This window comes from Miniopterus natalensis, chromosome 2, assembly GCF_054644295.1.
Source record: "Miniopterus natalensis isolate mMinNat1 chromosome 2, mMinNat1.hap1, whole genome shotgun sequence".
Lineage (NCBI taxonomy): Eukaryota > Metazoa > Chordata > Mammalia > Chiroptera > Miniopteridae > Miniopterus > Miniopterus natalensis.
Window position 1 is genome coordinate 141,811,135 of NC_142082.1, and position 466,459 is coordinate 142,277,593.

Sequence of the window (466,459 nt, forward strand, 5' to 3'; positions counted from 1 at the left end):
AGTTGTAATTTTGATGTGGTTGCGGGCGGTGGAGGGGACCATGGTTACCTATGCTGCTGTCTTCTTGTCTCTCCGAGAGCACATCTATCCTTATATTTTTTATTGATTCCTCATAAACAACACATAGCTGGATTTTGTTTCTAACTCAACATGATACTCTTTAATATTTAATTAAAAAGCACAGTGTATTTACATTTATTATGATTCCTGATACATATAGATTTCTACCATTTTATTTTGGGCAGTTTGTCCTGCCTGTTTCTTTTCTCTCCTTTCTTGTCTTCTTTTGAGTAGTTTTTATTGGGTATAGAATTCTAGATGTTTTACAACGAAAAGTAGAGGGCTCTTTTGTTCTCTTTGATTTGTCATTTCCTCAAGTAGTTTGAGCTTGTGAAAGACCATGTTTCATGTTTATTTGGCATCCTTCATGAGCATAATGCTTTGTGCACAGTTAACTCATAGATATTTGATTAATTATTTATGATGGCAATGAGTAGTGGGCAAAGAAGTGATATGGCCTTTTTTTTTCTTTAAAATTCATTGTTAGAAAATCGAAGTCAGTTTTTGTTTAGTGTTTTGTAAACTTAGTCTGAGTGTTATTTGCACAGTGTTTTCTGAATTAAAGAAAAGTTTTTGGCAAACATTTTTTCCAAATGTGACATTAAATTCTAAAAGTTGTCAATCAAAAACGTGCTTTAATGCTCAGCTTTTTCTGAAACAAAGTAGTAAATTACCATCGCTAACATCCTGTTTTCTTCTATCTGCTTTACCTTTCACTTAGAGACTGGTATATTACTAAGGGGCCATTTATGAACTTCTAAAAACAGATACTATAATCTGACATGTGCTATTCATGGACTCACGTAGTAAATATAAAAACAAAAATAAACAAACACACTAAAACATGTACTGGATCCACAGTAAATTCATTGTTAGTGGTTTCCTCTAGGGAGAGAAAGGTTCAGAGTTCATCTGTGCATTTTTCTTGAGAAAATGATCCGAATTAAAGATAAAATGTTAACACTTATTAATTCTGGATGGTGAGTGTACAAGGGTTTGATATGTTAACTTGTGTAGTAGTTATGTATTTATTTTTGTTTGTAAACTTCTGTGATTTTAAAATGGAGGGTGCCATCTACTGGACACATTTAAATAGAACTTTAAAATATTTCTTAATGGGTGCAGAAAGATGCAGCTGGTCCTTGAATAACTTTTCATTCAATATTGTCTTGCTATAATGTTGATGAGATGCAGTTAGGTTCTTAACTCTTGTTTATAGCAGTTAACCTGTGGTAAAACTGGTGTAGTTATGCATTGCTTAAAATTGCAGAACCTATTGATAGTAAGCGAGGACTTACTGTACAATGGAACAGAGCTTTTCACTCTTCAACAACACAGATTAAGAAAAAAGGTGCAGCCTGGCCAGGTGTGGCTCAGCAGTTGAGCATCAGCCTAGGATCCAGGAGATCTCGGATCGATTCCCAGTCAGGGCACATGTCCGGGTTGTGAGCTCGACCCTGGTTGGGGGCATGCAGGAGGCAGCCGATCAATGACAACTCTCTCATCATTGATGTTTCTATCTCTCTCCCTCTCCCTTCCTCTCTCTGAAACCAATAAAGATATGTTCTGTTAAAAAGAAAAGAAAAAAGGTACACACTTGGCCAAGAGGCTCCATTGGTTGGAGTGGCATCATGTGCACCAAAATGGTTTTGGGCTCAATCCGGTCAGGGCACGTATGGGAGGCAACTGATCTGTGTTTCTCTCCCACAGTGATGTTTCTCTCCCCCCTCCTTCTCTCTCAAATCAATAAAAACATATCCTTGGGGGATGATTAAAAAACATTAAGGAATGAAAGAAGGAAAGAAGGAAAGAAAGAAGGAAAGGAAGGGAGGAAAGGAGGAAGGGAAAAAGAAAAAAGAAAAGAGAAAATTCTGGCGGTTAAGACCAAAAACTTTGGAGACCATTGGACCTATGTCTGAACCCTAGTCTTATTTACTGTGTGACCTTGACAAAGTGTCAAACCTCTGTGTCTTAGTGAATTTGAACCCCAGACCCTCAGACCCTCATTCATTTAATAAACGTGGAGCACTCCTGTGAACCAGGTAAGCACTGCCCTAGACTGTGGAATATAGAAAAGCACAAAAGAGACAGAGTTTAAAAGCACTCCTAGAGTTTAAAAAAGGTGTGTGTTGGCAGTGGGAGTTGGGGAGAAACCACTATTTTAGCTTGAATGGTTAGATATCAGGTTTAAATTTCAAATCCCTAGTTAGTTATTTTCAATTACAGTTTACATTTAATATCATTTTGTATTACTTTCAGGTGTACAGCATAGGGATTATGCTGGGGCAGAAATATTAACCATGCTCTGTTAACCATGATTATTAGCTATAGTTATAAGAAATATTGATCATCTTCTGTTAACTGTGATTATTCTAATTAGAAAAAGCAGTTTTGAACCTGGCTGGAGTTGACCTTGGAGTGCAGTCCATTCTCCTTTTATCATAGAAAGATAACAACTCTGTTCCCTTGTTCCCAAAACAAAGGGGTCCTGGAGGCACCCCACCCCTTTTCAACACCCAGCCTACATTTCCTATAGCCTGTAAACCATTATACCCATTCTTTTTTTTTCTTTTTTTAAAAAAAATCTTTATTGATTTCAGAGAGAGGAAGGGAGAGGAAGAAAGAGAGATAGAAACATCAGTGATGAGAGAGTCATTGATCTGGGCATGTGCCCTGACTGGGAATTGAACCTCAATTTCCTGGATCCTAGGCTGATGCTCAGTTGCTGAGCCATGCCCGGCCAGGCCCATCTTGTTCCTTTTTGCTCACTTCCCCATGTAATATTTGTCCTTCTACCCAGTATAAGGAACCTGGCTTGGGGGGGGAGGGGTAAGAGCATATTTTATGTGGACAAATCCTGCTGCTCTCCCATGTTGCCAGCATTATTGGTAAAAATGTTCATATATGATTCAACCTTGTTTCTGCTTAATTGGCTGAAGTAGCCACAGGCAGCCTGGACCTATTGTGTCCAGTTTCAGTTAGACAGTCATATATTTTACAAAGTGTTCCCTGTGGTATTTCCAGTACCCATTTGGCACAATACATAGTTATTACAATATTATTGAGTATAGAATATTCCCTATGCTATACTTTACATTCCCTGTGACTATTTTGTAACTACTAATTTCTACTTTATTTTCTAAATATTTGTATTGATTTTTAGAGAGGAAGGGGGAGAGAGAGAGACACCAATTTTTTGTTCCATTTGTTTATGCATTCATTGGTTGATTTTTTTTTTTAAATTTTATTTTTGTTTAAAATATTACAGATGCCCCTTTTTCTCCCCAATAACCCATTCCACCCTGTCCCACCCCCATCCCCAGTCCCTCTCCTCACCATTGTCCGTGTCCTTGGGTTGTGTATATATGCACATAAATTCTTTAGTTACTCTCTCCACCTCCCCCCATCCACCCTCCTCCATCCCTCTAACATCGTCAGTCTCATTTATGCTTCCATGTCATTGAATCTGTTCTGTTCATCAGTTTATTAAGTTCTTTAGATTCCACATATAAGTGAGATCATGTGATGTTTGTCTTTCACTGCCTGGCTTATTTCACTTAGCATAATATTCTCCAGATCCATCCATACTGTCCCAAAGGGTACGAGATTCTTCTTCTTTACAGCTGCATAGTATTCCATGGTGTAAATGTCCCACAGCTTTTTTATCCACTCATCTGCTGATGGGCACTTGGGCTGTTTTCAGATCTTAGCTATTGTAAACTGTGCTGCTATGAACATTGGGGTACATGTATTCTTTCTGATTAATGTTTCAGGATTCTTAGGATACATTCCTCGGAGTGGAATCACTGGGTCGAATGGCAGCTCCATTTTTAATTTTTTGAGGAACCTCCATACTATTTTCCATAGTGGCTGCACCAGTCTGCAATCCCACCAGCAGTGTACTAGGGTTCCCCTTTCTCCACACCCTTGCCAGCACCTGTCGTTTGTTGATTTGTTGATGGAGCCATTCTGACAGGTGTGAAGTGATACCTCACTGTGGTTTTAATTTGCATCTCTCTGATGATTAGCGACATTGAGCATTTTCTCATGTGTCTCTTGGCCATCTGTATGTCCTCTTTGGAGAAGTGTCTATTCAGGTCCTTTGCCCATTTCTTAATTGGGTTGTTTGTCTTCCTCTTGCTGAGTAATGTGAGTTCTTTGTACACTTTGGAAATTAGCCCCTTATCAGATACATCCTTGGCAAATATGTTTTCCCAGACCTTGGGTTTCCTTTGTATTTTGAGGCTGTTTTCTTTTGCTGTGCAGAAGCTTTTTAGTTTGATGTAGTCCCATATGTTTATTTTTTCTTTTGTTTCTCTTGCCCTAGGAGATGTATCAGTGAAAAGTCCACTACATGGGATGTCTGTGACTTTACTGCCTATATTTTCTTTCAGGATTTTTATGGTTTCGTGACTTACATTTAAGTCTTTTATCCATTTTGAGTTTATTTTTGTGCATGGTGAAAGTTGGTGGTCTGGTTTCATTTTTTTGCATGTATCTGTCCAATTTTCCCAGCACCAATTATTGAAGAGACTGTCTTTACTCCATTGTATACTCTTGCCTCCTTTGTCAAATATTAACTGACATTGCTTGATTCTTGTATGTGCCCTGACTGGCGATCAAACCTGTTGCAGCAACCTTAGCTTATTGAGACGATGCTCTAACCAACTGAGATACCCAGCCAGGGCCCAATTTCTATTTTTGAATCATCATCTTTTCCACCCCCACCCGGCACCCCAACCTCCTGTCTGGTAACTATCATTCTGTTCTCTGTATCTGTGAGTCCACTTCAATTATGTTTGTTCATTTATTTTTTCTTTAGATTCCACACATTAGTGAAATCATAAGGTATTTGTCTTTCTCTGACTGACTTACTTCACTTAGCATAATACTCCTTAGGTCTATCCATGCTGTTGCAGATGGTAAGATTTCATTCTTTTTTATGGCCAAGTAATATTCCATTGTATATATAGGTACCAAAGCTTTTTTTATCCACTCATCTATTAATGGGCACTTGGGTTGCTTCCATAGCTTGGCTATTGTAAAGAACGCTGCAGTGAACATAGGGATGCAAATGTTCTTTTGAATTAGTGTTTTGGGTTTCTTCAGATATATACCCAGAAATGGAATCTCTGGGTCATAAGAGTTCCATTTTTAATTTTTTGAGGACCCTCCATACTATTTTCCATAGTGGCTGCACCAATCTGCACTCCCACCAATAGTGCACTAGGTTTCCCTGTCTCCACATCCTCACCAACACTTGTTGTTTCTTGACTTATTGATAATAGCCATTCTGACAGGTGTGAAGTGATATTTCATTGTGGTTTTAATTTGCATTTTTCTAATGATTAGTGACATTGAGCATCTTTTCATGGGTCTGTTGGCCATCTGTATGTCTTCTTTGAAGAAGTGTCTATTCAGGTCTCTGCCCTTCTTAACTGGATTGTGTGTGGGGGTTTTTGGTGATGTGTTGTATGAATTCTGTACAGATTTTGGATATTATCCCCTTATTGGATGTATCATTGGTGAATATGTTCTCCCATTCAGTGGGTTCCCTCTTCATTTTGTTGATGGAATCTCTGGGTCATAACAGTTTCATTTTGCTGTGCAAAAACTTTTTAGTTTGATATAGTCCTATTTATTTATTCTTTCGTCTCCCTTGCCTGAGAAGATATAGCAGAACAAATATTTCTAAGAAGTGTCTAAGAAAAATATTTCTAAAATATGTCTAAGAAAACTGCATATGTTTTCTTCTAGGAGATTTATGGTTTCCAGTCTTACATTTAAGTGCTTAATCTATTATGAGTTTATTCTTGTATATGTATGAGAAGGTGGTCTAGTTTCATTTTTTGCATCTATCTGTCCAATTTTTCCAACACTTTGTATTGAATAGACTGTATTTACCCCATTGTATGTTCTTGCCTTTGTCAAATATTAATTGACCATATAGGTATGAGTTTATTTCTGGCCTCTTGATTCTGTTCCATTTATCAGTGTGTCTCTTTTTATGCCAGTACCACAGGCTGTTTTGATTGCTATAGGCTTGTAGCATGGTTTGCTATCAGGTAGCATGACGCCTCCAACTTTATTTTTCTTTCTCAAGATTGCTCTGGCCATTCGAGGACTTTTGTGGTTCCATATAACTTTTGGATTATTTGTTCTAGTTCTGTGAGAAATGCCATTGGTATTTTGATAGGAATTATGTTGAACTATAGATTGCTTTGCGTAGTATGAACATTTTAATGATGTTACTTCTTCCTATCCATGAGCATAGTATATGCTTCCATTTATTTGTATCTTCTTCAGTTTCTTTCTTTAGTAACTCATAATTTTCTGAATAATTTACCTCCTTGGTTACATTGATTCCTAGGTATTTCATTCATTTTTTTTGAGGGATTGTTTTCTTAGTTTCCCTTTCTGCTAATTCATTATTAGCATATAAAAATGCAACCAATTTCTGGACATCTATTTTGTATCCTGCTACTTTACTGAATTCATTTATCAGTTCTAGTAGTTTTTTGGTGGAATCTTTAAGGTTCCCTCTCTGTATTATAGTATCATGTCATCTGCAAATAATGATAGTTTTACTTCTTTTTTTTTAACATTTTATTTTATTTTATTTTTTATATATCTTTATTGACTTCAGGGAGAGGGCAGCAGAGGGAGAGGTAGAAACACCAATGATGGAGAGTCATTGGGGATCGAGCCCACAACCCGGGCATGTGCCCTGACCGGGAATCGAACCTCGATCTCCTGGATCCTAGGTCGATGCTCAACCGCTGAGCCACGCCTGGCCAGGCGATAGTTTTGCTTCTTCCTTTCCAATTTGGGTACCTTTTATTCTTTTTGTCTGATTGCTGTGGCTAGGACTTCCAGTACTATGCTGAATATGAGTGGTGAAAGTGGACATCCCTGTCTTGTTCCTAATCTTAAGGGAAACACTTTCAGTTTTTGTCCATTGAGTATGTTAGCTGTAGGTTTGTCCTATATGGCCTATGTTGAGGTATATTCCCTCTACTCTCACTTTACTGAAGGTTTTTATCATAAATGGGTGCTGGATTTTGTCAAATGCTTTTTCTGCATCTATTATATGATCATACGCTTTTTATCTTTCATTTTGTTCATGTGGTATAGCATGTTGATTTGCGGACATTGTACCAAACATGCATCCCAGGAATAAATTCTGCTTTATCATAGTGTATGATGTTTTCAATGTATTTCTGAATTTGGTTTGCTAATATTTTGTTGAGGATTTTTGCATCTATGTTCATCCGGGATATTGACCTATAATTTTCTTTGTTGTGTCTTTATCTGCTTTTGTATTTAGGATAATGCTAGCCTCGTAAAATGAGATTGGGGGTCAAGTCTTTCCTCATCTTAAATTTTTTGGGATAGTTTGAGGTGTTAGTTTTTCTTTGAATATTTGGTAAAATTCACCTGTGAAGTCACTTTTGGTTCCAGGACTTTTGTTTGTTGGGAGGAGGGAGAAACATCGATATGAGAAACATCGATTGGCTCCTCCTGCATGCACCCCAATGGGGAATCGAGCCTGCAACCTGGGCATGTGCGTTGACTGGGACTTCAACCGGCGACTTTTTGGTGCATGGCATGACGCTCAACTGAGCCACATTGGCTAGGGTTAGGGTTGGGAGTTTTTGATTACTGCTTCAATTTTGTTGGTTGTAATTGGTCTGTTCAGATTTTGTTTCTTCTTGATTCCTTTTTGAAAGATTGTATGTTTAATGGATTTATCCATTTTGTCCAGATTGTCCAATTTCTTGGCATATTTTTTTGGTGTAATATTTTCTTATAATCATTTGTATTTCTGTGGTGTCAGTTGCTACTTCTCTTTCATTTCTGATTTTAATTTTGGGGGGCCTCCTTTTTTTAAAAAAAAATATATCTTTATTGATTTCAGAGAGAGGAAAGGAGGGGGAGAGATAGAAACATCAATGATGAGATAGTCATTGATCCGCTGCCTAGCCCGCAACCCAGGCATGTGCCCTGACGGGGAATCGAACCCCAATCTCCTGGATCCTAGGTCGATGCTCAACCGCTGAGCCACGCCTGGTAGGGCCCTCTGTTTTTCTTGATGAGTCTGGTTAAAGGTTTCTCAGTCTTGTTTATCTTTTCAAAGAATCAGCTCTTGGTCTCATTGATCTTTTGTATATGTATTTTTTAGACTCTATTTCATTTATTTCTTTTCTGATATTTTTTCCTTCTTTCTATTCACTTTGGGCTTTGTTCTTTTTGTAATTCCTTTAGATGTAAGGTTAGATTGTTTGAGATTTTTCTTGTTTCTTGATATAGGCCTGTATTGCTATGAATTTCCCTCTTAGGAATGCTTTTGTTGTGTTCCATTAACTTGGGGTGTTTTTTTCATTTGTCTCAAGGTAACTTCTTTTTTAATCCTCACATGAGAATACTTTTTCCCCACTGCTTTTGAGAGAGATACAGGTACTGATGTGAGAGAGAAACATCAATTGATTGTCTCCTGCACGAGCCCCAACCAGTACTGAGGATCCATCCTACAACCCAGGTATGTGCCCCTGACTGGAAATTGAACCTGTGACCCTTCTATATGCAGGCCAATGCTCTAACCACTAAGCAAAACCAGCCAGGGCTCAAGGCATCTTTTGATTTCTTCCTTGAGCTGTTAACCTATTGTTTAACATGTTATTTATTTAGCCTCCATGTGTTCGTATTTTTTCTCTCTCTATTGCAATTGACTTCTAGTTTCATCCCATTGTGGTCAAAGATGCTTGATATGATTTCAATCTTCCTAAATTTACTGAGACTTGTTTAGTGTCCTAACATGTGGTCTATCCTGGAAAATGTTCCATGTGCACTTGAAAAGAGCGTATATTCTGCTGCTTTGGGGTGAAATGCTCTGAAAATATCAATTAACCCACCTGGTCTAGTGTATCATTTAAGGCCACTGTTTCCTTGACTTTTTTTGTCTGGAAGATCTATGCATTGATGCAATGGGTAAAATCCTCTATTATGACTCTATTATATAATGTTGATCTCTCCCATTATGTTCATCAAGATTTGCTTTATAGATTTAGGTGCTTCTGTGCTGGGAGCATAAATGTTTACAAGGATTATATCCTCTTGTTGGGCTGCCAGGTCCCTAGTTAGTAATGCTCATATAACCTTACGCAAGTGCCCATCTCAGCAGGATAACATTAATATCCAAGTTCCATAAGAGCTTTAACACTGCCTTGTTCATCACTCTTCTACTAATGGTTGGCATAGAAAAGGCCTTCAATACACACACATAACTTACCAGTTAAAAACTGTTACATATACTATCAAAGGCAGCAAACTACTGTAAATATCCTGTCACTTTTGAGGAAAAGGATCTCAAACATGAGATGGCACAGGCTTGATGACTAATGCCTGTTTGCTGCAATTTTTACACTGATGAAAGGGGATGGAGTTACCAGAATCTCTCTCTTAAAAACAAGTTAACTGACCTAAATCTCCTCCAAATGACTATCCCTCAAAGATTCCTGCCACACTTTTCCTAGATCAGGCTTCTGAATTCTACAACCTTGATGTCAGTGTTCCTTCACTTTGCTTTATAGTAAAAACAACCAGTACTTATTAAAAATGAAACCTACTTTCTATAAGAGTAATGTTAGATGAATATTGCAACTAGATTTTTATATACTTGTACATTATTTTGTTTCATTATAACCTGACTTTCCTTTGAATTAGCTATCAAGCCCTTAAGTCAAATTTCACTCACTTTATTTCATTTACAGCATCTTCTTGGGAATGTGAATTGCCATTATGACAATTAATTCCAAGCCATAATACCTATTTTTATATCCTCCCTATGTCCACATATTTTAACTGGAGAAAAGAACAGGTTTAACCAGCAACTTTGATACAGTTGCTGAATGAATAGACAAATATAGTAATATTTTCAAAGCTCTAACACATCCCCATTCTTCATGCTCTGGTCAACAAAATTAAAGGGATATTTTATATGCTCAAGATGTGTTCATAGGCAGTGTATTTCCATCACTATAATATATAAATTATCAAATTGATAATACATTTTGTAAGATAGTAAATTGCACTAAGAAAGTGATTGCACGGGCCTACTGAACTTTTGAAATCTAATTCAGGTTTGGATTATAACCACCTTTAAAATTCCATAACCTGATATTGGATTCAAATTAGAAAAACATCTAGGAATAATAATCTAGAATCCTCAGTGGCTTGCACGTCTGTCACATAAGCAGGACTAGGTAACTTGATCTAGTGAGCAAGGCCCTATACCAGAAGTCTGCAGACAGTGGAGAATTTACAAATATTTGTGGATGTCTAGCTGTTAAGGCGCCAAGGACTAGATTCTCTCTGTTGCAGCTAAGCATGACATCTACCCAATATATTATCTTTAAAAAAACTCTTGATATAACCCAGTGACCCCTTACCTCCTCCTATTCTTCAAGCTAATGGGCAACTAGTTTAAGACTCTGGCTTTACAAGATAGCGAGTGGTATAAGTAATCCCACTGGTAACCAGACTTCTTTTCTTCTCATAAGCTGCTGCCAAGTAAATGGAATCTCATTTTAAAAGACCCCATAAATAAAATATTTCATTAGGATTAAATACAAAATTATTGTGTTAAGATTTCTATGTAACCAGGCTCCTTAACAATGTCCTAAACACTTGTAGAACAAAAAATTTCACTATCTTTAGTTTACTGAAACTGGTTCTGAATGAATCAAAACATATGTTATGTAGACCAGAATTTCAAATTTATCCTCATTTTAAAAGTAGAAATGCATTATACTTAGTGTAATTAACAGAATGGCTATCAGGAAACTTGTCATTTATATATTAAGCAATATATTTTACATTCAGGAAACTTAATTTTATCAAATGTCCTTTAATTTCAGACAACAATATGATACATGTTGTATAAGAAGCACACAACAGTTTTGCAGTACAATTTCAAAGTGTATAGAAATTGGAATACAGAAGTTAAACACTGGTGTACTGACAGCATTTGTGAACTTTGGAAAAACTGCATATAAAACTTAGAATCCAGATATTAGCCAATCTGAAACTTTACTTCCTAGAATATAAAATGATACTTTGAGAGGCAAAATATTTTTTTTTTACTAAACAAACTATATAAACATTTAAAATAATCATTAAAAACTCAACTTTAGAATTTATAAAGATTAGCTATAAAAATATATTGGCAGTCACTTTTATAAATGTACCATTCACTACATTACAAAATAGTCTCTAACATAAAATTGCTTTAATAACTGTACTATTTTAGAATCTGATAAATCTTACATTAAATCGATTATAAAATCTTGGAAAACTTTGGTATACGTCTTCAGAAGGGTTTTAAAAAATACTCTATCACCTCAAGGGCCTGTAAACATTCCATTCTATTAAAGCACAACAGAGTAAGTAATGTATATTCAACTGCTCAAAGAGTACAGAATCAAAAAACAATCTGCTATATATTTGTAGAAAATCACCATTCCCAGAATAACCCAAAAATAAACTGTTTAAAAGTGTCAAACTTTTAAACAGTTTTCTTTCCATTCTGATAATAAATGTTATAAAAACACTACACCCCATTCATGTACCTTAGACGCCTGTTAGGACAAGGCCTCAAAAAATAGTCTAACCCAGTCTTCAAAACGCTTTCAAGTCCAATAAACAAACTTAAAAACCCATTTAAAAGACTTGACAATAGAACAAGTATATGTAATCAGAACACATAATTATTTCTATTTAGTTCTGTATTAGTTTTTCTTTTATATTGGTAATTTAGAATTTATTGGCAGAAAAAAAATACACACACACACACACACACAAATTGAAAAAAGTAAATTTTAGGAAACAGTATGAAATGCAGACCTATAGGGTAAATTGATTTATTTTTAAAAATTTACCAAATTTCATCTTATCTGCCACTTTTAGATTATTGACTACTGTTATTTAGAAAATTCAAACTGGTGAATGTTCATTTCCTGCTTCTTGAGTATGTGTAATTTTTACAGAGCTTCCAGTTGTGCCAGTATCTTCCTTGAGGTCATTTTCCACTTTATCCTCTGTCACTAGATCTCTCGCATAAGACATTTATCTTTCAGTTGCAAAAGCCTAAATGAAAGCTTCTTTTTTGACCTTTTAATTTATAAAACTCCACTAAGAAGAAAAATCCATCTAAATTTTTAGGCAAGTCCACAAAATATTTTCTTTCTCAAGAATCAAACACTTTTATGGGAATAAAGATCCTTCAAAGTTTTTAACTCTTCTATTAGAGTTTTATTTTGATTTTCCAGGACTGCAACTCGATTTTCCAGGCATTTCACATATTCTTTCTTCTTTCTGCGACATTCTCGAGCAGCTTCTCTAAATGTAAGCATTAAAAACCAATGTTAGAAAAAAATTCATGTTCTTTAAAGTGGTAAATGTGCTTCAGTAATTTTCCCTGCTCATCTTTTTTTCCTCATTTAAAAAATTGATGTATCATCTGTATACAGTGAAATATAGATCTGAAGTGTAGAATTCAGTCAGTGTGTGTATATATCTATATGTCTTTATTGATTTCAGAGAAAGGGAGGGAGGAGGAGGGAGGGAGAGAGAGAAACATCAGTGATGAGAGTCACTGATCGCTTGCTTCCTGCACACCCTCTGTTGGGGATCGAGCCCGCAACCCGGGCATGTGCCCTGACCGGGAATCGAACCTCGATCTCCTGGATCCTAGGTCAATGCTCAACCACTGAGCCATGCTTCCCAGGCAGAATTCAGTTACTTTTGGCAAATGCATATACCTGTATAACCCACACACACCTATCAAGACAGAACATTTTTATTGCCCCAGAAAGTTCTCTCATGCCCATTCCTAGTCAGTCCTCTCCTCCAGCAACTACTGTTGTGATTTTACCACAAGTGAGACTTTTCCTTACCTAAGACTTCATATAACAGTCATACAACATATACTTGTGTGTGTGGCGTCCTTTTATTTGGTGTATTTTTGAGGCTCCTCATGTTGCTGTGTGCTGGTTTGTTCCTTTCTATATTTGAGGTCCTAGTTCACTGTCTGAATATCAGCAGTTTGTTGATCCATTGTCCTGGGCTGCTTCTAGTTTGAGCTGCTGTGCATGCTCTTGTGCCAGTCTCTTTGTGAACGTATGTCCTATTTCTCTTCAATAAATACTAAGGAGTAAAGTTTATGGGTCCTCTGCTTAATTTTTGACCCACAGATTCTTTAATTTTCCTTTTAAGTTAATTTTAATTTATTGAATACAAATAAATTTTTTCAATACACTTTATTGTAATAAATACAAACAGTGCTTGACACTCAGTTTTGTACATGTCCTCATAGAACATTTCTATGAAGTCACATACAAGTTTTATATACATATAGATAGAAATAAAAAGTATTATTTTGCGTATACTATGTATTGTAGATATTATCTGCAACTTGCTTTTTTACAGTTTTAATGTTGTTTCTATGTTGGTACAAAGATTTTTCCATGTCGACATTTTGTTGTTAATTCCCATTTCCCTAGCTACTAATGCGATTGAGCATTTTTCAAAACTTTTATTGGTCTTTTGGATCTACTCTTATGTAAATTGCCTATTTATACCCTTTGTCCCTTCATACTTTTTGGCCACTTTACAATGAGAAATTACTAGAAAGACAACCTAGGAACTTTCTGTGAATTATACATATTAATCCTTTACCTGTTTTTACATTATTTTCTCATCATTTGACTTCTCATATTTTTATATCATGTCATAAGTGCTCTTTAGTCTTTCTTTTTCTTGGCTTAAATTAAAATGCCATGCACTACATAGTTCTCTCTAAATTTTATCTTAGAAATTTTATTGCTTAATTTTCACAATTAAGTCTTTAATCCATCTGAAATTACTTTTGTTCATTGTATAAAAAATAGGAATCCAATTTAATTGGATTCTTCCAAATGTGGAGTTGACTATGTATCTTTATTAAATAAACCACCCTTCAGAAGTGTACTTAACTAGCACAAAAGGCTATTTCTGGCCTCTCTATGCCATTTGCTAATGTTATTACTGTCTGCCCCTTTGCTGATACCAAGTTTTGATTACAATGGCTTTAGAGTATGATTCAATGCCTAACAAGACAAAGTAACCTCTTTCTGTTCTTGAGCATTCTTGAATCCTTATTTCTTCTTTGTAAATTTTTAGCTTATTTTGTCCAACTTTACAAAGATCTACAAAGAATCTAACTTGAATCACATTAAATTTATGTAAATTCTGGGAGAATGTTTATTAACTGCCTTCATCAAAGAACATAGTATTTTCTGTTCGTTCAGATACTGTTTTACCTGTGATTAAGGTTTTTAAAATGTGGACCCTATGCCTTTCCTGTTAAATTTACTAAGTATTTTATGACTTTTGTCACTAATCTGAATGTAATATTACTTCCCATTATTATTTTCAAGATGGTAATTCATAGTAGAAAAAACCCCACCTTATTAAACTTCCTTATAAATTACTACACTTTAAAATATTTTAATGAAGTAGTACACACAAAAGATTGTATGTGGTGTAGGTATGTTATGAAGCATAGTAAAATGAACACCTGTAAACCTAATACCCAGCTTACTATGAGAAAACGTTATCCATATTGTTGAAGGGCCCTCGGTGCTATCCCTGATTCCATCCATACCCCTGCCTCCTGCCCAGAAGCAATTATTAGCTTTAATCTTCTGCTATTTCTATAGTTTTAGTACATATGTATATGCCCCTAAATTATGTATCATTTAGTTTACTTATTTTCTAAAATTTATTATAAAATATACTTTATGTATGTTGTTGCAACTTGCTTTTTTCACTCAACTTTATTTTTCTAATGTTTATTCATGTCCCTCAGTCATTACAAATGAACACTATTATGCTGTATAAAATGAATCACAATTTATGTACCCATTCTGTTGTTGATGGTTATTTGGGTTGTTTCCCGATTTTTGCTGCTATGAACATTCTTGCACATACTTCCTACAAAAGTCTCAGTACCATACACAGAGTAAAACAGCTGAGTCACAGGGCAGATCCAGGCCAACTGTACAAGATAAGGGCCAATTAATTTCCAAAGTGCTTATACCAATTTACACTCCCATAAGCAGTATGTGAGTTCCATTGTTCAAATCGTTGCCAGCTCCTGATTAGACTTTGGGACAAATGGTACCTATGTGTGTGGTATTAATTTGCATTTCTTTGATTACTGATAAGGGTGAGCAATCTTTCATATGGTTATTAATGATTTGTGTTTTCTAAGAAATGCCTATCTATATATTTTGACATTTTTCTGTTGGGCTGTACTTTTCTTATTTAGAAGATCTTTATATTTTTTCCAAAGAAATATTTTTTTTGGTTAGATATGTTACAAATATCTTCTATAGGTTTGAAGCTTATATTTTCACTTGCTTTACATTATCTTTTAATTAACAGAAGTTATTAATTTTAATGAAAATTCACTAATCTTTCATGTTAATGTTTGTGTGTGCTGTTTTGTTTAAGGGATCTTTCCCTATACCTGAAACCATGAGATTCTATATTTTCACCTGAAAGTTTTAAAATTTCATTTTATTTTTATGTGTTTGATCAATCTAGAATGATTTTTGTGTATGGTGTGAGGAAGAAATCCAGTATTTTTGCACATAAAAATTACTAATTATCCTAACACCATTTACTGAAGAGTCCCTCCTTCCCCCATAATCTGCCCTATCATATCAAGGTTTCATGTGTTCATGGATCTGTTTCTGAGTTCTCTACTCTATTTCATTGGTCATTTTGTTTATCTCAATGCCAGTATCACACTATTTAATTACCACAACTTTAAATAAAGCTTGATTATCTCCTCACCTTATTCTTGTCTGGAATATTTTGGCTGTTCTTGGCCCTTTACTCTTCTATACATTTTAGTATCAACTGGTCAATTTCTTCAAACAATCTTTTTGGGTTTTGATTGGAACTGCATTGAATCTATGGATCAATTGGGGGGAAAATAGTCATCTTTATAATACTGAGTTTCTATATCTATGGACATAGAATATATTTCTCCATTTATTTAGATCTTAATGTCTTTCGAAAACATTTCTTTTGTTGATAAAATAAATGATGCCTTTTAAATATTTACCAAGCTCTTTACTGCTGATGTAAAGAAATACAACTGATTTCTGAAAACTGATTTTATATCTAGCAATCTTAGGGCTCATTACTTCTAACAATTTTTCTGTAAGTCCTTTTGGGTTCTTTTATTGATAGGCAATTATATAAAAAATAGTGTAATATTTTATTTCTTTAATTTAAATCCTTATAATTTTTCCCTTTTTTTCTTGTTTTACTAAACTGGCAAGGTTTCCTGTACAAACTGTTTATTTTTCAAGCTTTCAAATAAATAGTTTGTAGATGATTCTCCTGGATATTCTAAGCAGATGAATATATCTTTGCAAATAACAGTTTTATTTTACTTTTCCAATTTTTTATCATTTTGATGGTCTCTTAATCTTTGATGATTTTCAGGACATCTTTTTTTTCTTTAACTATATATACTTTCCCTTTCTCTATTAGATAACTGAAGATTTTACAAAACTCACTCTGTTGTCTGCTTTTCCTACTGACTCTTGTCCCTGAAAGGCAATGTAGCATTATCTAAAACTCTGGACTCAGAAACGTAGACCTATGAGTTTAAATCCAACCTCTATCACTTACTAAGCAATGTAAACTTGGACAAGTAGCTTAACCTCTCTAGGCCTCAGTTTCCTCATCTCAAAAAAAAAGGGAGGGGGAATAGTATTATTTACACCACAAAGATTTTGGTGAAAATTACATAAGGGCTTGGCACATATCATGATGGAGGCCTAACTCCTTGGGTAGTCTGTGATTTTTCAACTTATATTTGTCAGAACTCAATGTATGGGAATTCATTAAAGCTGACTGAGATTGCTTTCCTCCAAGCAATTGGGGCTCTATGGACCTGGACCCATTTTAAAATTATAATTCTCAGCTTATGGGTGTAGCACTTCTTGAACCTCGACTTCGTGAAGAATAACTTCTGATACAGTTTCCCAGCTTGTACAGACAGTCCCAGGCCTCTGTCCCTAGTCTCCCCTGCATACTAAAGGTACACCAATCACAAAGATCTGAATTTATCGTCAGGTTACACGGGGGGCTGCTTCGTGGTCTTGTGCTTCTGGTTTATTCCTGACCTCAAAATAATTCTCTTACTTTCCTATAGGCTCATCCAGTCATTTAAAAATATGGTTTTTATATTTCATCAAGCTTTAAAACTATTACATAGCTGAGGTCATATTGTCAGAAAGAGGTCTCATTCTAGTAACTTTTAACAATTCTTTTGGGTTGCCTAGGTATACAATTATATCATAAGCAAAGAAATACAATTCTTTATTTCTGATATTTATATAACTTCATTTCCTTATCTTACTGCATTTGTTGGAACTTCCAAAATGAGTCTCTGCTTTGTTACCAAGTTCATTTACAGTGATGCTTGCTCTTAGTTTTTAGTAAAGAAACATTTTATCTTGAATTAAATGCATCCATCTGATCCTTTTATAGTAATCTTCATTGTCTTAGAAAATCATCCTTTTATCCTAATTTTCTACCTTATTGGTGAGGAGCTGAAAATAGAATCCTATTGTAATTTTTAAAATTTGTTGTATTTATAGTTACTTAGCTTTTTTTGTTTCTAATATAGTTTATTGGTGTCTTTTCTCTCTCTCCTTAGCTTGAACACATTGCAGAAGGCTACATGTTATATTCTTTTTCTCAAAGAACCACTGGTTTTTCATGCCTGATGTACATATTGTGCATATAGCAATGTTTAAAATACATTTAAAAGAAAAGTAAATGTTCTGGGGGTTAATTACTAATCTATTTTCATGATCAAAATTCATTTTTAGGAGCATTTCTGAATCAGTAAGTAAACTAGGTATTAGGCAGAATCCCACTAATTCTTTCTTCTTGCTGTGGCAAGCAGCAGATTATTATTTTCATTTAACTTTGTCAGCCCAACAAGAACAAAATATATTATTTGAAAAGCTTTGCTTAACAGTGCTCTTCAAAGGACTGAACTCTAGGTCATATATTAAATAAAGAGATTGAGCAATGGGACTCACTGATCCACTGGAAATAAACTAGACATAATCAAACACTCAGTAAAACAAAGCTGATATAAATCTCTCTCCTTATTTCTAATATACAATTCCAGTTAACATCTGGTTATGTTTTGAGATTTACAAAAACATTATCATTCTGGCAGTATAATTTTACTACCCACCTGTTTTTCATCAACCTTATTTCTCTCTTTAATTGGGGGTCATCTGTCTTAGTTGTTTGAGATGTAAGAGTCACAGGAGATGTCATCACCACAGTCTGTGGCAGGGAAGTAGCTGAAGGTGTGGTCCGGATCTGATATGTCTGCATATCTCCTGATGCAGCTGTGTGGCCAAAAGAATAAGTAAATTCGTAAGTGTCTTTAAAAGAACTTTGGGATGCTTTCTATACACACTTGAACATACTTACTTTGTACAACCACCTGGTTGCTGGGCACAAGTATTTGCTGTCCATCAGAGGTCTGTGCATACTGGAGAATTGTTGTACCTTGCTGAGTACTGCCTGAATTTGTCATGGTTAGTGTCTGAAGTCCCTGTACTCCATCTGTGCCTGGACTGGCCAGCTGTAAGGCTCCATTTGGGGCAATGGCAACTTTAACCAAAGAGAGAACATAGCTATTATTAGACTATACAACACACTAATTGCAAAGGATTCATGAAAAACAAAAAACACTATTAAAACAGGCTTGAAAGGAGGTCCACTTGACAACTGTTGACCACTCTGGGTGAACCATATGTAAAAGAAATAAAATGGCATTTCTTTATAAAATTCTATAGTTCAGATGCACCAATCTTAGTAGTCAAAACACATTTTGGGCTCGATGATCCACTCCATGCTGATTGCTAATGTTGTCACAGCACTTCTAGAGTACTAAGAGGGCACTGAGGGCTGACTTTTAAAGGAAAAATAAGTAGAAGGAAACATTAATATAGCTTGTAATTTTTTTCAAAAGAAGCATAAAAAAGCCCTAGCTGGTTTTGCTCAGTGGTTAGCGTATTGGCCTGCGGACTGAAGGGTGGGTCCCAAGTTCAGTTTTGGTCAAGGGCATGTACCTCGGTTGCAGACTCGATCCCCAGCCCCAGTCAGGGAGCGTGCGGGAGGCAACTAATTGATGTGTGTCTATCACATCCATGCTTCTCTCTTTTCTCTCTCTTTCCTTCCACTCTCTCTGAAAAGCAATGGAAAAAACATCCTCGGGTGAGGATAAAAAAAATAAAATAAAATAAAAAAAAATAAAAGATTGTAACAAAAATATTTTTAAAAAGATAAGTGCACATATAGAAATCTTCAAATAGGATAATAAGTTACATAATGAAAACACAAATCCTCATACTCTGTTTCTTAGCTCGGCTCTCTAGTGGTAACTGCTGTTAGACAAGTTAAATGTTATTAAATGATATTTTAAAAATGTAATCTATTCAGTCACTTCCGAGCAAAAATCACCAATAGAGTTAAGTCATCAGAAAGCCACAGCATTACTAAGCTCCCCACAGCCTTTCTCACTGAATTTTACTTAATGTTAATGCTTTCCCTTGAAAGCTTAAATGAAATGCCCCCCATGATGCATGACATCTTAACATTATGCAGTTCCCACATAATAAATCCCCTTCAGAATCTAATGCCTCATCTCTATACGCTCTTTTCAGATTATAGTTATGTAACATGTTTTCCCCTTTTATGCTTTGCCTACCATGAAGCCAAAATACAGTTGTCTGTGTATTTTAATTAAAAATAAAATTTTCAGGAATTTCTAATTATTCCTTCCCTCACTGGCACACAACAAATATTCCCAAATACTTTAATTTATATAAGGTTAGAAGACATTAAAATTGTTTACATGCAGAGATTTGTTTTAAACTTATAATAGCAATTACTTTTTTTTTAATCCTTACCTGAAGAGTGAGGACATTTTTTCCATTGATTTTAGAGAGTGGGAGGGAGGGGGGAAGGGGAGACAGAGAGAGCAGTGGGGGAGAGAGAAACATGTAAATATGTTTTCCCTTCCTTATGGTTTTCCTAATAACATTTTCTATTCTCTAGCTTACTTTAAGAATATAGTATATAATACATATAACATACAAAATATGTGTTTTAAGTTACACTTTATGTTACCAGTAAGGCCTTTGGTCAACAGTAGGCTATTATTTATTAGTAATTAAGGTTTTGGGGGAGTCAAAAGTTATATGCAGCCCAGCTGCCATGGCGCAGCAGCTGAACATTGACCTATGATCCAGGAGATTGAGGTTCCATTCCCGGTCGGGGCACATGCCAGGGTTGCAGGCTTGATCCCCAGCAGGGGGCATGCAGGAGGCAACCGATCAATGACACTCTTGTCATTGATGTTTCTTCCTCTCCCTTCCTTTCTCTGAAATCAATGAAAATATATTTTGGGAAAGAAAAGAGAAAAAGTTATGTGCAGATTTTTACTGCATGAGGAATCAGCACTCTAAACCCCGTGTTGTTCAAGGGTCAGCTGTATTTGTATCAAAATATGTGAAATTATATTCAAATATATAGATATATACCATTTGATGTTACATGTGTGATACTACAGAATTGCTTTCATTTTTGCAACAGATCTTCCTATTCTTGTTTAACATGTCTATTTACCTCGTTGAATGTACACTAAATCTGCATGGTACAATACAGTAGCAAGTAGCCACATTTCAACTGCTATTTAAAGTAACTAAAGCCCGGCAGGGCGTGGCTCAGCGGTTAAGCATCGACCTAGGATCCAGGAGATCAGGGTTCGATTCCCGGTCAGGGCACATGCCCAGGTTTCGGGCTCCATCAATGACTCTCTCATTATTGATATTTCTCTCTCTCTCTCCCCCCCCCCGCCTGAAATCAATAAAGATATGTTAAAAAAAAAATTTAAAAAATAGCCCCAGCCGGGTATGGCTCAGCGGTTGAGCGTCGACCTAGGATCCAGGTGATCGGGGTTTGATTCCCGGTCAGGGCACATGCCTGGGTTGCGGGCTTGATCAATGACTCTCTCATCATTGATGTTTCCATCTCTCTCTCTCCCTCTCCTTTCCTCGCTGAAATCAATAAAGATATATATATAAAAAAAAAAGATTAAAAAAAAACAAAAAAACTAGAACCAAACAAAAAAATCAGTTCCTCAGTCTCATCAGCCACATTTCAACTGCTCAACAGTCAAACATGGCTTAGTAACTAGTGTACTGGATAATGCAGATAGAGAACACTTCCATCATTAAGGAAGTTCTATTGGATCATGCCGCCCCAAATACTAGTTTACTTTATGTACAGGAAAAAGCAGTGTGTATAGGGGTTGGTACTACCCATGGTTTCTGGCATCCACTGGGGGTCTTGGAATGTATCCTGTGCAGATGGGAGGTGGGGTGAGGGGTGCTGTATCGTAATTGTCTTAAAAAATTCTGGGGGGGCATATGCAGGGAACAAACTGACGACAGCCAGAGAGGAAGGGGTTTGGGGGACTGGGTGAAAAGGTGAAGGAATTGAGAAATATAAATTGGTAGTTACAAAATAGTCACGGGGATGTAAAGTTCAGCACCGGGAAAATAATAAATATTATTCGAACAAGTATGGTGCCAGGTGGGTACTTGAATGATCAGGGGGATCACTTTGTAAATTATATAATTATCTAACTACTATGTTATATGCCTGAAACAAATATAAAATGATATTGAGTGTCAATGGTAGTTGAAAATTAAAATTTTGGAGGGGAAATAGTAATACATGTGTATGGTAAAAAAAAATAAATTCAGTTTCATTTAAAATGAAAGTGAACCTCCCAACTGCCTCTGACCTATGCTCCCAAGTTGCCATCCTTGCAATCATTATTCCCAGTTTCTTATGTGTCCTCAAGGAGGTATTCTATTTTTATTCTTTAAATCATTTATTCATAACAAATTTTGCTGAAAGCCTACTATGTGCCAGGCCCCATATGCCAAGGACATAGTTGTGAACAAGACAAAGTTCTTTCCCTCAAGAAATGTACACAGATTAGCTAATAAATAAGGAACTTGATAATTACATAATTAAATTATGTGCTTTTTAATAACTACATATAAATGCTATAAAAATATTATAAAATAAAGAAAACTAAAGGGAGGAACAGCCTATTTTATTTTTTGTTAATCCTCACCCAAGGATATATTTTTTCCATTGATTTTTTTTTTTTTTGGTGGGGAGGAGAGTGAGGGAAAGAGAGAAATATCCAAGTGAGAGAGAGACATCAATTGGTTGCTTCCTGCACACACCCCAGCTGGGCAAGTACTGAACCTGCAACCCAGGTAGAAGCCCTTGACCAGGAGTAGAATCTCTGACCCTTTGGTGTGAGGGCCAATGCTCTAACGATGGAGCCACACTAGCCAGGGCAGAGCAGCATATTTTAAAAAGAGGAGTCTCTCTGAGGAGGTGACATTTAAGCAGAGCAGGAGTGAGGATACAAGCCAGGTGAGGATCTGGGAGAAGAACATGCCAGGCAGTGGGATGACAATGGCAAAGATCCTGAGGGAGAAAGAAGTTTCTTGCATTTAAATAACAGGAAGAAAGTCTGTGTGGCCAGAATACCACCAAGTGGCAGGAGATGACACTGGAGTTGTAAGCAAGACCATATCCTGAATCTAATGCCTTGTAGGACTTAATTCTAAGTGTGGACGAAAAGGGGCCACATGCTAACCTGACAAGCTCAGGTAAGGCTTGCATGGTGGCCCTGCAAACCCAGAAACCTAAAGTAACCACAAAGGATGGTCTGAAATGAAAACTTTTTTAACTAAAAGTTTATGGTGGGTAGTCATGTCCTAGGCAGGTATCTTCCCTGACAAAGGTCAACCTTTTTTAAAAAATATATCTTTATTGATTTCAGAGAGAAAGAAGGCAAGGGAGAAAGAGAGAAACATCATGATAAGAGAGTCACTGATCGGCTGCCTCCTGCAGGCCCCCGACTGGGGATTCTTCCAGCAACCCAGGCATGTGCCCTGACTGGGAATCGAACCCTGATCGCCTGGATCCTAGGTCGATGCTCAACCGCTGAGCAGCGCCCGGCCCCTTGACAAAGGTCAGTCTTTACCTTAACTAAGTCTATTGTCTTTTGCATCTACAATAACATTCCTTTGGAATGTCAGGGTAACTCCCCTTTTTCCAGACCCCTCAGGGCACAACCAATGCACCAGGGCAGGGACCATAAATTGTTGACTGTTAACTGTCTCTTACCCACCTATGTAAAAGATGTGTCTATCATTTTACTCTTTATCCAATCCCAGAGGTTTCCCTGCTTTGCATTCTCCCACCTCCCTAATCTATCACCAATGGATTTCATGGAACCCACTTACATCTTCTCCTTTGATTGTAATGCATAAAACAAGGTGCAAAACTGCCATTCTCTGGAGCATCATGTCAAATCCATTAAGGTTCTGCTTCCCTGCATTTGTTGACAATTTGGCTCAAACTTATAAAAATCCTTCACAAGTTTGAATGTTTCTTACATTAACATAAGCAAGAGTGGTGTGATCTAATTGACATTTTAAATCATTTTGGCTGCAGTACAGAAAACTATTAGAATAAGTATGGAAACAAGACAACCAACTGGATGCCTACTGCAGTAATTCAGATGTGTGAAAACCAAGGTGGTGGTATTGACTGGAGATGTTGAAAGATGAAACACATTATTTTGTGGCAAGAACCAATCAGATTTGAAGAACGGGGGTTAGGAGTAGAGGGAGAGAATATCTACAAATGGACAGCCCAAATGAATTTCTTGGGGTGATGGACTATATCTTGTTTTTTAATCCTCAACCAAGGATATGTTTTTTTATTAATTTTAGAGAGAGAGGAGGGGGGGGGAGAGAAACATCGATGTGTGAGAGAAACATCTATCAGTTGCTTCTGTACAGGCCCCAACCAGGGATCAAACCCACAATCTAGGTATGTGTCCTGACCAGGAATCGAACTCACAACCTTTTGGTGCACAGGATGATGCTCCAACCAACTGAGCCACCTGGCCGGGGCTAGTGGACAGTATCTTGATAGTGGTGGTGGCGGTTAGACAATTCAATGCATTTGTCAAACACACTTTTACCCCAAACTAAGTGTATCATTTATAAGCTGTGTGACTTTAGGGACAGTAACTAACTCTATAAGCCTCAGTTCCCTTATAAATTGATAACTGCCTAACTTACAAATTTTAAGTAGTGAGAATGCTAAAAAGTACTTCGCATTATTTCTGGCTCAGTAATCATCACGATTGAAGTATAACAGTCTACACACCCCTTCTTTACATGGAAAGGTTAGTTTTTGTGTGTCTATCAGGTGTAAATTTTTTCTATACATACTGTACTGTCCGGTGCTAGTCTGATAGATGGAAGTTGGAACAGACATAGAAGTGACAGCAGACACTCCAGGATTTTCTCCGTCTCCTTTTCTGCCCCTTGTATCTTCAGAAGATAGATCTTTCAAAATTTTTCTGTGAAAAACAGAACTTTATTAATGTTGGTAATGTGGAGATGGCAGTCCTAGACGACTCTGTTGGGCATTTGTAGAATAGTCACAGTAGTTCTTCAACCTGTTTATATATCAGAATCACCTGGAGTTTTTTATTGAATCCAGATTCCCATCTGCTACCTCTTAAGAGTGAGTGAGTGAGCAGGAAGGCTAGAGTTCCAGAATCCATTTAACGAGCTGCCTGCATGGTCTTATGCAGCCAGCCTATCATGGGACTGTGAAATATTGTGCCCGTTTCTTTTTCATTTTAAGTTATGAAACATTTTGAGCATAAAGAAAAGAAAATAAAAACACCTATGTACCATATACCAAGAACCAATAGATGCAAATATTTTGCTAAATTTATTTCAGGTATCTTATTTTTAATAGGAATTAAGTTACAGATATGTCACCACCAATCCCTTTTCCTTCTTTTCTCCTCCCTCAAAGAATACTATTAAATTGCTGTGTATCATTCCCATATATGTTACTTTATTTTTATTACATAGCATTTAGAGATATTATTTGCCATTGTTTTGTGTTCTTCCTCATCTTTCTGACTCAATCTTAGTGAGCCTTAGGGAGCAGTTTTTTGGATGACTTCTCTGTCTATATTCATTCTGGTGATACTCAAATTCCATGGGCTTTCTTGAAAACCTTATATATAGCCCTGGCTGGTGTGGCTCAGTTGGTTGAGCATTGTCCTGTGAACGGAAAGGTCTCTGGTTCAATTCCTGGTCAGGGCACAAGCCCAGGTTGTGGGTTCAGTCCTGGATGGAGCAAATAAGGGAGGCAAGTGATAGATGTTTCTGTCTCATGTCGATGTTTCTCTCCCTCCTCCCTTCCTCTCTCTCTAAAATCAATAAAAACATATTAAAAAAAAAAACCTTACGTATACTGATGACCCTTCAAATGATATTTCCCCAATCTCTCTCCTGACTAATATCCAACTATGTATTGAGTATTTCCACTCAATAGGCACCTTAAACTTAATGGATCCAAAATGTAATGTCAGATATCCTTCCATCCCTGGCAGTCTTCCCCACATCAGTAAATATCAACTGTATTCTCCAAAAATCTTGGTCATCCTCTCTGCTTTCTCACAAACCCATATTAAAGTCATAAGCAAATTTCATTTAATCTTTAAAATACATCCAGATTTGTACACACCCTCTCCATCTCCACTGCTGCACCCAGTGTCTATGCCATCACCACCTCTTGACTAGACAGTCACAATAGCCTCTACAGTCCTCCTTTAGCCTACCCTTCTCTTGCTACAGTCTGTTCTCCACATAGCAGCCAGTCATCTTTTTAAAATGTCAGATCAAGTCACTCATCTGAATGGCTTCCTAACTCAGAATAAATGACATGGCCTACAAGGCCATAACTTGTCCCCCGTGACCTCTCCAACTTCTCTCCTTTCTTTATATTCTTGCAGCCTCCCCCACTACAGGATTATTAATTTTATTAATTTTTCCCCCAAAGGACCAGCTTTCAGTTATGTCTATTAGTTTTCTCTTTTCAAGTTCATTGATTTCTGCTCTTTATTTCTTTTCTCTTGCTTGCTTTGAGTTTATCCATGCCTCCCCTACAAGTATCTTAAAGTGGAAACTTACATTATTGATTTGACTTTACTTCTTTTATAATATAGCATTTAATTCTATAAATTTTCCTCTAATCCCCACTGACTCAGTTACATCCCACAAATTTTGACATTCTGTGTTTTCATTTTCAGTCAGTTCAAAATATTTTCTAATTTCCCTTAAGATTTCCTGTTTGGGCCATGGATTATTTCTAAATGTGTTGTTTCATTTCCACGGGTCTGGGTTTCTAGTCTAATTTAAGTATAATCAGAAAGAATATACTCTGCGTGATTTCAGTTCTAAATGTTAAGGTTTGTTATGACCCAGGATGTGGTCTTTCTTGGTGGATGATCTTTGTGCACGTAAAGTGTTCTAAAAATGCGAACCAGGTCCACTTGGTTGATGGTATTGTTCAGTTCTATAGTAGTACTGATTTTGTGACCTCAAGTTCTGTTGGATACTGAGGTAGGTGTGCGGAAACCTTCAATTATAACTGTGGATTTATTTAACGTTTCAGTTCTGTTTTTGATACATCCGTTTCGAAGCTCCGTTGCTAGGTGTATACACATTTAGGACAGTTGCAGTGGTTCATATGGAGTATATGTTTAGCATTTTGAAGAACTACCAGACTGTTGCCATAGCGATCATCCCATTTTACATTCTCAACAACAATGTATGAGTGTTTTAATTCCTCTATATCCTTATCAACACTTATGTCTTTTTAACATTTTAGATATACTAGTGGGTTTAAAGTGGTATCTCAAAATTTTGATTTGCATTTGCCTAATGACAAATGATGTTGAACATTTTTTCATATATTTATTGGCCATTTGTATATTTTCCCTCATTTTTTAACTGGGTTATTTGTCAACAATATTTAGTTTTCTGATTGATGAATGTGGGATGTCTTTTCACTTATTTAGAGCTTTGAAATTTCTTTCAACAAGGTTTTGTAGTTTTCAGTGTACAAATATACTTCTTTTGTTAAATTTATACTTAAATATAATTTAAATGTAAAAATTTAATTTCAGACCTAAGTATTTTACTTTATGCTATAAGTGGAATTTTCTTAATTTCATTTTTAGATTGTTTACTGCTACTGTATTAGACCTACAATTGACTTTTGTAAATTGACTTTGTACCCTGCAAACCTGCTGAACTTTTGCATTGGTTTTACTTTGGTGAATTCTTCTGAATTTTCTGTATATGAGATCACATCATCTGCTAATTGTTTTATTTCTTCCTTTCCAATCTGGATGCCTTTTATTTCATTTTCTTGTCTAACTGCCTAAGTACAATGTTAAATAGAAATAGTGAGCATGAACATTCATAGCCTTGTCTTGTTCCTGATCTTACGAGGGGAACATCCAGTCTTTTACCATTATATATGATATTAGCTATAGGCTTTTGTAGATGCCTTTAATTGGGTTGAGGAAGCTTCCTTCTGTTTGTTTGATGAGCATCTGTATCATTAAAGGGTATTGGATTTTGTCAAATGCTTTTCTGCGTCTGTTGAAAAAATCATTGCGAGTTTTTGTTTTCTATGAATATGATATATTCAGATGTAAAACCAATCTTGTACTCCTGGGATAAATTCTGCTTGATTCATGGTGTATGTAATACCTTTTATACATTGTTGGGTTCAGTTTGTTATTTTGTTGAGGATTTTGTGTCTAGATTCATGAGGAACTTTTTTTTTTATTTTTTTATCCTCACCCGAGGGCATCTTTTCCATTGTTTTTCAGAGACAATGGAAGGAGGAGAGAAAAACATCGCTGTGGGAGAGACACATTTATTGGTTGCCTCCCACCCGGGGATTGAGCCTGCGACGGAGGTGCGTGCCCTTGGCTGGACTCAAACCCGGGACCCTTTAGTGCACAGGCCAATGCTCTAACCACTAAGCCAAACTGACTATGGTTTAGTCTGTAGTTTTATAATGTCTCTTTTTGTTGTTGTTGTTAATCCTCACCTGAGGATATATTTTTCCCCAATCACTTTTAGATAGAGGGGAGGGGGAGAAAGAGATGGGGGGGGCAGGGAGGGTAAAACATTGATATGAGAGAGACACATTGACTGGTTGCCTCCTGCATGTGCCCCAACTAGGGCTGGGGAACAAACTCACAACCCAGGTACATGCCCTTGACCGAGAATTGAACCCATGACCCCTCAGTGCGTGGGCTGACGCCCCAACCACTGAGCCACACCACCAGGGCTATAATCTGTCTTGTAATTAGTGAGTATAAAACATGTCTTCTTAATTATTAATATGGGTAATCAACCATTTTATTATTTGCTTTCTGGTTTTTTAGTTCTACATTCTTTTGGATTTGAAGACTTTTCAGAACTCTGTTTTAATTTACCTATTGTGTGTTTGACCAAATCTCTTTGGATAGCAATCTTAGTGGCTGTTCTAGGGTGTTATAATGTTGATACTTGGTCTACTTAGAACCATTATTTCCCCACTTCAAGGGAACTTTAGAAACCGCACCACCACATTAAATCTCCTTATCCTCCCCTCCTTTATGTTGTAGTTACACATTTAAAAAATTTTTAAATTATAGTTGACATGCAATATTATGTTTGTGGTTTCAGGTACACAACATAGTGATTCATTATACCTTTACAATGCGATCACCATGTTGTCTTATATATTACTTCTGCATACATTGAAAACCCCATTAGACAATGTTTATTTAAAGTGATATTTATTGTTGAAAGTATTACAGATGTCCCCGTTTTGTTTCCCTCCATTGACCCCCCCCCCTTCCCCACATTATTATCTGTCTGCGGGCTATGCAAATATGCGTGTAAGTTCACTGGGTACTCTTCCCGCCCCACCCCCTTCCATTTGAAATAGTTTGGTATGCTTCGATGTATCTGGATCTTTTTTGTTCGTAAGTTTCCCCCCCCCCCCATTAGATTCTACATATAAGTGAGATCATGTGATCTTCTTGTCTGATCGCTGTGGCTAGGACTTCTAGTACTATGCTGAACAAAAGTGGTGAAAGTGGCCCGGCTGGGTGTGGCTCAGCGGTTGAGCATTGACCTAGGATCCAGGAGATCGGGGTTCGATTCCCGGTTGGGGCACATGCCCGGGTTGCAGGCTCGATCCCCAATGACTCTCTCATCATTGGTGTTTCTGTCTCTCTCTCCCTCTGCTGTCCTTTCTCTGACATCAATAAAGATTAAAAAAAAAAAAAAGTGGTAAAAGTGGAAAACAGTCTTGTTCCTGTTCCTTGGGGAATGGTTTTAGTTTTTGCCCACTGAGTATGTTGGCTGTAGGATTGTCATATATGGCCTTTATTATGTGTAGGTATGACCCCTCAATACCTATTTTGCTGAGTTTTTTCTCAAAAATGGGTGATGGATATTGTCAAATGCTTTTTCTGCATCTATTGATATGATCATCTGATTTTTTGTCTTTTAACTTATGTGATGTATCACATTAATTGATTTGTGAATATTGTACTAGCCTTGCATCCCTGGAATAAATCCCACTTGGTCATGGTATAGATGATCTTTTTAATATATTGCTGGATCTGATTTGCTAATATTTTGTTGGGGATTTTAGCATCAACGTTCATCAGGGATATCGGCCTGTAATTCTTTTTCTTTGTAGTATTTTTATCTGGTTTTGGGAGTAGGATAATGCTGGCCTCATAAAAAGAGTTTGGAAGTGTTCCTTCCTCTTGGATTTTTTGGAATAGTTTGAGAACAACAGGTGTTAGTTCTTCTTTGAATATTTGGTAAAGTTCTCCCGTGAAGCTGTCTGGACCAGGGCTTTTGTGTGCTGGGAGTTTTTTGATTATTGCTTCAATTTCATCAGTTGTTGTCGGCCTATTCAGGTTTTCTGCTTCTTCCTGATTCAGTTTTGGAAGATTGTATTTTTCTTGGAACTTGTCCATTTCATTCAGGTTGTCCAGCTTGTTGGCATATAAAGTTGTTCATAGTATTTTCTTACAATCCTTTTAATTTCTGTGATGTCAGTTGTTACTTCACCTCTTTAATTTCTGATTCCCGCCCCACCCCCATTCCATTTGAAATAGGTATGTTGCACGCTTCAGTGTACCTGGATCTTTCTTGTTCATAAGTTTTTCCCCCCATTAGATTCCACATATAAGTGAGATCATGTGATCTTCTTGTCTGATCGCTGTGGCTAGGACTTCCAGTACTATGTTGGTTCTATTTATTTGGGTCCCTTCTCTTTGTTTCTTGATGAGTCTGGCTAAAGGTTCATCAATCTTGTTTATCTTTTCAAAGAACCAGCTCTTGGTTCCAATGTTCGCTTGTATATATTTTTTTTGTCTCTATGTCATTTATTTCCACTCTGATCTTTATTATTTCCTTCCTTCTACTTACTCTGGGGCTTTTCTAATTCTTCAAGTTGTAGGGTTATTAGAAATTTTTCTTGTTTCTTGAGGTGGGCCTGTAGTGCTATGCACTTCCCTCTTAGGACTGCTTTTGCTGTGTCCCACAGATTTTGGGTTGTTTTGTGTTCATTTTCATTTGTTTCCAGGAAGCTTTTAATTTCTTCCTTGATCTCACTGGTAACCCACTCATTGTTTAATAACATGCTGTTTATTGTTCATGTGTTTGAATGCTACTGGGTGTTTTTATTGTAGTTGATTTCTAGTTTCAAGCCATTGTGATCCAAGAAGATACTTGATATGATTTCAGTCTTCTTGAACTTGTAGAGACTTAGTGTCCTAACATGTGGTCTGTCTTTGAGAATGTCCTGTGTACACTTGAGAAGAATGTATATTCTGCAGCTTTGGGGTGAAATGTTCTGTAAATGTCAGTTAAATCCATCTGATCTAGTGTGTCGTTTAGGGTTGTTTTCTTGTTGACTTTTTGTCTAGAAGATCTATCCAGTGATGTCAGTGGGGTTTTAAGTCCCTTACTATGACTGTATTGCTGTCAATCTCTCCCTTAAAGTCCTCCAGAAGCTTTGAGACATATCTGGGTGCTCTGTATTGGGTGCATATATGTTTACCAGGGTTATATTCTCTTGTATCGGTCCCTTTAGTATTATGAAGTGGCCTTTATTTTGAAGTCTATTTGTCAGATATGAGTACTGCTATCCCAGATTTTTTTAAATTTCCATTTGCATGGAAAAAATTTTTCTATCCCTTCACTTTCATCCTGTGTGAGTCCTTTGTTCTGAGGTGGGTCTCTTGCACACAGCATTACATATGGGTCATGTTTTCTAATCCATTCGGTTATGCTATGTCTTTTGATTGAAACACTAAAGCCATTTATATTTAAGGTTATTATTGACAGGTTGTTATTTGTTGCCATTTTTATTATTTTTTTCTTTTTTAATCCCATCTGATAGATTATTCCATTACTTTTCAGAGAGAGTGGGGAGGGAGGGAGAGAGAGAGAGAAAAACATCAAGGTGAGAGAGACACATTGATTGGTTGCTTCCCACATGTGCCTCAACCAGCGCCGGGGATCGAGCCTACTATGGAGGTATGTGCCCTTGGCAGGAATCGAACCTGGGACCTTCAGTCCTCGGGCCAGTGCTCTAACCACTGAGCAAAACCATCCAGGGCCCATTTTTATTCTTTATGCCTGTGTTCCCCTCTCTCTATTTCTTCTTCTTACAACAGTCCCTTTGCATTTGTTTCTATGTATTAGATCAAACTGCTATGCCTCCCAGTCTTTATGGGGTGGTCTATATAGTAGGTATTTTGTGGGAACCAATGGTGCGGTATCTCAGATCTCCTGAGCTGGGTGCTCTAGGAATGCCCCTTGTGTGAATTATTTGGGTTCTCCTGTTATAATTGGGTCTTGAACGTTGCTGTCCCATTCGTGGATGGAATCTTTTCTCAGGCTGGCTGACTGTGAGGCTCACCCCTGACCACGTCGTGCAAGCTGTTGTGGAGGTGGTGACAGAACAGAACAAAAGACAATGAAACAAAACAAGCAACAAAAGAAACAAAACAAAAACATATATAACACTCCTACAGCAACAAAAGCAACCACAAAGAAGAGAGAATTAGGAAAGAGAAAAGAGAGCAAGGAAGATAGGAGGAAAAAAAAAGAGGGAAGAAAAAGGAATATGAAGGGGCAGAGAAGAAATAAAAAAGATAAGAAGAACAGACCCAGCTGGATGTGGCTCAGCAGTTGAGCATCGACCTAGGATCCAGGAGACCAGGGCACACGCACAGGTTGCGGGCTCGATCCCCAGGCAGGAGCATGAAGGAGGCAGCCAATCAATGACTTTCTCCTCATTGATGTTTCTCTCTCTCTCTCCCTTTCCTCTCTCTCTGAAATCAATAAAGATGTATTTAAAAAAAAAAGGAAAATGATACATCTTTAAATGCCTCCTGGGAGCTCCCTTTGAATCCTGTTCTTCTGATGACTGTGGCTGACTATTCTGTCTGCTAATTCTGGGCTTCCAGGGTACTTAGGTGCTAACCACTGTCAGAAACTGTCCTCCTTTGGCTTTTAGGAACCTGTTTGAAGTGCCAAGTGATTCAGTTTGTGTCTGTCTCCACAGGACTTGGCTGCGTGAGGGAAGGGCCAAGCTGTACTCTTTTTTTTTAAATATATATCTTTATTGATTTTAGAGACAGGAAAGGAGAGGGAGAGAGAGAGCGGGGAGAGAGAGATAGAAACATCAATGATGAGAGAGTCACTGATTGAGCCCGCAACCCAGGCACGTGCCCTGACTGGGAATCGAACCCTGATCGCCTGGATCCTAGGTCGACGCTCAACCGCTGAGCCACTCCCCGCCGGGCCAAGCTGTACTCTTAAGGCTGTTTTGGGGGTTGGGGGGTAGCACAGAGCTGGGTCAGCAAACTTCCTCAGGTTCCCTAGGCCCCACCTCTACCCACCTCTACTCACCTTTGGCCAGCCAGGTGTCAATCTTAATCACTCAAAATCACTGGCCTGGCCAGCATGGCTCAGAGGTTGAGCATCTACCTATGATCCAGGAGATTGAGGTTCAGTTCCAGATCAGGACACATGCTGTGTCGAGGGCTTGATTCCCAGTAGGGGGTGTGCAGAAGGCAGCCGATCAATGACTCTCTCATCACTGATGTTTCTATCTCTCCCTCTCCTTTCCTCTCTCTGAAATCAATAAAGATGTATTTTTTAAAAGTTTATTTCTGAAAGGGCTTTAGGTGGAATTGGGAGTATAGCCCCCTTGGTCTCCTAAGAGGGGAGGTGCTGTTCAGATTTCAGGGAAAGTAGTAGGTGTGTTTCCCCATTCCCAGAGCTGCTACTCCTGAGCGTCCCAGAGTATTACTCTGCCCTGGCTGAGCAGAGGTCCTCATATGCAGTCCAATGGGATAAGCTGGATACTGGGAGTTTCTATCAGCTCTCCATGCGGAGGAAGCACCAGTCAGGTTCTTGGGATAGTGGGGTGTACAGTCCCACCGCCAATCCTGTCACTGACGCTTCCTGAGTCTGTTCAAACCCATAGGCTTGGCCTCTGTTGCTGTCTCCTCTGCAAAGGTCAAGGTGCAGGGTGTGGCAGGCTGTATCACCTAGGGCAGGGTTTTTTCCTTTTCCTGAGCTGTGGCTTCTGGGAGGGACTAGTGCCTCTCAGAAAAAATGGCCATTTTGGTTTGGGAGCTAAGACTGAATGCAGGACTCTCGGCTGCTGCTCTTCCACATCTCCCCACAATGTTTCCCATCCCGGCCTCTCCTTAGGCACCTTGAGTGCTCACTGCCCTCCCTCCTCCAAAGCCTCAGGTGAGTTGCTGCAAACAAAATTTGTGCTCTGGGTTTCAAAAATGAACAAACAAAAAAACCCTGAGGCTTAATCTCCGACCCCAGTTTCCTAGGCAGCCAAAAGACCTGCCATCTTTCTCTGGTGCTCCGGGCTGAGCCTGAATTCTGGGCCTCAATCTTCTCAGAGAAATTACCCTCCTGTAGCCAAGAGATCCCCCCTTCAATCTCAGCCTGCTGCCCATGGAAGCTGCGTCAGCCCCTCTTACGACCTCACCCTTCCTACCAGTCTTCAGGTGTTTTCTGTCGTTCCAGGATATAAGTCTCCTCAGCTGACCCTCAGCTGGTAATTCCTGATGAATGTTCCCCAATTTAGTTTTATTTGCAGTCTGGCCCAGTGAAGAGGTGCAAGAAAGGTCTGCCTATTTGGCCGCCATCTTCTTAAAGGCTCAAGTACAGACTTGCTTGCTCATTCACAAACTCACTCGTTCTAAACTCCAGTGCAGAACTAGAACAAATAACCCTCAAGTTTATGTGGCACCACAAAAGACACCAAATAGCCAAAACAATCTTGAGAAAGAACAACAAAATTGGAGGTATCACACTATCTGATATCAAACTATACTACAAGGCCATAGTAATCAAAACAGCATGGTACTGGCATAAAAACAGACACAGATTAATGGAACAGAATAGAGTTTGGAAATAAACCCACACCTATATGGTCAATTAATCTATGACAAAGGAGGCAAGAATATATAATGGAGTAAAGACAGTCTTTTCAATAAATGGTGTTGGGAAAACTGAAGAGATAAATGCAAAAAAATGAAAGACTACTTTTTATACCATATACAAGAATAAACTCAAAATAGATTAATGACTTAAATATAAGACCTGAAACCATAAAACTCCTAGAACAAAATGTAGGCAGTAAACTCTTTGACATCTTTCTTAGCAATATCTTTTTGGATATGTCTCCTCATGCAAGGGTAACAAAAGAAAAAATAAACAAGTGGGACTACATCAAACTAAAAAGTTTTTCTACACTGAAGGTGACCATCAACAAAATGAAAATACAACCTACTGAATGGAGAAGGTCTTTTTCAGTGATATACCTGCTAAAGGATTAATATCCAAAATCTGTAAGAACTCATACAACTTAACTGCCAAAGGATTAATATCCAAAATCTGTAAGAACTCACGCAACTTAACACCAAAAAAAGAAAACACAGTATATTCTTGCACTTGTTTATATCTTTTTCTATTTCTTTTTTCATCGTCCTATAGTTTTCCAAGTACAGGTCTTTTGCCTTCTTGGTTAAGTTTATTCCTAAGTATCTTAATTTTTTGTTATGATGGTAAATGGGATTTTTTTTTAAGGTATCTCTTTCTGAGAGATTATTGTTGGTGTATAAAAATGCCATTGATTTCTGGGTGTTAATTTTGTATCCTGCTACACTGCCAAATTCATTTATTAAATCTAGTAGTTTTTTGGTGGAGTCCTTAGGGTTTTCTATTTACAATATCATGTCATCTGCAAATAATAACAGTTTTACTTCCTCCTTTCCAATTTGGATGCCTTTTATGTTTTCTTCTTGTCTGATCGCTGTGGCTAGGACTTCTATGTTGAATAAGAGTGGTGAAAACGGACATTCTTGTCTTGTTCCTGTTCTTAGGGGAAACGGTTTTAGTTTTTGCCCATTGAGTAAGATGCTGGCTGTAGGTTTGTCATATATGGCCTTTATTACGTTGAGGTATGATTCCTCTATTTCCACTTTGCTGAAAGTTCTTTATCAAAAATGAGTGTTGGATTTTGTCAAATGCTTTTTTCCCATCTATTGATATGATCATGTGATTTTTGTCTTTTAATTTGTTTATGTGATGTATCACATTAATTGATTTGCAAATATTGTACTAGCCTTGCATCTCTGGAATAAATCCCACTTGATCATGATGAATGATCTTTTTAATATATTGCTGGATCCGATCCGTTAATGTTTCTTGAGGATCTTAACATCTACGTTCATCAAGGATACTGACCTATAATTCTCTTTCTTTGTAGTGTCTTTATTTGGTTTTGGAATTAGGCTAATACTGGCCTCGTAAAAAGAGCCTGGAAGTGTTCTTTCCTCTTGGATTTCTTGGAATAGTTTGAGGAGGATAGGTGTTTGTTTTTCTTTGAATGTTTGGTAAAACTCTGTGAAGCTGTCCAGACTAGGGCTTTTGTTTGCTGGGAGGTTGTTTTTTTAATTTATCTTCTTTATCTATCTGCTTTACTGATGTATTATTTTAGTCTCTATTGTTTCTTTCAGGGCTACCAGATGAGTTAGATGTGTCTGTGACTCTGGAAGATATGGGTTTGAGCACTGGCAGAGACAACAGAAGGAGAGAGTACCCCTAGGACTTGGTCCCAGCTCTGGAAGGGGGCAGAAACCCAATACACCCCCATAGGTCAATAGCCCCTAGCAGTGTACACAGCTCTCCTCCAGGGAGAGCCTCTCCCAAAGGAATGACATATCATGGTAAGAACTTCCTTTCCTATCAATGGATGGGTTCCCTTTGTCCTGGCTCAAACGCTCACTGTGACTAAGTGCCACACCTATTTGCAGCAGAGGAGCACTGTGTCTGCCAGCCCAATGTCTTGAGAAATGTGAGAGTATCTACATACTCCAAATGCTTCCTATGGTGGCCCGGGGCCTGGAGAGAGGGAATGAAGGAAATTCCTGCTAATGCTTGGTATACAGATACCTGGAAACAGGAACAAACTTCAGCAGCCACAGGCTGAACTCAGAGCAGCTTGGCCTGTGACCACTTGTAAGTAATGGTATATGTGACTGATCCCAGTTAAGGCTCCTATATAAACTTTCAAGATTCTGGTGGGCAGGCTGAAGATCTATTCATTGTGCAGCCACTTAAGAAAAGCCTCTTAAGTAAATTCCCTTGCTTATTAAACTTGCCACTCTACTAATCCAGTGGTCTGCTTCTTTGGTCTCTCCTCGCCCTCTGTATACAAGGGCCAATTTGCAAACTAATGGACCATTCCTGTCTTACATGTTTCTGCCTCGTATAATTTCCATCTTGTAACACGGTTCTAAGTAAGTTGACTCATTTACCTTTTCTTGATAAACCTCTGCTTCCTTCCTGCATCTTAAATTCCCAATTCCCAGAACAGGCCAACCTCTTTCTTAACATACAACCTACCTTTGATTACACTTCCCTCAGCCTAAGAAGCTCGTTTCCTGAGTTACAAAACTTCTCCCTGCCCCTATCTCACAGTATTTAGTAGATTGGTGGTAATCTAAATGACATCTTTTATGAAGTCTTTCCCACTCATTCTACCAGACAGGAACGACTATACCACAGATGTAGTTCTCTCATAACTTCAGAAATCTTATTGCATCTGTTTATATGTCTCAAAGTCAGAGTTTCATCCTTTCCGTCTTCTGTTCCTCCTGCCATCTAGCCATCAAGTTTGTCAATTCTAGCACAAAAGTGTCTCAAAAAGTGTCTCCAAAACTATCCCACTACCCACATGAAATCACCCAGATTATTTCAACGGCTTTCTGTCAATTAGCTGTACTACTTCCAGCTCTCCATTCATTCAACAATTATTGATAGTAATCTTGTATGGTCACTTTGCTAGGCCCTAGGATCACAAAAATAATACATGGGCCATGCCCTCAAATAAACTGGATTTCCAGAGGATAAGTACTTTAACAGGGGTCAGTAAGAAGATGCCATAGAAGAAAGACTTAATCTGGTCTTGGAGGGGGCGTTGGAGAGAAGATAATCAGAGAAGGCTTTCAGGAGGAAGTGAGGCCTCAAATATATGCAGGGCTTATGCAGAATGTAGAACAATGTGTTTCAGCAAAGGGACACATAAGGAACAAAGGCCCAGACTTAGGAAGTTAAGAAAACACAAAGTAATCTAATTCCTAAAATCTACAGTCCTCCTTTCATATTGCTATTAAAGTTACCTATCTAAAAATAAATATGGAAATCTAGTACTTTGCCAGAAGATAGGTCTGAAGTCCTCTTTAGCACAGCCCTTCATAATCTGTCTCGAATCTGTTTTAATGCCCTTCCTATCTAAACACACGCTCTCCCTTTACATAGTTTGTTTTTACACAGCACTATTTGAAATCATTTGGTATTACAGCACACGCAGGGTTTGACAGGAGAGTACTCACCTGTAAGATGGGCGCCGTGCTAAGATCCCGTGGGCTTTCTGTGAGGAGCCTATACTATCAGATGAGTCCTGAGATTCTTCACTTTCTGATAAAGATGATACCTAAAAAACAGACCTGGTTTTTACTATGATGAACAATGCAGGTGAAAAAGAATTAAAATGTTTTACTTTCAGAAATAGTGATCTGCCTCCGACCATCCAAATTCACTTGTCATTAAATCTAAGGTCTAAAAGACAGAAACAAAAGTAAATGGAAGGAGGAGAAAGTTGATTTCAGGCCAAACTAATTAAGGGAACATATAGTACAACTGGCTCAGAATTAAGAAGAAAGTCTATCCCCAAAATAAAGCAATACTATTTCACTAGAGTTGTAAAGACCAATCTCTGATCTCCACCCCAGTTCTATACAGATGCACATTATTTAGAGGTTTTTGTTTTTTTTAAAATTATTAATGCTATCTGATTTGGATTTTGGAAATGCTAACTTTGAAATACTATTAGATATCCAACTAATATCTCATTATTAATAATGACATTGAGGAGACTGTCAGGGAAAAAGTCTGGGCTACATATAAATTTGGGAGTCATAGCCCTTTAGATAGTCCTTAAAGCCATTAAGACTGGATGAGCTCAATCATGAGAAAAATACGGAGAAGAGGACCAAGAACCAAACCTAGGAACACTAACATTAAGAGGCTGGGATGAAGGGAGAAACCAGCAAATGAAACTGAGAACAAGCCACCAGTGAGGCAGGAGTAATACCAAGTGAGTGAGGCATCCTTGGAAAAGTAGAGAAAACTGTACTGAGGAGAAAAGAATAGTCAACCATGTCAAATGGCGCTAGCAGGTGAAGTAAAACAAGGACTGAAAACAAGCCATTAGATTTAGCAAGGTGAGGCCACTAGCAAGGGCAGGTATAAACATATTCTAGTTAAAAATCTGTAATAGCTGTCTCACTTCACAGTTAAATTAGTTATACATGTAAAGCACTTAGTGCATGGCACTCAGCAAGCACACATTAAATGTTAACTATTAACAACAAACCCTTTAAAACGATGTCAACATAGTAACTACATGCAAGTTTTAAGTTATAATATCTTACAACTACGAAAACAAGTTATTTTCAATTTTTAATAAATATTAAATTTCTCAACACTTGTCCAAATTTGTATTGTTACATCTGACTTCACCTTCATTTAAAAAAATAAAATAATCTAGCCCGGCCGGGCGTCGCTCAGCGGTTGAGCATTGACCTAGGATCCAGGTGATTCCCGGTCAGGGCACATGCCCAGGTTGCGGGCTTGATCCCCAGTCGGGGGTGTGCAGGAGGCGGCCGATCAAAGACTCTCTCATCACTGATGTTTCCATCTCTCTCTCCCCCTCTCCTTTCCTCTCTCTGAAATCAATAAAGATACATTAAAGAAAATAAAAAATAAAAAAATCTAAACAGGCTTCTAGAAAGGACCTAACAAATCAATTCTTTACATTAGTATTACTATCTAGAGAAAGCCTAACCCTAATTATTTAGACTTAGATCTTAAATTTCCAGAGAAGCTTGTTTTACATTCTATAATCTTCAAAAACAAGTTCTAGTGTACAACTACTTATTTATATCTTACATTAAACACATTAAATTTTATTTTTTGAAACAAAAGAACTGGTCACAACCTAATAATAAAGCACTAATAGTAGTAACAAATAATAAAGTAATAATTAAGAAAAATCTGTTGCTTTTATGCTTCCTTAAGTATCGTGGATATACCAATTCTAATCTAAACCTTTAACTGTTTTCACTGTCCCTAAATTTACTCCAAAACCTCCCACTGACCTCAAGTAGGAAAATAATTTCTAAAATTAAGAGATTACTCATAAATAAGATCAAGTATTTCTCTTTAGTGACAGCACTAGCAAATAAGAGTAAAACCTTCATACAAAAACTCAAAAATCCATGCAGCAGCCTCCTTTCATGTAGGAAAACCACATAAAAATGCAGCTCTAGAACTGACAACATTGCCAGACACTATATATTCAGGAGAAAAAATGAGTTTTTCTTCTAGGACAGCTGTTTCTAAAAATGAGATACGTCCAAAGGCATTATGAGACTCACAGGAGCCAGAAGATAAAATGGGAGAAAGAGTGAGAAGAAAAGGAGCCCAGGGTGGCTCTTTCCTTCCTACTGTTGTCAGGGGTTAATATGAAGGAAGGCAGATAAGAACTTTCTTCTTCTATGAGATAAGGTAGGAACTTTCTTACTTTGCTAAGATGAGCACTCCCATTATCACCCTTGCTTCAGAATTCCCGTTTTCATGAAGGACAGATATCTGCGATAAAAAAGGTGCTTCCCCTTAAGAAAGTCATTTCCTTAAGTTCTTAGCAATAATTTCCCCCCAAATTGTCTTCTAGTCTCAGTGGGTAGTATATACATGAAACTACAAATTCTAGAACTTTTCTATTTGCTTCATTTGTTCTATAGCCTAATTTCCATGGCAACTTTATTTTCTTGGTTTATAATATAGTAACTACAGCAACTTAAACGTGTCTGAAGACTCAGGGTATAAAAGTCCCTCAACCACTAAGTCTTGGAATTTCTGTACCGTTTGCACGTGTGGTGGGTGAATTACAGAAGACTGAGCTGTCTGGATGACCCCCTGAACCTGTACTTGCTCTCCAGGAAGAGGTACAATTGTCACTGGCGCAGATCCTCTTAGTGACATCTAAGAACAAATAAAAATTAAATTAACAAAATATATACTGTACCTATGCACATAAGATAGCTGAGTTCTTAACACTGGAAAACATACTTGAGAGCTTATTTAACCACATCTATTAACCGAACATTAGGTATCATCTGTGGACAGCAGACTGCACTAGGGGGTTAAGAGTACAAACTAATTACAACAAGTAGAATAAACAGAATAAGAGCTGTAACATAAGAGGAAAAGTAAAGAGTACTGTACTGTGGGAGCAAAGAAAGGGTGCTACTTCAGCTGGGACTTGAAGGATAAGCAATTCCCTGAAGATAGTATGGTGGAGGGCATTGGAAGGTATTTTGGGCAGAGGAATTGACTGTAAAAACATGGAGGCTTCTTTAGAACCTCATTTTTCTTAGAGCATTTATGTTATTCTGAAGAGATCTGTCTGAAAACTAGTCAAGAGTCAAAAAGTGAGAAATACCAACTTTGGGCAGTGTCTTTAAAGAAAAATAAAATATTTCAAGTAAATAATTGAATCATGAGATGATAATTTATTTCTGGGGAAATCAAATGGAGTTTCATGGAAATATCACAATAAAATGCTAATTCAAGAAAAGCCCACCCATCATCCCTCTAGGCTTTCTCAGATGTCCTCTTTCATGAAGCTTTCTCAGATATTTTCAGTTAACAGAGATCTCTCGCCTTCCACTGGACGACTATGGTTCATACCATTCATCTTGGACTTAAATCACAAAAAACTCAAGTTACTTCTCAGGTCCTGAAAGTCACCTTCCTGACTGCTGCTCTCTTGTTTGCATCAGGTCCCCAAACTGTGCCTTATTCCCTTTCATTACAAGTTCTTTTCCCTTTCCCAACACTGGATTAAATTCCAGTCTATCATTTCCCCAAAATGCCCGTCATTAAACTGTGAATATAAAATTTTATCCAGCTACTGAGAAATGCAGGTTCTCAGCACAAATGACTCCATCCAACCCCTGCACCCAACACATGCAATAAGGACATGACCAAATTCTAGCAAAACTGATCTATTAGCTCAAGACCATATCCCTAGGATGACACCAACCCCCTTAAAATGCATGACTGAGAAAGTTCGATGCTGCCAAAAGAACTTCCTGTTTGTTCTAGCCAAAACCTAGTCAAATAGGTCCCTGATCTCATTTTTCTTAGAGCATTTACTTTAGAAAACTTGCAGTTGTAAATCCTTTCGCTAAAGGCACTCAGTAGGCTCTGTGATGCTGAGAAAATTACTTAACCTCTCAGGACCTCAGTTTCCTCCTTTGTAAATAGAACTAATATTATCTTTTTTTACAGAATTATAGTGAAGATTAAATGAGTAATCAGTTAAAAAACAAAAGGTAAGGCTCAGTTGATTGAGCGTCATCCCATGCACCAAGAAGTCGCCAGTTCAATACCCAGTGAGGGCACATGCCCCAGTTATAGGTTCAATCCCCAGCAGGGGGTGTGCAGGAGGCAGCCAATAGATGTTTCTCTCATGGATGTTTCTCTCTTTCCCTCTCCTTCCTCTCTAAATTCAATAAAAACATATTTCTGAAAAAAGGTAAAGAAAAGGAGCCTACATATATGTCATTTATTTGGATTCTGGTTCACTGTTAAATGTGTGTGTGTGTGTGAAGCACACACACAAGAAATAACAATCAAATTTTAATTACTGATGAATATTTGATATTAAGAAATTAATTTTTTAGGTGTAATAATAGTATTGTGGTTATATTCTTTAAAGGAGTCCTTACACTGAAGAGATACAATATATCAAAATATTGAAGATTGAAATGATATCTAGGATTTGCTTCAATATAAATCTAGTTGGTTGGTGCTGGGGGTGGGGAGGGGGGGGGGGGGACAAGAAGCCATGAGTTAAATAATTGCTGAAACTGGGTGATGGAAACCATGACGGTTTAATTTAATAATATTTTCTTCTTAATATGTTTGAAATTTTCCATAATAAATGCTTTGAAAAGTACCCAGCACAAGAGTGAACACAACATTGGCTCCAGAGCCCAGTGCTCTTTCCAAGACATCTTATCTTTCTTGGTGCCAATCAAGTTTTTCAATTTCTCACTCTGTATGTTCTCAGTTTGTTTCCCACACAGCAAGTGTATTTGTTTTGATTTTTCATTCCAAGGAAAAAGAAAGCAGAGACTATTCTGACATTTGGGATAATGATTGTTAATTCCTACAGTACCAACTGTGTCAAACCCTTAAGCCCAGTGTCTACTCAGTTCTTAATGGATTGGAGCCATTAATTCAAAATACAAATGAAAAATAAAATGAACCAAGTATTTATATCTTTTAGTTTATTTAAGATAAATATAATTTAACTGTAATTTTGTGGTTTTAAGTTTTTCCCTATAGTTAAATCTATGCTGTACTTGCCCAAAAATGTCACTCTTCCTAGGTCTCAAAAGATTCAAATGACACTTGGACAGCCAGGATTTACACATAATAAACACTTAAAACTGACTAAAGAATTTACACTCAACAGCATGCTTTCAGGAGAATCCCAAATCCACATTATCTCCTATACAATTATTTACTTACTAGTTTTCTTTAAAGTATCTCCTTTTATAAACTGAAATGTACTTAAAAAGAAAGCCTTATTTTACTATGATAAAAACCAGTGCCACTTGCCATAATATATGGTTAACTATAAAACATGAAAGGAAAATGTCATTAAGTATTGTATTTAAAATTTTAAAACCAATAATCTAAAAACTCTTACCATGGTTTACACAAAGCCCTGCACAGAATGGCTTCTTCCTACCTCTCCTGCTTCATCTCAAACCATGTTTCCCAAGTTTTGCCCACAGTGGGGAATGACAGTACCTTCTATTTTCATGCTCTTTCCCACCACAAGGTCTTGGCATAAGATATTCCCTCATATGCCTAGAAAGGTCTTCCCTTCCTTCCTGGAAAGTTAACATCTATTCATCCTTCAAATCGCAACTCAAGTATCACTTCCTTAGCAAAGCTGTCCAGTTCCTAACAGGTCAAATTCTCTATTATAGTCTCTCGTACTATCCTATGTATTCTATGTACAATCCTTTGTAGCACTTCTCAGACTCAGCTTCATATCTTGGTGATTATCTGGTCTACGTCTTGTCTCCTCCACTAGACAGCAAGCACCATGAGGGAGAGGAACTTGCCTCTTTTTGCTCCACATTGTATTCCCAGCTAGGGTCTTAACCCAACTGGCACTTTAGATCCTAAATAAAGCACTGTTTAGCGAATTAATGAAATATCTCCCAATCTTGGACATTATAACTTAGTGAAGTTATTCCTATAATTTTTTCTGGGTATATCTTTGACTTTTCTAATTTGAACTTTGTATTTTCTCACTTCAGAACATTTGACTAATTTTCTTATTTCCAGCCAAGCAACAAAAACGAATAAGGAACAGGAGATAATGCCAATCTTCCCAGATTCCTCAGGCCAGCATGACCAGGGAGAAATTTTTCTGCTCTAAGTTTTAGTAGGGCCATTCTCATTGTTGATAACCCATCTTGTTCCAGCCAATTCCCCAACTTTCAAATAAGAGATCTGATGTCTTTGAATTCAACACAACAAAATAGAAATGTTCAGCTATGCATTCATTACCTAAAGAGATCTGGAATATACTAGTAGTGGGGAATGTGTACCACATTTTGAGAAATATGCTCTAGAGAACTAGAGTGGGGGTAGGTTAGATAAGCAAATCTAGGCACTATTATCTTTTGAATATGAGGACTAAGATTCTGGACTAAACAGATAACAAGACTCAATAAATGTCACCTACAGGCTAGGTACCATGCCAGACTTTCAAAACAAACAAACAACCCAGACAACAACCATAGTTACTGCCTTCAGAGCCAATCACAAAGATACCACCAATTAAAGAGTTTTTTAAATATACTGTTTCAGAACACACGTCTTAACATGTGGCATTTATTTGTTCTTAAAAGCATGGCTGAAAAGCAAAATTTCACACCAAACAAATGTATGAGTGTGTATGGGGGGGAGATATGTGTGGCAAAAGTAAAAAAATAAAGTCATCTAGTTTTCTGTCTTCTAGAAAAAAAATGTTGGGAAGACAGAAACAGGGCAAGGGTGTGGGGCAAAAAGGAGTTATGTTTCATCCTTCTGGTTGAGACACAATTCTCTATGGGTGTTTCTGTGAATATTCTGAGCAGAGGCATTGACAGATTTTGTTCTGGACTATCTTTTCAAGGATGTTGGCATGATGAACAGTTTTGGAAGACAAATTAGATCTCCCTTCAAGGCAAAGGGCATATTTGTTTGCTATCCAGAATAATAAAGGTAACGTCTTCCTTGAGGACAAAGGTTGGACAGGTTTGCTAGCAGCTCTCTTTAAATGTTTGGTGTTTCCTAAGCTTGGAGTGCCACTCAGCAATGATGCAAACCACTGCAAGCATCCACCTGAGCCACTCTGCATGGAACTTGGAGGGAAAGGGGAACTGAGCAAACATGAAGCTCCTGCTGTTTGCTGTGCCACAAGTTATAAAGTCCTTTTTCTCTGAACCAGGATACTCATGTCTTCTGACAGCAGCCATGAGAGGCAATCTAGCTTATTAGCTTGCAGGCAGGGTAAAGTCTCAGACCCCTCATATTTCTTGACACTTCTCTGTCCTCTGCTTCACTTATATCCTAAAGACTCTAGATTCTAAATCACCAGGCCAAAATCTGAGCTAGAGCAAGAACAAATAAAGAGTAAACAGAATTGCCTATCAAGGCAGACCTGAATTACTCTCAAGAGAGAGGGGGACCTAAAAGGCCAGGATTTGCTCTAGGTAAAGTGGATCAGGGGCAAAATATGAAGAGATAATGGCTGAAAATGTTATATAAATAATGATAGACACCAATTCATAAGATTTAAGAAACCTGGTAACTCTCATGTGAAATAAAAATTCCACACCTAAACACAACATAATGGAAGCTGTAAAACTAAAGAGAAGACTATAAAAGCAACTGATGGAAAAAAGACTGATTATATTTAAAACAGCAATAGTCTACTGACTTCTCAAAGGCAACAATGAAAAACAGAAGCCAGCAGAATATTTTAAACAGGTTTAAAATATAACCTAGAATACTATTTCCAGTGAAAATACCTTTTATTTATGCTATTTTTTAATTGACTGCTAGGGAGAGAGAGGGAGAGAGAGAGAAATATCAATGATGAGAGAGTCACTGATCAGTTGCCTCCTGCAGGCCCCCTCCAGGGGATCAAGCCCGAAACCGGGAGCATATGCCCTGAGAAGGAATCAAACCCGCCACTTTACAGTGCACGGGACAACGTGCAACCTGTTAAATGAGCCACACATACCAGGGTGAAAATACCTTTTAAAAATGAGGGTGAAATAGGTATTTTGAGCAAACAAAAACACATAAATCACCACCATCAGAAGACTTACGTAAAAGGAAATTCTAAAGCAGTGATTCTCAGCCAGTAATGATGTTGCCCCCACCCCCGTAACTGGCAACATCTGGGGATCTGGGTTGTCACAATGGGGGGATGGGGTGTGGGGTGGTGTGTGTGTGTGTGTGTGTGTGTGTGGGGTGGGGGGGTGTGGCGGTGTGTGCGTGTGTGTGCGCGCGCGCGTGTGCTCCTGACACCTAGTGGCAGAGATCAGAAATGCTGCTAGACATCCCACAATGCAGTCTCCCACAACAAAAAATTAACCAGCCTAAAATGTTTATAATGCTGAGGTTTCCCTAAAACATGTACTTAGGTAAAAGAAATCTCAAATGGAAGCGCAGATATGTAGGAAGGAATGAAGAGCAACAAAAGTGACAAATATGTGGGGGGAAAAGCAATGCTGACTGCATAAAAAATAATTATGTTTTATGAGATTAAAAGGCAAAAAGATAAAATTAAATCCTAATGATAATTTAGGAAGTTCTAAGGTCACTGGATCATCTGAGAGGACAGTAAAAGTATTCGTGAGCTTTAGATTTTACTAAGTAGGCATGCTGCAATTGGCATAATCACTAAAAAAGTAGTAGTCTTGCCCTGGCCGGTGTGGCTCAGTTGGTTGTGCATCATCCCATGCAACAAGAGGTCACCGGTTCAAATTCAGTCAGGGCACATGCCTAGGTTGCAGGCTTAGTCCCCAGTAGGGGGCATGCAGGAGGCAGCTGATCAATGATTCTTTTGTGGATGTTTCTTTCTCTCTCTCCCTTTCCCTCCCTCTCTAAAATCAATAAAAACATATTTTTAAAAAGTAGTTATCTAGTTCATGTACAGTCCAAATTGACAGAAGTGATGGTGGGATAAAAATGATAAGAATAATTTGAATAATAAAATAATTCAAAAGAAGACAAGAAAGGAGAGAACATGCAGGCCAAAAGGCACAAAATAAGATGGTAGGTCTAAACCATTTATGTATCAGTAATTATGTTAAATGTCCATGGACCAAAACCTCTGTTAAAAGTCTAGACCAGTACAGTGAAATACTATTTAGCCATAAAAAGAATGAAATCTTGCAATTTATAATAACATGGATGGATCTTGAGGGCATTATACTAAGTGAAATAAGTCAGAAAAAGACAAATACCGCATTTTGATTATTGGTTGCCAGAGGAGGGGGCTTGGTGGTGAGCAAAATGAGTGAAGGGATTCAATAGGTACAAACTTCCAGTTATAAAATAAATAAACCATGGGGATATAATATACAGTACGGTGACTATAGTTAATAATACTGTATTGCATATTTTAAAGTTGCTAATAAATCTTAGACGTCCTCACCACAAGAAAAAAATATTTTTTAACTAGGTATGGTGACAGACGTTAACTAGAATTATAATGATCATTTCACAATGTATACAAATAATGCTGTACACCTTAAACTAATATAATACATGTCAATTATAACCACCATAAAACAAAACCTCAATGAGATACTGTTACATATCCACCAGAATGGTTATAAGTTAAAGAAACATATCAATTTTGGCACTTAAATGGATCAACAGTGCTCTCATACACTTCTGGTGGTGTAAATCGGTACAAGTTTATAATACTGTTGGCAGTATCTTTTATAACTAAACATGCATACCCTATGACCAAGCAATTCATGTGCAGCCTACATATGTACAAGGATGTTCATTAAGCACAAAATACAATATCTAAAAACGGGGGGAGGGAGTGTAGGAGACTTGATTATGTATGTATTTTAATCTACCTATATACTCTTAAGAAATACAACTAAAACATAAGGACACAAAGTTTGAAAGTCAAAGTGCAGGAAAGAAGATATCATTAAGATACTGCCAAATTAAACCCAAATTAGTATCAAATAAAATTTTAAGATAAAACGCATTTCCAGAAATAAAGACAGACTAAAGGAACAATTCTCCAGGAATATACAATTTTAAAATCTACCTTCATTTAATAACATAGTCTCATTACACACACACACACACACACACACACACACACACACACAGCATAAATTGAAGGACCACTAGGAGAAATAAGTCCTCAATTATAAGGGAAGATTAATACATTTCTCTCAGTGATAGTACAAGCAGACAAAAAGCAATAGAGATACAGATTTAAACAACCCAACCAACAAAGCTGATCTAGTAAAACTTAGTAAATATATGTTGCATAATATGCCTTCTTTTCAAGTGCACACTATACATTAAAAAAATTTACCATACATTCCATGAGCACAGTTGTATTACAAATTAGTTCCTGACATTAATTTTGTGACCAAAATCATACACATTCTTTTACTTTATGAGAAGAGATATCACAGAACTACAAAACTGCTTATCAAGTAAAACAAGTACTCAAAATTATACCATATAGAAAAGTGTACTGAATATGTATGAAAAATTTGATACACAAACTCAATATTTTTTAATGATTTCAGCAATGTTGGAGTCTTAACCTTAAGGACAGAAACTTGCTGTTCCCGGTTCCTCTGAATAGTTAAGTGATACAATATACCAAATTTTCTTCTAAGGTACAATTGTTCTTTTTTTTAAAAGCAGAAGTTTACTGAAGGAGAGACAAAAGCTCCCCCGGCAGCAAGAGGAGTCCTGAACCGGTAGGCCAGGTGCAATTGTTCTTAGTCCTATTACCACAAAAGCCTCTTTTATCAATAGAGAATGCTACTGTGCATACTCACATTACCTTTGAAAAAACACGCACACATGCACTCAAGACCTCTTCAGTTTCCAAAAGCCAGGCATTTTTAGTAACCTCACTAAACACTATCTTTACACATTATAATACTATTTTGCTACTACTACACTTCAGTTGTAGATTAGAACATTCACTCTGTATTTTGGGAAACATTCATCTCTTATTATCGATTGTCGAGACAAGACCTCTCATGTTAAATTCTTCCATATACACTGGTTAATTTAAATTATGGGGGGAAAAATAAATTGTGAACTTTTTTAGTTTATTAGCTCAGTCATATTACTTTATGTAATTTGGGGCTGTAGTCTAACAGTTTTATGGGGCAAGCCCAGAACGATAAAGCACTACAGAAACAGTTATAAGATAATGTGTTAAAATGTACTAAAATGTTTACTATAGAAAAAATTTTATTACAGCATATTTGTAAATCATATTTACTCAGATCCCACTGAAAAAATTAAGACATTCCTTATAAATACATTTTCTCATACTTTCCCAAGTTGAGACATTCCAGTCAACAAAATATCTCATTTCATACTTATCTACAAAATAAGCAGATAATGAAAAAATGTGAGCTGTTCATGATTCTTATATTATTAATCTGCTTTCAAAATGAAAAATGATCTTTTCAAGCACCCATAGAATATTCACCAAGATATCATATCCTAGGTAATAAAACAAACTTTAACAAATTTGAAAGAACTGTAAATATGGGGTATGTTTTCTGACCATAATGGAATCAAACTAGAAATCAATAACATCAGTAACAAACAAATAGAAGCATCTTTAAACACATGGAAACTAAACACACTCCTAATTAACCACTGGTCAAAGAGGAAGTCTCAAAAGAAATATAAAATATACACATAAATGAATGAATATGAAAATAAATCAAAAGTTGTGGGAAGCATCTAAAACAGTGCTGAGAGGATAATTTATAGCACTGAATATTTTCATTAACAAATTTACATCAATAATGTAAATTTCTTCCTTAAGAAACTAGAAAAAGATAAAATAAATCCAAAGTGAGCAGAAGGAAGGGAATAAAAAATATAAGAGCAAAAATAGAAAAATTAAAAACAGGAAAATGGAAAAAAACAGTAAAACAAAAAGCTAGTTCTTTGGGGGGGGGATCATTGATATCTACACACCTCTGGCAATATTGACAAAGAGAAAAAAAGAGAAGACACAAATCACCAACATAAGAAACAGGGAAGCCCTGGCCGGCATGACTCAGTGGTTAGAACGTCAGCCCACACACCGAAGGCTACAGGTTTGATTCCCTGGTCCTGGTCTGGGCAAGTGTGGGAGGCAACCAATCCATGTGTCTCTCACATCAATGTTTCTCTCTCTCCCCCTCTCCCACTCTCTCTGAAAAAGAATGGAAAAAATATCCTCAGGCAAGGATTAAAAAAAAAAAGTTAGTTTAAAATGAATCATGGACTTAAATGTAAAGTATAAAACTTTTAGCAAAAAACGGGGGGAAAAAATCTTTGAAATACAGGACTAGGCAAAGAGTTCTGAGACACCAAAAGCACAGTCCATAAAAGGAAAAACTGATAAATTGGATCTAATAAAAATTTAAAACTTTTGGCTCTGTGAAAGACCCTGTTAAGCAAATAAAGAAAAATTATTCTTCTCCCCCATACCACCCTGTTGGAAACATCCAAATAAATTCACCTAGATTTCTAACTCACTCTATAGGAGGCTCTGCTACTTTCAGAACAATGTCCATTCAAATTCCTTCCAGAAAACTCCAAACTTTGAGACTCATAACAGCAGACTGTTGTGTGATGGTCATGTGATGTTATTTCTTTAAGACTTTAGTACCTTAATCACTCTGTTCTTTCCAATACTGCTCCTGATACAATTTATGGTGATTTCAACGTGCAGCACCCAGTATCCTTCTATGCTCAAGCCTCTGCTGTTGATTCCTGTCCTACGAAGCCATGTGTTCCATCCTCCTCAGATATCCACTCCCACTGTCCTACCTTGTATAGGGTTTCTAAACAGACATTTGGGAAATTCCTCCATGTAGCATCTCTGCCCCTGCTCATTAAATGCCAGTGGGAACCCACCGCCACCCCTACACATTTCTGGACATCTCAGTGGGGGAGCAATACCACTCCAGTTGAGAACCACTTGCTTAAACCTTATCATTATCAATAAATGCAACCCTCCATAATCTCAAATTCAAGTATCCCTTTCTCTGAGTGCCACTTACTTCCAACTTACTACTTCTACTATTTGGACTCACAACAATTCCTGGACTCCAAAGGAACCTATAATCCACTGAGCCTACTATCAAGTCCTCACTTCTTCCTTATACAGCTTAAATTTCATGGTGCAGCACTAAATATCATACACCTCCAATATCCATGTCTTTTCCTGCTTCACAGTAGTTCTTAGATTAAACAACAACCCTGTTAACTCAACTACTCTATGCCTGTAACCTGTATACAAGTACCTGAATCTGACTGGAGAAAAACACATAACTAAACTCAATGGCCTCACTTTATATCCATGATCAGTAACCTCAAGTGGACTTCAATGCTCTCCAGCAATCCTATTACATATCCCTAATTCACTTATGCCTTCTACTGTCCTAGCAGACTATTTCACCTTTTCTCCTTTCTCCCTATCTTCTCAAACCATTTTATTTCACTGAAAAATAAGGACATTATCAAAAGAAAACTTTAGGGTATCTCATCTCGAATCTACCTGCCTAATCTGTATTTACCGTCTTTCTTATTATGATGTGCCTGTGCTCATATAAAATAAAATTTTCTACTTGTAGACTGATTTTCATTTCCTTCCCTCCTCAAGGACATCATCGCAGGATTGCCCTCTCTCCTGTATCATCAAATTTTCCCCTTCTATTTTATCATTCCCACTGGTATACAAACAGGCTGTTACTTCCATCTTAAAAAAATAAAACTTCCACAACCTACAATCCCCTCCAGAAATTTCACTTTTTAGCTCCATTCTGCAGCAAAAATCCTCAGAGGGGTTGTCTATCCATTTTGTGGTCAATGAGTTTGTCTACTCATTTTTTTTAAAAAAATTCTTAAAATTTTTTAAAAATTTATTTTTATTGATTTCAGAGAGAGGAAGGGAGAGGGAGAAATAGAAACACATCAATGATGAGAGAGGCACTGATCGGCTGCCTGCTGCATGCCCCCTACTGGGAATCAAGCATGTGCCCTGACTGGGAATCGAACTGCAATTTCCTGGATCATAGAGGTTGATGCTCAACCACTAAGCCACGACAGCTGGGCTATACTCATTTTCTTTATATTTCTTTTGTGTTTTTTTCTTTCTTGTGTCTACTCATTTTCTCCCCTCTCTTTTTTCATGCTCTCTTGGATCCAACTAGATTTTTATCCCCACTTGCACTGAAATAGCTCTTATCAAGTTTACCAATGAGCTCCATGTTGCCAAAGAGAGTCCATTCTTGTTATTTGTGGTAGTTATGTTCCATAAAGTTACCTTGTAGACTGAACTGACAAATTCTGAACCACTGCTCCCAGGGAAAATACAGGGTTAGCTTCCTATAAACCTCTGGGCACATTTTCATCAACTCGTCAATATAGAACCTTGTTTTTTGTGTGTTTCTCCTTTAAGACACCTTATTTAAATACATACATTGTTAATTTATTAACACTGAACTCATGGTAAACAGCACTACAACTCACGCCTGAATGAAACTTATTTAAACCATGTATTTTCTACATAAGGTATACCACAGCCTTTTTGCACCTAGACAACACTCCAGTGCTGTGCTTAGAGATCATTTTAAACAACAAAATCACCAACAAAAAGCACAAAGATGCAAAAAAACATGGCACTAAGTAGAACAAAAAAAGGAGAATTGTTTATAGAATGAGAGCTAAAATAAGACAGAGCACTGTCTTTTCAACCTCAGCTGGGAAGGTGTGTGTCAAGTGATTCAAATTTTTCACACACTGTGCATCTCCACTAATGACCATAAAAGTGCTGTGAGTATCCACCATTTGGGGGTTACAAATAATTTTACCAAGTCGGAGAATTTGCAAATAAAGAATCCTTGGGATAATTTTTATTCCTCATTTGACCAACCAGCAGCATTGTACACAACTGACCATCACTTCATTCTTAATTTCCAAGATCCCAAATTATCTGATTTTCCTCTTACCTCACTGACCATCCCTACTTAATTTCCCTAAACTCCAAATTTAGAAAGCCCCAGAGTGCAATCCATTGACTTCCTCTGGCTATACTCATCCCCCAGTAATCTCATCTAGTCTCATGACTTACATTACATTTATGTTAAATAGATATTGTCCCACAGCTCTTGAATGCTCTGTTGTTTCTCTCCTTACTTTTTTCCTCTGTTTTAAGTTTGGATAATTTCTGTTGACCTATCTTCAAGTTCACCAATTCTTTCCTTGGCTGTGTCAAGTCTACTAATAAGCCCCCAAACATAATCTATGTCATAATGTTTATTTCTAGCATTTCCATTTGACGTATGGTTTCCATTCCCCTGCTGAAACTTACCATCTGTTCATACACATTGTCCATCTTTTCCACTAGAACCTTTAATATGTTATTATTTTAAATTCATTCTCTGATAGTTCTAACAATTGGGTCAACGTGAGTTTACTATTTTTATTTTTGACAGTGTTTTTTTTTGTTTTTTTTGCTTATTTGTACATTTCATAATTTTTGCATGAGTAGTATTTATGCCCAAGGAACACCTTTTACTAGCTATTAGTCGGGAGGGTAAGAGAGGGTCGGATTGAGTCAATCTATTCAGGAATTGAGCTGGGTTTGGGTTGTCTTGTTATGATTACCTTAAGTGCACTACTAGCTTCAAATTCCTCCAGTGTGACCTACTGCTTAGAGGCTGGTTTGCCAGAGTTTTTCTCCATGTTCTTACTCCTCCCGCAGTTTTAGCCTTCTTCTGTGCACTTGACTCAGAGGCTCTCTCCATGCTCTTGCCCCTCTGCAGAGGTAAACTGCTGTTGATTTACTTGCTAGCAGGGGAAAGGTGCTCTGTTATCCTGACCCAGTCTCAGGCCCTACATTCCTGGGTCTCAGTGGGTGGGGCTTTCTCCCAGTAGTAGGAAAATTAATGGTCTGAATCTAGAACAGTTTCCTGCGCTTCGCCCTCAGGGTTTATGGATTTTTTTCTTTTCACATCTGCCAGCCACAATGTAAAATGGGATTTATTTCCTTCCCCCAGTAGCTTAAAGCTGTTTTCCACAGGGAAAGGGGTCCAGGCAGGCCTGTACCACTTAGCAAGGCTTCCCGTGATCTCCCTTGCTTCTCCCAACCTTTCTCAGGAGCAACTGTTGAAGGTCCTCGGAGAAAAGCCTACAAGTGGGTGTTACCTACCCTTGTGTCTGCAGTTCCCAAGGTTTCTATTATCATGCTAACCTACATTTAAGATTTTAGCAATTCATTAAAAAAACAGCTGAATTCTTCTTTCCCCTACATGACAGCCCTACCTTCTTCCTGTCCTCTGCTACATACAGGTAAGCCATGCCCACACCCCACCTCTGATGGATTGACAGAAGTTACGATTTTGTATATTACAGCTTCTTTTTTGGGGGGTGGGATCAATATTCTTTCTTTCTACGTCCTAAGTGAAAGCCAGAAATCACCCCCATGAGTTTAAATACCACCTATATATCCACAACTCTTAACTTTACATTTCTAGTCTGGACCTCTACCCTGGAATCCAGACCATATATATCCAACTGCCAACTGGACAAATATACTTGTACGGATTAGCAGACAAATTCTAAAGTGGCTCCCATAATCCCTTCCTTCTGGTGTTCATGCCTTTGTGTAATCCTCTATCCTTGAGTGTGGGAGGGACCTGTGACTTCTAACCAACAGAGTAAGGCACAGATGATGGGATGCCATTCCTGTGATCATGCTATGTCTTATGGCAAAAGAAAGCGATATCATTGCCTTGACTATATTATGTGACAAGACTGTGTTTTGCTAGCAGACTCACTCTCACTCTTGTTGGACTTAGAAGCAGGCCACCAGCTTGGGTGCAGAGGGCGTGGAGGGATTGAGCAACAAAGGGAAAAAAAAGGATCAAAGACACGGGGGGAGGTGTGTGTGGAGGTGGGAGAGGGTATGGGGGGATAAATAGTGATGGAAAAAAATAAAATAAATTTTTTTAAAAAAGAAGCAGGCTGCCAAACTGCTTATGGAAAGGGCCACATGGCAGCAAATTGCAAGTGATCTCTAAGAGTTGATGGTGACCAACAGCCAACAAAAAACTGAAACTCTCAGTCCTACAGCTACAACAAAATGAATTCTGCAAACAACCTGAGTGAGCTTAGAAATGGATTGTTCTGTAGTCTAGCCTCCAGATAAGAACCCAGCCCTAGTCACCTTGCTTGTAGCCTGGTGAAACTCTGAAGCAGAGAATCCAGCTAAGACATGCCTGACTCCACAGAAACTGTGAGATAACAAATGTGTGTTTTGCCCGGCCTGACATGGCTCAGTGGTTGAGTGTCAACCTAGGATCCAGGAGATGGTGGTTCGATTCCCGGTCAGGGCATGTGCCCGGGTTCTGGGTTCAATCCGGTCGGAGATGTGCAGGAAGCAGCTGATCCATGATTCTCTCATCATTGATGTCTCTCTCTCTCTCTCGGAGATGTGCAGGTAGCAGCTGATCCACGACACTCTCATCATTTATGTCTCTCTCTCTGTCTCTCTCTCTCTTTCTCTCTCCCCGCCGAAAAAAAGGTATATTAAAAATAAATAAATGTGTGTTTTAAGCCATAAATTTGTGGTAATCTGTTTTGTACCACAGAAAATTAATACAGATAGCATCATAAACTACAAGCCAAACTCCTACTTGCCACATCTCAAAAAAGAAAAACATGCTCCAGTGTTGTCCATCTCAATAAATGGCAATTCCATTCTCAATAAATGGAATTCCATTCCATTCCATTCCATTCCATTCCATTCCATTATTCAAGCCAAGAACCGTAGTGTCAATCTTGACTCCTTTTTTACCTCTAAAACACACATCAAATCCAAAAGCAAACACTGCTGGCTTTACACCCAAATTCTATGGAGACTCTAACTTGATCTCAGTACCACCACTATCACATCGGTCCAAGCCACTACTGTCTCTCATGCACAATTTCTTATAAATGCCTCCTAACTGGTTTTCCTGCTTCTACTTCACAAAGCAGCTAGAGCGATCCTATTAAAATGTTAGATAATGTTTTTACTCAAAACACTCCAAAGGTTCCCCATCTCACCCAGATTAAAAACCAAAAATCTTACAGCGGCATATAAGGTCTATATTATCTGGCACTCTCCCCTTCCACCCCCTCTCTGCTTTCATCTTGTATCACTCCCTCCTTATCCATTCCTCTTCCACGACATTGGCCTCCTTGCTGTTCCTCAAGCACCTGTCAGTCTCAGAGTTTTATAACTGCTGGTCCCTATATGTGAAGAGGTATTTTCACAGATGGGACTTCTCTGACTACCCAAAATAAAAAAGCAAGTCCCACTGTCCCCACCACCAATTCCCTATCCTTCCTACCCTGTTTTGTTAGTCTCCACAGCACATCCTGCCAACTGATATACATTTTATTGCCTGTCTCCCCCAAACCAAAATGTAAGTTCCATGAGAACTGAGAGTTTTGTTCATTGCTGTATCCCCAGCTTAAACTGAATGACTGAATAAATAGTGCTCTATTAGGTACAGTTTCCTTACAGAATTTAGAGTCTAACAGTCAAGTCACAAGAGTATTTTGGATATAAAGTCAGTGACATTATTTTTAAAAATCACTATACAATTATTTACTACCTAGAAATGTACTTATTCTGCCTCGATGTAAATATGCTTCTGAGAAAACTTGGAAATATTCACAGGTAACCAAAATAACCGATATACATAAGTAAGTTAACTGAATTACAACATTTCTGTGAAGGGCTCTAATAACAGAAAGGTAACTGGAAGATTCCATCATTTTTTTCCAGCACCATCAGGAAAAAATACTGTTATACTGCACAGAGAAGGATGCATCAAGCTTGAAAGATTGACCCTTTAGGTCCTTGGTTCTCAAAATTTTTGGTCTTAAGACCCTTTTACACTCTTAATAATTATTAATGACTTCAAAGAACTTTTATTTATGTGGGTTTTTATCTACTAATACTTCATTTAATATAAAAACAGAAATTTAAAAAATATTTAAGTTTATTTAAAAATAACCATAAATCCATTATAAGTTAGCATAAATAACATATTTTCATTAATATAACTAAGTATCCTCCAAAAATTAGTGAGAAAAAGAACACTGCTTTACATTTCTGCAAATCTCCTTAATATTTGAGTTAATAGAAAATGATTGAATTCTCTTACTGCTTCTACATTAAATAAGTTACCATATGTTGTTCTGGTTGAGGAGAGGAGTGTTTTAACAGTTTTTTCATGTAATTGTGGGTATTATTCTTTGATTCTACGTCAAAACGAGTTTATAGTTTCTTAAAGTTTGTTGGCAATGTACAATCTGAACTTTCTGTATTCTGTTAACATTAAAATCCACTGGTCTACCTTACATTCTGAATGGATCTTGTACCCATACATGACTTTGATAAAAATTCTGTAATTACTGGGAAGCTGTCAAGTTCACAATGGTGAATAAAAGTTTTCCAAAATTCTACTTTTTGCTTGGAAGTTCCTATCTTAGCACTGGCAACAAATCCTGTCAAATTGTTTTCCTTGAACTAGGTCAAGTGCATGGATCAGACAATTTTAAATTTAAAAACATCAGTTCTGAAATATGCATGCCTGTTCATTTAAATCCTCTAATGAATATGACTATTTTCCAGTTCAACAAAAATATTTTCTATACATCCACAATAAATCTACTGAACTGAAAATGATTTATCTCCTGAAACTATTAGTCTGTTTCAATTAGTGCAATAAGCCAAATAATTTTTCATTTTCCTTATGCAGCATTAAAATTCATCTGGAAAAAAATCTAAATCATGCACCACATAAAATGAAATCTATTTCTCCAAGTTTTGAAAAGAATATAGGTATTAAAACAACACTAAGTACACTTTGAATAAAAGAAAATAAAACTGAATGATCTTGACAAGATGTTTAAATAAAATCTACCTCTCAAGTATTTCAGTATTTTACAGTTGTTTTTTTTTGCTTGGTTCTTTTTCAAACAACCGATTAATCTGCATATAAAATATTCCTAACTGGCTCAATATGTTGGCTGGTCCTTGCCTTACCTGTTGAGCAATATGAGAAATATGAGCTCCCTGAACTGTTGAACCAGGCTGAGGTGCTGTCTCTGAAGTGTTACTCTTGTGGGAATCTTCCATAATCAACTGTAAGGGAAAAAAAGTCTGTTAAAAGATATTTTCTAATCATTTTCAAGGAACCTGAACATATTTCTTTTCTTAACATGCATGCTTTTTCAGAGGAACAAGACAAAGCTTTTCTATACTATGGGCTGAACTCAATTTAATCTTATGTAGTATGTTTCCACAACTCTGCTCTGGGTATGTAGCAATTTAACTATAAGATCTTAAAATTGGTAAATAAAAAGTGCTACAGAATATGTACAGTATACTGCATAGTTGTGTAAAAATCGATAACTTGGTTGCTTCCACTCAAGAGAATTGGGGTTTGGCTCTCTCTCAGGAGCATGCCTGCGCCTTTACTTCCCCTTTTCTTCCTGCAAGGTGTGTACCTTTGCTTTCTTTTTCCTAAACCCCAAGGACCCTTCTTTAGCCTCTGTAACTTGTTTCCTGAGCCCACACAGCCCAGCTGGCTCACTTATTCCACAGTTCACTTTTTTTCTCATTTTTTGAAAAATATGTTTTCATTATGTTTTTAGAGAGGAAGGGAGAGGGAGAGAGAGAAACATTGATGAAAAATATCATCAATCAGCTGCCTCCTGCACGCCCCCTACTGGGGATCGAGCCCGAAACTTAGGTATGTGCTCTGACAGGGAATTGGACCGTGACCCTAGAAATAGGTTGACGCTCAACCACTAAGCTACACTAGCTTCGCTTTCTTTAAAAATTAACTTTTTATTGAATTTGTTGGGGTGACAATGGTTAATAAAATTATATAGGTTTTAGATATATAATTCTACAACATACAGCTCACTTTTCTAAATAAACTTTCTCTTATTTCAAAAAAAAGGAGAATTGGTAGCTATAATACAGAGGTAGAAAAGACTTTTCCTTGCATATTCTTTTAAATATTTTGAATTTTGATCTTTGTGAACATGTTTAAATTTAATAAATGGCATATATGTAAATCAATTATTGGGATTAAATTTTCAAAAGTTATCCCACTCAAGAAGTATGATAGTCTTCCTATCCATGGACACAGCACTCCTTTCTCTAGACTATGGAACAGTTTCTAATTGCACATGTAGTTTTATATTGAGAATTTATTGAGTAAAAGTTGAACTAACTAAATTTATTTATTTAAATAAATAAACCTATACCTAAGGAGGTTCTAAAAAATCTAGATGATCTAGATGACCTACTGCAGGATATGTAAGCTGGCTAAGAAGGAAAATAAACAGGTTATATGAAATGGACTATGTCAAATGAGGAACCACTTAGAAAAAGACTGGTTAAAAAACTAGGTAGAATTTAAGGGTTTTGTGGTATGTACAAAGTCATAATAAAGAAAAAAAGAGGGCTAGCCAGCAAACATATGAAAGGATGCTTAGTATCACTAATCATTAGGGAAATGCTAAGTGAAAACTTCAATGAGATATCCCCTCACATCCATTAGGATGGCTAATATAAAACAAACAAAAAAGAAAATGTGTTGGCGAAGATATGGAGAAACTGGAACATTTGTGCACTGTAGTGGGAATGTAAAATGATGCAGCTGCTGTGGAAAATAGCATGGTGGTTCCTCAAAAAGTTAAAGGTAGAATTACTATTTGATCCAGTAATCCCACTTCTGGGTATATATCCATTAGTTCTGTGAGCTATCTGTTCATATTATTTGTCCATCCATCTACTAGAACTTAGTGTTTTTATTAGCCTATATTATTTCTTCATATCAATTTTTTTAAAATCCTCAACTGAGGACATGTTTTCATTGACTTTTTTAGAGAGGAAGGGAAAGGGAGAGGGAGCGAGAGAAACATAACATCAATTGGTTGCCTCACGCACATACCCTGACCAGGGATGGAACCTGCAACCTGGACATGGGCCCTGAACAGGAATCAAACCCACAATCCGTTCGGTGTAAGAGACAATGCTCCAACCAAGCCACATTGTCCAGGGCTCTTGATATAAATTTCATTTCTATCATGTTGATACAAAGAGTCTTTCAATATGTCTTAATTATGATTATTAAAAGTTTTTTATGTTTTTACTGATTTTTAGAGAGAGGAGAAGGGAGGGAGGGAGACAGAGAGTGAATCATCAATGTGAGACAGAAACATCTAATGGTTGCTTCCTGCAGATGCCCTGACTGGGGAGTGAATCTGCAACCTGGGCATGTGCCCTGACTGGGAACTGAACCCGCAACCTTTTGGCGTATGGGATGGACGCTCTAACCAACTGAGTCACACTGGCCAGGGCCACTTTAAAACTTTTAATTTTGACAAATTCATCTAGTGTTTTCTTTGTTCTTTCTTCAACTGCTTTTAAGCCTACATAATAGTCCTTTCTTCAGGAAGAGTGCAGTGATTTTTTTCATCTACACTAGTATAAGTGTAATCCTACAAAGTAAACATATAGGCAGCACCAAAGACAGGATTACATATTTTATACATACTATCTCCAGTGAAACAGCTTTTTAAATATTCCATTTCAGAAGACTTAAGTTAGAATATAGAGCAAAGAAGAAAAAAAGATGTAGTATTAAGGCACTGAAAGAAACTATAAAAGATTTTTTAAAACCTTGTTAAATTACTGGAAAAGATACCCTTCTGTTCCACTGTGACTCACTGACCCCCCCCCATCATCATTAAGAAATCCTGTATCTAATGGAAACTAACATGATCAACAAAACAACACACATTTCCTAGTAAAAGCAGCTACAGTCAGCAAGTAACATTTTGAACAATTATTATAACTGTATTTCCTATAGAAAAGAAGGTGACCTATTTTCTATGATTTTAAAAGAGGAATCAGCTTTTTCCCCTCCAAAATGAAAACTGCTGTATAGTTTCATCTCATTATAAACAATCTATGTATTTTTAATGATGTTATCAGAACATAACCTTCATTTGTTCACTTATTTTTATCTATTACTCCTAAAACTGAGGTTAAGATAAACAACCTGTTAAAAACTTGCTCAACACAGAATAATTTTGTGTGTACAAAGGCACTTAGGTAAAGTAGGCCTGGGCAGCAGCTGGAAGTTTAACACGAGACAACCCCAAGTAGCACAGAATCACAAGGAGGGGGGCAGTGAAACTGCTTCAAAAGTGCCATGAATTTTGGGAGCTGAGAAATAGCAGCTGGCTGTGATCTTGCTGATGACATTGTGAAAAGTGTAAGTAAAGGCATGGTACTTTTTTCCTTCTTCCTTTTTTAATAGAACATCATTTATTTGTTGTTCCACTTATTTATGCATTCATTGGTTGCTTCTTGTATGTGCCCTGATGGGAGATGGAACCCACAACTTTGGGATATCAGGGACAACACTCACAACAACTGAGCTACCCGGCCAGGGCAAGGCATGGTACTTTAGGGAAAACTTTCAAAGAAATGAACATTATATGCTAGACACTAGGAGCTTTTTTATATATCTCTTGGATTCCCTAAATTGAGGCTCAAAGAAATTGTCATTTACTGTGGATCTCACAGTAAGATGTGAATGCAAGACCTGAAGCCAAAACTGTTTTAATTCAAGTCCATGTTCTTTTATTCTGCACTACCCCTCTTCCAGGAATACCCTCACATTCCCAACTTATCCACCTGGCAAACTTCTGTTTTCAAGTTACATCTCAAACATTAGTGTCCCTATTGATCCAGGTCCCTTGTTTCTTAATGCTTCCACTATGCCTTGCAGATATTCCTAAGGAGGTTACTTTTAACACTCTGAACTGTGTTTATTGGCATGTCTGTTTCTCTAAGTCTTTTTAAAAAACAATTTAGCCCGGCCGGGCGTGGCTCAGTGGTTAAGCATCAACCTAGGATCCAGGCGATCAGGGTTCGATTCCCGGTCAGGGCACATGCCCAGGTTGCGGGCTCGATCAGTGACTCTCTCATCATTGATGTTTCTCTCTCTCTCTCTCCCTCTCCTTTCCTCTCTCTGAAATCAATAAAAAAAAAATTAAAAAAATAAAAACCAATTTAATTTTTTTCATCACCATTTATCCTCCCTATACCCTCTTCCATCCCCCCCACCCTCCTTCCCTTAGTCTGAAGGAACCTAAGGACAGGGCTTGTATCATGTGAATGTATGTTTTTGTGCCCAGCAAAGGCCCTCACATATATAGTAAATAGTAAACATCAACAAGTACAGTGTAGTATTCTCATATGATGAATGAAGATCTTAATTTTCTCACTTGTAGAGGATGTTGAACTATGATAAGCTTGAAGGTAAGGTGTCTCTTGCTCACCATTTCTGAAACTGAATTAATGATCGCCCCTAAAAATTGTTCCTATTAGTCATACTGAATTTCTTCCAGATCTTCAAATGTGCCTCCCTTGCTCTCTCACCTTCAGGCTTTCACATGCTATTCCCTCTGCCAGAAACACTATTTCCCTTATCTTCATGTGGCCTATTCTTATGACTTATTCTTCAGGGCAAACTTCCATAACTCCCCTAGACTGGTCTAGAAGCTCCGGCAGTATATATACCCACAGCACATGTTCCCCGTCTTCTCATGGCACTTATCACAGTATTGTAAATGCCTGCTTTCTGCTCCCACAAGAATACAAGCTCCAGGGAGTCAAAGACCACATCCTATTCCCAATATAGCACTAATACCTTACACATTTACTACTGCTAAACAATCAATGTGTTTAGTTGGGTTTACCTACTTAAAACTGACAGAAATAATGGTTAAATTATCTTTAGAGAATTACTTCAGCCCAGCCTTAGAAACAGGACAATACAGGCACAAGAAAACACCCTACATTAGAGTTGGAAATTCATTATAGATAAATGGATGACATGTAGGGGGGAAAACATTTTAAAAAAAGAAGCACCTTTAAAGCATTTTTAGATGGGACTACCTCCTACTGGTGATAGAGAAGTACTGTAAGATGTATCACAGACCAAACATAACTTTAAAGGATAACCACAAATAACAGAGGTAAACACATTCAGCTTTGGGATAACAGAATTCTCACTGAGCCAGAGGTAACTGCACATTATAAAGTCTATAGGAAAAATAGTATTTTCATAAAAATGCATATTTCTGTTGGTAACAGAATTCTCAGGATAAAATACATTTTGCAAACACAGTGGACAAACTCATCACAAACGAGGCCAGTTTTACAAAGATGCTTCCCAAATCTGTGCTGAAAAAGCCTCAGGAGAGTAAAGGTTCTCAGCGACTATTATTAGCCTACTGCTCGTCAAAAGCTAAGTAAGTAGACATTCAACATCTACAATAATTTAAAGGCGATTAAGCTGCACGCTCCACAGCATAGTTGACGCTGTGAAATACCACGCTTAGTTTTATGACATAGGAGGGGAAAAATCAAAGAAAGTTTCCTCGGTTGAATTGTCTGTCCAGAGGTAAACAAACTACTTTCTGTCACTCCACACCCTCCTTCCTCGCTCACTCGGCTGCATCTTTCCGTTACTGTTTCGTGTGTCTGTATGATTATTTTACTGTCTCCCCCACTCCACTGTTAAGCTCCATGAAGGGCTGTTTCTGTCCGGCAGGGCGAGCCGACCTGGCGCCTGGCACCCCAAGGGCGCCCGGTTCGCTCCGTTGGGCTCCCTGGAGAAGATAACCGGTCGCGGGCCCCGCTCCGCCGACAACGCGCGAACGCCGAGGCCACGCCGCCCTCCCCCCGGCTCCCCGCTCCAACCACAGGACCTTCCACCGAGGGCGCTCGCCTAGAGCCGTGGAGTGGCGGTTTCACAGGCCAAAGCCACCCGGCGGCAGGAGGTCTTTGGTTTTACGTGATTGGGGAACGCAGGGAGGCGAGGGGGGAGACCTTCGACTGAAGGAAAACAGCGCGGCCAAAGCGCGAGAACCGGAAGCGCGCTCCGCCGGGGGAGGGCGGGCGAGCCCTCCCCCTTCCGCCGGGCGCCCTCCGCACCCCTCCCCCACCGCTCCCGCCCGCGCGCGACCCCCACCCGGCGTGCTGCCCGACTCTGCGTCCCCGCAGCGCCGCGTCCCCGCACCCTCCCCCTGCTCGGGAACTCGGGAGCACGCCCCACCCCCCTACCCCGCTTACCTGTGGCTGTCGCCTAGCCGCTCTCCGGGGCGGGAACTTCCACTCCCCCCTCCCAGGTGGATCCGAATTTACTACCTATTTCCCCACCCCGTCACGCGGCGGGGGACGTGCGTCCTTCTCAACGTCTGGCCGGGCGGGGAGAATCAATGTCACAACAGCCAACTGTCCTAAGCTACCGTTTCCTCGGCAGTCAGGGCCGCCACTGGCGGCATGATCTACACCAGGCCGGGGGTGGGGAAGGGAGGGGGTCAAAACTGAGCGAGCGTGGGGGGTGAGGTTAAGGCCGTGCCTCCGTGCGGGCCGCCGTCCTGCGTCACCACGTTGCTCACGTGACACGCCGCCATCTTGTGCCGGGTTTCCTCGGAATGGCGAGTTGCGGCCGCTGAAAGTGCTAACCGTAGAGAGTTGGAGGTGAAAGTTGCTTGTGATTCCTTTTCGCTTCAGGAGCTCTACCTGCACTCCTTCCTCTCCTACGTGCTTTCGGAGGCCGTCACCAGTTTGACGATGTCAGGGGGCCGCTCCTTGTGGGGCGGTTTAGTGGCGTCTCTCGCAGCTCAGCTCCTACTTGCCCCGAGTAGGGCGATTAGGCCTAGAGCTGTCGTCCCTGGCCCTGACCCACCCGGACCTGCTTCCTGCAGAGAGAATGACTGGAAGTGGGGAGGCTCGTCTTCCTCAGCTTTTTCCTTCACCCAAGCCTGATACGGGAAAAAAAGGTGCCAAAGGGTCTGTCACACTGAAGCACAGATTTACCCCAACTGTTAAACTATTTAGAAGAGTTACATACGATGGAATGTCGTAAAATGTTACACCGTCATTTTAATACATTACAAAAACTTCAAAAAACATTTTTTAATGTGAGAAGGAATTTTTCTGGAGAAGGAATTATGCGCTTTTCTGATTTTTTTTTTTTTTTTTATCCTCACCCGGGTATATGTTTATTACTTTAGAGAGAGGAAACATGGATTGGCTGCCTCCCGTAGGAGCTGCAGCCAGGGATCGAACCTGCAACCTAGGTGTGTGCCCTGACCGGGAATCAAACCCACAACCTTTTGGTGTACGGGATGCTGCTCCATTTTCTTTTTATCTATTTCCTTGCAAAATGTTCTTTTATGGTTGTACAGTGATGATAAATTATAAACCTTTTATTATGCTCTTGACCAAAAGTTCCATAGTGTTTTGGAAATATTACTATTTTGAGCTCTTTGATGAGAGAAACTGATTTAGCAGATAGAGCCCCTTCCTGGTTTTAACCTTGAGGGCCAGATAATGTGATTTAAAGCTCAAGAATTACTGTGCACCAGACACTCCTAAGAGCTAGCTCACAAAGGTTTACACATTGTCATTCAGCAAACACCAAATACTTATTAAAAACTAAAACAGGTTGACTGCCCTTATTTAGATTTTTGATTGGGCAAATTGCCCTACCTCTCTAAGCTTGTCTTCTCCTTATCAAAGTTGGGAAAACATAATACTCAGCCCATGTCCCAGCATTATTTAAAGAATCAAAATGTCATATATCATAGGAAAGCAAAGTGCCCTATAAAGGTAAGGAGTGGGGAAGAGGTTCTCAGACATGAACCTTTCCTGATTAACAAAGCCCAGTGGAATCCAGAACATTAGTGGCTGGAATGCTGGTTCTATGTTTATTGTTCTTTTGTGTGTGTTTCTTCCTTGGAACACAGAATGCTTAACATGTTAATCAGGAAAAGGGGGGTGGGGAATGGTACCGTCAAAAGAAACTAAATTTGCCTGGCCCAAGTGGCTCAGTGGTTGAGCATCGACCTATGATCCAGGAAATCACAGTTCAGTTCCCTGTCAGGACACATGCCCGGGGTTGATCCCCAGCAGGGGGCGTGCAGGACACAGCCGATCAATGACTCTCATCATTAATGTTTCTCTCCCCCTTCCTCTTTCTAAAAAATCAATAAAAACATTTAAAAATAATAAACAAAAAATGTGCACGGATTGCTCCCTCTTTAGCTACTCTTCCGTCTGTAAAATGTCTTAACTCTAAATCAGATATTAAATGGTGCAACACTGCCACTCACAGATATTCCCATAGTCCTTGTTTCTTTCTCATGGAAGTCACACACTGTACCCACCACTCTCCTGAACCTTGAAAAATAACTGTAAATGGAAAAAAGTTATGATGCACACTGTTCTATCTGAATAGTAACAGTTTTATAAACCAGATAGGCCTTTGACTTTAGAAGTGAGGAAATAAAAAGAAACAAATCTAACTTTGAAGAGCCAAAGGCAATTGTTTTAAAACAAACTGGTCAAACCAGTGGTGGCACTGCTTTGGCTTTCTATAAAGAGAGAATAATGAAGTGGTTTAATAATACTTCCTATTCCTTAGAGTTTTGTGAATTGAATGAGTTTAATACATGTAAGTTAGAACCATGCCTGACAGACTAAGCACTAAATAAATGTTTATCTTTGTAAACTGAGAGTGGAGGTTCAGAGAAGTGAATGAGGTCCTCAGGTAGGATTCTACCTATTAGGATCTTGCCTCCACATAGTTTTGACAAAATGTGTTTCCTTCCTTCAAAGACTAATCCTTCCACCTGTTCTTTGGATCCCCACCCCTCCTGCTTCCTCAGTGACCTTGCTTTGTCAATTACCCCTTATTGCTATGTTTGGAAACTTTCCCTCTTTACTGGCTCTTTCCCCAACACAGGAATACTTTATTTCTTCCATTTTTGAACAACCTCTCTCAATTTTACAACCCTCTTTTAACTATTATCCAATCTCTTTCCTTCCTATGTAAAGATAAGGCTTCCAGAAAGAGTAGCCTCTGTTCAGTCACAACTCACATCACTCCTCATCTGAACCAGTTTTCTGTCTTCTCCCTTAACTGCAACTGAAGTCGCTCTGACCAAGGTCACCAGTGACTTCCTACATACCAGATTCAGCAGATGCTGGCCAGCCCCCATTTTACTCAGCTTTACTGTAGCCTTTGGCATCATTAATCACTCCCCTTCTCTTTAAAACACTTCCTATAATTTCTGTGCCCGTGCTCTTTCTTACATTTGTGCTCCTCTCTCTCCAGTTATTCCTTCTCCCTTTGTGGACTCTTCTTTCCCCACCAGCCTTTATTTATTTATTTTTTTAAAAATATATCTTTATTGATTTCAGAGAGGAAAGGAGAGGGAGAAAGAGAGATAGAAACATCAATGATGAGAGTCACTGATCGGCTGCCTCCTGCATGCCCCCGACTGGGGATCGAGCCGGCAACCCGGGCATGTGCCCTGACCAGGAATCAAACCCCAATCGCCTGGATCCTAGGTCGACGCTCAACCGCTGAGCCACGCCTGGCAGGGCTCCCCACCAGCCTTTAAATACTGGTGTTCCCCATGGCTCCCATTATTGATCCTTTTCTCACTTTACATGATTTTCCTTGGTAATATCTTCCACTTCCATGGCTTCATCTACCACTTTTACAGGGAAGTCTCCCAAGTATCTAGTTCGTGGCCAGAACTCTTCTAAGGCAGAGAACTAAACATTCAGCAGCCTGTTGGACCTATCTTCACTTGCATGTTCCATAGCACCTCAAATAAACATGACCAAATGGAACACAGCATCTTTTTCCCCAAATCTATTCCTCTTCTTTTTCCCCTGCCTTGGTAAATGGCCCCATACCTACCTAACTCCCCAAGACAAACCTAGGCGTTACTGTGAATTCCTCCTCCCTTAACCTGAATATACACTCAGTAGTTGAAATCTTACAGTCTCTCAAGTTTGGCAAGCATTGCCTCTTGTCTCTATCCTGTCACTGTTGGTTGAAGTGCTCTTGCTTTATCACTGCAGTTACTGCAAATGCATCCCAGCCTCAGGTGTTACCTTCCTTCCCCTTCCCACACCAATTCATTTTCTATATGACTACCAGAGTAATCTGTGTTGCAAATTTGGGCGTTTTGTTCCTTTGTTACAAATCCCTCATTGGCTTTCTTTGGCCTACTGGATAAAAGTCCAAAATTCTTAGCATGATATACGAGGCTATTGAGTGATCTATCCTTAGCTCAAGCCTCCGACTATCTTTTACTTTTCTCCCTTCACACCCTATATCCTAACAATGAATTGCAGTCCCCAGAACATGCAACTCTGCCTTCCCCCTTGTCTTGATCTTATCTGGTTGTTTCATCCTTCAAAACTCAGTTCAGATGTTACCTTCTCCAGCATGTATTCCTCACTATTCTCCCTCGTTGCTGGATTGGGTGCCTGTCCTACCTGTCCCAACAGTCCACCTCTACTTGTAACCCTTAACCATATTGTACTGTTTTCCTATATTTCCTTAAGGGCAGTGACTTGATTACTTTTCTCTCGCTTCAGTTCTTATTACAGTGCCTTGTGCCTAGTGATTGGCACTCAATAAACACGTGTTAAATGAAAAAATGTTCTTAGCTGCCTAAATAGCTTGGACCATAATTCAAACATCAGTTTTAATGTCTGAAAACATGCACAATTTTATGGGGTCTCATCAAGTTTCTTGAAACCAAGAAATGGAAGAGCAAATTAAGTATTACTTTAGGGAAAGATGAAATCCAATCCAATTACACATTAGAAAAATATTAAAATTGACAATCATAAGTTTAAAACTAGCAAATGCCACGTAAGTAGGAGGAAAACTAAGCTATAATTGTTACAGACAAAAGGCTTAGTTTTCAAAATGACTCTACTGTTTCTTGATCTGGCCTCCTTTTATAGCACTGATGTGCTATGATCTCTGTGTTCATTTTCTTAGACCACTCTACCTCTGGGTATTACAACCTGAAGTTAGATTTAAAACTTATAAATTACAATTTATCAACTCTCCCAATGTGTGAAGCATTAAACACAATCAGGCATCAATATTTATTAACACAAGACAAAGGAAACACATTCAATGAGTTAATAGAACACTGTCCAGCCAGATGTTAAATTTAAAAATGTATATCTAGTCTAATTTCAAATAAATAAAAAAACTTTATACATAATTACACAGTATTATAGTTTGAATTTGACACTGGTAAATATCTTGACAGAAAGTAAACAAAACAGCATTTAGGACTAAAAAATTATTCTTATATCTTTACAGTCTCTTCCTCTGGACAGATAGCATGGCCATCTACATATACCTAAACCAGAAATGTATGAATAATAATGAAAAGGCCTATTGTGTATTTGGAGTACTGCAGCTTCTTGCTCCAAATACTCTTGCTTTTACATCAAAGCAGACAACAAAAACAACACTAAGGCATAGATTATGTTGGAGTTTGAGGGTGAGGTGGTAACTCCTCATTGCTTTAGTCTAAAAGATTCCTGGATATTCAAGAAAGTAATTTATTTGGCCAAGATATTGAGCACCATGCCTGGGGCAGAGACCTTAATAAAAAACCTAAGGCCTCAGGCCCTTTGTTGATTCAACAAAAGCATTAAGCAAGCATTGCCCAGGGACTAAGGAGACATACTCACAGACCTATAAATAGGCAATGGTCCCTAACAGCCTGAGGCAGCACAGCTTCATAAGGAAAGGACTTGGTACTGGGGTAACTGGGGCCCTTTATGAGGCAGGAAGTGAAGACTGGATTCATTGATGCCCATCAGCATGCTGGTCTTTCCCAGGGTCTCACTGATGCAGGAGATGGCATGTGTACAGCTCTAAGAACCCCTAGGGCCTAGGATTTTTCCTGAGGTAGCTTCTTTCCTGGTCTACCTCGGTTACTTCTGCTGAGAGGCAGAAAGAGGGTCAAAAACTTTCAGATGAACAGATTTCTCTTAACTGAAACATGGTGGTGATGGGCACTTGCTAATAATTTAGTTTTCTTTTTCACAGGCATAAAAACCCAGACAGAATGTGTTCCAGAGGTTTGGCAAGGCTCTTTCTATCAATAATGGCCTTCTGGGCCTGTCTTAAGAGTCAGTTTTACCACAAAGGTTCTACTTAATGTGGAAAGAGCAAGAGCATGTGTCATCAAGAATAAGTTTTCTTATCCAAGTCTGCAACAGACTAGGCACAAACACCTCTAAGCTAATGACTGGACTCTCTTTCCCTTCCCGAGGTACTTTACCAGAGCTACTGATGAAGCTCCCAAAGACACATCTCAGCTTTCCTTCCTCCACAAGCATATTCTGCCTTTAGGGGATACACGAAAGATCAATAAAGCAGCCATAAGGCAGAAAGAAAAAACTAAAGATAAAGAAGCCTGAGGAACTATAAACCAGATAATCAGCCCCTAAGTAACTGGGAAATGGCCACACTTAGAGATTAATGGATTCTTACTTTAAGGAATGAATATAAATCTGCACTGTCCAATATCATAGCCATTAGCCACATGTTGCTACTGAAAACTTGAAATACGGCTAGTCTGAACAGAGATGTGCTTAGTACATACTGGATTTCAAAGACTTAATAGGAGACAAAAAGTAAGCTATCTCATCATTTTTTTATATTGATTCCACACTGAAATGCTAATATTTTTATATATTGGGTTAAATAAAATATATTAAGACAATTTCGCCTGTTTCTTTTTTACTTTTTAAAATGTTACTAGAAAATTTAAAATGACAGATGTGGCTCACATGATACTTCTACCAGACACCCTAACTTGTGTAGTAAAGAATGATCAGAGCAACCCATGGAACAGGCTCTATTTTTTTTTTCTTAGAACTTAAGGATTATGGAGATAAAACTATTTACTCCTCAGGATACCTTGTTTTTGTTTAGTGAATCAGTAAGAAATATTTTAAGAAAATTATTTTCCAAATAATCAAGCTGTTTTCTCTGCAAAACAAACTGTTGCTAGTCGCTGGGATTTCTTGCCCCAATGTAAGTGCTTTTTTTTTTCCTGCACATCCTAGAACCTCTCCCATTACCTGTAAATTAATTTCACTCAAAATATTGAAAAAGAGATCTGGAACTGGAAAATGTCTTGAGGTCTGCCCTCTGTAGAGAATGAGTTGGGAGGAAAAGAGGATTATGTAACAGGGAGTCATAAAGTGTCTTTGAGTCACAGACTGTGTAAGGGCAGCCCCCAAGAATGCTGCCACAGCGAAGGGTCTGATCTTTGCATTACAAACCTTATTTTCAGGGTAATTACAAGTCTTAAAAATTGTTTAAAAACATATTTAGTTTACATGATGTTACAGTGGGGTAAATAATATGTATTATTAAAATAGTCTAAATAAATATTTACACAATAGACCAGAGTGGGTCAAAGAGAACCATTCTGATTTAACATGTTAACTCTGTTCACTTTTGATTATTTTAATTTTTAAAAATATTTCTGTAAGAAAAAAATAAAGAAATTCAACTATATTCAAATACATGAAGTATCAGACCAAAGAAAGGAAACCGAGCTGGAGGCCAAACTCAGTCCCAAGTTCAGTCTGCTTGGCCTGGGCACCACAGTTATTTCAAAAGAGTTTCTTGCATACATCAGACTTCCCCTATTTCAGTATAAGCCTGGCTATTTTGGCAACTCAGATTGGTCAGTTTTGAGATGTACAGTTATGTGGCCTTACAGTTTCACGTGACGTTGATCCCACTGCCTTCCCAGCCTATCATTCTTGTTCTTAAAATCCTGGCCCTCATGAACTGGAAGAACAGAGGACACTCTTCAGTTTTCAGAAAAGAGAAGCTATACGTATAAACTGTAGACACAGTTTACACTGGACCTGGAAAAAGAGGAAATTCTAAATTCTTATGGAGTCACTCTTAATTTTTGAAAGACAGTTTCAACACTGGGGGCCAGAGTGAGTTATTGTGGGTCCTTAGAATAGGGTGGGATCTAATGAATCTGAGCTTTTTAATAACATTTTGATTTTTAAACTGATATTTTTCAGCTTGTAGACACAGGTTGAATTCTTAAAAGCTTAAGCTGATTCTGGGAATGCAAGCTTTGAAAACAAACATAGGCAGCTTTAGTTTATAAAATACACCAGCCAATAGAGACACAGTACAATGTGCAGTGAAACCTGCAAACAATTTGCATATTTTAGTTACCTAGTCAACTACATCGCATTAAGAGAATATCTGAAATTCTCTCAAAGTAGAAATGTTTCTACTTTGGTTGTTATAACTATACAAGCCAATTCTTCATTTTTTAAGCTAAATTAAGTGTATTCTTATTTACATGTTTAAAACAATGGTCAAAATGTTTTGTAGTCAAGAATTACATATACAGTAATTTTCATATTCAGTGAGTTATCCAATTTGCTTATGACTAGACTGAAAGTAAGATGAGTAGTTCCATGTTAACAAAACCCGCAGAATGTCTAGCTATGGTAAAAGGCAAAATACAGTACAGAGTGGGGAAATGGGTAACTCAGACTACCTCCCTTATGTGAATTCATTAAACTCCCTTACAAAATTCTAAAATGGCTTTAGATAAAAATACAAGTATATACAACAGATGAAAAATATGCAACATGCATGTAATTGCTTTAGTAACGTGCTGCTTACGCTATGTCAAAGCTCATGACTGTTAACATTTTTTTCATTAGCCACCATAGAATTCTCCTTTTCTGTGTGTCCTGTGATTGCAGAATCCCACCAGATGAGATGAAGGATATAATGTAGCCATCTCAGCTTATTTCACATCATTTGAAAGCTTGCTTCTAAGTCACTGGTCTTTGGTCCTTGTGGTTTTTCAGGATGGCCCCCTATAAATCCACAAGGCTGGTTACATGTTATAAGCCACATAGATGGGGTCTAATTGGTCAGCCAGGAAGCTGTCGCGGAGGTGCATCCTTTGCTTCTCTCCTCTGGAGTTGATGGGGATAACACCTGGGTCCACCACAACCACAACGCCAACGATGAGGTAATGCTCCTCCAGGACCACATTTGTCACTAAAGGAACCAGATCTAGGGCTTCCTGTTCAGAGCCACAGAGTTCCACAACCACCACAAGCAAGTTGGTCCACGTGAACACGGCACTGAAATTTCAATGACATTCAGTTAACACGTCATTACATTTATCAGCCATCTTTTAAAGTATCTACCCAAGACTTATCCCCATTTCCCTGAGAACTGCCTTCTCTCTTAGCAGCCACGTCTGTAATATATACTCTTGCCCCTACAATCATAGCTGATTAGCTATGGAAGTGGGACTGAAAGTTGTTAGCTTGTCACCTGAACTGAGGACATGTGGACTTGGAAGTTCTGGGGTAGCCAGGTGTGCAGAGAATCCAGAGAATGGCTCTTCAGGGAGAAGAAAAAGAATGAGTGGGTGCCCACATGGCTCTAGCAAGTAAGAGGACAGTGGTTCCTGAGGGCCTTGTCTCTGCCTTTCTTGAGAACCAGAGTTAGTTAGAAACTCTTAGGAAACTCTGAGACAGCCAGGTATTCTTTCTATTAACTCCTTTGCTTAAGTTTGTTTTGAAAAGAGTTTCTGTTATTTGCAACATAAGAACTTTGACAAAGATAATATTCTTATACCCAACAAGAAGGGAGTCAACCTGGCCTCATATGAGCTTAGTGCCCCACACAAGTTTCTCTCTTATTATGCCACAGAAGTGACATAAGGCAGTAAATTACCTTACATTAAGTGGGAATGCTGGGTTAGAGGGTATGACCTGACCTGTGATATGCAGTGTTAAACTGCTTTAACAGAATCCAATCATTAAAGAAAAATGTATACAATATTTCATTGCATTAAAAGTCGAATGTCAGCCAGGCTGGGCAGGCTCAGTTGGTTAGAACATGATCCTGATATGTCAAGGTTGTGGGTTCAATCCCCGGTCAGGGCACATACAACAAGCAACCAATGAATGCATAAATAAGTGGAAAAACAGATTTATGTTTCTCTCTCGCTCTCTCTCTAAATCAATTTAAACAAAATTTTTATGTCGAATGTCTAAAATCAGAGGATTAACCATGGCACCCAACTTCTCTGCATTTTCTTGTACTTCATGGAAATAGTTCAGGTCTGAGCAGAGACTGACCAAAGTGAGAACATTTTTAGACAAAGAAGCATCTGGAAAGCATGAACCACCAGGAAAAAAGCATGAGCAAGGGGAAAAACCAAAAACCAAAAAACAAGTAAGGACACAATGAAAAATATGTAGAAAAGAATTGGATGGAGACTGTATTGAATCCAGAATAAATGCCAATATGAAAAAACTGCAAGTTTTTAATTTTAAGGAGTTTTAAGTCAATGTGAAGTTGGATGATCCCTTATCAGGGATAACGTAGGTGGATTTCCTACACTGAGAGGGAAATTAGGTCAGAGATAAGTAACAATCCTTTTCATCTGCTTACCATTTAACAATTTACAAGCACATTCTCATTGGATCCTCCCAATAATCAGGAAGTGACAGAGTATTTTACAGATGAGGGAAGCAGCCTAAGTGGGAGAACAAGGCCCTTAAGGTGGGTCTTTTGACCTTAAAGTCATGGTTCTGTCCACCATTCTACACTGGCTTTCTAGAGGCAGATGAAAGGTTAGATCCCTTCCAATGGTAAGAATTTATCATTAAAGAGGGCTCAGCTCTGCAATGATTCCTAAGACCCTGTCTCGGGTCTCCTTGGCCTCATCTGCCACAGCAAATGGCACAATCAGTCTGTTTACTCTCTTAGGCCCCCTGAGTTCTGTCTCTAGGTGGTATTTGGTGCAGACAGCTGACTACTTAGATCAGTTTTACTTGATACTATAGCTGAGGTGGACAGCTTATTCTGGGTGGGGGGTTGGGAGTTGGGGGGACACTTACCATTCAGCAATGCTCCTGTGGATTCGAGACACTGAGGTCTCAATATCAATTGGGTGGTATCGTAATCCTCTCAGCTCCAGCGTTTCATCCAGAGCTCCCACTACATATAACGCATCATGACGCTCTGACATAAAGAAAAAGAGAAATTTGGTTCATCAGGCACATTTTGAGTACAATACAATATTGGAGTTAAAAGCACAGGGTTCAGACTGTCTTCCATGTCATCCGGCTCTATCACTCACTAGTCGTGTAACTTTGGGCAAATTACTCAAGTCTCTGAGTCCTGATGCCCCCTCTGTGAGACAAGATAAAAACATGGCTGTGCCCTGCCCTGTGTGGCTCAGCTGGTTTGAGTGCTGTCCCGTGCAACAAAGGGGCATGGATTTGATTCCCAATCAGGGCACATTCCCAGGGTCTCAGGTTTGATTCCTGGTCAGGGTATGTAAGGGAAGCAACTGATTGATGTTTTTCTCATATGGCTATTTCTCTCCCCACCCCCCATCTTTTCCCTCTAAAATCAATGAAAATATGCTCTGGCCGGTATGGCTCAGTTGGTTGAGCTTAGTCTCATGCACCAAAAGGTTGTGGGTTTGATTACTGGTCAGGGCACATGCCTGGGTTGCCCACTTGATCCCCAGTAGGGGGCGTGCAGGAGGCAGCAGATTGATGTTTCTCTCTCTCCCTAAAAAACTCAATAAAAACATATTTTAAAAAATCAAATCAAATCAATGAAAACATATCCTTGGGTGAGGATTATAAAAACAAAACAAAACATGGCTGTTACGAGGATTAAATGAGATAATCCATGTAAGGTAGTTTATATGATGCCTGGTATATTGTAAGTGCTAAAAAATTAGCTATTATTATTACTACTACTACTCTATACCAGGAATTGTGCCAAGTGTAGGGGAGACAAAGGTGACAAGACACATTCCTGCTCTGGATACTTACTGTACTGGGGGAAACAGACACACAAATGGGCACTCCATTGTAACACAGTAGGCCCAGTGATGGGAGTGTGCACAAGGCATTAGGGGAACAGAGGACACTCCCAAACTGCTCAGAGGTTCAAGAGAGGCCTAGAAAAGCTGAAGCCAGGTTGAGCTGTTAAGGGTAAGTAGGAATTGGTAAGTAGGAAGGGAAGAGAGTGAGGATTGAGATGGAAAAGAAATGAACACGTGTCATTGTGTCTAGACATCTTCAAGGAATCCAGATATAAGTAGTAGAACTAGAGAATGTGGAGAGACTAGTTCTGACTATTAATAGGGTTGTAATCTGGCTAAGAGATGGCAGAAATTTCATTCTTTTTATTTTTTTAAGATTTTATGCACACACTATACATACAAGGCTACATGGTTTATGTCTATATAGACAGCAAATTTTTAAGAAGAAAAATGATTTTGCTAGATCTACTGAATGCAATATTCTCAGGAAAAGGTAGATTTCTGAAAAATTCAGCAAAACAAAGTACTAAACGCTGTTGGAGAGAAGGATGAGGAGCTCCAGCAGAGTTCCCATCGGACAAGAAAAGGTAGCTCACAAAGACTGTAATAACAAAACAATAACAGAAACACAGTAGTTAATGACTGGCGAGTGTTTTCTGTGTGCCAGGCACTGCTCTAGGCACCTAAATGCATCCTGTCATTTAATCTCACATAAGTCCTGCAAGGCAGGAAACATTATAACTCCTATTTTCCAGGTAGGAAACCAAGAGGTTAAGTGATGGCTCAAAGTCACACAGCAAAGGGCAGAGGCAGGCTTCAAAACCAGGGCACCTGGCAAGGGATGCCTCTTGCCTCTCTCTTCTCCAGTATGTTTCTGCCTCCTCATGAAACATGGAGATACTATGGATACTGGTTGGGATGAACAGATGCAAGGGGCTAAGGATAAATGATGTGGCTCAATTCAGGCCTTCAAAGTTCAGTGAGATATTTGTATCAGTTCCTGAAGTCCATGATATATTTAGAGTTGGGTATTTTAAAATGTCTATTCATGCCCTGGCTGGTGTGGCTCAGTAGTTAGAGCGTCAGCCTGTGCACTGAAAGGTCACAGGTACGATTCCCAGTCAAGGGCATGTACTTGATTTGCAGATTCAATCCCTGGCCCCAGTAAGGGCGTGTGTGGGAGGCAACCAATCAATGTGTCTCCTTCACATCAATGTTTCTCTCTCTCTCTCTCTCCCTCCCTCCCTCCTCCTACTCTCTATAAAAATCAATGAAAAAAAGTATCCTCGGGTGAGGATTAACAATAACAACAAAAAATGGCTATTCATGCCACCAGGAAGACAGGTTGAAGGCAGACAGCAGCAAAGCCATGACAATCAACTGGGCAGAGGATGACTGGGGGGACTGCTTATACCAGAGCCTTGCCAAGCAGTCTTCAGTCCAACATGCGACACTAAAGGGATAGTGGAGCACTACAGCAGACAGCTCCTCTGCATTGACTCCCCGTTACAGATCAGAGCTGTTCCTCTTGCTTCCACAATGGTATGTGAGAGTAGAAGGGCTAAAAGATGAAACACCTGTCCCAGGGCTTGATCGGGGGTTGAGGGTTGAGGGTCCGTGTCCTGCCATTCACTCCTCATCAGGCACATCGCCATGGCTGCGGCTATGCTGACCGACAGTTCAGGGGTGTTCACCTCCTAGGTGCTTTTCAGGGGCAAAGTCTTACTTTATATGAATATTGAGAATTCAGAGTCATAGGAGGGAATAATTAAGTATACAAACCACAATACAAAGGCAGGCCAAGGGCCAGCCAGGGCTCCTGGCTGAAATGCAAAGCAGGACGAAGGGGAAGAGTTGGTGGGGAAGATACCTCCAGTGGCTGCTGTGAGCTCAGTTCGGCGGACAAAACCAAGGTATCCTGTCCGAGCCCAAAGTGTCTGGGCAGCATCCCCAAAGCTGAGGCGAGTGTTGAAATGATCAGCTTGAAGAGTCTCACTATCGTAGATGGTGTAATAGCCACTGGCCGTATGGGGACTATTTACCCAAATCTATAAGAAAAGGACATTGGTCACATTTCACCAAGAACATATATTGTGGAGGGGGGAAAAAGAACACATATTGTGTATCAATTCAATTCTCTTGGCACAGATGACTTTAGTTTTTTAATCTCATTTTTGTATTAACAGCAACAACACAACTGCAACATTAAAGGGAGCTGACATTTCAAGTGTTTACTAGGTGCTGAACAGTGAGGTAAGTACTTTATTTATACGCTTTATCTCATTCATTCCTGATACATATGACATGACAATATAGTTTACACTATCGTTAGTCCCATTTCACAAATGAAAAGACAAGGAGTTAAGTAACTCGCCTAACGTGTAGTAACTAGGAGATTCACACCCAAGCCTGTGTGGCAGAGGCCATGCTCTTGACCACAACACTACACTGCCCGCCTGGCTCAGTTCTCAGCCTCTTCCAGAGTCTCACAAAGGCTTCAGGGGATCATTTCTGTGCTTCTGAAACTAAGGTATAGAGCCCTCAAGGAAACAACACAGGGTATTTGAATTTATCATGTAAACAATGTAATAGCTAACAATGGTTAGTTAGTAACACTAACCATTACGTTAACAGGCATTGTTCTATGTGCATTATAGATACAGGTATTAATGCATTTAATTGTCACACAATTCTACTAGGTAGGTACAATTATTATTGACGGGTGAGGAAACTGAGGCCCAGAGAGGTTAAGTAACTTGCCCAATATTGAGAAGCTGGTAAGTGGCAGAGTCCAGGTCATCTGGCTCCTTATACCTACAACACTCCTCCCAGTAAACTATGAGATAAAACATCAGTGTCCCTCAAAGATTTGGGGGAAGAAAATTCAGACTTTAAAAACATTTTAATACTAATACAAAAATTAAATACATTTTGGGATAGAATATCAAACTTGCATGAATTTAATATTTGTGGTTTCTTAAATAGGTGGGAAGAGGTAGGATTTGCCCACTTTCCTTTTCAATTGAGGGAATGTCAGTGGACAAATCTGGAACTAGTTCTAGTTTGGGTGCCTAAATCTTCTCTCCATCCTGGTCTCAGTCTTCCCCTTCTGCCCATTTCAGTCTTTAAGCTTTACAAAGAAAGATTAAAACTCTTTTAAAGATAAAAATTCACAGTGGGGGAAAAGCTAAATCCATAGTTTCTCTGACTTCTGGAACATGAACCCTGAAGTTTTTCTCTGCTGACTTTTCAGAGTAAAGGTAAAAACAATGCATACCTCTCCAAGGTGAGAGTCTCCAACAGGCCCTTTGGTCTCGGGATTAACAATAACCACTTTCACTCCAGGTAAAATCTAAGATTTAAAGGGAAATACACAAAGACACAATTAAATCTAATGACCTCTAGGAAATGCAGTTACCTGCTCTCCCGTCTGTCTAATGAGGCAAGGAGTGCACAAAGGCAGGAGCTAACTGAGACAGCGCCACACGATCATCTTCAGTGGAGACCAGAATTTTTGAAGATTCATCCTCAAAAATAAACCAGGGAAGCAACCAGTCTACCTTCCTTCAAAGGGATGAGAAACTACAGATCAGAATGATAACAGTTAAGAATTTGTAGACTAAGTTAATCATGTAACTGCCCTTTTTCACAATCTATCTTGTTCACTGGAGTGATGGCACTAAAACCCCTTAAAGCAGGAAGGGCTGCAGAGGGGGACTGCCTGAGAGACTCCACTCCAGAATATAGTGAGTACTAGAGTCAGAGAGACCTGGAGAGTAACAGAGGAAGGTGGCAGTTTTGCAGGAGAATAGAAAGGCACTCAAGTGCCCAGGATCTCCCTCAGGAGGGAAAAGGAAGAAACAGGTGCTGGCTGAGAGAATGGCTCAGGGTCTCTCTGGTTATCTGTATTCTGTCTCTTAAACCTCCCTTTTCATCTTGGATTTCTAGAGTATGCCGTAACTTGAGAAACCCTACAATGATTATCCGGGCTCATACATCTAAAACCTCAAGGAAGGAAGCGAAAAGACCATTCCCGCTAGTTTGGGCCAGGCACTACAATACAGCCGCCAAGGTACCCCTGAGGTAACCAACTGCTAGCTGAGGCAGATGAAGATCTGACAAGATGATAAGATCAAACCCAAGTCCACTTCAAACACTTTAAACAGGAAAGTGACACTGGAATAAGCTTCCCATGGGGTTGATCTACCACTGGTTGGTTAGGCAGGGTCCCTCTTTTCTTCCTGATTTTCTCCTCTGCCTTTCGGAATTACTAGAAGGGACTCTGAGGCATCATCACAATCTCTTCAAAGGGATAAGAAACTTAAAAGCTTATGCTGATGTTCTATCATCCTCAGTCAATGGTTCAAAACCGCTACAGACTGCTTCGGGTGGGAAACACACAATACCATATACCAGATGCTGTACTGTAGAATTGTATATCTGAAACCTACATAATTTTATTAACCAATGCCACCCTAATAAATTCAATTAAAATAATGAAACTATAAAAAAAACAGAACTGCTACAGATTAAAGGTTCCCAATGAGGACTGGAAAACCTAATCCCCAATGTGATGGTATCAGGAGATTGAGAGATGACTAAGTCAGGAGGGCAGAGCCCTCATGAAGGGGATTAGTGCACTTACAAAAGAGACCCAGAGATTTCCCTCGCCTCTTCTGTCATGTGAGGACACAGTGACAAGATGGCCACCTATGAACCAGAAATCCCTCACCAGAATCTGCTAGTGCCTTGATCTTGGATGTCCCAGACTCCACAACTGTGAGAAATGTTTCTGTTGTTTATAAGCCAACCTGCTCTGGTATTCTGTTACAGCAGCCCAAATGAACTAAGACAACAATTAAATCTCTCCTTGAACAATTTTAAAAAATATATATTTTTATTGATTTCAGGGAGAGGAAGGGAGAAGGAGAGAGAGAGATAGAAACATCAGTAATGAGAGAGTCATTGATCAGCTGCCTCCTGCACGCCCCCTGCTGAGGACCAAGCACACAACCCAGGCATGTGCCCTGACCAGGAATCGAACCGCGATCTCCTGGATCCCAGATCGATGCCCAACCGCTGAGCCATGCCTGGCCAGGCTCCTTGAACATTTTAAAGCCTCATTCTAATCTAAGAAATCTTATCCCCATAGATAATCACTGGAATATTTTTAATCTCTTCCCTATTTGGATTTCCTTTTGAACTATGAACATGTGTATGTCTTCTTTGATCTTAAACCACACCCTTCCCCTACCTGCTGTCCTATTTCTCTCCTTGTAACATTTATAAAGATAGAATTGGCTCCTTTTTAAGTGTTGTTCATCTCTCCACCTTGATTATAATGAACATTAAATATTGCTGGTTTGGCAAATAAGAATAACATGTTAGTAAGATTTTTAAAAATGTATGAAAATTAAGAAAGTTCAAATCGAGTATTCTTCTTATGTGAAAGTACTGGCTCAGTTGAAATTGCTGAATTATCTCCAGATTTCAATTAAGTCTTGCCCTGGGGACTAATATATGATATGCTTTCAGGTTTCTTTAAAATAAACCACTTCTCCACACAGACCACCTTTCCAATGATTAACAAAACAAATTACCTTTCCAGACTCTGAAAGGAGCAAACTCTGGGGGGCACCCCGTTCCACAAGACGAACCCTGCAGAAGAACAACATTTACTATATATAAGCCTTTTAAAAGATGATTGCGCCATGTGTACTACAGCTACACAGTGCCTTCCCAAGACATCTAATTTGTCTCCCTTTCTTATGCTAGAGCAGGTTCTCAAACTTAGCATTACTGACATTTTGGGTCCGATAATGTTTTGTTATAATTTTTTTGTGAAGGGCTATCCTGTGCATTGCAGGATGTTTAGCAACATCCCAGGCCCACTAGATGTCAGTAGCAACCTGCTTCTTGTGATAACCAAAAAACGTTTCCAGACATTGTCAAATGTCCTCTGAGGGCAAAATCTCCCCAGGCTGAGAACCACTGCACTTGGGAGATCGCTACCTGTGCAGGCCGGGTCAATGCTGGGGCACACCACTGAACACAGCTGACGTCAGTGGGACCTGGGAAAGAGTCACAGAGCCTTTGGGCCAGGTGCTCACCTTGGGACACTGCTAAAATTCCCTTGTAAGCTGATAAGGAGGAAGGCTTTTACTCCTGGAGTTCAGATACAGTGTTGTTTCAATAGCCCTACTCTGCCTCATTTATCTTGTCTGTCTCATTTTTTATTGTTATTATTTTTTGTCCCATCTTTTATTTTTAAACTTTCTGAGGAAAGTGTCCATCCATTTTGGTTTAATTTATATCAAAATACTTTTACACAGGCAGGAACTAAGTATTACATCTTAATATTAAAGAACAGTGCAACAACTGTGAGAATTAAAGCTTTCTTCTTATAAATGTAAATATTATCAGGTATTAATAATGAAAACAAATTCTCTCCCTCTTTCCATCACTCCTGGAAGATATAAACAACAGGGTGAGGAAGAGGGCTGGTTTTTTGGAAGCTCAGAGCTTTTCATGTTTCGGAACTCTACTAGGGAATGAGCAAGATAAATCTACTGTACCTGTCATGCCTTAATGATTTCAGATCTACATAGACAGTAGTTGGATCAGGCCCTGAGGTTCCCTAAAGAAAAATAAATCAATACATTGTTTATTTAAAATTTAAATGTCTATATTTCCATATTTCATATTTTTAAATAAAGAAATAGATAAGTTAGCCATATACATAAAAAATGCAAACTATTTTGAAAGCTCATCCTCTCTTCAACCAGATGAGCCAGGGTACATACAGTCAATACCTATAAGAGACTCATGGCCTGGCCTTATCCTGTTTCTCTCTTTTCCTCCCTCAGGAGAGTGGGCCAGGGCCCTTCTTACAGAGGCTAGAGAAGCACTAAAAGGTTACCAGGCTGAGGACAGTCCTCATCCCTGGACTCAAAGCATGGACGAGAAAGGTCAGCATCCATGAGTTTTAAAAATCAACACTGGCCCAAGCTGACAACAAGGGGCCCACAATTGGACTCCACAGTTAAAGCATCATGATGCTACTTAAAAGTCTTTGACCATGGTCACAGAAGACCTGCAAGTATCCACCCATGTACACCTTCTCATACTCTCACTCTTGTCCATGCCCATATTTTCCTCATTCGTCTCCAAGCTATGTAAAATCAGACTCAGTTCTTTTCTGTTATTTACCCACCAGGAATAACATGTCAAAGTTGCCATCTGTCTGGAGAAAAAAATACAGGCTAATTTGTACTTCCTTTGCAAAAAAAGTTTTAAAATATGGAGGAGACAGAAAAACAGAAGAAATAAAATTCAGACAGGACTCAGAAATGTTCGGTCATTGTTGTGGACCATAAAACTACTACTAAGAGTAAATATTTACATGGGTGCTCAAATGCCAGAAAAAGCTCCAAGCATGCAGCACTTATTAGCTCCCTGGTTCTATAGAACAACTCTATGAAGACAATATTATTCTCTTCATCTTACAGATGAGCAAAATGAGGCATGGCAAAGTCCAAATAAAAATCCCATGGTCCCATAGCAAGTAAGTGGAACTGGGGCTCACGCCAGGCAGTCTGTTTTCGAGTTCTCTGCTCCAGAGCACCACACATTCCCCTTCCATTTGTTCCCAAGCAAAATTTCGTAATAGTCACCTGTAAACATATTGCTACATTGACTCTTGATCCAAAAGTGGTGCTGACAGCCCGAGGGGACAAGCCGATGTCTTTAAAGAGCTTGGAGAAGGACTGTTGGAGGGCAATACGGGGCCGCTCCTCGGCCACTACCACACACGTCCGGATGCAGGAGAGGTTGATTCCTCTGGTCTGTAAGACACCATGCATGTGAGCTGAAGTTAGCAGGATCACAAAAGAACTGAATAGTTAAGGCCATTGCTCTATCTCTTTGGTTAGGAAAAGCCAAGGAACTGTGTATTCTCATCTCAGACACCCAGAGAAAAGACAAAAGTTCTCAGAAAATGCCAAGGCATTCCGCTAAAGTCATTACCTGCTGCTAAATGTGCTCATTCTCTTATTTCTTTTTGCTTTCATCTAAAAATCTTAGGATCCCCAGCAATCCATTTTTATCCAACCCCATTTCTATACCTTATATTTCTCCCTACTTCAAATTGGAGAGATAGGACTACGAGGACAGAAACCTAGTACCCTGGAGATCAAATCTCTTGTCTCTTTTTTCCTTCTTAAGGTCACATTTCTCTATTAAATAGAATCCGGTGTTTTCTGACTCTCCCATATGCTAGTCAAACACATGATCGCTGGATACACACATGAATGAGCTACCCTTCTGTCTCTGGGGTAGTCCCCAATCTCTAATATTCTGAGGTTACAAATTCTAGTGGGAAAAATCCTACTGCAGGTAACAGCTCCCTTTCATCTTTACATTGTCACTTCCCTTCAGCTTCCCAACCAGTTTCACCTTCTCCACAAATTAAGACTCACATTAAACTTTGAAAGAGTGAATTAAATTAGAAAGTAGAAGAGATAAACTTCCTGAGGTTTACAAAACACCTGATTGCCTGCCTAGAAAAAAACCATGCAGATATGTCTGTCAACCCCTACTCAGTATTATACCTGGCCCATTTCTTTAAAACCTCTCAGGACTGGCTACTTATTGCAACTGTTTCTTACCTTTAGCACCTCCACTTGGTTCCCAAGCCCTTTGGTGCACAGCTCCATCACTGAATAGGAGCAGAACGTATCCCTTATTTTGTACTGGTTGACGGTGGAAAGCCAGAGGAAAAGGTTGTTTTCTAACTCCATAGGAGGAATTAAGATGGACTGGTGACCTGAATAGACACTGCATAAAGAAAGGCAAGAACTGACATCATCAAATCATCCTAGATATCCTGATGTTTTAGAACAGCATCAATTCAACAAATGCTTACTGAGCACGAAGGACAGCATAGGGCCATATTAGACATCAAGGTCTAAGAATCAGCCTCGTTCATATGCAACTCACAAGACACAGTAACTATAAAATGAAGCAGACTGTGGTACATATAGTACCTGAGATGTGAATAAAGGACATCAGGATCATAGATTAAAGAACAAGTCATTCAAACTGGGAAAGCTAGGGCTGGGGTGTTTCAAGGTGTAGGTGACAACTGCGCTGGGGCTTGGAAAACAAGCAGGAACTTGACAGTGGCTGGAGGAAGTGAGGATGGTGATGGAGTATTCCAGGTAGAGGAACAGCATATGCAAATGCAAAGAGGTATAAAATTACATGGTGTGTTTAAGGTTGACAGAAATAGTATCCCAGTGTGAAATACAAGAGCACAGGATGCATGGGGGAGTGGTGAGAAGTGAAGCCAGAAGAGCTGGGATCAAGCTGTGAAAGGGCTTAACTATCATATGAAGGACTTAAGACTTTACCCAGCAGGCAGTCACTGCAGCTTTATGATGGGGCAAAACTAGCAACACGGAGGAGGGGTTGGAGACATGAGACACTGAAGGCTGAGAGACAGTTAGCAGAGACTGCAATAGTCCAGGTGACAGATGACGAGGGCTTGACCCCCAACAGTGCAACGGGATAAAGGGGAAGGAATGGCAGAGTCACATATCATATGTATAATCTGCAGTCACGAATCCTCAACTTCAGAATCACCAGGAGCCCAAGAATCCTGTATTTAAAAAATATTGGAATTGTGGTCTCCACCTTTGGAGATCTAAGTAAGTCTGGAGAAGGCCCATTAATGATTTTTTTTAGACGCCTAGGTGACTCCTATGTATAGACAGGTTTAGGAACAACTGAGCCAAAAGACGTAACATTTAACTGGATGTGAGACATAAAGACAGAGAAGTTGAAGATAATTTGGGTCCTGAGGTGAATGATCCCATCCTGAGATGGAGACACAGAAGGGGAAGAGCGTGTGTGAAGGACTCATGGAAATGTCTGTCCAGAAGGTGAACATGTAGGCGTGAGCTAAGGGTCCCTGGGTGGAGAGTAGAAGGAGTGGCAATATACTATTCCATAAGAAACAATCTGGCCAGTACGGACGTGCTATGTTACAGCCACATGCTATTGTCCCACCTCATTATATTCCTTCCTGCCAGTACTAGGGGGTGCGTTCTGGCTGACAAAGCATGACATATTTCACCCAAGTATCATCCTTCTACTTGGCTCTACTTCTAAAATGAGGATTACAGGATGGAGCAGAGAGCAGGTAATAAGATCACTGATCTTTTATATGAAGCATAAAACTACAGAAAAGGAAGAAAGGGAACACAAAAACTAAACCAACATCAGAGATACATTAGGTGCAGAAATTCTGGAAAAATCAACATTTCATTGAAACTTTACCAAATTAAGGGAGCAAAGGGAAGGATGAGATGATTACAGCCCCCACAGACATGCCTGCAAATTGTTTCTTTGCTTTTCCATTCCTACCTGCAGAGACACCAGAGTGCAAAGCCAAGTCCACAGTAAGGGTCGAGGCAGATGGCGATCTGCCGAGAAGAATACAACTCACACTGGAGCTTGATGGCTCTACAGAGAGCATTGACTGCAGAGTGGGACATCTGGAAAGTAAGGAACATGGAACAGGATGGAACAGGCATCCCACAGGTAGAAAAACAGCTCCAACAATAGTTTTGAGGCACTTCGAGTCCCCCAAACTCCTTAAAATGATGTGTATTTTTCACTGGTTCTAAAAGCTTAATCTAAGTCTAACTTAAGGTAACAAATTTTTGTTCGTTAGTCAATACTGAGGTTTTATGAAATATGAACCTGTGATTTCATCCATCTTTAACTGTAACTCTCATTATCTATTAGCTTCTATGCTAGGTCGAGTCATGGCATAGCACAAATTCCTTGGGATAACTTATTCCGGAAGAGCCGATGCTTTTATTTAAATATAGCTGGGACCCTTGATCCCCCGCCTCCTGGTCTCTGGTACAACCAGCTGGCCTCTACATCGAAGTCCCTGGGGTAGTGGTCATCTCTATTTTTGCAGGCCTGGCATTTTACCAGCATCCAGTGAGTGAGTGAATATATCCAGACTACTCTACCTTCACTCCTGTAAGCATGCCCGTTGTAGAGACGCTAAAATCAAGATAGGCCAACATCTCAGGAGTGGGTGGTTTATACAGCTGAGGCAACCTCTTCCTGGGTAAATCATCTGCAAGGAAAAGAAAAAATCTGATGTCAATCACATATGTTGGAACATGAAATCATTGCTCTTGAATTGGTTTTCTGTGGCCTTGCTATGGCCAAATTTAGCTTCAGGATTTGCTAAAGCTTAGGCTTCTCGTATTTAACCAAGCAGCTTATGTGAGTCACTCTTAGCCGTAGGCTGGAGTTAAGGACACTGCTAGGCAATATAAATAAGCAAAACTGTATCAGGCAAATGTATTTACTAGAAGGTTTAGTGAGGGGAATTATAACATAGTAGTTGATAATTTCTTTTCTTTTTTTATATATCTTTATGGATTTCAGAGAGAGGAAACGAGAGGGAGAGAGAGAGATAGAAACATCAATGATGAGAGAGTCATTGATCGAGCCCGCAACCTGGGCATGTGCCCTGACCAAGAATTGAACCCCGATCGCCTGGATCCCAGGTCGATGCTCAACTGCTGAGCCACGCCCGGCCGGGCATATAACATAGTAGTTGAAAACTAAGGAAGCAGACTGCGGGTGTTCAAATCCCAGCTCTGCCATTTTTCAGTGATGTGACCTTAAAGTTATTTAGCCTCTTTGTGTCTGTTACCTAAGCTCTAAAATGGTAATACTATCTACCCTCACAGAATTGTTGGGAAGTTAATTCACACAAAGCAATTTGAAAACAACTGACTAAATGCTCAAAAAGCTTATTGTTATCATGCTGGTTTCAAGTTAAAGTTTGTTCTTTACTTTTTAGTGCATGTTATATTAATCATGACTGCTTAAAGGCTGTTTTTCTCCAAGTTAACAGGGCAGGTTTTTAAGAATGTTAACCTAGAATTAGGAATTATTTTCCTTTGCTCATTTACTTATATACTCGTCCCTTTCCCCCTAAATTTGCTTTATATGTATGTCAAAACCAAGGTTATCAAGGAAGCGTCTGGCCCAACCACGCCTCCTCAATGGTTCTGGATCAAGAAACAATTCTGACTCTGGCTTTTAAATCTCTATATTATTGGGTGCCCATTTCTGGTCAAATCAAAGACTTTTTCTATTACCTTCAACCCACCTTTGTGTAGGGGAGGGTCATTCATGTGCCTAAAGAAACCTCCTGGTGTCTGTATCACAGACTGTATTTTAGGCCTTTCTGAAATGTGAATGAATCCAATAACCATAGTAGATCTATCTGCATCATTAACACCAACGCAATCTATTTGTGTATTTATTATGTGCTTATGTCCTTAAGTAACACATGCAAAAAAAATCTAGTTCAGCATCTGGCACACAACAACCACAAACACGTCATCCCTGCATTTAAACTCATATAAATGTTCTTGAGGTGGACACTCTGTGGTACTTACTGAAAACAGGTTAAGGAGGAAATTAATGGTTAAGAGGCTGGGAAGAGAGCCAAACGGACTGGGTTTGAATGTCCATGCTACCACTTAACCTCCCTGTGCCTCTGTTTTCTTCTTTGTAAGAACTGCACTGATCCAATAGGGTTGGTGCAAGGATAATTAGGTAATACACGTTAGATGTCTGGCACAGAGTAAGGGCGCAATTAAAGATGTTATGATTATGTGTGAGGTGCTTTACATTATGTCATTTTACAACACCACGAGGCAGTTATTAAAACCCCCATTTTATAAAAAGTTTTGCCCAAGTTAGTGGGGATACTCAGAGAGGAACAGAGTATTAGGATTTAAACCCCATCTACTTGACCCCATAACTCACATTCTCCCCTATCCCACCATTCTCCAGGTAGCCCTGTGTCTTATTCCCTTCTTTAGTAGAAATGCCATCTAAAATTCATGCAAACTTTATGGTTTTCAAAGAACTTTCATATCATATTGCATTTGATATTCTCGATAAGTATGGGCGTCAGGCAAGAGTAGGTAGTATTTTAGAAAAGGGTAATCTCAGACAAGGTTCTACAGAGAGTAAGTGCTGAAGCTTGAACTAGAACCAGGTCTTCTGACTCCTAGTCCAGTGCTGTTTCCATTATATCACACGTAGATCTAGACTATGTCAGATCTCAGTGTTTTACATGGCCCTACATGTACATGGTCTATCCAGCATAAAAACTGCCATTTGATGACACCAAGAGTAAAAGCAAGACACTTTTTGTTTCGAGTGATCTGCTTCTTTGGATCTGAATGTTGCAGTATTCAGCCTTTTGGTAATGCAAATTGACTGGATGTTAAGTTTTGCCTCTGTCTTAGCAGAGGGAATGTGTTGTGATGTAAGACCTACATAAACATCTTTGGCATAAGATTCTAGGAACTTTCAGGGAGTAAATGCTCTTGTTCCTTCAACTCTGGAAAAATCTCCCCTTCACCTGTGTCAATGATGGTTGGCCAGGTTTTCACATCCACAGCTGCGGCCGCCTCTCGGGACTTCAGTAACCTCATTAGTGTCTGCGTGGTGAGAATGCAGGCAGCTTTGCTGACCTAGAAAACAAATGAACAGATATAAGCACCAGGAGGCTTAGCCCCCATGTAGCACCAGAGGCTGTAGCTGCTGCTAAAAGCAACTCACACACCACATTGGACAGGGGAGTATCAGTTTTTCAAAAAACACACACAGGACAATGGAGGTCAGTGCTTCCCCTTACACTTGTCCTGGTCATGTGTAATACTTAACTGCCTTATGATGGACTTGTTCATGACACAAGTTTTGTTTACAACAGTGATTCTCAAATATTCCATAGTTATAATCTCAGTATGGATCCCACAAGCTTTTGGTTTCATGAAGACCAAAATAAAATATTAACATGGATTTTTGTAATGCTCAGGGAAGGAGTTAGTGTTTGCAATAGTTTAATGAATGGTTGGTAGAACTACCTAGACCTAGAACATACCCTGAATTTGAGGGACTCTGTGCTTTCATAGAAGCTAAGCTTTGCTGCTCACCCCCACGTGGAAGCAAAATGAATGACCTCCCCATAAACTGCGTCAATGGGAGGAAACTTCCCTCCCTGCTACTCTGGCCTACTTTGCAGAATATGACAAGGGCATTTTGCTGAATCGAACTTTGTAATAAAATCATCTACGGTGAACACAGTTTTTATGCTGCAGGCTCCAGTTGCTGACAGAGCAGCAGTTCTTAAAGAAACAACCGTTACATAAATTGGAATTTTGTAACTCTTTGCTTTAAAGTACATTAGGATATGATGCAATAAAGACTTATCTTATTTTCCTCAATTCTCATATTCTGTACAAACTTCTGTCACTTCCAGAGCAATATCTGGACACTTTTTAATACTATACTAAATAGTATATATACTCAGTTTATAAAATTAACCAAAATTAAACTAACCTGACACTGGGGAGAATTCAGTTTGGCATATAGAATTACCTTGGTTATTGTACAGAAAGAAATATGAGAACTTATTTAAAAAAGGGGGGGGTCAACCAATGAATGCATAAATAAGCGGAATAACAAATCAATGTTTCTTTCAAATCAATCAAAATGAAAAATAAAAAGAGGGGAAAAACAAGTTTTATGGAGAATTACTATGATAGCTTTGCCTTTAATGTTCATGATAAGTGCACACAATTCTGTATCTCACCAATAATCACTTTCCCATACTCCTTCACTGAATAATGCTGGTCACTGGTCAGATTAAGGAAAAACAGGCTGTTTACAGGAGACAGATTTGACTTTCTGACTCAACACAACTGGAGAATTAGTAAAGATCCTTAGTTGTCTGAATCTGGATTTTATGAGATGAGGACAAGGTATACTTTGTACTTACATCAACAATCATGCGGACTGTGGGCAATGTGGCAGTAAGGTTCTGAACATGAGGAGGCCGGACGGTCACAGGGACACACCCCGCATACAGGCAGCCATAGAATGCAGCGATTAACTCGATGCCTGCAAGACAGTCGATTAGCTGCCTAGCATCACTGCAAAACTAAAAGGCACATCTTCCCCAACCAGTTTATTAAATCATGTGCCAAATGGGTTATTTAGAACATAACTTAACAGATATACTAGCAGAAGAAAACTTGAAAATTAAGAAGGAATAGAAGGGAAAGGAGGAAGCATATGAAACAACTGATAAAAAACAGAGAGAATAGCCAAGATTCAATAAGAAGAAAGGAAGTCAGAAGAAAACTCTTGCCCTAGCCAGTTTTGCTCAGTGGTTAGTGTAGGCCCTTGGACTGAAGGGTCCTGGGTTCGATTCCAGCCAAGGGCATGCACCTCTGTTGCAGACTCAATCCCCGGCCCTGATATGGGTACGTGCGAGAGGCAACCAATTGATGTGTCTCTCTCACATTTCTCTCTCTCTCTGAAAAGCAATGGAAAAAATATCCTCAGGTGAAGATTAAAAAACAACAACTCTTGAAAGATATCTGAAGAAGGTATTTTGGTATCATTACTTGATGTCACTTAGAATTAACTGCAGAAATTAGGGACACTGAACTTGATAAATAAAAGAATGGGCATAGGGGAGATGACAAGCACCTGAGTTTTCTCTAAATATGTAGAAGGCCACTATGTGAAGAGCAACTAGACTTCTAACGTGTGGCTCCATCAGTGGGTATAAGTTTTAGGGAGGCAAAGTGTGACTCAGTCTGAAGAAGACTCTGCAACATCGGGACATGACAGGTGGCCTCCTCAGGAAGTGTTCTGCCCCATCACCATGTCATAATAAACTGGTAGATAAAAGACAGTATCCACAGGCACACCATAGAAGGGATTCTTTTACAGATGACCTTCTAAGAAATCTTAGTATCAATGTAAATAAAATAGCATAGTAATCACAGAGCAAAATGAAATAAGGGATACAAAAGACAAAAGAAGGCTGAATATATGAGTGGGCCAGGTGACAGAAGAATAAAGAAAGGGACAACTCAAGTATTTCACCTAAAATTTTGAATATTTACATCAAACTGTCATCAAATAATTCTGAGTCCCTCTTACTGGGAAGAAAAGGTTGTTGAATTAAATTAGAGCATGGAAGATGAAAACAGCAATAGTAGAGGAATACTACATATCAATCATGATATGAAGACTTTAAAGTCAAAAGAGTTCCTGGACAACTTTCTTTTGGAAACTGGGTAAAATGGTCCCATTCCCGAAGACTCCTAGAAACAAAGCATCTCAAAAGTCAGGAAGTCTTCATTCATTCATTCAATATTTACCATAGTGCTAGGAACTATGCTAGATAACGAAAATATAAAAGTAAATACAACAGACCCAGTCCCCAAAGAGCCATTCTGCTGCATAACCTCAGGGGTGAGGCTTAGTTCGCACTTTAGCCTATGTGCAAGGTACTTCCTGAGTTGGGAGGTGCACAGCCTACATGGTCATATATGGTGGCCCTGAGTTCCTATCCTCGTATAGTCTGTAGTCTAGTAATAGATCTTAAGTCCAGTCTACCAATTCAACACTTACCAGGTGGATAGAGCAACACCACATTGTCGCCTGCATTTAGATGTCCCTTATCACCAAGCACTGACGCAATCCTCTCTGCTCGCTTATGAAGCTGAAGGCAGCTGGCTGTGCACACAGTGGTGCCCTTTAAACAGGAGGAAGTATAGCTCATTACGAAAATAAAACAGTAACAAGTATAGCCAATTTGACATTCTACCTAAAAGGCTTGTGCCCTGGTAGATTACTTTTAGCTAGTTATCAACTCCAGTGAAAATTCCTCCAGTGCTAAAAGACATGTGTGGTATATCTTTTCTTTTTCAATGTCTAAAGGTACTTAGGGAATATCAACATTAACTTAAGTCAAATGTAAGTACTTGTTGTCTTTCTTGTTTAAAACAGCTTTAAAAACACACAAGGATTTTTTATTTAAGTGAGAAAACAAGAGTAAAGGGAAAACAAAGGAACTGAAAGTAGGATGAGGGCAACAGTGAGGTCAGGACAATAAATGCTGGCCATGAGGTCATGTGCTTGTGCTGGGGATTAATTAAGCACATATTTGGCTCTGAGTTTCTAACAGCAAAGATGTAAACAAAACATTAATAATTAATCAGAATCACTGGCTATTAATAAAGATTAGCAGATTAGAAGATGGCCAACTATTCCTGACCCTGAGAATAATTTCTCCTGTGGGTCTTCATAAATATCCTTATTATCAATTCAAGTTTCACTAAGCTGGGCTTTTTAAACCTCCTTTCCCTTGTAAAAATGTCCCACAAATGGGAAAGTGCACAAAATATAAATGTATAGCTTAATAAAAAATTGTAAAGTGAGCACCTGTATAAAAACCAGCATGACATGAAAGAGGCCACTATCAGCAACTCAAAAGTACCCCCATGAGCCCGCCCGGGTCAGCCTTCTCTCCTCTCCATAGGTAACCACTCTCTTGTCTTTTTAATGGTAATTGCTTACTTCTTTTTCTTTATATTTTTACCCTCATGAAATCTTGAATTTCATATAAGTGGAATTGTACTGCATATACTTCTGTGCTTTGCTTCTTTCTCTCAACATTATCTTAAGAGTCATCTATGCTGCAGTGCCTAGGTATAATTCATTCATTTTTGTTGCTGTATATTTAACTGTATGAACACACAACAATTTATTCATCCATTCTATTGCTGACAAACACTCATTCTTATACAATATCCCGGTACATAAATATTTGGTCAGGTATAGACCTAGAAATGGAAATGCTGGGTCATTGAGTATGCCTGTCTTCAGCTTTAGTGGATAATGCCAAATTGCTCTTTGTCCTGCCAATACCACACGGTCCTAATTACTATAACTGTGTATCTCAAAAAATCTCATGATGAAAACAAGTTTTACTGAACAGTTTCTTTTAAAAATAACATTTTTATTTCAGTAATATAAAAATAGGACAGGTTATATATAGAAAATCTGGAAAATATAGATAAACATAAGATGTAATCAGTATATATTTTCCTTTAAAAAAAAAAGGACTATATATAATATATAAATTCACAAGCAACATTTTTTAAAAAAGGCATATCTGCCCTGCCTGGTGTGGCTCAGTTGGTTGGAGCGTTGTCCCATGCACTGAAGGGTCACAGGTTAGATTTCAGTCAGGGCACATACCTGGGTTGTGGCACATACCCGGGGTGTGTGTCAGTGGCAACCAATTGATGTTGCTCTATCACATCAATGTTTCTCTCTTTCTCTTTCCCCCAGTCTCTCTCTCCCCATCCCTTCCTCTCTCTCTAAAACCAATAAAAACATATCCTCAGCTCTGGCTGGTAAGCTCAGTTTGTTAGAGTCATCCCTATACACCAAGGTTGCAGGTCCGATCCCCAGTCAGGGCACATACAAGAAGCAACTAATGAATGCATAAGTACGTGGAACAACAAATCGATGTCTCTCTCTCAAATCAATAAAAAAGTTAAAAAATAAAAACAAAACAACAACCACAAAAACATATCCTCGAGTAAGAATTAAAATAAATAAATAAAAAATAAAAATTTTAAGAAGTTATATCATCATCCTATCTCCTAGAGGCGGTGTAGTGCTGTAGTTAAGAAAGTGGGCTCTGAAGCCAGCTTGGGTTCAACTGAAAGAGCTAACTTCCTGCCCTACTACTTGGGCAAGTTATTTTACGTCTCTGTGCCCCAGTTTCCTCAACCTTGAAGTGAACTATGAAATATAAAGCACCCAGAACAGGGTCTTCAATAAGTATTCAATTATTATTAAAGTTTAATCCTATTTTTTCTACTTAATACATTATGAGTACTATTTTCTTGGTCATCATATTTTCTTCTATAATACTGCTTTGAATTGCTAAGTAGTATTTCATCATGTTTATATACCGTAATTTATTTAGTCAATTGTCTATCTGATGGAACATTAGGATTTTAACACTAAAATAAATGTCCCTTTGGCAAAAGTTGGGTTCAATTCGTAAGGCCATTTCTTACATTCTTCGTTTTGGTCCATGGTATAGCAGCAAACTAAACGTCAGTAAAAAAACCATTTTCTGGGCATGAGGGAACAATGCTATATGGTTACTAAGCTTTCTGGTAGTCTGGCTGAAACTAAGGTAAAATGTGAGAGTACAGAGAAGAACAAACGGACTACATGTTCTTTAGTAACACATATATATTACTTCTCCAAGCAAGAAGCAAATTTAAACTATGCTCACTAATAAATACCTGGGCTATGAATTTCACAGGGCCATAACTTTAACTACAGCCAAGCGTGGAAGTGGAACAAGAAGTATGCTGGATTAACATCTTACTGAAATGGAAAGACTCTACTGAACCATGGGTTTGAAGAGAAGCCCACTACATGGAGAGGTGGAGCAAGGAAGTCCAAACGTTTTCTACTACACAGCAGTGGCTCTTAAAGTTTTTAATGACTTTTCAGTAAGATGCACAGCATATTCCTCTCATTAAGTTCTATCACTGCAGAAATTCTCAAAGGGGTGTGTATGTGCACGCGCGCATGTGTTTAAAATATATCAGAACTCAAGGGGGCCAGGGCAGAAGGCGGCAATTTGGGGAAGTCCCCTAAGAGATTCCAATAGGCCCTGCAGTCTTCCCCCTGCTGCTGAGAAATACTGCTATGTGCCATGATTACAGTACTTTTAGCCTCTGACTCAGCCATTAAAACAAACATCTCAGCAGACTCCCACAGGATGTTTAACTTAAAAAATACAGTATTCTGGTGGACCATCATTAGAAAGCAGTAGTTAAATGCATGCTTGAATAATTTTCAATTTGCTTTTTATCTGTTAGCAATAAACTACTTAAGTATGTACCAAAAATAACTCTGGTTTTAAAAATGTTGCTCTAAAAGTCACTTTCTTCCAGGGAGAAATCAAAGAATTAAAAGTCATACTGGGTAAAAAAATTACGTGACATAATATATTCCACACATCTGTAGACCTATGTAATTACATTGTTGGCCCCATCATCCCTAACAGAGCTGAACAAAGATGGCTCGATTGTAACACAAGAAGAGACAGCAGGAGGTCCCATTTCAACCTTGAATGATTGCACAATTTATCTTCACAGGTCAAAAAAAGGGGAAAACAGTAACTCCTTCCTCAGAGTTGGCAACAGAAATTTTCGGATGAGAGAAAGAGATCAAGAGTGCCTAAGATACTCCCACAACATTCAGCTGAGTTGATATACAAATGTTTTCATACCTTTGCATTTAAGAGCATGAAGAGTACATGGTCAGGAGTTGCCTGGGCTCGCCACTGTAATATCTCCGCCAGAAACTGGTGCTAAAGCCACAAAACAGAGAAAAGAATAAGGGTCGGCAACTTTTTAAAAGTTGGATAACACATCTTCCACCTGCTACCTGAAGTTTAAGTTTTGTCCTTGACTTGTTCATAAAAACTACACTTCTGAAAACTTACCTTCCTCACTAAATCATTCTCTTCAATTTGCCCGAGATCCCTTCCTGCAGCTTGTGCTATGCGTTTTCCAGCAACCAGATTGCCAACCATCACAGAAGCAGGGCCTACACCTGTAAGTAAAGGCAAAATTCAACTCTGGAGATGGGAATTCAAGCTGTATACCCCAGAGCATTTTCAGACGGACCAAAACTGGTTCAAATGGACTGAGCAATTTTCTAGGCACTGGGAACACAGGAACAAACAAGACAAAGAGCTTGAATTCTAGTGGGGAAAAGCAACCAAATAAGCACATACACAAATAAATACAAAAACAAAACAGGACCACAGGAGAGATGGGAATTGGGGGTGGTGGTGAAGGAGAGCAGGTAGCTTCCTATAGCTTAGGTATAGGGAAGTTTTCACTCTCAGGAGGTGACAGTTGGTTGCATCTGCTCCAATCATAACACAGCCCTAAGAGTGGGTTTAACAGTAATGAATATCTGGTCTGGAAAGAAATCTGCTGTCTATAAGGACTGAGAGTGAATGCATTAGGAATATCAGAAGTGCTTTATTAAAAGTGAATATTGACATCCAGATCGTAAGATAATCTATAAGGCAGCTGGCCTGAACTCTTAAAAAACACCCATGTCTTGAAGACAAAATAAAGCCGGGAGGAGGTTCTAAATTAAAGGACGTATCAGCCAAATGCAATTTATAACCCTGACTGGATAATGGATTTTTAAAAATTCAGCTATAACAAACACGTGGAGAAATGCGAATATGGACTGTGAACTATTAGATGAAAGCATTATATTAAGGTTAAATTTCTTTTTTTTGTAAATATATCTTTATTGATTTTAGAGAGAGGAAAGGAGAGGGAGAGAGAGAGACAGAAACATCAATGATGAGAGAGTCACTGATCGAGCCCGAAACCCGGGCATGTGCCCTGACTGGGAATCGAACTCTGATCGCCTGGATCCTAGGTCGACGCTCAACTGTTGAGCCATGCCCGGCCGGGCAAGGTTAAATTTCTTAATAGGATAATGGCATTATGGTTGATCAGGAAAATTTTAGGAGAATTATTTGTTCTTTGGAGATACATTGCTGAAATGCTTAGGGGTAAAGTGCCATGATGCCTGCAATCTACTTTCAAAGAGTTCAGGGGGAAAAATGGTAACAATTAGTGAACCTAGAAGAAGGTACATGAGTGTTCATTATACTATTTTTTCAATTTTTCCATAGGTTTGACACTTCAAAATAAAAAGGGAGAACTCTTCCTCTTTCAAGAAAAAAAGTGCTAGTGTTCTGTATGCTTTCCTTAGTGGTCACTTACAGATTAAGACTAACGAATCAAACTAAGATGGCTAAAAGATAACAAAACTTATTGTCAGCTGAGTTTTGAACAATGGTGATACTATGCTTAGATTAATACTAAGTATCTTTTATTGCTAAAATCTGTTGTGCCTGAATATACTGAAGCATCTGAAAAAAAATCACTTAAATCATAGAATCACTTTTAAATAGTTGGGAAAGCTGGGTAAAGGGTACAAGGGAATTCTTTGCACAATTTGGCAACTTTCTGTGTGAAATTATTTTCAAATAAAACATTTAAAATTTTTAAAATCAAATAAAAAATTAAAAAAGGGTAAAATACTCCAACACTCTGACTGCTGAACACTTTTAGTTTAAAGTGCCATATTGTGCCCAGCCAGGCATGGCTCAGTGGTTGAGCATCGACCTAGGATCCAGGAGATCTTGGTTCAATTCCCAGTCAGGGCACATGCCCAGGTTGTGGGCTTGATCCCCAGTCTGGGGCGTGCAGGAGGCAACCAATCAATGACAACTCTCTCATCATTGATGTTTCTATCTCTCTCTCCCTCCTTTCCTCTTTAAAAAAAAAAAGTGCCATACTGCAATTTTAAGTATAATATGCAAAATCCCTTCCTAAGAAACCGTAATAAGTTATGGATATATCGTGTTGAAGAGGCTTTTACATAGGCAAGACTCTGTGTATTTGATTAAGTTCCCCAATCCTGGATTCACACTGTAAAATAATAAAAGTGTGACATTTAAAAAAGTGAATTTTTCAGAATAGTTTACAATAACAGCTCAGCTGGCATGGCTCAGTGTTGAGTGTCAGCCTATAGACCAGGAGGTAACGGTTCAATTCGCAGTCAGGGACATGCCTGGGTTTCGGGCTGGATCCCCCAGTGAGGGTACTGCAGGAGGCAGCCAATCAATGACTCTCTCATCACTGATGCTTCCCTCTCTCTCTCCTCCCTTTCCCTCTCTGAAACCAATAAATAAATATTAAAAATAATAATAATAATAATAATTCAGGAGCATCATTTCTTAAGTCCATGGGTCACAGAAAGTAAAAAATAACTGAAAGCAGTAACATGTAGGAGGATAATGCTGACACTGCTGTATCTGTAAATATGCCTTATTTTCCCATGAAACTGTACATTTCCCGTGGCAAAAAACCCTAGTCATCAACCCCAATGTCTATTCTCCTCCTCTCTCTTCAAAACAGAATCCCCAGTTTGTAGCTGGGCAAATGCCTGGAGTAAAGACCATATTCTTTAGAATGGGATAATAATAGGTAAGAGGAAATAATATATACAATTTCTAGAAAATATGTTTAAAGGGGGAGGGTATGCCCTTCTTTGCCTTTTCCCCACCTGCTGGCTGGAACGCAGGAACAATGGGTAGAGGTCAGGCAGCCTGTGGAAGACTGCATTATTTTCTTACAACCCTTCCTTCCCTCCCTGTCCTTTCTGTGGGAGGAGTAAACTCTCTGCTCCACTGACATTGGGCATGTTTGGGACAATAAAATTTAGAAGACATGACAAACAGAAGTTTTAAATATGCCTGTGTGATCTGGCTTGCCTTCTTGCTTTAGCCATCTGCCTTGAGAAAAATATGGCCCAGGTAGTTGCTGGTCCCATGATAAGGAGATACATGGAACAAATTCTAACCCAACCTACAGCCTGGAGCCAAGCCAAGCCCAGCTGATCCGGCTAAGCTCCACAGATCCACATCCCAGGAGCGAAAAATAAATGCTTCTTATTTTAAGTCACTGAGCCTTAGGGTTATTTGGTATGCAGCATTTCTGTAATAATAGTTGGCTGATACTATGCCATAACAGAAAGGTGGGAAATTAGAACCATAATGATTGAGGGGCTGCCATCCTAGTCCTGGGCTGTCCAGCTCTGCCTTTCTTTCACCTGAAAAAGAGATAAACTTGTCTCTTGCTTAAATTGCTATTACGTTTTTCTGAAACTTGCAGCCAAAATCAGTCCTAACACACTCTCATTCTTTAGACAACAGCTCCAATGGTATCTCAATGAGATTTTTTCCCCCTGGACTGCATTAACACTTTTCCATGTTCCTTTGCCTCTCCTTTCCTTTTTTAAAAATCTCATTCCTACCCATCTCCACAACTTTCTGTAGTCTTCTTAAGGCCCAACCTGTCATGTGATACCCACATCATCTCCACCTCATTTATCCCATGACTTTCAAACTGCTTTGATCTGACCCATTAAGATCTTAGCAGGTAATCACAGCAAAAACACAGAACCTAAACCTAATGCTTTTTTTTTTATTGGGCATGTGAATGTTATGCCTATGTGGGCTTAGGAACAAATCTTTAGATAGGTTTTATCATTTAATAAAATTAGATGAAATCTGGCTAGCAAAAACAATGTTTTTAAGCATCTACTATGACATGAAAGTTTTGTTAAAGGTGCAATTTAAATAGGATTTTACTCATATGACAAATGTAGGACTTCAGTGTAACAGGATTTGAGATGGAGAAGAACTGCATGTTTTATACATCTGTCAAATACTTAGGCAGGTAATATGAAGATACTTCTTTTTATACATTTCTCAATTAGTAATATACAGACTTCTTGATTTTAACAGCCCCTTTAGAATATTAGCCTCCATAAACTGTTATTTCCACTAGCAGAAACTAATAAATATCATATATACTTTAACTCTACACACACTGTTACTAAGATAAGGTTAGTTGGTGAACTGACAATAACATCTAGATAAGCAACTGTGATATGATCTTAGCCACCAGACAACTGATGTAATAACTACTGCAGAGCAGAAATTAACATCTTAATATCGTGATAAAAATACCTAGAGAGTCAGAGGCTTACATGTTTTATTATTGTACATTCATGTTTACTTTTCAGTAAAAGCTGTCTTACAGAAATATAGTTAAATGCCAGGCTTCCCTTTTCTTCCTAATCTTCCCACTTTTATCTTCTCTTCCTAGCACAGTTGGAAGCTGATATGCCGATGTACACAGTGTGTGAGAGTGAGTGTGCTCAGCTGGGTGTGGCTCAGTGGTTGAGCGTTCACCTAGGATCCAAGCGATTGGGGTTCGACTTGATCCCCAGTCGGGGGCGTGCAGGAGGCAGCCGAGCAATGACTCTCTCATCACTGATGTTTCTATCTCTCTCTCTCCCTCTCCTTTCCTCTCTCTGAAATCAATAAAGACATATATATATATATAAAAGAGAGAGTGAGTGTGTGTGGGTAGTGGCAGCAGGATCTGTAAAGGCCAGATTTGGACTCTTAAGTGTTTTAAGGTGTACAGAAAACCAGGAACCTCTCATTAACTTCTCAATTAAATGAAAAAGCATCAATAAAATATAATGATTTCATGTTGGATTGAACAGATAACACGACTGACCATCAATCAACTACTCTTGCCTGTAGCCTCCTAACTCAGCACTGTAACCTAGGTCTGCTCAGAAATTAGGCAAAAGGGTGAAATTGACTATTTGTTTTATTTTTATTTTCCATATGGCAATTCATATACTTTTATCTGCATCGTGAAATCATAGGAATACGGCAAATGCCAAACATGCTATTTATCTGTGCTTACAATTCAGAAAACTTCTGAATTAAGCATCTTTCCCCTCAGAGCTGTTACTGGCCCAAATCAGACCCCTAAAAATGAATGAAGGATGACTCTAGGTAAGAGGGTCCCAACAGAAAGGCAGTGTAACTTAATGATTCAAAGTGTGGATTTTAGAGTCACAATTAGTGTGACTCTCACCTCTGCCACTAACTAGCTATATGACTTTGGGCACAATTCTTAACTTTCCTGATCTTTACTTTCCACAGCTGGGGGCAAAGCTTTAGGATCACATTTGTAAAACATAAAAATTTGGCTTTTAGTAGGCACTCAATAAATACTAGCTTTTCTGATTCTACTTCTACTTCTGAAACTGGGACTCTGATCATCCTGACTCCTTATCTTACATGAAGGGGAAAGGGAGGAACGCTGCGAAGAATCCCTCAGAAGAGGGAGCCAACAGTGAACCCAGAGAAGCCTATTCTGCAGGGTCTCAGACCTCCCTGCTCTCAGTCAGCTGATAAAGTCTAATTCCAGAGAAAGAATCATGCTGGAAAAACTCTGCTTCTTGAATTTACAATCTTAATATTACATCTTCAAAGCCAGCATATTACCTGGTTGCTTTTGCCGGGGTTTTGGCAAATTGGTCACACATGTATGTGGGCACATGAGGATATTGCACGGATGTAGAGATCCTTCCAGAAACAGCTGTTTTGTTTGAGATATATGGATCCCTCCTAGTGGAGTTTTTGGCAATGTATTGGCAGGCACCAGAGCGAGGCAATAAACCCCCACTTGATGAATGCTATCGATTGCCTAGAAAAATAAAAAGAAAAATATTCAGCGAGATTAATTTTACTACACTTGACATCTCCCTAACATAAGCCATTATTTCTTTCTCTATCCGTTCTATTCTAGGTCTAGAATCTGATAGATTAAGATCCCCTATATCTAAAAGTACCTAATCCTTTCAGTGGTGGTAGAGGTCAAGAGAAAGGGTAAGATATGATCTAAAAGGGCAGAGGTGAACACTGATTTGCAAGCCTCAATATGTTCTCTTGAGACAGAATGTGAAAAACCTACAAATTTGTTTTGGTTCTTTTAATATTTTAGCTGCCCAATATAGCTCAATTAAATTATTACAAAGTATTTTTATTATAAATACAGCAGAAGCTCTGTAAGTAGGCCCCTGCTTAAGTGGTTCACCAAGTTAGCAGGAATCCCCTCTGCAAGGCATCTGAGCAAGCAAGGCCTACCACACACTGAGCACTGATGGCCACCAGCTCTGTAAGAGCACTTCTGCTCTTGGTCATGCACCTGTGTGCTTGCCTAGCATCAGATGTGCTTGCTTCTACCCATTTTATGCCAGTTGTTCTTGTTATTGTTCACGTAATTTACTTAACCATTAAATCAACTGACATATTAAAATGACAGAAAGAGTTATGCTTTGGAAAGACTTATTAAAGGTAAGCTCCTAAAAAAACTACTATTGATAGGTATGGGCAAGTTAGTTCTAAGAGGTAAGGATTATGTGTTCTAGTCCCTTTTCAAACAGTCATGTCCTAGTCTAACTTAAAGGAAATGAAACCAGAAACCAAAGACAATGCATTTGGATGTCGTTTATGAAAGTAATTTGACCTGGAACTCAAATTGGTGTACTCATATACTACTCTATATGAAATAAAAGCATGTTTATACGTCTTGTGTTAAAATTTAATACTTGAAACATTTCTCATATTTCTGATTTCCTGCTTCAACCACCTTTTATTTTTATTTTTAAAGAGAATTTTTATGTTTATTTGTGCCAAACTGACAACATATGCTGGGAGCAGGATCTCAAATGCTCCACAGAATAACAGCTCTGCAGTTTCTTTTGTGCACTGAAATGAAGGAAGGGACATACAGAAGATTACATAAAGGTTGCTTCAATCACCTTTTTTTTCTTTTTACATTTTTATTTTTTGCTTCAACCACCTTTTAAAACTAACTGACCAACCAAACATATCAGCTGAGAGGGTTCCAGTGTATTACCCATAAGTCTTACTGAAAAGGAGATACAGTCTTAGGAGACGAATGCAAGAGTCATAATAGATGAGCAAGACCTTTTACTGAAACAACTTAAAGGGCACAAGAATAATCCCGAAAATCACTGCTCCTTAGACTATCCTACTAACCAACAGAGCCAAGTGGAAAGTGGCCAGTCTGTCAGAGGCCCCAAGTCTCTGGTAGCTGAGAGTATACAGGAAGTTAGCAAATATGTTCCACACAGCCTGGACTCCCTGCCCAATACACCATCTGGGGGGCTGTCTACTGACCACCTTCCTTAGAAGGTGCTCAGTGAGGTATTTAGTTTATTATACATAGACCTAGAATTAAACTGCCACTGGGCTCTACCTACCAGAACATATGGTATCCTTACTGGTCTACTACAAATCCAAGTGCTCTAAGCTGAGAAGCTACAAAGACTGCAAAAATAATGCCCTCTTATTTCATGCCCAAATCAGATCCCAAATGCCTTTTACAAGAATTTGGATTAGTAAGTTAGCACAGCATTTCATTCCTATTGTTGCTTTCCAGGGAAAAGTAACAAATATGTTGGGGAACTTCCATTTCCTGTGATAGGAAAAAACATAATTCACTACAAGATTCAACCTTTATGCCCCAAAGTTCACTCTGAATGAAATAAGCAGTTTGTTTATTGAAAACATGAAAAGTACAAAAAAAATTCTCTTTGCAAATCTGGTTCTTAGTCATCTTTCAGAAGCCATCCCAGTCACACCTTCTTCATAGTCTTTCCTGTCTAGTGTATCTGCAGTAGATTCTCTTTTCTCTGATTTTCCACTACAAATAGCCCATGCTATGCCAGCTGATAATTCAGAATCACAGACCCTAAGGACAGGAAGAAATATTAAAAGTCATCTAGCCCCATCATTCATCTCATGATTGCATCATTTCTACATTACCACTAACAGGCAGTTAATAGATCCAAATGCCCCAAGCAGATTAAGTTATGGACGTTGGGAACACTCCCAATGGCATATAAGCTGCTATGGCAAGGACAGTCCATCTTTTCTTTAGACCCTCCACTTATCCATCAAACATTTACTGAGCCTACGATGATGACGTGTTGGCATAGTTAACAGGTTCTGGGGACTGAGCAGGGAGCAAAAGAGATAAAGTTCTTGGCCTTTATGGGGCTTATAATATAGTAGATGTAGAAAACAATAAATATAAACATACTTATATGGTGACAAGTACTAAGCAGAGACATAAAGAAGAGTGAGGGGACAGAGAGTAAAAGGGAATGTTATTTAAGATAGAGTGGGCCTCTCTAAACTCCTTATTGGAGATTATGCTTATGATTGTTATTTTTGCTACTACTAATAATCACCATCATCATTTACTGAATGTGGGCAGTAAATGCTTCAATTAATTATCTAATTACTATCAATTAACCCTCCTAATAGCTCTGTAATATAAATAATTTCATGCTCACTTCATAGATTAGGAAATAAGCTCACTGAGGTTAAGTAACTTGCCTAAAGGCACGAATGTGGTGGGGAATGGAGCTGGAATTCAAAGTGTGATTCTAATAAAGACCAGACACCTTTCATCACTCTACCCTGCCCCCTCTAGAAACATATCCCTTATACTGAACCCAAATCTTTCTCTTTCTGGAATGGTTTATGTCACCTGATCTCTACATCCACAGCAAAGCCCTTCAAAGTAAGAACAGCATCCTATATTTTCTTGGATCCCTTGCACTCTGGGCACCACTTTTAACATGTAGTGAGATTGTAGCTGTTGATAAGTGGACTGATTACTGTCAAAGACGGGTTCCACATATGGACAGTTAAAACTTTCATGAGTTGTAAACACTCAGGAAACAAAAAGTGAAAGAATTTGCTGAGACGAGTTAATTCAATTGTTTTTGGCAACCTGAGCAGAAAAATACTATGTGGTCCATAAGGAGAAATGGTATTAATTATCTAATTTTGCTAATAGTACCCAGAATATTTAAGTGGTGGCTGGCAAGAAAAAAATAAGGTGGCATAACTAGTCCATCAAAGAAAATCAGGGATTGCTGCCACATTTGACAACAAAGCCAACCTGCCCCAACAAAGACCCAAGGTGTGCTCACCTGTAGCACCCGGCTCATCCACTGGAAACTATCTTCCTCAGAAGCGTCGGGTCTTTGTTCCGCAACCACCACAATGCGCTCATCATAAAATACAGACACAGAAAACACAGCAATTCTAAGAGAGACAGATCAAACACATCAGGGCTCCCTTCACAACCAGTCCTATTTGTTTTGCTCAGTTGAAATACAGAGAAGGGACATCCCCACCACACTAGCCAAGAATGAGTTTAGAAAAGAAAATGTACAATCATTACTGTCAAAACGAGGACTCAAAAAACATGTATTAAGCACCACTGTCGTGAATGTGGGACACAGTGATAAATAAGACACAGGGCCTGTCTTCATGGAGTTTGTATGTCAGAAAGACAGAACAAACACACACATATAAAAGAATGTCATGTTGTTATATACACTAGGAGGACACTAAGGCAGGGCGAGGGGGCGGAGCGGTGTGCGGGGCATACTGTGAAGGCAGGTGGTTGGGGAGCGCTTTGCTGAGGAGCGGACACTGGAGCAGAGACCTGAATGAAGTGAGGACGCGAGCCACGCGGAGATCTGGAGGAAGAGGTTTCCTGGCAGAAGGAACGGAAAGCGAAAAGGTTCTGAGGTAGGAACGAGCTTGGCAGGTTTGAAGAACAGCAAGAAGGCCAGTGTGCCTGAAGCGGAGTGGCGAAGCAGAGAGTGATGGGGAGAGGTCAGAGCCAGGCCAAGGCGGTCACGGAGGACCTGGCAGGCCAAGGGGAGGGGGATGTTTTCAGTGAGGTCTCCTCTCAAACATCCCCTTACTAGTAAGGCATCCCCAGACTGCCCTACATAAACTAGCAAGCACACCCCCACCCCTATGCTTTTTCTGCATAGTATTTGTCATCTCATACGTTATCTTTTTCCCTATGTGGTTACTATCTGTTTCTCCCAATGAGAATGTGAGCTTCACAAGGCCTGTTTTGTTCAATACCCCACTGTGAACATCTAGAACAGTGGCATGCAGTTGGCATCCAATAAATATTTCTTGAATGAGTGCATGAAATAATGGGAAGTCACTGGAGATGTGAATATACCCGCACACCTGACCATCTCCCTTCCTTCCTTTTATCCATACATATTTAATGAACACCTACTGTGTGCCAGGTGCTGTGCTGCGTGTTGGGAATATAGCTGTGCCCAAAGACAGAAGGTCTAGTGCCCCATGGAGTTTACACCTCATAGGAAGCCACGCCATGACAAAAAATTACACATTTCAAGAACTGGCTCTCTATTGATTTAATTCATTTTTCTTCTTCACAACTAAAGGGATAGCAAGATTGCTTTAAAAACATATATCCATGATTATAAACTACTGAACAGGACATCAATTATTCAAATATGTACCAAAAACCTTTTCTTGAATTAATAAGCAAAGAAAAAAGGATATCTAATTGACTTTATCCATGGAATTTGAAATTAGCACTTATGTACTATGTCAATCTCTGTGTTAAAATGACATAATAAATTAGTTAGAAATGAGTAAGAAAAACAGTTCTTAGATGTAAAACTCTACAGAGTAGCATCTATCTCAATTAGACTGAATGGGACTACTTCCATATTGAAGGAATGTAGGAACTCCAACATTTTAGAATCCTCCTCAGTCCTCAAGACTCAACAAATAGTAATAATGAAAAACTGAAATACAGGATATGTTATGTCTTATTTCTCTCAATTATAGCCAAAAAACCAGCTGGTTTAAGACAAACATTCAAAGCCTGGTTTCTGCTATACTTAACCAAAAATAACCTAATCATTTGAAAGAGAACCTACAGAACACAACTCAGGTCACCCGATAGATATATTTAGATTCTACTGAAAATGTTAACATTTGAACTTTGCACTACTCACCTTCCTCTATAAACCGTCTTTATTGATTCAACAGCCAATCCAGTAGCAACAATGTCATCAGCATTATGTCTTCGACCACTAACCATCAGTAACCCATCCATTTTTCCAACCACAAACACCAAGCTGCCCTGAAAGATAACAATGATTTACCTTAATTTCCATAATTTAAATAGTAAAACTGATATTTTACTTCCCGCCTTGAAATAAATCTCATGAAAAATATAAGACAGAAAACAATACCATACTTTATGGATTCTGAGAAAGTGTTTCATATCTCAGCATCTTGGAAATCAGTGGAAAAAATCAGTGGCACCTCATAATTAATGACAGTGTATAAGAAGGGAATCCATTCATATTTATTCTTAGGGAGGAATTTTATAAGAAAAAGCAACTAGGATGGCACACAAGCATAGTTTATTTTCCCAGCCATGATTATGTATTAATTTATCTTCTGTGCCTATTCATGGGGTGGATGCAGAAGAGAAAAATGTTAAGTCAATTAATACTCAAATTAGGAAGAGATAAAAAGTTTTAATGTGAGAATAACTGTTTCAAGTTTATTAGGGTAATGCTGTTTCCATCTGGCAAGATCATAGATAGGCTGCTAATAAAGAAAGGTCAAAGGAAGACTGTAGGAGCCTCTCCTTTCCAGTAAGATAAGAGAACTGCAGGAAAGCATGCTGTCAATGCCCTAAAAGCACCACTGCCTGATTTTACTATTTAACATAATTGCTATCAATAATTCTCCCAGACCCATCTGCAATAAACTTTTCCCATTCACTACAGTATTCCTAAATTTCTTGTACCATTTATATATATTCATTATCTAGTAGTCACTTTCATGTGGATATCACTCTGATTTACTGAGCACAATGCAGTGCCATGCACTGACTGGGCTATGTAAGTATGACATCACCTCCAGTCTCAAGAAGCTACCAGTCCATCCTAGAAGACAGAAGAGAACCATTCATTTCCAACATAGTGTGAGAAATGCTACGGTGGAAATGAATAAAGAGAATGAGGCAGCCACTTCTAGTCTGCCACGTGTGCTTCGTCACTTTCTTCACAGCAGCAGCACTTCAGGGGGCACGGCCGACCCAGCAGGGCGGCCCTTCCTCCTCCCGTGTGGCTAGGGTGGCCATGCGACCGGCTCAGAGCAGTGTTGCTCAGCAGCTTCAGGGAATCTTCCTTAAGAGATGGTAGGACTGCACCCTTTCCTCTGTCCTGTTTCCTGGAACACAGATGTGATGGCCGGAGCTCCACCTTGGACATCAATAGTGGAGCAGTAAGCTAAAAGGAGCTGGGTCCTGAAGGATTTCCTGGTGGAGTTAGGAAGTCAAGACAAGAACTGCAGACTTGTCTTTCCAGGAGAGTGATTCTCTTAGAGGAATTCCCTTGCCCCTACCACCCTCCATAAATGTTAGGAAAGAAATATAATGAAATGAGATATTTCCTTATATAACTTAAAGAGACGAGAGAGTAAGGAGGTAATCAGAGATGGATAGGAATATATGGGCTTAACTATGATAACGAATACCTATTACTTATAAAATAAAACCCAAACTTCCCATTATATCATGCAAAGCAGTCATGATCTGGCTCTCTGCCTTCCTTGTTGGCTCACGAAGCTAGCTACAAGCTCTTTGAAAACAGGTTTTGTGTCCTAATTGTCTCTATAAACCCAATACCACTTGCACAAAAACAAATTGCTTTCATTAAAGGAATTTACTATTACACAAGTTGTATTGCTGATAATTTGTATGAAAATGCTTTGTACACTATTTATTATGGTTTCCCTTTGCCATTAAAGGGAACTTTTTCAGCACACTTCTAACTTATTGAAACATATTAATCAAATCAAAGAAGGGTAGCAAGAGTGAGAAGAGTTTTGAAAATAAAAAATGTCTGTTTGGAGGAGTCACATAAACTTAGGTAACAGAAGCAATAAACATTAACTCATTTATCACATTCTTATAGGAACTGCTTTAAATGTAAGTCAAGTGGCCCTGTAAAACTCCTGGACTAATCAGAATTTGTTCTGTCTGTAAATTAAAGCCCAAACTTTTGAATAAGATGCATCAAAACGAACATGAAAACATCACTTACTGGCCCCACAAACCCCAGCAATCCTGACCGGATGAAAGGCATGTCCCCAACAGGAGAGCCCGCAGAATTTACCGGAATCACCTAAAGGACAAAACAAAGTGACGAAAGAGTTTTTTCTTTAAAAATGTAACTAAGAGCCTCTCATGTACATGGGATCTCTCTCATGTATACAGGGTTTCCATACATATGCACGTATTAAATTTGGTGTTTTCTCTTGCAAAAAAATGTATCTGATTTTTTAATTGATTTTACAGAAAGAAGAAGGGGGTTAAGGAAGAAGGGAGGAGGGAGGGAGGAGGGAGAAGGGGGGGGAGAGGGATCAATCTGTTGTTCTACTTCTTTATGCATTCATTGATTCTTGTACCCGTCCTTGGCATATCGGGACAATACTCTAACCAGCTGAGCTACCCAGCTGTATTTGATTTTTAAGTCTAAGTTTTAAAAATAACTTTATTTTCTTATTTTTAAAAAATGTATCTTTAATGATTTCAGAGAGAAGAAGGGACCAGGAGAGAGAGAAACATCAATGATGAGAGAGTCACTGCTCAGCTGCCTCCTGCACACCACCCACTGAGGATTGAGCCCGCAACGTGGACATGTGCCTGGATCAGGAATCGAACCTCAAGCAACTGGATTAGAGGTTGATGCTCAACCGCTAAGCCATGCTGGCTGGGCATCTTTAAGTTGTTTTTTTAAAATTACGTACAACTAATACATACTAAAATTATATAGTGAATACAGTATCCTGCCCCCCTTAAGAGGTAACAATCATTTACAATTTGTTGTTTATCTCTCTGGACTTTTTTTTAGAGGCATATATTAGCATATTAAGAATTATTTTAGCCCTGGCTGGTGTGGTTCAGTTGGTTGGGCGTCATCCCAAGCACCAGGAGGTTGCCAGTTCGATTCCTGGTCAATGACACATGCCTGGGTTGTGGGTTCAATCCCCGATGATTCTCTCTCAAGTTCCCTCTTCCTTCCACTCTCTCCAAAAATCAATAAACTATTCTTAAAAAAAAAAAAGAAAAAAAGAATTATTTTAAAGGACTCATATTATATATACTGCTTTGCAACTTGCCCTTTTCATATATCTTGGATACCTTTACAATTTGGTAACAGTCTGTCTGGTTCCCTTTGTACAATAGTTCTGTAACACACCACTGCACGGAGGACAGGGTAACATAGCCCTTGGAGTCAAATGTAAGTTCGATTTCTGGCTCTGCCACTTACTAGTAATGTGGGTCTCAGGCAAGTTCCTGGACTTCCCTAAACCTCCAATGCCTCTCATACACAAGCTGAGGGTAAAGATTAAGAGAATGTAAATAGATTCGCAGACATAAGTACAGTGTCTGGTCCAGAGTCAGTACTCAGGACACTATTAGGATTAGTAGCTATTGGAAAGTAACTATTCTTTATGTCTGTGTAGGCCATTCTAATTGTTCACTATTACAAAGAGTGCTTTACTGAAGACTCCTATACATATTTTTGTTCATTTGTATAAAAAGCATGAATCTTCTCAATTTCAACAGGCTCTCCTATAAAACTGTTACATCAGTTACACTCCCCCAGTAATATATCAGAATGTCTTTTTCCTATACTCATACTATACATTACCAGTTTTTCCAAACTTTGCCAATCTGGTAGGCAAAAAAAAAAAAAAAGATATCTCACTGTTATTTTAACTGCATTTCTTTATTAGTAAGGTAGATGATTTTTCTTTCCTTTGCTTATTGGCCATTTGTATTTCTTTTATAAATAGCCTATTCCTGTTCTCCTGGTTTTTTGCTCTATTTGATTAGTGTTTTTCCCTTTAATTTTTAAGATTTTTTTTATATAGGGAATGACTGTAACAAGAGCTAACATTTATTAAATGCTTATTATGTGCCAGCTACAGCACCAGCTGTTTTACAGTTAATCCTCAAGGCAACCCTATGAAACAGGATTATTATTTCCATTTTACAGACGAGAAAGTGAGACACAAAGTTTCATTTGCCTCAAATCAAACAGCTAAGAAGTGAGGGCAATGGAAAATTAGCGCTTTGCTATCATATGTGTTAAAAAGTTTTTCTCACTAGTAGCTTATTTTGGAAATACACTTTTATTTTCTGACCAGTCATTATTACTAGGTCTTTTGTCCTAGTGAAATGTTAACCACGTTGAAAAACGTCAGGGTTTATATATAAGAATCTAGTGAGAAAAATATCAGAAATGTTAATTTGCCAATTAAGGCAACAGTTTTCTCCTTTTCAGTTAGGATTTGTATTCTACTTCACTATCATTAAATTTATACAGCAGGTGTCAAATTTTCTTCATTACTATGGACCTAGCAGTTTGGTATTAAATCTGAGAATTTTGATCAGGCAGTTGTCCCCATAGGAAAGGCAACATAACAAAAAATTATCAGTATCTTCAAACACTGCTTGAGGATTTGTTTATAAGGAAAATGCAATGGAAAAATTCTGGTACTGGAAGTATATGTAGCCTACGCACTTTTAAAATAAGAGAAATAAGGCAAGATTTAAATTAGTAAAATGCATATGCACTTAGTCACTTGAAAGTAAACCTGGCAGTAAACACATGCTTGAAGAGTTTATGAATGTCTACTTCTATCAAGGTGACCTGGTCTTAACTTTTGATGGTAGGGCAAGAATGTAGCAGTAATAGTGATGATGATAGTAAAAACAGACATTTAATCACTTATATTATACTATTTTAGGCTGTGTAAATACAAATAATAATCAGCTCAGGAATTTTAAACTTTTATTCAGATACCACACCATTTGCATAAACACACTTTCCCACCAGCTACATCTATCACTACCTAATTACATGCAGATTTTCAAATGGGATGGTAGATGTGCACTGCCATATTGAGAACCACTACTCTAAATTATAGAAAAAGGAAGCCTGAAGAACTGAAAATTGGCTGCAGTCATATAAGCCCTGTCTAGTATGAAAGGGACATGGCCCATAAACTGACGTTCTCTGTTCCCTAGAAGGTACCCTGAGGCAGGTTAATCCCAATTATAAAATATAGACAATTAACACCTGTTCTGATTTCCAGGCTCACCAGGCAAACTTTCATTACAATTAGGCTACACACGCAGAACTGCCTGCAGGAAAGCAATGTACTAGTTGTATTAGAATATGAGCTATTTCAGGAGCCCTGTTTGTTTGTTCTCCTGATGTACCCCAAACATCTAGAATGGTGCCAGACACATAGAAGGTGCTCAATAAATACTTGTCTCACTGAAGTTTGAATGACAGGAGCAATCTGCTCCTGTGACAGAAAGGTCCTTCATTTTTTATTAGTAACCTGGCATTGTGGTTTACATCTGTCTTCATGAACTCAGTTAACTTGAATTTACACTTGAGATGGATTCTCACTATATACTCTTCCAAATTAAATATTTCGGCTTATAAAGTTCAAACCATGGCATATTCACCAGAGGAATTTTTGTCAGGCCTCTCATTCATTCATTCAACAGATAAGCAGTAGCACTTCCTGTGGGCCTGGTGTTCTAGGCATTTTAGAAACACTAGCTCACTTAGTTCTCACAACATTCCTATGACGTAGATAGTGTGATTACTCACATTTTAAATATAAAGAAACTGGGCACAAAGAGGTTAAGCAACTCACCTAAGGTCAGTTAGTGAGTGGCAGAGTTAGGATTCAAACTAGGGCAGTCCAGCTCTAGAGCTTATGCGCACAATGCACTATACATTATGCTATTTCCCATCAGCCAGCTCACCTGCCCTGCCCTAGTGACACCCTCACCAAACATTTTCCTTGCAAAATTTTAATAATCATGTACCTCAAATGTATTTTTGGTCACACCAGCAAGCCCAAAGTACATCATGCCTCCTGTTCTGGAGCTGACACAGATTTCCCCAATTTCATCTGTTCTGCAGAGTTGGGGAGGTCCATCAGGTCTCACAATGCACATCATCCCTAGTGTACAGAAACCACAGGTAAGAAACAGACGCCCTGGAAGACCTTCGCTTCATCCCTGTGAACCCAGGAAAGTTTGTGTTTATTGAGTGGCCTTGTAAGAATAACCAAAGAAGAATGTTAAAAGTAGACCTGAAACTACATAGGTATATTTGAAATGTCCATCTTTTAACCCTGAGGACAGACAAATAATTTTTTAATTTAGGAACGCACCCCCCCCCCATACAACAGATGCAGCCCAAAGCTTTTAAAGATAGTGACATTAAAAATGACTGCAAAGTCCAAAGAAACAGGTTAAATTAATTTACCCCTAGGCAGATCAAACTCAAACCTCATGGAAGCAGTGTGCTCTTTCTGCCAGTCCCAATGGCTTGGCAATTAGAGTGAAAACCAGACAACTTTAATATCACTCAGTACTTTGCTTTCCATGTGAACAACTGTAATTAGCATTCACAATTAAATCATACAGTACTTCAGGAAGGTAAGTATAATTAAAATTATGTAACTGTTAGAGAGACTTTGAGAAACTAGGTGACTAAGTACTAAATCTTGGATTCCTGGTTTCGGATCCGTATTTTATCAGTCTCTACAATCTCTAATGACAAGTCTTTGTGAAAAAACAAATGGTGCTCCTGAGGACTCACCACCAGGCATTACATGTCCCACATCCTGAACTGTTAGTGCTGAATTTTTATCTTCAGTATTGACCCGTATTACCCCATAGCTCAATCCATTCATTGAGAGAATGGCTCTTCCTGGCAAAGGGGCCCCTGGAACTCCAGGCCTGAAAACAAAATAAACTCATCAAATTTAGGAAATGAAATATCAAGAGAAAAATATGAATATGTAGGAAAGCAAATTTCCTTTGGCTATCAGACACACGCACACACAATCCTCATTTTCTCAACCAAAAACATGCCAAATTAATCAAATTCACATGTACAAAGCATGGTCAACTTTCATTCAGGAGGAAAAGTACATTTTAATCTGTTGTTAAGTATGTATTAGTCTTGGGTATGCTGTAAGTGTACTTTCCATACTTAGGTTACAATCAAAAATAGCCTATTTCTACTCTAAGATGCTAACTGAGGATTCGGAAGAGCAAAACAGCACAGAAAAAGAACTAATTCATAAAAATGAGATGAGAATAATTAAAGTAAATTTTCAGTTTACCAGTTACACTTAGTGCAAGAGTGGGAAGAACAAATGAGATGCTTCAAACTGATTTCCAAAGTCATTTTCACTTTTAGGCTTATGAAGCAGAAAATTAGTTAATACCCCTTGTCACTGCCTGGTAAATACTGCACATTTGATCAAAGCTGTAACATACATCAAGAGCACTGATGTTCTGAACAATACCTGCGAATGGCGACAGTCATGGCTTCAGCAGAAGTAGCACACGGACAGATGGCCTCAGGTTTCAGCCCGTGGCTCTGGAACAGACTCAGGAAGGCATCGCAGGACGACACAGACCCTACAAGGAGTTGGAACAGATCAAATTGAAAGCTGACACTGTGATTTTCATTACTGCAGGAAACTGGTAGAGAGTGGAAAGCCAATACATTTATTTCTCATGAGAACTCTCATTGTATATCATTAATTCCATCCACACATTTTACTGTGCCTGTGAGACAGTTGATATATTTCAAGGACAAAGGAATGTTCATTCAGACCATGAGAGGTCACTGACACTATTTAGAGCTACAACCTGGAGTAAAGCTGCTCCTACCAAACTTCCCAATCAATAGCAGAGATGTAGAGATGCATTGTGGCCAGTCGGGAACTGAGCAACTCCTCCTGAAGTTACTATTTTATACTTAACACCGGCTAAGTTCCACCCTCTTCTATGTGATATTCTGACTTGTTTCTTATTAAAGTCAGTCCCATGTCTGTGTTTTATTATACCAAGATGATTAACATGACTACTGACAAAAATGCATTATGACAAAGGACACAGTACCTAACATTTTACCTGGTTCTACTGTGTGGAAGCTCAGGATGCTTGTGCTTGTGGGGGGAAGCAGGTGACATGAGAGATCTCTAAAAGCTTTTTTGCAAACTTGCTTTGCTGCTAGGGGGGATTTACATAAAGTCCAGACCCTTGGTTACATCAAGTTGCCCTCTTACCGTTCCTTTTGGTTACATGATAGAAAAGGGATATAAATGAGAGAGCAAGAAGGAGTGGTTTTAAAAGCATATGGGCCCTGGCTAAGGTGGCTCAGTTGGTTGGAGCGTCATCTGTACACCAAAAGGTTGTGGGTTCGATCCCCAGTTGTACCCATACAGGAGGCAATCAATTGATTTCTTTCTCACATAGCGATGTTTCTTTCTATCTCTCTCTCTAAAATCAATAAACACATTCTCAGGGGAGAATAAAAAAAAGCCTATGGAGCCATCAAATGATGAACAGATAAGTGTAGTGTATCTATATAATGGGCTATCACGTGGTAGCACAAAGGAACGGAGTATGAACACATACTATAATGTGGATGAACCTTGAAACATTATAGCAAATAAAAAAAGCCCATCACAAAAGACCAATATAGTATAATTGCATTTATATCAAATGTCCAGAACAGGTAACTCTATATAGAGACAGAAAGTAGAAGAGCAGTTGCCTAGGAGTAGGGGACAGTGGAGGGTAAATGGGGAGTGACTACTAACGGGTATGAGGTTTCTTTCTGGGGTGATGATGCTCTAAATTTAGATCATGGCAATGGCTGCATAACTCTGTGAATACACTGAAACTATTAAACTGCATACTTTAAATGGGTGAGTTTCATAGCATGTGAATTATATCTCAATACAAATGTTTAGGAAAGAATAGTCCCAGACCCACACTCTAGAAGTACTCACAGGGATTAGCTCCATCAGTCACAATTAACATCCGGAGGGAACTCAAGCTCACATCCCTTTGGTCTCGATGTGCCATCATAGCCCAGTGCAAGTCTCGACATTTTACTAAAGCTACCTTGGCTACAAATTTAAAAGGGATAAAGTTAACACACATATACATGCTAAATTTGGTAATTTAATATACTATAATAAAAACTTTTACTTATTTTAGGGATCATGATTTTCACTTAGAGAAAATACAAAATGTTTCAAAGAAATTATGCCAGGTGCTCTGAGGCAGCAGTGAGTAACTAGACACAACTGCTTGCTCACTGTGACCTGCAGGCATGCCATACATCTGTGCCAAGGAAGCCATGAACACCAAAGCGCTCAATAAATCTGATTTAGGGCTCAAATTTGGGCAAATTCATCTCAATTCTTAAGAAAGGACATCACATGAGATGAAAATGACAACACACCAAAGTTTAGCAATTGAGCTCTAAAATTTGTCAAGCCACTAAGGCCCAGAATTATGTCTCTAGAAGGGCAGTTTGAAAATCCCTGGAATGTTAGTTCAAACAGTTACATAATTAAAGTTTAGGTGCTGTAACTACCTTTGTGTGCATGCACTCTCTGGACCCAAGAGAGAGGGCAGGTCTTCATAACAGAGTAGGGTACGCTAACTGTGTGCATCTTATTCATTACATTCTGAAAAGCAAAGATAAAAAGTAGTCAATACCGAACACACAGACAGAATTTAAAAATGAAACTGATATTTTGTTAATAATTTTAATCATACTTGTAATAAATACTCAAATACACACTCTCTGAAAAAATCTGAAATATTAACTGTAAGGTTGAAGTCTCCTTTGCTATCTCCCTTAAATCAGGTCCTGCCCTCTCCTCCTCAGAGATAATCACTAGTATGAATCTGGTATGAATCCTTCCAGTCCTTTTGCTATGTATTTACATATATATTTGTCCCCATGGAAACAAAAAGAACTGTTAACATAAAAGTATAATACTATACATATATCTACAACATGCTTTTTTCACTTAAATTGTTTTAGAGCTAAATCTTTGCACATCAGTATGAGATCTATACAATTCTTTTTGAACTGCTGTATAGTATTCTACAGTATGACCACACCACAATTTATTTAGGCATTTCCCTATTATTGACAATGTTTCTGCTATTACAAACAATGTTTCAAGAAGCATATTTATACTTCCCTGAGTATGTGTACAAGGGTTTCTCTAAGGTAGATATAGAAAAGTGGTACTGGGTCATAAGATATGTTTCTAAAATTTAACAGATACTGCCAAACTGCCCTCAAACCCATGCACTTGCCGCATACCACAAAGGGTTGGATATTACAACAAGATATGGATGTTTCTCTGTTAGCTATAGGAGGTCCTGTCCATACCTGTTGGGTATTTGAATAGATAAAGATTAGTGAGCTGAGCGGGCCATACAATTTGGTGTCTCCTGTCACCCAAACAAATGAATATACCCAAGATCTCCTGTCACCAAAGAGACCAAGCCCAGTAGAATAAGTCTTGGTATTTAGACTGGCCATTTTTCTCACCACCTAAGTGGTCCAAAGAAACCAAGATATCATTGTTAATTTCTTTTTCCTCCCCAAGTTTCTAGGTATGGTGACAAATTTTTGGATTTCAAAGAAAGAATGGTATTTATAACTAATACTTCATGCTGTCCCTCTAACTCCTCGCAAGGTTTTTTTAAATCTCTGATAAAAAACAAAATGATGCCCTGGCCAGGTAGTTCAGTTGGTTAGAGCGTTGTCAAAATATGCCAAGGTTGTGGGTTCCATCTCCAGTCAGGGCACATACAAGAAGCAACCAATGATTCATAAATAAGTGAAACAACAAATCGGTATTTCCTTCTCCCTCTCTAAAATCAATAAATTAAAACACAATCGGGCCCCGCCGGGGTTGGCTCAGCGGTTGAGCGTCGACCTAGGATCCAGGCGATTGGGGTTCGATTCCTGGTCTGGGCACATGCCCGGGTTGAGGGCTCGATCAATGACTCTCTCATCATTAATGTTTCTATCTCTCTCTCCCTCTCCTTTCCTCTCTTTGAAATCAATAAAGATATATTTTTAAAAAAACCAAGACAATCGGAAGGGCTTCAGAAAAGAGCTAGGAAGTATGTACACTCGAAGAATAGGTTCTTACTAATTTGAGGGGTCCTGAGTGAAAAGAAGGGTCCTCCTCTTCCCCCATGCCTCATTTCCTACTCTTTCTGACTCCTGTAATGTGTAAGGAAGTTGAACAAGATACTCTCAAAGGTCCCTTTCAACTCTAGGATCCTGTATCTCTTTTTTCTCTCCTCCTAATCACCATGCTACATATGATAGCTTTCCCCACTTGAAATGTCCCCTTTCTCTACCTTTACCACAAATTATCTCTAATATGGCTAAATCTTAGCCATTTTTCAAAAAGTCCAACTCAACTGTCACCTCTTCCATAAATAGGGCCTTTGTGCCAGAGCTGGGAGGAACTCACCTTTCTCCAACTCCCATAGCACGTTACCTGTTTCCCTCCTATGGAAAGCAGCCTGATCTACCTTGCCACTCTATTCCTTAATGGTAGCATGCAGACTTTCAATACATTTTGTCCAGTGGAAAAGTTAGATGTTATTAATGACAGTTGTCACGTTCTAAATATGTTTATGTAACCCTTTCTTCAGGAAGAAGAGGTAAATCTCAAACATACTTTTAAAAATCATAAATAAATACATAGTTATTTTTAGAATCTTTTAGGCTTTGAGCCATCATAACCAATGTTTTAAAAATTATAGATCCTAAATTCTCCCATATACTATTATGTGAGGGGTATGCTCAACCACAAAATGAAGAAAAAAACAGAATTACATTCTCCTTTAAAAAAATTACCACTTGTATTATAAAATAAATCACTCTGGAAAATATTATTGATCTTTTGGGCTTAAATTTCAAATAAGCACTGAGAGATGCTCTGGTTACACCACATGCATACTGACCTGAATCAAGATTTATACTAAAGGCCTTAATTCTGAGTAGCTTACCGCAAACATTCCATGCCACAGCCCGGCATCCTTCTTAAAGTCTAAAACATTTACTACTGTTTCTCCTGAAATAGAAAAAATAGGGGGGTGGGGGGAAACCAAAGAAATCACCTTTAGTGTTAAGTAGCAAAATCACATTACTTGCCTCTGCTGAACAGCTGGTTTGGTACTTCTATAGAGATCGCTAAAAGCTATTAGGGTCTTTTGATTACTTGAGGATCCCCTTAAATTAACTGAGGGACTGATCATAGAGTGGCAGGGCCACAGAAGAGACAATGAGTTCCAAACTCCTTATGACTTAGATACTATCTTCTGAGAGGCAAGACTTTTTCCCTAATTATATAAGGAACTTTGGAAGTTTCACAAATGTAAAAATTATAATTCCTAGAGACAGAAAAAATGTTGGTACATATATATCTATATATTAGATCTACATACACACTCTTATACTTTTAAGCATCCTACAGAATACACTTTTGTGTTTTGATTTGTGCTTTTGGGTAGCTGAATTTCTTTGACTCTTAACTCCAAATGTACAGTTGGTGACAGTTCTATACACATGGGAAGATGGAGATACCTGAGATTCCGCAGCTAATAACAAACAGGTGGCTTTAATTAGTTTTCTGTTTCTGCACTCTAGAAATCATACTTCACATAGTTGGTTTGCCCAGAATTTTAGTTCCTTTAAATTGCAGCATATTTGTGAAAAAGAAGAAAGCAAATGCAAGCCAAGAATGTGTCTTAAAACATTTCACTCTGAATTTGGTTATTAACTGGCAACCAATCGTTAAGCACTCTGCTCGTAGTCTAATGTATCTGAAGCTCACAATGAGGGCAGTCATGGGATGAAGTCTGACCTTCAGAATAATTGCAGGCCTGGGACAGAGCTTGGCAGTGAGACAACATTGCAAGGCGGGACACTGTAACTCCCATTACACTTCCTTCTTTGCTTGTTTTATACTAGAAAAAAACACACACAAAAACAAAAACATAAGAAACACAATAGTGTGGGTTATTTCAAATGACAAAACTAGAATCCTAAGACAAAATGATAAAGCCATGATAATGGGCTGAATTTAACATGCCTCATATGAACATTTGAGGCTGTGCCCTTGGGCCTCAAACTCTAATCATGCAAAGATAGGACTGGAAATGACAAAGCTCAACAAATGTGTGAAAAATTCTTAAAAGCTTAGTTATCAGTGTGAAGTGGCTGCTAAAGAAGCTAAAACAAACAAGCGACTTGAGCTGCATTAACAGAAGCATAGTACCAAGCACAGGGCAAGAACAGCACTGCAGAGTTAAAGGTGAGTAAGAGGGGGCTCTGTGAGAAGCTCTCAGTTTGGGAGGGCGAGACCTAGAAATGACCTATTCACTCCTACAAATCAACTATAATTTTGCTTTTACCTCAATGCTCCATCATTTAAGTTGTTTTTTGTTTTTACCAAGATCAGCAACTTTTTGATTATTAAATCAAAAGGACATAATGCATACTTTATCAGGCCTTTCTGTAACATTTGACGTTTCCCTTTCTGACACTTTCTTCTCCCTTGGCCTTTTTATTTTTTAACAGACTTTATTTTTATTATGGTTTTTGAAAATTTACTTTAGAAAGAGGGGGAGAAAGACAGAGAGAGGGAGAGAGAGAAAGAGAGAAAAAGAGAGAGAAACATTGATTGGTTGCCTCCCATATGCACCCCAACTGGAGATTGAACCTGAAACCTGGGTATGTGCCCTGACTAGGAACCGAACCACTGACGTTTCAGTGTCTGGGATGATGCTCAACCAACTGAGCCACACTGGCCAGGGCGCTTTTTTATTTTCACCTCAGTTCTTGAGTTCTGGCTAAGAAAGAATTCAGAGCCAAAACTCAAACGATAAGATAAATTTTATTTAAGAAAGTCACAGAGGTAGAAAAAGTGAGCCATAGAAGAAATGGATTCAGGAAAGAAGTTACAGAGGCAGAAGAAGGGCCCTTGGGGGGGGGGGGGGGGGAGACAGACACACGGAGGGAGGGAGGGAGGGAGGGAGGGAGGGAGGGAGGGAGGGAGGAGGGGGCAGAGAGGTGTAAAGGTAATGCCTGGAGGGAAGGAGAGGGAGAGGGGAAAGGGGGGAATGCTCCTGGTAAGGGAGAGTGCTTCCTTGGCGTTTTTTTTTTTAATATACATACTCTTTTTTTTTAATATGTTTTTATTGATTTCAGAGAGGAAGGGACGGGGAGAGATAGACAGAAACATCAATGAGGCAGAAACATTGTTGGATGCCTCCTGTACACCCCTACTGAGGATCGAGCCCGCAACCCAGGCATGTGCCCTGACCAGGAATCAAACCTCAACTTCCTGGTGCATGAGTTGATGCTCAACCACTTAGCCACACCAGCTATGCCTTCCTAGGCTTTTGTGGTACTTCTCTCTCCTATTCACATTCTCTCTCCCCAGTCCATTTTCTCTGCCTATCCTTAAATGTTGGCATTCCCTGAAAGTTCTGTTCTTCTTTCTCTTCTCCTTTCACTTTATTCAGTCAGGATACCATATTCCTGAAGACTCTCAATTCTCTATTTCCAACCCAGACCTCTCTCTCTAGAGATCCAGATCCATAGAATCAATTGTTCCCCTTGAATAACCCACAGTCTTGTGAAACACAGTGGACCCAACACAGTATTCTTCAACCCTACCCCTCACCCATGAAAACTCCTCTTGCTGCCCTAGCCGGTTTTGCTCAGTGGTTAGAGCACTGGCCCGTGGACTGAAGGGTCCCGGGTTTGATTCCAGCCAAGGGCACATACCTCGGTTGCAGGCTCGATTTCTGGCCCTGGTTGGGGTGCACATGGGAGACAACCAATCGATGTGTCTCTCTCACACTGATGTTTCTCTCTCTCTCACACACACACATCAACGTTTCTCTCTCTTTCTTTCTCCCTTCCACTCTCTCTGACAAGCAATGGAAAAAATATCCTTGGGAGAGAATTAAAAAAAAAAACAGAAAATAAAACCTCCTCTTATTATATTTTCTATCTTAGTGAAGGATGCCTCTGCCTACCCAGTTGCCCAAGTCAGAAACCTGAGTTTTTCTTGCCTCCTCCCTTCCAGAGTTAGTCACTAAGTTCTGCCTCTTCTACTTCCTTACTGTCTCTCAACTACATCCATCACCATGAGCTTGAGCTCACCTGAATAACTGTAAAAGCTTGTCTCCCCGTTTCCCTTATTACCCAACTGAACCGGACAGCTCTTTTAACAACAACACATTTATTCTTATCACTCTGCTGCTGACAACCCTTTAATAGCTCCCTATTACCCACAGGATAATTTAAACTCACAGCAATGCCCTGGGGATAATAAGAGGATCCCAAGTGCAAATTAATTCAGAAAAGCAGAACCCTAGAAATGAAGGGTGGTAGTCCTGCATGAGGCTAGAGAGCTAAGCAGGGCCCTTTATCTGTTAGGGAGAGCCCATTTGGTATTTTAATCACTTGCTTATTTGTCTGTCATTTAAATATACTTAGATCTCTTCACCTTTAAAAGCAACCTTCCTTGTATCCAACATTACCACATCAACTCTCAAAGGTACTGCCCACTCTTGACACTTTTACAGCCAAAGTTATCACCATAGGGTTCAAGGCTGGGTGACTTTTCTCCCACTCAACCTTTAAAAAAAATTCTTAAAAGAAAACAAAAGCAGCCTGGCTGGTGTGTCTCAGTGGTTGAGCATCACCCCATGAACCAGGAGATCACAGTTTGATTCCTGGTCAGGGCACATGCCGGGGTTGTGGGCTCGATCCCCAGTAGAGGGTGTGCAGGAGGCAGCCAATAGATGATTCTTTCTCATCATTGATGTTTTATCTCTCTCCCTCTCCCTTCCTCTCTCCGAAATCAATAAAAACATATTTTTTTAAAAAAGACAACAAACATTTAAAAGAAAAAATATATTGATTTGTTTATTCATTAATTTAGCAAACAATTGGTGAGTGTTTACTAATGTGTGTCAAGCAGGATGAAAAAGGAGTCAAGGGCATAGCTTTCCGAGTGAAAGAGATGTGAGTTTGAGTCCCAGCTCTGCCATTTTTGAGTCATACAGACTTTGGTTGGTTACTCACATTTGTGTAAATCTTGGTCACCTCATCTATCAAGCAGGTTTAATACCAGCTCCCACCTCACAGGGAGGGGACTTGACAGGGTTGAAAGAAATAATGCATTTAAAGCACTTAGCCTGCCCGGCCCGGGTGTGGCTCAGCAGTTGAGCGTCAACCTAGGATCCAGGCGATCGGGGTTCGATTCCCGGTCAGGGCACATGCCTGGGTTGCAGGCTCGGTCCCCAGTCGGGGGTGTGCAGGAGGCAGCCGATCAATGACTCTCTCATCATTGATGTTTCTATCTCTCTCTGTCTTCCTCCTTTCCTCTCTCTGAAATCAATAAAGATATATTAAAAAAATAATTTTTAAAAATCGGAAAAAAAAAACAAAGCACTTGGCCTGATGTCTGGTATACAGTGGAGCTTAATTCCTCAATAGGATCATGTTATCAATCAATCAAGTTCCTACACTAATCTTCAACACCAAACCCTTTGGCCATTTGTTTCTTCTTTTTTTTTTAAAGATTTTTTTTTTTTAAATATCTTTATTGATATCTTTATTGAGGGAGAGAGAGAGAGACAGAAACATCAATGATGAGAGAGTCATTGATCGGCTGCAGCCCGAAACCCGGGCATGTGCCTTGACCGGGAATCGAACTCTGATCACCTGGATCCTAGGTCGACGCTCAACTGCTGAGCCACGCCCAGCCGGGCTGTTTCTTCTTTTTTAAAAAAATATGTCTTTATTGATTTCAGAGAGAGGAAGGGAGAGGGAGAGAGAGAGAGATACAAACATCAATGATGAGAGAGTTGTCACTGATCAGCTGCCTCCTGCATGCCCCCAACTGGGGATTGAGCCCGCAACCTGGGCATGTGCCCTAACCCGGAATTGAACAGTGATCTCCTGGATCCTAGGTCAGTGCTCAGGCGCTGAGCTATGCCCAGCTGGGCCATTTGTTTCTTCTTGCTCTTTATCATTTATCTGTTAAATTTTTTCTCTTTAAGCACAGCAATTTCCCCTCCTCATTTCTCCAGTCTCTTGCACCTGAACCCCCACCCCTCAAGCAGCACAGAAATATCTCTGCCAGTTTCTTTGCCAGTAAATCATTTCTTAAACCTTGGTACTTCTCCAACTCTTTTGTAACTTTCTTACATGGCAAGGATCAATGATTTTGCTGTGTTTCTCTTGAATGTGTTATTTACGTTAAAAATAATTAGAATAGAAAGCCACTACAAGGCATTTCATAAGCTAAACAATGGAAATCTAACAAACTAGGAGGATCTTCTAACATTACAACTGCAAAAAGTTAAATTTTGTAATATAGCATTTGAAGACAAAGAAAAAACCAGAATGCATGTTCTAGTCTCAGGACTTACCTCAATGTATGCTGGTTCACTGCCAGCAGGTGAGATGTGGGGCTGCCAGTCTTTAGGAGGCTTTGAAAGGTACTTGGAATCTGTTACAACCCATTTGAGCCGGGGCCAACCTAAATCAAACCCAAAATAAAAATTGAATTGCCTAAGCCATAAGGGAAGGAATTCACATGAACTGGTCATTTTAAACATCAAGAGAACAAATCAAGGTCATTTTATAATCAGTAAAATATTTTTATTAGTTTTTAGTGATAAATCACTAAACATTTATACCTTCTTTTAAAAGTACAATTGTTCCACATGCTAATTCCAGGCCTTGACATTACCTCAACAATTGGGAGGTCCATTTGGCAGTGGAAGACTGAGGTTAGTGGTCTATCCTCTGTTTCTACATGTAGCATTTAGCTTTAATGAACAGAGTGGTAGCTTTTTCCAACCATCAGCACAAAGGTTAAGGGTGTGGGCTGTGGAATCAGACAGATTTGGGTTCAAATCGCTGCTCTGCCATTTATTAGCTGTGACTTTGGGCAAGTTACTTAACCTCTCTGTGCCTCAGTTTCCTCACCTGTAAAATGGGGATAATAATGGCACCTACTTCATAAGATTGTGAGAATAAGAAAATTAATTTAAGTACTTAGCTATTATTAAATTAAAACACTAATTAAAGCACTCGACTTTAACTTTTAACTGATAATTCAGGTACAAATATTACTAACCTTTAAACTGTACAATCTCTCCATTCTGTGTTTTTGGCAGCCCCTTTAGACAAACTTCACTGGTAAGAGCTAAGGCAATACCACAGCTTCCTAGCAAGAAGCCAATCTGCTGCCCTCCAGCATCCTGTGGAGAAGAGATAATGAGCATGGTCGGGGAGTGAACACAGCACACTCACACCCCAAACCTAACACTCAGTAACGCTCTGGCACTTGTGTGGCAACATTCATGGAACTCCACTGACATGTGGCAACTCAAAATCTACTGACAATATGTTCTTCCAAATAGTTTCTACCATACAATGATTTCCTGAGGGCAAATAAAATATTTTGCTAATCTGACATTGCTAATGATGAATTCTACCAGCCAAATGTGACCATTTCATTCAAAGGTCAACAATGCTCCTCTTTTAGATTAAATTCAAGCAAATGAAATAAATGTTAACATGGTTAAGTTGTCTTGACCTAGCTACACCTCCAAATCCAAAAGCAAAGCAAGTTAGGTTAGAATAAAATAAATAATGTAAATTAACACCAAATGTCCAAATTTACAATGAAAGTGAATGAATCCAAATACTTATTATTATATTTTAAAAGAGCTAGATTTGAGCCTCACAAAAACAGTAGAGGAAACAACAAAAGATACAGCCTAAAGATTTCCATTAAAATGTCATCTCATTGTAAAATCACGCCAACACTGTCAACTTAATATAAGAACAACTCTATGATTTCCTGAACAATTTAAAGATACTATATCCAATCAATCAGAGTTTCAGAGATGTTACCAATTTGCTTATTCCTTTAAGAAATATTCTTTTTCTTGTAAATCCACAGTCTCCATCATATTTGTCTTTATCAACTCTCAATAACAAAAAGCATGAGAAAATTAAGGTCATACAGCTCATGGAGAAATCATTTGGTTAAACTTGGAAATTTGCCACTTATGCTTCATTGCAGTAGGGCCGATGCATTATCAAAGTAAAATCCTGTGCCCTAGAGTAGCAACATGCCATCGCTGCACCACCCTTCCACCTAATGGAAATCCTAGGTCATATGATACAGTTGAAACCAAGTCCAAAAGGCCTCGCCTACTATAAATGTGGATCAGTGTGGATTATCTATAGCCTCTGAAGCAAGGGTGGTACTTTTTATAAATGGTAATTGTTGAAAAGTCAAGTCTGTCCCCATGATTTTTAAGTGATATACAATGCTATAAGTATTCTATCTTAGTTGAAAAGATGTTATCTGAATGAAAGTTACAAATACTAATAAATAATTTTTCTACAACTTTCATGTTTTTAGAAAGTGAACCTTAGTACTTAAGAAAGCAGAATGTTTCTAATGTCGTGACCAAGTCAACAGGTCCAAGAACCCAATGCCAGCCATGTCACAACAGGTTACATTCTTAAATTTAGCAATGTTACCTTTCTGGTAAGAGGTACCTCTATAGGCACTGGAATCACTTCTGCCAGGAGACATCCATAAAAAGCCACCATAAACATGACTGGATCATTGTTGGGGTAAACCAGGGCTACCTAAAATGCATAATGACACTCAATAACAGGAATAAAAACAGACTGAAGCTTTCCATGTCACTCTGTAAGATACACATTTACATATAAACATCTCTCATGAATACAATAAGTCAAACTAACAGCCTAAAGAAAATTAAGTTATTGAGAAGGATGCACAAATTTAAAGAGACCTCTGTCATTCCTATGATTAGACTAGATACATTTTGGGAACTATAATGCAATTCATCACCATCCTAAGATTTTTCACTTAATTCTACTGGTGATTTAGCAGTAAACAACTCACCGTAAGTAGTAAGTTAATTGTTTGTGAAACCTAAGGCAATTTACTTTAGCGCAGGGCAAAAGCAATAAAATAAATGTAACAATTTCTCAAGATAGACAGCATATTAAAGAATAAGCCTTGCATCTCCTCTGAGAGCCTATAAGCACTGAGTGACTCAATTATCACCTTAGGGCCAACCTAAGATTTCTAACTCTTTAATTCATTGCATTAATCCTTACTCACTGAACAGCAATGCAAGTACTCTAGCATGAAAGGCATTTGGTATAGGTATAAGCAATACTGGAAGAAACCATTACAGATAAAAAGTTAATTCATTTACAAAAGATAAACAGTTGCCCAGCCGGGCATGGCTCAGCGGTTGAGCGTCAACCTGGGATCCAGGAGATCAGGGTTCGATTCCCGGTCAGGGCACATGCCCGGGTTGCGGGCTCGATCAATGACTTTCTCATCATTGATGTTTCTATCTCTCTCTCTCCCTCTCCTTCCCTCTCTCTAAAATCAATAAAGATATATTTAAAAAAAAAAAAGATAAACAGTAAAACTTCTGTAGTGTGTTCAAACATGTGATCTCACTTGTAATATATCACAGGGATAACCGACTCTTCCTAATTTATTCAAGGAATGCAAAAACACAGAAGTCACTGTCATTGTGGAGTTTTGTTACTTGGCTTGGATATTTATAAATTAACACCTGAAACTAAATTATACCACTGGACTCTTGTTTTCCCTTCTTCTGTTTTCAAATTCTCTAAACTCTCAAGATAAGTTCAATTTTTTTTTTTAATTAAAGAATTTTTTTAATAAGTTCAATTTTGAACCTTCAAGAGTTCTAAAAAAATACAAACTCCACAAGACATTTAAACAACCCATTTCCTTCCTGCACACGAATGTCCATGTTGCCAGGAAGACAAAGAAGTACCTTCTTAGGGTTCAGTGAGGACTAGGAAACCCTCATGTGCCACATTTGTAAGTAGAAGCCTTCTTTTAGGTGTCCTTTGCCACAATGCAAAAATATTTTTAAAAGGTTTAGGGGATTCTGTAATCATGAGTCTCCTAAAAGCAAGTCTGTTGTATAATTGGTGTTTCATTCTACAAATTCCAAATGAAAAGTAATGTTTGATAGTAAGAAGTAATCATATTTAGAAATTTATTAACAGGAAAAAACCTTCAAAAATTAAAAAAAATTAATGTCACCTCCAATTAAAGAAGAAATTAAATGATGTCAATTTGTTTCTTCTTAGAAGTAGTATGAGTCTCCCTTCCTTTCTACATAAAACCAAAGAAAACTGTTTTAAAAACTTTACAGGACTTTTTAAAAAATTCTCACACAAGGATATCTTTTGTTTGTTTTTGTTTTTGTTTTTTTTAATTGGTTTTGAGAGAGACAGGAAGGGGGAGAGAGAAATATCGACTGGTTGCTTCCCATACATGCCCCAACTGGGGACTGAACTGCAACCTAGGTATGTGCACTGACTGAAACCCACAACCTTTTTTTTTTTTTGGGGGGGGCAGTCAATGCTCCAACCAACTGACACACCCAGTCAGGGCTAGGGGACATTTTTTAAAGAAAAAAAATCAGAGTAAACTTTATTGCTATTTTTGTTGCCTGAACATTGAAATATTTACTTCCAGAAAGACTTAGGTTTCCCTTTTTATTAGCATCTCAAGAGCTTACTGATTAAGCAGCTACAGAAAGGAGTAATTTCCTTCAACTGATGAATGCAAGAATTATCACCTGGCATTAGGCCAACCTGGGCTGGCACCAAACCATTTTCATTTTCTAGGAATAAAAGTTATATAAATTGTGCTGTTGTACATTAAAAAATCCAGAATGCACATGTTAGAAAACAGTAAAACACCACCTCCCTAAAACCAAAAAACCAATTACCCTGTCTGCAGGTTTTAATACAGGTTCATTTTTGGTCCCCAGTTTATTAAGCAGTGTGTAGGCCAACTTTAGACTTCTGCTCCACAACTTTCCTGGAAAAAGAAAAGAAAACAGTCATGTAGAAAACCAAAGGCGAAATCCCCACGCCCCAGCACACCCATGCCTTTCTTCCCTCTTGGGCACACATCGCTTAAACTCTAAGGGTCCCCATGAGACTTGCAACCTGAGGAAGAAGGGGCAGTGGTAGCTTGTCCTGGGCTAACTGCCTGAACCTGTCTGGAAGGCCCCCTTTACTCTGACTTTTCAGTGAGCTAAAAGCAGCCTCTCCTTTGGCCCACTTCTGTCACTGTGACTTTAACTTTCAGGTGGTCCACACAGCCCTGCATGGCTCACCTTCCTATAACATTTCTAGAGAGCCAAAGCTGCCCCGCCTAGGCTCTCTCCCGGTGCTTCTTCTATCTCAAGCCCTTCCTTTGTCTCACTATCCTCAGCTTTAATAAATGTCCTCTCAAAAAAAAAAAAAAAGAAAGAAAAAGAAAGAAAACCACAGGCCTAGATCAGCAAGAGGGCATTCAGTTCCTAAGCACATTTAATAAGACAATGGCCACTTCAAAATGATGCATTAGACAAGCATGGCCCCCAACAGAGAGCTCCTCCCCCACAAAAAATGCTTCATGTTCACTCTAGTTTACAGAAAGTCAGTCCTGCCTCCAAACAACAAAAAAACCATCACCATAAGCTCATTCTGGTTTAAACAATTTTTCAAATTCTTTTCTGAAGTAATCTGAGTATCTTTAGAAAGAGTGTGATGTGAGTTGATCACACTTAAAGGGAAGAAAACCATTGTTTATCACAGGACTGAAAATCAAAAGACTACATCATTCTTAGCTTTTTCTGAAGAACCATTTACAAATATGATATTAGATACCAGAAGTAACTGCAAAGCAAAAATATTCAAATAATTAAGCATCCCATACCACTGTATCTCAGTGAAAACAGACAATAAAATGAAAATTAACTATGTGAAACGTGGATATATTCAAAGATGTTAAATAAACATGTAGAGATTTAGCCAGCTAACTGCTTTCTTTACGGGGTATGTGGATGAAATTAATGTACAGCTTCTGAAATGAATGCTAAAAACGATTTGGGGGTGAAAAGCCTATTCTCCCCTCTTCATGCTGCCTTCCTTCAATCATTCTTAGAAATTCTTACTTTAGATTATGAAACAAGTAAAAGATAAATTGTATTATTTTCAATAGATACATTAATTTTACATACAACACATTCAGGGGGCATCTTAAACTTGTGTCAATTTCCACAATTCTTTAAATAAAAACAATTTTTCCTCTAAAATTATTCTGTATTCAGGCATATGGACAATGTGCTCCACTTGTGAAGGGAAAAAGGAATCTGTCTGAATAAACTAGTACAAAATCTCATGGCCCAGGCTAAATCTACTCTTCTTATTTTTTTTAAAGTTATTTTTTAAGAATTCATAAAAGAAAAATAATTTACTTTAAAAAGTTATTTACAAAAAAGGAGACATCTGTAATACTTTCAACAATAAAGATAAATTTAAAAGAAATAAAAATGAAAAATAAAAAATGTTATTTACAAAAGAAAAAGAAAAACTTTAGCTAGGATGCAAAACTAAATGGAAAAGTGCTGATTCTTTGTTTATTATAGAATTCTGTGCCTATTATAAGAGGCAGGATGAAGTAAATGACAAAGATCTAAAAAGTAATCAATTTTAATTTTTGGAGAAAACTACGTGGTTTTTATCATATACCATTAATTGTGCCCAAATGTCTTCCTAAAATCCTCTCCTAATGTTAAAACATCAGTGGATACACAAAGTCTCTCTCTTCTTTTTTGCTCTGTAAAATATAAGCTGGCTTGCAAATGTCATGTTAGCAAATGAAAATATTTAGCAATAGCTGTACTTAGAACTTAGGATCCCACAAAAATAAAAGATCTACTGAAACACAATGACCAGCAACTGCTAAATACCAACATAAAAACACCACCCATGCCCAGTCGGAGTGGCTCAGTGGTTGAGCATTGACCCATGAACCAAGAGGTCATCAGTTGATTCCCAATCAGGGCACATGCCAGGGCTGTAGGCTCTATCCCCAGCAGGAGGCATGCAGGAGGCAGCCAATCAATGACTCTCTCTCATCACTGATGTTTCTCTCTCTCCATCTCCCTTCCTCTCTCTGAAATCAAGAAAAACATATTTTTTAAAAAACAAACAAAAAAAGCCCCACCCATGATAACCTGAAGAATTATTAAGAGAAAAGAAGGTGCTGGAATCTTGTAAACTCACCGTATGTGAGAGTGTAAACTGGTTTTCCTGTTACATCCAGTGCAGTCAGACAGGGGCACTTTGCCTGAGTGGTGCCCCAGCGCTGCAGGGCAGACTCAAGAGCAGGAGGCCAGTTACAGATGACTCCTAATGGCTCTCCCTTCACAGGGGTCATCTGCCGTCCCTCAGGCTTGGGCTGGTTGGGGTCCGGCTGAGGTACTGAAACAAAAAAACACCAGTGGGTTATGAAAATAAGATCTGATGTAAGTATAAACACCAACCAACAAAACTTAGATTGCTAATCCCAAATATATTTCCCTTTTCCCTTCATTTTTATCTAGTTTGAACTCACTCTGAGAAAAGAAAGAACATCGTTAGAAGTGGTAATCCACAAACTGGGCATTAATTCATTTCCCCACAAAACTGTAAAATCATATTTAATATATTTTATGCAACAAGCAAATCCTGACCCTGACAAAGCAAATCACCAAACATATAGAAAAGCAAAGTATAAATTTCCTTTCAGCAGTTTCACAATTTTTAGTAAACTTGTTTTTAAATCTTTAGTTTGTGTCCAATGTTAGAGCCAAGTTCCATTTCACCAGGTTATATTCAATGAAAAAGCACTGACTGTGAGTCAGGCAAACCAAGTTTACATTCGCTTTTTACTAGCGTGACCTTGAGCAAACTTAGTTACCTGAGTCCTGTTTTTCCTCATCTGTAAAATGGGGACAGTAGCAATTATACCACAGGGTCAGTATTAAAGTCAAACCAATAATGGACACAGATGTTCCTTCCATGTCTCTGCACCCTACACATATCTCATATGGTCAATCCCTTTGTCTCATGATGAACTCATTCTCAACCCTCTCAGGATATAGCTCAACTGGCACATTCCCTGGGAAGCCAGCCTGGGCCATTCCTTCCTCAGTGCTCCCACACTATGTGGCAGTCCACCCTTATTAAAGCACTGAGGATCCTCAAGGCCTTCTGATACTATACAACTCTGCCCTAAGCTTTTTGAGAGAAGGCATGGTTCTTACTCCTCTTATTGTCCATAGCGCCTAATACATAATGGCTGCTCAATCAATTTTAATTAAATTGAATGGAATTTGGAGATTAAAAAAAGCTCTATATTATTAACATGATCATTCCAAAACTGGCAGTGAATAGTATTTCATATTCTTTCATAAAGACAAAACTAAAGTCCTCTTAATTTTTCTGCAATAAATATTATTCAAATAATAAAGAGCAAAAAAATCCTATATATTCATAGCAGGAAAGATAATTTACACATGGAACAAAAAATCAAGTATTTATTGAGTACCAATTATGTACATAGGATGTGATAAAGTGGGAAAGTAAACACTGCCTATGTCATTCTTTTTTAAAAAATATGTCTTTATTGATTTCAGAGAGAGGAAGGGAGAGGGAGAGAGAAACATCAATGATGAGAGAGTCATTGATTGGCTGCCTCCTATACGCCCCTGACTGGGGATCGAGCCCACAACCTGGGCATGTGCCTCAACCAGGAATCAAACTGTGATCTCCTGGATCCTAGGTTGATGCTCAACCACTGAGCCGCACCTGGCCCGGCTGCCTGTGTCATTCTTGACAAATGTTTATTCTTTCAAATAATGCTAGGTGCAAGGATTACAGAGTCTGTGCCCTCTGGGAGTATCTAGAGTACAATATAGACACATCCTCACACACAGAGCAAGTAAACATGAGTAGTGCATGACAGAGATATGTATAGAGAGGGAGGGCAAAAGAGGGCCACATCATCCAGCTTAGGGGATGGGGTCCCCCACGTGTAGGAGATAATGCCTGAGCTGAATCTTAAAGGAAGAGTAGGAATTAGCCAGGTGAATGGGAGGTGAGAGAAGAAGCATAAAAGGGACAATGGACAGAATGAGCAACAAATATTAGATGGGCAATTGAAATATGAAGTAAACTGTATTTTATAGGTCAATTTAATGACAGACTTGAGCAGCTCACTAAAATGTCTTGATTAGTTTCACTTCCTACATCACTGCCCGAGGTAAATAATATTTCAGCTGTCCTTCTATTTTGTATATTTCCAGAAACTAAACCATCAGATTACGTAAAGAAAAAAAAAAAAGAACATGAGTGATTCTAAATAAATGGTTTTGGTTTTACAAACAGACCATACATATGGTAGACACAGTCTCCTGGTCATAAAAGTCTACATTACTGCCATCCACTAGGTCTCCATGCAGACCCTGGGGCACACCCTTTCAGGCTTCCAAAGGCATATGGGTATCTCTTTTCCAAAGGTAATCTTATTCAAATAAACAACTGTTGCCTATTTATAACTAGTGACAAGCTGTGAGCTCTATTCTGCCAATGCAAATTGTTCCAGTATGATTTCTATTAAACCTTGACCTTCATTTGCCTGGTCAATATATAGCACTAAAGACTGGTGGGGCTACTATTGGCATGGGCACCTTTGAATATCAGTGCATCGAGAAAGATCCCCTTAGCTTAATGAGTTCAGTGACTCCTAAAGAAACAAAAATTCTTCTTACCCTCATGTACCAGGTTGCTTGTTGCTTCCTGCTGCATAAAGTGGGCTAAGACCGGATCTAGTCTACTCATATGCCTATTTCCAGTAACAGGTCTAATGTGATCAAAGCCTACTACTAGTCTCAGGATGTAAAAATGGAGTACAAAGCAACCAGGGCTTAGTTAGCTCTTTTGACAAAAGCTTTTGTTAGGTAAGTCTATTTGTCATCTAGCTTCAATAATTATCAAATGATCACTTTCATTTCATCTATGCCCCCATGTGTTCTCCTCCCAATCCTTCCTAGACATATGATTTCATCCATAAAGTTTTTAAATTACTCAATGAGTAAGTCACTATTACCACTTCCTCTACAAAGCCTTCCCTAACTACACAGATGGAACTGATTTCTTCCCTTCTCCAACTGCCTGCATTAGTTGATACATACTTATTGGCTAAACTCAGTTTTCACATGTAAATATTCTCACACCAGTCTAAATTGTAAACAACATAAGGAAAAAGAAAGTGACTGTATTTTTATTAAATTTTTCACCATCTACCACGTTATCTTATAGAAAGCAGACATATATATGTGTTGATTTAACAAAAAGTCTGAGTTATATCAAAAAGACTGGGAAATTTTTGAAGTTGCATATGACATCAGTATTCTAGGATAATGTCAAATATAAATAATTTTTTAAATTATGTGTTTGGGGAAGTTCCAAATTTCAAAGAGCATGTTTTTCAGATAGGTCAATGCTCCATAGTTCTCTCTTTGCTTTTCTCTCCCCTCCCTCCCCTCCTTATATTTCATCTGAGATTTAAAATATAAATGATCCTTAGGGGAAAAGAGTGGAGAACTACAAATTTTTTCAACCAAAATCGATGCCTTGCTCATCCTTAAATCCTTCAGTGCTTGACATGTAGTAATTTCTTAAGAAATGTTTGTTTATGGAATGTATGTTTTTGGTACTATTACTACTACCTTCCACAATTTCTTCAGAGTCATCCACAAAAAATTCTTTTAAGGGAGGCCTTTTGGGTCGTTTCAGAGTGTTGAGAAGCTGTTGGATTTTTGTGGATACTCTGCTACTGACAGGAACACCTATAAGGGAAAAAACGGTAAGTTAAAATTAATTGATTTTAGGGATATTTTAGTTCATCAATTCTCTTAGGAGCTTTTCTTTTTAATGATGTTTGGCCTTTGCCCACAATCTCATCCTATTTCAACTGGGACAAGTAAGTACACATATGTCCATGACAAGTTTTGACAAAAGAGAACAAATATGGTGCCATTATTAATGTACTCCTTAAAGATTTCACCTAATCTCCCTTTTCTCTTATAGCATTCTATTCTTTTTCCATATTCAGTTTTTTGTTCAAAGTATCTTCTGAAAGTACAGACTAAGTGTGAACAAGTGTCAGTGCAGCCACAGTGCAGGCTACTGAAAAGAGGGAGCTCAAGATGTCTTGTGTTACTAGATTTCTAACAAAAAGAACTCCCTACCATCAGCTGTATCCATAAGGCTGGACCTGTTGGATCCTTTGTGCATGCCTTTAACTATCCCCGAGGGGGGCAGGTCAATATTTGCTGGGCGTACTGAGGAAGATGATGATGAAGAAGAGGTAGTTGTAGTGACGTCAGGGGGAGCAGAGAAATTCTCTAAGAGGGGAGAAAACAAAATTTAGAATTATATTACATTAGTAGTAAAAATAATAATTTTTAAATCTTTATTTTTTGTTTTCTGCTTTTTAACAAGGAAGAAAACTATATAAATAGGGAATGAGCTCTTGTAAAATGACCTCTGAAATCAAATTCTACTAGCAAGATATAATGAGAGAGCAAGAGGTTAAGCCAGGGCTTATGAGCTTTCCAAAATTATTTTTAAAAACTCAAGTAGCCTTATTAAGATCAAATCCTCTATCATATGTTTCTCAAAAACATTCTCTTCTACATAGAAAGGCTGGTAAAAAACCAATGTTATATAATCATAATAAAATAAAAATTGCAAATAACTTCAAAATGAAACCAAGTGAGTATGATTCTGTAGCTACTAATATTCTAGTCTATTGAGCATGTTTATGTTGGTTTATCTATAATATTTCTTCTTCCACTGAAGACAGAAATAGTATCTTGGGAATGGGTCAGACCACTCAAGTTTCCAGATGAAGAAAACCAGATAAGTCTACTTCTAATTTTTATAAAATGACCCACAGGTAAGTTGGATCTACTACACAGACAAGGTTCTTCCCTTGCTCTAAGCATCATTAGTGTTACTGTATCCTGCTTCACAAAGGGGTTCTCACTATAAAGAATCTGAATGACATCAGCTGGAAGAAAGCCATTCAGCAGGGATGTTACAAAAAAATTAAGAAAAAGAAAACATCTGGAGAAGTAAAAAAATAAAATTAGAAGAAGTAAAATATACAATTCACAGGAATAATGAAAAGCCACTCTAAACTATAAAAAGGGGGAAAAAAATCATAAGATGAACAATTTAAACCATAATATAAACAATTTCTAAAATCAATTTGGAAGTAAGGTCTCTATATCCCAAAAGTCTGTAATTACTAGTTTAAGAGTTTTTAAAGTTTTAAATACAGTACTAACTAAAAAATAAATAAATAATAAATACAGTACTACACAAGTGTACTGCAGTATATCCCTTCTGTAGGATAATGTGGTAACAAGGCGTTAAAAACAGACATTTCTATCTGACCCAGCAATTCCACTTAAAGGAATACATACTAAGGAAATAATCAGACAAATGCACTAAGTTTTGTGTTAATGGATGTTCATCCCAGCAGTTTTTATAACAGCAAAAAAAATGAATAACACTTAAATGTCCAAAATTGGGTAATGGCTAAATGGACCAGGACAGGCTATGCAGTGGCATATTTTGAAACCATAAAAAATAACAGTATAATTCTGTATTAATGATATTACAGATGTTTGTGATACACTGCTAAGAAAAGCAGATTATGAATGTTATGGTTAGTTCAATTTCATTTTTGTAAAAATAAAACCTCCATATTTATATGCAAATCAAGTCTAGAAGGATATATGATAAAGTGATAACACTAAAGTGTTATCCATGGAAAGTGGGTTTACAGGCTGAATTATTTCTTTTAAAACAAACATCTCAAAGGCAATAATATTGGATAAAACTATTCTCTTTTAGGCCAATGTGAAAATCAGACCTGACCCAACCATGACAAGTTGCTTACCCTCCCAAATGGAGAGGTGGTGAGCATGCTCACCTGTAGCTGCTTTAGGAGGTTCAGTGAGTTATAGGGCAGAATGGAGAGTGCAGGACAAATCATTGCTGTTGGCACTTGGCTTTTAAGTGTGGGCAATCATACCCTCAAGGTAGCTATTTTCTTTAAAAATAATTGGCTTGAATTGAAGTTTTTCTAAGTTTTTCTTTTTAATTAATAAAATAAAGATACAGGTGCATTCTCCCTCCTGAGAGCATACCCGTGCCTTTCCCCTCCCTTCCTTCTTCCCCCAAGGTCTGTTCCCTTGACCTTTCTCTGTCTTAAGCTCCAAGGGCCCTTTTCTTTTGCTTCTATAACTTTCTAAATACATTTTCTCTTATAGTTTAAAAAAACAAAATAAAGATATATATATATGTAAGGTGATAAAAAGGTCACTGCTGAGAAAATTAAGACACCAATGCAATTGATTGTCTAGAAAAAAGGGGAAAGTATAACAGACACATGATATAATGTTCATATACATCACTTAGTGTGCGCACCAACCAATTAAGCAAAAGCAGAGATCTGAGCTGTATCTTTATCTGCAGATGTCACAACCTCTTTAAAAACACACATGAAAAAACATAAAGCAGAGCCAAGCAAAAGCTACATACACACCATACAGGTGCATCAGCAGCACATAGCAGCTCACAGAGTCCCAACATTCTCAAGCTGCACACTCTAGCTGTAGCAATAACACAGCAGCAAGGACAATAAATCCAGTCTTTACGCTAAAGACAAAAGGGCCTCACTGAAATTGTCTTAATACAGAATTTGCTCAGATTTAGTGTTTTGTGTTTGAGAGAACGTAGTCAACAATCCTGGGGAAAATCTAAGACGTTAATATTTTAACACCTTTGAACAGATGGAATATTCTTCAACAGGGATAAGCCCTCACTAGACTGGTGTTGTATCTTGCAGCTTGAGTATTGCTTGCGGAAATAGCTATGGCTTCAGGTTGACAACTCTATGCACCAAAAATGCAGATGATAACTATCATTCCAAATGTATTGCTGATGTTTCCTTCTTTGCTCATTAACTGTCATGTTCTTTGATTCTACTTTTTAGGCCACTCTGGAAAACCTAATACAAATAATAAACTCTTTCCTGGACACTGGGAGCCAAATGGAACATAATTTGGGCTTCTTGGGTAGATCCAGCTCCTACCTATTCGAGTATTGGCAAATACATCAGCTAAAGACCCACTGGTTCCTTTGACCTCTCCATGGGACAGCGTAGAAGATGCGGATGAAGAAGTGGACGATCCCTGAATTGAACGGTTGATCCAGGACTCAGCATTCTGTAAGCTCTGTTGTAAGGCAGCAGAGAGCGCAGCTTGGCGTCTCAGAGAGCCCTCATCCTCAGAGGCCGAAGACGTGTCTGTGTGGAATTAGAAAAAAAGTTGTTCTCGATCCTGCCTAGAACAGAGACCTTTCACTTCTTGCTCATTGATCACACATTCAATTTTGACACTAGTAAAACATTCACAATCTTAAGGTAAACTACTATGTCAAGTTTCTCCAGAATCACAAGGAAAGGTGTATGGACCAAAGCCTGCAAAAATAAAAGTCTAAATCTGTAGGTAATTTTAAATTATTTTTTAAAAACCCTTTTAGAACATTTAAACTTCATTCACTGTTTTTCTGTTCTACGTTTAATCAATATCTAAGTTCTTTGACTTATCTTACTTATGTTCAACTAATTCTGAAGTGCTTATATATCATCCTCAATCTCTTAATTATAGAGCCCTAGGACAGGATGCTACACTGATTCTGACAAGTACTTATTAATTAGTATTTACTTAAAAGGAAATAATCTTGATAGGGGGAATATAAAAACTTATTTTTATTAACAATGACTTAAGTGTCAGTGAGAGACTTGGAAACATGTAGAATAAGAAAAAATGCTTAGAGTAGAGGCATTCATAGTTTTAGTGGAAAAGACAGCTGGTCACTGGCACAGGTAAGCTTTCCAAACATGGCAGGAGAGGGCACTGATCTGTATTTCTCTCCTTCATTCTCAGAGAATAATTGTGAGAAATTCACTGATGTCTGTATTTAGCCTGGCTCTGACTTCAGGAAAATAAGGCCTAAATTAGAAAAGCATGTTAAAAAAAAAAAAAAGTTCAACCAAATATAGGATAGCCAAGGGCAGCAGAAGTCAGGGATTTGTTCCAGGCTCTACGCTGACGAGGCATACAAGTTAAGGGGCATTTGGTCTGACGTGAGACCAACCCTTTTAAATGATTTGGGGGGGTTATAATTTATAGCCTGTGGGTTGAATTTCATTCATTTTTTTGAAATTAAATATTCTGTGGTTAGTCCTGCTGAATACTTTCCTATAACTGAGGTGAAGGAACTGTAGGTCCATGTTTCTACTTTGGCTCAAGAGCCAAAGAGATAACATTGCTGGTACCGACAATTGAAATTTGAACCACAGAAGGCTAATTTAATCTAGAAGTTAAATATTGCAGGACTAGAGCAAGAAAGTTTACCCTTGCTTCCTGCTCTGGACTACCTCCAAATTATTATCTCATATTGAAGGAGATATGAAGCGCAAGACTGATTTTTACAATGTACTACATAGCTACAATATATGCCAGGAACTACTTCAGATTCCGGGGATTCTGAGATGTGTGAGTTCTTATGAGACAGGAAGGGCCCTAAAAAGGCTTACAGTCTAGTACAGGAGACACACAACCCCAGAATGTTTCACAGGAATAAAAGACACCGCTAAGAAATAGAGTAAGCAAAGGGTTTCACTCCAGGGGCACCAATCCCAGCTGGGGATTTCAAGTACTTCTACGTAAATGAAGCAAAGACTTTGAGGAGGTCAGGGGCAAGAGATGAGGCTGGAGAGATAGATAGTGACCAGACCCCAAAGGGATAAAGCAATGAGGTTCTTTAAAGGGGAAAGAGATCTACAATGCAAAATGAGGGTGATATAAAGAGAAGTAATAGCATCTATAATGTTTCAAGGAAAGCATTTTGCATAATTTCCAGAAATTGGGAGAGAGAGGTTTCTGTCTTTGCAAACAATGCTAAAGAAAAAGGTGAGGGGGTGTGTGGGACAGGTGAACCTGACCCCAAGAATAAAGTATTTTCAGGGTACAGATAATACATCTCTGGATCCCATAAACTCCATTAGGTTTGCAGGCTGTCTTTATTGAATCATTTATTTTAATTTGTGTAAGTCTAAAATCAGAATAACCTAATTTTCAAAAGATAGTAAAGGCGGTATTTTCATGATTAGGTTTATAGAAAATAGGCTTCATTATGTTTCTATATCAAATCAATTATGTAATTAGGTATATTGTTTCAATTCAATTTCCTCATTTGCCTGCCAGTCCTCCTCAGTGTTTAGTGACCACAACTGTGGGCAACTTGGCTTAGTATAGTGGAGAAAACAGATTTGGTGTCTGTCTTCCATTTCATCTCTGGAGTCCACCCCTTCCCAGCTTTGTGACTTGGGGGTAAAATTATCCATCTGAGAAGCCTGGCTGTTTGTTCAGTCATTCAATAAATACTACTAAGCGCTACACTAGTTTGATAGGAATAAAAACGGCGAGCAATTAGTTATAAGGAGCATAAAGGTGGGGAGAGTGAAGAGTCAGACAGAGGGAACAGCATATGAGAAAGCTTGGAAGGGACAGAAAACAAGGCACATTTAAAGATCTGAAAGAAATGAGACTAGCTGAAGCACAGGTAGTGAAGCAAAACTGGTAGTGATGAAAGATGATTCTAGGCAAATGAACAGCACTGGGTTGCTAAGGGCTGTGGCAGACATGCTAAGGAAACTGGCCTTTATGCTAATTGCAGTGGGAGACCATGAAATGAGACAGAGTCCAGAAAGCAGCACAGCAGTGACAGCACACAGCAGGTGGACAATAAACATTAGGTCCCCTTCTCCTCCCAGAAAAATCCACCCTATGTTACAGACACAAAACTGTCTGGGCAAAGCTTAAAGCTGATCATGTGCTTAAGATCACACTTAAATGTAAGCACTTCTCTGGGACTGTATCTTTTTAAAAATAAAAATGAGCTCCTTTAAATACTTACATGATTATTTAACTGTCACCCAGAAAATTGCAATGAATTAGTAAAATTTGGGCAAGATTAAATTAATATTAATATAAATAAAGTTATCACTTTCCCACTGATTCTGTTCTGGTTGAACATGAACTCACAACTGTTATTTGTCATAACTAAAGTTCCTTACCTAAGCTCTGTATATGATGAATACAATAGGTCTATACAACAAAAAACAATTCTGAAAACACAGTTTGCCCTTCAGTTTATACCTGGTACGATTTTAACACAGCATCATTTAATACTGATCACCAGAAGCCTAACCTCTATATATAACCAATTAGGAAACATACATAATTAGCTTGTTGATTTTAAGGAAAGAAAAATCCCAAATTTACTAACTGTTCTTAACTGCTGTAGCACCTTCAGTTTTTAGCAATGTGTGGAAATGACTCCCCTCTTCTTAGTGGAAAATATATTTATTACATCTAAAAATGTTTATTAATAAATTTAATTTATAAATTAAATTTAAAAATCTACCATATCCATTCCACTCCTGAGAACTGAAAGCATACCTATGCAAGGACTTGTACATGGATGTTCTAAGGAGTTTTATTAGTAATAGCTAAAAATACGAAACAACCTAAATGTCCATCGACAACTGAATGGATAAATCGTGGTGAATCTGTACGATGGAATACAGATTCCATCTCAGCAATAAAAAGGAATACACTACAGTACGGATACACACAATGTGAATGAATCTCAAAATAATTACACTGAATTAAAGAAGCCAAACCTTCCCCCCAAGCTCCCCAAAAGAAGTATAACTGTATGCTTCTATTTATATAAAATTCTAGACAACGCAGACTAATGTATAGTGACAGAAAACAGATCAGTGGTTACCTTGCAAAGATGGGGAAAGGTGGGATTACAAAGGGATCATCAGGAAACCTGGGGGGTTTGTTTATCTTAACTGTGCTGATGATTTCACGGTTTTTCTATGTCAAAACTTAGCAAAAATATGCTTTCGATATGTGCTATTTATGTCTATTGTAATTCAGTAAAGCTATAAAAAAACTAATTTAAAAAACTGTGGTGGTGAAATGACACCTTGGTGAGAGGGTGGTAATCTGGGAGTCAGTTTACACAACCTGAGGCAAAGAAAGTTTCTCTGTAGGCAAGGAAAAAGTTTGAAGCTTAGGGAAAAAATGTTAGAGATCCAAGAGCCAGCCTAGGAGCAAAAGCATATATGGAAGAGAAGATGAAAAGGTTAGTTCTGGAAGCAGGCCAATCTGAAACTACCTTGGACAACAATTCCGAGCAGCTTAATCTAGCACCAAAACCAACCAGGGTGCATGCATACTGATTCACCAGACAAGTGTCAGGGAGACTTTCATAACTACCCCAGAGATTTCAGCATCCCACACTAATCTGTCTCTGTGCAGAGAGCGGGCTGGGGCTGAAAATCACTACAAAGAGCCTAACTGGCAGGAGGTCCATGATTTGCCTGACCATTAATATCTAAACTGGAATACTTCTGAAAGAAAGGGCACTCACTATAAATAATTACTCCAGGGTTACTCTACCTATAGGGGATCTCCAAACATTGTTCTTCTGGGTATTTTCCCAAATCTATGAAAAAGAGAACGCCCCCCCCCCCCCCCCAATTGCCTATTTGAAAAGTTAAATCAAACATGTGGCAATTGTTAGAGCTCCAAAATTACCAGAAAATATTTACTGACAATACGGTAGAATGAGAGGCAATATGCCAGGTGGTTTAGAGGATGGGCTTTAAAAGTCTGACTGACCTGGCCCTAGCCAGTTTGGCTCAGTGGTTAGAGCACTGGCCCTTGAACTGAAGGGTCCCGGGTTCAATTCTGGCCAAGGGCACGTAGCCTCAATCCGCAACCCGGTCGGGGCACATGCAGGAGGCAACCAATTGATGTGTCTCTCTCACATCGCTGTTTCTCTCTCTCTCTTCCTCCCCCTCTCCCCCCACTCTCTCTGAAATGCAATGGGAAAAAATATCCTCGGGTGAGGAATAAAAAATAATATCTAGATTTCAATCTCAGCTCTGCCAATGACAGCTGTTCTTAGGGGTCTTGTTCTTTTTCTATGAATTCTCTTTCATTGTGCGTGTTTTCTATTTTTGGATAGTTTGCTCACATTCAGTGGATCTGTAGCTGTGGGAATCTCAAGTTCCTAGATGGAGGTTGCATCCTTCCAGAAACCATATGTGCCAGAGGGTTATCACCAGCCTTTATGTTAGTTCACTTTTTAATATTAGCAGAAACAATTGTGACATTTAAATCTTGCACCCACTGACCACAACTACTTAGGGAAGGTCCCTTCCTCCATTATCCCAAGGCCAGGTACAAGCCAAGCTTTGTTGACATCTTCTTCTGCTGACAGTTTAATTTTTTCAAATTCACTTTTCTGGTGAAGATACAAGCCTCTCCAGGGATCTTGATTCCAGCTTCCAACCAAATATAGGTCCAAGGTTTTATTTCTTCTATCCTTGTGGCAACTAAAATTTAGATCCCTACTTTACTGCCTCCTCTCTCCCGAGGGGAGCCAAAGTGTACCCATCTCACCACTCTGATTTTCGGCGACTATCCACTCTCTTGCTCCTGTACGTTATTTAAAAGGAAGCTGGTTATATTTTATCCTGCATTTCTAAAGGGAAGTTTTCTTTCCCCAGTTTCTAGGAGTTTTCAGGTTATTTAATTGACTACACAGCTAGAAACAGAAGTCGGGCAAGTTATCGAGCCTCTCTAAATCAGTTTTCTCATCTGTAAAATAGGATAGGAGATTGTCAAAAGAACTAAAAATGAGAAAGTATATGTTAAGCACTTAGCCCTTTGACTAGTATACAGAGGGTACACAATAAATGGTAACTATGAAGTTACTTTATTGGCCAAACTTAAATTTTACAATCAGTTATGGAAATCAATGAATTCAATCTGATAGAGTGGGTTTTTATTGTGCTTTGGGTTAAAGAATATTGAACATATACTAGCTACTCAAATAACTGTGAACCGTTGCTGATAACCCATACTAATATGAAAGTATGCTATTAAAATGATCCAAATCTGTTAGCTAGAGCACATTTATAGAGGTCTGATTTGCCAGCTCTGTTTACCTTGTGGTTTTGAGTAAAATTATAATATTTAGAAAAAAGCTCCCAAAGTTGGTAATTCAGACAGGTAATCTCTTTTAAATTCAAATTAACTGACTGATACGTATTTTGGGCTATATGCTCTCAGAAGGTAATAGCTATTCAATATGATTAGAATACTACCCATCCCAGTACCATGCATACACGAGTAGCTATTAAGTAAAGAAAGACTTCCCAAACATAAGGCATTAGTAGAGTGAAAAACAGAATCAAGAAGACTCAAGTCTGGGGCTTAATTGCTGTTGGACCTGGGATAAGTGACTGAACCTGTTTGTTTCCTCATTTCTACAGAAATCTGCCCTTCCTGCTTTCCCAGAAGCTTGTGAGGAGCAAATGGGGCAGGGCAGCCGTGGGTGCGTCCAAGTCTTTCGTATACTGTAACATACTGTAATTCCATAAAGCATTATTAAACTATGTTGAAAGTATAACAATATCCCAGTCTGTCCACGGGCGTCAGAGAAACACAGAGGTAAAATTCTCCCTGTCTGGTGCTATGAATTACTGCTACAGTCACTTTCAAGCAGGGCCCTACGTGAGATAAACCTCTAAATTTAAGCTTCTTTCAACCCAAGCCAGCTGAAATAGTTTATTGTGCTTTAGGGTCATTCTGTGACCTATCTGATCATCCTGGTACCCTCAGTGCAGTGTAGGGAAGGTCCACACAGGTGCAGAAAAAGCTTAGAGGGGAAAGAAAATATATGCTGCAGTTTTTACATTGTGTTTATCTGTATGAATGAGTAATAGTGTTACACAAAGAACCCCCACAAAGAGCTGAGGTAATTGTCTCATGACATTAGTAAGTGATTTCAGCACACAAAGGGAACGAGATGGCAGTAATTCAAGCAGTCCAAATGATTCTGAAAAAGGACACCGACACTGAAAGAACCAAGAAGTGCTACCACCTTGGAGAATTTAAATGTTTCAATCCACAAGACAGGAATCAGTGTACATATCAATAAGGAAATTTTAGGTTGATTGACACTTTATTATTTGAGAATGATTTATAAATGAAAGACAAATTATTTCCCATGCCAACTATTTACCACATTTTCTCCTTAAATCTTTTTTATTAAATCTCTCCAAAAACAGCTCTGAATTGTAAATCAATTCAGTAATTCCAATATTATGTGCTGAGTATCCCCCAAACAAACTGGCTAGTGAGCTGAAGCAGGTATCCCACAAACTAGGTTCACACTGGGCAGCACATGCAGAGTGAGGGTCTTGACCAGTCAAACGTCCTTGACCTAAGTGGTGTGTGGTGTGACCTCTCAGTGCACAAAGAAAAACACAACTAAAATATTATGAAATCTGAGATTAATTTTTTTCAAGAGTGGCACAACTTTTCTAGAAACAGAGTCATAGCAAGTTCATTTTTTATAGCTGTCCAGAATTTGTTTTTTTAAAAACAGCCTTTAACAAGCAATAATTAATGTCAATTCTCTTCTTCTTCCCCATCCCTTGAGTGAAGCCTCAGCATTCCTTTAAATGCCATTGTTTCAGGGGATATCAGAGTAAATATGCAAGATGATACCTACTTGCCAATCTCTGGGTTAGTCTGTAAGAGGTTCTGGGAGATAGTGATACAGGTTTAAACTGCAATAGGAATAGGAGACAGTGGAGTATCTAACTGGTGGCTCTCAGAAGCTTGGAGAGAATGGATTTTGAATTTTAACTGGGGAACAGTAAATTCCATCCCCTAAACTGAAAGGTGCAAATAGACGCCTTATGATACAGTTCTTCCCATATTCCCTCACAGTATTTGTGCTAGGCATGTGCATAATCGTTAACTGAGAGCATCAAAATCTAGCTCTTTGTGGGGACTGTGTGATAAATTACTACAGAGGAGGAGAATTCACCTTCTATTTGACAACACTGATATTGAAACCAAGAGTCCTTATGACTTCGATTTAATTTAGTTTTATACTAGCTCTAGAAATCTCTCCCTCTCCCTCCCTCTCACCCTTTCTCTATCCCTCATATACCTACCTTTCCCCCATCATCAGCAACAACACCCCGCAACGTAGCAGGAAACAGTACCTAGATCATGGTAACATGGTCTGGACCTCTGACAGGCTAAGGATAATATCTTAACCCAAGTTATGTTTCAGTTCCTGAGCCCCAAGGTAGAACGACACCCTGACTACTTTCCCATTAGACCCAAACCTCGGAGCTGTCCTCAAGACCTGGAAAAATGATTCATTACCCTTTCCTCACCTCTGACCAATCAGCGCCCCAACCCCTAACCCACAGTGTCTTGGGATTTTGCGCTATATAATCTGTAACCTACAAGCTACCAGGGAGTTGGGTCTTTAGCATCAGCTCTCCATCTCTGGATTGGTCAAATACAATAGTAAACTATTTTTCTTTCTATACTGCAATCTCCTGCTCATACATTTCTTTGGGCCAGTGCGTGCAGGCAGGCGGACTCAAGGAAAAACATTGGGGCTCCAGTAACAATATTCTTAAGAGCACATAAAGGCTTTACATATACTATTCAGAGATTCCCAAAAGAGGGGATAAATGGATAGGAAACCTTTTAAAGGTCTTAGGAGAGAGGACTGAATCTTTACAATCATGCAATTATTAAAACATGTAAGGTGAATTGACACTGTCCCCTGAAATATGTTTTTGTTCCCATTAGAACTGATTTGTTATGCAGGAATAAATTCACATAATTTTTTCACGGGCAATGTATATTCTTTTTAATGTTAACAAGCATGGAGGAATATTTTATGGTAATTTTAGTGACCAGAATATGATACTGCATTGTAATGATTACTTGAGTATATAGAACCTACTAAGTTCCAGGTGCAGAGACTTTAAAAACAAACAAACAAAACAAAAAAAAAACATGTAGCCCAGCCGGCGTGGCTCAGTGGTTGAGCGTCAACCCATGAACCAGGAGATCGATTCGTTCAGGGCACATGCTCAGGTTGGGGGCTCAATTCCCAGTAGGGGGCGTGCAGAAGGCAGCCAATCAATGACTCTAATTACTGATGTTTCTATCTCTCCCTCTACCTCTCTCTGAAATCAATAAAAACATAGTTTAAAAAAAACAAAAACAAAAAAAAACATGTTCGGTGATCAAGAACATTATACCACATCTTTAAGGCTGCAGACAGAGTGGAACATTCCAGTTTAGAAATACATGAATTCCAAAGGACTATGGTCTCATTCAGCCCCAAACAGCCACAATTTGTTTCTAGGGCTGGTAAATTCCCCTCAGGCAGTGACTTTTGTAAAAGGGAATAAGAAAGGTTTCCATTCCTTCTGAGCATTCTCAAGATCCTTTGCTGCACTCACATTTAACCCAAGGGCATGAGAGCAGACTATTTACTCTGAAACTGCATTTCTTTAATACAGCTCTGGAGAGGATTGTTTCTAAGAACTAAGAGTCACATTGCTTTCTACCCTTTGCCATTTACTACAACTGAACCCTCAGCTGCACTGTAGCACAATCTGCCAACAAGGAATAGCCACTAACTGAGAACCCCCTTTGTCCATGAGGACCCAACTTCTGTACAAATGTGGAAGGGAAACCATCCAAGATTTTGAATGAGTGGGCTAAAAGTATGCACCAGTATAGACACAAAATGTCTTACTGTGACAGTCTGCTAGAGGTATCAGGAGTTACATTTTGAGAAACACTTGAAGCCACAGAGCTATTTCTCTTTCAAACATATTGACACCACAGATGTAAAAAAAAAAAAAAAAAAAGCACACACAGTTAATGAGCCCACAACACACCCAAATGCTCTGAGAAGTTAGCCAAAACCTAGGAGAAAACTATTAATATGACACGGGCCAGGGAATAGGATCAGTGTGATTAGCTTGACTTGACAGCTGTGAATCGAAGTCAACCACACCATGTAACCTTCCTGGGAATGGGCAAGTTTTTTTCCCCCTAAAGATTTCATTACCAGTAACATGACATTAGGGACACAAGACATTACCCCGAGGCTCTAAAATAGATTTACTATCCATAGCCTCAGAGGCCTCTACTGAGATCTTGGCTGGGATTTCAACTAAAATTTTTTTTAAGTTTTTAAAAACTTTGGGAAAGATTCTGAATAGACAAGACAACCTAAAGTTGTTCCAGTTGTTCCTCAAATATGAAGTTATAACTCTTAAATTTACTTTAGGGGGGGTAAGAATTGCCTGGGTAATAGGAATGGGATGAAGACATTTGGTTCCCACTGATCTCGTGACCCCACTATGGAAAAGTGATTCTTAAAAATATGTAAATGTATACAAAATATATTAACACACACACACACACACAGAGTTTTCAGATCTATTACAACTTTGCCTGACTGCTGTCCCATCATCTTCAATGACACACACAATTTTGTCCGAAGTCTACTTACTTTGTATGACTGTTGCAGAGACAAAGCGTCTGACTCAGGAGTATAAATTCACTAAAGAAATATATGACTATCGGTCATGTTTTGAATGTCAATGAAAATAGCTATTTAACCACAGCAGGGCTGTGGTAGAATCTAAGCTTTAGCCTATATTTATTTATGACTACATGATTGGGGGAAGGGGGAGGAACAGCAAGAATATGCCAGAAATTCCAAAGGAGAAAAAAATTTTTTAAATAGCTTTACTCTTAAGGCCTCTTTTTGTGTGTTGTTTACAACGCAACAACCAAAACAAGCTCCCTTCGGTGTGTACTCTCATACACCTCTGATGAGGAGGAGAGAGTTTTGGCTCTTACCTCAGAAAGAAAAACCAGAACTTATTTCAGGAACATCAAAGTAGCAACTGTCAGAAAGAAAGATTCTGACAAACTTACCAGGAGGTGTGCAGGCATCCGCAGGAGACTGGACAAAAGTGGACCGCCTTTTGGTTGGCATGGGCAAAGCCATTTTCTGTTCTTTATGCTTTGCCAGTGCAGCTTGAACTGCTTCTGTGTGAATATCTGAAAGAACAAATATTTGCATTTATTAGCTCCTGGCTCTTAAAGTATTTTACTTCTGTGGGCTGATCTATCACTGCCTCAGTTGTTGAAAAGGGGATGTTTAGGTGATTTTTATTTATCATTTGTGTTAAAATATAAGGGCTGATGTCACTTGCTTGTCACGTTGGCCACAAAAGAATTCAGCTCTCCACTTGAATGTCTAATTGGAATCTCAAAATTAACATAACCAGACAGAACTCATGACTCTCCACTCCTACCCTCAAACTCACTCTACATTTCTACAAATCAGACCATATTGTACACAGTATTTTGGATTCTTTGATTTTTTTTTTTAACTCTTACATACTCCTACTGAGGTAGATAACAAATGAAGTGACTCTCTAGTTCCCAACAATTTCCTCTCCTCAGGTAATGGGCCCAACCCACATGCAAACCATAGGCCTGTCTGTGCTAAATAAATGTGCTCCTTATAAGAGCTGGACCAATCAGATCCTTTGCTGAGGGGGTGGGGGTTAAACACTGAATCAAGAAATTGCAGGTCCTAGAGCTGAGTCTTTATGACATTGCCTTAGAAAGAAGAAAGGTCCTTGAACTTCATGATTGAGAGCCTCAGAATTGTTTCATTCAACCAAAAAAACCCTCACTGATTTAACTAGAAACATCTTTCTGTGTAAATACAGACCTACAATACAATTTTAAGGGCTGTATAGTATTTCACTGCATGATGTGCCATAATTTTTCTTTTTTTTTTTTTTAATGTATCTTTATTGATTTCAGAGAGAGGAAAGGAGAGGGAGAGAGAGAGATAGAAACATCAATGATGACAGAGTCACTGATCGAGCCTGCAACCTGGACATGTGCCCTGACTGGGAATCAAACCCCGATCACCTGGATCCTAGGTCGACGCTCAACCGCTAAGCCACGCCCAGCCGGGCATTTATTTTTATTTTTCTTTTTTGATGTGCCATAATTTCTTTAGGCACCCTTGTTTCCAAATTTTTGCGAATATTCATAGCAATTCTTCATAGCAAGACTAATTCAGTATTTTCACTTTATCACACATGTCTAATCCTATTTCCTTAAGATTAATTACAACAATTATTGAGATATACAGGATCTTCTCTTACATAACCATAGTACATTTATCAAAATCCAGAAACTCAAAATTGATACTATTATCTAACCCCCAACCCATATTTCAACTTAGCCAATAGTCCCAATAATGTCCTCTACAGTTTTTCTGCCCCTGCTCTGGGACCCAATATAAAATCACACATTACATTTAGTTGTCATGTCTCTCTATCATCCTATAACCGGGAACAGTTTCTCAACCTTTGTCTCTCATTACCTTCACATTTTTGTACAGACTAGTTATATTGCAGAATATCCCTTAATTTTGGTTAATGCTTCTTCATAATTACATTCAGATTCTGCATTTTGGCAGGAATACCACAGAACTAATGTGTCTCCTTGAAAGACGTCAGGATGCATCTGCCTTATTAGTGGTGACAGTAACTTTGATTACTTGGTTAAGATGGTGTCTGCTAAGTTAATCCACTATAAAGTCACTATTCTTCCCTTTGTGTAATTAGTTAATTTATGGGTGAATGCTTTTGAGACTACATAAATGTTATATACTTCACTAAACTTTCACCCACTAGTTTTAGCATCCACTGATGATTCTTGGCTGGATCAATTATTTCTATAATGGTTACAAAATGGTGGTTTTATAACTCCATCATTCCTTCTGTGTTTATTAGTTGGTATTCTAAGAAAAAGCTAAAGACCGCATATACAACAGCAGTCCCTTAATATTATAATGGAGATGAAAAATTCCTATCGCCAAGCGCTGTAGCACAACACATTCATTACTCATGTTTGTGGTGATGCTGGTGTAAACAAACAAGACTGCACTCCCAGTCATATAAAAGTATAGCACATACAATTATGTATAGTACATAATATCTGATAATGGTAGTAAACGACTATGTTACTGTTTATGTATTTAGTATACAGTGGTACCTCGGTTTTCGAATGTAACCTGTTCTAGAGACCACTTGAGTTCTGAAGCGTTAGAAAACCGAGGAATCAACAGCTGACAGCTGGGCCTCAGGATCTTGCCCTCAGCGGAAGCTGCGTGGCGTGTTCGAATTCCAAGGCGTGTTCGAAAACCAAAGCATTTCCTTCCAGGTTTACGGCGTTCATAAACCGAAATGCTCGTCAACAGAAGCATTCGAAAACCGAGGTACCACTGTATTTTTTATCATTATTTTAGAGTGTACTCTTTCTACTTATAAAAGAAAAGTTTGCTGTAAAATAATATGCTGTGTTACACTGGTAGCAGCCTCATACATCTCCTGTTTACTTTGTCTCCTGATTGTATTACTTTCTCTTGTGCTTGATTTCATCTCATGCTGTTTTATACAGTGGCATGCTGTACAGGCTTGCAGCCTAGGAGCAACAGGCTATACCATACAGCCTGGGTGTGTAGTAAGCTATACCATCTAGGTGTGTGTAGTGCACTCTGATATTTGCATAATGATGAAGTTGCCTAAGGATACATTCTCAGAACACATCCCTGCTGTTAAGCGGCACATGACTGTGCATCAATATGGGCCTATTGATTCTCACTTAATTCCATGACTATTCTGTTACTATCACTACTTATTTTGATGTTGTACTAATATTATCTCAGATTTGGCCAACAGGAGCCCCTTCAAACCAACTCTTATGTCCTTTTGACACATCCCCATCATTTTGAGCAGTTATTTATTTTCCGGTACAAGATGTTCCAGGCTCATATGATACATTCCCTGCTCCAGCACTAAAATTATACATTTCTCCAAGGAGACTTGGCTCCTTTTAGTGGAGAATGGTATAAAATCCAAGATCTCAGCATCAGAAGTGCTCCGTGCTACTGGGGTATCTTTTTTCTAAGCCCTTACAGTAGATGAAGGAATATAAATATAAACATAAACATTCCCACATATATCTACATTTATTTCCATCTATATCTATATTAAAAACCATGAGTTCATATTAACACCTCCAATTCCAGTTTAACACCATAGAATTCATTCTACCCCTTCCTATTTGTACCTCCATTCTCTAATAGTAAGAAAGCTGCTTCACAATATCCTCTATCTATTTCAACTTGTTCACTTAATCCTACAATACACAAAAAGTAGCTCTGAAACTGCTATCCTGTATCACTATGAAAAATAAATCTAACTAGAGCTCAATATTTGTTTGCAGTTCTTTCTGTCTTTAGTCTAAGTAAAAAGACTGTGTTCAGAAGCTATTTGGGTTAGTTCTCAACCCCTCCCTCTTTGGTGTGGTTATATTATTCTACTGAATAATACAATTAGGATCATTTGTTTTTATTTATATTCCTTAGATCCCTCCCAATGTTGCAAACATGTGACAATATAAGAAATATATATCTGGTCTCTTCCCCAGTCTCTGACACTAAGCTCCTAATGCCCTTGCAATTTTGTGAGTGATTGGAGTGCCTTCAGGATGGGGGCTGTTCACCAGAAAGACCAGGCCATAATTAGAAGCTGAGAACTTCAACCTCCCCCTCCATCCTCCAGGGAAGGGAGAGGGGCTAGGGATTGAGCTAATCGCCAATGACCAATGATTTAATCAAGCGTGCCTACATAATGGAACATCCACAAAAACCCTAAACAAAGGGGTTTGGAGAGCTTCTGGGTTAGTGAACGCATCCACATGCCTGCAGGGTGGTGCATCCCAGACTCCATGGGGACAGAAACTACTGGGCTTGGGTCTCTTCTGAACCTTGCTCTATATACCTTTTTATCTCGCTGACCGTTCGTATCCTTTATAATAAACTGGTAACAGTATTTCCCTGGGTTCTGTGAGCCGATACAGCAAATTATCAAACCTGAGGAGGGGGTCATGAATACCCAATTTATGGCCAGAGGTGTGGATGGCATGGAAACCCTCTACTTGTGATTGGCATCTGAGGGTGGGGCAGTCTTGGGGGAAAAGAGCCCTTAACTTACGGAGTGTGCAATAACTCCAGGTAGTTAGTGTCAGAATTGTATTAAATTGTAGGATACCTGCATGGTGTATGCAGACTAGAGAACTGCTTGATGTAGAAAACCCACACATTTGTTGTCAGGAGTGGTGAGAGTAGAGAAACAGTTTTCCTTTAATTAAGACGATTCCAAAAGGTAACCTAAAGATGCATTACTGCCTCAAAAATTACTTTTACCCTAATTCCACCCACTATCTACAGGTAACCAATCTTCTTAATTATTGGTTTAAATAAGCAGGTAAGTGTCTATTTTCTCATTTTCCTGTCTTTCATACACAAAGGTAACATATTATATATATATTTTTTGTACTGTGCTTTTTTTCACTTAATAACATATCCTGGAAATCATTCTATATCAGCTATTAGAGATCTTCATTCTTTTTTATAGCTGCAGAGCACTCCATTCAATGTAAACCACAGTTTATCCAACTACTATCATGTAAGTGCTTTCAACATTTTACAATTACAAATAATGATGCAACAAGAAGCCTTGTGCAAATATATTTTTATACTGATGAGAATGTATCTTCAGGGTAAATTCCTACAAGTGAGACTCCTAAATCAAAAAGTGAATATATTTTAATTTTGTTACATCTTGCCAAATTCCCCTCCAAAAGAATATTATCACGTTGCCTTCCTATCAGTAATGTATAGCAGTGCCTGCTTCCCCATAGCCTCACTAACAGAGTGTGTTGTCTAGCTTTTTGATTGTTGCCAGTTTGGCAGTTGAGAAATGATATCTTAGTACACTTTCAATTTGCACTTCTTTTATCATTAGTGAGATTAAAAATCCTTACAGAGTATTTAAGGGCCACTTTGTAAGTGAAATGAATGCTCATGTCACCCGACCATTTTTCCATTGGGTTTCTGAGTTTATTTTCCCTTAATTTTTAAGAGTTCTTACTATGTAAGGAATAGTAGCTCTTTATCTCTGATATACGTTAGAAATGTTTTCTTTAAGTTTGTCATTTGTCTTTTGATATTGTTTTTAGTGGTTTATTGTTATACAAAAGTTTTGGGTTTTTTAAAGCTCTCAAGTCAACAATCTAACTTTATACCTGAAAGAACTCAAAAAAGAACAAGAAATAAAACCAAAGGAAGTAAAAGGAAGAAATAAACAAAAGAGAAATAAACAAAATAGAGAATTTTTTAAATGGGGGGGGGAAATCAATGAACAGTGGTTGTTTTTTTAAAAGATCAACAAAATTGACAACCTTTAACTAGATTTACAAGAAAAAAAGAGAAAAGACTCAAATAACTAAAATCAGAAATGAAAGAGAAAAAACATTAACAACGGATGCCTTAGAAATAAATTAGTATCCTTAAGTTTAAAAAAAAGGGGGGGACTCTTGCAAATAAATTAGAAAAGATAAACCACCCAATTTTTTTTTTTAAATAGGCTTAGGGAATGAACAGGTAGTTTACAGAAGCAGCACAAATGGATAACAAACATATCCCCAAATGTCCAATCCCATTAGTAATAAATAACACTTCTACCAACAGGGTAGGAGTGTGTCTATTTCCCCACATCTATAGATAACAGTGGACCATTTATTTTTTCATCTTTCCCAAAAAGAGAAGTGGGAAATGTTATTTTACAGTTTTATAGCAGCTGCTTCTAGGCTTGTTTTTAATGAAGTGGTTAAGACACGGTGCATAAGTGGCACAGCTGACCTTTAAGGGCCAGGAGCAGAACAAACACCAAGCACCTCTACCTGTCAGGACAGACAAACAGAGACATGGATATATATGGAAAGACTGAAAGGCAGATGTGTGGGTAGGTTAGTAGAAAAGTACACTTCAAGGAGTTATCTACAAGCCAACAAAGTCATCCCATTTTTACCAAGTTCTGAGGTGCCAACCACTTTAACATTTTAAATTAAGGCAGAGGCACCAACTATTAAGTTCTGTAACATTAGAATATTACATTAATTTTGGCACTACTCTGTGTGCTGGTGGGGAGGGGCAGTGAAATTTTAATTATGCATTTCACATTCCTGTTTTCACAAATTGTGTTTTTTTTAGCGTGGGATATCTATATAGCAAATGGCTATTCATCCTTCAAAATGGCCCAGACTTCACCCTTGACAGTACCCAGCACCCAGGCTCCTTCCCCATCACCCCTCTGGTATGCTGCCTCTGTAACCTGTATAAAGGATTCCTGTGTTTTCATCTGTGTTTCTCTAGTATCTAAACTGTGCTTGACTCATAGGAAGTCTACAATAAATACTTGCTGAACTGAACGCAATTTACCTTCCTGGGTATGAGAAAGTATATTAAAATAGAAGTAAAATGGTCTTGGTGGCAGCCACCTTAGCAAATGTCACCAGGTCAGAGACAGCAACGTTCTCAATTAGGATGACACAGGGAGTTACTATTGCATTTAGCAACCAGCATTAAGTCAGAAGAATCTACACTGGGTCAGAATCACCCTGCCCCTGGCCAGCTAGGCCACCAGCTTCCTTCTCCTCGCTCTGGGGGTCGACATCTACTTCAAGGGGGCCCCCAATCCTCTCATACAGGCCTTTGCTGAATTAAAATTGGTAAGTAAATGGTTTTAAAGAAAAAAAAAAAAAAGAATAAGAACAATAATTGATTTAAGGCTTTAAATCATTTATCCATGGCTATCACTTTAAAAACTATCTTTTGGCCAGGTTGTGGTGGCTCGGTGGTTGAGCACCAACCTATGATACAGAAGGTCAAGGTTTGACTCCCAGTCAAGGGACATGCCCGGGTTTCGGGCTCGAGCCCCAGTAGGGGGTGTGCAGGAGGCAGCCGATCAATGACTCTCTCTTATCATTGGTGCTTCTATCTCTCTCTCTCCCTCTCACTTCCTCTCTCTGAAATCAACAAAGACATATTTCAAAATAAATAAATAAAATAAAAAATAAATAAAAACTATTTTTTGTTTAAAATTAATATACATAAATTTTATGTTACATGTATCTTGTATTTTACCACAATTAAAAATACTGGCGGGGAAAATTATATATATATTGGGAAAAAATCTAAAACACATAATGCTGAAGTGAAAATTTTCCTTAGACTCACTACTTCCCAGAAATAATCCCACCTCAATAGTTTGGTACATATTTTTTCAGATTTCTGTGTCTTTGTACATAATAATACATAGGATTATTAATATTCACAAAACTGGATCACATTTTACATAGTATTTTGCGTTTGTTACTTTAAAATATATTTTCACCTGGCCAGTGTTGTTCAGTGGTTGAGTGTCAACCTATGAACCAGGGGGTCACAGTTTGATTTCAGGTCAGGGCACATGCCCAAGTTTCAGGCTCTATCCCCAGTAGAGGAGGCAGCTGATCAATAATTCTCTCATATCATTGATGTTTCTATCTCTCTCTCCCTCTCTCTGAAATCAATAAAAACATATTTTACATATATATTACATCTCTCCATATCTGCACAAATAGATCTACCTAATTTTTTTTCTATGAGCCTTCACAGAATTTTTAAGTCAGCTTTCATATAATTCCATTATATGTGAAATTATGTAGTTATGTAAGCATACTATAACTTATCTAACCACTGTATTATTACAAATATTACTACAACACACACACACACATATATATATTTGTGCACATATATAGATGTTTAAAATAAATTCCTAAAAGTGAAATTTCTGGGTCAAAGTGCATGAATATTTAAAGTTTAAAAGATATTTCCAAACTGTTGCACTATCACTTTCAAGACCACAATGCCAACTTACTTTTGGCTCTGAAATGAAATATTTTCTACTGTATTTATATTATACTATTTTAGTGTCCCTGAGATTTACTTAGTTGAATCAAGATTACCATATTTAATTGAATCTATGATGATATTTTATATAAAACATATCCTGATTTCAGATATATTAAAATATAAAAAGCATCCTTTTTGTATTAGGTGAAATATGGTTCTTAGCTGTCTTGGAAAACAAATGATTAACTGCTTATACTCAGAAAAAGCACTTTCTCAACAAGAGAACAGCAGCAAATCAAATGCTCACACTACACAATTAATTACTGTAAACCTTTCCAAAATTATATTTTTGCATAAGATATAAACATATGATGACAAACTTGCTAAAACTAGGGAATTATTCACATTAAACAAGCTTTAGAAGGCCCATTTGAATAATTAATAATTACAGGCATGTTCTTTGCCACAAAGATTCACAGCATCAGGCCACAGAACAAATCAAAGCACCCAACTATTTTCTAACATGATAAACCCTGGCCAATATACCCATGGGCAAAGAAGATGTTCACAGTCACTGTACTAGCCAAGCCTCTTGCTTATAAGAACAGGCTGCTCTCTCTTAACTGGACTTGACTCATTCACCAGCACACAATTCTTCTTGATCTTTGATAAAGAAATCACTTCTGAAGTTCAGTCCCTAGACACAGCTGCCTTTGGACATCTCTGCCAGCAGCACATGAGGGCTGGGTATCACTTTCCAGCACTAATGTTTGAGCTGAAGAAGGTGATACTAATACTCCTTTAAAGTCTTGTTTTGCTTTTGTTTTGTTTGAGGTGGCTAACTGCTAAAAAGATTAACATGAAAGGACTTGTCAGAATGACAATCAGGCCCTGGCCGGGTAGCTTAGTTGGTTAGAGCGTCTTCTGGATACACCAAGGTTGTGGGTTCAATCTCCGGTCAGGACACAGAAGAAGCAACCAATGAATATATAAATAAGCGGAACAACAAAATCAATGCCTTTCCCCCCCCTTCTCTAAAAAATCAGTAAAAATTTTAAAAAGAAAAAAAAGAATGACAATCAGATCACTTGCCATATCAGGCATTAGTGGATATTCTACACTTGTGTCTGTAACGTGTGTAGAAATGTGCATCATGCCTTGATTTGCAGGAAAAAGAGGTACTGAGTAAGTATAGTACTTGAAATGTCAGACCCTCTTGGCTAAGCACAGAAAGAAGAATCAGGTCAGATGACCTAAACTCTGAATAAATAAAAGCTCTTTATACCGAGTCTGAAACATGAAACACTAAGTCTATTTAGATTGAATTATGATTGGTTGAAATGTCATAGGTGTTAATAAGCCACCATCAAATAGAATTTTCCAGTGCCTCTTTCATCACTCAAGGCGTGTGTCTCTCTCCCGCTCTCCTCTAAGCTCCAGGAGCCCTTCTTTTGCTCTAACTTGTTTCCTGAGCCCATTTTTCCGATGGCTCACTTCTTCTACCTACCTCTGTGATGTTCTAAATAAACTTTCACTTATAATTTGAAAGAGAGAAATTTTCCAGTTGAACTTACATCCATATTAAATCCTTTTTGTGTACCCATCACTTTACTCTGAATGCTTGTGATTTTCACGAAACATACCCTATGTTCTTAAGCTTTTTTTGCAAGTGACTTGTAAATCTAAGCCTTCCTATGAATGGAATGGCAAAGAGGTAAAGTTCAACTCACATCAAATTCTATTACTTAGTTTGCTCTACTTCTGCTACTACTGTTGGTTTCTTATTCACGGAAGCCATGATTCTCAGAACATACTGAGTTTTCCTTTGCTACTTAGTTGAACAATTTCTAATATACTGAAAAAAATGTGATTTTCACCAAAATCCATACTTGCAAACTTCCTCTTTCCCGTCCCCCTCATGACAGCATTGCAGTCCTCTCATAGCTTTCAATATCTTCAGGGGGGGTTATTATTATTATATTTCAGAGAGAGGAAATGATCCTTTTTTCTCTACCTCCTCTTGGCCTACATTTCATACCTACCCTAAAAAAACAGTCCCAGTGAGACAAATATTCAAAACCTGACTATTAAATCTTCTTCAGTACCCCTGTACCTAAGACACTGAAGCCTGCTAACCAGTATATGATTTGCAAATTATACTTTTTGATATATGCAGTAAATCTGGGGGAAGGAAAAAAAAAGGGTATAAAGGAACAGGGGCTAGAGATCACAGTTAGGTTTTACTAGGTGAAGGTCAAAATTTTACAAGTCTGAATAAGCTCACTAAGGCCTTTTACTACATATGATCAGCTTGGACATAGGACGTAGAGAATCATTTTTTGGTTCTTTGCTAATCCTTTTATTATATGCTGTAAAAACAAACAGGAACTGGGACACAGTAGTGGTAGAGCATGCAGTGTGCAGCTGGGACGAGCTGCTAGAACAAGTACAAATCTGATTTGTACTGCTCTGCTGAAAATCCTTCAATGCTGTTCAAGGTTCCTCCAGACTGGGTCCCTAGTAACCTTGCTAGCGTCATCTCCCACCTCCTCTGGGCCCTTGCATTCTAAGTTCCAGCCATAATGAGTTGTTTTCAGGTCTACTATCTGATGCTATGTCCCTTTTACCTGGCCAACTCTTGTCTTTCTGCCACGACTCCGTTTAGATGTCCTGTTCTCTGAGAAAGCCTCCCCTGAGTGTTCAAGACCAGGTTAGGTACAAAGGAAAATTCTGGTGTGGCATACAGCCTCTATATTATTGGACACTTCTCCATTCCTCCTTCCAGTGTGTGAAAACATGTATCTAATAAAATCAGCTCACAACATGGGTGACACAGCTCTGCATCCAAGTCCTTTACCTCATTTTCTATGAAGCAGTTTCGGAGAGGATGCAACATACACCCCGTTTTTCAATTCAAAAAAAGGTTAAGGTAACCTTGGCTAGCACAAGCGAGTCAAATATCTAGAGAAAATAAACTTGCATTACAGTTTATCTCCTGGAACAATATATGTGCTGCAGAGATTATATGGGCAGCAGAAGGGCATGGGACAGGCTTGCTGCACCCACATCTTCCTGAGGGTCCTGGACATGGCATGCTCCCACTGCCAGCACAGCATGTTGCCTTCTCCCTTCCCATGGGTACTTTTTGGGTCAGAAGAAATAAAACTTAAGAGTTTGCTAATTTGAAATTGCATTGTGAGTTTTTGTTCCCGTTTCATCATTTACAGACTAATTAATAGCTCTGGCAAACACAGAAGGGCCTGCCTCTTCCAACCATAGTTCACTAAGCTCTCCCTACATACCACCTATGTGACCCTAGGCCTTTGCTTTCTTATTTACTTATTCACATTGCCTTTGTATTTGTCTGGCTCTCTCTCTGCCCTTGAGCACAGAAATGTCTTATTTGCTGCTGTATCCCCAGTAAATATTGAGTATCTACATTACCTATCACATAATAGGCACTCAATAAGTGACTGATAAAAAAATCAATATAGACCTGTTGGTACTTCAAGGAAACAAAACAGAAAAAAAATTTGAAGCTCTCAGGACACACAGTTCACACTAAGTCAGCAAAAACGATGCCACAGATAACTTCCAGTTCCTTCTCACCTGATCGGTATCGTTCATCCCTGGCTCCCCCAGATCGAGTTCGGTGGTACTTGGATGGAGCAGAAGTTTGAGCTGCAGATGGAGCAGGTGTCTGATTTCTATGTTCTTTCTGTGCTGCTGAATCAGTTTCTAAAAAAGGAAGATGGTTATCCAATAACAATAATAGCTAACATTTTCTGAGCACTTCACATCATTCCCACAACACTCTGAGATGGGTATTATTACCCCATCTATAGCAAAGGGTTAGAGAGCTTTGACATATATACAGAAAAATGATACAAAGACATCCAGGTGAAAAAATAATCAGCTTAGAGCCATAACTGTGAACAGGTGATAGGAGAGAAATAGCAAAACAATCTATGTAAAGAGAATAAGCCATTCCAGAGACTCCAAGAACTGGTAGGCAGGGGGCTGGGGCAGGTACATGACCCCTAATCCTGCGAGTGGTACAAAGAATGGCTTGCAGAGCTTTAGTCTCCCCAACATAAGTTACTCCAAATAAATTTATCATTTAAGCAAAAGTAGGGTGTTTTACTATGCAAACATAGCTTCGAGTTATATCTAGTAGGCCCTCTTCCAACTGGAGTCACCCCTGAACCTTTCCCTTTCCAGGGTATGGTCTGTCCCACAGTCTGTTCTCCCAACATTTACTTTCTCATCAAGAATTCAGGAAGGGCCCAGCCGAGTGTGGCTCAGCGGTTGAGCATTGACCTAGGATCCTGGAGATCCCAGTTCGATTCCTGGTCAGGGTACATGCCCCGGTTGCAGGCTCGATCGCCAGTCAGGGGTGTGCAGGAGGCAGCTGATCAATGACTCTCTCATCATTAATGTTTCTTTTATATGTATCTTTATTGATTTCAGAGAGAGGAAAGGAGAGGGAGAGAGAGAGAAACATCAATGATGAGAGAGTCATTGATCGGCTGCAGCCCATAACCGACATGTGCCCTGACCAGGAATCGAACCCTGATCGCCTGGATCCTAGGTCAACACTTAACAGCTGAGCCACCCCTGGCCGGGCTCATCATTGATGTTTCAATCTCTCTCTCTCCCCCTCTCCCTTCCTCTCTCTGAAATCAGTAAAAATATATATATATTTTTTTTTAAAAAAAAGAATATGGGAGAGAAAAAAGTAGGTAAAATAAGCAGAAGAAAAACACCTTAAGTTCTGATATTTTACAGTCCTTTTTTTCCCCAACGGTAGTCATAGTTTTTAAAAATATAGTAAGAACATTTAACATGATACCTACCCTTTTAATAAATTTTTAAATGCACAATAGTGTTAACTATATGCACAATGTTGCACAGCAGATTTTTAGAACTTATTCACCTTACATAGCTAAAACTTTTGACCCATTAGAGTAGCAACTCCCCACTTCCCCCTCCCCCAGCCCCTGGCAATCACCATTCTATTCTCTGCTTCTATCAGTATGAATATTTTAGATTCCTCCTGTAAGTGGAATCCTATAGTATTTGTCCTTCTGTGACTGGCTTATTCCACTCAGCATCATATCCTCCAGGCTCAATCATTTTGTCACACACTGCAAGATTTCCTTCTTTTTTAAGGCACATTTTAAGTTTCTTTAATAGCACTTAGTTGTGCCCAGAAAGGCAGCTTACACATAGCAAATTAGGTGTCCACTACAGTAAGATGTCATCCATCCAGCAATTGCATTGCTCCAGACCACAGCTGAGAATCAGCTTGCACAGTGGTCCACAGACTGCAAGCAACAGCCTCACAGGCCTCAGTCAAGGCTGAGGGTATTATGGTACTACAGGAACTGGGACTCATAATGTCATTTCATTTTTTAAAAAATGATTAGCATGCTCAAGAGGCTGTATGTAAGAACTCTAGTTGATGTTCCCAGCTGAGCCCGCCAAGGCACTAGACGTGTGGGAAGCCATCTTGGACCTTCCAGACCAACCTGTACATACCAGGTGAAAGCATTTAGTGACCCAACTGGTACCAGTGGAGCACAAAAATCACCAACTGAATCCTTACTAAATTTCTGACCCACAAAATCAGAAGATATAATGTAAAGGTTGTTTTTGGGTGTGTTTTTAAAGTTTGATTATTTTTTATACATGGTTTTTAAGAAGGCAAAAGAGTGTTTTTTAAAATGTTCTGCACAAAAGCGCTTTTATGGATCCAGAAATGTTTATTTTTGATGGTTCCTGGTAGCTGAGATTTTTATTATAAAATATATTAACCAAGCAGAACATGTTTTAACACTGAGATTTTGAAAGGTAACGTCTGAGTTTGCAAACTGAAGTTTTTAATCAACCTAAATTCTCTTGATAATCTATTTCACAGAAGAGCTATATTGAGTTCTTAATATTTTCATACCTTGTTTCATTTGTTAGTTTTATTATTCTAGAATAGGAGTCAACACACTATAGTCCATGTCTGTTTTTATAAATAGTTTTATCAGAACACAGACATACTCATCTGTTTACACACTGCCCTGGATGCTTTGACACTAAAGGTAGAGCTGATTAGTTGTGACAGAGATTGTATGGTACTCAACACCTAAAATATTTACTATCTGGCTCATTACAGAAAAAGCTTGCCACACCAGCCTATAACAATAAAAGCTAACATCTAAATGTTTGCTTTGTGCTAGGCGCTGTGCATATAGAAGCATATATAAAAAGTTTCACATTTTTTCTTATTTCTCACAGCAACCCTACAAAGTCAGCACCATCACTATCAACTTACTACAGAAAAAGAAACAGACATGTATTATTTTATCCAAAATTACAGAACCAGAGAAAGACAGCCAAGATTCGAACCCAGGTCTGTCTAAACCAACTGGTTCTCCACCAGAAAAGGTTATAAAAAACATTGTGAAAATTCTCCCAAGACTCTTCAGAGGAAAGCAATTAAAGTTAATAATTTAGTCTGCGAGTATCTAAATGCTTCAGGATTTAGAGTCAGCAGCTAGACAATCACTTGCTTTTTTAAATTGCCTGCCTTCATGTGAAAGATTCTGCAAAAAACCCCTCCAAATAGCTTTCAGTCATTCATTAGAGAAATTATTTAAAACATATTCCAGTTGGGGTTGGGGAAGGTAGAAGAGGGTATGGAGGCATAAATGATAATGGAAGGAGACTGGACTTGGGGTGAACACACAATACAATATACAGATGATGTATTATAGAATTGTATATCTGAAACTTATATAATTTTATTAACCAATGTCATGCCAATAAACTCAATTAAAAAGTTAAAAAATATATTCCAAATAACTTTAAATAGAGAACAAAAAATAGAAAGGTGCTAATTTTATTAGCATGGTCAGATGATGCCGGAAGGAAATCACATTAGCACACATGAGGTACTTTGCTTGAAAATATGCACAGAGGAAATGATCTGACTTAGAGAATCAGGTTTAAAATACTAGCTTTGTATTACTTTTTGAGGGGCCAGATGAATATACAACTAAAGTACCTATCACTGATTATTTTTTAAATTAAATAAGCAGATTTGCTAGGATAGATCAAACCAATCTGCTAAGAAACATGGTACATCCAAAATTAGGCATTAGTAATCCAAAGTATGAAAGGAATGAATATAGATGCGCATTTCACAGGGGATGGGCATAAACGGTTTATGTATTTTTTACCACTGTCCGCTCATTTAGGCTTTTACTTTGTATTTTTCAATGTAATTAATTAGGAAAAAGAAGATAATGTCCGCTAAAGAATAAAAATTGAAACAAAGAAATGATAGGGATGTGACAGGGGAACAAGGAGTTGGTACATTTGTTTGAGGAAGAATTAGAGAGAATCATCTCCATTCAGATTATCTAGAGGTTATCACAGACCAAATCACAAGGAAATATAACACAAATACAGACATCTGATGAGAATTGAGAATCAGAGTCAGATGACACTTAGCTAAGAGATCTAGTGAACTGGTACCAAAAAAAAAAAAAAGCCTCATAATACAACATGCTCTTCACCAAGCAACATTAGAATGATGCTCTGCAATGTTTATCTCAGCTTCCTCAGGGGTTTAGTCATCCAAGCAGACCAGGTCCCTTTTGGGTCTAAAATCATGACAAACATTTCCTTGTAGCTTGCGAGAAATGAAACAAAAAGGTTTATTTGCAGTTTCAATACGTGGCTGACAAGTCTGTTCAATGACCATTCCTCAGGTGCCCAAATCATGTCACAAAAACATGGATTCCTGACACAATAATCTTGATCCAAAGGTGTGATATACCTACTTCAAGAGAGCCCATATCTAAAAGAGGCGTAAAGGAAAAAACATAAAATGAATTCCTAGGAATTGAATCACTTTTAAAAATAACAGAAGAGCTTAATAATGAAATCCTGGAGTTAATATTTTTGAATGTGAATTACCACTCTCCAGTTTATATATGAATTCTATAAATTTTTATTCCCACATATTAGAGTTTACTTTTTAGAATATATGATTTACAAACATATTTTATTATGCACTGAAAAAAATGGAAGCAAATACAGGAAAATGTTAATAGCAACTACTTTGGACAACATATATTTTTCCATTGGCTTTACTGGATTTCTACAATTTAGAAAAGTTCTCCTTTTGGATTATAAAAATAACATGTTCATTTTAGAACATCAAAGTAATAGTTAAGAGTAAAGAAGAAAAGAAAAATATTAGATTTTTTTAATTGGAAGGTCACATCACATAGAGCAGATTCTTACCATAATAAATTAAGATAATATTCAGTTTTCAGCTTCCTAAATAAATTATGACACTATAAGCAGGATATCTTTTTCCTATCTTCTAAAATCAATTGTCTCCTTTTTCTTTCCCCAAAAGCAACTGGCAAATCAATGCATACTTGGAGGTAAGCGGGGAAAAAATATGTCCTGGCTGGATTAAAATAATTTTGGAAGGCTTACTCCCACCTTAGCTTACTTGCCAGTGCACCAGTTTACCGTGGAAGGGGGCATAAAACAATGCAGCTTGGGTCTCATCAAAAAGAGGAGGCAGGGGTCTGGGGACACAGGAGCACAGCAGGGTGTTATTTAACAGAATGTCCAGCGTCAGCTGGGCAGGCAAGATGCTGCTTAGAGATGAATCATTCCCTGGCTAGGGAGGGTTTCATACATCAACCAGATCTCAGGAATTACCTGGGGCCCGAAAATAGAGATTTCTCTATTTAGAATAAGATACGTACAGTTTCACTACCATAGTAAGATGCCAAAAGCAAAGATAGAATTAACGCATGTATCAACATAATGAGATAGTATATGCCATGAAAAAATGAAAAATATGTTGACCATGAAGACTTGTGAAAAGGTCTAATGAAATATCAAGTCATAAAAGAACACAAAATATTATGTATATAATATGATTACAACTGTGTATGTTAAAACTACAGGGGTGGGCAAAAGTAGGTTTACAGTTGTTTGTATGGAAAATAGTATAATTAATAAATCATAAACAAGAATAAACTTTTGTGTACTCACAACTGTAAACCTACTTTTGCCCACTCCTGTATTTATATACAATTACAAGGATCAGATGAGACAAAAAGTTCCTAAGTAGTTGGAATGAAGTTATGATGAGGCACTCGAGTTCTTTACCATTTTATTGTTTTGTTTAAAGTTATATATAAAATCAAAGTAATTTTAAAAGGCACCAAATACAGATAAATGCTAGAATGAGAGCTGCAAACTTTACAAATCAAGCAATATTCAAAACTGCTAAATTCTATCTAGTGTGAAACATACTTGAGATCCAAAGAAAAAGATTATTTACTGATTATTACACAGTGACAGCTTCAGTTTGGGGGTTCCTGCCCTTTCAGTCTGATATACAGAATATCCACTAGGGGTCACCATTATGTTTAAATAGTGATGCTGTTACAAGATTTATTAACAGTAAGTTTAAGAAAAACCGCAAATTTTAATTTCTTCAACAACACAAAGCCTTCTTTCTCCATAATCAATATGTACATAATTTATGCAGAAAGAGACATCAGACTCTTCTATGATTCTACTGTTTGAATACAATGACAATGATAGTCTAAAAAAAAGAAGCTGCTATTTTTTTAGTAGTATAAAACTATGCAAAACTTTCCATTCAGGAAGATGGAAGAAAGCCAACCTCAGCTTCTCATCTTTCAACTCTGCCGATGATGTCATAGATATTCTCACCTGTAAGAGTAATGCAGTAAAGCAGGATGTGCTCTGAGAACCAAGGAAAATAAAATTTCAACTTCTTAGAGTGAAGAGAGCAGACACGCTCACTGGTCTTTGTGCTAGTGTCCAGAGAAGAAATATATTAATAAATTATCATCAATTCGCATATATCTTTTTTTATCATGATATGTACAGAGAAGGAAAAAGAACAAGGCTCTCTGAGGCCACGTAATGGGGAATTTAATTTGTATTAGAGCTTCAGAGATCTATTAAAAGGAGACATTAATGTAGGTGTAAGCTCGGCAGAAAGAAGTAAAAGACACCTCATACAAAAGCATGGTATTTGTGGAAGGCCAGTGAGAGAGAAAAACCTTGGCAAGTCTAAGGAAGACTAGTGGGGTTAAGGCCCAGTGAAAGAGGTGTAATGATACAAAATGCGGCTGGAGAAGAAAAGCGAGGTCAGGTCACTGGTCCTAAGCCAAAGGAGCAGCCTTAGAACAGGAAATGACAACAAAGATAAGAGATTTCTATGGCTCTTTTAACTTTCATGACACCATCTCCTTTTATCTTCACAATAACACTACCAATAGGTACCAGTAAGGAAACAGGACACCCACTACAGATTAATCTGTTTTTCGATACTGAGAATGTGTCAATAATCACCTTGAATCATTAGAGTGAGAGCCTCCTGCCCACTCCCAACCCAAGAAGTGGTGGATGAGGGTACCCTGAATCACTCAGGGAATCTCCCCTGGGAGCTAAAGCACCTTTGAGTCACTGAGGAGAACATTTCTCAGAAGGATGGGTGATTAACCTCACTGCCTGCAGGAGAGAATGACAGTGTTTGCATTTGGAGTCTGGAAAAGGGGCCACTGAACTGATTCCTAGGGGTGGATTCTGGGAGACAGGGATGCTCCAAGTTCTGGGTCTGTGAAGTAGCCAGCATCTGAACAGATAGATTCTGACCCAGAGCTTCCTGGAACATTAGTATCAGGAAAATGGCTATGCATGGGGCTAAAAGAGCACAATACCAAGAGCTCTGCCCTGAGAATCCAAGAGAGTAGCTTGGCTGAGCCGAGCACAGTGGGCTCCTCCATTAGAGTAGCTAATGAGGGAAGCAGGCTTAGCAGTGGATCAGCATTACTGGTTACAGGTAAGGACCAGTTTTCACAGCACCTCATAGGCACTAAGCAGCAGCAGCAGACTATGGGGCTCTCCCTTTTGGGTGTGGAAGGTGCACTGCCCACCATTCCTTCTGCACTATCTATATCCCTAGTGGTTCTTGGACAATTCAGGAGGAAAGAGAAACCCCATGAGGAAGATAGTAGACTTCCTCCTGATAAGGCATGTAGGGACAGATCTGATTACAATGTGTGCTCCACTTCACAGTGACTATAATACTAGCCAAACTTAGCAAATAAAAGAGCAGAACTGGAATAAATAATCCCATTTTCTTTCCATTATGCTGTGATCCTTACTTAGGAAGGAACTTTTAAATCAAAATGAGATAAACTACAATAGCTCTCAACCTCCACCCCTCCACCCACAAAGAGGCCAACTTAATATTTATATAATTGGAAATGTTCTATAACATTCCAAAATGCTGTTCTTGGTTTCAGTAGCTGGTTCTAAGTTCATGTCCCTTTGTTTAGAACTTTCTTACAGTGCTTATTTTACTTTATCTTTTATGGTTCTGATTTGTATACCTTGTCTTATCTCTCCTACTAAAGTATAAATAACTTGAGGTCAGAGGCTGGTCTTAACTCATCTTACATCTCTGGCAGTAATTGGCTCTAGGTCTTATGCACTGCCAGCACCCAATATTTTGGTTAAAATAAATAATTAAGATCTTGTCTGTCTCCTCATTTCCACCAATGATGGTGGGCGGCTAGAAAAAAACAAAAACAAAAATGAAGAGATATCAATTTAAAGGATAGAATTAATGTATAGCTGAAAAGTCTGCTTACTGGGATATCTCTGCCATGCAAGCTTTATGCAAAAATGTGTGCTTCTCACAAATTTAATACAATTACATGAAGCCATTAAGAGGTCCCTATCTTTGAGATGAGTTACCAGAGACTTTACAGCGAAAGGATAAAACACAGGGTTTTCTTCTGTTTCATTTCAATTTGGTCATATACACACTTGCACAATCTCAGAGGCAGGACTGAACTTAGAAGGATGTGATAAAAGGGGTGGGACAACTAGCATACGCAGCATACCTGTATATACTGGAGTGGTGGTGAGCAAAAACCCTCTAGCAAAATAAGCAGCAACCACAAGAGCAATCAAGTTTGGGAGAAACCTTTGGGTCACCAGAACTTCTTACCAGGACAAGCTAGAGAATGTTAATACGTAAGCATATTCCTAAAGCAGTATGTCTTCTCCCTAGAAGGGCAATAGGTAAAGGCCTGGGGTTAAACTAATGTGGAAACCTAGGCCAAGGAACACATGAAAGGTGCGATCCTATTCTGAAGCAGGAGACAAATACAACTAAATGAAGTAAAAGATAGTAGAACAAAGTCAAAGGAAAAAAATCATGCACACAAAGGTCACAATCCCAAACACAAAGGCAGAATGGAATGTTTACAACAATGTCATCAAAAACAGAAGCTGCAGTCATGTCCTAAAGCAAAAGATATGGGTCCTACAGGAGATGTCACTGTTGAACCTCAGGGGCAATTTAAACAGCCAAGAGTTGTGCAACAGAGCTGAGGCAGGGCTCTGCTCAGACCCATCCAGAGGAGGGAGGTCTCCCAGTTTCAACACCTTAATCAGCTGTTGTGGAGACCATAAGATCAGCTTGCTGGTGTACTAAGGTCTCTGAGATCATTTTTTTTCTTTATAATTAGTTTTTATTATTTTTATTTTGATATCTGAAATATGAATATATGTCAAAAGTTAATTTATAAAGTTATAATTATAGATATTCCTTGTAACAAGTGCAATTTATAAGAAAATAAGTGTAAATTAACCAATGTAGAATTTTAGTTTCTATATCTCCATTATAAATCTGGAAAAACATATATTCAATTTTGTCTTCATATTTGACAAAATGTTTATGTGACTGATCTATGCTAATTATTCTTTATTACAGTTCTACTAGTGTGAGAAATTACAATGATTTCATTCATACTAGTAATGTAAGTAAGTAAAACTATGTTTTAAAATATTAAAGCATTTGGATTTTGTTTTCTATTTGAACAAAATAGAAGAATGAAAATGTATAATTTTTAATCTGCTGTGATAAAATTTGTAAGAAAATTGAGACAGATTTGAATTTTTAACAATAACAATGGTTGACCCTGATACCTGTTGCCCAAAATCAGTTTCTGAAAACCCTTAAAGAAAACTTCATGGAACGTGTTCATGCATGTACACTACAGAGATCTTTTAGATTGTTAGAAATTATCTTTGCACCAATTTTGAACAATTCTTAAATAGAAATGTTAGGATAAAGAATTCTGATTAAAAATGAGCATTTCTATCTATCCCCAAAATGCCACTAGAATGATAATGAAGGCCTGCATCAGGGCAAGAAAACAATTGGTTCAGATAAATGCAGCGAGAGAGACAGCACCAAGAGTTGTCTCTACAAAAATAATAATGAAACTGGTAGATTAACTGTGCAAATAAGAAAGGAAATGTAATCCTAATAAACCAAGTGACTTAGCTGTGAACAATCTTTACATAATCATAATATATTATAATAATCATAATAATAAACACTGAATGCTGACTTAGCAACAAAAAAGCAGTATATTGAACATACTGCCCAGAATGATTATGGGATAGGAGATGTGTGGTGTCTATGTGGTTGAGGGAGAAATATGTAAGAGTGAAAAATTCTTTTTCTTTTTTTTGGGGGGGAGGGGGTAAGAAATGAATAAATCATGCCTCAAATTGAAAAAGCCAAGAAAAGCAGTAAAATGTTACTTACAAACACAGAGTAAATGCCAGAAGAAACAGAGGAGTTGAAAGAAGGTATTTCCAGGGAAAAAGAGGTCACTGCTTATTTTTGTTGTTACAAACCTTCTAGTACCATTTGATTATTTAAAATAAATGCATTAATTTCATTTAAAAATAAAAAAGAGAAATATTAAATTTCAGATGAAAATCAACATACTGTGCACAGTCTCTTGAGGTTTAGTAGATCTAAATTGAAAGATTAATTGAGGATGGAAACAAGCTGCCAGGATCAATCACTCTCCAATCTGTAATCTGCTACTTTCATTACCTGACACTTTCATCTTCACAGATGTTTACTAAAGAAGATACTGGAAATTCTAAATGTTCTTTCTGTTCAGTTCCACCAACATTCATAGAACATCTCTACTATATGCCAGGTACTAATGCTAGAAACTGGGGCATGAAGACACAGAATAAAAATAGTAGTAAAATTTTTTTAAGTGTTGCTTATTTTAAAGACCTTAAGAATCTATTAAAGCTAGTTGGAATTATCAGGTAGTTACTAGTATCCAAGGTAGTATCTTAAAGATTAGACCACAGAATCAGCCCAGGGGAGTTGCCTCCCTTACACAAAACTTTCCATTTTCCTGAAACTCCAAGAGTAGCCAAGAGTGACTAATTTATAGAGGAGTTAAAGTATCTGTGGTTTGAAAATGCAATTCTTTGGGCCATGCCAAAAGAGAGTTAATTTCTGGCTCCTTCTCCCTACAAGTGTGCTAATTCAGGCATGTGGGAAGCTTTATATCTAGGCCGTAGAGCTTCCAACTACAGAAAGATGTTCTATGGGCTCTTCGTTTCAAAGAACATATGGCTTAGAATGGAGAGATGTGAACCTACCATACTTTTATTTCTCCCATGCCTCTCATAAGTAAGAGCATCTTGACGCCCTGAATATGATTTTAACCTTTACCAAGATATGAATTTTTCATGAAACATGACCCTTAAATATCAGATAAAGTTTAGGTTTTGTTTAACTAAAGAAACAGCAATCAGTTCCAAAGTTGGGAGGGTTAAGTGATTTTCAAGGATAATTTTCACACACCACAGTTTTGTCATACAATGACTTTAGAATGGAATCCCTGTGATTCTAATAAATTACATTATGCTTATTATCAACCAAAATTGTCATTACTCAACTTCCACTAATTTCTAAGTATTTTCTTCAATCTTGTATTCTCTTCCATATTTCCCCATTCTCTGTTACATTTTTAATTTTTTCTTGGAGTCTTATTTTAAAGCTTTATGTAACATTTGAGAAATCTAAAATATATATAAATATGCAACCCAAGATAACTCAACTCCAAATCAATTTTATAAAGAAAATCATTTACTAAGTTTTTAGATAATAAAAATTTTTAGATAAGCATGTGCACATAACTGTTCTAATAATACAGTGCTGCTGGCAGTATTAACTTTTTATTTCAAAAGAGATTAGTGGAGGATGTTACTTTTATACACTACACTCAAGTAGCTACCCTCACAATGAAGCATCTTGCAACTGGAGTGGATGAAATCTAACAAGGTAAAGGGAAGAGTTTGGAAGAGGATGAATCCCTCTAGAAGTTAAGGAGTAGGAAACTCCTACCAAAAGCAATAGAATGAATTTCATTTAACTTAATTCTATCTCGGACATTAATATAATTAAGTAAGTTTAAAATTTTCATTCCAATGCCATTAAAAAAATCAAACTAAATACCTTCTTCAAAGTCTACAAAGATATATGGGATAAATAGGCCAAGGGGTAATCTATCTTTTTACTACAGAACCTATGGAATATAGATTATCCACCAGCCCTACAACCGATCCTTTTTGGGGAAAGACATGAATAAATTAAAGAACATAGGTGGGCAAAGAAAGTAATAAACATGAATTGAAAGAATTTACCACTAAGAAACAGTCACTAAAATATGCAACTACTATAGGATAAACTTTAGGAAGAGGGAAATTGAACTGAGAGGAAGAAATGAGACATACAAATGAATAGTGAATAAAGAAACAATATTAACCACCGTTAACTACATAAAACAATAACGGTAAGTGATAACTGAGAGAGAATATAAACAAGGTGGCACTAAAATGTAAGATGGTCGGTGACAGTAGTCAACATGAAAACTTTTTCTTTAAATTCTCACTTGAGGATATTTTTCCCATTGCTTTTCAGAGAGAGTGGAAGGGGAGGGAGAGGGAGAGAGAGAAAGAGAGAGAGAAATATTGACCTGAGAGAGACACATTGATTGGCTGCCTCCCACACACACCCCAACTGGGGTGAGGGATTGAGCCTGCAACTACGGTACATGCCCTTGGCTGGAATCAAACCCGGGACCCTTCAGTCTGCCAGCTGACACTCTAACCACTAAGCCAAACCGGTTAGGGCCATAAAAGCATTTTTAAAGTCCTTGCGTTCTTTGGGAGAAGAATTAAGATGTCTGATAATTCTAGACAGTTTAGATTTTTTTAATCCTTAAAATAGAAACTTTACAGGGACAAAGATAGTTACTCATGATAGAAGGAATAATACACAAAGGCATAATTCTTAATTTGTGTGTACCTAGTAACATAGCTTTAAAACCTATAAAGCAAAACTTGACAGAGTTATAGGGAAAACTAACCCACAGTCACGGTACAGATTTTTCAATACACTTCTATTAGAACTGATAGATCGAATAGTCAAAAAGTTAGTAAGAATAGAAAAGATCTGAATAACACAATTAACTAGTTTGAGTTAATGGACCATCCACTCAACAAATAAAACACAAATAGATGAGATTTAGAAATTTATCAAATACTAGGCATATCTTAACAAATAACAAAAACCTGATTTTGTATAGGCATGTTCTCTGACAACAGTAAAATTAAAAAACAGTTATCTTAGGAAAGAAGACAAAAAATCTAAACATCCAACTCAGGAAATTTTTTAAAAAGTACATGACATGTTAGAATACAAGAAAGGAAATACATAGGGTATCCCAAAAAATGTATACATGCACTTTGAATAATTATAAAAGCAGTGTTTATTAAAATACATTTTCAAAACTGAGCTATCAGTTGTTAAAGTGTGTATACATTTTTTTGGGACACCCTGTATATATGAGCTGAAAACAATAAATCAGAAAATAAAGACATGCTAAAAAAAATCAACAAAATCAAAAGCTTGTTCTTTGGAAAAAACAAGCTTCTGGAATGACTGATCATCAGAAAAGAGAGAGAAGAAAACAACAAACAAAGCAACAGCTTGAAAAATAAAGAGAATAATGTAGAAAAATAAAAAATAATGTGGATAACAGAAACAGTAAACTTTTTAAAAAATTATACAAAGTAGACATTTTCCTAGAAAAATTAAATTTACCAAAACTGGCTTATGAAGAAGTAGAAAACTGACAGAACTTAGTGACAGAAAAGAGATGGGGAATGAAGGAGATGCTGAGAATGACTTTTAAGTCTCTAATTTACTGGGTTTATGGATGTGAGCTCTATTTATTCAGAAGGAGGAAACTAGAAGAGAAGCATTGGAGCAGGCTGGATGACGTTTTAGTTGTTTTTTTGGTTATTTTGTTGTTTGTTAGTTTTGTATGTATGTATACATGTATGTATATATGGTGCTAGTGGTAGGGGTGGTGTGTATAAGTCATAATGTAATGGCTATGTTTGGATATGTTGAAATAGAGGTTCCTTTAAGAAATATAAATGGAGATGTTAAATATGCAGTTGGATCTAAGATCAGGAGTGCAGGAGAGATCTGGGTTGAAGATACCTATGGGAGTTACCTGTATTTAAATGATAAATGAAGCCACAGGTATGGAAATACCCTAGGCAGACAGAGCACTAGTTCTCAAAATGTGGTCCCTGAACCAGGCACCTAGGGCACCACCTGGGAATTAACAGAAATGCCAATTCTTAGGCCCACCCTGGACCTACTGAATCAGGAACCCTGAGAATGGGGTCCCCCAATCTGTATATTAACAAGCCCCCTTGTGATTCTGATGCAGGCTAAAATCTGAGAACCACTGATACAGAGTGAGACATCAAGAGGTCTTGGGCCTTGCCCTGAGAGCTCCAACATTTAACAGCACAGAGCAGAATGAATCATCCAGGATGACTAGGAACAACCGGAAGAGGGTAGTAAGAAAATGAGGAGAGTGTTTCAAAACAAGTGTTTTAAGAGGCAGAGTGGCAAAGGCTACTGAGATACCACTTACCACAGCTCCTGAAGGGACTGGAATGGGCTGAGAAGTGAGCAGGAGCTGAGAAAATAGAGATAGTAAGGACCGACAGTTCTGAGCAGTGTCATCAACGGGAGATAGAAAGGGTGGAGATGGAAGAGGTTGATAAGGGAGGATTTTTTAAAAATCCTCAACCAAGGATATTTTTTCCATTGCTTTTCAGAGAGAGTGGAAGGCAGGGGGTGGGGGGGGTGGGGGGTGGGGAAGAGATATCAATGTGAGAGAAACACATCAATTACTTGCCTCCCGCATGCACCCCAACCCAGGCCAGGGATTGAGAATGCAATGAGGTACGTGCCCTTGGCTGGAATCGAAGCTGGGACCCTCCAGTCTGCAGGCCAGTGTTCTAACCACTGAGCCAAACCGGCTAGGGCAGATTTTTTTTTTTTTTTTTTTTTTTTTAAATAGAACAGTAACGAGCATGATGAACTGTTGAGGGGAAGACTCTGGCTGAGAGGCATCGAGTGACTGTACAAGAGACGGGGAAGTGACAGCGATGGCATACTGAGGGGGCAGTGCACCTGTCTGCCTCAGCAGGAGGAGCATTTTATTACTGACAGTGTTTAGAACTGCAATACATGGTGAAAATAAAAAGCAGGCAAATTTTTGTTGATTTTATTATTGCTTTATAAATTCCTACAGATCCTACACCCCTTATTGCCTGCACCGGGGGTGGCCCATTCCCACTGACCTATCCCTGGTGTTGCTGGATGATAGTACAAGGTTTCTGAATAAGGGAGAAGGGGATGGGACTATAAAGCACAGGTGGAATGACTATCCTAGGATAATTCCATCCTAAGAGGGACAGATTACCTTTTTAACCAGAAGGAAGAAGGTAAACAGGATGGGCACAGACGTGGCAGGTGTGAAGTTTGGCAGCAGGAAGCTGAAGGAATACCATCAAATGGGTTCTGTTTCCCCCATGATGTTCAAGACCATCCCTACTGTCAGATGGCTATGTCACATTCTCCTGGCCTACAGCAATTAAACATCTGATTTGTCAAATCTATACTCACTAAGCAACTTCCTATTTGTGACCTGGCTTCTCATGGGGCAAGAATGTACCAACCACACAGACTTGAGCACGTCTCAGTGTTTTCTCATAGTAAGTTGATAACTGGTTTCTATGTAGCCTGACTACAGATAACAGACAGATCGTGGTCCTCTTTAGAGTTACATTTCATACTAAGTTATTTTCTTAGGATCTGACTGCTTTTGCAGAAAGTGACTGAAGTAAATCTTGGGGCATACTGAGGCATGGGCCAGACCCACAATTCATCAGCTAATCAGAGTGCTCCCCTTCTCCGCATGCCTTCCTCAGCAAAAGCTGGTTTTCATTGGCTGTCACTGCCCCAATTTCTACCTCTTCTCTCTGAATTCATTTGATATCCATCTGTTCGTAAGATATTTTAAGCTGGCTGTCACTGCACTGAGCAGTAGTTTTTATAGGGAGGAATTTCCAAGAATGATGCAGGAACTAAAACAAGGATCTCAGTGAAATATACTGGCATGCCACCATTATTCATTTACTTACTCCATCATTCATTCAACAAATATTTACAGACTATACATCCTGCGCAAGGCTCAATATTAGAACTGTGGGGAATACAGAGTTCTCAAGGTATATGTAATCCAGAAATTAAATGGCTTGATGACCCTGGGTATTTTAAAAGCAATTAGCTCCACAAAAAACAGGCTTGTGGAAATGGACTTTGATTGCAAGAGGGAAATTAGAAATAAATAAAAAATTCCTCATAGTAAAAGTGATTAAAGCAGAAATAAGCTTTCAAAGGAAATCCTGAAATCTGAGTAACTCTAAAAATATGATGACTTAGAGACAGGCAGCCTTGCCTGGAAGCAAATGTTGAAGGAAGCCCTCTGGAATTAAGCACAAAAGTGACTCAGAACTTTCTGATGTATAAAGAACATGCCAGACCCTGGCTGCGTGGCTCGGTTGGAGCATCGTCCCCTTACTCCAAAAAGGTTGTGGGTTCGATTACTGGTCAAGGCACATATCTAGGTTGCAGGTTCGATCCCTGGTTGGGGCATGCATGGGAGGTGATCTATGTTTCAACTCCACATTGATATTTTTTTCTCTCTCCCTCCCTTCCTCTCTCTCTCTAAAAATCAATTTAAAAACAATAAAACAAAACAAAACAAAAAAGACATGTCCTTGGGTTTAAAAAAAATAAGAATAGCCCTAGCAGGTTTGGCTCAGTGGTTAGAGCATTGGCCCACAGACTGAAGGGTCCCGGGTTTGATTCCAGCCAAGGGCACGTACCTTGACTGCAGGCTTAATCCCTGGCCTGGCTGGTGCGCAAGCGGGAGGCAACCAATCAATGTGTCTCTCTCACATCAATGTTTCTCTCTCTTTCTCTCTTTCCTCCCCTTCCACTCTCTCCGAAAAGCAATGGAAAAAATGTCCTTGGGTGAGGATTTAAATAAATAAACAAACAAACAAACAAATAAAAATAAAGAAAATGCCAGTCTCTTTAGGGAAGAAATGTCAGGCTGTATGTTAATTTAAAAGTTCACTTAGGGTTCTTACCCCTAAATCCTCAGGTTCTCCAGTCCCTGCGTTGCCTTGCAATACTGAATCTGTCCTTCCGTCTTATTTTTGCTCCCCTTGTTCTTCTGCATCACAGTCTGTGCTCAGGCATAAATAAGATGCAGTTTTGCCAGGACCTGGAACTTTCTGCCATTGGATCATGTCAGCTAGGCACAGACACACTATCACCCAAGCTCTGTGCAAATGACTTGATGACCCTGGGTATTTTAAAAGTGCCTAGCACACAGTAGATGCTCAGTTAAGATTCATTTCCTCCTTTCTTTCCTTCCGTTTTTTCTCTCCCCTGGTGAGGAAGGGAGGAAAAAACAGGACCCAACAAAAGACAGATTCCCTGTAAAATAGCATTTTTTGGTGTAAAAATACTGAAAAGAGGTTAAACCACTTCTCGTTACCTACCTTGTGTCTGTGGGATGTAAGGAGACAGGAGTTTTGACCTTTTCTTTTCATATCCCTTCTGTGTGATGTCCCCTAAAACAGCAAGAAACAGAAATATGTTATGCATTATTCTTACACTGTGCTCGTTCACTGAAAAATAAAATTAATTACAGAGTGTTACAGAGAGCAGGGGGAAAATGTATAGTTCTTTGCCAGGGATTTTGCTATGTGTGATTTCCCACAGGCTTGCAGCTGACTTCTTGTGGAAAATAGTAGGGCTTCCCCTTACACCAATCCAGCACAGCCATATGCTGCATGCCATGTCAGAGGTTCCTGAGTTCCTAGGCCCCCCTTGTCTCTGTGGCATTTAAGATACACCAAAATGGAATGCTGCAAGGCTGGCATTTTTATCTCTCCAAAGTTTTAGTTTGACCAAACTGATTTGGGGGGTATTCAGTTATACTGCTATACAGATCCCCATAAAATCCCAAGTCTAGTTAAGGGGAGAAGTCATGGTTCAGGCACTGGGATGGAATATTTGAAAGGCCCTCTGCACCTCAGTGCCTGTGTGGGAACCTGGGGCCTGAACTCCCACATTCTCTCCCCTTGGTTCACTGGTCTGTATTATTTATATAAATATATGTCTATTTCACAAGGTTAAATTTTTAAAAGTATACAGGAAGCACACAAAAAGTATATATACAATAAATGCAGTAAGAATAAACTAACAGGAGAAACCACGTGGCTGAAGTATCAAGAAATAAGCTGGTAGCGAAGGGGCGCACAGAGGGGAAATGCAGGGCGGGCAGGCGAGGGACAGCGGCGATTCAAAACAGGGGTGAGTACACGGCAGGGGGCACAATACAGCATTGGCTTACAAAGAAGAGGGTGTTTTAGTCAGAATTTAAAAGTCAAAATTTAGTATAAAAACTAATTTATATATTCAAATTGATAATATTCACCTATTTTTTTGTTAACTTTAGAGAGAATTCGTCACCCACGAATTCACTGGTTGACTCTTTTACGTGCCCTGACGGGGGGATGGAACCCATAACCTTGGCATATGGGGACAACACTCTTTACCTTAACTGAGCTACCCATCCAGGGCAACATTTATTAAATAATCAATTGTGGGGGAAGGGATATTTTGACGGACACAGATTTGAATTCAAGAGTGATGAACGTTAGCTGCTGTTGGCCTCAGCATTAGACTGGTGGAGTAGATGGTGGACAGGTGGCAGTGCTCACTGATGGGCTGCTCAGGGGAGTAACTCTTGAAGATCACAGAGTGTGGCAAGCTCACTCTTCCAAGGAGAGTGGGACGAAGGGTAGAAGCCAGACAGACTAGTTGCCCCAATGCTACTACAGTGATCAGGGCAACTTAATAGTAGCTTAAGTTGAACACAGTGGTGGAAGGGATGAAAAGTGAATGGATTACAAGAGACATCAGGGAGGAAGAATGAATAGGATTTGACAACTGGTTGGATGTAGGGTGGAGAAGACCATTTCTGGCTTGAGCAACCAGGCAGATGGTAATATTCTTTGACAGAGAAATAACAAGAAGCTCCACGTTTGCTATACTGAAGTAAATGAGAGTTGAGCTTAACAAAAAGCCTATGAGACACATAAGAGGAGATATCCAATTAACAGTCGGATAGATGGATCTAGAACTCAGGAAAGAGATACAGCTTTGGGATCGATCATCAGAATATAGTTGAAAAATAAACTGATAAAATCTTTTAGGAGTAATTTGGCAATTTCTATCAAACTTTTGATTCAGCAACTACACTTCTAGGAATTTATTCAACGACAACTTTCACAAAGGTACACAAAAATCAATCTAAGAATATTCCCTGATCCATTCTTTGTAATGAAAACACTGAAAGCTACCCCTGGCCAAGTAGCTCAGTTGGTTAAAGCATCATCCTGATACACCAAGGTTGCAGGTTCAGTCTTCAGTCAGGGCACATACAAGAAGCAACCAATAAATGCATAAATAAGTGGGACAACAAACTGATGTATGTCTGTCTCTCTCTCTAATCAATAAATTTAAAAATGTTTTAATTAAAATAAAATTAAAAGGTAGCATGTTGATTTAAGAATTCCAAAAGAAAAAACTGAAAGGACTCTAGATGCTTACATTATATACCATCTATATCATGGCTTTCAGCAGGAGTGACTTTTACTCCCTGGAGACAGCTCTCAAGGTCTGGAGACATTTATTGTCACAACTGGAGGAAGGGGTGTTACCAGCATCTAAGGGATAGAGGCCAAGGATGCTACTAAGCATCCTGCAATGCACAGGACAGTCCCATAACAAAGAATTATCCAGTACAAAAAGTTGATAGTGTTGAAAATGAGAAACTCTAATCTACATAATAATATGCAGGTATTCCAAGTATATCGTGGCACAGAAAGGTGTCTAAAATATATTAAGAGTAAAAGGCAAGTTGCACAACAGTAGTTATAATAGGATCTAATTTTGTAAAAAAAAAAAAAAGTAATAGATATGTTTGCATATATAGAGAAAATAGTCTAGAAGGCTATATATATACTAAATTAATGTTTATCCTTAGGGGGATGAGATTATGGGGAATTTTCACTTGCTATATATAACAGAAGCTGATTTTAAAAACAAGCCTGGCCCAGCTGGTGTGGCTCAGTTGGTTGTATCATACCATGCACCAAGAGGTTTTGTCAGTTCCATTCCTGGTCAGGACACATGCCCAGGTTGCAGGCACAACCTCTAGTACGGGGGTATGCAGGAGGCAGACGATTGATGTTTCTATCTCTCTCTCCCTCTGCCTTCCTCTCTCTCTAAAAAATTAATAAAAACATATTATTTGAATAAATTTTAAAAAGCCTGAATGATTTGTGTAATCTCAAAAATATTTTTTTGAGACTGAATGGTTCTGTAGATACATATTTGTTTACAAGATAGGATTGTCACAGTATGTAACGGGGAAAAAGGCAAGATACTAAACAGTTTATACAGTATATTCAATTTTCGGAATAACAAAATTTTTACACACACATGGATGCATAGAAAAAAAATCTGATTTTTTTCCCACCAAAATACAGATGTCCCAAAAAATGTATACACATACTTTGAATAATTATAAAGATAGTGCTTATTAAAATATATTCCATTTTCAAAATTGAGCTATCAGCTGTTAAAGTGTGTATACATTTTTGGGGGACACCCTGTATTAACAGTGGTTAGCTATGGCTTGCAAGATTATGGGTTGGTTTTAGCTTTCTTTTTTCTTTTTTGCTGCCCGTATTTTCTGATTTTTCTACAATAAACATCCATTATTTCAAGAAACAATAAATATTTTAAAGTTGCAATCATAACAATTTGCTAGGCTGTACATTTAATCACAATGGCCCTTCATCTCTGTTTCATTAGTAAAATAAGAGAAACTCACAGTGTATTTTTTTTAAATATGTAGATACATACTTCTTTTTCTTAAAATATTTGTATTGATTTTTTTTATTATTATTTAAATATATCTTTATTGATTTCAGAGAGAGGAAGGGAGACGGGGAGAGAGAGACAGAAACATCCATGACGAAAGAGTCATTGACCGGCTGCAGCCCGCAACCTGGGCATGTGCCCCAACCGGGAATTGAACATTGATCTCCTGGATCCTAGGTCAAAGCTCAACCGCTGAGCCATGCGTGGCTGGGCTGTATTGATTTTTAGAGAGAGAGAGAGAGAAACATCAATGTGAGAGTGAAACATCCAAAGGCTGCTTCCTGCACACCCCCTACGAGGGATCGAACCCCAAACCCGGGGATGTGCCCTGCCAGAGAATAGAACGGGCAACTCTCCGGTGTAGGAGATGACACCCAACCGAGTCACACCAGCCAGGACCACAGTACATTTAAAAAAAAAATAAAAACCAAACCTTGTCAAATTAGCAAGCTACATCCGTCTGTTCATTAAGATATTTTAAATTGGCTGTTATTGCATTGACCTACTGGTTTTGTAGGAGGAATTTCCAAGAATAATGCAGGAAATAAAACAAGAACCTCACTGAAATATGTTGGTATACCAACCATTATTCATTTATTTTTTCCATTAGTCATCCAACAAATATTTATAGACTATATACGTTGTCCAAGGCTTGATACTAGAACCGTGGTGGATACAATGCTCTAACGATATACACAACTAACATGAGATGTGGGAGCCTACCAAGGAAACATTCTTAAAAACAGGAAATCATGTCTTTTATTGCAAAAGAAACAAAGGAGCATTCTCCTGTCCCATTCTCCACTCATAAACTCCCCTACCTCCACCCCCTCTTCTCCCCTCTCTTTTTCTACGTCTCCTCTCTCCCTCTCTCCCTAGAGGACACAAAGACCAGTTCTGCTGGCTCAGAACTCATCTGATAAAGTGAAAGGCTTTTAAAAGCTTTCTCCAGTGCTTAGAGTCTCAATCATTCACTGTCAATAAATGATGTGGGACAAACTGTTGGACCTGATATCTTGGACATAAAGCAACCATTTCAGGTTTTGAAAAAGTCAATCAAGAGAGTCTAATTTAGCCATGCTAAATTAGCTCCATTAAATCCATAAACGAGCAAAGATATTAAGGAGACCTAGGAGAAGATGAACTGCAATGTGAGAATGTGACGACTATGATGATGAGCCATACGTTAACTTAAAAATGCCCTCCTCCTTTTCTCGGACCACAAGACCTGCTCAAAAGTCACCTCCTCAGTGATGCCTGCCACCACTTGTTAGTCACTTCTTCCTGGTACCCCTACAACTCTGCACACTTCTACGATACACTTAGCATAGCACCAGTATTTTAATCATTTATTTACACATCTATGTCCCTACTAGACTGTGCACTTGAGGGCAGGAATTGTGTCTTGTTCATCTCCATAGCCTGCCCACAGCCTGGCACAACAGACACTTGTTGAATGAGAAGCTGGGTGAATTAATAAAATGGAGGCAGTGAGAGAACAATAAATCCGAGAGGCATGTGCACTTGGGTGGAAAACTGGAAATGGGAGAAAAGGAGGTCTTCATGTTAGCAGGAGCTGAAAGGCTCAGGAAGAGAAATTCAGTGAATCAAAAGTTTACTGAAACTTGACAGCTAGACCTCCAAGGTGGCCAGAAAAGCAACACTTGGCCTGCCTGAAGAGAGAAATAGAGCATAAATCACTGGGCACTAAAAGCTGAAGGAACTCCACCCGATATCGATGTTCCTTTAGCCAGAGAACAAGACCAGACAGAAGGAATTCAGTTATCCCACATAACTAAATTTGTTATTCCACATTTCTGCCTTTGCCCAGCTATAGCAGGCACTCTTACCATTCTCAACACTAAAGGAATGTTTTCTAAACTTGCCCAATTTTTAAGAATCACTTCTTAAAATATAAATTCCCAGGCCCCTCCCATGAGATTCTGATTCTGGATTAAGGCACAGATACCTGTATTTCCAACAAATGCCTTCTAATGAGTCTTAAAAATCAGGCAGGTTTGGCAATTGCTGCACTAAAGAATCATGTGTGGAGTGTGCTGGCTAGTGTGGAGTGAGGAGGGTAGAGAGGGGAGGGGAAGAATGCTCTCTCAGTGATGCAGCCTCAAGGGAGAGCACAAAATCTTGGGAGCTCACAGACACTAAATCAACCACAGACATTCTTACTCAGAACATTTTTTCCCCCCATCTGGCATATAAGACAAAAAGGAGTGCCATAACTATACCAGTATAAAATCTGCATTAAAATGGCATAGACTGGAGTTAAACCTGTTGTTCAAGTTTTGTTGAGAACTAAACAAATAAAGGGAGGATTAGCCTTCCCCTCCCACTAGGATAACACATTTCTTCAGTCACATGTACACTTAGAAGAGTAGTCACTTCCAGGGGTCTGCAGCGCCTGGCAGGTGTGGAAGCGCCAGGCCTGGTAAGAAGATACTGACCCAGACAACCAAGGGACAATTTAAGACCATCTAGTTGCTTCGGCACTACCACAATCTTGAATAGCCAATATCAGACATACAGAAAGATACATATGCAGGGTGGAACAGAAAAGAAATATGTTCCTGACTTCTTGCCACCTGGGACAATGAAAGCAGCCTGGCACAAGTAGTCCACAAATCATCTTCAAGCAGACTGACAGAGGGGGCTGGGAGGAGGTGTGTCGGAGCCTGCTAGCCAACCCAAGCCTCTTAAAGATCAATGGTAATAGGAGAAATAGTCCTACAAATCAGGTAGCCACGGAGTGTATATTTATTTACTCGATGAAGCGGCACGGTGCTGTGAAGAACTTCAGCCTGAGCTCAACACAACCTCTGGAACACAGCCTTACAACTTTGTGGCTATGTGACTCTAGACAAGTTTTATTTGACCTAATAAGTCTCAGTTTCTGTGTCTGTAAAATGGGGAGCAATAATATCTACCTTGCAAAGTTTTTATTGTGATTTAAAGGACTTAGTATGGAGTCTGGACTACAGAAAGTACCAATACCAACAAACCTTTACTGAAAGCCTACTGAGGCCTACCCTACTGGCCAGGTGGGGATAGGGGTCGGCAACTGTGTCACAAATAAAGGAGAGGAAGGCAAACAAGCATTACTAATACTTCACAAGTGACACAGGAGAGACGCACACCAGATGCGGGACAGAGCCCAGAAGCAAGCATCATGATCTGTGCCTGGGAACGAAAGAAAAGCTATACTTACAGAGTGGGGGACATTTTGGTTTGGGACTGGCATTTCATTCTAATATCAGAAACATGACATAAATTCCTAATGATGCAATCACTTAGTGGTTTACTGGTTTTCCTCTGCTGCTGACTGGCTCTGCATGGGTATGGCCATGTTTGGTAGTTTCTTTAGGATTCTTATCTGCCAGAGAGAAGTAGGGCAATGCTAAATAATTTTCATAGATGACCTTGTACAACACCCTGAACAATTATGTGCAACATAAACACAGGGTCTGGGAAATTTTGGAGGGTCACCAGGTTCTATGTCTATAACAACTTGACAGGCAGAGAGCAAGGATTACAGCTCCAGCCATAAACTCTTTCTGCTCCAATTGAAATAAAAAAGGTACGTGCCATTGCAGCCCTGCCTCAAAGTCACACCTATTTAGTCAGAGGTGGCAATGGCTTGAGGGGGGGGACTTTGGGGATCCCATGAAATAAGTTTTTAGTACTAAATTAATGAAATGCAGTGTTAAGCCAAGATGAATAAAACAGTATCTATGTTTTCAAGACGTTCCAGTCTAAACAAATAATTACAATAAAAGCTACAAGCGCTACACTAGAGATTACATACAAAGTCCTGCAGGAATACAAAAGAAATAATGGTAATAAAAAATTATTATAATACTCAATAAGAATAAGTAAGTGAACATTTATCAAAGACTTAACTATGTATCAGTTTCTGTTTCAAGGGGCTCACAACAGCCCTACAAGGTGATATTATCATCATTCCCATTTTATAGGTGAGGCTACTGAGCTATGACTAGCTATTTACTAGTTATACCTAGCAAGTGCTGTGATCAGGACTTGAACCCAGGCAGACCTGGCTCCAGGGTCCCTCTTCTTAAACACTGCCCTACATTCATTTTCAAAGAGGCACTCCAAATTTGGCCTCAGAAAGATTGAGATGACTTCACAGTAGTTGCTCTTAGGTTGAGTCTTGACAGATGACTGTCAGGAGAAATAGACACAGAGGGTAAAGACAGTTTCTGTGGAAGAGAGTGGCATGCTTGGAGCAAGAGAAGGATATAAAAGTTGTAAATTCAATCTCCAATGAACAGGACATTGGACCTACTGCTGCTCCAGCAGGCCCAGCCAAATGGGAGGACTCCACCATTTATGCCTCAACAAGGAATCTTCAGACACTTGAAATTCAGGGCTGATACTTATCTCACACGCCATCAATTTACACCCTCTTTCTTCTTCATTAAATGTCTCTATATAACACAACCATCACTCTAATTTTCAAAATATTCTGATATCCATTCATTTGATTTACCTAAAAAAACTTCTTCAATAAACAAAAGATATTACCCATACAGAAGAAATAGATGTGAAAGGTAAATGTCTTAAGGATACACAGCTACACTAGAATCTGGGTCTACAGCCATCTCTCTTATTGCTCTTTGTCCATTGTTTATTTGTAGGTGGCCCCAAATCAGATGCAATAAAAGTATAAAACTAACCTATTGTTCATAAAATGAACACAATGAGATAAACAATTTTTATGACTCACTCCAAAATAGAAACGACTTTCTTTTTTCTTTTCTTTTTTTCATGACTTTCCAGAAGGCATTAAAAATACCACCACCAACAGGACAGTTTAAAAAGTCAGCAAGAACTTATTTTACATTATTACTAAATATTCAGCCAACAAAGAATGCAGCATTTCTTTTTTGTTAAGGAGTAATTAGGAGGGAAAGAAATGAAACTAAGAAAAAGTTATAGAGTCATCACATTCAAATCTATACCTATATCTAATAAACCTATTCTGTCCTCTACATGTAAATCTTAGACCAGGAAGGTGCTACATGTTTGCTATGGTTAGAGATGGGGAATAGGGCTAGGGTTATTACTTCATACGTAAGGGATATAAGTAGACACATACAAAGAGCCAAAAATATAGCTGTGAATGTGAATGAGGTCAATCTTAGCAAAACTGAAAAAGGCAGAGGATTTGGATCATACCCAGGATATGTTGGCTAGCAGACAAAGAACATTTTTTAATTATTAAATTTTATCATGTTCTCCTTACAACAATGATTCCATTCAATGAATTACATGTACCAATGTACCAGCCACCCATCCTCCAAACATCCTCCTTCCAGAGGTGATAATATTATATGGCTCATAGTCACATAAAACAATGGCTTTTTGGCATTTGTCTTTTCCTAACTATTTTTCTTGCTATATCTTAACTGAAAATGGCTAAGAAGACTCCAAAGAATTAAAACCCTGAATTATTTTTAAAATTGTCTATAGTTTCTTTCTACACATAGGTAGAACAAATCTTATGTTGAAAGAGAATAAAAAGATATAATATTTTTATAGTTTATCCAGAAATAAACCTCTGCTAAAATACTTCAATCTGCTGAAAGACAATGAGAATTTTTATTTTATCTAATTTTTCTTTTGGAAAAAATTCAGTGGTTCTAAAAGTCTTCAACTGGCAGCTTATAAAAATTATAGTTTCTCTTCTTTTAACTCAACCTTGCTAATAATCTTACAAAAGAGTTTCAAGGAAATTAACTTTAGGACATTCAAATTTCCATTCTCAGTAGATGTCCTCTCACTTCATTTAAAATAATCGCTAGACATTTTCCACGTCAAGATTTCAGAATAAACCCAGATTGCTTTCTCCCAAAACTCAAATCATAGAATTGTTTTGGCTGCACAGTTCTGTTTTCTAGGTCAAATATATATAGATGACTTCTTACAAGTGGTATTTCACCTAAGGCATCAAGCAAGTTCAAACAGATAAAAAGCAACAGAGTAAAAAACTTGAAACACACTGAGAAACTGAACTCTTAAAGTCTGACTTCATCACCAGGCAGCTGGCTAAATTAATCCATCTAATGCAAAAGGTATGTTCACTTGTCCATTAGAAAAACTATGTCTGCAAATAAGAAATTTGCTATACAAATGACCTGAGTGTTTAAACAGAGCAGGAGTCCCAGGGATGGTTCTTAGTGGAAAAAGCGCAGGTTCTAGCCTCAGGCAGACCTGGGTTTGGACCCTGAGTCTGCCACTTCCTGGCTCCTTGACAAGTTACTGAACAACTCTGCCTTAGTTTCATAATAGGTAAAACTGGAATAACTCCTACCTTGAACACTTATGATGAGTCTTGAATGAGGGAATAAATGCAAAAGTCCCTGGCACATAGCACCATTCAACTAGTTGTAGTTGACACCACCCCAGCCCCACCCTAAGTCCTTACAATAACTTTATCCTTAAAAGGGTTATTTAAAAAATTCTGAGTTGGTAGGTTCTCATTAAAAAAAAAAGGAGAAAATGCATTAAGTGCCTCCAAGGACACATTATGGTGCTAGATTCTCAGCAACAAGAGCCAACATTAGTTGTGTTAGTGCCTTTGGGTGCTAACAGTCTAAAAGAAGGAAAACTGAAATCACAGAGGAGGTACAAAACTATAAACCACAAATGAACAGAAATTAAAGTTAATTTATGTAAATGTATGTATATAAAACAGTGCCATTATGCACGAAACAGGATTACATGCACCTAACCATGGATGTTGTGATTTTAATTTAGCTAAAACTGAAAATGTCCAAGGAAAAACTCCCAGAAAAAAAGGGGGGGGGGGTAATTTTTCTTTATGAGTTCTTTTTAAAAAAAATAAATTTTTAAAAAATATATATCTTTATTGATTTCAGAGAGAGGAAGGGAGAGGGAGAGAGAGAGAAACATCAGTGATGAGAGTCACCGATCGGCTGCCTCCTGCATGCCCCCTATGGAGACCAAGCCCGCAACCCGGGCATGTGCCCTGACCAGGAATCAAATCGAGATCTCCTGGATCATACATAGGTCGATGCTCAACTGCTGAGTCACGCTGGCCAGGCTATGGGTTCTTCTTTTACCTGAATTTCATCTTTAATTTTCCTCAGAAAATTAAAAAACCGTTTCCTACAAGAACAGCTAGATAGATCCAATTAATCTGCCTTTATTCTGATATCCATCAGAATAATTTTTTTTTAAATTAGGCAATAAGGGCACTCTCCCTGACGCCTGCGCCTTTCCCACCCACCCCCCACACCCCCAGGCATGTTACCTTTACCTTTCTCTTTCTCCTAAGCTCCAAGGGCCCTTCTTTTGCTTCTGTAACTTGTTTCCTGATTACACGCCCAGTCATTTGACCTTTCCTACCTCTGTAACTTTCTAATTAAACTTTCTTATAGTTTGAAAAAAAAATTAGACAGTAAGTAATAACATCTATACCAATCATTAAATCTAAATTAAACAGTGAATGTGCCAGGCATTCTTTATCAGTGGTATAAATAAAATTAACAACTGATAAAAAAATCTAAGTATGGACCCTGGCCGGGTAGCTCAGTTGGTTGGAGCTATGGCCCGATGCGCCAAGGTTGTGGGTTTGATTTCCCATCAGGGCACATGCAAGAATCAACCAGTGAACACATGAATGGGATGAACAGGTGGAACAAATCGATGTTTCTCTCTCTCTCGCTCTCCCCCTTCCTCTTTCTAAAATCAACCAAAATAAATAAATAATCTAAGTATGTCCTCTTATAAGTGCAGAAATAAAGTGAAAGTTTTTAAACAGGTGAGGATTTTTGTTGGTAGCTGATTCATACTGCTCTGGAAACCAAAGATGCACAGGGAAAAACACAGCAGAAGAACACTGTCATGCTACAGTACGTGGATCACAAAATAAGCAGCTTGGTTAGGTCAGAGTGGAAAGGGCCTCTCCAATGAGACAGAAAACAGATTATTTTTGTGTGTTTGGCACAGATTTATAGCCTTGGATTCTAGGTGTTGGAAGACATATTTTCCTCCCCATTTTGCTCCAAACTAGCCCTCTGGTCCCAGGCAAACCACTATAATTTTCTGAGCCTCAGTTTCCTCATTTTGTCAAAATGAGGGTCAAATGAGCTCTTACAGCTGCTTTTGGTTCATGTTCGATGACTGCCACTTGCCTGGCACTGTTGTGTGTGGCAAGTCAAAACCAAGGGAAGAGATCTAGTAGGCAATCTATAAGATAAGCGCTAGGACAGATAATCAGATTTTCACCGTCAGTGTAGGAGGCGTAGCTGAAGGCTTAGGTGTGAATGATATCATCAGAAGGAATGCAGCCTGAGGAGAGAAGGATAGAAAAGGAATCCTGAAGAAAACTGACATTTAAAGGTTGGGCAGAGGAAAGAGAGATAATACAGGGAGGACACAGTGGGAGACCAGGAACAAATGGGGGAATGAGAGAGGAGGTAGAGGGGAAGAGAGAAGGAGGTGAATAATGTACATGGTCACAAATGTAAAATAAAGACTGAAACATAGCTGCTGGACTTGCAGCTAGATCACCACTGGCCCAATTAAGAACGGGTGCTTCTTTTTAAATTTTTTATTTATTGATTTTTAGAGACAGAGAGGAAGGGGGATGGGGAGGGAGAGAGAGAGAGAGAGACATTGATTTATTGTTCCACTTATTTATGCATTCATTGGTTGATTCTTATATGTGCCCTGACAAGGTATCAAACCAGCAACCTTGGCCTATGGGAACAACACTAACCAACTGAGCTACCCAGCCTGGGCAGATTTTTTTTTTCTTTCATTATGTTTGTTATAAACTAAACAAGATATGGGGCAGTATCGACAGAAGGCTTATAGGGTCAAAGAGAGTGAGCCTTTTTTAAAATTTTACTTAAAGATTGACAAATTTATGTTATGTAGAAAGAGCTACTAGAAAAAAGGTTGAAACACTGAATCAGCCAACATAAGAAGTTCCTGCCTACAAAGCACTACTTTAGAGGTATAGGACAGACTACATGGTCCCAAAATTTACAGTCATCATCATTAAGTTTATAGGATCTTCCAGCATAAGGGACATCCAAAAATAATGATATAATTAATGACTTAATTACAAGTTTGATAAGGGCTACAAAGAAGTTGCCCAGGGAACTGAGAGAGCTCTGACAGAGATTTTAGCAGACACATTGCTCAGAGCAAACCTGCTGGCGGGGTTCAAACCCCAGGCATGACCTAGTCTGGGCAGCTGGGGAAAGCTGCTCTGAGGAAGTGACATTTAAGCTGAGTCCCAAGAAAATAAATATGTTAAAAGATATTTTGAAAAATGAAACAAAAGCTGGGGGCAGGGGGCTGTGGGCCTGCAGTGGTATGCTAAGGCAGATCCCCTGCAAAGACCCTGAGTGGGATGGGTCTGGGCAGGAGTGCAGCTGAAAGGTTGTGTGGCAAGTGGCGCTGAGATGAGGCTGGGGAGGTGGCGGGAGCCCAGATCCTGCAGGGCCCTGGAGACCATTTAAGGGATTTGGGATTCCATTATAAATGAGAGAGAAAGCTACTGAAGGACTTTAAGCAGGAGAGTAACATCAAAAATAGCAAAGGAACAAGGTAACTGATATAAAGACTAATATTTTCAGGAAAAGATCAGAAGGAATAAGAACCACAGCCGGGGGCACGGATTACCTCAGGCAGACATTCCAGGGCTTCCCAGCTTTGTGTCCTTGATCTGTGAGCGCTTTATGGGTGTGGAAAGGTTTACCCTCAGCCCTTGGGGCAGCCTGGCAGAGCTCAGAGGAGCTGGAAACCCTGGGCAGTCACCAGAAGTACCCAACAGCCTTTTTATCCCACTGTACTGGGCAAATATCTTTCTCAGTATTTATCAAGATGTATAAAAGGTTGGAAGCATTGTAGGACTCTTTTTCTCCAAGAAAGGAGACATGGATGGATAAATAAGTACTGATGTTGGGGGAACACTGGGGGCAGGGCTCTGACATGATGACCTCTAAATTTCCTTTTGCATAGGAGTCGGAGTAAAAGGCTTTTTTGTCTATTTTCCCCTCCAACATTCATTTAGTTCTTACCTCATGCCTGGTACTATTTATCTAAAGCAGGGGTAGGGAACCTTTTTTCTGCCAAGGGCCATTTGGATATTTATAACATCATTCACCGGCCATACAAAATTATCATTTTAAAAATTAGCTATGCAAAAAGCTCCTAGATTTATTGAATTTCGAGTCCTGCCTGTGGTTGCTTTGGCAGGGCCAGACCAAATGATTCTGCAGGCAGTATATGGCCCACAGGCCGGATGTTCCCCATTCCTGATAAAGCATTCACATGTGTTAACTCATTTAATCTTCAAAACAGCTCCATGGGGTGGTATTATTATTGGTCCCAGTTTTCAGGTGAGAAAGTGAGGAACAGGGAGAGTAAGTGACCTGAACAAGGACATGTTTGTGGGAAAGCCAGCTTCAAACCAGATGGTCTGGCTCCAGTGTCCAAGATCTTAACTACTACTCAAAGCTGCCTCTCTACGGCCCTTTACTGAGAGGGACTGAAGCGCTGGAAGAGAGGGTTTTAGAAGAGATACTAAGTACCAGTAGAGGAATGGAATGGCAGGCTTCTGCAGTTGATCTAGACTGCAGCCGCAGCTCTGCCAGTTGTTTCTAAAAAAGTTAACCTCTCTAAGCCTCAATGTCCTCAATTATAAAACAAAGATGGCAGAACTTACATGTTGTTATGAGTAAAGAGATAATACATGCAAAGTTCTTAGTGCCTAGCACAAAGCAAGCACTCAATGACATCTGCTACTCTAAAGGCAAAGGGAGTTAACTAAAGAAATGTGGAGCCCTGGCAGTTGTGGCTCAGCTGGTTGAGCATAGTCCCATGCACCAAAAGGTCACCCATTCATTCTATTTCTGGTCAGGGCACACACCCGAGTTTCGGAACCAAAAAAAATCAAATGTAATAAAAGTAAAGTGTGTCAGGTACTGCCAACAGTCCAGGGAGATAGGAAAACAATTTTTTGTGGCACCAATTTCCAGTTTTGTGATTTCCTCCAGCAATCCTGGGAGAAGGCTGATGGTGTGAATAATTTAGAGCTGGAGTTTAATAGGTAAGGAAGATAGAAGGAAGGGAAGATGATGGGATCCAGGCTAGTAAGTACTTATTGATCAATAATCAATCAAGCAAGCAATAATAAATACCTGTTAAATAATGATTTGCACTATCAACCTAATTTCTATAACTTTATAAAGTTTCTAAGGGAAATACACTCAGGATTCTTCTTTGGATGACGGAACACATCACTGTCAGGAACAAATAACAGGATTCCAAAAGCAGAGAGAGCTGAGAGGAACTGGGGAAGGGAGATCAGAGGACATATAAAGTTTTCCTACTAGGCGAATTTTCCTCTGCTACTTCCCATACCTGTTCTTCTTTTCTCACTTTGAAACTATTAAAGACTAAGAAAAAAACTATTAAAAACAAAAGCCATGAGAAAGTGATAAAGAATAGAAGACCGAAGATGAACTTATGTTATAGAGGAAACACTAAAAACTAAAATTTTCTTGGGCATTTTCTTCTAAAGGCCTGGGAGAGGAACAGACTATAAAAGATTATTGCTGGTGCAAGGAACAGCTTTGGGAAACCTAGCAGTGGGAGTTGGGGGGGAGGGGGTTCAGGTCTGTGAAAGAGCAGCTTACAGGATGGGCTACCAGGAGGAGAGGCAGAAGGAGGGAGAACATAAAGCCACCAGTGGCAGTGGTGGGGAGAAGGCAGCTCCTAACTCAAAAGGGTCTGCCCTGGGTCACCCACTCATAAAAGACATCCAGCTGCTGGGGCTAGTTCCTCTTTTACTGTGGCAAATGTAAAGTAACTAACTGCTGGTCACTATTTTTAAAGATTAAATAAAAACAACCCACACCCCTCAATGCAGTCTCAGCAAAAGAATACATGTTAAATGTTAATAATACTCTTAGGCATAGGGGCTCCCTGAGCAAGGGTGGGGAAATGAACAAAAGAATAAAAACAATCTTTGTAATAGAAAGCTGACCATGGCATGTCAGTAGTCCAAGAGCTGATATACTTAGCAGGTAAAAAAAAGAGAATGAAAGAAAGTATGAGGGACTGCTTAAGGGTTCTTCTGAATGACTTCTAATTCTATAAATACTTAGCCACCACTGTTGAGGAGCTATCACTTTTGGTTCGGCTGATATAGTATGGTTTAGTTCTTTCCATAATGTGTGTGCCTATTGTTCCCCTAGAGATATTTAAATCTCCAATATCATTACCAAAAGATCTACTTCTTTTCTGCAGTTTCACTTCGAGAGAAAAAAAGAACAGCAAATTCCTTCCTAAAATAGCAAAAACAACAATGCGAGGAATAATACTTCAGAGTTTGAACAGATATTTCCTGTACTTCACTCAATGTACTAATCACAAAGTTAGGAATTAAAAGGGGAAAAACACCACTACTGCTACTTAGCCTCAGTAATAATGAAAAACCCAGTACTATTCTTTCCCTAAACTCACCCCTCAAACAATAACAAAACCCTGCCACATATCTAAATATAATTACAGAAAAAAATAACAACTTTGAATGCTGCCAATATGTGGAAATGTGACTATTAAGGAGAATAAACATTTCCTCATCATGACAGTAGTGGTAATAAGAAAAGCCATTATTTCAGAAGAAAAGCTAGAAATAATCAAATGTTGGATACGTTCAATTCTCTTTAGGTGTTACAACAATATACTTAGAATTTTGTGAAGTTTATTATTATTCTTGCATTAAAAATTCATCAATTTAAAATATTATTTCCTATTCCCTTTCCCATTTGAAACAAGTCTTTCAGTTATAATATTTTAACAGAGCATGAAAGACGAGGAGATATCATTATAAAAGCCAAGCATAAGCAGTTTGTGTGCCAAGGGGTTTAAGGAGAAACAAGTGTCTCCCCCCCACCCCCCTTTTTCTTGTCTTCCATAAAGGAATATTTAGCAGGGCAAAACAACCATTTGGGGTAAAGACCACATTTCCCAGTCCTCTCATAGCTAGGTGTGGTCAAATAACTAAATGCTGGCCAAAGTGGTCTGGACAGAAACAATATGTGTAACTTCCAGGTCCTGCTCTTAAAGGGAAAGGGCACATCCCCTCTTTTTCTCCTTCCTGATGGTTCAAATGGGATTGTCATCAGCCATGTTGGACCACAGGTAACACAGATCCAAGGATGGGGAAGCAACAGGACAGAAAGAGCCTGAAGCCCAATGACCTCATGGAGTTGCCACACTAGTGCAGGTTATTAAATGACACAGAAATCACCTTCGGCCTTATTTAAGTACCTGGTATTTGGGGGTCTCTGTTACATTTACTCAAACCTATAATCCAAAAACTACATAGTAAATGAGATGATTTCCAGTCAGTGGCAGCAAATAATTGCTGCTACTTGATGTCCCCCACCAGAACCAGAACCATGGTACTAAGTTTTAAAAGTAAATTTAACTGTTACATAGGTGAGAGACACCCTTATAAACTTTATACTATTAATCCTCTTGGTGAATCTCTTTTCACACCCAGTCTTATGTCAATGAGATTTTGATCTAGGCTGAATTCTTACAAAGTAAATCTGATTTACTTACTTGAAATCAGAATATTGCAAAGCAACTCTTAAACTAATGTAAATTATTTAAGTACACATATTAAAAGCCTTGAACTGGATTCATCAATACATTGTGCTAATGTTAATACTTCTGATAGATGCTGCCTCCATGAAAGGTTTTAGCACAATCAAAATGACATTTTTACATTGTACTTATGTTTATTTTTATTCTTAAAGTTAAAACAGCAACTATTTGATGTGTTAAGTGTTCCCCATCAAAATATTATCTAAATAAACTATAAGTTAAAAATAGACATGTGAATACAAATTCCAATTACTAATTTGCCAATTGTTGAAGGATTACAGCCTGGAAATAAGCAAGCTGTGTGAGAAATGATGTTTTTCCTCTGTTTTCAGATTAAAAGCTTGCTGAGCCATTAGTAATTCCAGGAAATTCTCCAAGCTTTGACCAGAGCAACTCTGCTTTTACTGATTATACTCAATCAGGCTTCAGTGAAATACTGTGGGTGGACAAAAGACCCTCAACTTAGCCAAAATATTTTACTACTGAATATATAGGCATAGAGCAATGGACTTTTCAGTAGTAGAAAAGAAATACCATCAAGTAAAGGAAAGGAAAAAAGGCAAATCATTGGAAATACTTGATTTGGTAAAAGAAGTAAGATTATCATTAAAAAAAAAATGTTTATGTTTAAACCTTTCATTACTCCTCCATTTCTATGTGATGCTCTAGAAGTGAGACGCATCTATATTGTAAGCCTAGCTCATCACTTATTAGCTATGACTCTTTGGACAAGTTATTTAAGGTTCTTGGGTCCTTGTTTTTCCATCTGTAAAATGAGGAAACCTGTACTTGTCTCACAGGACTGTTAACAGGATTAAGTGTGATGATGTACACAGCTCCTAGCAGAGCAATAAATGTTGGTTTCCCTCTCAATCCACTCTGCCCCTAGCACCAACCATCTAAATCTCAGAACAAATTACAAATGAAAGGGTTCTGATGTGGGTTGTATGCCTTTTTGGATTGGGTGATATTTATGTTGAAACACTTCCGTAGATAAAAAACACACACACAAAAAGGTTTTTTTAATCCTCACCCAAGGGTATTTTTTCCATTGCTTTTTCGGGGGGAAGGGGAGAGAAACATCAATATGAGAGAGACATCAACTGGTTGCCTCCTGCTGCACGCCAGCCAGGGCTGGGGAATGAGCCTGAAACCAAGGTACATGCCCTTGGCCGAAATGGAACCTGGGACCCTTCAGTCCAAGAGCCAACAATCTAACCACTGAGCCAAACAGGCTAGGGCTCACACAAAAATTTATACTTGCATGTTTATAGAAGCATGATTCATAACCAAAAACAACCCAAATGCCATGAACTGATTAATGGATAAATACAATGTGGTATATCCAAACAATAAAATATTATCTAGCAATAAAAGGAATGAAGTAATGGTACATGCTACAACATAGATGAACCATGAAAACATTATGTTAAGTGAAAGAAGCCAGACACAAAAGACCACATTTTGTATGACTGCATTTATATGAAATGTCCAGAATAGGCAAATCCACAGAGACATAAAATAGATTAGTGGTTGCTTGGGGGAAGGGGAGAGAGTGGGGGAGGATGGGAAGTGACTGCTTAATGGTTTTTTGGGGGGGGTTATAAAAATGCTCTAAAATTAGATTGCAAAGATGGTTGCACAACACAGTGAACTTACTAAAAAACAGTGAATTACATACTTAAAATGTGTAAATTGTATGGCATGTGAATTATACCTCAATGAAGGTTTAAAAAAACCTTACTGCATCTATAACTTAATAAATCAAATCACAGCTATTCAAAATATACTGTTACCTAGAAAACAGACTGCATCGATGGTGGGTATGAGTATGTGTATATAAACTTCTTAGTCATTTATAAGAATCTCTAGCAGTTCACCATGTTTATTTCTTTCTACTCTTTATATAACAATAGATACCTTATCTCCTGTGCATCTAAAATAATACCAGCTATGTACCATACTTGGGAGAACTGAGAAGAGCCACTCAATTTTCTGTAGGGCTTAAATCTCTTGTGGAACTCATATATATATATATATGCATATATATGTATATTTATAGCTTTTAAATAAATAGAACATTTATGAAAACTGGCCACTACCAGACCATAAAGCAAATTATAAGAATTTAAAAAAACTGGTCTCATAGAAACTACTTTATCTGTCAACAATGCAATCCAGTTATAAATCAATAAAAGATAAAATCTGTAAAGGCCAGCCCTAAAAAAGTCTACTACTGTGCCATTTACTTGTACTACATATACTGTGCATGTAATACACATATATGTCACTTGATAATGCTAGTTCATAAGGAAATGGGGTGAGGATGGGTGTATGTTTGCATACTGCCAAAAGATTTCCTTGTTATATTTAATACATCTGTTTCTCAAAAACTGTATATAATCAATCATATTTGGGAACATTGGGGACTTTGTTATTTAAAGGATTCATGGAGTAAAACTTTCTGTACTAAAAATAGTTTTTGCCTACCTCGTCTGCAGTTAAGTCTTCCACAAGCTTATTCTGTATTTAGCAGTGTACTATCACTATGTAGGAGAGTACAATCCAGCAGGAGTTTGCATGAGATGCAAAACAATGCGGAGAAAAGAATTTGGTGCTCTGGTCAGTGCCAAGGTCAACATTTCCCCAGTGTACTAATTCAGCAAGCCAAGGCCTGGAACCAGTCCACGGCTTTATCCATCATTGTGAACTTATCCTTGAGCAGTTCCTGAGAAAGACCTCCACTGTGTCCTACCCCAACAGAATAATGGAACCAGGCTCAATCACCAGAGGCGATCAACTAGCTTAAAAACCTGAAAGACAGCCAATGCTCATCACTAAAATGATACGCCAAGTCATAGCTCTCGCCACTTCTTTCCAGGCTAAATGGCACTGAACGACTTGAGCCTTTTTTAAAAGACCCAATTCCCAACTACTTCACTTGCTTTTTATTAGACTAGGCAGTTGTGAAATGGAGGCAGAACCAAGTGCCCATTTCTCGCACTGTGATATTCTCTCGTCCCAGTCCCCTGACCCTGCTTAGTCCTCTTTTCAGACCTAGACATATCAAAGGCAAAATATTCTTAGCTAACTTATAAAAATACATGATCTTGCCTATTTTTCTCTTTAAATTAATATTACTTTATTTATTTTCTTAAGAAAAAGTTGTTGCAAATATTAAATACTAAATTTTAACTTGATACCAACTATATTACCGAGATATATGTATTAAATTATATAAACTTTAATACTACAATACCATTTGTAAGTGTGCAAAGTCCTGCCATATTTCTGCCTCATTTCTTTCTACTAATGGATTCCTAAGAGGAAAAAGGTGGAAACTACTTCAGTAAATTAATATACAAGCTTGAAGTTTGAAATATACGAACCTACTCAAGGCTGACGAGGAATTTCCAGAACCCCAAGAGCTCTTTTGTGATCCAGTCCTGAGTGGCTAATCACGAGGATGAGAGAATTTTTGCTCTCTGATCACAGGATGAGAATGTTGATTTATATAATGAAAGCAATAATGGTGGCAAACCAAGATAAGAATGAATAGAAGAGAAACACAGGGGTAAAGATGGTGCCTACCACCAAAATTATATACAAACAGATGTGGGTTCTTGAGAAACTGGGCATGAGACAGGGGAAGATTTAAGTGCTAGAATAAAAATAACAGGGTAAATATGAAGCAAGATGTAGTAAGAACGCATAGGAACATGACAAAGGTCAACAAAAAAACCTACTGTGAGGCAATGTAGTACAATGGTTAATGTTCCAAATCTGGAGCCAGTTGCTTGGGTTCAATTCCTGGCTCTGCCACTTACTAAAAACAGCCTACAGAAGCAAGAGACATGTTCACTGAACTAGCTAAGATGTATAAACACCAAACACATAAAATATTTTATATAAAATACTAAAAAAATACTTTAAATTAAAAGGCTCTCTCTGGTCAGCCTGTTCCACACATCCCTCATTTAGCCAGTGTTAGAGACAGATACTGGTCTAGGCACTTGGAGTGTGCCAAAAGAGACAAAGATCACCTTGTGGAGATTCTAGCTGAAGGAATAAACAAGACAATAAACTATAAACATAATAGGTAAATTACGTAGAATGTTAGAAGGTAGAAAATGCTACAGAAAAAGAAAAAGTAAAGAGAGAGGGATACGGGAAATTCAGATGGGGAAGGGAGGCTGTAATATTAAAGAGGGAAATCAAGCAGAACTCGTTTGAGAAGGAGTTGAGCAAAACCTGAAGAGGTTAGCCATACAGACATCTTGGGAAGAGCCTTTTGGTAGGACTCTTCCAGGAAGAGGAAACCACTATGCAAATCAATGAATTGAGAAATTTAAACATGTTTTAAGCTTTACCACTAGAAGCAAATATCGGGCTTCTCCAAAACACTCATCTTTGGAAAATAATTTTTTGAGGGGGTTAAAAAAGATGAATAGGACCTTGGCCAGTGTGGCTCAGTTGGTTGAGCATCATCTTGTGCACCAAAGGATTACCAGTTGGATCCCCGGTGGGGGGGGGCGTGCAGGAGGCGGCTGATTAATGATATGTCTCTCTCTAAAAAAAAAATCAATTTAAAGAGTTTTAAAAATCTATTTTTAAAAAGATGAACAGGAATGCCTGGATTTTATAGAAACATTTTTCAAAGCAAGCCACTGATTTAAAAACTAATAAATTAAAATGGTTATCTAAACAAACAGGTGAACCCTGGCTGGCGTGGCTCAGTCGCCTGGAACACTGTCCCATACACCAAAAAGTGTTGGGTTCGATTCCCGATTAGGGCACAAGCCCAGGTTATGAGTTCGATCCCTGGGTGAACCATGTGCAGGAGGCAACCAATCCATGCTTCTCTCTCACATTGATGTTTCTCTCTCTTTCTCTCTCCTTCCCTTCCTCTCTCTAAAATCAATTTTAAAAATTACTCATAAACAGACAGGTGAATGTTCTCCTAAACTATCCAAGAGGGTGAAAGAAGTAAGCCTAGGGCCAGGCCAAGCTCGCAGGGCCTGGCCTCACTGCTCCTCTGTCAGGCCTGTCCCAGCCTGTGCTCCTAGGGAGTGGATGTTCACCTCACTGCTACCGGGCTGCCCACCCATACATGAAGCACATGAGTTTGGGACTGGTAACAGAGATTTGTTTTCTCATTTATGAAGTGTTATTTATACCAATACTTACACATAAAATGACAAAGGCTTTTCTGTGGAAAATAGCAATCAACTTCTATTATTAATATTGCTAATAATTAAAATAGTAAATTCTAAGTAAATATTTTATCCTCATCAGATACTAGCAGTAGGAGCCAAAGTGTGGTTTTATTTTTTTTATTTATTTTTAATATATATTTGATTTCAGAGAGAGGAAGGGACAGGGAGAGAGAGAGAGAGAAACATCAATGATGAGAGAGTCACTGATTGGCTGCAGCCTGCAACCCAGGCATGTGCCCTGATCGGGAATTGAACCCCAATCTCCTGGATCCTAGGTTGATGCTCAACCGCTGAGCCACGGCCAGCTGGGCCAAAGTGTGGTTTTAGAAATCATTTGAAACACCCCAAGATGTCTAAATTAACATTGGCCATATGTACAATGAGAGGCAGAGATGTATTTAATTCAAACATTTGTGACTGTTGAATTTACTGGTCTCCTACCCTGAGTGAGTAAATGTTAATTACAAACTATCATGAAAATAGCTCTTTCTGGTTCTATAAACTGACACCATCTCCCAGCCATTTGAGGTGGCTTACTAATTAAAAACAAATGTTCCCAATATTTCCATTTTTTTTCCTGTTCAGTTGAGCTGCAGGAAATGGAAGCAGTTGAATGTGAATGTAAATACGGATGTCCTTACAGAACTGCTGTCATAAATTACACAATCAGGAAAAGAGCAAAACAATACAAAAGATCATAATCTCAAAATCTCCTACTGCCATCATAGAAAACAGGTAATTTCTATAGAAATGGTGTTGATGATAACAGTTAAACTAATAAATAACAACCAGTGACTCCAATCTTCCTAGGCAAAGGCTATAATTACACCCTGTCAAGCTTTTTGTTATATGAATAACGGGTTAATATGAAGAAATAATGAAATTAGAACATCCGCTTGGGGGAAACAATTGTGCAGTGCTCAAGAGTCTTTAAAATGTTTATATGTTTTGACCTAAGACATCTTCTAGGAATCTAACCAAAAGAAAGACAAGAATGTGTCCACTCGCCCAGCCTGAGTGGCTCAGTGGTTGGGCGGCAACCCATGAACCAGGAGATCGAAAGTTCGATTCCCAGTCAGGGCACATGCATGGCCAGGTTGTGGGCTTGATCCCCAGTAGGTAGTGTCCAAGAGATAACCGACCAATGATTTTCTCTCATCATTGATGTTTCTATCTCTTTCTCTCCCTCTCCCTTCGTCTCTCTGAAATCAATAAAAAACACACACACATATTTTTAGAAAAAGAACATGTCTACTCAATGTTGTTTTTATACTGACAAAGTAAAAAATCTAAATGTTCAACAAGCTGGGAACAGTTAAAAAATTACTTTAGAATATTATATATCTAACAAAAGGATATTTACTAAGAATTCCTCTAGCAGAAAGGAACTGTCTTTGTTTAGGAAAAAAACTTTTTAAATACACAAGGTACACAGCATAGTACAATGTAAAAAGCAGTTTTGGAATAAAATCGGGTTGTTGATATGGTTCCATTCCTAACTAAGCTATGTGACTTTAAGCAAATCACTTCCAGCCCCGTTAGTGTCCTCATCTCATCTGTAAAACGGAAATATGAATATCCAACTTCTCTTCCTTACAGTGGTGTGTGTGTTTGTGTGTCTGTATTACTATACAAAGACAAGTAATAAATCTGAAAACCTTTTGAAAGATGCTATCATCATCATCAAAGCTGCATCTGAAGGGAAAAAATAAAATAGAGAAAGGAGGTATTTTTCATTCTCACTAGACAAATGAGAAAAGGAAAGCAGGTTGCCTTATAAAATTATTCATTTATAGATGACCAGAGACAAAGCAGTGGCATTCATGAAGAATCTAGAATTGTACAAGGATACATTTTAGAGCAATGTGAAAAGCAGTCAAAAAGTCAGGTAAAATAAGATGTTCTAAAAGTCTCTACAGGGGGAGTATGAGAGGAGGAGGTTGGAGGAGAAAGGCAATGTGCGTGAGGGACAGGATGCAGGCTGACAGAAGGCCTTGTGATAAGGTTCTCCTGAAGGGTGTGGGTCCACGATTAAGACTACTTAACAAAATTATGTTCAAAAATAGTACATCTTGCCCAGATAGCATGGCTCAGTGGTTGAGCATCGACCTATGATCCAGGAGATCGCAGTTTGATTCCTGGTCAGGGCACATGCCCAGGTAGGGTGCTCGATCCCCAGTGGGGGGCGTGCAAGAGGCAGCCGATCAATGACTCCCATCATGAATGTTTCTATGTCTCTCTTTCTCCCTCTCCCTTCCTTTCTCTGAAATCAATAAAGATACATTAAAAAAATGAAAAATTTAAAAAATGAGTACATCTTGTGATGCAGGTTACAGCCACTGTTTTCAAGACACTATCATCATTGCCTTAATTAAGTAAATTTCCCAGTTATTATAAATCATTAGGATTCCTAGTTTGTCCTTCCTTTAAAGAAAAAAGAGAAAGTCCTTCACTCATTAATGCAGAAATAGGTAGGTGTGGATGGCTTGATTATATCAGAGAAAGGAAAATAAATGATTAGGAATTACCAGTTATTTCTGAATCTTACATCAGTCAGTCACATGGCTGGCTGCTTTGGACCTAACCTGACTGAATTACGTGTAACCACATTCTGCAAGAGCATTCCCTTCATGATTGTGGAAGGGAGAAAAATATACTTGCCAAATGTGATAAAGGAAACTATGAAGGACTGAAAACTAAGCCAATGAGTAAAACCATCAAAAGAGCTTTATTGTTCAGTTTGCAACCTTCTCTTTTAAATGTGAGCATTCACTGTAACATAACATATACTTTATATTCACAAAGATTGAAAAGATAATAGAGAGCTCTAAAATATTATTAAAGCAGCCTATTATTTCAGCTAAACAGGAGTCAGCATTCATTACACATATGCCACTCTGTGTCATCTGTGACAAAGTCCAGGACTGCACAGGAAAGGTCCAAGAGCCTCTCTCACTGCTCTCAGTGCAAATTCTCAAGACACCCCTTCTTCTTAAACTCCCTCAGCCTATCAGACATCACACATCCCAACACCATCCAGTGACTCAAAGAAGTGATGCTCATTTTTTAATAACACTCCATACATAGAAGTCATAGCACTATCTAATAATGTTATATTAAGATAACATTCTCACCTTTAATTTCCTTTCTAGAATAATCAAAATAGTGAAGTAGCTGTTGTCTGCAAACTCTATGAACACAATGGAGAAATTCAGAAAAAATAGTTTACATAAATACCATAATGCTGACAAAGAATCCAAACACTTTAATATAACAAGATGCCAGATTTTCACATTTTTGCTTATATTAAAATAATTTCTACACTGATTTAACAGTTATAATGTCAAATATATGATGGATTTCCCATTCCAACATGCACCATGCAGCCCTTAAAAAGAATGAAATAAATCACCCTGGCCAGTGTGGCTCAGCTGGTTGGAACATCACCCAGTACACCAAAAGGTTGCAGGTTCAATTCCCAATCTGGGCACGTGTGGGAGGCAACCTACTGATATCTCTGTCTCTGTTTCTCTCTCTTTCTCTCTCTGCCTTCCTCTGTCCAGAATCAATTTAAAAAAAAAAAAAAATGAAGTAAATCTATATATGCTGATATGGAACAATCTCTAAGATACAGGGGTGAAAAACAAAGAGCAGAAGAGTTTGTATAGTGGAGCCCCTCCTTAGAAAGAGCTATCTCGGCATGTATTTGCTAGTTTTACCTAAAGGGCAAAATAATAGGATTCACAAAAGACTGGAGAAATGTATGAATTTTAAACTACCTATATAATAAAAAACTAGCTTAGATAACTTTTAAGAAGTTAGTGAATATTTTTACTGATCTGATATAAATATCTGACTACATTAAAGCAAATATTACCTATTTTATCATAAAAAGTAAAAATAACCAAGTTTCAAAGAAATACAAGTGAGACAAGTGATAGCTATTTTTAAAAACATGCAAATCAGGTTTATCTAAACTCAATCTCCTTAGTTACTGAATCTTCAGTCTCTTTTCATTCCAAGTGAAAATTGTCTTTCTTAGGATCATCCAAACCAGGCCAATAATCTGAAAGTTTCCTGGTCTTGGACACATGTCAAAGTTCTAGGATTCAACAGCCCCAGACTGGCTATGCATAGTAATGATAATTCTCCAACTACCCGTAAACACTGCCTTTGTTAACCTGCTTTACCACCATGTCAAACAGACACAATCCAACTCACACAGTCAAAACCTTGTCTCTAAGATCCACCTAATTTTTCACTTTTTCATTTCTGCTTATGACTCTTATTTTATATTTCTAAAACAATTCTATCCCTGCCAAATGCCTCTTTTTATATACTAAGCTATATAAAGCACTGATAAATGAGACTGAATTCTTCTAATGTGAACCAAAGTTTTAAAGCCATGGCTGGAATACTCTGTGTAAGATGGTAGCACCTATTGGCAAAGTGCTATAAAATTATTCAGCTTTACTGAATATTGTAAATACCTAAAGCACAGCAGGAAAGAACTATATTCCGGAAGCTGAACTGGAGTTATGACATCACAAAAGGCACAAGGAAATCCTACTTTTTGAGGGTAGAAGAGGGAAGGCTAAGAGTAAGAGGGGAGAAGGTAGGAACCCTTCAATATATTCCCCAAAGGCCATATACCAGAGACTACTCTTTCTCATACATTTTCACTTTAGTGCACCTGGAGATTTTTCTTCTGTGAATAAATGGCTTATTTTAAAATGTAAATACACAGCCTTTGGATTAATTCAATTATCACAAAGTTTAAAAACAAAAGATACTTGAGCAACATGGATGTATTATTAGCCTCAATGGCCACATTAACTATAATCTTTGTGTACCTGAAGCTTTCTGTTGGTAAAACCTTACCCCCCAAAAAAAACCTTACCAGTTCACTCTCTAGTTCTAAATATATTCACCAGTATACAAAAGGATAGGAAACCTACCAGCTATACGAACCACTAGCTTGCTAACACTCATTACAAAAGTCAGCAGTGTTTTACTCAGTAGAGCCAATGGCTGCCAAAGTATTATTCCTTTTAGACCTAGACCCTGAGCTCCATGATCATTTAGATGGACAATTTAATTTAATGGTATTATGAAATAATTTTTTAAACTTATGTTATTCAAAGTAGAGCTCTGCCCTCATAATAAGAAGAAAATGTTGAATCAAACCAAAAGAATTACAGCTAAAAGCTAAAAGGGTCCTGGCTGGTTTGGCTCAGTGGTTGGAACATCGGCCTGAGGACTGAAGGGTCCGGGGGTTCAGTTACGGCCAGGGGGCATGTGCCTTGGCTGTAGGCTTGTTCTCCAGCCCCAGTCAGGCCTGGTCATGTAAGAGGCAAGTAATTGATGTGTAACTCCCATATTGATGTTTCTCTCTCTCTCTCTCCCCCTCTCAATCTCTCTCTAAGACTTGTCATTCAAGACATACCAGGAATGACTGTTATTTTACATTGTTAAAATAAACTAGATAATCTTATCTAAAAAACAGTCAGGCAAAATAAAAACAGAAAAACATCTAAATTGATATAATACCAAGATAGGCAAGCAAAACATTTTATCACATATCAAACCATAAATACCTTTTAATATACATTACATTTGAACTGAGCTAAACTTTTTAAATATATGGTTTTAATATTTCTGATGATCTTTTCCTATTTGACAGTTAATGTTGAGTTCCAGATTAAGAATAATTTGATCATTAAGCAGCTTCACACTTAACATGAAGCGTTATATTAAGTATATAAGCATTTATATCATATGATGAGGTAATACATGTACCAAACTTCACATTAATATACACTGGGCTTTACTTTATAAAATGGAAAAAAAATTCTACTAACTTCTAAATTTGGCCTAAACATCACTCAAATGAAAAGGGAATAAGTAGAAAGGAATGTTTCTTTCTTTCTAGAGACCTCGTCAATCAAAAATTAAACCTAGCCCGGCCAGGCGTGGCTCAGCGGTTGAGCACTGACCTAGGATCCAGGCAATCGGGGTTCGATTCACGGTCAGGGCGCATGCCCAGGTTGCAGGCTCGATCCCCAGTTGGGGACGTGCAGGAAGCAGTCGATCAATGACTCACTGAAGTTTCTCTCTCTCTCTCTCCCCCTCTTCTTCCCTCTCTCTGAAATCAATAAAGATATATTTAAAAAATAAAGAAACCAGCAGGATTACGACAATTTCAAATACGACATTTAGCAATCATTTCATTCAACCACATGACGTTATTGTATTTTTTTCCATTATCACCATTTATCCCCCTATACCCTCTCCTACCTCCACCCCCAACCCATAATCACCATACTATTATCTGTGTCCATGAGTTCTTTGTCTTTTTTTTCTCAATCCCTCCACCATCACCCCCAACATCTTCTCACCAAAGCTGTGTGCCTGCTCTCTATCTATGAGTCTGTCTCTATTTTGCTTGTTAATTCAGTTTGTTCATCAAATTCCACATCTGAGTGAAATCATATGGTACTTGTCTTTCTGACTGGCTTATATCACTTAGCATAATGTTCTCCAGGTCCATCCATGCTGTCACAAAGGGTAAAATTTTCATCCTTTCTATGGCCAAGTAGTATTCCATTGTGTAAATGTACCATAGCTGTTTTATCCACTCATCTACTGATGGACACTTGGACTGCTCCCAAATCTTGGCTTTTGCAAATTAACGCTGCAATGAATGTACGGGTGCATGTATTCTTTCAAATTAGTGTTTCAGGTTTTTTCAGATAAATTCCCAGAAGTAGAATTGCTGGGTCATAAGGCAGTTCCATTTTTAATTTTTTGAGGAACCTCCACAGTTTTCCATAGTGGCTCCACCAATATGCACTCCCACCAGCAGTATACTAGGGTTCCCTTTTCTCCACATCCTCACCAACATTTGTTGTTTGTTGATTTATTAATGATAGCCATTCTAACAGGTGTGAGGTGATATCTCATTGTAGTATTAATTTGCATTGTCTGATGATTAGTGATGTTGAGCATCTTTTTGTATGTCTATTGGCCATCTGTATGCCCTATTAGAAGAAGTGTCTATTCAGGTACTTTGCCCATTTTTTAATTGGATTGGTCGTTTGTATTTTTGGTGTTGTGTTTTATAAGTTCTTTATAAATTTTGGAATATTAACCCCTTATCAGATGTACTGGCGAATATGTTCTCCCATCAAGCACATGACTTTAAAGGTGAGAAATATAAATTCTGAGGATTAAGAGATTTATACTTCATTTCACTTCACCAGACCTCATCCCCACCCTTCAAACTTATAATGGTCTATAGAAACGGACACCATAATCCAGTTGGACAGTAAAGGCTATAAACACAGAACCCAGCCACTGGATTAAGATGGAACTCTAGTTAACATAGTCTTGTTATGAGTGCCTGTTCCCCACCCAGGCAAGGTATATAACCCAGTGGATAGAAAGATATCTCATTCAGATAGCATACCCTAAAAAAGGTCCTCCTGATCTTCAGTGAAGTTACTATTATAGCAATAACTATTGTATATCCATTCTTAAAAAGTAGTGGGAAGCCATGAATCTTGTGTAAGTACAATACAGTAGAAGTACTACCAAACCAAATTCTAAAACTGTTTCGCCAATGTATTATTTCAAGGTTGGTTTTCTTTGGGGTAGGGGGTGGCAGGGTAACTGAACATTTAAGACTAGCCTTGCTTTCATCCATTGGTATTCTATAGCTACCAAGTAAATCCTAAGCCTATATATTACATTTTTATAAAAGCAAAAGATCTTCAAGAGACAATTTTCTTTAAAAAAAATTTTCTAGCCCAGTCAGTGTGACTCAGCAGTTGAGCATCAACATATGATCCAGAAAATCGAGGTTCGATTCCCAGTCAGGGTACATGCCTGGGTTTCAGGCTCGATCCCCAGTAGGGGGCATGCAGGAGGCAGGCGATCAATGACTCTATCTCATCACTGATGTTTCTATTTCTCTCTCTCTCTTCCTCTCTCTAAAATCACTAAAGATATATATATTTTTTTTAATTTCTGTACCTAGTTTTCAAACACAACTACGACAAAGTTTAAGGTAAACACAGCTTGTCCTTTTAGTCTCTGAGACAGACCTCAAAACATAAATGTAGGCAGAACACCTGCAATATCCAACAAGAAAAATGAAAACTTAAAAGAACCAGTGGGAAGAACAGAAGAGAGAAGCATAGGTGGCACGCAAAGTATATGTGGACTTTCAGCTTTTGAAAATGAATTACAAGAGGTTATTTTTACGGCTGTTGCTTCCATATAAGATCTAAAAGCACAGGAGATGCTAAAAAGGGGGGGAGGGCAACTGAAAATAGACTGGGATTTAATGAGGGAAACAGTATTGGAAAACTCCTAGGCTACCACAATCTGACATAAGTCATTTCTATGCACCTCTATTATTTAAAATAAGATGTTAGTTTTATTTTGGACAGAAGCTAACAAACTGCCTCATGAAAAACATTCCCTCCCTTTCAAAGACACCTCTAATAGGGCAGGTATCCAAAATAACGAGTGGAAAAAGGTAAATATGCATTAATTAGTCATTAAGTAAATATAGCAAGTGAAGGGTAAAACAGGGTAGTCTACAGATTGGACAGAGTCAATAACTGATTATCCACAGAACTTAAGAGGACAAGGGAATACATATATTAAATCACCATGTTGTAAACCTTGAAAAAAAAATCAACAAGAGGATAAGGAAAAGGGTAAGAAAAAGAGACAAGGGGCCCCTGACTTTGTGTCAATCTCCAGTTTTATCCAGAAACCAACTGGCTTCATATATACTTCCAAAGTAAACAAAAACACCTGCCTAAGGTGCACAGGTGTAAAACTGAAGTGGCTGCATATAAGAGAGGAACCTCAGGTTAATCCAGCTTAAGTTTTAATTAATGTATACTATTTACTTATTTATTTATTTATTTATTTATTTATTTTAATGTATCTTTATTGATTTCAGAGAGGAAAAGGGAGGGAGAGAGAAAGAGAGAAACATCAATGATGAAAGAGTCATTGATCAGCTGCCTCCTGCACGCCCCTAACTGGGGATCAAACCAGCAACCTGGGCATGTGCCCTGACCAGGAATCGAACCTCGATCACCTGGATCCTAGGTCGACGCTCAACTGCTGAGCCAAGCCTGGCCAGGCTACACTATTTATTTTTATAACACATTCACCCATGGATCAAAATCCAAAGATACAAAAAGGGAAAAATATCATTCCTCCTTCTGCTTTCCAGTCAAGTTCTTTCTTGAGAGTTTGCCCAAAGATGCACATACAAGCAACAATTTTAAAAAGCAGTCATTGTTTTAACTAAATGCACTGATATCACACATATGCATACATTACAACTTTTCTAAAGAAGCTAACTTCGAGACCTTTAAAAAAATATCAAGAGCCCAGCCGGCATGGCTCAGTGGTTAAGCATCGACACATGAACCAAGAGGTCACTGGTTCGATTCCCAGTTAGGGTACATACCCGGGATGTGGGCTCAGTCACCAAAAGGGGGCATGCAGGAAGCAGCTAATTGATGTTTCTCTCTCACATCGATATTTCTGAAATCTCTTTATCCCTCTCCCTTTCTCTCTCTCTAAAATCAATAAAAATATATTAAAAATAATAATAAATAAAAAGTATCGAGAGAAGTGGTAGACTAAAAGTGCTGGGTTATGAAGTCTGGCTTCTAGCCTCAACTCTGTGAAAGTTGGGAAAGATCACAACACTTCCTTGGCATTCTCCCTTATCTCTGTGGTCACCTCTTGAGTCCAGGCTATCATAGGCTCCTGCCTAGACTTGCCCCAGCCCTCCACATCCTCCAAATACGTAATCTACCCTCTTGCCTCCTCCAAGCCATTCTACTCAGGACTGTAGCCAAAATAATTTTTTAAAAGCAAATCTTTTTTTTTTTAATTCTCACCCGAGGACATTTTCTCTCTTGCTTTTTCAAATGGCGGGGGCACAATGAGGTGAGAGACATCGAGTGGTTGCCTCCCACTAGCACCCCAACTGGGGCCAAGCCTGCAACCGAGGTATGTGCCCTTGGCCAGAACCGAACCCAGGAACCTTGGGTCCGCAGGCCAACACTCCAACCACTGAGCCAAACCGGCCAGGGCCAAATCTTTTTTTTAATGTGACTGCTCAATTGTTTTGCAATTTTCTTTTTACCACTTCAGTGAAACCAGAAACAGGTACATATCACCAACAGTGAAGCTGGTAGAGTCTTTAGAGATCACTTCCCAAGTTGGATCCCCTCACTGAACAGCCCACACTGAAAAGACTGAAGCCAACAGAGACAAAGTAAGCAGGCCACATCTAGAATGCACAGGATCACAGAATACCACGATTATGTGGGAACCTAAAGGTTATTCATTCATTCATAAATATTTACTGAAGGTTGGGCACTGTGCTAGGTATCGGGAACTGCAGTGGACAGATAAGATCCCTGACTTCATAAAGCTTATGTTTCTAGGTATATTTCTAGAAAAAGAAGTAAATACCCAAGATAATTACAAAGGCACCTTTTCTCAGGTCTGGATTATTATAGTCAACTTCTAGGCAGTCTCTCTGTGTCTTCTCTTGGCCTCTGCACTATTTTTCACACAGCAGACAGAGTGAAGCTTTTAAAATGTAAGTCAAATCATGCCTACACCTTGGTTCCGTATCTCCCACACTCAGAATAAAAACCAAAACCTTTACCACTGCTTGTGAGGCCTCAAGTGATCTGGCTCTTCTCCCTCTGCCTTTCCTTACTTACTCCACTCTGGCCCATGCCTGCTGACTCGTCTTCCCAAGTACCAGCCTTGCTATTCCCTCTGCCTAAAACACCCTTCCCTCAAGTCTTCCCATGATGCTCTCACTTCACTGTCCTTGTCGAAAGGTCCTCTGACCACTGTTTAGAAGAGCATCCTGCATTTAGTCTGTTTCATTTGTCTACACAGCACAGATCACAGTCAGAAGACGATATTTTTTTAAATAATAAGAGGGGTGTCTGGAATGGTGGCAGTATAGATGAAACTAGATTGGCCATATGTTTGTTGGTTAACTATTGATATTGGCTGATGGGTATAAGAAGATTCCCTATACTAGTCTCTCTACTCTGGTGTATGTTTCAAAAATCTCCACTTAAAATGGTAAAAACAATAATAAAGAAATCCAGAATATTAAAATGGAACCAATACTTATTTTATGCTTCCAATATAAACTAATATTCCAAAGTTTCATAAAATTCTGAAATTTCCAAAGTATGTTTCCTTAACAACTAATCAGGAAAAAAGCTATTATTTTTCCAAATAAAATTCGCTTCATTTCTCTCCTGTCTAGATGCTATGGAGGAGATATCAGCACTGAGTAATTCCCCTTCTGGGATATGGTGAACAGTATTTCTTTGATTCTACTAGCGATTCTCCTCCATACCTTCCCCACAAGTCCTTTCATTCCTCTCTTCTAAAAGCCAAACCTGTGGCAAATAAACATAAACTGGACATCCCATGACTGGGAAGAACCAAAATCCTACTGGACACCACTGCTCTAGTTCTACCTTGCCAGCCTGAGGGCTACCTAACTGGTTTTACTGACAAAACTGGTTGCCCAGGAGGGTGTATGTTATCTCTGAAAGCCACAAAGAAAGTTTTCTCTTCGCAGTAGCAGTCTTAAAAGCCATCGGTTTTTAGCGTATGAATACGTATCTGTGTCAGTGATTTCCAAATCTGGCTAACTTTAGGAATTTCTAAAAGAGCTTTTTAAAAGACTCAGCTGGGGCCCAGAAATCTGTATTTTTAAAAGTCATCAAGTAGTTGTACTCACTCAGGTTAGAAACTAATGATGTAGTACAACCTAAGGTACAAACTAAGTCACAATTCAAAACAGTGACCTGCCTCCAAAATCTTTAGTTATTCTGATCATAACCAAAATATTCTCCCAAAATAAAACCAAAATTTTCAATAATATACAAAGTAAAACGGAATCATTAATTCAGCAAAAAACATTAATAAAGAGCTAACAAATTACAAGAAAGGACTAAAGCAGGGTTTTTAAGACTGGCACTACTGACATTTGGGGCTGGATGATTCTTTGTTGATAGAGGCTGTCCGTACATTGTAGGATGCTCCTATCATTTCAACATAAATTCTGAGAAAATCTTATTGTAACAAAATTAATGAGTGATTTTGCTGAAATGAAGGCAAGATCTCTGACTTTTATCCACTAGATGCAGGAAGCAAGCCCCCCAAGTTGTGGCAAACAAAAATATCTATAGATTTTCAAATGTACTGGGGGGGGGGGCAAAATCACCCCTGCTTAGAAACATGGACTAAAGAAAATGGGTTAAAAATAGAAGAAAGGCTAAAGTAAAGCAGACTGGGAGTGACAATACAGAAAATAAAACTGTCTTCAAAATATAAAGCAATAGCACATGGAGAAGTGTTGTTCATAGCTCTTCATATTTACTAAAAACAAACAAAAGGAACAGGACTTAACTTACAAAAAGCACCTAGAATATGAAAAGACTGTGATATGGCTCCAAAGGTTTGGGACTAGAGTATGTGGGACTGAGAGGCCTATGGAGGGGCCGGGTTAGCCTGAGAATCTCTCCCACCCTGGAGCCTGAACAACTCCCTTCAGAAGGAAAGCACTTGACTCAGAGTTAATGTCTCCCTGTGGACTAAGGTCCATGTGATGTGACAATTTGTGAAGGCATACACAAGGTTAGCAGGTTTGTGACCCTTCCCTGCAGCTTTTGTCCCTCAAGGCCAAGGTGAGGCTGTGAACCGGTATTCCCCTTTGTGCGCAAGGTAATTCCCAGCATTTGCCTGTTGCCCATGCTGAGGCTGGCAGTCAGGAGTAGAGATCTGACCAGTACCAGTAATGGTATTCCACCCAGATCAGCACTCCTACAGGGTCTAACTCAGCAAAAGTAAAGGCAAAGAGCAGAAGGGGAAAATAAATAAGTCAGAAATTTCTTTCTTGTAAAGCAGTTCTCAAAAATCTAGTCCATGGGTTTCTGGGAGTCCCCTAAAGAACTTACAGAAATCCACAAAGTAAAAAATATTTTAATAATAATATTAAGACATTCTTTGCCTTTTTTTACTGTATGAAAGGCTATTTAAAATGTTTACCTCTTGTTTTTTATCTATAACAATGGATCTCAAACTTTACATTCTTAAATTATTTGTACTGATGGTGTAAATGCAATGGTGAGTAAAACTGCTGGAGCCTTATCATGAATCAGGGTGGCAGCGACTTAGGACGTGCACTCACACTAAAAGTTACTGGTTTCCTTACATCTTGACCCAAATCTATATTATTTTAACATTGTGTGGTGTCTCAAGAAAAAGCACTTGCATAACTGAGTTGTGGGCTGAACTGGCTGCCTTTTTATTTAATACCATTTCTACTTGAAAGAATGAATGGTGGGCAAACTACGGTTATTCAGACTTGAGTATCTGGTGTACATTTTCTTCAAATGAACAAAGTGAACCTGTCACTGGCAATGTTATAACAATGATAAATTTCAGTGAACTGAGAGTGATTTCAAGCAAAAATCAAATTTTTCTAAAACTTGAACTTGACATCTTCCCAACACTTAGCACTTTTTCTTATGAGACTGGAGATATCAGCAAATATAATTTTTGATATTGTATTATAAAGAAAATCATACATGGGTAACAGATCCATCCTGTTAAGATAGATAAATGGATTTTAATGTAACAAAGTAGGAAAAGTTAATCCATATGGTTTCCTATTCTACATCGTAACAAACCTTTGATAATCTACCACTTGAGTTTGGATGTAGTATCAAAGAAGAATCCAGTTATCTGAAGACAGTATTAAAATACGCCTGACTTTTCCAAGTACATAGCACTATGAGGCCAGATTTTCTTCATATACTCCAACTAAAATAATTTATCATAACACATTAAATAAAAAAACAGATGTGAGAATCTAGACATCAGTCACAAAAATGTGAAACAGTGCTTTTCTTCTCATTAAATATATTTTGTTTTGAAATATAGTTTCATTTCTCAGAAAATGTTACTTATGATAAAACATAAGATTTATTATTGTCGTTTTAAAAGAATTAAATATATTTAAAATACTTCTGTTTTCATTTCTAACATGGTAAATAATGATAGATATAATCCACATAAACAAAACCTATTTGAGCCTCAATAATTTGAGTTCAGGCCCTGGCCAGTTAGCTCAGTTGGTTAGAGCATCATCCAAGGTTGTGGGTTCAATTCCTGATCAGGGCAGATGCAAGAATTAACCAATAAATGCATAAACAAGTGAAACAACAAATCAGTGTTTCTCTCTCTTCTTTCTCTCAAAAAATTAATAATTTTTTTTTTTTTTAATTATTTAAGAGTACAAAATTTTAAAAACCACTACTGTAGATAAAGAACAAGAGGTAAAATTTTTTAAGGCCTTTAAAGAAACTGCAATGATATATAAATAGGGGACTGCTTCATATTTTAAAAGTTATAAAAATTCAGCAACAAAAAGAACTACTAATGCACAGAACAACCTGAATGAATCTCTAGAGCATTATGCTGAGTGAGAAAAATCCAATACCAGAAGTTTACGTACTCTGATTCCGCCCACATACATTCTTTTTTTAATTTTATTTTTCATTTACACTTTACATTCAATAGTATTCTGTATTAGTTTCAGTTGTATAGCACAGTGGTTAGACAATCATATATTTTACAAAGTGATCCTCCCAATATTTGAAATACCCACCTGGCATCATACATAGTAATTAAAATATTTTCTCTATATTCCCTAGCTGTACTTTACTTCCCCATGACTATTTTGTAACCACCAATTTGTACTTCTTAATCCCTTCACCTTTTTCACCCAGTCCTCCAACTTCCCTCCCCTCTGGCAACCATCAATCAGTCTGTTCTCTGCAACTATGAGTCTGTTTCTGTTTTACTTGAAATGACAAAATTACAGAAATGGAGAACATGTTAGTGGTTGGGGCTGGGGAAAGCTAATGTGGGAGGGAGGGTGGCTGTGGCTGTAAAAGGGTAACAAGTGGGATCTTGTAGTGATGGAAATGTTTTATATCTTGACTGTATCAATGTCAATATCCTGGTTGTGATATTGTAGAGCAGTTTGCAATGTTACCACTGGGGAAACTGGGTAAAAGGTAACTGGGATGTCTCTGTATTATTTCTTACAACTGCATATGAGTCTACAATTATCTCAAAATACAAAATTTAATATTTAAAAAGTTATGAAACAGAGAAATCAACAGAATATAACATGATTATATCAAAAATCTAGAAGCTATAAATCATGCCTATCAACTCAAACTGATTACATAATATCTTTAGACTACTAATATTTTTTATATCTTAGAATAAAAATTATTCCTTAAAATAAAGTGTTAATTTATTATAGCCCTACAACATGTCAGATGCTAGGTAAAGAGGATATAAAATGAACAGGACATGAAGCCTGCCCTCAAGTTGTTCCTAGTGTCAGTAGGGCTGACTGAATGGGAAATGAGTGCTCATAATGCAATTTGGAATGTACAACAATAGAAATACAAGGCTGAAAGGGAGCATAACTCCAAAGAAGACAAGCAGGCTTAATGGAAAAGGCAAGAACTGAGCAGAGAACTAAAGGGTAAAGAGGTGTTGCAGGCAGAAAACAGAGGAGTAAACAGCAAAACACACTGCGGTATTGTAAACAAGAGAAATTATTAGATTTGTGTTTTATAAAGATATCTGATAATAGTGTGAAGAAGATAAGCTGAAGTCTACTGTGTTAGTCCAAGGAAAAACAGGGCATGTGAGATTTAGGGGGGCAGTAGGGACAGAGAAAAGGAAACAAAAGCGATGTTTTGGAGGGAGAACTGATAGGACTTGCTGACCTAGGAGAGAGGTAGCCAAACTTTTTCTGTAAAGGATAGGAGAGTAAATACTTAGGCTTCGTACACCACACAGGGTCTCTGTCATACATATAGATATAAATGTATATATGTCATAAGCATATGTGTGTGTGTATGCTTGTTTTAAACAACCACTCAAAAATGTAAAACTCATTCTTGGCTCATAGGTCTCTGGTCAGATTTGGCCCAGTAGCTACAGCTTGCTGACCCCTAACCTGGAAGATAAGCAATAAAGAAGGAAGAGCCCGAGATGACATCTAGATTTATGGCCTAACCTAGTGGAGAGGCCAAGGTACCACTCACAAAGACTGTGAACACAGAATAAAAGGCAAGGGTTTTTGCCCCGGCTGGTGTTGCTCAGTGGCTGAGCGTTTACCCATGAACCAGAAGGTAACTAGTTAAATACCTGGTCATACCCGGTCAGGGCATATGCCTAGGTTTTGGGCTCTATCCCCAGTAGGGGACATGCAGGAGGCAGCCAATCAATGTTTCTCTATATATCCCTCTCCCTTCCTCTCTCTCTAAAATGAATAAAAACATATTTTTTGCCCAGCTGGATGTGGCTCAGCAGTTGAGCATCGACCTAGGATCCAGGAGATCGAGGTTCAATTTCCAGTCAGGGCACATGCCCGGGTTGCGGGCTCGATCCCCAGTTGAGGGCGTGCAGGGGGCAGCCAATCAATGACTCTCTCATCATTGATGATTCTATCTCTGTCCACCTCCCTTCCTCTCTCTGAAATCAATAAAGATATCTTTTTTAAAATAATAAAATACAATAAAAACATATTTTTTAAAACAGGCAAGGGGTTTTGCAATATTATTGAGAGGGTGGGTGGATGAGGTAAGTTTAATTTTAGATGGCCTTGGTGAAACTGTGAAATAGTGTTGGATATATAAGTATGGAGCTCACAACAGAGAGCTGGGTAGGAGACAGAGATTTGGAAATCATCAGGATACAAAACAGTTAAAACTGTGGAAGTGGCTGACAGCCAAGGTGAGTGTCAAGTAAAAATAAAGTTGGCTACAAACATGGGAAACACTAGGGTTGGGGGGTGGGGGAGAGAGAACAAAAGGAGTCTGTAAAGAAAACTAACAAAGAGGAGACAGAAAGGCAGGTATATTTTAAAATGCTAAAGGACAGCAGAAAACCAAGTTGTGGACCTTCATTTTTTGCCTAGGAAAAAAACTGCTAAAGCACAGAAGTTTCAGAAAGGCAGTGAGGACTGCCTAAGGACAGACAATCCCCATGATTCTGGTAAACAAATGTTGGCTATAATTTTCAAGAGGCCAATTGTTATCAGGTCTCTGTCCCAAAACAAAGGTTTACTCCTAGGCCAAGTTATGCTATTGTTTCCTACCCAGTCACCAGCCCACTCTACATGTAAACCATGCATGGGACTAGGAGCCAAGTGCTAGAGGAGAACATTTATTAACCTCACTTCTGAAGTCTCCTTCCATGAATGGAGGTCTACCAGTTGTAACATCTCTGGGCATTTCTTTGCCACCGAGAAGATTCTATTTGGGCAAGGGAAGCAACTGATCTAATGGGAAATTTTGGGAAAAATAAACAGCCAGTCATGCTCTTCTTCCTCATAAGAGTGAGCTGCCAGCAGGAGTTGGGGTGGGTAAAGGGTCTGTATACCACATAAATGCCTTCAATGCAGGGCAATACTACTGTGACCAAGGCATAGGTCTGCCTAAATTTGGAATTCAGTAAGCAAGCCAATTTGGCTCTAATACTAAATTGCTTCCTTTACCTTCCTCTTTATCAATAATAAAGGCAACATCATGGCCGCTATCGGCTAAACCTTTAATTTTTTTCAATTTATTCAAAACCTGGATTGGGTAGAGAGGTACTATTTATTGCTTTCCTCTCCCTTCTAAATGCTAACATCAGGTTTTGGTAAATAACAATCTAACTTTAGATTAATTAATCTAATGTAATCCTAGTAAAATAATTCAAGACTTCAAAAGGTTACATTAGTTCCCCATCATTCTTTTAGATGGAGTTTCTTAGGTACTTTGATTATGAGAATGTTGTACCTCACATCTGTTATAACATGAAGCAGGCAAGAGACTACCACCATGAGAGATATAATTACAGCTGAAATTAATTTCAAACATATCATCCACTTTCAGATTGCAAAACTTTGGGAAAAACTTCCAATAACTCTCAATATCATCAAACACAGTCAAGGAAATCATAGCACAACTCTTTTCTTAAGAAACTCCAAATGCCCTCCAAGTACTTAAATACAATCATAAATATTTACCTCTAACCACTTTTAAAATAGTTGAGAAGACAAATTATTTGAATAAGTAGATTTAGTAATTTCATGCAAAAATACTGCTCACACTATTTACTCTACACTATATTGTGCCATTTTTAGTCTGAGGAAGGGAAAATACACATTCTATAGAAAAAGGAAGCAATCAAAATTAGAAAATCTTCCATCTGGGTTCTGCCTGTGTGAACTATGACAATCATGGGAATCCATTAGGAAAATAATATTGGCCTGAAATAGTACAACAAGTGATTAGTCCTACAATGGGCTTCTCTACCCATCACGGTAGATGCTGTCCAGAGCTCAAGGCACATCTCTACTGTTTCTAACACCTGTGCATTAAGGTCAAGGTTGCACAGATTATGTTGTTGTAATAACCATACTGGATGAGTCTGGGTCAACGCTGAATTGTAGGTGGCTACAGACCAGGATAGGCCAGGAAGAAAAGAACTTACAATAGTATAGCAGGTGGACTGACTAGAGGAGGGTGCTCTACTAAATTTGTAAGCTACCTGTAGGTACGCAATCTAACTTGTCTCTTTACACTCCAAAGCACCCAGCACAAAGCTTTACATAGTAAATGTTCAAGTAGTTATCTGTTCAATGGAACTAAGTGTTGTGGTTGATGAAGCCAGAACTCTGGCTTCTGGATAAGTGTCTGTATTTGGAGATTTCATGGAATTTACTTTTTCTGAATTATGTGCTAACAGTGTGGGATATATTTAGGGGGAAGCCTAAAAAAGACATATAACCATTTAGTTCTGCCCAAATGAAAGCAAGGAATACCTCATGTGTTTTTATTTATTAGAGCTCACATGTAAATTGGTACATGTCTAAATGGTTTTTGGGTGCCAAGAGCGTTCTTTGTTTCAACAGCACACACTAGCCAAGATGCTGACGCTGGGCATATTTTCAAACTCTCAACTGTCTCCTAGTGCTGCTCAGATCAGAATAAATAATGTCCACGAAGAGTCACAGCACGATAGTGGCTGGACCAAGATGTTCTATGAAAAGCACTTCTGTAAATGTTAATTTACAGAAGGCGGCACTGGAACACCAAAATGTTTTCTATTATTTTTAATTCTGGCAGCTCAAAGAAGAACCACCACCCAATATTTAAAGCAAACTAATTGTATAGACTTTCCAGCTTAAAGAATTAATAAACTAAAACTCTGACTTTCATTATCTGGAAAATGGCAATGTTGGAGAATGGGAGGGGAGATTTAGAAACAATGCAGTAAATTGGAAAGTCTTTCAAAACAGAGCCTGTATTTTGTTCACTTTCTTATCTGTCAGAGGGTCTGGCAGTAGTGCTCTGACCTCATCATTCAGTAAATGTTTGCTGAATCAAACTGTTGCAAAAGCATTCTCAGCACACCAGGAACCCGGCATGCTACAAGGTTAGCAACCCTTAACTCTCTCCTTAGCAAATGCTTTCAGTTCTGCTTACGCATATAAGAAATATAGAAAATAGTTTTATAGGAAATATATCTTAACTTCATAATATATAAATGGAGAAATAAGAATCTCCTTTGTAAAGGTGTATTTTAAAGAGCCATATACTCAGCAAAGTTTGAGGTAACTATGGTCTTAGTCTGGGGGTAATATTTGTATATCAGCATGTGAAGAACATCTTAGCTTTGAAGAGAAAAGATCCAACTTTGTAATTTTTAAAAATTTTTGCTTTTTGTTTCTAAAGACTGTATGAAAACACATGGGAAATATCTTGTATTGAAGCAAAGCAGTATAACTGGAGCTGTGTTGTAAAACTCTAAAGAGCAAACACCTGTAATGCTATCATAGAGCTACATCCATAAATGTCTTTTCCTAAAGGACTAGTTAAACTAAAGGATAAAATGGAAAGACAGGTGCATCTTTAAAATAAACTTCCAGTCCTAGATGCATATTAAATTATATGAATACTTAAAAGACCTAGGTTCCAAGGGTCACTGAGGATTTGATTCTCATCTACCTACAGCCATAGTTGAAAGGTATGTATTTTATACATATTCTCTGTGAGGCTTTTCCCGATAACCCCATCCTTCCTCCTACACTGCCATGGCAATTTCTTTTCATACCTCTATTATCACTTACCTCAGCATGTAATCAAATTTTAAGTTTCTTTTTATTATAAATCAGTTCCTGATTAGCCTGTGAGCTCTTTGTGGACCAGGTACTGGGTCACAGACATTTTGCTGTGCCCACTATCTAATGAACAGTGAGCTGTCAATAAAAGTTTTGTTGAGAGAATGAAGCCAAACTTCTGAGAATCTTGTTTTACATATTTAAAGATGCTGCCCAGCTGGATGTGGCCCAGCAGTTGAGAATCGACCTATCATCCAGGAGATTGCGGTTTGATTCCCGGTCAGGGTACATGCCCGGGTTGCGGGGCTCAATCCCTAGTCGGGGGCATGCAGGAGGCAGCCAATCAATGACTCTTTCATCCTTGATGTTCCTCTCTCTGAAATCAATAAAGATATATTAAAAATAAAAATTTTTAAAAACCCAAAAAAAACAAATTTAAGGATATTCACTCAAAGGAAGGCTTCAAGTAATCTAAGGTACTGAAAAAATTATGTTTTTGTGTAAAACATCCACATGTTGTCTTGGCTATATCTTTATACCTTAGAATGTCAGCAACTATCTCATGCAGATCGATGTTTGTACTTAGTAGGTACAAATATTTACTTATCCAATTAACACATCTAGAAAACTCTGGATGTTCAAATGTGTGCGTGTGTGTGTGTGTTTAAAGAGTGAGAGAGAATTAATATAGATATTATATACATAATATACAGAACATAAAATACAAATTACATAAATCTATTTTCAAGATAACGAAGATTTTAAGTAACATACACAGAGAAAGTTACATATACATGAAAATTAGAGAACTTTCTCATTTTTAATCAGGGCTTGAAAAATCTAGAGTTGATTTTCAGAAGTGATAAAAAAAAATCATGACTCAGCAAAACCCCAAACTTCTGAATTTCTCATAAAGAAATCAGAGAACTTCACTCATAGAGGTGACACATTTCTATAACTAACTGCGAAAGATCTGACTTTAACAACTAGCAGCAGTTGTCAACACAGAAGCTAAATTGTTACTCCCTTCTTGGAAGTTAGATGATGCTTAAGCTTATTAGCTTCACACCCTGACTGGTGTTGCTCCCTGGTTAGAGCATCCGCCACACACTGAAGGGTCTTGGATTTGATTCCCTGTCAAGGGCACATACCTGGGTTGTGGGTTCATTCCCCACCCCTGCTCAGGGCATGGGCGGGAGGCAACCAGTAGATGTGTCTCTCTCACATCATGTTTGTTTCTCTCTTTCCCTTCCCCCTCCCTTCCACTCTCTGAAAAGCAATGGAAAAAATATCCTCAGGTAAAGATTAACAAAAAAAACTTGTTAGCTTCACAATAAATATTAAAACTTGTAAAAAAATCTTTTAAAATACCAGTATTTATCTGATATTTATGTAACTCTTAAAATAGTAATTATGAAAACAAATGTAAAGGTATTATCTTTAAAGAGACTAATATTTATCACTTAGAGCCTCACCCCCAATCCACCCCCAAATAACTGTGACAAAGCAGCAGGCCCAGAGAAGGAGTCCAACGGTTCAGATGGTGGAATTCACAGGCACATTCTCTTCCACCCTCCAATGTCTTACCAACTGCATAACATGGTCTTGGTTTTCAGTAACAAAATGTCATTTAACATATCACAATACACAGTAGAGATTTACTTTTACATTATGGAGGGTGGTGAAGAGAGAATGGCACATGGTCTATAATGTCCTTATGGGTGACATGTTTAGTAACTCTTTATTGTTTCAGACTTTGGGAGAGAGAAAAATAATAACCACATTCACTAAAAACTAAACACTATCTTCACTATACTTTTCTTTCCTGACTAATAAATAAGGGGGAAAAATGCCTTTCAGACACTAGCAATCTTCATTAATATATATAATTCAAGATTTATTACAGACCCATTAAAAGTATAATTATAACACAGATCAAACATCCCTTTCTTCCTTTTTTTCTAATAGAATCTGACTACTTTTTTAGTGAAAACATATCTATTAATAACATATGGTGTGTGTTATGGGTTGAATTGTGCCCCCTCCCAATTCATATACTGAAGCCCTAACCCCCAGGATGTGATTGCATTTATTCTTAAAAGAGTAGAATAAATTAAAATGAGGCCATTAGAGTGGGCCCTAATCCAATAAACTGGTGTTCTCAGAAGAGGAATTTTGGACACACAGAGACACCAAGAAAAGACCATGTAAGGAAATAATAAGGTGGCACTGTTTGGAAGCCAATGAGAGAGACCACAGAAGCAGCCAAACCTGCTGACGCCTTGACCTTGGACAACTAGCCTCCAGAACTGTGAGAAAATTATTTCTGTTGTTTAAGCCACCCAGTCTGTAGTATTTGTTACAGAGCCCTGGCAAACTAATACACACAGTAAAAAGGATATTTTCTAAGTGACCAAGAAGTGGTATGGCAGAGATAAGTTAGCTGCCCACCAGAGATTCATTTCCCTTAACAATGGAAAGCAGCTGACAAATATAGACTACATTTTCTGTCTCCCACTTGCATCTAGGTTGGTTCTCACCAAACAAATATGTCTACTTTGGCTGAGGTTAAGAAGTGAGTATGTTTTTGTGACCCTCTCTCTTTTTGTCACCATCTTCCTTTCCCAGGCTTCTGGCTGCTTATCAACCCCCTAGGACACCTGGAAACCATGTATGAACAACTAAGGAGCCTTCATCTCCCTGGGTTTTTGAATGACTTCACTGAGCCAACAACAGACATGTCCATTTTGGACTTTGCTATGTATGTGAGATTTTGGGGATTCGTCTGGTAAAGCAGCAACCACTACCTTATCTTAATACAGATGGTACTTAAACTTGAGGTTCAAATTTCAAAACTGCGAGTTAAACGCAGTTTTGAGTCATATGAAATTGTCAATATCTGACTGTATTTGACTTACAAAACTAGCGATTTCACTACTGCATCTCCAGCTTCCTACTCAAATCTACCAACAGCTCAACACTCTCCCAGACTGAGAGGCAGTTCTAAGGAAAACTTACGTTGAGTACCAGCCAGTTCTCTGCTTCCACAAATCCATGCAATTAAGTAGTTCTCTGTCATTTGATACTTTTTCTGCCCTTAAATTAACAAACTATACTCTACCAAAACAAATTTCACCATGTAACAAACTCAGGGATTATTTCAGATTAGTTGTAAGGGGAGGGAAGCAGACTATGTAGGAATGCCACTTTTCCTCCTACAGCAAATAAAAGGGGAGTGAAATTCTTATGGAGAAAAAAAACTGACAAATAAAACACTTTAAAGCAAAGCTTATCAGTGCTTTGTTCTAATTTGGAAGAATCAGGCAGTGCTCTTTGAAATCATTTATACAAAGTTTCATTTCCTACAACTTTTGTGAAATTTTTTTTAATCAAAGTTTTAGTTTTAAAAATTGATATAGACTTCTGGTGTCAGTCACGATGGAATAAACCCACTACAGCCTATTTCTCTGATTACAACTAAAACTCTGAACTGAATACAAAAGGAAACTACCTGAGGACTAAGAAAAGATAAGAAACAGCAGGCAAATTGGGGAGAGAAGTCAAAGCTTGAAGAATTACAGTACTGGTGAGTTTCCAGCTTTTTCTTTTAATTCCTTCACCTTTCAGTTTTGACTCAAATGTGGCTTGGTCCAGGTGGCCCAAGTCACAAGTGGACACACACAGATTAAAAATGCTGAAACTTCCTCATTCTGGCCAGAGAACTGGCAAAAAAGAACCAAAGCAAGACAAAGAGTAAATGATAAATTTCACTTTATTTCCCCTTTGTTTTCATTCTCTTGGCCCTGCATGAGGTCAGGTCCAGTCATGGAGCTACATGGGAAAAGGGGCCTCTGGGAACCCAGGAATATGAGAGATACATCAAACAGGAGAAAGCTAGAAAGGGGGCTTCCAATTTTATATCTAAACAAATACAAGTCTCAGGATGACCCCCAAGCTCACATGTATAGAACAAATCCAAAGGAAGACAGCATTAGTGCTTAGAGTAGTTCCAAACAGCACAGCAAATGCTGAGAACTGAAATAACACCAGGACCACCACCTACAGAAGGTGAAACCAAACTTGAGATCTGAACTTAACCAAGTTGACTGTCTGCTACAACAAAAAAAATCTCAACATTCTACAGAGGATTTTAACAGGACCCAAAGTCTCACAACATAATATTCAATATGCCCAAGCCCACAATCCGAAATTACTCAACATACAAAGAACCAAGAAAAATATAACCCATTCTTTTTTTTTTTTTAGAAAATCTTTTTTTTTTAATATGATTTTTACTGATTTTTTTTTAGGGAGAGGAATAAAGAGATAAAAACATCAATGAGAGAGAAACATCACTGATAGGCTGCCTCCTGCAGAGCCCCTACAGGGGATTGAGCCTACAACCCGGGCATGTGCCCTGACCGGGAATTGAACTGGTGACCTCTTGGTTCCTGCAGCGATGTTCAAACACTGAGCCACACTGGCCTGGCATATAACCACTTCTTGAGGGAGAAAACAATCAAATAGATACCTAAACCAAAATTAAACAGATATCAGAATTATCAAAGAAGTTAAGAACAATATCCTTCAGGAATAAGGTTAAACAAAAATTTAAAAAGACTAAAAGAATTTGTCAACAGCACGGGGAACTTTGTGTATTATCTTCACATTTTTTCTGTAAATCTAAACTTGTTCTAAAAAATTTTTTTTTCTTAATAATAAATGGAATTTAATTGGGACACTAACTTTATAGATTAATTTGAGGGAAAAATCACATTTTTTAAATTTATATATCTTATGAGTTTAAGACAGCACAAAGTAGAGTAATAAAATGTTGGAACAGATGTGAGAAAAACAAATTTATCCAATAAAACAAACTAAAACTCTTAAAAATAGAGCCATGGAAATACAGGAACATGATATATAAAACATAAGAACACTGGTACCACAAATTAGCTCATGAGGTTCCGAAAACAGTCTCACTACATGGAGAAAAATAAAATTAGATTACTATATACAATGATGGACTCCGATAGATTAAAGACCTAATGTGAAAGGCTGAATTATAAAATATATAATTAAAATGTAGAATATCTTTATTATATTTAACAAGACCCAGAAAGCCATTAGGTAAAAATTACAAACTTGGGATTACATCAAAGTTAGCATCTGTTCAATAAAAAGCACTCCTGATAAAATTAACATATATGACAGACTGGAAAGGCAAATACCAGGCTAATATTCTAAACTAGACAAGAGACATCGGTAAATCAACCAGGAAAAGACAGGAACCCTAATTAAAGAAATGGGAGAAGGATATGAACAGATAATCCAGTGAAAGGACATTCTAAATGGCCTTAATAGTATACAAAGAGATGCTGCAACTCATTAGGAACTGGAGAATGCAAATTAAAACAACATTAAGATACCACTTTACCCTATCAGATAGGCAAAAATTAGAAAGGTAGCTAAAGCCAAGTGCTGGCAGGAAGATGGAGAAATAGGATATCCTTTGCGCACACTGACAAAGACTGCAATCTGGCAGTGCTTAATCAAATTAAGCACAGCCATTCACTCTCATGCATATGTGCAGAGAAATTCTTCCACAAGATCACAACAGAACAAGTGTAAAACTGTTCATCAGATTGTGGTAAAGGCAAGTTATAATCTGGGTGTCCACCACTGGGAACACAAATAATTTACAAAAGAGCTGATGGCAGTTAGAAACAAAGAACTAGAAATATACATAGCAACAAAGATAGTCTTTAAATTGTCCTTAAACTGTAAAGAGGGTTGGGGGCAATAAGAAGGAAAACAAAAACTATAGCACAGTACCATTTAGGTAAATTTAACCCCCCCCCCACACACACACACACAAACACAATACACCACATATTTACAAAGATATAAATACAAGGATATATATTAAACACTTTAGTAACTATGGAGGACTAGGAACAGAATGGGAAGTGGAGGTAAAAGGGAAATTAATTAATTTTAAAAGCTAAGAGAGAGGACTTGCACAGACCAATACTGATGTGTGCCATGAACTGAAATACATGATTAGCTCAATCCTCAACAACTAAGGACTAAAAAATAAATTCGCCACACGTCATGTCAAAGTTTTAAGACTTAAGGATCAAAGTAGTCAAGGTACACAGAGCAACAGCCTCAAAAAAATGAAACAAAGTGGAAGAAATTACATCTCAATGAAACATAAACATATGTTGAAACCAAACAATCAAGACCTCCCAAATGAACGACCTGAATGAAAATTAATGTACTGGTCTTCTGTTGGTTCCTTGATTAAGTCAAATTGTGGTTTGAAATCTTAATTTTTTTTAAAATATGTCCTTATTAATTTCAGAGAGAGGAAAGGAGAGGGAGATGGAGAGAGAAACATCTATGACGAGAGAGTTGTCATTGATCTGCTGCCTCCTGCACGCCCCCTGCTGGGGATCGAGCCCGCAACCTGGGCCTGTGCCCTGACAGGGAACTGAACCGCAATCTCCTGGATCCTAGGTCAATGCTCAATCACTGAGCCACACCCGGCCAGGCAAAATCTTAAAATTTTTAACAATCACTCTACCACTGGTTTTATTAAAGGATAATAGATTCCTTTGTGGCAGCTAACTCAACTGAGAAACTGATTTTACATGGCAGTTAAAATACATTTGGTCATCTATAAGAGTAAAATTATTCCCTTGGCACCAACATGACTAAGTATTTATTTAGCTAACATTTCAGTATTGTATTACAATCAATCAGTCCCTCTCCTCTGTCTCACCCCACATACACAATGGCAATAAAGTTATACTGATTAACTGTATTTAGGTGACAAGTTAATCTGACTATTAAAAAAAATCTGAGAATATTTTAAAGAAAATTAACTCCATGACTTTCAAATATATAAAAGGCATTGCAGAAAAGGGATGGGAAAGCCTCGTTCTATGCTTTTAAGCATTTGCTCCAACCCTATGTACAGAAGAGACCTAAATGATAAATTACTTCCTGTCCTTATTACCATATACTTTCTCTCACCATGGCCCATGGTCTTTTGTATTCTAGAATCACGTATAACCACCATTTAAGACTTCCTCCAAAATCTGGAAGAACAGTTTATGACCCTTCCCCCTCCTCTACTACCTCTTTTTATTCAAAAGCTTTTCCTGGTAGTCAAGGTCAGAGAGATAACTAAAACAACTCATATGTCACTCTGGAAAGTGATTCCAAATATTTGAATTATGATACTATATTATTTATTCTCTTTAATTCAACCAACAAGCACTCAATGGCTCTAGAGATAAAAAACATAGGCCCTTACTACTAGATTAAGAACCCCTCAAATGGCAACAGATCAACAAACAAAAGAGATTAACAATATTATGTTATTTTAGAGTAGATTAATTTCCCCAATTATATAATAAAACAAATTTATATATAAAATTACGGATAACCTCTCAGGAATATCAGTTCTATAAATGAAGGTATTCCGTCATCTTAGATGAAATAAATATATTGGTATGCTAATTTAACTTATTCCATTCTGAAGAGTTCCACAAAAGCAATTTATAGCTTTCTTAAAAAAAAAGAAAAAGATTTATAGCTCTCTTTTAAAATAATTATGTGACAGTCACAACATGAGGTGCAGTTAATGAATAAAGGTCTACATAGGGAAGCGTTAAAAAATATCTTCAGCCTGGCCAGGCATGGCTCAGCGGTTGAGCGTCAACCTAGGATCCAGGCGATTCCTGGTCAGGGCACATGCCTGGGTTGCGGGCTCGATCCCCAGTTGAGGGCGTGCAGGAGGCAGCCAATCAAAGGGGACTCTCTAATGACTGATGTTTCTATCTCTCTCCCCCTCTCTCTTCCTCTCTCTGAAATCAATAAAGATATATTTAAAAAACAACCACCAAAAAAACCCACCTGAAATAAAAATCACATTAAAAAAAAAATGTAATTACTGCCAATCTAATTTGCCTGGGAGTTACAGGAATGTGCTCTTATATAGTTGCTATTTCTTAAAGCTTTGTTCTATGAAATAAACTTAGGAAATAGTAAGCCATAAAAATGTTAAAAGTTTATTAACAAGACACTTGTCTAGGCCTTTAATGTGCTATTGTTTAATAGGATTCTCCAAAAGAAGAAACTAAATCACTGGATCTTGTAGAGATGAACTTCTATTTAAAATCAATGGACATTAGATATAATAAGAAAGACCATTTTAGACTGTAAACTCTCTAAGGGTAGAAACAAGATTTAACTCTTTACCCATTCTTACACTTGTGCCCAAGTACACAGAGAATGACACCTAGATTGTGCCTGGTGTGCTACATCACATCCTTTACACAAGGGCAAAGAATATGTCTTAGATTTCTTTGTACTCCACCCAACCCCATGGCCAAAACATACAAGATGCCTTGCAAGGGCTAAAGATCTATGAGCCAGTAAAATAATCATTTTTTTTCTAAAGTACCAAATGTTGATTAGACCAACTGTTGGAATAGACCTGGTATAATACCCAAGAAAATATTAATCCTAAAACTTTTAAACTTCATTACATCACATTCCCCTTTTCTGTTGAAGATTAACTTCTTTTTAAATATATCCTTATTGATTTCAGAGAGAGGAAGGAAGAGGGAGAGAGATAGAAACATCAATGATGAGAGAGTCATTGATCGGCTGCCTCCTGCATGCCCCCTACTGGGGATCGAGCCCGAAATCCAGGCATGTGCCCTGATCAGGAATCAAACCACGATCTCCTGGATCATAGGTCTATGCTCAACCGCTGAGCCACGCCAGCTGGGCGAATATTAACTTCATAATTACAGAAGAAAGAAAAGTAAAAATGAAATGTTATCCAAAACCCTAAATGATTCATTTAGTGAAAGAATAGTTAATAAATCTCTCCCTTGTGGAGGTGAGGGTAGGGAGGGGGTCACCTAATCACCCATATGCCAAATGTGGAACTAAACCTCAATATATGACACTGGGTATGGACAGAATTATGCACAAGCATGAAGCACCTTGACAGGACGCTCTCCTTGCCCTTAACTGTGCCTGGTGTTCTCTATTCTGGGGACCCTCTATTTTACCCTCTTTAGAAAATAATTCTGTAATCTTCTAGGGGAGGAAGGGAAGGCTGTATGGAGAAGGGAGAGGATCTGAGAGCCTAATTTTTCTTAAGAAAACTTCTGATGCATCTTCCTGTTTCTAACCTACTTTTACCCCCATTTGTGGAGGGAACTAGTCCAGCCCATTTCTGAGCCTTTTGGATTTTTACAGTATAAATCTCCTTGCTCCCCCACTGCCCCTTAGGATTCAGCTTTCTCAGGTCTTCTGTCAGCCATCACTTACCCACCTGCTTTCCAAATTTCAGAATTTTGTTGCTGTTGTCTCTTCTGCAGCTCTGTTTTGTCTTTGTGAATTAATGCTTAATTTTTTTCTTTTACTGTCACTTACTGAGGTATGAGAAACAACAGAGGCTATTAGGCATATTCATTATGCCATCTGACTGGAAGCTTCCTAAATTGTTCTTTTATCTCCATTCTTGGTAACTTGAGATGTTCCTTGTTGCTCTGTAGAAAACAAGCTCAGAAATACCTTGCTGCCAACTGTGCAACCTCAAGCAAACTATTTCACCTCTCAGGACTTCAATTTCCACATCTATAAAAAATGTTAAAAAGAGAATTCCTGAGGTTCCTTTCAATTCTAGGAGTGTATGATTCTCAATTATTGCCCTTGGCAGGAGCACAGAAACTTTTAAATCACCTTGATGTCTTCAGCCAGTACTGCTGTATCTAGAACTATTTAATTTCTTCTATTATTTGTGTTACCCCTAAGAGTAAAGGAGACTGATCAAAACAATATGTAAAAAGTTTTTAAACTAGATTGAGTTAATTTATATAATAAAACTCCATAAATCCTGAAATTTGTGACTATGTTTGATTGGGCTGAAGTCCATTTTTTACTATCTATAACACTACCATTTAGGTACTTAGTTCTCCATTTACCATTTATGTACTTAGTTCTTGAATAAATGGTTAGCTGAACAAATCAGTAGTGCCAATTATATGGCAGAGAGGCAAGCTCAACCTTAAGAGAAACAACAAGATGTCAAAATCCATTTACTAAGAATCACAAAGCTTATAAAACCTCAATTCCTCCACTACTTAGCAGTCCATGTATATAGATGTGGTCACCAAAATGGTAACAAAATTTTTGCTGGCTTTTGCCCACTATGGGCTCCAGCCAATACCTCAGGAAGTATCTCCCACAGAGCAACCTATTAGCCACAATTCAGCAACTGAGAGCCACCATCACGCATTCCTTGCAGATGTCTCTGAAGACTCTGCCACTGTTGTGAGAATACCTGTATCACTACCAAGAACTGTACAGCCAGTGCTTTAGATCTGGCAGGGAAAGAGGACAGAGCAGGGAGCTTCCACCCAAAGGTGGAAAGATCTCCCCCAGGGATCTACTCGGTCTGGCTGGTGCGCATGCACTACACACAGGAACATCTCTCCCACACCTCAGCCTAGATCATATGCAGAAGACAAGATGGGCAGGGCACACAAATTACATATTTTTTCAGAGTTTCCCAAACATTCTCACTCAATCTATCTCATTTGCTTCTCAAAATACTATGAAGATTCTCTTCCCCATCCTATGGACAAAGGATCAAGGCTTAGCAATTCAGAAAGTCTTACAATACATATCATTTAGGACAATAAACTCAGCCCTTGTAATATAATGTTTGTTCTATTATTCGTAATTTATTCTACTTAAAAAGTAAATATCTTTCTTCCTAGTAACAAAACCCTGCAAAGAAGAAGGCATATTAGTGGATGAGTAGTTGGTATAAAAATGAGAAGTCAGAGTCAGAGTGGCACAGAATAAAAGGTAACAAGAAAGAGAGAGAAGCAAAGTCAAGACATGCTAAATTAACAAAGATTTAATTTCTAAAGATTTGCATGTGGTTTTTGCTATTCAGAAGAGTTTCTTAAGCAGCGAACAAAACATGTATAATCTATCCTTTGATGGGTGTGTTGGTAAACAGGGAAACTAACAAGAAGCAAAGGGAGACAAGAGTTCTCTGCTTCATGGAGCAGAAAGAAAGAGAATGTGACGCGCAAAGAGAGGGGCTAAAAGGAAACAAGAGGTAAAGATCCAAAAAGCTGAAAAAAATAAGTCAAGATCTCTGGGGTTGGAACAAGATGATGGTAAAAGTTGGAAGTCAGAAGCGACAGTAGATAAAAGGTGACTAGAAGACTATCACAAGAGGAAGAATAGAGATAAAGAACAGTTCGAGGAACTTCCAGTCACAAATGGCAGAATATGTACACAGCCTCTGTTCTTTTTCATACCTCACTAAATGAGAGTAAAGGAGGGAAAATTAAGCACTAACCCACAAGGACAAAAAATACTGAAGACAGCAGCAACAAAATACTGAAATTTGGAAAGTAGGTGGAAAAGTAATGACTGATAGCAGACCTGAGAAGGATGAATCCTAAATGGCAATGGAGGAGCAAGGAGATTTACACGATGAAATCCAAAAGGCTCAGGAATGAGCTAGACCAGTTCCCTGTGGAAATGGGGAATAACAGTAGGTTGTAAACAGAAAGATTTGCTAAAAGTTAAGAAGGGTTAGACTCTCTCCAAATCTGCTCTACCTCCTCTCTATCCTTCACCTCCCATGGTCCTAGCAGGCCTGTCCCAGGAACTCCCTGTTCCTCTTTTAGGTCCCCAGATCCAAGTGTCTGTTTAGTCAGCACTTGTTAAAGAGTTGTTCGATAAAAGGGTCAGACTCTCAAATCCTCTCCCTTCCTCCATGCAGGCAAGAGAATGCCCCTTCCTCACCCTTGCAGATTACAGATTTATTATCTAGAGGGCAAAATAGAGGGTCTTTAGAAAGGGGAACACCCCATATTGCAAAGGCAAGAGACATGTAGAGAGTCTTTCACAGATGCACTCAGCCAAGTAAGCCCTAAGGAGTAAACCCAAAAAGGTGAAGACATGGAACTGCAAAAACAGAGGCCATAAATATGTCAAGCAAGGAAATCCCTAGCTACAGAAGGTAGGTCCATTCTATTTCTGTGCCATATATCCAGAGATCAGCTCATCTAAACCAGAGCAGGTCGGAAAATTCCAGGATGGACTTGCTCAAAAAGGCGAAACTGACAGAACACTTAATGTGCATGATCATATAGAGGGGAGATTTCATGCAACTGGAAGAGAGCTTGGAGACATTTCAATGAGAAATACATAGAATATAAGCAAGTAAAAAACCTAGTGCCCAGCCAGCATGGCTTGGCGGTTGAGCATTGACCTATGATCCAGGAGATCTTGGTTTGACTCCTGGTCAGGGCACATGCCCAGGTTGCAGGCTCGATCCCCAGTAAGGGGTGTGCAGATCAATGACTCTCTCATCAATGATGTTTCTCTCTCTCCCTCTCTCTTCCTCTCTCTGAAATCAATAAAGACATATTAAAAAAAAAAAAAAAACATTTAAAAAAAACAACCACCTACCAATTCCAGAGAAAACAAAATTTCAGCAGGAAAGAAAAGAAATGCACATGATTTAGCTGTCAACAGTATTTACAAAGTCGTAATAATGTAAATACAGAATATCAATCTAACATTTAACCAAAATTATGCTTAACTATATGAGAGAAAGATGATATGGAAAGTGTGGGTGGGTGGCCAAGGTAGAAAGTTAATACCTAAAGCAAAAAAACTTGAAAATCAAGAAGTAATGAATGCATATTATTTAGAGGTATGAAGGTAAAACCTAAAAGAATCAATTAAAAGAGGTTATCTGGGGAGGAAGAACTTGCATGGAAGGGGTGTGGTAAAATCTATAAAATTATTTAACTCTTTAAAATACATGCATGTGAAACTTCAATACAAATAAAATTTCAATAACAATTTAAGAATAAAGGAGAAAAACAAATGAACCAAGTCCTTTAAGGAGATTTTTAAGAAGACTTTATATTGGCTGTCAGAATAACATCCCTACTTAGATGAAACTGACAGTGCCACTAGATACATAATTCTGTGGTACCTTTTTTTTTAAAACATATCTTTATTGATTTCAGAGAGAGGACAGGAGGGGAGAGAGAGAGATAGAAACATCAGTGATGAGAGAGTCATTGATCAGCTGCCTAGCCCGCAACCCGGGCATGTGCCCTGACAGGGAATAGAACCCCGATCACCTGGATCCTAGGTCAACGCTCAACCGCTGAGCCACGCCCGGCTGGGCATTCCGTGGTACCTTACAACACCCTGGGCAGTACTTCTCAAATGGACCTAGAACATACATGCTGTCTCTTGTTACATTCAGATTGCTTAACACACTTACTCAATAAATAAATATTGAATGCCTAAGTGCCAAGCAGTGTGTTAGATGGATAAAAGACCTAAATGCAAGACCTGAAACCATAAAATTTTCAGATAAAATATAGGAAGAAAGCTTTATGACAGTGTAATGAGCAATGATTTCTTGGATATGACACCAAAAACACAGGAAACAAAAGCAAAAGCAGACAAATGGGATCACATCAAACTTGAAACATTTTTGTGCATCAAAGGGCACAATCAACAGAGTAAATAGGCAACCTACAGCCCTGGCCAGTGTTGCCCAGTGGTTAGAGCATCGGCCTACACACCAAAGGGTATCGGGTTCTATTCCTGGTCAAGTGCACATACCTCAGTCCCCGCCCATGTGGGAGGCAATCAACCGTAGTGTCTCTTTCAGGTCAATGTTTTATCTCTGCCCCACCTTCTACTCTTTCTGAAAAGCAATGGAAAAATATCTTCAGGTGAGGATTAAAAAAAAAACAACCTACCTAAATGGGAGGAAATACTTACAAATCTCCATTTGTGACAACATGGATGGACCTTGAGGCCATTATGAAAAGTAAAATAAGCCAGACAGAGAAAGACAAATACTACATGGTATCACTTACATGTGGAATCTAAAAAGCAGAAAAGTCAAACTCATAGAATAAGAAAATAAAGTAGTTGCCAAGAGCTGGGGAGCAAGGGAAATAGGGAGAGGCTGGTAAAAGGCTACAAACTTCCAGCTATAAGATGAATAAGGTCTGATGATCTAATGTAAAGCTGGTGACTAGAGCTGATAACACCGTATTGTATAATTAAAATTAGCTAAGACAGTAGAATGTAAATGTTCTCACCAAAGACAGATAGACAGATATGTGAGGTGATGGGTGTGTTAATTAACTAGATGGGGGAAGACTTTCATAATGTATATGTATATCAAATGACCACAATTAAATTTTATCTTACACGTGAGATATATGGCAATTATACCTCAATAAAGCTGAAATTTAAAAACATTTACAAATCATCTATCTGATGAGTAATATCCAGAATATACAAAGAACTCCTACAATTAAGCAACAACAAAAATCAAATAACCTGATCAAAAATGGGCAAAGAACTTGAATGAACATTTCTCTAAAGATGTATGAAATGATGCTCAGCATCCCTAATAATCAGGGAAAAGTAAATAAAAAACACGAGATACCATCTCACATTCATTAGGATTACTACTCTCAAAACAAAGAAAATAAGTGCTGGCGAGGATGAAGAGAAATTTGAACACTTGTGCATTGTTCATGGGAATGTAAAATGGTTCAACTGCTATGGAGATTCCTCAAAAATTAAAAATAGAACTATCATATGATATGGCAATCCCACTTCTGGGTATATAGCCAAAAGAACTGAAAGCAGAGTCTAAAAGAGATATTTGCACACCCATGTTAACAGCAGCATGATTCACAATAGTCAAGAGGCAGAATCACTTGTATCTATTAAGACATGAATGGATAAAGATGTGATATATACATACAATGGAATATTATTCAGGCTGAAAAAAGAAGGAATTCCTGTCACAAGTTACAACATGGATGAATCTTAAGGACATTATGCTAAGTGAAATGAGCCTGTCACAAAAAGACAAATACTATATGATTCCACTTACACGAGATATCTACAGCAGTCAAAGTCATAGAAACAGAAAGTAGAATGATGGTTACCAGTTCCAGGAAGAGGGAGAAAAGGGGAGTTGTTTGATGGGTACAGAGTTTCAGGTTTGCAAGATGAAGAAGTTCTGTTTCACAACAGGGTAAAAATAGTTAATACTACTGAACTGTACATTTAAAAATGGCTAACATGGTCCATTTTATGCTGTGTTTTTATCACAATAAAAGGTCTGATGATCTAATCTAAACCTGGTGACTATAGCAGATAACACTGTATTGTATAATTAAAATGAGCTAAGAAAGTAGAACTTAAATGTTCTCACCAAAGACAGATAAACATAGATATGTGAGGTGATGGGTGTGTTAATTAGCTAGATGGGGGAAGACTTTCATAATGTATACACATATCAATCGACCACAATTAAATTGTGGCTCTTCCCATGGAAGAGGCGGACAAGTAACAGATAAAAAGGTGCAGGAAGTGCTACAAGAGGGTTGAGAAAAGGAACTAAGCGGTGGTATCTGAAAGACACCAAATAGCCAGACCAGGGAGTGAGTGATAAGGAAAGGAGTCACCTGAGCTGTGATGAGAATGCCAAAAGAAATAAATTGTTTAAAAGAACAGAGACATAAAAATGTACCACTTGTTCCAGGACCCACAAGTGTTACTACAGGGTTAGAGAAGAAAGCAGGCAGGGTACAGCAACTAAAATAATTAAGAAAAGGCACACAACTTAAAACCACGCAATGCATATTTTTTTATAAAGTTGAAAAAACAGAAATAGCCTAAATGTCCAAAAATGAAGGAAGAGTTAAATATGTTATGTTGCAAACATATTATGAAATAGCATGCAATTATTAAAAATTACTCTGTAGCCCTGGCCAGTGTGGCTCAGTTGATTGGGCATTGTCACGTGCACAAAAGGTTGCTGGTTTATTCCCTGTCAGGGCACCTGCCTGGGTTTCGGGCTCCATCCCCAGTGGGGGGCATGCAGGAGACAGTAGATCAATCTTTCATTCTCACATTGATGTTTTCCTCTCTCTCTCTCTCACTCTCCCTCCTCTTTCTCTAAATTGCAATAAAAAAATATTTTAAAAAAAAAGATTCTGTAAAAAAAGGATTACTGCCCGGCCGGGCATGGCTCAGCGGTTGAGCGTCAACCTAGGATCCAGGCGATCGGGGTTCGGTTCCCGGTCAGGGCACATGCCAGGGTTGCAGGCTTGATCAATGACTCTCTTATCATTGATTTTTCTATCTCTCTCTCCCCCTCCTTTCCTCTCTCTGAAATCAATAAAGATATATTTTAAAAAAAAAGTAAATGGATAAGTGAAAGCAGTCACAAAAAACCACGTATTATTGTGTAATTTCATTGATGTGAAAAATCCAGAATAAGCAAATCCATAGAAGCAGAAAGTAGTTTAGTGGTTGCCTAGGGCAAGGGGAGAAGGAAATAAAGAGTGATTGTTAATGGGTTTGGGGTTTCTTTATGGGCTGATGAAAATATTCTAAAATTAGACAGCAGTGATGATTGCTCAACTCTGTAAATATTGTAAATACCACTAAATTGTATACTTTAAAAGTGTGAATTTTATGGCATATGAATTATATCTCAATACAGTTACTAAAAAAAAAAAGCTTGATATAAAAAAAGCTCAAATGCTTAATCCTAATGTGTAAATGAAAATAAAAATACTTACCTTGCAGGGGTTTTGCAGAAATAATATATGTAAAGCACTTAGTAAAAGTGCCTGGCATAGAGTAGGTAATCAATAAATAGAATATATTATTAATATATACATTACATAAATTGCTTTTGACTACAGATTTCAAAACAAGTAAATGACAACCCTGGCTAGTGTGCCCCAGTGGTTAAAGCATCAGCCCGAGCACAGAAAGTTCATGGGTTCAATTCCCAGTCAAGGGCACATACCTGGGTTGCAGGTCGATCCCTGGCCCTGGTTGAGGCGTGTGCAGGAGGCAACCAATTGATGTGTCTCTCTTACATCCATCTCTCTCTCTCTCCCCTCCCATCCCCACTCTCTCTGAAAAGCAATGGAAAAAATATCCTGAGGTGAGGATTAACAAAAAAAACAAAACCCAACAAATAAATGACAGAATCTAGTCCTCAAAATATTTCGTGTTTTGAAAACACTACTGATCAACCTTAAATTTGTAGCTAAAATGGAATCCCTAGAAAAATAACAATTTGTCACGTTTTGAGATGTGCGTAGGCAGCACCTGTCGCCAGCCTCCAGTAGTGTTTAGTAACTGCAGAGAAGTTGGCCTGTGTGCCACCTACCCATTAACAGTCACCGCAATAAATCACTCCCTTTCCGCTGAACCCACACTGTTTAGAACCTGGTTTGACCAGGCCTATTCATTTCCTTCTGTTTAAGACAATTTTCAATAAAGTAAAACAAATCATTGAGAGATGGAAAAGCCTGTTAGGTTATCCAGACCATTCCTCTCAGAAACTCTGGAATATGGGAAACTTTTATAGAGCTATTACTATACTAATGGTTATAAATTAATACATTAGAGGCTAACTGTTCTTTCACTGGGTGTCTCTGATTAAACATTCATAGTTAGATTCTGAGTAATTCAACTTCTCAATTCACTTGTGAGTGCCATGGTCTCATGAAATAGATGAATGGGGAAAAATTAATGAAGAAACTGTCCAAATCTGCAGGAAACTTCAAGTCTCAACAAGCAAGCTGGCCCCCTGAGTACACTGTTATTAGTTGTAAATTTAAAACCCAAGAGATCCCATGGAAATTTTTAAAACTTAATGTTACTCACTACACACAAAACTAACCAGGCCTAAAAAACAAAATTCACAGCTTCTAAACATCTCATTTTCCTTGACTCAGCAGACTTAACAGAGCAAATGGTTGCTATTCCACAGGGAGGGGTGAAGAAGGAAAACAGAAGCCTAGATAACTTACAAAGTGAACTGTCCCTAGAAAATCTAAAATTGCCAATGACACTGAAGGGAAATTTAAGAAAATTTCCAAATCTGATACAACTAGGTATCCTGATTATTAAATTTGGAATAGGACTTTTCTTCATTACATAAGGAACTTAAATTTCTACATCTAAAAAGAAGTCATAAAATCCAATTCTTTAAAAATTATTTAAGTTCAGTGGGGCGGGTGCGAGGTGGGCTGGGGCCGAGCTGGGTGCGGACCACCGCGGGGGTCTGAAGATCAAAAAAAAATTCAAAATGAAATGAACTTAGGAGCACAGAGACATAAGCTAAATACATGTAAAAAGATTATAATAAAATGAATTTAAACAGGTCACCAATGTTCTATTAAACATAAAATTTAGAAATCACACAGCCTCCCCTTATCTACCCCTGAAATCACATAGCTTTTTAATGGCGTCCACTCTCATTTCTGACTTGGTCAGTGGAAGGGAATTCCAATTTACAGTCCAAACCCAGAGCCATTTTCTGAGAGTTTTTCTGCTCTGGAATACTTTGCTGTTTCAAAGGTCATGCAGTTGGTTAATTACCATAAAATGTAAACTTTAACTCGGAGACATGAACAAGCTGTAACCTGCACTAAAGAAACCTGAATGCCTGTTACTGTGACACTAGAGAACTGTATGTACATTTCCAGAACAAATCCTGTCACTTCTTTTCTCTTTTTACTTTTCTTTTCTTTTTTGGATCGTTTTTTCATTAACTTTGCAGGCCCACTTGAGAATTTCATTTATGAGGACACCCACAGATAATGAATAAATAAACTTGGATTCCCCCTAAACTACCACCCATGCACACAACTGGACCATAAGGTGGTTTTTCGTTAAATATCAGCTACCATATTTGGTCATATACTTCAAACTGTTACAAACACAGAACATTTGCTCAATTCTAACTTTAGCTATTTACTAACTGAATTCATTTCCTATAAGAGATAGGCCTCCTAGTTTTATTAGATTAATACTTTGGTTCATTTTCTTTTGAAGACTCAGTGCAGTAGTAAGCAGTCATAAGCAAAATGGGTACTGTGTCAATAATGCTTAAACATTTGTGTACCCAACTAGCAAACCAAATGTCAGGAAATTCTCTGCATGCTTATTTAGGTTTTAAGTCTTAAATACCATCAACTATAATTGTAAAGGTACACTAGGTGCTAATAGCCCCAAAATCAGCAAATTCTAAAGCTTTTTACCAAGTGGTTTTACTAATTAAGGACAGGAAAAAGCCCCTTTTTCCTCCTATCTTTTGAATCCTGTCCCTTCCTAAAGAACTTAAGAACTATTATTATTACCGTACTTTGTGATGTGTGAAAAAACATTTCTTTGTGTCTTGCACTTTAAAAAGCACATCAGCCCCAGCCGGTATACCTCAGTTGGTTGGAGTATCATCCCAAACACCAAAAGGTGGCAGGTTTGATTCCCGATCAAGGCCCAAACCCAGGCTGCGGGTTCAATCCCTGGTTGGGGCATGTGTGGGAGGCAACCAATCAATGTTTCTCTCTCTCTCTCTCTCTCTGTCCCTACCTCTCCCTAAGATCAATAAAAATTTAAATAAATAAAATGCACATCAATACAATGCATGTAGGAATCAACCACAATAAAAACACTCAAAAACATTCAAACACACGGAGGCTAAATAGTATGTTATTAAACAATGAATGGGTTACCAATGAAATTAAGAAAAAATAAAAAAACTTCCGGGAACCAAATGAAAATGAACACTCAACAACCCAAAATCGAAGAGACATAGCAAAAGCAGTCGTGAGAGGGAAGTTCATAGAATTACAGGCCTACCTCAAGAAACAAGAAAAATCTGAAATAAACTATCTAACACTACAACTGAAAGAATTAGTAAGAGACCAATAAGAAAAGGCCAAAGTAAGGAGAACGAAGGAGTTAATAAATATCAGAGTGGAAATAAATGACATGGAGACTAAAAAATCAATACAAAATATCAATAAATCCAAGAACTGGTTCTTTGAAAAGATAACCAAGATTGATGAACTGTTAGTTAGACTCATTAAGAAACAAAGAGAGGGCCCAAATAAATAAAATTAGAAATGGAAGAGGTGAGGTAACAACTGACACCACAGAAATACAAAAGATTGTAAGAAAATACTATGAACAACCATATGCCAATAAGATGGACAACCTAGACAAAATGAAAAAATTCCTGGAAAAATACAATCTTCCAAAACTGCATCAGAAGAAATAAGAAAACCTGAATAGACCAATAACAAACCTGAAATGAGGCACTAGTAAAAAAAAAAAAACAAAAAAACTCCCAGCAAACAAAAGCTCTGGTCCCAAGGGCGTCAGAGGGAAGTTTTACCAAACATTTATGGAAAAACTAACATCTATCCTCCTGAAACTATTCCAAGAAATCCAAAAGGAAGGATTTGGATCCAGCCAGCATGGCTCACTGACTGAGCATCAATCTATGAACCAGGAGGCCACAGTTCTATTCCCAGTCAAGGCACATGCTCAGGTTGCAGGATTGATCCCCAGTAAGGGGCATGCATGGAACAGCCGATCAATGGCTCTTTCTCATCACTGATGTTTCTATCTCTCTCCCTCTCCCTTTCTCTCTCTGAAATCAATAAAAAATTATTTAGAAAAAGGAAAAAAAGAGGAAGGATCGCTTCCATGCTCTTTTTACAAGGCCAGCATTATCCTACTCCAAAAATCAGATTAAAGACAATACAAAGAAAGAAAATTGTAAGTCAATATCCCTAATGAACATAGATACTAAAATCCTCAACAAAATATTAGGAAATTGGATTCAGCAACATATTAAAAAGATCATACACCATGACCAAGTGGGACTTATTCCAGGGATTCAAGGCTGGTACAATATTTGCAAATCAATAAATGTGATAAATCACATAAACAAACTGAAAGACAATAAACATGTGATTATATTAAGAGACACATAAAAAGCATTTGATAAAATCCAACACCCATTTTTGATAAAAACTCTCAGCAAAGAAGGAATAGAGGGACCATACCTCAACATAATAAAGGCCGTATATGACAAACATACAGCCAACATCATACTAAATGGGAAAAACCTAAAAGCATTCCCCCTAAGAACAAGAATAAGAACAAGACAGGGATGTCCACTTTCACCACTCTTATTCAACATAGTACTGGAAGTCTTAGCCACAGCAATCAGACAAGAAAAAAATAAAAGGCATCCAAATTGGAAAGGAAGAAGCAAAACTCATTATTTGCAGATGACGTGATATTGTACATAGAAAACCCTAAAGACTCCACCAAAAAACTACTAGATTTAATAAATGAATTCAGCAATGTAGCAGGATACAAAATAAAACCCAAAAATCGATGGCATTTTTATATACCAATAATGCTCTCACAGAAAGAGAAACTGGATTAAAGATGGCAGTGGACTGAGTGAAAGCTACACTGACACTCTCCCAGGACCAAAATGGAATTACAACTAAAATATAAAAAAAACATCCTAAATAATCAGCTGCAACCAAAGACGAGCTGGAGAGCACCCTCATAACCAAGGAGGAAAAATGGAAACCACATAGAGACTGGTAGGAAGTGGGGAGGCGTGAGAGGACTGGCTGGGCTCCCACAGGCAGCAGCTGAAGGTCCTGAGGGATATCTCAGGTGTGGGGGGTTCCCACTGAGGACTCTGTGACCTAAACCACAGGCTGGGCTTCCCAGCGAAGAGCACCAGAACTGAGAAAGGTGCCCATGTAACACCTGGCTGTGAAAATCAGCAGGGTTTCTATTTGCCAGGGAGAGATGGCTGGAAATGCAGGTACCCTCTTAAAGATACAATGCACAAAGTATCCTGTGCAGGCACTCACCCTGGGCTCCAGCAAAGGGAGGGCAGAGTGGGCTGGAGTGGGCTCTGGAGACTGAGATCAGAAGGCACCCATCTGGATTCCTATGTGGAGTCATTCCCCCATACTGCAAAAGACATCTTTCTCAGGCAGACAACTGGCTGCTTTTGCTGGGGGGGGGGGGGAGCAACTGCCCCACTCTGCTGAAAAACCTCTCTCCCTACCCAGAGGAGTTTCTACGGAGGCTTCTTAACAGACTGATAATAAGCAGCCAGAGACTGATAATAACCAGCGGCCCCACCCTGTGAAGTTTCTACCTGAGGCTCATTAAGAGAATCAGATTTATCAGCCTGCAGGCAGAGGCAGACCTCAGACTGCTTTGAGTCTTTGTCTGATCTGCTTCTGGACCTGGGCCTTAGAAAAGCAGATTTTGGTGTGCATCTTGGTCCTGTCCAACCACACCCAGACCCAGCAGAGGAAATCTCAAGCTGGGGGTTGTTGATAGCTCCAAAGAGCGTACTCAAGACCAGTCACAAACAGTGTCTGACATTGGCCTGCAGCAGAGACCCTCCAAAAAGACTGAGAGTCCTAGCGGATCTACCTAATACACAGAAACACACCCAAACAGGCAGCTAAAATGGGGGCACAAAAAACAAGCCCCAAGTGAAAGAACATGTCTCCAGAAAAAGACCTAAATGAAATGGAGATAAGCAATCTATCAGATATAGAGTTCAAAATACTGATTATAAGGATGCTCAACAGCATGAAGAAAGATATGGAAACTATGAAGGAAATGAAGAATGGCATAGAAATAAAGAATACATTGGCAGGAATAAACAGCAGATTAGAGGAAGCTGATGATCAAATCAGCAAATTAAATGACAGGGTAGAAAAAAATCACTCAGAGATCCAAAAAGAAAAAACAATTAAAAAACAGGAGGACAGTTTAAGGGAGCTGTGGGACAACATGAAACATAACAATATTTGCATTATAAGAATGCCAGAAGAGGTCAAAAGTAAGCAGGGTCAGAGAACTTGTTTGAAAAAAGAATCGCAGAAAACTTCCCTAAACTGCTCAAGGAAAAAGTCACACAAGTTCAGGAGGCACAGAGAGTCCCAAGCAAGAAGAATCCAAAGAGGCCCACGCCCAGACACATCAAAATTAAAATGCCAAAAATTCAAGACAAAGACAAAATATTAAAGGCAGCAAGAAAAAAGCAAGCTGTTACGTACAAAGGAGCTCCCATAAGGCTGTCAGCTGACTTCTCATCAGAAACTCTACAGGCTAGAAGGGAATGGCATGAAGTATTCAAGCTAATGCAAAACAAGGATCTGAAACCAAGACTACTCTATCCAGCAAAACTATCATTCAAGATAGATGGTGAAATAAAGAGCTTCCCAGACAAAAAAGGCTAAAGGAATTTATCACCACCAAACCAGCATTGCAGGAAATGTTAAAGGGACTGCTGTAATTAGAATAGAAATAGGAAGAGAAATATAGGCAATAGAATTGAAATGGCAATAGATAAGTATCTACCAATAATAAACTTCAATGTAAATGGATTAAATGCTCCAATAAAAAGACATGGTGGCTGAATGGATAAGAAAACATGACCCAAATATATGCTGTCTACAAGAGACCCACCTCAAAACAAAAAACTCACACAGGATGAGAGTGAAGGGATAGAAAATTTTTCCCATGCAAATGGAAATGAAAAAAAAAAAGCTGGGGTAGCAATACTCATATAGGACAAAATAGGCTTCAAAATGAAGACCATAACAAGAAACAAGAAAGTTCACTATATAATACTAAAGAGATTGATCTCACAAAAGGATATAACCCTGATAAACATGTATGTACCCAACATAGGAGGTACCTAAATTTATAAAAAAAAGTCTAGAGAACTTTGAGAGATCAACAGCAATACAGTCATACTAGGAGACCTTAATACCCTGCTGATTTTACTGGATAGGTCTTCCAGACAAAAAATCAACAAGGAAACACTGACCCTAAATGACATACTAGATCGGATGGATTTAATTGACATTTACAGAACATTCCACTCCAAAGCTGCAGAATAAGCACTCTTCTCAAGTGCACATCAGTAGATGAATGGGTAAAAAAGCTGTGGTACATTTACGCCATGGAATATTATGCAGCTATAAAAAAGAAAGATCTCTTATCCTGGAATGGGGTGGATGTGGGGTGGAGGGGATCAATGGGGGAAAAAGGGGGACATCAGTGATACTTTCAACAATAATCATAAATTTTTTTTAAAAGTGGGGGGAGCCCGGCCGGGCGTGGCTCAGCAGTTGAGCATCGACCTAGGATCCAGGCGATCGGGGTTCAATTCCCGGTCAGGGCACATGCCCGGGTTGCAGGATCGGTCCCCAGTCGGGAGTGTGCAGGGGGCAGCAGATCAATCAATGACTCTCTCATCATTGATGTTTCTATCTCTCCCTCTCCCTTTCTCTCTCTGAAATCAATAAAGATATATTTAAAAAAATAAAAAAGTGGGGGGAAAAAAGAGAAACTAAAAATAAACAATCCTATTTACCATTGCAACAAAAAAATTAAGATATTTAGGAACAAACTTGACCAAGGAGGTAAAAGGCCTGTACTCAGAAAACTACAGGGCACTGAAATAAGAGACAGAAGATATAAACAGGTAAAAAAATATACCATGTTCATGGATTGGTAGAATTAACATCATTAAAATGGCCATACTACCCAAAGCAATCTATAGATTCAATGTAAATACTATTAAAATACCAATGGCATATTTCACAGATCTAGAACAAATGTTCCAAAAATTCATATGGAACCAAATAAGACCCCAAATAGCCAGAGCAATCTTGAAAAAGAAGAACAAAGTTGGAGGCATCACAATACCAGATATCAAGTTTTACTACAAAGCCATTTTAATCAAAACATCCTGGTACTGGCACAAGAACAGGAATATAGATCGATGGAACAAAACAGAGAAGCCAGAAATCAACCCAAGCCATTATGCTCAATTAATATTTGACAATGGAGGCACGAGCATACAATGGAGTAAAGACAGTCTCTTCAATAAATGGTGCTGGGAAAATTGGACAGGTACATGCAAAAAAACGAAACTAGATCACCAACTTACACCATACACAAGAATAAACTCAAAATGGATAAAAGACTTAAATGCAAGTCGTGAAACCATAAAAATCCTAGAAGAAAATGTAGGCAGCAAAATATCAAACATCTTATATAGCAGAATTTTCACAGATATATCGCTTAGGGCAAGTACTAGGTCATTAACTTCAGTTATCTTGCCCCTTCTTTCTTTTCAAAGTCCAAATATAAAATAAGTTCCTTTTCTGAACATATCTCAGTATTTCTCCAAAATTTCTGCCCCAAGTTTCAAGCTAAGCTATTTTTTTCCTTTTTGAACATTGTTAATTAAACATAAAATGTATTTTTACAAATTACAGTGTTCTCAGCATCTCTTCCATGATATCAACTCTGAAAGGTTAGAAATAAATTCCTCATCTACTTCATAACCTGTATCAAGTATCTGCTATGTGTCAGGAACCATAAATGCAGCTAAGAATATTAATTAGGTTCTCATGCTCTGCTCAGTCCAGTGTTTCAAGTAACATCAAACTGTGCTCTAAGGGGAGTTGCTGCTAGAGGAAATCCATGTTTGTGAGATTTGTCTCAAATTAGTTTGTAACATGCCCGTACCTTATCCCTCTCCAGCCTCCTATCTGCTCCAGTCCTTTCAGTCTGATGTCTAACTAAGCAGCTTTTCCTGCTTTGAACCTCCCAATTTATTTTTCTGGTCTACTCCCTATCTCACTAGTCCTTTCACGGAAACTGTTTTTAAGTCTTTTTTTTTAAACTGACTTTAGAGAAAGAGGAAGGGAGATGGAGAGAGGAAACTATTTTTATATAGCTTTCCTGATAACAGACCTCTAACTTGGTTCTGCCTAGCCTTCTTGAATTAAACTATCTCAGGAGACAAAGGCAGTGTGCATATCATTCTCTCCCCAGCAAACACATCAACCCTTCAGAGGTGTGATGTAATGCAAAGAGCAGTGGTCTAAAAGCCAGAGAGGCATGGACAACTATGGCCTTAAGAAAACTATTTAACCTCTTGAACTTCAGTATCCTCAAAAATAAAATCGGGATTCTATTATCTCATTAGGGTTATTATAAGGATTAGAGAAAATTCATGTAAAGAGCCAAGGGCAATGCCTAACAGAAGATTTTTAGTGATTGCGACTTATTTTAATACAAAGGGGTATTATAATAGATTTGAAATCTTACAATAAATTATAACAGTATTAATTTTAAAACCTAGTTTACAATCCCATACATTTACTAAGCACTAACTCTATCTAAATTGTGCTAGGTCCTGGGATTAACTATAAACAAAGAAGTACCTGCCCTCAAGAGGACTACATTCAGATAAGGAAGAAAAGCAAGTAAAAAGACAATTTACAATACAATGAGGAAGGATTTCTGGTCAAGATAGCAGCATAGGTAAACTCAAAATCCTCCCAAAACTACATCAAAAATTCAACTAATCTTCAGAACAACCATAATTCAGAACCACCTGAAACCTAGTTGAATGGAAGTCCTACAACTAGAGAATTAAAGAAGAAGCCACACTGAGACTGGTAGGAGAGGCAGAGGCACAGAGCCAGCTGGTCCGACACCCACATACAGTGCTTTTTCACTCCAGAGGGATATCTTGGCTGTGGAGGTCTCCCATGAGGAGCAAGGTGTCCCAGCCCCACTAGACTCCTCAGCCCAGGGTTCCAGTGCCTGGAAGAGAAATCCCACTAACTTCAGGCTGTAAAAACCAGCAGAGATTATGGCTGAGTGACACAAAGGCTGCTGGAGTCCCAGGTGTTCCACTTAAAGGGCCAGAGAATGGACTTACTCGGGCTCACTCCCTCTGAGCTCCAGTGCTGGGGCAGCAGCTTGAAAGGATCCAGGGACATACAGAGAGGAACTAAATTGTCTGGCATCAGGGCAAGAACTGGGGGGCAGCTTTCTCCCAGACAAAAGTGCTGGCAGAGGTCTTTGTTCCTTTGCTGAGCTGTCACACCACAGTGCCGACAGGCAGTCACCATATCTGAGTCTCCATCAACCTGGCTCACACTGTGTGCCCCTCTCTGGTGATTCCTTGAGACCCTGCCCCACCCAATTTGCAGCCCCACCCAAGATGCTTGCTGTGGCTTTTCCATATGAATGGCCTGTCCTATCTAAGGCTTCAGACTCCTAAAAACTCTCAAACAAGCAGCAGATGACCTCAGTGTGCCCCACACCTTTCAATAAGGGGGTCCTAGCAGTCTGGATCAGTAGTTAGAGCGTCAGCCCAAAGACTGAAGGGTCCCAGGTTGGATTCCAGCCAAGGGCACGTACTTCAGCTGCAGGCTTGATCCCTGGCCCTGGTCAGGGCATGTTAAGGAGGCAACCAATTGATGGGTCTCTCTTACATTGATGTTTTTCCCCCATCTCTCTCTCTCTCTTTCTCTCCCTTCCACTCTCTCTGAAAAGCAATGGATAAAATATCCTCAGATAAGAATTTTTAAAAAAAGTATCTTTCCAGGAGTATTTTTAAAAATAAATAAATAAGGGGCTCCAGGTCTGAAACTAGCAGCAGCCTGCCTTGGTTCACAGCTTAACCTCTCCTGGGCACCTCAGAGCCCAACACAAATAACAGCCATCTGCAGATTGTTCTGTACCTCGAGCACGTGGCCCCAGGCAGGGCACAGGCAGTAGCTGCCTTTGCGCCTCCTGGGAGGACCCAGAGCCAGTGCACCTGGTGATCAGCTTCAGACCACACCAGGTTATAACCCTACCACATCCATAAGTGACACACTCAAGGGGCAGACTCGGTGAGTACCAGAGCCCCACTGAAGCAAGTTCTGCTCCACAGGGGAGTCTCCTGCACAGCAGCTCTTTCAATGTAGTCTGCACAGCCTACTGGTCTGGGGGCCAATCCCTCCAAGAGACCCTAACAGCAATCAAGGCTCAACTACAACAGGACAATGCAAACAGCCCACACAGGGGTGCACCTAGAGTGCCCAGCTCAGGTGCCTAGGGAGGCTGAGCCACTGGGCCCTATAGGACACCTACTATACAAGGCCACTCTACCAATTCTAGGAGACATAGCAGCTCTACCTAATACATAGAAACAAACAAAGGGAGGCAGTCAAAATGTGGAGACAAAGAAACATGTAGCAAATGAAAGAACAGGAGAAATCTCCAGAAAAAGAACTAAATGAAATGGAAGCAAGCAAACTACCAGATATAATGGTTATAAAGATGCTCAAGGAACTTACTGAGAACTTCGGAAAACTTAGTGAGAACTTCAACAGCATGAAGAAGGACTTAGGAACCATAAAAATAAATCAGTCAGAAATGAAGGATACACTTAACTGAAATGAAGAACAATTTACAGGACATCAACAGTAGAGGGCACCAAGAATCAAATCAGAGATTTGGAATATGAGAAAGTGAAAAACACCCAATAAGAGAAGCAAAAATAAGAAGGAATCCAAAAATATGAAGATGGTGCAAGGAGCCTCTGCGTCAACTTCAAGCATACCAACATTCGTATCAAGGGGATACCAGAAGGAGAAGAGAGGGAGCAAGAAATGAAAACCCTATTTGAAAAAAATGACAGAAAACTTTCTTTACCTGGTGAAAGAAATAAACATACAAGTCCAGGAAGAACAGAGAGTCCCAAACAAGAGGAACCCAAAGAGGCCCACACCAAGACACATCATAACTAAAATGCCAAAGGTTAAGACAATGAGAGAATCTTAAAAGCAGCAAGAGAAAAGCAATTAGTTACCTACAGGGGAACAACCATACGACTGTCAGCTGCTTTCTCAAGAGAAACTTTGCAAGCCAGAAGGGAGTGGCAAGAAATATTCAAAGTGATGTAAAGCAAGGATGTACAACCAAGATTACTCTACCCAGCAAAGGTATCATTTAAACTGAAGGTCAGATAAAGAGCTTCCCAGACAAGAAAAGGGTAAAGAAGTTCATCACCACCAAACCCAATATTACATGAAATGTTAAAGGGTCTTCTTTAAGAAGAAAAAAAAGATAAAAAATATGAACAATAAAATGGCAATAAATGCTTATCTATGAACAATTGAATCTAAAAATCAAAATAAACAAACAAGGAATCTAATGAACAAACTGATGAATAAAGTAGAACCAGAGGCATGGAAACATGGAACAGCCTGAAAAATCTAAGGGGGAAAAGGGGAGCAGGTGCAGGAAGAGATTAACCAAAGAAGTTATATGCGCCCGGCCGGGAGTGGCTCAGCTGTTGAGTATCGACCTAGGACCGACCCAGGAGATTGAGGTTCAATTCCCGGCCAGGACACATGCCCAGGTTGCGGGCTCGATAAATGACTCTCTCATCATTGATATTTCTATCTCTCTCTCTCCTGTCCTCTCTCTGAAGTCAATAAAGATATATTAAAAAAAAAAAAAAAAAGTTATATGCATAGCCCATGGACACAGACAACACAGTGGTGAAGGCCCAGGGTGGGTGGGATCCAGGTAGAGGGGAGCAATGTGGGAGAAAGAGGGGCCAAGAATCTGTAATACTCTCAACAATAAAGATTTTTTTTTTTTTAATACAATGAGGCAAAGATCTAAATAGAGGTCAGAACAAGGTTTAAAACAAAAGAGGATAGCCCTGGCCGGTGTGGCTCAGTTGGTTGGTTGTAGTTCTGTGCACCAGGAGGATGCTGGTTCCATTTCTCGTCAAGGGCACGTACCCGGGTTGAGGACTCAATCCCTAGTAGGGGACGTGCAGGAGACAGCTGATCCATGCTGTGCTCTTACATAGGTGTTTCTATCTCTCCCATTCTAACAATCAATAAACTATTTTTTAAAAAATAAAACAAAAGAGCATAAAATAATACAGATTGAACATACCCAGAGAAGTGGGGGAGAGAGAAGGCACAATAGGGAGGATGGAGGATTAAGAGAGTGGCAATAGCAAGTGTGTATGACTCCTTTGTGAAATTTAAAGAATGGCAGCTGTCCACTGGCTGATTAGCACAAACTTTTCTCCTGTTCAAATAATCAGAGCCACAAACTGACCTGCTAACTCATCATGTATACTCACGTAAGATTCTTATACTCCCCACTAGTCCTCTACTTCACAATCCTCAATCAAAATCCTAGGGTTATAAAATACCACACATGAAATACAATGTCCAAACCTAGCACACATGGAACAGATATAAGGCCCAGCAGCCAAAAAAGCACTGACCCACCCAATTCAAACAAACTATTCAAAAGAGAGAGAGAGAATTAACCAGCCAATTGAGAAAATTTTAAACACATGCCTGAATATTTGAGGAAATTATTTTTTTAGGTGATAATGGGGAGTTTTTGTTTGTTTTTAAGAGTCTTTTTTGTTTTTAAGAGTTTTTGTTTTTTGTTTTTATTGTTTAGAGATATATATATATTTGCTTTAAAATTGTATGGGAGTGGGAGTGATGATGGTAGGGATGTAAATGAAATAAATCTGGTTAAAAGCTGATAACTGTTTAACTGGGTAATGGGTACATAGAGATTTGTTGTACTATTCTCTCTACTCTTGTAAATGTTTAAGATAGTCCGTAATAAAATTAGTATTTTTTTAAAAGCACTAATCTAGACAGTCTATAACAGTAGAAAATTATATGCATGAAGCTTCTTCCTGCCATTTTTTTTTGTTCATTTAGAAATCTATGGCAAAATAAATACTTAAACACTTAACTAGTCCCTAGTTCCCTTTGTTTTTTATAGAATATTACAGATATATCTTGTTTTCTTTTTGGAACCTGAAATCACAAAAAGGATAGAATGAATTCTTAACCAGAAAACAATGCCTATGTGTTACTTCTTTACCCTTAAAGAAGATAATTCTAAGATCACCACACTGTCCTCCAAAGAAATCAAAGAATGTTTAACACAGAAAATTATGGCTGTATTCCTGGAAGATTAATTTTTTAGAAAAGAAAAACTTTTTTAAAAAACAGTGCAAATATTATGTATTTTTTTAATCTTTCTTTTTTTAAGTGCACATGCCATAGTCTGGAAAAAATGAACTTCTGGTGTCTATTGCCAAATGTTGATTGAAAGAGCTACTTGCAAAGGACAAAAGCTTAGACAACAGGAGAGACAACTTTAAACCCAGACATGACTTTAAACTCAAAAGGAAGAAAAGTGGGATAAATCAGTTTTTAAATATATAAAGTTTTAACCATTTGGGATCACTAACATCTTTTTTATTCTAGCTCTCTTAAAAATTCTGTTTTCTCAAAAGTATGCGTAAATTCTGCTTGTTCTTATAAACAAATAAATGTGTTTAATCTTATGTTTTATCTTTTACTTCCTAATAAGAGTAAACATTTATTGAGCTCTAACTATGAGTCAGACATTTACCACCAATTATTTGTTTTTAATTGACTTCAGAGACAGAGGAAAGGAGAGAGAGAAACATCAAATTGTTGTTCCACTTATTTACACATTCACTGGTTGATTCTTGTATGTGCCTGACCAGGGATGACATCCGCAACCTTGGTGTATCAGGGCAACGCTCTAACCAAATGAGCTACCCGGACAGAGCCTACCATCAATTACTTCATTTAATCCCCACAAAAACCTTATGAGCTGGGTTCACTATTATCCACATTTCAAAGAGAAGGAAACTAAAGCTTAAGGGGACTAAATAACATAACTAAATTGCCAAATTGCCAAACAGAAAAGCTAGAATCCCAACTTACTCCAGAACCTGAGTTCTTAACCACTAAATGATACTGTCTTTTTGCCCTCGGAACCTATATTTTTAACTTTTAACTTGCAGCTCTTATTTTATTCTAACTGGAGAAAAATAAAGTCAACTTTTACTTTTTTATATAATCCCTACTTTTTAAATGGAAAGATTAAAACATATCAAGATCCTAAGCCACCGTATGCAATTTAAGCATTAACTTGTATGTATAATACTTTGTGTAAAACATGACTCTACTAAGCCATTATTATCAGGGATTGAGCTTTTAGTAGTCTCCCAGGGTTAGAGATAAATTTCACTGATCTATCCACTTGCTTAACTGGTTCCCCTTGCAACCAAGGACCCATACTTATTTGTAAGACAGCGGGTACCCCTGGGAAGGCAAACGATGGCCATGATGCTGGGCAAAGCTAACTACAGCAAAACTTCTGATTTTACTATTCTCTTACACACTGTTCTCCAAGTAAGTAACCTCTAGCTAGATATGATGTGTATACATTTTCACTAAAATAACTTTGTCAATTTTTTAAAGTTTACTGTGTGATCAAGAGGCACCATTAAGAGAGTAAAAAGTCAAGTCAAAGAGATAATTATTTGCAATGCATACAACTAAAGAACTTATATCCAGGATATATAAAGAATGCCTACAAATCAATAAGGAAAAGACGTACACAATTTAAAAACTACCAACACACCTGAACAAGTACTTCACAAGAGAATACCAAAAAGCCCAATGAACATATGAAAAGGTGCTCGGTATCATTAGGTCTCAAGGAAATGAAAATTAATACCACTAGGAAATACTACTACTACATATTTACTAGAATGGTTAAAAGTAAGAAAACTAACAATACTAAGCGTTGGAAAATATAGGAGCAAACAGAACTCTCATTGTTGATGGGAGTGTAAACTGGTATAAACACTTTGGAAAATTATTTGGTAATATCTATTAAAGCTGAACATACACATACCTATGAACAAGCAGTTCCACTAATGGGTATATACCCAACATATGAGCAACAAAAGACATATATGAAAACATTCATAAAAGCCAAAAAACAAGCGAAATGTTCATGAACAGCAGAATGAATAATAAATTGTGGTATAGTCATACAATTAAATACTGTACAGAATAAAAGAGAATTAGCTACTGCTCTAATAACAACATGGATGGAACTCGCAGGCATAATGCTGAACAGAAGAAGCCAGGCAGACACAAAGGAGAACATATAACTCCATTTATATGTAATTCAAAACAGAAAACCAATCAATGAAGGCAGAAGTTAGAGTAGTGGATAACTTCAGGGCAGTAATAACTGGGATCCCTCCAATAACTTCTAGATGCTGTTCATTAATATTCTCTTTCTTCATCTGGATGGTAGTTTCATGGGTGTGTTCACTTTGTAAAAGTTCACTACAAATTCACTAAGCCACATGTTTATTATTATGGACTCTTTCTGTAAGTTATACTTCAATTAAAACTTTACTTTAACAGCCCTGGCCAGGGTGGCTCAGTTGGTTGGGCATCGTCCATGCACCAAAGGGTTGCCGGTTCGATTCCTGGTCAGGGCACATGCCCAGGTTATAGACTTGATCTGGGTGGGGGAAGTGCGGGAGGCAGAAAAGCAATGTCTGCCTCTCCCTTCCTCTCTCTCTAAAGATCAATAAAAATATTTTTAATTTACTTTAACAGAGTTCACTGTAGACAAATTGAAAGCTACCTATAATTCCAACGGTAGGTAAATATTCAAATATAGTATATTTAAACCAATGGAATATTATTCAGTCACATTTTTTAAAGAATAACAAAATAGGAAATGTTCTAAATAGTTCTTTTAAGTTGATATAACTGAATTTATTGTATTATCTCAATTTTTTTTTAAATATAGAAAAGTGAGTGGAAGGAAATTTATTTAAATAGTATTAGCGTTTATATTTGGGTATTGGGCTTAAGGAAATATGCATTTTCTTCTTTAGTTTCCTTTTTTCCATTAAGTATATGTAGTTTTTATAATGAAGGAAAAGCTATTTTAAAACATTAACAGCTTGCCACAGACATTCATATTATCTTAACCTCAATGAATTTATCCATGAAATCTATCTTGGTGGAGAATCTGTAGCATAAAAGCCACTGAATAAGAACCAACAATACAAGAAACAACCGGAAATTAGTTTGGGTTATGTTTCATTTTCTTTGTATGGCCAAAGTGAGAAACGATGCAATCATAACTCTGATTAAAGCTTTGTAATTGTTCTAGCATCTGTTCAACTGTGCTGATGAACAACACACATATGACATACTAAAATTCAGACAGGACTTAACAAGTGAGGTATATCAAACACAAGCCCTGTTATTGTCAACGTTTCTAGGTGTGGTTGCAGTTCAATTATAATAAGATCATTTACATCTCTCTGAGTCAGTCACCCACTCTCCTGTCTGTGTCTCTCCTTCCACATCAGACATGGGCAGGAACATAACACACTATACACAGCAAAGATCTGAGCGAAACTGAGTCCATTTTAGGAAAGTGATAACTCAGGAATACCAAGTCTTTACTTTTATGAGGGAAAATGAAGAGAGGAAAAACTACTACCAAAATACACATCTACAAGGATGAAAAAACTTACTTTTTTAACATGTTTATGAATTCCAAGACAACTGCAGCTTTTACCATTCTACTTATAAGATTTTCTAGTTTGCCCTAATTGTGTGCACGTGTGTGTGTGTGTGTGTGTGTGTACGTTACTTTCCCACACTACAGGTTAGAGTACCAGGAATTAGATTCCAAAAAGTTCCAAACCTAGAATGTCAGACAGCTTGCAATTACATATACCCCTCAGTTTATAGAATTCTGGTAGAAATCTAGTTCAAAATTTAAGGGAAAATGAAATGCTACAGTAAATCACAAGAGAGGACTAACATTTTCTAATTGTATTTCTCTTAGTCTGCCTTTCTTGGTTCTCCAAACAGAAGTCATTTATGACCATGAATTTAAAAAAATTTCCTCTCCAAGTACAGCAGTTTAGTTCTCATACTGCAGTGATGCAAATTTCAAACCGGAATTACAGCTATTACTACCACTCTAAGAACTTTTAGGGGTTTGGATTCTTATTCAAACCAAGGGCTTGGTTTACTTTCACATACTTTTTTTTTTTTTTACTTTAATTTTTTTTTTACTTTCTTGTCTTAAAGATAACAAAAATGTTGAATACAATATTTTGGGTCATTTTATCTCCATTTTTTTCCCCCAGAAACTATAAAAATCATGAGTACTTTGGTAAAATGAAGATGATATGAAAAGGAGTTGATATAGAAATTAAGTGTTCACATTTTAGGAGTTAAAATGGACATTAAATGGGCTGTTGCATCAACCCCAATTTTTACTTTCTAATCTCTTGAGCCATACATAAGTCTAAGCTATTATCAAGAAACCTTCATCCACCCCAACTCTGAAACTTGACTTTCCTGAACTAAGACTGGCATCAAGGCCAAGTTTTTCTCAAGTCTGTACAGTACATGCTGCTGCAGAGGTGGTGCAAATGAGAAGGACCTCTGGGATCCCTCCAAAACCTGAGGTTTAGCTTCTTTCAAAAACCCAGCTGAGGAAAACTGCTTACTGTTCCTCATGTTCAAACAAGTTCCATTATCCAAATTTAATTACCATGGTGATCATCAGAAAATTTCCAACCAACTCCCATAATGTGTTTAAATAAATGTATCACCACGTTTTATATTTCAGAAAATACTTGATGATGCCTGCCTTAGACAGAGAACTCCAGAGGTCTATGAGTGATGATTATAGGAAAGGGTGCATCTTAAAATGAAGGTCAAACAAAACTGGTTCACAAAATTTAAAGGTATTTAAAATTTTTCCTTATGTCTGAGGCCAAGTTCATCAGCTCTATTATCAATCAATCAAAGTGGAGTGCAAATTTCCTGAGCTCTGTGATCAGTTACTTTGAATTCTTCTATTTGCACCATCACCTTCAGCTCTTAGTCAGCGAGGTACAGAAAAATTGTTGTCCTGGCCGGGCAGCTCAGTTGGTTAGAGTGTCATCCCAATATGCCAAGGTTGTGGGTTTGATCCCCCAGCCAGGGCGCATACAAGAATCAACCAATGAATGCATAAATGGGTGGAACAAACAAATCGATGTATCTCTCTTTCTCTCTCTCTCTCCTTCTCTCCCTCCCTTCCTCTCTCTTGCATCAATTTTTTAAAAACCATTATCAAAAGCATAGCATGCCTTAATTCAAAAAACCCTTAGCACTAAAAACAAAACCCTAAAACTTTACAACTCAAAAGCCAATTAACCTGTAAATCTCTTATATCTTTCAATGCTTTAAAAATACTTTTTTTCCTTAGAAAGTCAGTGTTTTTGCCCTGGCTCAGTTGGTTGGCGTCTTCCCGTGCACCACAAGGTTGCAGGTTCCATTCCTAGTCCGGGCACATATCTAGGTTGCAGGTTCGATCCCAGACAGGGCACATATAGGAGGCAGGGATCAATGTTTCTCTCTCACATGGATGTTTCTCTCTCTCTCTCTTTCTCTCTCTCTCTGTCTCCCCCCTCTCCCTCCCTCCCTTCCTCTCTAAAATCAGTGAGCAAGTCCTCAGGGGAGGATTTAAATAAATAAATAAATAAATAAATAAATAAATAAATAAAGTAAAATTTTTTTATGGGTTTCCTTTATACTGCATGATGCTGACAAAGAAAATTTGATGACTGAATAGCAGATGAAAGGAAAATAACAAAAGAAGTTTAAAAAGTTACAAACTTGACAGAAACACTGTAATTCAAGCCTGGGAGCACTTACAAATAGACTGACTTAATATAGATAGCATTGTCAATGATTCTAAAAAATCATTAAGCCTTCAAAAATCATAATTAACACATGAAAGTTGCACTGATTTTTTCCATACTTATTACTGCAAATTTCTCTTTTTTAACCCTTACCATTTTCCATATTCCCCAAAGGAAAAAGTGTATATGTTAATTTTTTTTTAAATTCCAGAACATAAAACTAAGGGCATTTAAGGAACTATGGAAAATACAAATCAGTTCATAAAAGAATTTTTAATCATTCACAATTTCCTATCCAGATATTTTGTTATTTCACTTTAAACTTTTATATACTCATTTGAAAATCCATGACAAAGACATATAAGAATGTCTTCTAGGGACCATGCCCTCAAGTCTTTCCCTTCCCTTCTCCCTCCCCCCCAGGCAGGTTATCTTCGCTTTTTCCTCTCCTAAGCTCCAAGGGCCCTTCTTATGCCTCTGTAACTTCTTTCCTGAACCTACAGCCCAGCTGGCTCACTTCTACCTCTGTAACTTTCTAAATAAACTAATTTGAAAAACCAAAAAAAAAAGAAGATAAAAAACCAAGCCCCCTTACCCCCAAAAAAAGAATGTTCACAGCAGTGATGTTTACAATAGCAAAAAACTGGAAATTAAAGTATCTGCCAAAAGTTGAATGGACTAATAAACTGAGGTGAATTCATGCAATGGAATGCTAGAGCAGCAAGGGAAAAAAACTACAGTAACTGGCATCAGCAAGAATGAATCTCATAAACAATGCTGAGCAAAAAAAACAATAAAAAAACAAGTCACAGTAGAATAGGTGAAAATTAATAAATAAAAACTTCACTCAAAATGGGGTGGGGAAGCTAGAAGAGAGAACTCCCATGCATGTGTCACTTCATACACACTACTGAACCCAACAGGAAGAGACTCATCTTGCATTTCCGACAGGAAGTAAAACTGCATTGCTACTTCAGCAGAAGAAAGAAAAGATTCCTCCTAGCCTGGTAACAGTTCAGCCAATGAAAAGTTACTATACTTTCAACTTTCAGTTTCCTCCAATGGACTCTTCATTTATAGCAGCTCCTCCCAAGTACATAAAAGAGCATTCCTCTGGACTTGCACATTAATGGCTATTAGACCACATGTTCCAAATTGCAGTTCTTTGTTGTTCCTGAATAATCCATTTTGCTGGAGAAATATCTGGCTGATTAGCTCTTTAAGGTCAACAAATACATACGGCAAGATTCCACTCTTAAAGTTCAGAAACTTACAACACTAAATATTTTGTTAGGGAGATATACAAACTATAAAGCAAAATTAGGGAGTAACAAAATTCAGGATGATAGTTACATTTGAGGGTGAGTTGAAAATAATAAACCCATAGGGCCTTCAGAGGTATTTTACGATTTTAGTTCTTAAACTAGGTATTGGACAATCTATTACCCTTAATACATTTGACCCTTGAACAATGCAGGTGTTAAGGGCAACAACCTCAGCACAGTTGAAAATACACATAACTTTTTTTTAATATATCTTTATTGATTTCAGAGAGAGGAAGGAGAGGGAGGAGGAGGGGGAGGAAGAGGGAAATCAACTTGTTTTTCTCAACATTATAACAAAACAATGTTGAACAAAACGACATTATTCAAGGGCCTGCTACATGAGATATTTCAAGAATTAGAAAACTTTTTAAAAATTCTAGTTAGCATGCTCAGAGATTCAAGAAGTTATCATGTCCATAAAAATCAGAATAAACTGCTGTTAGAGTAAATTTTAAAAAGAGAGAGAGAGCAAACACAAAAGAGATGAAAAACATGACATGTGGAAGGGAAAAAATAATAAAACAAAATTCCCCCTGAGCTGTAGAAAGACAGCCAATAAAGACAGTGAAAGACTACCAAGTGCTAAACAGGTTGAAAAAGAAGACATGCACCTAGACACATCCTATGAAATTTCAGAACTCCAAGGACAACAAGCGAATCCAGAGTAATAAGCTTCCAGAGTACAGTCAAGAGCCACAGAATGACCTTCCAGTCAATGACGAACCCCACAGATGACGGTGGTGCCAAAAGAGCACAACGGACCTGGAAAACTATAGCCTATACCATCATAGATATCGTAGTTGTCTACTGTCATAGCCCAGTGCATCATTCATGTTTGTGGTGATGGTGATGTAAACTAACTTACTGCACTGCTAGTTATATAACAGTATAGCACATACAATTAAGCACAGTACAAAATACTTAATAATGATAATAAATGACTATGTTACTGGTTTATGTATTTACTATACTACATTTTTGTTATTTTAGAGTGTCCTCTTGCTTCGTATAAGAAACAGTTTGCTATAAAATAGCGCCCATTTTACAGCAGCAGCAGCCTCATATATCTTGTGTTCTGGAGTGCATCCTTTTCTCTTGTGCTTGATATACTCTCACGTTGCTTTGTACAGTACATGCCATACAGGCTTGTAGCCTAGGAGCAATAGGCTATACCATACAGCCTAGGTGTGTAGTAGACTAAACCATCTAGGTTTGTGTAGTGCACTATATCATGTTCACAAAATGATGAAATAGCCTATAGATGCATTTCTCATAAGGTATCCCATCGTTAAGCAGTGCATGACTATAAAAATAGGTTATGTTCAAAGAAATGACAAATGAAGGGTGAAGACGTTTTTAAAAGGCAAGGGCTTAAAGTTTAACACTCATGCACCCTATATTAAAAATAACTACTCAAATTTTTTAAAAGACAAAAAATGACAACTTAAAGTATGAGAAACAATAGCAGCTGAGTAAGACCTAGAAGGAGCACAGAAAGCTGAAAGGAAATTAAAAGAAGACTGAGTAGATCTTGTTGTTTGTGTCATTTTCTTCATTCTCTTTGAGGCAGGAGTTTGGTGCTAAAGCATCATATTTCCTTCTATGTCCAAAGCACTTCTAGGTTCTAAAGTAAGTAATATTTACTTAATAATGATACTGCATGAGCAGTATTTGTGGACTATAAACATTTAAGCTTAATTTGTACATACAACATGAAGACTACTACTTGCTACACAAAACAACAGTATAAACATCATCTACTTTGATAATATAAGAACAGTAATATGACTACAAAAACTCAGAAGGAACAGAGTACTAGAAATGGGTAAATTTCACAGCAGAGAATCAAGAGATGCTTTCTAAAGTTGACTTAACATATTATTGAAAGTTATACTGTTAACTACAGAATACAAAACTGATAGAAAGTGGTTACATTTTGGGAAGTGAAACTTGAGGTGGGAAGAGAGGAGGCTATTTTTCCATAGTTTTTCAACAATGTTTCCATGCCATTATTTTAATAGGAAAAAAAATGCATAGTCTTCTTATAAATATTCTCATACCTTATTCCCACTTCAATAACCCTTAAGACAGACCACCTTTTTCCTGTTTCATATATATACACACAAAAACAGTGACACAGGAATGCTCAGTGATCAACAACAAGGGGCAGTCTCAAGTGTGAAGTCAAGGCAAAGGGCACTGCAGTCCTGAAGACCACCACTCTTCAGAGCACGGTCCCATCTTTACAATCTGGCTTCTGTTTTCCTCTAGACCTGGGTCCTGTCGGCATCCTTGGAGCTAACAACATTCCCACTAATGACATGTATGACATCCTGATCTCATAGTTCTACAAACATTACACAACTGTGTCCACTCCAAATTCATGCTGACAACACTGGCTCTGGCCTCACATGGACTCACTTTCATTGTTTCATTCATTCCTCTAAAACTCTCTTATAGCTGCTGCTCTAATACTTTTTGTATTTCTCAAAACTCCATGCTTCCATCTTTCTGAGGAGTCTTTTTCCTTCAATCACACACCAATTTCCTCTCCCCAAATGAATTTTTTCAAACTCTTCCTCCTGTCTCTCAGAGAGAGGTGTTCCTCCACTCCAACAGGGCCACAGCCCACCATCCTGCATCTACCCTCGACGGATCTAATCTGTACCCAAACATCCCTCGCCAGCTCAACCTTTTCTTAGCCTACTTTCTTACCCTCCCCAGGCCTGTAATGGTTTTTCAGTATCCTCTATTATTAAAAATAATAAAGTAAAATAACTAAGTACTCCTTTGAATCTGCCTTTGTTCTTTCATTCCCTTTTCCCAACTTCAAAATGAGAAGCCTACACTCATGGTTTCTAAGTCCTCACCACTTTTTAACCTAGCCTCTTATTCAACTGTATTCCTTCATCTAATTCTCCTAACCTGTCTGCAGCTTTAACATTGCTGACTATTTATCTCCATAAAAAAAGCACACTCTGCACCCCAGTCCACCTTCGTGATCATTCCTGGCACTCTGGAGGACTCTTCTTTCTCCTCTAGCTTCTTAAATATAGGCATTCCTGTTAGCTTCATCTTTTACTTTCCCTTTCAAAGACCTGATTCACCCTGATGAAGCTCATGAAGATGATATGGAAATCCTTCAACTGCTCCAGGATATAATTCAGTATTTCTGACTGCCTACTGGACAGTCCACCTGAGTATCCTGCCAATGCCACAGATTCCATCATGTCCAAAATTATATCCGTCATATTCTCCCCAAACCAGCACCTCATGTGGCTCTCTATATAACACCGTCATTCCCCTAGCTACCCAAACTCAAAATCTGGCCCATCTTTGACTCAGCTGGCATTTCATCACAACTAGCTATCTTTATTCTTGTCAATGTTTTACAACAGGGAAAGTAAAGATGAATCCTCTGGGAAGGTTGTAAGCTAACAATTATAAAGCACTGTGATAAGCAGTGTGAAAGATAAATGCACGGGATTCTGAGGCTGGGCTGAGGGAAGAACGAAGGGGAGAAGAGAGGAATTCAAACAAGCTCTAAACTGGAAATCCTAACCCTTCATGCGCGCTCAGTCAAAACAGCAGCAGTGCACACCCTGAATAGCTCAACACACGCCTTGCTTTAAGAAAACTCAACATGTAAGTTTTCACTGACTGACTATAAATTAAGCATCAATGATTCTCACTGTACATGGATTTTCCTTCAATAATACTGTCCTAATGAACTTAAAATAGGATTTTCTTTTCATATATTTTCATAAACATACTCACAGGTCATCTTGGGAATTAAAAGAGTTGGAAAGAACTAGATTCTCTCATCTAGCCACTCGTCTCCCAGAGGTTAGGAAAGGCCAGCGTCACAATGCCTGTAAATAGTAGAAATGGAACCAGACCCCAATGATCTTTTCCATGTTACCTCACTCACTGCCTCTGCCATGCCTCCCATCTCAGCATACTTTCCTAATTGACACACGTAAAAGCCAACAGAAATGAGAATCTGGCAAAAGGATTCAAACGTCAGGTCATTCAAGATACTCACATATACGTAATATAAATTCCAGGAACGCAGGAATCTGGCTATAACTTAGTTATCTGTAAAAATGAGAAATAAGTCCCCAGCTTGCTGATGACAAACCAACCAGAAGATTCTCTTGTTCATAGGTTCTCCCCAAAATGCTGATAAAGTCATTTTTCTTCTCCAAAATAAAAGCCTAACTGGAGTTCCAACTATTCAACTAAAAAACTTAGAATATGGGGGAGCGAGGTGTAGGTGCACAGGATTTGCCTCCAGCCCCCATTAGAAGTGGAATGGCCTAGAAAAAATGAATTCTAGGTATTGAGCCAATTGTAAAGATACCAAGTTCCAATTAGTATATCTTAGTCAATATCTGGTTTCACCTTCTGTCACCTTTTTCTACCTCCAAAAAGTGACAGCTGCTTTTTACATTATAAACTTGTCTTCCCTGATAGAGCAGTTAAGTGATTAGAATTTGCAATTTGCTCAAAGCAGAACCCTAGAATCTGATCCCTTTCTGAAGGATCCTCTCCTCACTTTACAGGGAACATGTTTTAACACATGAGAAATGCAAAATCAAAAACAGCCAAGAACTCAAGTCCAACTCTACCCTGCCATGTATAGCTTAACTGTCAAGAGGTCGATTTGCAATAACAGATGGCAAAGGTAATAGCAAAAGAAAAAAAGTAATTTGGCTGGTTATTTAATTTCAATTAAAGTCTGGAAGACTATAAAACCCATCCTTACTTCTCTATTTTCCCTTTCAAAAGTTCCCGAGAAATCTGCAGTCTTGAAGTTGATTAGACTGAAAACAAAGAATTCTAAACAAGTGAGAACTTATTCTTTAAACAACTGCTAATGAAAACGCAATGGACACTTTAATATCCTTTAAATTAATTCTAGGTAAAACCTGATGATGTAAACAAATTTGGCCATGTCTTGTTCTTTTTTTTTTTTTTTTTTTTAGTACTTTTTTATTGATTTCAGAGAGAGGGAGAGAGAGGGAGTGATAGAAACATCAATGATGAGAGAGAACCATCAACTGACTGCCTCCTGCAGGCCCGCTACTAGGGATCAAGCCTGCGACCCAGGCATGTGCCCTGACCTGGAATCGAACTTTGATCTCCAGGTTCGTGGGTCAATGCTCTACCACTGAGCAATGCTGGCTGGGCTCCTATCTTGTTCTTGATGACTCCCAGTGACACTGTCACATCCTCTTTCTCACTACTACCTCTGCTTCTAAATGGACAAATCATTTTCGATAACAGGTTATCAAAAGTTGGGATGGCCATTTCCTGTCAAATGAATCAAAAATAAATCACTTGAAAACCAGACTAGTTGAACCAGAGAACTGCTAACAAAGTTATTCTAATTCACTCAAATTTCTGTTCACTTTATCTCAGAGGAAAAAGTGAGCCGGTGTACAGCCTTTCCTTTTCCCAACTTCCTAAGCGCCCAAGGACAGTCCCCTGCTGTTTCTGGGGCAGAATGAAATGGCATTCACGGTGGTGTGTGCATTACCTCCTCTCAGCTCACAGCCACTCCCTACACTTACATCTGAGACTAGAGATCTCTTGTCTCACCTACCCTTACTCATCCTCTCTGGCACACCCTTACCTCATCCACCCTTTATGTCACTGACCACAACCTTGTGTGTGTCTACAATTATGTCTAAGACTTTCCACATAAGCATAGCTACTTAAATAGGGGTGGCTTTTTTCTTTGTCTTCACAAAGCGTTTTTCAAGGATACATACATGATACTCATTCTTACTTTATTTTTAACTCAGAGAATATTCATTAAGACCACCAGGAGAGAACTCCCTCAACTTCCTCCTCTGCCTATAAATATCTGCCTCTGCTCCCATTCTTTCCTTCTGTTTCAGCAGAAAAGGAGTCACTCCTGGTATCCTGGATAATCACTCAGAGGTGCTTGGAATCTCAAACCTTACTAACTCCCAGAGATCACGCTGCATCACACCCTTTCTACTCTCAACCTTCAACCCCTCCTCTCCAAGGCCTCTTACCCTTCCACCCCACAAATGAACATGCTCAAATCTCTCCCTTCTTAACATAATTCATTAACTCAACCATCAAATACTTATTGAGCACCTACTATGTGCCAAGAGCTCTTTTCTACCCTGGAGATAAAGTGGTGAATAAAAGGAAGTTTGTGCCTTCATGCAACTGACTTTCCAGTAGGGAGAGAAAGAAGAGATAAATGTATAAACACCCTGCTACTGTTCTTTCTCTCCTTTCACTTCACTCAGCCAGCCCTGAAAGAGCAATGTACACTGCCTGTCTCTACTTTCACTTCCTCTTCTGCCTTGGATTCCTTACCCTACTCCCAACAGGTTTGCAGTCCCCTTCCACACTAAAACAGCTCAGGCAAAGGTAATCACCAAGGGACTGCCTCTACTTATACATCTCAATGGCACTCCTCAGTCCACTCTTAGTTAAACTCTGCAGCAACAGGCACTTCTTGAAATTCCCTCTTGCTTTGCTCTTCTCTCTCTTTGGCCAACAAACCTCTCTGACCACTTTTTCTCAGGTTCCTTCTCTTCAGCTTCCCCCTTAAAATGGTGGTGCTTCCAGAGCTCTATGTTTAGCCTCTCTCACTCACTGTGCTCCCCTGACTCCGACCACCACAAGTCATGCCCATGGCATCCATTGTCAAGTGATGCCTCCCCAAGAATACTGAATGTATAGCTTCAGGACAGGCCTTTCTAAAGAGCTCCACACACGCATAGCTAACTGCCTGCTGTGGCTCTGCACTTGCATGGCCCAAAGATCTCTCAAATTCAATAATACTGAATTTATCTTTTCCCATAGCCAAAATTGTTCTTCTTCCTCTATTCCCTATAGTAGGAAACGGTGCAGCTTCCTCTCATGATGCTAAGCCAGAACTATGGGAGTCAACCAAGCTTCCTCTATCACATCATTTGCCCTCCTTCTCCACACCGGTTTCATCAATTCTGCCTCCTTTAAATATTTCTTTCCTTTCCCTAGCCCTAATCCTACTGCAAACACCTCTAGCTCATTCAGTGACCTCCTTATAAGTCGCCCTGTTCTGTCTTGCCCTGTTCTTATCTATTTAGGGCTACTCTGCATTGTATTCTATGGGAATGGTGCCCCTAGGTTGTATGACACAAGAGCCTGAAACCACCCTCCTCTAGGGCAATATCCACCAAATACAGAAGTCATCCTCTCCAGCTTACAACTCCCCAATGATTCCCCATGACCTATGTGGATGCTCTTTAACTCATCTGAGGAGAGTGATGAGGGATGGAGGGTCTAGAAGAGGCACAGCCTGAAGAAGCCAGCCACTAGGGCAAAATGCATTATTTTAAAATTTTTTAATGTAAGATTATATTTTATCTAAGATTTTAATTCTGCATTATAATATATTCATGTTTTCACACAGCAATAATTTTCTCAAAATTCAATTAAATGCATACTCCAAGAAGATGGACCATGTTTATCCTCTAGCTTTGAGTAGCCCCTGGCACATCCACACCAACCCCCACTGGGAAGCAAGGAACTACAGGTTAAAATCTAAGATTCTAAGGCTCATCCCTGCCATGCTCTCAGCCCGCCCAGCCCACCAATCCAGGTTTATTAGACCTACCAAGCTTACACTTTATGCTCTAGCAGTGACTAAGTCATAACTGCTCAAACATGCTACAATGACTCATAAATCCATGCCTTTCTCCAAACCTAAAATAGCCCCCTCCCTTATCTGTCTTCTCCTCAAACTCCTATTCAATTAACTCTGAGCCCCAGTGATACCAACTACTTCAGGGACTCCTTCCCAGAATACTACACAGGATATAGTATCATGAATGTACATTAATGCCCTTCACCTTCAATATTCATACATGCATTCTTTAGGACATTTACTATGCAATAAAGATACTGTTTACAGTATCTTATCTCTGCAAATAACTACAAAAAACTGTCATGTCCTGTCCCTCCTAACCACAGTCAAACTTACTGAAAGTTGTTTTGTTTTTGAAATTCCTCCCATTCATTCCTTAGCCCATTATAATCGGGCTTCTGATTCCCACACCACTGCATTAAAAACCCCTCTCACTAATTTCATAAATCACCCTGTGGCTAAATCCAATGAATTCATCTTAATCCTTACCATTCTTGCGTTTGCAGCAACATCTGATCACTACCTCTTGTCTTTCTGACCCTGAAACGCTCCTGATTTTCCTTCTTAGCTTTGTTGTTAAACCTCCAGCCACTTCTTCCTCGTCATCTTTGTGGGTTTTCATTTCCTCTGCCCATATCAGCATTCCTTGGGGGACTGTCTGAAATATTCCTCTCTGTTCACTCTAAGCCCTCTTTCCTGGGTGAACTCACCTATTCTCATGGCTTCATCATCCTGTTTTAGATAAAGCTGGAAACCAAATTTGGGTTCATATGCCCAGTTCAGTTACTCTATCCACTAATGACAACTTCTGCATGGATGGAAGTTTGGGGAATATAAAATAACACAGCAGCACAGTAGCATATAATAAAGACTTACCATGTACCAGGTACTGTTCTAATCACTAGGTATTTATGAATTAACCGATTTAGCTCTCACATCAATCCTATAAGGTAGATTCTATTATCCACATTTTACAGGTAAGGAATCTGAGACAACTAAAAGAAAAAGACAGGGAAGAATCCCAACCTCTAATGAAAAACTTTTTTTCTACAATTATTAAAAAAAGTTAGAAGATAATCATCTCAAATTCGGGATTCTGAGCAGTTTACTTCTTCTGGCAATGGTGATCTTCTATTAATTAACACTTACTAATCATCTTAGTCATGTTTTCAACATGATAATCTTTCCAATTGTATCTCTAAATCTTTACTGAAATAGAATAATCTTAATTATTAAGATGTTTCACAAGTTCTATTTCTCAGACACAAAGATAAACGTGAAGTTCATGCTAGAATAGTAAATAAATATTTGAGATTTTTATTGTAATTATCCTATGTGCAAAATTACAAAAAATTTAGTGTTTGAAGAATATCTTGGACATAGGTACTCAAATAGGCACCTGAAGAAAACTAGTACATTGTGTGTGTACAGTTGGACATATTATGGGTGGCCTATGAATGTTCTCGAAAATCTAGCTGGCCACACTGTTTGCAAATACTAGGATAAACTGACCAAAGGTCTGATTTAGTTAAACAAACCCAGTATTTACCATGTGGCTGAATATTTTACTTCCCTGGTTTTCCAACATTTTGCAAAAGATGTAATGTAGCCAACAGAAGATAGTGGAAAACCAAGCATGGGGAATACTTTGTTTTTCACAACCAGGACTAACCAATTACACCAAAATGAACATTGCTGCAATATCTGGACTATAGAAAGGCCCACACACATAGCTTATGCCTCAGGTCCTGTGGGTAACACATGTGGGTAAGGTAGAGGAAAAGGGGCATCAATGCTTGGACAAAGTACAACAGAACACAAGAGACATACATCCTCCCCCACACATGGAGCAGAGGCAGTGGGCGGCGTGGCTCGGGCTCTCACAAGCAGTATACCAGGCCTGGCACTCTGTCTTCCGTAAGTAGTCACACAATAAATATCAGCCAGGTTGCCCAGCCGGGCGTGGCTCAGCAGTTGAGAGTCGACCTAGGATCCAGGCGATCGGGGTTCAATTCCCGGGCACATGCCCGGGCACATGCCCCGGTTACGTGCTCAATCCCCAGTTGGGGGCATGCAGGAGGCAGCCAATCAATGACTCTCTCATCATTGATGCTTCTATCTCTCTCTCTCCCTAACCTTTCCTCTCTCTGAAATTAATAAAGATATATTTAAAATATATATATATATATATATCAGCCAGGTGGACTGATGAAATGGAAAGTTGTCACACATCATCCAGCTGTAAAAGTCACATGGAAAACCAGAAGGCATACATAAATAGGTGAGGGAAATAAAAACAAACAAACTTTAGAAACTAACGAAATGCCAGGAAATATCATGAGCCTCTGGGTTCCAGCCCTGGCCAGTTTCCACAGGGGTCCCTTTTCCTTCCTGGAGAGGCCCTGGGGACAGAGTCTATACTTCTTTACTCTATAAAGCTACCATCATGTAAGAAATTCCGTTGGAATCTCCCCACAAAGTCCATCTGTTCACTGAATGTCTACTGAGAGTCTTCTATGCTGGGCCCTGGGCATCCAGCAGGAAACAAGATAGCAGGGTCTCTGCTCTCGTGGAACATCTTAACTAGTGTAGAGTCAGATAATAAACAAATAAATACATGAACAAGAGCATTTCAAATAGTGGTATTAAGAAATTTTTCTTAAAAACAAAAAGGAAAAGAGAGATAAGATGGAGAAAGATGGGAGAAGTTGCTCATTTAAACAAAAACTCTAGAATGAGACTGACGAATCTCAGAGGAAAGTGGGGGCGTGGGGAAGAGATTAACCAAAGAACTTATATGCATATATGCATAACCCATGGACAGAGACAATAGTGTGGTGAAGGCCTAGGTGGGGGGCGGGAGTGGAGGTAGGGGGTGAATGTGAGGGAGACATCTATAATACTTTCAACAATAAAGTTTAAAAAAAAAAAACTAGGGGAAAGGAGGCAAAACTATGGGCCAAGCAGAGCTGGAAGCAGAGCATTCCAGGCAGAAGAAAGGCAAGGAACAAGGCCTGAAGGCAGGAACGGCATGGTGAATCGAAGGGAGAGAGAAAAAGTCTTGCCACCCTCAGGTTTTTGTTCAAGTGTCATTTTATGATGGTATGGTCCCTAACTACCCTATTTTAAATTGTATGTACTGATCCGACCCCAGTACTCTCTATCCCTCTTTGCAATTTTTCTCCATTGAAATTTTTACCATCTGAAAGGCAATACATATTAATTACATATTAATTTCTGTCTCTTCCTACAGAATATAAGTCCCTTAAGGGCAGGGATTTTTGTTACTTTAATCACTGCTGTATTGCCTGCACCTATGTGGCACATGGTAGGCACTCAATAAGTAGCAGTGAAATAAACAAGAAGAGAAAGAAAAAGGTAAGGGAGGGAAGGAAGCATGTAGAAAAGGAAAGGAGAGAGGGAGGAAAAGAGGAAGTAGAGGAAAAAAAGAGTCCAGCAGTCTGGCTGAAGCACAGTAGCTGAAGCACAGGAGTAGTTTTAAAACTTCACTGTAGCTGCTATGTGGAAAATCAGTTAGAAAGAAGAAGGCAAGGACACCAGGTAAGGAGCTGGAGATGAGGTAACGAGGCAAGGCAATGATGAACAGTGTTTAGTGATGGAGAGAAGTAGATTTAGCGTATTTGTCAAGGTAGCAACAAAAAAAACGTACTCATAGACTAGATATAGAGGAATCGAGGATGTCTTAGCTATTAATTTATTGCTTCTCAGCTCCAAATCTACCCTTCACTGCCTGCTCTGTGAAAACTGATATACAGTTGGCCAACAGATATATGAAAAGATGTTCAACATCACTAATCATCAGGGGGATGACATCAACACCACAGGAAGACATCACCTCACACCTGTCAGAATGGCTATTATCAAAAAGACAACAAAGAGCTGGCAAGGATGTGGAGAAAAGGAACCCCTCATGCACTGTAGGTGGAAACGTAAACTGGTGGAGCCACTATGGAAAAACAGTATAGAGGTTCCTCAAAAAATTAAAAATAGAACTACTATATGATCCAGCAATCCCATTTCTGGCTAATTACCTGAAAAAAATGAAAACACTAATTCGAAGGAATACATGTAACCCCATGTTCACTGCAGCACTATTTACAGTAGTCAAGATACGAAAGCAACTTAAGTGTCCGCTGATAGATGAAAGGATAAAGAAGTGATACATACATATAAATACAATCAAATATTACTCAGTCATAAAAAAGAATGAAATCTTGACATTTGTGACAACATGGATGGACCTAACGGGTACTATTCTAAATGAAATAAGTCGAACAAAAAAGATAAATACCCTTACGATTTCACGTGTATATGGAATCTAAAATAAACTGGTGGTTACCAGAGGCGGGAAATGTTTGGGGGTATGATCAAAATAGGTGATGGGGATTAAGGGATACAAACTTCCAGTTATAAAATAAATAAGTCATAGGAATGTAATGTACAGCACAGAGAATACAGTCAATAATATTGTGATAACTTTGCATTGTGATAGATGGTAACTATACTTACTGTGGTGATCATTTCATAATGTATATAAATATCAAATCACTACGATGTACACTTGAAACTAAGAGGACATTGTATGCCAATTATATTTCGATTTTTTTAAAAAGATGGCCCCTTTAAATATTTTTCCCTTGTCAGATGTCACGATGTTAAGCCTTGTCTGTACAACAGAGAACTGAAAAGACACTGCAAGAGGAAGGGGCTTTTCTTTCTGGTTCCTGTGTGTTCCTCTTGGCAGGATAAATAGAGTTTCAAGAACTTCAGTATTTCTGGTGTCCTATGGAGTATTAGCCAACTTATGTTAAGATCTTTTCTAATTTGAGGCAATTGGGAAGACAGCTAGTCTAAGCTCATGAAACTTTAATGCTTTCATATTATTTTTTCTACATATACCAGGACTTGGGCACTTTATTCTGTTTGCTCATCCTTATTTGAATGCTAATACCATACTGCCTTAAGTACAAGTAATTTTAGAATTTGTTTTAATATACGGTAAATCAAGGATCACCTTGCTATTCTGTTTCTAAACATTCCTGACTATCCTAAAAATTTTTTCTTCCATATGAACACTGAGATCATTTTATCTAATTCCCCACCTCCAAAAGAAATCTCCATTGGAATTGTAACTGATTTCAATTAAATTTCTATATATTTAGTCTTCCCATCCAGGAACATGATTTGTATTTCCATTTTTTCAGATCTTACTTTTACATCCTTGAGGTTTTACAATTTTCTTCTTACAGACCCTACACCTTTCTTGTGATGTTTATCTTTAAGTATTTTATCATTTTAACACTATTATTATAAATGAAATATTTTTTTCCCCACCAAGACAGTTCATTCACATATTTCCCCCTCAACATCTCAATGATACCAAAGAATGCTTTCATCTCCCACCCACCCCCACTCTACCTAGTCCCACAACCTCTGAGTTTTGCTGAAATTACTGAGAATATTTTGTTTGGACAAGTAGATTCTCTCTCACAATGTCTCTTCTATTTCAAAGATCCTTATTTAGCATTTATATTACATATTTCTTGTCACTCTCAATGTATTTAATTACATATTTACTACTGTAATACATAAGTTGCAAGATATATATATTTCAAAGTCCACTGTCCATCACTGTTTCCTCTCCTTCTATTTTAGGGTCTCTGAATTACCTGTTTGATTAGAGTATATTGCTTAGAATGGAGACTATGGGTGATATAATCGCTGAACACTTGCAAGCTCACAGAGTTTTCTTTACCCTGAAAGGTAAAAAACAATCTAGAATCTAGGGTTCTTGGAATGTAGACCTTTTCTCTAAATAGCCTGCAGATGTTTCTTACACAATCATCAAGGTTAGGGTATTGCAAATATTCTGTGGTTGTGTTGCTGTAATTTTAACTTTATGCTCCTGTCTACAAGCTTATAGCAGTTTTTTCTTTATTCGGTAATTTTACCAAATTATGCCTAGGTTTGTTCCTTTTCTTATCAATCTTGCCTCAAACACAATGAACTCATTCAATCTGCAGTCTTGCTCAATACACAATCTTTTTTCAGCTGAGGAAATTTTTCTTTTATTACTTATTTCTCTTTCTAAAGTTCTTTTTTTTTTAATCCTCACCCGAGGATATTTTTTCCATTGATTTTTTTTTTTTTTTTTTTTTTTTAGAGAGTGGAGGTGAGAGAGAAGGGGGAGAGAGAGAGAGAAACATTAGGAATATCGATGTGAGAGAGACACATCAATTGGTTGCCTCCCACGGGTGCTCCAACTAGGGCCGGGGATCGAGTCTGCAACCGAGGTTCGTGCCCTTGATCGGGAATCAAACCCTCAATCCTTCAGTCCACAGGCCGATGCTCTAACCATAGAGCAAACCAGCCAGGGCCTAAAATTCGTATTATTTGCATTTAGGTTTTCCAGATCTATCCTCCAAGTTCTTTAACTTTACTTTCAGGAGTTTCCACTCTAACTCTTGGTACTTTTGTTCTTAGCTTTGAAATTGTTATTTTATTTGAACTGAGTTCAAAAAAGAGGGTAGCAGAGATGTGCTCAAGCTGCTGTCTTCCCAGAATTATTTCAAATGGGACTAAATGCTATCTTATCACGCAAGGAGAAAATAAAAATGCTTCCAAATGCTCAAAGGACAATTACCTAAAATAATATTTTTTAAACCAAAACAGCTATTTGTTGAGGTTAGGTAGAAAGCCTTTTGAAAACAGGGAATCTGCCTTTTATATCTCTCTCACCCTCTCAACAGACCGTGTAAATAAATGTGCTCAATTCATCTTTATTGATATATTGATATCTTCAGCACCTTAGAAGTTCTAAAAGGCAGAAGTCCTTGTCATTATACTCAAGAAACCTAAAGTCTAACTGAGGAGGCAAAGAAAAAAAACCACATAACATATATAAACACAAATAATGGTCAGTTAAGTGTTATACTGTGTTACTGCATACAACAATAGTCTAAAAATAGAAGACATCGAAGGGCCCGCTTGGTGGTTGAGCATAGACCTAGGATCCAGGAGATCGCGGTTCTCTTCCCGGTCAGAGCACATGCCTGGGTTGCAGGCTCGATCCCTGGTGGAAGGCATACAAAAGGCAGCAGATCAATGACTCTCTCTCATCATTGATGTTTCTATCTCTGTCTCTCTCTCCCTTCCTCTCTCTGAAATCAATAAAGATATTTTTAAAAAGGAAAATAGGAAAATAAAAATAGAAGACATCAGTATGGACTAACCCAGTCAGCTGGCTTTAGGAGGAAGGGGATGTCAGCTAGGCTGTGAAACACAGGTAAATTTTACTAGGAGAAAAGGCAGTCCTAACAAAGAAAACAGTCACTGCAAAGGCAAAGCAATGGGAATGAACGTGTCAGGAAGGAGTGAGGAAACAAGCTGGCTGTAACAGAAGAGCCTGTCAGACACTGGCTGGGAAATCAGGACAGACAGGGAGACGGATGACAGTTTATAGTCATTCACTGGTTGAGTAAGTACTCAAAAACACTATGGTAAAGAGTACTATGTGCTGTCCTCAAGGAGCTTACAAAGGAAGATAAGAATATTTATGCAAATGAAAATTTCATAACTTTAAGATTATTTGAGAAATAGCTATCATATAAAACTAACACTGGAGAGCAGAGCTCAGAGAAGCAACTAATAAGGAAGTTGTGGGTTTTTTGTTTTTTTTAAAATATATCTTTATTTCAGAGACAGGAAGGGAGAGGGGGAGAGAGATAGAAACATCAATGATGAGAGTCATTGATCGGCTGCCTCCTGCACGCCCCCTACTGGGGATCGAGCCCACAGCCAGGGCATGTGCCCTGACCTGGAACTGAACAGCGACCTCCTGGATCATAGCTTGATGCTCAACCGCTGAGCCACACCAGCCAGGTGTTGTGTTGTTTTTTTAAACAAGAAGTTCATCTTCTAGTATTTCCCTTGGTCTCTTTAAAGAAAAACAAAAAAAACAAAAAGCTGTAGGGAGGAAAACTCATACCTATGATTTTTCTACATGTTCAATTTAAAAATGCAAGTTTCTCCAAACCAGAAAGGAAGTCCAATAAGGTAACAATGACAACTCTTCAGAATTTTAAGATGGGGGGGAAAAATTGTAACTATATATGGTGATGGACCAATGTTAACTAGAATTACTATGGAGATCATTTCACAATACATACAAATACTGAATCATTATGTTGTACACCTGCAACTAATATAACTGGATGTCAATTATACCTCAATTAAAAAAAGTGTTTCAAGCCTGTTTGCTGTCACAGATTTACTAAACCAGAAACTATCAGAAGCTTCTACCTAGTGGTTCCTACTGGGTTCATTTTTATAAAGGAGAGTCAGTGACAAGACTGGTCAGCACCATCAGGAGTTCACGCTTGATCTAAGTTAAAACCCACAAGTTCCACCCTATGAATAATTTGAGACAACATAATCCAAAGTCCTTAAATAGAAAGAAAAACCCTACAGATGCTTTAATCTATCCCTAAAAGCAATAGTTCTCTGAAAACAAAGAGCTCCTAGAGCACTACTCCTTCACAAAATACAAAATAACTCCAAGAAAAATCAATTAAGTACATGTCATTTACAGAAATATGTACATTAATTTATACATTAATTTTAAAATCAAACATTAACTATCCTAAGGGAAATAAAAACCAGTGACAACACTAAAACCTCCTTCTAAACCAGAATGGAATCACAATCCTGTATCTGTAATCCAGAAGCTCAAGTCCAGTACACACCAAGGATTTTAAAGACACCAGACCTGTGGAGTTTCATTTTGGGCTGTCCCATGAAACACCCAAAATACTTTTTCCCTGGATTTTTTTAAAATATATCTTTATTGATTCAGAGAGGAAGGGAGAGAGAGAGAAAGAGCTGAAATATCAACGATGAGAGAGTCATCACTGATCGGCTGCCTTCTGCGTGCCCCCGACTGGGGAATCGAGCCCACAACCCGGGCATGTGCCCTGACCGGGTATCGAACAGTGATCTCCTTGATCCTAGGTCGATGCTCAACCGCTGTGCCATGCCTAGCCGGGCCCTCCCAGGTTTTCATCCCCATCACAATTCAAGAAAAAAAAGTGGAATTCATATCAACATGTAAGTACATAAAATTATCTATCACTTTATAGATAGTCTTATAGGATTTTACCCAATATTTTTTTGTTCTTTTAAGAAATAAAGAAGTCACATCTTGCCTAAAGCTAGGCTGGCATGAAAGAAACTCTCCTAATATGTTTTAGAGTACTGATCCCCCTGGTTCTGGCAAAGCAAGGTTAGAAATAACCAACCTCACTCCTATTTCTATTTCTCTGACAAGAGGATAGAACATTCCATTCTTTTTTTTTTCTTTTTTAATATATTTTTATTGATTTCACAGAGAGGAAAGGAGAGGGAGAGAGAGAGAAATATCAATGATGAGAGAGTCATTGATCCGCTGCAGCCACAACTCGGGCATGTGCCCTGACCGGGAATCGAACCCTGATCGCCTGATTCCTAGGTCGATGCTCAACCGCTGAGCCACGCCTGGCCGGGCAGAACATTCCACTCTTTTCCCTCCAGGGAGCCCTACCTCCAAAACTCCAAAGACAGAAGCTGTAGCTTAAGAAAAGTGGGGCCCAACAGTTAAGGTGGAAGAGAATTTTTCCAAAACTCCTTAAAACACGATTCAGGGAAATGGAGGAGAATGGCAATGTGGAAACACTGTGGAGTTTGGAGCCAAACTGACTTGGGTTCCAACCTCAGCACACTGGACTTGCAGACTTCTTGTTCTTTAACAAGTCTCTGCAAAATGGAAACCACACACCTATCTTTAGGCGTTGTTAGGATTAGAGGCACATTTCAAAGACTTGCCCAAAGCCATACAGTAAGCAGCAAAAGCAGAACTTGACCCCAGTCCTAAATGACTCAAGTCCAGTGTTCTTTCCCTGCTGTCATTCATTTCAGAACGTTACTGTTACTGGTAGGGAGAAAGGTAAAGATGAGGTAGTGTGTACCAACGGGGAAGGGCTTGGCACACTGCACTCCTCAATGTCCAGGTGCTTTTCGATAGCTCATTTTCCTCATCATCATGATAAGAGTAGCTACTTATTCAGCACCTACTTACAGGTGGGGCAGGGTATATAAAATACTAAGCACAAGGCCTGTTACATAATAAGCAATTATTGATGCCTACTTATACAGAGATCTTAACTTCTTAAAGAGAGCTTAGGAAAGGCTGGCTTCGTACAGAAATTGAGTGAAACACAAATTACCCAGGCAGAAAAAGGGGAAGAACATGCCAGAGTGGGCATTTCTAAGAGAAAGGCAATGTGTACAAAGGCATGGACATGAAAAAGCACAGTGCGTTCAGGGAAGTACAAGTCATTCAGCATGGCTGGAAAGGAGAGAACTACATGGAAGGAGCAGGAAATGAGGCTAAAAAGCAGGCAGGTCTTGGTACACAAAGGATGCTTGGATTTCATCCTGTGGATGGGAGAAGACAATGAAAACTTTTAAACAGGGAAAAGAACACAGTTAGATCTGTGTTTCAGATCAATCATTCCATCACAGAATAGAGAAGGATGGACTGGAGGAAGGAGAGTTAAGGCAGGCAGACAAGTTAGGAGACTAGCAATAATTCCAGCAAGAGATGATAAGAGCTTCAACAAAGACAGTGTGAATGGAGGGGAGGAAGTAGAATCAACAAAAGTCAGTGACTCATTAGAAGTTAAAGACTGAACACAGACACAACTGCTCTGCTGTCAGGGCAGGGCTGGTCTGCAATGTAGATGTATTGGCACTAAACAGCTCTGTGACACAGTCCACCAAAGTCATACTAATCACTCTGTAACACTGTCCACCAAAGTCATACTAAAGTCATTCTCTCGCCAAAGGGACAAGTCTTCAGGAGTGTGTTACAGCACCAGACAGAGCCGGGCCTGGTGGCTCCTGCTGCATAACCTTAGCCTGGATCTTTTTTGTTGTTGATGTTAGTCCTCAACCAAGGATATTTTTTCCATTGATTTTCTAGAGAGAGTGGAAGGGAAGGGGAGAGACAGAGAGAGAAACATGCAGGTGAGAGATACACGTCAATTGGTTGCCTCCCACACATGCCCCAATGGGCGTAGGGAATCGAGCCTGCAACCAAGGTACGTGCCCTTGGCCGGAATCAAACCCAGGACCCTTCAGGCCGCGGGCCAACACTCTAACCACCGAGCCAAACCAGCTAGGGCCTCACCCTGGTTCTGAAACAAGCCGGCTGAGACACTGCCTTCATCCTCAAATCAGGCTCAACTGTGCTGAGCTACGCCAAGAAATAAAGCAGTGGTGTAGTGGAGATGATCAAGTCACCACATGATAGTAAACACAATATGGTAAATGACTAATAAGCAACGTGGAAAATGTTTACGTAAAACAAAAACCAATGGTTTACACTGAGTTTACCCCAACTAAGAAATCCTGTTAATATAGAAGCAAAAGAAAAAAGAAGTTAAGGATTACCCCAAAGATTCTGACCTGGGTAAGTGGACATTCTGAAGTAGGGAGTATTTGTGGAGTGAGTTGAAACAAGTACAGTTTTGGACTTGCTGAATTACAGCTGTCTAGAGGGAGAAAAGGGGGGTCTGGAGCAGAGGAGTCAGGGCTGGAGATACAAACTAGGGAGCCATCTCACAGCCATCTCAGCTGGAGCCCTGGGCATGGATGAGATGACTCAGCAAGTGTGTGTGAAGTCAGAGGAAGGCTAATGACAGATATCAGGAACACCCCCACCAGGAAAGAGAGAAAAAGAAGCCCGAGAGCATAAGAAGGAACATTTAGGGAGATGGACAAAAAGTGAAGCTATAAAAGCTAAGGAAGAAGACAGCTGTATAAAGATAATGGTCCAGGCCAGCCGGCATGGCTCAGCAATTGAGCATCAACCTAGGATCCAGGAGATCGCAGTTCCATTTTTAGTCAGGGCACATGCCCGGGTTGCAGGCTCAATCCCAGTAGGAGGCGTGCAGGAGGCAGCCGATCAATGACTCTCTCATCATTGATGTTTCTATCTCTCTCTCTCTCCCTTTCCCTTCCTCTCTCTGAAATCAATAAAGATATTAAAAAAAAAAAAAAAGATAATGGTCCATGGTTTCCGATGCTATAAAGATGCTATATCTAGCGGGTACTTTTCAATCTGAAAGTAGAAGTCATTAGTTGCCTTGCAGACTGTTGTTTCCGAGGCTTGATGAGGCAGAGCAATGGACTGAGTAGTGAGCAAAGGTAAGATAAAGGAACTGTAGGTTATATCTTCTAGGATCCATGAGTGGGAGAGAGTGCCAGCACATGAAAGCGAGCAGTTTCCAATACAAGACTGTGGGAAGCTGCTGCTTTTAAGATGGGAGAGACTTCAGCATATTCATTACAGGCTGGAGGGACAGAGCCAGAGCCAAGTGTTAAGTGAGAGGCTAAAGATGAGAAAGCGACAAAGACAAAAGACTCTGAATGAATAGATCAATCAATGAGGTAAGCTCCCAAGATCCCAGAAGAGGAGAAGATGGGACTGAGAACACAATCAGAGGGCTAGACGCGGAAGAGGAGTGGGGTATTTCTTCCTCTGAGAAAAGAAGGAAAGAGGATAAGGGTGGGAACCGATACCGATAAGTTTGTGACTGTTGAGGAGAGAAGCTGAAGGAGTTTGGCTTTCCTTAAAAGCTACTGAGAATGAAAGGTGACAGACTTGGTTCTTAACTTTGCTTCACAGTCCTCTTTAAGAAACTGATGGAAGCTGTAGAATCTCTCTCCCAAAAAGACACATAAGGACTCACACTCAATTCGTGTATCCAAAGGTTCTGCCAGCTGTGAGGCTACAGAATTCCAAAGAAATGGAATTTCTCAAGCAATCTTGTTCACAGAAGAGCACCCACACAGGAAAGCAACTTATTCATTAGAAACACACAGATATATCAAAACTCTCACTTAAACCTCTGATATACTCAATCACCAAAAAGAGATGATTTATATACAAAAGCACTAACTTAGACTCTCTAGAAATATAGATATAGCAGACTATCTTGCCTTTAGAAAACACAGAATATAAAGACAATGAATGACAGAGCCTTGGATTTAGCAATGGCTTTAGATAAAAGTAGTATTTTTTAAAAGATGAAACATAAATCTAGAGATGAAGGGAGGCAAAAATCAGACCCTTAAGTCTAAAGACTTGAGGACTGAAAAAGGCTGGTGGTGAACACAACTCGAAGGAAAAGAGAATGCAAGAGAATTTTTCAAGGGTGAACCGAAAGGGTTTCCTCACTAAGCACAAAAGGAGGGCTAAGACAGCGATTTTCAGCCGGCGCGCCGCAAGAATGTTCAACACATGCAGTATCAGACTTGTCGGTCAGGGGTACTGACCTCTTTTCCCTTAGACTGTCAAATAAAAAAGTGACAATAGTCAACACAATAGCCATCCGGTGTGAATGAATCAAAATTATACTTTTTTTGTCAGATCGGCAAAAAATATATTTTTTGGTGTGCCACAGGATTTTAGTAATTAGTTCATGTGTGCTATAAGCTGAAAAAGGTTGAAAATCACTGAAACTACTTGAAGGTTCCGAGCATCCACATGTGCCTTTTCAGAGCTTATAGATGCTTCAGTGTCAGAAACCATGCTTAAATTTCAGAGCCACTTGCCAGAACCTAAAGACTCAGAAATGTACACATGCCAGACGTCTGTATGAAACAAACCATCTACTAGTCTCTAGTCAGCTCCCTGCAATGACCCACCATGTGCTGAACTAAGGGTAGAGGGTGCCAACAGGAGCAACTGATGATGGAGTGAACTCTTACTTTTAAAAATATATACACAGCCCAGCCGGTGTGGCTCAGAGGTTGAACATCAACCTACAATCCAGGAGATCGAGGTTCGATTCTGGGTCAGGGCACATGCCTGGGTTGTGGGCTCAATCCCCAGTAGGGGGCATGCAGGAGGCCGCTGATCAATGACTCATCATTGATGTTTCTCTCTCTCCCCATCTCTGAAATCAATAGACATATTAAAAAATATATATATATACACATTGATTCCATTTATCACTTCATATATAACCACATTCTGCTACGTAACACAAGATATTAAAAACAGCCAAGTCACTGTGTGTCGCTATCAGAAATAAAGATTACATGCACCGAGTACTTGGTGCACACCACACACTACACTTAGTTTTTCTCCTATTATGTCATTTCAAATCTCCTTATTACTCTAATAAGGTTGTCATTCCTTTTTTAAGTACTTAAGACACTAAAATCAGGGAGGTTAGGCAGTCTGTCCAAGGTCACAGAGCCCATTAAGTGAGAGGCCACAACTTGGACCCACACTCACCAGATGCCAAAACCTGTGCCTCTCAAATGATTACATAACCCCACCTTACGCCAAAATCAAATTCCCAAGACAGAGACTTTATATTTCAATTCAAGTCGAACTGAAGTGAGCAAAAATTTATTGCACTACTAAAACAGTATGAAGAAGCAACATTGGAAGTTATTTAAAGAAGTTTAAGGTATAAATGACCTCACCTCTGTAGGAGCTTACATTGAGGTGAAATGAGAAACAATTTGTTATTATAAAATATATGACTGGCAAAAATGATATAAACTGTAAATGCTGTAAGGTTTGAAGCAAGAGCGCTCACAGTGGTCAGGGTCAGGTTTATTAAGAAGGTAGTACTTCGCCTGGCCGGGCGTGGCTCAGCAGTTGAGCATCAACCTAGGATCCAGGAGACTGCAGTTCGATTCCTGGCAGGGCACATGCCTGGGATTCAGGCTCGATCCCCAGTCGGAGGCGTGCAGGAGGCAGCCAACCAATGACAACTCATTGATATGTCTATCTCTCTCTCTTCCTCTCCTTTCCTCTCTCTGAAATCAATAAAGATAGTTTTTTTAAAAAAAGGTAGTACTTCAGCCCACCTGGTGTGGCTCAGTGGTTGAGCATCAACCCATGAACCAGGAGATCACAGTTTGATTCCTGGTCAGGGCATATGCCTGGGTTTCGGGCTCAATCTCCAGCAGGGGTCATGCAGGAGGCAGCCAATCTATGATTTTCATCATTGATGTTTCTCCCTCTCTCCCCCTCTCCCTTACTCTCTGAAATCAATAAAATCATATTTTTTAAAAAAAGGTTAGTACTTTAGCTGAACTACTGAAGAATCGTGAAAAATTTTGTTCACAAGCAGGATAGAGCATTTTGGAGATCATTCCTGAATTAATAATGAGAGGAAACCATGGAAAACTGTAGCAATTGTAATACAAATATAGTGTAAAGGCCGTTTCTATCCAATCATCTGAACTATCAACCCTGAGATGCTAATCCTTACACAGGCCAGGAAAGAAAGTAGCTGCCAAGGACCCAGCTAAGAGTGAAGGGTTTCTCTTATTCAAAACTCCAGCTCAATGCTATGGGGCTGTCAAACAACAAGATTAATTTTTCAAAACACACTCCAGAACTAGGGCGTACAAATCAGCATTCTCCTTTACAGGAAGGTGAATCATTCTTCCAACAGACTGAATTTGTCTGCCACTTCTCTTCTGGAACTGCCCTCAAAACCAGTTCACAATCATTCTAATTTTTTGACAGACATGACTAAAGTCAGTTTATAACCACTCCAATTTTTTTCAATCACAAGTAGTTTGAACTCCAAAAGAGTATCTACCAGCTTTTCTAGAGGTGAAGAATTAAAATGAATCTAGAGGTGAAGAATTAAAATTTTGTCACCATGAGGATTTTCAAAAGAATGTACCACAGGCTCTGACAGCAATTCCTAAAGATTAGTTCTAACAAAAAATGAGTGCAGTCCACCAAAAATAAATGCACACAAGTTTTCAGGGAGCAGATCACTGAGCCAATACCCAGTTTGGGTTATTTAAAAATCCACACTGCTGCTTTCCTTCATGCTCCTAGAATCAGGTATGACGACTGCTTAGACATAATTTTCTGATAATGGTGTATCTATCCTATGAATTCATAACTATGCTACAGATCTGGCCCACCTTCCCACTATAGGTAAAGCAGAAGGGATTTGCCAGTTTTCTGGTGGCTCAATTCTAGCTGCCTGTTTCCCAGATGGTGAAATGCGATCTTTATCCAGTACCTTACCCTTTTCCTTTTCAACTCCCCCACCTCTTCCCCACTCCTAAAGAGGATCCACTTCAACTCCCAGGACTTGGCCCTCTCTAATCCCTCCACCTTCAAGGTGGACCCGGACTGCCAGCCCTGTGATGAAACAGATAGGAGAAAGGGAGGATGTGACTGTGTTTTGTTGTGTTTGTGCTCAGAGAAGTGTTCAAACAAGAAAAGGGAGGATCCCTTCCTGTAAGCGTTATTTTATCTTAAATACCTTTCCAGTTGTCATCTCTGGACTGTTCTCAAACTTGCATTCCTTCCGACAAGCAACAGAAGTATGGGATTTATGTCCTTTCCTTCACACATAGGACTGAACTGCACAAGCTAAATCACAACCCTCTCTACTAGCCAGCCAATCCAGTCTCGTATATATAGTACTCACTGCTTCTTTTCTAAGACGACTACAAGCAGATAGCTTCCTCTTTTCTTAGAAGGCAGCCTCTGTACAGAAGTCCATCATGATCTCATGCGCCCACTGTTTTTTGGTATTTTTAAGTCATTTCCCTACCAGACTCGAAGCTCATTGAAAGTTAATAGAGCATTTTGCTCATCTCTGTATCCCCAGCACATTGTAGGAACAAAATAAATGTCTGGGACAAATACATGAATGATAGATTTGAAAGAGAGTTCAGAAAGAGAATCAACCAGACTATTTGGAATTGTAGCATACAACTGTTTTGTAGCCTTTTCTCAGAGTAAAAATTAGTTAATAGCTTATGCAATCACTAACAGTAAAGATATTGAATCATTTGATGGTAACAGATGTCATAATTACAAGGCAGCTTAGAATAACTTATTTTATGAGCAACTTTAGAAAAAACACTTAACCTTTCTGTGCCTGTTTTCCCATGTTAAACCAAAAAAATAAAGGGGTGGGTGGGTGGGTGGGAGAGGTGATAGTATCTATTCTACCTAATCACAAAGTAACAGTGAAGCTCAAATGACATGATGTGTAAGATCATTACACAAACATAAGGTATTATCAGACAGATTTAAACAAATAATTCTCATCATTTGTGTTATTTTATGTGCATACACTTGACTAGAACATATGAATAAAGTTCAGACAAAAAAGTCTATTGTCAAACGTATAATAAATATAATATATGTAGATCATGAAAATTTTTTCAACCACAGGAATACTTTGTAGAAACCTCCTACCTATTCAGTTTGTCTGTAAGAAAAGCTCGTGATTATGTGTGAGCTCGATTTTAGATGATTCTTCAGAGAGTTTCAGGCTATTCTTTTTGGTGCAGAAGCAGAAGGCTTTAATCAAGTCCATGCTGACCTGCTCGAAGCACCAGCCTCAGCCCTGGGCTCTGCGGCAAACAGCCCGAGGAGGAACAAACTGCATTTCAGCACAGAGTTGGCTGATCTAGGACCAAAACCTGCAACTGAAAATACAGGCAAGCACAAAGAAAATTCTTTATCAGCATACAGCTCAGACTATCACTATAATTAGGACCAAGTATGGTCTGAACCAAATAAATAAATAAATAAATAAATAAATAAATAAAATCAAGGAATGAGTACACCAACACCAGCAACACATGATAAACATATAGTTAAAATTCACCTTCTCTTTTTAGAAGAAACAGTGTACTTTTGCCAGAGCAGTAACTGTAGAGAAAATGTAAAACAAAGGTTGGTTCTAAATATGCTACAGACATCACAAACACCACCATGCTGGGGGCTGCTGGTTGTTTCAACTTCACTCGAATTCCTAAAAATATCCACCTACTTCTCCAGCAACCATTCTCTGTACTTTAAGGAAGAGCGAAACAGATGGCCAAGATGCTGACACTGCAGGCCCAAGGTTTTTCAACTGTATTTTTGCCAGTTAGCCAATGCTAAGTAAGATGAAATATAGGATAATGTACCATAAATCGGTAAGAAACCAATTGAAACTAAATCAGATGCAACCCAAAACAATCCTGCATTGGAAAGCCAACCAAGCACTTGTCCTTAAAAATGTCTAAGCCTTGGCACTCAGTTTGTAGGAATCTCACACCTTTCTGAAGGACAGAGGTGAGCTAATCACTGTCAGTCCTAGAAACAGTTCTTCAGAATCATCTCTAGAAATACCCAGAGAAGTAAACAAGAATCAGTTGGAAGCAGAAATACCAAGAATAAGGAGCTTCCAGGATTTCCCTCTAGGTGTAAAAGCAATCAACTCCTATTTTTAATCTTGTTCTGACGCAAACATCCAGCCAAACCTCCCAAATCTCAGCTCTTTCTGGCTAATCAAAGATAGCTGATTTGTTACTGTAAAGTAACTGTTTCAAAAGTCAGAACAGAATGGAAATCATCACAGATTTAAAGACAATGCTTTAGTTGAGGAGAAGAATAAAGTATGTTGAGAGGCAGAACGGATGGCAATGCCCTAAACACAGAAAAAACTTGTCCACCACCACTGATTTTGGGGACTGGCCAAAGAATAACTAACTTCCCAACTGATTAATTGAAAATTATGTTGGTAATTAAGTGCAAATGAAAACAGCACCTCCCTAAACATTAGGAAAACCTAACACGGTTATTAGTAATAATAATTTCCTTCCATGTCAAACTGGATTTGTAACACTGAAATCTACTTCTGGTTTTTCATTGTAAAGGATGGGGGTGGGGGGGATAACGTCTCCATAAATAAACAAAAAGCACAACTCTTCTGGAAACTTGTCACAATCTTCTTTTCCAATCAACAGTTTTTAATCCACTTGAAAAATGCTAGTGAAGAGGGCCTTTGGCAAGGAACTCACTAAGAATGTGCAACTCTGGGGACACCACCACCACAGTACTGACATCAGGCTTGGACAAAATGCTGCTTTTGTCTCAGAGGCAGCCTGTGATAAAAACAGGAACTTTATGAGAACTGATCACAACTGCACAAGAAGCCTGATCACATGCCCACAACACAGCAATGTTTCTCTCATTGTTATCCAAGGGACTTGTCTAATAATAGTGCCTTGATTTATTCCATTCTTTTATTTCCCAAAATAAACCCAGCCCCCCTAGTACCAATCCATTGTCAAAAGAAAGAGGGTGCCGGCCAGGATTTGCATGTAACCTCTCCTTCCTTCTTCAGACTCCAAAAGGTGATCGGATGCGGAAAATTCAGCCTGAAATACAGGCACGGGGGGAGGAGGGGGAATCCTTATGACAAAGGTGAGGTGTCAAAGCAGCACCCTGTGTCTCCCTCTGGGTTAAAGCCACTGCTTCTAATCTCTCTAGGACCCTCCGTGGCCCACCCAGCTTCTAGCTCACTCCTGTCACTGGGGAGGCATCTCGCATTGTTAGAGCAGGAGGAAGAAGAAACGCTGCCGATTTCCCATGCGTCTTTCTCTTTTTTTTTAAGGGGTAAGGGGGGCTGAAACAGGCGTGGGGCCCTCCCCTCGAGGGCAGAGGACAGGAGAAAGCTGTCAGCACCCTGCTCGCAGCTCACCCCCACCCCCACCGTGCCCAGACGCGGACCGAGCGGAGGGCGCAGCTTTGTCTCGGGTTTGGGGGGGCAGGCTTCCCCAAGCCCTGCTCAACCCCCTCCCGGAGAACACAATGAACGACACGGGTAACCCACTTCCCCGGGTGAGAGAGGCGGGGAGACGACCCTCCAGAGCCGGGGCCAGATTTCCGGCATCCTCCTCCCCTCTCTCCCGCACCGCCACCAGGGCGCGCGGGGGACCCGCAGCCCCTCGCCGCGACCGCAGCGGCGCCCGGCGCCCGCACCCCCGCGCCGCTCCTACCCTCCGAGAGCTCCAGCTCCAGCTCCGCCAGCTGCGCCCGCACTTCGGGCGGCAGAGCCGCCACCGCGGCCGGCGTGGGCTCCAGGCCTCGCTCCGCCATCCCGGTTCCGCCAGCCACACTCCGGAAGACAAGAGAGGGGGCCGAAGGAGGGACGGACTGACGCGGGCCCACACCCCGGCTACAGGATCCGGCTCCGGCCGCCGAGCGCCGCTAACACCGATGCTGCCGCCGCCGCCGCCGCCATGAGGGAGGGTCACGTGAGCGCGCCGGCCCCGCCCCCGGGCTGAGGGCGCACCGCCTCCACCAAGTCCAACTCGGGACTCGCGGGCTTACGGCGCCCTCTACTGGGAAGCACCGAATTCTCCAGCGCCAAAGGGGCTTAAGATGTTGGCGTGGACACGCAGCCTTTAACCTTTTAAGAACTCACGTGCACGGACTTTTCAGGGGCTACTGACCGTACTTTACCAGCTCTCTTCGCTTAGTAATGTATGCCTTTGTCCTTCCCCTTCCTGCATTTTACCCTGATTGACACCTGCCCGTTTACAGGGACCTGAACACAGACCACTTTTTTTTTTTTTTTTTTAATATATCTTTATTGATTTCAGAGAGAGGAAGGGACAGGGGGAGAGAGAGATAGAAACATCAGTGATGAGAGAGTCATTGATCGGCTGCCTCCCGCACATCCCCGACTGGAGATCAAGCCTGCAACCAGGGCATGTGCCCTGACTGGGAATCGAACCTCCATCTCCTGGATCCTAGGTTGATGCTCAACCGCTGAGCCACACCTGGCCGGGCTAGGCCACTTCTTTTTATTGGGGTTTTCTGGTCCCATTTGCCAAGAGTTCTTGTTTCTATTTCAGTTCTAGCATTTATGATAATAGAGCCATTGATTCTGGACACAAGGATGAGACTGTAATAAAATGAGATGGAGTAGAATTGAGTCCTAGGTTCCCTCGGCACTGATCCCTGGCAGTGTTGACAGGACATCGAGCTCTCCAGGCTCCTGGGGCTCCGCTGGACTCCCTGCCTCAGCCCCCAGTCTCCCCGCCCCTGGAATCCACAGCTCCCTTTGCCACGAGGTCAGAGAATGTGAAAGTGAGGTTTTCCTGTCCACCACACAGCAGCTTTTTTCCAGACTTGCGTTTATTTTAAGTTCCCGTAAGTTGAATCCCATTTTGATGTGGGATTTCAATCACAACAGGAGCTCAGCCTAAAGTGATCCTTCGGATTTTTCCAAGGCTCCTCCACTAGGAAGAGCTAGATCTGGAGGCCTCAGACTAGACGCTGGAAGATGAGGGGACGGGGAGAGAGGCATTTAAATGTCCCCATCTGACCCAGTCTTCTAATGGTTTTCTGTCCAGCTGCTGCCTCCATGTCCCCTCCTTCCTCACCAAACCTCTTTTGTACAAGGGCCTCCTTGTGCCTTCTTTCCCATTCTTTCCCGAGGTTGTGCAGTCTGTCCTAGCTGACTACTCAGCAGGAGTTGCCACTGGCAATGATTTTAGCCAAACTGAGCAGTGGCACCTGCGGGCTTCCTCCTATTCGCCTTTGACTTTTGCAGGATCTGACCACTGGTCAATCACTCCTTGGAGCTTTCAGCCTCTGTCTTGTGACTCTCTCCCCTCTGGTACAGCGATCCAGTGCTCACATTTGTCAGTCCCTCAGTCATTCACTCCTTCCTCCCACAAACATTCATTGAAAGCTTCCTGTGTGCTCACTCCTGGGTTCCACCTTCGAGGCACCTCCCTCCATACCTCTTGTCAGGGCTGAGCCCACCCTTGAGCTTCAGGCCTGAAATCAGCTGCCTGTTTGACCCCTTGCCTGGACTGCAGGCTTCCTTTCCTCTCCCTGGCTCCTCTGGGCTCCCTACTTAATCCAAGGAAACAAGCTGTCAATCACAGAAGCCTGTAGTACAGGCTTGACTCCTCCTCTCTCCACATCCCACATTATATATAGGTCACCTGAACCTGAGAATGGGTCTGGAATCTGCCTGCCCCTATCTTAGCTAACTGGAATCTGCCCACCCCCATCTTAGCTAACTGTTCTCATCCTGGGTCACACACACACACCTGACCCTGAGTCTTGGCAGGGGCTTGTCAACTGGTCTGCCTGCCTCACACAACTCAGCCCCATGGCACCTCTCAGGCATTGGCCCCAGATGACCTTCCTTTTTGAACATTCCCTCCCTCAGCCTCCACACTAGCTACACCCATCCCTTTGGGGTCTAGGTTCTCTATGTGGCTCACGTTGGGGTGCACCAACCCCTCTATTACCCCCTCCTCCAGCCCCAGACAAGCTATTACACACCCACAGCTTTTTTTTTTAATATGTTTTTTATTGATTTCAGGGATAGGAAGAGAGAGGGAGAGAGAGAAACATAAATGATGAGAGTCATTGATCGGCTGCCTCCTGCACTCCCCCTACTGGGGATCGAGCCCACAACCCAGGCATGTACCCTGATCGGAAATTGAACCCTGAACTCCTGGTTCATAGATCAAGGCTCAACCATGCCAGCTGGCTCACACCCACAGCTTTAATTGCAGTCTTCCAAGAAGGCCCCAAACACCTCTAGCCCCAGCCTCTGTTTCCAGCTTGGATATTCCAAAGACACCTCCAACTCAAAATGCTCAACACACAGTTTACCATCCTCCCCCCACCCAAGCTGCTATGTCCCTCATCTCATCACATCTGGCCCCTTACATCCAGACCATGTTTGGCACCCCTCTGTCTCCTGCGGGTCCTATCCATTACTACATCAGCTGGTTCCAACTCTGACATCTTGCTCACATACCCAGCCAACCTCAGGTGATGGGCAGTACCACAGGGTCCTGTTGCTGAGGGGGCATCCCAAGTCATGCCCCTGCTGAGCTCCAGGGCCGCACCCTCTCTGCACTGGCTTGGGAGATGTGTGATCTGGTGGGTGGGAAATATGCAAGTAACAGTTGGGTATTCATGCCCACAGCACAGGGCTGAGGTCTGCCTGGAGAGAGATTTAGGATCACCTGTGGGGCAAGAGGGGCTTACCCTGGGGAGAACAATAAAGTGAAAAAATTAGAAAAGGTAGGACAAACCTTGGGAAGCATCCAGCCAAATGCTTATCAACCAGCCAGGGACAGAGGAGGGAATATATTTATACGTATGCATACATATATACACACACACATACATATGTGCATATACATGTATATGCACAGCCAATTGATTCTTAGAAAGGTCTCATTGAATTTTGCCAAACTGGTGTATTTATAGCCAGCCTATGCTTGCACTCAACTGACCAATGAGTGTAGTTCCAACATGAATGTTGGATGACGTTTTCTTTTATGTTATTAAGTAAAACAAGCTGAAGGTGTCTGTGAGAATGTCACTGATTTGTTAATGAAGTGAGTGACTACTCAATCAGGTAGTCATTTTCTGAATGCCAGATGAAGTTCCTCAATTTCTTGTAATTATCCACATTGTAATGACTAGACATGTTTTTAAAAGACAAAGACACAATTTACATACCCTAATATTCACCCAAGACACACTTTTAAGTTTAATCTTGACTATTCACATTTTCTCCATCACTTTCTTAAGTCTAAAGACAGTAGACATTGAAGAAAACAAATCGAGCCCTGGTTTGATAACATTTGACAATTTCTATGATGTAAACATTTTCACCACAGCTGACTTCACGCTGCCAACATATTTCACTAGTCACAGAGATGGGAAGAGATGTGTGGTGTCGCCCTGTTATTATCACCTCCATACAGATACAATAGGTATAAATAACCCCAAGAGCACAGGTAACAGTAGAAAAATCACAAGTGGCAGGTTTTGAGTATTTACTACCTTTGTTTTTTGTGTTTTGTTTTCTTTAAAATATATCTTCATTGATTTTAGAGAGAGAAAAGGAGAGGGAGAAAGAAAGAAACATCAGTGATGAGAGAGTCATTGACGGGCTGCCTCCTGCAGGCCCCTTGCTGGGGATCCTGCCCGGAACCGGGACATGTGCCCTGCCCTGGAATCCAACCTCCATGGCCTCGATCATAGGCCTATGCTCAACTGCTGAGCCACACAGGCTGGGCATAGTACCTTTGTTTTTAATATAAATTATTTCATCGCAGGTTTACATAGTTAATTTTTAATGATGGCTTGCGAAATCCCTGGAAGCGCAGTCTGCTCTCACAGGCCAGTGCAGGCAGCTCCAGCACAGCAAGGGGAGCCCCGCCTTTTAGGGATGGGCTGCAAGGGAAGGGACAAGTAAGAAGTGGCCCAAGAGGAGGGTGATGCCAAGAGCAGAGCGGCTGGACCCTGGCAGCTTTACAGAGCCCACCCTCCTGGTCCAGGACGGAGTTAGTGCAGGCACAGTTATGTGCCCACACAGGGGCACAGAGAGGCCGCTGGGCTGTGTCTGCAGGCTGTGAGCTGCCCAGGCTTGTCTCTCGCCTTCCACCCTCCCTCGGTGGCCTTTCCCAGGGGGTAGAGCAGAAAGAGTGAGTCCCGGGAAACCATCGCCTCCCCGCCGGTAAAGTGGGGCAGAGGGGACCACCGGGAGTCAGGCAGGAGCCCGGGAGGGGGAGGGTCCTGGCAGGGCTGGCACGGGCCTGGGGAGGGGTGGGGACGTCCCGGCGGGACTCGGAAGCGCGATTCCCTTTCCAAGCTCGGCTCTGGCTCTCTGCCCACCCACTGACGTTAGGTTCACCGACTCGCTTCCCGCCGCAGTGTGAGAGGGGGCGGAGGCAAAACCGGGAGGAGTAAACCCTTGGGCCCCTCCGTGCCCCCGGCGGGAGAGAAGCGGCGCTCACGAGCCCTTCTGGAAGCGTCGTCCTCCGCAGCCTTGGAGGCAGCTGCTCCGCGCCCTCGGGGAGCGCGCCCAGAGCCTGCGCCCCTCGGCTGCCTCCTGGTGGCGGCGCGGGAGCCACCCGCCAGCCGCCGCCGGTCCTCCCGGCTGTCGCGGCTGCTGTCCGTATGGTCTTCTCGCCTTCCCCTTCCTCTCACCTTAGTGCCCAAATTGATTTTGGTTTAGAAGGTTATTTTGTCCTCCTCAAACAATGCCAGCAGCCAGATGTATAGTCCATGCTCAGGAGATGCTCGTAAACCGGAACCGCCTTACATCTTAGAGCTCAGGGGGTTTTTTGTTTTGTTTTTTTAATATATATTTTTATTGATTTCAGAGAGAGGAAGGGAGAGGGAGAGATAGAAACATCAAGGATGAGAGAGAGTCGTTGATCGGCTGCCTCCTGCACGCCCCTAACTGGGGATCCACCGGTGATCTCCTGGATCCTAGGTCGATGGTCAACCGCTGAGCCATAAACTCTGCAAAAACACTACCTACTTATAGCCACTTGAGCCTTTTGCCTTATTCTAAAACTTTTCCTCAGACGGTTCATCTCTAGCCTAGCCTCAGCTTTTCCCTATTTTCCCTAGAGACCCAGCCATTAGGCTACGTTGAGAAGACAATCTGTTTGCTTCTAGGCCATGATTATGTCATCTTGGACATCTACATCATTGGGCAAACCTTGATCGCCACATACTATGCCTTTATTTTCACATACAGGTTCCAATCTATAAACAGCTAATGACAAATTTTATAAGTTGAGCTTAAAGCAGATAGACGATTTAAAATTCAAGGTAGCTTCATGCACAAAAAAAGCCCCCCTCTCGGACATCTAAAAACCCGAGTAAGAACACTCTGTACCATTTAACTCTGCTCATCTATGTTACCATATTACTAGCTCAAAGAATGAAAATTAGGACTAGCTTGTCTTGGAACAGCTGTAAGAGTGAGAACTGGAGGGAGAAGTCCGAGGAGTTAGGAGAACACCGTGCCCTGCAAATGTCAGCGCTCCACCGGCGCCTTCTGGAGGAGCCCCGGCGCCCAGGTGAGGGGCCTATGTAGGTCTCAGGCGCCCCCTGCCGCCTACCTTAAGTCACTGCGTCTCCAGACCCGGGGTCCCCGCCTCCCGGCAGCCACCGCCTGGCTCGCCCGCCCACTCAGGAAGCCTGGCTGGAACTCTGAGTGGCGGGGGTCAGGGCTGGACCTCTAAAGGATGATCCGTCAACTCAGCTTCATTCGAGGAGCCTTGATCTCCACCTACAAGTCACTGTTCTATGTGCTGATGATGCAACATAGAGATGAATGCCCCCTCTCCCCCGCAGTTCACGAAATAATAAGCCAGCCCTGAGAAAATAAAGCAGGAAAGGCAGGGGTTCTGAGTGCGGGCTGGGATGGTAAATACAGGGGCCAGGAAGACTTTGCTGAATACTTGACATTTAAGCAAAGACCTAGAGGAGAAGAGGGAGCGGCCTTGGCAGTGTCTGGGGGAAGAGGGGCCAGGAAGAAGGAGCAGAAGCCCCAAGGCAGCAGCAGGGCCTGATGAGCAAGGATCAGGAAGGGGGTGCTGTTGGGAGGGCAAAGAGGAAAAGTGCAGGTTAGATGGGATCTTTTCCAGCGGCTGCTACCCTGGGTGTAGCGTTGCCAGATACAGTACAGGACTCCCAGTTAAAGCTGAATTTCAGATAAGCAACTAATACCAGTTTAGTATAAGTATGTCCCACATATTGCATAACACATACGAAAGAATTTGCTATATGTGGCAATCCTATCAGGGCTGGGCCAGACGGGGAGAGTTTGAACAGAGAAATGACTTTGTTTTAAAATGTAAGATGATTTTGAAATTAGCTCATGCATCCATCTGACTCCTACTATTAAACAGGTACTATTTCAGACAGTGTGTTAGGCTCTGGACATTCAGGTGTAAGCAAGTGGACAGGATGCCTGCCATCACCGGCAATTCCCTCTGCCCCCTTTAGTCCACACTTACCCATCCTTGTCCTTCAGAACACTGTCAAGTGTCCCCGTCTCAGGAGCCTTCCCAACCTTCCATGACCAGCTGCTTTACATGCACTCAGCACAACACCTGAGCCTCTCACTCTAACACTTGTCTTTGCTAAACTGGGAGCTCCCAGTGGGCAGGATTCAGTCTGTTTTCCTCACAGCCTGTTCCCTGGGGTTAGGGCACTGGCAGGCTTAATGACTATTTTTGACTGAGTGGCAGTTTGTCTAAACCTGGGTCTCCCGCCTTCCTGGTGGTGGGGTGCGCTACCTAACATCCTTGCAGTTAAATCTGTTCTATTGAGATTGACTAGATCTGGCTTTTTCTGCTTGCAGCAGGGAACCCTGATGATACACTGGCTTGGGAGCAGTTTTTTGGAGCATTCAGACCAGAGGAGTGGACAGCGTGGAAAGCGGGTTGTTCCCCTCTCCTGGAGCACCTGCCACAGCAGGGCAAGTGGTCAGCCTCTCAGAGACCATGGCCCCTGGGACATACAAGTTGGGGAACGGATATGTTTGAGTTTTGTCTTCCCAACATTTTTTTTCTCCTTTATTTTATAGCATATAGACCCTAGCCCTTTGGAGTTAATATTGTTGGTTGCCCACCCAGCAGCCAACTCATGATTTATTTATGTGCTGGTTATCAAGGGGGCAAAATGAAGACATTTTCCAGACAGTAAAAAAGGGGGAGGAGACATGAAGGCACCATTTAAAATGACATTTGCAATTATTTAGGGATAGGCTTTTGATAGGATATTAAGTACAAAAAGCAAGATTAAAAATTATATCTTTTAAGCAAGGTTACATTGAATTATTTATACACACACACACACACACACACACACACACAGGTTGTCCCAAAAACATGTATACACACTTTGAATAATTCTATATTCCAAAAGAAAGAAACATCAATTGAGTCATCAGCCGTTAAAGTGTGTTTACATTTTTTGGGGGACACCTAGTATATGCCTGCATAGTGGAAGAAAAAATGGCAGGTCTGGAGCTAGAAGAGGCCTGGGTTGTTCTGTGAATCATCTGCACACTGTGCCTGGATGCTGAGGCCACTTCCCCCACCTACTTGGCCTTTTTCCTCGGCTCAATGGCCAGCTGATGGTTCTACCATCTTCTAGAATCCCAACCATCCCTGCACTTATGCCTCCTAAATACCTCGAATCCACCCACTTCTCTCTACTGTCACCCCTGCCCACCTCCTTGGGTCCCTCACCACTGTCCACACAACCATCAACTCACCTGGAAGACCTCCATAGCCACTTGACTGCTTCTTGCACCTGCTCAGGTCTGTCTCCACCCTGTAGCCAGAGTGAGCTTTGAGAACATGGATCTGTCAATCCCCTCCTCATACACTCCCCAAACTCTCACGAACACCCCATCACTCCTAGGAGAAAGGCAGCTCCCATGGTGCTCCTTGTCACTCTCCTTTTTTCTTTAACCCTCACCTGAGGATATTTTTTCCTGAGGATATTGCTTTTCAGAGAGAGTGGAAGGGAGAGCAAGATAGAGAAATGATGTGTGAGACACATGGACTGGTTGCCTCCCACACGTGCCCCGACCAGGATGGGGGATCCAGCCCACAACTGAGGTATGTGCCCTTGGCTGGAATCAAACCCAGGACCCTTCAGTCGGCAGGCCTACACTTTGAGCCAAACTGGCTAGGGCTAATTAAGTAGTTTTAATTCATTTATTATCACAGTTTAAATAATTTATTACATTCATTGTCTCTGGGCTTAACTTTCAGCCAACAGAGTAGGGGGACTTCTACCACTTCTATAACATTGCTAGCATAGTGTAGCATAGTGTTTTTACATTAAAAAGTGGTAAATAAGCCTGGCATGTGTGGCTCAGTGGTTGAGCATTGACCCATAAACCAGGAGATCCTGGTTTGATTCCTGGTCAGGGCATATGCCTGGGTTTCAGGCTCGATCCCCAGTAGGGGGTGTGCAGGAGGCAGCCAATCGATGATTCTCATCATTGATGTCTCTCTCTCTCTCTGAAATCAATAAAAACATTTTAAAAAATGGTAAATCAGAGGAATGCTTATTTTTCTTAACCCTTGCTAGTGGAAGAAGAGTAAAGTGTAAATTGAAGAGCTTCCTCTAAAATAATTTTGTAAAAGTATTTTAATGGCACCAAAGTGCCTTTAAAAGTTTTAGACATGCTCTCTTGCCCTGCCACACTGGGCTTGCCCTTTTCCCTTGCACTTTCTCTCTGTAGCTGACCTGTAGCCCTAGCAGCCAATGGGGGTCTGCAGCAGACTGCCTGGGCCTGGGGACAGCTCCAGTGGCGTGCAGCTGGGAGGACAGAAACTGAACCAATGGTGCAAGAGGTCTGGGCACTGGCCCTATTTCCGGGCCCAATGAAGACAAGGCTGAACATTTTTCACAGCTGACGATGCCATGAGATACTGGGAACCCAGGAGCAGTCCTTTCATTTTGTTTCTGCAATGAAACCTTACCAGGCCACAACCTCTCGCATGTGGGTCCCTGGAATGCCTTCCCCTTCCACTTCTCTAAAGGGTCCCATTTCCACCGGTGACAATAGTATAAGGTGTCCAAGGGAAGTAGAATGGGGAAAAGTATTTTTAAAGATGATTCACATAAAATCCTAGCACAATAACCCCCGGAAAGCCTAGATCTGGGTACCAGCATCCAGGTGAGGCCCACTGAGACGTAGGTCCTCCGCGCGGCTAGAGAGGCCTCGGAGTCAGCCCGGGCCTGGGCTGAGGCTCCTTCCCTCAGAGAGCTTACAGTCTAGTTCTATCAGAATTATTATGACAGGTTTTATAAAGTGGATTAAGATTAGGTCAACATATAAAAATAACTTTCCTGTCTTAGGGCAATAGTCAGTTGAAAGAAAAATCCATCCACAGTTACAGCAAAACATAAGTAGTAATAAACCTAACAAGAAATGTATAGACTTAAATGAAGAAAACTGTAATAGCAACTGAATAGTATAAAAGAAGACCTAAATGGGAGTCTTCTAAATAATAGTTACCTCTTCCCAGAGAGAAAGCCTCAGTATCATAAAGATACCAATACTCCAAAAATTAATTTATAAAAATCAATGCAATCTCTATAAAAATCTTATTGACCCGGCCAGGAGTGGCTCAGCAGTTGAACATCACCTAGGATCCAGGAGATTGCGGTTCGATCCCTGGTTGGGGACATGCAGGGGGCAGCCAATCAATGACCACTCTCTCATCATTGTTGTTTCAATTCTCTCTCCCCCTTTCCCTTCCTCTCTCTGAAATCAATAAAGATATATATGTATTTTAAAATCTTACTGTAACTTTCTATATCATAACATGACAAACTGATTCTAAAGTTTAAGTAGAAAATAAATGTTTAAGGAAAGTCAAGAAAAATTAAATATAAAGAATTTAAAAAGGGGATTTGCCTCAAAACCAAAAAGTCATAAAGGAACACTGATTGATCTATGTAAAAATTAAGTCTACATGATGAAAGCAAAGACAAATGTGCATATTCTTTAGTGACAAGACTCAATAATTTGTTGTAGAAACATTTTTTTTGTAGAGTCAGTTCTCCCAAAATTTCCTGTAAGCGCAATGCAATATTCCTAAAAACTTCAACAGAATTTTTTAAACAAAATTTGTTAGGTGATTCTAAAATTCATATTAAAGGGAAAAATTCACAAGAATAGCAACATTCTAAACAAAAACAACCATGGGAGGAATTTGCCCTTTCAAATAACGAAATATAGTAAACTATAGGAATGAAAATGCGGTTTTATTAGTGCAAGAACAGAATAAAAGGAATTTGATAAATATTGAAGAAGCAGATACACACATAACTGGGAAGAAAATATAAAATGTTCAAACAGTTTTCAAACAAATGACTTTTCAGAAAAAAGTTAAATACTTTTCATAATGTACCAAAATAAACTAAATGTCTTCAAAAGCTGAAATTTAAAAGCAGAATTATTGAAGTATTAGAAGAAACTAGAGGAAAAAACTATTTAACTTCAGAATAGGGAAGGTTTTCCTAAGCAAGTTGTGCAGGAAAATGTTGATAGATGTGGCCTCAAAAACAATGAAAAATATGACACCACGTATAAGTTAAAAATTTAAAAATTACGGTTAATAATATATTTCCAGTATGTTGAAGAGACAACAAAATATCCAGAACATAAAAAAAGCCCTACCAAGCCCGGCCAGTGTTGCTCAGTGGTTGAGCATCACCCATGAACCAGATGGTCCCCAGTTAGATTCCCAGTCAGGCTACATGCCTGGGCTGCGGGCTCAATCCCCAGTAGGGGGCGTGCAAGGGGCAGCTAATGTTTCTCTCTCAGGAATGTTTCTCTCTATCCCTCTCCCTTCCTGTCTATAATCAATAAAAACGTATTTATTAAAAAAGCCCTACCAATAAACAAAAATGACCACCTAATGAAAAAATAAGTAAATAAATGGTTAAGAAACTATAAAAAGGTTTTAAAACTCACCAGAAATCAAGGAAATGTAATTTTAGCGATAATAGATAAGGGATACCTGGGTATGTCTCAATCTCTGGAGACCATAAGCTATGAGATCAGAACTCCTGAGGGTGATTTGTCTGTTGTGCGGAAGATTTGCTATATAGACACCAGAGGAGAGAATCTTTCCTCATCTGGAAGTTGCTGCAAGGACCATATAAACATATAACTACTACTGGCCAATCTTTCCTGTCACCTGGAGAGAGCCCCTTGAGGAAGAAGCCAACACACAGCTAGTAGACTAGGCAAGGTAGGAAAAAGTGGCGGGGAAAGGAAAGAAGGAAGGGGAGAGAGGGAGAGATAGGGGCTAGGGTAAGATTATGCTCATTACTTTCTCTAAATACAGCCAAATTGCTCTCCAAAATGCTATATGAAATAACTTTCACAGGTTCTGGGAATTAGGATGTGGACATCTTTGTGGGAGAGAATCATCCTATCACACCATCTTAACTGCAGCTCCCTTAATTCCAAAGATCTCTCTCACCTAGACAATTATTCCCCAAACTATTTTATATAACCACCAGAATTGTGTTCTCAATTTCAAATCTAACCACAATCCTCTGCTTAAAGACTTTCAGTGGCTCTCCATTCCCTATAGAATCAAGTGAAAACTCATTTTTGAAATTCAACTTCTCTTTTGTTACTCTATTTAAAAAAATTTTTTTCTGAGAACAGTAAATTTTATTGACCCAGGTAGAGCTTTTCCAAACTATTTAATAAACTAAAGAAAATGATATATTTTTTAAAAGTTTCTTTATCTTTATTGTTGAGAATATTACAGATGTCCCCTTTTTATCCCCGCTGATCCCCTCCACCCCACATCCATCCCACCCCCAGGCTTTCCCCATACCAATGTCTGTGTCCATGGGTTATGCTTATAAACATATAAGTTCTTTGATTAATCTCTCCCCACCCACACCCCTGTCCCCCCTTCCCTCTGAGATCCCTCAGTCTGTTCCAAGCTTCTATGTCTCTGGGCTCACTTTGTTCATCAGTTTATTTTGTTCATTATATTCCACATGTAAGTGAGATCATGTGGTACTCGTCTTCCTCTGACTGGCTTATTTCACTTTACATAACACTTTCTAGTTCTTTCCATGCTGTGCCAAAGGATAAAAGATCCTTCCTCTTTACAGCTGCATAGTATTCCATGGTGTAAATGTGCCACAGCTTTTTTTTCCACTCATCTACTGATGGGAACTTGGGCTGTTTTCAGATCTTAGCTATTGTAAATAGCACTGCTATGAACATAGGGGTGCATAAGTTCTCTCTGATTGGTGTTTCGGGTTCCTTAGGATATATTCCTAGAAGTGGGATCACTGGGTCAAATGGCAGGTCAATTTTTAGTCTTTTGCAGAAACTCTATACTGCTTTCCATAGCGGCTGCACCAGCCTGCATTCCACCGGGAGTGTACTAGGGCGCCCTTTCTCCACACCCTCGCCAGCACTTGTTGTTTGTTGACGGAGCCATTCTGGCAGGTGTGAGGTGATACCTCATTGTGGTTTTAATTTGCATCTCTCTGATGATTAGCGACGTTGAACATTTTTTCATATGTCTCTTGGCCATTTGTATATCCTCTTTGGAGAAGTGTCTATTCAGGTCCTCTGCCCATTTTTAATCGGATTGCTTGTCTTCCTTTTGTTAAATTGTATGAGTTTCTTATATATTTTGTATATTAACCCTTTATCCAATGTATCGTTGGCAAATATGTTCTCCCATACAGTGGGCTCCCTTTTCGTTGTGTTGATGGTTTCTTTTGCTGTGCAGAAGCTTTTTATTTTGATGCAGTCCCATTTGTTTATTTTCTCCTTAGTTTCTCTTGCCTTAGGCGATGCATCAGCAAACATATTGCTACGAGCAATGTCTGAGATTTTGCTACCTATGTTTTCCTCTAGGATTTTTATGGTTTCATATCTTACATTTAAGTCTTTTATCCGTTTTGAATTTACTTTTGTGTATGGTGTAAGTTGATGATCTAGTTTCATTCTTTTGCATGTATCTGTCCAATTTTCCCAGCACCACTTATTGAAAAGACTGTCTTTACTCCATTGTATGCTCTTGCCTCCTTTATCAAATATTAATTGACCATAATGGCATCGGTCAATTTCTGGGTTCTCTGTTCTGTTCCACTGATTGATAAGCCTGTTCTTGTGCCAGTACCAGGCTGTTTTGATTACAGTGGCTTTGTAGTATAACTGGATATCTGGTATTGTGATCCCTCCAACTTTGTTTTTCTTTCTCAAGATTGCCATGGCTATTTGGGGTGTTTTTTGGTTCCATATAAATTTTCGAGGTGTTTGTTCTAGATCTGAAATATGCTGTTGGTATTTTATAGGGGTTGCATTGAATTTATAGATTGCTTTGGGTAGTATGGACATTTTAATGATGTTGATTGGACAGTCTTTTCAATAAATGGTGTTGGGAAAATTGGACAGATACATGCAAAAGAATGAAACTAGACCATCAACTTACACCATACACAAAAGTAAATTTAAAATGGATAAAAGGCTTAAATGTAAGATATGAAACCATAAAAATCCTAGAGGAAAACATTGTTTATATCTTCCTCTATATCTTTTTTCAATGTCCTGTAGTTTTCTGAGTAAAGGTCTTTTACACCTTTGGTTAATTTTTTTCCTAGGTATCTTATCTATGCAATGGTAAATGGGTTTTTTTTTTAGTTTCTGTTTCTGAGAGTTCATTATTAGTGTATAAAAATGCCATTGATTTCTAGGTGTTAATTATGTATCCTGCAACCTTGCTGAATTCATTTATTAAATCTAGTAGCTTTTTGGTGGAGTCTTTAGGATTCTTTATGTACTATAGCATGTTATCTGCAAATAACAATTTTATTTCCTCCTTTCCAATTTGGATGCCTTTTATGTTTTCTTCTTGTCTGATGGCTATGGCGAGGACTTCCAGTACTATGTTGAATAAGAGTGGTAAAAGTGGACACCCCTGTCTTATCCCTGTTCTTAGGGGAAATGGTTTTAGTTTTTACCCATTGAGTATAATGTTGGCTGTAGGTTTGTCATATATGGCCTTTATTAGGTTGAGGTATGATCCCTCTATTCCCACTTTGCCAGGAGTTTTTATCAAAAATGGGTGTTGGATTTTATCGGATGCTTTTCCCCATCTATTTATTTGATTATGTGATTTTTGTCTTTCAATTTGTTTATGTGATGTATCACATTTATTGACTTGTGAGTATTGTACCAGCCTTGCATCCCTGGAATAAATTCCACTTCGTCATGGTGTATGATCTTTTTAATATATTGCTGGATCCGACTTGCTAATATTTTGTTTAGGAGTTTAGCATCTATGTTCATCAGGGATATTAGCTTGTAATTCTTTCTTTGTAGTGTCTTTATCTGGTTTTGGAATTAGGCTAATGCTGGCCTCATAAAAAGAGTTTGGAAGTGTTCCTTCCTCTTGGATTTTTTGAAAATAGTTTGAGGAGGATAGGTATTAATTCTTCTTTGAATGTTTGGTAAAACTCCCCTGTGAAGCCACCCGGGCCAGGGCTTTTGTGTGCTGGGAGCCCTTTGATTACTGCTTCAACTTCAGCAGTTATCGTCCTATTTAGACTTCCTGACTCTTCTCGGCTGAGTTCTGGAAGATTGTATTTTTCTAGGAATTCATCCATTTCATCCAGGTTGTCCAGCTTGGTGCCATATAGTTGTTCATAGTATTTTCTTACAATCCTTTGTATTTCTGTTGGGTCAATTGTTATTTCACCTCTTTTGTTTCTGATTTTGTTTATTTGGGTCCTCTCTCTTTGTTTCTTAGTGAGTCTGGCTAAAGGTTCATCAATCTCGTTTAATCTTTTCAAAGAACCAGTTCTTGGTTTCATAGATCTTTTGTATTTTTTTTTTAGTCTCTGTGTCATTGATTTCTGCTCTGAAATTTATTATTTCTTTCCTCCTACTTACTCTGGGATTTTCTTGTTGTTCCCTTTTTTTTAAAAAAAAAATATATCTTTATTGATTTCAGAGAGAGGAAAGGAGAGGGAGAGAGAGAGATAGAAACATCAGTGATGAGAGAGTCATTGATCGGCTGCCTAGCCCGCAACCCGGGCATGTGCCCTGACCAGGAATTGAACCTTGATCTCCTGGATCCTAGGTTGATGCTCAGCCTCTGAGCAATGCCAGCCGGGCTTTTCTTTCTTTCTTAATCTCTTTGGTAACCCATTCATTGTTTAAAAACATGCTTTTCAGCCTTCATGTGTTTAAATGTCTTTTAGTGTTTTTTGTAATTGATTTCTAATTTCATGCCATCTTGATATGAGAAGATGCTTGATATGATTTCAATCTTCTTGAACTTGTAGATACTTGTTTTGTGTCCTAACATGTGGTCTATCTTTGAGAATGTCCCATGTGCACTTGAGAAGAATGTATATTCTGCAGCTTTGGGGTAGAATGTTCTGTAAATGTCAATTAAATCCATCTGGGGTGTCATTTAGGGTCACTGTTTCCTTGTTGATTTTTGGTCTGGAAGGCCTATCCAGTGAAGTGAGTGGGGTTTTAAAGTCCCCCAGTATTGTTCTGGCCATCATTGTTCTGGCCACCATGGCCAGAAGAACACCTAAGGGATTAACAGTAAAGGGAGAAAAAGATCCCTGTTGTACAGGACAAGGCCCAACAAGCTAGCCCAATAATTACCACCCCCCCTGAAGTCCTATAGAAAAACAAAACAAACCAGTCACACTCCGGTCAAGCATAACCCCATTACTCATTGTAAGACATTGTGTTTAAATCATCCCTTTTATGTTACTAAAGGTCCCCCCTTGTTTAATGTTACAAAAGCTGACAACCTAACAAATTATCAAATTATTAGAAGCCCCTTTACCTAGTTGCCTTTGTAGTTACTGAGTATAAAATGTGGGAAGAACTGAGGGTCAGGGCTGCAGTTCGGCTCTTACATGGGTGAGACGCTGCAACTGTAGCCGCTGGCCAGCTAATAAAGGCTCCAAAAATTCAAACACAAACTCTGGTGGTCGTCTGTCGCAGGTCACACCAGAACAGTATGACTGTATTACTGTTGATCTCTCCCTTAAAGACCTCTAGAAGCTTTTTTTTATAAATTTAGGTGCTCCTGTATTGGATGCATATATGTTTATCAGGGTTATATCCTCTTGCTGGATTGATCCCTTTAGTATTATGTAGTGACCTTTCTTGTCTCTCTTTATGGTCTTCATTTTGAAGTCTATTTTGTCCAATGAGTATTGCTACCCCAGCTTTTTTTTCATTTCCATTTGCATGGGAAATATTTTTTCCATTCCTTCACTCTCATCCTGTGTGAGTCTTTTGTTCTGAGGTGGTATCTTGTAGACAGCATATATTTGGGTCATGTTTTCTTATCCATTCAGCCACCCCATGTTTTTATTGGGGCATTTAATCCAGTTACTTTTAAGGTTATTATTGAAAGATCCTTGTCTACTGTCACTTTGTTTTTATACCTATGTTCCTCATTCTCTTTATTTCTACTTCTAATTATAGTAGTCCCTTTAACATTTCCTGTAATGCTGGTTTTGTAGTGATAAAGTCCTTTAACCTTTTTTTTTTGTCTGGGAAGCTCTTTATTTCACCATCTATTTTCAATGATAGCCTTGCTGGATAGAGTAGTGTTGGTTTCAGATCCTTGCTTTTTATTACCTTGAATACTTCATGCCATTCCCTTCTGGCCTGTAGAGTTTCTGATGAGAAGTCAGCTGACAGCCTTATGGGGACTCCTTTGTAGGTAACAGCTTGCTTTTCTCTGGCTTCCTTTAAGATTCTCTCTTTGTCTTGGATTCTTGGCATTTTAATTATGATGTGTCTGGGTGTGGGCCTCTTTGGATTCTTCTTGTTTGGGACTTGAAAGCCTCCAGAACTTGTGTGGCTTTTTCCTTGACCAGGTTAGGGAAGTTTTCTGCCATTATTTCATCAAACAGATTCTCTAACCCCTGCTTATTTTCGACCTCCTCTGGCACTCCTATAATACGAATATTGTCACGTTTTATTCTGTCCCACAGCTCCCTTAGGCTGTCCTCCTGTTTTTTAATTGTTTTTTGTTTTTGGGTCTACTTAATTGTTACTCTATTAAAATCTATGTTCCACTCATTCCAAACAATTATGCTGAATTTGCCATATTGTCATGCTTCTTTGCCTTTCTTTACTTACACTCTTCTTTACCAGTATGCCACCCATTCTTCCTTTGCCTATATAGCCAACACACACTGACCAAGCTTCAAGTTAAAAGTTAATGCCTTCCCCCACTAGGAGGGCTGACCAGTATTTCCTGTATATTTCTAATACTAACCACTCAAAATACTTTATAGCAATATTTTGGCTTATAACATTTGACTCCAAAATTATTAAGGGTAGGGATTTCATAATTTTAGCATCTTGTGCACCTAGTATCTTGATTTAGAGTAAATATGTAAGACCTAAATGGATTAAGGTTATGGAGAGTTAGTATGTGGGTGCTTTCTGAAGGTTTGAATACTGATGAAAAATGGCATGCTACACAATAAAGAGTGGTAAGATACAACAAAATTGTTTAAATTTTATATAAATTTACATTGTGTTTGCTATTACTCCCTAATTATGCAGATGAGTAAACAAGTTGGGAGAATGACTTGCCTAAATATGCCAAGATTAGTAGCAGAGTTGGCTATATCTATGGGAAGGCTAAAATTTCATTCAAGGTGTGTGTGTGTGGCGGGGGGCGGAAGGGGGGGGAGTTCGATACACTTTCAAATTGTACAACCTTCAACCATGCTTATGGGTGTTATGTTATTTCTAGCACACAATTGGTTTGCTGAGACAGGCATGAATTATGTCTTTTAGGGATCTACAGATAGAAAAATGGCCAGTTGATAACAACAAAAAATGTTTAGAGGTAATAAAGTCATGAAATCTTAGTGCTTTTTATTTCTCTCCAATACATCACAGACCTTATTGGTGAGGACTGGAAACATTAAGTCTTGAATAAAATCATGTTAAGTGCTCAGCACAATAATCTGTGGTCTGAAGATTGTTCAGGTGAGAGAGAGGATAATTGGAATTAAGGCAACAATTTATAGAAATAGAGTCAGATATAAACAAAATAGTTTTTAGCCCTGTCCCTAACGCTTTTAAAATTAGCTCAAACAAAATGTAGTCTAATGAAAACCACCCTATGCTAGAGATGAAGTGTGTCTTTTGAACCTAAAAGGAATGATTTTAGGTTAGTATTATTTTTGCACCCATTTCTCCAGTTAGGATTATCAGAAATTCTGCCAAGAACAAGCATTATCATCTCAAAACTGTACTCACATCTCCCTCCCCACAAAAGGTTCTTTGCCAATGTATCACTTATGGTGAATGGTATAACCCCCCATCCACTGCCAAAGCCACAAATTCATGAATGATGCCTTCCCTTCTCTTTCTCCATATCCAATCCATTCAAGTCCTGCTCCTAAATCTTTTTCAAATATTCCACTCTGCTCCATTATTATCATCAGGGAGACCTAACTGGTCTCCCATCTAGTTTCCATAACGCACAAATTTCAAAGCCAAGGAGTCTAGCTCTTAACCTTTCTCCAGCCTCAGCTTGAAAGATGGAACAATATTCCCTGTGCTATATTTACAGGACCCTATACTTCTTCCAATGCATCACAAGGTGGTATGTACAGGTTGTTCCCTCATTTGGAACACCCTCCTCCTGCTCACCTAATTAACACCTTCAGATTTCTGTCCAGTTTCTCAAGGAAGCATTCTATCCTTGAACCATCCCCCACTTTAACCACATAGATCCTAATTCCAGTTTTCATATGTACTACTGCCCTAATTTTACAATTACTTACGGCTATTTCATGCTAAGCACTATAAGGGCAGGAATCTATCTTTGCTGCCTAACACACTGCTTGGAATATAGCATGTAGTAAATACTGACTAAATGACTACTTCACCCATCATAGGCAGAATTTGAAATGCAAAAGCAGCAAAATTAGAACTTAGATGCACCATTCAAAATGTAAGCATATAAAGATAAATAACCACCTATATATTAAAGGGAAGCTGGAGTCATACTGTGGTTCATTAAGTCTGATAGAGTAGGCATTCAAAACAAAGAGGGAAGTACAACTTCAAAGAAAAAAAATTTAGTTAAAAAAATGTTAAAAAAAAATTATTATAAAATTTAAAAAAGAAGAAAAAACAAATTTTCTCCCCTTTCTCTTCTTCCTAAGGAAAAAAAGAGAAAAAAAAACCCACAAAAAACAAAAATTAAAAAACTCCAAAACCAAAAAAAACAAGACCAAACAAAACAAAAAAACAGCAGAAAAAAAGAAAGTCAATCAGGTGAGAGTTTTTTCTGGGCAACTTATGTTGTCTGAGGGTCACTGTTTTGTGTGCTGGTTTCAGATCTCCTTAACAGCTCTAGCTGGGTGCTCTATTGGTTGAAGTGTTGTCCAGTACACCAAAAAGGTTGTGGGTTCAACTCCCAGTCAGGGCACATACATAGGTTGCCAGTTTGATCCCCATTTGAGGCAAGTTCAGGAGGCAACTGATCAGTGTTTCCCTCTCACATGGGTGTTTCTCTGTCTCTCTCAAATCAATAAACATATCCTCCATCGAAGATAAGAAAAGTCTGCACAAATGAATTGTAAAACATTTAGGTAGTTTGCTCCTGCCCACACCAGAAGAAAATGAGAACGTCCTAGTTCCTTTAAACCCCATACAAACAAAAGACCCTCTTGACAGTTTGCATTCCAGAGACTTTTAAGAAAATTCACAATCCTTCAGTAGTAATGTTAAACTTCCAAGCATATAATTGAAACCTAGAAGCATATGTAGGTTAACATTTTCTGACGAGGCATAGTTAAGTATATAAGGTATCTCAGTGATTAGACTCTCAACAAATCCATTTATTTTAAATACAACTAAAAGCCTACATAATTAAGCCTACCAACTTGGTTATTAGTCCACTAAAAATACACTGTAAATCGAGTCCGTGGCTGGGAGCGGGGGCGCTCTGCTGCTTCTCACAGTGCCGCCATCTTCCCAACCTCCTGTTTTGGTAGGTTTTTAAGGGGAAAGTTCACAGGGAAATTTAAATAGGTCTTTTAAGCTTTTTAAAACTATGATAAGGCAAAAATGGAAAAGCTGAGTGAGCTGGTATCTGTAACTTAATGTGAGAGCTCAACTTTTATTGAATGTAGTACAGTAGTCCACCCTTACCTGCAGCTTCGCTTTCTGTGGTTTCAGCTACCCAAAGCAGCCCCAGTCAAAACACTAAATGTAAAATTCCAGAAATAAACAATTCATAAGTTTTAAATTGCATGCCATTCTGAGTAGTGCATCTGGGATGTGGATCATCCCTTTGTCCAGCATATCCACACTACATGCCACATAGCCATTATTTCTGGTTACCAGATTGACTGTAGCTCTATTGCCAGCACCCATACAACCTCAGCTTACAAGTTGAGGTTGGGGCTGAAACACAGTTAGTCAACCTGAGAGGAGGGTCCTCCCAAGGACTGATCAACAACAATCTAGACCTAACCACAACAGGAGAACATAAGGAAACCACAAAAGGGGCACCCACAAGAGGGACACTCCTAGAGCAAAGAGCTCAGAGGTGTAAGAAAAACACACCTCTGGGCTCCACTGGACCCACGAGACAAAATCCCATCCCACAAGACTGGGGGACAGCAAACATATCTAATACATAGATACAAACACTAAGACCTACCAAAATGGGGAGACAAAGAAACAACCCCCAAATTAAAGAAAAGGAAACACTGCCAGAAAAAGACTTTGATGACATAGAGTTAAGTAAGTTATCAGATATGGAGTTCAAAGTATGGATGATGAAGATGTTCAAGGAACTTAAGAAGACTCTAGATGATAAGATCGAAGACCTTAGTGAAAACATGAAAAAAGAGATACATACCATAAATGAAACTCAGACAGAGATAAAGAATGCTGTCTGTGATATCAAGAATGCACTGGAAGGAATTAAAAGCAGGCTCAATGAAGCAGAGGATAGAATAAGTGACTTAGAAGACAAGGTAGAAAAAAATCACACAATCAGGGCAGCAAAAAGAAAAAAACACTTAAAAAGCATGAGGACAGTCTAAGGGGGCTTTGGGACAACATGAAGCAAAACAACATTCGCATTATAGGAGTCCCAGAGGGGGAGGAAAGAGAGCAAGGGATAGAGAACTTGGTGGAGGAAATAATGATAGAAAACTTCCCTAGGCTGGTGAAGGAGAAAGCCACACAAGTTCAGGAAGCACAGACAGTTCCAAACAAGAGGGACCCAAAGAGACCCACTCCAAGACACATCATAATTAAAATGGCAAATGGCAAGGACAAAGAGAAAATATTAAGGGCTGCAAGAGAGAGACAAGCAGTGACCTACAAGGAAACCCCCATAAGGCTGACAGCTGATTTCTCAACAGAGACTCTTCAGGACAGAAGGGAATGGCATGAAGTTCTGCAAGTAATGAAAAGCAAGAACATGCAACCAAGATTGCTTTATTCAGCAAGGATATCATTTAAAATTGAAGGTGAAATAAAGAGCTTCCCAGACAAAGGCTAAAAGAGTTCAGTACCACTAAACCAGCATTGCAAGAAATGCTAAAAGGACTGCTTTAAGAAAAAGAAGGAATAGTGAGAGAAAGGTACATCAGCATAAAGGGGAAAAATGGCATTAAATAAGTTGATATCAATAGTAACCTTAAATGTAAATAGAATGGTCCGATCAAAAGACAAAGGGTAGCTGAATGGATAAGAAAACAGGACTCAAATATATGCTGTCTACAAGAGACCCACCTGAGAGCAAAAGACTCACACAGGCTAAAAGTGAAGGGATGGGGTAAAATATTCCATGCAAATAGAAAGGAAAAGAAAGCTGGAGTAGCAATTCTTATTTCTGACAAAACAGACTTCAAAATAAAGACCATAACAAGAGACAAAGATGGTCACTACATATTACTAAAGGGATCAATCCAACAGGAGGAAATAACCCTTATAAACATTTATGCACCCAATACAGGAGCACCTAAATATATAAAAATTTTCTTGGGGGACTTAAAAGGGGAGATTGACAGCAACACAATCATAGTGGGGAACCTTATCACCCCACTGCCAGCATTGGACAGATCATCAAGACAAAAAATCAACAGGGAAACACACACCTTAAATGAATCACTAGACCTAATGGATTTAATTGACATTTACAGAACATTTCACCCCAAAGCAGCAGAATACACATTCTTCTCAAGTGCACATGGAACATTCTCAAAAATAGACCACATGTTAGGGCACAAGGCAAGTCTCTACAAATATAAGAAGATTGAAATCATATCAAGCATCTTCTCGGATCACAATGCCATGAAACTAGAAATCAACCATTATAAAAAAACTCAAAAATATTCAAACACATGGAGGCTAAATAGCATGTTATTAAACTATGAATGCGTTACCAATGAGATCAAGGAAGAAATCAAACACTTCATGGAAAGTAATGAAAATGAACAAACAACAACCCCAAACCTATGGGACACAGCGAAAGCAGTCCTGAGAGGAAAATTCATAGCATTATAGGCTTATCTCAAGAAACAAGAAAAAGAAGGAAGGAAATAATAAAAATCAGAGCAGAGATTAATGACACAGAGACTAAAAAACAATACAAAAAAAATCAATGAAACCAAGGGCTGGTTCTTTGAAAAGGTAAATAAGATCGATGCACCTTTAGCCAGACTCACTAAGAAACAAAGAGAGAGGACCCAAATAAATAAAATCAGAAATGAAAGAGGCAATATAATAACTGACCCAACAGAAATACAAAGGATTGTAAGAAAATATTATGAGCAACTATATGCCAACAAATTGGACAACATGGGGGAAATGGACAAATTCCTAGAAGCATACAACCTTCCAAAGCTGAATCAAGAAGAGGCAGAAAACCTGAATAGGCCGATAACAACTAATGAAATTGAAGCAGTAATCAAAAAACTCCCAGCAAACAAAATTCCTGGACCAGATGGATTTACAGGCAAGTTTTACCAAACATTCAAAGAATTAACACCTATTCTATTCAAACTATTCCAGAAAATTCAAGAGGAGAGAAAACTCCCAAACTCTTTTTATGAGGCCAGCATCATCCTAATCCCAAAACCAGATAAAGATACTACAAAGAAAGAAAATTACAGGCCAATATCCCTGATGAACATAGATACTAAAATCGTCACTAAAATACTAGCAAACCGGATCCAGCAATACATTAAAAAGATCATACATCATGACCAAGTGGGGTTTATTCTGGGGATGGCAAGGCTGGTACAACATCTGCAAATCAATAAATGTGATACATCACATAAACAAAATGAAGGACAAAAATCATATGATCATATCAATAGACGCAGAAAAAGCATTAGACAAAATCCAGCACCCATTTCTGATAAAAACTCTCAGCAAAGTGGGAATAGAGGGATCATACCTCAACATAATAAAGGCCACATATGACAGACCTACAGCCATCATCATAGTCAAAAGGCAAAAACTAAAACCATTTCCATTAAAAACTGGAACAAGACAGGGATGTCCACTTTCACCACTCTTATTCAACATAGTACTGGAAGTCCTTGCCATAGCCATCAGACAGGAAGAAAACATAAAAGGTATCCAAATTGGAAAGGAGGAAGTAAAACTGTCATTATTTGCAGATGACATGATACTGTACATAGAAAACCCTAAAGACTCCATCAAAGTACTACTAGATTTGATAAACAAATTTGGCAAGGTAGCTGGATACAAAATCAACATCCGGAAATCAATGGCATTCTTATACACCAACAATGAACTTTCAGAGAGAGAAACTAAAAAAGCAATACCATTTACCATTGCAACTAAAAAAATAAGATGCCTAGGAATAAACTTAACCAAGAATGTAAAAGACCTGTACTTGGAAAACTATGTGACACTGAAAAAAGAAATAGAGGAAAATTTAAACAAGTGGAAGAATATACCATGCTCATGGATTGGAAGAATTAATATCATTAAAATGTCCATACTACCCAAAGCAATTTATAAATTTAATGCAATTCCTATGAAAATACCAACAGCATATTTCACAGACCTAGAACAAACATTTTGAAAATTTATATGGAACCAAAAAAGACCCTGAATAGCTGCAGCCACCTTGAGAAAAAAGAACGGAGTGGGAGGGATCACATTACCGGACTTCAAACTGTATTACAAAGCCACTGTAATCAAAATGGCTTGGTATTGGTACAATAGGCATATAGATCAATGGAACAGAACAGGGACCTCAGAAATAGACCCACACCATTATGGTCAGTTAATATTTGACAAAGGAGGCAAGAGTATCCAATGGAGTAAAGACAAAAATTGGACAGATACATGCAAAAGAATGAAACTAGACCACCAACTTTCACCATACACAAAAATAAACTCAAAATAGATAAAAGACTTAAATGTAAGTCGCGAAACCATAAAAATCCTGGAAGAAAACATAAGCAGTAAAGTTACAGACATCCCACGTTGTGGAATTTTCACTAATACATCTCCTAGGGCAAGAGAAACAAAAGAAAAAATAAACGTATGGAACTACATCAAACTAAAAAGCTTCTGCACAGCAAAAGAAAACAGCCTCAAAATACAAAGGAAACCCACAGTCTGACAAAACGTATTTGCCAAGGATGTATCTGATAAGGGGCTAATTTCCAAAGTGTACAAAGAACTCACATTACTCAGCAAGAGGAAGACAAACCACCCAATTAAGAAATGGGCAAAGGACTTAAATAGACACTTCTCCAAAGAGGACATAAGGATGGTCAAGAGACACATGAGAAAATGCTCAACGTCGCTAATCATCAGAGAGATACAAATTAAAACCACAATGAGGTATCACTTCACACCTGTCAGAATGGCTCCATCAACAAATCAACAAACGACATGTGCTGGCGAGGGTGTGGAGAAAGGGGAACCCTAGTACACTGCTGGTGGGAATGCAAACTGGTGCAACCACTATGGAAAACAGTATGGAGGTTCCTCAAAAAATTAGAAATGGAACTGCCTTTTGACCCAGTGATTCCACTCCTAGGAATGTATCCTAAGAATCCTGAAACATTCATTAGAAAGAATACATGTACCCCGATGTTCATAGCAGCACAGTTCACAATAGCTAAGATCTGAAAACAGCCCAAGTGCCCATCAGCAGATGAGTGGATAAAAAAGCTGTGGGACATTTACACCATGGAATACTACGCAGTTGTAAAGAAGAATCTCGTACCCTTTGGGACAGTATGGATGGACCTGGAGAATATTATGCTAAGTGAAATAAGCCAGGTAGCAAAAGACAAATATCACATGATCTCGCTTATACGTGGAATCTAAAAAACTTAAAAAACTGATGAACAGAATAGATTCAATGACATGAAAGCATAGATGAGACTGACGAATGTGAGAGGGATGGAGGAGGGCGGGTGGGTGGAGGTGGAGAGAGTAACCAAAGAATTTATATGCATATATGCACAACCCAAGGACACGGACAATGGTGGGGAGAGGGCCTGGGGAGAGGGATGGGACAGGGTGGAATGGGTCATTGGGGAGAAAAAGGGACATCTGTAATATTTTAAACAAAAATTAAAAAAAAAAAATCTACCAAAACATTTAGCTTCAGGGTTTGGTACAATCAAAGCAATGATGGAAAAAGGAAATTTAAGTGTTTTTTTCTTGAAAATAAGTTTTTAAAAAAATGTTTTTATTGATTTCAGAGAAAGGGAGGATACAAACATCAATGATGAGTTACTGATTGGCTGCCTCCAGCATGCCCCCTACTGGGGATCGAGCCTGCAACCTGGGCATGTGCCCAGATCAGGAATTGAACCAAGATCTCCTGGATCATAGGTCGATGCTCAACTGCTGAGCCCTGCCGGTTGGGCTTGAAAACAAATTTTAAAAGCCCATGATTTACCTACTCAAGTCAGACCATAATCTGCCCAATGAAAGCAAAATCCTTAAACTGCACACTGCCCTATAATTTTTTTCTCCTTTAGTAACTGCTTCTCAAAGAAGAATAACTTCAGAAAAACCCCAGAATCATAAAGCTGAATCTTACAGCTCTCTGACCTCACCTCACAGATGCAGTATCACGTATCTTGCCCCTGCCCCTTTCCCCAAACAAAACAAAACTGCTGATAACAGAATAGTAATAGAACTATCGAGGGGGCAACATATAAAATTATTGAAAAGTAAACACAAACACAAGTAGTCATTAGACATAAACCACTGAGAAAAGGAAACCAGTACTGCTTTTAAATAATTTTATTTGTTCTAATTTTTGTTATTTTAATTTCCCATAGCACCTTGGCAATGTTGAAAACAAAAATACAAATACAGGATGTACTCATTTTAACATAATATTGCATGAGTATGTGTCACACCATTTTTTGGGGGGTGGGGCGGAGGGAGGGACGGACAGTTTTGACAATAGGAACAAACCTAAGCAATGGACAAAATAGAAGCCAGATAACTGGTTCTGATCCCCCCCAACCTGAACATTAGGAGATGTCACTCAAGGGACACCTGTATCAGGAGAAAAACAACCACCAATGTGGATGTTTCTTTATACTATATGCTAATCAGTTTTGTGCTGCAAAACTGAAAATAAAACCATTTTATTTTATACATAGACTGTTGGTATCTGAGTCTGTACTTTTAGGAACCGTCTACTCAGCAACTCATAAAACGTTCTCAACTTAAAAACAACAACCACCTTTAAATTATTTAATAATCAGGTGAATTTTGAAAGAATTTACTCTCAACTTGAAAACAAATTTTCTCTCAACTTCTTAAAATGTCTTCATTCAGCTAATGAAAACTGAAATGTTTATGCGTCTTCTTGGAAGCTCAGACAAGCTAAATTAGCATACACCAAAAACCTAAAGTTAAATTTTATAGCCACCAAATTGCAAGTAAATAGAAAAAAACACCATCATATAATCAAGAATTTTAAAAAATCCTTCAAAAGGAATATACTGTCCTCTCTTGCATTTTCCCTCTTCCGGAAAAAAAAAAATTTTTTTAAATATGGTTAACATATATGGCCAACACAAATATCAGACACTTAACCCCAGTGTGTTCAACTGCATCAAAGTAAAACCAGTGGACATTAAAGCCAAGAAACTAAATATTTAGGCCATAACTAAGGAAACTAAAGAAAGTATTTAGTAACTTTTTTAAGTACTACTTTCTGCTCCAGCAGATGCTAATACTCCATCATTAAGCCTTTTGCAAAGCAAACATGATTATTTAAAAAGAAAGGAATGTGAAACAATATTCAAGCTACCTTAATTTTAGGAACCAAAAATAAATAAAAGACGCTGCATGTCATTTGATCACATGCATTTTGAGCACGTAAGATGACAATAAACTGTATCAATGAAAGATTTTATCTTCTTCCAAAATCCAGTTGAAAAAAATTTAAATGGATCACTCTTTTGAATGCCAGTGTCTATACTTGCAAAAATGAAGTTACTCATATTAGAGACAGGCCCTAGATAGCATGAAAACCTTAAATATCAGGATAAAAAATAGAGACAGGTTTTGCAATATCTCTAACACCTTCTCTATGAAGTGCAAGGTGGTGGACTTGTGTGACTCTTTCTCTTCATGCAGTAACAACTATGGCAGATCACTGTACCATACACTCAATTATCATTTTGTATCTACTTTTAGCTTTCAACAGCCCAAGCAAGTGTTAAGCCATAAGGATGAAGAAAAAAAATATTGACATTTAAAGTCCTCTTTCTAAAGAACCAAACAGCCCCGGCCAGTGTGGCTCAGCTGGTTGGAGCGTCATCCCGTACGTGGAAAGGCAGCAGGTGCAACTCCCAGTCGGGGCGTGTGCGGGAGGCAACTGATCGATGTTTCTCTCTCTTGCCACCCTCTCTCTATGAAAAAACATATCCTCGAGTGAGGATTAAAAAAAGAACCAAATAAATAGTTGAGCTATAATGAATGTTCAACTCTCCTCAGTTAGAGTAATGCTGGGGGGGGGGGGGGGGGAAGCCAACAGTTTTACACAACTCATAGGCATCATTTAGATACAAACCTTAAATCTGCTGTAATAAAATAAATGCTAAATACATACTGTGAATATATATATATTATATATACACACACACACATTTATTCTTCCCTATACATCCCATCAAAATGGGAATTATTCATTGTAATGAGGCAAATTAAGTTAAAACAATATATTGTATAAGAAAAATTTAAAGGTCACATCTTTAAATTCAATTTCTATTTTCAATTACATTTTGGGAAAAAGCAAGAACATGCTTTCTTTGAAAAGAAGCCTCTTTTCTTGTGTTTCAATTAGAATACTTAGTTTTTAAAAGTTGGAGTAAGTCACACAAGCATACAAATAATACAAGCCCACTTCTGTGACACACTGTAAAAAAAAGTAATGTTTCAAGTGCAATAATTACGTTTATAACCCTTGCCAAGTGATTTTTATAAAAAGTTTATTCTCTTAAATCCAATGCATTCACAGAGTGTTAACACTTTAAATGTTTATCATTTCCACCAACTGCAGCATTATCTAAGTAAACCAAAATAAGCACTTTTATCATAGATATAGTCAATGATTATTAATACTTTTTTAAAAAAAGAACCTAAGTTTCCCCCAAATTTCAGCACAGGTAGTTTAATTGTATGTTTCATTTGTAGATGATTTAAAAAAATAGTGTGTAGAAATGATTCTCCTTACTTAAATGTATTATATGTTATCAACCCACCAAATCAAAAGCAATCGCCAAGCTGAATAAGTTACAAAGAAATAACAACTCTGGCTTGTACAGAAATGTGCAGTGTTTTCAAAGCTCTAAACAGTTACCTACTAATACAAATCTCCACAGCTTAACTTAGATTGGAAGATGAGTTTCACAGTAATGTAATTTTAACCTCCATTTACATTCATTTTATATATTACTAAGATGTTTACTCTATGTCACAATGGTGCTTTCCAGTGTTCACAATTTACAGTTTCAATTTGTACATGTCATTCACTAACATAAGGGACAGTTATTACTACTACGAACTATCCCCCCAAAAAAACCCAAATACCCCACCTTACATGACTTAAAACAGATTAATGCAACATGATTTTTAATATTTTAGCCATTTTCTAAACACCAGCATGTAAACTTGCCTATTTAATATGAGAGCTACAACTTTATTCACTGAGAGATCATGTATTAATTTTCTTCAACTATCTTTCTCACCTTAACTCAAAAATCCCCTGACTTGCTGGCTCTGTTTCTGTGAATTCCAAACTGTGGGGGGTTTTTTTGGAGAAAGGGAAAGCAGGTTATGATAAATACACTGTAAACAGAAAAAGTTTTCCCCAAATTAAGCCTTAAAAAAAAATTCTTTTTACTTCTACACTATTTAACACTTTAAGAGTCAATTACAATGTTTCATCTTTAACACTAACACAAATAAATTACTGTAGGTTAAGTCTGCCCTACCATTTTGGGACCTAAACTTCTACATACATGAACAGAAGAGTAAAATACTTGACTGTTCAGTTCAGAAATTTAGAACAGTTATATGATTTGACTAGACTGGTCAAGGCAGTTAGAAACATACAATTATGTAGGTGGTTGGTTATTTTGCTTCTGGGGGTTGGTAGTCAAAGAACAGAGAGTAACAAATGAAATAACACACAAAAAATTATTTCCTATTTTAGTGGTGGGGGGGATCACAGGCCAGTGTAAACGTCTGAAGACAAATTTTACCTACCTCCTCAGATCTAAGACATATTTTTCAATTATCTGAATAACCCCCATTCTTTCCTTGAGTATCAAACTGATTGGTAGTCACATCTCCAAGTACAATCAGAGTTTAAAAGCTTGTTGAATGAAATATTAGTAAGGTCAAAAAGAGACTACATATCAAACTGGAAAAAAATCTCAAGTATGTATTACATTCAGTTTTCAAATCATTTACTAACATGACAACAGATTTGGCTTCAATCACTCTTGCGCGCGCGCGCGCGCACACACACACACACACACAACAGGCACCCCAGCCACTGATCTGCTTTGCAACACAAGGCCATATAGGCAGAGATGGCATTCTCCAAGCCAAACTTTAAATAGATTAAAAAAAGTAATTTCTAATTTTACAGAAATGCTTCTTCAAAAAATATTTTCTCTCACTCCCTCATCTCCTATACTGAAGGATGTGTACTGTTTTTCCCCAAGCTAAATCTGAACCCTCAAAATTGATTCCAGGCAGATCTCTGCAAATTAAAATCAAAAACAAAAATAGAAAAATTATATTTTTATATATGTATACATATATATATATATTTATACTGATTGGAATCCTCCAGCATTTTAAAATCACTTTAGAGATGATTTTGGGATTCTACTGCTCACAACTCCAAAATCCATAATGATTTAAGGATATACTTTCTCCTGTTTCCTTCCTGGTTACCCTCTCCCCTCCAAAACAGTTCAATATAGCCACGGCTCAAGTTTAATGGGAAGAGAGAGGAGTTTTTGAATAGTTTGTGTTTGTTTTACTTTGGTGATCTGGGTGGCACATATTGTTCTTTGCCGTTACGTCGAGTCACTCCCTGAGGTATAGCCCTGTGGCCAAACTGGCGTCTCTGTTCCCTGATTTTTCCAGCTGCTCCCCTGGGAATGGTATTGCCTCGGAAGCCAGAATAATCCTTACTAGCCCTTGCTTCTGGCTTCTCATGTGGTTTCTCAATGGATTTCTCAGGAGCTCCATTCTCTTCATTTTTGGTGGGAGACACTACATTGGAACGAAGTTCTCGTAGTGGCTGCACAGGAACTGGGGATGGCTCTTTAGGCGGCTTCTGGCACACTTCAGCATAACTTAGCTTTCGGGGTTCCTTTGAAGTGAAGAAAAACAAAAATAAATTATGGCGCACATTCTCTAAGTAATAAAGTACAAAAAGGACAGTATTAACAAGAAAATAAATTACTTTCTAAGAAAGGATAAAGGCACTCTCCTATACAATGCTATTAAAGTGTATCAGTACAATCTTTTTAAAAAAATTTTTATTTATAGAGAGAGTGAGAGGGGGAGGGGGGAGAGAGAGGAAAAAAAAAACATTGATTTGTTGTTCCGCTTATTTCTGCATTCACTGGTTGCTTCTTATATGTGCCCTGTCCAGGGATTGAGCCTGCAACCTTGGTGTATCGGGACGATACTCTAACTAGCTGAGCTACCTGGTCAGGGCCAGCACAATCTTTTAAAAAAAGTACTTTTGTCGCCCTGGCTGGGTGGCACTGTCGGTTGTAGTGTTGTCCTGTACATCAAAAGGCTGCAGGTTTGAATCCCCATCAGGGCACATACCTAGATTGTGAGTTCAATCCCCCGTTAGGGCATGTTTGGGAGGCCACCGATCGATGCTTCTCTCTTACATCAATGTCTCCCCTTCACCTCCAAATCAATAAACACATCCTAGAGTGAGCATAAAAAAAGAAAGCCCTGTCTAGTTTGGCTCAGTGGTTAGAGCACTGGCCTGCGGACTGAAGGGTCCTGGGCTCAATTCCAGCCAAGGGCATGAACCTCAGTTGCAGGCTTGATCCCTGGCCCTGGTCAGGGAGCATGCAGGAGGCAACCAATCGGTGTGTCTCTCTCACATCGATGTCTGTCTCCCCTACTCCCTCTCCACTCTCTCTGAAAAGCAATGGAAAAAATATCCTCGGGTGAGGTTTAAAAAAAAATTTTTTTTAAATAAAAAAAAGAAAAAAGTATGTACGTTTGCTGAAAATAATAAAAACTGTTGCAATTTATATATGAAACAATAATTTCATTTCAGGAATTTATCTGAAGGATTTTCATGTTAGCATTGTTTATAGTAATGAAAAAAACCTGGAAACAACCTAAATGTCTAACAAGGACAGATTAAATTAATAATGGTCCATCCATATGAAGAGATAAAATGGATTCACTCTCTTCCCTACCTAGCTACAAAGAACCCTGAGAGAGATTCTAAGAATCTCTGCAGAGCAGTTGGAAACCAATCACACATTAATAGAAGACTAATTAAAAGTCATAATTATTTCATCTGAAAAAATAGGCCAACAGAGGTGTTGTGAAAATAGGATGAAGCATGTAAAAAGTCTTTAACAGTTTAACAGTGTTCTTAGCACATAGTAGGTATTCAATATTTGGTAGCTGCTACTCTATTATTATCTTTTTAAAAATGTTTTTATTGATTTCAGAGAAAAAGGGACAGGGAGAGATAGAAACATCAGTTGGCTGCCTCCTGCATGCCCCCTACTGGGGACTGAGCCTCCAACTCTGGCATGTGCCCTGACGGGAATAGAATTGGCAACCTCCTGGTGCATGGGTCAATGCTTAATCAAATGGGCCATATCAGCTGGGCTTAATACTATCTTATTAAAGCACAAGATAAAATGTTCTTTTTAAAAAAAAATTTATTGATTTCAGAGAGAGAGAAAGGGAAAGAAAGAGACACAGGGGAAACACTGATGTGTTGTTCCACTTATTTATGCATTCACTCATTCACTGGTTGATCCCTGTATGTGCCCTGACTGAAGATCAAACCTGAAATCTTGGCATTATCAGGACAATGCTCTAACCAATTAAGCTACCAGGCCAGGGATAAAATGTTCTTAACCTAGAGAAAAGGAAAAGCTGCACCAAAATCCTACTAGTTATATATAAATAAATGAAAGGCCTGGCTGGTCTGGCTCAGATAGCTGAGCATCCTCCTGTGCACCAAGAGGTTGACAGTTCAATTCCTGGTCAGGGCACATGCCTGGGTTACAGGACTGATCCCCAGTAAAATCAATCAATCAATCAAAATAATAGATTATAGAAAAATTCTGTATCGTGTCCCCCCTCCCCCTGGCTTTTCTGTATTTTCCTAATTATAAAAATGATGATTCTGGCCCAGCTGGCATGGTTCAGTGGCTGAGCATTGACCTATGAATCAGTAGGCATAGTTCGATTCTGGTCAGGGGACATGCCAGGGTTTTGGCTCAATCCCCAGTAGGGGGCGTGCAGGAGGCAGCCGATTGATGATTCTCTCTCATCATTGATGTTTCTATCTCCCTCTCCCTGAAATCCTCTCTGAAATCAATAAAAAACATATGTATATAAAAAAGATTCTGGAAATTGAATAAAAATGAGTCTTTGCTCATAGGTTCCACAGACTTGTTACATTCAAGAGGGCCAAAGCCTCTTTATACTAGCCCCAAAATGATACATACAACATAACATAGACAAGAAGCTTCACTTAACCATAGTATGATTAGACAAAAAGCAATCAAAAGAAACAGAATGAAAAGTAACTTCTTCAATCCCTCAACATGACTAAAATTCCCCATTTCTTCAGTGACTTTAAGCTCCTTTAGCTTTTTTTGGATGCAGGAAGCTCAATTTGGGTTATTTCCAAATGACTGCTATGACAAAGAGTTATGGGGGAAAAAATTCTCATTATTTAACCCATTATTTTTTTCTCATAAAAAATCCATCAAGCTACCTGTAGGGCCACAGTTACAGCTGCATTTATGTTACTATTACATGGTGAAGCAGTATTTGTCCTTGATGGCTTTGTAGGACTTGGGGAAGAAACTAATATGGTTGTCGGGTTGAGAACATCCTTCTGAACGGTGGATTCCTCTATTAGATCCTTTTCTTGCTGAGTTGTGCTAAGAAAAAAAGAGCTTGACATTAGACTTAGTATGGTACACAGAAACAGGTGAGCAAATATCAGAAAAAAAGTAATCTTAATGTGGAAGATCTTCTATATCGAAACCTGTACCTTAATGCAGGAGGCTCAGCTGTACACAGAGGACTGGTACTCATATTGAGTTTTTGGGCAACGGTGCAATCTGTCTGTTCATCCTCTGCAGGTACTGGGCAACTAACTTGTTTCAACTCTTCATTTTCCTTAAAATAAAGACATATTTTCAAAATTGTACTTAGAGTAAAATACAGCATGGGGAACGCAGTCAATAGGAAATGCAGTCAATAACTATGTATGGTGTCAGGTGGGTACTAGACTCATCAGGGGGATCACTTCATAAGTTATATAAGTGTCTAACCACTATGCTGTACACTTGAAACTAATAAAAAATTAGACTTCTATAGATACTTCTCCAAATAAGAGATACAAATGGACAACAAGCATATATGAAAAGATGTTCAACATGACTAGACATTAGGGAAACGCAAATCAAAACCACAACGAGAATCCACTTCACACTCACTAGGATGGCTATAATCAGTAAGACAGGAAATAACAAAAGTTAGTTATGATATGGAGATACTGGAACCCTCATACATTGAGATTGGCAATGTAAAATGGTGTGGCCACTCGGCAAAATAGTGAGGCAGTTCCTCAAAAAGTTGTACTTAAGAGTTACCATAATTTACTCTTAGACAGATACCCAAAAGAAAACATTATGTCTGAAAAAACCTATACGAAAATGTTCATAGCAGCATTACTCATAACTGCCAAAAAAGTGAGAACAACCTAAATGTTCATCAACTGGTGAATGAATAAACAAAATGTGGGACAGCAGTCCCCCCTTAGCAACAGGTGATACACTCCAAGAACCCCTTAAACTGGAGTGAGTACTGAACCCTACATATACTATGATTTCCCCTACACATATATACCTACGATAAAGTTTAACTTATAAATTAGGCCCAGTAATACATTAATAACAATAATAAAAAAACAGAACAATTACAACAATATACTGTAATAAAGATTTTGTGAATGTGGTATGTGTCTCTCTCTCAAAATATCTTATTGTACTGTACTTGCCATTTTACTTAAAGGAAACACTCTATAGCTTCTCTTTGGTGTATACAAATCACCAGCATCACTACACTTGTGCTTTAAGGAAAATAGGAGTTTCTTGAACACAAGCACTGTGATACAGTGACAGCTGACTAGATAATGGAGAGAAACTAAAGACCGGGTAGTGTATACAGTGTGGATAAGCTAGACAAAGGGATGATTCACACTCCAGGCATGCTACACAGAACAGCATGCAATTTAGAACTTATGAACTGTTGCCTGCCTGGTGTGGCTCAGTTGGTTGGGCATCATCTGTGCACCGAGGGGGTTGCAAGTTCGGTTCCCAGTAAGGGCTGTGCAGGAGGCAGCCAATATGTGTTGCTATCACATCAATGTTTCTCTCCACCCCCCGCAATCAATTAAATCTTTTAATAAAACTTATGAATTGTTTATTTCTGGAATTTTCCATTTAATATTTTTAAATTGTGGTTGCCGTGGGTAACTGAAACCACAGAAAGCGAAATTGTGGATAAAGGGGGGAACTACTGTATACTGATACAATAAAATGTTATTGCACAATGAAAGGAATAAAGGTACTAACACATGCCACAACAATGGATAAATCTGAGGACATCATGCCAAGTGAAATAAGCTAGCCACGAAAGACAAAATACTCTATATTTTACTTATATGAGGCAACCAGAATAGTCAGATTCATAGAGACAAAGCAGAATGATGGTTGTCAGGGGCTGAGGGAAGGGAGAATGGGATTTGCTGTTTAATGGTAGTGTTTTAGTTTTGTAAGATGAAACGAGTTCTGGAAATTGGTTGCACAACAATGTGAATGTCGGTAACACTACTGAACTGTACATACTTAACAATAGTTAAGATGGTAAATTTATGTTATTTGTATTTCACCACAATTAAAACAAGAAAAATAAATACAAAGATCAAAATTAGGAAAGCCAAAATAAGAAAACCAAGGTCCAATCTCAAATTAAAGAGTTCAAGAAAGAGGTGAAGAATTTATCAAAGAGAAATATAGGAAATTTTTCCTGCATGGAATGTCTTAAGTTTCCAGATTTGAAATAAAGAGCCATAGCAAGGGACAGGTCATTGGAGAATGGGGAAACAAAACCATAGTTTCTGAAATGAATTTCTGGAAGCTAGATTATTTCCTAAGCAAACAACAACAACAACAAACCAAAAAAAAACAACTTAAAAAAACACAAACCCATAAAGGAAACACTGCCAAATATAACCATATTAAAATTAAGAACTTGTTTTTACCCACAAATACTAAAGACTGAAAACAAACCATTAGTGATATACATAACTGACAAATTACTATCCAGAACATTTTTTAAATTCCATGAATCTGTAACATAAGAGATAACTGAATTTAAAAATGTGCCAAATACTTGAAAGACTCCTTGTAAAAGAGGCTCAAATGGCCAACAAACATAACAAAGACAATTTAACCACAATAGCAATTAAAAAAAAAAAGCCCCATCACTCAGCAATCCCACTATGTATATACCCTAGAAATGTTCTTGCTCATATGAAGAGAAAGTTTGAACTTTCACAGTAGTATTGCTTATAATGGCAAACAGACAAAAAACCAAACAAAAAGCTCAAATGCCCATCAACACTAGAACGAATGTTGCATTTTTACAGTAGAATATTATAGGACAGTGAAAAATAGTCACCTGTATCAACACTGATATATTTCATACAACACAGAAGGGAAGAAGTAATGGAAGAATACATATTGTATAATTCCATTTATGCAGTATTCAAAAACAAGCACACTCAACAATGTACTGCTTAGGTTAGCGGTTGGTATACCAAGGCCTGCTGGCCTAATCCAGCCTGTGACTTGTGTTGGTATGACCTACGAGCTAAGAATGGTAAGTTTTTAAAAACAAACAAAAATATGCAACAGCATGTGGTCCACAAAGCCTAAAATATTTACTATCTGGCTTTTTACAGAAAAAGTTTCCTAACCCAGAATGGTAAAACAATAAAGAAAAGCAAGAATATTATTATAGCAAAATCAGGATCATTTATCTCTCAGGAGGAGAAAAGGGAAGAATAGGAAGATCTGTAAACAGGAAGAGGAGACACAGCACACTGCTAAGATACTGGTGTTTTCAGCCCACAATTGTGAGTTGGGGTTACAAAGGGAAGTATGCTTTGCTATTATTCTTCATTAAGAATTTATGTGTATCATACGTCACCAAATATGAGTAGCCATCAACTGTAAAACATACCACTACTTTCTACACTGCCACTTTAACTACAATAGCTTTTAATTAAAAGACAGCTTGATTTTCAAAGGTGAAAAATGTGAATATTAGAATTGACAAAATAACTACAATATTGTACTTTTCTTTAAAAACAAGACAATGAAATACCTTCAAAATTTCAAGGGAAAAACAGCTCAAATGTCTATCAATAGTAGAATGAATTCTACTAGAGAATTCTACAGAGATAAGTTACTGATCAAGTGTGAGAAAAGAAAAATATTTTCAGAATGCAAGATCTCTACAAGTTTATACTAAAAACCACTTATTCAGGAAGCTTGGGAAGACGTGACCCACCCTAATATGGGAAAGTAAAACAAGAGCAAGAAAAAGAGGGGATCTAAAAAGAGTAAGGAAAATTCTCAGGATGATGGTGAAGAGAAGTCCAAGAACATAGCTGTGCAGGAGGCCACTAAGAATATAAGAAAGGAGAAATAACAACAGTATACTATGAGGCTGTTAAGAAAAAAATATGTAATACTGAGATGTAACTTACAATGATGGCATATCCTAGTCTAACTGGCAATGTTTTTAATTTTCTTAGTGATACTAAAATAATGGGGCATCTTATAATTGATGGTATCCTAGATATGATGAAGTAAAATCTACTGGGTGGATGAGAAGAGTGTGTTGCTTTAAGAGAGCTAAATCCTGCCTGGCCAGGCATGGCTCAGCGGTTGAGCATCGACCTAGGATCCAGGCAATCGGGGTTCAATTCCCGGTCAGGGCACATGCCCGGGGTTGCGGGCTCAATCAATGACTCTCTCATCATTGATGTTTCTATCTCTCTCTCTCCCTCGCCTTTCCTCTCTCTGAAATCAATAAAGACATATTTAAAAAAAAAAATTCATTAAAGAAAAAAAAAGAGAGCTAAATCCTTAGCTTCCAGAATGTAAAGTTAATAGACAACATCCATAACTGACAAATAAAAAAACAGCAGTATAACCATGTTAATCAGAAATACAAGAATAAATGTCAGGAGAAAAAGCTAGAGTTGAAGGTGGTTGCAGGGCCCTATTTCCATTATAAGCCTAGATATACTGTGTATATGTACTATTAAAACAAAAATTGAATTAGAAAAAAAGGGCAGAAAATGAGAAAATTTTGTGGGGAATGAGAATTTCCTAAATGAAGAGGTCTACACTCAAAAATAATATAGGATGAGGTATCCCAACCTTTTAACATCCACTCTCCATTATTTGAAAGACTGAACTTAGAATTCTCATTTACATCATTGGTTAATTATAGGCACTTAAGTAGAAATGACACTTTTAAAAAAAATCCTCACCTGAGGATTTTTTTTGTTGTTTTCCCCCCCATTTTCCACCACTTACTCATTATCAAAAATAGTTCAACTCTTCTTGCAAAACGAAACAAAATAGTACATACTGGACACATACATCACATTTTTCTTCCTATGGCTTTAGCCCACCCCCATCCCACCAAGAAACTAAAACTGAGGATATGTTTTTTAATTGATTTTAGATAGAGAAGAAGAAAGGGAGGGGGAGAGAGAGAGAAAGAATGAGAGAAAGAAATATCGATCATTTGCTTCCCCTATAAGCCCTGACCAGGGATCGAACCTGCAACCTAGGTATATATCCTGACCAGGAATCGAACCAGCAACCTTTTGGTGTACGGGATGACACTCCAACGAACTGAGCCACCTGGCCACAGGACTATCATAAATCTTTTTATAATACACAAAGTATGCTGAAAACCCCATGAATAAAAACTATATTAGAAATACTTAAGAACAAATAAAAACCTAAATAATAACTTAAAACAGGCTAATACTATAGTCCCACAAAGTAGAAGATTGGGTGTTTCAGTGTTTACCTTCTCTTTGTAGACACCTTTAACAACATCAGACATCCTACTCTCCAAAACAAGTTCACCTGGTGTTCTTGATGAACTTCCAGGTAAAGGAGGAAAATTTGAGGCTAATAAGTCAAACTTTGGTGTTGGAGCCTTTGCTTCAGCTGTTGAAGGATGGGGTCTCTAAAAGACACAAATCGTAAAACAGGTCACATGGCTATCTCATTCTCTGATTCTGTACCACAAAAGCTGAAAGCTTCAAACAACAAACTCTACCCTATGCACAGAATTGTTTCCCTATAAACTCTTGGCTTCTCATCTCAGTTGAGCTCTCATTAGTCTTTTTTTTTTTTTAACATGGAACGCTTCACAAATTTGCAAGTGATCCTTGCACAGGGCTATGCTATTCTTCTCTGTATTGTTCCGATTTTAGTGTATGTGCTGCCAAAGGGAACATGAGCTCTCATTAGTCTTGATCAATCCTCCTTACCTTTTGTCAGCTCCCTCTCCTGTTTCTTTTACCACACTCCTAAGCCTTCTAATCAATCTCCACTATTCTTTACTTTCTAAATTAGCTATACCCCTTTCATAGCAAAAACCATACCTCACGTCAATTTGCCATTGTCTTTTCTCCTTCCATATTGTCTCAAGAGAGAACAATATCCTTCCTTGAAAAATCTCATCTTTCCCTTTCACTCTACCACCCTCTATATCCTCTGACAAACTTCTCACTTGCTATACCTCCTCTACTTCCTCACCTCTAAGGCTGCTTTGACAAGTCACCAATGCCTTCCACAGTGCAAAAGCCTGGAGGACTTTGTTCCATGACCTCACCATAGCATTTGGCATGGCAAACATCTTTCTTTTGGAAGCTCATTTCTCCCTTAGCTTCTGTGCTACCCCTCTCTTGATTCTCAGGTATGACAATCATGTGCTATTCTCTCCCTTTCTACTTCTTTTGATGGTTTTGGTTTCTGTACAGTCACTACTTCTCACTTTCCATACTCTCCCTGTGCAAGGATATCCTTTATCCATGTCTACAACTATCATTTATACACAAACAATCCTTAAAACAATCTTATTCACTTTTTGGTCACTTTTGGGCTGCACAACTTTGAAAATTTACCAAAAATTGTTGCATTGTACACTTTAAATACTTTCAGCCCAGATCTTCAGCTGAAACCCAGATATCCATATGCCTGCCTATCAGCCATCTCCACTCAGATTTTGCTTGGATACTTCAAACAACAAAATGAATAATCTCATTTATCACCCCAAAGCCACCTATGCTTCCCAAGATTCCATCCTTGGCCCCTCTTTAAAAATTACCCCCTCTACAGAGAGTACCCTGCCATGATCTCATTTACTCTTATGACTTCAGTTACTATGAGTAAGCTTACAAATCCTAAATTTTATCTCTAGTTAACATCTCTCTCCTGCACAAGGGCACCCCCCCATCCCTGTCCTTCCTATTGGAAAACATCCCTGTCTCCTTTTTCTTCATCTCAATTTTCAGTCCTCAATCTAGGTATTTTCAACGTATGAAACAGATCTCAAACCTAATTCCTCTTATCCTCAATTGTTCAGGGCCACTTAAGGATGTGACTGCTACAATGTTATCCTTAGAAGTTGTTGCCTAAAGTCTCATGGCTGCCCAAAGTATAGAAAGCTATAAATGAAAACAACAACTCTGTTTTAAAGAGTTCATAGTTTGCCCTAAGGACTATTCTTTGTTTCAATGCAATACAGTTTCTTCTTTGAAAATGTGTATGTTTTCAATACTTATAAATGTGATATATATACCCTTATATGTATATGCATGACAATCAGTAAGCTATGTGTATACTACTTAGATATGTATATATTTCACTACTTACACATGTAAAATAAGCATTATATTACACATTTATGATATATCTGTAAATTCTAGGCAGGATTTTCTTGAGATCTCTTCCTACACCACTTTTATTCCTCAATACTTTTAGGCCCCAGTTAAGAGATGGTAAATAGTCACTATGAACAAACCACACACACACACAAATCAAAAAATAAATAATTTGAAGTGTTAAGATTTAAGTAAGAACATGTCTAGAACTATTAACATTTTTCTTTAAGTGATTTTATAGGATTAGTGGATATAAGAATCAATGGTAGGTAGAAAATTGCGGCTAAACAACAATAAATAGTATGAGTTTCTAACACCATCCAACAGAGCTTTAAAAATAAATGTCTTATCAGACTAGCAAAAAATCATATCCTGCCCTGATCAGTGTGGCTCAGTTGGTTGAGCAGAATCCTATACACTGAAAAGGTTACTGGTTTGATTCTTGGTCAGGGCACATGCCCAGGTTGTGGGCTTGATTCCTGGTGCGGGGGCATGCAGGAGGCAAGCTGATCGATGTTACACTCTCACATAAATGTCTCTCTCCCCCTCTCCCTTTCTCTCTAAAAATCAATAAACTATTCTTCTTTTTTTTTTTTTTAAATACTCTATAAGGCTATGGATAAATAGGAACTTTGTTTTGTTTGTTGGAATGAAAATCAGTACAACCCCTATAGAAAGCTACTTAGTAGCAACTTATTAAATTGTGACCCAGAAATCCCACTTCTAGAGATTCTCCTTCAGATATTATTGCACACATAGGAAATCACTGCACTGTTTGTAATAGCACTTTTGCATGATCAAAAGATTCAAATTGCTTAAATGTCCATTTAAACTTTTCATACCATACTTTCATATATTTGATTTTTAAACCATGTGAAAATATTAGGTATTCAAGTAATATTTTAATTTTTTATTTATTTATTTTTAATATGTCTTTATTGATTTCAGAGAGAGGAAAAGAGAGGGAGAGAGAGAGGTAGAAACATCAATGATGAGAGAGTCGTCATTGATCAGCTGCCTCCTGCATGCCCCCGACTGGGGATCGAGCCCGCAACCTGGGTATCTTCCCTGACAAGGAATCGAACCCCAATCGCCTGGATCCTAGGTTGACCCTCAACCACTGAGCCACACTGGGCCGGGCTCAGCGGTTGAGCGTTGACCTAGGATCCAGGCGATCATGGTTCGATTCCTGGTCAGGGCACATGCCCAGGTTGCGGGCTCGATCCCCAGTCAGGGGTGTGCAGGAGGCAGCCGATCAGTGACGACTCTCTCATCATTGATGTTTCAACTCTCTCTCTCCCCCTCTCCCTTCCTCTCTCTGAAATCAATAAAGATATATTAAAAGAAAAAAAAAAGAGCAGCACAGGTCAAATTTCTAACTGTATGTAAACTTTAAGGTTGGAGGAAGTGTGATAATGGTATGTATATTTCAATGTCAAGCACAGCCTTTATCTACCTTCACTGCATACTATAATCAATAAAACAAAAACCCAGAAAACCAAAGGAGATCACAAGTAAATGCCATAGCAAATCACAAAAGAAAAAAAATGGACAGAAGTAATTAAAAGTAAAAATTACTTACTGGAATTCGGTCATCTTCTCGTCGTCTTCGACCTCTGAAAAGAGTTCTCCTTTTAACAATGACACAAAAAGGGGGTGGTGGGAGGGAGAACTTATAAGTTTCTTCAAATTTATGTATTCTATCAAAAATAAGTGAATTTCTATTTTAAGTATCTATACTTCTAAATCCCATTATTGTTAAAAGATAAATATATATTCTTCTGAAGGGATCCTGAGCTAATCTACCAAAAACTTCAACTACTATCACCATCACCACCATGAAGTAAGTTGGGCACATTTTTATTAGAAGTACTCTCTCCACACCAGAAGCAGATCAGGGTTCAGTTTTGCTTTGTTCAGGAAGGTTAGGTAATGCATATAACCCCATTCCCTTAGTTTAGAAGTTGTAAGAAATTAGCTCTGGCCAGGTAGCTCAGTTGGTTTTAGAGCACTGTTCCAATACACCAAGGTTGCAGGTTCGATCCCAATCAGGGCACATACAAGAAGCAACCAATGGAGATTCCAAGATGGTGGCAGATTAAGTAGAAGCTACACTGTCACCCTCCCAGGACCAAACTGGAATTACAACTAAATAATATAGGAAAATCATCTTGAATAATCAATTGAAGACTAGGAGGAGAGAACCCTCATAACCAAGGATGAAAAGTGGAGACCACATAGAGACTGGTGGAAGTGCAGAGGTGTTAGAGGACTGGGCACCCACAGATAGCAACTGAAGGTCCGGAAGGATATCTCAGGCTGGGGGGTTCTCACTAAGAACTCTGGGGTCTAAACCCCAAGCTGGGTTCCACATCTCAGAGCACCAGTTGAGAAAGGTACCCACATAACATCTGGCTGTGAAACTCAGCAGGGTTTCTGTCTGCCAGGGAGAGATGGCTGGAAATGCAGGCATTCTCTTAAAGGGCGAACGCACAAAATTTTGTGTGCAGCCACTAATCTTGGGCTCTGGCAGAGGGAGGGCAGAATGGACTAGAGTTGTGTGAGGAGAATCTAGGGTGTGAGCTCTGGGAATAGAACTCAGAGGGCACCCCTCTGGATTCCTGTGCTGAGTCATTCCCCCATACTGCAGAGGACATCTTTCTCAGGTAGACCTTTACCATCCAGGCAGCTGGGGGGGGGGGGGCAATTGCCCCACCCACTGAAAACCTCACCCCACCCTGAGGAGTTAACACCTTGATGTGTTCTATAGCCTGAGACTCATTAACAGACTAACAATCAGCCTGCAGGCAAGAGGTGGATCTCTGGGTGCTTTGAGTCTCTGCCTGATCTGCTTCTGGACCCAGGCCTTGCAAAAGCAGACCTTGGTCCATTTCAAATGTACCAGTCCCAGCAGAGTGAGCCACAAGCTGTGGGTCGCTGATAGCTCCAAACAGGGTACTCAAGGCCAGTCACAAACAGCATGTGACATAGGCCTGCACCAAAGACCCTCCAAAAAGACTAGGAGTCCTAGCAGATCTACCTAATATATAGAAACAAACTCATACAGGCAACCAAAACAGGGAGACTAAAAAGCCCCAAATGAAATAACAAGGGAGTTCTCCAGAAGAGGAGCTAAAAGAAATGGAGATAAGCAATCTACCAGACATAGAGTTCAGAATACTGATTATAAGGATGCTCAACAGCATGAGAAAATATATGGAAAATATGAAGAAAATTAAGAATGACAGAGCAGAAATAAAGAATACATTGGAAGGAAAAACCAGATTAGGGGAAGCTGAGGATCGAATCAGAGAATTAGAAGACAGGGTAGAAAAAAATCACTCAATCAGAGAAACAAAAAGAAAAAATCAATTAGAAAACAGGCGGACAGTATAAAGGAGCTGTGGGACAAAATGAAACCTAACAATATTTGCACCACAGGAATACCAGAAGGGGAAGAAAGTGACCAAGAGATAGAGAGCCTGTTTTGAAGAAATAATGGCAGAAAACTTCCCTAACCTGGTCAAGGAAAAAGACACAAGTTCAGGAGGCACAGAGAGTCCCAAACAAGAAGAACCCAAAGAGGTCCACGCCTAGACACACCATTAATTAAAATGGCAAGAATTCAAGACAAAGAGAGAATCTTAAGGGCAGGAAGAGAAAAGTAACTTATTCCCTACAAAGGAGCTCCCATAAGGATGTCAGCTAATTTCACATCAGAAACTTTACAGGCCAAAAGGGAATGGAATGATGTAGTCAAAGTAATGAAAAGCAAGGATCTGAAACCAAGACTACTCTATCCAGCAAGGCTATCATTCAAAATAGATGGTGAAATAAAGCACTTCCCAGACAAGAAAGGGCTAAAGGAGTTTATCACCACCAAATCAGCATTGCAAAAAATGTTAAAGGAACTAAATGTTCTAATCAAAAGACATAGGGTAGGTGAATGAGTAAGAAAATATGACCCAAATATATGCTGTCTACAAGAGACCCACCTCAGAACAAAAGATTCACACAAGCTAAGAGTGAAGGGATACAAAAAATTCCACTGAAATGGAATAAAAAAAATTTTTTTAAAGCTGGGATAATAATACTCATATCTGACAAAACAGACTTCAAAATGAAGGCCATAACAGACAATAAAGATCACTACATAATACCAAAGAAATCGATCCAATAAGAGGATATAACTGTGGTAAACATATATGCAGTCAATATAGGAGCACCTAAATATATAAAAAAGCTTCTGGAGGACTTTAAGGGAGAGATTGACAACAATATAGTCATAGTAGGGGACTTGAACACCTCACTGACTTTACTGGATAGATCTTCCAGACAAAAAATCAACAAAGAAACAGTGACTCTAAATGACACACTAGATCAGAGGGATTTAACTGATATTTACAGAACATTTCGCCCCAACGCCACAGAATGTAGTCTTCTCAAGTGCACATGGGACATTCTCAAAGATAGGTCATACGTTAGGACACAAAACAAGGGTCTAAAAGTTCAAGAAGACTGAAATCATATCAAGCATCTTCTCGGAAATACTACTGGTGGCACTGTAGACTGGTGCAGCCACTATGGAAAACAGTATGGAGTTTCCTCACAAAATTAAAAATGGAACTGTCATTTGACCCAGTGATCCCACTTCTAGGAATAGATTCTAAGAAATCAGAAAGAATTTATGCACTCCTATGTTCATAGCAGTGCAATTTATAATAGCTAAGACCTGGAAACAGCCCAAGTGCCCATCAGCAAACAAGTGGATAAAAAAGCTGTGGTACATTTTCACCATGGAATACTATGCAGCTGTAAGAAGGATCTCTTACCCTTTGAGACAGAATGGAGAAACCTGGAGAGTATTATGCTAAGCGAAATAAGCCAAATAGAGAAAGACAAATATCACACGATCTCACTCATATGTGGAATCTAATGAGCAAAACAAACCGATGAACAAAATAGATCCAGAGACATAGAAGCACAGAACAGACTGACGAATCTCAGAGGGAAAGCGGGGGTGGGTGGGAGAAATTAACCTAAGAACTTATATGCATAATTCATGGACACAGACAATAGTGTGGTGAAGGCCTGGAAGGCGGTGTAGGGTGGTGGGGATCAATGGGGGGGAAAAGGAGAGATCTGTGATACTTTCAATAATAAATTAAACAAACAAAAACGAAGCAACCAATGAATGCATAAATAAATGGAACAATAAATCACTTGCTCCCCTTTTCCTTTCTCTCTCTCAAATCAATCAAAAAATAAGTTGTAAAAAATTAAAACTATAATGTAGATGGTTTTATCTTTCTAAACAATTCTTTTCTCTGAACTATAATTTCAGAATAACTTTTATAAACCTGAATCAGCTATATTCTATATAAACACTCTAAATTTCTTAATTATGAAAAACTATTAATCCATATTATGTAAAAATGTATTCATTTAGCATACACCAATAATTAAGTCTAACACTAGATCATGGTTTTCAAATATTCACTTACGATCAAAGGAGTTTTATATGCTTTATTTCCTTACCTGCCCCTACCATAGTCCCCATTCTGTTCAATTTGCAAAATCGGGGTCTCTTTTGGAAGATAGCTTTGCTCCTGATGCCCGGTTACTATAGGGTTATGTCGTTCAGTTGTAAAGTTCCTTGAACCAGATCTGTTTACTGGTCCATCCCCCAGTGACACAGATCCTTCTGTTGAGTGTTCTGAAACACTTGATGACCTAAAATGAGGCTTCACACTATAAGAAATATAAAATTGTATACATGAAAGGATATATCAAGACAGACAGAATATCTTTCTTAATGGTAGAAACTCAAACTCTTAATAGGTCATGTAAAAACTGCTTTTTGCTATATCCTGATTTTCCATTAAGTTAAACATAAAATTGTTGTATAGAAATGTAAAGTCTTTCATGTCCCACATATATTATTTCTAAAAGGCAAAGAATTTTGACATTAAAAACTTGTTTGGGGGAAAAAAAAACTTGTCTGGAGACATTTGGGGGAAGATTCAAAGTTCTCCTTATTCAGAGATACTCAGAATAAAACTAGGATTTTAGCTACTTTCTATAACATGAGCTGCATTCTTGACATATTTAAATCAGCCAGGATTTAAGCTTATTAATGAGTCTATGCCATGCCTGCTCAATGGGGCAATACCTCCCACAAAGGGAGTAAAAACTGGTTGGGGGATGCGGGGAGAATCTTAACCGTTACTAATTTTATGTATAAAGTACAGATATACAAATATTACATAGACAGATTACATAATCTCTAGTATTAAATTCTCATTGGGGGAGCCCTGACCGGTGTGGCTCAGTTGGTTGAGCATCTTCCTATGCACCTAGTAGTCGTTGGTTTGATTCTCAGTTGGGGAGCATGCCCAGGTTGTAAGTTCGAACCATCCTCAGTAGGGGGTGTGCAGGAGGCAGCCAATTGAGGTTTCTCTCTCTCCACAAATGTTTTCTTTCTTTCTCCCTCTTTAAAAAAAAAAAAAAAAAAAAAAAAAAAAAAGTTGCTGGTTCAATCCCCGGTCAGGGCACACGCCCAGATTATGGCATCAATAACCCGGAAGGGGTGTGCAGGAGACAGCCAATTAATGTACTGCTCTCACCTTGTTGTTTCTCTGTCGCTCTCTCCCCCCCAAAAGTCAATAAAAATTTTAAAAAATTTCATAGGGGGAAATCAGAAGAAAAAGTCTAAAAAGGCTCTTTAAGGGAGTGACAATAAAAAAAAAAAAAGAGTAAGAAATGGTGGAATATATTAAAATCCCAGCTTCTTACTAAGCATCCCTTGACAAACTAAATTTGTTCAAAGATCCATATGTGGGACAAAAAAACTAGGAAAATATAATGCAACTAATAGCCTGACATGATTTCATGAATTAAGGTATGAAATCTGTGGTAAAAACAAAACAAGCAACAAACAAAAAAGCTACTTCTAACAAAAGTAGCTTTTATCTTGGATGATGTGTATAAGCACCCAATTTTAACAATTTATAAGCAGATGAAGCTATGGTAAAGGAGAGGGGATGCAGTTTAATCAATAGTTAAAACATTTAAAGTCCAAGCAACTGGGGATCTTGGCTCTATAGTTGATTAAACAAGAAAGTATAAAACTTATATTTGGCCCCTTGCTTGCAGTTTATATACTCCATTTTTACAGTCTATTTTCATAATATTAAATATTAAATTCATAATATTAATAACACACTGTCATTAATAGGTTCTCTGAATAGGGATTTAAAACCTCATACTAGCCCGGCCGGTGTTGCACAGTGGTTGAGCATCAACCTATGAACCAGGAGGTCGAGATTTGATTTTCAGTCAGGGCGCATGCCCAGATTGTAGGCTTGATCCCCAGTGGGGGGGGCATGCGGAAGGCAGCCGATCTGTGACTCTCTCATCATTGATGTTTCTGTTTCTCTCCCTCTCCCTTCCTCTCTCTGAAATCAATAAAAACATTTTTTTTTTTAAGAAACACCTCATATTAATTATAAGCCCAATGATTAAACATTAATTCCAACAGCATCTCCAGCTATCCTACTTTACTCTTTCAGGAACATAAAAAATTAGGTTACTTAAAAACAGGCTATAGAATTGAGATGAGTTTAATATGAGATACTTTTCCAGATAATTACTTTCGGTCACAAACTAGATTTTTAATAGCAATAAAACTTACAGTATGTCGAATAACACAAAGTAATTTTCAAAACATTTATATTATCCATCATATTTGAAAATTACCCCATTAAGTAGCTATGCTGTTTACATGATCTGTTCAGAAACTTTCACCTAAATTTTCTCATTGCATTTCAATACACCTAATGGACAAGTTAGGTTTAAACAGCCCTCAGATCTCATAATCTTACCCTTCACTGAGAGGGACTCACAATCTCAGTCTGGGCAAAAGAAAGAAATAAGCAATAAAAGATAGAAAGGAAGAAGTAGAGGGAGAGAAAGGCAAAGTATGAAAGGTAGAAAAATGCCCAGACTTCTGAAAGTTAGTCCTGTTCTCTCTAAGGAGATCTAGTGATCATCACTGGGCTGTCATAAGGTTAATGTAATATACTGCATAAGGACTCTCTACAGTTACTTTCTCCCTGACTGATATAAATAAAAAGAAAGGTCTGGCAGCGGTCACTTCTTAGAAATAAGGAAACAAGGATTTGGGTTGGGGGGGGGGGGGTCAAAAAACTTTTTTTATCTGTAATATTTGCATTTATATAAGAATGTATTCATGTACTATTTCTGTAACTAAAAATGAACAGCAACCTGCATTGGTCAAACATATGCAAAAGAACTGTACACAGTTTTGAGTAACAAGCAAACTTATAATAAATCTGCTCTATATCTTCAAAACCATAGGTACACCTCCATAAAAGCCAAGATGATTTGACTGTCACTTTTGCTTTTCTTATTGTAATCTTACCCAATTCACCCAGAAAGCACAGCAGACAAATGACAATAAAGCAACACCATGAAAATACTCATTGTATTTTTAAGTCAAACATCTGCAAACATCAGTACCCTTAGTTATTAGTTAAAAATTGCTTTAGCCCTGGCCAGTGTGGCTTAGTTGGCTGGAGCATCTTCTGATATACCAAAAGGTGGTGGGTTTGATTCCCTGGTCAAGGCACATTCCGAGGTTGTGGGTTCAATCCCCAGTCGGGGCGTGTATGGGAGGCAACCAATTGATGTTTCTGTCTCAAACCAATTTTTTAAAAAGTTATATTTTTTTTAAAAGGGGGGAGGGATGTGGGTGGAGGTGGAAGAGGGTATGGGGGAATAAATGGTGATGAAAAAATAAAAATATATATTTAAAAAATTGCTTTTACAGATATGTGGATTGCAGCATGAAGACCATAGTCAATAATGTCGAGATTACAGAGTATGGGGCTAAGTGGGTGCTTGGGGCAGCGGGGGAACCACTGTAGAGTGCATTGTTTTCTGGCCACTTTGCTATACGTCTGAAACTGGTGCGGAATGGTACTGAATGTATACTGTGGTTGAAAAATAATAAAAATTAGAAAAAAAATTTTTTAAATTGCTTTCAGTTGATCTCGTAACAAAGACATCTGTTCTACTTAAAAACTTACCCCTTTGATATTTTTAAGAAAAAACTTCACCAGCTATGTTACAGGAAAAGGAAATGTTCTAAATCTCAGGAATGTTGATAACTAGCCATATAAACATCCTTGTCTCTAATGAAATAATCCTTTTTGAACAACAGGATGGAGTTAGAGTACAAGGTATATAATTAAGGCTCACTGTACTTTTCTACTCACATGTCCTAGCAATACTCAAATTGTTAATGTATTACCAAACTAAGTCATCCATAAAAGCACAAATAATATTGTGTTTATAAAGAATCATTCATTCTTATAATGAGATCACATTTGAAACTTCATAAATAAGAAGAATGTGTGTACGTAGTAAAACTTTCCTAACACCTAAAAATGATCTTCAAATGCTTTAACCAACTGTGTCATGTGTCAGCTAGAGTACAAAAACTGTGACTGTCAGAGGGTAGTACATATGTATGCTTCCAGAATCCACTAAAAATAATTTTTAATACTGTAAGGCTTCTTTCTCCAGTGTAGCATGTTTCAGAAAAACCTTACAAAAAAGAATTAAGTTCCTAGACATCGTCTAGGAAAAACATACCCTATGTGGTCACTTTGCCAAAAAAAGAATCAACTGGGAGAACAAGATCTGTCAAGAGAAAAATCACTGAAACGAAATAATTTCATGAAAACAAAAACAAAACACAGGAGGACTACAAAATAAGCAAACTAAAAATAACAAATGTAAAAACTATTAAATAAATCTGAACCACTATATGAGCCTTTTTACTTTGGTTACTAGTACTCTGTCAAAAGCTGTAATACATACCAAATTATTAAGATTATCAATTGATGTTTATATAAAGAATACTTAAGAGACATATCAATAGTTTATATGATAGCAAATGTTTCCAGAGTTCTCAATAACACATTTAGAACATAAGTGTAGGCTTTACAGTCAAACTGTCTAGACTCAAATATTAGCTCTGCCAGTTATTAGCTATGTGCTTTTCAATAAGATATTTAACCCTGTCTGTCTCAAATTTCCTCATTTTTAAATAAATATAATAATTGTATCAATCTTAAAGGGTTGTGAAAATTAACTGTGATAAAACACGTAAAGCCCTTAAAACAGAGCTTCAGACATTAAATACCCAATAAATGTTGTCATCTGTTATACACTGTAATTAGTGGAAACTTTCAAAAAGCCAATTTTTAAAAGTCCTAAATAATTCATATTCCCAGTATTGTTACTCAATTAGCAACATTTCTATCCTCAAAAAAAAAAACAACAAACAAAAAACTCATTCTCCAAAATGTTACCTATTTAACACACTAAATGGCATTTCGACACTAGATTTTATTTTGCTACCATAAAATATATTTTCTACGTTATTATTAAAAAAAAATAAATCAATTATGATTGCATACAATCTCAGCCCCAAGTTTTTTATACTCATTATCAACTCTGAGGTCAAAGTGTATTTATGAATTCTAGATTAAATCATTCATATGCTTTTGGTACAAAACAAAAATTCCTTTTTATTGAATCTGCAAATAATCATTGCTATGAACACAGTAACTCTGTAAGAACTATTGAGAATTGCTTACAATAAATTCCAGCCATGATTTTTATCTTACCGATTTTTTTGGAATGGTCGACCCATATTCACAGCAGCAGCATTTGTTTTATAAGATCCTGGTGAGTTAAAGCCATTCACAAAACTACTATTGGGAAAGGGAGCCTAAAAGAAAAATTTAATGTTTAAAAACAATTAATGGTAAAAGCAACATCTGGTGTGAAGGTCATAAGAAATTTCTGATGACCTAACCTAGCAACAATTTCTTCTAGAAGCTCAAAATAATTTTAAATATTTTACTTGTACACTTTTGCAATACATTACAGAACAAAAACTCACTACTTTATTACTTAATAAAGAACACTTCTCTTTGAAAAAGTTTCACAAAACTAAGAGCAATTCAAATCATTGGATTTATCCAGTCTCTAGTTCACTCACAGAATCTAAATGATAAAATTATAGAAACCATTAGCTCAACACTTAGTCATATACATACATTTGCTATGGGATGTTATATATCCTTATCATTACTTAAAAGCCAGAACATAACCAATACAACACAAAACAAACAAACAAAAAATGAACTACTCTAGTTGATTCTTCAAATTTCAGCTTGAGTGAAAAATTTTACTATTCTGTAAAGATATCACTTACCAGTGGTGTTTCAAAGTAAGGTGCAGGATTTGGAGACCAAGACTGAGGCACAATACTATAGACAGAGTACTGTTGGTGAGGACTATATACAGGCTGCATAAAGACTGGAGAGGCATACTGTGCTTGAGTTTGAATGGGTTGACTATACATACTAGAATCCATTAATCGATAACCATTCTTAGCAAAAAACGTATTGATGGCTTTTATCCTTGCCTAGAAGAGGAACACATATTATAACAAAGGACTAAGTGTATATTTTTACAAATATATTTAATTAAAATTTTTAACATATTTTACACAACATTATTTCTGCCTATTGTAGAATCAGTAGGGAAAAGGAAAAGATAGCATTAATTGAAACTTATGTATGGCAAATACCACAATAAACAGAGTAAAACCACAGAAGTCAAAACAGTGAAACTAACTGCAACTTATCACAGACAAGGGGGCTAATATTCCAAATATATAAATTCTAAAAAAAGATTAAAAAGCCAACAATCCTACATAAAAGTGAGTTTAAAAAATGAAGAGTTCACAGAAAAAAAAAGGCAAATGCCTCTTAAACATGTGAAAGATGCTAAACCTTGCTGATAAGAGAACTGCAATTAAAAGTGAATGAACATTTCTCAATTATATGATTGGCAAAACTCCAAAACAGGCAATCTGATACATTAATGACAGGTGTGCAAAACAGCACAACTCTTATAAAAGTAAATTTAGCAATATCTTCCAAAATACAAATGCATTTACCATATTCTCATCAATCCCACTTCTGGAAATCTTTCCCAAATATACAGTGACCAAAACAATTAAAAATTTTTTTTTTTTTACTTACTGATTTTTAGAGAGAAAAAGGAGAGTGAGAGGGAAAGAGAGAGAGAAACATCGATTTGTTGTTCCATTATTTATGCATTCAATAGTTGATTCTCGTATGTGCCCTGACTGGAATCGAACCTGCAACGTTGGCATACTGGGATGATGCTGTAACCAACTGAGCTACCCAGCCAGGGCCAAAACAATTTTGTTTTATTTTTTAAAGGATGCACACAGCTATTCACTGACACTATTTGTAATGTGTGTGTGGCGGGGCGGAGGGGGCGGGGGGACACGGGACTCTCCCCAACACACACAGACACACAAAACAACCCAACATTCCATCAATGGCTGAATACAACACAATATATACATGCAATTGAGAAACATGCAGATGTAAAAAGAACTGAGGAATTGCTCTAAATACTATTATGAAGTGATTTCCAGAATATTAAAAAAAAAGAGGCAAGGCAAGGAGAAGAGTATGTATCCTAAGCTCTTCTTTAGCTAAGTCAGATGAAAATATGAAGACTTACTCACATATACAGAGACAGGGTGTCCCAAAAAAATGTATACACACTACATCTGTAGATTCTATTACATTCTAAATATTAAAATGTATTTTAATAAACACTGCCTTTATTCAGTGTGTATACATATTTTTTGAGACACCCTGTATATGTGTGACTATATATTTAAAATATTTTACTTTTAAACCATGCACATAGGGGAAAAGCTTCATTACCTTGGATTTGGCAACAATTTATTAAGTACACCACCAAAAGCACAAACAACAAAATATTAGATAAATCAGACTTCGTCAAAATTAAAAGTTTTTGTGTTTCAACGGACGACACATCAAGAGTGAAAAGATAGGCCGCGTGTGGCTCAGCGGTTGAACATCAACCTAGGATCCAGGAATTTGCAGTTCAATTTCTGGTCAGGGCACATGCCCAAGTTGTGGGCTCCACCGCCAGTCGGGGACGTGCAGGAGTTGGCTGATCAACGACTCTCTCATCATTGGTATTTCTCTCTCTCTCCCTCTCCCTTCCTCTCTCTGAAGTCTATATATAAATATATGCGCGCGTGCACACACACACACACATATATAAATAAAAAGAGTGAAAACATAACCCAGAAAATGGGAGAAAATATTCGCAAATCATGTATCTGATAACAGACTAACATCTAGAATATACAAAAAAAAAACCCTGCAACTCAACAAAACCACCCAATTTTAAAAAGTGGGCAAAAGATTTGAAATGACATTTTTTCAAAAAAGATATACAATATGGAAAGACACTCAACATCATTAGTCATTAGGGAAATAAAACCCCAAACCATAATGAGATGCTACTTTATTCCATTAGGGTGACTTTTATCAAAAAAGCAGGAAATAACAAATGTTGATAAAGATGTGAAAAAATTTGAATCGTCCTGCATTGCTAGGAATGTAAAATGGTACAGCTGCTGTGGAAAACAGTTCCATGCTCCTCAAAACGTTAAACATAGAATTATATTAGCTAGTAGTGCCTAGGTATATGCCCTAAAGAACTGAAAGCAGACTCAAACAGATAGCTGTGCAGCATTATTCACAGTAGCCAAAAGGGAGTTAAGAACCCAATTAAAAGTAACGAAGTTCTGATATTTGCTACAACATGGATGAACCTTGAAAACATTATGCTAAATGAAATAAGACAGACAGAAAAGGACAAATACTGCATGACTGCACTTATATGTGGTATCTAAAATAGGCAAATTCATAAAGACAGAGACTAGAGGTTACTAGGGGCTGGAAGAATGGGATGTTCCTGCTTAATGCAAAATTTCTGGATGTAAATATTGGTGATGGTCACACAGCAATGTGAATATACTAAATGCCATTGAGCTGTATACTTAAAAATGGTAAATTGCATGTATATATATTTTACCACAATAAAAAACTTTAAAATGATGCTCACTGCAATATTATTATCTATAAACAAACAAACAAATTACTGTTTGGACATGGAGAGAAATGGATAACTAATTATGATAGGCATGAAAAATGTGTGTATACTTGAAACAGTAGTGAATGAAGAGATGCTGAAGCTCTATTAAGTAAAAGAAACAGACGATTGTCTATTATACATTCCCATTTATATAAAGAAAGAAAATTCCTAGATGGACACAGAAAAAACTGCTCTCTTGTCACCTGCTCTTGTCCTCTGAAGGGAGATTTTAATCAATTATTTAATATTGTTTTACTTTCTTAGCACACTTAAAATTCTGAAATAGTAAAATATACAACAGAAATATAGGGAATTAAATATTTTCTATATTACATATGTATCATCTATATGAAACCCAGATAAAATTTAATATTCCTAGTTACAAAAGCTAACTAAAACGGGATGAAGCACTGCCTCTTAATGAAATTATCAACATATGCAGAAATAGGTGGACAAACATTATCCCCTTCATCCCTTTGTACTCTAAGATCATTGCTACTGAATCACAGGACTTGAAAAATAAAAGAGCATGCACACTTTAAAGAAACAAACCAAGACCTTAGAAGTAACTTGACACTCCCAAGATCAAAGAGGTTGAAGCTAAAAGCAGCATCAAGGGCAGTAATATAGGATTTCTGGCTCCTGTACCTGTCTTTCTGGGTGCTAGGTCATTTGGTTTTAATGAATGATATAAAATTAATGTTTATGTATGAATCTCCTAGCAAGAACATTGCTATGTGATTAATCAAAAGAACAATACTTAAAAACCAAAATGGCAGAGAAAGAAGATATTTATAATGAAATATATATATATACTTTACCACTACACTTGAAATCTCAGGAAAAGCAATAAGCTATAAGAAATGGGAGTTATAAGGAATAGTCAAAATAGTAATTATTTGTAGATGATATGATCTCTCAAGCAGATAATCCAAAGACCCAACAAACAAACCATTAGATATAATAAAAGAGTTAGTTAGGCAAGGTTGCTGCATATAATAATGTGTGGGGTGGTTGTTGTTTTTTAAATCCTCACCCCAGGACATTTTTTCCATTGCTTTTCAGAGAGAGTGGAAGGAAGAAAGAGAAAGAGAGAAACATCGATGCAAGAGAGACCCATCGATTGGTTGCCTCCTGCAAGTGCCCCAACCGGGGCAGGGATCAAGCCTGCAACTGAGGTGTGTGCCCTTGGCTGGAATCGAACCTGGGGCCCTTCAGTCAAGGGCCAATGCTCTAACCACTGAACGTTTCTCTCTCCCCCCTTCTCCCTTCCTCTCTCTGAGATCAATAAAAGACATATTAAAAATAAATAAATAAATAAAATGCATATGGGAAAGTAGCTTAAGAATAACCAAGATAATCCTAAAACATAACAGTAAGGAGGGAGAACTTGAATAAGGAGATAAGGATATATAAAACTATGGTAATTAAGAGAGATGCTGGTTCAGTAGAGTAGCAGAATAAAGAACCTGAAACAGATCTGATAGGTGCAAGATTCCACACAATTGGTAGGACAGGCCACTCAACAAGTAACTGTTAAGACAACTGACTTTCCATATATGAAGGAGGGAAAAAAAGAACTTAGACCCATCTTATACTATATATCAATTTAATTCCAGAGGTTTCTAAGTCCTAAATCCAACATACAAAATTTTAAAGCTATTAGAAGACCTAGGAGAATATTTTTATAGCCTCAAGCAGGGACAGGAGATAATACGGAGAAAAGCATTATAGGCAGAGGAAATAAAATGACAACTGGCAGATAGCTTCATCTGTAATATGGAAAGTAATAATACCACCTACCACACAGCAATAATACATCAAGTTCTTTCCACAGTGTATGACATATAATCTCTTAATAAATGTAAGTTCCTTTCATCCTAGTTCTTCTTACTAGTTGTGTGAAACTTGGGAGGTGACTCTCATACCTCACTTTCCTTACCAGTAAGAGAGAGAAAATACAGTTGGTTGGAATGTCGTCCTATACACCAAAAAGGTTGCGGGTTTGATCCCTGGTTGGGGCGCATACAGGAGGCAACACATGTTTCTTTCTTCCACTGATGTTTCTCTCTCCTTTCCCCTCTAAGGTAAAAAACCATATCCTTGCCCTAGCTGGTTTTGCTCAGTGGTTATAGCGTCAGCCCGAGGACTGCAGGGTCCTGGGTTCAATTCAAGCTAAGGACAGGTACCTTGGTTGCAGGCTTGATCCCCGGCCCCAGTCAGAGCGCATCCAGGAGGCACCAATCTCTCCCTCTCTCTCACCAATCGATGTGTCTCTCTCTCTTTCCCTCCCTCCCACTCTATCTGAAAAGCAAAAGCAATGGAAAAACATATCCTCGGTGAGGATTTTAGGGGGGGAAAAAAAAAAGCATACCCTCAGGTGAAGATTAAAAAAAAAAAGAGGGAAAACTCAAGTACCTACCTTATTAGGTTCTTGTAAGAATTAAACGACTCTATACATATAGTAGTGCTTAGAACAGAAACTGATACACAGTAAGAGCTCAATAAGAATTATGTATTGCATTTACAAATAATTATTATACAGGGGGGGCAAGAGTAGGTTGACAGTTGTGAGTGCATGAGTATATTCTTATATTATGTATTAATTGTATTATTTTCCATATGATCAACTGTAAACCTACTTTTGCCCCACTCATAGGGAAAGAGGAGCATGTCAAAGTAAGTGCACGTTTAGGATTCTATTTTAGATGGTAACTCTGGTAACAATGTGGAGAACAAACTGTAAGGGAGGAAATGCTAAAGGCCTAACAGTTAAAACACTACTCTTTTAAGCCTAAACAATGGCAATAATGACTGAAAGAAGTTTTGAAGGTAGATTTCATGGAATCTGAGGATAGATCAGACATGTAAAGAAAGTGAGCAAGTGTCAATTCCCAGATTTCCAAAATGGTTGATTAATGTAATGATGTAGTGAATTGAGATAAGGTTGAAAGTACTACAAATGTTTTCCACTCTGTTACTAAAAAATTATTTCTACTCCTCATTTTGAGATCTGGGATTATCTTACATTTTATTAATCAGCATCTAACTAAAACTTCATGCTGTTTCAAGTTATGGTTTTGGAAAGAATTGTGTATAGAAAGTATTTTGATGCCCTATCAACTAATTTTCTAAAGTAGCACATCATATGAGTCAGAAATTTCTTTAAAATCATTATAGGTTTTATAAAATATATTATCCATTTGTGTTTTTTAAATTCTCGAACAGACAAACAACAAAGAACTTTGTTGTTAGATGCTGGTCTTACTCACAAATGTTTCTTACCATGATTGGCTTGCCCTGAAATGTTTTAACTTCTTCTCTCAAGTATTTAAAAGCCTGTTAACAAAGCAGAAAGGAGCTTTCATTAGCATTCAAACATTTTCTTAAAGCCATCTTTATTCTATCCAGAGAGTTTGGTGTTAGCAGCTATCTCTAAACTAAACAATAAAAATATTCTGAACATGATTCCATTACGCAGGTGATAGGAAATAAAAAAATAAAAAGTCAAGACCACAGCTACAGTTTACATTCACTGTAGGTTAGCTACTATGGATTACTGCAGATAAAATACACAAAATTCAAAACAGACTCGAAATGTCACTACATATCATTTTTTTTAAATGGCTCAGACAGCCTTCCAAGGTAAAAATGAAAAACAAACCAACAACAACAAAAACCAGTGAGTGGTTTTAAAATGTTATTAGATATGTTTCTGTTTCAAAGGAATATTACTCATCTTTAAGTAGGACATAACAATTAAAAGTAAAATCATTATATCAAAATTCCAAGAATCAGAAAGGAAGTTGTATATTTACTGCAGGCCTACTATGTATTAGAAATACCAACTACTAATTATATGATTCCCAATCCCCATGTTAATTTTAAAACTGTTAATTTTTTTATTGATAGAAATACTGTTCTCAAATTGAAACTGAAAAAGCTTTAGAAAGATGATCAAAAAGGAAACCAATAAGCAAAACCAAAAAGGTGAACAAGGTGCTCAACAATCTTTACAGGCAGTACTGGATGCACACATTTTCTAAATTAAGATATACCACTACTTCTTTTACCACTAGGACTGAAATTAGAAGAAAAGTTTTCTTCTCACCTGTTGTGCATCCGTGTCTGACTGGAAAGTGATATACCAGTTGCTATTGTGTGCAAACTCACAGCTTATTACCTTGGGGCAGTTTTCATTTTTGAACAACGCTTTCACTTCCTAAAAAAGAAAAACTTTAGTCAATTCTAAAACACTTATCAATAATAGGTATTTTTTCTCCTCATGTCTTTTGGTCCTTTCTATTTCTTGTCAATTGTTTATGGCTTCTGCCATTTTTCTACAGAGAGCAGGTTATATTCTGAAATGAAAACATGTATAGTGATAGCATAAATTTTATGATTTTTAGGGATGGAACCCTATTTTATAATCAAAATTGAAGTACTTCACTCCTAGTGGCAATCTTAATTTTCCATACAGTAAAATCTCTCCAGTCCTGCCATTATTTTTTAAAAAAGGAAAGAAAATGTATGTCTTCCCTTAACATTTTCTAGGTGTTAAGTACAGTGGAACTTAGGTTCTTGAACTTAATTTGTCCCAGAAGGCTGTTCAAGAAGGGATTTGTTTGAAAACTGAAATCATTTTTTCCCATTAGAAATAAGGTAAATTGAATTAATCCATTCCAGACCCTCAAATGATTCCGTTCTAGCCCTTCTTATATACAGTAGATGTCTAATGTACTGCTCAATCTAAAAATAAACACTTTTCTTAAATTTATCGAACCACTCCCTAATTAGCCTTAAATGACTTTTTCATATATTACTGCCTCTGACATGGGCTGCTTTTCCTTTATCCAAATCAACAACCATTTTTCTACCTATTCAATTGCTTGTGACTTTTGTTCTGTGAGCACTTTCACACCCTTAGCGACATCAGCACCCTTGATGGCTTCTTTATGTTTTAAAATTGTGCTAATCGTTGATTTTGCCAGCAACAAACATTTTATCATGGTGAGGTATGAGCATGAAGGGGCTGTCAGGTTAAAAGTTTTGTTCCACAGCCAAGACAGTGAACAACTTGGTAGAGAACCCAATTGTTCAAGATGGGAGATTTTTGAGAACCAAGGTTTGACTGTATTTTCATGCGTTCTCATTTGATCCAGATGTTTTGTCTACATCAGTCATTCATAGATATGAACTCTGTGCAAATATATCTTCTCTTTTCTATAACTGATATATATAACTAAGAACTAAAACTCCACCAAATATATGGGTTTAGAAAAAGATGATTACCAAAATTCAGAAATGTATAATCATTAACAGACTGAAAGAAGTTTATAAAAAAAAACAGAAAAAAAACTGGATATGATGATACCTGCTGAAATACCTTCCAGAGTAAGATGCTGTGATTTATTTCTGAAAAACCCTGTGTTGAAGATTTTATCATCTCCATTTTATAACTGAGGAAATGGTGGCTGAGATTGTTTACTGAGTATACTAACACAGAATGGAACTCAAACCCAGATTTATATACCTCCAAATTCCACTTTGTCTAATACCTACTTGAGTTCAAGGAGAAATTTAGTAGTAACCAATAATTACAAAATATCAAAAGAATATGATTTGGTTAGACTGTCCCACAAAATATCACTAGGTATCAATTTTTTAAAAGACCATTACTAAGCTGATTGGACAAACATGATAACACCGAAGTCTAACGTGTATTCTAACTCTCTCAATTGTTTAATGCACTGAATTTAAAAAAGAGATGGTCTCTATTTATGATGACATTTTCTTGAGTCAAATACTATTCGAAATAAGTCGTCAACCAGCTGAGTTTTGTGACATTTGTGAAAGTGGTGAAATACCACCAACTTCAGTTAATAAAATTCCTGCCTGGCCGGGCGTGGCTCAGCGGTTGAGCATCGACCTAGGATCCAGGCGATCGGGGTTCGATTCCTGGTCAGGGCACATGCCTGGGTTGCGGGCTCGATGAATGACTCTCTCATCGTTGATGTTTCTGTCTCTCTCTCTCCCTCTCCTTTCCTCTCTCTGAAATCAATAAAGATATTTAAAAAAAAAAAAATTCCTATCCAGTACAGAATTCCATTTTTAGAGAAATATCTGTGCAACTGTTAGACTGCCTGCCACCCATTAATCTCTACCTTCAAAAATCCATAGATATTCTCCAAATATTTAATTCCTTTAAAATGTATAGTATAATTTATTGAAATCTTAATAAAATCCCAATAATATCCCTATTTTCAACTTTAATCACTTTTTAGGAAGAGTTCTGTTCACAGGTTCATTTCCCCAAATTAAGAAAAAAGGTCTGGATCTAAAGTAATCAAAAACTTATTCCATCTGAGAGGAACTTTGAAGGTCAGAACCCAAATCTCCTCATTTTAATCTGAATTTCAGTTATTAGGGCATAGGTCCACTTTTTCTGGCTATTTTAGTCACCTGCACTTGCTTTATTATTATTTTTTAATCAACTTATGTTGCTGCCTTTTATTTATGTTGCTTGTTCCTTTTATTTACTGTTTTTCATGTGTGTGAGCTCTACGTATCCAGACAACGAATTACAATATTTATAAAAATTATAATAATGGCTAACTTTAGAGTGTTTTTTTGAGCATGCACACATGCAGATACCAGTGTTTTGGGTGTTTAAAACTACTGCATTCAACAGTGATAAATCAAGTTATTTTGTTTTTTTAAAAATAACCCTTGTTATTAAAAATCCCTGAGTTAATGATCCTGAAGAAAAGTCCAGGATTAGCTAGTCCAAGATGCTGGGGGAAGGTGGTGAAAACTCCAGTTCATGTTTGCAGGCAACAGATTTCTGATAACTCACACATTCCATTTGGCAGTCTTTCAAGAGATGGTGGACAGGAGCATTGAGCTTCAAGTAAAATGAAATAGTTACCATTTCCCTGTAAGTTTTATTTTATTTTTTAAATATATCTTTATTGATTTCAGAGAGGAAGGAGAGGGAGAGAGAGATAGAAACATCAATGATGAGAGAGTCATTGATCGGCTGCATGTCCCCTGCTGGGGATCGAGCCCACAACCCGGGCCTGTGCCCTGACCGGGAATCAAACCGCGAGCTCTGGGATCCTAGGCCTACGCTCAACCGCTGAGCCACACCCTGCCGGGCTCCCTGTAAGTTTTATTATGCATTTTTATATTCTTACTATTTTACTATGCACTCTTGATTTTTTTTTTTCCTTTTCATTTCCTGACTTTTACAATTAAGGACAATGATAGCTAGAGAGATGAAGTTACTTATACATGATCAGTCATTCTTTTTCAAGCCAGCTGTATGTCTGAGGTTTAATGATATTCCTTCCAGTATGATTTTCTTTTTCTTTTTGTATAGCATCTGGTAATATTTGAAATTTATTAGGAGCTCAAAATAAGATGGAAACTCTCAGTTTTCCACCCCTTCCTTGCTCATGGAATAGCCTGAAATCCTAGGACCATGGGAAGGATTCATTCTGACTTGAAGATCCCGAGTGTTTTTATATGCTTGCCACTGCTCTAAACTCTTTATATACTAACTCACTTAATTCCCACAACAATTCTATGAATTACTTATTACTATTATCCCATTTCACAGATGAGAAAACCGAGGCAAGAGAGGTCAAATAACTTATCCAAGGTCATAGAACTAGCGAGTAAAAAGGCTAGAATCCAAATTGAGGCAGTTTGGCTCTAGAGTTCAGGCTTATGTATACTCTACATTGTTTCCTTTAAAAAAATTTTTTTTTATTGATTTCGGAGGAGAGATAGAAACATCAATGATGAGAAAGAATCATCAATCAACTTCCTCCTGCATGCCCCCTACTGGGATCAAGCCCCCAACCTGTGCATGTACCCTAACCAGGAATCAAACTGTGATCTCCTGAATCGTGGGTCCATGTTCAACCACTAATCCACACCAGCTGGGCTACACTGTTTTTTAATATTGCAAATATTCTTCCTATTCTGCAATCTTCCTTTCAATTTGTTATTTTTGGCATATAGTTCGTAATTTTAAATCAAAGATCTAGTGATAGTTTCTTTTCTAATTTCTCACTGCACTCTGGAAATATAACACTAAATAACTCTGGACAAAAAGATTAACAAATTTGTTAAGTGGCAAGAGTCTTAACCATTTTAAAATGGTTAATCAATTACCATGTATCAGTTACTGATTAATTCTCCCCTTCTCTAATTTACTATGCTTTAACATGACAACGTAGTATGAAGCTCTGTGGCTTAGTGGTTAAGGAGAAACATGGGCTTCAAAATCAGAGATCAAGCTCAAATTCAGACTCTGTCATTTAAACACTCATGTGTTCATAGTTAACTTATTTAACCACCCTAAAGCTCAGTTAACTTTGTCTGTAAAACAAATAATAAAACCTTAGGCTTTAAATAACTAAAGTATATTGCACAATATTTAGTAGAATCTAATTATCAAATAAATGTTATTATAGATATATTATTGTATAAAAGAGCCTATTCCTGGACTGTATTGTTTCATTCAAATATTACTTTATTTTAGCCTGACTGACGTAGCTCAGTGGTTAAGCATAGACCCATGAACCAAAAGGTCACAGTTTGATTCCTGGTCAGGGCACATGATGTTTTTCTCTCCCTCTCTGAAATTAATAAAAACATATTTTAAAAAATCAAATATTATTTTATTTTTGAGCCTGTACCATACTATCTTTGTAACTGCAGCTTTGCTTTATACTTTGCTAACCAGAAGGTTTTGTCCTGGCCCATTAATCCTTATTTATATTTTCCTTCTTAATTTACCTTTCAATGAATCCTCAAATTCTCAAAAGAACCTGTTTATATTTTAATTGTCATTCAGTCAAATCAATAAATTCAAAGTTAGTCTCACTGCAATACTCAAGTGTCTCCTAAGAACACAGAATTATATCTTCTTCCTCCCTCTGTACCCTTCTTCAAAAATTTCAAAATTTACAAAACAAATCAGTATTTGTCCTATTCACAGTAATTGATATGAGGGCATTGACACCCTCTGCTTGTTTATTTTAGCTCTTCCAATTTAAAAAGTAAAGGACACTTAGCTTTAACAATGCTTAATAATTTACCTCTATTGGTGTTGTTTCAGGAATCTCTCTAAGAATCACAATACAACGCTTATGACTTGGTCTCACTTTTTCACCCTTCTCATCAACTTGTACCATGGGAGAAGCTGAAATTTTAAAAAAGGTTTCATTCACAAGTGACAAGTATAGACCAAATTTTAATGCCATTAAAAATAGCCTATTCATTTCTATTTCCAACTGAATATATTAGCAGAGGTTAATATCCTAAAGAAATTAAGTTATAGAATCAAAGATTATAGTTACAATAAAATATTATGAGATTAATATACAAAAAACACTGTCAAATGTTATTCTTTGAACAAATATTCAGAGTACCTACCTTGTGACTTGCAACTGTACTGGGGTTGGGGAAAAAAGCCTTCAGGGAGCATATAATACATATTTAATAAGGCAATTTCCCCATATACAATTACCACATTCTTTATTCAAGAATGACAAAAATCAATGAACCTGCATTAGCCAAACCCTACTCTGGGGAATGCAGTAAGTTCTAATGTGTGAAGAAACTCTTCTTAAAATTAGTCTATGAAATGCTTAAACCAAGAATTACGCACATATGATTATAATCTTTCCTTGATTTTAACATAATTATTTACATACTACTACAAAGACCTAGAAGCCATCTTTTAGATGTTGATTTTGAGAAAATATCGAATGAAAACAGAACCACATAGCTAAAACTTTTATTTCTAGTCCCTTCAGAAAGATAATATGCCATCTCTCACTTAACAGGTAGGCAGAGAATAAAAAAAGCAGTTAAGAGAAATGGCTTGGGTATTAGTGTTAGGTTCCAGCCCTTAGGGATGGGGAATTCTGCTAGTCTTTTGGCCAATTTTTCAAGACTGGATCATTTTAAGAAATGATGTCTGCACAAAGCAATTAGAGGCTATCTCATAAATGTTTTTAGCCTTCTGAGAATGAAAATCCTCTACTCCCATGTAGTAAGTCTATTATTGGACTTGCTATATTTAACTTTCAAACATTTCCAATAACATTTCATATAAAAATTAAGATCCGCCTTTATTCAGTCAAGTAGTTAACAAAAACCACATGAGAGATGTTACGAAAAATACTTGCACGATATAAACATCACTAAAAATTCTTACAACTTCAACCTGAAAATAAAAATTCTTTACCAAATTTTAGAGCAGTGTTTGTCAAACTGTAGGTTACAACTCTTTAATACGTTGTCAATCAGTTTAGACTAAAAGAAATTAGTTCACTGCAAGCATTTAGTATTAATCTGTGTAGCATTTCAGTTGTATGTGGGTATGAGGTATATATATTGAACTGTGATGTAAAACGTACTACTTGGGTTTAAAAGTTTGAAATAGATTGCTTTAGGTGGTGTGAAAATGACACATAAAACTTTCTAATAGCCCAGAAAACTGAGATTTAATTGCTTATATGTGTAATTGGGTATCAAAATGAACAATGAAGGTGTAGAATTGATATAGAAACTATTTATCAGTCAGTAAAGATAAATTATTGGAATAGAGTTGCAAAAAACTGGGAGTTAAAACAATTCCCTGTATAATATGAAATGAAAAGGACATTTAATTTTTTGACTTAAAAAAAAAAAGCTAAAAGGTATGATTTACATACATCTCAACACTTCAAGAATTAGATCAGGGTCTGTGGTTAGTTTTTTTATTTCTTCCATGTTGGCAACTGTCCAGATTGGGATGAACTGATCACTGTCCATTTGAGATATCAGGTAAAGATCCTTTGACAAATTTTCTCTGAAAAAACAATAAATAAAAAGTAAATAAATAAATGCAACAGTCCTATAAAACAAACAATTCTTTAAAAGCACCTAAAGCAGTACCTTACTCACTTTTGTCACTAAGTCTAGGAAAATAAAATTATGCTATCAGAAATAACACAATTATGAAAATATATAATAAACAGATATGCTCTAACAACTACCAGAAAGATTCTGAATCCCCAAATACACTGGCCCAATAGTTTATCAGGGTGACATTGGTTAATAAAATTAGATAGGTTTCAGGCATACAATTCTATACTACATACAATCTGTAACATATAATCTGTATATTGTACTGTGAGTTTACCACCTCAAGTCAAGTTTTCTTCCATCATCATTTAAACCCCCTACATCTTCTTCTACCGCCCCTTATCCCTCTTTCCTTCTGGTAATCACCATACTATTGTCTGTGCCTGTGAGTTTTTGTTTTGGGCTTAATCCCTTCACCTTTTGGGCCCAATAGTTTTGAACAAGGGATTTTATGAAATTATATTAATATGAAAAGAGGTTAGTATTAAATTTAAAAGTATGTTACAAAATAGTATATATAGTGTAGTTCCATCTTATAAACACTTTATCACTGATGCTAGAATATGCAGTTGGATCATGGAGGATTTTAAGTTTCTGAATGTTTGCATTTTTTTTATAAATGTTTGATTTTTAATTTACATTAAAATAAATTTAAAAATTAAGACTAAAGATTCTTTAAGATACATTTTTTAAAAAGATATAAACACTTCTGTCTTACACATAAAATCTTATTTAACAAACTAAAGTAAAATAAAATTCATACCTTATTCACATCAAATCTTTGAAGCAGTCTGGTTATAAATATCTAGACGTCTATGCTTAAAAGGCACCTTCTTAATGACTACCCTGTTTAAAACTGAAACCACCCAAGCACTCCTGATGTCCCTTCCCTTGCTTACAGTGCTCTATTTAATTTTCTTCCATAGTGATTATCACCTAACACTTCTATTTTGCTTATTTATTACATTTACTGTTTTGTGACACCCGCCCCCCCCCCCCCCCCCCGGCCAGAATACAGGTTCCATGAAGGGTCTTTGAGGTTCAAAAATGTGTTTCAAAGCCCTAGTGCTTGGTAAAGACTAGGGTCAAAGGCCTTTAAATTCAAATTATAGTAAAACAGTAGTAATTACTTTTTAAAGGTTACAATTGTCAACAGGTGGTGGTTATTTGCTTTTGGAAGAAAAATGAGAACACAGGGGAAAGCAGTAAAGGTTGAACTCAATTCAGCACCAAAGGAGTAACATACCAGTAACACCGTAATAAATAAAAAAATCTTTTACAAAAAAAAAAATCTATATCTCTATCTATATATATGGAGAGAGAGAGAGAGAGACACAGACATCAATTTGTTGTTCCACTTATTTATGCATTCATTGGTTGATTCTTGTATGTGCCCTGATGGGGGATATTGAATCTGCAATTTTGGCATATCCGGATGACACTCTAACTAAAGGAGCTACCCGGCCAGGGCTAAAAAATTCTTTAAGAACTTTAAAATAAGAAACAATAAACATAAAATTTGCACAACTAAAAAGTTGTAGCCTGAGTTTACTCTGATTTTCAGCAAGTCTATTCTTATAAAACATTGTCAAACCCTTAAACTATACCTCACAGAAGTAAGTCAACTTAATGGATATAACATTTAGGATTTGAATAATTATGACTAATATCTGACATGTACTAATGGCCATTTTGCTGACCTACAAATGTCAATTACCCAGCTGGTTTGAACTGTAACACAGTGCTGAGCAGAATGTGGTAGATTATCACAAGCAAAAGCTCCCACTTCCATTGCAACAACTAAAAAGGCTTGAAACAATTATGTTTTTGAAAATAAAAGAACTGTGGAAGCTATGAGAACAAAATGAAACTCCAGGAAAATGATCTTCCTTTCCTGAGGGCATTTGCCGATCACAGGCCAGAGGAAAACCAGCAGAGCTTTCAGCAGTTGCACAGGACAGGCATTATGAATTGGAAACTAGAGGAGCCCCAGCCCCAACACACAACTGTGTTTACTGAGTTCTAAGGAGGGAGATGAGAGATTGGGAGTCAAGTTGAAAAGAGTAAATCTCTTTGGTCTTGTGGAAGTTCCAGGGGAAGAGAGAAGGAACCCTGCATCAAACAAAAGACACGTTTCCTCCACAAGACATTTGCCAGATTTTAAAGTTGTATGAGGTAAGAGGCTGAAGAACTAATCTCAAACCTCTGAAGAACAGAGCTAAATCTCCCTTGGTGTTTCAGGACTGAGGTAACAGAAAACTGCCAAGTTCTAAATCAAAAGCCTGAGAAGGTCATGCCTAAGGAACGAACATAAATTAGAGGTGAACCGAGTCTAATTAAAATGGCTGCTCAGCCCTGGCCCAGCTTAATTGAAGCAATTATTCTATTTCTGCCTACTAGAAGAAAGTTCAAATCTTTTCTAGATGGAAAAATTATATCACTTGCAGCTTCTAGCTTCTTTTATATGTAATGTCCAGCATATAATCAAAATTTATAAGACACGCAAAATGCAGAAAAATTATGACAGAATCAAAAGAAAAGGCTCAGAATATTAGCAGACACACAAATGATCCAGTTAGTAGGCAAAGATTTTAAAATAACTATTACAAGTATGTTACAGAAAGTTAACTATATCTGACTAGAGAAAAGAAAGACAGAAGGTTCTTGCTTTTATTTTAGGGTCTGTACTAGACTATGAAGACAAAGAAAAGAGAGAGGGAATGAAAAGGGAGATATTTAGGATGAGGAACCAATTAAATCTGAGCTGAGAGTGGACTGTGTCTAGAAATAAAAAGGCTCTTCCTGAAAGCGGCCTGAGGTGCCCTCGAAAATGGTTCAATATTCACTTGACCCAGAAACCACCACAAAACCATGCAAATCAAGAAGTTCAAATCTTGCCCGGCCGGGCGTGGCTCAGCGGTTGAGCGTCGACCAGGGATCCAGGTGATCGGGGTTCAGTTCCCCGTCAGGGCACATGCCCGCATTGCGGGCTCGATCAATGACTCTCTCATCATTGATGTTTCTATCTCTCTCTCCCTCTCCTTTCCTCTCTCTGAAATCAATAAAGATATATTTAAAAAAAAAAAAAAAAGTTCAAATCTTCATGTTCACTTTAAGAACACTTGTGAGGCCCTGGCTGGGTTGCTCAGTTGGCTAGCGTCGTCCCGATATACCAAGGTTTTCCCCCGATCAAGGCACATATAAGAAGCAACCAATGGCCCGGGAGGTGTTGCTCAGTGGTTGCGCGTCGACCCGTGAACCAAGAGGTCACTGGTTTGATTCCCAGTCAGGGCACATGCCCGGGTTTGGGTCTCAATCCCCAGTAGGGGGCATGCAGGAGGCAGCAGATCAATGTTTCTCTCTCACTGAAGTTTCTATCTCCAAAACGATAACTTATTTTGGAAGGGGCAATTCTACGTATTGAAGTGTTAAGATGTCTAACGTGTAAATATAACTAAATAATCTTATCTGTAAATAAGACACCTTGGAACATTTGCCTGAAAGAACTTATTTAATAGAAGACACTGGTAATATAAATTCTATGCCATTCACCTCCCTTACTAAAAATAACTCTATGATCAAAGAGCCAACTACTAAAAAATATAAATTAAGAAATAACTACTTTTTTGAGAACCATAAACCTGAACATGTTCATAAAAAAAGCATCCAAGAGAAATTTCATTATCTTTCTACCGAGAATAGAATATCCTTTGCATATTCCAATTGAAGACTACACCTTTAAATCTAGTAAAGAAATATAGAAGGATACCAGAATACATCACTGAAGAAAATTAAAAACACCATTCTTCCAGGTATTTTACATCTACTAACCAAACAATTCAAAAAAAGGAGAAATATCCACACAAAAATGATAGTGTACCGTGAGAAACAGAATTCTAATTGTTTCTTCAGACATTCTTTTAGGTCTTCTGTAGAAATTGCTGAATTGCTTTCTCCTGATGGCAGAAAACCAGAGGGGAAAAAAATTAATACCAAATTACCATAGGTGGTAAACTTTACATATTGTTATACTTAGAATAAGTCACAAAGTATATACAAATTAAACTCATCAAATTAAACTCTTTATTATTTTTTATAATTCAGATAGTTTAAAGCCCAACTAATTTCTTTCAACCAATCTATTCTTCATTCTTTAGAGATTTCACATCAGTTTAAAAACTTTTATCAAGTAATTAACAAAACACCATTAATATAATACAGTTAACATATTGTAAAATACTATCCTAAATAGTTTAAAATAAAGAACAAGAGTTAATATCAATCTAAATTTGAAGACAGGGCTAGCTAAACAAAGTGGATATAAATATATGTATATGTATAGGCACCTGCCCCCATAGTATTGGCAGAAAATCTGGTATTAGTCACGCTCCTTAAACTTCTCTCTCTTTTTTAAAAAATATGTTTTTATTGATTTCAGAGAGGTAGGGAGAGGGGGCGGGAGTTAGAAACATCAATGATGAGTCACTGATCGGCTGCCTCCTGCACAGATGACAACCCGAGCATGTGCCCTGACTGGGAATCAAACCAAGATCTCCTGGATCCTAGGTCGATGCTCAACGACTAAGCCATGTCGGCCGGGCTAAACTTCTATCTTTTAATATTCTTTTTGTTCCTTAATTTTAGAGCACCATTATCTTCCTAGGAATATTTAAAGCACTCAAACATCCAAAGAACCAGATCAACTAACAGTCTCCTATGCTTTCTATTATTTAAACCCAGAACATGAGACCTTTTTCCGGACTCAAGCCTGGAAAACCATTATTCTCTTACACAGACCCAAAGCATATAATTTGTCCTCTTCTTTTTTTTCCAAATCCTCACCTGAGGACATGTTTAGAGAGAGAAGAGGGAGAAAGAGGGGGAAAGAGAGAGAGATCAGCGTGAGAGAAAAACACTGATCGGTTGCCTTCCATACGCTCTATGACTAGATAATCAAATCCGAAACCCAGGTATTTGCCCTGACTGGAAATCGAACTGGCAACCTTTCGGTGCACAGATGATGCTCAACCAACTGAGCGACTCTTAAAAGCATTAATATTTAACTTCCTTTAAACATACAGACAATAGGGTGTATGTAAAGATAAAGTCTGTGTATGACTTTAGCATTACCTTGTCTTACTATTCAATATTCAAAATGATATTATATATTAAATTAACTTCATTAAAATGAATATAAACATTCTATTTTTATGTATATACAATCCTTCTAATACAAAATTCATCTACCCAATTGCCAGCTAAATGAGCAATAATTTCATTTAACCTTTCAATGTCATTATAGCAAACTTAATAATATACCAACTGGTTGCCACATTACGTAAATCAACTCTATATTCAAAGTAGCCGGTAGTTAGGTATATTATGACCATAAGCAGAGAGTAGAACCTGCCACCTTAAATTATTATATAGAAATACCATCTTACTCCAATTCAGAAATCAACTTACAAGCCAATAGACTTTAGAAATCTAGTCCAAGTATTTATAATAAATAAGGAAATTGAAGACAAAGGTTTATATACCTTGATGGAAGGCAAAGACAGAAATGCCTACCCCTTCCCATTACACTTATTTTCCAAAGAGACCCTTTGGAAATTAGAAAAATGAAGTTAGGTCATGAGGGTCTATGGTCCAGTTTTAGTTTCCTTTAGATTTCACACATTTTAAATCCAATCAACTACTAATCCACGACAGTTAAGTGAATGTGAAAAAAAACCCCACCATGTTCCACAAGTTAAATTGTAGTAAAACCATGTTTTTAATACAGTCTTTTCCTTAAAATTAATCTCCACAACTTCACATTTACAAATGCATTTCACAATGACAAAAGTGATGGGAAAATTGACAGGATCTGCATTGATTCCAACTAAAAGTCCAAGAAACTCAAATCCTATGAAAAATTGTAATTTAGGCCTTTTTCAACTATTTTTTCCCCTTTTATCTTTAATTTCACACTTTCCTTTAGTAGGAAGTTTAAAGTTAATATTCGTTTTAAATTACAATTTTCATGTTTGGCCATTTAAAAACAGTATTACCTAACAACATTTCATTAACATTAACTTCTTTCCCAATAAGAAAATAAACTAATCAATGCCATAAGATAATTGGAACAATGATAGAGACTTGGGACTAGGGGTGAGAAAACTAGTATACTGAATTCTCATTTGACCAATAAAACCTAAAGCTTACCAGAAACGTCATATATTTGGTAAGTCAGATCTTCCGGCCCTAAAATCATTCCATCAGCTGATTCTTCAATGCTTGTAGAATTTCTTGTTGTTTCACAAGATGAATACATTACTTCATATTCCTTACACATGTCATCTGAAAGCTCTGTATTACCTGTACAAAAGAAAACATACTGAAAATAAATAGGGAATTCTTTAAATTCTATCTTTAGGAACTCTGGGCCCCCCGTCTTCTATATCAAGATTTCAAGGAATTCTACCAGTTGGGGAAATGTCCACGTAGTTTTAAGTTCTCTTCTTAAGGCAGTTAAGTTTTGACAATTATGGGTAAGGTAAAATGATTAACAGTAGCTTAAACTTATATAGCACCATCTATCAGACAGCTTAATGCACTTTTATTAACTTAATTCTGCCAAAAGTAACTATTATTACTATTTTTATTATTATTGTTTGAGCTATAGATCAAGGACACAAGCATAGACAAATTAAGTCAATTGTCCAAGGTCAAATAAGTAGGTAAATAGCATTGCCAATGATGGTAGATCAAAACTAATTTCTAAATACCATTTTATAAATGGGCTTAAAGGCTGGACGATACAGCTATTATTTGAAATTAGTGACCATTCACACCAAATATGAGAATTGTATACAAACTACATGTTAAACGTTTATAAACATATTTAATCAAATAATCAAAGGATGTACCCCAAAGTTCTATAAACTGGGTTGGCCATATGTTTAAACAAAATGTGATTTGTTCTGACAAAATATTTAGGACTCACCCTCAGGATGAGACCCTGATGTGGCTGCTGTTTCATGCCAAGAGCTTTCAGTTCCATGAGTTACTGGCGTGGCATCAGTATTTCCAGGAGGAATTTCTTGCCACACTTTGGCATTAGGATTTAAACCAGTTCCTTTAGATGTTACCTGCTAAATAATCAAAGGATCTATTTGTAAATTTTAAAAGTCAGTGCATTAAAAATACAGATTTAGGTAAAAGACTTTTTCTATTAAGTGTGAAGAAAACCGCAATATTAAGTAATGTAATAATAAATAAATATCAAATACTATTTTAAGTTTTTGGCGTAACTTGATACTAAAAATCTTTTTAAGTGTATGAACTTGAAATGTATCTATATAAAATTTAGCTACCTATATAATAAATATTTATACAACAGTACTAATATAGAAATATTGCTTTACCTCAATCTACTTGCAAATGTCATAAAATGTATTCAGACTATTCATATATCTTTGACATTACCATGTGTTTGTTTATCCAGAGAAAATTTTGAGTTATCTAGAGAGATTTTAGAGTATGTAATTTTTATTGCTATTCAAGCTGAAACAAAGACCTTCCTCTGAGTCTGATCTATCACTGGAAATGCCCTACATTAGAATGTGCTTTTCCAAATTTGTCCTTAAAGTGTATATTCTTTTTTTTTAACTGTTGAGAGTATCACAGATGTCCCCCAATTTCCCCCCCTTTACCCTCTCCGCCCAGCCCCTGCTTAATGTCCACAACATTACTATGTAAAATTACCATACAAAGTGATCTTTTGCATACATCATTTAATCAGACACACAGGTGAAAAGTAGAAATGGGTCACAGTATGCAGGGTGGGGAAGAGTATTCAAAAGATGGAGAGAGAAGAAAGCAGGATGCACAAATACACTTCTCTTATCTCAGTAAACCAAACAACTGGACTCGATCCTTCTCAAATACATTAATGACCCTTTCAAAAAGTACACCTTTTCCAGAAAGTTACTTTTAACTGTCTTCTCGGCTATAGGCCCTTTCCCTGGATGGCAAGCACTAGAAGGCAGATTCAAAGGGCAAGGTGCTTTCAAGCTTATGACCTGCATATACTTGGGATTCAGTTTTCATGAAAAATAACTGGTACACACTGAGCCATGTATCAGGAGATTGTTATAAATTCTGTCTACATGGGGGGTGGTCTTACAACTGACACTGACTCATGGTGTTTAAAAAAATTTTTTTTCATCAGCGTTTAAGGTATAACCAACACCAAAAAATGGCTAACCAAAGCAGGACTCTGGGTAGGTGGAACTTCAGAGCCCTCAGAGTTGCTGAGAAGACTCAGCTTCTGGGAGCCCTGACTGTACTTCCTGCAATTATGTCCCATGAAATTCCTCAGTAACCTTTTAATTTAATAAACCGATTTTTTACTTGAGTTTCCTTACTGTGCAACTATTATGACTAACATGACAATAAGAACCAATGAAACATTGTTTAATTACACTGTATAGCTTGCCATGTATTTTTTGATTGCTTATCAACTGAAACTCAATTTGGGAAAAAGGGAACACCCAGACACAATGTCCTTATCCATGTCAAAGTTCATTCATATGCTGGGAGCAAAGGCTGGGCCTAAAATGGTGATGGCAGTGGCATTATTTTACCACTGACACTGTTTAGAATTGCCAGGTATAGAATAATAAGCATATGCCTTTTAGTCAATTTATTGTTTAAAAATTCCCTACAGACAACACACACCCTTTCTGCCTTCACCACAGTAGTACCCTCCCACAACTTCACCTTTACAACTGAGCTAAATGAATATGATTTGGGAATTTACGTAGAGCTTAATTTCTGACAGCAGGAAAAAACTATGAGGAATTTGTGATAAACCTAGCTTCCCTGCCATGTAAACAGTATTAAACTTGATATTAAGCACTTTAATAGAAGAAAATCTATGTACTTACATACCCTCCTCCTCCCTCACATTCCTCAGTTCTGAGAATACCAGTTATATCCCTACCCAAGAAAATGGCAAATAATAAAGACTACAGCTCTCACAGAAACTTAAATTGTTATGCATAGTAGTATGTGGCTTTAGTAAAGCAGAATAGGAACTGTTATTTCAAGGTACTTAATAATCATTATGTAAACATATAATGGTTGAGGCTCCAGAATTACAATTGAATTCAAAACCTAGCTCTAACATTAACAACTGTGTAATCGTGGGAAATTTTCCTAATTCATCTGAGTGTCAATTTTCTCAGCTGTAAACTGAGGTAGGAATTCCTTATTTTAAGAACTAAATTGTATTAATACTTGAAAAGAAATTAACACTAAGTATAAATACCCCATATCCTTTTTTATAAAGTATGTTGGTTTTGAATAGGAGGTAATTCAACTGTACACTCTCAAAAGTCCACTACACAAACACTAATACATTACATCAAAATAACTGCAAGGTGAAGTTAAAAGTAAATTATCATGTCAAAGAAAATTAGCTTTGAAGAAACAGGTGCAAATCACAACAGACAAATGGATGACAACATAAAACTGCAACAGAACACTAAAAACAAATACTAGGAAAATAAAATACCATTTTACACTCGTTAAATTAGCAAAGCACTTAAAAATAATTCCCACATTGGCATAAAATTTGCCAACTCATTCTTTACTGGAGATTGCATAAAATACTGCAACTCGTTCCCACGTATTAACACTATTTATAAGAGCCAAGAAATGGAATTAACTCAAAGTCAGACAAGGAAAAAGGAAACTATGACACATTCATTTGGTAAAGGAGTGCACAACCATTCAAAATTATAAAGATACACTACCATATTTTATAAAATCTAAAGGGGCACTAACATATCACAAAGAAAAAATTGCCATTTATTAAACTATGACACACCAAATATTTTAGGATGTATCCCTATTTTCAGAGGAGTTACAATGTGCACCAGACGTGCATGTTAGGGTTAATGAAATATGAAAAACATCAAAATGGAAAATGCTTTCATACAATGGAGTGAAAAAAACCATAACCACAGTAACAAAAGCAATTAAGCAATTCTATGACCTAGGCACTGAACTGAACGCTTTACATATATCATCTCACCACTTCTTAAAACAATCCACATGTACTACTCTCTCTCTATTACAGGTTATCCTATGAGAAATATGTCCAACTAAAGACACACAGAGATTAAGTATGAAGTCAGCATTAACCATACAATGATTACAATTTATATTAATACAACTGCAAAAAGTACATAACGTGGATATGGGTCAGAAGGGACCATGATCTGCTACAATAACCAGATCAGGGATTTCTTCCCCTTATAGAGCATTTCATTAATAAAGCATTCTATTAAAATGGTGACGTAAGTTTTAGTCATAACAGATATGAAACTTAAAGTAAAAAAGCTTATTACATTAGGGATTTTTCAGATAAGAGCATAAATGTGACAGTGCCTAGTATATTAAAATAAAAGACTTTGTACCTATGTGTATATATATATTATATACTATTATTCTTGTTTTATAGTCAAAATTTATTAAATTTACATAAATGTTGACTATTTTCTATGACCATCATCATTCTTTCTTGCATTTCAGACCTTTCTTCTGGAATCATTTTCTTTTCCCCCCAAGGATATCATTCAGGTATTTTTTAGTAAACTCTCAAATTGTAGTTCCTCTAAAAATACTTTTATTTTTATCCTCTACCTTTGCTGTATACAGAATTCTTGCTAGAGACATATTCCCTTACAGCACATTAAAGATATCTCCACTGCCTTCTGATGTGCACTACTGCTCATCAGAAATCAGCCATTAATCTAGCTGACACTCCTAATCTCTTATCTGTGGTTGCTTAATCTCTGTAAAGGGTGTTTTGCAATCGTTAAGTGTAAGTGTGAAATTCTTTTTAATTTATTCTACTTGAGATTCACTAACCTCTTTGAAATCTAATGTATCTTTCATCAGTTCCATAAAATTCTTAGCCATTATCTCTTCAAATATTTCTTCTCCACCAATTGCTCTATTACTTCCTTCTGAAACTCTAATAAAATATACCTTCTCATCCTATGTTCTACCATTCTATACCAACCTCCCATTTTCCATTTATTTGCCTTTCTAAGAAATTACATTCTGCACAATTTATTAAGATCTTTCTTCCAGTTCATTATCTCTTCAGCTGTTTCTAAGATGAGGTCAACTTGTCCAGTAAGTTTCTAAGATCTCTTTTATATTTTTTTGTTTCTTAAAGTTCCTTTTGGTTCTTTTCTCAAATCCAATCAACATTTGGTTTCTTGATCATTCCTTCCTTTAAGCATTCTTATTTTATAACCTATATTTGATAATCACAGTATCTGCAATCTTTGAGGGTTTTGATTTGTGGTTTTTGCTAAGCCACTCTCATGATTACTTACATGCTTCATGATTTTATAGGTTAAGCCTATTTTCCTTGAAACTTCATTTGTGGGAAGTTTGAAGATTATGTTTAAACAGCAACCCATATTTTTATTTGATTGCACAAATGTGTATATTACGTAGGGAAAGTTATCCTGTATGTGTTATTAACTTACAATTCTTAACTTTACAAAGATTATGCTTAAAATGTGCTCTTCAGGAGAGGATTTGTTTTCTTTCTACTAGAGCAGAGATTTTAACCCTTTTCACCTCAGAGCACACAAAAAACTAATTACTAAAATTCTGTGGCACATCAAAATTAATTTTTTGCCGACCTGACACAAAAAAGAAAAAAAAAGGTGTAATTCTGATTCATTCACACCAGACGGCTATTGTTGTGTTTGCTGTTGTCATTTTTTAATTTGACAACCTAAGGGAAAAGAGGTGAGTGCCCCTCACTAAATAGTCTGGTGCATGTTTTAAAAATTCTTGTGGCACACCAGTGTGCCATGGCATTGACTAAAAATCGCTGTGCTGAATGACTGTGTAGTAAGACTATCAATCTGGTATTGCTTTAAATATTCAACATGGGAAGTGTAAATTTTGCCCTACTTTGGCAACAAAGAGGATTTGTGGCTAGAATTATTAGGGAAGACTTTTCTCACACCAACCCAGAGTCAAGGGTAAAACTGACAAAGTTCCTTTTCTTTAAGAAAGCTTGTTTTGTGTGTTTTTTCCTACTTTACCTTGTATCCTGCCTCTAAGCACTGTTCATTAAAACAAAAGCTCTGGGCCACAACAGATGTGTTGAGGGTAGCCCTTAGTTTTATCACCTGCCTATCTCTCTGAATTAGTATTTTCTGATTGTTTTTGGTCTGAAGAGTTCATTTGCTTTCTTATCAGCTTTAAGTTTTCCTTTAAAAAAATATTTTTAAAATTTGCTATTTAGAGAGAGAGGAAGCGAAAGAGAAAGAAAGAGAAAAACACTGATGTGAGAGTGAAACATCCACTGGCTGCTTCCTGCATGCTTCCAACTGGGGATGCAGTCCACATTCCAGGCATGTGCCCTGACTAGGAACTGAACCAGCAACCTTTCCGCTCACGGGACGATGCCCAACCAACCGAGCCACACAGGCCAGGGCTAAGGAATTTTTAAAAAATATGTTTTTATTGATGTTAGAGAGAGGGGAAAGGAGGGGGAGAGACAAAAAAAATCTATGTGAGAAGGAAACATTGATTGGCTGCCTCTGGCACACACCCCAACCGGAGATCGAACCAGCAACCTGGGCATGTGCCCTGACAGGGAATCAAGCCGGTGACCTTTTGGTGCACAGGCGATGCGCAACCACCTGAGGCACACTGGCCAGGGCTAACAATTTTTTATAAAAATATTTTAACCAACATTTTCAGTTGTTTTCCAGAATACCTCATTCATAATATTCTTTTACAAGTACCAATATTGTCTTAATAAAGCTAAATTGAAGTGTAATTCCAACAATTGAGAGGCAACTATGGCATAACAGAAAAAAAAATTTATTTTGCCATTCAGAAATTATGAAATTATTGGCCTCAGTTTCCCCATTTTTAAAAAACATAGTGCCTAGTCTATCAAAACTTCTTATAGTCTCTAACACACCTTGGACACCTAACTTAATTTGTTTTGATCACTACTTCCTCTTTCCCTTTTGTATTTATTTATATATAACCTCTATTGTGTTACCACTATAATAGTTTATTTAAATAGGTGTTCTTTGCAACTAGGCAGTGGGCTCAAGGAGGGCAGAAATTAGGTCTTCCTCTTCTATTTTAGCTATTAACACAAACCAGGTGAGAGTAGACCTCCAACGGCCTAACCAACAAAATAGTAGAGGCATGTGTGCAAAAAAAGAATGTTAAAAATCTGTAATTACCTCTCCAACATGCTAGACCAGAGTTGACAACACTCTCCCCCTCCCCTTTTTAAAATGTGGTCTGAGTTTAAAATGGAAGTCTTATGCCGCAATGATTTATGGCTTTTTGTTTCAGGGCTGCTAAAAGCTTTTACAATAACATCAAAACCAGTAATAAAGTATCAAACTTTTCAAGGGAGCAAAAGCATCTTTGAAGAAGCATATTTGAATAATCATAGAAAAATCTTAGCTTAGAGATGTTAATTCACAATTACCTCATATCATAATTAGCTCAGAAAGGAAAGCAACTAATTTGCTTATTACCACCACATAGCCATGTCAGGACAGGTACCAGGTATTATTTAAAAATCTCTATGGTGTAATTTTAGAAGCAAGTTATCTTTATATTTCTCACTACGCGGACATGCAAACAATGTGTACTGTACCAAAAGTATCAAAGGTTTTTAGCAGTCAGTATGTAGAATCCACTCTGGCTAAATGAAAGAAAAAGGTAATTTATTAAAGGGTAGTGTCACTGTCACTATGTCAACTAGAAGGGCTGAAAAAAACAGATGTAAAGGTAACATCACCCAAAATAATGTTGCAGAAGTGGCTTGATGAGGAAATCACTACCCCCGTCACTGCCAAGCACTAAATGCCAAAATTCAAATTCATTACATATAACCTTTAATACGGCAAGCACCAAAGCCGTTTCTCCATTAGGAACTTAACTCTGAAACCATTAACTCCACTTCAAGCTGACCACCTCTACTCCATTCCTGCCTGCAAAATGAAAGCTGTGAGTAGAACCTCCATTTCCTTATATTGTATATTTTCAAATAGAAATTATCTGTGGGTTTGTCTGATCAGTGGCTCTGAGGTACCAAGCTTGCATCCACCTAGATATGTGAGAATCTGGGAATTTTGAGTTTTGACAAGTATGTACACTGGGAAAGGCCTGACTCATAATATGGGCATTTCTACAAATTTAGAAAGCTACCCAAAAATTAGGAGGCCCCAAATATGACAAACGTACACTATAACAGATTAAGGCTAATATTTAACATACAAAATATGCACATATACTTAATTTATAAATACCCAAATAATGGGGGGGATTATGATAAAAAACTTAGCTTTTACTGATGAGATGTACTATTTCATTAAGCATTTAGTAATTAATCAAAATAATTAACTAGATGATTTTTAGCAGCATACTACCCGTAAATTTGATGTGTCCCTTGCTACTGATGCCAAGAATAATTAAAGTGTGCCGTCTATGGCATATTTATAAGTGTGCAGTACTCCTGGGCATATTTATATTTTCACCAGCCTAATTAACAGTATACACTTTAAAAGCCAATGTACACAAGAAAACATACACAAGGATGTATTATTGCAGCACTGATCCCATGAGTGAAAGACTGAAAACAACCTAAAGTCCATCTATAGACAAATGGTTAAATAAAATGTAGTATATTTTGTAATACATAATACTATACATATCAAAGAATAAAGACAGGCCTATATACACTAATATGAAAAGTGTTCCAATATATGTTGTTCAGTGAAGAAAATCAAGTTGCGAAACATAAGTACTTTGTTTTATCATTTATGTTAACAAACATAAAATCACTAGACAGGCAAATTTATAGGTATGCAAAAACAGGAGAGGTCTAGAAAGTTACACCACCAACCTATTAACAGAAACTAAGGTAATATGCCAAACAGGGAAAATGTATAAAAAGACAAGACGGGCCCTAGCTGGTTTGGCTCAACAATTAGAGCACTGGCCCGTAGACAGAAGGGTCCTGGGTTCGACTTCTGCCCAGGGAACGTGCCTCTGTTGCAGGCTCCATTCCCTGCCCTGGTTCAGGTTCAGGCAGGTGCCTGCGGGAGGCAACCAATTAATGTTTCTCTTTCACATGGATGTTTCTCTCTCCCTCCCCACTGCCACTCTCTCTGAAAAGCAATGGAAAAAATATCCTCTGGTGAGGATTAAAAAAAAAAGAAAAAGACAAGAATGGATAGTTAATTACAAAGTATTTTTACTATTAAACTACTTAATGCCGCTTTGACAAGTATAAAAACAATCAGTTCTCTGCTGTAATTCACATAACTTTTCTAAGAGCTGGAAATGCTTATGAAAAGCCTTAAAAATATACTTTTGGTCTAGAAATTCTACTCGGACGAGAGAGATAAGTAAAAATATACGTATAAGAATGTTCACCACACTAATTTTATAATACTGAAAATTTAGAAACATCCAACTGCTATCATCTGAATGTTTCATACTCCTCCTCCCCAATTCATATGTTGAAATCCTATTGCCCAATGTGATGGTATTGAGATGTGTGGCCTTTGGGAGGTACTTAAGTCAGGAGAGGGGAGCCTCGGCAGGCTGGGTGGCTAAGTGGTTGAGCACTGACCTATGATCCAAGAGATGGCACCATTCAATTTCCACTCAGGGCACATGATTGTGTTTTGGGCTCGATTCCCAGCAGGGGGCATGCAGGAGGCAGCTGATTAATGACTCTCTCATCACTGATGTTTCTATCTCTCTCCCTCTCCCTTCCTCTCTCTGAAATCAATAAAGACATATTAAAAAAAAAAAAAAAAGAGGGGAGCCCTCACAAATAAGATTAGTGCTCTTCTAAAAGAAGTCCCACAGAGCTCCCTACCCCTTTCACCACATGAGGACAGAGAAAAGGCACGATGAATACAGAAAGCCCTCACCAAACACCCAATCTGCTGGGTACCACTATCCTGGAATTCCCTGAAATGGATTTCTTTTGCACCATTAGAGCCTAAATGAACTAAGATACCAATTACAGAGGATTTGTTCAATAACTGTAGCGTAGCCATTTATTTATTTATTTATTTACTTACTTACTTATTTTTTTAGTCTAGCCATTTATAGAATATCCCAGAGCCTTAAAATCAGGTTGTATATAAAACTGGTGAAATCTGAGTAAGTTCTGTAGACTGCATCAGTATCAATTTGCCGGTTTTTACATCACACTATAGTTATGCAAGGTGTTACTACTGGGGGGAACTGGACAAAAAGTACATAGGACCATCTGTACATTTTTGGGGCAGCTTCTTGAGAATTTATAATTGTTTCAAAGTAAAGTTTTTTAATATTGTAAAGAGAGTGAAATGTTCACAGAAACTTAGGGGGGGGGAAATAAAGCAAACTGCTATCTTATTATAAAAATGACTTAATTTTGTGAAAATATGCACAACTATAAAAAAGACTAGAGACTAAATATTATGCCTGGCCAGCATGGTTCAGTGGATCCAGATCAAGGTTCGATTCCCGTTCAGGGTACATGCCCAGGTTTTGGGCTTGATTCCCAGTAGGGGGCATGCAGGAGGCAGCCGATCAATGAGGACTCTCTCATCATTGATGTTTCTATCTCTCTCTCCCCCTCTCCCTTCCTCTCTGTCGTCAATAAAGACATTAAAAAAAAAAATTAGTGTTATCACTAGTTACCTCTGAGCAGTAGTGTTTTTATTTTCATTTTTGTGCTTTTCTGTATTTTCCTGAAATTAACATCTATTACTTTTACAACCAGAAAATATATACGGAAACATTTAAGATCCAGATAAAAGACATATCAACTGGTAAAATCATCCTTGGCAAGTGACATAAAAGACTATTGCCTTCAAAAAAACTTACAGAACTACCAATTGCTAAGAAAAGCACAAACAAGCAAAATGACAATTCACAGCAAAAAGTATCCAAAAAACTAATACACATGGAAAAGAGTTCAATCACACTGGTCATTGAAGAAACACAAAATAAATCAATTATTTCATTTTAACTTAGACAGTGAATTGTACAAATGAGAATGCCTGATCCAGACAAAGATACAGTAAATTGGGCAATAGTAAAAAACAGTCATAACACTTTTGGGAAGCTATTTGCCAATACTGATATAAAAAAACTTTTAAAATGTTCACTTTTTGACCTAGTAATGCAGTGAATTTTAGCCTAAGGGCTTTATACACAAGAGTGTCCTTTTTAGAATTACTCAACTGGAAACTAAAAATGTCCATCAAAAAAGTTGATGTGTTTTTCTATTAGAAAGTCTTTAAAATGACAATGAATCTGACAAGTTTAACTAGAACAAAGGCTTATATTCCCATTTAAACTCTAGATAACCATGTTTGATTCATTTTTTGACTAAAGTCTAATAAAGAACTTCATCAAAATCCTTATATCTTCTACAGAACTAGAAGTCAAGTCCTTGAGGCTACACAGTTATACATACATATTAAAAAAAAAAAAATCTATTGATTTCACCAGTTGTTATTGGCCTAGTCAGGTTTTCTGATTCTTCCTGATTCAGTTTTACATGATCTCACTTGTGGAATCTAATGAACAAAATTAACTCATGAACAAAATAGATCTCAGAGACATAGAAGCATGGAACAGAATGATGAATCTCAGTGGGAAGGGGAACTGGGGGAGTGGATGGGGAGAGATTAATCAAAGAACTTATATGCATAACCATGGACACAGACAATAATGTGGTGAAGGCCTGGGTGGGGTGTGGATGCAGGGTGGAGGGAATCAATGGGGGGAAAAAGGGGACATCTGTAATACTTTCAAGATAATTTTTAAAAAACTCTATTAAAGGATGTAAATTGTTCAAATGCCTGCTGAAACTACCTGCCAACATACACATAGTATGTAAGCATACAGATACTCTCAAATCACCACAAAAATATTCAAACTGTCAGTCTGTAAAATTGACAGAGTCATTACCACTTCTATTTCTAAGCAATATATGTCATCACCGACTAGCCAACAGAAGTGCTCATTATTGACCAATTTTATGCCAATTCCTATCTGGGGAGAGAGATAAATGAAAGGAAAAAAGGGAAACATCAAATTCTTGGCAAAATAATACCTTCCAGTCATAAGAGACAGCAGTTTTAAGGTAAAAGAACCAAGAGTTAGGAAAAAGTCACCATAAATACGGTGAAGCCATCTCTTTGGTCATATATATAACCATTTGTTTTACTTACCTATTTACTATCAGAAACAGAAATTCCATGCCACTTAACCCTACAAATGCTGAGAAACAGAAACAAAAGTGTATAAATTGATTAAACTTATTTGCTCATGGCAGATCAATCTTCCAGGTTTAATTTCTACATCTCAAATATTGAGAAAACTGCTAAATTTTAACTACTTAATCAATACAAACATTTATTTTATCCAGCATAAAACTAGATGAAGATGCTCAGGGGTATTTTATGGCAAGTAAAAATGAAAATTAAAGTGGGATTATTTTTACCCATTCTGACGGAGTAACATTTGTGGAACACTTAATTCATCTTCATAACAATTTCAGTTAAATACCATTATCATCCACATTTTGCAGATAAGAAAAAAGTTACTTTACCTGAAGGTAAAGTAATCTGCCCAAGGTTGCACAGCTAATAAGACAGAACCAGGATTTGAACCTTAGCAGTCTGAAGAGTCTTTCACTATACTACAGTTGCCTTAGAGAAAACTTTAAGACAACTAGTTACATACTATTTAAGGAGTACTATAAATCTCACCAAGCCAAATGATCTCTAGTCCCAGTTCTTCCTAGAGTGGCTAATAATTCAGAAAAACTGGATATAGAAAATAGCCACCAGATAAAAACTAGGGTCCCCAGGGAAGAAGTCAATTCAGCTCTGCAATAATTTTTAAAAATATTTTTATTTTATTTTTTATTTTTTTATTTTATTTTTTTAAAGAGGTAAGGAGAGGGAGGGAGGGAGGGTGGGAGGGAGGGAGGGAGGGAGGGAGGGAGGGAAAGAGAGAGAAACATTGATGTGAGAGCAACACATGCAGGCTGTCTCCTGCATGCCCCCTTACCGGGGATCCAGCCCACAACCCAGGCACGTGCCCTAACCAGGAAAAACTGGCAACTTTTAGATGCACAGGAAAACGCCCAACCAAGCCACCCTGGCAATAATTTTTATCCTAGGGCCACGGTATAGCTAATTTTCAGTTAAAATACATATAAATTCACTGTAGTATATGCAATAAATTTTACCCTCTATCACAAAGCATTTCTCCTAATCTGAATTATTTTGTCTGCAAGCTCCACGGTGGCAGTGACCTTGTTTATGACGTACTGCTCTCTAGTACCCTGAACAGTGACTAGAACACAGGAGGCCAAAAATAAAATCTGTAGAATGAATCAGTGTATGAATACATACTAAGAGTGTTTCTCAAACTTTACTGTGCAAAAGAATCATCTATGGATCTTGATAAAATGCAGATTCGGATTCAATATCCAGTTATAGGGTCAGAAAGTTTATATTCTAACAAGCCCCTGGATAAAGAAGTTTTCTGTTGATGTGGAGCTCATACTTTATTTAGCATTTAAATAATATAAACAGTCCTCAAAGAACTGAGCCACTTTACTTCAAATTGGTTAACTGATAAAGCCAGTGGCTAACTATACAAATGTCCTTAAACCCTCAAATATCAATATTAAATATCAAAATAACCCTTTTCAGAAAAAGGTGCCTTTTAAATTCTACGGTGCATTGTCAAGCAGCAAACCATTTGTTACTTTCAAATGAAAATGACCACAAAACTAAGATGAGACTTATCTTTCATAAATATATATAAAAGCAGCAGATCACACATGGGGTTTATGTACCAGATTCTATTCTAAGGCTTTACATTAACTGTCAATCCTCTTAACAATCCTATGAGATAGACTTTAATATTATCCTCATATCAGTATTATCCTCAATTTATAGATAAGAAAACTGAGAAACAGAGGTTAAAAAACTTGCTCAAGGTCATACAATTAGAAAGTGGCTCAGCCTGAGCAGGCAGCCTAGCACAAGAGTCCATGTTCTTAACCACTCTTTTACATAACCTTGTATATAAATGTACCTTATCATTATTACTCAACCACTGCTCTCCTATTTTTTTCCTTCCCCCAACTCCAAAGGCTAGAATAATTCTTACCTTGCTCAACTGCAAATTTTGTAAATTCTATAAATTTACATTTCCCATAGCCAATTCAACAAATATTTTAGTACCAACTTAAGTACATTATGTTGCTCTGTCGATAAGGGAAAAAGTGCCAATAAACACACATTCAGCAAATCTCTGATCTCCTTTGAAAAATAATCATTAAAAACTGGGACATTTTTGAAAATGAAACGTGGTGAGATATCTGTTCCAGAACAGATATACTGTGTATACTGTGACTGTCCAGGACAAAATGGGAAGTATGGTCTCCCTACCTGTTTTGTAGTTTGCAGTATCTAGTGGTATGAAACACTAGTAAACTAGCTCAGCTGGTGTGGCTCAGCTGGTTGAGTGTTGTCCCACGCACCAAGAGGTCACCAGTTCGATTCCTGGTCAGGGCACATGCCTGGGTTGTGGGCTTGATCCCCAGTAGGGGGCATGCAGGAGGCAGCCAACTGATGACTCTCATCGATGTTTCTATCTCTCTCCCCCCTCTCTCTCTACAAAATCAATAAAAACATATTTTTTTTTAAAAAAAGAAACATTAGCAAACTATGTGCTACACAAACCCTGATTACTCCTGACTTTTCTGCCCTGACACAGAAAATGTTTTTCTCAATAACATATATACCAAATTAAACTTACCACCTCATCTTTGGAATCTGGCTTTACACCTACAGTTCATACCCTACCCCTAGTAATATTCATCTAAAGCACTCCTCTGTCTTTGGTTTAGAGCCAACAATATATACATACAGAGATAGTTTCTGAACCAAAGATTGGTTCAAATGGTCTGACAAAGCAACAGAAAAGGGAGAAAACATGAATATGTGATATTCAATAGTTTCTTTTTATTGCATTTACTTAATGCTTATACGTTAGAAAAAGTATTTTTTCCAAAAGAGGAAATATAAAGTGCCTATTTGCATTTTATCATTTGTATTCCTTTAAATCTTGCATGAAATGAGTCTGTATTTTAACATACTAAAGTCTTCATTCTTGTTTTATTTTTTTAAAATTGATTTTAGAGAAAGAGGAAGGGAGAAAGAGAAACATCAATTTGTTGTTCCACTTAGTTATGCATTCATTGGTTGTTTCTTGTATGTGCCCTGACCAGGGATCAAACCTGCAATCTTGGCGTATCAGGACAACACACTAACCAACTGAGTTACTGGGCCAGAACTTCATTCTTTTTTTTTAAAGTTTTATTTGTCCAATTAAAACTATACTCTTAAACTATAAATTTTTTTAAAAAATAAGGTAATTAATTACCCTGCTTGCTTTATCCGAATCAAAGCAAATTAGTAACAAGTCTGGAATTAGAACTCAAAAAGTTACATATCTCTTAAATCAATACTATTTCACAGTAGTTATTACAATTACTGGTGGTGCTATCATGTAGTTTTGATAAACTTACCAGAAATATTTAAAGCACAAATTTCAGTCATTTTGGAAGGCAACTACTTATATACTAGACAGTTTACATTACAATAGTTACTGTAATAAAATTACAGTGTCTGTCAAGCCCTTACCTAATTATACTATGTTACAAGGTTTACTTAATACATAAACATGAAGACAAACAAACTCTGTCAGAAGAAATTATTAATCTCAAATTATAGGCAGGAACTTGAGGCTCAAAAAAGTCCTCACTCGCCAGGCCAGGCGTGGCTCAACAGTTGAGCATTGACCTAGGACCCAAGCGGTTGAGGTACGATTCCCAGTCAGGGCACATGCCTGGGTTGCGGGCTCAATCCCCAGTAGGGGGCATGCAGGAGGCAGCCGATCAGTGACTCTCATCATTGATGTTTCTCTCCCTCTCTCTCTCCCTCTCCCTTCCTCTCTTTGAAATCAATAAAGATATATTAAAAAAAAAAAAAAAAAAGTCCTCACTTGCCTCAGGTCATACAGCTAATATTTGAACCCAGATTTCCAAAACCCTTACAGAAAATCACAATACATTAACACATCAATACAAAAGTTTACAATGTTTTCCATAAGACTAAAAAACCTTCCTCAAAAATTAAACTTTAAACAGGCGTTAAGCAAAACACAGACAATAGGAACGATAAATTAAAAGGCTGTCAACACTATCAGAGCTAGTCATTTTAAATTTTCACTTAAGGATATACAAAGAGGAGGTTAGAAGCCAGCCAGTGTGGCTCAGTGGTTGAGTGCTGACCTATGAACCAGGAGATCACAGTTCAATTCCCCAGTGAGGGCACACGCCCAGGTTTCAGGCTCAATCCCCAGTAGAGGGTGTGCAGGAAGCAATCAATGACTCTCATCATTGATGTTGCTCTCTCCCTCTCCCTTCCTCTCTCTGCAATCAATAAAGACATATTAAAAAAAAAAAAAAAAAAAAAGGTGTTTTGTTTTTTTTTTACTTCAAATTGAAAACTGAATTAGTTTCTCAACTTCCTCTACTTTCCATTCCTCTGTAATACAGACTCAGACCCCATTCTAACTAGAGGGTCAAAATCTTTTTTTTAAGCTCCTAGGTAGAAGACCAAATCACAATACATTAATACAAAAATTTACAATGTTTTCACAGATTTCCCATGTCTGTACTAAGGATCACTTCCACTAACTGGGAAATAATATAAAGCTGGAATAACATACGAAAACTGATACAAAATATTTCAGTATCAATTTTTAGTTTTTCACATATTGTACTTTGAAGCACCATGAGATACTTTTACATCTTTATGTTCAACTGAGCATTTTATTTTATTCCACTTTTCACACTTCAAAAATTTTTACTTTATTTTCAGTCCATTATATCTAAGAATATTTTTATTTAAAAATGTTTTATTCATTTTTAAATTCTGCATCAAATTGCAATAAATATTCCAAAATCAAATAGTTTAAGAATCACTCAGCTATTCGCTTATTTATAATTCTTCTTGAAAATTACTTCACAATTCGTTTAGGCACTTTCTTCTTTTCTAAGTCACTTTAAAAAAAAAGGGGAGCTCAGTTGGTTAAAGCGTTGTCTCAATACACCAAAGTTGCGGGGTTCAATCTCTGGTCAGGGCACATACAAGAATCAACCGATGAATGCATAAATAAGTGGAACAACAAGTCGATGTTTCTCTCTCTCAAATCAATTTTAAAAAATTAAATAAAATAATCATTTCTAGCCAGTGCTATCTAATAACTTTTTATAAATAATTATTTAAGCTAATGGAGAAAAACTGAGTGCTATGCATAGGCATACTACCTATAATTACTGTAATATAAAATTAATGAAAAATTATCTAGGTAAATATCCCACTATTTTCAGACACTAAGGCTAACCTAAATGTAAAATGTTATCACCTAAAAAGAGCAGAAAACATTGGAAGTCAGGTAAACTACTTTTAAAATTATGTAATATCTGGGGGGAGGGGAGAATGGGGAGTTGATTAATGTGTATAGTTTCAGTTTTGCAAGATGAAGAGTCCTGGACATGGATGGTGGTGACAGTTGCACAACCATGTAAATGTACTTAATACCACTGAACTACACACTTAAAACAATGAAGATGATATATTTTATGTTATGCGTATTTTGCCATAATTAAATACAATTTTTAAAAGTTATATGAGAGTCATCAAAGCATCTTAGGGTGCATAAAACTCTCTGCTATCTAAGTAAGTGGTTTTAAGTTGTCATTTACAGGGAAAATCATAAACAGACAGAAATCCTATTAAAAAACAAACAAACAAAACATCACCAAACAACTACAGCAGACATAACTGGCTGAAAATATGGGGGGGGATGATCTTAAAAATGAAAAAAATATTAGCAAGCATAAAAAAACATGAAAAACTTGCAAACTGTCTCCTTGGTGCTCAAAAATTTAAATAACTCACTAGTAGCCAGAATAAGGGAGCTGTTTCAAACTTACAGAATTTGTTTAACAATTTATGTTGTAACATGCTTGACAATTTTGTGAATTACCCAAATATTTTTACCTCTTCCCAGAGAGCTACTGTATGTGTCTCCTTCAAAACAGAGGAGAGAGAAAAACCTACTTTATTCAATATAGCCATTTGTCTGCAAGATCAAGTTAAAAAAAAGTGACATCTAGATATTATTTAAAATAAATATACATTCCTCTCAAGTGCACATGGGTCATTCTCAAAGATAAACTACATGTTAGGACACAAAACCAGTTTCTACAAGTTTAAGAGGATTGAAATCATATCAAGCACCTCAGATCACAAGAGCATGAAATTAGAAATCAACTACAGTAAAAACGCTCAATATTCAAACACATGGAGGCTAAATAGCATGTTATTAAACAATAAATGGGTTACCAATAAGATCAAGAAAGAAATCAAAAACTTCCTGGAAACAAATGAAAATGAAAACACAACAACCCAAAATCTATGGGACATAGGAAAAGCAGTCGTAAGAGGGAAGTTCACAGCACACTGCAGGTCTATCTCAAAAAGCAAGAAAAATTTTTAGTAAAGTATCTAACCCTACAACTTAAAGAATTAGAAAGCTTCCCTGTGAGGCTGTCCAGACCAGGGCTTTTGTTTGCTGGGATTTTTTTTTATTACTGCTTCGATTTCACCAGTTGTTATTGGCCTGTTCAGGTTTTCTGATTCTTCCTCATTCAGTTTTACATGATCTCACTCATATGTGGAATCTAATAAAATAGACTGAGGAACAAAATAGATCCAGAGACATAGAAGCATGCAACAAACTGATGAATCTCAGTGGGAAGGGAGTGGGTGGGGAGAGATTACTCAAAGAACTTATATGCATAACCCATGGACACAGACAATAGTGTGAAGGCCTGGGGGGGGGGGGGGCCCATGGATGCAGGGTGGAGGGGATCAATGGGAAAAAAAGGGTTTATCTGTAATACTTTCAACAAAAGATAAATTTAAAAATATATAAATAAAATCTGTACCCAGGATAAAAACAAACAAACAAAAAACTTAAAATAGGATTCCTGCTGGGCCAGCATGGCTCAGAGGTTGTGCATGGACCTATGATCCAGGAGACAGAGGTTAGATTCCCGGCCAATCCCCAGTAGGGGGCGTGCAGGAGGCAGCCGATCAATGACTCTCATCAATGATATTTCTCTCTCCCTCTCCCTTCCTCTCTCTGAAATCAATAAAGATATATTTAAAAATAAATAAATAAACTAAAATAATATAAAATAGAATTCTTTGCCTGTCTATTTGAAGCAAAAAAATCTAAGTGTTTTAGAGTTCTCATTGCAGCTTAAACATTCACTGGCTTTATAATCTTGGGTAAGTTTCTTAAATTCTCTGTGCCTTAGTTTCTTTATGTCTAAAATAGAGATGATAATGCCACCTACTTCATAAGTAGGCTTGAATAGATGTATATACATGCATAAATGCAAAAACACTTAACAGGCCTGATACATAGTAACAAAATACATGTGCATACCACTATTATGCTATTGCTGTTATAATTACTATTATCTATCCCACTGATTCATTATAAATTAGTAAGCTGGAGTCTCTCCAGAAAAATGCACTCAGTAAAAGATTTTGAACACAACTGCAGAGGACTCATAGATCCCAGATTAGAGAAGTCCAAAGATGATCCACATGCAAGTTGGTTTATAGTAAAGTGCTTCTTAACCTCTCCTGTGCCATGGATCTCTTCCCAAAATAACATTTTTAAGTATATGAAACACTAAGGCTCACAAAATTAACCAATTATATTTATCAAAGTATTTTAAAGTTTCTAATTTAATAATAAATGTGCTTTATTAATGCATTAGATAACAAAATTTTTACATATAATAAAGAGTAATGGGCATAAACAATATTTCAAGATAGCTGTAAAAACTGTAATGATATGAAAATATTTCTCTTGTTGCATCCATTGAAATTTCAAGAATTTTCATTTCTATATTTCATTAGAAGCTAGTGAAAATAAACAGGAAATTTTTTCCCTTAACCAAGTTCATGGACTTCCTCAATTCTATCTAGGCACCCAGATTAAGAACGCTTGGCTTAGGAGAAAGTAAAAATAAGTTCTGGAGCGAGAGATTTGCGTTCTAGAAGCCAGACTTCAGACTTTAGTCCCCACATTATTCACACCTGAGTGACCTCAGACATCTTCTGAGCTTGGGGTTTTTTTTAGAACTCTTGTATCGTGAAGTTATAAGGATCAAATATTAGTTAACAAAATACCAAATGACCAGTGTTATTGTTGTTTTTTTTTACCGACTTATATATTCAGCCCATGTATTTAGTGACACGTTAATTTTCAATAAAACTCATTAGGAGAAAAATTTAAAACCACATACTGATTCACAAAGAAAACAACTAATGGAAACATTAGTTTTATGTTAACAGTTTAGTGAGAGCCATGATTTGTCATTAGAATGACCTGTTATCTAAACCTCAATTCCACTTCCTTACTTTTACTAAGTTACTAAGTTACTTAACCTCTCTACCTCTCATTGGTAAAACATTGCATTGTTTTAGATACAAGAGAGGATCTAACTTCAACACTCAATAAATGGAGCTATTATTAAAGTTCACATTTTAACAAAGCCAAAAAGGAATCAATATGGAACTCGAGTTTACTTTGGAATTATGTTGAAATAAAACTTCACAGTCCTTTTGCCTGGCAAAACACATACACGCTTAAATCTGCAGCATTTAAAGGGCATAAGTTCCTAACACAAACTGGCATTGCTTAAAATTATTCTGCCCAAAGAAAAACGAGTATAAAAATCGGTCAAAAGAATGGGTTCAAGTAATTTTAAAACTTTCCATGCTTCACCTGGAATATTCCAATGAATGTTTATTATCAATACTGGACATACTATAAGGTCAATTTAGAACTCAAGATCCCACATTTATCAGATACACTGATTAGATAAAAAGTGAGTGTGTGTTATTTCTTTTACACAGAGTATTACAGAATAAGATCCCTCCCTTCCCCCGAAAAGACTCGCCATAGACTGGCCGATTCATTATACAACCTGTAAATTCCTTCCCTCATTGAAAAGATTCTTTTTATGGGCATAGTTAACAAGTGCCAAGTTGCGAAGTTTGCAGCTTTGCTGGTTTGACGTTTTCACAATGCAAGAACAGTATGATCTGGAATCTACTCAAAGCTTTAGCCAGGCAGTCAGCTGATGCTCACTGCACACAAGAAAAAGACAGAAATAAGAGAAATTAAACCTCGTATATTTGTGTAATGCAGGTACCCACTACCTAAAATTAAAAGAGGCCAACAGCTGGCGTTCCAATTCCAAGTTAAAAAAAAAGTATTTATATTAAGTAACAATACAAAAACTGGCTTTCCCCGGACTTAGGTTTCTCTCATTCCTAGAATCTTCCTTGCAAAGGGCTTTTATCGGTTCAAAAACCCAAGCCCTCATGTCGGAGCCGCTGCTTGAGTAACTTTTACAAAAGGTCAAAGCGGTGCCTTTCAAACCTTCCAAATCCTATTGGCTTCTCCTCCGCTCACAGTAACTCACTTTCCACCCACAGAACGTTCCAGAGACCAAAGGACGGGAACCAAACAAAATTTGGTGGGGGCTGCTAAAAAGAGGCTTTCAACTTTCTTTTCAGACACACTTACCGAATTTCACCTTCCTCGCTCCGCGGCCCCACATGTTGCTCGCCTGTCTCCCAGAGGGCCCCGCGAGCCTCGCTTCAACCCCAGAACGCGCCCACCTGATTCCCCTTTTCTCCGCAGACTCCGCCCCACGCACTCCTCCCCCGCCGCGCGCCTGTTTGCCTCCTTCAGGAGCCCCATATGGGACACTTTCCCCTTCCTCTGGTCCTCACGCCGCACCAGACAAGGCTTGATTCTCCGCCTTCGATGTTCCCCTACTCCGGCCCTCACCTCCCATAGCTTCCTAAAGTGTGAGCGCGCTGAACTGGAGCCGCGGGCCTGCGCGGCCCAGGTGCTGTGTCAGCCTATGTGCCGGTTCCGCGGCGTGTACGGCCTGGAAAGTCACATGGCGGTGGGACCGGCCGGCGCCTCCACACTCCTGCTCTCTTCAGGGCAGGACGAGATTACCCAGTCCACTCACCTCCACGAAGAGCAACATGTCTTCCCCCGTTTGGCCCAATCGTTCTCGCCGCTGCTACTCCCACTGGCTTCCAGGCCCAAGCCCCAAACGGTAGGATAAGGACACTCGCCTGGCCCCACCACCCGGCAGTGCACCCGGCTCCTCCCCCGCCGTCAGCCGCGGAGGCCTGACCCGCCCAGTCCCACCTCCCGAGCAAAAGCAACTGTTTCCTGTCCTGAAGAACAATTGCTTCCGGGAGGAGAGAAAATCCTCGGCGCCCTCGGCTCCTGCTCCACCTTTTCCAGAAGCAGTGTGGGATGTACTATCCGCGGTCCTGCGGGAAGGAGGGAAGCGGCCGAGGGCGGCGCCATTCTGTGCTACGGAGGGGTGCGAAAATCTTACTGCGTTTCATCCGTTGCCAAACGGGTTGCTACCACGGCCAAAATTTCGCAGTTTTCGTAGCTCAAAGTCTAGATCTGAGCAAAAGTCGAGCTTGTGCGAAGTGTCCTGGTTCTTTTTCTTTCGCGTGTGTGTGTGTGTGTGTGTGTGTGTGTGTGTGTGTGCGCGCGCGTGCGCGTGTGCGCGCTCGAAGTGCCGAAAAGGTGGTGGCTCACGGAAAAAAAGTAGAGAAGAAAAAAAAAGCAGTAATAGTAAATATATTAATAGCAGCGGCTGTATTCACTGCTTACTATGTGTTTGGCCCTAGTCTAAGTATTTTATGGTAATTAATCTTAAAACCATTATATGCAATAAATACTATTATCCCCATTTTACAGTTGAAGAAGCCCTCTGGGAGGGCGGGGTTCACTTAGACACACCTTCAACGAACTTTGTCCTTGTTAGCTTGAATCAGATACCCGCTTAACACAAAGCTACTATATAATACTTAGTCTAGATAGCTTCTTGTCCTGCCATCAATTCAAATGGAATTTTAAATATATATATATTTTTGACGTTTAAAGTGAAAGTAAGTTTATTAGTGAAGCAGTGAGACTCCACAGGCAGAGCGGTCAAAACAAAACAAAAATTTTTTAAATTATCTTTATAATTGTCTGATTATTCAAATTCCTTATTATCTTACTATCCTTCCCTCATCAATCCCACTTCCATATCCTAGTCCAGGCACTCATCTTTTGAAATAATCATGTCTTGATCTTTTCCAGTGGGTTGTTTTCCATTCTATTATTTATAAAATCTTCCTAAAGTGAAGGTTTCATTTTCACCAAACTGCTGTTACTTGCTTTCAAGATGGTTCCAATCCTATGTAATCCTCCTTACTTTACCTCAAACGAATTTCCTTACTTTTCACTTAGATACCAAATTAATTCCCCCATCAAATTGCTGATATTTGTGTCTCATACTCTTCCTAATCTGATCATCAGTGAGTTCAACATTACATCATCTCAATTAAACCAATCTCCTCACTTTCCCCCCCTAAAATACAAGCTCAGCACTCACCTCCAAAGCCATGGCTCAAAGTGTCTTCCCTATCTGGAAAGCCTTCATTTATCAATCAACCTTCTCTCTCCATAAGGTTTTCCCAAAGACTGCACTCCCCACAGTTCTCTTCTTCATGTCCCTTGTTAGCACTTGAATATTATATTCTATCTTGTTATTTTCTTTTTTCTGTTTCTTTACAGGTACCCTATCATATTCTTCACAGTCTAGGATAATGGTAATCTCATAGTAGTGTCTCAACAAATGCTTTTCAAATTGAAAAGGAAGGAGAGAGTTTTAAATTTGCTTTAAAAAGTCTTCATTTCCAGTTGCTGATGAATTCCATGCTGCATAAAAAATATGAGAGCACAATAACGCCAAATTAGTTTAGTTGACAAGCATGTTGGCTGCTTTGTGAATGCCTATTGGAGTAAGCATTGTAAAAAAGTCAAGAGAAATAAAAGCAATTTAAGGATCTCACAATGTAATATTATTATCAACAAAGTACTTAAACAAGTTAATTGATGACAAGAAATGCAAGATAATGATGGATATTTTAATCAAACCTTACATTTATAAAAATAATTTTCTTTAATTGTCCTTTCATAAAACATTTTGAACTTCCTTGAATAAATACAATTAATTGTTATTTACAGAAAAGGAGGGAGTAATGTTTTATGACTAGGGGCAGGGTGGGCAGTTTAACAATAAAAGAAAGTATTCTGAGGCTAGAAAAGTTTCCTTAAGGAGAGAAATCTGAAACTATAATAGATACCCAAATTTAGATGGTTTCTGTAGAGAAACTGAGAAAAAATATACCAAATGTTAGAAAAAGAAAACTAAGTACAGCATCTGGTTTTGAGTTCATCTCTGTAGGTAAAGACAAATAATAATTACACTTCAATGAGATAAATACTCTAATAGAAAGTTTAAAAAGTGACTTGGGAAAACAAAGGAAGTAACTTAGACAACAGATCCTAAAGAGAAGGAAAAATATCTGATTTGCTCTCTGTATGTTGATATTTTTAAAACTACTTTCTGATCCTCTGCCTCCCTTTCTCTGCAGGCCTGCAACATATCAATTGTTAAACTTTACCGGTTTACAACAAGGACTCAACATAGGCCTAAATTTACAACAAGTTTACAGTAAGGACTCAAGATAGGACGTTCTTATCGAGAAATTTAGTTATACATCCACAACTTGTATAAAATCTAAAACCTACAAAATGATATTATATAGTTTATGAATACATACACCTGTAGTAAAACTACATAAACATAGACTAATCATAAATACATCAAATTCATGATAGCCATTGCCTCTAAAAAGGGACAGAGGGGAAGGAAGGAATCTGGGGAGAACGCCAACTTTATATCTAATGTTTTCTTTTAAAAATATCTGAAGCAGACATGACAAAATGTTAATATTTGTTCATTTTAGGTGATAGGCACATGGCTATAATATATTACTTTCTGTACTTTTTCATATTTTTTGAATTAAAAAATAAGAAAGCTACACAGCCAACAAAACCACCATCATTTAATTTCTCCAGCCTTCTAAATCCTTTCACATCCTCTGCAATCAAATGAACTGCCCAAAGTTCTCTTTCAGTTATAAAGTAGCCTCTAGCATTTCCTTCAATTTCTGGAGCCAACTATGGAACTTCAAAGCCTTCTTCAGTCAGATTCCTTGAAAAAACAGGTAACTAGGCAGTGCAAAGAGTACGACCATCATTCAAGTAATATCTTCTAAGTTACTACATGTCTAGGAAAAGATGAGGGGCAGCTGAGGAAGTTGTAACACAATTATTCCATTACAAGCTTAAATATTCTTAAACAAAATTTCAAGAAGAGAGAAGAACCAGGAGTTACATTTGATATACTGGATCTTGAGCTCTAACACCTAGATTCTAACACCTCCTTGAAGCAGGGGTATATTTTCTATTTATCGTTCCTGTTGTCTATTCTTTCCTACCCTCCCTCCCCCCTTCACCCTTCTACCATCACAGCATATAGAATGCCTAGTTCTCTGCATATAGTAAGCACTCTTTAAATGTTTGAGTCAATGATAATGCCATAACGGGTCTATTATGACATCACCAGGACCAGAACACCATGGCTAGCAACAAATTAGTAGCAGGGTAAACCACAATTTCTGAGAGCAGGAAAGACTTCTAGCTTCCTTGTGGGCATGTTTATTAGTATTTGCCTATATTCTGTGAAAAAAAAGAAGAAATAAAAGAAAATCACTCAACTTTATCAAAATGGAAAATAAGATAGACAATGAACATGAATCAGAAAATGAAGTTATGGATTACACCGTCATGTCCAAAAAAGGCATTGATACATCAGAGATCCCTATGCTTGAGATCCCTGACTCAATACAGCAAGTCATCTCTAGGATTGAGCAAGCACAGTTTTTTCGAGCCAGACAGGTAGGTAGTTTGTGAGAAGTTTATAGTTGCAACTTTTTTTCTTTAACTTTCCATGATCAGTTACATTTTTTTTTTTTTAACTCACTTTATTTGCAAGGTATTTGACTGTGTTTAGGTAACTTTGATTTCAAATGACAATTTCACCTGACTCTCTGGATTAACAAACTCCAACTTTATATTAATCTCTTTCACTTTCATGTCAGAATTAATTGAGCTTTTTAAGAAATAAATCACGTGCTATTGAATGATCAAGGTTCAAAGACAAATTGAAATCTATAGCTAATTTTGATATCTGATTTTAGTCAATAGTTTTTATTTGTTCTTGACTGATCAAATAGCTATTAGCAGTGATTAGTCCTCATAGATTTTCTTTGTACATTCTTTGGGATTTAAGACAGATACAATCCTGTCATATGCTAATAGAGGCAGTTTTATTTTCTCCTTTCATATCTGTGTGCATTTAAACTTTGTCCTTGATGTACTGAGTAAGCTAGGACCTCCAGCATAAAGTTGAGTAGAAGTAATGAGGCATCCTTACTTTGTTCTTGATGTTAGGGAAAAGCATTTCTGTCTTCCACAACTAAGTATGATAGTAGCTGTATATATTTTATAATGCTCTTTATGAAGTTGGGGAAATTCCCTTCTTTTCCTAGTTTGCCTGGATTTTTAATTAGGAATAGATATTAGGGTGTGTTTTTTAATTTGATAAGTGTATATATTGTGAAATGACCACCAAAATACATCTTAGTTAACATCCATGACCATACATAGTTACAAATTTTTTTCTTGTGATGAGACCTTTTAATAATCACTCTCTTAGCAACATTCAAAATGCAATACAGTATTATTCACTATAGTCATCATGCTGTATATCATACCCACATGACTTATTAATATTAGGTTTTATCAAAAGCTTTTACTGCATCTAGTGGAAAAATTATGTGTTTTTTTCTCTTTGAATCTGTTAATAGAGTAAATTACTTTGATTTATGAATGTTAAACTAACCTTGAATTTTTGGAATAAACCCCATTTATTCATAATGTAGCATGCAGTTTATCATCTTGTATTATTCAGTTTGCTAAAATTTTGCTAACAATTTATGTCCATGTTTATAATGTACATTAGTCTGTGTTTTTCTTGTAATGGCACCAGAGTAGTACTAACTTTTTAGACCCAAGTAGAATATTCTCTGTAATTTTCTATAAGAGTTTGTTGAAGAATTGGCATTTCCTGTTATATGTTTGGTAGAAACTGCCAGTGTTTTGGTGAGGTAGGGAGAAAACCAATGGAACCATCTAGATTTGGAGTTTAATTATGGGAAGGTTTTAGACTATAAATTTAATTTTTTAAAAATATCATAGGACTATTCAGGTTATCTTATTTCTTCTTCAGTGAGCTGTCACAATTTGTGTCTTTCAAGGAATTTGTCCATTGTATCTGAGTTGTTGAGTTTATTGGTTTAAAGTTGTTCATAGTAATCCCTCACTATCCTTTCATTATCTGTAGAATCTTTAATAATGTAACCTCTCATTTCTGATATTAGTAATTTGCCTTTTTTCCTCTGTCTCTTTTCCTTTGCTTATGTCTAAAGGTTTATTGATTTCTCTCTCTGTTTATTAGTCTATAGGTTTATCAATTTTATTGATCTCAAAGAATCAACTTTGGATTTTACTCTAATTGCTTTTCTGTTTTCTATTTTACTGATTTCCAAACTGATCTTTATTATTTCATTTACACTATTTACTTTGGGTATAATTTTCTTTTCTTTTTCCATTTTTTTTTTTTTTTAATCCTCACCCAAGGATATTTTTTCCACTGCTTTTCAGAGAGAGTGGGGGGTGGGGGACAGAGAGTGAGAGAGAAACATTGATGTGAAAAAGACACACTGATTGGTTGCCTCCCACTCTCGCACTGACCAGGGCTTGGGATCAAGCCTGCAACTGAGGTACGTGTCCTTGGCTGGAATGGAACCCAGGACCCTTCAGTCCGTGGGCTAACACTCTAACCACTGAACCAAACCGGGTAGGGCTCTTTTCCAATTTCTTAAGGTAGAAGCTGAGTTCATTGATTTAAGAAATTTATTCTTTTGCAATAAGTGTTTTGTTCCATATATTTCCCTCTCTGCAAATAAAAATGCTCTGGTCTGCCTGGCTGGAGTGGGTCAGTGGTTGAGTGTCGACCCATGAACCAAGAGGTCCCTGGTTCAATTCCCAGTCAGGGAACATTCCTGGGTTTCAAATTTGGTCCCTGGTAGGCAGTGTGCAGGAGTAGCCAATTGATGTTTCTCTCTCATCGATGTTTCTATTTCTCTATCCCTCTCCCTTCCCCTCTCTCTAAAATCAATGAAAATATATTTTAAAATGCTCTATTTTTATTTTATTCAGTTTTCAATACTTTCCCTTTTGATATTTTTCTTTGACCCATGAGTTATTTAGAAGAGTGTTAGTCTCCAAATATTTGAAGATTTTAAAGTTTTATTTGTAATTCAGTTTTATTGGATTCAGAGAACTTATTGCATATGATCTGACTCCTTGTAAATTTCTTGAGATTTGTTTTATGGTTCAGAATATGGTCTCTATTGGTAAATGCTATGTATACACTTAAATACAATTTGTATTCTGTTGACAAATGAGTGGAGTACTCTATGAATAATGTTGATGTAAGAAACGTGAGAGAGAGACATTGATTTTGTTGTTCCACTTATTCATGCATTCATTTATTGACTTTCTAAAAAATTTATCTTTATTGTTGAAAGTATTACAGATACCCACCCCCCTTTTTTCCCCATTGATCCTCTCCACCCTGCATCCGCACCCCCCTGCCTCCGGCCTTCACAACACTACTTCTATGTCCATGGGTTATGCATATATGCATATAAGTTCTTTGATTAATCTCTCCCCCCCCCACACTCCCCCACCCTTCCCTTTGCACTGAAATTCATCAGTTTCTTCCATGTTTCTATGTCTCTGGATCAATTTTGTTCCTCAGTCTATTTTGTTTATTAGATTCCGCATATGAGTGAGATCATGTAAAACTGGATCAGGAAGAATCAGAAAACCTGAATAGGCAAATAACAACTGATGAAATCAAAGCAGTAATAGAAAAAACTCGCAGCAAATAAAAGCCCTGGTCTGGACAGCCTCACAGGGGAGCTTTCTAATTCTTTAAGTTGTAGGGTTAGATACTTAACTAAAAATTTTTCTTGCTTTTTGAAAATTTTTTAGGCCTGCAGTGCTGTGGGCTTTTCTCTTAGGACTGCTTTTGCTGTGTCCCATAGATTTTGGGTTGTTGTGTTTTCATTTTCATTTGTTTCCAGGAAGTTTTTTATTTCTTTCTTGATCTTATTGGTAACCCATTCATTGTTTGATAACATGCTATTTAGCCTCCATGTGTTTGAATGTTTTTGAGTGTTTTTACTGTAGTTTATTTCTAATTTCATGTCATTGTGATCTGAGATGTTTGATGTGATTTCAATCTTCTTGAACTTGTAGAGACTGGTTTTGTGTCTTAACATGTAGTTTATCTTTGAGAATGACCCATGTGCACTTGAGAGGAATGTATATTTTGCATCTTTGGGGTGAAATATTCTGTAAATATCAATTAAATCCATCTGACCTTATGTGCCATTTAGAGTCACTGTTGCTGTGTTGACTTTTTGTCTGGAAGATCTATCCAGAGAAGTCAGTGGGGTGTTCAAGTCCACGACTATTACTGTATTGATGTTGATTTCTCCCTTAAAGTCCTTAAGGTTATTATTGATAGACCCTTATTTATTGCCATGTTAATTCTTTATACCTATGTTTCTCTCTCTATTTCTTCTTATTATTACATCAGTCCCTTTAACATTTCCTGCAATGCTGGTTTGGTGGTGATAAAGTTCTTTAGCCTTTTTTGTTTGGGAAGCTCTTTATTTCACCATCTATTTTGAATGATAGCCTTGCTGGATAGAGTAGTCTTGGTTTCAGATCCTTGTTTTGCATTACCTTGAATACTTCATGCCATTCCCTTATGGCCTGTACAGTTTCTGATGAGAAGTCAGCTGACAGCCTTATGGGGACTCCTTTGTAGGTAACAGATTGCTTTTCTCTTGCTGCCTTTAATATTCTCTCTTTGTCTGAATATTTGGCATTTTAATTATGATATATCTGGGCATGGGCCTCTTTGGATTCTTCTTGCTTGGGACTCTCTGTGCATCCTGAACTTGTGTGACTTTTTCCTTGACCAGGTTAGGGAGGTTTTCTGCCATTACTTCTTCAAACAGGTTCTCTAACCTTTGCTTACTTATCACCTCTCCTGGTACTCCTATGAAACGAATATTGTTGTTTCATGTTGTCCTACAGCTCCCTTAGACTGTCCTCTTGTTTTCTAATTGTTTTTTCTTTTTGGATCTCTGATTGAGTGATTTTTTTCTTCCCTGTCTTCTAACTCACTGATCTGATCCTCAGCTTCCTCTAATCTGTTGTTTATTCCTTCCAATGTATTCTTTATTTCTGCTATGTCATTCTTCATTTCTGACTGGTCATTCTTCATAGTTTCCATATCTTTTTTCATGCTGTTGAGCATCCTTACAATCAGTATTCTGAACTCTATATCTGATAGATTGCTTATCTCCATTTCATTTAGCTCTTTTTCTGGAGACTTCTCTTTCATTTGGGACTTGTTTTTTTGTGTCCCCATTTTGGCTGCCTATTTGGGTTTGTTTCTATGTATTAGGTAGATCTGCTAGGACTCTCAGTCTTTTTGGAGGGCCTCTGGTGCAGGCCAATATCAGACGCTGTTTATGTCTGGCCTTGAGTACCCTGTTTGGAGCTATCAACAACCCACAGCTTGAGTTCTCCTCTGTTGGGGCTGGGTGCATTTGGACAGGACCAAGATGCACACCAAAGTCTGCTTTTCCAAGGCCCCGGTCCAGAGGCTGATCAGGCAAAGCACTCTGAGGTCTGCCTCTGCCTACAGGTTGATTAATTTGATTCTTTAATGAGCCACAAGCTGTAGAAATTCCACAGGGTGGGGTAGCTGATTGTTATCAGTCTCTTAATGAGCTCAGGCTGTAGAAACTCCTCTGGGTAGGACCAGAGGTTTTCCAATGTGGTAGGGCAATTGCTTCCCCCTCAGGCAAAAGCTGTGTGGAAGGTAAATAAATGTCTGCCTGTGAAAGTTGTCCTCTGCAGTATGGGGGAATGATTCAGCACATTAATCCAGAGGGGTGCCCTCTGAGCTCTATCTCCAGAGCCCACAATCCTAGAATCTCCTCACACAGCTCCAATCCACTCTGCCCTCCCTCTGCTGGAGCCCAAGGTGAGTGGCTGCACACAAAACTTTATGTGTTGGCTCTTTAAGAGGGTGCCTGCATTTCCAGCCATCTCTCCCTGAAGACAGACACCTGGCTGCTTTTCACAGCCAGATATTATGCGGGCACCTTTCTCAGTTCTGATGTTCTTGGGTGGAAGCCCAGCCTAGGGTTTAGGCCCCAGGGTCCTCAATGGAAACCCCCCACAGCTAAGACATCCCTCAGGACCTTCAGCTGCTGCCTGTGGAAGCCCAGCCAGCCCTCTCCCACCTCTGCACTTCCTACCAGTCTCTATGTGGTCCCCACCTTTCCTCCTTGGTTACAAGGTTGCTCTCCAGCTCATCTTCAGTTGCAGTTGATTATTCAGGATGTTTTTTCTATATTTTAGTTATAATTCCATTTTGGTCTTGGGAGAGTGTCAGTGTAGCTTCCACTCAGTTCATTGCCATCTTTAATCTCCTCATTTGTTGACTCTTGTACATGCTCTGATGAGGCCTATCAGGACAACACCTTGGCCTATCAGGACAACACTCTAACCAACTGTGCTACCTGCCAGGGCTGTAGTAAGTTTTATAAGAGTTTATTTGAGCCCAAACTGATGACAATTGCTTCAGAGAATAACAGTTTTGCAGTTTCTTCTATGCATTTGAAATTAAGGAGGGAACATAAGATTCCATGGAGGTGGGAAAAAGAAAGGTGGGGATTGGATTACAGCATAGTTAACAAGATTATGTGCTCCCTGAAGGGTGGTTATGCTTACTTTAAAGGTGTGTAAACTTAGGTGCACAAAAACAATGGACAGGGCTTGCTTAAAAAATAAACCATTTACTAAAAAAGCTATATGCCTGTGGAGTGACTGCCTACCATGACCTGCCCAGTTAGGAATTTATGATCAGATTAACCTGTGAGGTTATTTTACTTTTTAAAAGAATTTATTTGATGGAGTGGAAGGAAGAGAGTGAGAGAGCGACATGGATTTGTTGTTCCACTTATTTCTGCATTCATTGGTTGAGTCTTGTAGTGCCTTGACCAGGGATGGAACTCACAACCTTGGTGTATCGGACAACACTCTAACCAACTGAGCTATCCTGCCAGGGCCAAGGTTACTGTTTAAAATCCCTTTTTTGTCCACAATAAATCAAGTTAGTTTATAGTATTGTTTAAGTCTTCTGTCATGTGTGGGAGGCAACTTGTCAATGTGTCTCTCTCACATCAGTGTTTCTCCTCTCTCTCTCTCTCCCTCTCCCTCCCTCTTCAACTCTCTCTGAAAAGCAATGGAAAAAATATCCTTGGGTGAGGATTTTAAAAAAAGTGTGTTCCTGCCACACTTGCATCATTGCAATTGCTCAATAGCTACTATGGCTTTAGGGAAAACTCTTTCATATGTACACTAGGAAGCATGATTAAAAATGTTTATGTCATTGTTTTTAAAAGGACAAAACTGGAAACAAACCAATATAGGAATGGATAAGTAAACTGTAGTAGATGTGTGCAATAAAATACTAAACACACTCTTGTAAAAATGAATGAACTATATCTATACACTTCCACCTGGATAAATTAAAAAAAACAACGTTGAGGGGGAAAGCAAGTCACAGAAGAATAAAGAGAATAATTAAACAACAGGCAAAACTACACAATATTGTTTAGGGGTGTGTGTGTGTGTGTGTGTGTGTCTGTATCTGTGTATGTGTGTGTGTGTGTGTGTCTGTTGTAGGAGAGGCAAAACTTTACTCATTTTAGGTTTTCAGCTAGGACTCTTTAAAGAAAGACAAGTTAACAAGAGATAAACAGTTGATTAACATGTGCAGTGCATATCACCTGTGAGAAACCTAAACAAAGAGTAACTCAGAGTGGCTTATATTAGCATCTTCCATCAACAACAACAAAATCAATAAATTCTGGAGAAATGACAGGACAAAGGAAAGCAGTTTTAGGCTTTTAATGGTGGCAATCTGAGGAGAAGCTAAAGGAGTAATGATTATTTGCAGATTCCTCTGGAGTTGACAAGTCTGTCTCCAGTAAAATGAATTTATATCCTGCCTTTAGGCAGAAAAGGGGGAGGGTAGGGAGAGCTTTTCCTGTATTTGCTGCTGCTTTATTGTCTTCAGCTCAAAATAATTTTTATGTCAAAGAGGCATATTTTGGGGTGACATATTCTGATATGTCACTGTCTACTGCTAGAAATTTGTTCTCTCACAGTTCTCAAGGGCAGAATTCTGAAATTTGTGTCATTGGGCCGAAATCAAGATATCGGCCGGGCTGCACTCTCTCGACTATTTCAGGGAGAATCCATTCTTTGCCTTTCCAGCTTCTGGTAGCTGCTGGCGTGCTTTGGCTGTGGCCACATCTTCAAAGCCAGCATCTTCAAAAATCTTTCTGTTCCATCTTCACATTGAGCCTTCTTTTCTGTATGTGTCTGTATGACATGACCTTCTGCCTGCCTCTCGAAAGGACACTTGTGATTGCATTATAGCGCACCTGAAAAATCCAGGATACTCTCTGCACCTCAAGATCCTTAGTTTAATCACACCTGCAAAGAAACTTTTCCATATAAAATAACTTTTACACATTCCAGGGATTATGACATGATAAATTTAGGGGAGAGGCATCATTTATTGTACTACAGTGTTAAAAGTATAGAGAATAAAATTCAGGACAGTGGTTATCTCTGGGCATTGGGAAAGTGACACCATTGATATGAAGAACACAGGAGCCTTTAAAGATGCTCTGTTTCTTCAGCTGAAGAATGGATACACAAGTGTTCATTTTGCCATTATTATTATCTGCAGCTCAGGTTCTATTCTACTCCAGATTAGATGCTCAAATTATGGTGCTTTCTCTACCCACACTCTTACTTTGACCCTTCATCCCTGTGGCACCTGGTAAGCATTTAATAATTAGTAGCATTTAAAGTGTTTACCATGTTACCTATGGTAAAAGTTTATCTCATTTAATCCCCATGATAATCCTGGAATCAAATTCAGATAGTCTGGTTCTACTGTCTGTACTTTTTTGTTTGATTGAAGATTGTTGTTGTTTTTTAATTAAGGTAAAATTCACATAAAATAAAATTCACCCTTTTTGGTGTACTCTTCTTAGAGTTTTGAGAAAGGCATACAATAACCACCACCAAAATCCAGATTCAAACAGTTCTACCACCCCCAAAATTTCCCTGTGCCCCTTGTAGTCACCCTCTCTCCCACTCACAGCCCCTGGCAGCCATTAGTTTTCTGTCCCTATAGTTCTCCCTTTCCTGAATGCCATATAAATGGAATCATATTCTATGTAGTCATTTGAATCTGTCTTAACATTCACCAGTTGAAGGATATTGGGTTGTTTCCATTTTGGAGAAATTATGAATAAAGTCACTACAAACATTCACTTATAAATTATTGTATAAACTTAATTTTTTACTTCTTTTGAGTAAATACCTAGGAATGGTATTGCTAAGTCATATGGTAGCATACAATTGTAAGAAATTGTCAAACACATATCTTTTTTAAAAATTTATTTTTTAATTTTCAACTGCAGTTTACATTCAATATCATTTTGTGTTAGTTTCAGGTGTACATCATAGTGGTTAGACAATCATATACCTTACCAAGTGGTCTCCCCCGATATTTCAAGTACCCACCTGGCACCATGCATAGTTATTACAATATTACTGAATATATTCCCTAGGTTGTACTTTATATCCCTGTGACTATTTTGTGAGCCAAACTGTTATCTTAAGTGGTTTTACTATTTTGCATTCCCACCAGCAATGTCTGAGATTTCCAGTTCCTCCACATCATTGTCTGTGCTTGGTATTCCATTATTTATTTAGATCTTCTTTGATTTCTTTCCTCAATATTTTATATTTTTAAATGTGCATGATGAGGATATGTTCTGAGAAATGTGTCATTAGGCAATTTCGTCGTTGTGTGAACTCATAGAATGCACTCACACAAACCTAAATGGTATAGTCTACTACACACCTAGGCTATATGGTATAGCCTGTTATTGCTCCTAAGCTACAAGCCTGTACAGCATGCTACTGTACTGAATACTGTAGGCAATTGTATTTGCTATAGTATGGTATTTGTCTATATAAGCATATCTAAACATAGGAAACATGTAGTAAAAAATAAAAAAAATGGCACACCTGTATAGAGCACTTACCATATGTAGAGCTTGCAGGACTATAAGCCACTCTGAGTGAGTCAGTGAGTGGTGAGTGACTGTGAAAACCTAGGACATTGCTGTACACTACTGTAGACTTTATAAACACTGTACACTTAGGCTACACTAAATTTGTAAGTCAATACAAGATTAAATCGAGCACAAGAGAAAACAAGAAAATTAAGAGACACAGTAAACACTAGATGTATGAGCTGTTACCAACATAACACCACATATTGTTTTACAGCAAACTTTTTTTTTACTCCTCACCCAAGGATATATTTACTGATTTTAGAGAGAGGAAAGGAGAGAGAGAAACATTGATCAGTTGCCTCTGGTACGCACCCCAACTGGGGATCGAACCTGCAACCTAGGTATGTGCCTTGATTGGGAATCGAACCTACAACCGTTTGGTGCACAGGACAATGCACCAACTAACTGAGTCACCCAGCCGGGGCCAAACCTTATTTTTTATAAATAGGAAGAGTACACTCTAAAATAGCGATAAAATGTATAGTATAGTAGATACATAAACCAGTAACAGTCATTTATTATCATTATCAAATATTACGTACATAATTGTATGTGCTATACTTTTCTACGACTGGCAGACAGCACAGTAGGTTTGTATATGCCAGCCTCACCAAAAACATGAGTAATGAAAGGCCTTGTGCTAACTTTACCACACTACAATGTCACTAGGAGATAGGAATGTTTTAGCTCCATTATAATTCTATGGGACCACTGTGGTGTATATAGTCTGTCATTGACCAAAACTTTGTTATGCAGCATATGACTAGTTAGATTTATATCTAAGTATTTCATGTTTTTTGTGTAATTGCAAGTGGTACTGTTTTATTAAATTTCAATTTCCAATTATTTATTGCTCATATATAGAAATACAATTTTGATTTTTGTATACTATCTATGCTGTGAACATGTTAAACAATGGTAGCTTTTTTGTTGTTGATTCTTTGGGAGTTTTTACATAGACTTTTTCCTTTTGTCTGTAAATAGAAACCCTTTTATTTTTCCCTTTCTAATCTATATTATATTATTTCCTTTTCTTATCTGATTGCATTGGATAGGACCTTTTAATGCTGAATAAAAGTGATTAGAACAGAATTCTTAGAGTACTTAATCTTTCACTATTAAGAATGGTGCTAGCTGTAAATTTTTTCTAACTGCTCTTTATCAGGCTGAGGAAATTACTCCCAATCCTTAGTTTGTTATAAAATTTAAAAAAATATTATGAATGAATGTTGAATTTTATCAACTACTTTTTCTGCATCTGTTAAGATAATCATATAGTTTTTCTCCTTTAGTCTGTTGATACTGTGAATTACATTGATTAATTTTCTACTTTTGAATTGGTTTTGCATACCAGCAGTAAACTTCACTTGTTCCTGATGCTATCTTTTGATATATTATTTGATTCTATTTTTTCATATTTTGTTAAGAATTTTTATGACAATGGTCATGAAAAATATTAGTTTATGGTTTAATAAAACAATTTTTTTTTAATTTTTATAAGAGTTTATTTGAGCCAAACTGATGACATAAACCATGGAAAAAGACCTCAAATGCTCCCAAGAATTGACAGTTTGGCAGCTTCTTTTATGCATTTGAAATTAAGGAGGGTATTTAGGGAAGATTGAAGAAAGGCAGGGATTGAATTATAGGACAGTTAACAAGATTATGTGATCTCTTGAGGGTTAACACCTCACTTCTGGCATTTCAAAGGTATGTTAACCTAGATGCACAAAAACAATGGGCAGGGCTGCCTTAAAAACTTTCACTAAAGAAGTGATAGGCTTGGGTTGTGATCACCCATCATGACTTGCCCACTTAGGAATTTATGATCAGATCATCCTGTGAGGTTACTTTTCATAGAACCCTTTTTTCCTCCACAGTTTCCCCTTTTAGTCATAAATCAATTCGAAGGATGCATTGACGACCAACCTTTTGGTCGGACAGTGTGGTCTCACAGCACTAGGAAGGCTCATTCCTAGGAATTCCACTGGGGATGGGATCTGAGTAGAGGCAGAATCTTTCCCAAAAAAGGAAAGGGCAGGTAAGTGGAAGGCAGTCAGATCTTATGGCCTTCATTGTGAAAAATCACTCTGGATCATTTCTATCCTATGAACTATCATGACCCAAGTTTTGCCCTCTCATCTTTCTGTATTTGGCATTTAGTAGAACATTTACATGAGCCACAAAAAAAGTATTAACAAATATCTTACACATTTTCAGTCATCATAAACAGTTGGACTATATGGAAAAGCCCAAAGAACAAGTATAACTATTATTATGACTAATATAATTAGCAGAAAAGTAAAGACAATCAAAATGGATTCTGAGTTCATCAATCTGTAGATATGCAGGCCTTGTCCATGTCTTGGGATAGCTGTCTATCTTTGGTGTCAGCGGCTCCTCATCCTCAAAGAGTCTTTGATGTCCACAGACAGAGGTAGATGTCCAATCCTGGTTAGGCAACTGATAAGATCCTTTCCAATGAGGTTGGAGTGTGTCTTTTATTATCTGTCCTTTCCAATAAACATCATCTCCAGGTGGCAGTCAATGTTTTTTAAAGTCTGTCTTTTGGAAGCTCTCGAAATTCAGCTGATGGGGAGCAAGGAGCCAGTGTGGCACAATGGGCCCTTGCTTGTACCTAGCACTGGGTCCAGGACCATGGGGTGGTCCTGGGTGGGCATCTTTTATTCCTGCCAGCTACCAAGTAAATACTGATGTCAAACCATTTCCCGGTTTCTGGAATCCTCCAGCTTATGGTTTAATTTTTTATGTCTTTTGTCTGGTTTTGGTATTAGGTTAATGCTGGCCTCAAAGAATGAGCTGGGAAGTGTTTGTTCCTCCTCAGTTTTCTAAAAGAATTTATGAGAAATTGGTTAGCTTGTAATGTTATACTTTGTCACTTGGCCTAGCAAACTTTGTGTCTGTTCTGCAGCGTACTTAAATTATTTGCTGCAACCAGATCACCTGTGTTTCTGCACCTAATATTTTTAGCACCTAACATCTGATTATTCCTTTTCCAAATAAAAATAATAATAATTTTAATTGTGGTAAAAATCATGCAACACAAAATTTACCATCTTAACCATTTTAAGTGGACAGTTCAGTAGTGTTAAGTATATTCACATTGTTGTGCAATCAATCTTCAGAATTTTTCATTTTGCAAAACTGAAACTCGACACCCATTAAACAACAACACCCAACTTCCCTCTCCCCACCAGCCTCTGGAAACTACCATTCTACCTTGTTTCTATAAATTCAACTGTTCTAGATGCTTCATGTAACTGAAATCACACAGAAGTTGTCTTTTTATGACTGACTTATTTAACTTAGCATAATGTCTTACGGTTAATACATGTAGTATGTGTCAGAATTTCCTCCCTTTTCAGGACTGAATAATGTTTTATTGTATGTGAATACCACATATTGTTTATTCATTTATCTGTCAATGGACACTTGGGTTGGTTCTACCTCTTGGCTAATATGAGTAACACTGTTATGAATATTTCTTAGGGACCCTGCTTTCAATTCTTTTGGGTATATACAGAAGTAGAATTTCTGAATCATATGATAATTCTATTTTTAATTTTTTGTGGACTTGCCATACTGTTTTGTATAGTGGTTGTACCATTTTATATTCCCCCTACCAACAGTGAACACAAGGGTTCCAATTTTCCACATCCTTACCAATATTTGTTATTTTCTGGGGGGGGGGGTTGTTGTCTCTTTTTTAAATAGTAGCCATCTTAATGGGTGTAAAGTGAAATCTCACTGTGATTTTGATTTCACTTCCCTAATAATTAGTGGTGTTGAGCTTCTTTTGATATGCTTGTTGGCCATTTGTATATCTTTTTTGAATGTCTATCAAGTCCTCTGCCCATTTTTTTAAGTGTTTTTTTTGTTTGTTTGTTTGATGTTGAGCTGTAGGAGTTCTTTATATGTTGTGGATATTAATTCTTTATCAGATATATGATTTGAAAATATTTTCTTCCATTCCATAGATTGCCTTCTAATTCTCGATTGTGTCCTTTGATGCACAAAAGTTTTAAATTTTTATTTAGTCCAATTGATGGAGTTTTACTTTTGTTGCCTATGGTTTTGGTATCATATGTAGGCAATAATTGCCAAATCCAATGTCATGAAGTTTTTCCCTCTATGTTTTTTTCTGTTTTATAGTTTTAGGTCTTATGATTAGGTTTTTGAGCCTCTTTGAGATAAATTTTGTATATGGTATAAGGTAAGGGTCCAACTTCATTCTTTGGAATGTGGACATCCAGTCCCTCCCTCCCTCCCTCCCTCCCTCCCTCCCTCCCTCCCTCCCTCCCTCCCTCCCTCCCTCCCTCCCTTCCTTCCTTCCTTCCTTCCTTCCTTCCTTCCTTCCTTCCTTCCTTCCTTCCTTCCTTCCTTCCTTTCTCTTTCTCTCTCTCTCTCTCTCTCTCTCTCCCCCTGTCTCTCCCTCTCCCTCCCTCCCTCCTCTCTCCCTCCCTCTCTCTCTTTCCCTCCCTCCCTCCTCTCTCCCTCCCTCTCTCTCTCTTTCCCTCCCTCCCTCCCTCCCTCCCTCCCTCCCTCCCTCCCTCCCTCCCTCCCTCCCTCCCTCCCTCCCTCCCTCCCTCCCTCCCTCCCTCCCTCCCTCCCTTCCTTCCTTCCTTCCTTCCTTCCTTCCTTCCTTCCTTCCTTCCTTCCTTCCTTCCTTCCTTCCTTCCACCAAGTAGTATTCATTGTGTAAATGTTCGACAGCCTTTTTATCCACTTGGGCTGTTTGCAGGTCTTGGCTATTATAAATAATGCTGCAATGAATATAGGGATGCATATATTCTTTCGAATTAGTGTTTCAGGTTTCTTAGGATATGTTCCAAGACATAGGATTGATGGGTCAAAAGGCAGTACCATTTTTAATTTTTTGAGGAAACTCCATACTGTTTTTCAGTCTGCATTCCCACCATCAGTGTCCTAGGGGTCCCTTTTCTCTACACCCTTGCCAGCACTTGTTGATTTATTGATGATAGTTATTCTGACAGGTGTAAAGTGATATCTCATTGTGGTTTTAATTTGCATCTCTCTGATGATAAATGACATTGGGCATTTTTTCATATATCTATTGGCCATCCGTATGTCCTCTTGGAGAAGTGTCTATTCAGGTCCTTTGACCATTTATTAATTGGGTTATTTGTCTTCCTGGTGTTGAGTTGTATAAGTACTTTATATATTTTTGAAATTAACCCCTTATCAGATGTATCATTGACAAATATGTTCTCCCACTTAGTAGATTCCCTTTTCATTTTGTTGATGATTTCTTTTGCTGTGCAGAAGCTTTTTAGTTTGATGTAGTCCATTTGTTTACTTTTTCCTTTGTTTCCCTTGCCCTAGGTGATATATTGGTGAAAATACTGCTATTTGAGATGTCTGAGATTTTACTGTCTATGCTTTCTTCTAGGATTTTTATGGTTTTGCAACTTACATTTAAGTCTTTTATCCATTTTGAGTTTGTTCTTGTGTATGGTGTAAGTTGGTGTTCTAGTTTCTTTTCTTTTTTTTTCTTTTTAATTTTTTAAAAAATACATATCTTTATTGATTTCAGAGAGAGGAAAGGAGAGGGAGAGAGAGAGATAGAAACATCAATGATGAGAGATAGAAACATCAATGATCAAGCCCGCAACCGGGCATGTGCCCTGACCGGGAATCGAACCCCGATCTCCTGGATCCCAGGTCGACGCTCAACCGCTGAGCCACACCCGGCTGGGCTCTTTTCTTTTTTTTGACATTTGCTTGTCCAATTTTCCCTACATCACTTATTGAAGAGACTGTTCTTACTCCATTGTATGTTCTTGCCTCCTTTTGCCAAATATTAATTGACCATAAAAGCATGGGTTTATTTCTGGGCTCTCTGTTCTGTTCCATTAACCTATGTGCCTATTCTTGTGCCAGTACCAGGGTGTTTTGGTTACAATGGCCTTGTAATATAGTTTTATATCAGGTAGTGTGATACCTCCAACTTAGTTCTTTCTCAAGATTATGGAGGCTATGCTGGGTCTTTTTGATTTCCATATAAGTTTATGGAATATTTGTTCTATATCTGTGAAATATGCTATTGGTATTTTTGTTGCTGTTGTTGTTAATCCTCACTAAAGGATATTTTTTTCCACTGCTTTTTCAGAGAGTGGAAGAGAAGGAGGAAGGGAGGGAGGGAAGGAGAGTGAGAGAAAGAGAGAAACACTGATGTGAGAGAGACACATTAACCTGGTTGCCTCCCGCACCTATTCTAACCGGGGGTAGGGAGTGAACCTGCAACCCAGGTATGTGACCTTGACTGAGAATTGGACCCTTGACTCTCTGGTGCACAGGCTGATGTTCTAACCACTGAGCACACCAGCCAGGGTGCCACTGATATCTTAATAGGAATCATGTTGAATGTATAGATTGCTTTGGGTAGTATGGACATTTTAATGATGTTAATTCTTCCTGTCCATGAACACGGTATATGCTTCCACTTATTAGTATTTTCCTTAATTTCTTTCTTCAGTATCCTGTAATTTTCTGAGCATAGGTCTTCTACCTTCTTGGTTAAATTTATTCCCAGGTATCTTTTTATTGTTGCAAAAGTAAATGGGATTGTTTTTGTAATTTCTCTTTCTGATAGTTCATTATTTGTGTATAAGATTGACAGCGATTTCTGAATATTGATTTTGTATCCTGCTAATTTGCCCCCACTAATTTTTAGTGGAGTCTTTAGGTTTCCCATGTGCAATATCTTGTCATTTGCAAATAATGAGTTTTACTTCCTACTTTCCACTTTGGATGCCTTTTATTTCTTCTTCTTGTCTGATTGCTGTGGCTAAGACTTCCAGTATTATTTTGAATAAGAGTCATGAAAGTAGACATCCTGTCTCATACCCAGTCTTAAGGGAAACACTTTTAGTTTTTGCCCATTGAGTATGATGTTGGCTGTAGGTTCATCATAATTGGCCTTTATTATGTTGAGGTATGGATATCTCCATTCCCACTTTGCTGAAAGTTTTTATGGTAAATGGGTGCTGGATTTTATCAAATGCTTTTTCTGCATCTATTGATAAGAGTGTGTGATGTTTTTCATTTTGTTTATGTGATGTATCACATTTATTAATTTGCAAATATTGTACCAACCTTGAATCCTCAGAATAAATCCCATTTGATCATGGTGTATGATCTCTTTAATGTGTTGCTGGATATGGTTTGCTAATATTTTGTTGAGGATTTTAGCATCTATGTTCAGCAGGGATATTGGCCTATAATTTTCTTTCTTTGTAGTGTCTTTATCTGGTTTTGGAATTAGGATAATGCTGGTCTTGTAAAAAGAGCTTAGAAGTCTTCCCTCCTCTTGAATTTTTTGGAATAGTTTGAGAAGGAGAAGTGTTAGTTCCTCTTTGACTGTTTGGTAAATTTGCCAGTGTAACTATCTGGTCCAGGACTTTTGTTTGCTGGGAGTTTTTTGATTACTGCTTCAATTTCATTAGTTGTAATTAATCTATTCAGGTGTTCTGATTCTTCCTGACTGAGTTTTGGAAGACTGTATGTTTCTAGGAACTTATCCATTTTGCCCAGGTTGTCCAATTTGTTGGCATGTAACTGTTCATAGTATTTTCTTATAATCCTTTATATTTCCGTGGTGTCAGTTGCTATTTCTCCTGTTTTATTTCTGAGTTTAATTATTTGGGTCCTCTCTCTTTGTTTCTTGATGAGTCTGGTTAAAGGTTTATCAATCTTGTTTATCTTTTCAAAGAACTGGCTCTTGGTTTCACTGATATTTTGTTGTTGTTGTTTTTAGTCCCTATGTCATTTACTTCCTTTCTGATCTTTACTATTTTCTTCCTTCTACTTACTCCAGGCTTTGTTTGTTGATCTTTTTATTTAAAATTTTAATTTATTGATTTTAGAGAGAAGAAGATGGGGGGTGGAGATCCATTTGTGGTTCCACTTAGTTATGCATTCATTGGTTGATTCTTGTATGTGTCCTAGCCAGGGATTATACCTGCAATTTGGCATATAGGGATGACACTCTAACCATCTGAGCTACCTGGCCAGGGCTGTTCTTTTACTAGTTCTTTTAGGTGTAGGGTTAGATTGTTTATTTGAGATTTTTCTTTTTCTTAATATAGGCCTGTAATGCTATGGACTTTCCTCTCAGGACTGCTTTCCTTGTGTCCCATGTATTTTGGGTTGTTGCATGTTCATTTTCATTTGTTTCCTAGTAACTTCTGATTTCTTCCTGATATCATTGTTAACCCATTCATTGTTTAATAACATGTTATTTAGCTTCCATGTGTTCGAATGTTTTTCATTTTTTAAAATTATAGTTGATTTCTAGTTTCATATGATTGTAGTCAGAGAAGATGCTTGATATGATTTCAGTTTTCTTGAATTTATTAAGACTTATTTTGTGTCCTAACATGGGGTCTATCTTTAAAATGTTTCATGTGCACTTGAGAAGAATGTATATCCTGCTGCTTTAGGAGGTAATGTTCCGTAAATATAAGTTAAATCCATGTGATCCAGTGTGTTGTTTAAGATTGCTGTTTCTTTGTTGATTTTTTTGTCTAGAAGATCTAGCCATTGATGTTAGTGAGGTGTTAAAATCCCCTATGATGACTGTATTGTTGTTGATCTCTGCTTTAATGTCCACCAAGATTTTCTTTATATATTTAGGTGCTCCTATGTTGGGTTCATATATGTTTTCAAGGGTATATACTCTTGTTGGATTGATCCCTTTAGTATTATGTAGTGACCTTCTTTGTCTCTTGCTATGAAGTCTATTTTGCCTGATATATGTATTGTTATCCCAACTTTTTTTGTTTCCATTTGCATGGAATATTTTTTTCCATCCCTTCACTTTCAGTCTGTATCTTTTGTTCTGAAGTGGGCCTCTTGTAGATAGCATATATATGGGTCTTGTTTTCCTATCCATTCAGCTACCCTATGTCTTTTTTTAAGTTTTTATTGATTTTAGAGAGAGGAAGGGAGAGGGAGACAGAGATAAAAACATTGATGAGAGAGTGTAACATTGATTGGCTGCCTCCCACATGCCTCCTACTGGGGATTGAGCCTGCAACCTGGGCATGTGCCCTGATTGGGAATTGAACCGGCGACCTCCTGGTGTATGGGATGATGCTCAACCAATTGAACCACACCAGCCAGGCTATGTCTTTTCATTGGTGCATTTAATCCATTTTCACTTAAGGTTATTATTGATAGGTACTTATTTACTGCCATTTTATTCTTTATACCTATGTTCCTCTCTCTCAGGTTTTGTTGTGTTTGTGTTGTTGTTTTTTGTCTGGGAAACTTTATTTCACCTTCAATTTTAAATAACTTTGCTGGATAGAATAGTCTTGGTTGTAGTTCCTTGCTTTTCATCACTTTGAACATTTTATGCCACTCCCTTCTGGCCTGAAGTGTTTCTGTTGAGAAATCAACTGACAGCCTTATGGGAGCTCCTTTGTAGGTAACAAATTGTTTTTCTCTTGCTGCTTTTAAGATTCTCTTTGTCTTTAACCTTTGACATTTTAATTAAGAAATATCTTGGTGTGGGCCTCTTTGGATTCATCTTTTTAAAAAAATTCCTCAGTTATGTTTTCATGATTTCAGAGAGAGAGGAAAGGAGAGAGAGAAAAAAAATATTGATGTGAGAGAAATACATCGATTGCTTGCCTCCTGTATGCGCCCCAACTAGGGAACAAATCTGCAACCGAGGTACATGCCCTCAGCTGGAATTGAACCTGGAGCCCTTCTATCTGTGGGCCGATGCTCTAACCACTGAGCCAAACCAGCCAGGGCCTATGCTCTTTTTAATACTTCCTATCTCTTTGTTTAAGCTCTCACTGAGATCATCCATTCATCCCCTAAGGTCCTTGAGCATTCTCATAACCATTGTGTTAAACTCTGTATCTGCTATTTTGGTTGCTTCCATTTCATTTAATTCTTTTTCTGGAGATTTCTCTTATTCTTTCATTTGGTGCCCCGTCCTCTCCCAACCATGTCGTCTGACAAGATCCGGATGTGGAGAGGAAGCTTCAAAGAAGGCGTCTTCTGAGGAAAGGACGTGGCATGTGGGAGGGAGTAATTGGCTTAATGGGAATATCCCTTCTCCTCCTTGAAGGGGGATTTTGGGCCATAAATCAATAACTAACCTGGGAATGGTAAACAGTGTTCTCACTTCTGAAGAAATCTCGATTTCCCCAAGTCCAGTCACCATCACATGTGCCGGATGCTTTAACAAATAGTTATTAGAAGAAGCTAGGAAAATTCCCCCTGGCGCCCCCAAAAAGGGATTTATGGAGGAACTAGAGCAAGCTGAGCTCATGCAGGCACCTATCCTCGAGTGCCCCCGCCTATGAATGCAAGATTAGTCGAGGACAAGAAAAAGGCCATCGCCCCTTGCCTACTGTACAAGGACCACCCTGGGTAGCACATAGAATAAATGGCAGATTGTGGCATCCCCCTAAAAGGGGCTAACAGTATGGAAAGGCTACCAGACCCTCCTCTGCCTCATACAGGTGCTTACAATGAAAACTGTATCAAAATAGTTAATGTAAATGGAAGGCATGTTCAGTATGAAAACTTGCCCTTCATGAAATGCTTGGCAAGGCAGCGGCCACGCTGGTGCTTGCTCCCAAAGAAACAAAAGAAAAGCATTCTTAAGCTGTTAATCAATAGCTATGGCAAAAGGCACTCTTTTTTTAGAAGAAAATGGCAAGAAGAATATAATAGCTTAAGAATAGGTCCATAGTTAAAATATAACCAGAAGAAGTAGTAACCACAGGCAAATATTATATAAAATTTCTGTCTCACAAACTAATATATTACTGCTGCAAACAAAGCCGCATCTATCACTCTATAGGTCACTGATTTTTCCTTTCTCCTCTATTCTAAAAAATAAGTCAAAATTGTTCCGTTCTGATGAAATCGAAACTTGTATTGTTTAACCTGTGAATAATATTTCTTGCTTGCTAACCGAAAAATGTAATCATGGCCAAAAAAGAAAATATAAAAGATTATGTTGATTCTCAATAAAGTGGAACAGTGTCACACCACCTCTGAGTCGTGTAGTCTGCTGTCTCCGAGCGCCGACGCCTTGCCCACCTTCAGCACCCCTGACTCCCGCTGCGGCTGGACCGTGGCAATTTGGGGCATATTTCTTTGTCTCTGCATTTTGTCTGCCTTTTTGTGTTTGTCTCTGTGTATTCAGTAGATCTGCTATGACTCACAAGCTTGTTATGAGGGCTTTCTGATGTAAGTGCCTTACGGGTCTCAGGGGCAGAATCTTTTAGATTACCTGGACTAGGTGCTCCAGAAATGATCTTGTGTGGGTTATGTGCCCTCTCCTATTATAGCTGAGTCTTGAATGCTGTTGGCCCATTTGTGGGTAGAGTTAACCCTCAGGCTGGCTGGCTCACTATAAGGATAGACCTCATTCACTGTGTATGAGTTGCTCGTCGTTCAGGGGCTGCGAGGCAGAGCTGTTCCCAGCAGGGTCTGGTATCTGCTGGGGTCCCCCTTTGGCTGTGCCATTTGTGTGGCTAGTTGCGCTGAGCTCTTGTGTGGTTTGAAGCCCACCAGTGGTTGTGTTGGTTTTGGGCCCCCTTGGCCTGGGCCCTGGTGCAGGTCAATGTCAGATGTTGTGAATAACCAGCCTTGGGTTACCAGTCTGGAGCTACTACACTATTTGCTGTTTGCTCTGTATCTTCTGGGCCTGGGTGTGTGCAGGAGGGGCCAGGCTGTGTACCATGATGGGCTTCCTGAAGCTCTGAGCTGGGGGCAGATCAATAAAAGTCCAAGTCTCCCTGAGGACAGCGTCCACCAGTCAGCTATTCCGCCCCACCTTGAGGTTGCCTGGACTTCCTCCAGAGTCTTATGAAGAAAGGCTGTAGAGTGGGCCCAAGCTGGCTGTGCCCCACTGACACACATGGCTCAAGCTCAGTAGGACAGGGTGACTGGGTCAGGGGGATGGGGCTAGTGGGTCCCCTACTTGGAGACAGTGTGGTCAGGCACTCAATGGAAAGAATGTGGCCCCTACTTCAGAGCCATACCACTCAGTCTCTGCTATAGTCTCCAATTCTAACTCCACCTGGAGGAGCACACCACAGGTTGAGATTGGGTGCAGCCAGCTGTCCCCACTGCAGGAGCAAGCTCAGCAGTACAAAAGCCTTCCATTGCAGGTGGCACCAGCTGGGCTGCAGGAGGGAGGTGAGCTGCACTCCTCCCCTTAGCTCTGTAGCCATGACTACTTGAGCCTCAGACTACTTCACTCTACTGGGACCCCAGGTAAGTGCCCAACAGTGAACTCCTGTGAGTCTCTGAGAGAGATGCACTATGAATGTCCCAGCTCTGTATAGAGCTGCTTTTCCCCCATGGAACTGAGCTCAGCCAGATGGGGCCAGCAGGACTTGGGAACGCAGATCAAGGCAGCTCTCCATTGGTGGTGGTACAGGCCCTCAGGAGGGGAGCAAGCTGCATGCCTTCCCTTACCTCCACAGCTACACCACCAAAGACCCTAACAAGGGGGTCTTCTGTTGGGGTGGTACCTGCCGAACCCATGCTGGAGGTAGTTTGGCCCACGTTCCAAAGCCACAGAGTTCAATGACTGAGAGTCTGCCTATAGTTTCTCCAGAGAGTGTAGGGCCCCTGTAGGGTGCAGCCAACAGTCCTTTCTACCAGACTCAAGGTTGGCAGGGTAGTGTCACCAGTATTTGGAAGGTCAGGTTGGTGCACTCCCCTAACTGGTGCTGTAAGAATACGAGTGCCTGACCCTGGGATATGGAGCCCAAGGGCAGCGTGGTATATTGACTCAGGACCAGGATCTCAGTAGCTGACTCTCCAGAGCTCTCCCTGGAGCCACACCATCCAGATCTTGTTCTTATGGCTTCTGTATGCCCTGAGTCAACTTCACTCTACTGGGGCCCCAGGTAAGTGCCCAACAGTGAACTCCTGTGTGTTGGCCCTTTAGAAGAGCACCTGGGATGCTAGCAGACTATTTCCTCTTTCCAGCCAACAGAATCCCCACTGATTTTCACTGCCAGATGCTATGCAGGCTCCTCTTCCTGGCCCTGGTGCTCTGGTTTGGGGGTCCCGACATGGGATTGAGACCCCATGTTCCTCAGGAGGGACTTTTGCAGCAGAGATGACCCTCTGGGTTCTCAGCCACAGCACCTGGGTGCTGGGGCCAGCCCTCTCCACATCTCTGCCCCTCTTACTAGTCTCTGTGTAGCTTCTTCTAGAAATCCTTGGATATAATACTCCTGTTCAGCTGTCCTGCAGTTGGTCATTCAGGTTGATTGCTTTATAATTTAGCTGTAAAGCCGGTATGGTGCTGAGAGGAGGTGTGTAGCTTCTACCCACTTTGCAGCCATCTTGGATCACCCCAGATATGGTTTCAAACCCAGTGTTCTTTTCATTATATCATAGCAATGCTAGGATGATGAAGGCAGAAAAAAATTTAAGAGGGAAAATATGAGATCCACAGTAAGCTAGAATAAGCAGGACTTTGATTCAACAGTTTTATAGTCACTGTCACTGAAATTCTGGGAAGAAAGGTCAAACTGAACATTTATTAACATATTCCCCTTTCTTATTCTTATAGGACATTAATACGCAGCTGAGTGACATAATGCAAAATGTGCACAGGATGATACATCGCTACACTTTTGATGAGCACATGCAGTCTGGAAGAAAAATCTCTTTTTCAGAATATAAGAAACGGAGAATAAATTTGCTAGAGAAAATAGCTGTTTATGCTAATTCTGCTGAAATTAAAGAAAAGACTCTTGCACATATCCTGGCCTGGTTGGAAGAATGGAGTAAGTTTTCAAAAGTGGTTTGAAGGAAAAACCACAAAGTTAATGAAAAAGGTAGAGAACAGAATCTATAAGTAAATTTTGAAGGATTAGAAGAAGACTACAGAAGAAAGGACTAAGGAGTTATTCAGAGAACAGTTGTCCTCTATTTCAGTAAGAATAACATAATAAAAATATAGGCTTGCTCACTTAATGCCAGCAATTCTGACCTCCTTGTTTTGCTCCAGGCATGCCAGAATGCTCCTGCGTGTCTTTACGCTTACTATTCCCTTGCCTAGAACATTTTCCACCAGGTAGACACATGGCTCCTTCTCTGCTTATACCTTACTTTAAAATGAGGTGTTCTCATCCCAGTCAGTTTGGCTCAGTGGGTAGAGCACTGGCCCGCAGACTGAAGGGTCCTGGGTTCGATTCTGACCAAGGGCATGTGCCTTGGTTGTAGGCTCAATCCTAGTCAGGGTGCATGTGGGAGGCAACCAAGTGATGTGTGTCTCTCACATTGATGTTTCTCTCTCCCTCCCTTCCACTCTCTCTGAAAAGCAGTGGGAAAAATATCCTTGGGTGAGGATTTGAAAAAGAAGAAAGAGGTGTTCTCTTTCCTCTAATCCAGGGGCTGGTGGTGTGACATGTTGTAATTGCCTGGCAGAGAGTCATCATTTTGGTCTAATGATGGGAAGTCAGCTCAGTTGGCAGGGAGTGGGATGGGTGTGTGTGTGTGTGTGTGTGTGTGTGTGTGTGTGTCCAATTAAAGAGTATTGGAAAATAAATCTCTATTATCTCTTTTTGACAGTGACTTTTTTCTTATTCATAAAATAAATTATAATGAATTATACCTATAATACCTTTATTTAAATCCAGTGTCTATTCAGAAGCCTTTATCTGTATTCACATGTATACCAAGTGTTAAACATAGTTATTGTTGCACATTTGAACTTTGTTTTTCTTTAATAGAAAACAATGCTGCTACTATACATCTTTCAAAATGGAAAATAAAATAAAATTAGGTGTTCTCTGCCCATCCTCAGTCCCTATCTCTCATCCATCACTCTTTGCTCTTCTTTACTTTTGTCTCTACTATTTCTTACCATCTGACATATTATATAATTAATATTTTTATTTTTATTTTTTGTCTGTCTCCTTTCACAAGCAGTATGAAGTCAGGGAATTGGCTTTATTCAATGTTTTATCCTCAAAATCTAGAAGAGTACATGACAGAGGAGATGTCTGTTGAACGAAAGAATGAATAAACTAAGAACACAAAAAAGAGGAATTTCATTTGGTTGCAAGAAGTCTCATGTAACAGTGGTTATAACAGAGTAGATTAACTTACCAAAAGAGTTAATTGGGGTTTAGATCCCCAATATTAAGACACATGTTCACATTTTAGATACCTACTTCCTTGGAGTTATGGAACTAAACCAAATAGACATCTTTTAACGTGATTCATATTTTTATGTCCAGGACTTACTGTTCAGCCTTCTATTCTAAGTCTCTTCCTTTTTTATTTCCTCATAAAGGTCTCAGAACAGCAATAAGTACAAGATATCTATATTCCCCAATACTACAACATTGAGTAGTTAGCCAATATTATAAGCCCATATGGTTACAATTATTTAAAGTAACTTTTTTACTCTCTTCAAGATGCCATTTTGTCGGAGATGACTGAAATTGATATTGATGAACAGCACCACTGGGTAGCACAAATAGAGATTTTACCAGAAACATTCAAAGCTATTGAGAGCAATGTCAAGATATTGAGTAGAATTAGTGCTTTTTTGCTCGAAGAAAAGAAGCAACAAGGGAAAAAAAAAGGTAAGGATGCTTTAAGATATTAGAAAGAGATTTTACTTTTTCTAAAAGACAGCTTTATTGAGATATAATTTACATACCATAAAATTCACTGGGTGGCTCAGTCGGTTGGAGTGCCGTTCAGTACACCAAAAGGTTGCTGGTTTTATTCCTGGTCAGAGCACATACCTAGGTTGTTCGATCCCCAAGTGAGTACAGGAGGCAACCAATCAGTGTTTCTCTCTAACATCAATGCTTCTCTCTTTCCCTTCCTCTCTCTAAAATCAATAAAAACATATCCTTGGGTGAAGGTTTTTAAAAAATTCATCCATTTAAAGTGTACAATTCAATGAGTTTTAGTAAATTTGGGCTTGTGCAACCATCACCACGATCCAATTTTAGAACATTTCCATCATCCTAGAAAGATCCCTCATACCCATTTGCAGTTGATATTCATTTCTACTCCCAGCCCCAGACAATCACTGATCTATTTTCTGTCTCAACTGATTTTGCCTCTTCTGGATACTTTAGAAAATGGAATTATATTTTATGTGGTCTTTTATGTCTGATTTATTTCATTTTGCATAATGCTTTTGAGGTTCAGCCATGTTATGGGATGTATCAGTTGTTTCTTCCTTTCTATTGCCAACTGCATACCATTGTTTGCATATACCACACTTTGTTTACTCATTCACCATTTCAGAGACATTTAGATTGTTTCCAATTTTGGGGTCTTGTGAATAATGCTGCTATGAACACACATGCATAAGTTTCTGTGTGGACATATGTTTTCATTTCTTTTGAGTAGATACCTAAGAGTAAAATTGATAGGCCAATTATCTATTGCTGGTAAACTTATGTTTAACTTTTTAAGAAATTGTTAACTGATTTCCCAAGTGACAGTACCATTTTACATTCCCATCAGCAATGTATTTGGGTTCCAGCTTCTCAAAATCCTCAACACCTGTTAGTGTCTTTCTGTTTTATTATAGCATTTCTAATAAGTGTAAAATGGTAATCCATTGTCATTTTAATTTTCATTTTTTAAATGACTAATGATGTTAAGCACTTTTTCATGTGCTTATTAGCCATTCCTGTATCTTCTCTGATGAAGTATCTATTCAAACACTTATTTTTATTATTGAGTTTTAAGAGTTCTTTATAGTGCTCTCTTCCACAACACATATATCAAAATTGGAACGATACAGAGAAAATTTAGCATGGTCCCTGCACAAAGATGACATGCACATTTGTGAAGCGTTCTTTTAATTTGATTTGATTTGATTTTTTAATCCTCCCCCAAGGATATTTTTTCCATTGCTTTTCAGAGAGAGTGGAAGAGAGAGAGAGAGAAACATCGGTGTGAGAGAGACACATGGATTGGTTGTCTCCTGCTGACCAGGACTGGGGATTGATTCTGCAACCAAGGTACATGCTCTATACCCTTCAGTATGCAGCCGACGCTCTAACCACTGAGCCAAACCAGGTAGGGCTCTATTTTTTTTTTTTTAAAGAGTTCTTTATATACTCCAGATAAAGCGATTTGCAAATATTTTTCCCCAGTCTGTGGCTTGTCTTTTCATTTTCTTAATGGTGTCTTTGAAGCCTCAAAGTGTTTAATTTTTTATAAATTCCAATCATCTTATCACTTTGCCTTTAATATAAGTTATATCATAGTGTTAGAGTTGTATTAAGACTATTAAGAACTTGCAGGAGGTTCCAAGATGGCTGCAGAGTAGCTGAAGCTCCGTTTGCTTGCTCCCAGCCCATGACTGGACTTGCAGCTAAATTGCAGAGCAATCAACGTAAAACACAGGTTGAAGTGTAGCTGATCTGAAATTTTATAAACAGGAACACAGAGGAAGACAGGAGGAGACACAGAAAGTGTGAGCCCCCTCCTGCAGGTGCGGGCGCTGGGGAGCCAGGGGGTTAATGTGCCAGCAGAGCTCCCTCCCCCCGGGAGCATGAGGTCTCAGCCCCTGCAAGGATCCCCAATCCAGAGCCACAGAGACAGGAAGGGGAGCCTGCCTAGCACTGGGTGGCATAACCAGTGGGGATTCCGTCCACCTGGGGGACAGACCACACCATCCCAGAGAAAAAGGGATCCTGTTGTCTCAACACCAGCCTGGGAAGTTCGCTCAGCCTGTGACTCTCTGGCACAGCCAGCAGACTGCGGGGGCGCCCTCTACTCTCTGGACGGACTGTGGGCAGAGAGCCGGCAGGAGAGCAGACTGTGGGGTTTGGGAAAGAGGATCTGTCTTGCCCACCTGGGTGCCCCGTGGCGCCCCTTCCCCCGCCTGCAGTCTGCCCCATCTTGCTGCTGTGTTCCAAGCTAAAGCGGAATGGCGCTGGGCTGAAAAACGGGGCTGCCCTGCGTGATTTGATGGGGCGGGGGATTTGGACATTTGGCTCATGAGGAGCCTGGGCAGAGCGGGGAGTTTTGGTGTGCCAATTGGGGCTGATTTTTTTTTATCCCCCCTTGCTTGGTTAGATGTGGAGCGGGGGTGCCATGCAGAGCTGGGTTTTTGTGACTGTGCCGCCCAGGCGGCCTCCAGTCTGAGGGTCGGACGGGCGCGTGCTGGGGTCTGCGACTGCATCCCTGGCACGCAGACTGAGCTCCCCAGCGCGTTCAGCCCACACAGCCGGGGGAAGGAGAGGAAGTGCCCTTCCCCCATTCTGCAAGTTGCAAGGAGAAGGATTGAATGGCTCCTCCCAGGTCCCAGATACTCCCGCTGAGTGCAGTTCCCTGGGGGAAAGGAGAGCAACTTAGAGTGGGGACGTTCAAAGTGCAAGGCCTGAGACACACCCTACCACTGGGCTCCGGAGGCCGCACCGGCCGAACTACTAGGAACTCTTCCCTCCCAAGCTTAGGACAGGCTGCCAAGGGCCAGGCAGGGACAGTGTCTGACATTGGCTTGTACCAAAGAACATCCGGAAAGGCCCAGGACCAGCACACCAAATGGCCAGCTTCAGACATCATCAGAGCAGGGTCCAGCAAACTTCACAGCGTTCCCAAAGGGTGATCACAGCAGGCACAAAACGCTGCTGAGGCGAACACCGCTTTTTTCTTTTTAAATCTTTTCTTCATTTTTCTTTCCTATTTCATTTTTTCTTTCATATCTCTTATTTTTCTCTCACCTTTTCTCATTTTATTTTTTCTCTTCTTTATTTTCCATATTTTTTCTAGTTCTTATTTTATTTACATAGATATATATATTTTTTAATTTTAATTTTTTCTTTTCCATCTTTCCTTTCATATTCTATTTTTTTGTTTCTTCTTTCTTTTCTACTTTGTCTCTTGTCTTTCATTATTCCTTTTTATGTTTTGTCTCATTTCTTTCTTATTCTTTTGTTGTCGTTGGTTAGTTTTGCTTCTGTTTTTGTTTTGGCTTGTTTTGTTCTGTCAGCACCTGTACAACAACTTGCATGATGTGGTTGGGGTTGAGCCTTACAGTTAGCCAGCCTGAGGGTCAAGCCCACCCATGAACGGGACAACAGCAATCAAAACCCAATATCACTGGGCTGGGCATGGCTCAGTGGTTGCGAATCAGCCTAGGATCCAGGAGATCACGGTTTGATTCCTGATCAGGGCACATGCCCAGGTTGCAGGCTTGATCCCCAGTTAGGGGTGTGCAGGAGGCAGCCAATCAATGATGACTCTCATCATTGATGTTTCTATCTCTCTCTCTCCCTCTCCCTTCCTCTCTCTGAAATCAATAAAGATATATTAAAAAAAAGAAAAAAGAACCAATAACAGCAAGAGCGCCCGCATAACCCACACAAGAGACATTCCTAGAGCACCCAGATCAGGCAATCAAGGAGACTGCTCCACTGGGTCCCACAGGACACCTACTATAGAAGGCCACCCAACCAAGACTGGGAGTCATAGCAGTTCTATTGAATACATAGAAACAAACACAATGAGATAGCCAAAATGGGGAAACAAAGAAACAGGCCCCAGCCGTAGCCAGTGTGGCTCAGTGGATGGAGTGTTAGCCCAGGGACCGAAGGGTCACAGGTTCAATTCCTGGTAAATGGCATGTACCTGGGTTGCAGGTTCATCCCCGGCCTCAGTCAGGGCATGTGTGGGAGGCAACAAATCTATGTGTCTGTCTCGCATTGATGTTTCTCTCTCCCCCTCCTTCCCTCACTTCCACTCTCTCTAAAAATCAATGGAAAAATATATATTCAAGTGAGGATTAACAAAAAAAAAGAAAAAAAGAAAATAAAAGAAACAGCTCCAAATGGAAAACAAAACAAAACACACACACAGGAGGAATCTCCAGAAAAAGAGTTAAATAAAATGGGGGCATGTAATTTATCAGAAACAGAGTTTAAAGTTTAAGGGTGCTCAACTGCAGGAAAAAGGATATAGAAATCATGAAAAATAACCAGTCAGAAGTAAAGAATAACATATCTGAAATAAAGAGTACACTGGAAGGAATAAACAGTAGGTTAGATGAATCAGAGGATCAAATCAGTGAATTAGAAGAAAACGTAGAAAAAAATCAGAGCAGCAAAAAGAAAAAAAGTTAAAAATCATGAGGATACTTTAAGGAACTTTGTGGACAGCATGAAACATAACATCCACCTCACAGGGGTACAAAAAGGAGAAGAAAGTGAGCAATGACTAGAAGACCTGTGTGAAGAAATAATGACAGAATACTTCCCTAACCTGGTGAAGGAAAAAGTCACATAAGTTCGGGAAGCACAGAGAATCCTAATGAAGATGAACCCAAAGAGACCCACACCAAGACATATAATTAAAATGGCAAAGGTTAAAGACAAAGAGAGGATCTTAAAGGCAGCAAGAGAGAGACAGTTACCTACAAGGGAGGTAACTATTATTAATAAGTAACTATTAATAATAACCTTAAATATAAGTGGGTTAAATGCTCCAATCAAAAGCCTTAGGGAAGCTGAATGGATAAGAAAACATGACCCATAAGGCTGTCAGCTAATTTCTTAACAGAAACACCACAGGCCAGAAGGGAATCGCTTGAACTTTTCAAAGTAATGAAAAGCAAGGATCTGAAACCAAGACTCTATTCAGAAAGGCTCTCATTTAAAATTAAAGGTTAAATAAAGAGCTTCCCAGACTATAAAAAAGGGCTAAAGGAGTTCATTACCACCAAACCAACACTGCAGTAAATGTTAAAGGGAGTGCTGTACAAAGAAGAAGAAATATATAGAAAGAAGAACATAGGCATAAAGAATAAAAATGGAACTAAATAAGTACTTATTAATAATAACCTTAAATGTAAATGGATTAAATGCTCCAATCAAAAGACATAGGGTAGCTGAATGGATAAGAAAACATGACCCATATATATGCTGTCTATAAGACACCACCTCAGAACAAAAGACACAGGATGAAAACGAAGGGATGGAAAAAATTTTCCAAGCAAATGGAAATGAAAATAAAAAGTGGGGTAGCAATACTTACCTGATAAATTAGACTTCAAAACAAAGGCCATAATAAGAGACAAAGAAGGTCACTACATAATACTAAAGAGATCATCCAACAAGAAAATATAACCCTGGTAAACATATATGCACCCAATATAGGAGCACCAAAATAGATTTTAAAACTCCTAGAGGACTTTAAGGGAGAGACAGGCAGCAATACAGTCATAGTAGGAGACTTTAACACTCCACTGACATAACTAGATAGATCTTCCAGACAAAAAAATCAACAAGGAAATAGTGACCATAAATGACATATTAGATCAGATGGATTTAGTTGATATTTACAGAACATTTCATCCCAAAGCTGCAGAATGGAATTAAAAAAAAAAAATCGTTATTCTTGAAAGTATTATTGATTTCAGAGAGAGGAAGGGAGAGTGAGAGAGAGTGAGATAGAAACATTGATGATGAGAGAGTCATTGATCGGCTGCCTCCTGCATGCTTCCTGCTGGGGATCCAGCTAGCAACCCAGGCAAGTGCCCTGACCAGGAATTGAATTTCCATCTCCTGGATCATAGGCCAATGCTTAATTGCTGAGCCACACCAGCAGGGCTACATTAATTATTTGAAGTTCTTATGAACAATAATTTGTCTCTTGTACGCCATTTATTAATTTTTCAATTTTTAATTTATATCAAGCCCTGGCCAGTGTGGTTCAGTTGAGCATTGCCTCATGCAGCAAAAGGTTGCTGGTTCGATTCCTGGTCAGGACACATGCCCAGTTTGGGGGTTCGATCCCCAGTGAGGGTGCATGCAAGAAGCAGCAATTGATGTTTCTCTCTCACATCGATGTTTCTTTTTCTCTCTCTTCCTCTCCCTTCCTTTCTCCCTAAAAAAACAATAAAAACATTTATAAAAAGTGAACTCACAGATATTTATTTTATACTTTGGATTATAATCCAATACTATATTTTCTTGCTCAAGTTATTCTAGCTTTGGCTGTTGGGCCCTCTTCCAGTTGGTTCCTGTGTCCCTTTGACATACCAACATCAACATATAGTTTTCTTTTGTCTTTTTTTAGTACTTTCTATTTTCTGACACTACAAGATAATCCAGGTAGGTTCATCTCAAATATTTCCTACCCCAGTCCTAGAATTTTCCGTTTGTTCAAGAATTCTGGTTCCTTTTATTAGAGAATGGTATTTAAAACCAAGGTTTGGCTGCTAGATATGCTCATTGCTACTGGGGTGTCATTTCTGTTTGGCCCTCTTTTCTGACAGAAAAACACACGTGTGTGTGTGTGTATGTGTGTACAAAGCTGTAAATATACACATATGTATAAATATTTACCTATATAATCATCTGTAATTACATTAAGCTAAACGCAAGTTCTTATTGATGTCTCTAAATCTAATCCACTATCACATAGATCATTGTAGCTCCTTCCCCTTGCTTATCTGTAAATCTCCACTCAAACAATGAGAAACATGCTCCTACCATCTGCCATCCACTTACTTAATTGTTGAATTCCAGTATACAGTATAGCAGTATCAGATTATTAACCCCCACCCCATGGGAAACAACTTAGAGTACAGTACTGTATGTACTTATGTGCAGTTCTTTTCCCCTTCAGACTTACAGGCTCTATTCATTTCCAGTTACTTAGGTCAGCACCTTTCCCCCCATCCCTTTCAGTGAGGTTGTGTCATACATTTCTAATACAGTTAGATTCTCTTATCACAGTCTGTATTCCTTCCTGGGATTGCCTAACTTCTTAAATGGTTATTTTTTTAAATTTTGCATACATTGTTTCACTCTTTGTGATATAGAGTTCTATGGGGTTTGACAAATGTATATTGTCATGTATCCACCATTACAGTACCATACAGAATAGTTTCTCCATCCTATAAAACCTGTGTTTCACCTATTTCCTTTCCCTTTTCTCCCCAAACTCTTGGTCATCACTAATTTTTAAAAATATGTTTTTATTGATTTTTTAGATAGAGAAGAAAGGAGAGGGAGAGATAGAAACATTGATGATGAGAGAAAAACATCCACCAACTACTTCCTACACACTCCTACTGGGGATCAAGCCCAAAACCTGGGCATGTGCCCTGATCAAGAATCAAACGGATGACCTCTTGGCGCATGGGTCGACACTCAATCCACTGAGCCACGCCAGCTGGGCAACAATCACTGATTTTTAAAAATGTTTTTCAAGAATGCCATATAATTGGAATCATGCAGTATCTAGCTTTTTCAGACTGTTTTCTATCTCTTAGCAATATACATTTAATGTTCCTCCATATCTTTTTGTGGCTTAATAACTTATTTATTTTTATTGCTGAATAATGTTCCATTGTATAGATGTACCACAATTTGTTTATCCACCTATTAAAGGACATCTTGGTTGCTTCCAGGTTTTTGTGTTTAAGAACAAAGTTGTTATCAGCACCATGCTCTAACCAACTGAGTTAACCGGCCAGGCGTGGCTCAGTGGTTGAGTGTCGACCTATGATCCAGGAGATTGCGGTTCGATTCCTGGTGAGGGCACATGCCCGGGCTGCAGACTCCATCCCCAGCAGGAGGCTATGCAGGAGGCAGCTGATCAATGACTCTCTCATCATTGATGTTTCTATCTCTCTCTCTCCATCTCCCTTCCTTTCTCTGAAATCAATGAAGACATTTTTTTTTTTTTTTTAAAAAAAAGAATAAAGTTGTTGCCCTAGCCAATTTGGCTCAGGGGTTAGAGCGTCAGCCCCAGGACTGCAGTCCTGGATTTGAGTCCAGCCAAGGGCACATACCTCAGTTGCAGGGTTGATCCCTCGCCCTGGTTGGGGCTGGTGCGGGAGGCAATCGATCGATGTGTCTCTCTCTTCTCCCCCTTCCATTCTCTCTGAAAAGCAATGGGAAAAATATCCTTGGGTGAGGATTAAAAAGATAATGATAATAAAGTTGTTATAAACATTCTCATGCAGGTTTCGTGTGTGGACATAAGTTTTCAAATTAATTGGGTAAATACCTAGGAGCATGATTGCTGGATCATAGACGATTACATTACTTTGTAAGTAACTTTGTAAAAAACTGCCAAACTGTATTTCCAAGTACTGTACTGTTTTTTTATTCCCACCAGTAATAAACAAGAGTTTCTGTTGCCCCATATCGTTGTCAACATTTGGTATTATCAATTTTCTGGGTTGTAGCTATTTTAATAAGTGTATAACAATATCTTGTTGTAATTTGCAATTGTCTAATGACAGATGATATTGAGCATCTTTTCATATGCTTACTTGCCATCTGTATATCTTATTTTTTACCTTTTATAAGAGTTGTACATGTGTGCTACTTTAAAAAGAGTGCCATTTCAGGGAATGGATGTTATAGACATTTTGTAATGCATTTAGAGAAATGTTTAAAAACATGCAACAAAGATGGTTATAAGAGTTGTAAATGCATGCTACTTTAGGAAGAGTGTTATTTCAGGGAATGGATGTCTTACCTTCATTTTTTGAATAGTTTTGCTAGATAAAGAATTCTTGATTAGCAGTATAATTCTTTCAGCACTTTGAATATATCAGTCTGGCTTTCAATGGTTTGACTCTAATGCGTGCAGGTATGAATTATTTTGTGTTTGTCCTACTTGGAATTTGCTGAGTTTCTTGAATGTGTAGATAATGTTTCTCATAAAAGTTTGGATGATTTGGTCATTACTTTTTCAAATACCTTTTAAAAAATTGTCTTTATGGATTTTGGAGAGAGAGGAGGGGAGAGGGATAGAGAGAAACATGGAGGACAGAGAAATATCAATCAGCTGCCTCCTGCATGCCCCCTACTGGGAACTGAGCCTGCACCCAGGCATGTGCCCTGACCAGAAATCAAACCAGTGACCTCTCAGTGCATGGGACAGTGCTCAACCAACTGAACCACACTGGCCAGGGCACTTCTTCAGATAATTTTAATGTCTCTCTCTCCTCTTCTTCTGGGCCTTCTATTATTTGTACATCAGTATGCTTAATGGTGTCCCACAAGTCTCTGAGGCTTTGTTCACTTTTTTTTATTCTTTATTCTTTCTTCTCCCTGTTCTTCAGGTTAGACAACTTCTACTAATCTAGCATCCAGTTTTGTGGTTATTTTCTTCTGTTAGTTCAAATCCACTGTTGAGCCCTTTTGGCTAACTTTTCATTTTAGTTATTATACTCTTCAGCTCCATTTTTTTTGACTTGGTTTTTCTAATTTCCATCTCTTTATTGATATGCTGTATTTGATGAGCAAATATCATCATAGTTGTTTCCTTTAGCTATTTGTTAATTTATTCTAACTTCCTTAGGCTTAACCATAGATAGAACACAACACACACAAAAAAGAAATATCATCTCATAATTTTGTGTTTTACGGTTTTTCTTCTAGCATTTAGAGATACTCTGTGGAAATCTTGGAAAGAAAGAGTTATAAAGCGACCAGCAACAGCCCATGCTTTAACACCAAATCAGATGATTAGTGATGAATTTGCAACAAATACAAAGGTTTCAGAAATCCAAGGTATGCTACAGGAACTCATAGGCACTGCAATGTTCAATAAATTGGAAAACAATGCTATTAAATATATATCATCAACAATGGTAAACCTTTTTAAAGCATTGAGTTCACTAAATAATGAAGTAAAAGCTATGAACCTTCAAAATAACAATGTGTATATAAATGAGACAAGTGAAAGAGTAAAAGAGCTCTCCCTGAAGATAATAAAAGATCTCAGTGAAGAAAATGAAAAGCTTCAGCAGAAACTTCAAGATGCAGAAGAAAAATATGAGCAGCTTATTCGATTCAAATTATCACCTACATCAGCCTTGAAAGTACTACCCGAGCTTTCTCCGAAATCATCCATGGTCTTTAGCATGATTGATACAGAAGACAATATAGGCAATATTTTGGCCAAAGAATTTGAAAACAGTATGGATGGGGCCCAAAGAAGAGAGACCATAGGCTCAGGGATCAAGTGGGACTCAATTGTTTCACAAACAACCCAAGTTGAAACGATTCCAGATTTCACTGAAAGGCAATCCCCTTTACCTAAAAAACTCCAGAAAATGCCTTTCAAAGCTATCACTGAAGATAAGACATCACTGAAGAAAGGTGATGTCTATCAGAAAGATGGAACTGATCAGTATCAATCACAGAAAGTTAAGGGCACAAAAGGCCCAGAAGAATATGAGACCTCAAGATCAAATCTGAGTGATCATAAAGGTAAACAGACAGTCTTGGAGACCAAATCTGATTACCACTTTGAGCTACAAGCACTGGGAAAGAAGAGTAAAGAAATAAAATTCCTTTCTGAAGCCAAATCAAAGTCATTCACTGAATCAAAAAGTCAACATATTCCTGCTGATTTCCTTTCTACTGACTCAAAGAGCCAAGGTGGCAAAAGTGGAACAAGTAGTAAGAGGAAGGTCAAACCTGAATATATACTTGAAAAAAGCCAGATTTCTTCAGAGAGAATGGACAAAGAGAAAAGTGATATGAGTATCCAAGCAGAGCCATTCAGGTCAATCCAACTTGATAATTTCCCTGAGAAAGTAAAAAGAAAAGAAAAGAAACATGAAATTTCTCCAGAAACTACCACAAGCAAAGAAAGAAAAACCGAAGAGAAGGATGTGTCAGTCTTTACCAAGAAGTTCAAGTCTGATGAACTTGCTGAATCACAATCTAAGAAAACAAAAGAGACTTCAGAATCTTCTAAAGTTCTAGGAAGTCCAGATGGCCAAAGTGAACAGAGTAATCTAGAAGAATTTCATAAAGCCATAATGTCTTTCTTAAAAGAGAAAATCGATAACACAGGAAACGCTTTGGACAAAAAGACTGTGCCAGAAGAGGAGTTATTATCTAAAAAAGCAGAAGTTGAAAAATTAGGAGTCATAAAGGCAAAAATGGAGGAATATTTCCAAAATGTGGCTGGAATTGTGACAAAAATCTTGAGAAAATACAAAGACATAAAGAGTGTAGGAAAAGTTGGAGAGAAACCTATGAAACAAAAAAAGGTAGTCTCATTTATGCCAGTGCATGTACAGAAGCCAATTAGTGCAGAGTCTGAAATTAGCTCCTTAATCTTATCTGAGAGCACGGACCCAGTAATACACAATTTAACACAAATGATCTTGACTGAAATAGAAAGCGAAACAGATGCTCCAGTAGCCTCAATAGCAGGGAGAGACCACAAGGAGAAGGAAAAACAAAGGCAGGAGGAATATTTGCTAGAGGTTCAAAAAAAAAGTTTTGATATGAATCGTAAACACCAGCTGAAAGAAGAAAGTTATCTCAGGAAGATAGATGAGATGGTAAATAAGAACTTGGAGAAGGAAAAAGCATGGCTCCAGATGGAGCAACAGAAGCCGAATCAGTGGCAGGAAATACTGTGGAAGGAACAGCAAAAACAGAGGCTGCAAAAGCAGATTGAGCAAGATGTGAGGCAAAAGGGAACGAAAGAAGAGGAAGAGCAGCAGAAGCAAAAGCAGCAGCATCTGGAAGCATGGAGGCAAAAAATGAAAGAACAAGGAGTGTCCTTGGAGGGGGAGAAGGGACTGCAGAAGGTTCAGAAGGAAGTGAAACGTCTGGAGCTGGTAAGCAGTCAGAAGGAGGAAGAGAGGCAGAAGCCAATGAGAGAGAAGCAGATGAAGACCAAGGCCGAAGAACTAGAAAATGTGTTAAGCAGTGATTCGATGACATTGTTGCCCAGGTGGAAGAACGTGTGGAAAGATGCATCCTACTTACATAAAAGAAAAGAGTTGCGTGCGAATCTTGCTGATGAAGAAGAGCACTCCACACCTGTCACTCCTTCCACCTCCACACAGCCTGCCTCACCCGGGCCCTTTTCTATTTCGGGACAGTCTTCTACACAGTCCATCGCTGCCATTCACGAGGAGGCCCAGGCACTGGGAATTACTTCCCCCTCTCAGCAGGTTCAGGCATTTGGAGGCACCCCTGCACCTAAGATGTCTCAGGGGTTGGGAGTAACCCATCCACCTGAGCAGGCACAGGCATTGAGGATTCCCCTCACTTTTGGACAAATCCCCAAACTGAAAATCCCTTTTAAACATCACAAGGCACAAGTATTGAGGAGCCCTGTTACTCCTGAGCAGAACCAGTCATTGAAGGCATCTCTTACATTAGAACAAGCCGGGGCAGTGCATATCCCATTAACGGCAGAACAGGCACAGATTTGGAGGGAACCTATTACCCAAGAACAGGGTCAAGCACGTGAGATCACTCTCACCCCTCAGCAGGCCCAGGCCCAGGGCGTCACTCTCACCCCTCAGCAAGCCCAGGCCCAGGGCATCACTCTCACCCCTCAGCAAGCCCAGGCACTGGGCATCACTCTCACCCCTCAGCAATCCCAGGCCCAGGGCGTCACTCTCACCCCTCAGCAATCCCAGGCACTGGGCTTCATTCTTACCCCTCAGCAATCCCAGGCCCAGGGCATCACTCTCACCCCTCAGCAAGCCCAGGCACTGGGCATCACTCTCACCCCTCAGCAATCCCAGGCCCAGGGCGTCACTCTCACCCCTCAGCAAGCCCAGGCACTGGGCATCACTCTCACCCCTCAGCAATCCCAGGCCCAGGGCGTCACTCTCACCCCTCAGCAATCCCAGGCACTGGGCTTCATTCTTACCCCTCAGCAATCCCAGGCCCAGGGCATCACTCTCACCCCTCAGCAAGCCCAGGCACTGGGCATCACTCTCACCCCTCAGCAATCCCAGGCCCAGGGCATCACTCTCACCCCTCAGCAAGCCCAGGCACTGGGCATCACTCTCACCCCTCAGCAATCCCAGGCCCAGGGCGTCACTCTCACCCCTCAGCAATCCCAGGCACTGGGCTTCATTCTTACCCCTCAGCAATCCCAGGCCCAGGGCATCACTCTCACCCCTCAGCAAGCCCAGGCACTGGGCATCACTCTCACCCCTCAGCAATCCCAGGCCCAGGGCGTCACTCTCACCCCTCAGCAATCCCAGGCACTGGGCTTCATTCTTACCCCTCAGCAATCCCAGGCCCAGGGCATCACTCTCACCCCTCAGCAAGCCCAGGCACTGGGCATCACTCTCACCCCTCAGCAATCCCAGGCCCAGGGCGTCACTCTCACCCCTCAGCAATCCCAGGCACTGGGCTTCATTCTTACCCCTCAGCAAGCCCAGGTCCAGGGCATCACTCTCACCCCTCAGCAATCCCAGGCCCAGGGCATCACTCTCACCCCTCAGCAAGCCCAGGCACTGGGCATCACTCTCACCCCTCAGCAATCCCAGGCCCAGGGCATCACTCTCACCCCTCAGCAATCCCAGGCACTGGGCTTCATTCTTACCCCTCAGCAATCCCAGGCCCAGGGCATCACTCTCACCCCTCAGCAATCCCAGGCCCAGGGCATCACTCTCACCCCCCAGCAAGCCCAGGCCCAGGGCGTCACTCTCACCCCTCAGCAGGCCCAGGCACTGGGCGTCACTCTCACCCCTCAGCAGGCCCAGGCACTGGGCGTCACTCTCACCCCTCAGCAGGCCCAGGCACTGGGCGTCACTCTCACCCCTCAGCAGGCTCAGGCCCAGGGCACCACTCTCACCCCTCAGCAATCCCAGGCCCAGGGCGTCACTCTCACCCCTCAGCAAGCCCAGGCACTGGGCATCACTCTCACCCCTCAGCAATCCCAGGCCCAGGGCGTCACTCTCACCCCTCAGCAATCCCAGGCCCAGGGCACCACTCTCACCCCTCAGCAATCCCAGGCCCAGGGCATCACACTCACCCCTCAGCAATCCCAGGCCCAGGGCGTCACTCTCACCCCTCAGCAAGCCCAGGCCCAGGGCATCACTCTCACCCCTCAGCAATCCCAGGCACAGGGCGTCACTCTCACCCCTCAGCAATCCCAGGCCCAGGGCATCACTCTCACCCCTCAGCAATCCCAGGCCCAGGGCATCACTCTCACCCCTCAGCAATCCCAGGCCCAGGGCATCACTCTCACCCCTCAGCAATCCCAGGCCCAGGGCGTCACTCTCACCCCTCAGCAATCCCAGGCCCAGGTCATCACTCTCACCCCTCAGCAGGCCCAGGCCCAGGCCCAGGCCCAGGGCATCACTCTCACCCCTCAGCAGGCCCAGGCCCAGGCCCAGGGCATCACTCTCACCCCTCAGCAGGCCCAGGCCCAGGCCCAGGGCATCACTCTCACTCCTCAGCAGGCCCAGGCCCAGGCCCAGGCCCAGGCCCAGGCCCAGGGCATCACTCTCACCCCTCAGCAAGCCCAGGCTCAGGGGATAACTGTCATCCCTGAGCTGGCTAAGGAACTGGGGATCCACTTCACACCTGAGCAGGCCCAGGCACTTGGGGTCACTGTTATCCCTCAGCAGGCCCAGGCCCAGGGGATAAGTCTCATCCCTCAGCAGGACAGGGCACTGGGAACCACTGTCACCCCTCAGCAGGCCCAAACACAGGGGATAACTATCATCCCTGAACAGGCCCAGGCACTGGGTATTACTCTTTCCCCTCAGCAGGCCCTGGCCCAGGCCCAGGTAATCACTGTCACCCCTGAACAGGCCCAGGCCCAGGGCATCACTCTTTCCCCTCAGCAGACCCAGGCCCAGGAAATCACTGTCACCCCTGAAGAGGCCCAGGCACTGGGCATCACTTTCACCCCTCAGCAGGCCCAGGCCCAGGCCCAGGACCAGGCCCAGGCCCAGGGCATCACTCTTTCCCCTAAGCAGGCCCAGGCCCAGGGAATCACTGTCACCCCTGAACAGGCCCAGGCCCAGGGCATCACTCTTTCCCCTCAGCAGGCCCAGGCCCAGGCCCAGGGCATCACTCTTTTCCCTCAGCAATCCCAGGCCCAGGGCGTCAATCTCACCCCTCAGCAATCCCAGGCCCAAGGCGTCACTCTCACCCCTCAGCAATCCCAGGCCCAGGGCATCACTCTCACCCCTCAGCAGGCTCAGGCCCAGGCCCAGGCCCAGGGCATCACTCTTTCCCCTAAGCAGCCCCAGGCCCAGGGAATCACTGTCACCCCTGAACAGGCCCAGGCCCAGGGCATCACTCTTTCCTCTCAGCAGGCTCAGGCCCAGGACATCACTGTCACCCCTCAGCAGGCCCAGGCCCAGGCCCAGGCCCAGGGAATCACTGTCACCCCTGAACAGGCCCAAGCCCAGGGCATCACTCTTTCCCCTCAGCAGGCCCAGGCACAGGACATTACTCTCACCCCTGAGCAATTCAAGGCATTGTTGGTTACCGTCACTTCTGAAAAATTCCAGGGTTTGGGAGTCACACTCTCACATGAACAAGTCCAAGCATTGAGGGCTCCTGTCATTCTCCAACAAGACTGGACATTGGGGGCCCCTATTACCCCTAATCAAGACCAGAGCTGGGCAATGCAGATCCCTGTAACTACTGAGCAGGCCCAGATATTTGGTGTCCCTATCACTCAAGGACAGGATGAGGCATCTGGAGTCACTACCATACCACAGCAGACAGAGGCATTGCACGACGCTCTTCCAGAACAGCCACAGGAACTGGCGTTCACTCTTACTCCTGAGGAAGCACAGATCTGGGATATCACACGTACCAGTGAACAAGCCCCGGCAGTGGGTATCACCCTCATCCCTAAGCAAGTTCAACTTCTGGGAGCTCCCTTCACCCCAAGACAGGCTCAGCCCATGGGTATTACTCCCATGTCTAAGCAGGGCCTAAAATCAAGAGCTGGTCCCTCTTCAGGACATACCCTGGAAGCTGGGATCTTTTCTATTACTGATAAACCCATCAAACCAAGTGCTCCTCACATTCCTAAGCAGTCCCCCACATTGGTGCCTTCCACTCTTAAACCACTTCAAGATTCAAAGACTTCTCTCCCCTCTGGGCAATCCATTACATCAAGAACTATGTGGTCCCTGGATTCATCTGCTCCTATTGCTGAGAAGTCCCCTATCTTTGAGGACTCTTCTACTCCTTTGCAGATATCAAGGCCTCATCTTAGCCAAACCCCATTTATCCCTGGGAAATCCCTGGTAATAGGGATTCCTTCTGACCCTAGGAAGCTCCTGACACCACAAACTTTTCCTCCCTCTAGAGAGACACTGGTTTCTAAGGGTGAATCCACCTCTGTGCAGTTCCTAGCATCAGAGGTCCCTCCCACACCGAAGAAGCTTCCAATATCTGGGGCCCCTCCCACTCCAGGGCAGCCTCTTATACCAGATTCCCTTCTTAGCTCTAGGCAGTTACTCATACCTAGGGACACTCTGACTCCCCAGGCACCTCTGATATCAAAGGTTCCTCATGCCCCCAGGGAGCCCCTTATATCTGGAGTTACACCCATCTCCTCACAGATTGCCAGCCTCTGGGATCCTCTCTCTCCTCGGAAACCCTTGGTTTCTGGGGCCTCTCCTATCCCTGGGGAGCTCATGGAATCTGGATTCTTAACCCTCTCTGAGCAGCCCCAGGCATTTCAGCTCCCTGACACCTGTGAGCAATCTCCCTATCTACAAGCCCCTTCTACCGTTGGGCAGCTTCTGGCACCACGGGCCCTTCCTGGGCAAGCTTTCCCACTATGGAACTCTCCCACCCCTGGGCATCCCCCAATACTATCTGCCCCCTCAGCCCCTGGAAAGCCCCAGAAAGATTTGTCGTCTTCTGCCTCTAAGAAAAGTAAGGAAAGATTGGCAATTATTTCTTCTCTGAAATCTAAGTCAGCATTTGTCGATCCCAGTGCTCCAAATTTCAAGGTACCTCAAGCCCCTTTCACCACTAAGAAGTTACAAATATCAGAGGTCTCTGACACTTCTGAAGAAATCCAGATACTTCACAATTCTTTTGCCATGGAACAATTTAGGACATTTCAGTCCTATCTCACCAATTATAGGACACCAATATCACAAACCCCTTACATTGATGAGGGGGCCCTTCCCACTCTCATGAAGACTATAACATCACTACCTTCTCTTACTACTAAACTACCCAAAAGATCACAGATTTCACCTTCTGAATGGGACTGGAAATCCCGATTCCCTCCTATAAACAAGCCCTGCTTACTGACTTCAGTTTCAGATACCAAGAAACCCAAGATCATGGTACCCCCTTCCTCTTCCCAAGAGCCCCAAGAGCAGAAGTATTTTGTTGATGTGAAGGCTCAGAGGAAGAACCTGATACTTTTAAATCAGACCACAAAAACTTCTGGACTCCCTTCAGAGCTACATACAACAGCTATAAATCTCATAATTGAGACACTTCACACAGACACAGTTCGGCTGGGATACCTATTCCGCAAGTACATTGCGTATAGGCTGATCCAACGTGCAAGGTAGATGTACTATTACATGTCCAGATTTCTGGTTTAGTCTTGATTTCAAATATCCTCCCTCATTGCCCTATAAGTACACACATATTTGTTAGATCAGATGTTCTAAAAGATTCTCTTATGGAAGGTCTATGGGATGGAAGCCTATTTAAGATAGCAAAAGATATTTTTTAGGAAATAAGAAATATCATATAACATGATCCATTTTATCTATATTTTTGTGGTTCATGACTGATCTCCAAAATATCTACTTCAAAAGTTTAGAGATGCTTCCAATTATTCTGAATTTCTTTTTTTTTTTAATGTTTATTGTTGAGACCATTACAGATGTCCCCCTTTTAACTCCGCTGATCCCCTCCACCCCACATCCATCCCACCCCCAGGACCTCCCCACACCAATGTCCACATCCATGGGCCATGCCCATAAACATACAAGTTCCCTGATTAATCTCTCCCCACCCGCACCCCTCTCCCCGCCTTCCCTCTGAGATCCCTTGTTCCAAGCTTCTATGTTACTGGATCCACTTTGTTCATCAGTTTATTTTGTTTATTATATTCCACATATAAGCGAGATCATTTGGTACTTGTCCTTTTCTGACTGGCTCATTTCACTTAGCATAATACTTTCTAGTTCCCTCCATGCTGTGCCAAAGGCCAAAGGTGGAAATGTGCCACAGCATTTTTATCCACTCATATACTGATGGGAACTTGGGCTGTTTCCAAATCTTAGCTATTGTGAATTGCGCTGATATGAGCATAGGGGTGCATAAGTTCTTTGCGATTGGTGTTTGAGGTTCCTTAGGATATGTTCCTAGAAGTGGGATCACTGGGTCAAATGGCAGGTCAATTTTTAATCTTTTGAGGAAACTCCATACTGCTTTCTATAGTGGCTGCACCAGTCTGCATTCCAACCAGCGGTGTACTAGGGCGCCCTTTCTCCACACCCTCGCCAGCACCTGTAGTTCATTGATGGTAGCCATTCTGACAGGTGTGAAGTGATACCTCATTGTGTTTTTAATTTGCATCTCTCTAATGATTAGCAACGTTGAACATTTTTTCATATGTCTCTTAGTCATTTGTATGTCCTCTTTGGAGAAGTGTCTATTTAGGTCCATTGCCCATTTTTCAATTGGATTGTCTTCCTTTTATTAAGTTGTATGAATTCCTTACATATTTTGGATATTAACCCTTTATCTGATGTATTGTTGGCAGATTATGTTCTCCCATACAGTGGGCCCCCTTTTCGTTCTGTTGATGGTTTCCTTTGCTGTGCAGAAGCTTTTTATTTTGATGCAGTCCCATTTGTTTACTTTCTCCTTAGTTCCTCTTGCCCTAGAAGATGTATCAGCAAACATATTGCTATGAGAGATGTCTGAGATTTTACTGCCTATGTTTTCCTCTAGGATTTTTATGGTTTCATGTCTTACATTTAAGACTTTTATCCATTTGAATTTACTTTTGTGTATGGTGTAAGTTGGTGGCCTAGTTTCATTTTTTTGCATGTATCTGTCCAATTTTTCCAACACCATTTATTGAAAAGACTGTCTTTACTCCATTGTATGTTCTTGCCTCCTTTCTGACTCTTCTTGATTGAGTTCTGAAAGGTTGTATTTTTCTAGGAATTCATCCATTTCATCCAGGTTGTCCAGCTTGGTGGTATATTGTTGTTCATAGTATTTTCTTACAATCCTTTATATTTCTGTTGGGTCAGTTGTTATTTCACCTCTTTTTCTCTGATTTTGTTTATTTGGGTCCTCTCTCTTTGTTTCTTGATGAGCCTGGCTAAAGGTTCATCAATTTTGTTTATCTTTTCAAAGAACCAGCTCTTGATTTCATTGATCTTTTGTATTTTTTTTTTAGTCTCTATGTCATTTATTTCTGCTCTAATCTTTATTATTTCTTTCCTTCTACTTACTCTGGGCTTTTCTTATTGTTCCCTTTCTAAGTTTTTGAGTTGTAGGGTTAAAGAGTTTATTAGAAGTTTTTCTTGTTTTTTGAGGTAGGCTTGTAGTGCTGTAAACTTCCCTCTCAAGATTGCTTTCATTGTGTCCCATAGATTTGGAGTTGTTGTGTGTTTATTTTCATTTGTTTCCAGGAAGTTTTTTATTTCTTTCTTGATCTCTTTGGTAATCCATTCATTGTTTTAAAACATGCTTTTCAGTCTCCATGTGTTTAAATGTCCTTTAGTGTTTTTATTGTAATTGATTTCTAGTTTCATGCCATCGTGATCTGAGAAGATGCTTGATATGATTTCAGTCTTCTTTAACTTATACTTGTGTCCTAACATGTGGTCTATGAGAACGTCCTGTGTGCATTTGAGAAGAATGTATATTCTGCATCTTTGGGGTAGAATGTTCTGTACATGTTGATTAAATCCATCTGATCTAGTGTGTCACTTAGGGTCGCTGTTTCCTTGTTGATTTTTTGTCTGGAAGACCTATCCAGTGAAGTCAATGGGGTGTTAAAGTCCCCAAGTATGATTGTATTCCTGTCGATCTCTCCCTTAAAGACCTCTAGAAGTTTTTTTTTTTATAAGTTTAGGTGCTTCTATATTGGGTGCATATATGTTTATCAGGGTTATATCCTCTTGCTGGATTGATCCCTTTAGTATTATGTAATGACCTTTCTTGTCTCTTGTTATGGTCTTCATTTTGAAGTCTATTTTGTCTGATATTAGTATTGCTACCCCAGCTTTTTTTTCACTTCCATTCGCATGGAAAATTTTTTTCCATCCCTTCACTCTCATCCTGTATAAGTCTTTTGTTCTGAGATGGATCTCTTGTAGATAGTATATAGTTGGGACATGTTTTCTTATCCATTCAGCCACCCTATATCTCTTTATTGGGGCATTTAATCCATTTACATGTAAGGTTATTATTGAAAGATACTTATCTACTAACATTTTGTTTCTTTATAGCTGTTTCTCATTCTCTTTATTTCTACGTCTAATTATAGCAGTCCCTTTAACATTTCCTGCAATGCTGGTTTTGTAGTGATAAAGTCTTTTAACCTTTTTTTGTCTCAAAAGCTCTTTATTTCACTGACCAACTTGATTGATAATCTTGCTGGATAGAGTAGTCTTGGTTTCAGATCCTTGTTTTGCATTAGCTTGAATACTTCATGCCATTCCCTTCTGGCCTGTAGACTTTCTGATGAGAAGTCAGATGACAGCCTTATGGGGTCTCCTTTGTAGGTTACAGTTTGCTTTTCTCTAGCTTCCTTTAAGATTCTTTGTCTTGGATTTTTGACATTTTAATTATGATATGTCTAGGCGTGGGCCTTTTTGGATTCTTTTTCCTTGGAAGTCTCTGTGCCTCCAGAACCTGTGTGCCTTTTTCCTTCACCAGGTTAGGGAAGTTTTCTGCCATTTTTTGATTGATATTCTTGAGTTCTACAGGTATGTAATCATCTCACCTACTGATAATAATTTTTTACATTTAGATTTCCAATTTTTAAATATTTAATTTCTGTCTCTTGACTACCTGAATTGGTTGGTACCTCCAGGACTCTGTTATAAAATATTGGTGTCCAACCAGCATGGCTCAGTGGTTGAGCATTGACCTAGGATCCAGGAGATTGAGGTTTGATTCCTGATCAGGGCACATGCCCAGGTTGCGGGCTCGATACCCAGTGGGGGGAGGGGCGTGCAGGAGGCAGCTGATCAATGGCTCTCTAATCATTGATGTTTCTATCTCTCTCCCTCTCCCTTCCTCTCTCTGAAATCAGTAAAGATATATTTTTTTAGAAAAAGAGTACATTAAAAAAATATATCAGTGATATGGCTACAAGGCAATCTTTATTTATGATTGCCCTGAATAACAACTATGAATGCCTTTCCATGGCCTCGTTATTTTTTTCTAAGAAAAGTTCATATTCAAGTGTGTTTAAAGGATCCCTGACATTGATACTGTCTTTTCTGAAAAAATTGCAAAATGTGCCTAACCTTAGTCAGTTTCTTTTTTTGTTCTTTTTTTCTCCATTCCTGTGTAACTCGGGTTGCCAAAATATAAGTTCTTTCTTCATTGCTACTTATTAAAATATAAGTATAAATTGGTTAAAAAGATAATGGTGATAGTGAATATCTTTCTAGTGTTTGTCAGTAAAAAAAAAAAATGCTGGGTTTTGGGTTGAAGTACATTTTGTCATGTTAAAGTGTACATTTGTTTCTGTTTCATTATGTTTTTAAAAAATCAAGAATGGATGTTGAATTATGTTAAATTTGTTAAATCACATTTTGTTAAATATGATTTTGGCATGTCATTTTCATATGTATTAAAGAATATATTTTCTCCTCAGATCTATTAATATAATTAATTATATTAACCCATTATTGCATTCCTGGAATAAATCCTATTTGTCCTTGGTGTATCCTTCTTTGAATGTGTTATGAAATTTGCTTGCTAATATTTTATTTAGTGGGTGTTTTTTTTTTTGGATCAATATGAATTAGTAAGCTTGATTGGTGGTTTACTTCTTTTGGTGCTATCTTTGTCAATTTTTGGTATGGTTTTATGCTTCTATCATTACAAAATGTGCAAATTTATCTTTTTCTATGCTTGGCAATTTAATACTAAAATTAGTTGTTCTTTTAAGGTTTGGCAGATTTCACGACTATGATATTATATAGGCTTGGCACTTTTGGAGGGGAGTTCTTAGAAACTTTCTCAGGTTTTATAAGGCAATTAGTTTGTTTAGACTTATTGGAGATTTTAAAGACCTAAGTGAAATGATCTGACCTGCTTCAGTAAAATCATTTAAAAATTGAAATATATAGATCAACATTTTGTAACAATATTCAACTTATACAATTATAACTTTAATCCCATTAAAGATCAATTCATTTTTCCCCAGAAAGCTCCTTTAATATTTAATATTATAATAATCAAATCACCAAAAGGTGTAACAAGGAATAAAATATTGATAGATTAAAGATTCCATAACAAGAATAGTTAGGTCAAGAAGATTCTAACATTATATGGGAGAGAAAATATGAAGTATAATAATATTAACTATTTTTGAACAGTATAAAAGCTGGTTATAAGAATGCTCACCCACTTGCTTCATTGAGAACTGTGTTATTTATGGGAATGGATGTGATAGGCATTCTGTGATGCATGTGGAGAAGTGATTAAAAACACATATACTAAAGATGGTTATAAGTGAAAAATATAAAAATAAAGATCACCTATAGGATATGAAAGAAAAGTCCAAGGCTATTGTAAAATTCTTTAATTAAAATACACTAAGTTAACTCAGGAAGTTGATACATTTAAGTATTAAATGATCCATATATACAGTAGGTTCTAAACTATTAATTATAACCCACAAAAGAGACCTAAGAGTTGTTTCCTCTCTCTTTCTATGTGTATAAATGTATGCAAAATACATATGTTCAGAAAAATATCTTCAGTGGTTCTCCTTGCCAACCCCTGCCCAAAAAATCCAAACTCCTTAACATGCCCTTTAAGGCCTTTCATAACCCAGTCATTCCAGTCTCCTCCCCCACAATATCCTTTCATATATCTGAGGTCTAAAAGTCCCAGATTTCTTACCACTTCCAAAATAAAACATTCTATTTTCTTGCATTTGTATATAGTATTCCCTCAACCTGGAATTCCTCATCCCCTTCTTCACAAACTTAAGATTTACCTGAGATTCTGTTTAAAATACAGATCTTGAAGCCTACTACCGATAGTTTGATTCAAAAGGTCTGGGGAAGCACTTTGGAATCTGTATTTTCAACAAGCATCCTCCCCTCCCCCACAAATGATACAGTCCACACTTTGAGAAATATTGGTATTGTGACAAGGGAGAAGATCCGGGTTTGCTTCCCAAATCTGCAATTTATTTATTATGTCACCTTAGACTATGATTTTACTTTGCTCAGATTCCAATTCCTCCCCTGTAGTGTGGGGATGGAGAAACACTCTCTGTTCAGGAGACCCAAACACGGTGATATACATTATGGTAGAGAGAGAGAGAACCCTCTTAGGACTATTCCTCAGGGTCCTATTCAACATTGTCCTATAAAGAACTTCCTTATTCCTCTTACTAGAATTAACTATGCATTCCTTTTTGCTCAAACATCATGTTTACATTTCTATTTAGCATCTGTTTCATTCTCTCTTTGACACAGTTAATTTATTAGCATTCTATTCTGGCTTGTAAGTGCTTTGAAGGCAAGGACACTGTCTTTTTTATAATTGCATTATGTACCTTCTGTATGTCTTGTATATATCGATACTAACATTTTAATGTATTAAAATAAATAATAAACAACACTATTATAACACTAAACTATGAAGAGTTAATGAAAATTTGACAGTCATATAGATTTTTAAAAGTTTAGTCATAGTATGTGGAACTAGATTAAGGTCTCGTTAATCAAGGTCCTACCCCTATCCCATTACTCTCTACTTACTAAGAATGAGATGAGAACTGAAGTAACTGAGGCCAGGTTTGCTGAGTTAAGGTCAGGAATTATATCTAATTCTTGTTAATTTTTTCAAGAAACAACATAATCAAACAATTACAAGCCATCCAAAACAGTGGGAAAGGTTATGAGATCCAGAACCTTTACAGAATGCTGTGCAGAATTGATGAGTACCAGAAAAAGGTGTTGGGGACCTGGACCAAGAAGCAGAAGTCTCTAGAACAAAAACGGAATTGGTGCCTGGGGAAAATGATGTCCTTATTTAGCCAGGTAACCTGTTTTCTATCCCCTCTCCCCAGTGTGTTATAAGAAAAATAAAAGTGGTAAGCTTTGAAAATAACATTTACCTGGAGATACCTTGTATATTGGTTTCCTAGGGCTGCTACAGACAGCTTAAAACAATAGAAATGTATTCCCTTACAGTTCTGGAGGCCAGTTTGTGAAATCAAGATGAAGTTGGTTCCTTCTGGAGGCTCTTAGGGAGAGATTTATCCCATGTTTCTCTCCTAGATTCTGGTGGCTATAGACAATCCTTGGATTTCATTGGCTTGTAGCTGCATAACTCCAATCTCTGCATTCGTCTTTCCCGTGGCCTTTTTCCCAGTTTGTCTATGTCTTCACTTCTGAATCTTACAAAGTCATGTGTCATGGATTTAGGACCCACCTGGTTAATCCAGAATGATCTCATCTTTAGATCCTTAACTTAATTACATCTGTAAAGACCTTTTTTCTAAGTAAGGTCACATTCACAGGTTCAGGGTGAACATATCTTCTGGGGGGTTTGCCATTCAACCAGTTACACTGTGACTTCAGTGAAACTCCTAAATTGACAATAGGAATACTGGCTGGGTTCTCTAGATGAGAAAAGATTAGAATAGGAGAGACTTCCATAAGTGTTCAACTCCTTCCTAGTCAACCCAAACCTGCCAGCCTCTAAATATGAAACCTCTTGGATCCACTACTCTCTAACTGATTCATGGTGGTTACTTCTCTCTTCACGATTATCAGAAAACAAGTTTTAATATGGTGAGTTTACAAGAAAGCAGATAAGGATTTATTTAACTTGCTTACACAGCACCAGGCACAGAAAATCCTGTTAAACTCTAATAATCTGCTCATTATGTCCCAGAGCCCCCTCTGAGATGACCTTCCAAAAAGTTATAAAGGTAACTTTGCTCTGGGATTACATGCTTCCATTACATGTTCTAGCATGAATTTCTGGAACATTCTTGGAGTTCTAGGAAACTTTTGCATCTATATATCCTTTTCTTTCACTAAATTAATTTAATTAACAAGATCAGTTTACTTGTTACTTTAGAAGGTACAGAGATTTCTCGTCATAGCCTGATTCAAATCAGACATATTCTGAATTTCCCAGAAGGGTTACATTTTAAATATTAAAGCTCTTGAAAAAAATGGGCATTTTTGACAGTTTTTGTTTTGGAAAATGTGGCCAATATAAATGTAAAGCAAGATGAATTGGCAGTGTCAGGAACTGACTAACAGGAATCACAGTGTGTAGGGCATTTCAGAGGATGAATGGGGGTCTGGGGTCCAGGCAGCCATAATCTAGATGATAAGGTGGGTATCAAGGCATAAAGAAGGGGGAGGGAAAAGTAAGAGAGAAAAGGGTAGAAATGAAATAAATACCTTTCACTGAGTCAGGGTGGTGGTCAAGAGGTTGGTTCTGCTACTAGATTGTGTGGGCTCAAATCATCTTCACTACATACTAAGAGACCTGGGCAAGGCCCTTAAATTTTCTGAGTTCCAGATCCCCACATGTAAGAAAAGGATTATATAGTACCTATCTCATAAGCTTGTTGTAAATACCAAATTAATTATTGTATAGAAAGCATCTGACATTCAGTAAGTATTCAGTAAATGTTAGCTATCATTGCATTTGCATAGTGCTTACAATTTACGACATGCTTCCATATATATTGTTATACAGTCCTCACAACAACCCTGTTATTTATCTTTGAGAAATGAGGAGAAAGAGGTGCAGGTAAAATGAGCAACTAGCTCAAAGGCACACAGCTCGGAAATAAAAGGGCTAGGATCAGAGCTTATGTGGGACCAAGGTTTACATATATCAGAGCTGCCCGCTCTGAAATCCTGTGCTGGAGGTGGGGTGGGGGTCGAGGAGTGGCTGGAGAAGGGGAGGAAGGGAATGGAGAAAGAGGATTTGCAAACCCGTGGTAAAGGAAGAGTCATAGTTTAGCTACAGCCGGCTCAGATGACCTTCCTGAACACTCTGGCCCTTTCTTTTCATTGTTTCCTTTTTGATTTATTTTTAGCTCCAAGAGATGTATAAATTGAATCTGAGCCAACCTTTGATCATCGATAGAAAGCAGAAACCTGCCCCTACAAAACTTGTTCAATGGCCATTCCTAGAGCTACCAATAAAAGAGGAGAGAAAGTCTGACATATTCAAGAAATTTAGGTATGTGGTAGGAAAGACTGACATTAAATTTTCTTTGGATGATATGTGGGACCTAATGCTTTTTTTTTTCCTGTCCAAGGTCTTCCCCTTCCCCACAATTATTATACAGTACAGTGGAGAGTCTAAGGATTATTAATTTTCTTAGCTAATTTAGCAAGAGGCTTAGCTACATATATTTCTACTTAAATATTTAACTTCTAATTTTGAGTTCCTTTAAAAAAAAAAAGCTGATTCTTCCTTACTAAGCAACAAATACACAATAAGGAAACTTAGAAGTATTACTTTTAGAAAAAGAAGAAGAAGGTAGGAGCTTTGGGAAGGAAGAGGAAGAAGATTGTCGCTGGGAAAAAAGAAAAAAAGTAGCCTGGATATGGTCCAGGTACAGTATTCCAGGCAGCTAAGGAGGTAGTTTTAAAGTGGATTACTAAGTTAAGTCATGGAAATGCAGCTTTGGGAGGGGGGGGTGCTATTTCAGCAAATTATGCTGTTTTTAACCCATTTCTCAGTCAAAGTGGGCATGGCTAATGTTCCTCAGTGTGAGGGAGGGCATTATAGGACAGGGTGGTGGTGGGAAGAAAAGATGGGAGAGTAAGAATCATATATTTTGATTGGCTATGGAGTGCAGGCAAATTTCCCGCTTTCAGTTTGTGCTCTCTGACTCTCTAGACAAGAAGACCAGATGGAAGCCATCTGGAATGCTGATCAGTCCACTTCAAGCTACCCAATAACTGAGAAGACATCAATACATTCACTGTGGGCCCAGCTGGGTGGGTACCCACCTATTCCTATGCTGCTCCAGTTAGATGTTCAGTCTACCTTCAGAAAATCTCTTGCATCCATTCAATCACAGTAAGTTAAGGACTGGAAGCACTCTGATAATTTGGCCTTTGGTCATATACCTTTTCCCCCCTGCAACTTGACTTTCTCTTACAGCACCAGGGAGTCACCAAAAGTATTAGTCGGTTAGTGTTTCTCTCCAGAGGCCTGCAGATGTCACTATGGAATAATATAAAATAAACAAAGAAACCAGTTATAGTACCATGAAACCTAATCTATCACTAGATAAGCCCACTTTGAATTCCATCCTTTATTACTGGGATTTATTATTGAAAGTACCAGAAAGACCATAGTAGAATGCTTTTGTTCACCTCACGGTTCAGTAACATATCTTAAATGCAGTTGTCATATCTAGGCCCAATTTGAGGTAAATTAAGTGCTTATATCCCAGGATACACTGAAGAATAGGGAAGATGGGTGACATGCATCTACCTTTCCAAATTATGTTAAACCAGATTCTCACTTAAACCATTGGAAATCACTCAAGTGGAAGCGAAGAGTTTTGGAGTCTGCATTATCTCCTTCAGGGTAGAGAATTATTTAATGTTCTAGACTCAGAATTTAGAAAATTGAACTCTTGTAATTTGAAACAGTTTACAGGAGCAATCTGATTTATTCTGGTAAAATCCAAGTCCTGAGCTAAGAAGTAGTGTTAACTCACAAATTTGTTTAGGTGGCAGACACCTTGAAATATGACATTTAAAATTCTATAATATAGTAAAATAGTAGCAAAAATATTACTACATAATGCATGAACTATAAAATCATATATCATGAGCATGTGTTCATGAAAAAAAGTTACCAAACCAAATGTAATCATTAAGTTGAATAAGCATGACTCATAAATTATAGGTTATAATCAGAAAGTAACTTCATTTTTGTCTCCCATTTTCCCTTACATTTTTTTTTTTTGGAGTGTTTAAATTCATTAACTTAGGTTATTTTGAAGGATAACATTGCTAATTTGATAACTATAGCCCTTGGGACATGATGTATACATTTTTCTTTGAATTATGTTTCCCTTATCTCCATTCCATATCTAGCTTCAACTATTAGATACCCTCCTCACCTAACTAACCACTTCTTACTCTTGTTAAATCCTACAAATTTAGTGAGACCCTATTTCCAGTTTTCAGAGATTTTTTCTTTGTTTGTTTCATAGATTTTATTTATTGTTTGGTATAATGTAAACACCGTAAAATTCAGCCTCTTTTTTTTTATTGTGTAGGGCATATTTTTTTAAAATGTTTCTTATTGATTTTAGAGAGGGAGAGAGAGAAAGAGGTAGAAACATAAATGATGAGAGATCGGCTGCCTCCTGCACAATCCCCACTGGGGATCGAGCCCAAAACCTGGGAATGTGCCCTGACCTTGAATTGAACCTCGAACTCCTGGTTCATAAGTCAGTGGTCAACCACTGAGCCACACCAGCTGGGCTGTGTAGAGCATATATATTCAGGCACTCACAGTCCTCTAGTTGATACAATTATATAATTTTTAATTTTAAGGATAACTGAGCCACTGTTTACCCAAGGAAAACTGTTTCATAATAAGCAGCCCATCCCTGTACATTTTGCTTTTTAAATTTTTGTATCTTTTTTATTTAAAAAGTCAATGAGTACCAAAATAAATAAATAAATAAAATTAAAAGAAATACAAAATATACTTCAATTCACCTCTAAAAGTCATCCTCTTTAGGGTACAGTTCTGAATCTTGACAAGTGCGTAGTTATGGCAAACACTAATCTTGCTGTCCCTGTAGTTTTACTTTTTCCAGAATGTCATATAAATCAAAGTACAGTATGTAACCTTTTGAATCTGGCTTTTTTCACTTACCATAATTCATCTGAGAGTCATCCGTATTATTGCATGTGTCAGTAATTCATCCCTTTTTATTTACTGACTAGTATTATTCTATTGTATGGCAGCACCACATTTGTTTAATCCATTTACCAGGTAAAGGACACTTGAGCTGTTTCCAGTTTTGGGCAATTATGAATAAAACACCTATAAAAATTCATATACAGAATTTGGGGTAAATGAAAAGTTTTCATTTCTCTTGGATAAATGTCTAGGAGTGGGATTGCTGGATTGTATGATAAATGTATGCTTAACTTTATAAGAAATTGCCAAGTTATTTTCCAAAGTGACTGTACATCCCTTTACATTTATTCAGTGGGGCTAGTTCCTACCCTGACTCCAGATGAAAACCTGGGTGGTTCCATGACATTTCTGGTAACTTTTAGTAATACGAATTTATCTGGTCAGTAATTAAAAGGTCCAGAACCATGTATAATTAAAACTTTAGCCCAGCCAGGCGTGGTTCGGCGGTTGAGCGTCAACCGAGGACCCAGGCGATCGGGGTTCGATTCCCGGTCAGGGCACATGCCCGGGTTGTGGGCTCAATCAATGACTCTCTCATCATTGATGTTTCTATCTCTCTCTCTCCCTCTCCTTTCCTCTCTCTGAAATCAATAAAGATATATTTTAAAAAAAACAAAACCTAAACTTTAATTTTGTTTTAAAGTCAAGGCTTCTCATCTCTTCCATCTTAGACTACTGTAACTTTTAGAGAAGGAGGACATGAACAGCTAGCTTCTTTTCTCTTTTATGACTTAGGGCTTCTGTTCCTTCTTTTCTAGCTTGCTTCTGTGGGACACCTTAAGGCTTAGGGCTCTGGGAAGGGAGGAGAAAGAAGGGGACAGGAAAAGTTCTTATTGACTATTACTGTTGCATTTTCTAACATCATTGCTTCCTGGACATGGCTGATTTTTAAAGCTGACTCTTTCATGGGGTACTTTAGGTGAACTCCTTGGAGTTCTCTCAGCTGATACTTTCTTTTTTTTAATCCTCACCTGAGGGCATGCTTAGTGATTTTAAAGAGAGGGGAAGGGGGAGAGAGACAGAGAGAGAAGCACTGATGTGAGAGAGAAACATCTATCAGTTGTCTTCCCCTATGAGCCCCCACTGGAGATTGAACCTGCAACCTAGGTTTGTGCCCTGACAGGGAATTGTACCCACAACCTTTCAGTGTATAGGACGACGCTCCAACCAATACTTGCCAGGGCACATCTGCTGATTTCTTGATTTTGGCAAATACATTTCTATTCCAACTGGTTGTTTACATTGTGATACCTCCAGCATGTGTACGTGTGGCCCACATCTAGTCTACAGCAAACACTTGAGCTTTCTTTGTCCAGATAAACTCTGAGGTTGAAGCTTATTCCAATGCATCAGCAACCTCTTCTTTGTTTCTGCTTTTAGAGCAGCTAGCCAATCCGTCACGTGCCTTAGCTTTTTTTCAGATATGAATGAGGCCCCAGTCTATTGGGTCTTCCAAATGCAGGGGCCCGTGTTAAGCTCTTGGAGTGGAGGGGTAGGAGTGCTTTCAAAATCCTCTTCTCCTTAATGATTTCATACTCTCAGAATGAGTCAGAAGATTACGAGTCAATTTGTAAATCCTAGTCTAGCACTTCTCTTTGGAATTTGGTATCTGTTAGGGTTGCCAGATTTGGCAAAAACATAGGACACCCAGTTAAATTCAAATTTCAGATAAGCAACAAATGATTTAGTACTATAAATATGGTCCATGCTATTGTATTCTTATATTAAAAAGTTTGTCATTTTTTATCTGAAATTCAAGTTTAACTAGCCATCCTGTATTTAATATGGCAACTCTTCTATTGTGCTTTGCCAAAACCTCCATTTTTATATGCTATTGCAAAATATGTATTAGGAATTCTAATTTCAGGCATCTTGCAGTTAGAGTAAGTGATACTGAAAACAGTGAAAAAAATTTAAGATGTTATAAGAAAATTGAAGTCTTAGATTTTTGCTATTTTTCACTAAAATAGAATACAGAAAATATCAATTTTAAGAAATCTTAATTAGTAATAATGGGCACTATATGATCAGTTACTGTTTACTATACTCCCCCCCCCCTTTTTTTTCTCACTAGAATCTCTTCAAGGTCCTTCCTCCCCCAAAGAGGATTATATTTACTTTACTTTGTATAAACCAAGAGATTTTCTTTCTTTCTCGGTTTAGTTATTTCTACTGTTGTTTAGGTCTCAACCTAAAACAATCACACTCTCTCACTACTGATTTCTCTGACTCCCTTGTGTTCTCAATGCCCTTGTAATTAACAATATCCTAGCACTTACCACTCTGTATTATAAAGGCCTCTTTACTTACCTCCCCTGATTTTAGACAATACATTTTGGGAAGATTACTTGCTTGTTGTGTTCAACTGTCTACTTTCGCTCTGCCTGCTTTCCTTTCAAAAACGTTACTATGTTCCAGGTACTATAATGAGGCACTGAGATGCATGTGTGGGAAAGGTTCAAGGGGCCATGGATGTCAGGCAGAAGGAACAATACGTACAAAGATCCAGGGCCAATAGCATATGGCTGCTTTTGCTTTATCTCCTAAAAAATAAAAACTATATTAAGCAAAAACCTCCCTACTCCTGGTTCCCTTTCTTCCTGTTTCCAATAGGGGTGACTAGAACTAAAATTTCTCTTTCTGCCTTGATGTGTTATGTGATGCTTGGGGTTACTGCCATCTTTGGCAACACTGAGGTGATATCCACAGGACAAAAAGATAATACACCAAGAATTACAGGGGAGAGAGATAAGTAAAATCCTGTTCTTGATCACATCTGGTTGTTAGAACAACCCTGCGCACACCTGTTTGTTTCTGGGCTTTTTAAGTGAGCAATAAATGGTCTTTTAGTTTCAACCACCCTTAGTCAGGGATTCTGTTCCTTGCAGCCAAAAATATTATTGACTTATTCAATTTATACTTTTTCCCTCAGGAAAGCCTTTCCTAACTTTGCCTATTGCCCTTGGGTGCCAGTTCTCCACACCCCCATAATATCCCAACCTTATTACTCTATTATTGTATTTATCCCCCATAATATAATGATCTGTTTATGCATCTGTCTCATTGTATCTTCAGAGGTCTGACACTTTGCCTGGCCCATTAGGGATATTCAAAAAAGTTCAATGATGAATGAATAAATCTATATTTTTGTCTCCAAAGAGGTAATAATCAAAGCAGGGGGTGAGGAAATACTAAGGAATTATAAAAGATAACAACTATTAAAAAACAAACAAACCAGTTTTCAACAGGATTCTTCAAAAAAAAGGAAGCTTTGTAAGTTGTAGGATATGTGCTGGAAGTTTTATTGAGGGAAGTACTACTACCTGTTAAATAATAGTAATAACAGTAACATTTCACTATTGTATAGTGCTTTTCACACTGATTCTAATACCAAATTTAACCTCACAACGATCCTGGAGAGGTAAATACAGCAAGCGTTTTAGAGAATAGGAAGCTGAGGCAGAACCAGAATTTCAAACAAGTTCTATACACTATACTATAGACATTAAATTTATTTTAAGCTAAATTGTGTAATTATTTTTCTCTTACTGTGGTAAAGACCATCTGATGTGAAAAATCTTACCAAACAGTAGACAAATGTTAGGATCAGAATGATGGGATCTGCCATTTCTCTGTCATTCACCCTATGTCTCTGTGACACTGTCACTCTGTCACACATAAGCATACACATACACATACTGCCTTTCACTATTCAAATCTTGTTTAAAATACAGGTAGAGAAAGCTGACACATAGTGTGATATGACATAATCCTTTATTTTCCTAAGGGATGGTCCTAGCAGGGGGGTTGCTTGCTTGAAAATAAGTAAATGGTTCAGATGCTTGCCTTGACTTGTTAAAGCATTTCCCCTAAGGAGGGGGAAAAATATTTAGGACACAAATCATAAATTGGAAAGTTGCCTGGTAAATACACAATCAGGGTGGAAGGAGCTACTACTTATGTGATATCAATAGTTGTGACATAAGATTATGATTTGGATTTGTCTCCACTGTCAGGATATGCCGAACAACCTGGACAGTTGTGCTAGCTACAGAGCATACTGCTTCTCCAGACTGCTCTCTGACCCCACTTTGTTTTTTTTTTAACAATAAGCATCCTTATTACATGAACTGAGATAAGAAGGAGGAAGATTTGTTTGCCTTTTGGGGCCTTAATTTTCCTCAGGTAGAACTCCAGCTCCTTGTCCTCTAGCACATAGCCATTTGCACTGCCACATTGGCCTGGTCTTGAAGCAGTGCATAGAAGAAGCTTGGCTGCTGGAACTGCTCCTCTAGGAATCAGCTGACTTTGGCATTCTTTTTCCTTTCATCGTATTTCTTCTGAATTTTCTTTGACCGTTTTTGTTTAAAGTCTCATCCTCCTCAGGAGTCAGCTTGGCCCTCTTGTGGCCCAGGGGCAGTGCATAGTGGGTAGTGTGTTGTCAATGAGCACAATGCAGTTCTTTACCAGGATATTGGTGCGGACCAGTTCGTAGTTGGATGTATTGTAGACAACACCAATAATCCATTTTGCTGAACAACACTCTGAGCCCCAGGAGAAGTTGCCCACGTCCAGCCTCAAGACACAGTACTTGCTGCCTCCCCGCACATGCACTATGTGTATGTGGTACAGACCAATCTTAGTGCTAGCAGCAGGGCGCCCCAGTTCATAGTTTTGCTTCTTGTGATAGGGCTTTCTCTTGCCCCAGGTCTTGCTGTGCTTGTGCCATTTGTCCCTAGAGATGCCCATGGGTTGGTGGCTGGAAAGAGACCCCATGTTTCTTATTTCCATGCTAACCATCTGCCATTCTATTTAAAATCTTATTCCTAAATAATTTAAACGTATCTTTTTAAAAAAATAAATGTAAAAAGGAAATTGCTTTTTTTAGTATAAACTTGATCATTTTTACCAAAATATTTACATTAAAAAAGTATGACAGCCTGGCTGGGCGTAGCTCAGCAGTTGAGCGTCGACCTAGGATCTAGGCAATCGGGGATCGATTTCTGGTCAGGGCACATGCCCGGGTAGTGGGCTAGGCAACTGATCAATGACTCATCATTGATGTTTCTATCTATCTCTCTCCCTTTCCTTTCCTCTCTCTGAAATCAATAAAGATATATTTTTTAAAAAAAGTATGACAAAGAATATTAAAAAATCCTTTCTGATCCCTACCATTCAGGGATAATACCACTGCTAACACCTTCAGCATATAATTTCTGTTTGAAAAGGAAAGTTGTATCATTTTATTAAGGTATAATGTATTGGTTTTTACATATGGGATTAGGAGCTGTTTGCAAATCAAAGTCTTTAGTTAGCAGTATATGGATTCTAAGGAAAATGAAGCAAAAGAGCAGATTGAGAAGAAAATACAGGTAACAGTGGCATTTTTATTAGATTCCATTAATACAAGTGGTATCAGTGCATACTCACCATATAATAGAATAATACCCACTATAATCATCAAATTTGATTTTTTTTTCCACTAGAGAAAGGCTTTTTAATAAATTTTTGATGTAAAGTTTAACACTTAAAAACTTATGCTGCCCCCCCCCCCACTTACCCCAATTTAACATGCAGATGTCATTTCTTTTCACATATACTGATCCTAGAGCATTACAATCCCTCAGTGGTTTTATAAGAGAGCATCCTGCCCTGTAACTTAAATTTCACAAACTGTGTATGATCGTGGTATAATAGTATCATTCATATAGTTTCCCAAGGTTGAATACATTCATATACTATTAACATTAAAATTTGTGTATTTTAAACATTATTTTAATATGCCAAACCACAAAAAAACCCAGGTTTTAGTTTTAAATGTGTTTATGAAGACTGCTGCTGAGCTCAAAGCATGCAGATATTCATGACCCCCTGGATGAATCTGGATATTGAAACTCCTTCAGTAGGTCCAATGATGCAGTGTTTCACTCATCCCAGGCAGCTCCATGTTTGTTTACTCTGACTTCTTTTGGGGGCATTCTCTCCTGAGGGGTCAGTATTATATGCTGAAGTCACTTCATATGATTCTCTGTTCTTATCCCTTAATTCTTCATATGTAATACATTTTCTTTTAGGACTTTCTTCAAGGTTGGGATCAGGTCCTTGGACAATATGATCGGTAATGCCAGTGGGAGTAGATTCATTCATAGAAACACTAAATGGAATTGGCTCATAGTGAGGAAACATCTCTTTATTATTATTATTATTATTATTATTATTATTATTATTATTTTAAATATTTTTATTGAGTTTTAGAGAGAGAGGAAGGGAGAGGAATAGAAAGATGGAAACATCAATGAGAGAGAAATATCATGGATTGGCTGCCTCCTGCATGCCCCCAGTGGGGGATAGAGCCTGCAACACGTGCATGTGCCCTGACCAGGAATTGAACCAGTGACCTCTTGGTTCATGGGTTGACACTCAACCACTTAGCCACACTGGCAGGGCCCTTTTGTAGTTTTGTAATTGAGATTTTATAATTGCATTTTCTCTCCTTTCTTAGTATAGCAGTTATACTACTTTCACTGCTTTTTTTAGTGTTACCATAGAATTTGCACTACACATTTACAACTAATCCACATCCACTTTAAACAACGTTATACTGCTTTATGGGTAGTACAAGTACTTTATAAGAATAAAATACTCCTAATTCTTCTCTACCATCCCTTGTATCATTTCTGTCATCCATTTTACTTATACATAAACATACATCTGAATACACTGTTGCTGTTATTTTGAACAAACTGTTATCTCTTCCAGGGGATTTGGTCTGGCCCTGCCAAGACAGGCGCAGGCAGGACTTGAAATTCAATAAATCTAGCAGCTTTTTTCATAGCTAATTTTTAAGTTCACAATTTTGTATGGCCTGTGAATGATGTTATAAACAGCGAAATGGCCCTTGGCAGAAAAAAGATTCCCCACCCCTGTGTTAAACCAATTAAGAATACGAAAAATAAAACTTTTTATTGTACCTTCATTTATTCCTTCTCTGATGTTCTTCCTATCTTTATGTAGGTCTGAATTTCTGATCTATACCATTTTCCTTCTCTCCAAAGAACTTTTTAACATTTCTTGCAAGACAGGTTTACTGGCTACAAATTCCCTCAAATTCTATTTTTCTGAGAAAATCTTTATTTCTCCTTCACTTTTTAAAGATAATTTTACACGTTACAGAATTCTAAGTTGGTTGTTTTTCCCTCAAGACTTTAACTATTATACTCTACTCTCTTGCTTGCATAATTTCCAAGAAGTTGGTCGTAATTCTTATTTTTGCTCCTTTATAGGTAAGGTGCTTTTCTCCCTCTGGTTTCAAGATTTTTTTCTTTTTGGTTTTTCTGAAGTTTGAATATGATATGCCTAAATGAAATGCCTAAATGATGGGTATTTATCCTGCTGATCCTGGTGTTCTCTACGTTTCCTGGTCCTGCGTATGACTTTAATTTGGAGAAATTCTCCATCATTATTGCTTCAAATATTGCTTCTGTCCCTTTCTTCTCTAATGTTCCCATTACACCTACGTTACACCTTTTGTAGTTATACTGCAGTTCTTGGATATTCTGGTTTTTGTTTTCAGTCTTTTTTCTCTTTGCTTTTCAGTTTTGGAAGTTTCTATTGTCATATCCTCAAGCTCAGAGATTCTTTTCTCAGTCATGTCCAGTCTACTAATGAGGCCATTGATGGCATTCTTTATTTCTGTTAGTGTTTTTGATCTCCAGCATTTCTTTTTTATTCTCTTAGAATACCTATCTCTCTGCTTACATTATCCAACTGTTCCTGCATGCTACTTTTTTCCATCACAGTCCTTAGCATATTAATTATAGCTGTTTTAAATTCCCAGTCTGATCATTCCAGCATCCCCACCATATCTGACCCTGGTTCTTGTGATGCTCATTCAGTCTCTTAAAACTGTGTTTTGCCTTTTAGAATGCCTTCTCATTTTTTAAAAAATCGAGACATGATGTACTAGGTGAAAGGAGCTCTGGCAAAGAGACTTTTAGTGGTGTTGCGGAAAGGTATGGGGGGAGGAGAAAGATTTTATAGTCCTATGATTAAGTCTCAGTTATTTGGAAAGCCTCTGGACTGTGAGTTTTACCAGTGCTTCTCAACACCACTGCTCCCCCTCCCCAACACCCCATACCTTAGGTGAGATGGATGGCTAGAGGGAGCTGGAATTGGGTATGTCCCTTTCACCATGTGGAAGGCTGGAGCCAAGTGGAGTTGGGTATTTCCCTTCTTCCAAGTAGATTAGGCCCTGACAAAACCCCAGCAGGTTAGGCTCTGGTAAAATAGTTTCCCTTGAGGGCACACTTTGTTAAATTTGCTTAACAAAGGCACTGGTATATTTCAAAACGATTACTATTCCCCTTCCTCTGAGGGAAACATGAGATTTTTCTCTGATTTTCACTTTGAGGACCTGGTAAAGTTTCTGGAGGTCCCTTTGACTAGATCCCCTTGAAGTTTTTAACTCTCAAACTTGTCCACACTGAGCCTCCAGCAATTCATCAATTACAATTTAGGTTTTCTACCAGGCACTGGTTCCTGCAGAAGTTTCTGCACAAGGGTTTCTGTTCCAGTAAGTTGTGACTCTCTGTATTGCCTGTCTGTCTCTTCAGTTTTGGGGGAAATGGTTTTCCCTGTGACCTCGCTTCTCTGAAGGATCTAAAAAGAGTTGTTGGTTTTTCAGATTGTTCAACTTTTTACTTGTTAGGATGGGGCAGAAACTTCTTGCATGTTTTTCAAAACATTTCTGTGTACCTTTTGTTTGCAAAAATGGGCTCATATTGGACGTTACCTGCTTTGTGTTCCTATGTTCATATAGACTTACATCATCATTTCTACTGGTTACATGATACTCATTGTATATATCTATCATAATTTATTGAACTGTTCTCCTACTGATAAAAATTTGGATATTTCTCAACATTACAAATCATAATATAGCAAATATCCTTGCACAAGTTTGTATATTTACATAATTTCCCTGTGAAATTCCTATTAACATAATATTTATTCTTTTTCCAATAACAAAAGTAATGCTTGTTCATTACAAAAATTTAGAAAATACAGACAAGTCTATGCCCAGAAATAACCATTGCCAATACAGGTTAGGGCAAAAGTAGGTTAACAGTTATGAGTACATGAAACATAGAGTTTATTCTTGTATTATTATTTATTAATTACTGTGTTATTTTTCATATGAACAACTGTAAATCTACTTTTGCTCCACCCTGTATTTAGGCCATGCTCTAACTTTATGTATAAGAATACTATCTAATAAATAATAAGCTATTGCGAAGCCCTGCTCTTCCTGATTTTGGTCCTGGGAGACATTCTGCCTTGTTAAGGTGACTTATAAGTACGAAAAACACGTCAGTTTTACTAGTTTAACTTTGTGCGCACTGAAGGCATTCTTATTTTCCCTAATTCTTATTCTCACAGATGTGTTTAAGAGAAATTTATAATAAGATTAATTTTCTTGTCTTGTTTCCAGGCTTAAGAAGAGTCCCAAGTGACTGTAAAATTAAACACAAGCATGCTGAAAGTAAATTTCAATATGTTTCATTACAATGACTATTTTGCTTTCTTTCACATATATACATTGCTTTGTCTGTCCTTTGCTTTTACATTCTGCCTATGGTTCTTCAGGTTAAACATCTTCATTTCCAGAATACTACCATGACCACTCAAGAAAAAGTATCTTCTGCTCTATATTACTAGAAACACAAAGCTTCAACAAACACTGGGGTAGGCTGTCATAAAAAGGACATCATATGGCCCCTGACAAGATGGCAAAGTGTCAGTCTTCCTCCCCTAAGATGCCTTAGAAATAAGAAACGAATGGGTATTAAAAAAAAAGAAAACCAACAGAAACCCCTGAAGGGTCAGAGGTGGTTATGATTTGGTAAAGAAGGGAAATAGTATCCCTGGACAGAGGAGGGCCAGGCTCCTAACATGGAGAGCACATTGGGGGAGAAATTTTGAGTTGGGCTCTTTTCTATCCACCATATTGGCCACAGTAGATCACTACCTTCCCCATCAGCCCGACAATACCGAAAGCAAGTTTGTAGGGGAACACTATTGGGATGCAGGATAAAAAAACAGTAAGTGCTACCAGGCCGGTGTGGCTCAGCAGCTGAGCATCAACCTATGATCCAGGAGATCCCGATTCAATTCCTGGTCAGGGCACATGCCTCAGTTTTGGGTTCGATCCCCAGTGGGAGGCGTGCAGGAGGCAGCCAGTCAATGACTCTCTCTCTTCCTCTCCCTTCCTCTCTCTGAAATCAATAAAGACATATTAAAAGCAAAACAAAACACAATAAGCACTGGCTTAACCAACAAACATCTCAGGATTTCCTCCTATAGGCCTTCTTTTCTCCCAGAGAGCTAGACAAATACATTTTTCAAGAACAAAGCCTAAGGTAAGGTATAGAGAGGTTCACTGAGGGGCAAGGCCTTCTGATGAGAGTGCACACGTGAGGGTATCAGCAGTTAGACCCTCCACTATCAGGAGTGGCACAGCTAAGGCCTAGGCTTCGATCCACTACCCTCTTCTCCATTCATTACCCACCAAGATAACGGATAACCCTGGGGGAAAATATCTCATAGGGAAAAAATAACTAGACAGTTACAAAGGCAGCAAACTGAATAACCTATTATAGATGACAAGAATTAATAGAATACAAACTATATAAATGTCACTAAACAGGATATTGATAATGAAGCAGAAACAATTATAAAGAACCAAGTAGGATTACTGAATATTCAAAACACAGTTGAAATAAACTTACTAGATGATATAAAGACCAAAATGGACATAGCCCAAGACCAGGTCAAGAAACTTCCAGAAGATATTGAGAAGAAATAAGAGATGGAAAATATAAGAATGAAGAAATATGGAGGCTAGACATCGAAATAATACCATTTATATAATAGGAGTTCTAATAGGAGAGAAATAATAGAGAAAGACGATATAAGAAAAAAACAAGTGAGAAATTCTAAAGGAAAAATGATACTGAAAGGGCATATGGGGTGATATATAGGGTTGATATGTAAAAATAAATACTTAGTAATATTTTAATAGAATTTAAGAAATGCAAAGGCAAAGAAAATTCTAAAAAGTTTCTAAGAAGGAGGAAACGACAGCGGCGTAGGCAGCAGCTGTTCCCCCGCCTCCCGCAACCACATCAAAATTACAACTAAAATACAGAACCACCATCACTCAGAACCTCCTGAGATCTTGCTGAACAGAAGCCCTACAACCAGGGAACTAAAGAAGCACCAAGACAGGGAGGAGGGGCGGAGATGCGGGCGGATCGGGGCTGAATCCTGGAGACGCGGCCGCAGGCCCACACCCGGTGCCGCGGTTTAAAGCCGGGAGGGACATCTCAGCGGTGGAGGTTTCCCGGGGGAGTGAGGGGTCCCAGCCCCACAGCAGGCCCCCAGCCCAGGGCTCCAGGGCCAGGAAGAGACGACCCCACACTTCAGGCTGTGAAACCAGCGGGGACTGTGGCTGAGGGTCACGGAGGCTGCGGGAGCCCCAGCAGCTCCTCTCAAAGGGCCCGGCACGGACTCACTCAGACGCTCCCTCTGAGCCCAGCGCCGGGCAGCAGCTTGAAAGGACCTGGGACACTTGGGGAGGAACTAACCTGCCTGAAGTCGGGGCAAGAGGTGGAGGGGCGGCTTCCTCCCAGGCAGAAGGGGTGGCAGAGGCCGTTGCTCCTTTGGCAAGTCCTCCCCGCACACAGCTGGCAGGCAGCCGCCATATTTGAATGGCCAGCACCTGACTCACACCTTTGGCCCCGCCCCGTGATTCCCGAGGCCCCACCCCTCCCCACCTGCAGCTCATCCAGGCCATTTCCAGGGGCTTTTCTATGCAAGTGGCCTCTTGAGCCTCATGCTTAGGACTTTCCTAAAATCTCTCAAACAAGCAGCAGCATGCCCCATAGGGCTTGATAAGTGGCCCCAGGCCTGGCACTAGCGGCAGCCTGAATTGGCTCATAGCTTGGCCTCTCCTGGACACCTCCAAGCCCAGCACAAGTAGCAGCCATCTACAGTTTGCTGTGTAGCTCATGCTGGGTGGCCCTGGGCAAGGCACTGGCAGAGGCTGACTTTGCACCTCCCGGGAGGCCCCAGAGACAGTGCACCTGGTGCTCAGACTCGACCACGCTGGATTACAACCCTACCACATCCACGAGTGACACACTCAAGGTGCGTATACTTGGTGAACACCAAAGCTCCACTGAAGTAAATCCTGCTCCATAGGGGTGTCTCCAGCACAGCAGCTCTTTGACTGTAGTTGCAGCTGGTCCTCACAGCTGATTTGCCTGGGGGTCAATTCCTCCCAGGGACACTAACAGCAACCAAGGCTCAACTACTACAGGACAGTGCACACAGCCCACACGGGAGCACCTAGAAGGCCCAGCTCAGGTGACTGGGGAGGCTGAGCCACTGGACCCTACAGGACACCTACTACACAAAGCCACTCTACAAATTCTAGGAGACATAGCAGCTCTACCTAATACATAGAAACAAACATCTGGAAGCAGCCAAAATGTGGAGGCAAAGAAACATGTCACAAAGGAAAGAACAGAAGAAATCTCTAGAAGAGGAACTGAATAAAATAGATCCAAGCAAGCTAACAGATACAGAGTTCAGAATTTTGTTTATAAGGATGCTCAAGCATATTAGTAAGAGTATTACAAAAACAACTGAGAAAATCGATGACATAATAAAGTACCAATTTGAAATGAAGGCTACATGAACTGAAAGGAGTAATTTACAGGGAATCAACAGTAGAGGATGCTGAGAATCAAATCAGCAATTTGGAACATGAAGAAACAAAAAACACCCAACTAGAAGAGCAAAAAGAAAAAAGAATCCAGAAATATGAAGATAGTATAAGGAGCCTCTGGGACAACTTCAAGTGGCCGAACATTTGTATTATTGGGGTGCCAGAAGGAGAAGAAAGCAAGAAATTGAAAACCTATTTGAAAAAATAATTACAGAAAACTTTCCCTACCTGGGGAAAGAAATAGACTTACAAGTCCAGGAAGCACAGAGAGTCCCAAACAAAAGGAACCCAGCCCGGCCGGGCGTGGCTCAGCGGTTGAGCATCGACCTGGGATCCAGGCGATCGGGGTTCGATTCCCAGTCAGGGCACATGCCCAGGTTGTGGGCTTGATCAATGACTCTCTCATCATTGATGTTTCTATCTCTATCTCCCTCTCCTTTCCTCTCTCTCTGAAATCAATAAAGATATATTAACAAAAGAAAACACACACACAAAAAAAAACCCCCAAAAAACAAAAGGAACACAAAGAGGCTCACAGAAGACACATTATAATTAAAATGCCAAAGGTTAAAGACAAAGAGAGAATCTTAAAAGCAGCAACGTAAAAGCAGTTAGTTACCTAAAAGGCAGAACCCATACGACTGTCAGCTGATTTCTCAACAGAAACTTTGCAGGCCAGAAGGGAGTGGCAAGAAATATTCAAAGTGATGAAAAATGTGGAACTACAACCAAGATTGCTCTACCCAACAAAGCTATCATTTAGAATTGAAGATCAGATAAAGAGCTTCGCAGATAGGAAAAAGCTAAAGGAGTTCATCACCACCAGACCAGCACTACAGGAAATGTTGAAGGGTTTTCTTCAAGAAGAAGCTAATGAACAAAAGAATCTTATGGACTAAATAGATCCAGAGACACTGACGCAGGCAACAGACAATCATATTTCAGAGGAAAGAGGGAAGGAGGGGTGGAGGGTGGGAAGAGATTAATCAAAGAAGTTATATGCATAACCCATGGACACAGTTAATAACGAGGTGAAGGCCTGGGGATGGGGTAGGAGTGAGATGGAGGGGGTCAGTGGGGGGGGGGAATGAGACACCTGTAATACTTTCAACAATAAAGATAAATTTAAAAAAAAATTTTTTTAAAGCATCTTAAGAGACAAAAAAAGCTTCTAAGAAGAGTAGCTCACCACAAAGACATGAATCAGAATGATGTGAGACTTCTCAAGAGCAACATTAGAAGTAGGAAAACAATAAAGATTTAATTTCAAAATACTGAAAACAGATACTTTGAATCAAATTCTGTATTGAGCTAAACTATCATTTAAATGTGAGGGTACAATATATTCTCAGACCTTCAAGGTCTCAGCAGGTTATCTTAAAGATCCTCTTTGAAAATACTCTTAGAGATGCCTGGCCAGTGTTGCTCAGTGGTTGAGTGTCGACCCAGGAACCAAGAGGTCACCAGTTTGATTTCCAGTCAGGGAACATGCCCAGGTTGCGGCTTGATCCCCAGTCGGGGGTGTGCAGGAGGCAGCCGATCAATGACTCTCTCATCATTGATGTTTCTATCTCTTCTTCTCCCTTCCTCTCTCTGAAATCAATAAAGATATATTTAAAAAGAAAGAAAGGAAGAAGGAAGGAAGGAAGGAAGGAAGGAAGGAAGGAAGGAAGGAAGGAAGGAAGGAAGGAAGGAAGGAAGGGAAGGAAGGAAGGAAGGAAGGAAGGAAGGGAGGGAGGGAGGGAGGGAGGGAGGGAGGGAGGGAAGGGGGGAGGGAGGGGGAGAGAGGGAGAGAAAGAAAGAGAGAAAACTGCTCTTCAATATAGCAACAGAAGAGGGAGCACTTGAGCTGAAAAACCAGGAAGGGCTCTTAAAAACTGTCTCCATTCTTTCCAAAAGATCCATCAGTTAAAAGCTGACCCAGAAAAATCCAACATATTCAAACATGAATCACAACAAAAATTCAGTAGCCACGCAAAGTTATTACAAGAAACAAAACACACACAGAAATAATCACAAGTTTTGACAGGTAAAAACAGTCCAGAAAAAATGCTGTCCCAAAGTAGAAACCAAGACTGAACTTACCAGATACAGTAGTGGATCCTGCAGTGTGCTTCCCAGATATCCGCTTCAGGACTGAAACAACTTTCTGGGTCCTCCTCTGGGAATTTCCTTTAGCTAAAGAAAACTCCCTCTCACAAGGTCAAACCCTCTTCCCAAGTTTCACCTGCATCCAATGACTGGTCCATGTCAAAATACAGAGGCACCTGCCTCAAGGTGGGACAACTCTAAAGGACCAGTCCGACTTCAAAGCTACTTATGGGATGGGCTGAGGCCTTTGTTGTGACTGATTATGGTCAGTGGTGTTCTGGAGCTGGCTTCTGCTGACCTGTTAGAGCCAACTGTTAACATTTTTAGGAATGCTACAAGCAGGTCATTATAATATAGCCATTACTAAAACTTAAATTATATAAAATCAAAATTAAATAAATTATATTCAAAACCAAGGTAATAAATGCTCAATAGTCATTACTTCCTAATTATTTTACTTCATTTACTATTATCTATGCTCTTGGCGATATGTCTATGTTTCTGCATGGGTGCTACTATACATTCTCCCTAGATCCACGTCAGAGATGTCATGTTGGTAGCTTAAAATTGGCCATGATGCTCTGGCTGCGTGGCTTAATTGGCTGAAGTGTCATCCTGTACACCAAAAAGTTGCGGGTTTGATTCTCAGTCAGGGGACATACCTAGGTTGCAGCTTTGATCCCCAGTCAGGGCTTGTGTGGGAGGCAACCAATTGATGTTTCTCTCTCACACAGATGTTTCTCCCTCCCTCTCTCTCTAAAAATCAATAAAACAACATGTCCTTGGGTGAGGATTTAAAAAAAAAATTGGTCATGATGGAAGTATTTACATGCTGGAAAATGTTACAAATCAGGGCTTTCATTTCTCCCTTGAGAATTGGTTGTTAAACATTTACCAGCACACCACTGGAATTACCAGAATTGCAGTTCAGCATCTCCTTCTGTCCAATCCTCCTTCCTTCATGTTGTCAGAATTGCTCATCCCAAGCGCCCTCTCCAGTAAACTTTGTGCACAGCAATCTCTGACTCAGAGTCTGTGTCCCAGGGAAAGCGACCTAAAACAAAACAAAACAAAACAAAAAATAGCTAGGACCTCTGTACCATATAGAACATAGAGGATGGAAATAAGAAAAGCCAAGAAAAATGAAAGACATAAGATATTAAAGAGATCAAAGAAAGAGAAAGTAATATAGAAATCAGACAAACAATATACATAATTCCAGATGCCTTTAAGAAGAAGTCAAATAATACAATTAATATTTACAACTAAAATTCAATCACACTTTTCTTGGGGATGGGTTGGCTATGGATGAGAAGACCTGAATCTATACATATAGAAAGGGCATACCATATACCAAGTTAAATAGGTCCCATATACCAACAGGATTGGCCATTGCTTAGATTTATTGTAGAAAATTATTATGCTTTAATACAGAGAAAAAAGTTACCTGTGGTTGGCAGAAAGACCAAGTCACTTTCTAAGGAAAGCAAACCAGTCTGGCATCAGAGTTCAATGCAACATTCAAAGCCAGAAAATAGTAAAGCAACATCTACAATATAATCAAGGAAAAAATGTGCACCAAGGAATTTTCAGACAAACTGTTCTATAAGTGGCAAGGCTATAGAAAAGTCTTCACTATAATAAACACCTGGGACTATTATACTCATCAGTCCTGAGGATAAACTGCACCCAAGTAAGAGAGGACTGAGAAAACTTCAGCAAAGAGACTGGTGGCGCACACTGAATATATTTAGCTATATGCCTAAGACTAAAACAAAAGTGGGATTAAGAATAGTATGCAATGTTATATGCTCTAACAATGTAGTAATAACTAAAAAAAATGAGAGAAGGGGAGAGAGAAAAAAGTGGAATAGCTCACTGAGTGTCCAACAGGTAAAATGTGGGAATTCAAGGATGTGATTTAAAGCCAACAAATTGAATATAATAAACCAAAATATATTTAGAAGGACAAGAATAAATAATTAAGGAGTTTATATACACACATTAACTAAAATTGGATGGTGGTGGGCACAGAAGAGAGAGGAGGTGTTTTCAAGTCCTTTCATTATTTCCCCAAGTAGGAAACTAATAGTCAATGTGTGAAGAAAAGGAGCACCAAGGTATTATGTAAGTATTGGTAAAAGAGGAAATCATTAGAACAAAAATATAAATTTCCCTAAATATTAAGAGAAATTCACACACACACACACACACACACACCCCACAAAGAGCCAAGGAAACTGAACATGCAATTTACTGGAAGAGCAGGTATTGTTTTGTACATATAAACATGACATAATTGAGATCAAACATAGCAGTTGTATGAATGTGTGTATGTACTCACATATATTTATATACACACGCATATATATGCTTAAATCACTTATTAAAAAAAGATTTTCAGATTGACTCACAGAATAAAACCCCACTCTGTGCTGCATATGAGAGAGACAGAAACAAAAGAATGAACAAATATGTACTGGGCAAATGTAAATTTAAAAAAGCAAAGGGTTGTAATCTTAATATCAGATAAGGTAACAATCAAGCAAAAAGTATTACATGAGACAAACAAGGACACTATAGTGCTCAAAGCTACAATTCATTATGAAGATACAATAGTCATATCTATGCAACAAATAATACAGCAACATATTTTGTAAAGCAGTAGCTACAGAAGATTGGAGAAATAGGAAAATGCTAATAATGACTTGAATGAATATCTCTCAGGCCAAGACAGTTCAAAGAAATAACTACAAAAAGTATGCATTTAGGAGAACTAAGCCATGTTGAACTATAAGATGGATAGTCTTACAAAACGATAAAAAGTTTATCAATATTATTAAATGTTACATGATGATATATGAGCTATCTATTGCTGCATAACAAATTTTCCAAATTTAGTGGCTTAAAATAACACATATATTATCACAATTTCTGTGGGTCAGGAGTTCAGTAGCAGCCTAGCTGACTGGTTCTGGATCAAGGTCTCTCAGGAGGTTGCAGTCAAGATGTTGGCTGGGGCTGGTCGCCTGAAGGCATGATTAGGGCTGGAGAATCTGCTTCCTAATTGGCGCACTCATTGGCTAGAGGCCATATGGACCTCTCCATAAATCTTCCTGAGTATCATGATACGGTAGCTGGCTTCTACCAGAACAAATGACCCAAGAGAGACAGAAAGAATGTCTTTTTATGACCTATTCTGCCACATTGAATTCATTAGATGCAAATCCCTAAGTGCCTCCCTCACGGGCCCTGACCGGGCGGGGGATCTACCCTGCAACTCAGGTACACCCCTGGGTTACAGCAAAAAATACACAGAAATGTTGTTTGGTTGGCTGACTCGCAATGGGGATGTTCCAACATTATCTGACTTGTTTGAAGGCAAAGGCCTTGTAAGGACAGTGGAATTTAAGGATTTGGACTTGTTCCAGCTTGAGTTTAAAGAGCTTTGCCTTGATCAAGAGCCTCAAGCAGAAGACAGAATAAGAGGATAAATATAAAGTATCAAGTCTTATATGTGTGGGGTTACCTCCAACAGGATAAAAGCTACTTGTGAAAGACTATCTTTTCTATCTAGTTTAGCTGTCCAAAAAGTGAACTACCTAACAGAAATCAAGATAAAGAAATATGGTCAACCTTCGAGTGCTAATTTATAATTACAAGAGTGCTGAAACTAAAGCCCTGGCTTCCAACTCTGCTAGGAACTAATTGGAGTCTTTAGTTCTAATTCTATTCGACTTCTATTAAAAAAACTCAGGTTGCCCTGGCTGGTTTGGTTCAGTGGCTAGAACGTCGGCCTGAGGACTGAAGGGACTCAGGTTCGATTCCAGTCTAGAGCACGTACCTTGGTTGCAGGCTTGATCTCTGCCCCGGGTCATGGTGCATGTGGGAGGCAGCCAATCGATGTCTTTCTCTCTCTCTCTCTCTCTCTCTCTCTCTCTCTCTCTCTCTCTCTCTCTCTCTCTCCCCCCCTTCCCCCCTTCCACTCTCTCTGAAAAGCAATGGGAAAAAATATCCTCAGGAAAATATCCTTGGGTGAGGATTTAAATAAATAAATAAATAACTCAGGTTTACCAGATCCTGGCATTGTCTAATGCTTAAAAAAACAAAATCAATCGAGCAATCCTGAAACACAATTCTACACTTATCTAGTAAATTTAATGAAGAAAAAAAATCTCCCTGTGGAAAAAAAAACAAAAAATCTTCCAGTGAAAGGAGATAAACTGAGCACATCTGGGACTCCAGTCAGGATGAAGAATCTGTGGAACACTATTTAGAACCAACTGCCAGAGCTCGGTTATCACGAACTTCCATCATATTTAAATAACTGAAAATAACAGTTTGCTTTCTAGATGAGGTCAGTTCCCATAAGGCTATAGCCTGGGTGAGATTGTTGACCTTTTCTCACTTCTTGGGAAGGCATTACACATATTTATTCCAACATGCTTTAACACAACCCAATGTTCCACACAATCCTCTTATCCAATGGGCCTAGATCACGGGTATTCCTTTTATGTTAGAATCTGGAACATGTTCATAATGTTTCTGACAATTACAATAACTAAAACTCTTAGTTCCTTTTACTCTACTTTCCCCATTTATTTACAAAGATAGAATATTTTAGGACCAACTTAAAACAAACATGATACAAGAGTAGCAGGTCTGAGGTCTACTACACAGAGTGCATTATCTTAGGTAAATCACTAACTAACCTCTCTTTGCTTCAATTTCCAAACTCTAAAGTGGCAATAGTAATATTCATTCTAAATCATCAGGTTCCAATCAGCAATTAATGACTTAATGTGGCTGAACTCATTTTAATAAAAATCTGCTTTTAGTGGTTTAGTGCAGGAGTTGGCAACCTATAGTCTATGGGCCAAATCTGGCCCATGACCTGTTTTGTATAGTTCACAAGCTAAAATAGTTTTTATATTTTTTAAGAATTATAAAGGTTAGAAAAAAAAATGAAAAGAGGAAGGAGGGGGGGAGAAGCAACAAAGACTGTATGTGATCCACAGAGCCTAAAATATTTAAGAACTGGCCCTTTACAGAAATTCAGGGCATCCCAAAAATATGTATAAACACTTTAAGAGCTGATAGCTCAATTTTGAAAATGAAATCTATTTTAATAAACACTGCCTTTATAATCATTCAAATTGTGTATACATTTTTGGGGATACTCTATAGTTTGCTGACCTCTTTTCTAGTGGATTCAGCTATCTCGAAAATATTTCCAGAACTAATATTTTTTTATAAATATAATAATCAAAATGTATATACTTCAAAGCCATCTTATGGGCAGTTAAGGGGGAAAAGAATGAGGAAATTGTATTTTAAATCATTCATTTCATAAATATTTGAATGCCTAAACAACGTGGTGAAGCGCAGGTGATAAAACAAGTGAACAATCAGGTGAACAATCCCTGGCCTCATGGATTGGAAGGAAGTAGAAAGGGTGAGAAATAAGCAATTATCAGATGGTTGGATAAATGCAATAATAATGGGTAAACTTGCAGGTTAATAATGGGGATTATAGGAGGGGTGCTTAATCCAAATTTGGGGTGTCAGAGGAAGTTTTCCAGAGGAATAACCTCTAGGATGGGACTGAATAGGAAGAGGTTTTCAGTTGACCTTTGAACACAAGGGTTAGGGGCGCTGACTCCCACACAGTTGAAAATCTGAGTATAAGTTTGACTCCCCCAAAACTTTACTAGTAGCCTACTGATGACCAGAAGCCTTACCAATAACATAAGTTTATCGCATATATTTTTACATTTGTATCATATACTGTTCTTATAATAAAGTAAGCTAGAGAAAAGAAAATGTTAGTGTGAAAATACATTTACAATATTTATTGGGGGGAAAAATCCGTGTATAAGTGGACCTGCACAGTTCAAGCCCATGCTATTTATTGGTCAATTGTTAAGTGAAACGGGGGAAGAAAAAGTATTCCAGTTCAAGAGGCTATCACGCAAAAAGATCCATGGCCAGATAGAGCACTGTTACTTGAAGATCTAAAGAAGGTCAGAAGAGATGGGACCTACCTTGCAGGGAAGTGGGAGTACAGGTGGAGTACTAAGAGATGAGGCTAGAGATATAAACAGGCATTAGGCCATACTGAGTGTTTTAGATTTTATGCTGAGGACAATGAGAAGCCATGAATGGATTTTAAGCTGGGAAGTAATTACAAAATTTTCATTTTAGAGCACATATTCTAGTGATATAGAGAATGGACTGTCCAGGACAAATCATCGTGAAGCCAGCTAATGAAGTTGCACATGCCGTAATCCAGGTGAGAGATAGAACGCACTGCTACCAATTGGGACCAGGTGGAATGTACTGTACCAATGATTTTATCATTTTTAAAATTTATTGATTTTAGAGAGAGAGGAAGGGGGAGAGAGCACGCAATCAATTTGTTGTTCCACTTATTTGTGAACTCATTGGTTGATTCTAGTATGTACCCTGACTGGGGATCAAACCCCAAAACTTGGTGTATTGGGATGATGCTCTAACCAACTGAGATACCTGGCTAGGGCAATGTACTATACCAATTATTTATTGTCTCTCAGCTCCATATCCTTATATATCCTGCTTTTTGATGCTGTTTATATTAAGATTTTACTAAATCTAGGATTTATTTAGATGTGAGATAGGGAAGGTATTTCCTATTTTTCTGTATGAATAGCCAGTTGTCGCAATACTTTTCATTAAATAACTCATCAGCCAGTGATCTGAAATGTCATCTTTAATCATATATCAAATTAATCCTTATAGGTGGGGATCTTTTTCTAGGTCCTATATTCTGTTTCATTGATTTATCCATCCTACTACTAGAACCAATGATACCAAATTGCTATTAGTTACTATGACTTTTAGAATCAGCTTGTGAAGTTCCTAGAAAAATACTGTTGAGATTTTGACTGGATTGCACTGAATTTATAGATCAATTTGGGAAAATGAATATTTTTCTTTTATATTGAGTCCTGCAACACAGGAACATGGTATATCTCTCTATTCATTTACATCTTTACTGTTTTTCAATACAATTTAAAATCCTCCTCATATCTTATAGTTTTACTAGATTTAATCCTACATACTTTATTTTTAATGTTATTGTAAATGGCATTTTAAATTTAGCTCTCTTGTGGCAAAAGTATAAAAATGTATTTGATCTTATATATTGATCTTATACCCAGCCATCTTGCTAAACTCAATTATTATTTCTAATAATTTATGGTTATATACTTTCAAGTTTTCTATGAAGAAAAATATATTACCTGCCTATATTTCTTCCTTTTAATTGCTTATCTCTCTTTCTTTTCCTTGACTTACTGCCCTGTCTAGGACTTCCTGTAAAATGCTGATTAGAAGTGGTAATAATAGACATCCCTATCTGTTCCTAGTTTTGGAGAAAAGTCTGCTAATGCTGGGAATGATGTTCACTTTAAGGTTTTTGTAGATTTCCTTTAACAAATTAGGAAACTTTTCTTTGTAGTTTGCTAAAAGCTTTTATCATGAATAGGTACTGAATTCAACAGCTTGTTCTACCTCTATTGAGATGATCATAGATTCCACCCCTCTAATCTGTTAATATGGTAATTTACATTGGTAGTTTGTATTGTTTTGTTTTGGATGTTAAGTCACACTTGTGATCCTGAAAGAAACTAAACTAGATCATGCATGTTATCTATTTATTACACTGCTAGATTCAGTTTACTAATAATTTATTTAGAATTTTTGTGTCTATGATAATGAGATGGGCCTTTAATTTTCTTTCTCTCTCTATCTGGTTTTGGTATCAAGGCTTTCATGGTCTTATGAAACAAGTTGGGGAGTATTTCCACTTTTTCTATGTTCTGGAAAAGTTTAGTTAAGATTTAAATGATCTAATCTAGTCTTTGGAAATCTGGAAGAATACCTAAATAAAGCCACCTAGGTCAGATGCTTTAACTACAGATCAAATTTATTTAATGAGCTTTCAGCAGCAAACACAGGCAAACCGTGGAGATACTGCAGGTTCCGTTCCAGACCACTGACATTAAAGCAGGTGTCGAAATAAAGTAATTACTGCAATAAAGTGAGTATTGTAAAAAACACGCCAACATCTGTGAAGCGCAATAAAGCAAAGCCAATAAAACGAGGTATGCCTATACCAGAATATCCATGTAACAATGGCTTAAACAATAAAGACATTTAACTATTTCTTCTAAACATAACTCTCTCCAGAATAAAGCATTAATGACTGAGTGTTTTTCTTATTCTTGATGGTGCTGCATCTGAGTGATACTTTAACATAAAGGATGAAAGTGTGTATATATATATATACACACACACACACACACACACATCCGGGAAGGCTCAAATTTATGCATCAACAAAGAAAGCAAAATAGAGAATAAGCTTTTGGAAATCAGCCAATCACTGAAATATTATTTATAGGTGTTAATAGTTTAAGTTAAATATACATACATATGAATATATTTTTATATACAGTCAGAGAAAGAGTTGTGTATGTGTTATGCTTGAGATAGATCCAATGTACTGTATAATAGCATTTTTGTAAATGCAAACAGAACAAAACAGAACTAGGGACTTTGAGTTCTAATCCTACCTTGCCTTCCTTTCGACTTAAGCATAAGGTGCAAATCTTGTACTTTTTATATTCTTGGGGCCTAATGCTGTGCATAAATAGTATAAGAAAGTCTAATATTCATCCTTTCTTCAAGAGAATGGGAATAGTGGTGCAGACATAACAATAAATTAGTATGCTCAGTCTAATTGATTGAGAGTGTTTTGTGTTTGGCAGAAATCTCAAAATAAAAATTGATAATTTTTTTGCAATGTCCCAAAAGCACATTAAAATACTTGCACACATAACTGAGAATCTATTGTTTGCTGATAGGCATGTGGAGACCTTCCCAGTAAATAGCCAGAGCATTTTGAAAAGTTTTTCCTGCCTTTAGGAATAAAATTGTGAAAGAGCAGGTGTTTTGGGGAGCAGGGAGGAAGAACCAGAAGCAACTTAAATTAGACAGAACCACTGTCTCTTTCACAGGATAAAGCTGGGAGGGGGTGAAGAGGGCCAGAATCTGGTAATTTAAGGTGACAGACACTAATAACAAGTGCCTTTGAATTTAAAAGCTGCAGCTAAGAGAGGACATAATTAAATTACACGAGGACAAAGGCGGCTAGAGAAAGACTAAAAGGTGCTCTCAGGTCAGCCTTCCACTACAGCTAGGTACTGTTCTCACAGAGTTCCCTAGAGAGTCTTCTACATCAAGTGACATTTGAGGTATTAAACATGTGAGATGAGATTGGACACCTTGAGCATATGATCCTTAAGGGGCTGACAGTGCACACTTCCTGTTGAACTAGTTTCTTATCCTAACGTCTGATCCCCAAGCTCAGATGTTCTCCTGTTCTCCAGCACTTTTCAAACTTCTATCATTCTGTTACTAAAAGAATGAGGAAGAACCAACACATCAGCCTCTGCTGTGGGGTATGCAACTTACCTCCAGAAAACTTCTCAGCCTAGATGAAGAATCACTGGGAGAAGTAGGAAAGGGGTTTAATATTTACTGAATGTGTACTGTATGCTAGGCAGAGTACTATGTGCCATTTAATTTAATCCTCATGACAATATTGTCACCCAAGTATTATTGCCAAGAAAGGCTCTGAGACTTAGAGAAGAAACTTGCCCCCAGACTCATGTTGAAAAGGCAAAGATGAAATGCAAATGCATTCCGACTCCAAAGCTTATTACGCTTATTCCACCAAAGCAAGGGATCGCTCCCAGTCAAGTGTTAATGTGTGGGTGTTTCCCTGCCTCTTGGTAATGCATCATCTCCCTGGCTCTGTAACATTTCCACAAAAGAGTGACTTTCTACTGAAACAATTTAACATTCTGCAAACTAAGAATCTGACAAAAATCCCAAAAGTTTATTAAGTTCAGGGATACCAGTGTACGTGTGTTTAAAATCCTAAGCGTGAAAGGAAATACACTAATCCTGCCAACAATTATTTTTTTTAAAAGGAAAATCACTTCCTCCTTCATTTATTGGAATTGCTTGGAAGCAGAAGTCAGGAAATCCCCTTCCTTGATCTGTGGTATTTACGTGGCTGTTATTCCCAAAGAACAGATTTATTCTGCTTTATCCTTTGAAATTTTCAACATTCTTTTTCATTCTTCCTTAATAGAACATAGTTTGGGTTAGTTTAAAGATTTCCACATGACAAGAGTTTACTTTATTCCCTTTTCTATATTCTTAGAAAATGGGCAAACAAAGTATGCCTAATCACTTCCTATACATAAAAAAGTATATTCCCTACAATGATAACTTACTATCCTAGTAATTACTTATGGCAAAATAGCTTTAATACACATAAGTATTTCCAGTTGAATGAATAAATGAACTATAATGTCAAAAACGCATTTAAGTGTATGGTTAAAATAGATGAATCTTAAATGTTTGGGAAGGATGCAAATTGTTCAAATGTATCGAACTCACAATATCCTAGAATAACTACAGAATATGTTTCACTTAAGTAAAATAAATTATTTTAATTATTAAAAGATTATCACAGACATGTATTTAAATGGAATAGAACAGAATGTCCAAAAATAGACAAACACAAATATATTCATTTAATTTTCAACAAAGGAATCAAAGTAACTCAACAGCAGAAAGGACAGTCTTTTCAACAAATGGTGCTGGGATAACTGGGCATTCATAGAGCAAAACCTTGACCCTAACCTCATACCATATACTAAAATATTAACTTGAAATGTATCATAGACCTATAGGTAAGAGATAAAACTATAAAGCTTCCAAAACTATAAAACATAGTAAAAATCTTGGTGAGACTTTGGTTAGACAACGATTTCTTAGATAGAATGCTGTAGAAGATAAAAGAAAAAAGTTGATAAGTTGTACTTAATTAAAACTTAAAACTTCTGCTTTTTGACAGATATTATCAAGAAAATTTAAGAAACAAGCCACAGATTGGGAGATAATACTTGCAAAGCATATATCTGATAAGAAGATATATGTTGTATTCAGAATATATAATATTTACTCAATAAGACAAATAATCCAATTAAGAAATGTAAAAAAGATTTGGACAGAGATACTCCACCAAAAACTACATATAAAAGTCAAAGATACACATGAAATGATGCACAGTATCATTAGTTATTAGGAATATGCAAATTAATACAATGAGAAATCATGGCATCCACTAGAATGGCTATGAGTAAAAAGACCAATACTACCACATACAGTGAAGGATGGGGAGCAACTAGACGTCTCATACATTGCTGGCGGGAATGCAAAATAGTATATCCACTTTGGAAAGTCTGGCCATTTTTTTAAAAGTTAAATGCACATTACAATGTAACCCACTCCAAAGCAATCCCACTTCTAAGTAATTTACCCAAGAGAAATGAAAACAGATGTCCATGTGAAGACTAGAATGTAAATGTTTATAGAAGCTTTATTTATAATAGCCCAAAGCTAGAACAACACAAATGTCTATCAACTGGTGAATTGATAAATTGTGATATGTCCACAATGGAATCTACTACTTAGCATTAAAAAGGAACTACTGATACATGAAACAACATGGATAATCTCAAAAGCATTATGCTAAGTGAAAGAAGCCAGAGCCAGACACAAAAGACTACAAGCATTGATATAAAATTATAGTAAAGTCAAAACTGTAATGACAGAAAGCAGATCACTGGTTGCCTGGGGCAGGGATGAGGGATTAGGAGAGGAGACTGATGGCAAAGGAGAACAAGGGAACATTTGGGGATAACAGTAATATTGTATTTGGAATATCATGGTGGTTATACTGCTGTACACATTTGCCAAAAACACACTGAAATGCATAGTTAAAACTGATGAACCTTAATGTATGTAAAGGAAGCCTCAATAAAGCTGATTTTAAAAAAAATATATGTCTTTATTGATTTCAGAGAGAGGAAAGGAGAGGGAGAGAGAGAGAGGTAGAAACATCAATGATGAGAGAGTCATTGATCGGCTGCAGCCCACAACCCGGGCATGTGCCCTGACCGGGGATCGAACCCTGATCGCCTGGATCCTAGGTCGATGCTCAACCGCTGAGCCATGCCCAGCCGGGCAATAAAGCTGATTTTTAAAAAATTGTTCCTCTTCCTTCATGAGAATCAGAGATTTAGATTAGATGTAAGAGATTTCTGAATTTTTAAGAATGGAGAAGGCCACTGATTAAACCAGAATAGATGTTTTTGAGGCAAAAAGTAAATAATACATTTATCTGATATATGTATTATATATGAACTATATTATGTAATTATATGTTACGTAATACATAAGTGTAGGGCAAAACTATGTTTACAATTGTGAGCACAGTTTATTCTTGTATTATTATTTATTTTTAATTGATCTTAGAGAGAGGAAAGGAGAGAGAGAAACATTGATGTGAGAGAAATATCGATCGGTTGCCTCCTGCACGTGCCGACTGGGGTTCGAACCTGCAACCTGGGTATGTGCCCTGACCAGTAATCAAACCCACCACCTTTTGGTGTATGAGACAATGCTCCAACCAACTGAGCCACACGGGCCAGGGTGTATTATTTTTATTAATTATTTTCTATAGGAACAATTGTAAACCTACTTTTGCCCCACCCTGTGGTAAATATTTATATGATTCTAAAAGTATTTAGATAAAAACCACAAAGTTTCTCAATTTAAATTTTTATCCCTCTTTTGAGATTTAGGAA

General features: G+C 38.5%; 4 protein-coding genes, 2 non-coding genes and 1 pseudogene across 16 annotated transcripts; 2 read left to right on the forward strand and 5 right to left on the reverse strand.

The window, feature by feature from the left end:
* Nucleotides 1-10,950: 10,950 nt before the first annotated feature.
* Nucleotides 10,951-64,663, reverse strand: ATF1 (activating transcription factor 1). Of its 4 annotated transcripts, XM_016201277.2 has the most exons (8): nucleotides 64,417-64,663; nucleotides 58,297-58,395; nucleotides 40,743-40,862; nucleotides 38,150-38,250; nucleotides 24,549-24,679; nucleotides 18,637-18,819; nucleotides 18,392-18,551; nucleotides 10,951-12,456 (listed from the first exon to the last, which is right to left on the reverse strand). In XM_016201277.2, the coding sequence occupies exons 2-8, from the start codon at nucleotides 58,387-58,389 to the stop codon at nucleotides 12,312-12,314; spliced, it is 933 nt and encodes a 310-aa protein (XP_016056763.1). In that variant the 5' UTR covers nucleotides 58,390-58,395; nucleotides 64,417-64,663; the 3' UTR covers nucleotides 10,951-12,311. The 4 variants fall into 4 exon arrangements, 3 of the variants coding, with proteins under 3 accessions (XP_016056763.1, XP_016056764.1, XP_087670796.1); XM_016201278.2 differs by lacking the exon at nucleotides 40,743-40,862; XR_015714062.1 differs by lacking the exons at nucleotides 58,297-58,395; nucleotides 64,417-64,663 and adding an exon at nucleotides 15,958-16,077 and having other exon boundaries at nucleotides 12,370-12,456; nucleotides 40,743-41,732.
* Nucleotides 64,664-69,251: 4,588 nt separating this feature from the next.
* DIP2B (DIP2 acetate--CoA ligase B (putative)) lies at nucleotides 69,252-286,260 on the reverse strand. 2 transcript variants are annotated; one of them, XR_015714063.1, is made up of 39 exons: nucleotides 286,052-286,260; nucleotides 178,095-178,166; nucleotides 160,800-160,928; nucleotides 149,294-149,419; nucleotides 138,454-138,666; nucleotides 135,536-135,691; nucleotides 135,014-135,133; nucleotides 131,526-131,723; nucleotides 129,197-129,288; nucleotides 126,915-127,025; nucleotides 125,494-125,617; nucleotides 124,781-124,890; nucleotides 120,193-120,295; nucleotides 119,336-119,400; nucleotides 116,880-116,973; nucleotides 116,287-116,406; nucleotides 114,790-114,904; nucleotides 114,075-114,214; nucleotides 113,294-113,430; nucleotides 109,479-109,559; nucleotides 107,373-107,500; nucleotides 105,501-105,615; nucleotides 101,974-102,175; nucleotides 96,505-96,614; nucleotides 96,289-96,369; nucleotides 92,592-92,715; nucleotides 90,943-91,064; nucleotides 89,524-89,635; nucleotides 87,095-87,204; nucleotides 86,475-86,605; nucleotides 84,716-84,884; nucleotides 83,723-83,893; nucleotides 82,625-82,686; nucleotides 81,650-81,707; nucleotides 79,327-79,401; nucleotides 77,920-78,097; nucleotides 75,106-75,229; nucleotides 72,860-73,332; nucleotides 69,252-72,072 (listed from the first exon to the last, which is right to left on the reverse strand). XR_015714063.1 is itself a non-coding variant. In XM_087814671.1 (38 exons), exons 1-38 carry the CDS (start codon nucleotides 286,149-286,151, stop codon nucleotides 73,080-73,082), a joined length of 4,731 nt encoding a protein of 1,576 aa, XP_087670797.1. In that variant the 5' UTR covers nucleotides 286,152-286,260; the 3' UTR covers nucleotides 72,079-73,079. The 2 variants fall into 2 exon arrangements, 1 of the variants encoding a protein (XP_087670797.1); XM_087814671.1 differs by lacking the exon at nucleotides 69,252-72,072 and having other exon boundaries at nucleotides 72,079-73,332.
* Nucleotides 286,261-314,889: 28,629 nt separating this feature from the next.
* Nucleotides 314,890-380,643, reverse strand: LARP4 (La ribonucleoprotein 4). 7 transcript variants are annotated; one of them, XM_016201273.2, is made up of 17 exons: nucleotides 379,494-379,511; nucleotides 370,561-370,609; nucleotides 359,244-359,391; nucleotides 358,463-358,615; nucleotides 356,136-356,211; nucleotides 352,063-352,199; nucleotides 350,440-350,543; nucleotides 345,441-345,551; nucleotides 344,615-344,668; nucleotides 338,526-338,738; nucleotides 337,933-338,036; nucleotides 332,753-332,965; nucleotides 328,797-328,845; nucleotides 325,351-325,512; nucleotides 320,219-320,346; nucleotides 319,937-320,105; nucleotides 314,890-317,308 (listed from the first exon to the last, which is right to left on the reverse strand). In XM_016201273.2, the coding sequence occupies exons 4-17, from the start codon at nucleotides 358,590-358,592 to the stop codon at nucleotides 316,970-316,972; spliced, it is 1,989 nt and encodes a 662-aa protein (XP_016056759.1). In that variant the 5' UTR covers nucleotides 358,593-358,615; nucleotides 359,244-359,391; nucleotides 370,561-370,609; nucleotides 379,494-379,511; the 3' UTR covers nucleotides 314,890-316,969. The 7 variants fall into 7 exon arrangements, with proteins under 7 accessions (XP_016056759.1, XP_016056757.1, XP_016056754.1 ...); XM_016201271.2 differs by lacking the exons at nucleotides 370,561-370,609; nucleotides 379,494-379,511 and adding an exon at nucleotides 380,556-380,643 and having other exon boundaries at nucleotides 328,797-328,830; XM_016201268.2 differs by lacking the exons at nucleotides 370,561-370,609; nucleotides 379,494-379,511 and adding an exon at nucleotides 380,556-380,643.
* Nucleotides 325,681-325,784, reverse strand: LOC148093855 (U6 spliceosomal RNA). Its single transcript, XR_015714099.1, has one exon. It is a non-coding gene; the product is annotated as a U6 spliceosomal RNA (small nuclear RNA).
* Nucleotides 380,644-384,210: 3,567 nt separating the features above from the next.
* FAM186A (family with sequence similarity 186 member A) lies at nucleotides 384,211-436,944 on the forward strand. Its single transcript, XM_087813767.1, has 11 exons — nucleotides 384,211-384,406; nucleotides 407,501-407,717; nucleotides 409,356-409,526; nucleotides 419,319-421,802; nucleotides 422,235-423,961; nucleotides 424,922-425,112; nucleotides 425,743-426,099; nucleotides 426,208-427,218; nucleotides 433,726-433,918; nucleotides 435,946-436,091; nucleotides 436,758-436,944. Exons 1-11 carry the CDS (start codon nucleotides 384,236-384,238, stop codon nucleotides 436,942-436,944), a joined length of 6,855 nt encoding a protein of 2,284 aa, XP_087669893.1. The 5' UTR covers nucleotides 384,211-384,235.
* Nucleotides 410,667-410,774, forward strand: LOC148093856 (U6 spliceosomal RNA). Its single transcript, XR_015714198.1, has one exon. It is a non-coding gene; the product is annotated as a U6 spliceosomal RNA (small nuclear RNA).
* Nucleotides 436,945-442,856: 5,912 nt separating the features above from the next.
* LOC148093857 (small ribosomal subunit protein eS8 pseudogene) lies at nucleotides 442,857-443,561 on the reverse strand (annotated as a pseudogene).
* Nucleotides 443,562-466,459: the final 22,898 nt, after the last annotated feature.

Coding starts and splice junctions, on each gene's coding strand:
- FAM186A (XM_087813767.1), top strand. CDS start 384,236: ATGGAAAATAAGATAGACAATGAACATGAATCAGAAAATGAAGTTATG. Junction 423,962..424,921: donor CTCAGCAATCCCAGGCCCAG/GTCATCACTCTC, acceptor CCCCAGGCCCAG/GGAATCACTGTCACCCCTGA. Junction 426,100..426,207: donor GGGGCCCCTCCCACTCCAGG/GCAGCCTCTTAT, acceptor TCATGCCCCCAG/GGAGCCCCTTATATCTGGAG.
- LARP4 (XM_016201268.2), bottom strand. Junction 350,544..352,062: donor AATTCTTGAAGTGTTGAGAT/GTATGTAAATCA, acceptor TTAAAATTTCAG/CTTCTCCCATGGTACAAGTT. Junction 338,739..344,614: donor TTCAGGGCAAGCCAATCATG/GTAAGAAACATT, acceptor TTCCTCTTCTAG/GCAAGGATAAAAGCCATCAA.
- ATF1 (XM_016201277.2), bottom strand. CDS start 58,389: ATGGAAGATTCCCACAAGAGTAACACTTCAGAGACAGCACCTCAGCCT. Junction 40,863..58,296: donor TTTCTCATATTGCTCAACAG/GTAAGGCAAGGA, acceptor ATTTGTTCTTAG/ATGTCACTAAGAGGATCTGC. Junction 38,251..40,742: donor ACCCACCACACGTGCAAACG/GTACAGAAATTC, acceptor TCTGTTTTTTAG/GTATCATCTTTATCAGAAAG.
- DIP2B (XM_087814671.1), bottom strand. CDS start 286,151: ATGGCGGAGCGAGGCCTGGAGCCCACGCCGGCCGCGGTGGCGGCTCTG. Junction 135,692..138,453: donor ATTTGCCAATACTCGAATAG/GTAGGAGCTGGA, acceptor CTCCCCTCTTAG/AGAATTTCTCTGCTCCCCCT. Junction 125,618..126,914: donor AGGTACCTCTTACCAGAAAG/GTAACATTGCTA, acceptor TCTTCTCCACAG/GATGCTGGAGGGCAGCAGAT.